The sequence below is a fragment of the Nycticebus coucang genome, chromosome 21, assembly GCF_027406575.1.
Source record: "Nycticebus coucang isolate mNycCou1 chromosome 21, mNycCou1.pri, whole genome shotgun sequence".
Taxonomy (NCBI): Eukaryota; Metazoa; Chordata; class Mammalia; order Primates; family Lorisidae; genus Nycticebus; species Nycticebus coucang.
In genome coordinates, this window is record NC_069800.1 from 53,667,457 (window position 1) to 54,244,172 (window position 576,716).

The 576,716-nt window shown below is 46.1% G+C and overlaps 3 protein-coding genes, 1 long non-coding RNA gene, 1 other non-coding gene and 7 pseudogenes across 25 annotated transcripts in view; 4 read left to right on the plus strand and 8 right to left on the minus strand.

The window, feature by feature from the left end:
• Nucleotides 1-18,719: 18,719 nt before the first annotated feature.
• LOC128573539 (40S ribosomal protein S16-like) lies at nucleotides 18,720-30,743 on the minus strand (annotated as a pseudogene).
• Nucleotides 30,744-37,399: 6,656 nt separating this feature from the next.
• On the minus strand, nucleotides 37,400-37,495 carry LOC128574332 (uncharacterized; annotated as a pseudogene).
• An 11,606-nt stretch (nucleotides 37,496-49,101) lies between these two features.
• Nucleotides 49,102-61,832, minus strand: LOC128573540 (major facilitator superfamily domain-containing protein 12-like; annotated as a pseudogene).
• NCOA3 (nuclear receptor coactivator 3) lies at nucleotides 61,210-191,940 on the plus strand. Of its 16 annotated transcripts, XM_053574326.1 has the most exons (24): nucleotides 121,029-121,045; nucleotides 126,122-126,196; nucleotides 148,989-149,126; nucleotides 153,551-153,655; nucleotides 154,829-155,001; nucleotides 156,384-156,484; nucleotides 160,206-160,380; nucleotides 161,946-162,134; nucleotides 162,304-162,405; nucleotides 168,109-168,249; nucleotides 168,679-168,826; nucleotides 170,183-170,571; nucleotides 170,743-171,611; nucleotides 173,176-173,311; nucleotides 174,468-174,665; nucleotides 178,786-179,037; nucleotides 179,131-179,257; nucleotides 180,517-180,688; nucleotides 181,578-181,871; nucleotides 183,827-183,931; nucleotides 185,888-186,158; nucleotides 187,479-187,653; nucleotides 187,973-188,114; nucleotides 188,448-191,940. In XM_053574326.1, exons 4-24 carry the CDS (start codon nucleotides 153,570-153,572, stop codon nucleotides 188,457-188,459), a joined length of 4,257 nt encoding a protein of 1,418 aa, XP_053430301.1. In that variant the 5' UTR covers nucleotides 121,029-121,045; nucleotides 126,122-126,196; nucleotides 148,989-149,126; nucleotides 153,551-153,569; the 3' UTR covers nucleotides 188,460-191,940. The 16 variants fall into 16 exon arrangements, with proteins under 16 accessions (XP_053430299.1, XP_053430296.1, XP_053430303.1 ...); XM_053574324.1 differs by lacking the exons at nucleotides 121,029-121,045; nucleotides 148,989-149,126 and adding an exon at nucleotides 61,210-61,227; XM_053574321.1 differs by lacking the exons at nucleotides 121,029-121,045; nucleotides 148,989-149,126 and adding an exon at nucleotides 64,397-64,562.
• On the plus strand, nucleotides 67,596-69,690 carry LOC128573867 (target of EGR1 protein 1-like; annotated as a pseudogene).
• LOC128574431 (uncharacterized) lies at nucleotides 79,321-79,426 on the minus strand (annotated as a pseudogene).
• Nucleotides 191,941-192,449: 509 nt separating the features above from the next.
• SULF2 (sulfatase 2) lies at nucleotides 192,450-304,148 on the minus strand. Of its 4 annotated transcripts, XM_053574366.1 has the most exons (20): nucleotides 303,487-303,652; nucleotides 278,744-278,983; nucleotides 256,289-256,528; nucleotides 233,507-233,658; nucleotides 220,956-221,125; nucleotides 215,702-215,852; nucleotides 214,526-214,701; nucleotides 210,737-210,865; nucleotides 209,397-209,453; nucleotides 208,857-208,986; nucleotides 204,365-204,560; nucleotides 200,991-201,219; nucleotides 200,768-200,864; nucleotides 200,186-200,280; nucleotides 198,837-199,006; nucleotides 198,426-198,568; nucleotides 196,493-196,616; nucleotides 194,657-194,690; nucleotides 194,352-194,405; nucleotides 192,450-193,408 (listed from the first exon to the last, which is right to left on the minus strand). In XM_053574366.1, exons 2-20 carry the CDS (start codon nucleotides 278,916-278,918, stop codon nucleotides 193,378-193,380), a joined length of 2,553 nt encoding a protein of 850 aa, XP_053430341.1. In that variant the 5' UTR covers nucleotides 278,919-278,983; nucleotides 303,487-303,652; the 3' UTR covers nucleotides 192,450-193,377. The 4 variants fall into 4 exon arrangements, with proteins under 4 accessions (XP_053430341.1, XP_053430342.1, XP_053430340.1 ...); XM_053574367.1 differs by lacking the exon at nucleotides 194,352-194,405; XM_053574365.1 differs by lacking the exons at nucleotides 192,450-193,408; nucleotides 194,352-194,405; nucleotides 303,487-303,652 and adding an exon at nucleotides 303,968-304,148 and having other exon boundaries at nucleotides 194,429-194,690.
• Nucleotides 304,149-311,312: 7,164 nt separating this feature from the next.
• LOC128573541 (CDGSH iron-sulfur domain-containing protein 1-like) lies at nucleotides 311,313-311,655 on the minus strand (annotated as a pseudogene).
• A 97,370-nt stretch (nucleotides 311,656-409,025) lies between these two features.
• Nucleotides 409,026-410,034, plus strand: LOC128573869 (protein BRAWNIN-like). The gene has a single exon (XM_053574370.1). It carries the CDS (start codon nucleotides 409,124-409,126, stop codon nucleotides 409,325-409,327), a length of 204 nt encoding a protein of 67 aa, XP_053430345.1. The 5' UTR covers nucleotides 409,026-409,123; the 3' UTR covers nucleotides 409,328-410,034.
• Nucleotides 410,035-476,565: 66,531 nt separating this feature from the next.
• Nucleotides 476,566-476,707, minus strand: LOC128574425 (U4 spliceosomal RNA). Its single transcript, XR_008376779.1, has one exon. It is a non-coding gene; the product is annotated as a U4 spliceosomal RNA (small nuclear RNA).
• A 32,122-nt stretch (nucleotides 476,708-508,829) lies between these two features.
• Nucleotides 508,830-510,103, minus strand: LOC128573778 (ATP-dependent RNA helicase DDX39A-like; annotated as a pseudogene). Its single transcript, XR_008376544.1, has one exon. The product of XR_008376544.1 is annotated as an ATP-dependent RNA helicase DDX39A-like (transcript).
• Nucleotides 510,104-572,739: 62,636 nt separating this feature from the next.
• The window catches only part of LOC128573794 (uncharacterized), a 5,741-nt gene continuing 1,764 nt past the window's right edge, over nucleotides 572,740-576,716 (plus strand). The window contains exons 1-3 of one of the 2 annotated variants that reach the window (XR_008376549.1): nucleotides 572,740-572,813; nucleotides 573,278-573,319; nucleotides 576,541-576,655. This is a non-coding gene — a long non-coding RNA (uncharacterized LOC128573794). Of the gene's footprint in view, nucleotides 572,814-573,277; nucleotides 573,320-576,508; nucleotides 576,656-576,716 lie in introns of both variants that reach the window. The other variant, XR_008376548.1, reaches the window with a different exon arrangement.

Consider the following 576,716-nt stretch of genomic DNA (forward strand, 5'->3'; position numbering starts at 1 on the left):
CCTCAGCCTCCCAAGTAGCTGGGACTATAGGCGCCCGCCACAACGCCCGGCTATTTTTTTGTTGCAGTTTGGCCGGGACCGGGTTTGAACCCGCCACCCTTGGTATATGGGGCCGGCGCCCTACCGACTGAGCCACAGGCACCGCCCCTAGAGTGCTAGTATTATAGACATGAATCACCATACCCGGCCACATTCCATTCTTTTCTTTTTTTTTTTTTTTTTTTGTAGAGACAGAGTTTCACTTTATCGCCCTCAGTAGAGTGCGGTGGCGTCACACAGCTCACAGCAACCTCCAACTCCTGGGCTTAGGCGATTCTCCTGCCTCAGCCTCCCAAGTAGCTGGGACTACAGGCGCCTGCCACAACGCCCAGCTACTTTTTTGTTGCAGTTTGGCCAGGGCCGGGTTTGAACCTGCCACCCTCGGTATATGGGGCCGGTGCCCTGCTCACTGAGCCACAGGCGCCGCCCCACATTCCATTATTTTCTAATCCATTTGAGTCTAGTCTTGTCCAGTAGACATGGGTCATAACCCACTTGATTAATTTCACTAATTATTGAGACCCCTGGGTCATAAAACACTGGTCTATACTCTTTAGGATCATGGTCAAGGAGGATAGCACCAGGATATTGTTTACATGAAATACGGTACCACGGTACAGTCTGACTACATGATCATTAAAATAAGGCCGGGTGCGGTAGCTCTGTAATCCTAGCACTCTGGGAGGATAAGGTGGGTGAATTACTTGAGCTCACGAGTTCGAGACCATCCTGAACAAGAGTGAGACCCCATCTCCACTAAAAATAGAAAAACTGAGGCAAGAGGATCACACTTGAGCCTAAGATTTGGAGGTTGTTGTGAGCTATGATGGCACGGCACTCTACCCAGGGCAACAGCTTGAGACTCTGTCTCAAAAAAAAAAAAAAAGTTATTAAAATAAATGTGGCTAAGGCATACATACTCATATAGAGTTGTTATCAAAATATATATTTACAAATTTAAGAAGCAACTTGTAGATGGCGCCTGTAGCTCAGTGAATAGGGCAACAGCCACATACACCGAGGTTGGCAAGTTCAAGCCCAGCCCAGGCCTGCTATACAACAATGACATCTGCAACCAAAAAATAGCTGGGCATTGTAGCGGGCGCCTGTAGTCCCAGCAACTCGGGAGACTGAGGCAAGAGAATCGCTTAAGCCCAAGAGTTTGAGGTTGCTGTGAGCTGTGAAAAAAAAGAAAAAAGAAGGGCGGCACCTGTGGCTCAGTCGGGAAGGCACCAGCCCCGTATACCGAGGGTGGCGGGTTCAAACCCGGTCCCGGCTGAACTGCAACCAAAAAATAGCCAGGCGTTGTGGCGGGTGTCTCTAGTCCCAGCTACTCTGGAGGCTGAGGCAAGAGAATCGCTTAAGCCCAGGAGTTGGAGGTTGCTGTGAGCTGTGTGATGCCACGGCACTCTACCGAGGGCCATAAAGTGAGACTCTGTCTCTACAAAAAAAAAAAAAAAAAAAGAAAGAAAGAAAAAAGAAGAAAAGAAAGAGAAAGGAAGAAAAGAACAAGAACCAGCAGGAGGAAGGAGGAGAGGAGGGTAAGGAAAATTCACCACCCAATCAATCACTCTGCAGGATTTGGCATTCAGCTTTGAAAAATTGTGTACATTTGCCCAACTCCAATCTTCCGGTCTTTCCCATTCTCCACAATTTCTCAAAGATTACTGACAGTATTTCCTTGGGCACATCTGCAGATTATTTCAGTCCTTTGTAATGTCATCCATCAGGTTTAAACACTTTTTGACAAGATGAATGTGGTAACAAAGTCCAAAAGTTGGATGTTTTCCCAACCTTCTGGACCTCTCCCCTTGGCATACTTGCCTCCTCTGATTACTTCTCCCTTAGTCTTTGTTTACATTTTGTGATTTCTTAAATGTAAGCTCCTAGGCAACAGAAATCGCTGGGGTGGTTGTGGTGCACTGAACCCTGGGAAACTGTGGGCTCCTGGGGTAGCCCTGCCCTAGTTTACCCCATGAGTGTAGTAGATGTTTGTAGTTCAGTCTACCTAGCAACCCTTCCTTCTTCATCTGGAAACAGCACTCCAGGTTTCCAGGGGGAACTTCTCCTCCACTTGGTCTCTGTGGTTCTGGGGAGGCTGACTCTTACCCCTGGGCTCCAGGAATAAACAAGTGACTCAGGTCTGCCTGGACACCAGCATAGCTCATCTCTGGTCTCAGTGATGAGCTCAAAGGTAGGCATGTGACCCAAGAGAGCCCCATGCGAGTCAGTTTTGGAATGTTTTCTAGAGATACTGGAAAAGAGGTATTCTTTTTCTACCATAATAGCTTAGCGGTGGGATATAGGGTTCTATCTGCCCTGGGCCTTGGTGGGTCACCATATAGGGAAAGCCTAAGAATGAAGCTAATACAAAGGAAATGGACCAAGGGACAGAGAGTGCTGATCTCTCATTGTGTGTGTGAGTCTCTAGATCCGTCCATACCTGTACCCTTGCCAGGAGGTGAGCCTGCCTGTGAATTCCCTCTCATATGCCCTTTTGATCTGGGTTTCTGTCACTTGCTGTCAAGAATCCTGACTAAGGGCTGGGCATGGTGGCTAACGCCTATAATCCCAGTACTTGGGAGGCCGAGGCAGGTGGATTGCCTGAGCTCATAGGCTCGAGACCAGCATGAGCCAGAACGAGACCCTTTCTCTAAAAAATAGCCGGGAATTGTGGCTGGTGCCTGTAGTCCCAGCTACTTGGGAGACTGAGGCAAGAGGATCACTTAAACCCAAGAGTTTAAAGTTGCTGTGAGCTAAGACGCCAGGGTACTTTACCAAGGGTGACCAAGTGAGACTTTGTCTCAAAAAAAAGAATCCTGGGCGGTACCTGTGGCTCAAGGAGTAGGGTGCCAGCCCATACTGGAGGTGGTGGGTTCAAACCTGGCACCGGCCAAAACTGCAAAAAAAAAAAAAAAAATACTCACAGTGGCTCACGTCTGTAACCCTACCCACTCTGGGAGGCTGAGGCAGGAGGATTGCTTGAGCTCAGCAGTTCAAGACCAGGCTGAATAAGAGTGAGAGCCTGTCTGTACTAAAAATAGAAATAATCTGGGTGGCGCCTGTGGCTCAGTGAGCAGGGCACTGGCCCCATATACCGAGGGTGGCAGGTTCATAGCCGGGCATTGTGGCGGGCGCCTATAGTCCCAGCTACTCGGGAGGCTGAGGCAGGAGAATCGCCTAAGCCCAGGAGTTGGAGGTTGCTGTGAGCTATGTGACGCCATGGCACTCTACCGAGGGCAATAAAGTGAAACTGTCTCTACAAAAAAAAAAAAAAAAATCTATTTAAAAAATAGGGAAGTGGCTCAGCGCCCGTAGCACAGTGGTTATAGCACCAGCCACATACATCGAAGTTGGTAGGTTCAAACTTAGCCTGGGCCAGCTAAACAACGATGACAACTGCAACAAAAAATAGCAGTTTGCTTAGTGGTGGGATATAGGGGCCCTGTATCTGTATCTTTCTTCTTGTCCCGGCTACTTGGGAGGCTGAGGCAAGAGAATTGCTTGAGCCCAAGAGTTTTGAGGTTGCTGTGAGTTGTGATGCCAAGGCACTCTACCAAGGGTGACACAGTGAGACTCTATCTCAAAAAAAAAAAAAAAAAAAAAAAAATTAAAAATAATGGGCGGCGGGCGGCACCTGTGGCTCAAGGAGTAGGGCGCTGGTCCCATATGCCGGAGGTGGCGGGTTCAAACCTAGCCCTGGCCAAAAACCCAAAAAAAAAAAAAAAAAAAAAAAACAAACAAACCAAAAATAATGGGCGGCACCTGTGGCTCAGTGGCTAGGGCACCGGCCCCATATACTGAGGGTGGTGGGTTCAAACCCAGCCCCGGCCAAACTGCAACAAGAAAATAGCCAAGCGTTGTGGCAGGCGCCTGTAGTCCCAACTACTCGGGAGGCTGAGGCAAGAGAATCACTTAAGCCTAAGAACTGGAGGCTGCTGTGAACTGTGACGCCACAGCACTCTACCAAGGGTGACAAAGTGAGACTCTGTCTCTAAAAAAAATAAATAAACAAATAAATAAAATAAAATAAAATAAAATAAGATCAAAAATAGGGAGGTGGCCAGGTGCAACAGCTCACACCTGTAATCCTAGCACTCTGGGAGGCCGATGTGGGTAGATGGGTAGATTGCCTGAACTCATGGGTTCGAGACCAGCCTGAGCCAGAGCAAGACTTCATCTCTAAAAATAGCCAGGCATTGTGGTGGACGCCTATAATCCCATCTTCTCAGGAGGCTGAGATAAGAGAATCACAGAAGCCTAAGAGATTGAGGTTGCTGTGAGCTATGATGCCATGGCACTTTACCCAGGGTGACAAAGTGAGACTCTGTCTCGAAACAAAAAAAAGGGAGACTCCTATCTCTGCTAAAAATAGAAAAACCAGTTGGGGGGGTAGGTATATGTAGTATCAGCTACTTGGGAGGCTGAGTCAGCAGGATCCTTGAGCCCAGGAGTTTGAGGTTGCTGTGAGCTATGATGCCAAGGCACTCTATCCACGGTGACTGAGAATCTGTGTTAAAGCAACAACAGGGAGCAGGTTGTCCCTGAATGGGTTGACTTAAGTCTTATATCTTCTCTGATGGGCCAAGTCCAGGTGCATGCCCATCTCTGGAGTCAGCCCTCCAAAACACACAACTGGGGGTGGGCAGGGGAAGAATCCCAGAAAGAAAATAAGCGTTTGTTTTGAGAGAAGAGGAGAATGGATTTAATAGACATTGACTATCCCAGGTAAAGAGGAGAATCAGATCCTTGTAATCAGGCAGCACAGAGAGTCCTGAGGCCTTGACGTGATAAAAGAGGTGGAGTTTGTGGAAATACTGAAAGATCCATTCTCTGTTAGGTGTCTAATGAACTCCCATTCAAGTCAACAACTTTATTAATTTATCGACCACTTAATACATCCCAGACTTTGCGCTGGGAGCTAAAGGAGACTTTTATGAATAATGATTCAGAGAATAAGTCCATTAATTTTCAAAGGCTTAATGTTTATTCCATGCACATTTAGAGGACCTTGCAAGTTTCGCCACTCCAAAATTAAATAACACATGGCCTAATTAGGATATCCGGAATCCTTGTAAATCATCGCCATTTCAGAGAATTGGAGGTTTCAGACGGAGCCAGAGCAGTCACAGATTCACCACAACTCCAAGGCTACTGGGGCACTTGGTTAACTTTTGACCTTGACTAACTACAGCAACCACTTGAAGGGAAGGAAGCGCCCTGCGGAGAATGCCCATGGAGCAGCAGGACCCCAGTGTGCGTCAATGTGGAGATTTTGTAATTGTTCGAAAGAATAGGACATGAACCACAAGTTAACTGTTTTTACATTGGCTTTTAAAATCAACAAAACCAATTTTTTTATACAGTGCATGAAATAAAATATCAAACCCTTTTTATTCTAAATTTTTAGTTTCTGGACACTTTTGAAGTGGTTTATTAGTTTTCTTCTTTCACAAAATACTGCTGTTGCTCCATTACTGTTTGTGATATTGAAGACAACACAACCTTTTCTCTGCCTGCTCCACCCTGTCCTGATTCCTGTTTCTCTGTTAAGAGACATTTACTGGAACTAGACAATGACATGTCACACGTCACACTGTTAACTCTTTCATTCAATCTGCATTTATTAAGCGTTTACTATGTACTTGGTATTGTGGCAAACATCAAAGAAATGGGCACCACAGGTTCTAAAAAGCCTTTCCATTGAGGAATCAAGACTCAGTCCATCTCTAGCTGTGTGACCTTCAGCTAGTTACTTAACATCTCTGAGCCTCTGTTTCCTGAACTATAAAATAAGGATGAAACATCATTTTGGCAAAGGTCAAATAGGGTTTTAGTTTCTACTCTGCGCCACAGTGACACAACAGTGATGGGAGTTGCAGAGGCTTTTCAGTGGGGATGGAAACCAGGCTGCAAATAGAAAGTATTTGCATGGGATCATTTCTGATAAATTACCTAGAGAGATCTCAGAAGAAAAGAACACAAATCTCTGAAGGTGGTTGTATCAGCTATCTATTGCTGTGTAACATATTGTCTTGAAATTGAGCAGCTTAAAAACAATGAATATTTATCGTCTCATAGGTTCTGGGGGTCAGGAATCAAGGGGTGACTTGGTTGGGCAATCTGGCTCAGGGCCTCTCATCTGTTTGCAGTCACGCTGTTGGCTGGGCTGTAGCACAGGAAGGGTCACTGGGGCTGGAGCGTCTGTCTCTGAGCTTATTCACAAGATTGTCAACAGAAGGTTTCAATCCCCCCTCGACATGGAAGCTGGCTTGCCCACTAAGCAAGTGATTTAAAAGAGAGAGAGAAAGTAAGACAGAAGTTGTAGTGTTTTTTTTTTGTAGAGACAGAGTCTCACTTTATGGCCCTCAGTAGAGTGCCGTGGCCTCACACAGCTCACAGCAACCTCCAACTCCTGGGCTTAAGCGATTCTCTTGCCTCAGCCTCCTGAGTAGCTGGGACTACAGGCGCCCGCCACAACGCCCGGCTATTTTTTGGTTGCAGTTTGGCCGGGGGCCGGATTTGAACCCGCCACCCTCAGTATATGGGGTCGGCGCCTTACCGACTGAGCCACAGGCGCCACCCAGAAGTTGTAGTGTTGTGATGTATCAACACTTCTGACCAATTGTCTGGTCATGCAGAACATCCTGGTACAGTATAGGAGGGCTATATATGATGTGGGGAGAAAGAGAGCAGAGAACTTTTTTTCTTTTTTTTTCGAGACAGAGTCTCACTTTGTCACCTTTGGTAGAGTGCTGTAGGGTCATAGCTCACAGCAAGCTCAAACTCCTGGGCTTAAGCAATTCTCTTGCCTCAGCCTCCCAAGTGGCTGGGAATACAGGCGCCTACCACAACGCCCGGCTATTTTGTTGTTGTAGTTGCCATTGTTGTTTGTCAGGCTCAGGCTGGGTTTGAACCTGCCAGCCCCAGTGTATGTGGCTGGCACCCTGGTCGCTGAGCTATAGGCGCTGAGCCTTTTCTTCTTTTTTTTTGAGACAGAGTCTCATTATGTTGCCCTCGGTAGAGTGCCTTGGCATCACAGCTCACAGCAACCTCCAACTCTTCAGCTTAAGCAATTCTCTTGTCTTAGCCTCCCAATTATCTGGGACTACAGGCATCTGCCATAACACCTGGCTATTTTTGTTGTTGTCGTTGTTGTATTTGTCATTGTTGTTTAGCAGGCCCGGGCTGTGTTCAAACCCACCAGCCCCAGTGTATGTGGCTGGTGCCCTAACCACTGAACTACAGGCGCTGAGCCTGAGGACAAAAATTTTAGATCATTAAAGAGTATTTTGGGTGTGGCAGCTGTGGCTCGGTGGGTAGGGCGCTGGCCCCATATACCGAGGGTGGCAGGTTCAATCCCAGCCCAGCCAAATTGCAACAAAAAAATAGCTGGGCATCGTGGCAGACGCCTGTAGTCCCAGCTACTCGGGAGGCTGAGGCAAGAGAATCGCCTAAGCCCAGCAGTTGGAGTTTGCTGTGAGCTGTGACACCACAGCACCCTACCGAGGGCAATGAAGTGACACTCTGGCTCTACCAAAAAAAAAGTATTTTGGGCTCGGTGCCCATAGCACAGTGCTTACGGCACCAGACACATACACTGAGGCTGGCAGTTTCGAATTGGGCCTGGGCCAGCTAAATAGCAATGACAACTGTAACAAAAATAATAGCCGGGGTGGCGCCTGTGGCTCAAAGGAGAAGGACACCGGCCCCATATGCTGGAGGTGGTGGGTTCAAACCCAGCCCTGGCCAAAAACTGCAAAAACAAACAAACAAACAAACAAAAAAATATATATATATTAAAAAAAAAAAAAATAGCCGGGCATTGTGGTGGGCGCCTGTAGTCCCAGCTACTTGGAAGCCTGAGGCAAGAGAATTGCTTAAGCCCAAGAGTTTGAGGTTGCTGTGAGCTATGATGCCACAGCACTCTACCCAGGGTGACATAGTGAGACTCTGTCTCAAAAAATAAATAAATAGGGTGGTGCCTGTGGCTCAAAGGAGTAGGGCACCGGCCCCATATGCTAGAGGTGGCGGGTTCAAGCCCAGCTCCAGCCCAAAACTGCAAAAATAAATAAATAAATAAATAAATAAATAGACTCAGCGCGTATGGCTCAAGCAGCTAAGGTGCCAGCCACGTACACCTGAGCTGGCGGTTCGAATCCAGCCTGGGCCCACCAAACAACAATGATGGCTGCAACCCAAAAAAAGCTGAGCATTGTGGCAGGCGCCTGTAATCCCACCTACTTGGGAAGCGGAAGCAGGAGAATCGCTTGAGCCCAGGAGTTGGAGGTTGCTGTGAGCTGTGATGCCATAGCACTCTACCCAGGGCGACAGCTTGAGGCTCTGTCTCAAAATAAAATAAAATAAAACAAAACAAAACAAAGGGCATTTTGGCTAACACAGCCCCCATAAATTTTGGTGTGATTTCTGTTCTCATTTTAAAAATTCACCTTTATATCTAATTCTGTACTTAATTCTACAATCTTTTAAAAGAAGTCTCCCCCCAGTTATCTAAGCTAGGTCCCACAAAAGCTGGATCCATCCCTAGTCCTAGGATGAATCGTGCGCTTGCATGACAGTGTGAGGTTAGAGATTTTGCACCAGGAGTCTGAAGCAAGATACTGACCAGGGAGAAGGTTTGCTGACCTGCCCAGGAGAAGGCGTGGATTTCAGCCCCTCCCTCTCTTTTGAAAGCTTAAGCTTCTGGAATGAAACCAGAAGTCTTGATGACTGACAAAGAGATAAAGTCCTGTTTGCACTCTGTGATGGTGTGCTTAGACATTTTGACAATCATCAGGTGAAATCTTTGGCTGTTACTGACCCAGCTCCTCTGTGAGTGGTTGTGTGTGGTAGGAGAGCCCCTCCACCACGTGACTGGGCTCTCCCTTGCAAGTTAGTTGACTTGTTTGGTCTCTTTCTTCTCAGACCACAATAGTGAAGAGACACAATTTTTTTCCTTTGAGTTATTTCTTAACACACCAAGAAAAACAAAGCTTTTTTGTTTTTTCTTTTTTCTTTGCCTTTTTTTTTTTTTTTTTTAAAGAAACTTGGTCTGGCTCTCATCCAGGCTGGAGTGCAGTGGTGTTATCATAGCTCACTGCAACCATCATATCCCAGGCTCAATTGATCCCCTGGTTCAGCCTCGTAAGTAGTAAGGACTACAGGCAGCCACCACAGCTGGATAATTTTTAAATTTTTTGTAGAAAGGTCTCATTATGTGGCCCAGGCTGGTCTCTAGAGATTCTTCCACCTCAGCCTCCCAGAGTGCTGGGATTACCGGTGTGAGCACCATGCCCAGCCTAACTTTTTTTTTTGAGAAAGAACCTCACTCTGTCATATAGCTTACTGCAGCGTCAAAGTTCTGGGCTCAAGCAATTCTTCTACCTCAACCTCCTGAGAGCTGGGACTACAGGTGCATGCCCCCACACTTGGCTAGTTTTTTGGTTGGGGCATGTAGAAATGGGGTCTCACTTTGTGGCTTAGGATGGCCTTGAATTCTGGCCCCAGAGGGGCACCTGTGGCTCAGTGAGTAGGGCGCTGGCCCCATATGCCGAGGGTAGCGGGTTCAAACTCAGCCCTGGCCAAACTGCAAAAAAAAAAAAAATAGCCGGGTGTTGTGGCGGGTGCCTGTAGTCCCAGCTGCTTGGGAGGCTGAGGCAAGAGAATCGTGTAAGCCCAAGAGTTAGAGGTTGCTGTGAGCCATGTGACATCATGGCACTCTACCCGAGGGCGGTACAGTGAGACTCTGTCTCTACAAAAAAAGAAAAGAAATCCTGGCCCCAAATGATCCTCCTGTTGGGCTCTAAAGACCTAAGATTATAGACATGAGCCACCACTGCTGGCCAAAATGCCATGGAAGGGTTTTTAAGCAAGGGGGGCATGAAGGTAAGAGTGCTGAAGTTGGCAAAATCATCATCAGATCTGCATTCTGGAAAGATCTTCTGGTTATGGTGCAGATAAAAAGACCCACAGTTGGCTTGGCGCCTGTGGCTCAAGTGGCTAAGGTGTCAGCCACATACACCTGAGCTGGTGGGTTCGAATCCAGCCTCAGCCTGCCAAACAATGACGGCTGCAACCAAAAAATAGCCGGGCATTGTGGCAGGCGCCTGTAGTCCCAGCTACTCGGGAGGCAAAGGCAGGAGAATCACTTGAGCTCAAGAGTTGGAAGTTGCTGTGAGCTGTGATGCCATAGCACTCTAGCCAGGGTGACAGCTTGAGGCTCTCTCTCTTTTTTTTTTTTTTTGTAGAGACAGAGTCTCACTTTACGGCCCTCGGTAGAGTGCCGTGGCCTCACAGCTCACAGCAACCTCCAACTCCTGGGCCTAAGTGATTCTCTTGCCTCAGCCTCCCGAGTAGCCGGGACCACAGGCACTTGCCATAACGCCCGGCTATTTTTTTGTTGCAGTTTGGCCGGGGCTGGGTTTGAACCCACCACCCTCGGCATATGGGGACAGCGCCCTACTCACTGAACCACAGGCGCCGCCCCTGAGGCTCTATCTCAAAGAAAAAAAAAAAAAACGACCCTGAGTAAATTCAGGAGGCAAGTTAGGAGGTCTTTGTGGTCCAAAGACAGCCATTGCAGCACTATTCATACTAGTGAAAAGTAGAAAACAACCTAAAAACCCATAGATAGGACTCCTGGTTAAACTGATGATTATAAGTGGGATTCCAGATCAGCAGTACCAGCAGCTGAGACTTGTTAAAAATGCAAATTCCTGGGCCCTACCCTCAAATCCTACTGACTCAGCAGCTCTACCGTGGGGCCTGGTAACCTGTGTTTTAACAAGCCTTCCAAGTAGATTCTGATGCTCTCTTAAGATTGAGGACTACTGGCTTGGTGCCCATGCTCAGTGGTTAGGGCACTGGCCACTTATACCAGGGCTGGAGGGTTTGAAACTGGCCCGGGCCTGCTAAAAGAACAATGACAACTGGGGCGGCGCCTGTGGCTCAAGGAGTAGGGCGCCGGTCCCATACGCCAGAGGTAGCGGGTTCAAACCCAGCCCGGGCCAAAAAAAAACACACACACACACACAAAAAAAAAAGAACAATGACAACTACAACAAAAAATAGCTGGGCACTGTGGCAGGTGCCTGTAATTCCAGCTGCTTGGGAGGCTGAGGCAAGATAATTGCTTGAGCCCAAGAGTTTGAGGTTGCTGTGAGCTGTGACGCCATAGCATTCTACCAAGGCCAACATGGCACTCTACCAAGGGCGACATAGTGAGATTCTGTCTCAAAACAAACAAAAAAAAATGGCTTGGCACCTGTAGCTCAAGTGGCTAAGGCACCAGCCACATACATCAGAGCTGGCAGGTTTGAATCCAGCCTGGGCCTGCCAAAGAACAATGACAACTACAATCAAAAAAAAAAAAAAAATAGCCAGGCATTGTGGCAGGCGCCTATAGTCCCAGCTACTTGGGAGGCTGAGGCAAGAGAATCATTTAAGCCTAAGAGTTGGAGATTGCTGTAAACTGTGATGCCACAGCACTCTACCCAGGGCAACAGCTTGAGGCTCTGTCTCAAAAAAAAAAAAGATTGGGTGGTGCCTATGAATAAATATGTAGTTTACAGAGTGCCACATTCTAAACTTGGTCAAGATGAATGAAATATACTTCATCTTGTTCTCAAGAATTTGCATTCCAGGGCGGCACCTGTGGCTCAGTGGGTAGAGCACCAGATACATATACCAGAGGTGGTGGGTTCAAACCCGGGCTCTGGCCAAAAACTGCAAAAAAGAAAGATTGAAAATTACCGATTTAAATGTATCATAGTCCGTCTATAAAATACTATACTTCAGCCTTCAGAAAGAAAATGTTCAAGAAAATTAAGTGGAAAAAGTAGATTACAGTATCAGCTTCACTTTACGTTTTTATTTGATATAAAAATAAGCAATGTATTTATTTAATAGGCACACATTTGTGACATTGTTATTTATGCCACAGAACTGGAAGAGCTGGTTAAGAATAGCTCCTAGCTCCTTGCCACTGAGAAAACAAGCTGCTGACACACATACAAACACTCACAGAATTACTGACCTTGGAAAAGGTGGCTTTCCTCACTGATTCACCTTGTGGTCCCTACAGAGTCTGCCACGGATGGGATCAGGGAGGCAGGATCCTCCTCTCTGTTATTCCTGTAACTCCAGCTCAGGTGTGGAGGGACTGTGCAATCTTGGGGTTCTCTGATTTTGCAGTTTGACCTGGCAACCCTCCCCACCATTTGGAACCATTTCTCTTTTTTTTCTTTGTTTGTTTGTATAACTCCTGGTAGAGGGTCATGGCCTCAAAGCTCACAGCAAGCTCAAACTCTTGGGCTCAAGAGATCCTCTTGTCTCAGTCTCCCAAGTAGCTGGGACTACAGGTGCGTGCCACAACACCTGGCTGTTTTTTTTTTGTTTTTTTTTTGAGACAGAGTTTCACTATATCACCCTTGGTAGAGTATGGTGGCATCATAGCTCACAGCAACCTCAAACTCTTGTCTCAGCCTCCCAAGTAGCTGGGACTACAGGTACCTGCCACAATGCCGGCTATTTTTTGGTTGTAGTTGTCATTGTTGTTTGGCAGGCCCCGGCTGCCCACCAGCTCCAGTGTATGTAGCTGCACCCTAGCCACTGAGCTATAGGCACTGAGCCTGCCTGGCTGATTTTTAGAGAAGGAATCTTGATCTTGCTCAGGCTGGTCTTGAATGCCTGAGCTCAGGTGATCCAGCCACCTTGGCCTCACAAAGTACTAGGATTGCAGGTCTGAGCCACCAGGCCAAGCCCCATTTGGAACCATTTTACTTTATTTAATTTTATTTTTGAGACAGAGTCTCACTATGTCACCCTCAGTAGAGTGCTATGGCATCACAGCTCACAGCAACCTCCAACTCTTAGGCTTAAGTGATTCTCTTGCCTCAGCCTCCCAAGTAGCTGGGATTACAGACACCTGCCACAATGCCCGGCTGTCATTGCTGTTTCAGTTGGCCCAGGCCGGATTCAAACCTGCCAATTTGGGACCATTTTAGCAGAAGATGTTATCTTTCAGAGTCCTTAGAGTAGAGGTTTGTTAAGACACACAAGTCTGGCTCAGTGTCCATAGCACAGTGGTTACGATGCTGACCACATATACCAGGGCTGGCAGGTTCGAACCCCAACAGGGCCTGCTAAAACAACAATGACAACTACAACAACAAAAAATAGCCAGGCGTTGTGGTGGGCACCTATACTCCCAGCTACTTTGGGAGGCTGAGACAAGAGGATCTCTTGAGCCCAAGAGTTTGAGGTTGCTGTGAGCTGTGACACTACGGCACTCTACCGAGGGTGACACAGTGAGACTCTATCAAAAAAAAAAAAAAAAAAAGACACACAAGTCTTTCTCTTGCTAATGTTGAACCCTCCCTAGGTGCCTCCCCCCAAAAAAACCCCAGAGCCTTTTCCAGTGGGCTCTACTTTCTTGCATTATTGTTCTGGCCTAAGTGGAAAAAGGCTTGATCAGGACAGAGAAACCCCTTTTTGCCTCCTATGGGTACTTTTTTGTTTTTGGAGACAGAATCTCACTTTGTTGCCCTTGGTAGAGTGCCATAGCGTCATAGCTCACAGCAACCTCAAACTCTTGGGCTTAAGCAACCCTCTTGCCTCTGCTTTCTGAGTAGCTGGGACTATAGGCAACCACCACAACACCCGCTGGTTTCTCTATTTTTAGGAGAGATGGGGTCTCGCTCTCTTGCTCAGGCTGGTCTCCAACTCCTGAGCTCAGGCAATTGATCCACCTGCCTAGGCTTCCCAGAGTACTGGGATTACAAGAGTGAGCCACCACACCTGGCCAAGGAAGTTTCTTTGTAGTGTTCATCTTGAGCTACGCATCTTAAAAAACTCCTTTAGTGGGCTCAGCACCCATAGCACAATGGTTACGGTGCCAGCTACATACCTGAGGCTGGTGGGTTCAAACCTGGCCCAGGTCTGCTAAAACAACGACAACTGCAACAAAAATAGCTGGATGTTGTGGCAGGCACCTGTAGTCCCAGCTACTTGGGAGGCTGAGGCAAGAGAATTGCTTAAGCCCAAGAGTTGGAGGTTGCTGTGAGCCATGATGCCACCGCACTCTACCCAGGGCAACATAGTAAGACTGTCTCAAACAAACAAACAAAAAAAAGGCTTGGTGTCCGTAGCACAGTGGTTATGGCGCTGGCCACATACACCAAGGGTGGGAGGTTTGAGCCTGGCCCAGGCAGCTGAATGACAATGACAACTGCAACAAAAAATAGCCAGGCAAGGGCGGTGCCTGTGGCTCAAAGGAGTAGGGCGTCAGCCCCATATGCCGCAGGTGCGGGTTCAAACCCAGCCCCGGCCAAAAACTGCAAAAAAAAAGAAAAATAGCCAGGCGTTGTGGCAGGTGCCTGTAGTCCCAGCTATCTGGGAGGCTGAGGCAAGAAAATCGCTTAAGCCCAAGAGTTGGAGGTTGCTGTGAGCTATGACATTACAGCACTCTACCCAGGGTGACATGGTGAGACTCTGTCTCATTAAAAAAAAAAATCGAGGACCACTGATTTAAATGTACTGTGATCTGTCTATAAAATGGTATATTGCAGCCTTCAAAGAGAAAATGCCCAAGAAAATTAAGTGAAAAAAGTAGGTTACAGTATCAACTGTCTTTTACTTTTTTTTTTTTTTTTAGAGACAGAGTCTCACTTTATCACCCTTAGTAGAGTGCTGTGGCGTCACAAGCTCACAGCAACCTCCAACTGCTGGGTTTAGGCAATTCTTTTGCCTCAGCCTCCCGAGTAGCTGGGACTACAGGCGCCCGCCACAACGCCCGGCTATTTTTGTTGTTGTTGCAGTTTGGCTGGGACTGGGTTTGAACCCACCACCCTTGGTGTATGGGGCCGGCACGCTACTCACTGAGCCACAGGTGCTGCCCTCTTTACGTATTTATTTGATACACAAATAAACAATGTATTTATTTAATAGGCACACATTTGTGACATTGCTGTTTATTCCAGAGCTACTAAGGGTGACATAGTGAGACTCTGTCTCAAACAAAACAACAACAACAACAAAAAAAACGACTCCCTTAGTGGCTGGGCGTGGTGGCTCATGCCTCTAATCATAGCACTCTGGGAGGCTGAGGCAATGGATCACCTGAGCTCAGGAGTTTGAGACCAGCCTGAGCAAAGCCAGATCCTGTCTCTACTAAAAATAGAAAAACTGGGCGGCACCTATGGCTTAAAGGAGTAGGGCACTGGCCCCATATACTGGGGGTGGTGGGTTCAAAACGGCCCCGGCCGAAAAAACTGCAAAAAAAAAAAAATAATAGAAAAACTAGGGCAGTGCCTGTGGCTCAGTGAGTAGGGTCCTGGCCCCACATACTGACGGTGGTGGGTTCAAACTGGGCCCTGGCCAAACTGCAACAAAAAAATGGCCACATGTTGTGGTGGGTGCCTTTAGTCCCAGCTACTCGGGAGGCTGAGGTAAGAGAATTGCCTAAGCCCCAGAGGGGGTTGCTGTGAGCTGTGATGCCACAGCACTCTACTGAGGGTGATAAAGTAAGACTCTGTCTCTAAAAAAAAAAAAAGAAAATGAAAAAAGAAAAAAATAGAAAAACTAGCAGGATATCATAGTGGACACCTGTAGTCCCAACTAACTCAGGAGGCTGAGATAAGAGGATCTGTTGTTGAGCCCAAGAGTTTGAGGTTGCTGTGAGCTATGACACAATGGCATTCTACCCAAGGTGGCTGAGTAAGACTCTGTCTCAAAAAAAAGTCCTTTAGCTTTTACAGCTACAGTAGAGCCTCTGTAAGTTGATCACTCAAGGGCTTGTAATAAACCGGTCTACATGCGCAGGGGGTCAACATAAGGAACTAGGCTTACTACAGTATACATGTGGCACAAGTCCAGTCTATGAAAATTAGATCAACTTAAGAAGTGGTCAGTGTAGGCAGGTGGTCCAGTATGGAGGTTTACTATATCTGGGACAGTGGATACTATTAATGTGCCTTTTTTAGGGATGACTATCTGGTGGGTAGAAGCCAGAAATACAGCTAACCAGATCCTACAATGCACCGGAAAACCCCCACAACAAAGAATTCTCTGGCCCCAAAAGTCAATAAAACTGAGAGTGAGAAATGTGGTGATTGATTTAAATCGATTAAACGTAATTGGAGAATTTCTGTCATCATTACAGGCAAAATTTGAGCAGCGGAGATGGCTAATTATCCTGAAGAAATAGAGTTGTCACTGGAGAGCAGCCAGAGACAGGATTTCCCAATCCCCTTTACCTCTAGGTGCAGGTTGTGACTCCTTGCAAACAGAATGTGAGCAAAGGCAATTAGCTCGGGGCAAGGCAGTTGTGAAACACACCTGCCTCTCCATTTTCTTTCCCCTGCCACAGTGAGGTGGGGGACGAGGGTGTGACCCCAGGGTTAAGGAGAGTTGACAATCCACTGGCAACGCGGTGCCGGCAAGCCCCTGAAATGTTGGGGCTCAACATTCTCTAATAGAGTCTTCGACAAACGAATCTAAAGTCTCCAAAGGGCAGATCTCCCAAGCAGATATACTAAGGGGCAGTTAATCTCACTTGGAAATTCTCTGATTTTCTTAATCCTCCATAAGCTGAATACCTTGTTGAACGAGTGCTTGTTTCTTTCTTTCTTTTTTCTTTCCCAAGTCCTATGGCTTTCTTGATTGGAAGAGAATGAACGCGTTCTTTTGTAATCTTTCCAGGACACCAGTCATGGGACCGTAAAACAGCAACTTCCACACTCGGGTCCCATGTGTTTGGAGGTAGGATTTACCTTACTTCATGCTTCAGAGTTGGGTGCTGATTAGCTTAAATCAATCAATGTCTTTTCTTCCTCCCATCTCAGTGTTGGGTTTCCACATGGGCCTATAACTAAGTCAGAAGTGCTGAAATGTAAGACATTAGGTGGAGCTCCTACAGGGAAGCAATTTCTTCTCTTTTAAGAGAAAAAGGATTTTCCCTCTTGCGTGTTTTCTTTTTGCTTCTTCACAGTCCATGATGCCAGCTGACGTTTTTAGTACAGTGAAACCCAACGGCGGGTTGCGAGTAGATTATTCTGCCATTTTTCTAGATCTTTGAGTTGCCCATCAAATCTCTTCTGCCATTTGCTGGTGTAGGTTTGTGAACCTTCGGCTACTGTGGTAACTTTGCTACCAAGAGAGCAACTCTTGTAGCTGTCAAGGAGCCATAGGTAGAGATTATTCCCTGGGGCTCAAACATTTTCAGAACCTAAATTCACTCTGCATTTCTTATCTGACTCTCTTGGGGTGTAAGCTTTACTCATTCATGGTGCCAGAAGAAGAACATCTATACTTCCAGCCATTCAAGTCATAACATTTTTGTTAATGAGAAAATCTTTTCTAGCACTCAGTGAAATTGCCTGCTTATCTTATTGGCTAGAAGGTATCACATGACAAGGCCCAAACCAATCACTAGGAAGAGGCCTGGATTATCTGGAGTGGCTCATACCATCATGTTTCATTCAAGGTAGAGCTTGGACTGAGACCCATCTCCTAGGAGGCCATCGCCCCCAGGAAAAAGGTCAGAATTCTGATTTTAAAAATAAGAATGGTTTGTGAGTAGACCAACAACATTGCCTACTATATATCTTTATGCACACACATACACATATATAAAATAGCAGTTAACTTACTAGTATAAGCAGGACCATCATAAAAAAAAAATAGCAGTTAATTGCAAGTAACAGAACACCAAAAAGAATTAAAAGCTAGGGACAAATGTACTGGCTTGCACAGCTCAAAAGTTCAGCATCTACTCTCTTTTAACCATCTTTCCGTGCCACTGTAATGGTGCACAGGAATGTCCTAGCTGATGCTCTTAAGAGTGTCAACAATGGGGCGGTGCCTGTGGCTCAGTGAGTAGGGCGCTGGCCCCATATGCCGAGGGTGGTGGGTTCAAACCTAGCCCCGGCCAAACCGGCCTAGCCGGGCGTTGTGGCGGGCGCCTATAGTCCCAGCTGCTTGGGAGGCTGAGGCAAGAGAATCGTGTAAGCCCAAGAGTTAGAGGTTGCTGTGAGCTGTGTGATGTTATGGCACTCTACCCGAGGGTGGTACAGTGAGACTCTGTCTCTACAAAAAAAAAAAGAGTGTCAACAATGCTCAAAAGAAAGGCCAGGTGAGGTGGCTCAGGCCTGTAATTCTAGCACTCTAAAAAGACTGAGGTGGATGGATCACTTGAGCTCAGGAGTTCCAGATCAGCCTGTGCAAGAAACCCTGTCTCTAAAAAATAGCTGGGCATTGTGGCAGGCACCTGTAGTCCCAGCTACTTCGGAGGCTGAGGCAAGAGAATCACTTGAGCCCAAGGGTTTGAGATCGCTGTGAGCTGTGACACTATGGCACCCTACCAAGGGCATCAAAATGAGACTCTGTCTTAAAAAAAAAAAATGCTCAGAAGAAAAGTAAACACCAGGTTCTTACAAAGCCCTGCTCCAAACTCATCACTAAGTTTCCAACTGTGATGATGAAACATGCTTCCATTGGTGAATTGAAATCATTCGTGATCACCGAGCATGATCGCAAAATGGTTGTGAACCTCACAAGCAGGTCAAACAAATGTGGAGTGATCAGCCCCAGATCTGATGTGCAACTCAAACTACAAAAATGGCAGAATAATCGGCTCCCATCCTGCCAGTTTGGTTTCATTGCACTGAAAACTTCAGCTGGCATCAGGCACCCTGGAGAAGCAAGAAGAAAACAGACAAGAGGGAAAATCTGGAGATTCTTTTTCTAGGGATATAATACCTACTTAAAAATAAAATGCCTCCTTGGTAAGGAAACAAGTTCAGAGTTTTCCAGCTTCAGACCTGGCTGGCTTGAGACAACAATGGCATTAGCACTTGGTCTCTCTTTTCAGCTCTTGTCTCTGCTTTATTGTGCACTAATTTTATTCTCAGGCAGATGTTCACTACATCGTGGCCCCAGAAACAACTATAAGCTTACTCCTTACCAATTTAGCAGTTCCAGAGGAATAAGTATCTCATAGACAGCTGTTGTAACAAAAGTTTAAAAATTGAGCATCAAAAAAAAAAAAAAAATTGGGCGGCGCCTGTGGCTCAAGGAGTAGGGTGCCGGTCCCATATGCCGGAGGTGGCGGGTTCAAACCCAGCCCTGGCCAAAAAAAAAAAAAAAAAAACCACACAAAAAAAAAAATTATAAGAATTGAGCATCAAAGACTTGGCTTGGATCACAACCCCATCCTTGCACCAATCCCTATACCCAGGAGGGATGGAAAGTTCTGACTGGCCAAGCTAAATTTTGCAACCACCTCTGGAAACAGAAAATGAGGTCATCTCTGTTTCAAAACAGATTAAGAATGTGGGGAAAGAAACCAGAATTTTACCACATTGGAGTCTCTGAGTGACTGGATATCCCAGTCCCAGCATGCTTTGCACCAAGACAGCAGAATTCTAAAGTTCCTTGGACGTTCTTTGGCTCCTTCATTGATTCCTATATGTGGTTGATACTTGTTTTCTGCACTTAGTCCCTTAGCCAGTGCTTCTCAAACACAGAATGTGCCTACAAGTCACCTGGGAGGACTATATATATTTTTTTTTTAGAGACAGAGTTTCACTTTGTTGCCCTTGGTAGAGTGCAGTGGCGTCACAGCTTACAGCAACCTCCAGCTCTTGGGTTTAGGCAATTCTCTTGCCTCAGCCTCCCGAGTAGATGGGACTACAGGCGCCCTCCACAATATCTGGCTAGTTGTTATTGTTGCAGTTGTCATTGCTGTTTTAGCTGGCCCAAGCCGGGTTCAAACCCACGAGCCTCAGTGTATGTGGCCGGTGCCCTACCCACTGAGCTATGGGCGCTGCCTGGGAGGACCTTTTTAAAATGCAGATTCTTACTAAGCAGGTCTGAGAGTCTACAATTCTAGGGACCAGGCTTTAAGTAGCAAGAGCTTCCTGGGTAGTGTTTCAGCCTCCAGAAGAAACCAGGACTGAGTTAGGAAGAAAAACACATCAAGCGCACTTTGTTTTTACTTTTGAGACAGTCTCATTTTGTTGCCCTCAGTAGAATGTGGAGGCATCATAGCTCACAGCAACCTCAAACTCTTGGGCTCAAGTGATCCTCTTGCCTCAGCCTTTCTAGTAGCTGGAATGGGCACAATCCCTGGCTATTTTTGAGAGACTGGGTCTCATTCTTGCTCAGGTCTCAAACAGTGAGTTCAAGTTATCCACCTGCCTCAGCCTCCAGGAGTGCTAGTGTTATAGACATGAGCCACTGCACCAGGTCTTCGTTTTATTTATTTTTTTAAACAGAGTCTCTCTCTGTTGCCCAGGCTAGACTACCAGGGCGTTAGCCTTCCTCACAGCAACCTCACACTCCTGGGTTCAAGTGACCCTTCTTCTTCAGGCTCCCAAGTAGAGGCACCTCCCTGTAGAGGCACCCACCGCTAAACTTCACTAATTTTTCTATTTTTTGATAGGGACAGGGTCTCACTCTTGCTCAGGCTGGTCTTCTGAGCTCAAGCAATCTACCTGCCTTGGCATCACAAAGTGCCAGGATCACAGGCATGAGCCACATATGTACTTTTTAAAAAATTTTTTGAATAAATCAGGGAGTCAATTTGAAGAATAAATTTTTTTTATTAAGTCATTTGTACATAGACCATAAATACATTCATGCCATTATGGGATTCAATGTGTTGATTATTAGTACAAGTTGGAGTGCTTACATCCTACTAATCAACATAGCTTTCACCTCATTTATCCAATTATAGCATTAAGACATTTGTGTTCTGGGGCGGTGCCTGTGGCTCAGTGAGTAAGGCGCCGGCCCCATATGCCGAGGGTGGTGGGTTTAAACCCAGCCCCTGCCAAACTGCAAAAACAACAACAACAACAACAACAAAAAAGAAATTTGTGTTCTACACCTGATAGATCCAACTTGTACTTGCAATGTGCTCCATAGGTGTGGTCCCCCTACTAACCTTCCCTCTATCAACTGACCTCCCTCCAAAGAATAAATATTAATCATTTTATTAACAATCAGTCATATACATGATAAGGTGGTTTGTGGCTATGACAAAAATACCAAAGGTGCTATGTGAGTGATTAAAGTTTGGAGAACTCTAGCAGACCAGGCTGTAAAAAAAATGCCTTGCATGGAAACTGGTGGTAAAGGAATCTTTCAAAGCATAGACAACTGCTGCTACTTTCAGGTGGGGCTCCGAAATCCAAACAGTCTTTATTCATGGCCCCTGTGAATCTAGGGGACTATATCTTTCAAATATGTTTTCAAAGGCCCTCATGTTGAAGAATGGAGGAGGCATTGTGTGTGCTAACTGCCAGCTGCAAAAACCAAGTTGCCAGAGCATCTGGCTTTTCAAGTCTTGCAAAACAGACTTATAAAAGTTGGCAGCCCAGCCAGGACCTCAGAGTGGCACCCAGAACCAAAGGACTTGAAAGATCCCCGCTTGTTTATTTACAGAAAACTTGGCTTTGTTGACCAGGCTGATTTAAACCCTACCCAGTGTGGAAGGATTGCTTGTGAAGTCGTGTTTCTTTTTCTTCTTCTTTTATCTCACACAGTTACAAACACATAATCCCAAGGGTCTGTGGCTTATGTCACCTTGGAGTTATTTTTGATTTACCCCTTTAGCATCAAATGTTTATTTCAGAAGCATTTGACAGGGCACAAAGAGTGCTGACTAACCCGAGAGGGCAAGTTCAAGCATGGTTTTTTGCTACCCCTATCTGTACCACTGGCTCCTCCCCTCAAAAAACTCCCACATACCTCTTTTGCATTAATCAGTGAAAAGTGACAACTAATAAAGGAAAAAAAACCATGCTTTTGATTAATTCAGGATATCTTTATTTCATAACATGATTGCTAAATCTTGTAAATGATGACTGTTGCTGGATCTGAATAAGGAGGGTTATTTTTTTTTGAGACAGTCTCACTTTGTCGCCCTTGGTAGGATGCCATAGTGTCATAGTTCACAGCAACCTGAAGGTCTTGGGCTCAAGTGATCCCCTTGCCTCAGCCTCCCAAGTACCTGGGAATACAGGCGCCTGTCACAATGCCCAGCTATTTTTTTAGAGACAGGGTCTTGCTCTGGCTCAGGCTGGTTTTGAACTCATATGAGCTCAGGCAATTCACTTGCCTTGGCCTCCCAGAGTGCTAGGATTATAGGTGTGAGGAGGTCTTTTTTTTTTTTTTCTTTAGAGACAGAGTCTCATTTTATTGCTATTGTACTATGGTTTCACAGCTCACAGCAACCTCCAACAAATTTCATTACAACAACATTGTAACAACCTCCTGGGCTTAGACAATTCTTTTGCCTCAGCCTCCCGAGGAGCTGGGACTATAGGCATAGGCGCCTGCCACAACACCTGGCTATTTTTTGTTGCGATTTGGCTGGAGCCAGGTTCGAACCCGCCACCCTCAGTATATGGGGCCGGCGCCCTACCCAATGAGCCACAGGCACCACCCGAGGAGGTCGTTTTTTTAAAAAAGTAATTGTCCTTGTTCTATCTTCTATGTCTGTGGTTGAAGAATAAGGAAACTCACAGTAATCCTTTGGCTAGCTCTGACCAACTATCATTTTGGTAAGGTTTCTTTCTGTCTTCCTTCCATTCTTCCTTGCTTCTTTTCTTTCTTTTTCAATTTTATTAAATATCGTCTGCGGTACTATGCTATCTGTTGGGGGATATAATGAAAACCCAAAGAGAAATAATCTCACCTCAGATGGAATTTGATTTCTGGGTAGGAGTAACAGGCTCAAATGCACAACAGAAACCGGAGAAGCAATGAATAGAGCTGGCTTATGTAAGACAAGTGGTGATCTTCACTCAGCCTCAGTGTCTGGGAGACATCAGGGAATAGTGAGGACTGAGGTAAACAAAGAGCCCATACCCCTTTCCAGGTCCTCATATTGGCCATACCAGAAAATAAACCTTATTTTTTCATACCTTCATATACGTACTTAAAAAGAATCCAGAAATTGAAATCATTATGTGAAATCTACCAATACTCAAATACTGACAACTCATTTAGATTTTTTAGAAAGCATGTATGGGCCAAGTACTATGGCTCATGCCAGTAATCCCAGCACTCTGGGAGGCCGACGCAGCTGCATCACCTGAGCTCAGGAGTGGATCACCTGAGACCAGCCTGAGCAAGAGTGAGACCCCGGATTCTACTAAAAATAGAAAACTAGCTGGGTATTGTGGCGGGTGCCTGTAGTGCCAGCTATGGGAGGCTGAGGCAAGAGGATCACCTGAGCCCAAGAGTTTGAGGTTGCTGTGAGCTATGATATCACGATACTCTACTCAGGGCAACAGAGTGAGACTCTATTAAAAAGAAAAAAAGCATGTATAGGCCAAATATTTCAGATTTGCCAGTCTAAAAGTACTTTTCAAATCTTTCTGACCTTGACTTATAGTAAAAAATACATTTACTGAGGTGGCGCCTGTGGCTCAGTGGGTAGAGCGCTGGCCTCATATACCGAGGGTGGCGGGTTTAAACCTGGCCCCGGCCAAACTGCAACAAAAAAATAGCTGGGCATTGTGGCGGGTGCCTGTAGTCCCAGCTACTCTGGAGGCTGAGGCAAGAGAATCACCTAAGCTCAGGATTTGGAGGTTGCTGTGAGCTGTGTGACGCCAGGGCACTCTACTGAGGGCGACAAAGTGAGACTCTGTCTCTACGGAAAAAAAAAAAAAAAAAAAAGATAGACTAATGGGCTGGGTGAGGTGGCTCACATATACAATACCAGCTCTCCCAGCCTGAGCTAGAGTGAAACCCTGTCTCTAAAATTAAAAAAAAGAAAAAAAGGCTTGGCGCCTGTAGCTCAAGCGGCTAGAGCGCCAGCCACATACACCAGAGCTGGCGGGTTCCAATCCAGCCTGGGCCCGCCAAACAATGACAACTATAACCAAAAAATAGCCGGGTGTTGTGGCGGGATCCTATAGTCCCAGCTACTTAGGAGGCAAGAGGATCACTTAAGCCCAAGAGTTTGAGGTTGCTATAAGCAGTGATGCCACAGCACTCTACTGAGGGCGACAGCTTGAGACTCTGTCTCAAAAACAACAACAACAAAAAGCCAGCTCTCTGGGAGGCCGAGGCATGTGGATTGCCTGAGCTCACGGGTTCGAGACCAGCCTTGGCACCTGTAGCCCAGTGGTTAGGGCATCAGCCACATGCACCAGGGGCTGGTGGATTCCAACCCAGCCAGGGCCTGCTAAATAACAATGACACTGCAACAAAAAAATAGCCAGGAATTGTGGCAGGCGCCTGTAGTCATAGCTACTTGGAAGGCTGAGGCAAGAGAATTGCTTAAGCCCAAGAATTTGAGGTTGCTGTGAGCTGTGATGGCACGGCACTCTACCAGGGGTGACATAATGAGACTCTGTCTCAAAAAATAAATAAATAAATGAAAATAGATGGCCCTTGTGGCTGGTACCTGTACTCCCAGCTACTTGGGAGGCTGAGGCAAGAGAATCACTTGAACCCAAGAGTTTGAGGTTGCTGTGAGGTATGATGCCATGGCACCAAGGGCAACAAAGTTAAGACTCTGTTTGAAAAAAAAAAATGCTCAGGGCGGCACCTGTGGCTCAGTGAGTAGGGCGCCGGCCCCATATGCCGAGGGTGGCGGGTTCAAACCCAGCCCCGGCCAAACTGCAACAAAAAAAAAAAAAAAAAAAATGCTCAACATCTCTAATCATCATGGGAATGCAAATCAAAACCACAATGAGATATCCCCTAACTCTAGTGAGAATGGCTTTTATGGCTGTCTGGAGTGGCTCACATCTGTATTCCTAGCAGTCTGGGAGGCCAAGGTGGGTGAATTGCTTGAGCGAGTTTGAGACCAGCCTGAGCAAACGTGAAAGCCCATCTCTACTAAAAATAGAAAAACGGAGGCAAGGGGATCACTTGACCCTGAGTTGGAGGTTGCTGTGAGCTATGAACCACAGCACTTTACCCAGGGCAACAGCTTGAGACTCTACCCCTCCCACTCCCCCCCCAAAAGAAGGGTTTTTATGCAAAAGTCTCAAAACAACAGATGCTGGCACGGATGCAGAGATAAAGGAAGGACTGCAAACTGGTACAACCTTTTGGAAAGTAGTAAGGAGATACCTCCAAGAATTAAAAGTACACCTACTGTTAGATCCAACAATTCCACTACCAGGTATTTACCCAAAGGAAAGAAAGTCATTCATAAAAAGACACTAGCATTCGAATGTTTATAGCAGCACGATTCAGAATCACAAAGATGTGGACTTGACCATCAATACACGAGTGAATTAATAAAATGTATGTATACTGTGGAGTACTACTCAGCCATAAAAATAATGGTAAACTAATCCCTTTCGTAAAACCTGAACGGAAATGGAGACCATCCTAAGTGAAGCATCACAAGAACAGAAAAATAGACAGCACCTGTGCTCACTTTTAAATTGGAACTAACTGTTCAACATACGTGTGGACATGTGATAAACGTCAATGGAAATCAAGCAGGTGGAAGGTGGAAATCAACAGTTGGGGATGGGTAAGTTTACACCTAGCCAGCATAAGGCACACTATCTGGGGGATGGACACTATTATAACTTTGCCTGAAATTGTACGAAAGTGATGTATATGACCAAAACACCAAAACATTTGTACCCTTTTAATACATATGTATTTTTGAGATAGTCTCACTTTGTAGCCCCCCATAGACTGTCATGGTGTCACAGCTGACAGCAACCTCAAACTGTTGGGCTCAAGTAATCATCTTGCCTCAGCCTCCCAAGCAGCTGGGACTACAGGTACCCGCCATAATGCCCAGCTATTTTTAGAGACGGGGTCTCGCTCTTGCCCATGTTGGTCTCGAACCTGTGAGCTCAAGCAATCCACCCACCTGGGCCTCCCAGAGTGCTGGGGTTACAGGCATGAGCCACTGTTCCTGGCCTCTGTAATACTCTTGGTTTGTTTTATTAAAGACAGAGACTCGCTATGTTGTCCTTGGTAGAGTGCTGTGGCGTGGCAGCTCACAGCCACTTCAAACTCCTGGGCTCAAGCAATTCTCTTGCCTCAGCCTCCCAAGTAGCTGGGACTACAGGCACCTGCCACAGTGCCTGGCTATTTTTTTGTTGCAGCTACCATTGCTGTTTAGCAGGCCTAGACCAGGTTTGAACCCTCCAGCCTCGGTGTATGTGGTTGGCCTACATACTCTAGGCCACTGAGCTATGGGTGCCACCCCCCTGTAATATTCTTAAATTAAAAAAAAAACATTGTAACATTGCTCATTTATTTATATTTTGCCCATGGCTGCTTGCCAGAGCTGAAATGTTTCTCCACAGACTATATGCCCAGAGCCCACTAACTGGCCTCTTACAAAAAAAGTTTGCCAACTCCTGTTTTAAGCACTTAGCGTACATTAATCAATTTAATTTTTACAACACTCCTATGGGATTGTTCATTTTGTGAAAGGAGAAACTGAGGCACAGAGAAATTAAGTAATTTGGTCAAGGACACAAAGTTGACCTAGGTTTTGAACTCAGCAATATGACTGTAGGGGCCATGTCTTAACCAATCTTCCTCCTCAAAAGGGAATCCTACTTCCTAATTAATTCAGGATAAGGGAACTCAAAACAGAGATAAGCACAGCAGAGAGACTGGCTGAGCCAGAGAGCTTCTCTCTAAGGGCTAGAAGGGGTACTAGGATTTAACCTGTGGCCATTTGCTTTCTTATGGGAATAATGCTTGGAACAGAGCATATATTTCTCATTAGTTTGAATTTATCAATTTGATAGAGAGCATCTTAAGTTTTTCCAGGGTTAAAGGAAGGCTCAGAACCCAGGGCCTGGTCCTCTAGTTCCCACAGCTACATTTGCAACTGGAAAATTAGTTCAGTCACTGTTGTTTTTTGCTTATCTTCCAGGGATTTTCAGATAAGTAGGGATCCGATCCTGGAAAAATCTTCCTGAGTCAGTGGAAAGCCTAATGGTGGCTTTTTTTTGTTGTTGTTAGACAGAGCCTCAAGCTGTTGCCCTGGGTAGAGTGCCATGGCATCACAGCTCACAACAACCTCCAACTCCTGGGCTCAAGCAAGTCTCCTGCCTCTGCCTCCCAAGTAGCTGGGACTATAGGCACCTGCCGCAATGCCTGGCTATTTTTTGGTTGCAGCCGTCATTGTTGTTTGGTGGGCCCAGGCTGGATTCAAACCCGCCAGCTTAGGTGTATGTGGCTGGCTCCTTAGCCGCTTGAGCCACAGGTTCCAAGCCCTAATGGTGCCTTTTAAAGAAAATACCTTCCTAGCTGGGTGCTGTGGCTCAGTCCTGTAATGCTAATGTTCTGGGAGGCAGGAGTTCAAGACCAGCAAAAGTGAGACTCATCTGTACAAAAAAAAAATAGAAAAATTAACGGGGTGTGGTGACATATGCCTGCAGACCCAGCTAATCAGGAGGCTGAGACAAGAGGATCTTTTGAGCCCAGGAATTTGAGGATTAGGAGTTTGAAGTTGCGGGTGATGCCTGTGGCTCAAGGAGTAGGGCGCCGGTCCCTACGCCGGAGGTGGCGGGTTCGAACCGAGCCCCAGCCAAAAAACCACAAAAACAAACAAACAAAAAAAACTTCACAGGAGTTTGAAGTTGCAGTAAGCTATCATGAAGCGACTACATTCTAGCTGGAATGACAGTGAGACTCTGTCTCAAAAAAAAAAAATAAGTAAAAATAAAAATAAAGGAAATATCTTCTTTTCTTCATGTTACATGGGAAGACTTATTAAGCCCAGCTAAGACGATTCAGGTCTGCCTCAAGGGTGACCAATTATCCTGATTTTCCCAGGAGTGAGAGGGGGTTTTCTGGGATCCAGGACTAGCAGTACTAAAACCAATAATGTCCCAGGCAAACCAGGACCAGATGGTCACCCTTTTTTGTTTTCCCCTGAGGGAGAGTCTCACTCTGTCACTCTGGGTGGAATGCCATGGCATCATCATAGCTCACAGCAATCTTAAACTCCTGGGTTCCAACAATCCTCCTGCCTCAACCTCCTGAGTAGCTGAGACTACAGGCCCCAGCCAGAACGCCTGGCTAGTTTTTCTATTTTTAGTAGAGACGGGGGTCTTGCTCTTGCTCAGGCTGGTCTTGAACTCCTGAGCTCAGGTAATCCACCCACCACAGCCTCTCAGAGTGCTAGGATTATAGGCGTGAGCCACTGTACCCAGCCACTCTTATCCTTTTTTTCTTTTTAATTTTTTTTTTGTAGAGACAGAGTCTCACTGTACTGCCCTCGGGTAGAGTGCCACGACGTCACATGGCTCACAGTAACCTCCAACTTCTGGGCTTAAGCGATTCTCTTGCCTCAGCCTCTCGAGCAGCTGGGACTACAGGCGCCCGCCACAACGCCTGGCTATTTTTTTGGTTGCAGTTTGGCCGGGGCTGTGTTTGAACTCACCACCCTCGGCATATGTGGCTGACGCCCTACTCACTGAGCCACAGGCACCACCCTACTCTTATCGTTTTTGTAAAAGTAACTCTAGGCCAGCTCTATAGAATATCCTTTAAATTGGGTTTATCCGATTGTTTCCACAGCGTTAGATTCAGGTTGAACATTTTTGGTAGAATACCAAAAAGTGATGTTGTATGTGACCTTCTCTGAGAATGATTTTTTTTTTTTTGAGACAGAGTCTCATTATGTCACCCCTTGGTAGAGTGCTCTGGTGTTATAGCTCACAGTAATCTCAAACTCTTGGGCTTAAGTGATTCTCTTGCTTCAGCCTTCCAAGTAGCTGGGACTACAGGCGCCTGCCACAACACCGGGCTATTTTTTTTGTTGTAGTTGGCATTGTTGTTTAGCAGGCCTCGGCTGGGTTTGAACCTGCCTGCCTTGGTGTATGTGGCTGTTGCCCAAAACACTGGGCTACAGGTGCTGAGCCTCGAGAATGATTTTAAATTTTACAACAGCTGTCAGTCCAGCTTAGAGGAGAAAAATATTGAAACACTGCAAGGTGAAGTACCTTGTGCAGGGTCACATATGCCTCTTGTTGGTGGAATGCAGAATCCAGTCCTGGTCTCCCCATCTCTCTGTACTTACACAGTTCTTCTGTGTTTTAGAAATATACTTCTTTGGGGCGGTGCCTATGGCTCAGTCGGTAAGGCGCCAGCCCCATATACCGAGGGTGGCGGGTTCAAACCCGGCCCCGGCCAAACTGCAACCAAAAAATAGCCGGGCGTTGTGGCGGGCGCCTGTAGTCCCAGCTACTCGGGAGGCTGAGGCAAGAGAATCGCTTAAGCCCAGGAGTTGGAGGTTGCTGTGAGCTGTGTGAGGCCACGGCACTCTACCGAGGGCCATAAAGTGAGACTCTGTCTCTACAAAACAAAAGAAATATACTTCTTCGTTTCCCCTATTGCATGCTGTTTGTGGTCAGAACTCTTTTTTTCCCTCTTATTATTCCTGCACACAGCTCAGTTCTCTCCAACAAGGCCTGAATTGCCATTGTTTGTTTCAAACTTCCTTGCATCCAATCCTTCCTCTTTTCAAGATAAGGCCTGTTTTTCCCAGGGCGCTGGGGAACCACACCTAGGAGAGTCTGTTCCAGGCAAGTCTAACATTGTTTCTCTCTCTCTGATAAGGCTGTAAGTCAGAGACCACTCCCTCTGTCCCTTACCTGTCTCCACAGCACTCTGGGCTTTACTTCTATTTCTGTTTGACAGTGTGGTCATTACTATTAAGGTACTAGTTAATTATCTTCGTACTGTGCTCTTTTAATTTTTTTTCTTTTTCTTTTTTCAGACAGAGTCTCACTCTGTTGCCCAGGCTAGAGTGCCGTGGTGTCAGCCTAACTCACAGCAACTTCACACTCTTGGGTTCAAGCGATCCTGCTGTCTCAGCCTCTTTAGTAGCTGGGACTACAAGCACCCATGACAACACCTACCTAACTTTTCTATTTTTGATAGAGGCTGGGTCTCATGCTGGCTCAGGCTTGTCTTCTGAGCTCAAGCAATTCACCCGCCTTGGCCCCCCAAATTGCTAGGATTACAAGTGTGAGCCACCATGCCAGGCCTGTTATGCTTTTTTTTTTTTTTTTTGAGACAGAGTCTCACTTTGTCACCCTTGGTAGAGTGCCGTGGTGTCATAGCTCACAGAAACCTCAAACTCTTAGGTTCAAGTGATCCTCTTGCCTCAACCACCCAAGTAGCTGAGACTATAGGAATGCACCATCATGCCCAGCTGGTTTTTCTATTTTTAGTAGAGATGGGGTCTCATTCTTGCTCAGGCTGGTTTCCAACTCCTGAGCTCAAGAAATCCACCAGCCTCAGCCTCCCAGAGTGCCAGGATTATAGCTGTTGTGCCTTCCCCCCACCAACCATTGTTTATTGTACAAGTGAACCCAACCTTCATGATGGGCTTATTGTAAGATTTCTGGTCACGAGCTTTGGCACTAGGGCCTCCAAACTTTTTGGATTCGCAGCGATGGGGTCAGCTACAATCTTGGTCCGGTCATACTGGATGAGGATATCTTTAATCTCCTTCTTGGAAGCCTCATCCACACATTCCTGGTGTGGAGATGGACACATGGATAGCATAAATTGGGTCCACGTGACCACCACCTTTCACAGGGACATGAATGTTTACACCAGCAAACCGCTCCTTGCCCAGAAACAGAACAGATTCCAGAAACTTGTACTGCAGTGTGTGCGGCTCGATCATCTCCGGGGGGCCGCCCATTCATCTTGATGAGGCCACTGCCGCATTCGCAGTGTGCCACAGCTTGGCGGTTTTCTTACGCGGGCTGCAGCAGGCCCTTGGATGGCATGACTACCAGCGTAGACTGGTACTTCTCACCGCGTGGCTCCACAACTGGAAAAGGAAGGCCTGTTCTTTTTTTCTTTTTTTGAGACAGAGCCTCAAGCTGTCGCCCTGGGTAGAGTGCTGTGGCATCACAGCTCACAGCAACCTCCAACTCCTGGGCTTAAGCCATTCTCTTGCCTCAGTCTCTTGGGTAGCTGGGACTACAGGTGCCTGTTACAACGCCCAGCTATTTTTTCTTTTTTTTGTAGAGACAGAGTCTTACTTTATGGCCCTCGGTAGAGTGCCGTGGCCTCACACAGCTCACAGCAACCTCCAACTCCTGAGCTTAAGCGATTCTCTTGCCTCAGCCTCCCGAGCAGCTGGGACTACAGGTGCCCGCCACAACGTCCGGCTATTTTTTTGTTGCAGTTCGGCTGGGGCCGGGTTTGAACCTGCCACCCTCGGTATATGGGGCCGGCGCCTTACTGACTGAGCCACAGGTGCCACCCTCGCCCGGCTATTTTTTTTGGTTATAGTTGTCATTGTTGTTTGGCAGGCCCGGGCTGGACTCGAACCCACTAGCACTGGTGCATGTGGCTGGTGCCTTAGCTGCTTGAGCTACAGGTGCCAAGCCGTGTTCTGCATTTTTAATAGCTAGTTACCTGGCGGGGCATGGTGGCTCAGGCAAGTAATACAACCACTCTGGGAGGCCAAGGTGGGTGGATCTCTTGAGCTCAGGATTTTGAGACCAGCCTGAACAAGAGTGAGACTCCGTTTCTACTAAACACAGAAAAAATTAGTGGGGGGTTGTGGCAGGTGCCTGTAGTACCAGTTACACAGGAGTCTGAGGCAAGAGGATTGCCTGAACCTCGGTGTTTGAGGTTGCTGTGAGCTATGACAGTATAGCACTGGGTGATGGAGACTCTGTTTCAAAAAAGAAACAAAAAACAAAAACTAGCCCTGCGTTATGACAGGTGTCTGTAATCCCAGCTCCTTGAGAGGCTGAGGCAAGAGGATTTCTTGAGCCCAAGAGTTTGAGGTTGCTGTGAGCTGTGATACCATGGCACTCCACCCAGGGCTACAGAGTGAGAATCTGTCTCAAAAAATGAAAATTAAAGAAAAGCTAGGTAGCAGACCATCCTCAGAATTAGGATTTATACCAGAGCTTGTAAAACTTGGACATGCTTTAGCGTCACCCAGAGAGCTTGTTAAAACACTAATTGCCGGGTCCTACCTCCAGGATTTCTGATTCAGTAGCTCTGGGGAGGGGCCACCATTTTGTATTTCCAGCATGTTCCCAAGTGATGCTGGTCTGTGGACCACACTTACAGGATCCCTGTGTTTAAATCGACATTTATAGAATGTGAAACTATTTATAGATATTGAAGTATTTTAAAGCAAATGATAGACATTATAGCATCCACAAAACCTAACAACCCCTAGTTCTGGGTCCTCAAATCTCTACTTGCCCTCATTCTCCAGGTTTAATCTGTCCTGTAGTTTTTTCTGTTCTAGCTGTGATATATGCCCCGAATCCATCCTTTTTTCTCACACCATCCTAGTCCAAGCCCACATCCTTTCTCACCCGGAACACTCCAGCTACCTCCTATCTGGTGTCCTCTCCCCCTACTCACCCACCCAGTCACTAGTCGCTTGAAAAATGCAATTCAGATCATGTCACTGCATTAAAAACACATCCAGTGAGGGTGGCGCCTGTGGCTAAAGGAGTAGGGCGCCGGCCCCATATACTGGAGGTGGTGGATTCAAACCCAGCCCTGGTCAAAAACGCCAAAAAAAAACAAAAACAAAAACAAAAAAAACATCCAGCGGTTATCTCTGTTAGAATGAACAGCGAACTTCTTTCATGACTGGCAAGAATCTGCATGCCCAGACCTTGCTCCCAGCCTGGCATTATCACTTGTTTACAGAGATTTGCTCATCACACTGCAGGTACTGCCGGAGTCTCTTTGCTCTGCACACAGAAAGCCTCAGGCACTTGTAATTGGCTGCATTATCCCCCACTCCCATTCTGAACTCTGCTTGACAAAGGCTACCTTCTCTATCCACAGATCTAAAGACTGAGGGAAGCAATGCCCATGCTGTGCTGATAGAGGAAGAAATTAAGGTGGGATGTGGACACTGAACATATACCACCATTTAAGTAAAAAAGCCAGGCTGGGGGCGGCGCCTATGGCTCAAAGGAGTAGGGCGCTGGCCCCATATGCCAGAAGTGGCAGGTTCAAACCCAGCCCCGGCCAAAAAACTGCAAAAAAAAAAAAAAGCCAGGCTGGGTGCCTGTTGCTCAGTGGTTAGGGTGCCGGCGATATACTCTGGGGCTGGTGGGTTTGAACCTGACCCAGGCCTGCTAAACAACAACAACAGAAAAAATATCTGAGCATTGTGGTGGGCCTCTGTAGTCTCAGCTATTAGGGAGGCTGAGGCAAGAGGATCACTTGAGCCCAAGAGTTAGAGGTTGCTGTGAGCTATGCCCCCAGGGCACTCTACCAGGGTTGACAAAGTGAGACTCTGTCTCAAAAAAAATTAAAAGTAAAAAAGCCAGAGACTATCTGCCCTTTTGCTTGTATGTGATTAGGTACCTTGGAAAGGACACACAACAGGCAGCCCAGGAGCCCTGGTTGCCTCTGGTGAGGGAAGCTGGTGTCTGGGGAAGAAAAGAAGGGAGTTTTTTTTTTTTTTTTTGTAGAGACAGAGTCTCACTGTACCGCCCTCGGGTAGAGTGCTGTGGCGTCACACAGCTCACAGCAACCTCTACTCTTGGGCCTACATGATTCTCTTGCCTCAGCCTCCCCAGAAGCTGGGACTACAGGCGCCCGCCACAACGCCCGGCTATTTTTTTTTGTTGTTGTTGCAGTTTGGCGGGGGCCGGGCTTGAACCCGCCACCCTCGGCACATGGGGCCGGCGCCCTACTCACTGAGCCACAGGCGCCGCCCCAGGAAGTTTTTTTTTTTTTTTTTGAGACACAGTCTCACTATGTTCCCTCGGTAGGGTGCCGTGGCGTCATAGCTCACAGCAATCTCAAACTCTTGGGTTTAAGCGATTCTCTTGCCTCAGCCTCCAGAGTAGCTGGGACTATAGGCGCCTGCCACAACGCCCAGCTATTTTCTTGTTGCAGTTGTCATTGTTTACCAGGCTGGGCTGGGTTGGAACCTGCCAGTCCTGGTGCATGTGGCCGGCGTCATAACCACTGTGCTACGGGTGCTGAGCCAGATTTTTTTTTTCTTTTGGTGAGACAGAGTCTCAAGCTGTTGCCCTGGGTAGAGTGCAGTGGTATCGTAGCTCACAGCAGCCTCCCACTCATGGGCTCAAGAGATCCTCTTGCCTCAGTTCTTCTATTTTTAGTAGAGACAGGGTCTTGCTTTTGGCTCAGGCTGGTTTCAAACCCATGAGCTCAAGCTATGCACCCGCCTTAGCCTTCCAGAGTGCTAGAATTATAAGCATGAGCCACCTCGCCAGGCATTTATTTATTTATTTATTTATTTTGAGACAGAGTCTCACTTTGTCACTCTCTATAGAGTGTCATGGTGTCATAGCTTACAGCAACCTCAAACTCATGGGCTCAAGAGATTCTCTCGCTTCAGCCTCCTGGATAATATTTAGAGATGGGGGGGGTCTCACTCTTGCTCAGGCTAGTCTCGAACCTGTGAGCTCAGACAATCCACCTGCTTCAGCCTCCTTGAGTGCTAGGATTATAGGTGTGAGCCACCTTGCCTGGCCACTGTGGTAATTCTTTTTTTTTTTTTTTTTTTTTGTGGTTTTTTGTTTTTTTTGGCCGGGGCTGGGTTTGAACCCGCCACCTCCGGCATATGGGACTGGCACCCTACTCCTTTAGCCACAGGCGCCACCCACACTGTGGTAATTCTTGTACCTATTATAGCAAGTTTCTTTTTTTTTTCGTAGAGACAGAGTCTCACTTTACTGCCCTCGGTAGAGTGCCGTGGTGTCACACGGCTCATAGCAACCTCCAGCTCTTGGGCTTATATGATTCTCTTGCCTCAGCCTCCCAAGCAGCTGGGACTACAGGCGCCCGCCACAACGCCCGGATATTTTTTTTTTGTTGCAGTTTGGCCGGGGCTGGGTTTGAACCCACCACCCTTGGCATATGGGCACGGCGCCCTACTCACTGAGCCACAGGTGCCGCCCCAAGTTTCTTTTTTGTAGCACTGATTACAATTTGTAATTATCTTGCTTTTTGTGTATATAACTATTATTGTCTTTCCCCATACCCAGAACAAGTGTGTTGTTCTCTGTGGTTCACCATTATAGTCCTAGGAGCTAGCAGAGTACCTGACAAGTGGTAGTAACTCAATAAATATTTATGTAAGTATATATATATATGTTGTTGTTTTTTTTTAGAGATAGAGTTTCACTCTGTCACCCGCTGTAGAGTATCATGGCGTCACAGCTCACAGCAACCTCCAGCTCTTGGGCTTAGGCAATTCTCCTGCCTCAGCCTCCCAGTAGCTGGGACTACAGGCACCCACCATAAGGCTCGGCTATTTTTGTTGCAGTTTGGCCGGAGCTGGGTTTGAACCCGCCACCCTTGGTATATGGGGCTAGTGCCCTACTCACTGAGCTGCAGGAGCAGCCATATATACATATATATATATTTTTTTTTTTTTGAGACAGAGCCTCAAGCTCTCACCCTGGGTAGAGTGCTGTGACATCACAGCTCACAGCAACCTCCAACTCCTGGGCTTAAGCGAGTCTCCTGCCTCTGCCTCTCAAGTAGCTGGGACTATAGGCACCTGCCACAATGCCAGGCTATTTTTTGGTTGCAGCCATCATTGTTGTTTGGTGGGCCCTGGGCTGGATTCGAACCTACCAGCTTAGGTGTATGTGGCTGGCACCTTAGCCACTTGAGCCACAGGCGCCGAGCCAATATATATTCTTTAAAGTGACAGGAACTTACTGTGTTGCTCAAGCTGGAGTGCAGTGGCATCGTCATAATTCACTGCAGCCTCTGAAGTCTCAAGCCCTTGGGATCAAGCAATCCTCCTTCCTTAACTTCCCAAGTAGCTGGGACTACAGGCACATGCCACCATATCTGGGGGAAAAATTTCAATTATTATTATTTTTTTGGAGACAGAATCAATCTCACTTTGTCACTGTGCTGTGGCATCATAGCGCGCAGGAACCTCAAACTCTTGGGCTTAAGCAATTCTCTTGCCTCAGCCTCCCAAGCAGCTGGGACTACAGGCGCTTGCCACAATGCCTGACTATTTTTTTAGAGATGGAGTCTCACTCTGGCTCAGGCTGGTCTCCAATCTGTGAACCCACGCAATCCATCTGCCTCAGCATCCCAGAGTGCTAGGATTATGGGCATGACGTGAGCCACTGCGCCCGTTTTTTTTTTTTTTTTTTTTGTAGAGACTGAGTTTCACTTTATTGCCCTCGGTAGAGTGCCGTGGCCTCACACAGCTCACAGCAACCTCCAACTCCTGGGCTTAGGCGATTCTCTTGCCTCAGCCTCCCGAGCAGCTGGGACTACAGGCGCCCGCCACAACACCCGGCTATTTTTTTGTTGCAGTTTGGCCAGGGCTGGGTTTGAACCCGCCACCCTTGGTATATGGGGCCGGCGCCCTGCTCACTGAACCACAGGGGCCGCCCGCCCGTTTTTTTTTTTTTAGAAATACGGTCTCGGGCAGCGCCTATGGCGCTGGCCCCATATACAAAGGTTGGTGGGTTCAAACCCAGCCCCGGCCAAACTGCAACAACAAAAAAATAGCTGGGCGTTGTGGTGGGTGCCTGTAGTCCCAGCTACTGGGAGGCTGAGGCAAGAGAAGCGCCTAGCCCAAGAGCTGGAGGTTGCTGTGAGCTGTGACGCCAAAGCACTCTACGGAGGGCAATGGAGTGAAACTGTCTCTAAAAAAAAAAAGAAAGGAATACAGTCTCATGGTAGTGCCTGTGGCTTAGTGACTAGCGCACCTGCCCCATATACCGAGGGTGGCAGGTTCGAACGCAGCCCCAGCCAAACTGCAACAAAAAAATAGCCCAGTGTTGTGGCGGGCGCCTGTAGTCCCAGCTACTGGGAGGCTGAGGCAAGAGAATCTACCTAAGCCCAAGAGCTGGAGGTTACTGTGAGCTGTGGTGCCACGGCATTCTACTGAGTGGGACAAAGTGAGACTCTGTCTCTGAAAAAATAAAAAAAGAAAGAAAAAGTAAATGACTGCAAGTCGTAGGGGACTTTATTATTATTTTTTATTTTTTGCAGTTTTTTGCTGGGGCTGGGTTTGAATCCACCACCTCCGGCATATGGGGCCGGCGCCCTACCCCTTTGAGCCACAGGCGCCGCCCGTTGCAGGGGACTTAAAAAAAAAGAAATAAGGTCTCACTATGTATGTTGCCTATCTGATCTTAAACTCCTGGCCTCAAGGGATCCTCTCACCTCAGCCTCCCAAGTTGCAGGGATTACAGGTGTGAGTCACTATGTGTGGCAAATTTTTTTTTTTTTGAGACAGGGTCTCTCTCTGTCCCCTAGGTTGGAGGGCAGTGGTGAGATCATAGCTCACTGCAACCTCAAACTTCTGGGCTCAAGCAATCCTCTTGCTTTCGCCTTCCAAAATGTTGAGATTATAGGCATGAGCCACTGCACCCTGCCCTTATTTGTTTTTAATATGAAATGCTTCACTAATTTACATGTCATTCTTTGTAGAGGCCATGCTAATCTTCTCTGTACCATTCCAATTTTTAGTATTTTTAGTAAATGTGATGCTGGAGCAAGCTCTAAATGTTTGTTGAATGAATGAATTTTGTTCAATGGGCATAAAGTGCAGAGGAGTGTGCAATGAAATCACCTGAGGAAGTGGGGCTCAGTGGCTCATGCCTGTAATCCCAGCACTCTGGAAGGCAGGTGATTGCCTGAGCTCACGAGTTTGAGACCAGCCTCAGCCAGAGCAGGACCTCGTCTCTTAAAAATAGCTGGGTGTTGTGGGCACCTGGAGTCCCTGCAACTTGGGAGGCTGAGATAAGAGGATCTCTTGAGCCCAAGAGTTTGAAGTTGATGTGAGCTATGACACCAGGGCACTCTACTGAGGGTGACAAAGTGAGACTCTGTCTCAAAAAAAAGAAAAAAGAAAAAAGAAATGAGGTGAGGATTCAGGACCTGCATACCTGAACCTCACATGTGCTCATTGCCTTGGAAATCCCAGGAGCTCATGACTGTCTAATGCATTTTTTTTTTTTTGAGACAGAGTCTCACTTTGTTACCCTTGGTAAAGTGCTGTGATGTCATAGCTCAGAGCAAACTCAAACTCTTGGGCTTAAGCAATTCTCTTGATTTAGGCTCCCAAGTAGCTGGGACTACAGGTGCCTGCCACAATGCCTGGCTATTTTTTGTTGCAGTTGTCATTGTTGTTCAGCTGGCCCTGGCCGGTTTCAAACCCGTCAGCCTTGGTGTATGTGGCTGGTGCTGCAACGACTGTTGCTATGGGCGCTGAGCCAATTATATAAGTTTTATTTCAAATGGAAATAGGCCAGATGTGGTGGCTCATGCCTGTGGTCCCATGCACTTTGGGAGGCCAATATGGGAGGATCATTTGAGGCCAGGAGTTCAAGACTAACCTGGGCAACATAGTGAGACCCTGTCTTTATAAAAACTAGAAAAATTAGCTGGGCATGATAGCCAGACACATGTAGTCCCAGCTACCCAGGAGGCTGAGGAAGGAGGACCACTATAGCCCGGATATTTGAGCCAGCAGTGAGCTATGATCATAATAGTGCACTCTAGTTTAGGCAATGGAGCAAGACCCTGTCTCCAAAGAAATAAAAAATAAATAATAAAAATACAAAATAGAATTGTACCACACTGAGATTTCCTATTAGTAGTAAAAGAATTAGAAAGAGGATTGAAAAAGGGGTAATTTTCTCACAGTGCTATGTATGGTATCTGAACATTTTACCAAAAATCATCTTATCTGTCCTTGGAGAAACATTAAGTTCAAAGAGCTTATTTCAAAAATGGGGAAATTGAGGCCGGTTGTGGTGGCTCATGGCACTCTGGGAGGCCTAGGCAGGTGAATTGCTTAAGCTCAGGAATTTGAAACCAGCCTAAGCAAGAGTGAGACCCCATTCCTATTAAAAATAGAAAAATTAGCCAGTTGTTGTGGTAGGTGCCTGTAGTCCCAGCTACTAGGGAGGCTGAGGCAGGAGGATCACTTGAAACCAGGAGTTTGAGGTTGCTGTGAGCTATGATGCCACGGGACTCTACTCAGGGCTACAGAGTGAGACTGTCCCAAAAAAAAAAAAAAAAAAAAAAAAGAAAAAGAAAAGAAATGAGTCCAATGTTATTGTACATTGTTAATTAAAAAAGAAAAAATTGATGGGCGGCGCCTGTGGCTTAGTCGGTAAGGCGCTGGCCCCATATACCGAGGGTGACGGGTTCAGGCCTGGCCCCGGCCAAACTGCAACCAAAAAATAGCCGGGCGTTGTGGCGGGCGCCTGTAGTCCCAGCTACTCGGGAGGCTGAGGCAAGAGAATCGCTTAAGCCCAGGAGTTGGAGGTTGCTGTGAGCTGTGTGAGGCCACGGCACTCTACCGAGGGCCATAAAGTGAGACCCTGTCTCTACCAAAAAAAAAAAAAAAAATTGACGACGGGCAGCGCCTGTGACTCAAAGGAGTACGGCGCCGGCCCCATGTGCCAGAGGTAGCGAGTTTAAATCCAGCCCTGGCCAAAAAAACTTCAAAACAAAAAAAAATAAATAAAAAATTGATGACTCAGCACCTGTAGCTCAGTGTCTAGGTTGCCGGCTACATGCACTGGGACTGGTGGGTTTGAACCCGGCCTGGGCCTGCCAAACAAAATGACAACTGCAACAAAAAAATAGCCAGGAGTTGTGGCAGGCACCTGTAGTTCCAACTACTTGGGAGGCTGGGCAATAAAATCGTTTAAGCCCAAGAGTTTGAGGTTATTGTGAGCTGTGATGCCATGGCACTCTACTGAGGGCCACATATGAGACTCGGTCTCAAAAAAAAAAAATTGATGAGGGCCAGGCTTGGTGGTTCACTGCTGTAATCCTAGCACTCTGGGAGGCTGAGGCAGGTGGATTGCTTGAGCTTATGAGTTTGAGACCAGCCCAAGCAAAAGGGAGTCTCCATCTCTACTAAAATAGAAAAAAAATGGGTGGCGTCCATAGCTCAGTGGGTAGGATGCCGGCCACATACACCAAGGCAGGAGGGTTCAAACCGGCCTGGGTCTGCTAAACAACAATGACAAGTGCAACAGCAACAACAAAATAGGCAAGCATTGTGGCCAGTTCCTGTAGTCTCAGCCACTTGGGAGACTGAGGCAAGAGAATTGCTCAAGCCCAAGAGTTTTTTGTTGTTGTAGTTTGGCCGGGGCTGGGTTTGAACCCACCACCCTTGGCATATGGGGCTGGCGCCCTACTCACTGAGCCACAAGCGCAGCCCCAAGCCCAAGAGTTTGAGGTTGCTGTGAGCTATGATGCTATGGCACTCTACCCAGGGTGACGGCTTAAGACTCGGTCTCAAAAAAAAAAAATAAAATTGATGAGGTTTATGCATTGGAAAAAGGAGGGCTTTATTTCTCATAAAGAGTAGCAACCTGTCAGGGAGCCACTCAAACAATTTGGGAAGCAGAGCCTTGGCCAGAAGCCAGGTACAAGTGCTTCAAGGAAGAGACAAAAGGGAACAGAATTTTATACTGAGCAGAAGTAGTCAAATATACATATTCAACAAGCTATAGGAGGAGGAGTCATGAATATTTATGAATATGCATGATTACACATGCATGTAATTGTGCTTTGTCTCTCCCACCCAGTCCTGGCTGGGACCTCAATATTAAGTTGCTTCTGGGGTCACCTCGGCGGAGGTGGGTCCATTCTGTTAGCAAAGGGTTTCCTATTATTTTTAGTTTAGAGTCCTCCCTTTTGGCCAAGATATGACAGAAACAGTATGATGGCCAAACTTTATTTTGTTCCAACATTAATGTAGCAAAGTGACTATATTCTTGTGAGGCCCATTTTACAAAAAATAAGAGAGTGAAGGAAGCATCATTTATGTAGCTGTCCCTGGGTAGGTGGAAGAATGTCTGATTCTGTCTCCTCTCCAGTTCTGTTACCTGTAAGATAAACTTGTAATTCATTAGTAGTGTGGAATCCAATTTGCTTTATTTTTATTTATTTATTTTTTTAGAGACAGAGTCTCACTTTATCGCCCTCAGTAGAGTGCCATGGCATCACAGTTGACAGCAACCTCCAACTGCTGGGCCCAGGTGATTCTCTTTCCTCAGCCTCCCAAGTAGCTGGGACTACAGGCGCCTGCCACAACACCCAGCTATTTTTTTGTTGTAGTTGTCGTTTAGCGGCCAGCCCCTGTGTATGTGGCTGGTGCCCTAACCACTAAGCTATGGGTACTGAGCCTGCTTTAGTTTTAGGTGCTAGACATAGGTACAATTTGAATGTCCCTGCTTATGGGAATTTAGCAAAAAATTTCCTTAATGAGTGGTCTGTGGGGTCAGCTGTTCCCAGGTCCCTGAGAAGGCAACTGACATTTGATCTTTTTGACTTTTAACTTGACTTTCAAATTTTTTGAGACAGAGTCTCACTATATCACCCTTGTCAGAGTGCCGTGGCGTCACAGCTCACAGCAACCTCAAACTTGGGCTTAAGTGATTCTCTTGCCTCAGCCTCCCAAGGAGCTGGGACTACAGGCACCCGCCCCAACACCTGACTGTTGTTGTTGTTGTTGTCATCGTTTGGCAGGCCTGGGCCAGATTGGAACCTGCCAGCTCTGATGTATGTGACCCACACCCTAGCCATTGAGCTATAGGCGCTGAGCTGACTTTGACTTCTTGAGGACAGGGATTATATCTCATAATATATGTTTAAAAAAATAGCTTTTATTGAGGGCGGCACCTGTGGCTCAGTGGGTAGGGCGCCAGCCCCATATACGGAGGGTGGCAGGTTCGAACCCGGCCCCAGCCAAACTGCAACAAAAAATAGCTGGGCATTGTGGTGGACGCCTGTAGCCCCAGCTACTTGGGAGGCTGAGGCAAGAGAATCGCCTAAGCCCAGGAGTTAGAGGTTGCTGTGAGCTGTGACAACACACCACTCTACCAAAGTGAAACTCTGTCTCAAAAAAAAAAAAAAAAAAACAGGCTCAGTGCCTATGGCTCGAGCGGCTAAAGTGCCAGCCACATACACCTGAGCTGGCTGGTTTGAATCCAGCCCGGGCCTGCCAAACAACAATGACGGCTGCAACCAAAAAATAGATGGGCATGGGCGGTGCCTGTGGCTCAAAAGGGTAGGGCGCTGGCCCCATATGCCGGAGGTGGCAGGTTCAAACCCAGCCCTGGCCAAAAACTGCAGACAAACAAACAAAAAATAGCCGGGCGTTGTGGCGGGCGCCTGTAGTCCCAGCTGCTCGGGAGGCTGAGGCAAGAGAATCGCTTAAGCCCGGGAGTTGGAGGTTGCTGTGAGCTGTGTGAGGCCACGGCACTCTACCGAGGGCCATAAAGTGAGACTCTGTCTCTACAAAAAAAAAAAAAAAAAAAACTAAAAATAAAAATAAAGGAGTAGAAAAGCCAGTCATAAAAGGCCACGTAGCGTATGATTCAGTTTATGTAAAATGTCCAGAATAGGCAAGTCCATACAGTCAGAAAGTAGGTTAGTGGTTGTCAAGGGATGGGAAGAGGGAGAGATGGGGAGTAACTGCTCCTGGGTACCGGATTTCTTTGGGGGGGGGGAGGTGTGATGAAAATATTGTAAAATTGACTGAGATAATGGTAGCACAACTTTGTGAATACACTAACAATCAGAATTGTATACTTTCAATGGGTGAATTGTATAGTAGGTGAAGCATATCTCAAAAAAAGTTACTTTTTTTTTTTTTGAGACAGAGCCTCAAGCTGTCACCCTGGGTAGAGTGCTGTGGCATCACAGTTTACTGCAACCTCCAACTCCCACGCTTAAGCAATTCTCCTGCCTCAGTTTGGCCGGGGCCGGGTTTGGTTGCAGTTTGGCCGGGGCCGGGTTTGAACCCGCCACCCTCGGTATATGGGGCCGCTGCCCTACCGACTGAGCCACAGGCAGCGCCCTACCGACTGAGCCACAGGTGCCGCCCTATTTTTAGTTTTTTGAGACAGAGTTTCACTTTGTTGCCCTCCACAGAGTGGTGTGGTGTCATAGCTCCCAGTAACCTCAAACTCTTGGGCTTAAGTGATCCTCTTGCCTCAGCCTCCCGAGCAGCTGGGACTACAGACATTTGCCACAATGCTAGTTTTAGAGAAGGGGGTCTCACTCTTGCTCAGGCTGGTCTTGAACTCCTGAGCTCAGGCGATCCACCCTCCTAGGCCTTCCTACGATTTCCAAGGGTGACGAAGTGACACTGTCTCAAAAAAATAAAATAGGCTCGGCCCTGGCCAAAAATGCAAAAAAAAAAAAATAAATAAATATAAGTAGGTGTTGTGGTGGTGCCTGTAGTCCCAGCTACTCGGGAGGCTGAGGCAAGAGAATTGCTTAAGCCCAGGAGTTTGAGGTTGCTATGAGCTATGAAGTCATAGCACTGTACCCAGGGTGACATCTTGAGACTCTGTCTCAAAAAAAAAAAAAATATATATATATATAAATAAATAAATATAAAAAAGGAACAGGTGGGCTTGGTGCCTGTAGAACAGTGGTTATAGCGCCAGCCAATACACCGAGGGTGGCAGGTTTGAACCCAGCCTGGGCCAGCTGAACAACAGCTAAACTGCAACAGAAAAATAGCCAGGCATTGTGGCAGGCGCCTGTAATCCCAGCCACTTGGGAAGCTGAGGCAAGGGAATCACTTAAGCCCAAGAGTTTGAGGTTGCTGTGAGCTGTGATGCCATTGCACTCTACCCAGAACGACAGCTTAAGACTCTGTCTCAAAAAAAGAAGACAAAAAAACCCCCAAAATACCCAGGGTGATATAATAGAGACTAGAGCCTGCCAGGGCTTTTTTTCTGAGACAGAGTTTCACTATGTTGCCCTCAGTAGAGTGCTGTGGTGTCACAGCTCACAGCAACCTCAAACTCCTGGGCTTAAGCTTATGCTATTATTTATTTTATAGCATTTTCCACTTCTGATGTGATTTTGTTTATTTGTTTACTTTGGGATTATCTGCCCTCCCTCTCAATCCCTCCAAGTCCCACCTGAGCTTATCACCTGAGCTCTGTGATAACAAATCTGTCTCATTCCTCCTTCCATCTCCTATCCTAGAATAAGTGCCTGTGAATGTGTTACCTTAGGTGGCACAAGGGACGTCAAAGATGTGGTTAAATTAAGGATTATCTAGAGCTACCTGAATGGGCTCAAAGTAACCACCAGTGTTCTTTTTTTTTTGTTGTTGGAGACAAAGTCTCAAGCTGTTGCCCTGGGTAGAGTGATGTGGCATCATAGCTCACAGCAACCTCAAACTCTTGGGCCCACCAGTGTTCTTATAGGTCAGAAAAGGAAGATGTGGACGATGGGGATAAAGGTAGGAGTGAAACAATTGCTCACTCTGAAGATGGAAAGGCGCCCTGAGCCAAGGAATGTGGGTAGCTTCTAGAACAGCGGTTCTCAACCTTTGGGTCACAACCCACAGGAACTGTATTAAAGGGCCGTGGCATTAGGAAGGCTGAGAACCACTGTTCTAGAAGCTGAAAAGGGAAGGAAGTGATTCTCTCTTAGAGACTTCAGAAGGAATACTATCTTGGACTTTAGCCTCATAAGACCCAGACCAGGCTCCGTGCCTGTGGCTCAAGCAGCTAAGGTGCCAGCCACATACACCTGAGTTGGCGGGTTTCAATCCAGCCCGGGCCCGCCAAACAACAATGATGGCTGCAACCAAAAAATAGCCGGGTGTTGTGGTGGGTGCCTGTAGTCCCAGCTACTTTGGAGGCGGAGGCAAGAGAATCGCTTGAGTCCAAGAGTTGGAGGTTGCTGTGAGCTGTGATGCCACGACACTCTACCCGGGGTGACAGCTTGAGGCTCTGTCTCAAAAAAAAAAAAAAAACAGACCCAGACCAGACTTTTGACTTCTAGAACTGCAAGATAATACATTTGCATTGTTTTAAGCCACTACATCTTTTCTTTTTTTTTTGAAACAGAGTCTCAAGCTGTTGCCCTGGGTAGAGAGTGCTGTGGCATCATAGCTCAGAGCAACCTCTAACTCTTGGGCTCAAGAAACCCTCTTGCCTCAGTTTTTCTATTTTTAGTACAGACAGAGTCTCACTTTTTGCTCAGGCTGATCTGGGACCCATGAGCTTAAGTTATCCACCTGCCTTGGCCTCCCAGAGTGGCAGGATTATAGGTGTGAGCCACCGTGCCTGGCCAAGCCACTAAATTTGTGATAATTTCTTACAGCAACAGTTGGAAATAATAGAGCACTCAATAAGAATTTGGCAAACATAGGGGGCGGCGCCTGTGGCTCAGTCGGTAAGGCGCTGGCCCCATATACCGAGGGTGACGGGTTCAAACCCAGCCCCGGCCAAACTGCAACCAGAAAATAGCCGGGCGTTGTGGCGGGCACCTGTAGTCCCAGCTGCTTGGGAGGCTGAGGCAAGAGAATCGCTTAAGCCCAGGAGTTGGAGGTTGCTGTGAGCTGTGTGAGGCCACGGCACTCTACCGAGGGCCATAAAGTGAGACTCTGTCTCTACAAAAAAAAAAAAAAAAAAAAAAGAATTTGGCAAACATAGGACTGATGAAAAAGATCCGATGGAGAGGCCGGGCGCAGTAGCTCACGCCTGTAATCCTAGCACTCTGCCAGGCTGAGGTGGGTGGATTGCCCTGAATTCAAAGTTTTGAGACCAGCCTAAGCAAGAGCGAGTCTCTAAAAATAGCTGGCCATTGAGGCGGGAGTCTTTAATCTCAGCTACTTGGGAGGCTGAGGCAAAAGGATTGCTTAACCCCAAGAGATGGAGGTTGCTGTGAGCTATGATGCCACAGCACTCTACCAAGGGTGACAAAGTGAGACTCTGTCTCAAAAAACGAACAAACAAACAAACAAACAAACAAAAAACCTGATGGACACTCTCAAGAGCTGGCTGTCTTGACAACAAAGTTGTAGCACCTGCCTCTACCTCTAGCAAAAGTAACTCAGTTACTTTGTTTCTAGTTCCTGGGTGGGGGTAGGGTCCTAACTGTTTACTTTCCTGCTACCCACCAGATTCCCTCACCCTCTTTTATTTTTTGTAGAGACAGAGTCTCACTTTATGGCCCTCGGTAGAGTGCCGTGGCCTCACACAGCTCACAGCAACCTCTAACTCCTGGGCTTAAGCGATTCTCTTGCCTCAGCCTCCCGAGCAGCTGGGACTACAGGCGCCCGCCACAACGCCGGCTATTTTTTGGTTGCAGTTTGGCCGGGGCCGGGTTTGAACTCACCACCCTCGGTATATGGGGCCCGGCGCCCTGGTCACTGAGCCACAGGCGCCGCCCTCCCTCACCCTCTTTTGTGCTTGGATGTTTGTCAAGCCTGCTTGTTCTTTTTTTTGATAATGTATTATTCTTTTCTTATATTTTGATACCTTTTGTGTCTTTAATAACTATAAACTCACCTCTTAATTAGTTTTTATGCAAACATTCTATTATCTGAAATTCCAGGAGTCTAATCCACCTTTGCTTGGACTACTGACTCCCTGTCATAATTTCGGACTGTGTGAGCCCAAGGCTTCCTGTCCTGTCTTTGCATTTGCATTTCAGTCCAAGGTCTTTGCTTTTTGAGACTCATGAGGCCTCCTTTTCTGACAGTCAGAGCATCAGTTCATACTTACTGGTTTGGTTTTCAGTTCCATTTTTGCTTCTTGGCATCTGGGGATTTCCCTTTCTTTCTTATGAACTTGGTGATTCATTTGAAAGAATATTTCTTATCTTTTACTGAGAATTTCCAGGTGATTTTGTGGTGGTGGGGTAAAGCATTTCAGGTTATCTGATCTGCTGTATTGCTGGAAATGGACCAACTTCACTCTTCTTTTTTAGTGTCTTTTCTCTACTTCCTTGGATTGAACTTTTAGTTTCTATTCTTTATTATTATTATTATTGTTCTTATTATTATTGAGACAGAGTCTCATTCTGTTGCCCAGGCTACAGTGCCATGGCATCAGACTAGCTCACAGCAACCTCAAACTCCTGGTTCAAGCGATCCTCCTGTGTCAGCCTTGGAGTAGCTGGGACTGCAGGCCCCAACAGTGACACCCACCTTATTTTTCTATTTTTAGTAGAGACAGGGTCTCCTTCTTGCTCAGGCTGGTCTGGAACTCTTTTTGTTGTTGTTGAGGCAGAGTCTCACTATGTCGCCCTCCGTAGAGTGCCCTGGCATTGTAGCTCACAGCAGCCTCACACTCTTGGGCTTAAGAGATTCTCTTGTCTCAGCCTCCCAAGTAGCTGGGACTACAGGCACCTGCCACCATGCCCAGCTATTTTTTTGTTGCAGTTGTCATTGTTGTTTAGCCGGCCTGGGCCAGGTTCGGAACCCCCAGCCTTGGTGTATGTGACCAGCACCCTAACCACTGAGCTATGGGTGCTGAGCCTGGTCTGGAACTCTTGAGCTCAAGCAATCCTCCCTTCCAGGCCTCCCCGAGTGCTAGGATTACAAATGTGAGCAACTGCACCCAGCCTCAGTTTCTATACTTTCATTTCCCATCCTCTTCCCTTCTGTCTCGTATGTTTTATCCCTTCAGCTTCAAATACTTTTATTGGATTAATTAATTCATTTATTTTTATTTATTTATTTTTTTGTAGAGACAGAGTTTCACTTTATGGCCCTTGGTAGAGTGCCATGGCATCACACAGCTCACAGCAACCTCCAACTCCTGGGCTTAAGCGATTCTCTTGCCTCAGCCTCCCGAGTAGCTGGGACTACAGGCGCCCGCCACAACGCCCGGCTATTTTTTGGTTGCAGTTTGGCCGGGGCTGGGTTGGAACCCGCCACCCTTGGTATATGGGGCCGGCGCCTTACTGACTGAGCCACAGGCGCCGCCCCTAATTCATTTATTTTTAAGACAGTCTTGCTCTCTCACCCTGGGTATACTGCAATTGCATCATCATAGCTCACTGATCCTCCTGCCTCACCCTTCTGAGTAGCTGGGAGTACAAGCATGTACCACTATATGCTACTAAGTTTTCTGTTTTTTTTTTTTTTTTTTGTACAGATAGGATCTGTTATGTTGCTCAGGTTGGTCTCAAACTCCTGATCTTAAGTAATCCTTCTGCCATGGCCTCCCAGAATAGTAGAATTTATAGGTGTGAGCCATGGTTGCCAGACCCAAATCCCTTTTTTAACTAGCTAATTGACTCTGTAGTTTCTAATTTAAATTCACTCCAAAGGGAAATCTGACAGGTCAATCTAGCTTTGTTTGGCCAGATATTTTGTGACTAGCCATCTTATTATTTTTTGAAACAGGGTCTCATTCTTTTGCCTGGGCTAGAGAGCAGTGATGTTCTCAGAGCTGGCTGCAACCTCAGACTCCTGGGCTCAAGCAATGCTTTTGCCTCACCCTCCCTAAGTGCTAAGATTATAGGTGTGAGCCATTGCACCTGGCCCCAGCCATCTTCTAAATCACTGACCAGCCTATACATTAGCTGCCCTTACTCGGTGAGGGCGTATTTGAATCAATCAGCTGTGGTGTGAGCGGAAGTGGCCAGTCACGTAGTACCAAAGACAGTGACTTCTGCCCTTCCTTTAGAAGGGCCTGTAGGTGGGACAGACATCAAGACTGATGTGTACAGTAACATCCTTAACAGGCTTTGCAATGTAGTTGATTGGCAATAGTTATAGAGGTCCCCCCACCCCCACCCGCCACGTCCTCTCTTTATTCACTTCCAGCAGAGCCCGCTGTGCAGCCAGCAGGGGTCTCCTGGCAGGCTCAGGTTAACAGTACCATCCCCAGGGGGGCCTAACACCATCTAGAGACCCCCCGGGTGGAAGTGGGGTGCAAACTGGTGCAGACTCAGAGCAGTCCCTGGACCTCACTGGGACCCTCACTTCCTGCCCTCTACTCCAGAGGGGGGCACCCAAGTCCTCCAGGAGGCTGGGAATGGATGAGTGTTAAGGTTGGGGCACAGCCCCAACAGCCCCTGGATGCCTAAAGATCAGCTACTGGGTTCCCCCCACTGCCCTCACCCAGGTCCACACTCCCGGAGCCAAATAAGAAGCCAGAAGTCAGGGAGCTTCACCCAGTGGCCTCAGGCTGGATGTCACCATGCAGAAATGTGGATCACTTGCATAGGTACAGAAGTCCATGGGGGCATCAGGGTTGGGTGCCGGGGTCCCAGCTCTGGTGCGGATGGGCCAGATGAGGAGGCTGCAGAGAGAGAGGGTGGCAGCCACACCCCCGCCGCCTGTCGCGACCACCATCACCCAGTGGTAGAAGCCCACACAGGTCCTGTAGCAGAGCTCCGAGATTCCTCCCGAAACACTTGCTTCATGAGGAAGGAGGAGAAGAAACCGCTGAGGTACATCACCAGGCGATGGTTGCAATGAACCTTTGGGCAGGTGGAGGGAATAGGTAAGGTACATGGCCATGTAGGTCTGGGACAGGTTCACAATGAGCCTGATAAAAAGCCGGCTCCTGAAGCCAGTCTTTCCAGAGCAGCAGAGGGCAGGCCACAGGGGCCACCAAGGGGCAGCTCTCATCTGGCTCTTCCAGCCTCTGCCGGCGCCTCTCTCGGGTGCCCAGGCGGAACAGCAGCAAGAAGACGGCTCCAACGCCTACCACCAACAGGGAGAGGTTCCCAAACACTGGTACATCCTGGACCCGGAGCTGGTCACTGACACTGATGTCCTCAGTGGGCCCCATGCGTGAAGAGCCCTGCAGGTGGAGTAGGAGCCAGGCAGCGCCGTAGACCGTGATACTGGCCACCACAGTGAAGGCATACCTGAGTGCTGTGAGCTCCACCTTCTCGTGGTCGTTGGTGACCAGCTCTGGGATGAGGCTGAGGTGGGAGATCTGTGTGGCAGCCCAGACAAACTGGAAGACGACAATGAAGGGCCCATAGTAAAGGAGGGCAGCCCACTCAGGCGTGGCCACCCTGCAGCCCAGGCAAGGGCTGAAGATGAAGGGGAAGGACAGCAGGACGCAGATGGTGCCGACTAGGTGCCAGGCCTTGCGCAGGCCGCAGCGGGATCAGCAGCTGGCGGCGCGGTCGGCCTCATAGCCCACGAGGGGCGTGCACAGCCCATCGGCCACCTGGCCCAGCAGCAGCAGCAGGCCAGCGCCGCGCGAACTGTAGGCGCGCACCGAGTGCAGGTAGAGCAGCAGGTAAGTGAACCCCATGCATGCGCACAGGTCGTTGAGGAAGTGGCTCACAGCGTAGCTGAGCCTCGCCAACGGGGACATCGGCCGCGGAACGTCCCTGCCACAACCGCTGGGGGCCCCGGGCCCATGGCGCCAAGCCGTGGGGACGTGCCACAACCAGGGACCCCCCACCTGGCGTGACTCTGACCCTTGCTCGCCAGGCACCTAAGTGCCCAGTCCACGCCCGGCTCTGCTCAGCTGCTGTCCTTGTTTTGTTTTTTTGTAAAGCTAGAATCTTAACTTGGCTTATACTTCACCCCTGGCATAGACAGATAATTGTTTTCCTGTCCCTACACATCCGCTCCTTCCATATTCCTACTCTATAATTACTAAATAATTGGAAGAAGACCAACTCCTGGGCTTAGGTGATTCTCTTAAATAGAAGAGACTATTCTATTTAAGAGAATCACCTCAGCCTCTTAAATAGCTGGGACTACAGGTGCCCCCCTACAACGCCCAGCTATTTTTTGTTGCAGTTTGGCCAGGCAGAGTTTGAACCTGACACCCTCGGTATATGGGGCCAGTGCCCTATCCACTGAGCTACAGGCGCCGCCCACTGTCATCATTTTAAAACCCAGCTTGAGGCTCCGTGCCCGTAGCTCAGCGGCTATACCAGAGCTGGCAGGATCGAACCCAGCCCTGGACTGCCAAAGAACAATGACAGCTACAACCAAAAACTAGCTAGGCACTGTGGTGGGCACCTGTAGTCCCAGCTATTTGGGAGGGTGAGGCAAGAGAATCGCTTAAGCCTAGGAGTTGGAGGCTGCTGTGAGCTGTGACGACACTCTACCCAGGGCGACAGCTTGCAGCTCCGTCTCAAAAAAAAAAAAAAAGAATACAAAATTTTTGTTACAGAAATTTATTATTTATTTATTTATTTTTGACTGCTGTGGCATCCCATCTCACAGCAACCTCCAACTCCTGGGCTCAAGCGAGTCTTCTGCCTCCACCTCCCAAGTAGCTGGGTCCACAGACCCCCGCCACAATGCCTGGCTATTTTTTGGTTGCAGCCATCATTGTTTGGCCGGCCTGGGCTGGATTCCAACCTGCCAGCTCAGGTGTATATGGCTGGTGCCTTAGCCACTTGAGCCACAGGCGCCGAGCTGGAAGTTAGGATTTCTTTCTTTCTTTCTTTTTTTGCAGTTTTTGGCTGGGGCCGGGCTTGAGCCCACCACCTTCGGTATATGGGCCCGGTGCCTTACTCCTTGAGTCACAGGTGCCGCCCTGTTACAGAAATGTATATATGTGTATGTACATCTTTATTTGTAAATGCATCTCTTTGTTTTTTACTGTTTTTTTTTTAGCCAGGGCTAGGTTTGAACCCGCCACCTCCGGCATATGGGACTGGCGCCCTACTCCTTGAGCCACAGGCGCCGCCCTGTTTTTTACTTTTAAAGAGACAAAGTCTCATTCTGTCACTGAGGTTGGAGTGCAGTGGTACAATCATAGCTCAATGCAGCCTCGAGTTCCTGGGCTCAAGTGATCCTTTTGCCTCATTCTCCTGAGTGACTGGGACTACAGGTATGTGCCGCCATGCCTGGGTAATTTTTAAACTTTTTTGTAAAGGCAGGAGGATTGTACTATGTTGCCTAGGCTGGTCTCAAACTCTTAGCCTCAAGGGATCCTCCCACATTGGCCTCCCAAAGTGCTGGGATTATGGCATGAGTCACCATATGCAGCCTCCTTCTTATGCCTAAGAAGTTGGCAATGGTGGCTGTTTCTGGGATCAGAAGTGGGTGGCTGAGGGACTTACCTTGCATTCCCTTTGTAGAATTAAAAAAAAAAGAAGATAAAATAAAGGCAGGAGGAAAAGAGGAGGAGAGGAAAGAAAATGTAATAAAAGCCTTTATATTAAGATTGGAAGATTTTGCTGAAGAATGGTGAGTCTTCAAATTTATGTCTCTCTAAGGGTGAAGGGTAAGGATGAAACTGGTTCCTCAAAGCTGCACCTCATACACCATCACCTTCCCACTGCAGACTGTCTCACTTCTTGCTTAGATCTATACTTAGAGGGTACTGGGTTCTCAGTTCTATATACTAAGGCTGTCAAAAAAGTTTGAGGCTGTGAAAAAGAATGCAGAGGCCAAAAAATCACCCTCATAGTTCCTTGTCTTTAAACTTTTGTTAGACACAGCAACAAATATATTAACAGTTCTCGTTGTGATTTGTTATTCAGACTTTTCTTTTCTTTCTTTCACATCCTTTTTTCTTTTTTTTTTTTGTGGTTTTTGGCTGGGGCTAAGATTTGAACCCACTACCTCTGGCATATGGGGCCGGTGCCCTACTCCTTGAGCCACAGGTGCCACCCTCACATCCTTTTTTCTTTTCTTTTCTTTTTTTTTAGAGACAGAGTCTCACTTTGTCGCCCTCAGTAGAGTGCAGTGGCGTCATAGCTCACAGCAACCTCCAGCTCTTGGGCTTAGGCGATTCTCTTGTCTTGGCCTCCCAAGTGCTGGGACTACAGGTGCCCACCACAACGCCCAGCTATTTTTATTGCAGTTTGACCAAGGCTGGGTTTAAACCTGCCACCCTTGGTATATGAGGGCGGCGCCCCACTCGCTGAGCCACAGGCACCGCCTTCCACATCCTTGTTAACACTTGTTTTTTATTTTTTAGCCATTCTACAATGGGTACTTTTTTTTTTTTTTTTTGTAGAGACAGAGTCTCACTGTACCTGCCCTCAGGTAGAGTGCCGTGGCGTCACACGGCTCACAGCAACCTCTAACTCTTGGGCTTACACGATTCTCCTGCCTCAGCCTCCGGAGCAGCTGGGACTACAGGCGCCCGCCACAATGCCCGGCTATTTTTTTGTTGCAGTTTGGCCGGGGCTGGGTTTGAACCCGCCACCCTCGGCATATGGGGCCGGCGCCCTACTCACTGAGCCACAGGCGCCGCCCGGGTACTTTTTTTTTTTTTAAGACAGAGTCTCAAGCTGTTGCCCTTGGTAGAGAGCTGTGACATCACAGCTCACAGCAACCTCCAACTCCTGGGCTGAAGTGATTCTCCTGCCTCCACCTCCCAAGTAGCTGGGACTACAGGTGCCTGCCACAATGCCTGGCTATTTTTTGGTTGCAGCTGTCATTGTTGTTTGGCGGGTCCCCGGGCTGGATTCGAACCCGCCAGCTCAGGTGTATGTGGCTGGCGCCTTAGCCACTTGAGCCACAGGTGACGAGCCTACAATGGATACGTCTAAAGAATTTGATAGTAAATGATTTTTTCCCAGCAAATGCACTTAATTAATGTAAGTTCAGAAAGAAAAAAAAAACCGTACATGATCTGGGCTTCAAATTCTTCCACCTGTGGAGAATCATTTGCAGGTTGTAGGGCAGGACAAATCTGTTGCAGTCAACCCAGGTGCCAATTCCAATGGGCTCATGTGCGATCTCTGACACAAAAATCACAGGTCACAAAACCCTGATGTAGATTTAAAGGAAGAGGCATGAACTAGATCAATCTTGATTATATGCTTTACTGCCAAAAATTTGCCTTAAACATGCTTCTTCTCAGGGGTTGTTTTGCCATTTTTAAGCAAAACAACAAATAAAATATCCCTTGGCGCTAAATCACACCCGTCTGTCTGCCTGTCTCGCTCCCTCTCCTCTTCAGCTATGTGTCCTTCCCAGGGAAAGAAGGGGTTCAGAGTGCAGCCTCCACAGGGGGTGGAGCCTGGGCCTGTGCCAGCTCATTTCAGAGTAGGTATTTCAAAACAGAGTTTTAGGCATGCACAGGGCTTAGGCTTGTGCCCAAGTGGTCCATTTTCACTTGCAGGGAATTTCAGACTGTAATTACTATAATGAGGCAAAATGGGGGGAAAAAGGAGAAAATTGTTATTAAGTCCTGTATATTAAACCCAAGTTTGGAACTGCCATACATCATCCATAGTAACATTTAGGAGTGCTTTGTGCTCAACACTGTTCTTAGGGCTTTCACTATATTCTTTTACTTAATCCTCCTAGTACTCTATGACATAGGTATGGTGGTCATTACTATCATTGCTCTCATTTTAGGAAACGGAGACACAGAAAGTTCAGGTAAGTAGCCATTATCACATGGCCTTGTAAGCGGCAGAACCAGCTTAGCGAGTAAGGCAGTGAGTGCCAAAGCCCACACTTTTTTTTTTTTTTTGTAGAGACAGAACCTCACTTTATCGCCCTCAGTAGAGTGCTGTGGCATCACAGCTCACAGCAACCTCCAACTCCTGGAGCCCAGGCGATTCTCTTGCCTCAGCCTTCCGAGTAGCTGGGACTACAGGCATCTGCCACAAGACCTGGCTGGCTATTTTTTTTTTTTGCAGTTTGGCCGGGGCTAGGCTCGAACCCACCACCCTACCCACTGAGCCACAGGCACTGCCCCAAAGCCCACACTCTTAACCACTAGGCTATTGTGTCACGCAGTAAAAGAGGGAAGATTGCCCAGAACTATGAGAGCAGTAGGTACAGAAGCAGAGGCCCCAGGCTAGTGCGGATAACTGAGAGGCAGTCACTCACTCATCCATTCATTTATTTCATATTTATTTTTGAGACAGAGTCTCACTATGTTACCCTTGGTAAAGTGCTGTGGCATCACAGCTCACAGCAACCTCAAACTCTTGGGCTTAAGTGATTCTCTTGCCTCAGCCTCCCAAGTAGCTGGGACCACAGGTGCCCACCACAGCCCTATTTTTCTGTTGCAGTTGTCATTGTTGCTTAGTTGGCCTGGGCTGGGTTCAAACCCACCAGCCTCAATGTATGTGGCTGGTGCTGTAACCACTGTGCTATGGGTGCTTGGCCTCATCCATTCATTAAACAGTGGATGTTTGCATTCTCAGATTCTCTCTCTCTCTCATTTTTTTTGAGTCAGAGTCTCTGGGTAGAGTGCTGTGGCATCATAGATCACAGCAACCTTGATCTCTTGGGCTCAAGTGATCTTCTTGCCTCATTTTTTTCTATTTTTTTAGTAGAGATGGGGGTGTCACTTTTGCTCAGGCTAGTCCCAAACTCATGACCTCAAGCAATCCACCGGCCTCAGCCTCCCAGAGTGCTAGGAGTACAGGCATGATCCACCATGCCCGGCCTTTCTCTTTTATTCTGAGACAGAGTCTTGCTCTGCTGCCCTGGGTAGAGTGCTGTAATATTATAGTTCACAGCAACCTCCAAGTCTTGGGTTCAAGCTATCCTCTTGCCTCAGTTTTTCTATTTTTTAGTACAGACAGGTCTTGCTTTTGCTCAGGCCGGTCTCTAATTTGTGACCTCAAGAAATCCACCTGCCTCAGCCTCCCAGATTGCTGAGATTACAGGTGTGAGCCACCGCACCCGGCTTTTCTCTTTCTTTTCTCTGAGACAGAGTCTCACTCTGTCGCCCTGGGTAGAGTGCAGTGGCATTATTGTCATCACAGCTCACTGCAACCTCAACCTCCCTTGTGAGGTTGCCTGCAACCTCAATCCTCCTGTCTCAGCCTCCCAAATTGCTGGGACCATAGGCTTCTGCCACAATGCCTGGCTAATGTTTTTTTCTGTTTTTAGTAGTGATAGGGTTTCTCTCTTGCTCAGGCTGGTCTTGAACTCTTCTGTCAAGAGATCTCCCTTCGGGCGGTGCCTGTGGCTCAGTGAGTAGGGCGCCAGCCCCATATACCGAGGGTGGAGGGTTCAAACCCAGCCCCGGCCAAACTGCAACAGCCGGGTGTTGTGGCGGGCGCCTGTAGTCTCAGCTGCTCGGGAGGCTGAGGCAAGAGAATCACGTAAGCCCAAGAGCTGGAGGTTGCTGTGAGCTGCGTGACGCCATGGCACTCTACTGAGGGCATTAAAGTGAGACTCTGTCTCTACAAAAAAAAAAAAATTAAATTAAAAAAAAAAAAAGAAGAGATCATCCTTCCTCAGACTCCCAAGAGTGCTAAGACTATAGACGTCAGCCACTATGTCTGGCCATAACATCTCTTTTGACATTCATTCATTCTTTGGCATCCTGCATTTGGACTTGATTGTGAGTTGATGTGATGCTTCAACTGTGGCAGCAATCTTGTGAACCTGAGCCTATAAGCTAAGGACAGAAAGCTAGCATGCTGATGAAGGTAGAGCAGAAAAACTGTAACATCCCTGACCTTGAAAACACACTCTGGAACTGTCCACCTCTAGACAAGTTATGTGAGACAATTAAATGTCTTTAGTGTTTATGCACCTGTGGAGAGACAGTAAAGCAGGAGTTAAGAATATGAGTTTATATGTCTGGGTTTATATCCTGACTCTACCACTTAGTAGCTCATAACTTTGGGCAAGTTACTTGCTTGGTGCCTCTATTTACTCATCTGTAAAAAGGAGATAATAAAAGACTCACTGCTTAGGGCTCTTCTAAGAGAATTGAATAAACTAATGTATGTAAAGAACTTCAGAAAGTGCCTGGTAAGTATAAGTTCTCTATGATTTCTGGCTAATACCATATTTTTTTTTCTGCCATAAGTTTATTCCCCCCTTGCTTTGTATTTTGGAAAATTTCAGGTCTACAAGAGTAATGCAATAAACACCTGTGTACCCTAAACCTAAATCTACTAATTGATTACATTTTGCTCACATAAACTCTCTGTGTGTATTTTTTCCCCCAAATCATTTGGGAGTAAGTTGCAGGGAGGCTAGTTAGTTAATATGATTACCAGTCTGGTAATATACAACATATACAACACGTGACCTAAGCTAGTTCAATTGAACAGATTCCTCTTTGGAACTTGAATTATGGAATAGGGTGGTGAGAAGACAGGAAAAAATGATTGCTTTTCTCTAGATCTCCTGCTAGTCCTGGATAAGATGTTTAAGTATCTTCTTTCCCTTTTCTTTTTCTCTCTTTTTTTTTTTTGAGACAGAGTCTCATTTTATTGCCCTTGTTAGAGTGCTATGGCATCACAGCTCACAGCAACCTCCAACTCCTGGGCGTAGGTGATTCTCTTGCCTCAGCCTCCCAAGTACCTGGGACTACAGGTCCCTGCCACAATGCCTAGCTATCTTTTTTTTTTTTTTGGCAGTTTGGCCGGGGTGGGTTTGAACCCACCACCCTCGGTATATGGGGCCAGCCCCCTACCCACTGAGCCACAGGCACCGCCCTCTTTTTCTTTCCTTCCTCCCTCCCTTTCTTTCCCTTCCCTTCCTTCCTTTTCTTTTTTTTTTTTTTTTTTGCAGTTTTTGGCCAGGGCTGGGTTTGAACCCACCACCTCTGGTGTATGGGGCCAGCGCCCTACTCCTTTGAGCCACAGGCTCTGCCCTTTATTTATCTTTTAGACAGAATCTCAGTTGCCCTGGGTAGAGTGCCATGGCATCATAGCTTATAGCAACCTCAAACTCTAGAGGAGGCCAGAGCCAGGTTAGAACCCTTGGTGCATGTGGCTGGTGCCGTAACCACTGTGCTATGGGTGCCGAGCCTGTTTTTCTGTTTTTGGTACAGAGAAAGTCTCACTCTTGCTCAGGCTGGTCTGGAACTCCTGAACTCAGGCGATTCGCCTGCTTGGCCTTCCAGAGTGCTAGGATTACAAGTGTGAGCCACCGTGCTCAGACTCTTCCCTTGGTTTCTGACATTGGTGGCCTGTCTACCCTTCCCTTCAATTCTGTCAGTTCTTGCATATGATTTTACTACATTCCAGAATCTATTGCTGTTACTTGCAACCCAAGAACTCTAACCACACACCTGCCCTTGAGGAAGAAAGGAACCATCTTGGGGGCATGTAAGCAATGTAAGCAGAGGCTTCTTAGAGTCAGAAATGTTGTGGGCAGATTCTCTTCATTTTGGAGGGTTTGTGCTAGGCGATCTTCTAATCTTATCCTCAGATAGTTTATGCTTCTGGGTCCTGATAGGCCAACCAAATTTTATTGTGGAGATAATTTCAGAATTAAAAATTATTCTTCTCGGGCGGCGCCTGTGGCTCAACGGAGTAAGGCGCCAGCCCCATATGCCAGAGGTGGTGGGTTCAAACCCAGCCCCAGCCAAAAACTGCAAAAAAAAAAAAAAAAAAAAAATTATGATTCTCACTCGGTGCCGGTAGCACAGTGGTTACGGTGCCAGCCACATACACTTAAGGTGGCAGGTTCGAACCTGGCGTGGCCCTGCTAAAAAAGTGACAACTACAACAAAAAATAGTCAGGCAATGTGGTGGGTGCCTGTAGTCCCAGCTACTTGGGAGGCTGAGGCAAGAGAATCGCTTAAGCCCAAGAGTTGGAGGTTGCTGTGAGATGTGTGATGCTATGGGACTCTACTGAGGGTGACATAGTGAACTCTGTCTCAAAAAACAAAAACAAACAAAGAAACTATTCTTCTTGCCTATTTAAAATTCTTAACCACATTTCAACAAAAGTTCACACTTACATATTGTTTTAATTATCTGTTACTGCATAATAAACCATTGCAACTGTTTACTAACTTAAAGAACAGCCACTTTGGCTGGCCTGAGGGCTCACACCTGTAATTATAGCACACTGGGAGGCTGAGAAGGGCGGATCCTCTGATTTCAGGAATTGGAGACCAGGCTAAGCAAGAGAGAGACCCTGTCTCTACTAAAAATACCAAAAATCTGCCAGCTGTTTTGGTGGGTACTTGTAGTCCCAGCTACTCAGGAGGATCACCTGAACTAAGGAGTTGAGGCTGCTGTGAGCTAGGCTGACTCCACAGCACTCTAGCTTGGGGCAACAGAGTGAGACTTCTGTCTAAAAAATAAACAAACAAAGCAACCAACCACTTTGTTATCTTCTTGATTACATGAATCTTGAATTACATGAATCTTCTTGAATCTTGATAACATGATTCTTTAGGTTGACTGAGTTCATTGGTTCTTTTGTTCCAGGACTGGTTGTGTTGGTCAGGGCTGTATCTACCTGGGGCCTCTAAGGACTGGAATATGTGAGAGGGCTGCTCATGTGACTGGCAGTTGCTGCTGGTCTTGTCTTGGATCTCAGCTGGGGCTTTCAATGGAGTGCCTCAGATATTCTCCCTGTAGTCTCTCCATGAGGCTTGGGTTTCCATAACTGGCAGCTGGGTTCCCAGGGGAAGGAAGTGGAAGATGCTAATTATCTTGAGGGCTAGACCTGAAAGAAAGTGAGTCCACCATATTACTTCCACCATTTCCATTGCCCAAATAGTCACAGACCCAAGCTCAATTCAAAGAAGACGAAATACAGACTATGTCTTGATGGAGGAGTGGACTATACAAACAGGGAGGAAAGAATAATGGATGGCAGGTACCTCCATACTCAGTTAACTTAAATTTCGAGTCTAGAGTTGTGTTTCCTTATGTCACTTACTATGAGGTCATCATGAAATCCTGTCACAGCACAGAAGTTACTGCTTCTTGGAAGCCTTCTCCAACACCCTTTGAGTTAGAGGTTTGTTCTTCATGATTATCAAACAACTTATCCATGCTTTTTATTTTTAGTATCAGTTATATATACTAACTTATACATGTATGTATGTCTTCCATGAAAATATATATGTGAACATATATGTATTTGAATCAACATATTAATTTCTTTTCTTCCTTCCTCTTCTTTCCTTTTCTCTTTTTTTTTGACAGCGTCTCACTATGTCACCTGGGTAAAGTGCGGTGGTATCGTAGATTATAGCAACCTCAAACTCAGGCATGACCAATCCTCTTGCCTCAGCCTCCTGAGTAGCTTGGACTATAGGCATGCACCACTATGCCTGGCTAGTTTTTCTAATTTTAGTAGAGATGGGGTCTCATTCTTGCTCAGGCTGGTTTCAAACTCATGAGCTCCAGTGACTCACCTGCCTAAGCCTTCCAGAGTGCTAGGAATACAGTCATGAGCCACATACCTGGCCCTTTACTCCTTTCTTTTTTTTCACAAGTACTCACTTTTTTTTTTTTTTTTTGAGACAGAGGCTCAAGCTGTTGCCCTGGGTAGAGTGTTGTGGCATCACAGCTCACAGCAACCTCCAACTCCTGGGCTCAAGCGATTCTCCTGCCTCCACCTCCCAAGTTGCTGGGATTACAGGCGCCCACCACAACGCCCAGCTATTTTTTTTTTTGGTTGCAGCTGTCATTGTTCTTGGCGGGCCTGGGCTGGATGCGAACCCACCAGCTCAGGTGTATGTGGTTGGTGCCTTAGCCACTTGAGCCACAGACGATGAGCCAGTACTCACTTTCTTTTTAATCAAGTCAAATTTAGCAGTGGGCGGGGATGTTGCATACCAACTTTAGTTACACAGGGTTGATAAGCTCTGATAACCCACTACCACAGGACCAGCCATAAGAATTTACTAAATGCTTATTATAACTAGGCACCGATGTAGGTACTGGAGATACCAGTGATCTATACAGATGAATTCCCTGACCTCATTGGCCTGATAGTCCAGAGAGGAAGATGGACAATTAAAAAGAATATTTAGGGCGGTGCCTGTGGCTCAGTGGGTAGGGCGCTGGCCCCATATACCGAGGGTGGCGGGTTCAAACACGTCCCCATCCAAACTGCAACAAAAAATAGCCAGGCATTGTGGCAGGCACCTGTAGTCCCAGCTACTCGGGAGGCTGAGGCAAGAGAATCGCCTAAGCCCAGGAGCTGGAGGTTGCTGTGAGATGTGACGGCACAGCACTCTACCGAGGATGATAAAGTAAGATGCTGTCTCAAAAAATAAATAAATAAATAAATAAAAAATAAAAAAAATATACAGGCTCGGCACCTGTAGCTCTAGTGGCTAAGATGCCAGCCACATACATCAGAGCTGGCAGGTTTGAATCCAGCCCGGGCCTGCCAAACAACAATGACAACTACAACCAAAAAATAGCCAGGCATTGTGGCGGGCGCCTGTGGTCCCAGCTATTTGGGAGGCTGAGGCAAGAGAATCGCTTAAGCCCAAGAGTTGGAGGTTGCTGTGAGCTGTGATGCCACAGCACTCTACCCAAGGCAACAGCTTGAGGCTTTATTTTTTTTTGCAGTTTTTGGTTGGGCTGGGTTTGAACCCACCACCTGCAGCATATGGGGCCGGTGCCTTAGTCCTTTGAGCCACAGGCACTGCTTGTGAGGCTCTATTTAAAAAAAAAAAAAAAAAAAAATTCAGGTGGTGTTAATCATTACAAAGAAAATAAAGCAGAGTGATATGATTCTGTGTGTGTGTATTTTGTGCTTTACAAGTTCTACCTGAGGAGGATACATTGCAACAGAGATCTGAATAACAGTAGGGAATAAGCCAGGAAAAAAGAAAATTCCAGACAAAGAGAACAGTGAGTACAAAGTATCTGAGGCAGGAATACGCTTGGCACAAGGAACATGCTTGGCATTTTCATGAAAGTTAGTGTCTTATATGAGGTGAGAAATAGGGAGAGATATATTCCTTGAAATCATAGAAGGAAAATGAGATCAAATCAATTAGACTCTCAATTTTTTTTTTTTTTTTTTTGTGATTTTTGGCCGGGGCTGGGTTTGAACCGGCCACCTCCGGCATATGGGACTGGTGCCCTACTCCTTGAGCCACAGGCGCCACCCAGACTCTCAATTTTTTTCAATGCAATGGGATGTCACTGGAAGTAATGGGATGTCACTGTATTCAGGTTGAAAGTGACATGATTTAATTTATGATTGTTCAAGGATCCCTCTGTCTACTTTGTGGACTGTAGCTCGTGGAGGGCCAATGGGAGAAGCAAGGAGAGGTCCTGGGAGACAAGTTCAGTTGCTCAGGTGAAAGGCCACGTGGATCTGAATATTTTATCTCTGGTGAAGGAGCGAATCCATCAATGCAGCATATATGGACTGACATATACTATAGTGAGCTCTGTAGTGGGTGCTCAGGATGCCTCAGGGAACAAAAGAGACAAGACCTCACCTTCATGGAGCTTTCATTCATGGGAGGAAAGGAGATAATAGGTGATATAAGATGCTTCCAATGATAAAACTGCCTGTGGCTCAGTGGGTAGGACACCAGCCCCATGTACCGAGGGTGGTAGGTTCGAACCTGGCCACGGCCAAACTGCAACAAAAAAATAGCTGGGCCTTGTGGCAGGTGCCTGTGGTCCCAGCTACTCGGGAGGCTGAGGCAAGAGAATCGCCTAAGCCCAAGAGCTGGAGGTTGCTGTGAGCTGTGATGCCACGCTACTGAGGGCAATAAAGTGAGACCATGTCTCTAAACAACAACAACAACAACAAAACTGCTTTGAAGAGAAATGAAGCAAGGAAGAGAGGAAGGGGAAGCTGAGGTCAGAGTAGACAGGAACTTAAAATATAGAGCAATTAAAGAAAGCCTCACTGAAGAAGTGGCATTTGGACTATGACCATGGGGAGATGAGGGACTAAGCTATTTGGTTTTTCTGGGGAAAAAGGTGTTCTAGGCAGAGGAAATCCCAAGTGCAAGGTCTCTGAGACCAGAGTGTGCTAAATAAGCATGTTGGAGGGAACCAAGGAGTCTCATGTAACTGGGCTACATAAGGGAGTCCCAGGGAAGCTGGTGAAGAGCTTGGAGAGGGAAAGGAGGGGCAAGAGATAGGTTGTGTGGGGCTTTGCAGGTTACTTCAAGGATTCTGCAGACATAAACTTACTTGGTTTCTTACCAGGATTCCTCCAGCTGCTGTGTTGAGAAAAGACCCTGGGGGAAAAGGTAGAAGCAGGGAGAACAGTAAGAAAGTTACTGTAACATATAGTCCTGGTGGGAAATGATGGTTATGACAGTGGAACTAGTAAGTGGTCAGGTTACTTTATTTTATTAAACCTCAACACATTTAATACAGATTTAATATTATATCTGATATATAGTCCACATTAAAATTCGCCCCCAAATTCATTTTTTTAATTGTTGGGGATTCATTGAGGGTACAAAAAACTAGGTTGCACTGATTGCATTTGTTAAGTAAAGTCCTTCTTACAATTGTATCTTGTCCCCAGGTTTGTCACACACCGAGACCCCCCTCCCTCCTTCCCTCTCTCTGCTCTTCCTTGGCCCCACTCACCTCCTTCCTCTCACTCTCTGCTTTCCCCTCAAAATTCTGTTTTTTTTTTTTTTTTTGAGTCAGGGTCTCAAGCTGTTTCCCTGGGTAGAGTGCCGTGGCATCACAGCTCGCAGCAACCTTCAACTCCTGGGCTCAATTGATTCTCCTGCCTCCACCTCCCAAGTAGCTGGGATTACAGGTGCCTGCCATAACGCCTGGCTATTTTTTGGTTGCAGCCATCATCACTGTTGTTTGGTGGGCCCAGCTGGATTCGAACTGGCCAGCTCAGGTGTATGTGGCTGGCTCCTTAGCCACTTGAGCCACAGGCACCCAGCCCCTCAAAATTCTTTTTACATAAAAAATTTTCCTGGATACAATTCTCACCTGTGCATTTGTTTTTCACCTTTTTCATGCTATGATATTTTTATTATTTATTTACTTATTTATTTTTGAGACAGAGTCTCACTACGTTGCCTTGGTAGAGTGCCATGTGACACAGCTGACAGCAACCTCAAACTCTTGGGCTTAAGAGATTCTTTCGCCTCAGCCTGGCAAATATCTGGGACTACAGGCGCCTGCTATAGAGCCCAGCTATTATTATTTTTTGTAGTTGTCATTGTTGTTTAGCTGGCCCGGGTCAGTTTCGAACCCCAGCCAGCCTTGGTGTATGTGCCCGGCTCCCTAACCGCTAAGTTACAGGCGCTGAGCCCATGCTATGATATTCTTAAGAGTCCAGGATAGTTTTGTTGACTATCTGGTTTTGTCTGATTATTTTTTCATGATTTAGGTTAGCTTTTTGTTTTTTCTTTTGGCAAAAATATGACAGAAGGAGCATTATGATTTCCCCATTGCATCATATCAGGAGACACACAATGACAGTTTGATCCATCATTGGTGATGGCCCGAATACTCTGATAAGGTGGTGGTGGTTGCCACATCTCCCCATCGTAAAGAAACTATTCTCTGCTGAAAGTCGTAAATAACTCCGTGGGTTCGTGCTCACCTGGGGACGCCAAAAAATATAAAAAGTAGATATTCCGTGGGAAGATGCCTCAGGACTGAATATACCGTTGCTGGACAACCTTCCACTCAGTGAAAGGTTTAGCATCTACAGCGTCGTGGCTTCTGACGTTGTGCCTCAGTTTGCTCATCTGAAAAATGAGGATAAACCCGGTCACTAAGGGTTGCTTGTTTTGAGGACCCGTGCTTGGCATACAATAAACTCCCCATAACTGTTCGGTACACTACTGGTACTACTGGACGAAGGCGAGTGTGAAAATAATTAAGGGCAGAGAAAGGACTGCACTCCGGTTTCTGACCCCGCGGCAGCTCTCTGAGTAGTGGGACCGAGCGGGGCTTGAGAGGCCCAGGTGGCCACGCCCTTCGGAAGCCGGGGCGGGGGCGCTGGAATCGTGGGCCGGGCGCGCAAGGCCCCCTGGGACCAGTAGTGCTGGGCGTGGCCGCGGGACTACATATCCCAGCGGCTCCCGCGCCGCGGCTCCAGCCGCTGCCGCCTCAGCTTTTCTACAGCGACCGCGGCGGCCGCGGCTGAGTTGGTGGCGGCGGCAGCAGTGGTGGCTGCGGGCTGAGCAGCGAATTTCCGATTTAGAGCTGAGCTGCGAGGAAAATGGCGGCGGGCGGTGAGTGAGGATAAAGGAGGAGGCGGCGGCCGACAGGGGGTGGAGTGCGAGGCGGTGGGAAGACGGCGAGTTTCCCCCGCTGCTGCGAGCCGGCGGCTTCGGCTCAGCCGAGGCGCTGAGGGGCGCGGCGGGGTGAGGGTGCGCCGAGGTAGTTTCGGGGTGTCGGGGCCGCGCCGCTTCCTGCAGGCGAGGGGCGGACCGCAGCCGGAGTGGAGGAGTCGAGGCCAAGAAGGTCTCCGCGCGGAGGGGGTCTCCCGAGGAGTTTGGGGGGCGCCGCAGGGGCCCATTTCCTCTCCTGTGCCTGAAGTTTTATATTCCTCTGTCCTCCCCTTACCCTCGGGGCTGCTTTTGGAGGGTCCCCGGGTCCTCCTCCCGCTGCCCCGGCTCCTTCGCAGTTATTCGGAAGCTTTAGGGGGAAGCCGCGCGGACTCCCACCCCAGCCTTCAAGCTCTACTCGAATTAGGTTGGATTTTGTTGCTGTGGTTCCTCCTGCACTTGGGCATTTAAAAAATATTGTAACGGAGATTATCTGCGGAATTTTCATTTTGGGCTCGGGTAGGTTCTTAGCAGTTTTTTCAGTAAAGAAGGCATTTTACTGCCTCTGCGTGAAGGCTGGGAAACGACAAGTGAGAAGTTGGTGAATTAAATTTGGGGATTGGCCGTCTCTATTATTACTGCTTTTTTGTTTCATTTTTGTCTGCCCCAGCTGTAATTTTCTTACGTACATCGATTCAATTTGTAATAATTTAAATAAGCTCCCCCCTCCCCCCCCCCCGGCATTCCTTACAAGAAAAAAAAAAAAAAAACTATCCATGAGTCGTTGGGAGACTTAGTTGCTTCCTAGGCAGTTTGAGGGCATCCAGGGTGGAAAAGTTAACCAAAAAAGCAGTTGTGAGAGGGAAGACATTGTCTGGCGATCTCACTAGCGGTGGGAGTTCGGGATTCCCAAATGAATGACACGCAAGGTATGAGATTTTTTTTCGAAGTTGAAAGTTTTATTTTACACCCAAATGTGAAGACTTCCTTTTTGCAGTTTTTGAGCAGCACTTCAAAGCGAACCTGTTTTTGTTATTAAAAGCTTGTACGGTAAAGAAACAGGAAGGCGAGTACCAGCTGTCTTACTGCATTGCTTTTAAATGCAGTTGAATGAGATGAGTGAGAGGTAGTATTAAGATTGCTGCGTCTCCTTTATTTAAATGCCTGGACTCGTATTTATCTAATCTGTGGCTGCAAGAAAACATTAGTATTTGTTGCGGGTTGTTTAGAAGGTAATTGTGTTAAAAAACATTCATAGATCTTCAGCGATTGTTGCATTAATTAAAATGTGAATGGAAACCTGTAAGTTTGTGAACAGTTCTTGAAAAAATTTAAAATTATTTATTTATTTAGAATAGGTTCTACTCCATGATACTCAACAGGAAAGGTACACAAATACTGAAAAGTTCATCTCTCTTTCATTCCAAACCCTGAAGTTCCCTCTCCGATAGCAATGACTGTCAACTAGTTTTTATAGTATCCTTGGTCTTTGGAATAATTATTTTAAGATCATCATCTGAAACCACTCCTACAGGGAAATAAAACGAAGAGCAAAAAAGGGAAAATGTGGTGAGAAGATAGTTTTTGTTTTCTTTTTACAGTCTTTAAAAAATGTTGATAGCTATTGGAAAAGCTCTTCTGAACTTATTGCCTGTGTTGCCTTAAGATCAGTCTGTAGGACTTCAGGATGAAGAACCCTGAAGAGTTCCAGGGTTCATTGTTTGTATGTAAAGTGAAGCCCCTGCCTGTAACATGTAAAATGATATTGAACACTATAGCTCTTGTCACTGGAGGTTGCTTCAGGTTCTGCATTCAAATGAACAGTAGTCTAAATTACCTGTGATCTTAAATTATAGGTGTTATTTTACGCATAGATAGAAATGACTGACTTGTCCCATCAGCATTAAAAAAAAGACCATCTACCAGCTTTGTCATATGGGAGAATGTGCATCTACCAGCTTTGGCATATAGGAGAATGTTTTAGAGGTGTAGATTGTGGAATAACATAGGGTAGTTAGAGGGAATTTTTTTTTTTTTTGTAGAGACAGAGTTTCACTTTATTGCCCTTGGTAGAGTGTCGTGGCCTCACACATGTCACAGCAACCTCCAACTCCTGGGCTTAGGCGATTCTCCTGCCTAAGCCTCCCGAGTAGTTGGGACTACAGGCGCCCGCCACAACGCCCGGCTATTTTTTTGTTGCAGTTTGGCCGGGGCTGGGTTTGAACCCGCCACCCTCGGCATATGGGGCCGGCGCCCTACTCACTGAGCCACAGGCGCCGCCCTTCTTTCTTTTTTTTTTAATTGAGTTTCTGTTCAAAGGTTCCCATAAAATGATTTTTTTATGTCTCATTTTATTTATTTATTTTTGTGCTCTGGCATCATAGCTCACAGCAACCTCATACTCTTGGACTCAAATGATTCTCTTGCCTCAGCCTTCCAAGTAACTGGAACTATGAGTGTTTGCCACAAGATCTGGCTATTTTTTGAGACAGGGGTCTCACTCTGGCTCAGGTTGGTCTCTGTGAGCTAAGACAGTCCACCTGCCTCAGCCTCCCAAGTGCTAGGATTACAGGCATGAGCAACTACACCCAACCTATTTTTTTTTTTTTTTTGTAGAGACAGAGTCTCACTGTACCGCCCTGGGGTAGAGTGCCATGATGTTACATGGCTCACATCAACCTCTAACTCTTAACTCTTGGGCTTATGCGATTCTCTTGCCTCAGCCTCCCAAGCAGCTGGGACTACAGGCGCCCGCCACAACGCCCTGCTATTTTTTTGTTGCAGTTTGGTGGGGGCTGGGTTTGAACCTGCCACCCTTGGCATATGGGCCAGCACCCTACTCACTGAGCCACAGGCGCCTATTCTTTTTGAGTTTTTTTTTATTTTTTCAAATTAATATGACGGTACAATATAAAATGTTTAATTACAGAGGCTTTGAAAGTGCAAAACAACTTAAGCATAATTAACAAAATTTCTATGTTTTAGAATGGTTGTTTTTATTTATGTTATTTTTTTTGCGACAGAGTCTCAGTATGTCACCCTTGGTAGAGTGCCTTGGCATCACAGCTCACAGCAGCCTCAAATGCTTGGGCTCAAGTGATTGTTTTGCTTCAGCCTCCTGAGTAGCTGGGAAAACAGGCGCCCTAACAGCTATTTGTTTAGCAGACTTGGGCTGGGTTCGAACCCATAAGACCCAGTGCATGTGGCTGGCACCCTAACCACTGAACTAGGGGCACTGAGCCTGAATGATTGTTTTTTAAATTTGCTAACACTAACAATTCATTTATAAATTAGAGGCCAGGCGCTATTCACAGAACCACTCAGGCTGGAGATGTGTGGCGTCATGGCTGCCGACAAAGAAGATGGTGCGGCTTCAGATACAGTTGTTTCCGAAGATGGTGTCAGCAAAAGCACAAAATCTGGGGAGGATCTAGCAGTCCAGGTTCCCGTGGTGGATGTGCAAAGCAACAACTTCAAGGAGATGTGGCCATCCCTCCTGCTGCTTTGTAGCTGTGGACACGGAGCTGAGTGGGCTTGGGGACAGGAAGAGTTTGCTGAACCAGTGCATTGAAGAACGGTACAAGGCTGTGTGTCATGCTGCCAGGGACCCGTTCTGTCCTCTCTCTGGGCCTTGCCTGCTTCAAGCAGCAGCTAGACAAGGGACACATTCCTACCTGGCTAAAGTCTTCAATCTCACCCTGTTGTGCATGGAGGAGTATGTCATAGAACCAAAGTCTGTACAGTTCCTGGTACAGCATGGCTTCAACTTCAACCAGCAGTATGCCCAGGGGATCCCTTACCATAAGGGCAATGACAAGGGTGATGAGAGCCAGAGCCTGTCAGTGCGGACACTGTTTCTGGAGCTGATCCGGGCCTGGCGGCCCCTAGTGCTATACAATGGCCTTATAGACTTGGTGTTCCTGTACCAGAACTTCTATGCACACCTCCCAGATAATCTGGGAACCTTCACTGCTGACCTATGTGAGATGTTCCCAGCAGGCATTTATGACACCAAATATGCTGCTGAGTTTCATGCTCGCTTGATAGCCTCCTACTTAGAATATGTGTTCTGGAAATGTGAACGGGAAAATGGGAAGCAGCGGGCAGCTGGCAGTCCATACCTTCCTTACCCTGGAGTTCTGCAGCTATCCTCCTAGCATGAGGGGCCCATATTGACTACTGCTGCTGCATGCCCCCTGCAACCCACCGCCCTCAGTCCACTAATGTCGGTGACAACTTCTCGACCTATGGCTGGTGCCCCTGGACCACAGTGTCCTCAGTCCATGATATTGACCTTATCATTGACACTGATAAGGCTGTGCTGGAGGATAAGAGGCAACGGCTTAGGGAAAAACGGAGGAGGGCTTTATTGAGCCTATATGGGACACAGACATCTGAGGAAGCAAAGGATGGTCCTCCACGAAGCAGGTCTGTGAGGATAGCCTCCAGGCTGAGGAAACAGAGCAGAAGGTGGCTGAAGATAAAACCAGGAACCTGCCTTTCTCTGAGCAAGGTCACAAAAATGACGTGGAGCTGGGACTTAAGACAGCAAACCTGAAAAAGCTGACATGGCTAACTCGGAAGCCTCAGGGAGTCAATCTAGTCCTACCCCAGTGCCTGGGGATGGATTGCATCGGCTGGGTTTGATGCCTTTATGACAGGTTATGTGATGGCCTATGTGGAGTAAACCAGGACCTCAGCCTTGCAGCTCTGGACCCTGGCTCCCTGAATGTCACAACAAGGTGTATCTGAGTGGCAAAGCTATACCCCTCATGGTGGCCAAGAGCCAGTTCTCCCGTTCCTCCAAAGCCCACAACCAGAAGATGAAGCTGGCTTGGGGCAGCAGCTGACCCATCTTCTACGTAGCACTTGGGGGCCGAGAAAGAGCAGCTAAGGGTAGAACAGAGATATTTGGGTCTCTCTAGCTTGTAAATGTCATATTCTCAACTACTACTTAGTTTGGGGCAGGGGGAAACAAAGTGGTCCTGGTGGAGATACTGCTGCATTGACCTGGACATTCTCCTTTACCCAGAGGCTGAGGTACGCAAGGGTACAAGAAGATTGACCAGAACCTGTAATGCCAACTTTATTTATTTATTTATTTATTTTTTTTTTGTGGAGACAGAGTCTCACTTTATGGCCCTTGGTAGAGTGCCGTGCATCACACAGCTCACAGCAACCTCCAGCTCCTGGGCTTAAGCGATTCTCTTGCCTCAGCCACAGCACCCAGCCATTTTTTTGTTGCAGTTTGGCCGGGGCTGGGTTTGAACCCGCCACCCTCGGCATATGGGGCCGGCGCCCTACTCACTGAGCCACAGGTGCCGCCCATTATTTTTTAATCTGAAAGTGTCTGGAAAGTTTTATAAAAAATCAACAGGGAGGCGGCACCTGTGGCTCAGTGAGTAGGGCACGGGTCCCATATGCCAAGGGTGGCGGGTTCAAGCCCAGCCCTGGCCAAACTGCAACAACAACAACAACAAAAAAAATCAACAGGAACAAGTTACAAAAAAAAAAATAAAATAAAAATTAGAGGCCATGCGCGATGACTCATGCCCATAATCCTAGCCCTCTGCGAGGCTGAGGTAGGTGAATTGCTTGAGCTTAGGAGTTGGAGACCAGCCTGAGCAAAAAGTGAGACCCTGTCTCTGCTAAAAATAGAAAAAACTGAGGCAAGAGTATTGCTTAAGCTCAAGAGTTGGAGGTTGCTATGAGCTATGACGCCACAACGCTATGGTACTCTACCCAGGGTGACAGCTTGAAACTCTGTCTCAAAAAAACACAACAAAACAAATTAGAGCTAGGTGATGAGAGATTATATTAAATAATTTTACTGAATCTTAAAAGTAATTATACTGTGCATTTTCTCTCCTGTATGAAAGTTATTTCTAGGCCTGGCACCCATCGCTCAGCAGTTAAAGCGCCGGCCCCATGTACTTTGTGGTGGGTTCAAACCAGGCCACTGCCTGCTTTAAAAAAAAAAAAAAAAGAAAAGAAAAAAAAATCTCCCCCCCCCCCCAGCAAATAAGTTAGAATCTAGTAAGGAGTGAATGTTCTTTTGAGTCCTAGATGTTTATTTATCTAAGAGATATGTAAATAACAAGTATTCCTTAAATTGTTTGCTTATTAATAATGTCTCTTGAAACAAGCTTCCTTGCTATGTCAGGAACATTGCATTAAAGATAAAAATTGTGTTTGTGTCTTTTTTGAATTTAGTCTTGTAGGTTAGTGTATAATCCTAAGATGATTTCTTGTAACCTGTTTGTTATTGAGAAGTCTTAAAGTATAATTTCTTTTTTTTTTTTTTCTGTAGAGACAGAGTCTCACTGTACCGCCCTCGGGTAGAGTGCCGTGGTGTCACACGGCTCACAGCAACCTCTAACTCTTGGGCTTAGCGATTCTCTTGCCTCAGCCTCCCGAGCAGCTGGGACTACAGGCGCCGGCCACAATGCCCAGCTATTTTTTTGTTGCAGTTTGGCCAGGGCTGGGTTTGAACCCGCCACCCTCGGCATATGGGGCCGGCGCCCTACTCACTGAGCCACAGGCGTCTCCCTGTGGAGAAGTCTTAAAGTATAATTTAAGGCTGGGCGGCTGGGCAAGGTGGCTCACACCTGTGATCCTAGCCCTTTGGGAGGCCCAGGCAGGTAGATTGCTTGAGTTCTGGAGTTCATGACCAGTCTGAGCAAGAGTGAGATTCGGTTTCTTTTTTTTCTTTTTTTTTTTTTTTGTAGAGACAGAGTCTCACTGTACCGCCCTCGGTAGAGTGCTGTGGTGTCACACGGCTCACAGCAACCTCTAACGCGATTCCCTTGCCTCAGCCTCCCGAGCAGCTGGGACTACAGGCGCTCGCCACAACGCCCGGCTACAGATTCGGTTTCTAAAAGTAACTGGGCATAGTAACAGGTGCCTGTAGTCCCAGCTTGGGAGCTGAGGCAAGAGGATTGAGGTTGAGCTATGCCATGGCACTCTACCCCGGCGACAGAGTGAGACTCTATCTCAAAGAAAAAAAAAAAGAAATAGACTCTGTCTTTTAGTTTGGATAATAGGGTGAGATTAAAAATAACCTCTACTACCCTAATAGTGTTCTGTCCCTAATTGGTTGTTAAATAGTGTTAGAGTTTATTTTTGCATAACATTTTTTTTTTTTTTTTTTTTGTAGAGACAGAGTCTCACTTTATGGCCTTCGGTATAGTGCCATGGCATCACACAGCTCACAGCAACCTCCAACTCCTGGGCTTAAGCAGATTCTCTTGCCTCAGCCTCCCAAGTAGCTGGGACTACAGGCGCCTGCCACAACGCCCAGCTATTTTTTTGGTTGCAGTTCAGCCAGGGCCGGGTTTGAACCCGCCACCCTCAGTATATGGGGCCGGAGCCTTACCAACTGAGCCACAGGCGCCGCCCTTGCATAACATTTTCAAAACTTGGTTGCAGGATATAGAGTTCTTCTGAAAACTTTTAATTTGTTGCAATTTTATTTTTTTATTTTTTGAGCATTATACCTCACAGCAACCTCCAACTCCTGGGCTCAAGCAATTCTCCTGCCTCCACCTCCCAAGTAGCTGGGACTACAGGCCCCCCCACGATGCCCGGCTATTTTTTGGTTGCACCCGTCATTGTTGTTTGGCGGGCCCAGGTGGATTTGAACCCGTCAGCTCAGGTGTATATGGTTGGTGCCTTAGCTGCTTGAGCCACAGGCACCGAGCCTTGTTGCAATTTTAGAATGACTATAGCCTCCTATGGTTGTTGGTATAGGCAGCAAATAAACCACAATTTAATGCAATTGTTACTCTGTTAATGCTACATAGGACAAGAAAAACAAGAGTTGATCATGATTGAAAGAGGTACTGTAGTTTCTCATAGGTTAAACTAGAAATTATCTGTAGCATTTTAGTTTGAACTGTTAACTATTTTATGTATTTTTGGTTGCAGCTGTCATTGTTGTTTGGCAGCCAGCGCTGGATTCAAACCCACCAGCTCAGGTGTATGTGGCTGGTGCCACCTCTTCTATGTATTTTTGAGTGGTTTAAAGCTCTGGGAGCAGAAAATTAGTATTGAATTTATTAACTTTTTCTTTTTTTTTTTTTTTGAAATAGATAAACTTTTTTTTTTTTTTTTTTTTTTTTGTAGAGACAAGAGTCTCACTGTACCGCCCTCGGGTAGAGTGCTGTGGCGTCACACGGCTCACAGCAACCTCTAACTCTTGGGCTTACGCGATTCTCTTGCCTCAGCCTCCCGAGCAGCTGGGACTACAGGCGCCCGCCACAACACCCGGCTATTTTTTTGTTGCAGTTTGGCCGGGGCTGGGTTTGAACCCGCCACCCTCAGCATATGGGGCCAGCGCCCTACTCACTGAGCCACGGGCGCTGCCTTTTTTTTTTTTTTTTTTATTGTTGGGGATTCATTGAGGGTACAATAAGCCAGGTTACACTGATTGCAATTGTTAGGTTTTTCTTTTTTCTCATACCACAACAGATTGGAAGAAAAAGGTGACTGAAAGTTTAGATTCTCAGAGATAGCTTTAGAATTGAATGCTGCAGTAAAATGTAGGCATTTTCTGTCATCTTCTGAGTGTTTTTTGGGGTGGGGGAGGGGATTATAAAATAAACATTTCACAGTTAAGGTAGAGGAGGGGGCACTGTTGTAATGAGGCTTATTCTATCAGCTTGTTACTATTTTTACTGGGTAAATTCATTTGGTCTGTTGTTTTTCTGATAGAGTTTCTGGGAGATTATTTTGGGTTAAGGACGAAATTATCACCAGCCTAACCTTATTTTCAACCCCCCTACCAAGTGATGGAATTGACTTGAATTGAATTGCCTTTCCTTTTCCTACCTTCTGGTGGAGAGCTGCTAAATGGACAGGAAAATGGCCAGAAGATAGACAGTAGGAGTAGAAAAAAAGACTTGGGGTGTTTAGAAGGCTGATTTAGTCACAAACTGGATAATCTTCTTAGACTATATACTGCCAGTACCCAACTTTGTAAGTGGCTACTCAGTTTTTGGTAGGCACTGCTGGCCAAGGTCAGTTTACAGCAGGAGCAGTAATAAAAGGTTTATTTCACTGTGTAGTAAGCTTTGTGACCTAGAGGCAAAGGAAAGGGGTCTACCTAATTGGCAAACAGGTTTCACCTATTCAAAAGGATAGTCTAAGAGCAGGTGGACGAGTGTTTTTTTGTTTCGCTTTTTTTTTGCAGTTTTTGGCTGGGGCTGAGTTTGAACCCACCACCTCCGGCATATGGGGCTGGTGCCTTACTCCTTTGAGCCACAGGGACGCCCGTTCGCTTTTTCTTTTCTTTCTTTTTTTTTTTTTCCTCGAGACAGCCTAAAGCTGGGTAGGTGCTGTGGCATCACAGCTCACAGCAACCTCCAACTCCTGGCCTTAAGTGACTCTCTTGCCTCAAGCTCCCAAGTAGCAGGGACTACAGGTGCCTGCCACAATGCCTGGCTAGTTTTTGGTTGTAGTTGTCATTAACGTTTGGCCGTCTCGGGCTGGATTCGAACCCACCAGTTCTGGTGAATGTGGCTGGTGTCTTAGCTGCTTGAGCTATGGGCGCTGAGCCTTTTGTTTGGCTTTTTTTTTTTTTTTTTTTTTGGTATGATCCAGGAAAGGATGTGACTTTTTCTGTCTGCTGTCCTATGAAGGCTGACTAGATTACTAATTTAACTCTTGATTATCCACATAATGATGAAAAAGGAATATTGGCCTGGGTATCACATAGTAATGGATGATCTGCTCCCTGGGGGTTTGCTTTTGGTAGCTAGGGCAGCTGAGTTGAAGTGGTAGATGGATAGATGGGAAAGGACTGCAGAAGTCAGCATAATCCTCAATTAGGATAAGCCTTATGGTTAATTGAATGTTGAGTATACAGGTTAAATCCCATTATAACAAACTCCAGGGGACTAGCTAAATTATTTTGTTGTACTGGGATTAGGCTTTATTAAATACTGTTTAAAATCAATTAGTTTTTTTTTTGTTGTTAGAGGTGTTAGAAGCTTTGGAAACATTTATACTTACTGTAACAGTTTAACGAGTTTTTTATGAACCTTATATTTTTAATGCTTTTGCCTTTTAAAAAAAGAACCCATATTGGGCTAGGCAGATAATTTATTGCTCACCTCCCCACACGTGGGTAGTTCCATTGAACTACTGAACTATTCCATTGTTTGTCTCAACAACCTAATAAGTTTATTAGTAAGTGCTACTACCATACAATTATGGTCAGAGGAAGTAGGAAATTCCTCAGATTTTCAGGTGACTGATGCTGTTGTTTTTTTTTTTTGTTTGTTTGTTTTTTTTGTCCTCAACAACTTTTTTTTTTTTTTTTTTTTTTGAAATAGTCTCAAGCTGTCGCCCTGGGTAGAAGTGCTGTGGCATCACAGCTCACAGCAGTCTCCAACTCTTGGGTTTAAGCGATTCTTCTGCCACAACGCCCAGCTATTATTATTATTATTATTATTATTTTTTTTTTGAGACAGAGTCTCAAGCTGTCGCCCTGATTACGTGGTGTCACAGCTCACAGCAACCTCAAACTCTTGGGCTTAGGCCATTCTCTTGTCTCAGCCTCCCAAGTAGCTGAGACTACAGGCGCCCCCTACAACACCAGCTATTTTCTTTTGTGTTGTTGCAGTTGTCATTGTTGTTGCTGGCCTGGGCTGGGTTTGAAAAACCTACCAGCCTTTGTGTATGTGGCCGGCACCGTACCTACTGAGCTATGGGCTATTGGCTATTTTTTTTTTGCAATTTGGCCAGGGCTGGGTTTGAACCCGCCACCCTCGGCATATGGGGCCGGCGCCCCAGCTTGGCTATTTTTTTGTTGCAGTTGTCTTTGGCCTGGTTCAAACCCACCAGCCTGGGTGTATGTGGCTGATTCCCTACCCACTGGGCTGCCCGAACAACTTCTTAAAATAAATGAATATGCTTCATTTTAGTGTGAAATTTCTTTCCTTCCTTCCTTCCCTCCTTCCTTCTTTCCCTCCCTCCCTTCCTCCTTCCCTTTCTCCCTCCCTTCTTTCCTTCCTTAGACCGAGTCTCAAGCGGGGTAGAGTTCTGTGGTGTCATAGTTCACAGCAACCTCCGACTCCTGGGATCAAGTGAGCCTCTTGCCTCAAACTCTTAGGGGTCTCACTTTGGCCCAGTCTGGTCTTAAACTTGTGAGCTCAAGCAGTCCACCTGCCTTGGCCTCCCAGTGTGCTAGGATTACAGACATGCACCGCTGTGCCCTGCTGTGAAATTGTCTTTAAATCAATAATAATTGACTTAGTTCTTTTCTCTTCGGTTTGGTATAGTTTGAGACCTTTAGATCTTCAAATGGTATTGTTAAAAGTGATCATAATGTTGTAGTCTTTAATGTTGAGATACTGTCCATATATGATTATGGAAGTAGGCTTAATTTATACATAGGAAAAAGATTACTTTTTATACTTAGTCAGAAATATACTTTTTGTACTGTACTTCTAGATTGGCGTTTGCCAAACTTCAGGCATTTACATCTCACCTTCATATCTAAGGCTGGCTTTTTTAGTTTCCTTAGAGAATTTTGATTTGGTACATCAAAACATTTTTGAAGTCATTCTTTTAAATTGATGTTCCATGGAGGAGGGAAAAATCTGAAAGAAGGAATTTCAAAGCAACCTAAGCAGCATTTTCAAAGTTCTCAAGTCTTAAGAATAATGACTGACTTGTAGGCAGGAAGCCTGCAGTTGTATTGTGGTATTGTTCCTCCATCTCATGCATTTGAGAACTTCAGTACAAAAGAGGAGAAAGCATGGGGAGGAGGAAGAAAGAGTTTTAACAACAAAAACCGGGGACTTTTGGAGTAACTATTCTTTGCTCTTTGGTTTAAATGAAATCTAAAGCCAAATTATTTTTACTTTGAGAACAAATGTTATTCATAATCTAAATGTCCTAAACTGACATTTTTATAAACGAAAGCTAATTGCCATTAGTGGAAAGGAGCAATGTAATCATATGCTCAGTTTCAAAACAGAACTTTGATTAAAACAAGAATGTCTGAAAACCTTAAAATTATTTTTCCCTTCTGGTATCTGATAAATATAATTTGTTAGCTTGTTACTTTGAAAAGAATACTTACCAATGAAGAGTTGAGAATAATTTTTAAGCTTGTATTGTAAGTTTTGGGCAAATTAATTTCTCTTTTTCTAAATTTAATTAAACAAAGGGGTACACTACTTCCAGGGTTCCTTATGTTAGAAAATTGTATAAACTTAGAGCATTATATAGATGGGTAGTATGATCTTTCTTTTTTTTTTTTTTTTTAATAGAGACAGAGTCTCACTTTATGGCTCTCGGTGGAGTGCCATGGCATTACACAGCTCACAGCAACCTCCAACTCCTGGGCTTAAGCGATTCTCTTGCCTCAGCCTCCCGAGCAGCTGGGACTACAGGTGTCCGCCACAACGCCCGGCTATTTTTTGGTTGCAGTTTGGCTGGGGCCGGGTTTGAACCTGCCACCCTTGGTATATGGGGCCGGCGCCTTACTGACTGAGCCACAGGCACCGCCCGATCTTTCATTTAAATTTCCTTGATCAAACATTAATTAAGGTCTTTATACCAGCTGATGGTTGTGTGGATATAGCTTTTAGTGCTGACTCATCATAAAGAATTTGTGGACAGGATGACTTTGAACTATAGTTCTATAGTATATGATGTAAGTAGGTAATGTGTGTTTATGTGAGAGAGAGAGTGAGAAAGAGACAATTATCAACCCTCTTCTTTCTGGTGTAAAAAAATACTGTACAGCTAGAGTACCAGCCACAATTACTGGAGCTGGCGGGTTCAAACCAGGCCTGAACCAGCTGAAAAAAACAACTGTAACAACAACAACAACAATAATGCTCAGTGCCTGTAGCTCAAGCGCTAGGGCGTCAGCCACATATACCAGAGCTGGCGGGTTCGAATCCAGCCCGGGCCACCAAACAACAGTGACAACTACAACCAAAAAACACCTGTAATCCCAGCTACTTGGGAGGCTGATGCAAGAGAATCGCTTAAGTCTGGGAGTTGGGGGTTACCGTGATCTGTGACACTCATGGCACTCTACCCGGCGACAGCTTGAGACTCTGTCTCCAAAAAAAACAAACAAACCAAACCTCCCACAAAATAACAACAAAATAGCCAGGAGTTGGGCTCTGCCTCTGTAGCTCAGTGAGTAGGGCGCTGGCCAAATACACCGAAGCTGGCAGTTTTGAACCTGGCCAGAGCCTGTTAAACCACAATGACAACTGCAACCAAAAAACAGCTGGGCATTGTGGCGGGCACCTATAGTCCCAGCTACTCAGGAGGCTGAGGCAATAGAATCACTTAAGCCCAAGAGTTGGAAGTTGCTGTGAACTGTGACACCACAGCACTCTACCCAGGGCGACAAAATGAGACTGTCTCAAAAAAAAAAAAAAAAAAAAGAAAATATAGTACAATTTTTAAAAATTTTGGCAGTTAAGTTTAGTAAAGCTATCTATCGTCAGTGAAATGGATTATTATTATTATTATTATTATTTTTTTAGAGAGACAGAGTCTCACTGTACCGCCCTCGGGTAGACTGCCGTGGCGTTACACGGCTCACAACAACCTCTAACTCTTGGGCTTACGCGATTCTCTTGCCTCAGCCTCCCGAGCAGCTGGGACTACAGGCGCCCGCCACAACGCCCTGCTATTATTTGGTTGCAGCCATCAATGTTGTTTGGCGGGCCTGGGTGGATTTGAACCCACCAGCTCAGGTGTATATGGCTGGAGCCTTAGCTGCTTGAGCCACAGGCGCTGAGCCTCATAAACTTTTAAAATCAACTATTTTGTTAATTATATTCATTTTAGGCCCCTCAGAATACCTGGTATTAGGATGTGAAAGTTTCTAGAATTCATGGGCGGCGCCTGTGGCTCAGTTGGTAAGGCGCCAGCCCTATATACCGAGGGTGGCGGGTTCAAACCTGGCCCCAGCCAAACTGCAACCAAAAAAAAAAAATAGCCGGGCATTGTGGTGGGCGCCTGTAGTCCCAGCTACTCGGGAGGCTGAGGCAAGAGAATCGCTTAAGCCCAGGAGTTGGAGGTTGCTGTGAGCTGTGTGAGGTCACAGCACTCTACCGAGGGCCATAAAGTGAGACTCCATCTCTACAAAAAAAAAAAAAAAGAAAGTTTCTAGAATTCAGCTTTTTTTTTTTTTTCCCTTGAGTAGTGTCTTCCTCTGTTGCCTCAGGCTATAGTGTATTAGCCTAGTTCTCAGCAGTCTCAAACTCCTGGGTTCAAGTAGTCTTCCTGCCTTAGCCTCCCAAGTAGCTGGGACTACAGGTGTTCACCACAGGCTTATTTCTCTCTCTCTCTCTCTCTCTCTCTCTCTCTCTGTGTGTATATATATATACATATATATATGTATATATACATATATATGTATATATATATACATTTTATTTATTTATTTTTTTTTTGTAGAGACAGAGTCTAGGTCTCCCTCTTGCTCAGGCTGGTCTTGAACTCCTGAGGTTAAGCATTCTCTGGTGGCCGTGGCCTTCCACAGTGCTAGAATTACTGGTGTGAGCCACTATTCCTGACCTAGAATTCAACCCTTTCTTTTTCTTTTTCTTTTCTTTTCTTTCTTTCTTTCTTTTTTTTTTTTTTTTTTGGCAGAGTCTTACTCTGTTGCCTTGGGTAGAGTACTGGAGTATCATAATAGCTCATAACAACCTCAAACTCTTGGGCTTGAGCAATCTTCCTATGCCTTCCAAGTAGCTGGGACTTATACATATGTGTCACTATGCTCCTCTCCATGGAAATCTTTAGTAAAAGGCAAAAGATTTAAGCGATCTGAAGAGAAGCCAGAGTATACATGTGTCACCATGACCAGCTAGGTTTTCTGTTTTTGGTAAAGATGAGGTTTTCTTCTTGTTCAGGCTGGTCTGGAACTCCTGAGCTGAAGCAATCCACTCGCCTCAGCCTCCTAGAGTGCTAGGATTATAGATGTGAGCCACCACACCTGGCCAAGCTAGTATTTTTTATTTTTATTTATTTATTTAGAGACAGAGCCTCACTTTATCGCCCTTGGTAGAGTGCTGTGGCGTCACAGATCCCAGCAACCTCCAACTCCTGGGCTTAGGCGATTCTCTTGCCTCAGCCTCCTGAGTAGCTGGGACTATAGGAGCTCCTATTGTTGTTAAAGGACATTCGTTGCATGTGATCATGTATCTTGCTCATTTTCATTTTTCCTAGTCGTTCCTCCTTTCTCTTTATTTTTTATTTTTTTAATTTTATTTTGTTGCTTATTTTTTATTTCTTAACTTTTTTTTTTTTTTTTTTTGTAGAGACAGAGTCTCACTTTATGGCCCTCCATAGCGTGTCATGGCCTCACACAGCTCACAGCAACCTCCAACTCCTGGGCTTAAGGGATTCTCCTGCCTCAGCCTCCTGAGTAGCTGGGACTACAGGCGCCTGCCACAACGCCCAGCTATTTTTTGGTTTGCAGTTCAGCCGGGTCGGATTTGAACCCGCCACTCTCTGTATATAGGGCCGGCGCCTTACCGACTGAGCCACAGGCGCCGCCCTTTTATTGTCTTGTTGAGACAGGGTCCCACCCTATGCCCCTGAGCAGAGGGCAGTGGGCGTGGTAGCAACCTCAGACTGAGGGCTGCCTCAGACTTGGGCTGCGGGCACCCTGCTGCCTCAGCCTCCGGAAGCTGCTGGGATTCCAAGTGCTGGCCGTGGCACCTGTCTGGGTTTTTCCATTTTTTTCATGAGTCGGGGTCTCACTGTCGCTCAGGCGAGTCTCGAACTCCTGAGCTCAAGCAATTCTCCCTCCTTAGCCTCCCACAGTGCTGGGATTACAGGCGTCAGCCACCGTGCCCGGCTCTCTTTATTTTTAATTAACAAAAGGGAGCATAATGGGTTGCCACTATTTTGTTATTTATTTTTTTACAGACTGAATTTCACTTTGTTGCCCTTAGTAGAGTGCTGTGGTATCACAGCTCACAGCAACCTCCAACTCCTGGGCTTAGGCTATTCTCTTGCCTCAGCCTCCTAAGTAGCTACAGGTGCCTGCCACAACGTCCAGCTATTTTTTTGTTGCAGTTTGGCTGGGGCTGGGTTTGAACCTGCCACCCTTGGTATATGGGCTGGTGCCCTACCCACTGAGCCACAGGAGCAGCCCTATTTTCAGTTATTAAAAGAACTTGGAGAACCTTCTATATCTCATATTTTAATTTAATTTAATTTTTTCTTTTTCTTTTTTTTTTTTAGAGACAGAGTCTCACTTTATTGCCTTTGGTAGAGTGCTGTGGCGTCACACAGCTCACAGCAACCTCCAACTCCTGGGCTTAGGTGATTCTCTTGCCTCAGCCTCCCAAGTAGCTGGGACTACAGGCACTTGCCACAACACCTGGCTATTTTTTTGTTGCGGTTTGGCTGGGGCCAGGTTTGAACCTGCCACCTTCGGTATATGGGGCTGGCGCCCTACTCAGCCACAGGCACCGCCATATTTTATTTTATTTTTTTAAGAAAGAGTCTTACTTTGTCACTCTTGTTAGAGTGCGGTAGCATCACTGCTCACTGCAACCTCAAACTCTTGGGTTCATGCGATTATCTTGCCTCAGCCTCCCAGGTAGCTGGGACTACTGGCGCCCGTCACAGGGCCTGGCTGTTTTTTTTTTTTTTTTGTAGAGACAGAATTTCACTTTATAGCCCTCAGTAGAGTGCCATGGCATCACACAACTCACAGCAACCTCTAACTCTTGGGCTTAAGCGATTCTCTTGCCTCAGCCTCCCGAGCAGCTGGGACTACAGGCGCCCGCCACAATGCCTAGCTATTTTTTGGTTGCAGTTCAGCCAGGGCCAGGTTTGAACCCGCCACCCTCGGTATATGGGGCCGGCGCCCTACCGACTGAGCCACAGGCTGTTTTTTAGAGACCGAGTCTTGCCCTTGCTCAGGTTGGTCTTGAACTCGTGAGCTCAGGCAATTCACCTGCCTTGGCCTCCCAAATGCTAGGATTACAGGCGCAAGCCATTGCACCCGGTCCCACCTCCATCAGGCTATTTTATTTTTTTTTTGAGACAGAGCCTCAAGCTGTTACCCTGGGTAGAACGCTGTGGCATCACAGCTCACAGCAACCTCCACCTCCTGGGCTCATCAATTCTCCTGCTTCCGCCTCCCAAGTAGCTGGGACTACAGGTGCCGCTACAACGCCCGGCTATTTTTTGGTTGCAGCCGTCATTGTCGTTTGGCAGGCCCAGGCTGGATTTGAACCTGCCAGTTCAGGTGTATGTGGCTGGCGCCTTAGCCAATTGAGCCATAGGTGCCGAGCCTATTTTTTATTTTTTTATTTATTTATTTTTTGTAGAGACAGAGTCTCACTGTGCCGCCCTCGGTAGAGTGCCATGGCATCACACAGCTCACAGCAACCTCTTAACTCTTGGGCTTACGCGATTCTCTTGCCTCAGCCTCCCGAGCAGCTGGGACTACAGGCGCCCGGCTATTTTTTGGTTGCAGTTTGGCTGGGGCTGGGTTTGAACCCGCCACCCTCGGCATATGGGGCCGGCGCCCTACTCACTGAGCCACAGGCGCCGCCCTATTTTTTATTTTTTTTTAAAGACTGGTCAAGTGCAGTAGTGAGAGGGGGGAAAGAGTAGAGCAAGGAGTTCAATCTGTAACTGACTGTGAACAATGATGTGATATAACTCACTACCTTTGGACCAGCTGCCAGCTATTTTTTTTTTTTTTTTTTTTGTAGTTTTTGGCCAGGGCTGGGCTTGAACCCCCAACTTCCGGCATATGGGGCTGACGCCCTACTCCTTTGAGCCACAGGGGTCACCCCAACCGCCAGCTATTTTTTTTTTTTTTTTTTTTTTTTTGTGGAGACAGAGTCTCACTTTATGGCCCTCGGTAGAGTGCCATGGCATCACACAGCTCACAGCAACCTCCAACTGCTGGGCTTAAGCGATTCTCTTGCCTCAGCCTCCCGAGCAGCTGGGACTACAGGCACCCGCCACAAGGCCCAGCTATTTTTTGGTTGCAGTTTGGCTGGGGCCGGGTTTGAACCCGCCACCCTCGGTATATGGGGCCTGCGCCCTACTGACTGAGCCACAGGCGCCGCCCCGCCAGCTATTTTTTTTTTTTTTTTGTAGAGACAGAGTCTCACTGTACCGCCCTCGGGTAGAGTGCCGTGGCGTCACACGGCTCACAGCAACCTCTAACTCTTGGGCTTACGCGATTCTCTTGCCTCAGCCTCCTGAGCAGCTGGGACTACAGGCGCCCGCCACAACGCCCAGCTATTTTTTCTTTTTGTTGCAGTTTGGCCGGGGCCGGGTCTGAACCCGCCACCCTTGGCACATGGGGCCGGCGCTCTACTCACTGAGCCACAGGCGCCGCCCCCCGCCAGCTATTTTTAAAATGAGGTCTTGCTCTGGCTCAGGCTGGTCTCGAACCTGTGAGCTCAAGCAATCCACTGGCCTTGGCCTCCCAGAGTGCTAGGATTACAGGCGTGAACCACTGCACCTGGCTTCTTTTTTCTTTTTTAATTTTAAAATATTATGAAGATACAAATGTTTTTGGTTTAGATGGGCATTTATAAAGCTTGAATCAGGGCTGTAATTTTGCCCATCTACCAATTAGTGTTCAATGTACCCATTATGTAGGTTTTTGCCCACCTCTTGCTCTCCTCTCCCCCTGCTCTGCCTGTTCATCTTTCCTTTGCACTAAATTCTGGGGACCACCGATCTTTCTATTATCTCCAAAGTTTTGCCTTTTCCAGGATGTTATATAGTTAGATTTATAGTAGGTAGCCTTTTCATTGGCTTGTTTCACCTACTGCGTTTAAGTTTCCTCTGTGTCTCTTCCTTCATTGGCTGATAGCTCATTTCTTTTTAGTGCTGTAAAATAATTCCATTGACTGGATGCACCACAGAAAACCTACCATTTATTGATTTGATAATAATATTGATTATAATAATGAAAGCTATAATTTGAGTGCCTGTATGCGTGGATAGTAGGCTTAATGTACATTAAATTATTTAGTAGTCTGGGTTTTCAGACATTTTTCCATCTCTACTTCTAGTTTATTTCTACAGTGTATTAAGGAAATATTGACTCATACAGACATATAGTTGCAAATGGTCTCAGTTAAAAAGTATTTTTTGAAATAATTGAGCGTACGTGGCGCAAATTTATTTATTTATGTATTTTTATTATTATTTTTTTTTGTAGAGATAGAGTCTCACTTTATCACCCTTGGTAGAGTACCATAGTATCACACAGCTCACAGCAACCTCCAACTCCTGGGCTTAGGCGATTCTCTTGCCTTAGCCTCCCCAGTAGCTGGGACTACAGGCGCCTGCCACAATGCCCGGCTATTTTTTTGTTGCAGTTTGGCTGGTACTGGGTTTGAACACGCCACTCTCGGTATATAGGGCTGGCACCCTACCCACTGAGCCACTGCATGGGGCAAATTTAAAAGGTACCAAAGAGTATACAGTGGAAAGTAAGCCATCTGTCTTCTAGCTACCTCCTTCCCACAAGCAACCATTGTTACCCTAGTTCAGGCATATATGTGTAATGGCATATACTTAAAAGCTTTTAAGTTTAATGCATTTCTCCCATATTTTTGGTAACCCCTTATATTGGTGTATAGCATACATTCACGGAAGTATAGAAATATAGCCTGATAAATTTTCATAAAATAAATATGCCTGTATAACTGGACTGTACTTTTATTTTTCTTTATTTATTTATTTATTTAGAGACAGAACCTCAAGCTTTCGCCCTGGGTAGGGTGTTGTAGTATCATAGCTCACAGTAACCTCCAACTCCTACGCTTCAGTGATTTTCTTGCCTCAGCCTCCCAGGTAGCTGGGACCACAGGCGCCCGCTACAGTGCCCGGCTATTTTTTGGTTGTAGTTAATCATTGTTGTTGGTGGGTTCGGGCTGGATTCGAACCCGCCAGCTCTGGTGTATGTGGCTGGTACCTTAGCTGCTTGAGCTACAGGCGCCACCCTGGACTGTACTTTTAAAATGACTGTAGAGGCTCCATGCCTGTAGGTCAAGTGGCTAAGGCACCAGCCACATACACCAGAGCAGGCGGGTTAGAATCTGGCTTGGGCCCGCCAAACGACAATGACAACTACACCCAAAAAATGGCCAGGCGTTGTGGTGGGCGCCCGTGGTGCCAGCTACTTGGGAGGCTGAGGCAAGAGAGAATTACTTAAAATCAGGAGTTGGAGGTTGCTGTGAGCTTTGATGCCATGGTACTCTACCCAGGTTCTGAGTTTCTGTCTCAAAAAATAAAAAAAAAATAAAATAAAATGACCTTGGAGATAGTTTTATATCTATGATTCATAGCTGCCTAGAAATTTATAGTGATTACGCTGTATTCCATAGTATGGATAAATCATAATTTATCCAGTTTCATATTACTAAAGACAAACTATAAGTAAATATATCTGTTTTTTTTTTTTTTTTTCCAGACAGAGTCTCACTTGGTCACTCTTGGTAGAGTGCCGTAGTGTCACAGCTCATAGCAACCTCCAACTCTTGAGGTCAAGTGATTCTCTTGCCTCAGCCTCCCAAGTAGATAGGTGCCGCCACAATGCCTGGCTATTTTTGTTGCAGTTGCCACTGCTGTTTTAGTTAGTTGGCTGGGGCTGGGTTTGAACCCATCACCCTCGGTATATGGGGCGCCCTACCCACTGAGCCACAGGCACCGCCCTACATGTGAATATTCTCATACATATTTCACTCTTCTGATATTTTGTGTAAAGTACATTTCTGGAAGTAGAATGCTGGGTCAAGGAGTATGAATGTAAAAAAGATACTATAACTTGCTCCTGGTAGTGGTTGTATCAATTTACAAATCCATCAGCAGTGTATGGAAATGGCCTATTTCTCTAATCCCTGTGTTAATTTTTGCCCTTGGTAGAGTGCAGGGGTGTCATAGCTCACAGCAACCTCAGACTCTTGGTCTCCAGCAATTCTCTTTGCTCAGTCTCCCAAGTAGCTGGGACTACAGGCACCTGCCACAATGCCCGGCTATTTTTTTTTTTTCTGAGTCAGAATCTCACTATGTTTCCTTCAGTAGAGTGCTGTGACATCACAGTTCACAGCAACCTCCAACTCTTGGGCTTAAGCACTTCTCTTGCCTCAGCCTCCCAAGTAGCTGGGACTACAGGCACCTGCCACAACGTCCCACTATTTTTTGTTTTTGTTGTTGTTGTAATTGTCATTGTTTGGTAGACCTGGGCTGGGTTCAAACCCTCCCAACTCTGGTGTACGTGGCTGGAGCACTAGTGGCTCAGCTATAGGCGCCAAGCCAGCACCCGGCTATTTTTTTTTTTTTTTTTTTTGTAGAGACAGAGTCTCACTTTATGGCCCTCGGTAGAGTGCCATGGCCTCACACAGCTCACAGCAACCCCCAACTCCTGGGCTTAAGCGATTCTCTTGCCTCAGCCTCCCGAGCAGCTGGGACTACAGGCGCCCGCCACAACGCCCGGCTATTTTTTGGTTGCAGTTTGGCCGGGGCTGGGCTTGAACCCGCCACCCTCGGTATATGGGGCCGGCGCCCCACTGACTGAGCCACAGGCGCCGCCCCCGGCTATTTTTTTTAAGAGATGAGGGTCTCCCTCTGGCTCAGGCTGGTCTGGAACCTGTGAGCTCAGGCATTCCACCCGTCTTGGCCTCCCAGAGTGCTGGGATTACAGGTGTGAGCCACCACACCCAGCTATATTGATTTAATTTAATATCTTTTATGTAGTTTGCCTAGGATTGTATGCATTAGATGATCATGTTTGTGAATGTAGACATTTTTGGTTTTTGTTTTCAGTCAGTTTGTCTTTTCTTGTTCTTTATCGTGGTGGGTAGTACTTTAGTACATTACTGTATATTCATCTTTGTCTTGTTCTCAATATTGGGGTGTAAGCCTTAAGTAAGATGTTAGTTATCTGCTGATCAGCTTTATATCAGTATACTATGTAGCATTGTGTTTTCTAGAATTTTGTATAAGTCTCATATAATTGAAACGATATATTGTATGAACTTTTCTAAGCCCAGTTCTCTGAGATTCATTCACATTGTTGCATGTATTAGGAATTCTGTTCTCATATTATTACTCAGTATGTATATATACAATACTGTATAAGGACACCATGTCGCAATTTGTTTATCCATTTATTAGTTAGGCAATATTTGTTTTTCCTGGCTATTAGCTATTATGAATAGAGCTACTGTAAATATCCAAATAAATACAAGTCTTGGTGTGAACATAAGGTTTCATTTTCTTGGACAGATACTCAGGAGGCAGAATTGCTGGATCTATAGTAACTGTTTAATTTTACAAGAAACTGCAACTTTTTTTTTTTTTTTGCAGTTTTTGGCCGGGACTGGGTTTGAACCTGCCACCTCTGGCACATGGGGCCAGCGCCCTACTCCTTTGAGCCACAGGCACCGCCCAGAAACGGAAACTTAACATAATGCTTGTACTAGTTTCCTTTTTCACCAAAAACATAGCCAAGTTTGTTTTACATCCTTACCAATACCTGGTATTAATATTCTTTTTAAGTTTTAACCATTCTGGTAGATGTGTAGTGGTATCTTGTGATTTAAATTTGAAATTCCTTTTGCCTTCTTTGGTCTTCCTCCACCCTTATTATTATTATTATTATTTTTGAAACAGAGTCTTGCTCTGTCACCTAAGCTCCAGTGCAGCGGTATCCTTATAACTCAGTGCAACCTCAGACTCCTGGGCTCAAGCAATCCTGCTTCAGCCTACCGAGTAGCTGGGACTAGACGTGCATGCTACCCTGTGGGCTAATTTTTTTACTTTAATAGAGACAAGGTCTGGCTTTTGTTGAGTCTAGTCATGAACTCCTGATGTCAAGGGATTCTCTTGGCTTGGTCTCCAGAGTGTTAGGATTATAGGCGTGAGCTACCATCTCAGCCTCTTTGGCCCTTGTATTCCAATCTTTCTTATTCCTATCCTTCCTCCTAGGATTATAGGTGTGAGCCACACCACCCAGCCTATATTAAATTAGTATAGTCTTAAATTGCCTAATAATCTCTCTGGACACTTCCCCCCCCCCCCAGAAAGAGGGACCCTCTCCTTAATTTAATCCCCTGTTCTAATTTGAAGATACGTACTTTTTATTCTTTTTTCCCCCTGAACATTCTTTTTGTCATGCTGGATTTTTAGAATACTTTACAATTTACATTTAAGAAGACTAGTTAAAAAAACAGTGGAAATTTCCAGCTTTAAAAAAATCCAACTTCTGGTTTAATAACTGCTTTGCAGGAAGAAAGAAATATGAAAAAGAACCGCAGACGTTCTGGATGTCAGCCTGTGAAATTTTCCACTATTTCCCATAATAACATGCAGGCATGCTTATTCTGGTGGATTCAGAGCAACTACATTTGCACTGGGAGTGGAATTTGAGGGTACTCTATCAATGGTAAAATGGCATCTGGTCACCTTTTAGTGAGCAGAGCACAAATTTGAGCCATCTAAGTTATTATATGTTTGTTTTACCTTTGCCTGAATAATGTGGCTAGTGTGGCCATAAACGCTGAACTTACAAAATAATTTAAAAATATTCTCATCCCCAAATTTCTGTTTTAAATGATTTTGTTTTATTTATTTATTTGCAGTTTTTGGCTGGGGCTGGGTTTGAACCCACCACCTGCAGGATATGGGGCCAGCACCCTACTCCTTTGAGCCACAAGTGCTGCCTTGTTTTTCTAATTTCAGTAGGTTATTATGCACCTGAGGAGATACATGGTAATCATTCTTTTAGTTACAATGCTATTTTAATACAATTTTATAGGATTTTATACAGTATAGAAGAAAGCTCAGAAAATTAAAAAGTTTTAAAAGATTTGCATAAGCTCAACATTCATTTGATGTGATTCAAGAAACATTTAACATTTTAACTATTTTAGGTTTCTTTTACTCATTTAAAAGCTCAATAGACTTTACATTAAAATTGATACTGCGCTTTTGTTTGACTCTTTTGACATTTGAAGTTGAACAGCATTATTATCTGGTCTTCCTAGTGATGGAAATCCAAGTTGCCTAGTTTTATAAACTGATGGAGCAGAACAATGAAGAGTATATGAAACGTGCTGTAATACTCTACTGTGTACTTCATTTCTCATGGGTAATGCTTAACGATAGTATTTTTATTTATTTATTTTTTTTGCAGTTTTTGGCTGGGGCTGGGTTTGAACCCGCCACCTCCGGCATATGGGGCCGGTGCCCTATTCCTTTGAGCCATAGGCGCCGCCCCAAGTATATATATATTTTTTTTATTATTAAATCATTGCTGTGTACATTAATGCGATCATGGGCACCATACACTGGTTTTATAGACCATTTGACACATTTTCATCACACTGGTTAACATAGCCTTCCTGGCATTTTCTTAGTTATTGTGTTAAGACATTTATATTCTACATTTACTAAGTTTCACATGTACCCTTGTAAGATGCACCGCAGGTGTAATCCTACAATCACCCTCCCTCTGCCCAATCCTCTTCCCTCCCTCCCTTCCCTGTCCTCCTTCCACCTATTCTTAGGTTATAACTGGGTTATAACTTTCATGTGAAAGCCATAAATTAGTTTCATAGTAGGGCTGAGTACATTGGATACTTTTTCTTCCATTCTTGAGATACTTTACTAAGAAGAATATGTTCCAGCTCCATCCATTAAACATGAAAAAGGTAAAGTCTCCATCTTTCTTTAAGGCTGCATAATATTCCATGGTGTACATACACCGCAATTTATTAATTCATTCGTGGATCAATGGACACTTGGGCTTCTTCCATGACTTAGCAATTATGAATTGGGCTGCAATAAACATTCTGGTACAGATATCTTTGTTATAATGTGATTTTTGGTCTTCTGGGTATATACCTAGTAGAGGAATTATGAGATTGAATGGCAGATCTATTTTTAGATCTCTAAGTGTTCTCCAAAAGAAATGTATTAATTTACATTCCCACCAGCAGTGTAGAAGAGTTCCCTTTTCTCCACATCCACGCCAACATCTCTGGTCTTGGGATTTTGTGATATGGGCTAATCTTACTTGAGTTAGATGATATCTCAAAGTAGTTTTGATTTGCCATTTCTCTGATGATTAAAGATGATGAGCATTTTGGGCAGTGCCTTTGGCTCAGTGAGTAGGGCGCCGGCCCCATATGCCGAGTGTGGCGGGTTCAAACCCAGCCCCGGCCAAACTGCAACAAAAAAAAAATTAGCCGGGCGTTGTGGCGGGCGCCTGTAGTCCCAGCTACTAGGGAGGCTGAGGCAAGAGAATCGCGTAAGCCCAAGAGTTAGAGGTTGCTGTGAGCCATGTGACGCCACGGCACTCTACCCAGGGCAGTACAGTGAGACTCTGTCTCTACAAAAAAAAAAAAAAAAAAAAGATGATGAGCATTTTTTATATGCTTAACAGTAGTATTAAGCAATGAAATTGAGAAATTCTGGTTTTATGAATTAACATTTTATCTTTTTTTTTTTTTTCTTTTTTGTAGAGACAGAGTTTCACTTTATGGCCCTTGGTAGAGTGCCGTGGCATCATACAGCTCACAGCAACCTCCAGCTCCTGGGCTTAAGCGATTCTCTTGCCTCAGCCTCCCGAGTAGCTGGGACTATAGGTGCCCGCCACAGCACCAGGCTATTTTTTTGTTGCAGTTTGGCCGGGGCTGGGTTTGAACCCGCCACCCTTGGCATATGGGGCCGGCGCCCTACTCACTGAGCCACAGGCGCCGCCCTATGAATTAACATTTTTAAACTCTTGTGTTTTTGCAGTGAGGAATTTGAGGGTTAAAAGTGATAAAACAGATGTATGGATATTTTGTGTTTTCATTTTTATAAGTCACCTACATTTTGGAAATCAAGCCATATTAGTGCATAAATCTTTTCTTAATTTAGGGGCTTAGATTTGAGCAAGCATAGTGTTGTGACATAACAGTGTCTTCCGCTCCCTCCTTGTGATCTGTTCCTCCCTTCTTCATCCTCTTCCTTCCTCTTAACCTTTCCTGTATCTATAACTCTTCTTTTGACCTCTTCATGCACTTCCCCTTCTCAGCTCTCATTCTGTCTCCAACTATTTTATCTCTTCCCTCTCAGTTTAAATTTCTTTCTGGCTGGTAGCCTTTTTTCCTTTGTAAAGTTTTCATCCTTCAAGTCCCTCACTTTTTCTGCTTGCTCACTGTTAACCATGTCTGTTCTTTATTTTGGGATAAAGAATGTTGTGTTCTCTGCTTCTGTTGGATTGATTTGATTTTAATCTTTGACTCCATAAACATGCATGCCTTCACATCTTCTGAAATCTTTTAACTTTCATTTCTCCTTCATGTTATAATTTATTCTACAAATATTTATTGAGTGGTAGGTATGTGTTAGCTGTTCTGTAGATCATATGGACAAAATAAAACTGGTTAAGGGGACTGACTGTGTGTGTGTACATGTGTGTGTATGTGTTGAGGGGACTGGCATTTTATTTTATTTATTTAATTTATTTTTTGAGACAGAGTCTCACTATGTTACCCTTGGTAGAGTGCCATGGTGTGATAGCAACCTCAAACTCTAGGGCTTAAGCGATTCTCTTGACTCAGCCTCCCAAATATCTGGGTAGGTGCCTGCCACAATGCCCGGCTATTTTCTGGTTGCAGTTGTTATTGTTGTTTAGCAGGCGTGGGCCAGGCTCAAACTCGCCAGCCCTGGTGTATGTGGCCAGCGCCTTACTGAGCTACGGGCGCCAAACTCAGTGAGTAAGGGGACTGGCATTTTAGGTGGCGGTCATGTTAAACTTTGCTGAGAAAGTAACATTTGATCAAACAGTGCCGGAGTAAGAAAGCTTTGTGAATAGTAGGGGATAGGGTTGCACTGGGGATCATTCTGTGTAGAGAGAACTAGCTAGTGCCAAGGCCCTTTGGTAAGAGCATTCATAGTGGGTTTGAAGAACAGCAGGGTGACCAATGTGTTGGAGTGTGCTGAATGAAGGGGCAGTAAGAAAAGAAATAGAGGGTGCCCATAAAGTTCACGTGCAATTTAAAATTGCACACAGAGTCTTATTTTATCACCCTCGGTAGAGTGCTGTGGTGTCACAGCTCGTGGCAACCTCCAACTCCTGGGCTCAGGCGATTCTCTTGGCTCGGCCTCCCGAGTAGCTGGGACTACAGGTGCCTTCCACAACGCCCAGCTATTTTTTTATGGCAGTTTAGCTGAGGCTGGGCCTGAACCCGCCACCCTCGGTATATGGGGCTGGCACCCCTGTAGGAACATATTTTAAGCAAAGAATTTCTTTGCATGATTAATAGATGCTGCCTAGATTAGGGGATATGTTTGCTGTCTGAATTAGGGGATGTGTTATCTATGAATAACCGAGTTCCCTAAATTTATCTGCTACACAGGGAGAAACAAAGTGATGAAAGTAGTTAACTTCTTGAGTTGTGGCTGTCAACTTTGTTTTGCCTGTGATCACCATTTGTACCTGGTAATAGAATTTCTTTCTTTTCTTTTTTTAGACACAGGTTCTCAACTGTCACCCACGCTGACAGTGGCATGATCTTAGCATACTGCAGCCTTGAAGTTCTGGGCTAAAGCAATCTTCCTGCCTCAGCCACTCTAGTAACTGGGACTACAGCATATGCCACTATGCCTGGCTAGTTTTTTTACTTTTTGTGGAGATGGGGTCTCGCTGTATTGACCATGCTGGCCTTGAACTCCTGGTCTCAAATGATCGTCCCACTTGGCCTCCCAAAGTGTTGAGCCACTAGGCCTGGCTGAGGTCTGTTTTTCTTTAGAAAGATTACAGAATGTGGGTGGCGCCTGTGGCTCAAAGGGGTAGGGTACCGGCCCCATATGCCGGAGGTGGCAGGTTCAAACCCAGCCCTGGCCAAAAACTGCAAAAAAAAAAAAAAAAAAAAAAGAAAGATTACAGAATGTAATTCATGCATATTTTCATGATAATCTAGTTGGTCCAACAAATGACTACCTATAAAACCAGGAGGGGCGGGGCATGGTGGCTTATGACTGTAATTCTTCCATACCCATTGAGACACTATCCATATCCATTGAGACACTATCGTATGGACAGGGGACAACTCTTTCAGCTGTAAAATGGAAATACTACCAAATCCATGCGAAGTGCTTAAGAACTTTGCCATACAGTATATGTCCAGTAATTAGGAACTGTTGCTTAGTTACTGTAAATTTATTCAATAAATATTAGAAATAAAGCTAGCATTGTTGAGAATGTTGGTATTACTAAATTTTATCAAACTTAAGATGCCATCAGTAATAAAATACATTATTATTTTATATACCACTAGGAAAGAAAATGTAAAACTGCCAGTAGCACGGTACATTCTGATTTCAAAGGTATAAAAATATGGGGAAAATTGGGCGGCGCCTGTGGCTCAGTGAGCAGGGCGCCGGCCCCATATACCGAGGGTGGTGGGTTCAAACCCGGCCCTGGCCAAACTGCAACAAAAAAATAGCTGGGCATTGTGGCGGGCGCCTGTAGTCCCAGCTACTCGGGAGGCTGAGGCAGGAGAATTGCCTAGCCCCAGGAGTTGGAGGTTGCTGTGAGCTATGTGATGCCACGACACTCTACTGAGGGTGATAAAGTGAAACTCTGTCTCTACCAAAAAAAAAAAAAAAATGGGGAAAATCGCCCAAATCCTTAAGATAGGGAATATTAGTAACTTTACATAAATGCTGTTTTTATTATTTTTTTTTTTTTTGAGATATAGAGTCTCATTTTGTTGCCTCGGTGCTGTGGTGTCATAGCTTACAGCAACCTTAAATTCCTGGGCTCAAGCGATTGTCTTGCTTTCAGCCTCCAGAGTAGCAGGGGACTACAGGCGTCTCCTAAAATGCCCAGCTTTTTTTTTTTTTTTTTTTTTTGAGACAGAGCCTTACTTTGTTGCTCTTGGTAGAGTACTGTGGTGTCACAGCTCACAGCAACCTCCAGCTCTTGGGCTTAGGTGATTCTCTTGCCTTAGCCTCTCCAGTAGCTTGGACTAACTATGCCCGGCTATTTTTTTGTTGAAGTTTAGCTGGAGCCGAGTTTGAACTTGCCGCCCTTGGTATATGGGGCTGGTGCCCTACTCACTGAGCCACAGGTGCCACCCAAGCTTTTTTTATTATTATATTTATTTGTTTATTTATTGATTGATTTTTGAGACAGTCTGACTATGTTGCCCTTAGTAGAGTATTGTGGTTTCACAGCTCATAGCAACCTCAAACTCTTGGGCTTCAGCAATTTTCTTGCCTCAGCCTCCCAGTAGCTGGGGCGATAGGTGCCTGCCACAACACCTGGCTATTTTTTTTGTTGTTGTTGTCATTGTTGTTTAGCAGGCCATGGCTGGATTTGAACCTACCAGCCCCAGTGCTTGTGGCCAGTGCCCTAACACTGAGCTACGAGCACTGAGTCTATTTATTTATTTTTGAGACAGAGTCTCAAGCTGTCACCCTGGGTAGAGTGCTGTGGCCTTAATAGCTCACAGCAACCTCCAACTTGGGGTCAAGTGATCCTCCTGCCTCAGTTTTTCTATTTTTAGTAGAGACAGCATCTTGTTTTTGATCAGACTGGTCTCGAACTTGTGAGCTCAAGCACTCCACCTCCCTTGGCCTCCCAGAGTGCTAGGATTATAGGTCTGAGCCATGTGCTGAGCCTTTTTTTTTTTTTTTTTTTTTTTTAAGACAGTCTCCCTTTGTCTCCCTGGGTAGAGTGCTCTGGCATCATAGCTCACAGCAACCTCAAGCTCTTGGGCTCAAGTGATTCTCTTGCTTCAGTCTCCGGAGTAGCTGGGACTATAGGCATTTGTCACAATGCCTGGCAATATTTAGAGACGAGGTCTTGCTCTTGCTCAGTCCTGGTCTTGAACCTATGAGTTCAGGCAATGTACTTGCCTGGCCTCCCAGAGTGCTAGGATTACAGGCGTGAGCCACCACACCTGGTCCTATGTAAACGCTTATTTAACAAACATAAAACTTTCTGGAGATAATACTACTGTCTTCATTTTGGAAATGAAGAAATTGAAGCTCATGGGTCAGGTTAATAGGCTCTTAAATTAGAAAATTCAGGTTGAGTTCTCTTAGATTTCAGCCATTTTTAATTACCTCACATTGCTTTAGGAATCTCAGACAAAATAGTACATTGGCCTGTCACCTTTGGCTTGAAGATTCTTCCCCCCCGCCCCCCGCCCGCCCCGGCTTGAAGATTCTTAGTTGGCATGGCTTTAAACATTTTCTGAATATAAATGATTTTTCATTTAAAATAAAGGTCAACAAATATTTCTGTATTTACTATGTGCTAGCTGTTCTGTGTGTCTCTGTATACAAAACGACATAAGGTCTTATCTCTTCCTCTTATGGAATTTAAGTCTATTTGGGGAGATGAGAATTGAACATGAAAGTTTAGAATTAAAGAAGAGTAAAATAACATTTCAGGGAAACATTTCAGGGAATAGTGAAAGAGGTTTAACAAGGCAATGTAGGATTAATTGCCAAATAAATTGTACAGGTAATTACTTTTGGAGTTCAGAGGAAGGAGAAATCACTTGAGGCTGGGGTAATCTAAGGAAGGATTTAAATGAATTCCTGGGAGATATGTTTAGTTAGTGAGATTATTGACTTTACTTTTAAAATTGTATTAATGTTTGTTACAAATGTAATTGGAAACTGAAAATGAAGAACTTTTGTACCTTGATTTTTTGATCTCTATATGAGAGCACAAGAAAAGTAGAGAAATTTTTTTTTTTTTTTTTTTGCATTCTTTTGGCCGGGGCTGGGTTTGAACCTGCCACCTTTGGCATATGGGGCTGGCGTCTACCCCTTTGAGCCCAGGCACCACCCATGACCCAGTTTTTTATTGCTGTTTTTTTTTTTTTTAATCAAAGAGCAAAATAATTAATAAACAGACACCATTGCATGGCACATCCAACTTCCTGCGTAAGGGAGAATGTAATCACTCAGCAGTGAGAAATCATCTTTTATTTATTTATTTACTTTGAGACAGTCTGTTTGCCCTTGGGTAGAATGCTATAGTGTCATAGTACACAGCCACTTCAAAATCTTGGGTTCAAGTGATCTTCTTGCCTCAGCCTTCCGAATAGCTGGGACTACAGGTGCCCACCACAACACCTGACTATTTTTAGAGATGGAGTCTCGCTCTGGCTCAGGCTGGTCTCAAAAAACTGAGCTCAAACAATCTACTTGCTCCACTTCAGCCTTCCAGAACACTAGGATTACTGGCATGAGCCACCTAGCCTGGCCCCCTACCCTCTTCTTACTGATAAGCACTGATTTAGCATATTAAAAACATTGTTTAATGCATTGTTATATTTAACAATATATTTTGTGGTTCGGTGTCCGTAGTGCAGTGGTTACGGTGCCAGCCACATCTACCAAGGCTGGCAGGTTCGAACCCAGCCTGGGCCGGTCAAACAACGACAACTGCAACAAAAAACAGTTGTGGTGGGCGCCTGTAGTTTCAGCTACTTGGGAGAGAGTACTGAGGCAAGTACTACTGCTACTGAGGCCAGAGACTCACATAAGCCCAAGAATTTTGAGTTTGCTGTGAGCTGTGACTCTACGGCACTCTACTGAGAGCTACATAGTGAAACTTTGTCTCAAAAAAACAAAAACAAAAAAAAAACGATGTGTCTTCTTTTAAGAAAATAGGTGGGGGCTGGTCATGGTGGCTCATGCCTGTAACACTAGCCTGGGAGGCCAAGGTGGGTGAATTGCCTGAGCTTATAGGTTCGAGACCAGCCTGAGTCAGAGTGAGACCTTGTCTCTAAAAATTGCCAGGTGTGGTGGGTGCCTGTACTCCTAGCTACTTGGGAGGCTAAGGCAAAAAATTCACTTGAGCCCAAGAGTTTGAAGTTGCTAGGAGGCCACTGCACTGTACTGAGGAGGGTGACGAAGTGAGACTCTCCAAAAAAAGAAAGAAAGATAATAGTTGGGGTCTTGCCATGTTGCCCAAGGTGATCTCAAATTCCTGGCCTCAAGTGATCCTCCTATCTCAGCCTCCAGAGGAGCTGATACTACAGACATGAGCCACTGCACCTGCCTTAATGTTAGCTCTTAAATAGTTCCATATTAGTACATATAGAGCTGTCTTATTTTCTTTTTAGCAGGTAGTGATTTTATTAATGTATTAGAATTTATTTAACTATTTTTTTTTTTCGTTGTTGTTGCAGTTTGGCGGGGGCTGGGTTTGAACCCGCCACCCTCAGTATGTGGGGCTGGCGCCCTACCCACTGAGCCACAGGTGCCCTTTAACTAGTTTCTAATTGATGGACAGTTTTCAATATGTTGTCATACAATGACAGAGATTGCAATAGTGAATTTTCTTGTGTATTTTCTTGCAGTTTTTCTTTTCTTTTCTTTTTTTTTTTTTTTTTTTTAAGAAACAGAGTATTACTTTGTTGCTCTCGGTAGAGTGCTGTGGCATCACATCTAACAGCAACCTCCAGCTTTTGGGAATAGGCGATGCTCTTGTCTCAGCCTCCTGAGTAGCTGGGACTACAGGCGCCCTCCATAATGTCCCGCTATTTTTTATTCTTTTTAAAGAAATAGTCAGGTCTGGCTTGGTGCCTGTGGCTCAGGCGGCTAAGGTGCCAGCCACATACACCTGAGCTGGTGAGTTCGAATCCAGCCCTGGCCCACCAAACAACAATGATGGCTGCAACCAAAAAATAGCGGGTGCCTGTAGTCCCAGCTACTTGGGAGGCGGAGGCCGGAGACTTGCTTGGGCCCAGGAGTTGGAGATTGCTGTGAGCTGTGATGCTATGGCACACTCTACCCAGGGCGACAGCTTGAGCCTCTGTCTCAAAAAAAAAAAAAAACCACCCCTCAGGAAAGATTTTGGTATACAGTTTTTGGGACTTTGTATCTATACTTAAGTACCTATACACAGTATATAAAAGACAGAAATGTGATCATATTATATATCAAATATGTAGCGAACACTTAGAGAAAATATAGTATTTTTCATTGTACAGACATAACATCAGTTTTCTAAAGTTACACAGGTTATCTGTTTTTGCTGATATCAAATAACATTGCCGTAAAAATTTCTTATTCCTTGGTGTCTTAATTCGGCTAAAGTGAAATCTTTTTTATGAGTGTTTCAGGCATCTGTATTTTGTACATGTATTAAGTTGGTGGTTGGATCTAGAGCAGTGGTTCTCAACCTTCCTAATGCCACCACCCTTTAATACAGTTCCTCATGTTGTGGTGACCCCCAACCATAAAATTATTTTCATTACTACTTCATAACTGTAATTTTGCTACTGTTATGAATCATAATGTAAATATCTGATATGCAGGATGTATTTAGGCGACCCCTGTGAAAGGGTTGTTTGACCCCCACAGGGGTCACGACCTCCAGATTGAGAACCACTGATCTAGAGGCTTGAGCACAGATGTAATGAGAATCAATTTCCAGATAACAAACGTTTATTCTCTTAAATTGGTCTGAGAAAGCTTGTAGGCCTTATTCTCTAGAAGTTTCCTTTCATCACAGTTGTTCATCTAACTGCCAGAAGAAAGGAATAAGTCTCATTTTATTGTGGCATATTGCAGTTGTATGTTAAAAAATATCTATGGTTTGAAACACGTGGAACAGTTAGAAGTATTAGTATCAGAGTTTAAAAAGTGAATGACTCTGGGCGGCGCCTGTAGCTCAGTTGGTAAGGCGCCGGCCCCATACACTGAGGGTGGTGGGTTCAAACCTGGCCCCTGCCAAACTGCAACCAAAAAATAGCCGGGCGTTGGGGCGGGCGCCTGTAGTCCCAGCTATTCGGGAGGCTGAGGCAAGAGAATCGCTTAAGCCCAGGAGTTGGAGGTTGCTGTGAGCTGTGTGAGGCCACGGCACTCTACCGAGGGCCATAAAGTGAGACTCTGTCTCTACAAAAAAAAAAAAAAAAAAAAAATTTTAATGGTAGTTCACAGGCTTTTATCATGTAACTAAGATTGTATTGAAAGAGTTGAGTGACATTGCTTTCATGTAACTCCTTTCACTTATTTATCTACTGCGTCTGTAAGTTTTATTATTTTTTAATCTTACAGACAAATGATGAATAAATGGGGTGGGAAAGGCTGGGCAGGGAGACAGGCATCCTTGCCCCTTGCAGCTGAACAGATTCACTTACAGTGAAAAGTGTACTTTTTATGTATATTTTGCCAAAGTTTGCAATACATTTGGCTTTGAAAATTGCATGCTAATAATGATTATAGTTGTAACTCAGAATGTTTTTCGATACGTAGATCCTGTGATTAGGTGGAATTTTATATATACTTTTGTTGCATAAATGGGATGATCAATAAAATACTTTCATGTATAATATGGTATTGCCTTAAGATCAAATTCTGTGGGGAAGAGGAACAGAAATTTGTATTTCAGCTAAAATTTCTGATTTGGTGAGGGATGATGATGATCTAGATTCCTTTGAATGTATAAGAATCAGGTAACAGTTTATTAAATATGCTAGTACACATAGTATCTTGGAACTTACTGGTTTGTAACTAGTAAAATTGTGAAAAATTAAATGTCAACTCACAGAAATTCTGGGCTTCATTGTTTTCAAAGGTCTTTTGTAGGTACATGAACAAAAACTTTGAAGTCCTTTGGTATTCTTTAGTGGCAGGTTTTGTGCTGGCTGTGTTGGTGATGAAATGGCTAAAGAAAACACTTCCTGGCTTTCAAGGTGTAGGCAATCTAGGAAAAAATACTACTTAATTTATGTTTGAAACAGAGACATAATTTTATAATGAAATGTAAAGATCTTTAGTGTGTAAAAACAAAATTATAAATGCATATTTTATATTTCGGAATTTTAAGTTAACATCCTCCCTGCCCCTATGTTTTCTTTATCATAATGCAGGCTGGAAAAGAAATGTTTTTGTTAAGGTGAATACTTGTTTCTTTTTGACAGTTATTAAAAGAAGATCGGAATAGTGGTGACTCCGTTGAAAAATTTTGACCTGCATTTTTATTTTTATTTTTTTAGTTTTTTGAGACGGAGCCTCAAGCTGTCACCCTGGGTAGAGTACTGTGATATCACAGCTCATAGCAATCTCCAACTCCTGGGCTCAAGTGATTCTCCTGCCTCCACCTCCCAAGTAGCTGGGACTACAGGTGCCTGCTACAACACCCGGCTATTATTTGGTTGCAGCCGTCATTGTTGTTTGGCGGGCCTGGGCTGGATTCAAATCCGTCAGCTCAGGTGTATGCAGCTGACGCTTTAGCTGCTTGCACCACAGGCACCAAGCCAGGCCTGCATTTTTAAAAAGTGAAAAACCACCCTGTGTTTGTATCAGAGTAATTAATTTTGCACATATAGGAAATAGAAAAGGAAAATAATTTTACATGTCTATTTCATAATCAAAATAACTTCAATGTTTATGCCTCCCTCCATGAAGAATAAACTAAAAGGCTAAAGTAGGTTAATGTAGACCTTTTTTAACACTAAGTTTTTAGGATTTTTTTTTTCCCCCCAAAGGAAGCTCTGTTTCTATAGATTTTTAAATCCTAATGCACCAGGTTGGTCCTTTTGCTGAGTATGAGACACTTTTGTGGTAGTGTTGCCATGGCGACTGTCTTCCAAGTGCTGTCTCAAGGTCACTCATCACTCATATCCCTGAGTACTTGGATTTTTTTGTTAAAGAAGAATATCAACACTCAGTGGATAAAATGAAGTTAATTATCACATCACATTACTAAAGTAAATCAAGCAAAATTTTATTTATAAATAATTTGTGTTAACGGTACTGATAAACTGTATTTTCCTTGAATATTGAATTTAAAGCTGACAGAAAGCTAATGGAAAATCCGTAAGTTAGCCATGGCCATTTATTGTAATACTTTGATTTTATTCCATTTATGACTTTTTAAGTATAGCAACTTTATTGCAATTATGGTTACGGATAGCTAAACATGTCTTCCTCAGTTTTTGTTTTTTGATATGAGTCAAGCACAAAGATTCCTTAGAATTTTTTCTTTGGGGTAAACTTAGCTTGAATTCGTCAGTTGCTTCAACCTTTGTTCATAAAGAACAGGATGATCTTTATGTTTCCCCCAAACTACAGAGATAGATCTATTGTCTACCTGACTTCATTTTCACATACTCCATTTCATATTGCTGTTAATTTTTCTTGTCCTTTTTTGAATTTGGTATTTGTATCTTTTTGTTAAATATAGATGTTATGACAAAAAAGCTGTTCATTAAAGTTTTTCGTATGTTGTCATCAAACCAGTTTTCAATGAAGGAAAGTATTTCAAGAAGTGTCCCCTTGCATTAGTCTTTATTTTCTCATGGGTCTTATTCCAGAGAGAGAAGAATCGGAGCTATGTACCTCCATTAGGATGGAAGGTGACATTGAAGTCAGAGATGAAGCATTACTGTAAAAAGGAAAAGTGCTACTGAAACAAACAAAAATGGTGTGCAGAGGTATATGGCTAGAAAATTTGGTCTTTTAGGTAATTAGAATCTAGCCTAGAGGGCGGCGCCTGTGGCTCATTCGGTAAGGTGCTGGCCCCATATACCGAGGGTGGCGGGTTCAAACCCGGCCCTGGCTGAACTGCAACCAAAAAATAGCCGGGCGTTGTGGCGGGCGCCTGTAGTCCCAGCTACTCGGGAGGCTGAGGCAAGAGAATCGCTTAAGCCCAGGAGTTGGAGGTTGCTGTGAGTTGTGTGATGCCACGGCAATCTACAGAGGGCCATAAAGTGAGACTCTGTCTCTACAAAAAAAAAAAAAAATCTAGCCTAGAGGCTCTACTTCCAGGAGAATTAGATGAATTGGTTCTCATAAAGCATTCTTTTTTATTTTGAGACTGGGTCTCACTTTGTTGCCCTCAGTAGAGTGCTGTAGAGTCATAGTTCACAGCAACCTCAAGCTCTTGGGTTCAAGCGATTCTCTTGCTTCAGCCTCCTGAGTAGCTGGGAGTATAGGCCCCCGCTGCAATGCCTGGCTATTTTTAGAGATGGGGTCTCGCTCTTGCTCAGTCTGGTCTCGAACCTGTGAGCTCAGGCAAACCAACCACCTTGGCCTTCCAAAGTGCTAGGATTATAGGCGTTGTAAAGCATTTTCATCTCTGTTTTGCAGAGTAGATACCTTTGCAATGTCTGATCAAGATATTTTTGCATGCTTGAAATTTCGGTGAATGCAAAAGTCTATAGATAGTATTACAAATATGCCAAGTAGTTATGTGCCAGCTAATGTTTGTTTCATTTATGCATATTTATGAAGCCAACTATGTTATCTAGTGCTATTTTTGTTAATTTATTTGGAAAAAGGAGTTGATTGAATATTTTGAGCTATGACGTGAGGCAATCTGATCTAGAAAAGAAGAATATTGGATGGGGAGGCCAAGGCCCATTGCTGATCCTCTTGTTTCTTACTGTGTCATCTTGGTCAGGTCACTTGCTCTGCTTCATTTCCCTCATCTGTAAAACAAAGTTGTCACATTTGTACTGTGATCACCCATGGTTACAGTGTCAGTATTGTTCTGTGTGGTAAAATTTGGATTTTCTTCAGTAATGGCAGAGAATTGCAGTTCATATTAATTTAAAATGCTGAATCTTTAAAACTTGAGTTGTCTGATTTTGGATGCAGATTTGTTTTGTTTCATTAGATAGTACTAAAGTAATTTTGTGTTTCAGATGTGTATTTAACAAGATTGTTTTGAAAGGAGTAGAGAAAGAGTTTTGAGAAGATGACTGTGGCAAATAGTAGTAAAAAATGTTTTCTGACTAACTCCACAAAGGTGGAATTGACTATAGAAATACAAACTGAAAGAATATTGAATAGAAAGTAATTTGGAATGTCTTGAACATAAGCTTAATATAGGGTCCTAGAATTTTTTTTCTTTGTTTTTGAGGCAGAGTCTCACTATGTTGCCCTTGGTAGAGTGCTGTAGCATCACAGCTCACAGCAACCTCATACTCTTGGGCTTAAGCGATTCTCTTCCCTCAGCCTCCTGAGTAGCTGGGACTATAGGCTCCAGCCACAAAACCTGGCTATTTTTTGGTTGCAGCCGTCATTGTTGTTTGGCGGGTCAGGGCTGGATTCGACCCGCCAGCAGACCCACTCAGGTGTATGTGGCTGGCACTTTAGCCGCTTGAGCCACAGGCACTGAGCCTGGGTTGTCTTTTATTTGTAAAGTTCCTATGCATTCTGTTTTTGAATTCCTTACTTCAGATGTTATGCAGATATTTTCTCCTTGTTAACTTACTTTATAGTTGTTTTCTTGCTCTCCTTTATTTGGAACTTTGCCAGAATGCTGAACAATTGTGGGTGCCCTTCACATATATTCTCCAAATGTTAACATTTTGCTATATTAGTTTTTTCTGAACCATTTGAGAGTAAGTTGCAGACATGATGCCCCTTTACTGCAAAGTACTTTAGTAGGTATTTTATCAAAACAAGTGATTATTTTACTTTATTATATCACAATTATAAACATTGGGAAATTAATTGATGCAATAATTGACTTTGTAAACTGTTTTTAGGTTTCATTTGTCCTAATAACATCCTTTGTAGGAAAAGAAATCTAAGTTCATGCATGGTATTCAGTTATATTTCTTCAGTCTTTAATCCCAGATAGTTTCTGATCTCTTGTGTTTCATGACGTTGACACTTTTGGAGAGTAGCTATTAGTGATGTTATGGCATTTGTGTTTTTGTGGTGTTTCCTCATGTTTAGATTCAGGTTTTGCACTTTTTGGGGAAGAAAACACAAAGAAGAGATGTGTATCTTCTGCGTCAGTGTGATTCAATGTTGATTAGTCTCCCTACTGTGAGTAATAACTTTGACTGCTTGAGGTGTTGTGTCCTGCTTTTTCCACAGTGAATTTACTCAGGGAGATACTGTAATGTTATCCTTTTGATTCTGATTATGGAAATTTTCAAAATTTGTCATTCTGATTGTGATTATGGAAACATTCTATTTTTTTTTTTTGTAGAGACAGAGTCTCACTGTACCGCCCTCGGCATATGGGGCCGGCGCCCTACTCACTGAGCCACAGGCGCTGCCTGATTATGGAAACATTCTATTACTCCTTAAACTATTTTTTTTTTTTTTTTTTTTTTTTGAGACAGAGTTTCACTTTGTCACTCTTGGTATAGTGCTGTGGCATCACAGCTCAATAGCAACCTCGAACTCTTGGGCTTAAGCGATTCTCTTCCCTCAGTCTCCCAAGTAGCTGGGACTACAGGCGCCAGCCATAATGCCTGGCTATTTTTTTTTTTTTTTTTTTGGCCAAGACCGGGTTCAAACCCACCACCCCCGATATATGGGACCAGCACTCCACTCCTTGAGCCACAGGCACCGCCCAGTGCCTGGCTATTTTTTAGAGACGGGGTCTTGCTCTGGTTCAAGCTGGTCTCGAATTCATGAGCTCAGGCAATCCACTTGCCTCAGCCTCCCACCGGCTTTACTTGTTACACTTTTTTTTTTTTTTTAAGCCCAGGATTTTGAGATTGGCCTGGGCAATACTAGACTCTCCTCACTTTGTCTCAAGACTTTCTCTTTCTTTGTCGCCCTCAGTAGAGTGCGGTGGCTTCACAGCTCACAGCAACCTCCAGCTCTTAGGCTTAGGTGATTCTCTTGCATCAGCTTCCCGAGTAGCTGGGACTCCAGGTGCCCACCACAATGCCTGGCTGTTTTTTTGTTGAAGTTTGGCCGGGGCTAGGTTTGAACCTACCACCCTCGGTATATGGGCCCAGCACCCTACTCACTGAGCCACAGGTGCCGCCCTGCTTGTTAAACTTTTAACAACTAGTTTTAGCTTTCCTCTCATGATTCTTGCTTCCTGAATCAATTATTATTATGATTTTTGACAAATGGTCATTTTCCAGTTCCATTATTCCTTCTATATTTTATTAATTGAATTTCTACTATGAGGAAGAACTTTGTTTTTGTGCATACATTTTTATATTTATTTTATTATTATTTTTTAAAGACAGAGTCTCATTATGTTGCCGTTGGTAGAGTGCTATGGCGTCACAGCTCACAGCAAAGCGCTCTCTCTCTCTCTCTATATATATGTATATATGTATTTTTTTTTCTTTAGACAGAGCCTCAAGCTGTCGCCCTAGGTGTTGTGGCATCACAGCTCACAGCAACTTCCACTTCCTGGGCTCAAGCGATTCTTTTGCCTCCACCTCCCAAGTAGCTGGGGCCAATGCCCGGCTACTTTTTTGGTTGCAGGCATCATTGTTGTTTGGTAGGCCCAGGCTGGATTCGAACCCACCAGCTCAGGTGTATGCGGCTGGCGCCTTAGCCGCTTGAGCCACAGGCGCTAAGCCACATTTTTATATTTATTTTGGATTCATGAACTTTTGGTTTATTGAATAGGTTATAATTTATCCTTATTATCTTGATGTTTATGTTGTGTTGCATTTGGCCAGTTGATATTTGACTTTTATTATTGTATATGTTTTTTGGTTAAATGAAATCTTCAAAAATATTTATAGTATTTTCAAAAAAATGCTATTTTTAAAAAATATTCGTGGTTGGGAGGGATGGCTCATACTTGTAATCCTAGCACTCTGGGAGGCCCAGGCTGGTGGATCGCTTGAGCTCTGGAATTTGAGACTAACCTGAGCAAGAGTGAGACCATGTCTCTACTAAAAATGGAAAAAAATCTAGCTGGATGTTGTGGTGCATGACTGTACTCCCAGATACTTGGGAGGCTGAGGCAAGAGGATTGCTTGAGCTCAAGAGGCAGAGGTTGTGGTGAGCTACAATGCCATGGCACTCTACCAAGGGCCACAGAGTGAAAAAAAAAAAAAAAAAACTAATGTATTGATTTCTTTAGGCTTTGGATTTTGTCATATTTGGGAAGCTAATTCTTTCCTACCTTAAATCCAGTTACACACTGTTAATCACCTAAGTGCCATGATTTTCTAACCTTTGTTGTTTGCCCTTTGAGCCTTTGAAGTGGCTAGGAATAGAACAGAAAGATATGGAGAAGTCCATAGTGAAATCTTTGCTACGGATAGCCAAAAGCATAACTACTGAGGCATAACACTTGTAAAAAAAAGAAAATAACCCTCAGAAATGGACATTCTATTTATTTATTTTTTTGTAGAGACAGAGTCTTACTATACCGCCCTCGGGTAGAGTGCCATGGCGTCACACGGCTCACAGCAACCTCTAACTCTTGGGCTTACGCGATTCTCTTGCCTCAGCCTCCCGAGCAGCTGGGACCACAGGCGCCCGCCACAGTGCCCGGCTATTTTTTTGTTGCAGTTTGGCTGGGGCTGGGTTTGAACCCGCCATCCTCGGCATATGGGGCTGGCCCCCTACTCACTGAGCCACAGGCGCCGCCCTATTTATTTATTTATTTATTAATTTAGACAGAGCCTCAAGCTGTTGCCCTGGGTAGAGCGCTGTGACATCACAGCCCACAGCAACCTCCAACTCCTGGGCTCAAGCAATTCTCCTGCCTCTGCTTCCCAAGTAGCTGGGACTACAGGCGCTTGTCACAACGCCTGGCTATCTTTTGGTCGCAGCCATCATTGTTTGGCAGGCCTGGGCTGGATTTGAACCCACCAATTCAAGTGTATGTGGCTGGCGCCTTAGCTGCTTGAGCCATAGGCGCTGAGCCTTTTTTTTTTTTTTTTGAGACAGAGCCTCACTTTGTTGCCCTTGTTAGCGCTGGATGGTGTTACAGTTCACCGCAACCTCAAACTCTTGGGCTCAAGCAATTTTCTTGCCTCAGCCTCCCAAGTAACTGGGACTACAGGCGCCTACCACAACACCCGGCTATTTTCTGTTGCAGTTGTCATTATTGTTTAGCTGGTATGGGCCAGGTTCAAACCCACCACCCTCTGGGTATGTGGCTGGCGCTGTAACCACTGTGCACGAGTACCGGGTCTATTACTACTTTTTTTTCACTGTGAATGACACCTGTTGTCCCTCTGGAATTAAACAGGTTGTTTCTTTTTAGGTTGAGTGACTTGATTCTAACTCTCTATAATTATTAATAAGACTTTTTGAGTTTTGTTTTTATTTTTTTTTCATTTTTCCTTCACTGTAATTTGCCAGTCAGCTGTACTTCCTTTCTGTTGTCAGTACTTTGTTTCTAATTATTTCTTCCTCCTCGTTTGTTGTGAAATTGAGGAACTAGATAAAATTCTAGTAAGTTTATTTGTCTTAAGCCCAACATAAGTGTGGGGTCCTGGGGTTCTCCCTTAATGAGTAGATGGGTTGTATGCTTTTCAGCACTCAGACATGGCTTTCCAGGCCTGATTTAGAGGCATTGTTGGTGGTAGTGAGGATCTCTGTCCTGCTCTTCAAAATAGGCTTTGAAGAGATGGCAAGAGATGTTATTTAATAGAGGAAGAAACTGAGGACAGGGGCAGGGCAACATATCTGGTAATCATGGAGCTGGAATTTCAGTCTGTCTTCCCTCAATCCATTGTAATGAACATTGTCTTTAGTAATATTGCCATGACTATCCACTAACTTGCTATAATATTTCCTAGAAAGCTGTGTTGTATACTGGCTTTAAGTACATTTCTCTTATGGACATCATTAAACTTAAGTTTTAAAAAGAAACACAAGGCTCAGTGCCCGTAGCTCAGTGAGTAGGGCGCTGGCTACATACACCAAGGCTGGTGGGTTCAAGCCTGGCCCTGGCCAGGTAAACAACCTTGGCAGCTGCGACCAAAAAATAGCCGGGCATTGTGGTGGGCGCCTGTAGTCCCAACTACTTGGGAGGCTGAGGCAAGAAAATCGCTTAAGCCCAAGAGTTTGAGGTTGCTGTGGGCTGTGACACCATGGCACTCTACTGAGGGCAACTAAGACTCTGTCTCAAAAAAACAAAAAACAACAAACACATTACTTTTTAGGCAGTTTACCGCATACATTATTTTTAAGTTCCTATTGGTCTACAATGTGGGACCCAAGCTGGAAGTGGTAAGGAGGTTGGGGCCAATGGATTTGATTGATTAATTTTATTTTTTATTGAGACAGAATCTCTCACTTTGTTGCCCTCTGTAGAGAGCTATGGCATTGTAGCTCACAGTAACCTCAAACTCTTGGGCTAAAGCCATTCTCTTGCCTCAGCCTCCCTAGTAGCTGGGACTATAGGTATCTGGCACAATGCCCAGCTAATTGTTTTTATTTTTTTGTTTAGCTGGGTTCAAACCAACCAGCACCAGAGCATGTGGCTGGTGCCCTATCCACTGAGCTACTGGCATCCAGCCATGGCCAATGTATTTAATGATAATAAAACAGACAATTGATTAATAATGATACTAAGAATTAAATTATCATATGTAACGCTCTCTATTTGGAATACTTTTGTATGGTTGGTTCTTTCAGCTCTTAGATTAAATGTTGTATCCTCAGGGAGCCCTTCTCTGACTTGAAATTACCTTCTCCTCCTTACCCTCCCCATTCTTTTATATATTATTATTTTATTTATGGCGCTAACCACTTCTGGAACTATCTTGCTTATCTATTTGTTGTTTGTTAATATCCAGTAAAATACAAGTTTTGTGTAATTTTATCCTTTGTGCAACTTTGGGATTTTCTCATCTGAAGGGCATAAGAATAGGTCTTTTTGAACTGCCTCTGGGCTGGGTGTGCTGGCTCATGCCTGTAATCCTAGCACTCTGTGAGGCTGAGATGGGTGGATAGCTTGAGTTCATGAGTTCGAGACCAGCCTGAACAAAAGTGAGACCCCCCCCCGTACTAAAAATAGAAAAACTGAGCCAAGAGGATTGCTTGAGCCTGAGTTGAAGGTCACTGTGAGCTGTGATGCCATGGCAGTCTACCCAGGGGGACAGCTTGAGACTGTGTCTCAAAAAATAAAGCAAAACAAAACAACAAAAAAGAACTTCCTCTGAGCACTTTCCTTTATCATGCCCAGGGACTAGGCTTTCTGAAGGCCTTGAGTCTTGTATACCTCTTCATCCACAGAAACTATAATAGTGGTAGTATAGAATATGGTGTACAGGCGGCGCCTGTGGCTCAAGGGGTAGGGTGCTGGTCCCATATACTGGAGGTGGCGGGTTCAAACCCAGCCCTGGCCAAAAACCAAAAAAAAAAAAAAAAAAAAAAAAAGAATATGGTGTACATTCAGTAAAGATTTGTGAAATGAATGGACAGCTTATAATTATTTGCTGATTTGTGCCAGGCACTCTAATGACAAAGTATTAACTCTTTCACTTGAGATGAAGATGTAGTATGTTCATTTGATTATGTTTGAAATTTGTAGTCTAATGTGCTTTTAAAAGGGTAAGCATATTACATACTTGGATTATTATTGAGTAATAACATTTTACATGGTATATAGTACTTTGATTTTTTTTTTTTTTTACCAAAATTTTTCAATTATAGAATAGCCTATTATAGTCTATCCACGTTAATTCCATAGAAAATATTTGAGTCCTTTTTTTTAAACCTGTTTGGCAGAGCAAGAGGACCTTCAGGCTACTATTTTGTTTGCTTTTGTTTTATAGTCAATATTTCTTTTCAGGTTCTATTTTTGGCATAGAAGCTGCATTGGTCCAGGAAGAAGACCAGGCAACAAGCTGTTGTGACCCCAATTTAGTTTGTTTTGCTGGCCAAGTGCGGAATGCATTGGGAAGAAGAATGATTTAGTTTGATGTGAGAGCATGAATTGAAGTTCTCTATTCCTGGTCTATGGCAAGAAGCTACCTAGCTATTTGTTCTTTGTTTTGTATTCGTTTGATATAATTCGCATGGTGGATAAAATGAAAATATAGACATGTCTCAGAGATACCGTGGGTTTGTTTTCAGACCACAGTAAAACAAATATTTCAATAAAGCAAGTCACATGAAATTTTTCATTCCCAGTGCATATATATATATAAAAGTCATGCCTACACTGTACTGTAGTCTATTAAAATAGTGTTCAATGGCATTATGTATAAAAATGTACATAACTTACTTTTTTTTGTACATAACTTAATTTTTATTTATTTTTTTGAGACTGAGTCTCATTCTGTTGCCCAGGCTATGATGCTGTAGCATTATAACTCACAGCAACCTCAGACTCTTGGGCTTAGGCGATCCTCTTGTCTCAATCTCCCAAGTAGCTCCGGACTCCAGGGGCACACCCAACACTCCCTTATTTTTCTTATAGAGACAAGGTTGTGCTCTTGCTTCTTGAACTCCTGAGCTAAAGGGATCCTCCCGTCTTGGCTTTGCAGAGTGCTTAGATTACAGGTGTGAACTACCACGTCCTACCTACATAACTTAATTAAAAAAATACTTCATTGGGTTCGGTGCCTGTGGCTCAAGCGGCTAAGGCGCTAGCCACATACACCTGAGCTGGCGGGTTCGAATCCAGCCTGGGCCCGCCAAACAACGACTGCTGCAACCAAAAAAAATAGCCGGGCATTGTGTCGGGCGCCTGTAGTCCCAGCCACGTGGGAGACGGAGTTGCAGGAGACTTGCTTGAGCCCAGGAGTTGGAGGTTGCTGTGAGCTGTGATGCCATGGCACTCTACCCAGGGTGGCACCTTGAGGCTCTGTCTCAAAAAAAAAAAAAAAAGAAAAAAAACTTCATTGCTAAAAATAGCTATGCTGATCTTTTTGCTTGAGTGAGTGTCTTGCCTCAGTATTGATTGGCTGCTGACCAGTTAGGGTGGTGGTTGCTCAAAACTGGAACCGGGGGTGCTATGACAGTTTCTTTAAAATAAGACAATCCTCAAGTTTGCCTTAACAATTGAATCTTTTCATGTATGATTTCTCTGTAGCATGTGGTGCTGTTTGATAGTATTTTACTCAGAAGTAGAACTTTTTTCAACATTGGAGACAATCCTCTCTATTCTGCTGCTGCTGTATTAACTAGGTTGGTATAATATTGTGAATCCTGTGTTGTCATTTCAACAGTGTTCACAGTGTCTTCAGAAGTAGATTCCATTTCAAGAAACCACTTTCTTCGCACTACCACAAGAATCAACTCCTCAGCTGTTAGTTTTACTGTGAGCTTGTAGCAATTCAGTCACATATTCAGGCTCCACTTCTATTTCTAGTTTTCCTGCTGTTTCTATGACCTTCTCCACTGAAGTCTTTTTTTCTTCCCTCTTTTTCATAGAGACAGAGTTTTGCTCTTGTTTACACAGGTCTCAAACTTTTGACCTCAAGCAATTTTCCTGCCTTGGCGTCCCCGAGTACCAAGATTATAGGCATGACCACTGTGCTCAGCCTCTACTGAAGTCTTAAATCCTGCAAAGTCTTTTTTTTTTAATTTTTATTATTATTTTGAGACAGAGTCTTGCTTTTTCGCCCTCTGTAGAGTGCGTGGTGTCATAGCTCACAGCATCTTCGAACTCTTTGGCTCAAGAAACTTACTTGCCTTAGCCTCCCTGGTAGCTGGGACTACAGGCACCTGCCACAATGCCTGGCTGGTTTTTTTTTTTTTTTTTTTAAGCAGGCCTAGGCTGGGTTTGAACCTACCAGCCCTGGTGTATGTGGCTGGTGCCCTAACCACTGAGCTACAGATGAGGAGCCATTAAATCCCTCAAAATCATCAGTGAGAGCTGGAATCAACTTCTTTCAAATTCCTGTTAATGTTGGTGTTTTCACTTCTTAGCGTGAATCACACATGGTCTTTTTTTTGTAGAGACAGAGTCTCACTGTACCGCCCTCGGGTAGAGTGCCGTGGCGTCACACGGCTCACAGCAACCTCTTAACTCTTGGGCTTACGCGATTCTCTTGCCTCAGCCTCCCGAGCAGCTGGGACTACAGGCGCCTGCCACAACGCCCGGCTATTTTTTGGTTGCAGTTTGGCCGGGGCTGGGTTTGAACCCGCCACCCTCGGCATATGGGGCTGGCGCCCTACTCACTGAGCCACAGGCGCCGCCCTCACACATGGTCTTTTTTGAGGACAGACTATCACTCTGTTGCCTTGGCATTAGCCTAGCTCACAGTAGCCTCAGACTCTTAGGCTTAAGAGATCCTCCTGCCTTAACTTCCCAAATAGCTTGGACTATGGGTGTCCACCACAATGTCTGACTAATTTTATTCTATTTTTAGTAGAGATAGAATCTCACTCTTACTCAGGCTGGTCTTGAGCTCTGAGCTCAAGCAGTCCTCTCATCTCGGCCTCCCAGGAGTGCTAGGATTACAGGCATGAGCCACTGTGCCCGGTCTGAAATGTGTTTCTTTTTTTTTTTTTTTTTTTAATTTGGCCGGGGCTGGGTTTGAACCCGCCACCTCCGGCATATGGGACCGGCGCCCTACCCGCTGAGCCACAGGCGCCGCCCTGAAATGTGTTTCTTAAATAATAAGACGGGAAAGTCAAAATTACACCTTGATCCATAGGCTGCAGAATGGATGTTCTGCTGGCAGGCATGAAAACAGTATTAATTTCCCTGTACATCTCCATCAGAGCTTTTGGGTGACTAGGTGCATTGCCACAAGCAGTAGTATTTTGAAAGGAATCTTTTATTATGAGCAGTGTGTCTCAACAATGGGTTTTTGGGATTCAGTAAACCATACTGTAAACAGGTGTCCTGTCATCCAGGCTTCGTTGTTCCTTTTCTAGAGCACAGGCAGAGTAGATGCAACATAATTCTTAAGGATCCTAGAATTTTCAGAATGGGCAATGAGCATTTGCTTCAACTTAAAGTCACCAGCTGCATGAGTTCATGGTAATAGACACTCTGTTGTTTGAAGCTTTGAAGCCCGGCACTGACTTCTCTCTAGCTGCTAAAGTCCTAGGTAACTTCTTCCAGTATAAGGCTATTTCATCTACACGGAAAATCTGTTAGTGTAGCAGCCTTCATTAATTATGTCAGCTAAGTGTTCTGGATAATTTATTGCTTCACCTTGTATTTTTATTTTATGTAGACAATTTCTTCACTTAAACCTCTTGAATCATTCTCCACTAACTTGACTTTTCTTCTGCATCTTCCTCATCTGTTTTGCTCTGGATTAGGCTTTGGTTTAAGGGAATGTTGTGGTTGGTTTGATCTTCCGTCCAGACCACTGAAGCTTTCTCCAAGGCAGCAATGAAGCTGTGTCATTTTCACATCATTTGGGTGTTCACTGGAGTAGCACTTTTTAATTTCCTTTAAGAACTTTTCCTTTGCATTCACAACTTGGCTTATTGGTGCAAGAGGCCTAGCCTTTATCCTGTCTAGGTTTTTGACATGCCTTCCTCACTGACCTTCGTCATTTCTAGCTTTTGATTTAAAGTGAGAGAGGTGTGACTCTTTCTTTCACTTGAACACTTAGAGGCCATTGCAGAGTTATTAATTGACCTAATTTCAATATTGTTGTACCTCAGAAGAGAGGGAGAGAGACGGGGAATGGCTGTTTGGTGGAGCAGTCAGAACAAAGACACTGTCTTAACATGGGCATGATCCTTGGCATCCCAAAACAATGATAACTAATCAAAGATCACTAATCATAGATTACCACAGTAGGTATAATAATAGTGAAAAAGCTTGAAATACTATGAAAATTAACAAAACGTGACAGACACAAAGTGAAGAAATGCTATTGGAAAAATGGTGTTGATAGATTTGGTCTACATAGGTTTGCTATAAATCTTCTATTTGTTTCAAGAGGTAAAAAACTGCATTATTTGTGAAGTGCAATAAAACAGGTATGTCTGTAGAGAGGCCAGAGGTAAACTGAGGAAAAATTCATCCTCCTTTACTGTGCACAGGTGTCTTGTTGAGAAGTATATATAACCAATTTTACCCTTGTCCTTCTTTTGGGTTTGTCCCATTTCAAAGGTATGTGATCAGATCTTGTTGAACGCTTCTTAAGCTCCTGACTTAGGCACCCAGGGACTAGGTTCTCTCATACAGGGACTACTTACAGTATGTTTTTACTTGGTGGTTTTCCTTTTCCTAAAATGATATAAAAAATCATAAAATATGTCTTGGCATCCGTAGCACAGTGGTTATGGTGCCAGCCACATATACTGAGGGTGGCAGGTTCGAACCCAGCCTGGGCTAGCTGAACAACTGCAACAAAAAAATAGTGGGGCGTTGTGGTGGATGCTGTAGTCCCAGCTACTTGGGAGGCTGAGGCAAGAGAATTGCTTAAGCCCAAGAGTTTGAGGTTGCTGTGAGCTGTGACACCATAGCACTACTGAGGGCCACATAGTAAGACTCTGCCTCAAAAAACAAAAACAAACAAACAAAAAAACTCATAAAATAATAGCCTTTTCCTGCCAGTCATTGAAAGGTAAAAGACTTAGGGGGCAGTGCTTGTGGCTCAGTGGGTAGGGTGCTGGCCCCATATACCCAGGGTGGCAGGTTCAAACCTGGCCCTGTCCAAACTGCAATAACAACAACAACCAAAAAAAAAAAATGGCCAGGCGTTGTGGCGAGTGCCTGTAGTCCCAGCTACTCGGGAGGCTGAGGCAAGATAATCACCTAGGCCTAGGAGTTGGAGGTGGCTTGTGAGCTGTGACACCACGGCACTCTACTGACGGCTTCAAAGTGAGACTCTGTCTCTGGAAAAAAAAAAAAAGGAAAGGTAAAACACTTAAAAAATCAAGCAGTATCAGTTTGAGTGAACTTGAGCATCTAACATTATTTGTTCAGCTTTTTTCTTTCTCCTTTTTTTTTTTTTTTTAGAGACAGAGTCTTACTTTATCACCCTTGGTAGAATGCCGTGACGTCATAGCTCACAACAACCTCTAATTCCTGGGCTTAGGCAATTCTCTTGCCTCAGCCTTGCAAGTACCTGGGACTACAGGTGCCCGCCACAATGTCTGACTTTTTTTGTTGTTGTTGTTACAGTTTGGCTGAGGCTGGGTTTGAACACGCCATCCTTGGTATATGGGGCCCACTGAGCCACAGGCGCCACCCTTTTCTTTTTTTAAAATTATTGAACTACACTCAGAAGAAGGGTAGAGAGCACAAGGAAGGGACAAAATTATATTTTCAATTTATGTAAAAAATAGAAATAATGCTTTTGAATATGTAGACAAGATAAAAGGGTCAGGTTTTGTGGTTATTATACAATCATTAAAAACACGAGGTGCTTTGCTGCTTATATATGTCTGTGGAATAGTGTAGTCAAAGTACAACCTCCATGTATGTAAGAAATTTGAGGCAAACATAATTAATTATTTATTCAGGATTACACATAGCAAATTACAGTGAGCATATAGATTTTCTAATTATCTGATATTTTTATCTAATGAAGTTAAAATTTGTAAAGGACCTAAGAATACAAAGTATTTAGTAGAGTTTCTTAGCTGTGCATAGCTGGTCCATAAGTTCTTGTTATTAATTATTCAGGAAGAGGGTTTGTTCTGGTTACTAATAATTTATATTCTGATTCTTTTGAACACAGAGGCATAGTAATATTTATATTAATTTTGACAATATGAAAATGAAATGAATTTCAGAATAAGCTTTAACAAGTATTTTCTGATATAGGCTTCTGTGTTTTAGATTTCTACCTTCATGACTGTTAGGACATCCTTGGCTTTAGAAATTTGAATCTGATTCTATTTTCTTTAAGAGCCTGTATTTTCCTTTGCAGATTCTTTTCATAGTAAGTACAGGTCATACTTAGCATTGTGTTGAATGCTAAGTTTACTCAACGTTGGCATGAAATGATTTGTATAGTATTAAGTAAAATGTTCCTTTTTTTTTTTTTTTTTTTTGAGACAGAGTCAAGCTGACACCCTGGGTGGAGTGCCATGGCATCATAGCTCATAGCAACCTCCAACTTGGGTTCAAGAGATCCTCCTGTTTCAGTTTTTTATTTTCTAGTAGAGACAGGTGGCTTGCTTTTGCTCAGGCTGGTCTCGAACTCCTGAACTCAAGCAATATACCTGCCTTGGCTTCCCAGAGTGCTAGGGTTATAGGCATGAGCCACCGCACCAGGCTAAGTAAAATGTTCTTAACACATCGTAGCAGTGAGAATATCTCTGATATAATTTTGACATTTGAGCATCATATGTATTTAATTAAATTTCTTTTTTTAAGTATCAAAGAATGGAAATATTTTAATCTTAATATGCCAGGAAGTTTAGGATTGTTGTCAGCACACTGCCACCTTCCCCTCAATGGTAGCTGCTGGTAGAGATGGAATTCTTTCCTAGTTAATAAATGCCGTCACCCATTCCCTTCCCCCAGCTTTACACTGGAGCCTAGTTTGCCTGCAGCTGCAGTAGTAGGCATCTTTCAGGAAGTGACCTTGGCTTGTATTAATCAAATTCAGAACACACAAAAAAGCTCCTTGCTAACATGCTGACTTGATGTAAAATTTTATCGTATCCATTTTCTTTCAAAACGAGGCCATCTTGTAAAAAGGAAACAGAAGACTCCTTTAATTTAATGTATATATAAAAAGCTTTTGCAAGCCATGTTTAAAAAAAAAACACCCAACTAGGTCTATTTTAAAATGTAGACTTTTTTTATTGCCAAATATTCATAAACTTAAATCATGAAGGTTTGGGAATGGTTACTAGAAAATTGCTTGTTTTAATGCTGAATTGAGAAATAACTATCAGTATCAAGTTTATTTACTATTTTAACAGACATTACAGTGCTGTGCAAACTTTATACACTACAAAGTTATTTTGGGACCCTTTGGCAATTATATATTAAGTAAGGTACTTTTGTATATTGGTTACTTTTGGGTTTTCAGAAATAACTGTTGTCTTAGTTTGCTGGTTTGTATATGAGCTAATATCCTACATGACATCATAGGCAATGGTGATGCCTACACGGGAATCCAAACATAAATTTAAGCTGGTAAGTCTGCTAAAATTCTTTTACCTATTGTATCAGTGAGAGAAATATTGCTAACTACAAATGTATTAGCTGCATATATAGAATTTAAATTTAACTGATTATTTTAATGACAGCAATTAATATAGCTATTTCACTTTTATCCTGTAGTGCTTCAAAGCCGTCTTGTTTTTATTTATTTATTTTTTTTTTAGAGACAGAGTCTCACTTTATCACCCTTGGTAGAGTGCTGTGGCATCACAGCTCACAGCAACCTTCAACTCCTGGGCTTAGGCAATTCTCTTGCCTCAGCTTCCCGAGTACCTGGGACTACCGGTGCCCACCACAATGGCCCAGCTATTTTTCTTTTCTTTCTTTTTTTTTTTTTTTTTTTTTTTGTTGTTGTTGGGGTGGGGAGGCTGGATTCGAACCTGCCACCCTCGGTATATGGGGCCAGAGCCCTACTACTCCTTTGAGCCACAGGCGCCGCCATCAGCCATCATGTTTTTTTTATATATACCTCTTGTCAAGGTATAGTAGAGGTCTTCATTTTAGCCTTGGTCGTTGTTAAATATAGAATGTTGAAAATAGTAGTTAGTGGATTAGTTTATTTATTTTTGCATTTGGAGGAAATTTACATAAATAGGGAGCAGTTGTATTTATTGCCAAAGGGCTCACTTATGAGTTTATGGTATAGGGGATTACTTTTGGGTAATGAAGTAGAGAGGAGAAATAAAGGAAAAAAAAGCTTAAACCTTAGGGGACCCACCAGATTTTCTATAGATCTACAATATGAAAAAGGCACAGTGCATGTTCACATGAATGATTTGGGGAGGGGGTGGGAAATGTATAGAAATTAAGAATTGGGGAATAGATAAATACTTAAATTTATCTGAGTTATTTTTAAAGCACTCTCTGGAAACAGAACTAGTTTAGTCTTTTATCATACTGTAAATTGTTCTTAGAATTATAGCCTCTTGGAGGTAAATCTTTCTCCTGAACCTGCCTAAGTTCATTTTTTGTCTTGATACTAGCATTATTACTGGTTTAATACATACTACAAGATAAAAAAGCACAGATTTCAAGGAGAGAAAAAAAAATTACTTGATTGTTTCTTCCCTCAGACACTTGCTTAAAATACGTGGTCTTAAGTAAAAAATTTATCTTGAACTTACTGATGTTTTGTGCCTTCTATACCCATTTGTTCCGTCAATGAAAAGAAAGAAAGAAAGAAAGAAGAAAATGGTAATCTTTATAAAAAGGGAATACATGCAATCCTGGTAGCCAATGAGTTAATGTTCATTTGCAGCCTGAGAGGGTCAGCATGCAGTCTCTGTTTCCTGATTGGCTGCTAAAAGGTGAAATTGAAACCACTGTAAACTTTTGACCCTGTAGCAATTCTTGTGGAACGCCTTCCACTGGTGGAGCCCAGAGCTTTGCTCACCTCCCCGAACCCAACCCTCCCACCCTCTTTCCTGTATTTATTTTGTGTGGTGGTGGAGTGCTGCATACAGGTTTTTTTTTTTTTTTTTTTTTTTTTGAGAGAGAGAACAAGCTCCAGCAAGCAGCTTGATTTCAGGCCTTGCCATTAGGAACTTCAACTCAGCCAAAGATATGGGGCCTGTTAACCGATTTTTTAGTTTTTTCCTTAATTTTAAGGTAATTAGAAAATGCAGAATAATTTAGTGCCATTGTTCATCAGTGGATAGTATTGTGTAAGCAAAATGTATGGCATAATTTCTTGGATGTGTTAAGATAAAAATAGCTTTTATTTTTAGCTACTGTTATGCACCCAACTTATGTTTCTTACGTCCTTTGATTTTTTGATGCAAATGGCCAACATTTTATAAAAGTTTTTTCTCCCTTGCCTCAAATGGCATTTTGCTTATGATAATTCTGTACAATAATTGCCGAAATCATACATTCTTTTTTCTGTAGTTTTTGGCCGGGGCTGGGTTTGAACCTGCCACCTCCGGCATATGGGGCCGGTGCCCTACCCATTTGAGCCACAGGCGCTGCCCCAAAATCATACCTTCTAATTTCATTAATCCTTTTCTTCTGTTTGTGATAAGTGGTTTTGGATTGCTTTCACATCTAAATAGTGCTTTACAGTTACCAAAAGAATCCTATGAAAAAGGTAAGGTAGTTTTTCTCTGTTCTCTCTTTGAATACTGTCATGGGACTCTGTCTTCTACTTTTGATTCTTCCTTTTATCCCTGATCTCTAGAGCACTGTGACATGTTGATTAGTACATACTTAATATATGAATATAGCTTTCATTTCAGGAACTTCAGTGTCTAGTCATACTTGCTTTTCCTTGCATAATTAATGACAGGAACCATGATTTGCTTATATTTCCAAGCGCCAATGCCATGGTTGGCATCTAATAGATACACAGTAAACATTTAATTTAAATTGAATTGAATGTCTTTTGCAAGGTTATTTCACGAAGCTGCACTTTACGGAACCTGAGTTTTATGAAGCTAAAACTTGTTTTCACTGCGTCATTTGTATTTTCAGATTGGTCTCAGTGCCCGTAGCTCAGTAGTTAGGCCACTGGTCACAGACACTGAGCGAGGCTCACTGGTTTGAACCTGGCCCATGCCAGCTAAACAACAATGACAACAATAACAAAAAAGAGTCTGTCTAAAAAAGAAAAAAAAATTTTTTTTTCAGGTTTATATAACCATTGAGCCTAGTTCAGAAAAAATAAAATTTCAGATTGACTCCATATAGAGCTAAATATTAATTTTTAATTCATTAAATAACTATGTAGAATAAATTATTATAAATTGGCTTGATCATTTTTAGTATATTTGATAGGATGAATGGTAATTTTATAATATATATAATTTATATATAATTTTATTAAATAGTTTTTAATCCTATCTTTATTTTATTAGACATGCCTATGCTGTCTCCCTTCCTGTCAGAAGGATTATAGTATTTTAAAAAGATTGTAATCAGTGTCTTACTAATGTTTTTCTGGTACCAAATAAATAACTTTTTACTTACTCAAACACATAATAATGGACTAAGTAATAAATATTTTTTTACTAAGTTTATACAGATCAAAAAAGTATAATACCTTTTCATATTCTGAATTTTCATATTTTTTATTTTTTAAAATGATTTTTAAATTATTTTTTCCCTTCCAGCATAGCTATAGATTGGCTGCAGTTGATTTTTGCAAGTGAAATCTATTATTACAGTTTTGACAAAGGATATAATTATTAGTTGATAAATAACTGCAAAAGAATGCTAAATTTAACACAATATTATTTAAGTAACCTGAAATTTAATTTGGGAACCATTTTACTTTGTAGTGCTTTGAAGATTAGTGGGCAATAGCTGGCTATTCCCACTGACAGTGGTTCCCCTTCTCCATGATTTCAGAGAAGTGAGGAGAGGGAGTCCCTGGGAACAATGCCAACAATAACTTGGAAAGTACAATTAGTTTAATATGATTAATGGTAGACTTCTTGACCCTTTGCACATTCAGCAACAAAAGAAAAACATGTTCATAATATTCAATGGCTGTTTTTTGTCCTGTCAGTATGTATAATCATAAGCGTTATGTAGTTAAAAATTATTTTATTTTGTTTCTTTTATTCATAGACAGTGTCTCACTCTGTTGCCCCAGGCTAGAGTACAGTGGATCCATAGCTCACAGAGACCTCAAACTCCTGCCTCCCAAGTAGCTGGGACTATAGGCACTCACCATAACACCCTGCTAGTTTTTCAATTTTTAGTAGAGATAGGGGTCTCACTCTTGCTCAGGCTGGTCTTCAAATCCTGAGTTGAGCAGTCCACTCTATCTGCCTCTCAGAGTGCTAGGATTACAGGTGTGAGCCCCCAAGCCCTGACAGTATTATGTAGTTTGGATATTCATATCAACTTCTCTTGATTGATTCTTGTTGATTCTTTGTTCTGGCCTTGAGACATCTTCTTAGACTAGCTCTAACAAAACTCAGTTTGATCTTCCCGTCTATTAGCTCTCTGGTGATGCAGGTTTTTTAATTTTAATTTTTACTTTTTTTAATTGCTTGTTTTTTTGTTTTGGTTGGGACTACAAGTGCCCGCCACAACGCCGGCTATTTTTTGGTTGTAGCCATCATTATTTGGCAGGCCTGGGCTGAATTCGAACCTGCCAGCTCAGGTGTATGTGGCTGGCGCTTTAGCCACTTGAGCCATAGGAGCTAAGCCAATTTTTACTTTTTTAAAAATAAGAGATGCAATTTTTTTTGTGTGTCACTCCAGCTGGGCTCAAACTGTGTTGGGCTCAGTCCTCCCAAAGCAGCCTCCTGGGTAGCTGGAGTTACAGGCTATATCACTGAGCTCAGCATAGTGATGTAGGTTTTGATAATGTAGATCTCATCGGTCAATTTTCTGTTGATTCTAGTAGAAAAATTACCCCCCCCCCCATTTTCAGATATCTAATTTTTTTGGAAAGTGTCACATTTAGTTTTTTATATTAGAGTGATTTGGCTTTTGTGTGCATGATTGAGTGTAAATTATGAAAAGAGATAGGAATAATCTTATTTATTTTTCATTTTTTTTGAGACAGAGTCTCAAGCTGTTGCCCTTGGTAGAGTGTCGTGGCATCACAGCTCACAGTAACCTCCAACTCCTGGGCTCAAGGGATTCTTCTGCCTCCGCCTCCCAACTGGCTGCGACTACAGGCGCCTGCAACAACACCTGGCTATTTTTTGGTTTTAGATCATTGTTGTTTGGCGGCCCAGTGGATTTGAACCTGCCAGCTCAGGTATATGTGGTTGGCGCCTTAGCCCCTTGAGCCACAGGCGCCGAGTTAGGAATAATCTTATTTTTGATAAAAACAAAAAAAAATGCTACCTGAGAAATTTGCTAGAATTGTTGCCTTTTAGAAGCTTGGCTCTAGATAAGTTCACCTCACCAGCGGTTTTCCTAACATAGTTAGAGGATTCTGGGACATTGTGTTAGTACTCCTTCCAGATTCCTGGTAGGCAAGCCAGTCATCTATGACTATTTCAGAATCTCTCTGGTTGATTATATACTTCCTTAAAGTGGGGAATTTTGTTACATGCCTTTTCTTTGGGTCCTAAGGGTGTAGATTGGTGGGGTCAACATTCCTTTGAAAAGGGTTTTGAAAAAACAGCAATATAATACTTGAGTATTAGCCCGTGTTCTCTCAACAACCCTTCACACTGGACGGCAGTACTGATTTCCTGGGTCAGTTGTTAAGGTACTCTAGAATGTTTTCCTTCCTTCCTTCCTTCCTTCCTTCCTTCCTTCCTTCCTTCCTTCCTTCCTTCCTTCCTTCCTTCCTTCCTTCCTTCCTCCCTCCCTCCCTCCCTCCCTCCCTCCCTCCCTCCCTCCCTCCCTCCCTCCCTCCCTCCCTCCCTCCCTCCCTCGCATAGATCATGAATACGTTTATGTATATGTGGGGTACAAGGTGTTGATTTTTTTTATACACTCTAACGTGCTTACATCAAAACAGTCAACATAGCTTTTCCCTCATTTACTTGAGTATTGTGTTAAGACATTTATGTTCTACACTTTCTTTCTTAAAAAAATTTTTTTTAGGGGTGGTGCCTGTGGCTCAGTGGCACCCTAGTGCCAGCCCCGTATACCGAGGGTGGTGGGTTCGAACCCGGCCCCAGCCAGCTCAAACAGCAGTGGCAACTTGCAAGAAAAATAGCCGGGCGTTGTGGCGGGTGGTTGTAGTCCCAGCTACTCTGGAGGCTGAGGCAAGAGAATCGCTTTAGCCTAAGAATTGGAGGTTGCTGTGAGCTGTGACACAATGGTACCCTACTGAGGGTGACAGAGTGAGACTCTGTCTCTTAAAAAAAAATTTAAGAGAAGTTTTACTGTTTTTCCCATGCTGGAGCAATCTTCCCACCTCATCCTCCCAAGTATCTGGGATTACAGGTGTTTGACATCGTGCCCATACTGGATACTTTTCCCCTTAATCTAATCCCCCTTTTTTCTTAGATGCTGATTCCACTCCATGTTCTCCCCCACCCCCCAAAAGGGAACAATGTAGACCAGTTTATCCAAGTGGTGGGGGGTGGGGGGAGGGGAAGGAACAGCAATAAAAGAACCATTTCTGAACCACAACCTGACTCAAAATTGGGGCCAGAAGACCTTGGCAATTATTTACTGAAGTTTTATGCTTAATATTAAATTGGATAGCATAAAATTTTAAATTAAAAAACATCAAATTCGGCTTGGTGCCTATAGCTCAGCAGCTAGGGTGCCAGCCATGTCCACCGGAGTTTGAATCCAGCCTGGGTCAGCCAAACAACAATGACAACTATTACCAAAAAATAGCTGGGTGTTGTAGCGGGCCCTTGTAGTCCTAGCTACTTGGGAGGCTGAAGCAAGAGAATCACTTAAGCCCAAGAGTTGGAGGTTGCTGTGAGCTGTGATGCCATGGCATTCTACCCAGGGCGACAGCTTGAGACTCTGTCTCAAAATAAACAAAAAACAAACATACATCAAATTCGGGCAGTGCCCATAGTTCAATGGGTAGGGCGCTGGCCACATACGCTGAGGCTGGCAGGTTCAATCCTGGCCTGGGCCAACTAAAACAATGATGACAACAACAAAATAGCCGGGCATTGTGGCTGGCGCCGGTAGTCCCAGTTACTAGGGAGGCTGAGGCAAGAGAATTGCTTAAGCTTAAGAGAATTGCTTGAGGTTGCTGTGAGTTGTGATTTCACAGCACTCTACCGAGGGTGACATAGATGCTGTCTCAAAAAAAACAAAAAGCAAAAAAAATCAAAATTCATTTAAAAATAAACTATGATTTTTATTTCAAGGGGGGTAATTTTTCTATTAGAATTAACAGAAAATTCTTAAGTTATATCATGTATGAAATAGTCTTTGTTTTACTGAAAAAATAAATTTTCTTATTTATTGAACTTTTATATGCTAGGTACTAATAAATAATGTATACATTTTTTTTACTTAATCTGCACAAAAGTCTTAGAGGAAGTGTGACTGACTCGCCTTTTTTTTTTTTTTTTTCTTTTGAGACAGTCTCAAGCTGTTGCCCACGGCGGCGTCAGAGCTCACAGCAACCTCAAATTGCTGGGCTCAAGTGATTCTCTTGCTTCAGTCTCCTGAGTAGCTGGGGCTATAGGCACCTGCCACAACATCCAGCTATTTTTAGAGACAGGGTGTTGCTCCAGCTCAGGCTGGTCTTGAACTTGTGACCTCAGGCTATCCGCCTGCCTCTGCCTCCCAGAGCGCTGGGATTACAGACATTGAACCACTGAGCCCGGCCCCAAAACTTTTTGAATGTTAATATGCCACAAGTGGAAAATTTCACAACTGACCTAATGTGGATCATAGTCAAAACACAGCAAAACTTAGTTTTTTTTTAGAGTCTCACTGTACTGCCCTCTGGTAGAGTGCCATGACGTCACACGGCTCACAGCAACCTCTAACTCTTGGGCTTAAGCAATTCTCTTGCCTCAGCCTCCCAAGCAGCTGGGACTACAGGCGCTCGCCACAATGCCCGGCTATTTTTTGGTTGCAGTTTGGCCGGGGCTGGGTTTGAACCCGCCACCCTTGGCATATGGTGCCGGCGCCCTACTCACTGAGCCACAGGCGCTGCCCGCGAAACTTAGTTTTATCCACAAAATTATTAAAAATACTACATAAAACTACCTCTAGGCTATATGTATAAGGTTATATGGGAAACATAAATGAATTTTGTGTTTAGACCATAGTTTCTTCACTTAGATATTTCATTATGTATATGTACATACATTCTAAAATGCAAAAAAATCTGTAATAGAAATGCTTCTGGGTCCAAACATTTTGGGTAGAGGATTCTCAACCAGTACTACGTGGATTTTTCTCTTTTCCCTTTGTGAACCACATACAATGTTTTCCCCCTTTCCCTCTCCCTGATTCTTTTCTTTAATTTTGGTTTCAAAACTGCAATAAGACCTTTCACATCTTACAGCTAGATGTGGTTGGCTGTCTGCTGTCTACTCAGTGTGGATTGGCCATGTTATTTGGAACTTGTGAACATACTGTTTTTATTTTCTTTTCCATGTACTATCAGACCTGCCAATTTTAGCGTGAATGTCATTAACTGCAGGGCGTAGATATGTCAGTTGTCTTGATAGCAATAACCATTAGAATTAGTAGCAGATTGTTGCATTATTGTTATATTTGGAAATTGATAAGGCAAAGAGAGTGTTTGTCTTGGCTGTTTTGTTTATTGCACCAGAACCTGTTACCCCGTTCTTTAGATACAAAAGCCTACTGCTAATATATTCATATGTTTTATTGCAAATTATTTTGAGGAACTGCTCCTCATTTCCCCATTTAAAAATGTTTAAAATGTTAAACATTTAAAAATGTTTAAAAATGTTTAAAATTAAACATTTAAAAATGTTTTAAAAACATTTAAAAATGTTTTAAAAACATTTAAAAATGTTTAAAAATGTTTTAAAAACATTTAAAAATGTTTAAAAATGTTTCTCTGAGCGATGCATGTTTCTTAGTGAGCACTGGCCCCATATACTGAGGGTGGTGGGTTCAAACCTGGCTCTGGCCAAACTGCAACAAAAAAAATAGCTGGGGTTGTGATGGGTGCCTGTAGTCTCAGCTACTCCGGAGGCTGAGGCAAAGGAATTGCCTAAGCCTAGGAGTTGGAGGTTGCTGTGAGCTGTGTGATGCCATGGCACTCTACCATGGGCAATAAAGTGAAACTCTGTCCCTACCAAAAAAAAAAAAATTTCTCCTTGTTGATTCAAATGCATCCTTTCTTTTTTTTTTTTGTTGAGACAGTCTCAGTTGTCGCCCTCGGTAGAGTGCCATGGTGTCCAGCTCACAGCAACTTCCAGCTCTTTGGCTTAGGCGATTCCCTTGCCTCAGCCTCCCAAGTAGCTGGGACTACAGGTGCCAGCCACAACACCTGGCTATTTTTTTATTGCAGTTTGGCCGGGGCTGGGTTCGAACCCACCACCCTTGGTATATGGGGCTGATGGTTCTACCCACTGAGCCACAGGCGCCGCCCTCAAATGCATCCTTTTATCATAGAAGGCAAAAAAACATTTGACCCTTTTCTTCCCACTTGCTTGTTTGCTTTATCTATCCCTCCCTCTATTCATGTGGAGGTGTCTGTACTTTTTGGACTAGGGCATTTAACCATTAGTTTCTACAAGAGTATTAATACTGTCTTGAATTGTTGATTCTTTTTAGACAAAGAAGACATCCACAAGTTTAGAGTATGTATTGGATATTTTTATTTTTTTGGAGACAGGATCTCACTCTTGTTGCTTGGGCTAGACTGAAGTGGCATCATCATAGCTCTCTGCAACCTTAAACTCCTGTGCTCAAGCAGTCCTGCCACAGTCTCCCAAGTAGTTGGGACTGTGGGCACAAGTTACCATGTCTGGCTGTTTTCTGTTTTTTTTTTTTTTTTTTGTAGAGATGGAGTCTTGCTCTTGCTGGTCTCCCACTCCTGGCCTCAAATGATCCTGCTGCCTCCACTTCTCATAGTGCTAGGATTATAGGTATCAGCCACCGTACCTGCCCAACCTATCAGTTATGGTCACTTTTCAGGACTAGAGCTTTGCATTCCATATGTTAACAAACTGTGACAGGGTATTATTATGTATACCATGCCTCACTTTTTAAATAGAAGTATTGATAATGTGGCAAAATAAGGCATCTGCTCAAATTCCTAGGAAGAAGTGCTGTGCTTAATAGCTTTTGTTTGTTTCATATGTCTGGGGAAGAGAAGAATGGGAAAAGTTAATTTGTATGTTACTAATAATAATGATTGTATGAGGAAAGGGCAATAAAATTCAACCCTCTTCCCCTTTTTTGTCCTCAGGATCAAAATACTTGGTGAACAGTGGATTCAGAGACCAATAAAAACAAAGTACTTGAACATCGTTTGGGTAGCCAGGTAATATAGTTTTATTTTAACTTGGTTCTTTGTAAATGTTTTTTTTTTTTCTTTTGTTTTTGGAGACAGAGTCTCAAGCTGTTGCCCTGGGTAGAGTGCCGTGGTGTCATAGCTCACAGCAGCCTCTAACTCTTGGGCTCCAGTGATCTTCTTGCCTCAGTTTTTTCAATTTTTAGTAGAGACGGGGTCTCGATTTTTGTTCAGGCTGGTATCAAACTCATGAGCTCAAGCTGTCCACCTGCCTTGGCCTCCCAGAGTTTTTGAAGGCATGAGCCACCTGCCCAGCCTTCTTTGTGAATTTTTGACTTCAGCCTTCTGAACATACTACCTTTTCTTAAGTTTATGATTTAACTTAAACTCATTCCAAGGTTTATTTTTTTTTGTCTAATGGCAATATTAGTCGAATGAATGGAATGGAATACTTGAGTGAATACATATGTATTATACAGTTAACCCATAAATAATTTGGGAAAGAGTGTTGACCCCTTGGACAGCCAGAACTCGAATGAGTATAATTTTTGATTCCCCCAAAACTTAACTGCTAGTAGCCTACTATCGACCAGAAACCTTACTGATAATATATATAGTTTAACACATTTTTTTTTTTTTTTTGAGACAGTCTCACTAGGTTGCCCTGGGTAGGGTGCTATTGTGTCACAGCTCACAGCAACCTCAAATTCTTGGGCTTAAGTGATTTCTCTTGCCTCAGCCTCCCAAGTAGCTGGGACTACAGGTGCCTGCCACAACACCCATCTATTTTTTTGTTGTCATTGTTGGTTTTTTTATTTTTCATTTTTTATTTTTTTAGAGACAGAGTCTTACTTTGTCGCCATCAGTAGAGTGCGGTGGCATCACAGCTCACAGCAACCTCCAGTTCTTGGGCTTAGGTGATTCTCTTGTCTCAGCCTCCCAAGTAGCTGGGACTACAGGTGCCCACAACAAGGCCTGGCTATTTTTTGTTGCAGTTTGGCCTGGGCCCTGTTTGAACACGCCACCCTCGGTATATGGGGCCAGCGCCCTACTCAATGAGCCACAGGTGCTGACCGTTGTTGTTGTTTAGCAGGCTCAGGCTGGGTTCAAAACCACCAGCCTGGGTGTATGTGGCTGGCGCCCTACCCCCTGAGCTGTGGGTGCCACTGATGTTTCCCTAAGTTTTAAATATATTTTCCGTAATGTATTGGTTAGACACTAAGTGAAAGGGGTAGGGAGCAAGGGGCAAGTGAGCTGTTTGTTCTTAGGAGAGCTGGCCACCAAGGGCAAGTGGGGAGCATGAAATCTGGGGATCAGGGTTCAGAAAAGGGGCCGTGCGAAGTGAGTGCCAGGGCCTGGGCAGCCTAGAGGCTCTGCTTCCTCCTTAGCAGATGCCCAGTGGGCCCTGAAGACAGCCCTCACATGCTCATTCTTTTTTTTGTTTGTTTTTGAGACAGAGTCTCACTTTGTCGCCCTCAGGAGAGTGCAGTGGCATCACAGCTCATAGCAACCTCAAACTCTTAGGCTTAAGTGATTCTCTTGCCTCAGCCTCCCAAGTAGCTGGGACTACAGGCACCTGCCACAATGCCCAGCTATTTTTTTGTTGCAGTTGTTTTAGTTGGCGTGGGCTAGGTTTGAGCCTGCCACCCTCGGTGTAGACCTGCTCATTCTTGGGACTATTAATGGGAAATAGGGGGTCTTGAGGACTGATTCTAGACCTGAACTTGAGGGTATTTGTCTTTTGATATTGATGAATTTCTTAGCCATGTTCTTTAGTTTTTAAATACATTTTAGATTTTTAGTTTATGATTTGCATGCTGAATGGGGAATTAATTTTTCTTTTCTTTCTTTTGGCATCCTTTGTGTACCCTCCCCTGATCTGCCCTGTCTCCATACCTCTGTTTTTGTTGGCTTTGTCCATTTCCACCATATTTTCAGTCTAGGTTGTTGAGGATTTAATTCTGAGACATTATTGTGGTATCAGAGATATTCATGCTCCAAGTTTTGTATATAGTACTTTTTTTCTACAACTGCAGGTGGCAGTTTGAAATCATTAAGTTTAGCCTTAACGTTTCTCCATACATAGTGAACTGCAGCCTAAATGGATATTTCAGACTGTAAGCTCCTCTTGTACCAATCACTGAGTTTCAGCCAGTGGAAGGTGGCCAGCTGTTCAGACTGTGTTCAAATAAAGCAAAGGCTGAGCTGTAACAGTCCAGCTGTTTCTGTAAGTCACTTCCATTTTCTGTCAGTAAATCTTCTCTACCCATGTGGCAGTGCATAGCGCATAGCTCTGAACCTATTCTGGTGGTGGTGGTAGGGTGTTGGATTCAGGAATTGTTCTTCAATTAAATTCTGTGAAATTTAACTTGTCTAAAGTTTTCCTTATAATAGTATGATCAATAACTTTAGTTATTGAGAATAGTTTTTTTTCCCCACCTTCCTTTTAGTAATTTTGTTTCATTTCCATTTACAAAGTTTTTTTTTTTTCTTTTTTAATTTCTGCCTATGAGTCTTGCTTAAGGTTCTCTTATCTTGTGCATGATTTGATTTCCTGACTGCTTTTGTTTCTTATCTTGGAGGTGCTCAGTGGGTTTCTAGAGTTATTAATGTTTGCTTTGTGTTTTTTTCCGTGAACATACTTGTCAGAGCATGTTTGTATTTTTTGAAATTAATATATATGTATTTCATCACTATAATATTTGGAGCAAGGAGGTAAGGTGTTGTTGGTTGACAGTAGTCTTTCCAGTTGTCATCTTATTTGGTTGCCCATGTTCTTTTGATCTTACAAATTTGGCTTGTTTATCTAGGTCTGCAGATAGTAGATACTAAAATATTTATTAAATGAATGCGTAAAGAAAGGGTGACCTTTTTTTCCCCTCAGCACATCGGAAGAATAAGATTTGTCTTGGGCCACACATTAAATAATACACAAACATTAACTAAAGCTGATTAGTAAAAAAAAGTTATGTGCATACTTTTGGTGATAACTCGAAACCATAGATAAGCAAAAAGTCCTCATAAAATCAGCACGTGGCACACGGGCTGTGGGTTGACACCTCTGATGTAGAGTATCATAGAGAAACCAGACCAGTTTCAAACTCTCAGCCCCAACTTTAGTCAAGTATAGTGCTTCTCAAAATGTGTTCTGTGGATCTCTGATAGTTCCTGAGAACTGTTTAGGGGGGTCCATATTTTCATAGTCTTAACACTAATACATTATTTGCCATTTTCATCCTTTTGATGTTTGCATTGATGATACAAAAGCAGTGGTGCTTCAGGGCAATGACATCACACTCTGTTAGTAGTCATGACGTTCTTCACTGTGATATACTCAAGAGTTAAAGAAAAAACCATCAGCCAGGCATGGTGGCTCACACCTGTAATCTCTCACCTCTTTGGGAGGAGGGAGGAATGCTTGAGGCCAGGAGTTTGAGACCAGCCTGGGCAACATAGATACCAACTTTACAAAATGTAAAAATATTAGCTGAGCATGGTCTGTTATCCCGGGAACTGTGGAGGCTGAGTCAGGAGGATCAGTGAAAGCTCAGAAGTTGTAGGCTGCAGGTAAGCTATAATGATGCCATTGTACTCCAGTCTGGGCAACAGAGTGAGACACTGTCTCTTTAAAAAGTAAAGGAACCCTGAGACCAAAAAGCTTGAGAACTACTGATCTTGTGCATTTGATTGGAATTCAAGAAGCATTTGATTTAAACCTTTCATCTTGTTGTATTTGGTGTCTATCTTGGCTACAGCTTCCTCGTTTAGTTCTACTTAAACATGAAGGAAGGCTGAGCTCTACCCAGTGAAGTTTGGCCATTTTCAAGGGTATTAGTTGTTGTTAACCTGAATCTGTCTCTTTTGGTAAAAGGAACCAGATTTACCCCAGAGATTAAGAATTTTTGAATAACTGTGTAACATTTTGTGTCATGTTTCAAACTCAGTGGTTTTAGGTTTCAATCACAAAACAGACATTAATTTTCAGTAAAGACGTTTTAAAGCATATAATATAATTTGTGACTGTATACGTACTTTTTTGTTGATCCCTGACTCTGGGTCATCAGCTCCTTGAAGGTAAAAAAAAAAACTTGTTTGGATCAACAATTCATCCCAAGCACATGGCATGGGAAATGCTATTTCCTTTGTTTGTGTTGACAACATCCAGTATGTTGAAGAGGAACCACTCTTAAGACATTTGCTGGAGAAGTAGGTCTTTTTTTTTTTTTTTTTTTTTTTTTTTTTTTGTGGAGAAAGAGTCTCACTTTATTGCTCTCAGTAGAGTGCTGTGGTGTCACATAGCTCACAGCAACTTCCAACTCCAGGGCTTAGGCAAGTCTCTTGCCTCAGCCTCCCAAGTAGCTGGGACTACAGGCGCCCGCCACAACGACCAGCGATTTTATTTTTTTTGTTGTTGTTGCAGTTTGGCCGGGGCTGGGTTTGAACCGGTCACCCTCAGTGTATGGGGTTGGTGCCCTGCCCACTGAGCCATAGGCACCGCCCAGAAGTAGGTCTTGATTTTAATTATTTTAGGTATGTGAATGATTTTTACAGACATTCATGATTAATTATTTTGCCACAAATATCCTGAACAATAATGAGGTACCTCTAGTTTCATTTACTAGACATGCACAGGCAGGTTTTGTCAAGTACAGAAAAAAGCTCTTAAAAGTTATGAGTCATTAAACTAACCTTTGAGCAGCAGCAACAACCCCCCCCACCATGTTATATTGCATTTTAAATTATTTAAGTAGGTATATCTTTCATTCTGTTTTCAGTATTTTATATTTTTACTTCAGATTTCTTCCATGAAGCAGTTGTGATCTAGTGGTATATATTATTGGGTACATATAATCTAGTACCTATTTTTTGGAGGTGAATGCAAAAGTGGTTGTTGAATTTCACTTCTTATATCTTTAAAAGATATCTACTAGTGTTACAAAAGACAAGTGATGTTGAGAGCTTTCTTATTTTCTTTTGGAATGTATGCTTTCATTCTTTATTATTGTCATCCTGAGATGGATAATGACTTTAGATTTATTTGGAAAGGTTAATTTCTGTTATCAGACATGAAATTTATGCAGATATGGGAACATTTAAAAATAAATGCTTCTTTTGCATTTAAGATTATTTAAGCTTGGGGTGATGGAATTACAATTGTTGAAGAGTAACAAGCTGAGAACAGAAAAAAAAAAAGACAATGGAAATAGCAAGGACAGCCACAGACTAAATCAGCAGGAAAGATGATGACTGATTCAGGAAGTCTTATGAGTCAGACTTGCCATATCGCATTGCTAGGGTTAGATCATCTGTTCCAGCTTCTTTGCCTTACAGAGAAGGAAGTCTCTCTCTCTTTCTTTGTTAGTATCGCTTTAAAAAAAAATTAACTCAAAGTGTTTTATCAGCCTTACGTTACTTTTTCATTTATTTATTTATTATCATTTTTATTATTTTTTGTCGCCCTAAGTAGAGTGCTGTGGTGTCACAGCTCATAGCAACCCCCAGTTCTCTTGGGCTAGGGCAATTCTCTTGCCTCAGCCTCCCGAGTACCTGGGACTACAGGCACCCACCACAACGCCTGGCTATTTTTGTTGCAGTTGCCACTGCTGTTTTAGCTGGCTGGGGCCAGGTTCAAACCCATCACCCTCCGTATATGGGCCAGCGCCCTACCCACTGAGCCACAGGCACTGCCCTGTTTGTTTATTTTTTAGAGAATAAGGTAAGTTTATTATACAGCTTTCAGTAAAAAGGAAAATAAATAGTACTTGGTGTATATTGTTACATTTTTAATATTAAAACACAATCAAATGCAATAGAAGAGACCCACAAACTAATGTGAACACATGAGTTTTTTTTTTTTTTTAGAGACAGAGTCTCACTTTGTCGCCCCAGGTAGAGTGCTGTGGTGTCACAGCTCACAGCAACCTCTAGTTCTTGGGCTTAGGCGATTCTCTTGCCTCAGCCTCCCGAGTAGCTGGGACTATAAGTGCCCGCCACAACACCTGGTTTGTTTGTTTATTTATTTATTGAGAGACAGAGTCTCACTTTCTTCCTCCAGTAGAGTGCTGTGGCCTCATAGCTCACAGCAACCTCAAACTCTTGGGTTTATGCGATTCTCTTGCTTCAGCTTCCCAAGTAGCTGGGACTATAGGCACCTGCCAAAGGGCCTAGCTACTTTTTTTTTTTTTTTTTTTACATTTTGTTACAATTGTCATCGTTGTTTAGCTGGCCCAGGCTGGGTTTGAACCTGCCAGCTTGGGTGTATGTGACTGGCGCCCTACCTACTGAGCTACGGGCGCTGCTTCTTTTATTTTTGAGATAGTGTCTCACTCTGTTACCCAGGCTCGAATGTAATGGTGTAAGCATAGCTCACAACAACCGCAGACTCCTGAGCTCAAGTAGTCCCCCTGCCTCAGCCTCCTAAGTAGCTGTGACTATAGGTACCCACCATGATGCCTGGGTAGTTTTTCTATTTTCAGTAGAGACCTGGTCTCACTCTTGTTCAGGCTGGTCTTGAACTCCTGAGCTCTGGCAATCCACCTGCCTAGCCTCCTAGAGTGCTAGGATTACAGGGGTGAGCCACTGTGCCTGAAATATTTGTAATGTCAGTGTCATGTGTCACAGTTATAAACTTATTTATAATGTCTTTATATTTTTGATGTTGGCAGACAGGGTTAACTTCAGTAGAATATCTGTCTTGCTTTTGATCATGGTTACCGTTACTCTCTCTCTTTTTTTTTTTTTTTTTTTTTGACAGAGTCTCACTTTGTCACCCTTGGTAGAGTTCCATGGTGTGATAACTCACAGCAACCTCAAACTCTGGGCTCAAGTGATCCTCTTGTCTCAGCCTCCCAAGTAGTTGGGACTACAGGTGCCTGACTCAATGCCCAGTTATTTTTAGAGACGGGGTCTCGCTTTTGCTCAGGCTTGTCTCCAACCCGTGAGCTCAGGCAATCCACCTGCCTGGGTCTCCCTGGTGCCAGGAGTACAGGCATGAGCCACCACACCTGGCCTTCCATTGTTTGTTTAAAGTCACTTTATGTATCAGCCTTACTGCTCTCAGCTCTTTGGTTTTGAGGTATGTTGTTAACTAAGTTTAACATTTCTTTCTTAATATCGTATTTTCCGTGAGGCAAAAAGAAAGGATGGTTAGGAGAGAGTGGGGCACATTCTATGTTCATCTCTCCTTTACATCTTTATTGCTTATTAATTAAATTTATATTGGATTTCATTTTCACTCTGTGTGCTTATACCTCCCTTCATGTTCTCCACCACTTTTCCTGGTTTTTTTGGCTGGGGCTGGATTTGAACCCACCACCTCTGGCATGTGGGGCCGGCGCCCTACTCCTTTGAGCCACAGGCACTTCCTGATCCACCACTTCTTTTTATCCAGCTCTTTTCCTACTTAACCTCTAGGTGGCTAAAACCTTAACTTTTGTTTCTCTTACTCTTTCTCTGCTGCTTATATTTTCATTATATGCCAAAGGGATAAACTTAGGCATAAGTAATACTTTTGATGTAGAGATGTCTATCAAAGAAAGACTACAAATCTAGAGTTAAAAAGAAATCATTAAAAATAAAAAGCCCAGCATTGTGTAATGTACCTAATATTTTTTGAAGATACTTAGATGTTCTCTTCAGAATCTTCTCAAAGGTACCTGTTTATTCTTTAATTATACCTTTATCATAGGAACATAGATATTTAAGATAATTTGTTTTGTTTATTTTCATGGAGTATGTTAGCTACTTAATACCACTCACTACACTGTTTCAGTGGGAAAATGGTTTCAGTTCCAGTCAGCTATCTGTAAGTAGAAGATAGCCTTTACTTGTTGTGATTAATTTGGTAATTGTCTGATTCTTTTTAACTGGTTGTCATATAGGATATTTGTAGCTATTTGTTTTTCAAATGAGAGCAAACTTAGTGTTGCTGAACATATATCTTTTTTCATGTTTTGTGTATCTCAAGGGGATCACTGTTACTATGTATGCCATTTGCTTGCTGTATATTGCTTTTTATCCTCACAGTAAACATGAATATGTAAAGTATGATTATCCTTAGTTTTTACAAGTGGTAAGCTTTTCACATGGGACAAAACTTTACGTTTTGGTGAAGTGATCAAATTGAGATTCAGCTCTCAAGTTTGATCCAAACAGAACCCATTGTCTTTTTATTGTATTATTTGAGATTCAGCTCTCAAGTTTGATCCCAACAGAACCCATTGTCTTTTTATTGTATTATAGTAAATCAGCTGAAGGATTCAAATTTGAGTTTTATTTTATAGGCAGCTTGAAGCCACTATAGTTTTTTTTTTTTTTTTTATTGTTGGGGATTCATTGAGGGTAAGCCACTATAGTTTTTGAATGGGAATCTCAAGTGAAAAAAGACATGTCAGAAAGAAACAAAAAAGTTCTACAAAGTATTTGACCCTCTACCCATTTTGGGAAGGTGTGGAGTAGGTCAAAGTATAGCTGATGAGAAGGCAAAGGAAAACTGGAGTTGGAAAAAGGAACACAGGGAATTATGGTGGTGGTAATAGTAAAAAAGGAGGAGTTAGCAATAAAATAGTTGTGTGCAGGTATTTATAATGACTTTATACTTATGAAATATAAAGAGAAGACAGAAAAAAGAACAGAATTAGTATAGTATGTAAAATGTATGAAAAGTGCATTTGGATGAAGAAGGGAAAATGCTTTATCAGAGGTAACAATTGAGGTTGATCTTGAACAGTAGTAGTAATAGTCTAGATGAAAGAAGGGCTATGACTCAGTTAAAACATGAAATGTGTCAGTGGTCATCCTTTCTCAAAAACTTTTTTGCTATAGGTTATTTTTGTGGTTCTTAATGGTGGTGATGCTGAAGAAGAAATAATACTGATACTATGTTTTAAATGAAGCCAAATTGAAGTTTATGAAGCTCAGATTTAGATCTGTTCTTGTATAAGAGATAGTTTCAGTTTATTCAATTATACGAGTCAGTATAACCTTCAAAACGAGTTACCCAGGGCGGCGCCTGTGGCTCAGTGAGTAGGGCGCCGGCCCCATATGCTGAGGGTGGTGGGTTCAAACCCAGCCCCGACCAAACTGCAACAACAAAAAAATAGCCAGGCGTTGTGGCGGGCGCCTGTAGTCCCAGCTGCTCAGGAAGCTGAGGCAAGAGAATCACATAAGCCCAAGAGCTGGAGGTTGCTGTGAGCCGTGTGACGCCACGGCACTCTACCGAGGGCAGTAAAGTGAGACTCTGTCTCTACAAAACAAAACAAAACAAAACAAAAAAAAAGAGTTACCCAGCTAGTTAGTACGCTGTCATGAGAGGGTAATTTGATTTATGTGGAAGTGGCTTGCTTAACTCCCTCTGCACAGTGTATGTCTGTGAACTTCAACTCTTTTGCTTGTGTAGAGGTTGAGAAGTCTCTTGGTGACAAGCTTCCAGTTGCATTTAACATCTGCATTGGGTAATTGGTATTCCCAGTTTTGGTACTAGAGCCTCTGGGGAGTTGGTGTTTGAATTCAGCTTTATCAGGTTTAAACTGGAGCCCAAATATGAAGGGGCTTTGGAGTTAGACTGTTAGGAATAAAACGAGACATACATAGGTAGAAGAGAGGACGAAAGTGTACATAACATGGTTTACATTCGGATGCTTTTCTATTTGATTTATATATTAAAAATAAGATGTTTTATTTTATTGTTCCTTGTTAGCCTCTTTCCCAGTATACTGGCAATATAAGGCAAATATAGAGGAAAATAAATCACCAGGACCTGAGGTGGTACTGTTTTCTTGTTTATCACCACCAAGGTAGTTTTTGGTAGAACCTATATATATGTTCTTTATGATTTTACAAACTGTAGGCTCTTGGGTTCCTATTGGTTGTGTTATGTGATACTTCTATAGTCTTTTAATTTCAATACTTACCAAAATATAATTGTTTTTATGGTTTCCTCTTCTGTGCTAGCCTCAGGTTTCTAGTAGTTTTTGGTGTCCTTCCTCTCTATTTCCTTGGCCTAAAATGATTCTGGGTGTGCCACGGGTTTGAGCTCAAATGGAATTAAATTGAGAAATGGATTGTATTAGGTGGTTTATATTTTATCATACTAAACATAAATTATTAGCAATAGAACAAAAGGCTATTGCTGGCTTGTTTTTATTTATAAATGTCCCTCTTTCCCCTCCTACTGTTTCCTCACTCCTCTTACCTTCCTTACTAGGGTTGAAAGGGAACAAAAGTTGGAGGCATTCACAGAAAGAGTCATCCACTTGATGAGGAAGCCTTTATAATGGCTCCATGTGTATGGACTTGTCTCTTCCTCCCCCCCCATCCCCACCCTTAAACACACAGAAGTTCTATTTCTCTTCAGTTCTTTCCTCCATGGTACCAGTTCTCTTGGAGCTGTACTTATTTTTGTTAGTAAGAGTAGTGGCAACAGATTGGGGAAAAAATTCTTTAATTTAGTATTTTGGAAAAAAAATCTTGTAGGATTGAGCTCCTAGTGGTGTCTGCCTACTAAATTGAGTAGAAATGTCAATTTGGAACTTGAGTTTTGAGTAGAGCTTTTATGTATGAATGTCTCATAAATTTTTCCCATGAGCATTTTCCCCTCCTAATTGGCTTGAGCATTTTCTGCTTTTACATAAATGCTTGAAGCAGTATTCAGTGAGTCGGTTCAAATATACAGCTGTTGTTTGAAAAAATTGCCTTTTAGTTAACTGTGATTTATTTAATCATACCTTGTATAAGGCAAATAATTCTGGTGGATAAGCTAAATCACTGCTGGGATAGTAAAAAGTTCTTGGTCCCAGCATTTAATCATAGCACAGTGAAGAATGAATAGGACATTTTCGGGTATAGTTTGTACTTTTTTGCTCTCAAATTTTCTTCTTGCTATGTGAGTTGCTGACTGTTCATCTTAAATGGAAATAAGGGTCTTGGGCAAGATTAGACCACCAAGAGGGAAGTTTATTTAAATAACTCAAGTAATGGTTGGGTTAAGGGGCTTGAGAATAGCAACATTGGAACCTGCTGAGTCTGAGCAACTCCTTGCCTCTTCCCCTAATACTGTGTACCCCTAATTGTAGATGTCACAACTCTCAGTGTTTTTATTGGCTAAGTGTTTGGAGTTAGTGTGACTCAGTGGTGTAAATGGTTTATTTTGGTGGCGGGGGGAATAAAATTCTTGATTATAAAATCCAAAAAGAAAATTGTAGCCTCAGCTCTACCATCCAGAATGTGTAATCTAGAAGAAAGTTATTTAGCCATTTTCCAATCTATAAAATGGGAATAACAGTATATATCTTGGAGGGTCATTGTGATTATCTAGTATATGTGAAATGCCTAGTACAGTACCACCACAAAGTTATTTCCTTCCCTCTCCCTTATTATTTTAAGAAAAGTGGCTAAGCTTGGTGGTTCACATTTGTAAGCCCAGCACTTTGGGAGGCAGAGGCAGCTGGATTACTTGAAGCCAGGAGTTTGAGACTAGCCTGAGCAACATAGCAAGTCTTTGATTTTACAAGAAAAAAAAAAAAAAAAAACCCCAAACAACAGCTGGTTGTGGTGGTACTCAAGAGTCAGGAGGATTGCTTGAGCCCAGGAGATAGAGGTTGTATTGTGGTACTCAAGAGTCAGGAGGATTGCTTGAGTCTAGGAGATAGAAGTTGTATTGAGCTGTGATTGTGCTGCTGCACTCTAGGCCAGGTGACAAAGCAAGACCCTGCCTGGAGAAAAAAAAAAAAATTAAGAAAAGTGAAATATTTTAGACAGTATTTGATCTCTATGTCAATTTAGATTTATTTGGTAACTTATCTCCACTTGTTTTGACATGGAGTGAGTTTTCTTAGGTCCCCCAAGTAACTTCTGCCTTAACTAATGAACACTGGTTTTGTTGATTGGTATCTTTTCCTTTTGGACAGGGTGTACTTCCTGTATCCTTGTCTGTTGGGCTATTTAGCTGTATATTATCAAGTGTCCCCTTCCCCCCATTAACCCCAAATAACTAAAAGAATAGCGGGTTAATGCTGCTGAGTTATATGCCAAAATTTTCATTCTTTTCAATCTAGGAAGTATATTCTTTGCCTCTTTTTGGTCTTAGTTATTCCACGAATGTTCATTTTCTAGCAAATATATTCTGTGGATGTTTGAGCTTCAATATGTTTCATAGCTTGATTTTTATCTATAGAAAGGCCTATACGATTTATATGAAATATTTCTCTGCAATTGCTTTAAGATTCTTACTTATTTTAAATTTTATGTGTATATTTCTGGCTTTTCTAAATAATATAGAAATGGATAGCATTGAAAGATTATTCTAAATTGCTGGTATTTCGTATTTGAAGTAATTGCATAGAGTATCTTAAACGTAATCTTAAAGTGTGTAATACCCTATTAATATATTTAAGTAGTATAGTACTCTTTGCAGTAGAAACATTCTAGATAAAGGAAATTTAAAAGTGGCTCACAGTTTGGGGGGGGGGGCGTGTATTTACATTGAAAGATTGAATTGGTTTTAAGCTTTGAATTCTGATTACCTGAAAAGTTCTTCATTTTAGGCCAGGCGAGGTGGCTCATGCCTGTAATCCTAATACTCTGGGAGGCCGGGGCAGGTGGATTGCTTGAGCTCACGTGTTCGAGAACAGCCTGAGCAAAAGCAAGACCCCATCTATACTAAAATTACCCTGTTTCCCTGAAATAAGACATCCTCCGAAAATAAGACCTACTTACAGGAAAAATAAGACGTCCCTGAAAATAAGACCTAGCGCATCTTTGGGAGCACACCTTAAAATAAGACACTGGGGAAACAGGGTAGAAAAACTGAGGCAAGAGGATCACTTGAGCCCAAGAGTTGGAGATTGCTGTGAGCTATGATGCCATGACACTCTACTCAGGGTGATAGCTTTGAGACTCTGTCTCAAACAGACAAAAACTTCACTTTAGTGGAGTTTCTTTACTGTGGTGTCAGGGGCTTGAAAAGGCTTTTGTGATTGGATTGCGTATCTGTCTGGAAGTGTGTTAAGAGGTTGCATTTCCAGTTTAATAAATTGCGGGCTATCTCTTCATTGGAAATTTCATGCTTCACATTATTAAATTTATGACTGATTTCAGGAGCACAGATTACTTGGCAAGTATATATGTAGAAGTCCTACTTTCCCCCCCTCTTCACCTATAGGTAAGAAATTAGAATTTAGAAAGCACTCAGTATTATCAAACATACTGTGAGACTCTTATGCTATATTTTTTCTCCTTTGAAGATGCATTTTACCTACTCCATACATCCTCTAACCTAGATGAGTTATAATTTGAGATGGAAAAATGTGAACTATGCAGTCTGGTACTGATCTTTAGAACTTCATGGTCCTGGTACGTGCCGCGTTCCCCTCTCTCACCTTTAGTATTGACTACTGACTGAAAATGGTCTCAATTTAGTGCGTCTATGCTTCTTTGCTAGGCATTTGCCTTTTATACCTTAAAAAGAATAATCTACCAACCTAGATAATATATCCTTCCAGTGAGAAGGAGACCAACAGGCCTGGCAGGTAAAACAAATGCTATTTGCAATATTTACCTTTATAACTAAGGTGAATTCCACGTAGAAGTATTTTTCATAGTCATTTATGTTCAGGAATTATATTAGGTATTGTATATATTGAAATTATTTTCAGATCAGAAATTGTAGTCTTGTACGGTTGTATAAGTACTAACTACTAAGGTCTATGTTGCAGTAAGAACTAGAAATCTAACTTATTCCTAAAAAAAGAAACAGAAATATTTTATTTATTTTATTTTTATTTTTTAAAACATACGTATATTTTAATTGTTAAATCATAGCTGTGTACATTAGTGCAATCAAGGGGTACAATGTGCTGGTTTCATATACAATCTGAAATATTCTCATCAAACTGTTCAACATAGCCTTCATGGCATTTTCTTGGTTATTGTATGTAGACATTTGTAGTCTGCCTTTAGTAAGTTTTGCCGGTACCCAGAAATATTTTATATCTTAATTATACCTTCATGTTTGGGTAGCACCAAAACCAAGGTTTTGAGTAATGATTTTGCATAGGTTCCTTTTTGGATAATTAAGTCAGACTCTGTGAAAGAGTAAATTTGGTAGCAAGGCGACTGCACAGGCTTATGTGCACATTGTAGTTTGTTCTGCCAGATCAACAGAAAAAGCCACGTGTGTCTAGGACATAGGTAGACTTAATTTAGGTTTCTCTATATGCACATAAACGTTGACTTAGCACAAATGACGTGTACATTTTTGGTTAAGACTAATAATTGTGTTTATTGATTTCTTCCATATTATGGGATTTTTTATGGTTTGGGGTCTATTGATATAATTTATGTTATCAGAATTCATTATGCTGACATTCTCAACTGTAGAAGTGAAAATTAAAAAAAATTAAAGTAATAGGATTGCATTGAATGATTATGTGGATTAGAATGAAGGAAATTCTTTTTTTTTTTGAGACAGAGTCTCACTTTATCTCCCTCACTAGAGTGCTGTGACGTCACAACTCACAGCAACCTCCAACTACTGGGCTTAAGCGATTCTCTTGCCTCAGCCTCCCTAGTAGCTGGGACTACAGGCGCCTGCCAGAATCCCTGGCTATTTTTTTGTTGCAGTTTGGCCGGGGCTGGGTTCAACCCTGCCACCTTGGTATATGGGGCTGGCGCACTACCCACTGAGCCACAGGCGCCACCCAGAATGAAGGAAATTCTAAAATAAGATTTAGTAGGTTGAATGTTCATTTTACTTATTCATTATTTATTCTCCACTTACTATGTGCTATGTACCATAAGCTGTACTGAGGATTCAGCTTACATTTAACAGCAAAGTAAGGGTATAATATTGAGAATGTAGATTAAATTATGTCTTTCAAATGAAAGAAATGCTATTGCTCATTAAATAGTTTTTCTACTCATTTTTTTATTATTAAGTCATAGCTATGTACATTAATGCAATCATGGGGTACATGCGCTGGTTATATATACAATTTGAAATATTTTCATCAAACTGGTTAACATAGCCTTCACGGCATTTTCTTAGTTATTGTGTTAAGACGTTTATATTCTACACCTAGTAAATTTCATATGTACACTTGTAAGATGCACCGTAGGTGTGGTCCCACCAATTGCTCTCCCTCCACCCATCCTCCCCCCTTCCCATCCCTCCCTCTCTCCTTTCCCCTTCTTCTTGGGCTATATTTGGGTTATAGCTTTTATAAGAAAGCTATAAATTGGTTTCATAGTAGGGCTGAGTACATTGGATACTTTTTTCTTTCATTCTTGAGATACTTTGCTAAGAAGAAAATGTTCCAGCTCCATCCATGTAAACATGTAAGAGGTAAAGCCTTCATCTTTCTTTAAGGCTGCATAATATTCCATGGTGTGCATATACCACAATCCATTTGTGGGTCGATGGGCACTTGGGCTTCTTCCATGATTTAGCAATTATGAATTGGGCTGCAATAAACAAATATCTTTGTTATAATGTGATTTTTGGTCTTCTGGATATATACCTAGAGGAATTGTAGGATCGAATGGCAGGTCTATTTTTAGATTTCTAAGTGTTCTCCAAACATCTTTCCAAAAGGAACGTATTAGTTTGCATTCTCACCAGCAGTGTAGAAGTTTTCCCTTTTCTCCACATCCATGCCAACATCTCTGGTTTTGGGATATTATGATGTGGGCCAATCTTACTGGAGTTAGATGATATCTCAAAGTAGTTTTGATTTGCATTTCTCTGATGATTAAGGATGATGTGCATGTTTTTTTTTTTTTTTTTAGCCAGGGCTGTGTTTGAACCCACCACCTCTGGTATATGGGGCCTGCACTCTACTCCTTTGAGCCACAGGTGCCGCCCAGGATGATGAGCATTTTTTCATATGTCTGTTGGCTGTGTGCCTACCTTCTTCAGAGAAGTTTCTCTTCAAGTCCCTTGCCCACCCTGAGATGGGATCATTTGTTCCTTTCTTGCTAATAATTTGAGTTCTCTGTGGATTCTGGTTATTAAACCTTTGTTGGAGACATAACCTGCGAATATCTTCTCCCATTCTGAGGGCTGTCTGCTTGCTTTACTTACTGTGTTCTTGGCTGTGCAGAAGCTTTTTAGTTTGATCAGGTCCCAGTAGTGTAGTTTTGATACTGCTTCAAATGCCCGGGGTCCTCCTCATAAAATATTCGCCCAGGCCAATTTCTTCAAGAGTTTTCCCTGCTTTCTTCTAGTATTTTTATAGTTTCATGTCTTAAGTTTAAATTTTTTTTTTTTTTTTTTTTTTTTTGAGACAGAGTCTCAAGCTGTTGCCCTGGGTGGAGTGCTGTAGCATCACAGATCACAGCAACCTCCAACTCTTGGGCTCAAGTGATTCTCCTGCCTTTGCCTCCCAAGTAGCTGGGACTACAGGCGCCTGCCACAATGCCTGGCTAGTTTTTGGTTGCAGCCATTGTTGTTTGGCAGGCCTGGGCTGGATTCGAACCCGCCAGCTCAGGTGTATGTGGCTGGTGCCTTAGCCACTTGAACCACAGGCGCCAAGCCTTAAGTTTAAATCTTTAATACAGTGAGAGTCTATCTTAGTTAATGGTGAAAGGTGTGGGTCCAGTTTCAGTCTTCTACAGGTCACCAGCCAGTTCACCTAGCACCATTTGTTAAATAGGGAATCTTTTCCCCACTGAATGTTTTTAATTGGCTTGTCAAAAATCAAATAATGGTTAAGTAGTAGCTGGGTTCATCTCTTGGTTCTCTATTCTGTTCCGTACATCTACCTCTCTTTTTTTGTGCCAGTACCATGCTGTTTTGATCACTATTGATTTATAGTATAGTCTGAGGTCTGGTAGCGTAATTCCTCCTGCTTTGTTTTTATTTCTGAGTAATGTCTTGGCTGTTTGGGTTTTTTTCCTGATTCCATATAAAACGAGGTATTATTTTTTTGAGATCTTTAAAGTATGACAGTGGAGCTTTAATAGGGATTGCATTAAAATTGTATATTGCTTTGGGTAGTATGGACATTTTAACAATGTTGATTCTTTCCAGCCATGAGCATGGTATGTTTTTCCATTTGTTAAGATCTTCAGCTATTTCTTAGAGTTTCATAGTTCTCTTTATAGAGATTTTTCACATTCTTTGTTAGGTAAACTCCCAAATATTTCATCTTCTTTGGCACTACTGTGAACGGAATAGAGTCCATGACTGTTTTCTCAGCTTGACTATTGATATATATATATATAGGCTATAGATTTATGAGTGTTGATTTTGTAACCTGAGACGCTGCTGTATTCCTTGATCACTTCTAAGCGTTTTGTAGTAGAATCCCTGGTGTTTTACAGATATACAAGCATATCATCTGCGAAGAGTGAAAGTTTGATCTCTTCTGACCCTATATGGATACCCTTGATCGCCTTTTCTTGCCTAATTGCCATGGCTAAGACTTCCATTACAATGTTACAAAGCAGTGGAGACAATGGGCAGCCTTGCCTGGTTCCTGATTTGAATGGAAATGATTTCAGTTTAACTCCATTCAACAAGATATTGGCTGTGGGTTTGCTGTAGATGGCCTCTATCAATTTAAGAAATGTCCCTTCTATACTAATTTTCTTAAGTGTTCTGATCATGAAAGGATGCTGGATATTATCAAAAGCTTTTTCTGTATCAATTGAGAGAATCATATGGTCTTTGTTTTTTTAATTTGTTTGTGTGATGAATTATGTTTATAGATTTATGTATATTGAACCAGCCTTGAGACCCTGGATAAAAGCTGCTTGATCATGGTGTATAATTTGTTTGATGTGTTGCTGGATTCTGTTTGTTAGGATCTTGTTGAATATTTTTGCATCAATATTCATGAGTGATATTGGTGTATAATTTTCTTTTCTTGTTGGGTCTTTTCCTGGTTTGGGGATCAAGGTGATGTTTGCTTCATAGAATGTGTTGGGTAGTCTTCCTTCTTTTTCTGTATTTTGGAAAAGGTTGAGTAATATAGGTACTACTTCCTCTTTAAAGGTTTGGTAGAATTCTGACGTGAAGCCATCCGGTCCTGGGCTTTTCTTGTTAGGGAGATTTTGTATAGTTGATGCTACTTCAGAAATTGATACAGGCCTGTTCAACATTTCCACTTCATTCTGGCTAAGTCTGGAAGGTGGTGTGCTTCTAAGTATTAGTCAGTTTCCTTCAGATTTTCATATTTCTGAGAATAAAGTTTCTTGTAATATTCATTAAAGATTTTTTAAATTTTGGAGGAGTCTTTTTATTTCGTTTTTACCATTTCTGCTTGATGAAATTAGAGATTTTACTCTTTTTTTTTTTTTTTTTTTTTTTCGGTTAGGTTAGCCAACGGTTTATCTGTTTTTTTGACGTTTTCAAAAAACCAACTTTTTGATTTATTGATCTGTTGTATAATCCTTTTGCTTTCAATTTCATTTAATTCTGCTCTAATTTTGGTTATTTCTTTTCTTCTGCTGGGTTTGGGATTGGAATGTTCTTCCTTTTCCAGTTGCTTGAGATGTCCCATTAAGTTGTTAACTTCCTCTCTTTCTGTTCTCTCAAGGAAGGCTTGCAGTGCTATAAATTTCTCTCTTAGGATTGCCTTTGTGGTATCCCAGAGGTTCTGATAATTCATGTCTTTGTTATCCTTTTGTTCCAAAAATTTGAAATTTCCTTCTTAATCTCGTCTATGACCCAGCTATCCTTCAGCATAAGGTTATTTAACTTCTATGTTTTTGTATGAGTATGCAGATTCCTGTTGCTATGGCGTTCAACTTTTATTCCATGGTGGTCCGAGAAGATGCAAGGAATAAGTTCTATTCCTTTAAATTTACTGAGGTTAGACTTGTGACCTAAGATGTGATCGATTTTGGAGTATGTTCCTTGGGCTGATGAGAAGAATGTGTAATAAGTTTTGTTGAGATGAAATGTTCTGTGGCTGTCTGTTAAATCCAAATGTTGAGTGATTAAGTTTAAATCTAAAATTTGTTTGCTCAGCTTCTTATTGGAGGATATATCCAACACTGCCAAAGGAGTGTTAAAATCTCCAACTATTACGGAGCTGGAGGAAATCAAGTTGCTCATGTCTGTTAGAGTCTCTCTTACAAATTGAGGCGCATTCTGGTTGGGTGCATAAATATTAATAATTGAAATCTCATCATGTTGAGTATTACCCTTAACAAGTATGAAGTGACCATTCTTATCTTTCCTTACTTTTGTTGGTTTAAAGCCCATTGTATCTGCAAATAGAATCGCAACACCTGCTTTTTTCTAATTTCCATTTGCCAGAAATATAGATGACCAACACTTTACCCTGATTCTATATTTATCTTTTAAGGTAAGATGAGATTCTTGTATGCCGCAGATACCTGGTTTGAGTTTTTGTATCCAGTCAGCCAACCTGTGTCTCTTTAGAGGACAATTTAAGCCGTTGACATTAATTGAGAATATTGATAAGCCTGGTAGAATTTGGGTGTTGAGTTTTTTGAAAGTCCAGTAGACATTTTTAATCCTTTTGCCATTGTGGAATTTGGAATTTGATCTAAAGTTTCTGAGTGAGTTTACTTTTGTGGTGGAGGATTGCACTGGTCATTATGGAGGATAGGTCTGAGAATATCCTGGAGGTCTGGTTTAGTTATGGCAAATTTCTTCAACATGTGAATGTCATTAAAGTATTTAATTTCTCCATCATAAATGAAACTCAGTTTAGCTGGATAAAGGATCCTGGGTTGAAAGTTATTTTGTTTTAGGAGATTAAAAGTCGATGACCACCCTTTTCTAGCTTGAAAAGTTTCAGCAGAGAGATCTGCAGTCATTCTAATATTCTTCCTCTTGTGGGTTATGGTTTTCTTACGTCTGGCTGCTTCAGAATTTTTCTCCTTCATATTAACTTTAGTGAAGTTAATTGTGATGTGCCTGGGTGATGTCTTTATTCCGGTTGAGTCGTGCTGGGGTTCTGAAACTGCTATCTGAATTTCAGAAACTCTTGGCATGCCTGGAAAGTTCTCCTTCATAATCTCATGAAGAAGAGCCTCTGTGCCTTGCGAAGCAACTTCATCGCCTTCAGGGATTCCTATAAGGCGAATATTAGTTTTCTTCCAATTATTCCAGAGCTCTCTGAGAGAATGAACCGTTTTTGCTCTCCATTTCTCTTCCTCTTTGAGAGTTTGGGAGTGTTCAAAAGCTTTGTCTTCAATGTCAAAAATCCTTAGTTCTGGCTCAGCAACTGTGGCTCAAGTGGCTAAGGTGCCAGCCACATACACCTGAGCTGGCTGGTTTGAATCCAGCCCAGGCCCGCCAAATAACAATGATGGCTGCAACCAAAAAATAGCCAGGCGCTATGGTGGGCACCTGTAGTCCCAGCTACTTGGGAGGCGGAGGCAGGAGAATTGCTTGTGCCCAGGAGTTGGAGGTTGCTCTGAGCTGTGATGTCATGGCACTCTACCCAGGGCGACATCTTGAGGCTCTGTCTCAAACAAACAAACAAACAAAAACAAAAATCCTTTCTTCTGCTTGTTCCTTTCTGTTACTGAAGGATTCTACTGTATTTCTCAGAACTTTTAGGGCTGCAGATTTTCTTCTCAATGTTAAAATCTTTAGTGATTTTGTCTTTGAATTCCTTGAATTCTTGAGACAACTTTTGAAATGCTCCTTGAATTTCCTTTTTTTTTTTTTTTTTGTAGAGACAGAGTCTTAGTTTATGGCCCTCGGTAGAGTGCCATGGCCTCACACAGCTCACAGCAACCTCCAACTCCTGGGCCTAAGCGATTCTCTTGCCTCAGCCTCCTGAGTAGCTGGGACTACAGGCGCCCGCCACAACGCCCAGCTATTTTTTGGTTGCAGTTCAGCCGAGGCTGGTTTTTAACCCTCCACCCCTGGTGTATGGGTCCGGTGCCTTACCGACTGAGCCACAGGCACCGCCCCGCTGCTTGAATTTCTAATTTCAACGTTACCTCCATTCTATTAATCTTATTTGTAATCCAAATTCTGAATCGATTTCTGACTCTCAGCCATTTGTTGCCTTTTTTTTTTTGGAGACAGATCCTCAAGCTATCGCCCTGGGTAGAGTGCTGTGGCATCACAGCTCACAGCAACCTCAAACTCCTGGGCTCAAGTGATTCTCCTGTCTCTGCCTCCCAAGTAACTGGGACTACAGGTGCCTGCCACAATGCCTGGCCATTTTTTGGTTGCAGCTGTCGTTGTTTGGCGGGCCTGGGCTGGGTTCAAACCTGCCAGCTGAGGTGTATGTGGCTGGTGCCTTAACCGCTTGAACCAACAGGCACTGAGGCAGCCATTTGTTTATGAATGGGATCTTCAGTTGTATCTACCATACCGTTGCTTGGGGCAGTTGATCTACTCTGATTATTCATGTTACCAGAGTTTTTCCGCTGATTATGCCCCATGATTATTTTACACTGGCTGGATGAGCAGATAAGGTGAAGTTGGGTTGGGCGGTTCCTGGAGTAGTGATTAATCAGCCCTTTGTCCAAATGCTGGGACTGGTGTCTGTATCTTTTCCCCAAGAGCTTTGCAAAGGACCCGTACAGTGCTATAGCCTGAGACACTGGGGACTTAACTTGGTGTAGTGTGGTAAGTGGCTCTGTCTTGTTTTCAGCTGGTCTCTGTCCTACGCTAGTGAATCAGTTATCTCTGGGTTGAAGTCCCAGCTGTGGAGAAATACTGGCAATTAAATCACCCTGCTCCCCACGGGCAACAACTGGAAAAGGAAAATCAAACCTTCCCACAACCACACACCCAGGGTTCCACTTTGGATAGTCCTTGGGTGGTTGGTCCAGTCTGAGAGATCCAAATCAGTTGTCCCAGTCAGAACCCGGTCTCAAGTGGGAGAGTTCAAACGGTCTCTGGCAACTAGATAGCAGGTGTCTACTGGCAGCTTGAACATGACTCGTTCTCGTGTTCTGTTGAGTCAGAAGTACATCACCCCCACCCCCCCACCCCGTTCCATCCCCATCCCCAGCAATGAATTAGTCTGGGAAGGTTGACTCTTTCTCCGCCTTGCAACTCTGTCACACCCAGTCACTGGTAATCTGGCAGGGCTGTAACCCCATTCCCTCCAGTGAGCAAATGCTCCTCCAAGGGTTTGTGCCTGCCTGAGTCATAGGGAGATCTGTCTTCTTGGCCAGGTCTCCAAACTCTGCCACCATCCGGCAGGGGGAGCTGAGGCCTGACAACCTTGGGTGGGGCAGTTCACTGAGTTCCAGCCCTGCCTCTGATTGATGTTGGTGACACTTATATTTTTCCAGAATTTGTGATTCTGTCCAGGCTATATTCCCCTGCAGACCAGGCGCTGTTTGAGTTCACAGAAACTGCGACTCAGCCCCAGTCTGGGCCACTGTCCGGAGCTGGTGTGTCTGTCTCTGGTGCAGTCTTTGTTGGGGTGGGTATGGTTAGAGCTCACACTTGGCTCTGAGTTCTAGCCTCTGCCTGCCTGCCTGCCTTTGTCTCAGCTATGATCCCCTGACGTCCAGGTGCTTGGTAGGCTCACTAAAGCAGTCCTCTGGCTCAGTCCCTCCCTGGGAGTATGCCGTCTCTACACTCTCTTCTATTCTCCATCCCTGCCCAAGCAGGTACCACCTCAGGTATACCCTTTACTCACAGGCCTGCGTTACTGTTGGAGATCTGTTCCGCTAGTGTCTGCTACTAGAGAAGATGCCCAGCTTTCTCTGGTTGCCCAGAGAGACAGGGAGTGTCTCTCCAAAATATCCTCAGGGTTGTGAGCCCTATCGTTCCCGCTGCTGCCGCTGCTGCTCTATGTCTCGGGGCACTGCCTCTCCCTCTCCTTGTATGGATCCTTCAGTCCACTGTCTTCTCCTTACCCCTGTGCCACAGAATCAACACAGACCTGCAACAGCCCATGCCCTGTCCACACCTCTCCAGAAAATGCCCAAGAATCTGGACTTCATGGGGGACAGGCTTCCAGACTTCGGGATGAGAGTGGAGGGGAGTGCTGGGAGTTCAGAATTGCAGGTAGAGAATATATACAGTTTATATAGTGTTATGTCTGGTGAGTGCCATGGCACCTTAGTAGGGGAAGGTCTGGTTTTTAGAGGGTCTGTCCTGTGGGATAAAATGGGAGGATGTTTGAACTCTGCTTGCTTGTTTGTAGAGAGTATACTGTGAGCCATTCTCTTGGGGGAGGGGACTCCCATCCGCTTGGCAATGGATTTTGTACCTATTGTTTGTATCCTTGGGGTCACAGTTCACCTCAGCAGGGTTGATGTGGGTTCTTCAGCCTTCTCTCTTGGCTCAGCTCCAAACCATCAGCTTACTTGCTAAACTTCTATCCTTTAATTCTCCTTCTGGATGGGAGCGTCTGTGGAAAGCTGGCTCCAGTCAGCCATCTTGCCTCCACCCCTTCCTTTGTACTTGTTTTTTGAGGACAGTAAGGAAATACTATCTAAAATATTATGAATATTACGGAATGAATTTTTTTTTTTTTTAAAGACAGAGTCTCATGCTGTTGGCCTGGGTAGAGTGCTATGGTGTCATAGCTCATAGCAACCTCCAACTCATGGGCTTAAGCATTCTTTTGCCTCAGCCTCCCAAGCAGCTAGGAGTATAGGTGCCTGCCACAACGTCTGGCTATTTTTTTTATTTTTTATTTTTTATTTTTTTTTATTATTATTTTTTTGTCTGGCTATTGTTGTTGTTGTTGCCATTGTTGTTTTAGCTGGCCTGGGTTGGGTTTGAACCCTGAGTAGAGTGTGGTGGCATCATCCTAACTCACAGCAACCTCAAATTCTTGGGCTCAGGCAATTCTCTTGCCTCAGCCTCCCTAGTAGCTGGGTCTAGAGGTGCCTGCCACCATATTCAGCTATTTTTTCTATTTTTGGTAGAGATGGTGTTTTGCTCTTGCTCAGCTGCACTTGAACTCCTCAGCTCAAATGATCCACTCTCCCCGGCCTACCAGAATGCTAGGATCACATGTGTGAGCCACTATGCCCAGCCTAAAACTGAAATACTCTAACAAGTTTTTTGTTTGGAAATACATTGTAATTTTAAACTTAAAGTTGCAAGAAAATAGTGTAGAGAATTTTAAAAATTCTCTTCCAATCAAGATTTACCCAGTGTCAAATCAACATTTTGCCCTCCTCTCTTCCTTATCTTTCCCCCTTCCTTGTTTTCTGGTTTACTCACTTACTCATAATGTACTTATTCTCCCCAACCATCTGAGCATCATTTGCCTTTATAATGGTCCCTTAGCCCTAGATGCTATATTATCTCTTAAATCTTCATAGTTCATATATCAACTTGAGTAAACTTAACATTAATGATATTCATTTATTGTCCATATTGCAAGTTTGTAAATTGATTGAATAATATCTTTCATGACTTTTTTTTTTTTTTTTTTTTTTTTTTAAGAGATAAAGCCTTGCCATGTTATCTAAGCTGGTCTTGAACTTCTGGGCTCAAGGGATCTTCTTGCCTCAGCCTCCCGAGAAGTTGAGTTGGGATTACAGGCATGAGCCATCTTACCTCCTTTCCTGAAGTACAGCATTCAGTCTAGGGTCAAATACTGTATTTAATTGTTATTTCTATTTGGCTTCCTTTTAAATTCAGTTTTATTTACATAGACTTTCTTTGTCTTTCATAACATTGGTGTCTTTTAAAATACAGTGCTCCTAGGGCGGCGCCTGTGGCTCAAGGAGTAGGGCGCCAGTCCCATGGCGCCAGAGGTGGCGGGTTCAAACCCAGCTCCGGCCAAAAATCACACACACACATACACAAAATACAGTGCTCCTGAGATCGTGTCATCAGTGTGTTTTATTTTTTATTATTAATGTTTTATTGAGACAGTCTCATTTTGTCAGCCTCAGTAGAGTGTTGTGGTGTCACAGCTCACAGCAACCTCAAAGTCTTGGGCTCAAGTGATTCTCTTGCCTCAGTCTCCCTAGTACTTGGGACTGCAGGCACCTTGCCTCAATGCCTGGCTTTTTCTTTTGTTTGTTTAGCAGACCCTGCCGGGTTTGAACCCACCGTTTCCAGAGCATGTGTCTGGTGCCCTAACCATTGAGCTATGGGAGCCCCCTGAGTGCGTTTTAAAAGCATGATGTTGAGCCACTGTTAATCAAGGTCATTTTAAGTGTTTTCCTTTGTTTTAAACTTATGTCATGGGAAAAAAACAACAAATTTTTAAATCTTAACTTTTACCCTTTAAATTTTACTACCAAAATTATAGAATAAATTTTGTTTATTTACTTCATTTGTAGAGGATCTATAAAGACAGTCCTGTAATCTAGAATTCTAATTTATGATCATGTGATTTTGATTTTTTAAAAGGCTACATATTTTGTTTGATCAACATTTTGAGTGATTTTCATTTTTATTATTTTGTCTTCATTCCTGGTGGGATTCTGCCACCTAGTGGAAATATACGCCCTTCTCTGTAGGTCTAATGGAATTTAAATTTAGTTGGAATGCAAGATGCATTTTAACATATAAAAATGGTTTAGAATGTTCAAACTTTGATTGACATGGAATTATTTAGAATAATGATTATCTTGTCCTATATGAAAGTATATGTAAGTTTAATACAGTACAATTCTTTTTTTTTTTTTCCTTTGAGACAGTCTTACTATGCTGCCCTTGGTAGAGTGCTGCGGCATCACCGCTCACAGCAACCTCAATTCTGGGGCTTAAGCAATGTACTTGCCTTGGCCTCCCAAGTAGCTGGGACTACGGGGACCCGCCACAATGCCCAGCTATTTTTTTGTTACAATTGTCATTGTTGTTTAGCAGGCACGGGCTGGGTTCAAACCCACCAGCCTTGGTTTATGTGGCTGGCGCCATAACCACTGTGCTATGGGCACGAGCCTAAAATTCATAGTAGATGAAGATGTAGTAGATATTTTCAGTTATGAGCCACTGAGTATTAAAATGTTTCTTTCTGGGCAGTGCCTGTGGCTCAGTGAGTTGGGTGCTATTCCCATATACTGAGTGTGGCGGGTTCAAACCGGCCTTGGCCAAACTGCAATAACAACAAAAAAATAGCCAGGTGTTGTGGCAGGCGCCTATAGTCCCAGCTACTCGGGAGGCTGAGGCAAGAGAATCGCCTAAGCCCAGGAGTTGGAGGCTGCTGTGAACTGTGATGCCACAGCACTCTACTGAGGGTGAGAAAATGAGACTCTGTCTCTAAAACAAATAAATAAACAAAATGTTTCTTTCTTAATAAGAAATACTCTACATTTATCTTTTTCATCATCAGTTAAACTTGAACCAAAGCATATTATTTTTCCATCAGTTAATAGGGTCAGTGTCAAAATGTCCCTCCCTACTACCCCAGGAGTTTCCTTATCATATATCTACTTCTTGAGCAGAATGTAGTAGAGTTTTATACTGTCATTTATACAAATTACAGAAGAAAAACACATTGTATGATAAATATTAATGAAATGGTTCAAAAGAAAAAATGCTACCTTGAATATAGCCTGAATAATTTAGACTTAAAAAAAAATAATTTGAAGACTTTTTGTTTTAAGAGACTTGAGTCTGCCTTTGTTTCCAAGGCTGGAGCACAGTAGTGCAATGGTAGCTCACTGTAGTCTTGAGCTCCTAAGCACAAGTGATCCTCCTGCCTCAGTCTTCCAAGTAGCTGGGGCTATAGGCATGTTCTACCTGTCTGCTCACTTAACCAAATTACTAGATAAGCTTTTTTTACGCTTTTTTTGGGTATAAATAAAATTTAGGATTTTATCAATTTTGGAGACTTAGCAGCCTGTATGTATGGATGACTGTCTCTGTTGTCTCACTCTGTTGCTCGAGGCTAGAGTGCTGTGGTGTCAGCCTAGCTTATAGCAACCTCAAATTCTTCCTACCTTATTTTCTTGTGAGATATTCAATATGCACATTTGTGGTAGGAGTTGAGAAATATTTCTGTCTTGGGGTTGTACATTCTGCATATTTAAATTGGAACATCAAATCTGAGGTTGTTTTCAGTATGCTCATTTATTATAAAGAATATTGAGGATAATCTAACCATTTGGAGAAATTAGTTCTGGATTAGAAGATGCAGTTAATAAGGCCAGGTGTAGTGGCTCATAGCTGTAATCCTAGCGCTTTGGGAGGGTGAGGGAGGAGGATTGCTTGAGCTCAGGAGTTTGAGACCAGCCTGAGCAAGAATGAGATGTCATCTCTACTTGAATAGAAAAATTAGCCAGGCATTTTGCCAGGCACCTGTAGTCTCACCTACTTGGAAGTTGAGGCTGAAGGGTGGCATGACTGCAGGAGTTTGAGGTGCTGTGAGCTAGGCTGACGCTGAACTCTACCCTGGGGCAATAGAACGAGACCCTGTCTCCCCCACCCCCCAAAAAAGATGCAACCCATACCATACCTTCGTAGAGTCATGGATATTTTATAATGTATTTATCTTATTTCTTACTGTTCTTTCCTAGTTGCTGATGTGTATTCAAGATGAGTGGATTAGGGGAATCCTCTCTGGATCCACTGGCTGCTGAGTCACGAAAACGCAAATTGCCATGCGATATTCCTGGACAAGGGTAGGTGACTTATTTCCAGATGCTTTACCACAATCATGCCCTGACCCCCACCCTCTTCCATTTGTTTAAGGATGTCATGTCAGCTTCTGGTTCTTTATATCCTCTGGTTAGATTTTTTGTAGTTTTGCTTTGTGGTGTGTGCATGCATGTTGTATCTTTGAAGGTGATTTTATCTGTAAGTGATGTATGTGCTAATTGTTGTATCAACTAGCATCCATGAGATGATGGGTATCTTTATAATAGAAGCTTTTAAAAAAGTTGCTGATTTTGATAGAAGGTAGAATATTAAGTGTGTGGTACTATAAGAGAATTTCTGAATGAAAAGGATGGGAGGTAGGAATAGATTACCAATGTTATTACAAGTAAGAATCTTTTATATTTTTTTAGAATCTAAGTTGATACTTTGGCATTTGTAAGGTTTCCAATCAAAAGTTTAAGAATTAGAGCCAGTGTGGTGGCTCATGCCCATAATCCCAGCACTCTGAGCCTGAGGCAGGTGGATTGCTTGAGCTCAGGAGTTTGAGACCAGCCTAAGCAAGAGCGAGACCCCGTCTCTAAAAATAGCCAGGCATTGTGGTGGGCACCTGTAATCCTAGCTGAGGCAAGAGAATCACTTGACCCCAGGAGGAGATTGAGGTTGCTGTGAATGACCATGCCAGGGTACTCTACCAAGAGCAACAAAGTGAGACTTCGTCTAAAAAAAAAAAAAAAAAATTAGAAACAAAATTGTGTAATCTGTATGGTACTATTCTGTAGCTTTTTGAGTATTTGGCAGGTCACTGTTGTTTCAGTTTTAATGTAATAGTTGAAAAGTAAATAATCTAAAATTAATAAAACTTCATCATTAATGGTAAGTAGCTACCACTGTTTTCTTTACTATTTGTTAGTTTTATTACCTCTTTAAGGTAAAGATTATTTATCCCCATTTTCCAGATGTAGAAACAGGCTAACTCTGTTCAAGGCCACCTGGCTAACAAAAAGGTAGAATTGAATTTAGGTCTATGTGAATTTTGACTATGTTGTTTACTACTTCTTCAAGACTATATTTTGATAATTTCTGTTGGCTGAGTTCAGTTTATTTACGTATAAAGTAATGGTGTTGTAGAGCGGCTAATTCTGCTAACAGCTCTTTTGTGGTAGTTGTATCATTCTCCCCCTCCTTCACATCCCCAGCCTTACCTGCAGTGGTGAAAAGTGGAGACGGGAGCAGGAGAGTAAATATATTGAAGAACTGGCTGAACTGATATCTGCTAATCTTAGTGATATCGACAATTTCAATGTCAAACCAGATAAATGTGCGATTTTAAAGGAAACTGTAAGACAAATACGTCAAATAAAAGAGCAAGGTAATATAAAGTAAGAAAAATACATCTTTTAGAAAGACCTTTTTACTGTATTTGCATTTGCCTTTTTACTACCTTGTTTAGGTAGGGATAGGACTGATTGAAGCTAGTAAGTATGGGAATAGACAAATTCGTTGACGTGCTTTGCTCTTTAGGAAACAGTTAATAGAATTGGAAGAACACCAGCATTGCTCACCCGGTCATGTGCTGGTTCCCTTTTAGAAAGCTGTAAGTACATTTAATAATGAAAGACAACTTGGGTATATTTTGCCTTCTTGGGTATAAATAGGAAATTTATTTTAATATTTTAAAATTGTAGCATAATTCTTTTATCAGGAGATATTTTGTACTTGTGTGTGGATGCATATTGTGTCTTTGCAGGTGATTTTTTTTTTTTCATTGATTCAAGGTTTTTATTTTTATTCAACTATAAGCAAAGAGCAGAATTAACAAAACACTCAGCAACTCCAAACTGACTTTTCTCACCTAGTGAAGACTGAAACATTTAACAGACACAGATTTAAGGATTCCCGATAAACTGTCAGCTGGCATTGCCGCATGTCTGGACAGCCTTGTCTCCATAGCAGCAAAGCCACTTTCCCTACAGATTCTTCTAGGATGGCTCTTTAAGGGGCCAGAGCAGGACATTGACGCCTATTAAACCATCTGAGATGTGCTGTGTTGGGGATGAGCCTCAACGCCAGCCTCTGGTTGTCTTGGTGAGACAGCACTGACGAGTCTCAGAAGACGCTGTCACACACAATTCTGGACTCAGGATCACAAACACGGAGGCAACCAATCCCCTCATCTGCCTTTTTTTTTTTTTTTTGTAGAGACAGAGTCTCACTGTACCGCCCTCAGGTAGAGTGCTGTGGCGTCACACGGCTCACAGCAACCTCTAACTCTTGGGCTTAAGCGATTCTCTTGCCTCAGCCTCCCGAGCAGCCGGGACTACAGGCGCCCGCCACAACGCCTGGCTATTTTTTGTTGCAGTTTGGCTGGGGCTGGGTTTGAACCCGCCACCCTCGGCATATGGGGCCGGCGCCCTACTCACTGAGCCACAGGCGCCGCCTTTTTTTAACCTCTCTTAAAGATTCTTTGATGCTTTGCTCTATTACCATAGACAATGGGTCTTTTTACAGGATTTTTTTCTTCTTTAAATTCTGGCTTTCTGTTCTTGTATTAATTTGATGACCCCTTCATAGTACCAAAATGAGACTCAAATTTTATCAAAACACAAACTGGGGTGTGTGACTATCTAAAATGATAAGAACGGGCAGTAGAAAGTCACCCTAGAACACTCTCTACTCAGATCTCACTTTGCAGGTGATTTTATCTATACCTGATGTATGTGCGAGTTGGTGTATCATCTTTTGTCTTTTCAGGAAACGCTATTTCTAATGATGATGATGTTCAGAAAGCTGATGTATCTTCTACAGGACAGGGAGTTATTGATAAAGACTCCTTAGGACCACTTTTACTTCAGGCAAGTATAAAGATTTTAGCTGTCCAGTAAGCTGTGCTGCATTTTGGGTGTGTTATAAAGTGAAAAATGTTGATGAAATTTTGGTTAGGAAATGAAAACAAAGAGGGAACAGGCAACATTCTTTCTTTGAGACAACTCAGTATTTAGCTTATAATGGTAAAATGTTCTGTTCTTTTTTTTTTTTTTTGAGACAAGGTCTTACTCTGTTGCCTGGGCTGGAGTATAGTGGCGTCATCACAGCTCATTGTAGGCTCAAGTAATCTCGCCTCAGCCTCCTGAGGATGAGACTACAGGTGCATCCTGCCATGCTCTGCTAATTTTTCTATTTTTTTTTTTGTAGAAGCGGGGGTTTTGCTCTTTCTCAGGCTATTCTGGAACTCCTGGCTTCAAGCAGCCCTCCCACCTTGGCCTCCCAAAGTAGTAAGATTATAGGGTGAGCCACTGGGCCTTGTCTAAAATATGTTCTTAAATTTACAGTGTACATAACTCAGTAGGATTTTCCCCATAATAAATTATAGTTGTAAACTGAGAAAGCAAGTGCGCACACACACATGCACACACAAATACAAAAATATAGGGAAGCTGGAGAAGAATTTAATAATTTCACAGACTTAGTAATATTCAGGTCCAGTCGGCTCTTGGTACATGTGGGTTGCATACCACAGATTCAGCCAGTCTTGGATTGAAAATATTTGGGAGCAGGAGGAAGAAACAAAAAATAACAATACAGCAATAAAAAAAAAATACAGCATAGCATCTATTGATATAGCATTTACATTGTGTTAGGGTACAGTATAGTAATTATTTGTATAGCATTTAATTGTATTAGGTATTATAAGTAACCTGGAGGTCATTTAAGATGTATGAGAGGATATTCGTAGTTTATACGCAAACAGACCATTTTATATAAGGTACATGAGGACCTTTGGATTTTGGTATCTACTGGAGGTCCTAGAACCAGTCCTGCACAAATACCAAGGGATGACCATATATTTTAGCTTAGACATTTTTGCATGATTGATCATATGACACACTATAGTTTTACATTCTCTGGAAATGTTTAAGACTTAAAAACATTCGTTGTATTTTAGTTTTAAATAGATTTGATTAACCTATGGCGCTTATAGAATATTTTTCTTTAAGGCAAGGGCTGGAGCCCTTTATAAAGTTCACTTATCAACTTATTTTTATTTCATTTAGTTTGTTCACCTCCTTTTAGTTGATCAACTTCCTCTCTATACATTCAAATTAAGGTATAGTGTAGTAGTTTCTATAGCTTGACTGGCATCAGATGGAAAAATGGGAAGAACTAAGAATGATCTATCTTCCTCCTACTTTTCTTTCCTTTCTTTCTTTCTTTTTTTTTTTTTTTAAAGATAGGGTTTCAGGGATTGCTTTGTTGCCTGGGCTAGAGTGCAGTGGTGGTGTCATCATAACTCACTGCAGCACCAAATTCCTATGTTCAAGCAATCCTTCCACTTCAGCCTCCTGAAGTTCTGGGTTTATAGATGTGAGCCACCGTGCTGGGCCCATTTTCTCTTTTTTAAAAGTGCCTTTGAAGATATAATTCTTTTTTATCTTTTATTTATTTTTTAAGACAGAGTTTTAACTTTGTCACCCTCGGTAGAGTGCTGTGGCATCACAGCTCACTGCAACCTCAAACTCTTGGGCTCAGGCCATTCTCTTGCCTCAGCCCCTCCCAAGTAGCTGGAACTACAGGCATGAGCAACCACGCCTGGCTTGAAGATAAAATTCTTAAAAATATTTAGGTTGGACGTTAACTCAGATTTTATGGTGACTATATTTGTCCTTTTCCCCCCAATTTCGTTTTTTTAAGTTTTTTATAGGAATTATTATTGATAGAAGTAGTGGCTTATAGTTTGCAGAATTGCTAAATCAGGGCTGGGTGTCGTGGCTCATGCCAGTAATCCTAGCACTCTGGGAGGCTGAGGCTAGTGGATTGCCTGAGCTCACAGGTTTGAGACTAGCCTGAGTCAGAGCCAGACCCCATCTCTAAAAAATAGCTGGGCAATGTGCCTGGTGCCTATAGTCCCAGCTACTTGGGAGGCTGATGCAAGAGGATTGCTTGAGCCCAAGAGTTTGAGGTTGCTGTGAGCTATGACACCATGGTATGCTACCAAGGGTGACAAAGTGAGACTCTTATCTCAAAAAAAAAAAAAAAAAAAAAAAGAATTCTTAACTCAACAGTAGTTTTTATTTATTTATTCATTTTTGAGACAGAGTCTCAAGCTGTTATCCTGGATAGAGTGCCGTAGCATCACAGCTCACAGCAACCTCCAACTCTGCAGCTTAAGTGATTCTCTTGCCTCAGCCTCCCAAGTAGCTGGGAACTATAGGCACCCGCCACAATGCCTGGCTATTTTTTGGTTGGAGTTGCTTAGCAGATCTGGGCTGGGTTTAAACCTGCCACCTTGGGTGTATGTGGCCGGCGCCCTTGCCAACTAAGCTACAGGCTGCCTCAACAGTAGTTCTTTTTTTTTTTTTTTTTGTAGAGACAGAGTCTCACTATACCGCCCTCGGGTAGAGTGCCATGGCGTCACATGGCTCACAGCAACCTCTAACTCTTGGGCTTATGCTTCTCTTGCCTCAGCCTCCCGAGCAGCTGGGACTACAGGCGCCCGCCACAACGCTCGGCTATTTTTTTGTTGCAGTTTGGCCGGGGCTGGGTTTGAACCCACCACCCTCGGCATATGGGGCCGGCGCCCTACTCACTGAGCCACAGGCGCTGCCCCTCAACAGTAGTTTTTAAATTCTACTTATACCTGAGGCTGCTGCTGTCTTAGTCTGGTAAGGCCACACCATAACAAAATGTAATACCACAGATTGGGTAGCTTAGACAACAGAAATTTATTTCCTGTAGTTGTATACACTGGAAGACCAAAATCAAGGTGTTGGTAGGATTGGTTTCTCCTAGTCTTTCCTTGGCTATCACTGTCTTCACATGGCCTTTTCTCTGTGGGCATATCCCTGGTGTCTCTTTTTCTTTACTTATAGGACACCAGTCATTTTGGATTAGAGCTCCACCTTTATGATCTCATTTATTCTTTTTTTTTTTTTGTAGAGACAGAATCTCACTGTACTGCCCTCGGGTAGAGTGCCGTGGCGTCACACGGCTCACAGCAACCTCTTAACTTTTGGGCTTATGCGATTCTCCTGCCTCAGTCTCCCGAGCAGCTGGGACTACAGGCGCCCGCCACAACGCCCGGTTATTTTTTGGTTGCAGTTTGGCCAGGGCTGGGATTGAACCTGCCACCCTCGGCATATGGGGCTGGCGCCCTACTCACTGAGCCACATTTGAGACAGAGTCTCACTATGTTGCCAGTGGTAGAATGCTGAGGTATCACAGCTCCTAGCAACCTCAAACTCTTGGGTTTAAGCGATTCTCTTGCCTCAGTCTCCCAAGTAGCTGGAACTACAGGTGCCCATGACAATGCTTGGCTATTTTTTGTTTTTATTGTTGTTGTCACTGTTGATTAGCAGCCCCTGGCTTGTTCAAATCCGCCAGACCCAATGTAAGTGGCCAGCACCCTAACCACTGAGCTACTGGTGCTGAGCTGACCTCATTATTCTTAATCACTTTCTTAAAGACCCTATCTCCAAATACAGTCACATTGAGGGTTAGGGCTTCAGCATAAGAATGGGAGTGGATTGGGTAGATTACAATTCAGTTAACTGCCTATATTAACATATCCCATTTTAGGCATTGGATGGTTTCCTGTTTGTGGTGAATCGAGATGGGAACATTGTATTTGTGTCAGAAAATGTTACACAATACCTCCAGTATAAGCAGGAGGACCTTGTCAACACAAGTGTCTACAGTATCTTACATGAAGAAGACAGAAAGGATTTTCTTAAAAACTTACCAAAATCTACAGGTAGGCTGTTAATATTTATTTTTAAAATTATGTTAAACAAATTTTTTTCCTGGAATATTTCTTAGACAATTGAATGCACCTTTTAGGAAGGTGATCAAACCTGTATAGAGAGAGGTATGTGGTTAATAGCAAAATTTTCTTTTTTTTTTTTTTATTGTTTTTTTTATTAAATCATAGCTGTGTACATTAATATGATCATGGGGCACCATACACTTGGTTCATAGATCATTTGACACATTTTCATCACACTAGTTAACATAGCTTTCATAGCATTTTCTTAGTTATTTTGCTAAGACCTTTACATTCCACACTTACTAGGATTCACATATACCCTTGTAAGATGCACCGCAGGTGTAATCCCATTAATCCCCCTCCTTCCACCTCCTTCTCCCCTCCCTCCCGTCCCTTTCCCCCTTCTCCCTATTCTTAGGTTGTAACTGGGTTATAGCTTTCATGTGAAGGTCCTATATTAGTTTCATAATAAGGGTGAGTACATTGGGTACTTTTTCTTCCATTCTTGAGACACTTTACTAAGAAGAATATGTTCCAGCTCCATCCATGTAAACATGAAAGAGGTAAAGTCTCCATCTTTTTATGAGAAGGACCCCCCAGGCAATTGAAGCTGCTTCAAAAATACACTATTGGGACTTGATCAAACTAAAAAGCTTCTGCACAGCCAAGAACACAGTAAGTAAAGCAAGCAAACAGCCCTCAGAATGGGAGAAGATATTTGCAGGTTATGTCTCCAACAAAGGTTTAATAACCAGAATCCACAGAGAACTCAAACGCATTGGCAAGAAAAGAACAAGGGATCCCATCGCAGGCTGGGCAAGGGACTTGAAGAGAAACTTCTCTGAAGAAGACAGGCGCACGGCCTTCAGACATATGAAAAAATGCTCATCATCTTTAATCATCAGAGAAATGCAAATCAAAACTACTTTGAGATATCATCTAACTCCAGTGAGACTAGCCTATATCACAAAATCCCAAGACCAGAGATGTTGGCGTGGATATGGAGAAAAGGGAACACTTTTGCACTGCTGGTGGGAATGCAAATTAATACATTCCTTTTGGAAAGAGATATGGAGAACATTTAGAGATCTAAAAATAGATCTGCCATTCAATCCTGTAATCCCTCTACTGGGCATATACCCAGAAGACCAAAAATCACACCATAACAAAGATATTTGTACCAGAATGTTTATTGCAGCCCAATTCATAATCGCTAAGTCATGGAAAAAGCCCAAGTGCCCATCGATCCACGAATGGATTAATAAATTGTGGTATATGTACACCATGGAATATTATGCAGCCTTAAAAAAGCAAAATTTTCAAATATGGCCTCAGTGAATTCAAACTTTGGCATGTATTTTATAGGACCAAAACATGCAGTGAATTTCCAAATACACACTGAGATTTCTGTTGAAATTATTCAAATATTCCTTATATTGCCACTCTGTAATGTTAGTGTAGATATTACTATGGAAGACATGTGTAATGAGAAAATGCTGCTTGAATTCTTGATGGTGATCATCGACTGACTTAACCAGTTTTGTTTTCTAAAGTTAATGGAGTTTCCTGGACAAATGAGACCCAGAGACAAAAAAGCCATACATTTAATTGCCGTATGTTGATGAAAATACCTCATGATATCCTGGAAGACATAAGCACCAGTCCTGAAATGCGCCAAAGATATGAAACAATGCAGTGCTTTGCTCTGTCTCAGCCACGAGCTATGATGGAGGAAGGGGAAGGTAAGAGCAATTATATGTTTGTGATGTTTATTAAACCAGTATCAGCCAAACTTGTCGTTTTACAGCTTCCATTGAAATCTTCTATGGAATTCTGTGTCCTTGCTCACTTACTGAACAGATATATCCAAAAGTTAAATACAATTCTTATCTGATTACATTTTTATTGTAGATTTGCAATCCTGTATGATTTGTGTGGCACGCCGCATTACTACAGGTGAAAGAGCATTTTCATCAAATCCTGAGAGCTTTATTACCAGACACGATCTTTCAGGTAAAAACTTTGTGTGTATGCGTATTCTTATTTTGGAAATTTTTATCAAAGTTAACTATTTCCACAGTCTGCATTATCATGTAAGTGCCCACACCTACTGTAATGAATGTTTTACATGTATTCTTTCTTACACAGCCCTAAACGGATTTCACTAAAACTTTTGGCAGTTTGAGTTGGGGATAGTTGGCACTTAAAGCCTTGTAAATAAATTAAAAAACAAATGCACAATCACCTAACTTTGTCTTCAAATGGCATTTTGCACTACAATTTAGTATTTCTTTATTTCTAACTTCAAATCCATTTGTTATAAAGAAACATGTTTTCAAAAATAATAGGTAATTTAGTGAGAATCCCTAGAAGTAATTCTTGACACCAGTGTGAATTGCAATCTTGGTTTGTTATTTTTTTACCATGGGCACAGAGAGTTAAAGATATTACAGTTGAGAAGGCACATTGATGAAGTTAAATGCCATGGCAATGTTATTTATATTTACCTTCAGGGTCACTCTTGTGGTTAATATAACCCTAAATAGCGATGTCAAGGGTTTGTCACATATATTCCATGTAAGAGATGAGGAAGCAGATTGGGTTATTATTCAAGATCATAGCTAATAACAGAATTTGCATCTAATTAAAAAAAAGCCAGTACTGGCTGGGTGTGGTGGCTTGCCCTTGTAATCCCAGCACTTTGGGAGGCCAAGACAGGAGGATCCCTTAAGACCAGGAGTTTGAGACTAGCCTGGGCAATACAGAAGGATCCTGTCTCTACCAAAAAAACAAATTACCCGGTTTGCTTTGTATAATTTTACTCACAGTGTGGACCCTCAGTAAGTGATTTGACAAAGTAAAATAGGCTTAAACAAACTTAAAACATAGCCACATAGTTGTTACAGGTATGTATATGTAACATTTATAGTATGTATGTATAATAAATATATATATGTAATATCTTATAAAAATTAACCATTTTGACATTCAGCCATTTTATGTCAGGCTCAGTCATCTGTTCTGAGGCTTTGAAATTAATTTTCAAGTTGAAAAAAAAATAGCAAAAAATTACTTGACAATTTAAAAGAAAATCTATTTACACTGATGAATATTACCTATGCTAGAAAATTTTCTCTTTTTATTAACTTTCTGATAAATATGGTGATAGCGATTTTTATGTGTTATCTTTTTGGAGTGTGTTTTTCTCTGTACCTGTTGTGATTTGGCAGTTTAAATTTTCTTCTAAACAGTAACATTTGTTACTAAAAATACCAAATAAAACATTTTTGAGCAGTAAAACATTTTTGAGCAGTATATCAAATAGTATGTTTAAAAGTTATCTGTATTATTTTCCCTCATTATAAGGCAATACATGTTCATTGTAATAGAAAAGTTAGAAATCACCAAGCAAAAAAAATTAAATGCTTTTGTCTGGTTAACATCTTTTAAGACTGAGACTTGGCTTGCCAAGTACAGCTGATGGCTTATACTTGCTGTCTATTACTTTAATAGGAGATTTGTTGCACTCAACACAATTTTGTTTGTGGTCTCTGGAGAGATTATTATCCTCTGTTCTTGATATATTTCATTTAGTATGCTTTTTCTGAACATCTGTTTCATGTTTGTCTTGTGGCTCAGGACTAAGCTCAGGAGAGTTGGTTGAAGACAGATCTTCCCTACTTTGGGCTCCAGTACATGGGTGTTCATTCTTTCTGGAATGCATTTGTTCCTTTTCCCTAGTCATTTAAAAAATTTACTAGTAAAATGTTTTGTCACTATTAAAAGTCTGAATTTAAACAGGTTTTTGGACTGGTGGCTTATCTCCATGAGCTCATTTCATCCCCAGTAGCTTTTCTAGAATTACCTTTCACTGAGGAGCTCCATGAGTTTTCCCACTTTAAACTTGTTTTTTCTCAGTATTTTCACTTTCCTACTGAACATACCGTACAGAGGATAAATAGATTAACAAGCTTTCTTTTTAAAATGTCTTTCCTGGTCTGTCAGGAATCAGTTCATTGACCATTTCTTTCAAGTGATTTGTCTGTATTACTGGGGTCATGATTTCCCTCTTCGAGATTGAGCAGACCCATTGGTGCTGAGCCTAACAGGTAGCCTAGATTGGAATATTGCACTTTTAAAATATACACAAAACAGACAGACTGGATAACTGTAGGTAATCTCACTGTCAACATGAGCTTCATAGTTTGCCATTTTTGACCTTGGAGCTCATTGTATTCCAGGCAAGTTCCATGCCATAGAAGTTGGTCACTCAGTTTTTCCTCTAGACATCCTTAGTAAAAAGTTGGAATTTTCTTTTTTTCTTTTGAGACAGAGCCTCAAGCTATCACCCTGGGTAGAATGCCTGGCCACAGCTCACAGCAACCCCCAACTCCTGGGCTCAAGTGATTCTCTTGCCTCAGCCTCCCAAGTAGCTAGGACTAAAGGCGCCCGCCACAATGCCCAGCTATTCTTTGGTTGTAGTTGTCATTGTTTGGCAGGCCTGGGCTGGATTCGAATCCACCAGCTCTGGTGTATATGGCTGGCACCTCAGCTGCCTGAGCCATAGGTGTTGAGCCAAAAGTTGGAATTTTCTAAATGCAACACCATCATTCCACAGATCAGCAAGGTTCACTTAAAAAATAATTCTTACGGTCTTCAGATGTAATTTTTAAAATTTGAGTCCTTTTGACCAGTATGTTCCTGACTGAACAAAGCTAGTATCTTCACATTATACCAATCTTTCTTAGAAAATGATCAACCAGGGTGGCACCTGTGGCTCAGTGGGTAGGGCGCCGGCCCCATATACCGAGGGTGGAGGGTTTGAACCCAGGCCCGGCCAAACTGCAACAGAAAATAGCCAGGCATTGTGGCAGATGCCTGTAGTCCCAGCTACTTGGGAGGCTGAGGCAAGAGAATCGCCTAAGCCCAAGAGCTGGAGGTTGCTGTGAGCTGTGATGCCACGCCCTGTACGGAGGGCGACAAAATGAGACTCTGTCTCAAAATAAATAAATAAAGTGATCAACCACTTTTTTCTTAGCTGCTTCTCTGCCACTTTTGTGGATACTTTTTCTTTCTTTCTTTTTTTTTTTTCCGAGACCAAGGGTCCCACCATATCGCCTGGGTAGAGTGCTGTGTCACAGCTCACAGCAACCTCAAACACCTGGCTTAAGCGATTCTCTTGCCTCAGCCCCCCAAACAGCTGGGATCAGAGGCGCCCGCCACTACACTCGGCCATTTTTTGTTGCAGTTATCATTGTTGTTCATCTGGCCCGAGTGGGTTTTGAACCCACCAGCCTCAGTGCGTATGGCTGGCACCGTAACCACTGTGCTACGGGCACCCTGAGATACTACTTTTTGCCAGCCACCCTGGTCCTAGTCAGAATGAAAAGAACTAGCCAGTTTTTAAGGAACACTTACCTTTATGAAACTCATTTGGTGTTTCCAGTGTCTTTTTTTTTTTTTTTTTGAGACAGGGTCTTACTCTTGCGCAGGCTAGAGTATGGTGGTGTTACCATAGCTCACTGCAACCTCAAACTCTGACTCAAGCAATCCTCCTGCTATAGCCTCCTAAGTTGTTAGGACTACAGGTGCCCACCACTATGCCTGGCTAATTTTATTTTTATATTTATTTATTTATTTATTTAAGACAGAGCCTCAAGCTGTCATCCTGGGTAGAGTGCTGTGGCATCACAGCTCACAGCAACCTCTAACTCTTGGGCTCAAGGGATTCTCCTGTCTCTGCCTCCCAGGTAGCTGGGACTACAGGCGCCTGCCACAACGCCTGGCTATTCATTGGTTGCAGCCATCCATCATTGTTATTTGGCGGGCCTGTGCTGGATTCGAACCCACCTGCTCAGGTGTATGTGGCTGGCACCTTAGCCACTTGAGCCACAGGTGCCGAGCATAATTTTTTATTTTAATTTTTAATTTTAATTTTTTTTTTTTTTTTTTGAGACAGAGTCTCACTTTGTTGCCCTTGTGCCATAGTGTCCTAGCTCATAGCCCCTCAAACTCTTGGGCTCAAGCAATCCTCTTGCTTCACCCTCCCAAGTAGCTGGAACTTCAGGCACCCATCACAGTGTCTGGCTTTTTTTACAGGTCTCACTCTTACTCAGGTTCATCTTGAACTCCTCAGCTCAGGCAATCCACCTACGTTGGCCTCTTAGCGTGCTAGGATTACAGGTGTGAACCACTGTGCCCAGCCTCCAGCTAATTTTTTAAATGTTTGTAGAAATGGGGTCTTGCTGTATTGCTAAGGCAGATCTTGAACTCTTGGCTTCAAGTGATCCTCCCATCCCAGAGGTTCCCAAAGTGCTAGGATTATAGGCATTAGTTCACCATGCCTGGCCTTCGGTGTATTTGTTATTAAGCAAAAGTAGTCAGAAACTTACAGAATTATGGAAATGGCTATTTGGTTAACCTTCCCAGTTTAGGTTTTAAGTGTACAAAAATGTGATCACGTCTCAAAAAATTTTCCCTATCAGTTGTTCAGGCAAGTATTTTTTTCTTCCTTCATATTTGCAGGGACAAGATATCTTCAGATGAACAATTTTACTCCTTGGTCTTATTTTTTTTCCTTTAAATGAAAATGAGGGCGGCGCCTGTGGCTCAAGGAGTAGGGCGCCGGTCCCATATGCCGGAGGTGGCGGGTTCAAACCTAGCCCTGGCCAAAAACCACAAAAAAAAAAAAAAGAAAATGAGCTTAAGGTTATCTGGACATGTTGTATTCTGTATGTTCAGAAAGTAAAAAGTTGTGTGCCACAGTCATAGCCTGTACTACATCTGGGAAAACACTTTCTCTGCAGTCACTGACACTTCTTGACACCAGATGTGTGGATTTCTTTCTATACTGATCAGTTCTCTGACATAAGCTGGTGTCCTACAATTTTAGTTCTGACACTGTATCCCTAGAGTTAGCATTAGATGCTACAAATTTAATGGCTCAGTTCTATAAAACTGCCTGCAATTTAGATGCCAATTGCAAGTCTGAGCCTACTGGCTATAAAACAGGCAATCTTATAAAACCACCCCCCACCCCCCCCATTTGCTGGTTTGTTGGAATGACTAAATCATGCAAACACTTTACTCGTGTGTATTGGTTTATTATGGACGGTACAATTTGGGAACAGCCAGGTGTAAGAGGTGTATAGGCCATGGTATTGGGAGGCGGGTATGGGACTTAGAATTTATGTGCCCTCTCCAGACTTCAGCCCTCCTAGCACCTTGATGTGTTAAGAGTTTAATCTCCAGGCACTGCTCCCCCTGGCTCTGGCGGTGGGGCTGATAGTTGAAATCCTTTTATCACTGCATCTTTGTGGTGGCCAGCCCTAACCTGATATGACCTAGAAGCCCCACCCTAAGTAACCTCATTAGTATACATGCAGGTGTTTTCATAAAGGGCTTTTTAGGAATAACTATTAATAAAAGGTACTTTTTTACTCAGGAAATTCCTTGGGTTTTAGGTAGGGGTCTGTGCTAGGAACCTGGACAAAGACCAAATATATTATTAGACCATACTGCAGAACTTGTAAATATAAGAGAATCTTCCAGGGAAGGCTATGTCCTTAAGGAGAAAAGTTCTTAATAGAAATTTGAGTTAGAGAAGTTAGAGCAAAGATTTAGTATCTTTTATTTAATTTTTCAATGCTAAGCCATATGCAGGCAGCCAGTAAATACTTGTGGGCTGCATTAAATTTCTGTTTTTTTATTTACTAGGAAAGGTTGTCAATATAGATACAAATTCACTGAGATCATCCATGAGGCCTGGCTTTGAAGATATAATCCGAAGGTGTATTCAGAGATTTTTTAGTCTTAATGATGGGCAGTCGTGGTCCCAGAAACGTCACTATCAAGAAGGTAAAGAATTTGGGGGTTGGTTCTTTTATATTTTTTTATTTTTAGATACGGGGTCTTGCTATGTTGCCCAGTCTGGACTCAAGCTCCTGGACTTAAGCAATCCTCCCACCTTGACCTCCTAAGTAGCTGGAACTACAGGCATGTAGTACCACACATGGCTTTGGTGTCGATTCTTGATTTTGTTTGTGGTCGTGTTTGACATGCTGTATAGCACTAACTATACACGTGACTGTAGTTCTGTTGCTGTGGAGTAGGAATATGATTCCTGAATGTGCTTATTTTAGCCTGTTCGTAATTTTGGTGCAGGTCTAATCTTTACTGGATTTAAAAAAGAATGTTATGCTTGAAGTGTATCTCTTTCCTCTCCTTTCCTGTATGTATCTGTTTTGCTGATGGCAGTTACTAGTAATGGGATATTTTCTTCAACAGCTTATATCCATGGCCATGCAGAAACCCCAGTGTATCGATTCTCATTAGCTGATGGAACTATAGTGGCTGCACAAACAAAAAGTAAACTTTTCCGAAATCCTGTAACAAATGATCGTCATGGCTTTGTCTCAACTCACTTTCTTCAGAGGTAATGATAGGTTACTGTATATTTTCATGTTAACCGTGTTCTCAAAATGATTTATTATTAAAGGAAGAAAAATGAAAACAAAAGAAAAGCTTACATAAACAAAGCCCTTAAAAGGGATTTAATGAGAACAAAAGTAAGGAAGTAGATCCAGGATTGTGATGTGCTTTCCTTTATGTGGAAATGAGTATTTATTAAATAAATATTTATGAGAAATCTGGGAGATGGGAGGGCTAGTGGATAACAGAGCATATAAATCTGATTATCTGTTACTGTTTATTTCTAATGATGTATTGCTATAGGGATATTTAAAACAATAAGGTAGGCCGCGCCTGTGGCTCAAGCGGCTAAGGCGCCAGCCACATACACTTGAGCCGGCAGGTTTGAATCCAGCCCGGGCCCACCAAACAACAATGATGGCTGCAACCAAAAAATAGCCAGGCGTCGTGGCGGGTGCCAGTAGTCCCAGCTACTTGGGAGGCGGAGGCAGGAGACTTGCTTGAGCCCAGGAGTTTGAGGTTGCTGTGAGCTGTGATGCAACAGCACTCTATCCAGTGTGACAGCTTGAGGCTCTGTCTCAAAAAAACAAAACAAAACATGAATGTACTCTTCAATAATAAAGAATGGTGGCTAGGTGCATTGGCTCACAACTGTATTCCCAGCAATTTGACAGTCTGAGGCAAGAACACTACTTGAGGAATTCAAGACCAGCCTGAGCAACATAGGAAGACCCCCATCTCTATGAAAAACTAAACCAATTAGCTGGGAATGGCAGTGCATTCTGTGTTCCTAGCTACTCAGGAGACTGAGGCAGGAGGGTAGCTTGAGCCCAGGAGTTCGAGGCTGCAGTGGGTGTGATTGTACTGCTGCACTTCAGCCTGGGTGATAGAGCTAGACCCTGTCTATCTTTTTTTTTTTTTTTTAAACACCAAAAAAAAAAAAGAAAAAGAAAATAGTTACCGTTGGTGTTGGTAATGGTAAATAGGGAACTCATGAAGGATATTCACCCATTAATTATCTTGAGTAATTTGCAGGTACCTCCAGGTTAATCCCTAGATATGTGGTAGCTCTGGTAAAGTTTGGCAAAGATTCCTTTTAACATTCATGTCGGTCCCTCACAGTGTTGTGGTTGTATTACTCATTTAGTTTCTGTGGCTTATTAAAAAAATGTTTTGAGGTTAGCAGTTGATCAGTATCTAGGTTGGAATTGTCACTAGGTATTGGAATGACATCTAAGAAGGTGAGTTCCTAGGTAATTACTTCATCTTTTTTTTTCTTTTTTAAAGATCTGATTCAGAGTTTAATGCATGTTTGTACTTTTTAAGGAAGAGTTTGATTTTTTTTTTTTTTTTTTTGCAGAGAACAGAATGGGTATAGACCAAACCCAAGTTCCATTGGACAAGGCATTAGACCTCCTGGAGCTGGATGCAATAATTCAGTAGGTGGCATGAACGTGTTGCCGAACCAGAGCTTACAGATGCTGAACAACAGGGCCTGTGGCATGGCAGATCCTAGTACCATAGGGCAAATGAGTGGAGCTAGGTTTGGGGGTTCCAGTAACATAGTTTCACTGACTCCTGGGCCAGGCATGCAGTCACCACCTTCATACCAGAACAACAGCTATGGGCTCAGCATGAGTAGCCCCCCACATGGGAGTCCCAGTCTTGGCTCCAGCCAGCAGAATATCATGATTTCTCCTCGTAATCGAGGGAGTCCAAAGATGGCTTCACATCAGTTTTCTCCTGCAGGTATTTATGTTGGCATTTTCTTTTCTGTTTTTTCCTAAAAAAGTAATTCTTATCTCACTGTGATTCTTTCGAAGCTAATTTGCTTGATAATAGAAACTTTGAAGAAATAAGTGATTTTTTATTATGGTGTCTGGTAGTCTAATTCTTTTCCTACCTTTTTTGCAAATTTAGGTGTGCATTCACCCATGGGATCTTCTGGTAATACTGGGAGCCACAACTTTTCCAGCAGCTCGCTCAGTGCCCTGCAAGCCATCAGTGAAGGCGTGGGGACTTCTCTTTTATCTACTTTGTCGTCACCAGGCCCCAAATTGGATAACTCTCCCAATATGAATATAACTCAACCGGGTAAAGTAAGCAGTCAAGATTCTAAGAGTCCCCTAGGCTTGTATTGTGACCAAAATCCAGTGGAGAGTTCAATGTGTCAGGCAAATAACAGAGATCACCTCAGTGACAAAGAAAGCAAGGAGAGCAGTGTTGAAGGTTCAGAGAATCAAAGGGGTCCTTTGGAGAGCAAAGGTCACAAAAAATTACTACAGTTACTTACCTGTTCTTCTGATGACCGGGGTCATTCATCCTTAACAAACTCCCCGCTGGATTCAAGTTGTAAAGACTCTTCCATTAGCGTTACCAGCCCCTCTGGAGTCTCTTCCTCCACATCTGGAGGAGTGTCGTCTACATCCAATGTTCATGGGTCACTCTTGCAAGAGAAGCACCGAATTTTGCACAAGTTGCTACAGAATGGGAATTCGCCCGCTGAAGTAGCAAAGATCACTGCAGAGGCCACTGGGAAAGACACTAGCAGTACAGCTTCTTGTGGGGAAGGAAATGTCAAGCAGGAGCAGCTAAGTCCTAAGAAAAAGGAGAATAATGCACTTCTTAGATATCTACTGGACAGGGATGATCCCAGTGATACGCTTTCTAAAGAACTACAGCCCCAAGTAGAAGGAATGGATAATAAAATGGGTCAGTGCAACAGCTCCACCATTCCTAGCTCAAATCAAGACAAAGACCCTAAAGTTAAGACAGAAACCAGTGAAGAGGTAATTTGTTTTCTGCGTATTCCATCTTAGTCACTGTGTTTCTTTATTTCATTTCTTAGATAACATGTTAGATAATGTGTTATATACAAATTACTATCTTTCATTTTAGGTTTATTAATAAAAGTTCTAAGTCTTAAGTTTTTTTTATTCTTTGGGTATCAGCAAATTATATTATGATGCAGTTTGGAAATATCAGATATTTTAAAATGTGACTGCAGTTGTTTGGTAATAATGTGAATTTTTTTTCATGGAGGTGTTTATTGCTGGAGTGAACGGATTGGATTGTTAAGGATATGGTGGAAGTAATCAGGGAAAAACTCTTGAATTAAGCAATATAATTTTGATTTTTACCTACAAATCAAGTTTCATGTACAAGATGGCATTGTATATAAGTATTTTTCAAAATGCTTGAGAAACACTGTTCTAGATGATATATGCACGTAAGTAAATGAAAGGTTTAGAGAAGTCTTGGAAGTTGAAACCTGGGCTTAACTTTGTTTCTTCAAGTGTTTGATAATTTTTTGACCCTGTGTGCACCCCACCTCCCAGTGCCCCCAGTTTGAGTCTTGCTCTGTTACCTGGGCTGGGGCAGTGGCATCATCATAGTGCACTCCAACCTCATGCTCTTGAACTCAAGTGGTCTTCCTGCTTCAGCCTCCCAAGTAACTGGGACTACCAACACCTACCATGATGCCTGGCTAATTTTTTTCTGTTTTTAGTAGAGATGAGGTCTCAGTGTTGTTCAGGCTGCTCTCAACTCTGAGCTCAAGCAGTCCTCCTGCCTTGGTTTCCCAGACTGCTAGGATCACAGGCATGAGCCACTGTGCCCAGTCCCAAAGCCCCTTTTAGAGACTGCCCATGAATATTTTGTTGAACATCAGCTTGTCACATTTGTTTTATGAAGGTATGCGTATACGCAGGCACCTGTCAATGCGTTGCTTGTGACTGATGTTAGCTTGAAAATATCCTACAGCTTGAGAATTAAATGTCTAGTCTAAATTTTTAAAAAGCCTCTTTCAAAGGACTAAATCCAGTGATTTAATCTCAGTAGTTTAAACTGTTCTTTTAAGAAGACAGATGAGGGATGGTGGGTGGGGAGGTGTTATAATAACTCTGCCTTTAAGCTGGGCATTATCATTTCAGATAATTATTGTATTTCACCATTACCCGTTTATATATATATGTGTGTGTGTGTGTGTATATATAAATTGTTTTTCTTTTTTTTGAGACAAGAGCTTCATTATGTCGTCCTTGGTAGAGTGCCGTGGCCTCACAGCTCACAGCAACCTCAAACTCTTGGGCTCAAGCGATTCTCTTGCCTTAGCCTCCCAAGTAGCTGGGACTACAGGCACCCGCCACAACGCCTGGCTATTTTTTGTTGCGGTTGTCATTGTTGTTTTAGCAGGCTTGAGCTGAGTTTGAACCCGCCAGCCTCGGTGCATTTGTTCAGTGCCATAACCACTGTGCTATAGGCGCTGAGCCTATATATTTTCTTCTAATGAATATATTTATACCTGTCTATCTAGTTATGTACACAGGTTAAGTTTTAAAATTTTACTTGTAGGGATCTGGAGACTTGGATAATCTAGATGCTATTCTTGGTGACCTGACTAGTTCTGACTTTTACAATAATTCCATATCCACAAATGGTAGTCATCTGGGGACCAAGCAACAAATATTTCAAGGAGCTCATTCTCTGGGTAAGAAAAAACTACATTTGTTCCTGCTGCCTTCGAAACTTTTCTTCACTCTTATGCTAAGACCAGATAGGACTAGCTTTTGTATCTTTAGAACATAGGCTGTGCCTTTCACTTTCCTATACTAATTTATAATGTATGTAGAATTCTCCAGTTCCAGCTAATACACCAGTAATCATGGCCCTTATAGGAAAACGTTCATCTTTGATTATTCCAGAGGAATAGCAGGTACTACGGCGTGTATTTTCTTAGCCACCAAGAATTGGGTTAATAGGCTAACAAAGCTGATGGAATCTCTTCATTTAATCACAAGAGTTTCCTTGTGTGGTGTTTGTTAGTTCTTATCTAACCTCTTTCCTTTTGCTGTCTGTTTTACTCATTCATCAGCTTTACGAGGATATATTGTGTGTATCAATTGAAAAGAAGTAATTTATAATTATTCAAAATGGTGGTTATTCATTTTCAGTGGCACTATTTCCTAAACCCATATGAAATAGATAGTCATATAAATCAAATGAATTGGAGAAAGAAAAGAAAAAAGGTTGGGAGGAGATTATATGTTTCATTTTGACCAGAAAACAGTTTAGCTGGTCATTTTTATTTTATTTTATTTTTTATTTTTTTAGAGATAGAGTCTCACTTTATTGCCCTTGGTAGAGTGGTGTGGCATCACAGCTCACAGCAACCTCCAACTGCTGGGCTTAGGTGATTCTTTTGCCTCAGCCTCTCTAGTAGCTGGGACTACAGGCGCCCACCACAACACTGTTATTTATTTTGGTTGCAGTTTGGCTGGGGCCGGGTTTAAACACACCACCCTCAGTCTATGGGGCTGACGCCGTACCCACTGAGCCACAGGCACTGCTCTATCTGGTTTTATTTATTGTAAAATTATAATAAACATCCTTAATATATACATATATGGAGGAACCTTTCATGAGTTTGAAACAGTGGTAAATTTTTCAGAATGTTAATGATCATATCAGGCTGCAGAGGAGTGCCTAGTACTTTGGCCCAGACTAAGATTATTTTTTGTACATTATTTGGAATATGAGTCTTTTGTTTGTTGTTTTTCTTAGTTTCTATTTTGTAAATAAAGACACTCTGGGGAGGGGATTGAATCATCAGTGGGTATTTACATATTATGCCTCTGTGTCTTTAGCAGGTTTGAGAAGCCCACAGTCTGTGCAGTCCATTCGTCCTGCATATAACCGAGCAGTGTCTCTAGATAGCCCTGTTTCTGTTGGCTCAAGTCCTCCAGTAAAGACCATTAGTGCTTTCCCCATGTTACCAAAGCAACCCACGTTGGGTGGGAATCCAAGAATGATGGATAGTCAGGAAAATTATGGCAACAATATGGGTATGTTATTTCTAATTAGTATTTCTGATAATTTCTTTTGAGACAAATTTAAGGTACTGTATTTTGCTTTGTATAATAAACACATTTTTGCCCAATTTTTTGAGGAAAAATAAGGATGTGCATTATATATAGGTAGTACTAATTCTGTATTTATAAAAAATGTTTTAAATTCTTTTATTTACACTTATGTGTTCAAAGTGTAACTCTAGAAAGCAGTAATGACATCTGTGTGTAAAGTAATACCATGGAATATAGTAATTGGTTTTGTTGAACTTATGATATACTTGCAAAGGAAACATTTTTGGCCAAAAAAGAGCAACATATTTCTCTTCATACACTTCAAGTGTGAGCTAGCAATCTAGCTGATATTTTTATAGAAATTATTGGAAACTTGTTTGGAAAATGTTAAAGATTTTCATACACTGCAAGCTTCAAGCTAACAGCTGCTTAGAGACACTTTGGACCTCCTTCCATGGAAAGTGTCCTCAGATTGTGGAGGCAAAAGGGGGAAAATGCCACCAGAGAAGGCAATGTGAGGGAACCCTCCAAAGTGGCCAGAGGTGGAGCAGGAGGTGAAGACCTGGATTCTGGAGCAGCGTCAAACTGGGATCTCTGTTTCTAACACGTACATACAAGAAGAGGGTAAAAATGGCTGGGGGTGGGGGCTCTTGCCTATAATCCTAGCACTCTGGGAGGCAGAGGTGAGAGGATCACTTGAGCTTAGGAGTTGAAGACCAATGTGAGTAATTTTTCTACTAAAAATAGAACAATTAGCTGGGTGTTGTGGGTACCTGAGGCAGGAGGAGTGCTTGAACCAGGAGTTTGAGATTGATCTGAGCTGCTTGGCTGCCACAACACTCTGTCTGGGCAGTAAAGTGAGACTATATTTCAGAAGAAAAAAGAAGAAGAAGGTAAATGGATTGCATGAGGAAAAAAATCAATGATTTCTCTGGGACATCTAAATAATGCTTTAACTTTATGAATACAGAAAGTTTGAGCATGAAGACATGAACAAAACTTCCCCTAGCTTATGTGAATCAAGTTTTGGAATTTTATTCTTATGCAATAAGACAATTAAGTTCATAAACTTATCCTAGAAAAAGTGCTATGGATCTCATTGCTGAGTATCACTATGGTTACCCTTCTAAGTTCTCCCCTTGGGAAGCTGTGCACAAATGCCAGCTCCTAGTCTACCCTTCAATGCAATTTTGGAATTCTTTATCTGGAATGGCCATCATCGTTGTCATATGTTACCCTCGATATCCCAAATGTCATCAAAATGTCTTTGTTTCTTTCTTTCTTTCTTCTTCTTCTTCTTCTTTTTTTTGAAGCACAGTCTCAAGCTGTCACCCTGGGTAGAGTGCCGTGGCATCACAGTTCACAGCAACCTCAAACTCTTCGGCTTAAGTGATTCTCTTACCTCAGCCTCCCAATACTGGGACTACAGGTGCCTGCCACAATGCTTGGCTATTTTTTGGTTGTAGTTGTTGTTTGGCAGGCCCGGGCTGGATTTGAACCTGCCAGCTGTGGTGTATGTGGCTGACGTCCTAGCTGCTGAGCTACAGGTGCTGAGCCAACCAATACAGTTATTTGTTTATGGGTTGAAAACTCCCTCACATTGTCTTGTGAGCTGGTAATAATTATCACGATGCAAGAGCCATGCCTTTCTCATGTGAAGATTCTCAGTTCAATTTTTCCTGTTTCTCTATCAATATTTACTTGGTCCAATGTGCTTCTCACAGTCTGCTGATGATTTTTACGAAGTTCTGCAAAACTGTTACTGCCACCCTGACCTATCTTTATCAGTGATGCTTTCTCTCCCCTTAGAAAAATGTTCAATCTGTTTGTACATTGTCATTTTCTTCATGGCATTATCCCCATAAACTTGGACTAATGTCCTTGATTTCACTTCCACTCTTGCCAAGAAATTTAATGATGGTTGCTCTAATTCAAGCTCAGACATTCTCATGATGGCACACAAAAACACTCAACAATAATGAACACTACTCAGCCAGACAGCACCACACATTGACAAGACCACAGCTGTGAGACACTGATATACCAGATTATAAAATCTTACTGAGTTTGTACAGTTCTGTCATTGTAAGCACACGGTGGTAAGTTTGTGAACTTAATTGTCAGACCTTATGTATTATCAGTCTTCAAAAGATTTACAACTTTGAGCTGTCCCAAATCACCAATATGGATGAAGTTCTACTCACATTGTACTATCTAACAGAACTGTGGATATTAAAGGAGCATCGCTGTGGTTAGTAAGCTAGTGGACATGAGAAAACACTTTTTGCTCTTATTCTAGTCTGTTGGGTAAATGGGACAAAGCTACCACTTATGATCATCTTTAGAAGAAAAGATTCCAAAGTGGAGTTACTGTCCACCTGCATGAAAAAACATGGATGAATGAAGAAGGCGTGAGAATTTGGTTTAACAAAGTCCGTTCACTAGGCGGGTGTGGCTCAGTGGATAGAGCGCCGGCCCCATATACCGAGGGTGGCAGGTTTGAACCCGGCCCTGGCCAAACTGCAGCAACAAAAAATAGTTGTGCTTTGTGGCGGGCACCTATAGTCCCAGCTACTCGGGAGGCTGAGGCAGGAGAATTGCCTAAGCGCAGGAGTTGGAGGTTGCTGTGAGCTGTGACACTACAGCACTCTACCGATGGTGATAAAGTGAGACACACTCTAAAAAAAAAAAAAAAAAAGTCTGGGCTCGGCACCTGTGGCTTAAGCGGCTAAGGCGCCAGCCACGTACACCTGAGCTGGCAGGTTCGAATCCAGCCCCGGCCCGCCAAACAACAGTCATGGCTGCAACCAAAACAATAGCAGGGCGTTGTGGCGGGCGTCTATAGTCCCAGCTACTTGGGAGGCAGAGGCAGGAGAATCGCTTAAGCCCGGGATTTGGAGGTTGCTGTGAGCTGTGATGCCACAGCACACTAACCAGGGTGACAGCTTGAGGCTCTGTCTCAAGAAAAAAAAAAGGTCTGGTCAGAAGACCTGGAGAATTACTTAAAAAAAAAGTGTTGCTTATTTTTGATCACTTCAAAGCCCATGTTACACAAAGTGCAAAAGCAATTGCAGTGCACTTGAAAACCCACTGTGCTGTTATTTTGATACCTGGTGAGCTAACTAGCCCATAGCATCCTCTTGAGCAAGCCTAATGAAGAAAGAGTGGATGTCATGGATGCAGTCAGCTGGTAATGATTTAACACCTGCAAGCAGAATCAAAGAAGCATCCATCACCCAGGTTTGTGATTGCATCCTAGGATTGTGGAATGGTGTCAAGAAGGAGGTGGTCGTGAAATCATTTAGAAAATGCGGCATCCGGTAATGCTATGGATAGAACTGGGGAAAATGAAATTTATGGGGATGAGGATAGTGACTCTTCAGAAGACACTGGTAATGTAGAAATTAAACAAGATGATACTTCTGATGCTGGCAGTGATAAAGAGCTGTTGGTGTTCTATATGCATAAATGTTGTAAATTTGTTACTGGTACAAAATATTTCTTGTACCATAATACGTTAAATGAATGCTAATCCCTATAATACAGGAGAACAAGTACCTAAATATAAACAAAAATTTGAATTAAAAAATTAAAATGAAGGATTTTTTCCTGAACATTTGGGCCCCCAAATGGGCATGCATTATATACAAGATCACATTATATTTGGGAGCACATTGTAGATAGCAAAAAACAGTACTTAAAACCAGTTAAATAATTGGGAGTAAGTAATAGATTCTTGAATTATATTAATAATTCTTCCATGAGTATCTTTATTGGCCAGGGCTGGGTTTGAACTCAACCACTTCCGGCATATGGGACTGGCCCCCTACCCTTTTGAGCCACAGGCGCCGCCCTCCATGAGTATCTTTAATTTATTTTATGTTTTGCTTATTTAACTTTTAAGGAGTCTTTTGGTCTAAGATATTTTCTCATCTGTAATATGTGGAATAGTGGCCTATTGAAACTGTTGCCACCGTTGGCCAGCCCTATTCCTTTGTTGACGAAGTGTTCTTTTGTTCATGGCAATGTTGTGTAATGGCTGTACCTATGTAAGAATTTTAATATAATGTGGAAAAAGCCTTATCATTTCTATCTATTTTAGGTGGACCAAATAGAAATGTGACTATGAATCAGACTCCTTCCTCAGGAGACTGGGGGAGCTTACCAAACTCAAAGGCCAGTAGAATGGAACCTATCAATTCAAACTCCATGGGACGACCAGGAGTAGATTATAATGCTTCTTTACCTAGACCGACAATGGGTGGCTCTATGTCCACATTGCCTCTTCGGTCTAACAGCATACCAGGTGCAAGACCAGTGTCACAACAGCAGCAGCAGCAGATGCTTCAAATGAGTAAGGGTTCCCTTCATAAAAAATGAAAATATGTGTTTTAGAGTATCTTTTTGCTGTTGGTTTATTTGAAAACGGTTTTTTTTTTCCCTCCAGGGCCTGGCGAGGTTCCCATGGGAATGGGAGTCAATCTCTATGGCCAAGCAGCAGCATCTAACCAACCAGGTTCCTGGCCAGAGGGCATGTTGTCCATGGAACAAGTTGCTCATGGGACTCAAAATAGGTGGGGTGTCTTGTGACTGTATAAAATTTTAGCATTATGTTATTTAGGAAAAAGTCAGAGGTTAGGAACAAACCTGAAAGAGATCGAGAGACATTCCCTATAATTGGGTTACTTGGTTACCATCTGGTTGTTTCTCAGATAATTGTGTAAAGACATGGCTGAGGCAGCTGACAGTGTCATTCACAGGACAGGGAGGAGATAGAACTATACTGTTCAGCTGTAAAGGACAGTAAGGGCCATTCAGTGGTAATACCTTTGAGAGCCTGTGAGATGATTGTTTCTTACTGAAAAGGGGGTTAAATTAGCACCAGTTTGACAAGATAAGTACATGTTTCTAGTGATTTTATAAATACTCAGAGGGTAAGCTTTAGTTTTCCAGAAAATATATTTTAAAGGTTTTATATGAATCTTTTTTGAAGTTATTTAAAATATTTCAATGATGATGGTGAAAGTGAACTATAGCACCTTTAAAACATTTTGTAAAAGAAAAATTATGGATTAAATTTGTATTTCATTTTTATTTAGCTTAGTAACTGATTTAGTCAATGTCAACTCTAACCCAAATTCTGCAATAAATTAAGTAAAGTAAAAATGAACTGATCTTTTGAGTAGACACTGATGTAACTATGTGAGTTATTAAGAATGCTTCTCTACTTAGTATAGAACAGTGTCAAGTTCACAAAACTTTTCTGAGGCAGGATAAAGTCTGACTTCATGCCCTTTTAGTGTTGGAGAATTGTGGCAACTTGCTGTGGGTGTGTGAGTTTTGTATTACATTTCCTAGTGTCAGTTCTGTGGGCCAAGTATAACAAAAAATTATGTTGGCATTTCTCTAGACTCAAATTATCAGTAACTCAATGTTTCTATCCCTTCTCCTTTTCTTTAATTTTCCCATTTTTGAAGTAAATAACTATTACTCACAAATGTTCTTGTCTTGAAAATAGGACCCTCTCCCATCTTTTCCACACTCCCCCAAATCTCTGTTATCTCCCAAATACCTGGAGTTTGACAGTTATATTTTGGTGGTAGGATTGGGGTTGTCAGCTGTATATGGTGGTCTGAAATGGCCTGGTGAAGTTTTAAAATTGTACACTTTAATATGTAGGTAAATTGATAACATTCATTCTTCTATTCAGTTTGCCATTCATACTTGTAGTATTTATTTAAAAATACTGTGTGTAATTTCTGTGATCTAGTACGTATTAATTTTTTTTAAAAGAGCAAAGCACCATTGAAATTGATTACAAGCCTTTTTCTAGGCCCCTTCTTAGGAATTCCTTGGATGATTTTGTTGGGGCTCCTTCTAACCTGGAAGGCCAGAGTGATGAAAGAGCATTGTTGGACCAGCTACACACTCTTCTGAACAATACAGATGCCACAGGCCTGGAAGAAATAGACAGAGCTTTGGGCATCCCTGAACTTGTAAATCAGGTAAGTTACCTTAACTTGGAAGTAGAGAATGTGTATTTGCATGTGCTTGTGTATGCATATGTGTATGGACATTACTTAAGCCATCTGTAAGAATGCCAGTATGATTATCCTTCCTAATTACTGTGTTACATCACTACATTTATGGATGCCAGTATTAAGTTTAGAGAATATAGTTATGATTGTGTTATTTCTAGCAACCTATTTTAGTACAAATGTCACATTTTAGGCAACTACATAAATGGTTCAGTGAAAGTACCATACTATTTGATGAAAATGCTAATTTTTATTGTACGTTAAGAGTTCTCATTTTTATAACTGTCTATACTATTTAACTGAACAGTGAGAAGACAAACTTTTTTGTTAAACAAAACTAATTTACAGTGGTAAATCTGAACATCCTGGTATTAACATCTTCTGTTCCTGTCTTATACCTGGCCTTGTGAAAATATGCCATTCACAAATCTGTATTTTTGAAACAGGTACATTTTGTAGTGGCTATTTTTCTTTCAAGATCTGAGGGTGATGGTACAGGTCTGCACATTCAATAATAAGCCCCTCAGGGGCTCTCAGTCTTTGTTGGGGACAAATCTGAGCATAGAGCTGGAACAAACAGTATTTCTCCAGGTATTTAATGCATTATAGACATTTGGTTCAGAAAATATTTGAGTGTCTGTGAGAGAGTTTGCTAGGCTGTAGGACACAGCCATGAAGATGTAGTCTGTGTTCTGGGAACACAGGAGTATGTGTTCTTATAGAACTTCAAACAATAAGCTTGATTTTGCTTTTGCAATTCTGCAGTGTGTGTGTGTGTATATTTCATTATTGTTAGGGCATATGATTTCTGTTGCTTTCACAGATGTACTTCACTATTTATGTATTTCATTTTAAGGGACAGGCTTTGGAGCCCAAACAGGATGCTTTCCAAGGCCAAGAAGCATCAGTAATGATGGATCAGAAGGCACCATTATATGGACAAACCTACCCAACACAGGGGCCTCCAATGCAAGGAGGTTTTAATCTTCAGGGACAATCACCTTCTTTTAATTCCATGATGAATCAAATGAACCAGCAAGGCAATTTTCCTCTTCAAGGAATGCACCCGAGGGCCAACGTCATGAGACCTCGGACAAACACTCCCAAGCAACTTAGAATGCAGCTTCAGCAGAGGCTGCAGGGCCAGCAGGTAACCAGTCACATGCTCTGCTTTGGCCTGAAGTGACCTTCCCTTTGGTCACTCTTTAATTGTTTTCAGGCTATGTCCCTCAGAGCTCTTAGCATTGGCTCTCAATCCCTTGTCAAGGAAAGAAATTCCTTTCATTTTTATTTCTGTGTAAGATGTTATTTGAACAGATGGCTCTTTGTTAAGTAGTGGTTGTGTTAGACATTGGATACCTTTCTATAATATTCCATTATAGAAGTTAAAAAGTAAAAAATGTCAGAGGATTGCTCTTGGGGGGAAAATGTTTTCTTGATTCCTTTGTACTCTTTGTAATTTGTAGATAATATTTGTTTTTTACAAGTCTTTAATACTTATAACCAGTGAAATCTTCTTGATCTCAGCATTTTCTACAGAACCTCTGGTTCTACATGCTGTTTAAAACTGGAGCTCTGGGGGTGGGTCCTGTGGCTCAGTGAGTAGGGTGCTGGCCCCGTATATACATTGAGGGTGGCGGGTTCAAACCCGACCCCGGCCAAACTGCAATAAAAAAATAGCTGGGTGTTGTGGCGGGCGCCTGTAGCCCCAGCTGCTTGGGAGGCTGAGGCAAGAGAATTGCCTAAGCCCCAGAGCTGGAGGTTTCTGTGAGTTGTGACGCCACGGCACTCTACCAAGGGTGACAAAGTGAAACTCTGTCTTTTTTTTTTTTTTTTTGGGAGAGACAGAGTCTTACTTTATCGTCCTCAGTAGAGTGCCGTGGCCTCACACAGCTCACAGCAACCTCCAACTCCTGGGCTTAAGCGATTCAGCCTCCCGAGTAGCTGGGACTACAGGCACCCGCCACAACGCCCGGCTATTTTTTGGTTGCAGTTTGGCCGGGACCGGGTTTGAACCCGCCACCCTCGGTATATCCTGGGCTTAAGTGATTCAGCCTCCGGAGTAGCTGGGACTACAGGCACCCGCCACAACGCCCGGCTATTTTTTGGTTGCAGTTTGGCCGGGACCGGGTTTGAACCCGCCACCCTCGGTATATGGGACCGGCGCCTTACGGAGAAACTCTGTCTTTAAAAACAAAAAAGCTGGAGCTCTGTTTTAATATTTTAAGATAATATTTCTGTTCTCCCATTGTTTCCTTAAGCCCAGCAAATGTTTAAAATGTAATTATTTCTGTTTGTGTCTTGAGCATGCTGAGTTATTAAATGTGGTAGAATTAATGAGCCAGAGTCTGTCCAGTACATAAATATTTCTAGAAGTCAGTTTAGTTACTCAGAAAAGGTGTGTTAATGTGTTCATCTTACTTTTTACTATTTTTTTCCCCTGAAAGTTACTTATGGAAAGGTAACAGAGTAGTCATTCTGTGATATTCTGATCAAGTTACAGCTATTTCCCCAAGTGCCTGAATAATCACAGAGAAACCTTGACTTTATGCATCCTTTGAGTTCCCATTGAAGATAATTTTTTTTGGTGGGGGTGGAGATAGAGTCTCCCTCTTACACCCAGGGTAGAGTGCTGTAGCATCAGCCTAGTTCACAGCACCCCCAAATTTCTGGATTTAAGTGATCCTCCTGCCTCAGCCTCCTGAGTATCTGCAGGTGCCTGCCAAAACTTGCCCAGCTAATTTTTGTATTTTTAGTATATACAGCATCTCCCTCTTCCTCAGGCTGGTCTGTAACTCCTGAGTTCAAGTGATCCTTTTGCCTTGGCCTCTCAGAGTGCTAGGAAGATAATTCATTAGGTTGTAAAATTGTACTTTTACTCTTTCTTCCAATGCCAAACAGTAGAGCTTCATATGCTAGCCAAGAATTTTTCAGCACTAACCTTTTTTAGTGTCAGAGTGGACCATTTCAGTTTAGATGTGACTTAACCATGTTAATGGATTTGGAGATAGCATCATCATGCCGTGTGCTAAGGATTTGGAAAGGTGTTTTGGGCACATTAACACCCTCTACTTAACACATTCTAACTAACCCGTGTCACTTCAGTTTTTGAATCAGAGCCGGCAGGCGCTTGAAATGAAAATGGAAAACCCCACCACTGGTGGTGCTGCAGTGATGAGGCCCGCGATGCAGCCCCAGGTGAGCTCCCAGGTGAGGAAGACATGTGTCCTCAGCACAGGGCTTGGTGTGTGGTTGGTTTTCAGTAGATGTTTTTTCAACAAATAAAAGTAATTTCAAATTTTCTTGTGTAAGAAACTGGCCCCCATCATACTTTTCTTCCTTCTCTCTTGCTGGTAACTAGGAGGAATCAGAAGAAGATAGGTTCCTTTATTAAACCACTGACTAGTGTTTTTTTTTTTTTTTTAGACAGAGTCTTAAGCTGTCACCTTGAGTAGAGTACTGTGGCATTACAGCTCTCACAGCAACCTCAAACTCTTGGGCTTAAGCAATTCTCTTGCCTCAGGCTCCCAAGTAGTTGGGACTACAGGTGCCCACCACAACGCCCGGCTATTTTTTGGTTGTAGTTGTCATCATTGCTATTTGGCAGGCCTGGGCTGGATATATGTTGCTGGCGCCCTAGCTGCTGAACCACAGGCGCATTTAAAAAACACTAATCAGGGCTCCGCGCCTGTAGCTCAGCGGCTAGGGCGCCAGCCACTGAGCCCTGATTAGTGTTTTTAAAATGCATTTCCTTTCACTTCAGTTGCTATGTTGGGAGAATAGCTATCTATCACTGGCTTTTTAGAAATTTAAAGTAATAAATCAGTAAATGTTTCTCTTACTGGATTATGAAACTGCATGCTCACTGGGTAAAGTTTTGAGATTATAAATACATATAAAAAAGAGTTTGCTTAGGGTGGGCATGATGGCTCATTCCTGTAATCCTAGAACTCTAGGAGGCCGAGGTGGGAGAATCATTTGAGACCAGGAGTTTGACACTAGCCTGAGCAAGAACTAGACTCCATCTCTACCAAAAAACAGAAAAAAAATTATCTGGGTGTGGTTGTGGGCACTTGTAATCCCAGCTACTCTGGAGGCTGAGGTAAGAGGATCACGTTAGCCTAGGAGTTTGAGGTTGCTGTGAGCTGTTACGATGCCATTGCATAGAGTGAGACTTTGTCTTAAAAGAAAAATAAAAGTTTGCTTAATGTGCTTGAGGCACATGTCTACATAGCAGTCTTCTTTGGTTTGAAATACTGTTTATAATTGTTTAAAAGTAAGAAAACTGTAAATGCCTGATTTTTACTGTCTTTTGTCACTTGGAAGTACTGATATTTATATTTTCTTAATATCATCTTGTATAAGCTGAGCTAGTATGTCCTCCAAAAAGATGATAAACATTTGCTTTTGGAGATGATCTTCTCCAGCTGGTAGAGTCCACATCAACTTCCTTGTTCTCACGTCTCTAACCTTCACGCATCTTCACCCTTGCTCCACTTCTCCTTTCTGAAGGGTTATCGAGACTATACAGCCTTTTGAGGTAGCTCCCTGCTTGTCTGAATATAACTCTTGTTTTTTTCGGGGGGAGTCCCCTTCTTGTTCCATATCCTTACTGCCCCAGCATCCTCTGAATTCTACTCTTTTTCTTACAGTTTTATTTCATAGTTTCGGAAAAGTTTGTCCATAGACAAACTATTCCTAAATTTTCTGTCATTTTGAGCAATGTTTCTAGCTATGTTAAGGCTCAATAACTTGTCCTTTTTTGTCTCCTAGTCTTAAATAATTTCCAGACCCCCTTTCTTCAGCTTCCCCTTCTCTCCTAGTACCCAGAAAGTTTTTATCGTAAAGAATTGTCTATTTTCTTTTTTTTTTTTTAGTTTTTTTTTTTTTTTATTGTTGGGGATTCATTGAGGGTACAATAAGCCAGTTACACTGATTGCAATTGTTAGGTAAAGTCCTTCTTGCAATCATGTCTTGCCCCCATAAAGTGTGACACACACCAAGGCCCAACTAAGAATTGTCTATTTTCTTTTCCCTTAATTTTATGGAAAGGCACTGGGTGTTTTTCTGGCTCTCTGATAACTAATTCATTGTGGGGGGTATTGTGTACGTAAAACTGGCAGGTTCTCACTATACATTGTAATTGCTTTCTTTCTTGGGTATTAGCAGGGTTTTCTTAATGCCCAGATGGTTGCCCAGCGCAGTAGAGAGCTACTGAGTCATCACTTCCGACAACAGAGGATGGCTATGATGATGCAGCAGCAGCAGCAGCAACAGCAGCAACAGCAGCAGCAGCAGCAGCAGCAGCAGCAACAGCAGCCCCAGCCCTTCAGCCCACCCCCAAATGTGACTGCTTCCCCCAGCATGGATGGGGTTTTGGCGGGACCTGCAATGCCACAAGCTCCACCACAACAGTTTCCATATCCACCAAGTTATGGTAAATTCAACAGTGAAAATACTCTTTTCGGCTTTGTGCCCATAGCTCAGTGAATAGGGTACCAGCCACATAACACCAAGGCTGGTGAGTTTGAGCCCGGCCTAGGCCTGCTATTTAAAAATGACAACTGCAACCAAAAAATAGCCGAGCGTTGTGACAGGTGCCTGTAGTCCCAGCTACTCAGGAGACTGAGGCAAGAGAATCACTTAAGTCTAAGAGTTTGAGGTTGCTGTGAGCTATGATGCCATAGTACTCTACCGAGGGCAACGCAGGGAGACTCTGCCTAAAAAAAAAAAAAAAAAAAAAAAAAAGAATACTCTTTTCCTAGAGTAGTATTACTAAGGACATAAGCTTCACTATATCTTTTGCACACAGCAAACAGAAAGACTGCCCACTCCTTTTTATTTCACAAGAAAAAGGAAATAAAACCAAAAATTGCTGAACAGGTAATTGAGGCAGGTGTATTCTATCACAGTAGAGTATTTGTTTAAGTCTTGTTTTTCTTTGGCCCCATACTGTTAATTTGGATGAAACACTCACTACAAAGTTCTCCCCCTCCCCCCCCTTTTTTGGAGACAGAGTGTCATTTTGTTGCCCTCGGTAGAGTGCCGTGGCGTCACAACTCAGAGACCTCCAGCTCTTGGGCTTAGGAGATTCTCTTGCCTCAGCCTCCCGAGTAGTTGGGACTACAGGCACCCGCCACAATGCCTGGCTATTTTTTATTGCATTTTGGCCGGGGCCGGGTTTGAACCCACCACCCTCAGTATATGAGGCTGGTGCCCTACCCACTGAGCCACAGGCACTGCCCTCCTCCCTCCCTTTTTTTTATGACCTAGTATAGTAGAACTCTGATCTCTGAAGGCTTGGTCAAGTCAGTAAGAGCAATGCATTAGGTGGGCCTTTAAGTTCTTTTTCTTGGAGACTTGGATTTATTATTAATTATGGTGATGTGCATTACCTCTTCAGGTCAAGCTTTGGGGAGCTTGCATTTTAGGATGTTGGGGACAACTCCCTACCCTCTAAGGAGGGAGAAAGTGAAATGAGTAGAGTGATATGGAGTCCCTTTTACATAAGAAACCCATTGAAGCTACTGACCTTCAGGGGCTCTAGATCATGTGCCTTTCTGTAGTAAGCCCTATTACTCAAGTCCTTATCTTGGTGAGACTCAAGAATAACTGGGAGGCAGCATCTTGTAAAACTATATATCTTACACTACCATCCCCTTCACTCCTCCTTAAATAAAATTACTACAGAAAGCTGATATTCTGAGGAGGAGGCATTTGAACATTGCTATTTTGTCTTTTTCTTTATTTTTGTAAGCAATGGGACAACACCCAGATCCAACCTTTGGTCGAGTGGCTAGTCCTCCTAATGCAATGATGTCATCAAGAATGGGTCCCTCCCAGAATCCCATGATGCAACACCCTCAGACTGCACCCATGTATCAGTCCTCAGAAATGAAGGGCTGGCCATCAGGAAACTTGGCCAGGAACAGGTAAGGAACACTTGCTTTTAATGTTGTTCATATCCCTAGTGTCAGAAGTCCAGAAAATTAATCTTTTTTGTATTTTTTAGCCAAGCTTATTTGAATGGAGAGATCAAAAAGCCTGGCTTCATACTAGGTTATATGTTATTGGCTTGTCCATTCTAGGATCTTAGGTATTGAGTAGAGACAGCTATTAAAGTGGACTGCAGGCTGTTAAGGAATTTTCTTTGATTACTCCCTGTTTAAGTACAACATTTGGTAAAATTGCGGTAATCTCGGCGCATGCCTTAAAGTAGACTCTGAAGGTAATATTACACTTTCTTTACAGCTCCTTTGCCCAGCAGCAGTTTACTCACCAGGGAAATCCTGCAGTATATAATATGGTGCACATGAACGGTGGCAGTGGTCACATGGGACAGATGAACATGAACTCGATGCCCATGTCTGGCATGCCCATGGGTCCTGATCAGGTATGGGGATCCTTACCTTTCTCAAAACATTTTTTTTGTTCTCTGGTTCTGGAGAGAACCAAAGCCTCAGCTATAATTTAAATGTCCTGGGTATATTTTAACTTAGATGTATATCTTAAAAATACAATAATTGAAGAAACTAAAGTGTTGAGGGCATTGGGCCAATACTTTTTGGTAATATGAGACCTAAGGACTCTGAGTCAATCAGCCAGAGCCACATTGTCCACATATGGATGACATAGACATAGACATAACCATGAAGGTGGCTGTAGGGATTCTTTCTGTTGTGCAGAGCACATAGTTTACTCATGTTTTTTTTCTTGTTGCTCCCAGAAATACTGCTGACATCTGTGACCAGCACTTCTAAGGAAATCACTATACACACTGCACTAGGATTATTGAGAAGGAAAGAATCATTGTTCCAGGCATGCAGCTTTGAAGAAAGGACCACCTTTGATCTCTGTTAAGGGTATTCTCTGTTAAGGGTCATTTGAGCAGGACTGAATTTTAAGTTGAAGTGCATTGTCTGCCTGTCTCCCCCCCGCCCCCAATTGTGGTGTTCAAAACAAATATTTTTGACATTCTGCCCCCTAGGGATGTGATTCTGGAGATACAGACTGTTACTGATCACAAAACTTTCCTCTAGCCACTTTTTTTCTCATAGTAGCTAAAGTCTTTCAAATAAATTGGGGGTTGGGGACAGGACAGAATGTTGGAGAGGTCAAGGGAGATTAGAACATCTGGTTTCTCTGCTTGCATTATTGGACAGAGCATAATCCCAGCCTTTAAGTGTTTTTGTCACTACCAAAAAGTTCTGTGTTGACGCCTTATCCAGTAGAATTGGCATTTCTGAGTTCTTGTTCATTACTGATGGTGTTGATTTGCTGTCCCCATTCTTTCTTGTCCCAGACTTTCTGTTAGTAAAGATTTCCATTTGCCTCTAATGTCCTGTAATACCTCCAGGAATCATCATTGATGTTAAATGGCTTTGCAGAAGGGAAAATGAGATGACAGTATTTAATTGCAGTAGTAGCAAAATTTTTACATGCTAACGTGCAGCTGAGTGCACTTTATTTAAAAAGTAATGGATAAATGCAATATTCTTGAGGTCTTGAGGAACTATAGAACACATGACACATTCCTGGTTTTTGTCTACACTAATCTGTTGGACAAGAGCTTTGATTGTTTTTTTTTTTTTTTTTTGTAAGTACTGGTGTCACCCTTTGCCTATATGGTAGAGCAATAATGTTTTTTGAAAATAAACTTCGGAAAACCCAAGGCCAGGTACTGCATTCTGAATCAGAATTTCGCAGTGTTTCTGTGAATAATTTTTTTGTAAATATGACCTTTAAGATATTGTATTATGTAAAATATGTATATACCTTTTTTGTAGGTCACAACAACTCATTTTTACAGAGTTTGTGAAACTAAATATTTAACATTGTTGATTTCAGAAAGCTCAGCATGGTGAGGCTATAAACAGACCCCTTGGATTTCATGGCACAGGGGAGGGACAGTGGTCCTCGGCTTCTCCATACCCCAGCTTTAGATGTCTCACCCTTTTCAGTCTTTTTATCTAAATGTTTTTAAAAGAGATTTGTTTAGATGTAGGCATTTTAATTTTTTTAAAAAAATTCCTCTGCCAGAACTAAGCACTTTGTTAATTTTAGGAGAAAGTAGCGATATGCGGAAATAAACAGAAAATCAGGAATTAAAAAAAAAATCAAGTAATTTTAAAAAAGCATCTTTTGGATTTTAAGCAGCCCACAAATTAAATGCTAGCAATTCATGTTTTTTGTTTTCATTGTTAAATTGAGGTTTTTGCCTTTTCATCCATTTAAGAATGTTCTAAGATTTTGGTTGCTAAGACCTGAATCCTACAATGAGATCTCAGGAATAGAATCCATGGCGTCTGCTTACCTGTCTCTCATTCTGCTAATGTGATGCTTTCACTGTCCCCGTGAATTAGAATAATGTCTTTGTTATTTCTTAAAAGCTCAGCAGCCAGTTTTTTGCTGTGATTCAGAGTCACAATCTAACTGAGCACCTTCGTTCCCCTTCCTTCTTCTGCCCTCACCCCCCCACCCCCGGGGGGCCATTTTTTGCTGTTGTCTCTCCTTGACACCTGTTCTGGTCAGTTTGAGTAGATGGAAAAAATCGAGTTTAATTCTTTTTATCTGGATTATTATTTTAGGTTCAAACAGTTGAATGAAATTATTTTTTGGACTATATGAATTTCAAATGTCGGCTAGCCTTGGTGTCATTTTCTAGCAATAAACTGAGAGCCAGTTAATTGTTTTAATTTCACCCATGTTTAGCCAATGTTTCTAGCTGTCTCTGAAGGTAAGGTCATTTAATTTCTTTGATATGCTTATTAGTAAGTAAAACCCGGTATTTCCAGAATCACCAGTACAATGGATTTTATTTTTGTAATGGTGTAGACAATTCTGAGTTTGCCCTTCTTACCTTTCCTCCTCCCACCAGGTTTAAAATAAATCTGAGATTGTAAATCCACAAACTTACATTGTAATTGCCTGTGCTTTTCAAATAACATATTCTGCTGTTTGGAGACAGAGGCACAGCTGAGCAGGAGTCTGCCCTTTCCAGCTCAGTTGTGTCAGGTGTGTCTAAACTGTCCTCATTTAAGTTGGGTGGGGAAGAATAGACTGGTGCTCTCTATTAACTTTCTTGACTTTTCAAAATTATTAAACAAAACAAAGCCTAAAAGTTTTGTGCTTCTTTTCTCAGTCCTGGCTCCAGGCTAACTGGAAGACAGTTCTCTCTTTTTATATGAGGAGAAAAAGTATAAGTTTATTATAGTTTTTATATTTTCTACTTATTCACTTTATTGGTGCAAACTCAAGATTTTGATTTTAATAGTTGCAGTCTTTGAGATAATTTCTTATTTTTACCCTTAGTGCCCTTTTGTCTTTTGGGGATAATTCACTTTGTACTCCTGTTACCTATCTCTTCTCACAGCCTACCACCCTCATTTTAAAAGCCTTGGTACCTGTTGGGTGAACAGTATAAGTAATCTTTTCATCTGCTTTTAGAATGTGGGATATTTCCAATACCTACTTTTTTGCTGAATCCAAAGATATAGAAATAAAACATATATTTTATAAAGATCAAAATGATATAAAGGAGATGTTTCTTCCTTTAAAAAATAAATAGAAGTTGCATTGTTAATGTTCATGTTATGATGCTACTTTTCTAAATTGTACATCTGGATCGAGAGGTGTAAATATCAGTAAACAGTACTACTTAGTTATCAGTATTTAATATCTAAGATGAGTTGGGGGTATGTTAGGGGTAGGTTATTACAGTAGGTAGTTGACTTTTGATCCAGAGGTAGACACTGCTGGAAAGTAAATAGAATGGCCTGCCAGATACTCACATGTCCAGTTCCCTGCAGAAGCCATGAGTTTTGCTCATAAGTAGGAGATTCTTAGAAGCAAAACCTCTAGGATGGATGAAATTTTTCTCCTGTTGCAAAGGAAAGAGTGATTTTCAACTTGAAGGCACACTATTTAATAATGAACAGGGTGGTTTCCTTTTCTTTCCTCCCTTTTCTTTCTTTCTCTAATATATGGAAATGTCATTCTGAGAGCAATATTCAAATTCTCAGGAATTGACTTATAGTACTGAGAATAAATTCAATTTCAATCAAGTTTATACTAAATGTTGCTTAAAAAAAGTCAGAATCATTCTTTACCCTGCAACGAATTGATACCACTGAGATGACTTAATGAGTTGGGGAGTGGTGAGCTGTGACTGCTTTGCTGACAGTTTGGATGCCATTGTAAATAAACGTTTCTATTTAAAATTGGAACCTGAAGAGCTTACTTTAATAAAAAGTCCCTATTGGATTAAGGGGTGAAAAAGAAGGTTAAGGAAGCCTATTTCAAATAACAGTAGTAGTTTCTGTGAAGTTAATAAAAAGTAAAAATACTTGCCTAGGGAGCCTTGGGGTGTTTGGAACGTTGAAAAGCATGAAACTGTTATAAAACGTGGATGCTTAGGGATCATCTGTCATCTGTTAAATGAGAAATGGGTTGCACTGATGCCTGAGGTTCCTCCTACTTCTCCCATACTAGAATTCTGACAACTGCTTGTACTGAGTACATTAACACATTTTAAAACTAAAGTCCCACAGCTCCTGTAATATGAGACTTAACAGGTGGTCCCTTGAAGTGTGGTAAACTTTAGTCAATCTGTACCCATCTACTGCCCTTTAAAAAATCCTTTAAACCTAAGGCATTGCCTTCTAAAAAGTTACTGACTGGTGGTATCTTGAATACTTGTATTAAAAAAAAAAAAAACCCACCAAAAAACTCCCAAGAATGGCCTTTTACAAAATGTCAAAGGTTTCTTCATACCAACCGCTTGTCATTCATTGGCTAGGGTTCTGAACGTTGTATGACAATACTTATGCTACAAAATTTCTTTACAAATACAGTTTCATCAAAACTTGAGACATATATCAACTTCATATCTTTTTTAGTACCTTAAAAAACATCAGTTTTGAGACAGATAACCAAGAAATACTGGGGGAGAAGTTATCTGGTCAGGAACAGAAATGCCCACAACTGCAAGGGATTTTCTTTTACATTGGCCACAGAGTGTTTATTGACACCACGACTCTTGAAAATTGGGATTTCTCTTTAGTCAGATTTCCCTAAAAGTTCCCATGTTGGTTACATGTAAATAGTCACATATATACAGTAAAGGCAGTTTCTTCAGAGGCAGCCAGAGTTACAGTGTAAGAAAATGTCATTTCTTTTGTGCTGTTGACTGATTGGCAATCTCTTTGCAGTGTATTCAGCCTCTGCAAGTTGTTTCTGTCCTGCTTCTTATTCCTTCTTTGTGACAAACCAAAAGAATGAAAGGATTTAAAACAAGGTTGTTTTTCCTCTATGATTTAAGAAAAATTCCAGTGACTTTCACCCTTTGGAGAAATTTCCAAGAATGTATCTTTCTGTTCTTTTTCCCTTGTGAGCCTTTTAGGGAGGGTTAGTGGTGACTTTCTGATATGGAAAAAAAAAAGGATTTTGTGCAGCTGGTGAGGTATAATCCAAAGCAAAAGCAGGGGCAAAAGTGGACTTCCTGCAGTTCCCTCTGCTCCCGGTGGTTATCCTCCAGAATTTGCCATGTTGACTGAAAGCAAGTTCTGTTTCTCTCAGGCGTCCTGGCCTATAGCATAGGTCTGCTGGAAATTACGTGTGATTTTTCACTGCCTGTATAGTCAGGTCCATCTCTGTTGTTAACCTTCCCAGCCTTCCCACAGTTGTCCCCTGTAGAACAAAACAAATTCATCTTAGCTAGTGATTATCATGCTGCTTAGGATTTCTTAATCAGCCCTATAGCTGAGTAAGCTTTGCTTCAAGGATGTGGCTGCTGAGAAGGACTATTTCTGGGTCTTTCAGAAAGATTGCTACCATCTAATCATCTCAATTTTTAGTTGCCTGTTTACCCAGTGCCTGGCAAAGATAGCATAATAAGGATGCGGATAGAACAGTGGCTAAGGAGAGCTATAAAGATTCTGTACTTTAATTTGGGAAGCACCAAAGAAATGCTTCACCGGTCCATAATTAACATCCTATTAAAACCACGTAGGTTTGTATGCATATAAAGGAAGAAATGAGTAGACCAGAGGTTGCAAATGGCAGCTCACCAAGGGGGCTTTTTTTGCCTGCTTAATGTCAAATTTGTTGCCAGTGTTAAAGAATTTCCTCACATAACCTGCATTTTTGGATTTCATGGATGAATCACAAATGGCAAACTATATCCTATGCCTGCAGGGAACAAACGAGCTGTTTCCTCTAGACTAGAGGTGAGTTTTCCAGGTTGCCAGTCTCTGCTTAGCCCCTATTGGCCCTGGAGAGAAAGTTCATAGCATGGACTTTTGGGAAACCATTAGACCTTGTGGACTTGTTAACACTTTTGCAACCACACCCTTCCAGATAATCTGGAAGCTATAATATTTAAATGCTTCTCAACCTCTAATAGCTTGATTATAACAAGCACAGATTATAGCAAGAACAAGTTTATCGGACAAGATATTTATCTAAAACATGAAATGGATTCAAGTATGTTTTCTTATGAGGAAAGACATTTCGGCTTCCCCTCATTATGGGAACAAATGAGGGTGATAAGAATGGCATGCACAAAGAACAGCCTTGGCAAAAGGAAGCAGTCAGAACCAGGTCTCTATTTGTAGCTGGTTCCTCAACTCACAGTGATTTGGAAGAAGGTCTCTTCATATCTGGCCACTTTCGACGCTGAAACTGCCTAAGTTTTCAAGTGTCAAAAGGAGAATGAGTGTTAACCATCACCAAGAAAGAAAAAGTCACCCCCAAAGAACTATATATACAGAAGTCCTCCTGGGGAACAGGTGTCATTGACGGGCAGGCCAGGCCCCTGGCAGACTAGAGGAAGGGCCGTCTCTCAGCATAATGACTGGGTGGCTTTTCTGAGATGAGACTGAAGGATAGGCCAAGATACAAGAACTTTCCTCAGGCTTTAATAACAAAACTAAATACCTGTATTGTTCATAGCTTCCTCCGTCTTTAAGTCCTAAATGAGAGAGATGAAAAGAACAGAAAACGGGTATTTTAGGGCAAAATTGGTACAAGCAATGACAAACTTTATAACTGCCTTATTCAAAAATATCCAGATAACCAGCTCAGGCTTTTTGTTACAATCCCATGATGTTGATAATTGTTTCCTAGTTAGATGAGTTGACTGAATTAGGAGGTGAACTCCCTAAGTCTCCCAGATAGCCTCAGATTGCCTATAATCTGATGTCATGTCAGTCTTCGGTTCCTGAATGCTTTCATTCGACATGGGCACGAACACCTACTCTCCAAAGAAGAGAAAGCCAAGAACTCTGAAAAAGATGTGGTGGGAAAGAGATCCCCTGTGTGTCGGATCTTGAGATGGTTTCCTAAGGGTATGGCAGTGTGATCCAGTGCGTGGGCTTTGAAGTTAGCCGACCTGGTTCACATTACTCATTCATAAAACGAGGTTAAGAAGATTCCCCTCAAAGGGTCATTGAAAGGATTATCAGCCAGTGCACACAGTGCTTGGCACATGTGATCAACATGTGATTGCAAATTTGATCATCAGAGTAGCACTTGATTAGTAGACAGGACTTTGATACCAGGCTTCTTGTCAGGCAGTGTTATCGCCACATACGCTGTCTGACAGCAGCATCTGAATTCTTCCTCCTAAGCTGTTTACTCGTTTTCCTGATGTCAACTCTAGATGTCTTCCTGTTATTAAATAGACATGGAATACTCTCCAAGGTTCTCCAAATACCAAAGGTTTTTAGGCTGCTCCCTTTGCATTTTGTTGTGGCTAATCAGTGAACACTTCCTTCTTTTAGCTTTGTAATCTTAAAATGTCTAGTTGACGTCTTAATCTTAGAATTGCTGATTTTTTCCTTGCCCCCCACCAAACCCAGGAGTTGTCCATGACTCTTAATTTTCTGTCTTCACCCTCACCCAATCCCCATGTTCTGTGGGCTTCACCTCCAGGATCTGAAATCCATCATTTTCTCTCCATTGTCACTGCTCCCACCCCTAGTCCAAGCCACCACCTCTCCCTGGATAAATGTGTTGTCTTAACTATTTTTCCTCATACAGTCCCATTATCCACTTAGCCTTTTAAGCATTCTTTGAAAATGTAGACTGCTTAAGTATCCAGATTAAAATCCTCTGTTCCCTGTCTGATGCACCGAGAATAAAATCTAAACACTCCGCCATGACCTATAAAGGGGTGGCCCTCTGGCACGCTGATGTCACTCTCACCTGCCCTCATTCTTGCTGGCTCTGGCCATACAGGGCTCCTGTCTGCTATTCACTCCTCAGGTCTACTGGAATGCTAGCCCTCTGTTTTCTCAGCAGCTGACTGCTTATTCCTCTTCAGGACTCAGGTCAAAGGCCTGCCCTGCACTCTATCTAACATCATCCCATTTTAGCCTTTCTGTATAAACGAGGCTTCCCCATATGGACTGCTGTCCCTAGGAGAATGTCATCTTCACACAAGGTCATCCTTTGCCTTTCCAGCAACCAAAATGGTTTCAGCTTTCACTTCTCAGTAAATGTTGATTGGATGAGCGAATGAATGAACAAACAGAGGGAGGGCAGTGAAATGGGAGGGACTCTGTGTTGTAGTGCGCCTCTCTTAGGAAGCACAGCTCAGTGAAGGCCTACAGCCTGCCACGGTCGGGCACCCATAACCTTTCAGATGATTTGTCTTCAGTTGTATCACCTTGCAATTCCTGGTAGTTCTGAGCTCACTCTTGGGGTAGACATGACCTCTAATGTTCCTTCTGTGGAACTCTGTGTAGGCCCCACGTCGGGGTGCTTACTCACCCAGGTCCATGTTTCGGGTCCGGGGGTTACACTGCTTGTAACCCTTGCAGCTCCGCAGCTCCACAAGTTGTACATGTAGCTGATTGAGGACATCCCTGTCCAGTGTGTTCACTGCATTCATCAGCTGGTTGGAAAAAAGGTAGGTTGTCAACAAGGTGAGTCAGGGACCCTCCCAGCGGTGCTCTTCTACCAACCAGGGGACACATTTCAAGCAGGTTGGGAGTGGAAGGTGCTGTGGGCTGGTGTCCTGCTCACTCCAACCTCCCCTTGTGCAAAAGCCAGAGTTTCGGAAGAGTTGTGTGACTTTTGGCTTCTAGCCCCACAAGGGCCTCTCAGTGAGAATGAAAATTCAGGAGAATAAAACTGTATTGTGGGGGCAGCGCCTGTGGCTCAGTGAGTAGGGCGCCGGCCCCATATGCCGAGGGTGGCAGGTTCAAACCCAGCCCCGGCCAAACTGCAACAAAAAAATAGCCGGGCATTGTGGTGGGCGCCTGTAGTCCCAGCTACTCGGGAGGATGAGGCAAGAGAATCACGTAAGCCCAAGAGCTGGAGGTTGCTGTGAGCTGTGTGACGCCACGGCACTCTACCCGAGGGCGGTACAGTGAGACTCTGTCTCTACAAAAAAACAAAAACAAAACTGTATTGTGTACTTAATGCGGGACTTCTGCAGCCATTGGTCAGGAAACTCAACAAGCTTGGAAAGAAGCTCTTCCAAGTCTCAAAGTCCCTCAGCTCCTTTTGGTTGGAAAACAGCAATTTGTGAAAGGATGGCTAAGTGATCTGGATCCTTGCCTCGTCTGAGAGGTACCGGTGACTGACAAACCTATCCACTTGGCCACTCCCTTTGGTAAAGTATGAGGATGAACCTATCTAAGGAGAAAGACTAGCAGCCTATGTGGTAATTAAATAAAGCAATTGGCCTGCTGACACTTAGAAATCAGATTTCATTTAAAACATTACTTTAGGCTTTCTTTAAAAAGTGAAGGTTGCCACATTACAGAAAAAAAAAAGCCATCTTACAGAAAAGCTTAATGCTAGAGCTCAGTACAAGGGCTCATGTGTTCCAATTACCAGACCCTTCAATTGTGTATGTGTTTAGATGATTTAGCGGCAGTTACATTAACTGCATGGTCCCTGAAGGCCCCAGAATGTTCAATGTTTGGCTTGACCCTGCAGCTCTCCAGTTTCAGAAGTCTTCATAACTTCCTGCAAAGCGTGGCTGAATGTTGGCAGGTGCCTGTGTTAGAGGGCGAAGTGATGCCATGTATCTGGGCCAGGGACTGGTTGGTCTCTGGCCCCAGCCTATCTAGCTGTGTTCCCTGTTACCTTGCTCAAGAACAATTGCTCTTAGGTACCTGAGGGCTATTTCCTTTAGCTGAAGGGAGAGAGAGAGGGAGAGAGTCTCTGAGAGCAGATAAATGCTGTGCTGGCATTCTGCAGGTAGGAGAAGCGACAGAGTCAGAGTAAGCAGGTCCATGATAGAATGCGCGTGCTCCCGACTGCCTTCTCCTCCAGCCTAATATATGGCTGATCTTGTGCCTCTCAACACCACAGGTATAGAGACTGCCAATTCACCAATGCTCTCATCTCTGGAGTGCTCATGCTTGTTAGGAGAGCCAAATCCCTGTCCATGCCCTTTTCACCAAGGTGTTGCATTATGGAGCTATACAGGTATTTCTTATAACTCCCACTCCTCCTAGTCAAAGGCTATACGGGCTGCTACAACCATGTACCACACGCAGGGTGGTGGAGGCAGAAAAGGGCTGATTGAACACCAAGTTCCCAAACTCTCAGTGGCTTCAAAATTAAAAAACTCACTCCTACTGTTTTAGGGACTCAGTGGGACTTGGGAAATTGGTCATCACTTCCCTGGGGCTGGTGTTAAGTGGCAACACCTGAGCATCCCCATCCCCCCAGCTCATGTTGTCAGTACCTGGTAGGGGTCTGTGTTGAGATCAAAGTACTCTAGGAAGCCAGTTGCAAATTCACAGAAGAGGAAGTTGTGGGTCTCGTTGATTGTCCTCATGCACCAGTAGGTGTTATTGTTGGCGCTGGTGCAGGCACAGAAAGGCCCCACTGCCGGGGAAGAGACAGCAGGCCCTGAGCACCTGCAGGGAGCAGCCCAGTCTGCTCATAGTGATTCCTGTCAGGGACAGTCCCAGCCAGTTCCTCAGATGCCAAATGACAGTCTGGAGCCCTGGGGGCCCCTGGTGTCAGGGAACCTGTTTCTGAGAGCCCTGGAGGTGAAGCCCTCACAAGGTGGGGCAAGGTGAGTCACACGGAAAGTGGAGAGAGGTTTCCAGGCTGCCCACCCCCAGCCCCAAGCCTGCCCCGGCTTGCTCACATGTCCAGAGAGGCGCTGTCTGCCAGTGCTGGTTGTCGTGGGTGAAGCACGTGAGGCCCGGCATGCTGCACGTGTCGTTGTTCTGCAGGCGCTTAAGCAGCTTGCGAAGTTTCTTCTTGCGCTTCTGCTCCCGCAACAGCCACACCTTGTCCTTCTCTTGCAGACCCTTCCTGGGGGCACAGAGGGCCACACACACCTGACTCTCCCTTGTCCACCCTAGGGTTTGGGCTAGGCTGAGCGCTATGAGCAGAGCTGTTGAGGGTCCCAACCAAGTTCCACTTCTGGGACCAGACTCTGATATTCTGTCCTCTACGGCAACAGGGAGGTGGGAAGGTGGCTTCTGGGGTCTCTGCTCGGCAGGGTTGCAGCCATCCCATCTGGCCACAAGGGGGCGCCTGGAGGTTTCCCCCGCTGTGTTGCTCTGGGAGCAAGTAGGCACTTCCTTGAAAGGTTGGGCCTCTTCCCTGTTCTGTATGTTCAGTGCAAGGGCGGGCAGCCCTCCCAGGCCTCCGTACCTCTGCCCCAAACCTAAGCTGCCCTTACCTGAAAGGGTGCAAGATGGAGCCTTTGTGCTTGAGGCGGCTCTTGTGCTGGGTGTGGGTAACTCAACAGACCCAGCCTGGCTTCAGAAGCTGTGGGTCCCGGGGCTCCCAAGTGATGTTCTCCCTTCTCCCCTTGCTAGTGTGGGAGGGCACTGTGCTATCCCTGCCTACCGGCTCCATCTCCAAGCATGGCCAGGCTGCAAGAGGCTGGGTCAGGCGTAACTGCACCAAGAGGGGGTGGCCTGGCCTCAGGCAGATATTCAGCCTGTGCATCTGGAGGTTGGTTCCCACTGTGAGGCCACCACACCCTGGTGGGGCCAGCACTGGGGAGCCTGAACTCTGCAAGCCCCCTGGGAGGATGGCATAGTCTCAGTCGCCACAGCTGTGAGCACAGTAGCCACACTGGCCAGGGTTCAGCCCCCTTCCATCAGCACAGAGGGTGCTGCTGCACGTGGCTGCTCTAGGCTTCTGTCTTGTGGCCCATGGGGACCCTGGGCGGTAGCATGGGCCTGGAGCCACATGGTCTACTTCTGAAAGGCCAGAGGCCCCTCTCCATGGGCCTGGAGCCACATGGTCTACTTCTGAAAGGCCAGAGGCCCCTCTCCTTGCCTGGCCCCAGCTCTGGAGCAGTGCCCGAGCCAGGCATTGGCCTGGTTACCTGGGGGGTGGTTCTGTGTGCCCAGTTGGCTGACAATATGGATTAAAAGAAAGAGGAAAGGAGTCAGTTATGACAGGGGATGCTGTGTCCCCAGGAATGGTTCTATAAGAGAATAAGGGGTCTTGTGGGGCCCTGTGCTACTTGCTCACCTGATTTTGTGACAGTCACATTCTTCTGGTCGCTTTTTCTTCAGGTGACCGCGGACTTCTCTCAGGTTCTTAATTTTATTCTGCAGCGTTTCAATCTGAGAGACAGCAAGAGGAAGCCCTGAAACTTTCATGGCTGGACAAGCAGGGCATGGCCCGTGGCTGCCCCCTACCCTGCCCTGTCTGCCCAGCAGTCTGCGTCTGTGGGTGATGAGGAGGCACCTGGCTCCACCTGCTGAATGGAGTCTCCCTTCCCCTCCAACCTGCCTCAGTGAAGGGACGGAGCCGCTCTCCTGTCCTGGCCCACCCAAGAACCAGCAGAGTCCTCTGAGGGTGATACCTGCCCACCTGCTTATTGAAAGAACTAACCATTAAGTGTAGTGAGAAAGGGGATGACATGACTATGCGATCTTCCCTTAGGCTGCTGCAGGGACGCTGTGTGCCTGCTGGGTTGGTGCTCCTATCCCTGGGTGAGGATTCCGTGCGGCCCGCCTTTGCCTCTCTGGCCTCTGCCCTGGGCCATGCTGCTCTCCCAGTGTGGACAGTGGGACCCGAGAATATGCTCCCCACCCACACTCTGCTCACCTCATGGTCAATGTGCAGCTTGTGGTCTTTCCAGGCCTGTAGGGACTTGTACAGGTCCAGGTCACACTGGACCGTGTCATTTTCTAGGATGTAGCACCTACAGGGAGGGATCAAGTGTGGCCCTGAGGGTTGGAGGGACCAGCCCAGGAGCCCTTGTATGGGTAGCCCCTGCTTGCCAAGGTCCATCTTTCTCCTTTACCCTGACCCCTGCCTGGACTCTCACCGATGTGTCACTTTAATGGGGTTGGGGGCTGAATAGTCTGGAAGGCCTCCAGTGCCACTGAAGTCTCCACCATCCTTGTCGTCTTGGCCTTCAGGAGCCCCTGGCCAGTGCCGCTTGGTGAGGTTGCGGGGCTGGGATGCATCCTCCAGGCCTATATGGTACACTTCACCATCCACCTTGATGGCCACTGAGCGGATGGAGCGATGGCGGGCGTAGCTGGCCTTGTACTCTGTGGGTGGCAGAGGGGGCCGGGTTAGGGAGGCTGGAGAGGCTGGCCAGGTCCTTAATCAAGATAGGGCCAGCTGGGAGGCGCCTGTGGCTCAGTGAGTAGGGCGCCAGCCCCATATGCCGAGGGTGGCGGGTTCAAACCCAGCCCCGGCCAAACTGCAACCAAAAAATAGCCGGGCGTTGTGGCGGGCGCCTGTAGTCCCAGCTGCTCGGGAGGCTGAGGCAAGAGAATCGCGTAAGCCTAAGAGTTAGAGGTTGCTGTGAGCCGTGTGACGCCATGGCACTCTACCCGAGGGCGGTACAGTGAGACTCTGTCTCTACAAAAAAAAAAAAAGATAGGGCCAGCTTCCAACCATGAGGTTCATTGTTGCCTGAGACCTGAGGGCTTCTGAGATCTACTCTGCCTGTAAGCAGTCCCAGACTGCAGGGAGAGGACCTTGAGGTGATGACCCCAGGGAGTCATGATGAATCCCAGAGCCAAGCAGCAGCTGGCCTAAGAGAAGGCCAAGAGCGAGCTGTGCAAGGACAAGCAAATGGTGCCACATCTGCACAGTGGGATATTTGTCATTATGCCAAAGGAAAGACACCAGACACAAAAGAGCATGCACTGTATCCTCTCTTTGTAGGAACTATCCAGAATAGCTGAGTCTGCAGAGGCAGAATGCAGATCAGGGGTTGCCAGGGGCTGGGGTTGAAGGAGGGCAGGGAAATGAGGAGCCATCACTTCCTGGATGTGTGGTTTCCTTTTGGGGTGATGAAAATGTGAACTGGAGACAGGTTGTGTTAGTACGTCACTGAATATAGTAAGTGCTCCTGCATTGTATGAAATTGTAAGAATGGTAAGTTTCTAGTTATGCAAACTTCACCTTAATTAAAAAAAGGGAAGAAAGTTAACATGGCTGTGAGAACATTGATTTGACTTGGGAAGAAAAGGCGGTATGCAGAATATCACTCTGGATTAGAAAAGGGCAAGGCTTGGGGATGCCACTTAGCCTCTGCAGTGTCAGTGGGGGCAGTGAGGTGAGGCTGAGTCACATGTTGGAAACTGGGGATGTGCAGGCCCTGGACTGGAAGCTGGCCTGTATCTTCCACATATTAAAACCAAGCTGCACCATGGTTGATTACGCTGAGTGAAGTAAGATAGTCGCAGAAGATTCCACTTACATGAGGTCCCTGGAACAGTCAAGTTCATAGAGACAAAGTTGAATAGGGGTTGCCAGGGGGTGAAGGAGGGAGCGGGGGAGGGGGACAGTGCTTAATGGGGAAATAGTGTCAGTTTCACACAATGAAGAGTTGTAGAGCTTGGTTGCACAACAATGTGAATATACATACTTACCACTACTGAACTGGATACTTAAACATGGTTAAGATGGTCAATTTATATATTTTTTGCCACACACACAAAAATAAACCCAAATCTCTAATTAGGCTTTGTCTGTCGTCAAGCCAGGGGGCCAGAGAAACAGGCTGCATGGGAAGGTGCCCAGCCTCAGAGGGGACACTTTGAGTCAGCTGGCCAGGCACCTGGAGCACTCCAGGCATCTTCCAAGCAGTTTCACTCCCACTTGAAAGTTAGGCCTAGACTGTGGCTACTCTATGGGCAGGAAGCCAGGCCTTGGAATGAGGAAGTGACAGTCCAGCGTGGTGCTGAGTGCCCAGCCACACACAGCAGAGTTCTGCCCTCCACTTGCCCAGCTCTTTGGCTTTCTAATTGCCTGTCCTCTCCTCAGCCCCTGCTGTGAGTGAGGTGTGGGGGTGTAAGCAGCTTCTTTAGTTGGGTGGGGCTTCCCCCCTACTTGGCTCTAGTATAGTCTATTCTCCTTTATAAAGTCCCCTCCAAGGTCAGTGCTGGTGGCTCACGCCAGTAATCCCAGCACTCTGGAAGGCCGAGGTGGATGGATTGCCTTGAGCTCAAGAGTTGGAGACCAGCCTGAGCCAGAGCAAGATCCTGTCTCTAAAAATAGCCAGGCATTGTGGTGGATTCCTATAGTCCTGGCTATTCGGGAGGTTGAGGCAAGAGAATCACTTGAGCTGTGACGCTGCCACGGCACCCTGAGAGTGAGACTCTTCCCCCCAAAAAGTCACCACCAGCACTGAGTCCTTGAGTACTGAGCCTGGGTGCCCAGAGGAAATACGGAAGTGCAGGACTGGACTCCTGTGAGCCTCTCCATCAGGGGATCAATACAGAGTTTCGTATGTGTGCTTCTGTTTGAAGACACCTCGTTTCATACACATTGTCCATCAGTTAGCATTGAACTCAAAGGCCTTACAGCACAACTCCTGCTGAAAGAAACTTCCGAAACACGTTTTCCCTGCCTGGCACATCATAGGATGCTTGCTCCTAGGAACACCAGACGGCTGGGGACTGTTTAAATAGTGAAATCTCATACTCCCTTACACATAATACTCCAAAAATGTGAAAAGCATAGCACTGAATAGTGAAAAGGATACTTGTTTACAGTATGACTCCAAACCAGGCAGAGTAGGTGTTTTAGCCTACAAAAAGAGGCTATGAGCAAGGCTATATATAGTCAAGGCCTGCAAATGACCCAGAAAATCCTCTTGAGTATTGATCATGGGGCTACACATCAAATTTAGGAGCAGATTTGCAAATGCAGAATCCGTGAATAAGGCTGGACTGGTACTGCGCCCCCTGGTGGCTCCCTTCAGATCCCACCCAGACCTGTTAAAATGGTTGCTTCAAGCCTGGGCCCAGTCCCAGGCATACCTGCTGCTTGTTAGACACCCCTGCCAGTCTCCTAGGAGGCTTTCTGCCTCTGCTCTGCCCCTGGCAGCCCACTGAAATGGCAGGGATAGGGATCCTTTGAAAACATAAATCTGATCTTGTTCCCGCTACTCAGAACCTTCCAGACAAAAAGGCTTCTTGCCTTGGGAGTAAAATCCCTGCAGTGCTGAAGCCATGCCATCCTACGCTTTTCAAAGCATGTATCACAACTTCAAATGACCTTCTGTATGACTGCTGCTCCCCCCTGGAATGGGGGACTCGTGATTGGCTTGGCTGTCCCCCCTGCCCCCCAGCTCCTAGAGCCACACCCGGTGATGACAAGTAACCATGGCATTGTTGGAATGCATGAACAGGGATCTCTCTCCTCCTGTCCCATCCAACCCAGCCTGTAACACTTAACTCTTCTTGAAGAACTTTTTCCGGCGTCCAGCCAGGCTGAGCTTGTAGTCCCCGCTGTCACATGTGCAGGCCTCGCTGCCCTGCCCGTAGTACTTGGGCACAAAGTTGGAGAGGGCTCTGCCACTATTGAGCCGCACCGGGCCCCTGCACTTGTGTAGCTTCAGCTTCCCCGTGGCGTCCTCCACGCACTGCCACTTCTGCAAGACATGGTGGCCAGGGCCCCTCACTGCAGGGCCTCGGCCAGGGTCCCTAAACCCACCTCACCTGTTGTCCCCATCCACCCTCACCTGTGCTCTCATCCAGATGTTACCACGCCCTGTGCCTGCTGTCTCTAAGACTTCTCTCTGCTGTCACCACCATCCCCCTGTGACAGCCTCCATTGCCTGGCTCCCTGCCCTGTATGCTAAGACCCACTCTCACAGGGCATCTACAGGGATCTTTTTTAAAAGGACAAATTGGATCATGTCACTCCCCTACCTAAAACTCTCCCACAGCTCCCACCACCTTGAGGACAGGACCCAAGCTTCTGGTCCTGGTTTTTGACGCCCTGCACAATCTGGCCCCTGCCTACATCTTGGACCTGGCCCCCTACCACTGTCCTGTCGTGCTCTTCTAATAGCCCAGATGTGCTGCTACCTCAGGGCCTTTGCACTTGCTGTTCCTGCTGTCTAGAAGGCTGGTTCTCCACATCCTCATGTGGCTGGTGGCTTCCCACCTCTCAGGGCTCTGTTCCCCTGTCACCTCTTTGAGGAGACCTGTCCTGGTCCCCTCTCTCCTTACTAAGGACTGGATCAGAGTATACATGCACACCTTCAGCTCAAGGCACTTTAGTCAGAAAGTTAAATACAAACTTGCTTCCTAAATCTCCCTGGTGTGGATCTCTGCTCTCTCCTAACCCTGCCTCCTAGGCCCCCTCATTGGATCCTGCCACAGCCTGTAGGCAGGACTCTCCTTCCCTCCTGAGCAACCTGCTCCAACCCACTGATCAAATACTAACTTACAGCCTCTTCTGTGCCCAAGCGATCTTCCCAGGACATGGGTCGATCTGTTCTTTCATGTTTACCTGGCACCAGCAGATGCCCAGCACTGGGTGCCGTGTGTTAACTCGTTTACGAGGCAGGCGCTGTCACTGTGCCCACCTGAGATGAGGCACAGAGAGGTGGAAGGACTGTCCTGGGTCACACCCAGGAGTAGCAAGAGCTGTGATCTGCTGGTCAAGGCCCTGCTGCCCATCACCTGCTCACCTCACTCACCTGGTGGCCAGATTTGATCCTGTTCGTGGCTCCTGTGGCCTTCCCACCCCCCTCAATGCAGGCCTGTCCAAAGACCAGGATTCCATAGTGCAGAACTGGACTGATGGGGCCACAAGCACAGCCCTTTGTGAGGCAGGCCCAGTGGGGACCCAGGACCTGGGGAGGCTAAAGTGGGGCAATGTGGTAGGCGGCAGCCACTGCTGCCAGCTGGGAGCATGGCCCATGTGGCAACGTCTGACTCTGCAAGAAAGGCCAGGAATCTGGCTGCTGTGTGGACCCTGAGCTATATCCACTGGCAAACGGTTTGCCCACTTGGTTCTCTTTGCCTGGGATTCTTTTCCCACCCGCCCTCCACCCCAACCAGTTTAGCTTGGGCACCAAGGCCTGATGAACTCCTGCCCATAGCCTCTTTTCGTCTGGCCTGGGAGGCAAGAATTTTTTTTTTTTTTTTTTTTGAGACAGTCTCTGTCACACTGGGTAGAATGCCATGGCGTCATAGCTCACAGCAACCTCAAATTCTTGGGCTCAATCTCCTTTTCCCTCAGCCTCATGAATAGCTGGGACTACAGGTGCCCACCACAATGTTTAGCTAATTTTTTCTATTTTTAGTAGAGATGGGGTCTCATTCTTGTCCAGGCTGGTCTCAAACTGCTTAGCTCAAGCGATCCTCCCACCTTGGCCTCCCAGACTGCTAGGATTACAGGCATGAGTCACCTCGCCTGGCCAAGAATGGTTTTTATATTGTATATTGTTTAAAGAGTTGTAAAAAGCAAGAACCAGAACAACGGTAAGGCCCACAAAGCCTGAATGTTTACTGTCTGGCCCTTTACAGAGAATGTCTGCTTTCTCTATGGTCCAGGAGGCTTCTGTTATTTTCCAGGTGCTGTCTGACACCTCTTGAACCCTCATCCCAAACCCAGTCCTGAGATTATACTTGTGGGCTCCTGCGGGGGCCCACAGAGCTGGGACCACTTCAGCTTCCCCTGGGTCCTGCAGCTGGACTGTAGCCTCGGTCTCTGCCTGTGAGAGAAGCACCTGCCAGATACAGGCATTGGAAGGTAATCCCGTAAAGCTCTAAGTATCCACTGTGATCATCATCACTATATCACAGACACATTTATTCCTACTGGCCCAGAGTCAGGCCCTGGGGCAATGAAATGAATTCTAGGCAGGCCCTGCCCTCAGGGAGCCCCTGGTCTGGCTGAGAGATGGGTGTGAAAGAGCTTGGTTCCTGGAACTGTTTAGAAGGGCAAACACATGTCTACCGTGGGGAGGAGCATGGAAAAGGTATCCAGGGTGACTCTGCGCAGCTGATCCCCCCTAAGAGATGCCTGGGGGCCCAGAGAAGGCTCCTGCACCAGCACAACATTCACAGAAGCACAGCAGGGACGGAGACCCAATAACAACAGCCTTAAAGAGGATGGGTCACAAGCAGGGTGGTGCCTGCCCCTGCTGGCAGGCCTGGGGTCCCTAAGGCCCTGGAGCTGTATGTCTGGGGCCACGGCTGCCCCCAGCTGGCCTAGGCAATGGCACCCAAGGCTGTGTCCTTGGAGCTCATGCCTCCCCTTCTTGGTCCCAGCGAAGAAAGAGCCTTCTGCCTGCCACCCCTCCCCCTCGATCTGGGCAGGGGTGATGTGCAAAAGGGCCACTGGAGGTGCCAGGGGACAAACCCTCCCTCCTGCCCCCCCCCCCCCCCACTTCTCATCTGATGCCTTACAGCACAGAACTGAAATCAGAACCACTTCTAGGATCTCAGCACAAAGTCAAGGTTGGGAACGTCAGTCTAGAAGGACGGGAGTTGGAGGCAGTTAGAGGCTGCAGCCTAGGTGCCAAGGTTGGAGCCTGGCATTAGGCACATGCTGGTCAATCGCATGACACAGAGCCTTCCATGGCACAGGGAGGCAGTCTGGGGGTTTAGGAAGACACACTGGCTGGGGAGGGGGGCATAGTTACTGGGCATGTACTAATTCTGTGTCCAGTGATAGGACAAAGTCACTCAGATGCTGTCCATCAAAAACCCACCCAGCTCAGGCCCCGGCCTTGATGCAAAGGTGCTGGTTTTGCTTTTGTTTATTGGTGACACAGATATGTGGCTCTAGCCCCGGGCAGTCTAGGGGAGATACCCCTCCTGTACCCCTTGGGCCAGGCCAGGCTGAGCTTCCTCACCTCCTGCGTGCTCTGCCCCAGTCTTTTCAACCTGTTTGGGGATGTCCCTCTCTACGAGATCTCCCCCACCCTCTCCAGAGCCTGCTACGACCATCCAGGAGGCTTCAGAAAAGCCTGGGTCAGGCTCTCCTGACATAGATCAGCTTTTGCACTCTCTGAATACTACCCAGATTATTATTTCCTTAACGTTGGTCTTGTAATCAATTTACTTTTTAAAAAAGTACTTTTTACTTAATTTATTTTAAAAGGCCATTTTGAGGTGGGTGTGGTAGCTCACACCTATAATCTTAGTATTCTGGGGAGCAGAGACAGGTGGATTGCTTCAGCTCAGGAGTTCAAAACAAGCCTGAGCTAGAGTGAGAGCCTGTCTCTTAGTAAACTAGGCTGGCATTGTGCCACATGCCTGTAATCCCAGCTACTACCTCCTATGGTCCTCAGGAGGCTGAGGCAGGAGGATCACTGGAAGCCAAGAATTTGAGGTTGCAGTGAGCTATGGTGAAGCCATGGCACTCTACCTAGGGTGATGGAGCGAGATTCTGTCTCAAAAAACAAACAAAAAATAATAAAAAGGGCTGGGTGCGGTAGCTCATGTCTGTAATCCTAGTACTCTGGGAGGCCGAGGTGAGTGGCTTGCCTGAGCTCAGGAGTTCGAGACCAGCCTGAGTAAAAATTGCACCCATTTTTATTAAAAACAGAAAAACTGAGGCAAGAGGATTGTTTGAGCCTAAGGGTTGGAGGTTGCTGTGAGCTATGATGCCATAGCACTCTAACCAGGGCGATAGCTTGAGACTCTGTCTCAAAAAAAAAAAAAAAAAAAAAGAAGTAAAAAGGCCATTTCCTATTACTCCTGTAAAAGGAAAACCAGCCACAAAGAATGGACACAATGCAAGTAAAACGACTTAGCTCCCGCGGCTGCTGTGAGCACTGGCTGGAGGGGAGCTAAAGGCACACCGCCTACCCCCTACCCTTGGGCTCCCAAAAGTTGCTGAGAAAGGGACTGCTTTCCAGGAGTGTCATCTCAGACCGGCCTTGCTGGCTCAGCTGGTTGTGGTCTGAGGGAGGGAGCTGCCTCACCTGCCCCAGCTGCTCACAGGCCGTCTGGTACTCGGCACGCTGACACAGGTCCTTCACGCGCTGGAACTTGGGCAGGAAGTTCTCCTCCTGCGCCTCCACCTTGTCACTCTCTCTCTTGTGGAGCAGTTTGCTATGGGGCAGAGTGCGGAGGACAGTGGGCCTCTCAGCTCTGGAGGAGCCCGGGGGCCCCCACCCAGCTCCGGTTTATCCTCACAGCGGAGGGCATGGGGTCCCTCTGACCAGGCCACCTGATTTTTACGAGACTTGAGAAATTAGGATTTTATAGGCGACTTCCTAAATTGCATGAGTTAGAAATCAATTAGAATACCCTGAAGACACTGTACGGGTGGGAATCAAACGTGGAAAGGGGTCACGTGGCCTCCAGACCCAAATTCTGTGTCACGCTTAGGAACCGTGAGTGGGCTGCCCTGTGTCTCGGGGGCTCTGGACGCAGCTCCCCGCTGCTGTTGGGGATGTAATGACAGCACGCCCTCCCTCCTGCTCTGGGTGCCATGATGCGGGGCGGGGCTTGTCGCTCACCCTCTCTCCACCAGGAAGGAGTCACGCCAGACCCTCATTTTCTTTTTCAAGTGAAACCTAGTTAAAAAAAAAAGAAAAAAAGAAGCACAATTCCAGTTTCACATCTATGTGGGGGCTCCACGTGACCCCTCAAGGGGCAGGGATGGTGCCCAGGGTCAGCCTTGGATCACAGGCAGATGCTGGGGGCCGGATGGGTGCTGGAAAGGCCTCCCCTAGACTTGGTCAGGAGGCACTGGGCACCTGGGCAGAAATGCTCCCAGCCAAAGTGGCTCTAAGTTGCACACACACAGCCGTGTCCATGTGCACGGGGTGCCTCCCAGGAAGTACAGCAGTGTTCCCATGTTGGGAGAGGTTGCTGTCACTTTAGCACAGCACCAGGAGCAGTGGCCATCTCACTGCAGGTTAACTGTACCATATTTTGGGACATTTGCCCTTTGGTCCTCTAGAGCCGCAGATGTGTGCAGTCTGACTGTGCCTTGTAGGCAGTGTCTCTGTCATTTCTTTCCATTGCCCAGACAAGGACTCTGAGGTTGAGAGAGAGCTTCCAGCCTGTACCCAACTCCCAGGTATCCTGGCCCCCTGACAGTGTTCCTGCTCTCCACATGTCCCCTTTATGCCCTACAGTTTACCCAGCTTCCTGGTGGAAAGGGTCACATTACTGTGTAGCCAGCCCTGGGTGGACAGAGGGCTGGGACCCCTGCAGAGGAAGGGCTCAAATGCTAGAGGCATAAATTGCACCTTAAGGCCAAGAACCAAGTGGTGTGCAGTAAGAATGCCAGCCACCAGATGTCGCTGTGGCCACACTAGTGTCCCCATCTGCCTCAGCTGCCTGCACCTGTCTGTGGTGCTCACAGGCACTGTTCCCTTTCTGCGCCCACACCTGCTGGGAGGCCTTCGGCAAGTCACTCACCCTCTCTGGGCTTCATGTTCCAAGTTGGTAGAGCACACGGTAACAAAGCCTGCAGCACCAAGGGACAGATGACATGGTCTCTGTCCCACCCCCTACTCAGAACAAGGCCTGGCTCACAGCAGATGTATGATTCCTGCTAATGCTGTTGTCATCTCAAGCTTTGTATAATTTTAGCCTTAAGAGTGCCTAAATTGGTCACTCTGGCTGTATTCCAGGTGGGGGACAGAACCTTAGAGTAGGGGACCATCTTTGTCTACCAAGGCATGTCAGTGGGTCGGTGGGGAACACTAGAACCCAGTCTCTGACCCCTGGAGACTCCCCACCTCATACCTACGTGGTCCCTGAGTTCGTGCAGGTCACGGGTTGGGGAGGCCAGGGTCCCTCATCCGGGCCCATGTCCATTCCCCAGCCCGCCCTGCTCCCTCCTCACCGGTTCACTGGCCGCTCGGTGTCCAGCAGCTTGAGGATGGACTTCCCATCCATATCTGCGGGGATGTCCAGCCCTGCGATGTCCAGGATGGTGGGGGCCAGGTCAATGTTGAGCACAATGTGGGGGTTCCTGGGGAGGCAGGGAGATTGGGGGCCTGACCATCTGGTGATGCTGGCCCCAGCCTGGCTCAGGAAGGGGCAGCTAGAGGGACACAGGTCACTAGGGGCTACCACCTGAAGATGGGGAAGCTGCAACCTGTTACTATCAGCACCTCAACCCTCAATGACTCCCCTCGGGAGCTCAAGTTCAGCCACCCCATCAGCCCCTGCTCACCCTTTAGCTTCTGAGCCCTCCAGACATAAGTGGCTGGGCTGACAGGGCCCACCCTGCCATCTTTCTGGAGCCAGCCCAAACCCTGGACCTTCTGAGCCCTTCCCTGGCCTCTGAGGCCAACATCAGCCCCTTGCTGTCCCTGACAATCCAACCTTGCTGTCCCCTCTATCTGAAATGTTCCTCCTCCAGGGAGCAAGCAGCATGGTACTGTCCCTCACCTCTTTCATTCTTTGCTCAACTATTGCTAAGAGGCCTGTGCCAGATCCCCAGGCGCCCCCCCCCCCCACCAGTAATCACACTCAGTGTGACCCCTCCACTTGGCGTGGTCCAACCAGGACTTGCTGCTGACCTACAGAACACAGTGCAGGTGACACGCTGTCATTCCCATGGCTAGTGACATGACATTTTAACTTGGTCTTGAATAGCTTGGGAGACAGGCTACATGGGCTCCAGCCCTCTGCTCCCACTTATCCAGCCCCAAGGGCAAGGAGTGGACACTTCCCCAGTCAAGCCTCTAGATGAGACTGCAGCTCTGGCCATCACCTTCATTTTAGCCAGAGCAGGGGACCATGTGAGGCTGGGCCCAGACTGGGGCCCCACACACACTGTGAGATCACACTCGTTGTTTTAAGCTGCTAAATATGCTGCAATTTGCTCTGCAGCATAGATTCCTGGCACTAGGCCCTGCCTGAGGACCCTGCTGAGAACTGTGCCCCTCTCATTCCCAGCCCTTCTCTGCTTTCTCCTCCTGAAGCCTTGTCACCCTCCTATGGACTATATCTTTTGTCTATTTCTCTGGTTTAGTTAGACTCTAAGCTGCAGGATGGCTGACATCTTTGGTCACTTCTCTATCCCCAGGACTTATATGCTTAGAATGCACAGTGAGCACTCGAGAAATGTTGGCTGAGTGATCACCACCACCTGCCACTGTTGTCTGCCATTTCTCCCTGGTGGTGTTCCCAGTATAGTGGCAGGGGACTCTAGGATGTGCCCAGCACAGGCCTGGCCCCTGTGGGACACATACTCTATACCTGTTACCCCGGAGTTATCCCTCCCCAGTCCTCTGAGGTCAAGAGGCAGGGCCTGGGTCCTAGGGTTTCACTTGTCTTTTGACACTGCCCCGCCCCCACCCCCAGTGCAGCACCTTGTAAACATCAGACAGGCTACCAAGAATGCTGGGGGACTTTGGAGGTGCAGCTGGGGAAGGCTGTGGGTTTTTTTTTGTTTTTTTGAGACAGAGTCTCACTATGTTGCCATGGCCATCACAGCTCACAGCAACCTCAAACTCTTGGGCTTAAATGATTCTCTTGCCTCAGCCTCCTGAGTAGCTGGGACTACAGGCGCCCACCACCAACACCCGGCTATTTTTTTTGTTGTAGTTGTCATTGTTGTTTAGCAGGCCCAGGCCAGGCTCGAACCCACCAGCCTCGGTTTGTGTGGCCTTTGCCCTACTCACTGAGCTATGGGCACCGAGCCGGGGAAGGTTGTGTTGTTAAGGGGGCTTGGAGACCAGAGTGAGGTGTGACGACGTCATCTGGAGGTGAGGGAGCTAGAGAAGGCTGTTGGGGAAGGGTGCTGAGCTGAACATCAGTAAACAGCAGCTGGACAGAACTCAGCCTGTCCATAGTCCTGCTCCCCCAGACTCAGTGGGGGGCCAGTGATTGTTCTTCCCAGCCTGCATCCATGCCTAGCTCTGTGGTAGCAGCTTCCACCTCTGGAGGAACTGCCTGTCCCCATTCTGATTCCACTGCCTGATGTGCTCAGCCCGGTCACTCATCATTCAGGCTTCCTGTCACCCCTAGCTACATGACCCAAGCTGGGCCAGTCTCAGGTCTTTTGTCCAGACAAGTCTGGTTTCCTAAATCGGATGGCTGAAAGTCTGAAGCTATTGACGCTGCTACCAGGAGAGAAAAACCTGCCGGGGAGTGAAGCCAATTCAGAGGAAGCAGAGCTGAGGGATAGAAAACAAGAGCTTCCTGATGGCATTTTATGACTGCTGGATCCAGCCACGCCTGAAGCCTAACCTACTCTCAGACTTTTCAGTTTCTTTAGTTTCTGCATTCTTTCCGTCTCATGTGCCTGATCTTGTTTGAAGGCTGTTGCTGCCTGCAACCAGAGGGTCCTGGCTGACAGGTACTGTGCGTGCTCAGCCCCAAGCCTGATATCAGTACTGTCTGTCTCTTGTCCACATTGGGATGTGTTTTGGGTCCTTTGAGCCAAGTCACAGACTCTGAGTCTGACCATGCCCACAATATCAGTGTTTGCAGAGCTCTTAGTGGGTCAGATTCTTCATGTTCATGGGAGCTGTTTAATGTTTCTAAGAGGTACAGGGTGGCAGATGTGACTAGAGACAGCCTGGCTTCAAATCCTTGTTCCTTATTTGCTGTGTGAACTCCAGAAACTTAACCTCTCTGGGCCTCAGTGTCCTTCAGTGTAAAACTGGGATCCTAAGGGCATCTACCTCACAGGGTTGTCGTGCTGCTTATACAAATGATGTGGCCTGGAGAGCCCACGCCACGCAAGCACGAGCTGTCATTACTATAGCTATGACTGCAGCTGGGGGCACAGGTCCAAAGGCAGCAGTGATCTGATGAGGTCAACACAGTCAGCACCCTCTCAGGACCTGAGCGCATGTGGCCTGTCTCCTGGAATTTCCACCAAACGCCCAAGGCGGTGGGAACATGTCGGTCTGGAATTCTGCACTACCCCTTCAATGCCTTTTCGGCAGGAAATCTGCACTGGAGCCCAGGTGCGAAGTCAGAGTGAATGACAGTCTTCATGGCCTCACATCTGCTTTTCACCAAACCTATCCGACTCCGTCTCCTTAATATCCCAGCAAATGTGAGGCAGCTGCTCTGATCACCAGCCTCTCCATGCTCTTCTCTGCCCCAGATGTAGCATTTTCGCTGCCAGAACATGTCGTGCCAAAGGTTAAGCCAAGGAGAACATCTGGCTGAGCACTGTGGTCCACATGGTCTTCCAGGAAGGAAGGGAGGGGAGCCAGCAGCCAGGAGCCAGCTCAGCTGATAACTGGAGTCGGCTGATAACTGGCTGCCTGGATGGAGGTCCAGGTTCCTCCCTGACGACCTCTAGAACTAGTGACTGCCTAGCCTGGAACAGACATCCAAGCGCTGTTCCCACTGGTGACTGACTGACACACACACACACACACACACACACACACACACACACACACACACACACACACGCACAGGTCCCTGGATTGCCTGGCATCTAGCCTCACCACAATCTGCCTTCACAGGCGCTAACCGTTCCTGACTTTGCCTTCCCCAACAAAGGGGGTGTAAAATATGTCAGGTTCCACCCTGGGTGACATAATTGCTTTCAAATGGCACTGGAGGTTCACTGCCAACAGTGTGTGCCACCCAGGGGTGTGGCTGCCTGGTGTGAGTCCTGAGCCGCGCTGGGTGGCCTCCCTGGGGCTTGACGACTTACAGAGAGCCGGCCTCCACGTTGGGGCCCCTCACGTAGAATGGGACCCTTATGTCGAACTCATACGGCATGGACTTCCCTTTCACCAGGCCGAACTGGCCGATGTGGTAGCCGTGGTCAGCGGTGTACACGATGTATGTGTTGTCCAGCTCGCCCGTCTCCACCAGCATGTTATAGATCTGTAACACGTGGGAGGAGAGGCGTGGGGCCCAGGTGCGCGGGGACAGGGTGCGACAGACCTCAGACCTGTCCCTCCTCTGCTTCAGGTCTTTGCTCAATAGCCAATCACCTCTCAGGGAGGCCCCTGGGGCTTTCCCATCACAACTGCAGCCTGCTGTCACTTCCTGTCCCCGTCTCCCTCCACTGTTCTCCCCAGCACCTCTCACTTCTGTCTCTGTTGCGTATTTGAGGACTGTCTCCTGCCTTGGAATTTAGGCTCCGCGAGGAGTTTTGTCCTTTTGATCCCTCCTGCTGTATCCCAAGGACACTGGCCCGTGGCCTGTGCAGGAGTCCCTGACCTACAACGGTGCTATTCGACAGCTATGCTAATGTCTGCGCTGTCCACGATGGTGACTGAAAAACTGAATTTTCAATTCGATTGTTTGGATTCTAATCAATGTAAATGTAAATATCCCTGGATAAACCACCTGCATGATACTGATCCACACCGTGGAATATCACTCAGCCATGAAGAGGAAGGACGTACTGATTCACACTACCCCATGGGAATCTTGTTCTGCTAAGTGAAAGCAGCCAGTCACAAAGGCCACATGGCGATGAGTCTAGTTATAAAAAATGTGTGGAATACTAAATCCATAGAGGTGGAGAGCAGCAGTTGTCTAAGCTTGGACTTGGGGGGGTTTGGGGGTGATGGCTGAGGGCTGTGACGTTTCTCTTTAGGTGACGAAAATCTAAAATCGTGGCTATGGTTGCACAACTCCGTGAACACGTGAAAACCACTGAATTGTTCACTTTAATTGGGTGAATGATATTATATGCATGTTACATCTCAAAAAAGATGTAAACAACAACAAAAAGACACACTTAGCCACATGTGGCTGCCTACTGGGCCCCGCAGAGGGAGGTTCCGGCCCGGCTGCGGTTCCCTCCCTCCAGGAAGACCCTGCGGAGTGGGGAGGCTCCTCTGGGGGCCTGGGAGGCGTGCAGGAGGGCGCTTACCGTCTCCATGGAGTCGTCCACGGACATGAGTGTCTGCAGGCGCTTGCGCTGGAGCATGTTGGTGAACTGCATGTGGATAGGCTTCATGGGCCCCGTGTAGCGCATGATCCAGTGCTTGTCGGGGTTGGGTGCGTAGTTGTAGCTCGGCGTGCTGCGGGGAAAGGCGAGGGCTCATCAGGTGGAGGCAGTCGGGCCAGCCCCTGCCAGGTGCGCCTCCACCATGGCCACCTTGCTCGGCCCGGGGAGACTTTGCTCACTTAGGGGAAAGTGGACACTGGTCTGTTGGGGGCTTTGCTGAACTTACCTCATTTCTCCATGTGTGAGGCATGAGAAGCTTGGAGGAAAGGCGGTATTAGATGGATTTTGAGTCACAAAGTGAGAAGTCAGCCCCTCGTCCACCCTCAGGAGACAGTCAGTTGGTGGGAGTTTTTTTTTCTTTCTTTCTTTTGTAAAGACAGAGTCTCACTTTATGGCCCTTGGTAGAGTGCCGTGGCATCACAGCTCACAGCAACTCCTGGGCTTAGGCAATTCTCTTGCCTCAGCCTCCCCAGTAGCTGGGACTACAGGTGCCCGCCACAACGCCTGGCTATTTTTTGGTTGCAGTTTCCCAGGGCCAGGTTCGAACCCACCACCCTCAGTATATGGGGCCAGTGCCCTACCTACTGAGCCACAGGCGCTGCCAGGGAGTTTTTCTTCGTACCTAAGATGTGCTCATCTCCCTTTTGAAAATGGGAAGAGGCTCAAGTTCAGGGACTTGAGCAGGGCCCAGGCTCCAGCTCTGTTAACAGCATTGTTTGTGTACACTGCAATACTTATTTTTCAGTTGCTTGGTAGCTGCCAAGTGACAGTTATTGAGACAGAGTCTCACTCCATTGCCCTGGGTAGAGTGCTGTGCTGTCATAGATCACAGTAACCTCAAATGATCCTCCTGCCTCAACGTCCCGAGTAGCTGGGATTACAGGTGCCCACCAACATGCCCCGCTAATTTTTCTACTTTTAGTAGAGATGGGGTCTTGCTCTTGCTCAGGCTGGTCTCAAAACTCCTGAGCTGCAATCCACCCACTTTGGCCTCCTAGAGTGCTAGGATGACAGGTGTGAGCCACTGCACCTGGCCTATCCTTTTGCAATAGATTTAAACCTATTTGCAATAGGTTTAAAAAGAAAGAAATTGATTTAAAAATTAAGTCATAGTTATGCACAGATGGCCATAACAATGAGGCTGGTACCACGACGTGCATGTATCTGGGATGGGCCACATTCTTTGTCATAATTATTCTTCCACTTTTGGTTTAATCTTCCATTGACTAAAAAGAAAGGAGGTCAGAGCAGTTTGGGAACCTGTTTGGTGCAGCAATAGGGCCAGCATGTTCTGTGACTTGTGCCACAGGGGTAGGGGTGACGATTAATGAGGAGGGAACAAATCAGTGACGGCCTCTACCAAGCAGAAATCACGTCATGTGAGTTAAGAAATGAGGGAACTGAGGCCTCAGGAGAGGAACTCGCCACAGATGGAACTGGGGTGCAAACTACGGCAGCCACAGGGCCGGCCACTGCCACAGTATCACAGACGCCCCCTGCCTGTCTGGAGTCTCTCACATCTTGGGGGCTCAGGCAGAACTCCGACCAAGATGCTCTTGCCAGAGGATTAAGCAGTAAAAACACACAAGTTAATTCAGTTCATGGCCTTGAAACTTTTCAGATCCTATTGTTAATGTATTACTATGTCCCAGACTAAGAGCATCTCCTGTCCCTTGAGCTCCTGCAGGGCCTGAGGATTTGAGCTAAGGAAAACCCCAACCTGGGGGTGCACCACTGAGAGCAGCTCCTCCCTCACACCTGGTGTTATGACCCACCAGGGCCAGGTTCCCCTCAATCAGAGCTGCAAATAAAGGTTGAGGCCAGGTGTGGTGGCTCACACCTATAATCCTAGCACTTTGGGAGGCTGAGGCAGGAGGATCACTTGAGGCCAGGAGTTTAAGACCAGCTTGGGCAAGAATTGGACCTCATCTCTACTAAACTTAGAAATTAGCCAGTAGGCTACTTAGCTGTAGACTATTAGCATGCCTATAGTCCTAGCTACTCAGGAACTGAGGAGGGAGGATTGCTTGAACCCAAGAGTTTGAGCTTACAGTGAGCAATGATGATGCTATGTCACTCTAGCCTGGGTGATAGAGACCCTGTCCCACCTTCAAAAAAGTTGCACTGCCACTGCTTGGAGACCAAAAGCTTTTAAAAATGGGCTTTAGGAGGGCAAAGGGCTTTGGGAGTAAGTGCCACAGCTGGACTGGAGCAGTGTCTCAGACACCAAAAGGTCCCAGGGTAGAAAGCATGACAGGGCAGCTTTGATGGTCTGGCAGTTGTGGAGAGTGCTGGGGTGTGAAGTGGAAGGTAAGTCACAGCCTCCTAGATGTCTCCTGGGTGGTCTGCAGCCTGCTGCTCCTAAATCCACAGGGCTGGAGCTTCCTTTGACTACCAGAGCTGCTGCTCTCCCCGTGGGCAAGCACTGCCGTCTTAGGGACTGACCCCCAGGAAGACTAGCCCAGGAACACAGTCCACCTCCCCGACTCAGGAATTACAAAGGGGACCCCCTGGGGACAGGGGTAGTTCAGAGCCACTCCCAGAGCAGCCTAACACTGTAGGAAATTGTTCCCGCAGGCACCAGAGCCCGGATTCTAGGACACAATTTTTAGACGTTAGCGGTGGCCCTGGAGAGCAGTGAGGGGTGAGGCTGTCTGTCGAGTGTCTGCAGCAGAATGATTTCTGCACACTTTTGCATTTTGGAGAAAGATTTTGAGGCCAGAAGGAAACAGAGCAGGATCCTGCTTGGGCCCAATGTCAGACCAGGCTCCCCCAGGGAGGGTGTCCACATTTTCATGTGAACCCAGCTATCTGCTACAGAGATTTGACACTCTCCCCTCCTCATCTGGGGAATGTCTGGTGTATTCACAGAAGGGCCTTAACATCCCCCTTCCCTTCTGCTGGGGGCAGTGGTGGGGGGCTGTCTGTGCCATGGCCCCTCCTTTACAACCCCATCATGCCATGTGTCTGGGGGTCAGCAAGGGCCATAGCACCTGCCACCCTGGGGCTGGCCAGTTCCTGTGAGGTCCGCAAGCCCACTCAGCTGCCACACCTTGAAGGGAAGTGCTGAGGGCTCACGGGTCTGTGTGTGTCTGTCTGTACCTGTGTGTCTGCACGCGTGTATCTTTGTGTCCACGCTTTCTTGTATATATGTGAGTTTTTTGGTATGTGTGTGTCTGTGCATGTGTATGCAGTGGGAAGGGTGGATGGGCCCTGGATCAGGATGGTGCCAGTGGCAAGCAGCATTCGCTGTGACCCACAAGGCCCGTCCTGGAACAGGACACAGGCTCACCTTGCTGGAGGTGAGAGAGATGTGATGGGAGACTCCCAACAGAAAGCCCCAGAATTCTAGCCGCATGTGCACGGCCCTAGCCCCTCTTCACCTCTACTTAACTGTCTTCAATAGATGCCCCAGCTGCAGAACTTTTTCTTTTCTTTTTTTTTTCTGGAAATGATTATAGCCCAGAGATAAGAGAGCCTTCCAAACACGGCAAAGGGGCCATCTCAGGGTGAGTAATAGCAGGCGCTGCTTATTTTCAATTTCTGCAGCCTTCATTTCAAAGGGCAAATGAATGATCAGGGCACGTCTGACAATTTGGCCAGGAAACTCCAGGGCTGCTTAGGGTGGAGTCAGGGCCTCTTTTAAAGTGGTGCTGCAGGGGGCAGAGCATACCTTCCCCACCACGGCTTCTCCTAGAGACTGAGCCGGCCACACAGCCCTCCCACCCCTCCCTCGTGGATGGGCTAGTGTGTGCTGCGGGGGGCCTCCCGGGGTGCAGAGGAGTGAGGAACAGAGCTGGGTTAGGAGAGGGCTCCAGGCAGTCAAATGTGCACACAGCGACACTGCCGTCTTGCTGCAGTCCCTGGAATGTGCTCCATCATCTGTCAAATCCTCCTCCCCACAGCTGAGGGGATCAGGAGGTTAACACCCTGCCATTATCCCTGCTGAGCCACTCTGGGCCCCGTCAAAACGTAATTACAGTGAGGAGCCTGTGCAGTGCTCTGGCTTCTGAGTGTAATGAAAATGAAACACCCCGAATCTTCAGGTGGATCCCAGGCTGCCCCATCCTTGGGGCTCCAGAATGTCACAGCAAGGGCTTGAGTATTTCTGCTAAGGTGGAGGTGGTTTGAGGCAGAGAAATGCAGAACTTTCCAGAGAGATTTACCAGGCAGCTGAAGGGGAAGGAGGTAGAGAGATGGGATGTGTCAGGGGCAGTGGTGACCTCAGGTAAGTTACTTCACCTCTCTGTGCCTCAGCACCCTCACCTGTAAAACTGGAATCCCAAGTGTGACAGGGAGCTTCCACGATGGCCCTAGATGAGCTGCCCTCCCCATCTTCACACCCCTGCGTAGTCCCACTGACACTGTAGGGGGACTAGGGTGTGTGAACAATAGCACACGACAGAGGGAGGGTGTGTCACTTTCAAGATTAGGTTATGGAAGACTGGCTTCTTCCATCAAGGCCTTGCTTTCTCTCTCTGATTGTGTGCTCTGGAGGGAAGCCAGCTACCACCTTGTGAGGACACTCAGGCAGCCCACAGGGGAGGCCCATGTGGCAACGACCAGGTATACGACTCAGCCCCAGTTAAGCCTCAGGTGACACCTTGATCATAACTGTGGGAGGCTCTGAGCCAGAACCTCAGACAAGCCGCTCTGGGTTCCTCATTCATAGACTCTATGAGATAGCGTGTGTTTGTTGGTTTAAGCTGCTAGATTTGACGAGGGTCATTGTGAGCCTTCAGGTATCTGATGCAGCGTGAAGAGCTTAGTACAGAGCCTGGCGCACAGTCCACAACTCGATAAATATTGGCAAATAATTAGGAGACTGGTCATGCTCTGGACCCCTTCTCCGGAAGAATGTTTTTCAGTGTACGAAATAGAATCCACGGGATTGAAAGGAAATCTATTCCATGTAGTTCCATTCGTGGACCTCTTGGTGGGAGGATTTGGACGCTAAATTACAAACTCATGTCTCTCGCTCTGCTGTTAGCCAGCCTGTCTGGACTTGTTTCCTGGTTTCCCCACAGACAAGCAGTGTGTTCTTGGGTCCTTTAAACTAGAAGGGTCAGAGAGAAGGCATAGCTATGTCACTGCTGTTACTATGACTGTTACAAATGCCTGGCCCTCCCCCCGCCCTGCTAACCAGCAGCTCTGGCAGGCAGGGTCTGAGGCTTACATGTGCTGAGACGCGTTGGGGAAGAGGCGTGAATACTGGGGGGCAGAGTCCTCAGGGCCGTGGGGGGCTGCGTGGCTGATGACCATTAGGACCGGCCTGTGCGGGTACATCTTCTTGGACGTGCGGAAGAAGCTCACGCTGTCATTGGTGATGAGGTCTGTGAGGTAATCCTGAGGGGTGGGGAGAGACAGGAGAGCGGGTAAAGAGGCCTGTATGTGGACTGAGTGTCCACTATGCACCGAGCACTGTGCCAGACACGGGGACACGGCAGTGAACAAAACAAGACAATCCCTGCCTGCATGGAGCTGATGGCCTGGGGGGCAGGCACACAATAAATAAAATCAGCAGGACATTAAATGGTGCTAAGCTCAACAGAGAATAAAGTGGAGGAGAGATTAGGGAGGATGGAGGAAGTGCAATTTATCATCCATTCATCACAGATATTAAAAGGATAATAGCTTAACTCTATTGAGTATTTATGATATGGCAAGAACTGTTGTATGTTTACTTGTGTTCACTCATTTAATTCTTTTTTTTCTTTGAGACAGAGCCTCAAGCTGTCACTTTGGGTAGAGTGCTGTGGCATCACAGCTCACAGCAACCTCCAGCTCCTGGGCTTAGATGATTCTCTAGTCTCAGTTTCCCAAGTAGCTGGGACTACAGGCACTTGCCACAACACCTGGCTACTTTTTTGGTTGCAGCCTCATTGTTGTTTGGTGGGCCCGGGCTGGATTTGAACCCCCCAGCTCAGGTGTATGTGGCTGGCGCCTTAGCAGCTTGAGCCACAGGCACCGAGCCACACTCATTTAATTCTTACGTAGCTTTACAAAGTAGGTATGATGACAATTCCTATTTTCCAGAACCCAGAAATTAAGGCACAGAGAAGTTTAGTGAATTGCCCAATGTCACACAGCTAGTAAATTTTGGACCCAGAGGTCCTGAATCTTTGTCCCTAAGTCTGAAGTCTTTTCAAGGCTCTGAGGAGACTGCTGTGCAGGGTAGGTACATTCTTGAGTTCTTGGAGTGCCTGTGTTGGGGGCGGGAACAGACAAATGTATAAATAAAGGACCAAGATAGTTATAAAGTGCGATAGATGAAGACAATAAGGAGACGTAACAGAGTAAGGAGGAGAAAGGGACATTCTTTGGCTGGGGAAATCAGGTGAGGCCTGTCTAAGGAGGTAGTATTTGTACTGACACTTGAATGATGAGAAGGAACTCTGCATGAGAGGATCTATATCAGTGGATTTTGCTCCCCAGGAGATTACAGTGTGCAGCTAGGATTGAGAATCACTGATCTAGGGCGGCGCCTGTGGCTCAGGGGGCAGGGCACCGGCCCCATATACCAAGGGTGGCAGGTTCAAACCTAGCCCCGGCCAAACTGCAACAAAAAAATAGCCGGGCGTTGTGGCGGGCACCTGTAGTCCCAGCTACTTGGGAGGCTGAGGCAAGAGAATCACCTAAGCCCAGGAGTTGGAGGTTGCTGTGAGCTGTGTGACACCACGGCACTCTACTGAGGGTGATAAAGTGAGACTCTGTCTCTACAAAAAAAAAAAGAGAGAGAGAGAGAGAGAATCACTGATCTAGAGAAAGAGTTCCAGGCACAGGTAACAGTAAATGCAAGGGTTCTGAAGCAGGAATGAGACTGCCATGCATTCTAGAAATAGAAAAGAGGGCAAGGGCGGCAAATGGCTCCTTGGGGAAAATGTCAGCAGGTAAAACGTGGAGATAATGTTAAGAAGCAGAACAAACATAGGCAAGCAGCAATGTCTCTAGAAAATAAAGGAGATGATTTATGTGTTGGTCAGTAGGAGAAAGGAGTTGGAGAAAAAGTAAGTTGACCAGAAGCTGGGGGCCTTAAAAGCTCAGCGAAAAGGCTGAACTTTGCCAAACTCTTCTGAAATCTCTCTCTTAAAGGTGATAAGTTTTTGAAATTTGCCCTTTGCTTTTTAGAAAGCTTCTCTGCCCCAAACTATCACTTTCAAAAAGTGATACTGTTTTAGGGGGAAAAAAAGGTGAAGAAGGGGCTACAGTTTCCATCCCAGAGTAAAGTGCACACCATGTACACATACTATGAGGTTTTCGTACATCTACACTCATCCACTATATCCATATGCACAAGGGTGATCACTGCAATACTGTCCAAAAATCAAAAACATATTGCATGACCAGCATTAGGAGGATGATTAACTAACTTGTACTGCTTTTACACTATACGGTGATGTGCAGGCATTGAAAAGACGGATCTGGGTGTGTGCCACACCTTTTGGGGGCAGGAAATGGTTCTAAGAGGGACTTTACCTAACAAATGCAATGAGTGTAACCTGGTTTCTTGTACCCTCAATGAATCCGCACAATTAAAAAAAAAAGACAAAACAGATCTGTAGTTACTCATGTGTAAAACTTTTCAAGATACACTGTTAAGGGTAAGATCAACCTGTAGAGTCAAAGCCATGAAGATTTTAGTTTTGTTTGTGGGGAAAAGAGGAAGCAGGGTGGAGAAGAGAAGCCGTACCCCTAACCTGTTATATTTTTGAGCATTAAGGCAAAATCTAGAGGGAACGATAACAAAATATATTAGCATTGAGGACTGGTAAAAGAAGGTGAGAAAGTAATTTGCTACCTTATATACTTTTCCTTGAATATTGTTTATGAATTAATTTTTAGAAATAAAACATTTTATAAGGGGCTGTGTAGAATTACCTAAAAATAATGTTACACAAAGCAAAGAGCTGCTATTAAAGTTTTAGTACATTTCAAGGTATTAGAACATGTCTTACCACAAAAAAGATAATTATTCATAATAACAGATGTAAAAATGGTGCAAAGCTCTCTTGGGTGAAGCAGAGGGGTCTGTACCCTCACAGGAAATTAATAGTCAGTGCCTGAAGAGGATGAGTCAGGAAACGGCCATGAGAATGAGGTCGGAATCACTACAGAAACTTGCCACCTCTGGCCAGTGGCATTGCATAGGAAGAAGACAGTTGCTCTTCATAATAAACCCATCTTCACCATTTGATCTTAGAACTGTATACTTCTTTGGTTGCGATTAAACTTTTTTTTTTTTTTGTGGTTTTTGGCCAGGGCTGGGTTTGAACCCGCCACCTCCGGCATATGGGACTGGCGCCCTACTCCTTGAGCCACAGGCGCCACCCTAGCATTAACTTTCATTTGCAGGAGAGGACATACAATGGGATTATGCAGCAGTGAAAAGGAATAAATGAGAGCTACATGGATCAAACATAGATAAATCTTGGAACATGGATAAATCTTCTAATGTTATATTGGGTAAGGAAAACTCTGTATAATAGCATTTATATAAAATCTAAGAACACACAATATTATATACATTGTTTTGTGCAATGTGAGAATAAAGGCATGTCAGGATATTGGTTACTTTCAGGGTACAGGTGGGAGCAGAAGGAGATTCAGGAAGAGTAACTCAGGGGCTCCTACAGTCTCTGTGATGCTTCCCGTGTGGAAATGTGCGTGGATTGATGACTGCACCAGCTTCTCAAGGCTAGAGTGAGGGTTTAAAGTGCTAACAAATGTTAAGCTCTTCACAGGAGTATCCTGCAGGATCCTGCAGTATCCTAAGAGTCAGCTAATTATTATCAGAGTATTGAAGGCTGGGTAGTTTCTGCACATCTAAGATCCATCCTTACCAGACCTCCTCAAAGGCCAGTCCTTTGCTAAGTCTTCCCTGGTTTCTCCTGGCTCTGCTGGACCTCTGCCGTGACATGTGACACTCATAACTGCTTCTGCTTCTTCCATCCTGTGGACCGGGAGGAAGGACACCACCCTGACTCCACCAGTGGGCACTTAGTCTTGAGTTAGACAATGAGCAACTGTTTCCTGGCCACACTACTTGAGCCAAGTCCAGGCATCTACATTAAGGATGGGAGGTCTGGCCCAGGGAACAATGTCCAACTGTATTTGGGACACAGGGAGACAGACAGAATACAGCCACTGACTGGATGTGTGGGATGCATGAGAGGGGGGGTCAGCCTCCCAGCCCCCACATTGGCTTCTGATTCTGTCAGCTGGGAGAAGGGTTCAGAGAAGGGGTCTAGGAGAAAGGGAATGTCTGGGCCAGCAGAAATGCCTAGTTCAGATCTGGACAAGCTGAGTTTGGGGTGCCTGGGGTGAGCCAGGAGGAAGGACTCAGAAGACCGGAAGTTGTGAACACGAAGGTGGGACGGGTGGGAGGACCACACAGGCCACCAAGTGCATTTTCTGGAACCCTGAGACCAATTGACCCCCCTGCAGGAAGCCGCCCGCCCCCACCATTCCCATGCCCCCACGCCAGAGGAGACACACGCTAGCGACACACTGGGGTACCCTGGAGCCTGGCTCCCATCTGGGTTTGGAAGCCACAGCTGGGACTGCCAGGGGTGGAGGATGGAGGGGTGAGGGGGTCGGGGGAGCCTGCTCTGACTGCCCAGGGCGTGACTCCGTCCAGCTCTGGCAGGAACTTAGCCTCCAGGTCCTTCCATGATCTTCACTGACTTGACGCAGCTTTCTAAGGAGACTGCTAGCCTTGGCTCTTGTGAAAAGTCTGTGTTATCCTCCAACCGTCATTTAGCAAAAGGAGTTCTCGCTTAGGAAGCAGAGCACATGGAACGCCTCATCTGCTACACCGCTCCGCCTGCAGGTCCCCGAGCATGTGCATTCTACGAACACACGTGTGGGCTGGTCCGACGGACCTGCGCATGCGTGTGTGGGGTGGGCCTGCTGGGCAGGACAGGGCAGCCAGTGGCTCCGCCACTCCCCGCTCCCGGCGTCCTTTTCCCGCTGGGCCTTTCCCTGGGCTGTAGTTGCTTAAGGGAGGGATTATTTATGCACTGACTTAAAAGTATCTGTGGGTGCCTGTTCCCAGGGTGCTCAGGAGAGGCATTCACAGTAGACAGAGGAATCAAGAGGGGAGCTGGGCAGGGACAGGAGATTTTCCCTCACTTAAGGTCCCACTGGCTGCTGGGGGCTGGGTGGGGGGTAATGGGTAACAGCAGTGATGAGCCCGGCGGGGGGTGGGTGGGGGGCAGAGAGGGTTACTAGAGAAACGTGTCCCAGGGGACCTCCTAGGAGCTTCTCACATTTTTGCTCCATGGAAGCCCGAGTTTCTGCCCTGTTTGAACTTGGGTAAGATACCGCACTACATCCCAAATCTCTGAGGGCAGCTCTCTGAGTTGGACTTTCCTGGCTTCCAGGACTAATTGAATTTATGGCTTGTGAAGCCCCCCATGTGCACCACTGGTCACCAAGTCTGGACGGGGTTTGATGGAGAGAGAGGTGGTGGAGGAGGGAGGGGAGGTTGCCCGTGCCCCAGAGGTCAGCCTCAAGCCTACTCTTGATATTTGCCTTATCTGAAAAGTTGACCTTGAATGATGTTCCCCCGGGCAGCAGATTTTTCTAACTTTGATTCCTGATCAAGATGCGCTAGGAGGTGGAGGAGGGTGGGGAGGAGAGGTTGCCTTTTCCCCAGAGGTCAGCCTCAGCCTACTCTTGATATTTTCCTTATCTGGAAAGTCGACCTTGAATAATGTTCTAACTTTCATTCTGAATCAAGATGCGCTCCCTCACCCCGGGGGCTTCTACAGCAGATTGTTTACAAAGTGATTCACATCCCTGGAAGGAGCAGCAATGTTTCATAAAAGAGGGCTCTGGAGTCTGACAAAACTGGGTTCCAATCTTAGCATCATCACCTACTAGCTGTGCTCTTGGCTAACCACTTTTAGACATACAGACTTTCTGCATCAAAAAAATAGGTCTAATTAATAGTCCCTTATCCAGATGGTGGTGTGAGTACTTAACAAGAATTTATTACCGGCCTGGCATCCAGAAAACCTATAATGAACACAGGCTTTTGTGGTTACCACACTTTTGCTCATGTCAACTTTGAGAATGGGATTGTTATGCCCATTTTACAGATGGGGAAACTGAGGTCACAGTCCTAATGAACAATGTACCTCAAAGCTAAAGCCTTTGTAATTTTTTGGTCAGGTCCATCTTTTACCACAACAAAATGATTAATGAGAGGCAGTATGTGGTAATTTAGGGCAGTTGCCAGCAAATTTTTCCTGAAAAGCACCAGGTAGTAGTACACGTGTATTCTAGGCTCTGCAGGCCATATTATGTCAGTTGCAACTACTTGTCACCATCATTGTGGCATGAAAATGGCCACAGGGTAAATGAATGGGCATGTCTTTGCTCCACTTAAGGCTTTATACATGGACGGAATTTTAATCCTACATGTGGACAGAATTTTAATATCACATATTTTCACATGTCATAAAAATGACTCTTTTAAAAAATTTATTATAGTAGGGCAGTGCCTGTGGCTCAGTGAGTAGGGCGCCGGCCCCATATGTCGAGGGTGGCGGGTTCAAACCCAGCCCCGGCCAAACTGCAACAAAAAAATAGCCGGGCGTTGTGGCGGGCGCCTGTAGTCCCAGCTGCTCGGGAGACTGAGGCAGGAGAATCACGTAAGCCCAAGAGTTAGAGGTTGCTGTGAGCCGTGTGATGCCACAGCACTCTACCCGAGGGCGGTACAGTGAGACTCTGTCTCTACCAAAAAAAAAAAAAAAAAAAAAATTATTATAGTAAAAAACATAATCCTCTGAACATAATTTTAGGTGTACAGTATAGTATTGTTAGCTGTGAGCACAGTGTTGTACAGCAAATCTCTAGAACTTTTTCATCTTGCATAACGGGAATTTTTATACTTGTTACATAGCAACCCCGCCCCACCTCCCTCGGGTCCTGCCCAACACCATTGTTTGACTAATCTAGATGCTTTAGATAAGTGGAACCCGGTGGTATTTGTCCTTCTGTGCCTGGCTTATTTGACTTAACAGTGTCCTCAGAGTTCATCCATGTTGCTTCACACGATAGGGTCTCCTTCTTTTTAAAGGCTGAATAACATCCCAGTGTGTGTATAAATTCTTTTTTTTTTTTTTTTTTTTGCAGTTTTTGGCCATGGCTGGGTTTGAACCCATCACCTCCAGCATATGGGGCTGGCGCCCTTCTCCTTTGAGCCTCAGGCGCCACCCGAAGTAAAAAAAACATTCTTTTTTTTTTTTTTTTAAAAACATTCTTAACTTGAGGGTCACACAAGGAGTTGGCAGGCCAGACACGGCCCATGAGTTGCAGTTGGGACTTTGAAGCCAAATAGCTTCAAATGGGTTTGAATTCTGTCTTTACCCCTTAACTAGTTATGTGGCTTGGTTAAGTGACTTGACCTCGCTGGGCCTCAGTTTTCTCATCTGCCAGTTGGGAATAATACGAGTATATATCCCACAGGCCTTGATGATCAATGCATGGATTCACTTACAAAAAATGATTCAAACAGTATCTGGCACGTAGTATGTCTAAGTAAGTGTTAGTCATTATTCCTCAGGAAACACAGGCCTGCACTTTCCGTGAGAAAATTAAAACAGTACAAACCACTTGGAAGTCCCCTTTGACTACCTCTCACCCCCGCCCAACCTCGGCCCCTACTGAGAAGTGTCTATCCCGGCGGAGTTGTGTTGTGTAGGTTACAGGATTGCTTCATGCAGCTTTTCACACTAACTGTATCATGCTGTACATACTCATTCATTCATCGGACGGATACAGCAGGGACGAAACAAATGGACATTCCTGCCTCGGTGGGGCTTGGCTTCTCTTGAGAGACAGTGAACAAAGGACGGTCATCAGGTGGGGGAAGGCTGTGTAGGGGCGCCCTTTATAGAACAGAGGGGTCCTGGAAGGCAACGGCGGGATGACATTTGATAAAGGACCTGAGAAGTTCTGCAACTTGCTCTTCCCAATCAGCCGTATGCCCTGCCAACTTCTGATGCCTTTCCCCACAGACCCGCCACATCTTTCCCCAGGGTCCTCCAGGGGAGGGGTGCTTCACGCTCCCTAGTCATTCCTCCCATCTGTGGACTTGGATTTTTTCAGTAATGAAACAAAGCTGCCATCAAGTCCTTAGTTGCGCCATGTTCTGCACACACAAGTGGCTCTCCAGATAGGGAGAGGTGGATATGCTGGGTTGGTGGGGGAGGGGGGGTGCATCTAAGTTCTGCTAGTTTGTCCCCAAACTGGCTGTGTAAACTGTCATCTCTCCAAAGCCTCCCAGCACCCAGAACTTTTGCTACCAGCTGCCTGGAAACTTCTGTGGGTGACTCAACTCTAAGTCATCTCTATTTCCCTTCCTGCTAACAACTGACTTGCTTTCTCCAACCTTCTCAGCCATTACCATTTGGTCGATACCACTCTTTTTTCATCATTGCTACTTCTCTTTTCCACCTGTGACCTCAGGCCCCCTTTCATGGCATCTGCTCACCTTTGGATTAATAACTTGGGGCAGAGTCCCTAGCCAGACTTCTGAGGGGAGCTTGGAAGGGCCGCTGCTTCCTCTCTACCTGGGCCTCACGACTGGGCCCCTGTGGCCAGCGATGACCATTCTGCCCTGGAAGAGGCATCTTACTGCCCAGGTATGGTCCCATGCACGGGGCTCCTGGGTCCTGCCTTGGCTGGAAAGTCCAAGTCAGACTTGCTGCACTGCCATCCTGCTACCTTAGGATTTGAACCCTGGATGTCAGCCAGTCCTGACTTCACCCCAGCCTTCCACATCCCTGTCGCAGTGCCTCCGTCTCCAGGCCCCTGGTAACTGGGGGCCCAGGAATCCTTGCATCTCTCCCATGGGCTCTTCCCATTCCCAGGGGGAGATGTGTGTACAGGGGCGGGGCAGGAAACAGAGCAAAAGAGCAGACGCTCTGCGTCCCCATCCTCAGTACCAGAGAACTCTGAGTATTCCTGGATAACCTGATTATCGGCTGAGACAAGGTGTGGACATGGCAAGGAATTTTAAAAAGGAGAGAGTGTAGTTTTCAGGATATTTAGAGAATCTGCCTGCGTTGAGGCTAGGAGGAGGGAAGCAATGTGTTCAGCCCTAGAAGAATGTAATTTATATTTCCCAGGAGTCCAGCAGGGTCACCAGATTCCCACACTTGAGAATTAAGTCAATTGGGAGGTTGTGGAAGCCTACTATGTGCAGGGTGATTCTTGGTGGGTATGTGGGGAGGTAGGTGCTGCACAGGCCATATCACATATGGTGTCTTCCACTTAGGCTTGGACTGGATCAGGCTTAGACACAGGAACCGCACACATCCCATCTGTCAATGGGGGGAAGGATCTGGTGTTTCAAGAAGGGGAGTGGGATAGGGTGTTTTCTTGCTGCTGAGCATCTAGTCAGCATTCTTCCAATTGAAGCTCTCCATTTGTTTGGGGCTCTATTCTCAGACAGTGTTCCAGGGTACGGTGCCTGCCACCCCCTCTTCTAGCTCAGGAGTGGCCCACACGACTTACAGGCCACGGAAACATTGTGTGCCCCTGACCCTGCTGACTGGCTTGGGAACAGACATGGGACTGATCCAGAGCTAATGAGATGTGAGGGGACTCGCAGGGAATCCTGGGAAAGAGACTCCCCGACTTGTAGCTGAGCAGGAAGAGGATGTGAGGAGGCCATATTGTCACCATATCGCCTTAGTGAGAGTAGTCTGTGAATAGGTCCAAACAAGGAAACAACAGAGAAACCAACTTCTCAGGAGCTCATTTGAGCTCCTGGATCCAGCCATGCCTGATACCATTAATGCTGGCTTTTCAGTTAAATGGTGAATATGGTTCCTTGTCAATTAAACCATTTTAAGGAAAAATTTTATTCTTAAAAAATGGAAAGAATCCAGTTTTATTGAAAAATATTACCCTGTAGTTTAGGGCAAACTGGAAAAACTTTATGGAAGAGAAGATATACAAGGCTTAGATCAATTCAGGGCAATAAAGCACTAGTAAAGATTTTGAGATGGCTGAAATGACAAAATAGGAGATAGGGTTGGTGGGTGCACGCGTGCATATGTGTGTACATGTGCGTGCATGCTCACACATACTTCTACACTGTGGTGAGGGCTTCTGACTTTAATACGTGGTTTGTAACATACCTCTATGTACCAGACTAGGAGTTCCATGAGGACCATGACCGGGTCTGTTTTTGTTTACCCCCTGCATAGCCAGCACCTGGCACATAGCGGCTCTCAATAAATAGTTATTAATGTGGGGGAAGGGGGATGATGACTAATATAATCACCATATAACGAACTCACCATAATGTTCAGCATTTGCCTGTCTGCTCACCTCATACTATTGTTGTGACTATTAGAAGTGGTACTTATTAAACACCCAGTACAGTGCTTAGCGTTTACTAGGTGCTCAATTAATAGAAGTTCACGTTTTTAAGTGTACAAGGGTACGCTCCTTTTCCAGATTTGGGAGTTGAGGCTCTTACATGTAATTAACATATCTGAGGTCACATAACACTGCCCTGAACCTGAGTCTACTGACTTCAAATGTGACACTCGCTATATAGCCCCTGGGGGTGTCAGAAGAACAAAGCAATGGGCTATCAAGGGTACAGATCTGTGGGTCAGGTGTGCTTAAATCATACAGGATTTTAGAAAAGTCTGAAAGAGTAGCCAATATTTACAAATCTGGAGATTTCACAGGTGAGAAATATACAAATCTGTGGCTTCTGTTGAAAAATCTAGAAATCTGGTCATTTGGGGCCCTCATTTCTACATGGGCTTGATGTGAGAGTTTGCTGCCCCTTTTAGACAGACCCATTCGCCACCATACTCAAAACTCTCCACTGCTTACCCACTCCCAGTTGCTACACTGTTCGTGTGACTCCCTGTCCCCTGGTGACTTCTGCCTACGGGCCTTGTGTAGCAGTTTAAAAGGAGAAGCAGCAGAGAGGACAGCACTGAGAAATTGTCACAATAGCCCAGATACTTCTGGGTTATCACAGTCAGGTGCCGAGCTAGTGGCAGTAGAGAAAGAGGGGTGGATTTGACAGACAGCCTGGAGAAAGGGTGCCCTGATCCAAGCCAGTAGGTATTGAGTATTTATTATGTGCAAGGCGGTTCCTCTAATGTTCTATATGTATTGACTTAACTCAAAAACCTTTGTGGTAGAAATCACAATGAAAAAGCACTACACCGCTAGCAAAAACAGTGCTGATAAAAAAGACAATATCAAGTGTTGACGAGGAATGTAGAGCAACTGGAACCTTCATATACTTCTCACTGGGAGTGTAAATAGGTTCAACATCTTAACATATCCTGTGTCCCGGCAATTCTATTTTGGATGTAAGTAGAAATGAAATGGGTGCATATGTCCACCAAAAGCCACAGATAAGGATGTTCACAGGAACTTAATTTACAGTAGACTCAAACTGTAGCCAACCCAGCTGTCCATCAGTTATTGAGTGATAAACAGGAATTGCACAGACTTTCTTCTGAGTGAAAAATGGCAGACACCAAAGAGGACACGCTGTATGATTCCATTTATGTGAAATTCCAGGTCAAAACAACCCACGGTGACAGAAGTCAGTGCAGGAATTATGACTTCTAGAGAGCTTTCTAGGGGCTGGAAATGCTAGATCTTGACATGAGTAATGGTTAAACAGATGCACACATATGTGAGAATTTACCGAACTTAAAAGATCTGTGTACTTTACCTTATGTCAGTTGAACTTAAATTAGAAACAGAGAAACTATGACAGAGGGAACAACCACATTATCAAATGCTTAGGCAGCACCGACGATTGAATGTGCACACGCCCTGTGCCCAGCAACCCCGCTCTTAGGACGTATATTAAGAAATAAGCACCTATGTTCACCAAAGGTAGGTAACAGATGGTTCTTACCAGCACTACTTACAATAGCCCCAAACTAGAAATACCTAAATGTCCACTAACAGTAGGGTGAATAAATAGTGGTACACGCACACACTGGGGGGCTCTACAAGAACGAACTCACCATAAGGTTCAAGCACACACAGCCAGACGCAGAGTTGGTCTGTAATGCTCCAAGCCTGAATAATGGTTATTCTTGTGGGAGGAGTTACATGAGGGGACCTCTGGGGGTGGTGGTGACACTCTGCTTCTTGGCCTACCCGGGGTGCTGGTTACACCTTGTCTATTGACTTTGCGGAAATCCACTGAACGGTATCCTCTGCATGCATACTTTCTGGAAGTAAAATGCTTCGGCAAAATGCTAAAAATTCCAACTCTTGGAAACAGAGACTATTTTTTTTTTTAATTTTTATTTTTTGTAGAGACAGAGTCTCACTGTGTCACCCTCGGTAGAGTGCTGTGGCATCTCAGCTCACAGCAACCTCCAACTCCCTGGCTTAGGTGATTCTCTTGCCTCAGCCTCCCGAGTAGCTGGGACTACAGGCGCCCGCCACAACACCCGGCTGTTTTTTTATTGCAGTTTGGCCGGGGCTGGGTTTGAACCCACCACCCTCGGTATATGGGGCCGGTGCCCTACCCACTGAACCACAGGCACCGCCCCGCAAACAGAGACTATTTTTGAGATGCAAAAACAGAGAAGCAGAGGATATACATACAGTGCCCCAGGTCACATGTTAAGTGTCAGTGTCACCATCCAAACCCAGTCATTCCAGCTCCTGACGACACCCCCCGCTGCTGGGCCGGGAAGGGGTGCAGGTTACCTTGGAGTAGTCGGAGCCGTGCTTCTCCTTCACGCCATTCCGACAGAGAGTGTAATTATAGAAGCGGGAGTTTTTCAGGAGCCCGACCCACTCCTTCCAGCCGGGTGGCACGTAGGAGCCGTTGTATTCATTGAGATACTTCCCGAAGAAAGCTGGAGACGGAGAAGAGTTAGGAGGTGTGTGAGAAACAGCCGAGGATGCTTCATTAAACCACCATGTCCCCAAGGCCAGAAAACAGCACTGCCCCCTGCCACAAAGCCCTCTGGCAAGTAAGCGGAGCCTACAGACCCCTTCTCAAAGGTTTTTACATGCAACAAATAAAATATAGGTGATGAAGAGAAAGTCAGTTATTTTCTAATATGGTTATCAGAATATTAAAAGAACTGGTGATATAGTGTGTCCTTTAAAAAATTAATGTATTCAAAGGAAGATCTTGAAGAAAGTGATCAATTCCAAGTAGTGCTGAGTGAAAACATTTGATTTTGTGATATACGCAACAACTACAGCGGGATATTAAAATACCTGGGAATTCTACAGATGACAAAGTTGCAGATTCAGCTAACATAGGTTTGTGGCCTATGTTTGTAACAGAAGCAAAAGCTAAGTTTCAGTAGTAGGTTAGTAAAAACGAGAGGATAATTTTTTTTCCCCATTCAAGTTTATGGGTCTTTTAAATTCTGTCTACTACGGAGCTACCAGAATGGCTCATGTTCAAAAACTTGGCAATACTAAGTGTTGACAACATGGGGCAACATGAGCCCTCACACGCTGCTGACTGGTCCGACCACTTGGACAACTCTTCGATAGTGTCTGCTCCACTTGAACATGTCCGTAACTTCTGACCTAGTGATTTCAATCTTGGATATTTACCCAAAAGAAAGGTATTCATATGTTCACTGAAAGTCACGTATAAGGCATGCTCATAGCAGTACCTTCATAATGGCAGATAACTAGAAATAAATCAAAATGCTTGTCCACCAAAGGGTGGGTAAATGAAATTGCTGCGTATTTCTACAATAGAAAAATCTGCATAGAAGTAAGACCTACTGTTATTTAAGAAAATGGATGCATCTCAACAACCTGATAACGTCAAGAGAAATAAATCAGATAAAAATACATGCTATGTGATTCCATTTATATGAAAGTCAAAAATAGACAAAACCGATCTAGGGTGTTGGAATAAAAACAGGGGATAGGGAGGAGGATGGGTGGAAGAGGCACAGAGGGCTTCTTGGGGAACGGTCCTGCCCTGCTCTTGCTGGGCAGGTGGTTCAGTTGGTGACACCTCCTTGACCTGGACTCTTGAGAGCGGCTCAATTGTCCACATGCATGCTTTATATCTGAGATTCTGCACCAACTAATAAATCAAACGAAGCAGCCAGCAGATGACAACAACATAGCTTACTTAAAAAAAAAAAAAAATCACCTTAATTTTTTGGGAAAGGGATATATTGAAATACTCTTTGTGGAGGCAAAAGGCAAGATCTTTTTTTTTGTTTGTGTGTGTGTGTGTTTTATTGTTAAATCATAGCTGTGTACATTAGTGCAATCAAGGGGTACAATGTGCTGGTTTCATATACAATCCGAAGAAAGGCAAGATCTTTTGTGTGATCCTTTTCTGTTGTTTTCTCCAGTGAACACGTACAGTTTTTTCTCTTTTTTTCCTTTTTTTGAGACAGAGTCTTATCAATGGATGAATCTGCGGTAACACCACAAATGGATGTTCATAGATCCAACATCTATTTATTAGATACCTACAGATGCCAGGAGCTGTCCTAGGCACAGGAAATACTGCAGTAGATGAGATCACTGGGATCCCTGACATTCCGGTGGGGGTGATGACACATGAAGATGATGTAGTTGGTGAGGAAGAAAATAAAGAAGAGTGATATGGCAAAGACGGGCACCGTCAGGCTAAGTGGTTGGCGGGGCCTCTTTAAGGAACGAGGAGTTGGGCGGCGCCTGTGGTTCAGTGAGTAGGGCACTGGCCCCATATACCGAGGGTGGCGGGTTCGAACTCAGCCCCGGTCAAACTGCAATAAAAAAAATAGCCAGGGGGCGGCGCCTGTGGCTCAGTGAGTAGGGCGCCGGCCCCATATGCCGAGGGTGGCGGGTTCAAACCCAGCCCCGGCCAAACTGCAACCAAAAAATAGCCGGGTGTTGTGGCGGGCGCCTGTAGTCCCAGCTGCTCAGGAGGCTGAGGCAAGAGAATCGCTTAAGCCCAGGAGTTGGAGGTTGCTGTGAGCCGTGTGACGCCACGGCACTCTACCCGAGGGCGGTACAGTGAGACTCTGTCTCTACAAAAAAAAAAAAAAAAAAAAAAAATAGCCAGGTGTTGTGGTGGGCACCTGTAGTCCCAGCTACTCGGGAGGCTGAGGCAAGAGAATCGCCTAAGCCCAGGAGTTGGAGGTTGCTGTGAGTTGCCCTCTACTGAGGGCAACAAAGTGAGACTCTGTCTCTTAAAAAAAAAAAGAATAAAAGGAACGAGGAGTTGAGGAAAACTATTCTGGGCAGAGGGACTGTCAGGTGCAAAGGTCCTGAGGCAGGAAAATGCATGGGGGCATTTGAGGAACCCAAGGAGGACATAGAGGGAGGAAGCAGATGATATTATAGAAAAGAGGGCCCAGCGGGTGCAGAGTCCCGGAGGCCACCATGACGAGAAGCCGCCGGAAACACAGTGGGCAACTTTACGGGGGTCCATCCCTGGACTGCTACATGCCAGAGTTTGCATTTTATGTGCATTTTCCTAGAAACAGGTGCACAGCTTTTGATCCATTCTGAATGGAACCTGGGACTGCAAGTCATTTAAGAAGCCTCGAATTTCACCCCTCCCACTGCAGAGTAATGGGAATGAGAGTAAATGAAAATCCAGAGAAAAAGGCTCCCTGAACGGAGTCTTCTCCTGGGTCTTCCAAGTTCACCATCATTTTACTGGTTTGTGCCTGAAAATTTGGGCCAAAAATGTCTTTTAGAGAGACGCCCAGGGTGGAATGCTAACAAGTTTAACTTCTTGGCTGGCTGAGGGGACAAGTATTTCTTGGGGGGTGAGTTTGTGGGGGTCCTTCCCCTGCCTTGGGAAGCCCTCTCTGCCCATTATCACCCAATGCCACGGGTGTCAGAGTGTCTGGAGCGGCTTCCCCTGCTAGAATCCCTTCTTTCACATCCCTTCCACTCTTCAACCCCAACCCTTAAAAAGCCCAGAAAGAGTTTATTATTCAGCCTCTACAGGGCCCTAGAAAACAGGGCTTCAGTCAGAGGCTTTTAGTGCCAAATTAGATTTTGCTTTCATTTGATTAGATTTCCCCAAGGCAGTTTTTAAAATGGTTATTCCGGCACCAGTAGAGGTGGGAGAAGCAAATTAGCATGGGCCCTGGGGCTCGGGGGCTGGGAGACACAGCCAGGAGAATGAGCTGGAATGAAAACCAAGATGGTGGTTTTCATTCCCGGGCCAAATGGTGGCTGGAGCCTGGGAAGCTTGGACTCGCTGAGCTTTCTAGGCTGGGACAGTGGAGGAGGAGGGACGAACTGGGGACGGGGCAGGGATACAGCAATTTGGCAGGTAGATTAGGAGGAGTCAATGCCAGGCCAGGAAAGGCGGCTGGCAATGCACTGGCTGCCACCTGCCCCTAAGAGCAGGGCTGGCACCTGCCGAAGGCATCACTTACTGCCTCCCGAGTGCCAGGCACTCGGTGGAAAATGTACCTGGGCAGTACATACTTCTGTTTTGCCTGCCTGGTCCCGACTGTGGTCCTTTGGGTACCAGCCCTGCCTTACTTAGGCACACACAGGCCGACCTTGACTCCTGACTCCAGGGATGCACGCATAGCCCTTGACTGACCAGTGAACTAATTCACCCGGCCACTGCAAGTGGTTCAGGAAAGGGCATGTGACCCAAATTGGGCCAGGTGGAGTGTCAGCCCTGGGATTTTTAGGGAGCTACTGAAAAAGAGTTCTTTTTCCTTGGGGCTTAGAGCTGGTAGGATATAAACTTGAAGCTACTGGTAGCTACCTTGCCACCAAGAGGGAAAAATCTGTGTTTAGAACAATATGGAAAAGAACAGAAGGGAGAAGAGAAAAAGAGAAAGAAAGAGAAGGTGAAGAAGAGAGAGACACCCGGCTCTGAGCCCCTGGGCCCACACTTACCTGAGGCTACCTCGAATGCTAACATTTTCAGTCCTATCAGTGGCTTTTGATCAGGGAGAATATTGGATGATGGAGACGTTTTTGCTGCCACAGTTGGGTGGGGAGGTGCCACGGCACCCAGTGGGCAGAGGTCAGAGATGCTAGTGAACATCATGTAATGCGCAGGGAAGCCCCCACAACAAGGCATTATCTACCCTAAAAAGTCAGCAGTGCCAAAGTTGAGAAACACTGAGTTATACAAACCAACGAGCCTCACCACTCCACTTTTGTTGTTGTGGTTTTACTTTTTTGCTTAATTAAAAGACCCAAGGAAAAAAACATGAGATGCTTAGTGTAGAGTAGGGTTTGGAAAACCACATCTGGCCTGCTGATTGTTTTTTATAAATAAAGTTTTATTAGAATGCAGCCACCCATGTGTTTACCTATCATGGCTACATTCACACTATAATGGCAGAACTGGTTAACACAGAGATGGGGGTGGGAGACCTGCAAGTCTAAACTATTTGGTATCTGGCCCTTTGTAGAAAATGCCTGCCAACCCCTGGTGTAGCGCAAAATTCCCCATGTGAGGTGAAGGAGCCTTCTGGGATTTAAAATACAATGGTGGTAACCTGGAAGAAGAGACAGCTGTTAAGCAGAGGTTCTGAACAGGCTGGGGCAGTGGATGGGACTTCACAGTATGACCATGACAACGCAGTAACAGGCAGCCAGTTATAGGAAGCCCTTGCTTTGCATGGTTCTGAAGTGTACAAACTTTAGTTTCCATAGTTTAGTTAAGTAACACCAGTCCCTTTACAACATGAGTAATATTTCGTTACCACGGCATATTAACTGTAGCTGTGTACCTTTACTCAAACTTCGCTGCTAGCTCTTCAGCGCATGCCCGTGATGATCCATGGCCAGCGTGTCACTTCTGCAAAGACGGTCCCTGAGCATGTATTACTCAGTTCGTGCACAGACAGTAAAGTGTGTGGCTGTGTTGCCTCCTTGTCCCCCAGGGATAAAATCTACAAGACTATTTACCAACAGGGATCATCAAAGGAAAGAGCTAATTGGCCAACAAAGACGAAAGTACAGCAAAGAAAAAAAAAGGTCAGAATGCTGAAATTGAAACTTGAAGGTAAGTGGAGTTAGAGAAGAATTGGGAGCAAAGGGTGGGAATGTTGATTTTCTATGTCAGCCAGAGGAACTCAGCTGCAGCAAACTTAACTGACATAAAAGAAGAAAAGTGGTTGTGATGGAAACAGCGAGGGTGTCCCCAAGGAGGTGATACTGGCAAAAACAAACCCCTAAACCAAACAAACAAAAACCCCTTCCCATTACAGGAACTTGTGGACATATCTCACAACATTGAAATCTGGATGTCCTTAGTTAAGTCTTTTCACCTCTTGATACCTCAGTCACTCTATCTGTGAAGTGGGGATAATAATAGTTTCTACTTGGTGGGTGGAAAACTAATCTATGTACAGTCATAGGCTGCATGGTGACATCTTGGTCAAGGAGGGACTGCATATTACAACAGTGGTTCTGTAAGAGGATACTGTATTTTTATTATACCTTTTCTATGTTTAGGTACAAAAACTCACCATTGTGTTAGAGTTGCCTATCATGTTCAGCCTGGGAACAACAGGCTGGACCACACAGCCTGGGTGTGTGGTAGGCTGGGCCATCTAATTGAGTGTAAGTGCAATCTGATGTTTGCACGATGACAAAATCCCCTAATAATGTATTTCTCATAATGCGTCCCTGTCCTTAAGTGATGCGTGACTATATATTGTTTAGAACTGGCACCCAAGTGCCCCCTAAGGGTTATATTTTTATAATCTCCAATGGGTCGGCTGGTCCCCTGTTCTACCCTTGCTCTGTTAACATCTGTTTTAATGGAGTCCCCACAGAGACAGGTGTTAGATCCACCCTCTCCCCACCCCACTGTGAGGGGACGATGTGCCCCCCAGAGTCTTCCTTCACCCTGTCCCTGGCTTGCAGGCCGAGCTCCCCGCAGGCAGCTCTGCGGGAGGCTCTGCACGGCTTCTCGGCTCCTGGCTGAGCTTTCTCCATCTGTCTGAGTTAAGTGCTGCTGGGGAACCATTCAGAGTCTGATGGCAGGATCAGGCCCTTCTGTTATCTCTCCCAGCCCTGAAACTCACTGAAATTGCCTCGTAATAATCGCATTTGTGGTCTGTAAAAGCCGTGTCTCGCGGTGAGCTGGGGCTGAGAAGAGTTGGCGGTAAACCCGGTGCGGGAGGCGCACAGGGACAGCGGGGGGCGAGCCAAGTGAACAGAGGTAACAGGGACTGAGGGTTTCAGCAGGTGGAAACAACAGGGCCTCAGGGTCATCTGTCTGCTGGAGACACACGTGCCTGCTGTGTTGGGCCATCACTGTCTAGTACCTCTCACAGCAGTCACCTTTTCCTGAGTAACACAGGTGGCCAGAGTGGCCAAGAGTTTCTCTGCAGCTGGACTATCTGGGTTTCAATCCTGGGTCTGCTGCCTCCTGACTGTGGGAACCCACGCAAATGACTTCACCCCTCTCTGCTCCAGTTGGCAATGGTGACAGTTGCCACTGCCTACTGTGGTGGGAGTGGATGTGCCAATGTGAACACGACAGTGAGGCAGGACCTGCCCCGCCCCATGGGCCCACCCAGTGGCAGGTGAAGGGACTCAAAGCACCCACTGCTTCTGGAGAAACTCCTCCCCCCATCATGGGCCAGTTGGTGGAAACGTCCACAGGGTTGTTTTAAGGACACCGGTGACTTTTAGCACATGTTCACCCCACGCTACCTCCACCCACTTCTTACATGAAAGATCATCAATAAATAACTATCTAGGAGTCAAATGTTCCACAACTGACTTGCGGAATCATGCTACATGTAGTTGGTATTTCATTAAACACTTATGTATTTTTCTAAAAGCCAGGGTCTTGCTGTGTTGCCCAGACTGGACTTGCACTGCGACCTCCAACTCCCGTGCTCAAGTGATCCTTCTGCCTCAACTTCCCAAACAGCTGGAACTACAGGTACATGCCACCAGGCCCTGCTAATTTTTCTATTGTTTTTTTTTTTTTATAGAGACAGGGTTTTGCTGTGTAACTCAGGCTGGTCTAGAACTCCTGGGCTCAAGTGATCCTCCTGCCTCAGGCTCCCAAAATGCTAGGTTCGTAGGAGTGAGCCACCGCTTCTGGATTTATGCATTTTGATTTGGCAGTTTCCCTCATATTTTGGGGAACACACACACACACACACACACACACATGCACGAATACACACACACTTTCTTCCTTCTCTATTTCCTTTGGGTAACCCATGAAGACCCAGAATGCCTGCACCCTGCTGCCTCCTGAATGCAAAAGCCCCAACTGTCAATCCGGGCACCTTTCTGCACCTACGGAGTTGGCCATTCCAGCTCTACCCAGGGACTTTGGCTCTTGAAATAGGAAACACAAAGGCAGAAGGAAGGGTCAGATGACAGAGCTGTTCAAAAGAGCTGCAATCTGGATCCTTAGATCCCCTGTTCCCAGCCCTTCTGTGCTCCAGAGTTGGGGAATCCAAATGAAAGAGGCCACTGCCAGGGTGATAAGGTCCCCAAAGAGACAGAAACGCACCTGCTTCCTCACCCTTATTTCCTGGCTCCTGCCAGCTCCCACCTGGGCTTCTGCCTCTGCTCTCGCCTCCCTAGAATCCAGTTATCCCCAAGCAGCCAAAAGGACCCCTGAGCCCACGACCCACTATCGTCCTTCAGCGACGTGCCCCTCGGCCCACCCTGCTCCAATCACTCCAGGCCTCCTGCTCCTCACATGTGCCACACTCTGCTGCCTCGGGGCATTTGTGCCTGCCCATCCCGCTATCTGGGACACTCTATCTGCCTCCGCTGCACATGGACTGGGTCCTTCTCCCTGTGACATCTGGGTCACCTCCTGGGAGAAGCTGTCCCTGGTCATTCCATCGCTCTGTCCTCTCTGTAATTAGCCACAGATGCGCTTGTTTTCTTGGTGGTCCTCCTCTCCCCACCTAGGGGGTCAGGTCCAGGAGGCAGGGGCCTTGTCTGGCGCTGCAGCCCCTGCTCGTGCTGCACAGGTAAGGAGGGGTCGAGCAGTCAACCCAAGGCATGTCTGTGTGCAGGGTACACGGGGCATGCACCAGGCCAGGCCGGGTGATTTCCCCCAGGGCACACTGGGTGATGCCTGGAGACATTTGGCTGTCCTGACCTGGGGTGCTATTGGCATCTAGTGGGTAGAGGCCAGGGATGTTGCTGAATATCTCCAAAGCACAGGGCAGCCCCACGGCAAAGACAATCTGGCCCCAGAGCACTGGTCGTGCTGAGGGTGAGCAACCCTGTGAAGGCGTGCAGTTTATTTATTTTTTTAAGGCGTGCAGTTTAAAAGCTTGTGCAAGTGTGTCAGTTATGAAGGTGGGTGCGGGTGGCTCTGAAGCGCGTGGCTTCCTGAGTCAGAGGCCTCTGCCTCCTCAGGCAAGAGAGTGCTCCTGTCCCAGCCTCAGTGACTTCATCTGCAAAACGGGAGCAGCAACAATTGAGATCATGCCCGGCATAAAGAAATCTGAGAAAGGAATGGTGAGTCCCCCAGATAAAGCCTGCTTTCCTTGTTTGGGGAGGGGGATGAAAACTTGGGCCTCTGGAGAAATAAAAAGGGTTGTTAGAAACCAGATGTGACACCGTTTTGGAAAATGGCAAGGCCCCTCTGGGACTCCAGTAATGAGCTTGGGGAGGAATGTTTACGCTGCACAGAGAAGCCGGCTGAGCATGACACACGTCTATTAGCAAAGATGGGCTGGAGCGGGGAACGGAGCCAGGGACAATAAACAATGTTTGCCGGAGCAATTCAGAAAGGTCAGTGAAGAACGAAATAGAACACTTCGGAAACTCCATCCTTCCCGAATTAATCTGCTCCATTTCACACATTAGGGGTTTGGGAAAACAAGGGGGCCTGGGCATCATCCAAATTCCAGTTGTCCCCATGTCCACTTCACACATTTGGCCATTGTTACGTATCTTTCGGTCAACCGTATACTCAATATTTTCCTTCAAATAAGCAACACCAGTGGCTCAGGCCAGGCCCTGCAGAGGGGATGCCTTTTAACCCCTCAGTCTGACTACCAGTGTGGCCCCTCCTGAGGAGCTGGGATTACAAGTGCACACCATGCGCAGCTAACTTTTCTATTTTTAGTAGAGACAGGGTGTTGCTTTTGCTCAGGCTGGTCTGAAACTCATGGGCCCAAGCAATCCTCCCACCTCAGCCTCTCAGAGTGCTCCGATTATAGGTGTGAGCCACCCGAGCTCAGCCCTGTTTACATATGAATTAACCTCTAACTAGCATACTCTTCAATAATCAACAAAGGCAACAAAGCACCGTAACAGTCGTCCCTGGGACTTTGTCATCAATGGAAATCATGGACATTTCTATATTGTATTATGGTTAACACAGATATCATTTTTTTTTTTTTTTTGGCCGGGGCCGGGTTTGAAACTGCCACCTCTGGTATATGAGGCCGGCACCCTACTCCTTTGAGCCACAGGCGCCGCCCCTACACAGATATCTTGAAGTATCATTTAAGCCAGTGCTACTTCAAAATCATGGACATTATCAGACCTACCAGTTATCAATTAAATCACGGTAACACCATGCCCCTTTATGTGTAAAGAAGCACACGTTTTACTGTTTGTAAAATATTTTGATAGAGTATTTTGATACAATGGCTTTCTTTGTAATTCTGTGTGTATTTTCTTCTATGCGCTGGAAGGGTACACAGAGTGGGGTGTGACTGGTGGTACCACCCCTACAGGAAGTGGGTGTGCCCCCCTGATTCTCCTACTTCCTGCTGGCTGGACATGGACAAGGTGGGAGCCATCTTGGACAAGGGTAATCTCCTGCGGTGATGGAACAACATCTCTGAAGCAGCCAATGCTGTGTCTGCCATATCATCCTTCAACTGTTCATGCCCAAACTGTCAAACGAGAGAGATAAGCATCTACCCTTTCTAAACCACTGTTATTTCAGGACTGGAGTGCCCTCTACCTATATTCTGACACATACTAGAGGTGGCTCTGACACAAGTCCAGCAGGCTAGTGCCTCACAGTAGGAGTCAGCAAACTTTTCCTGCAAAGGGCTAGATTGTAAATATTTTCAGCTTTGCAGGCATGGGTCTCTATTGCAACTATACAGCTCTGCAACCATAGAGCAAAATCAGAAATATGTATAGTACATAAACTAATGCGTGTGGCTGTGTTCCAGTAAAACTTTAACTCCTGAGGGCTGTAGTTAACTGACAGGCTTCAACGCAGAAATGTTACTGATATTGGCAAGATCAGCATCGGTATCACCACTTTTTTTTTTTAAGAAAAGCTTAGAACGTGGATTTTTAGGTGGAATTTCTAGATATTAAAAAGTACCTTGTAATGCTCACAGAACATATTTTGGGTTGAAATGTGGTTGTTGGCTGCCATGTTGCAAGATCCAAATTTGATACTGAGGGGTGCAAAATAGAAGCTGAGCTGTTCTAGGCTGAATTTCAATCCAACCCCCGACACTACCAGAAGAACCCCGAATTGGGTGATTTTCTCCATCAGTCATTTGGTTTCTTGGGGTTCCTGGTCTGGGCAGCAGAGAACAATTCCACTAACCTAGCAGGAAGCTGGAGTTTCCTAAGGAACAAAGATAAATGAGAAGAAAGCCCTTTTGCAAATTCTAGAACACTATAAATATTAGATGTGAAATGCCACAGGACTGAAGTCTTTGTTTTTTTGGCAGACAAACTAGCTGAGGAGGCAGGGCTGGGAAGAAATGCGTTAAATAAGCCCAGAGCCCCGATGCTCTCAGGGCTGGGACAGTTCTGATATTCTGTAACTATATCCTTTTAACCTGGGGCTGCTTGCAAGGTTTCAGTATGAGTCTCTTTCTTCTGCTTTTGAAAAGACACCAAATGCAAATCATTGCTTGAAGTGATAAATCAATGCTGTAAAGGTTCTGGATGCCTGAGATGAGATCTTGCTAAATTGAGAACTTTGGGAAAGCCAATGAGGAAAATGGGGAAATGATTCTGTAGGAAGGAGGCATCTTGTGCTGGAAGCAGAAAGGGCTGAGGGCTGGGGAAAAGGCCCTCCTCCCTCTTGCCCCTTGATGGGGAAGCTGCATTTGGATTTCTGTGGCAGATATTTATTTTTATTTTTTTTTTGCCCAGCATCCATTCTCCTGCCTTTTCATATCAAAAGGAGGGAACAAACTTTTCCCCTTTCTCGGATTTGCCTGTTCTGACAAGGCTGTTTCCAGCTCTCATTCTGGGATTAGGCACATGGTCTGGGCCTAGCCAATCAGGGCATCCCATCTCCCCTGGCCTCTGATTGGTTAAGGGAGAGATATATGACCCTGGCTGAGCCAATGAGAGCATCCCCTGGGGCTTTTGCTGGAGCCATTGGGAGGAGGCTTCTCTTTCAGCTGGAGTCACTACACTAGTGAGAGGAGACCTGCGGAGACAATCTTGCCATCACAAAGGGGGAACCTTCCTAAGAATAAAGCCAAGTCAAATGGGAGCAAATCCAAGAGGCAGAAAGATGGGGTTCTGACAATAGTGTTTGAGCACTGGAACTCAGCAAAGTTTGTCTGAACTAATTTCAATTATGTTTCTTGATGCTGGACAAGTGAGACAGTAATACAAATTCCATTTTGTTCTCATTTTCTGCCTACTTCAAGCCTAATGCCTAAGAGGTACCCATTTGTTCAAGTCTTTATTGAGTACCCAATTACCTGCCAGATGAACAGCGAACAAAACAAGTTAGAAATAAGTTCACAAACACCTAAGATAATTTCAAGGGGGTGATAAATCAAAGAAGAACTTAAGGCAGGGTATCATGGTGGAGAGTGACAGGGGTGGGGAGGGATAATTGACATAGGAAGGTAAGGGAAGAGGGGACAGATCAGAGAAGTCTTCCATGGAAGAATGACAAGGAACAAGCAACGTGAATAGCACTCTAGTGAATGATACACTTTGTTAAGTGCAAAGTCTCTGGGGCAGGAATGACCTTGGGATATCTGAGGAACAGCAAAGAGGCCAGGTGGCCTGAGTGTTGTCAGAAAGGAAGGGAAAGAGGTAGGGGATGTGGACAGACAGGTGGGCAGGTCCAGGCTGTGCAAGCCCTTGGCAGTCCTGGCCAGGAGATGTGAATTTATTCAAAGAGCAGTGAGTAGCTGTGGGGAGTTTTAAATAGTGTTTGACATGGTCAATTTCTATTTTTTCAAAGTGTCCTCTGGCTGCGGGTGAGGAGGAAGAATGGTTAATTGCTGGGCAGAAGCAGGGAGAAGTAGATCATGAGGGCAAGGACAGAGGGCTGCTCCTATTTTCTGCCTGCCTATTTTTGGTGAGGCTGCTGCTGTCAAGGAAGGCTGGGCTGTGGAGGACCCCCAGGTTCCGACTGACTGGCTGCAGCAGGCCCAGGCTGTGTCCTGGAGAGAGGGCTGCTTATGCCTCTAATTAAATGCAGGCCTCAGCCACCCTCTCCCTAGAAGGGTCACAAAGTACAGCAAATGAGGACGGGTTCCCATTCATTTCCTGAAACTCAATTAGCTGGGTATGGAGGGCTTCCCCCATCTGTAGCGACAGATTTTACTGCCTGCTGATTCACCATCAGGATGAGTTGTGTCTTAAGATCTTTTTCGCCCCTTTAAAAGTGTGGTTTTGTCCAGAAGGATAGGCCAGAGGAGGGGGAGAAAACCCACAACAGGCTCTCAGTACAAGGCTTGAGCAGAATGTTAGTCAATGGATATCTAATTATCACTCAGAACAATCTGACACTAACCTGATCCTTCAGAGAGTGGTTCTTAATGCCATTAGGCTGACATCCCATTGCTATGACAGATATTCTATAAAGCTGGTTTATTTTTCTGATAGGAAATTTATAGGTAATAAAAGCTACTTATGCAGGGCAGCGCCTGTGGCTCAGTGAGTTGCTGGCCCATATACTGAGGGTGGCAGGTTCAAACCTGGCCCCGCCAAACTGCAACAAAAAATAGCTGGGCATTGTGGTGGGTGCCTATGGTCCCATCTGCTCAGGAGGCTGAGGCAAGAGAATTGCCTAAGCCCAAGAGCTGGAGGTTGCTGTGAGCTGTGACGCCACAGCACTCTACCGAGGGAGACAAAATGAGACTCTGTCTCTAAACAAACAAACAAACAACCCCCCCTCTAAAACACAAAAGCTAGACTATGCACATCACTTCTAAAAAAAAAAAAAAATCAATCTAATGCTTTAACTGAAATCTACAAGAAAATAAAAAAAAAGGAAAGCAATTTATAATAAAAATTTCAATATGAATTTCTCCAGCACATCCATCAATGGAGCAGTCAGATGCCTGCACCTGGACACAGATTCACGGGGAGTGTGACAGTTACGAATGCAGCTGGGTGAGTGAGAGGGTGACATTTGCAATTCAAATACTCTGGGTGGCACTGTCATCAGGGATGGGGCTTTCAGAAATAAGGAATAACTCCAGGAAAAGTTTTCCATTCAAGTATGATAGTCTCTCTGTTTTTTTTTTTTTTTTTTTTTTTAATTCAGACAGTCTTTTTTTTTTTTTTTGTAGAGACAGAGTTTCACTTTATTGCCCTCTGTAGAGTGCCATGGCGTCACACAGCTCACAGCAACCTCCAACTTCTGGGCTTAAGCGATTCTCTTGCTTAAGAGAATCCCGAGTAGCTGGGACTACAGGCGCCCGCCACAACGCCTGGCTATTTTTTGGTTGCAGTTTGGCCGGGGCCGGGTTTGAACCCGCCACCCTCGGTATATGGGGCCGGCGCCCTACCCACTGAGCCACAGGCGCCACCCCTCTCCATTTTCTTATCAGGTACATTCCTGGGAAATTCAGGGAGTATTAAAACTGTGCAGAAACCATTTCATTATTTGTATATACAATAGACTTAGGTTCAAGGCTTAGATGATAAAAATGAAATAATCCACCCATATAGATGATCTGGTAGAAAACTCAGGAGCAATGTGAAATGCAAGGCAATGTGGGGCCATATGGGCTGTCCTCTGTAGAGCGGGACACCCAAGATCCTAGTTGCACCTCCCAACTTCTAGCACCAGAAACCCTGACTTTAACCCCTAGGGGGCAGCAGCTCCCTTGAGAACCTCTAGGTTACAAGAAAATCTGCAGACCTGTGGCCTGTGGGATGCACCCATCCCATAAGTGTTTGCTGTAGGCCAGCCTCATTGGTGTTTTTAGTTATTTATTTTAAAAATAAATCTAATAGTTAGGGTTAGGGTTGTGTGGTGGTTCACACTTGTAATCCTAGCACTCCGGGATTCAGCCCTTGAGCCCAGCTTGAGCAAGAAAGACTCTGTCTGCTAAAAATAGAAAAATTGGCCAGGTGTTGTGGTGGGCACCTGTGGTCTCAGCTATTGGGAGGCTGAAGCAGAAGGATCACTTGAGCCCAGGAATTTGAGGTTGCCGTGAGCTAGGCTGACGCTGACACTCTAGTCTGGGCAACAGGGTGAGACTCTTTCTCCAAAAAAAAAAAGGTAGAGTTAATGGTCTGCATTTGAAAACCAGACTCCCTTCCCTTCCCAGCCTGCCTCTTCTATTTCAGGTAACTGCTTGGTGACTCCCGAATTCTAGTTTGACCCCCAACCCCAATAGAAAGGGTTCACAAGGGCATGCAAAGGGCAGGACCCTCCTTGGCTTTGGAAGGACTAATGCACCAGGAGCCCGGTTTCCCTTCATTTGCTGAAGCTCCTTCGCTTCCTACGTTCATCTCCCCGGGATGGCACAGATGGTCCCAAAGGGCTCGCTGTGTGTGCCAGAGCAGCTGCTTACTGGGGATCGGAGGGAGAGTCCACAGGCCTGGGAGAGCCCTGAGTGGCTGCCCAGCATCCTGAGACCCTGACCCAAGACATAGGACAGATCAGGAAGGTTCGAGAAGACCGATCAAAGTACTGGGGCTCTGAGAGGGAACAAACACAGGGAGAATGACGGAGACATAGGTCGAGTAAGATGAAAGTGGGGAAAGCATTCGGTGCAGTGTGTGCCCTGCAAAAGCTCGGTAATAACAACTCGTGTTTTTACTGTTGTTATTATATTCTCGAAAGTTTGTTATATATTATTCCCGAAAGTTTGCGTTACTTGCCCCCAAAATATTTTGCTTGAATTAGGCTCTGTTCTCATGCTATCTGTTAGACCTTTTTGCCACCATGGAAGGATTCTACATCTGTGCTAATACGATACCCACATGTGCCTAGTGAATACTTGACTTGTGGCTAGCAGACCTGAGAAACTGAAATGTTAATTTGATTTAATTAACTTAAATACTTTCCTGTGGCAGTGGCAACTGTACTGAGCGCTGGCCTGACCCCTTCCAGAATGTTCGAGGAGTTGCAGCTAGCCCTCCGGAGAGGACTGCAAACAGTCACGCAGACCCTGAAGACGCCTTGGAGGCCCAGGAGGTAGGGTAGAGGTATCCACCCACCATGGCCACCCTTCCCTTCACTTTTATTTTGACCTCCACAGTTGTTTTAATGCTACATTCATTGGCGATTCCGAGCGAAACTACCATTGAAAACGGGAAATGGCTGGGAGGTCATGTTGCGCCACACTCTGCACCACGCCCCGGGTGAAGTGGGAGGGGGTGGTAGGTTGCTTTGGTTTAATGCTAAGGCTCTGCAGCCTTCGTGGAGGTCAACCTGGGAAAGAACCCAGATGTTGTGGGCTGAGCTGAGTCCCCCAAATACACGCTTAAGTCTTTACCCAGGTACCTGTGAACGTGACCTTGTTGGAAATAAGGTCTTTGTAAATCAGGTTATGATGAGATCATGTTGGATGGGGGGGCCTCTAATCCAGTCACTGGTATCCTTGTAAGAGAGGGAAATTTGGACACAGATTCACAGAGGGGGAAAAGGCCATGTGGAGAGAGGGACCCACAGGCAGAAAGTGGAGGCAGACCCTGGTGATGTGGGCACGAGGCAGGGAACACCAAGACTGCCAGCAAATCCAGAGGCTCAAGAGCAAAGGACTCCCCGCAGAACCTTCAGAGGAAGCACGGCCCTTCTGACACTTGATATGGGGCCTCTGACCTTGTGAGAGAAAAACCTTTTCTCCAAAGCCTTCCAGTTTGTGGCACTTGGTCACCGTGGCCCCAGGAAAGTAACACACCAGCTGAGGGGCTGGGACAGAGAGGGTGTTGCTGGATACAAACAGAAATCTTACCCCACCAGCCTCGCACCCGCTTCCTCTCTCTCCCAGCGGCTACTTCCTCTGACGGCCCAGGGCACACCTCCTGCTGGGTCTGTGGGTGCTGTGCTGTCACGGGCCTCAGTGACTTAAACGTGTATGTTGCAACACTGCTGTGCAGACGGGGAAACTGAAGCCCAGAGGAGCCAGAGTCTCGGCTCAAGGTTACAAGGGAGTTTAAAGCAGAGTCTGATTCTCTGGTTTCCTGCTCAAAACAAGCACTTGTTGCGATGAAACTTGAAGGTTTGGGAGAAAGGGAGTGACTGTTAAATCAGAGTTTAAAGAAATTCGGCTTTAAGATGTATATGGCCCAGGCAAACCTGTGCCTCCAGAGGCTGCCTTGGGTCAGCCTGGGCCCTGCGAGGGGCTGCACCATCCCTGTCTATGCCCAGACTTCCCGGGGGGAAGGCCCCTGATGCCGGCTGTGGACGTCCATGGGGTGAATGGAGCTGCTTTGCTGGGAGGGGGAGGGGAGAGAGGCGATGGCAGCTGGGGGGGCAGCTGGGCCAGGGAGGCAGGGAGCTGTGGATGTGTGTCCGTGTGCCCTCGAGGGGAGAGGAAGGCAGCAGGAGCAGAGCAGGAGGAGGGCCAAGCAGAGAGAAGGCTGCCATTGTGGCGGCAGGGACAGCTGCACCGGGCCAGGAAGAGGCCCAGCCCTCCCTCCTGTGTGTGCAGAGGGGCCAGGAAGAGGGAGGAGAGGCTGAGAAGGTGGGAGTGGGGGTGGGAGGGAAGGAATAGGAGGAGCGGAGAGAGGTACAGAAAAGACGGGTGAGGGCTGCTGGTCCTGAGTATAACATGTGGCTTCGCCCACTCACCCTACGAAGATTTACTGGGCACTTACTATGGGGCAGGCCCTCTTCTAGGCACAGAGATACAGGAGGGAGCAGAACGGACAGCCCCTGTTCCCATGGAGCTGGCATTTTAGAAGCAAGACAATCAAGATAAATGGGCAGAGCGCACAGCCTGTGGTGGGAAGGGCCAGAGAGATGGGAAAGCAGGCCAGGGCCAGGGAAGGGGGATGGGAGGGCGGGGGCGGAGCCAGGACTCAACTGGGAGGTTGGGCAGTAAACAAAAGGCGCCAGGCTCCGAGGGACAGTGAAGTGGGGTGAGGGCATGAAGAGGGCCGGCTGGTCACGGAAGGCTTCCTTGAGGTGGTGGTGCTGGGGCAAAGCACCGTGGGCAAGCCGACCACCCGGCTGGGGGAGACGTTTCTAGAGAAGGAAGGAGGGCCGGGCCGTGGGTGGGAAAAGGAGTGGGGGCTCAGGAGGGCCAAGAGGTGACGGACAGAAGGGGCGAGTCAGTGGGACCCCAAGGGGGTTGTGGGGGCCTCGACCTCTCCTGCATGGAGGAGGAAGAGTGTCTCAAGGGGGTCCTGAGAGGATCCTGCTGACCACTGCGTCCATAACAGACCACAGTGTGGCCAGCGGAGACCCAAGGAGCAAATGGCACGGTGAAGGCTGTGGGGACAGTGGTGAGGATGAGGCGCTGGCAGACGGGTGTTCTGGAATGCTGATGGCAGAGCTGCTGAGGTTGCTGATGGATTAATGTGGAGACTGAAGGAAAGGCAGAGTCAGGAGTGGCACAAAGGGTTTGGCCTGAGTGACTGGAAAACTGGAGGCACCGGGGAGGGGGGGACAAGATCAGGAAGTCATGCTGGACACTCGGGCTTGATATGCCAGGGAGACCTGCCGGGGCGATGTCCAGCAGGCAGCTGGACACAGGTGGATGGGGCTCAGGGAGGATCAAACAGAGTGGTGGAGAAAGGGGCCAAGACTACCACACAGATCACAGCAGAGGGCAGCTTCAGCAGCAGCACCCATGTCCTTGTGGTCCTGAAACCACTTTAGGGAAAAGACAAGTCTCAGACGTGCACACGCCTCTGCCCTCACATGAGGCAGTGGATCAGTGGCGGCCGTGCTGAAATGCCCAGCAGAGGCCTTTCTGCCATCCCACGTGAGACGGTGGTGGGATGTCCTATGTGTCGTGCCATGGCAGGTGTTGTAAACAGACAGAGGCCCCTGCCCCCAGCTCCTGGTGAGGGTGGCTGCCCAAGCTTAGTGGCCAAGTTCAGGCCCTCAGTTGATATCCCTTCCTAGGTCTGTGTGAAAATAATTGGGGTGTTCAGGGCCAAACCTGAAAACAGGCTCCAAATGGGAGCCCTGGCCAAGCTTGGGCTGGAAATGAGGGGTGTGTCCCCCACTCACCCTTGTCACCACATTCCAGAACAGGAGGGGGATGGGCAGAAGGCTCACCACCATCTCTACCAACGTGTGGACCTGACGGCAGAAGCCAGAGCTGGGAAACAGCCTCAGAACTGCCAGACTCAGATGGCGACATGGGATGAGAAAGGCATCACCCGAATGAGGGAAAAACAGGCATTCCTGCCTCATTCTCCGGAAAGGGCTGGGAAAGTTTTTTTTCCTCCAAAGGCAGTGTCCTGAAAATCTGTGACTGCCACTCCAGTACACTTTTCCTCCTGTCCCTCCCAACAGCCTTTACTTTCTGTTTGGGGACTTGGGTGCTGAAGAAATGAACTCTACCTGCTGCTCTAGAAACAGGACCTGACTGGCACATTCCAAGTGCCCTCTCCCCTGCATTGTCACTGTCGGGAATGGCATGTGACTGAAGCTGGTCCAATCAGGAAGAATCTCACAACATCAGGGTTCTGGAAAAAGATGGGCTCTTGGTCCCGTTGGACATGAACAAGGCCTTGAGCCCCTGAAAGCACCAGCCACCACTCTGATACCTTGAGCCTTGTGATAAAAGTCCTCATTCCCTTAAACCATGCGATCTCACCCAACCTAAAGCTCATCTATATCTCCTCAGTTTAGGAGCAAACAATTCCACAGCTTATTCAAAACCATTAGAGTTGGGGTTTCTGGCACTCGGAGCTGAAGGCAATCTACCAGCCTCGGGCATCGAATGTGTTAATAACAGAGTGGCTGGGAAGCACACTCACTTGCTCAAGCAGAATTCACCTTTCACTGCCTCAGAATGGAACATGTGCTGATGCAGAGTGGAACTGCCAAATGAGAGGAGATGCCTATTTTCAACTTTGGCCAATCATTCTTCAAAGTGGAGGGGCCAATTCATATTCCCACCGCTAGTGTCCGTGACTCCCTTTTCCCACATCATCACCTGTGTCGGTGTGATGAAACCTCTTAGTAACGAATGAGAGGTGATAGGGCTTTGTTGGCTTTATTTGCATTTTGATGACTGCCTGAGAGGTTGAGCATGTGCTGCTAACACATTTTTTTTTTTTTTTAAAACAGAGTCTTCCCAGGCTACAGTGCTGTGGCCTCAGCCCAGCTCACAGCAACCTCAGACTCCTGGGCTCAAGTGGTCCGGAGCCTTAACCTCCCGAGTAGCTGGGACTACAGGTGCCTGCCTCAACACCCAGCAAGTTTTTCTATTTTTAGTAGAGATGGGATCTCATTCTTGCTCAGGCTGGTCTTGAACTCCTGAGCATAAGCAATTCGCCTGCCGGGGCCTCTCAGAGGGCTAGGATTACAGGTGTGAGCCACTGTGTCTGGCCATGCGGCTACATTTTGTTACCTGTGTGCAACTTATTGTGACTTTGATCAGAACATTGGCCTGAGGTGGGCTGTGTGATGCTGTGCTACTTGGTGAGTCGTCATTAAATTCTGTAAGTGCCTCCATGTACCAGACGCTGTTCTAACATATTTAATCATCACAAGCTAAGTGATACTGTCACGCATAGATGAGGTAACCAGGATACAAAAGTTAACAAACCTGTTCAAGTTCATGCCAGGAGGTGGCAGAGCCTGGATTTGAACCAAAGCAAAGCTAATGTTCTCAACCACTTTGCCAAGAGCTGAGAGGTGTCTCATTAGGAGAACACAGTACGCCTCTGACTTATGCATATACAAGTGAGCACCATCAGGGCAGTGGTAGTTCAACTGCTGAAATGATACACTTTGTAAAAACTAAGGATGCGGTCTATCCACTGAGATCAAGTCCCCACAGTTATAAGAAGCCATACACGGAAATATCCATTAACAAATTGGTATTTATCCTGCTTCAACTTCGCATCTCTCATTTCATCCTCCGTCAATCTCTATGACAAACATGGAGTACACCAAGCAAGATGATTACAAAATGAAACTGCACATCTTTTAAAAGATGTGGTTTTGTGAAATTCATTGAAGTGATGCTTGAGGACAGCTCAAAATACATGCAAATCCACTGACAAATAATATCCTGGTCTAGGAAGGGACTATTGACAAGGACGATGAGGTAATGGCATTTCACATGGGAAGATTCAGATGCCGAAGGATTAGGAAAGGCCCTTGGACAAACTGATCAAATCCTCAAGTACTTTTGCAAAAATGAGCCTAGAGAAGTAAAGGATATCATCTCCTGCTACCATTTAAATTTACTGAACAGATTACACTCCTCTCAACCGACACATCACTTGCTTAATCAATTCATTTGCTTAAAGAATGAACCCATTAGTTACAATTAGAGTCTACTCTCTGTTAAATACCATCAGCTACAACATGGTTTTGATAATATAGTTATACCTGAGTTATTATCAAAATTTGTAGTTTCGTTTTTCAAGATAAAATACCTAACTAAACACATCGAAAGCACTATTAGGAAATGTTGGTCCACTCATTGGTGTCAGTTCAGGCTGATCTCCTAGAGTCAAAAGATTGTCACAAACACAAATGTCTAAAAACTGTGAGGGTGGTTTTGAGACTTTAATTTTTTTTCTCCTAGAGTAAAATAATTTCAGCTGGGCAAATGACCACCCAGAATAAGACTACTTTTCCCAGGCTCCTTTGCAGCCATGTGTGCCCATGTGACTTGTTTCTCACCAATGGGAAATAAGGAGGAATAGAGTCTGAATCTCTCAGCAAAAACATAGAGCAGGGCCATCAAAGCAACGTGGAATTTTAATTGAGAGAGTAACAAGCAGCTGGCTATCTTAGCGCTGTCTCTCACACACACAGCCAGACTTCAATCTAACTCAACAAACTTCCCTAGATGGCCTCAAGAAATAGGGTTTAACGCGGCTCAAGACTCGGCAGGAAAACTGACCTTCAATTTGGGGGAGAATTAAAAATTTACCACATATTTTACCACCCTGCATTTTAAAATTAGGAGATTTCAGCTAAAAATTCAGATTTAAAAACATTTGAAGGTTGGCAATTCTGAGCACACACATGGCTATAATTTCTCGACCTCCATGGCAGATACCCCCTTTGATAAAGACCCATTGCTTTGCTGCAGGCCCCCCTAAACATCTAGGGTGGTGGCCCATGATAACTTCTGACCCATGTGGCTTTCTGCAGAGACCCAGGAACTAACAAGGTTCTGCTTCTGCGCAATTGGTAGGTATGATGTATAGGGATGAAGTATGGGAACAAGGCCTTCCTAGTTCTCAGCAGGACCCACTTTCTAGGTGATTCTGGGAGTGGGATGGTTCTGTAAGAAGACACACCTCGCTGGCTTACTATCCGCACCAAGGTGGCCTTGCCAGCCCACACTGTGCGTCCAAGAGGAAGCTGCCCAGCTTCAAGGGCTGCAGGTTCAGTGCTGTGGACTGAGCTAAAGGAGGCGTCATCCCTCCCATGGGTCACTCCCCCCCAAACAACCCCCTTGTCACTTGGATCAACTCCCCATGGTTGCAACATGGGAGCCACAATATCTGATTTCACAACTGCTGTGGCTCCTTACTCAAGGTGGGGAGTATTTATTTTTTTTAATTAAAGCAAGTAAAATGAACTGAGTCTGGAGGATTTTGCAATAGTGCTGGAGATAAGGGAATGGACTAATTGCATCTCTACCTCAGGCAACCAGCCTGGCAGGTGAACCTTCAGGAGCCACCAAAGGCCCTCCTGTAAGATAAGCAGGCAGCCCCCAGGTCACTCTCTACCTGGGATGGGACACAGCAGCACTGCCCCCGGAGGTCAAGGTGCTCCCAGAGTCAGTGTGGAGAAAAGGCCATGACGGAGTCAACCTCTGCGCCATCTTGGTTACCACCCCCCAATCCCTGCGGCTACATCCCCCCACATCCGCTCCTCTCCACTAATTCCTAAGCTGGATCCTTCTTCCAAGCTGATGATTTGAAGTCAATAAAACATCCCTGATGGTTTTAGTAACAATCCGTGTAGAGTTAATGCACGGGTACTTTGTGGCCTGACTATAACTCATATGTTAAACGGACTCACTTTTTTGGGACCTCAAATTCTTTTGTTAAGGTCACTTTGTATCACCACTCTAGGTATATCCTGTAGTTTCCTAAAACACATAGACACGAGAAGAAAGTTGTTCTTTCTGCTGTGTACCATCCGGCACCGTCCTGGGTACACACAGGCCGCGCCCGGAGGAGAGTTCTGGGGCGAGCACGCCGGCCCCGCGCACCTGCCGCCCGCGCCCTCACCTGTGCGGTAGCCGGTGCTGTTGAGGTACACGGCGAAGGTGCGGCCCTCGTGCTGTGCCTGCCAGGAGGGCGACGAGCAGTTCTCGTTGTTGGTGTAGGTGTTGTGGTTGTGGACGTACTTGCCGGTGAGGATGGAGGAGCGCGACGGACAGCACATGGGTGTGGTGACGAAGGCGTTGATGAAGTGCGCCCCGCCCCGCTCCAGGATGCGCCGCGTCTTGTTCATCACCTGCATGGAACCTGCAAGCGCGGGGGGAGAGGGGAGGTGAGAGCCGGCAGGACGCCCGGGGACACCGGGGAGGAGCCGGGGGGAGGGGGGAGCTGAGACCCGGAGACCCCGGGGAGGAGCCGTGGGGGAGGGGGCGCGGGTGGCATGTGGGGACAGAGGCCGCCACTCAGTGTGGGATGATCCTGCACGCTCAGAAGAATCCCAGCCCCGCCTCTCACTGAACACGTAGGTAAAAACCTGCCCACAAACGATCTCTGCCTAAATCTTACCCTGGGTCACATATAAACAGAATGTCTTTTTTGCAGGGTAATTAATGCACACGGATTTTTTTTTTAAGCAACCACCACGTAAACTGGGAGAAGCTTATACTTTGTTTTGTTTGGAACTTTACCAAGAATTGTTCACTCTTGCTGAAATCTGGTCACGCCAGCCCCTGAGTGCGTCCCACCGAAATGCTCTGCCATCAGCTGTGAACCACTCTCACCTCCGTTGTCCACAGCTGGTCTTCAGCGTGGAAGCCACTCTCCACCCCCCAGAGGTCCTCAAACTTTTATTTATTTTTTTGTAGAGACAGAGTCTCACTTTATGGCCCTCGGTAGAGGGCCGTGGCCTCACACAGCTCACAGCAACCTCCAACTCCTGGGCTTAAGCGATTCTCTTGCCTCAGCCTCCCGAGAAGCTGGGACTACAGGCGCCCGCCACAACGCCCAGCTATTTTTTGGTTGCAGTTTGGCCGGGGCCGGGTTTGAACCCGCCACCCTCGATATATGGGGCCGGTGCCTTACTGACTGAGCCACAGGCGCCGCCCAGGTCCTCAAACTTTTAAACAGGGGGCTAGTTCACTGTTCCTCACACGGTTGGAGGGCCGGACTAGTTAAAAGAAAAACTATGAACAAATTCCTAGGCACACTCTACATACCTTATTTTGAAATAAAAAAACAAAATGGGAACAAATACAATCACACCGCCTCATGTGGCCCGCGGGCTGCAGTTTGAGGACCCCTGCACCATAGCACCCTCCTAGGGGCCTCTAGGATAACTCTGGCTCCTGGTTCTCTTGAGCACACCTGCAGCGCGTTGTTAAGACTGAATTACCTGCACCGGGGAGCCTGGTTGCCTTCAGGCCTACGCTTGTTTCTGAAGGAAGCTGGAAGCAGAGGAAGGAACTGAGGATGGAGGGACACAAATGCCAGTGGAGCCAGACAGTGTGCAGGCCGTGGTCCAGGCCTGCCAAGGCCACATACCTCATTCAAAGCTGACTGCCATAATGTGTGACACACAGTAGGTACTCAAAAAATGTGTGAAGAGTGGATAAGCCATTATGCACCATGGAAATCCCTTCTCACTTCCTCAGATTTTTCCCTTTTCCTTCTATGCTTACAGTTTGTAGGGGGTTGAATGGTGCCTTCCCCTCAAGATAGGAACATGTCCTGACTTTTGGAACCTGTGAATGTGAACTTACTTGGAAAGAGAGTCTTTACAGACATAATTAAGGATCTTGAAGTAAGATCATCCTGGATTACCCGGGTAGGCTCTAAACCCAGTGACAAGTGTCTATATAGGAGACAGAAGGGGAGAAGACAGACACAGTGGGGACAGCCACATGGAGGTGGAGGCAGGGACTGGAGTGATGTGTCTTCAGTGAACCCTTGAAGCCCCCTGGAGCCAGCAGAGGACAGGAAGGATTCTCCTCTAGAGCTTTGAATGAAGCACAGCCCACTGACACTTTGATTTTGAACTTCCAGTCTCCAAAGCCAGGAGAATAAATTTCAGTAGGTTTTTTTTTTAAGACAGAGTCTTGTTCTGTCGCCCTGTGTAGCATGCTGTGGCATCATCATAGCTCACAGCAACCTTCAACTTTTAGGCTCAAGTAATCCTCTTACCTCAGCCTCCCTAGTAGCTGAGACTACACGTACTCACCACAATGCCCGTCTATATTTAGAGCCGGGATCTTGCTCCTGATGAGGCTGGTCTCAAACTCCTAAGCTCAGGCAATCCACCTGCCTCGGCCTCCCAGAGTGCTACAATGACAAGTATGAGCCACCATGCCTGGCCTCAAATTTCTCAGTTTAAGCCACCCAGTTTGTGGTCATTTGTCAGGACAGCAGCATGAAACCAATACAGCGTCTACCAGGCATTGAGGTTCTTGCTGGAGAAATGTGATCCCAATCACTACGCAACCCCCAGAGAGCCAAAATAACTCGTCATTGGACGCCCCTCAGCCTCCTGTCCCTAAGGGCAAGAGGGAAGAGATTTACGTGGCCCTTTCATCCTATCTTTCTGTTAAGTAGGGGGGAAACAGGTAGAGCTTCCCGGAGGCAAACAAAGATCATATCTCTCCAATGCTTAAAATCATTCAGAAGTTTCCGATTGCATTCAGAATAAAACCTAAAGTCCTTTCTGGGGCTTACATGCCCATCATGACCTTCCCCACTCACTGCCCTTATTCCTTCCAGCTCATCTTGCTCACATGGGTTTGCCTACATTGGCCGTCTCATTGTTTCCCAAATGTGCCAAGTTCATTCCTGCCCCAGGATCTTTGCACTTGCTATTGCCTCTGGCTGGGATTCTCTTCCTGAGACTTTGCTTTGACTGGCAAAGCCCATCATCTGGATCTGCTGGCTGATCTTCCCATCTGAGGGCATGCCACCAAGTCACCTCCTACCATGCCACTTATCTCCTGAAGTGATCTCCTTTACTAGTTTTCATGTTGATGAACTGCCTCTTGTCTGGATTGACAGTTATGGGTGACACAGGGGCTGCTCCCTCAGAGGGGTATATAGTGGGTACTTTGTAAAAACCTGCTGAATGGCTGAAGGAAATGGAACCTGCCCTTAGGAGCCCAGCATTGAGGAGGTTTTATAAGGGACTCCCCTGGAACCAGGTGGGTTTCCTGAGCCTCCTGGCCAAGGTCACCTGTGGCAGGTAGAAGAAAGAACCGGTTTTGTGTTATGAACTGAACAGGAATTCTCAGGCCCCAGAGCTGCCAGAACATCTGTCATTGAGGCCACATACCTCCCAAGACATCCCCAGATGTCCCAGCTGTAACTGGTAGGTAATTATAGGGTTTCCACCAGGTGTGAAGTCTTCCTCTAGAGGGGCTGGAGGAAGTGGGCTCTGTGAGGCCTCCTTTGACCAGCTGGCACTGATTCAGCTGAACCTGTGAAGTGAGTCTGGTATGGTTCCAGCAGTCCCAGTGTCTGTCAGAGCCCTAGGGGTCTCACCAGTCATTCCAGGAAAACTGGGCCCTTGGGATCCCAGGCAGGCCTTCTGCTTGCCAGTCAGCTCCCTTTACCTTGAAGTTTTAGCACCAGTCAAGACATCAAGGTTGTGCCCTTGAGGTGCCAGGATTAAGCACTGGCCACAATGCCACTTCCTGGCCTCTGTCTTAGCCATCCCCCCTCACCCCCGACTTGGGACACTCTCATTCATCAGATCACATAACTCCCCTTTGGCTCCTTTAGTTCATGGTCAGATGACACCTTCCTAGAGAGGCCTTCCCTGGTACTGCCGTCCACCAACATCCCGCCCTCTGCATCCTGCTGCCCTTCTGTCCACCGGGAGTTGGCAGTTACCTTCCGCAGACATCAAACTCATTTCAATTTTACCCATTTGCATGTTGCCTGGAACAGACCCATGAGGGCAGGGATTCAGCCTTCTATGTTCATTCTTGTTTTCCTAACTCTGGCACATAATAGGTACTTAGCAAATACTTGTTAAATTAACAAATAAAATACACTATTGGGTTTGCATTCAATTCAGGGGCCCAAACTGATTTGTGCCCATACTGGTGTGTGTGTGCGTGCGTATTTTGTACAATGGATCGAAAAAATTTGACTTTTTAAATGGTGTTTAAACAGGGTATGTGATCTCTAGTTTGCCACACTCCCCAGTGCTCCCTGCAGTCTTATACCAACTTCCCTCACTCACATTACCTGCCTGGCCCCTCATCTAAGTAGTTGAGATGGCTCTTTCTTATTCCTGAGGTAGAGGAAAGTGTTATATGTCAGTGATAATTGTTGTAATAACAGTGGTGACTGCCACTGGCTGAATGTGTATCGCTAGGCTCATGATACGCAGAAGATGGGACTGAGTTTGGGGAGTTGAATGACTGATCAGGGCTGCAGAGCTGAGAAGGGGCTCTGTGAGGACTCAGACTTGGACTTGTCCAATGGCAGAGGCGGGGTGCTGAGTTTCATGTTCATGAAATGTTCCACATGGTGACAGTGTCCTTAGGTAGTGTGTAGAGGTCCCTATGCCGTTGGTTGACTCTTGGCTTCTTCAGTCAGGCTCCTAACTGTCCCTTGGTGACCCAAAGGTGACGTTATCAGCACAGGGTTACATCACCAAATGCCAGGGATGCCAGTCCCTTTCATGTCTTCTGATAAACTTGAGGAGAGAGTGTCACATCCCCAGGTGATGACCTGTCACCCACTCTGAGCTCCAGGCAGGTGGCGGCAGGCAGTGGGTCAGCTTTAACTGCATGGTCTAGCTTCCTTCTACTTGGGGTCAGTGTCTCCCTTAGGTTAGTGGAAATCCTGTTCTTTTAAGAAAAACAATTACAGTTGATTTTAAAAAAGCAAATAGTAATCCTGTCGTACCTATATATGGTGGAACTGGGGGAAAAGTTGAGGGAACAGGTGGAATTTGGCAATCGCTGGCTTGGAACTGTCCAGCTAGTGACGTCACCTGGCACCTTGAGTTCCTGAGGTCGCTTCCCCAAAGCCCTTCCCCATTTCTCTGGTTACTTAGGCAATCATCTTGGCAGTTCCTTGCTCCTCTCTCTCGGTTCCCGTATCTAACCCATCAGCAAAGCCTGTTGTTTTCTCATCCTGGGTTGAACCCTGTCACCTCCTCCATGGGCCAGGCCATCACCTTCTCTTCTCAAAATTAGGTCTTTGCTTTCTGAATGGACTCGGACCATTTATTCCCTGGGTCCAGCCAGCCTCTTTCCTCTCCTGGACACTCTGTGGCTCCCACTCACCCGGAGAAGCCCAAGTCCTTCTGGTTGTTTGTCCACAGGATGCTGTGGGACCCTGTCCCCTCCCTGCCCACTCTCTGTCCTCAGACTTGCCAGGCATGGTCCCACTGCCATGCTGTTCCTTCTGCCCAGAACACCTTTCCTCACAGGGCACAGCCAGTGCCCTCATCCCTTCTTGTCTGTATTTGAAAATTCCCTTCCCGGTGCAGCCCGCGCTGGCCCCCACAGCCGAAGTTTTACTTCCCTGCCGCCAGTAATTCATATCCCCTTCCTTATTTGACATTTGCAACTCTGTACTTATCATCTGACATGCTGTATATGGTTACCCATTTATCTATTTATCCTGTTTGTTGTCTCCGGGCTTCACAGCTCCAGTCCAAAGCCTAGCCCTGTGCCTGGCACACAGCAGGTGCTCTCGGCCTGAAGGCAGAATCCAGGGGGCTCCAGGTATGATCCACCCTCTGCCATATCCCCCCCAGCCCATTCACACACACTGAGGTGAAAGGACGAAGCAGCAGGTAGTGAGAACTCAGCCTTTCTTGGTCTCCAGAGACCGCAGAAAGGACAAAAGCTGGCCGCCAGTTGGAAGCCCTGGACGCTGCACTGGCAAAAAGCGAACTGCTTCTTATTTTTAAAAGGCTCAAACAGTACGTCGGTCTCCCCCGATCCTCACCGATCCTGCACCTGTCGGGTGCAGCCTGTGTGTGAAGGCCCGTGCACGTGCCCTTCCTGGACAGGCCAGCTGAAGGTGAGCTGTGTCAATCCGCTATCAAAGTCCGACAGAACAGAGGCCTGGAATGACAGCAGTGCCTGTGCATAAGCAGCTCCCTGGTCAGCCTCCCCTGGGGACAGTAACCTGCTTTATTAAAACTGCCATGGTGAGGAGGCTCTCTAAACCTCCGTCTTCCAAGGCAAAAACATATGACTTAATCCCCTTGCCCAGCCCATGCCCTAATGCAGGCAGACAGCTCGGATGGGAGGGAGGACCTGGAAGACGTGGCCACACAGAAATAAAAAGGCTGGTTTTCAATACTGTATGTGAAGGTGGGCCAGCCAAGCAAAGCGTATCTCGTCCAACATAAATCTGGGCCCTTGCAGACAAAAACAGACCTGGTTTCTTTCCATGACCAAATCTCCCCACTGTGCTGGGCTGGGGTTGAGATCACCCTGACACCTCTGTCTGTGACGCTGATGGGCTGGGGAGGTCCCCCCCTCCCCTGACTGATGGGACTTACATTCCAGAGCCCCAGCGACAGGACTGCCAGGACACCGTGTTTCCCCCATGACACTCAGCTGCCCGCCCATTCATGCTCTGGGGGCCTCTCACTGGGCCACCTATGCGGTTACTTGATGTTTTCTTTAAAGTGCATTTTTAAAAGCTGTTTAATCTCAATCCAGGTGACTATGTGGGATTATAGATTTAATGTGTGAGTCACCTATGTTCTGGTGCACAGTAAAGTCCATAAGTGACAAAAACAATATTTGCTGACCTGCCACAGAAGACCCCCTCCTGCATTCCCAGTGTCACGGGAAATGCACTTTGGAAAATGCTGAATTAATTTGCTCTTCTAAAGGTCTGAGTCAAAGCAACTGCTACCTACAGGGACTTAGCAGGTGCCAAGGACTTTCTAGATTTAAAATATGACCAATTTTTTTCTTTTCCTTTTTTGCCATTCCCAAGGCTTAGATGGTTTATATCTGCTTTCTGTCCCGATGCACCTGTCCTCCTCCAAGATAAACTCGGGGCTGTAGAGCCCCCGACTTGGGTGGTTTTGATTCATAACAAATGAGATGATGCCTCCTTATGTCTGTTTCCTTAAAATGCTGGGTAAACAAAGACTGTGAATAGGCAATTCACCAAAGAAGAAATTAAAATGGACAAAAAGTAAAAAAAAAATGCTGGGTAAATAATCAGAATCTATGAAGGCAGCCCCCCCCCCGAACCCTGACCCTGGGAAAGTAATGGGAGGAAGACTTGGATGGAAGAAAAATAAAACTGGAGTCAGTAAACCCAGGACCTTCTTTGACTTAAATCTGTATCTAACCAGTTGCTTGTCTTCAGCATATTCTTTTCCCCTATGTTGTTCTCTACTTGGTGGCTGAAGCTCTCCTTTGAAAATGTTAAGTCAAATCATCAGATTCCTTTGCTTGAACTCTTTCAGTATCATCCTGTCTTGCTTAGAGTGAAAGCTACAGTCTTCCATCTGGCCCACCAGGGCCCTGAGAGAGCCGGACGTTCACTCTCCCCAAGCACAGTTCCTACCTTGCTCTCTCAGCTCCAGCCATGTTGAGTTCCTGGCTGTTCCCCAAGCATACCATGCCTGAACCTGTCTCAGGACCTTTGCACGTGCTGCTCCCCTGCCATAGACTCAATCCCTCATTGCATTCAGGTCTCTGCAAATATTGCCTCCGCAGTGGGGTTTTCTCCGGACTGTGTTGAACCGCACAGAACAACTAGAACCACTCTGCCCCCTTCCTTCTCGCTTTTTACTCCTCTTCTTGGCACTTTTGTGTGAGTCAATGAAGAGAAAATGGCCTCAGGGGACACACAAGCTGCAGATGGTGCCTCCGGGGTGAGTGGTGTAGGTGGGGTGGGTAGTAAAGGGCTATCTGTGCTTTGAATTATTTGTATATTTCAAAGTAAGACAGTTTTGCTCATGTGATTTTAAATATTTTGGAGGTGTGGGAAGAAAGGAGAAACGACTAGAAACAGAAGGCTTGTGGCCTTCTCACCTATGCCTTGTATCTGGGGAACAGATAATATAGCACGGAATGTTCTAGTGAAGGCCTGTGGGCAAGGACCCCCCCCACCCCCGCAGACTGTGGGTGCTTTTGAATACTAAACAGACGTCGCAATCAGAAGGCCCACAGGCTAGACCTGCCCACAGAAGTGTTTAGTTATGTCTTTCCACTACATAAAGAATGCAATTACTTGCCCATATTTTAAAAAAGAGGACTTTTTTTCCTGGTGCTGTGTTATAACTTTTATGGGCACTTGGTGTCTTTACTTTCACAGGCCCCTTCCTCTATAAAAAATATTAAAAATTAGACTTCATGGCTATGTTGGCACAGAGATGAGCGTATTAATATTCTATAGCAAAACATTTTCTTCGAGCTTAAAGTTTATTTTTTCTTTTGATTTTTAAAAGGACTTAAGACATTTTCATGGGCCCTTAAAAGTATTGTGGGTCCCTGGCCCCGTACCTACTGGGCCTAATGGAGAAGTTGGCCCTGGATTTTCCTAAAAAATGTCTATTTCTGGCTTTTCCTGACACAAATAATCAGGAAATCTGTCTACAATGACACACGTTCCCATCTGGCGTGATTAGCCTGTGCTGGGACGAGGCTAGCACTGGAACGCAGCCACCCTTATGGAAGGGGCCTGGGCTCTCTGGGTCACTGTGGACCCCACGGTGAGCCTCATTACTCAAGTAGGCGTCCCTGGTCATTTATCAGCTCTACATGCTGCTGTTTCTCTACTGTGGAGTTAAGAAGGAGGTGGGATATATCTTGGAGCCACATCTCCATTAGAAATAGAACTGAGTGGGCAACATCTGTGGCTCAAAGGAGCAGGGCATCGGCCCCATATGCTGGAGGTGGTGGGTTCAAACCTGGCCCCGGACAAAAACTGCAAAAAAAAAAGAAATGGATCTAAGAAAGGAAGAGCAGAGAGAGGGAGAAGGAGCGAGGGGGTGGGGTCTTGGTGTGTGCCACACCTTTTGGGGGTAAGACATGATTGTAAGAGGGTCTTTACCTAACAAATGCAATCAGCGTAACCTGATTTCTTGTACCCTCGATGAATCCCCAACAATAAATTAAAAAAAAAAAAAAGAAATGGAACTAAGAGGGCCAGAGGTTTCTAGAAAAATGGGAGGAAAGCAGGATTTTATACCTGGCCTCCCTGAATAAGCCTATAGGCCTGTCTGCCACCCTAGCTGGTGCAGGCCCTGGCATTTAAGGGGAAGAAGGGACATGGCCCAGAAACACTTTCTGCTTCGGCCACATGTCACCTGCCACACTGTCCTTGTACCTGCGCCTGCGGGTTCCTGGACTGTGCTTTGTCCTCTTCCATTGAACAGCAGGAGCTTGGGGCCACTGTCATGGGGGGAGGCTGAAGATGGAAGTGGCATGAAACGCCCTCTCCAGCCCCATCCTTCCTGAGCGATTCCTCTGTTGTTTAACTTTGTATGTCAAAAGGGCTCAGCTTCTGAATGTGGCTGTGGGTGTGTACCAGACACACACATACGCACTTTGGTTCTACACTGAACAACCAGGCCTTTTCTCTTCTGTAGACTTTGGGATTGAGACCCGAGAATGAAGTGTGAGCTGTCTTAAATCAACGGCTTTGGGCTTCAGTTTTTTTGGTAAAATTACAGCTCATAGATAACTTTAGTAAAAGGGTTTTTTTGTTTGGTTTTTTTTTTGGAGACAAAGTCTCACTCTTGTTGTTCTAGGTAGAATGCTGTGGCCTCACAGCTCACAGCAACCTCAAACTCCTGGGCTCAAGAGATCCTCCTACCTTAGCCTCCCAGGTAGTCGGGACTACAGGCACCTGCCACAACACCCAGCTAGTTTTTCTATTTTTAGCAGAGACAGGATCTCGCTGTTGCTCAGGCTGGTCTGGAACTCCTGAGCTCAGGCAATCTACATGCCTCCATGTCCCAAAGTGCTGGGATTACAGGAGGGAGCCAACACGCCCAGCTTTTTTTTTTTTTTTTTTTTTTGACTAAGAAACTCAAGGACAATGCTCTATGTTACCAAACGCAGTAGGATGGGAAGGACGCTAGAGGCAGAAGGCCTGAGTCCAAATCCTATTGACCACGTGACTTAACCCTCATAACGATGTCAGCACCCTGGTCTACTGAGCAGGGAGCATGATAGGCCTCCTGCCCAGGGTTGTTCTGAATGTTAATTGAGAAAAATATACATACAGTTGTTAGGTCACTGCTTGGCATACAGAAAGCACTTAATACATGTTAGCTTTTACACATTTCAATGATTTAGCTCCCACATATAGTCTAACACAGAGTTTGGAAACGGATCCTCTCTGGACTAAATCCTGTCTGCATTCATGTTTGATATAGGTCTGCTTGGAAGTATCAGTAAGTTGAATGAATTACTTGCTTTTTTTTGAGACAGTCTCACTTTGTCACCCTTGGTAGAGTGCCGTGGCATCACAGCTCACAGCAACCTCAAACTCTTGGGCTTAAGTGATTCTTTTGACTCAGCCTCCCATGTAGCTGGGACTACAGGCATCCGCCACAATGCTTGGCTATTTTTTCTATTATCGTTGTCATTGTTGTTTAGCTGGCCTGAGCTGGGTTTGAACCCACCAGCCTTGGTGTATGTGGCTGGTGCCATAACCACTGTGCTATGAGTGCTGAGCCTGCTTGCTTGTTTTTAATTCAGCTTTCTAACTTTGCTGGAAAAATTCAAAGATCTGGCCTCCATGGGCCCAGGGTCAGGTGGACCTGAGCAGCAAGGGCCCCTTTGGGAAGCCTGCTCGAGTTCGCCAGGGCTCCTGCCTTACCCACTCCCCCTCTGCAATACCTGTCTAGCCCTGATTCTGTTCCAGGTGAAGGCATCAGATCAACAAATTGCAAAGACAACACTCTGCTGGTGGTCCAGAGAGTCAGTGAGGAAGGGAGGCTGTGGGACTGGGTACAGGTACTTGGACAGGCAGGGGGTAAAGGGCCATGGCTCAGGCCACAGGTGGGAAGCACCTGTGTCCCGACTGGTATCCACCCACCATGCTGGAATTTACTCAGAAGTCCTCATCTAGTCCATGAGTGGCCCTGGAAAGTCTTCAGTGCCACAGGATCAGCTTGTGAGCTGCCTGCTGTGTCCACACTGACACTTGTTTAACGGCAGCTGGGCCCTATCAGACCTGACCGACTGCCCCAGGATAGCTCTGTCCCCAGCAGCGGGGTGAGAGAAAGCCTGGGGGACAAACAACTATAATCAGCAGCCACATCTGGACAGAGGGGACCCTAACATGCTGAGTGCTGCTAGTGGCAACTCTTGCTGTGCCTGTAACTCAATCCAGAATAATCACATGGGATTCCGGGGACCCGCTTCTCAGATAGGTTTCCTCCCAGTGGTGCAAAGGCGAACCATTCCTGACTCTTGAATATCAAAACAAAGTCAAAGGTTATTGCTGGTTTCAGCTAAAAAAAGCCAAGGCTGAAAATTGGTTCCTGGCCCCCAAATCAATTAGGTGGATGTCAGGGAGACCCTACTGGGATCCCAGGAATACACATCAAGCGGCCAGACAGACCCTTTTCCCCTTTGCTTTTCAGACCCTAGCTCCAGAAGCTTCTGGGAGAAAATTCTGATGTGGCCACTCACGGGGGACGGGCGGTGGCAGGGGCGGGGCTCGGGAGTAATGAATGGGGATCAGTAGTCATTGGCCATTTTCTCTCTGAGAAGCTCCACCCAGCAACATTCCTCTAACTTTGAATTCTACCATGTGCTGCCCTTGGCAGTGGACATTTATTTATCCAGGCAGGGCTTCCGGTGTATTGTTCTTGCTTTTTAGAAGGGACTACACTGAATGTTTGGAAAGCAGCTTAATGTCTACCCTAAGCCTGACACCGGCTCCTCCTCCTGTCTCTGTGAATGGCACCACCATTTGCCAATAGCTCAGCCAAAACCCAGGAGTCGACCTCAATTCTCCTTCCTTCCCCGCCTACTTGCAATCCAAGAATGAGCCCTGCTGACCTTCAGACAGAACCAGGATCTATGCATGTCTCTCCCTGTGTCGCGCCCAGCCTTGCTCAATGCTGCCAGCATCTCCTGCCTGACCACGCAGCCACCAGCTGGTCTCCCTGCTTCACTCTTGTCCCTGGGCCACCCGCTCTTCACAGACAGGGCGAGGCTTTGAAGGTGAGTCAGGCAGACCTGACCAGCTCAGAACAGTTAGAGACCTTCCACCAGCCTTACAATCAGATCAAATCCAGACCCTGCGCACAGCCCTGGACCGCTGCGTTTGCTCCCCTTCCCTCCCAGGTCCTGTGGCCCTTCTCAAAGTGTCAGGCGAACCTGTTCCTGCCACAGGACTCTTGCACTTCCTGTGCTTCTGACTGCAGTGTGCCTTCCTCCGGTGTCCATGTGACCTTGTACAGACCTCACCCGTGTCTGTCTACATAACCATATCACCTATGGTTAGAGGGCACGTAGCTGGGGACCTTCTCCTGACCTCTGCTGTGGCTGAGACCCCAGGTTGATCACCATTATCTATCTCCCCCTTTTTCCTGATTTTATTTTATTTTTGAGACAGAGTCTCATTATGTTGCCCCTGGTAGAGTGCCATGGCCTCACAACTCACTGCAACCTCAAACTCTCAGGCTTAAATAATTCTCTTGCCTCAGCCTCCCAGTATCTGGGACTACAGGCACCTGCCACAATGCCCAGCTGTTTTTTTGTTATTGTCATTTTGTCCAGCAGGCCCTGGCTGGGTTTGAACCCACCAGCCCTGGTCCATGCGGCTGGCGTCCTAACCACTGAGCAACAGGTGCCGAGCCCTGATTTTATTTTTCAACATTTCCCAGAGTGTCCTGTGGCTAAATGCGAAGTGATCACCCCCTTTGGCCTTCCAGATCCATGGTCTGGCTCTGCCCCAGGGATCTGGCCTGGTGGGCTATCAACAAACACCCTGACCCTCTGGCCATGGGCTGGGTACAGTCAACAAGGCCCCTGGCAAGAAATCAGTGAGAAGGGAAACTGAGGTGAGGGCATGGATTCTTCTACCTTCCTCTTGGTGGTGTCAAGAGGGTGACAGCTCTAGCTCCAGGTTCTACTTACTTCCCTCAACCTTGGTCTTAGAGAACAGATAACCCTATTGTTACTAACTGGCCTTGGGGTGCTGCACTGTCCCCAGTATTTCCTCATACTTGCTCATATTTTAGCGAAAAATAGTTAAACCCTCCTTGAAGCTAAATTTATGTGTGCTCCATGATTCTTGCTGACATCACGTGGCTGAGCAAATAAGTTTTGTCCATGTTATATCTGAGATGAGGTTCTTAAAGGGGTCTGACTCAACATGAAGGTCCATCTTTTCTGCTCTTCTGCTTCCTCCTTCCTGGAATGTGGTTATGATAGCTGGAGCCCCAGCAGCCATTCTGAACCACAGGGTAAACATGAAGATGGAAGCCTTGCAGTAAATATGAAAGAACAGAAAAGCAGAGAAGGGTTGGATCCCCGATAACCTTGAAGCCACCAAGCCTATCTTGGACTGCCAATCTCCAGACGATTTTATGTGAGCAAGAAGCAAAAATTTATCTTGTTTGAGCTACTGTTACTTTTCTTTTACATGGAGCCAAACCTGATCTGATGTGTATCCAGCATTCAGGTGATTTCCCAAGTGTTGATGAATTGAAAAAAAAAAGTCCTACAGGAATGTGCTTGGCAAGTTGAACACCAGGGTGGGTTCAAATGAGCCTCTCTTCTTAAGACAACCTGCATCCACATGTTTTCCTTACTCTAGCGAGAGAGGCAGGAACTGCAGGAGGTGGGACCTCAGAGCAGCTGAGTTGGGAGTTACCCAACATTGTTGGCTGTACTCAACATTTCAGGTGTCTGGAATCTGGGCACGCCATCTGGGCTTCTCGCCATTTGGCCCCTGTGGAGTACTTGAGCCTGCAGTTAGGAGTTGATCTCCTGGATATCAGTCTGCAGCAAAGGGTGCAGTTTCCTTGTGTTCACAGATGGAAAGTGGAAAGCACAGAACTGGCCAGACTCCTGCCAGGCCTTTCTTTCTAAAGCCTGCCTCTCCCACAGGGCAGCTCTCCTCGCTGGGTTTCTGCACCTTCGGGACCACAGACCCCTCTGAGGATCTGGTGAGGGTCTCAGATCCAGGAAAGCACAAACTGGGACATAATTCCCGCACAATTCCCACCCTACCCTACTCCAGGCCCATCCGGGCCCAGCTTCTCTCCCCAGATGTAGATCCTCGCCTTTTCACAGGCATCTGCAACCTCCCAGGTCCAGAACTAAGCTTCCAGCCATAGTGTTCTCCATCTCTAAATAAAAAATCCATCCTTATTTTCTCAGGCCCAAACCCTGGAGTCACTCTCCTCTCCCACCCCGTCAGATCGTCAGCACAGAGCATCAGTTCTACCTTCGGAACACATGCGTCTGACTTTTCCTCCCTCCGGACTGAGCTATGTCACGTTGTGCCTGGACCACGGCAGTAGACTCCTCGCGGGGCTCATCTCGCCCCTGGACTGTTGAAGTAGACTCCATATCGGACACTCTGCCCTTACTATTCTCCATCTAGTCGCCAGAAGGGTCGTATTAGGATAGAAAGTAGATCACATCCCTCCTCTGCTCAATGCCCTCCACTGGGGTCTGTCTCACTCAGAAAATCAAAGTCCTTCCCTGGCTCAAAGGCTGATGCCCTATGTGCCGCACCCACCCAGCAGTGCCCCGTGACCCCTCGCCCTCCCTGCCACTGTTCACGCGGCTGGCCACTGTGCTCCGCCTCTGTGTCGGTCTCCGCCTGTGGCTTCAGGCCCGGTTCCCTCTGTGATGAATGGTCTCCCCAGGGACCCCCTTAACTGGTTTCCTTACCTGCTGTGCTTGTATTTCCCCTGTATAAAATCACGATGGCTCTTCTCCCCACCCGTCTCTGGCTTGTTCCCTCTGCCCTGCTGGATTCTCCTAACCACTTTTCACCACTTTATGGACCATGGATTTTACATGCCTTGTTTATTGACACTTACGCTAGAATGTAAGCTCTATTTTGTTTGTTGTTGGATCTCCCAATAAATCAATGCATCTAGGCCTCGGGTGGAGCACACGTCTCCCGAGAGAAAGGTGCTGTGAGCGTTGCTCTGACTGAACTGTACACCAGATGTTCTTTCTTCTCACACCAGCTCTTGAATTTTCCTTTAGGGAAAGACTCTGCCCCACTCCCAGTTCTCATGGTTCAAATGAGGTTGGCCCCATCCCTGGCTCCAGGAATGTGCACATGAATCTGGCCAACTATAGTGTTCCACCCTCTTGAATGGTCCATAGTTGACTAGTGTCCCAGAGTTATCAGATGAGGACTTTTTTTTTTTGAGACAGAGCCTCAAGCTGTCACCCTGAGTAGAGTGCCATAGCATCACAGCTCACAGAAACCTCCAAATCCTGGATTCAAGTGATTCTCTTGCCTCCGCCTCCCAAGTAGCTGGGACTGCAGGCGCCTGGCTATTTTTTGGTTGCAGCCGTCATTGTTGTTTGATGGGCCTGGGCTGGATTTGAACCTGCCAGCTCAGGTGTACGTGGCTGGCGCTGAACCATCAGATGAGGACTTTTATTGGAGAGAGAAGCTATCTTTCTACAGGGATGACTTGTTATAGGATTAATATAGGTCTATTATACCAGGAGTGTCACATAGAGAGCTGGCCCAAGCATGAACCAACTTGGAAGAAAGCTGAGATCAGGGAAAAGACAAGTGATGTCCAGAGATGAAGCTCCTGGATCCAACCACATCTGAAGCTCAACATATACTTGGACTTTTTATGTACATGAGTCTAATACATTCATTTTTGTATTTTCCTTAAGCATGCTTCAGTTGGGTTTCTGTTACTTGGAACTGAGAGGATCCAGACTGACAGAGAGCAGTTGCGACACATGTTTTTTATATCCAATGGGACACTTGTTCCCATACATTTTTGCAGGCTCCCAGCACCACCCCTTGACTGCCTTTTGCCAGCCATGATGGTGCAAATGTGTTTACCAGACATGTAGGAATGGCGGAAGACCACCCATGGCAGACAGAGTTGACAAGTGTCAGTTAAAACTGGGGACGTCAGCATGCCTGGCTCCCATCCCTGGCAGAGTGTGGCCATGTACCCTGCCAGCTCGCCCCAACTGAGTGTGGCCAGCAGGCTCATGTCACCGTGTCCAGTGGAGGGAGACATATAGTAACCCTGCTGTTCAGTGTGATGAGAAATTTAGATTTTCAAAATCACTTTTTTTTTGAGACAGAGTCTTGCTCTGTCACCCAGGCTAGAGTGCAATGGCATCATCACAGTTCACAGCAAACTCCTGGGCTCAAGAGATCCTCCTGCCATAGGCTCCCAGGTAGCTGGGACTATAGGCACTTACTACCATGCCTTGCTAAGTTTTCTATTTTTTGTAGAGATGGAATCTCGCTCGCTCTTTTTCAAGCTGGTCTCAAACTCCTGAACTCAAGTAATTCTCCTCTCTTGGCCACCCAGAGTGCTAGGATCGTAGGTGTGAACCTCCGCGCCTGGCCTCAAAATCGCTTTTATAAATGGTTATAGACAAACAGCACTCTGTGGCATTGGTCCAGCCTGCACTAAAGGAAGCTAAACTTAACGATCACCATCTCCATTTTGTAGGTAAGTAAACTGAGGCACGGAGAGGTTAAGTAACTTTCCCAAGGCCACACAGTCAGTAGCAGAGTAAGGATTTGAACCCAGCTGTCTGGTGAGGTAGCTGTCATCCTTGCATCTTTACTGGGAACAGTTTCATTGAAAGATGTCCCGAAAGGCAAAGAATCCTTTTGAAATGTGAACATTCAGTCCACTGCTCATCCGGTTGTGGGGAATACACACTTGAAATGTGACATTCTCAGATGTTCTCTTCTCCTGTTTTTTTTTTGCAGTTTTTGGCTGGGGTTGGGTTTGAACCCGCCACCTCCAGCATATGGGGCTGGCGCCCTACCCCTTTGAGCCACAGGCACTGCCCCTCCACCCCCTTTTTTTGAGACAGAGTTTTACTTTGTTGCCCTCGGTAGAGTGCTGTGGCATCACAGCTGACAGCAACCTCAAATTCTTGGGCTCAAGCGATCCTCTCATCTCAGCCTCCTGATTAGCTAGGACTGTAGGTGCCTGTCACAACGCCCAGCTGTCTTTAGAGACAGGGTCTTGCTCTTGGTCAGGCTGGTCTTGAACTCCTGAGCTCAAACGATCTACCTGCCTCGGCCTCCCAGAGTGCTGGGATTACAGGCATGAGCCATCGTGCTCGGCCTCTCAGATGGTCTCTAAAAGGCACTTTATTTTTACATGGTGTGGCCGCTCAGACCAACAAGCAGTGGGGAACCCACCCCTGGTATCCTGGGTTTAGGGACTGGCTATATCCTTAGCCCTCTGACACGAGAACCAGTGTCACGTGGCACCCACGTAAGTGGGGCTCCCATAGTAAAAGCCCAGGAGTCAGACTTCAGTAAGTTCTTCCCTTTTCCAATCTCTACTCCGCTGAGTGGATGGGGAGAAAGTCTCAGGTAGGACGACTATTTTGCCGTTAACCCTTTTCTTAAGACCACCCATCATTCCTATTATAACAAAGACATAGGAGCCCCGTGGGAGGTGGCATCTCGCTGAAATTTAAAAACTCTGCTCAGTTCCATTGCATCTGTTTGGGCAGTGACCCTTTATCGAAGGCAATGAGGACGGGTTTTTCATTTACAGTCAGGATTTAAAGCTTCCTTTTAAAAGCATATTTAATATTCAAAAGTCCTTTCTATCTTTAAGATGAGATTAAAAAAAATAAATAGGAACCCCCCCACCCCAAAGTCAGCCCAGTTAAAGAAAGTCTCAAGTGATGAAAGATCAGAATTGGGATGTTATAAAAATCTTCTTGCTGCAGGCCAGAGACATGCCTTACTCCTCTTGCTGCCTCAGAGCCGAGTCCCAGAGGCTCACCAAAGGTTTGTCTGGATTGAATTAACCAGTAAACCTCAGCAGAGCCCACTGGTTTTCAGGGCCTTCCTGAACAAAGGCCATCATGCACATCTATGGTGCACCTTAGAATGGGTACAGGCAATTGCACTAATGTACACAGCTATGATTTAACAATAAAAAAAAAAAAAAAAAAAAAAAGGCCATCATGCAAACAAGACTGGGGCTCCCATGTGCTTCTCTCCCTCTCCTCCTGGACAGCACGGCCAGCCAGGAGCCTGATGGTCTCCAAAGGTCATCTGAACACAAGAGAGTCTCCCATTTGCCTTCAAAGTGTATTGATTATTTAGGTCACTTACCAACTAGCATACCCCTGGAACCAGTTCCCCCGAGCATTTGACACTTCCAAATGACAACTTGGAGCCAAACGCATGCAGGGACAGGGACATGGATTATGCATGGTGCAGCCCCCACCCCCACCCCTGCAATCAGGAAACTGTGTCCAGCACCAGGCCTCCCAACTGGACCCTGATTAGGATGGACGGCTGTGCTCCGCCCTGGGACTGGAAGGGACCCTGGGATTATCTCAGTAAAGAAGTCTCCAGCCCAGAGAACTGTCAGAACTGCTGCACGGATGAGCAGAAAATAGCAGATGATAAATTTTTTAGGACCACCCTCTGCTTGCCAGTTGTAGCAGACTGTGAGATAATGTATTGGGCTTTTTTGGAACATGCATTATTGATCTGGGTCTGTCTAGTGGTTTATAAAAAGCCCATCATACCCCCACTACCACCTTCCCATCCCTCACCTCCTGCAAGAAGCTCGGCCTCCTTCATAAGCCAGTGCTGCCATGGGGGAAGGCCTGGCCCCTTCGTGCAGGGCAAACGGGCAGGCACTGGTCTGTGCGGTTCAGAGCTATTGGGTGGAAGCTGGCAGGTGCCTCTGAACATCAGGGGCTTGAAACCCACCAAATCCACTTCTTGGAATTTGCCTTTCAGAAATACTTGCTGTGTGTGCAAAGACAGGTGTATACATTCTCAGCAGCTGTATCTATGCTAGTGAAAAACTAACTAAGGAACATAGCCACAATCCAGAAACAACTCAATGTCCATTCCAGGCATCTGGTTAAGCAGAGCAGTATGAAAACCCTGAGATTAAAATCCTGTTTAGCCACGTTCCAGCTGCGTGACCTCGGACAAGAGGCTTCTTTGTGCCTCAGTTTCTCCCTATGTAAAGCAGACAGAATGGATCTGTATATTTTAAGTCAGCCATGGTCTCTTTGTTCTCCTTTCTCCTGAGTCCACATCATACCCGTCACTCCTTCCTTACATTCGAATATTCTGCTGGCTTGATTCAAGAGTCACAGATGAAAAATTGCAATCAGATTCTGACATGAGGCTTAGTCAGGTTGTGTTACTGCAGCAACAGCGTATCATTACTCAAAGTAGGTTTTCACTCCCTCATTCACTGGTTCAGGTCCCAAATCTGGGAGTTGCTCTTGGTTCGTCTCTTTTCCTTAACTCTGACATCCAACCTATCCATGGGTTTCTGTCCCAAACACCTACCAAGTGGGATCACGTCTCACTGCCCTGGTCTGAGCTTCCGTCATCAGCTGCCCTGTCCCTGCACTGGCCTTCTGGTGGTCCCCTTTCTTGCCCTTGTTCCCTGAAATCTAATTCCATCATAAGCACCATGGGGTCCTGTTGGAACCTAAGTGGGGTTATGGCCTTGCTCTGCTTAGGGCCCCCTCATCCATGCTGGTTTCACTAAGAATAATACTCAGAACCCTTCCACAGCCATGAGGCCCCTCAGGATGGCCCCTGTCAGCCCCCCGGCCACGTCTCCCTCTACTCCCGCGTGCTCTTTCTGTCCCAACCCACCACGTATCTCTGACTCTCCTGTTCTTTCCACCTGGAACCATCCTCCCTAAGATCTCTGGCCCCTTGCACAGGACGCAGCCCAGACAGATGCTTCATAACCTGCTGCTGGCTGGATGAATGAATGTCCAGAGCATCACAAATTCCAGACGTAAATACAACTGACACAGCGCAAGGGGCTGCATGAGGTGAGACCAAAGGGCCCTGAGGTCCTGATGCTGCCTGTGAGTCCCCTCTGCATAATTCTGCCACAAACAAAACTCATACCCTTATGGCCGACGTCTACAGACTATCCACAGTCATCAAATGAGGTGCATTATGAATGCCGCTAGGAGACAGGTATCACATGTGTCAAACTGTCGATGAAAGCTCTCAGCTCTGATTGCTTTCCAGCTGCCAATGGCCTTTGTGCTGATAAGCTCCCTAAGAAAAATCTATGCTTGAGATCATTAATACCAAGCTTTGTGGGCGGCGCCTGTGGCTCAGTGAGTAGGGCGCCGGCCCCATATGCCGAGGGTGGGGGGTTCAAACCCAGCCCCGGCCAAACTGCAACAAAAAAATAGCCGGGCGTTGTGGCGGGCACCTGTAGTCCCAGCTACTCGGGAGGCTGAGGCAGGAGAATCGTGTAAGCCCAAGAGTTGGAGGTTGCTGTGAGCCGTGTGACGCCACGGCACTCTACCAAGGGCGGTACAGTGAGACTCTGTCTCTACAAAAAAAAAAAACAAAAAAACCAAGCTTTGCAAGGAGCAACTTGGTTTTATATAAATAAACTTGGTAGCTAAAGGACTGATTCAGGTTGCAAAGGCTTACCTAGTCAAACTTGATGTGTGTCACCTCCAACAATGTTCTGTTGTCCTTTGATAGTGGACAGAGGCTAAGGACCCAGCCCTCATCTGATCAATAACTAGCAGCCCCTAGCACAACCCACAAGAGCCTCTAGGACTGGCTTCCCCAGTCTTCCTCCACTCTCATGTTCTAACTCCCTTGACCAGGCTCCAGCCATATCTGCCTTCTCAGTCCCACCTCAGGGCCTTTGCACATGCTGTACAAAGAATGTTCTGCTTAGATGCTCTAACTAGAATGTTTTTCCCAGCTGGGCACCTGTATCTCAGTGGTTAGAGCGCCGGCCACATGCTCTGGGTCTGGGCCTGGGTGTGCTAAACGAACAAAGAAACAAACAAAAAGAATATTTTTTTCCCTAGATTTTTACTATACACCATAGTATGTTTAGGAGAAGGAAATCTAATTTATAGGAGGAAAATACACAAGGCTGTGAGCTGCCCAATACAGCATTCATTAGTCATAAGTAGCCACTTAGCCCCTGAAAGGTGGCTGGTCTAAGCATCTCTAACTGCGATGTGCGCTAAGTATAAAATACATGCCAATTTCATAAATAATATAAAAAATATAAAATATCTCCCAAATAAGTTTTATGTTGATTACATGTTGAGATGATAGCAAATTGAGTATATTGGGTTAAACGAAATATGTTTTTCAAATTTCCTTTCCACTTTTTAAAATGTTGAAAAGTAATATCTCATTTGCATTTGGGGGTGATCCTATTTGTATAGGACAGAGCTGGTGTTCAGGTTTAACATGGGAAATGGAACCCATTAAATCAGTAAATCCAAGGACAAGACACAAGATGGGGAGAAAAAGAGTTGATGTTGAGAGAGGCCCCCACCCCAAAGGGGGTCCAGAAATGGGAAGTGGAGTTTGGCCCAGGGAACAGAGTCGGTCCCGTGGAGACCGACTCTGTTCCACTCCTGGTGGCCTCATTTGTGGAGTGTCCTCCTAGTACTAAGGAAAACGTGGTGAGAAAAGTCTCCTGCAAATTCGGAGACAGGGTCTTGCTAAGGCGAGGAAAGGAATCAGGGGACAGTTTACACCCAGAGCTAAGAATGCATCATGGTGGTTCGGGTGGGCAACAAAGGGAAGGTGCTGAGGCCAGGAGCTGGAGGAGCCTTGGGCACAGTGACATGAGCCCTCCTGTCACACCAGCCATTCATGTAAATGGCACTAAACTTTAGTGAGGGTCCCTGTCTGCACCTGCTCTCCCAGAGGCCTGCAGCACCGAGGGGAGGAAGCTCAGGGGGTCACAGATGAGCAGGTGCACATGTACACACACGTGCAATCCATGCACACACATGTACACACACACACACAAGTTGGTGTCTTTTGTTCCGTTCAGCTCAGTGCTCACTGCCCCTGAGAGCTCCTCCTTACTATCAAGGAAGCAGCTCCCACGTGCCAGCGCCATTCAGAGCATGGCTTGCTGTCTTCTCACTGGAGCCCTGTCCCTCTGTGACATTACTCTTCTCCTCCCTGGCTGTTGTGCTGGTTATCTGTCTCTCTTGCTCCTTGAGAGCAGAGATTGTGTCTGACTTATTATGGAAGCTCTGGGCCCTAGAATATTGCCAGGCACGCAGTGGGTGCTCGGTAGAAACTGGGAGAAAATAAGAGATTGGTTTTTGCATCTCTTCTCCTTAACACGATGGAGGAATCTCGGGATGGTTCTGCATTAAGGAAAAGGTTGGTGACCTCTGACCTTGAGGGCCAGGCTGCAAACCTTGTGGGCAACTCCTGTGTCTTAAATCCCCCAAGAAGTAAACTCCAAGTGACTACACAACCACTGGTATCAGAAGCCTTGGCCCCAGGCTGGTGATCCTGCGCTGTGGGCCGAGGTGCCTCTGGGGGCCCTAAGGGGTCCCGCTGGTCTGGGGGCGGGGTGCTTACCCAGCTCCACATCCTGGTCATCCGTCAGCACCAGGATGATGTTGGGGCGGATGTTTCTGCGGTCCCTCTGAAACCTGCCTTTCAGGCGGTGGTGTGGCAGGAAGGCTGCGCTCCCGTCCAGCAATGAGAAGACTGCGGCAGAAAGCAGGCAGAGCCGGAGGCTGGCCCGGGCCATCTTCTCTCCTGGCCAATTTGGGGCTGCTCTCGGGAGGCAGGAGTCTCTTCCTATTCACTCCCGACCTGGAGGAGGAGGGAGAGAATCAGGTCAGTGTTTATGTCAAAGCTGCCTGACTGCTCGTTCCTGCGTAAGGATGTGTGTCAGGGCCACACGGGTAGGAAGAGTGTCTTTGAATGGGGGTGGCTACGGCAGAGGGATACCAAACTTGGCTCAAGTTAGGAAAGTATTAACAATTTGCTCAGTCAGTAGACCGGCAGGAAAGCCTTCTGCGATCACGTCTGTGGACAGAATGCCTCCTCTGGATCTGGTTGGGTCTCTGATGTGCAGCTGGCAGTTCAAGGCTAGTCAGGTAACCAGCCTGTCCCAGTCCGCCCAGTGCAACATACAAACGGCCCCAGCAGCAGCCCAAATGAAGGAGTGAACACTTCTGGTTCTTTTGTGCGGGCAGCACTGTGGGTGCAGAGGTGAGCAGGGGTGATGCCCGCTCCTCAGCAGCTGGGGATCTCCAGGGGGTGTGTGGCAAACACGGGGCCTGGACTCTCGTGTTTCAGTCCCAGACCCTCCATTCACTGGCTTAGTTTCCCGTGAGCAAGGCAGTGAGGAACCTGTCTCCCCGTGAATAAACTGGGGTGACAAGGACGCTGTAAGAGCTCAGTCTGATGGGGACGTGTGAAAGCCCCTTGTCTATGGCACCTGTAACAAAGATTATTCTCGTTAGTTTTAAATTTCAGAATAAATCAAATGATGAAAGAGAGTATTAAGAGCTAGAGGGTGGAGGCGGAAGCCCTGTCCCTGTGGCTGTGACCTCAGGATCACCTGGCCCCAGGTCAGACGGGGTCACGAGCAAAGGCGGGTGAGGGGAGGCGGGGACGGCAAAACTTAGCTCTGATCTTAGCCGGCTCTCTGTTCTCTGCAGTCATTTTTTTACTTCTTGAGGAAATGAGCCTTCAAGTCCTGTCCAGATATAGACTTTTGGTCTCATTTATTTAAAACAAGAGAGCAAGAGAGCACAAGAGCCTGCAGACATGTCGGGAGGAAATCCAGTGTCTTGGGGTTGGACTGTGTCACTGTGACCTTGAAGGGGTCTGTTTGTCCCTGACATCTATGGGAAACCCTGGCCACTACCCCAAAGTCACAGCTCAGGGACTCAGCAAGGGCTCCAGGCTCTACAGGGGGACGGGACAGGGATTGCAACAACTGCCTGAAGGGTCTCCCCGCTTTCCCCTCACACCCCAGCCACCCTCCATGGGCCACCTAGGAGGAATAGGCCACTCTGGGGTCTCTGGGCAGTGCCGTGGTTGAAAAGGCCAAGGAAGGGTTCCCTGCTCCATCTGCACCCTCCGGTGTGCCCTGGGGAGCCGAGCTCTGTCTCTGGGTCCCAGCTGAGAGGTGGGGGCCTGGAGGAGGTGGGGACTAGTATCTTTGTTCTCCCTCTCTGGCATGCCATGGCTCCTCGGTGCCCTTGTCTCTGTGTGTGGCCACAGCTCCTGCTGGGGACCCCTCCTAGCTCTAGCCTCCCCCGCGTCCTGGGTTCCCCTGCCCTCCTCTTGTCCCCCAAAGTCCAGGGACAGCCAGGTTTCCTACCGCTGCTGGTTCTGGAGCTGCACCATTCCTCGTTTGCTCCCTTAACCCCACCTGACCTTGGAAAATAGTGCCTCCATTTGCCATCGCACCCAGCTACCTCACTCAGGGACCTCACAGTCCCTATGTTGGGCTGCCCAGGGCAGTACATTTTCCTCTGGCATCTCCCTTGGGAGTGGGAAGCAAGCTCTACACAGGGCCTCCCTCCCGTGTGGCCTCAGATTGGACATCTGTGCACAGAGCTGAGGTGACAGTCCCAGTATACGGGGAACTCGGGTGCATGTGATGTAGAAGAGCCTGATGTGAGAACCACGAGGTTCCCGGGACCAGAGGGCAAACACTGACTTCCTTCTTAGTCTCTCTCTGCTAAAACACACATCTGTGATGGCCAGAGTCTACTGGAAACCTGTTTTATGGCCCCTGAGTGATGGTTAAGGGCATGGACTCCGGGGCTACTTGCTGAGTGACGCTTGGCTAAAAGCTCAACATCTTTGTGCCTCAGTTTCCTCATCTATAAAATGGGAGTAAAGGATCAATGTGTTAATAGAGTGCTGAGCCTGGAACATGGTACTAACTGAACACATAGTCCACAGTTAAACCATCATTAGACTGTTGTCACTGTCATTGTGGCTGTGTCCTGCGTCAGGCATTCTTGCAGGATCTCTGTCAGTCTCTACAACAACCTTCTCCCACAGGTGCCAGAAGTTATCTCAAACCCATAGTACAGAGGCAAAATGGGAAATTATAGCTCAATCCACTTTTATTCACAAAATATTCATTAAAACTTTTATAGGATATGTACAAAATGTTCTCTATGCCTTGGCCACCTCTTCATAAGATTTCATAATGAATATTATGTGCATAAAGGCATACTGAGCTATGATGTCCTATTTTCCCAAAGTATGGCAACTTTAGGGTGGTTTCTGGGACACCCTGTATTATCAGCTCCATTTTACAGTTGAGAAAACTGAGGCTTAATCACTTCCCTCGCTCCACTCAGAGAGAGGACTGGGTTTGAACTCTGAACCTGACTGCTCCTCACCACGAAATAGGTTTCCCACCTCCTTCCACACAAGTATTATAGTCCTGATTTTTGCTGTTATCTGCCCAGCCCTTCACTGATAATTTGCTTCATATGCTTCTTTAAATGGCCTCCTTGTAAAATAAAAACACAAATGCCTATTTTGGAAAAAGACAATTTTCTATCCAGAGATAAATGGGAGACGGGCATCCCTTTCCCTTGGAGCTAACTGCACAAATGAAAGTCAAAGAAAGATGCAACAGTGGAACTCAATTCAAACCGTTTCCTGGGCTCTGAGCCCAAGCTAGCTGGTTCTGCGCTCACACTCTCTCTTTCCCTTTTTTCAAGGGAGATTAGCAGGTGTTGAAAGGAGTCAAAGCACATTAGCACTACCCCGGGAAGTTCTGCCGGTGCTAATGGGAGGCTGTGAGGGAGCTGGGAAGGAGAGCGCCCCAGCCATGGGGTGCTCTGCACGTGGAACTGTGGGTGCACAACCCACTCACGAAGATGCATATTCATGTTCCCTCCGATAGACAGACAGGGAGTGATAAAACGTGGGAGAGAATTTCCAAGGGATGCCCTACAAACAGCAACCCTCTTAAACCAGACACGAATCACAGCAAATGCTCACTGCGAGCCTGCGAGGCTGCAGCCTTTGCTCTGGGAGCTGGCGCGAGTCCTTTCATCTCCCTGTTCACATCCACCCACTTTATGCATGAGGCATCTGAGGCCCAGAGTTAAAATCACTTTCCCATGACCATAGTGAGATGGATGTAAGAGGCCGAGCAGAGCTTCTAACCCAGTCTGAATAGATCTGGCTTGTTCAACCAGAAGTTCCTAGAAGCAGACCTTTGAGTGAGTTCCTCAAGGCCGTCCAGCCTCAGTTTCCTCATTTGCCAAATGAAGCCAGCTGCCCTCCAAAGGCCTTTTTGGTTCTTGGCCTGTGATACAAAGGTGCAGGTGGCTGGGAGACGCAACTTGAATTGGGAGTCCTGGGCCAGGTGGGGATGAGCCAGGGGACAGGGTCAGCTGGACTCTGTTCCTGGCTCCCTTGTTGGTCTGAAAGCACCCCCGTTCCCAGCAGCTGTCACCCGCTAGCCAGGACGTGCTTCCTCTGGAAGGAAGTCAAATCTCTGCCCCCAGACGCTGGAGAGTAACAGGAGCTAATTATTTCATCAGATCAAGTCATCAGTGGGTCGATTTTTGATGAATTCCCCTGGCTCAGACTTCTCCTGGCCTTGTGCCAGCCTCTCTCCGGATGCTGAAGAAATCAATTAAAAATGACACAAGAGATTCTGCCTCCATTTTTTTCCTTCTTGGTAAAATATTCAAAGTGGCTGAAGCAATAGAATACCCGGTGAATCGTGCACTAGCTGACCAACATTCTGTCTGCACCGCAGCTAACACCTGTCACTCCCGCCAGCTCCTTCCAAGGTCCGCCTGACTCCTTTTCAACCTCAAGTCTTCTCATAGACATTGGAAAATGCTCTGTGGCCCGGGAAGACAACTCTGTAAACATCTAATGTCTCACGAATTCAGAAACATCATACTTCTGGATTTATCTGTAGAGAAGAGCAGGTCTCAGGGTGCCTGATGCCCTTGAGTGTCACACACCACAGCTGTGAACAAACACCTAGGACCTCACTCAGGCCTGTCTGAGGATTCCCAAGTCTAACATGGAAACAGAGAAAAGTTTGGAAACGATCAGCAGCTGAGATGGTGACAGGAGGAAGTGGCCAGAGCCAGAACAGAGTGTTGGTGATACAGGAACTCCCATGACAGGCAGGGACAACAGAAATGGTGTGGTGTCCAGGTATGCCCTGTGTGTTGTGGCCGGAGCCTGGCAACAGACCCAGGGGCCCTCCCAGGTGATCCAGAAAGCCGATTTCTTTCTTCATTTCCTCTACAAATATTAATTGGAGTCCTCCAACATGTGAGGCACACGGTCCAGCGGTAGGATAATCCTGCCTGGATAGTAACAGCAGCCTCCTAACTGGTCTCCCTGCTTCCAGCTTACTTGCTTCCCTCAAACAACCAGAAGGATCCTATTAAAACAAAAGCGGGAACCCGTCTTCCTCCAGCAAGGAGCTGTCAAAGACTTTCATCTCATGAAGAGTAAAACCCCAAAGCCCTTCAAACATCTTACAAGATCCCACACAATCTGCCCCATCACCTCTCTGATCTGGTCACCGTCTTGTCTCCCTCATTCACTTGGCTTCAGCCATGTGGTCTCCTCCAGCCATTCCTCCAACATCCAGGCACAACCCCACCCCAGGGCCTTTGCACCTGCTGATTGGAGCCTCATCCAGATACCTTCACAGCCCCCTCCTCATCTTACAGGTCTTTACTCAGATGTCATCTTTGCTGGTTGAAATCAAAATATTTGCCCTTTCCAGTAGCACCTGCCCCCTCTGATAACTGTTTTACATGTCTATTTCTCCCAGGTGCCCTCCACCTGAATGCCAGTTCTTCGAGGGTATGGATTTTTGCCACCTTTGTTCACATCTGTATCCCTAACACCTAAAACTGCACTTGGGACATAGCGGGCACTCAAAATAGTACTGACTTAGCAAAGAATGTTTTCCCTCCTCCTGTTTTAAGGCCATTGGAGCTTTTATTCCCCTTGTCTGCATTTGACTGTAGGGTAGAATACGGTGACCCAGGGGAGCCAATCAGCACATTCCAACCCTCAAGCTTAGTGATTGGCCCAGTGACCTGGATCTGTTGCATCTTACAGCCAGGGTGGTTTAAGCTCGTCTGACTTAGGGCTGTCATTTACAACAGGAAGCTCCTAGACCAACACAGTAAAACACCCTGAAAGAATACTAATGAGTAATAGCTGAACTCATGGGCCCTGCACAATTCTAAGCACTTTCCCTGTGTTAACTCCTGTCACCCTTACACCACCTCCACGAGGTAGGACATGTCATTTACAGACACTGAGGCATGGATAGGGTCTAGAACTTGCCCTGTGTCATGCAGATTAGGTGCTGAAGTCTGTCCCTCTGTCTCTCCCTCTCTCCACTCTTCCCTATTGCCTGGGAGGTTCCAATGGGCTTCAGGCTCTGGCTCCTGGCTGGGTGTGGGCAAAGGAGACCCTATAGGGAAAGGGAGTGTGGGAGATGAGAGGGAGGAGGGTACTTCCCTGGTGTTCTTTCTGCCAAGTTGCTGGGAACTAACTACCCATCTCAGCTCTGCTGAGGGTCAGACCTCACGTGGGTGGCTCTTTCCAGGTCCCACCGAGTGCTGCCCACTGTCTCCAGCCCCGAGACCTGCATTATTCACTTTCTTACACTCTGCTCACACCTTAGTGGAGGGCACTGTTTTGGGTCCCTCGCTGATCAAGCCAGCAGCATGGCTACTTGCACGGAGACATTCAGACCCCAGAGCTCCCTCTCTGACTCCTACACTCCCTTGGAAACAAGGGACGGAGGGTACGTGCACTGCACAAACAGGAAGAAGAAAGAGGGAAAACTGCTGGCCTGGGTGTAGTCAAAGAGGGCTGCCTGGAGGAGTAATTACAGAGTACACTGTGAGAAACCTAATAGGAGCACAGCTCGGAAGAATCCATAGGATTTAGATAGCCCTTGAAGAAAAGGGTGGAGAACAGGATGCTTCAGGCAAGGGAAACAGCTTGAGCAAAAAGCAGGTAGTGGGACCTGAGAGAAGATGGGAGGAAGGATGAGAGCTCCTATAACCTACGGCCACAGCCTCTGTCTCCCCTACCTAAGTCCAGGCCATCTGGTGGCTCTCCAAGTCTGTTCTTAGAATTCCAGCTGAAGGCAGAGAAGTAAGCCAGCTCTTAAGAGTGGGTCAAGGCGGAGGTGTCTGTGGCTCAGTGAATAAGGCGCCCGTCTCATATAGAGGGTGGTGGGTTCGATCCTAGCCTGGGCCAAACAGCAACAAAAAAATAGCCGGGTGTTGTGGTGGGCGCCTGTAGTCCCAGCTACTTGGGAGGCTGAGGCAAGAGAATCACCTAAGCGCAAGAGCTGGAGGTTGCTGTGAGCTGTGATGCAACAGCACTCTACTGAGGGTGACAAAATAAGACTCTGTCTCTAAAAAAAAAAAGCAGGTCAAGGGATCCTTCAGAGGGAGGAGGAAAAGATCAGGTTTCAAGACGTGAGCTCAGGATCTGTCAAGGAAATCAGGACAGAAGAAATGGTAAATAGTAGGCCCCAAATTCAGGACTTAGGGACCTGGTTGCCTGATAACTCTGACACAATAAGAAATTCCTGAAGGGCTTGGAACCTGTAGCTCAGCAGCTAGGGCGCCAGCCATATACACCAGAGCTGGTGGGTTCGAATCCAGCCTGGGCCTGCCAAACAACAATGACAAATACAACCCCAAACTAGCCACGTGTTGTGGCGGACGCCTGTAGTCCCAGCTCCTTGGGAGGCTGAGGCGAGAGAATCCCTTAAGCCCAAGAGCTGAAGGTTGCTGTGAGCTGTGACCCCATAGCACTCTACCGAGGGCGACATAATGAGACTCTGTCTCAAAAAAGAAAAAATTCCTGAAGGCTCCTGCACTAGGCACAGTTCTTGGAACTGTGGATAATCAGTGAAAAAAGTAAAAACTCTTGGGTGGCGCCTGTGGCTCAAAGGAGTAAGGTACCGGCCCCATATACCGGAGGTGGCAGGTTCAAACCCAGCCCCGGCCAGAAACTGCAAAAAAAAAAAAAAAAAAAAAAATGTAAAAAATCTCTTTCCTCTCACAGAATGCATATTCCAGGGAGTCAACCCATCAAAAATGGAGCAGAAAGATTCCAGATAAAAGTGAGAAGGGTCAGAAAACAGGATTGGAAATAATGGCAAAGCACAGAGACGAAATGTTAGAACGGGGCGGTGGCTCGCAGTTAGAGCTCAGCGAAAAGTTCAGAAACAACACATTCAAGTTTTGGGAAGCTGAGCATCAAAATGTTCTTGCATGTCAAGTGAACAGATGTTTGAGCAAATACCTGAGTATCTGCGATATGCCCAGTACTATTTCATGGTCAGTGACAAGAAAAAGATAAAAATCTCTCGTGGAGTTGATGGAGAGAGTGGATAAAGGCAAGCAACCAGTTCAAAATGTACCTAGGGGACAAGGCAGACGGGAACATGCTGAGTGGAGGGCAAGGTGCGATCTGGAGCCAGACCGCCTGGGTTTGAATCTCGGCTCCACTACTTACTGGATGTTGGGCAAACAACTGAACCTCTTAAGGTCTTGTGCCTTCGTCTGTAAAGTGAAGACAGGAATCGCACCTACCTGATAGAGCTGAGAGTGAAATGGTTTAATACTCAGGAAGCCTTTAGAACAGAGCTGTATACAGTTAAGTGCCCAATAAATATTGGCTTGTGTTATTTGCTAGGTTTAGGCTACCCTAGCTTTATTGCAGCCTACTTTCTGTAACAGCTCTCAGTTTTCTTCTGGGGAAACTCTCGCCCCCATCATTGGCCCATAAGGTTCAAACCAGGCCCAAACTCTGGAGCACCAAGGCTGGACCAAGGGACCCAGACCTGAGCCAGTCAGAGCCACCCCACACTTCTGCCTCAGTGACTGGCCAGAGGAATCCCGGCCCATTTGGCCAGGAAGAAGTGTCTACTCTTTCTTTCTTTCTTTTTCTTTTCTTTTTTTGAGACAGAGTCTCACTATGTCGCCCTTAGTAGAGTGCTGTGGCGTCACAGCTCACAGCAACCTCAAACTCTTAGGCTTAAGTGATTCTCTTGCCTCAGCCTCCCAAGTAGCTGGGATTACAGGTGCCTGCCACAATGCCCCGCTATTGTTGTTGTTGTGGTTGTCATTGTTTAGCAGGCCTGGGCTGGGTTCGAACTCGCCAGCTCCAGTGTATGTGGCCAGTGCTCTAACCACTGAGCACGGGCACTGAGCCATGGGCACCGAGCCTGCCCACTCTTTCTAACTGGCCGACTCATTCCGTGGTGTTGCAATGTGAGGACCATGGAAGACTGACACCATCTTGCCTCATGCAGGGATGGGAAGGAAGCCAACCCACAGAAAAGAGCAGCGGTGTGAATGGAACCAGCTTGGGTCTTGATAACATCTGACACCTGGATCCAGCTAAGCCTGAAGGAGGAAGATTTACATTTGAGTTCTTTGTTTCGGGCTCAATAAATTCCTCTTTCTTTTTCCACTAGTATGAGCTGTTTTCTTTCTTTTTAGGTCAATTTCTTCACACTTTGACTCTTTAGAGACATGAGTCAAATTCCTTTTTGCAGTTTTTGGCTGGGGCTGGGTTTAGAACCCACCACCTCTGGTATACGGAGCCAACGCCCTACTCCTTTGAGCCACAGGCACCGCCCTCAAATTCCCTTTTTTAGTAGGTAACTCCAAGTTGCATTTTCTGTCACTTCTATCCAAATGAACCCAAATGGGAGAGCAGGCTGGAGGCAGAGGGTCGGCTCTGGGTGGCTCCCGGCAACCTTGTGCTCCTGGGTACACAGTGACCTCACAGCACAGCCTGCCAGCTGCAGCCTCCTCACCCCCGTATCTCGGGCAAACTTCTCATCCTTCTTTGTCAACTGATAAGAAGAAGGTGGTGTGGGAAAGAGGAAGGAACGTGGGTGTGGGAGTCACGAATTCTGGTCCTGACTCTGCCGCTCTGGTTGCAACTTAGGTCTCAGTTTCCTCATCTGCCAAGAAAAACAGACTGTTGCTGGGCACGGCCTGGGAGATTGGGATGGGTGGAGTCTGGAGAGGTGGAGAGGGCGCCTCCCGGGCTCCCTGGCCTGGGGCAGGCCCCCTCCGTCACTCCCACGGTCAGCACACTTATCACAACTTGCAATCCCTCTCGTTACTCTCTGTCTGGGTTTTGATTTCTGGGGGGCCAGCTCCCCACGAGCAGCACCACACGGGCGGGGCGGTCCCCTTCCTGCTTGCTCCCACAGCCCCAGCTCTAGTTCTGCCCATTAGTCAACTGATATTTTTTCAGCACCTACTATGCACAGGCTCTACCCTAAGTGCTGGGGATTTAGCAAAGCAGTTCTTCGTGGGACAGATGCCAAAATAAATGACACAGCACGTGATGTGATGAGAGCTCAGGAGATTGTGCAGGGAGGAGGCAGGACGTGCAGCTTTAAGTAGGGTGTCATGGAGGGCCCCTCTGAGGGATGGCCCCTGAGCGGAACCCTGAAGGGGATGGAGGAAGATGCCTTGTGGACATCTAGGGGAAGAGCATTCTAGGCACAGGGAACAGCAAGTGCGACCGCCCTGAATACACAGAGGTGTCTGAGAAGCAGAAAGTGGGCCCGTGTGGCTGGAAGGAGCCGAGCTGGGGGGCCTGGGTCTTCTAGCCCAGGGGCAATGGGATCTGATGGAGGTTTTAACAGCCTTTTGGCTGTGAGCGAGCAGAGTGCCAGGCATGTGGGTGGAAGCAGGGAAGGGGTGAAGGTGGACAGATTCTGTCCATGAATAAATAAATGCATGGCTGCACGGTGGGAAAACTGGCATTTGCAGAATATCCCAATTATTAATACTATGTAACAGCTTACCCTAAAACTTAGTGGTGGAATAAAATCTTTTTTTTTTTTTTCTTTAATGCTCAGAGATTCTTTAGAACTTTTTTTTTTTTTTTTTGTAGAGACAGAGTCTCACTGTACCGCCCTCGGGTAGAGTGCCGTGGCGTCACACGGCTCACAGCAACCTCTAACTCTTGGGCTTACGTGATTCTCTTGCCTCAGCCTCCCAAGCAGCTGGGACTACAGGCGCCCGCCACAACGCCCGGCTATGCTCAGAGATTCTTGATCAGGAATTTGAACAAGATACGACAGGAGTGGCAGGTCTCTGCTTTAGAATGTCTGAGGCCACAGGTGGAAGGACTTGAAGGTTGGGGACTTGGATCCTCTAGGGCAGGTGTCCTCAAACTTTTAAAACAGGGGGCCAGTTCACTGTCTCTCAGACCGTTGTGGGGCTGGACTATAGTTAAAAAAAAAACAAAAAAACTATGAACAAATTCCTATGCACACTGCACATATCTTATTTTGAAGTAAAAAACAAAACGGGCACAAATATATTTCATACTGCTTCATGTGGCCCGCGGGCCGCAGTTTGAGGGCCCCTGCTCTAGAGGCTGCTCTGGAAGTTGACTGGGAGCTCAGGAGAGGACTGGTGAATGGGCACCAACATGTGGCCTTGGCGTGGCCTTGGGTACCAAAAGCCAGTGTCCCAGAGAGGATGCCTGTCTGTACTGCTGTCCCAAGGGCTCCTTCCAGCACACTCTCTTGCTTTCCAGTGATACATGAGCCCGGCCAGATTCAAGGGGACACAGACCTCGCTTCTCAATAGCTTCAAAGCCACACTGTTGATGAGCATGTGGGACACCTCATGGCCATCCTGGAAAACACAGTGGGCCCTGCCCAGTCCCAGGGGCCAGAGGGCAAGGGGTGGGGGAGGTGCATGGGAGAGCCCTGCAGTGATTGTCCCTCCTAGGATGTGACACGCCACCTGAGTCTGACTCTATCCATCCACGTCTGCCAGGGTTGGGAGTTTGTGACTCCAAACTCAAAAGATTCTCTGCATCTTGGGAAGTTCTGGGGTGACCTTAAGTCTCCCCTAATCCCACTCTTTTTCACATATGACTCAAAGGGGTTAAAGCCATGATGTTGGGGTCCAGAGGGCTCTTTTTTTTTTAGAGCTGGCGTTTCATTTTGTCGCCCTCAGTAGAGTGCTATGGTGTCACAGCTCACAGCAACCTCCAGCTCTTGGGCTTAGGTGATTCTCTTGCCTCAGCCTCCTGCGTAGCTGGAACTACAGGTGCCCACCACAACGCCCGGCTATTTTTTGTTGCAGTTTCGCTGGGGACGGGTTTGAACCCGCCACCCTCGGTATATGGGGCCGCTGCCCTACTCACTGAGCCACAGGCACTGCTGTCCAGAGGGTTCTTAAGGGAGAAGGACTTGTCTTGGGTATGAGAGTCACAGCAACAGCCTCTCCCCTTTATCCTAGAGAAAACATTTTCCTAGTTCTATTTGAAAACTGGAAATGTTTATTCCTGCTTTTACAAAAACTCTCCCTCCTATTTTTAAGTAAAAAGGAAGCCACCTAACAACCCCAGAAAAACCAACAGAAGGATCAGATCTCCTTTGGGGAACTGTCCCTACCTTCAGCTCAGCCCTTCCCTTCTGCAGCTGTGAGAAATTATTCAACTCGCTCTTTGGCCTTCATCCTTGAGCTCAGGGCCACTGTCACCACAGACGCCATCCTGGCATCCAGGGGAGAGGCTGCATCCCTGGGCACACTTCCATTGAGTGAAGGAGCTGTTCTTATCAAGGGGCCACTGTTAGTGGCAGGACAGGGGTGATGAGGCCCTGGGCTCCAGGGCCAAGATCAGGAAGGCTGTTGACAATGCCTGACTGGGAGTGAGACCTGGAAACATCTCCCAAACCACCAGAACTCAACCCAAGACAACACAGCTTCTCTGCGTGGCCCAGAAGCAACTGCTAGAGTTTTTATCGGGAGCTCTTGGGAAGTCACAGAAACCACCTCTCCCCTTAATCCTGGAGAAAACGTTGGTTTCTGGTAAGACAGCAGCTTCCAGGGCTGGGGCTTTCTTTGGTGTGTAGCAAATGATCCCAGTCACTCTCAAGGCACGACCCAGCAGACATTCCCCCTGCACACCAGGTCTCAGGGGGTTTGCCCGTGCACTTGCCCTCTGATTTCTGCCAGATTCACCTTTCAGTTGACTCTCTTTCTTATTGCAGTAAATTTATTTAGAAAGTGAAGTCTCTCTCTTCCAGGGGGAATGAGGACCACTTGTCCAAATTTAGGGTCCCTCAACCTTGGCACTACTACCTTGGTCCCTCAACTCCCTCAGGATAGGCCAGATCCTTCCTTGCTTTGGGGCTGTGCTGGGCATCCCTGGTCTGTAGCCGTTAAATGCGTGCAATACCCACCCCCAGTTGTGAAAATGAAAAATGTCTCCAGACATTGCCGAATGTCCCCTAGGAGGCATAAAAGCCCCCAGCTGAGAACCACTGCTATAAACAGATGGCGATGCTAAAGCAGTGACATTATGGTTACATTCTTGTCTGCTGAGGGCTCTGAACTTTTCCTTAGGATGGGAACAGGCCTGCCTGAAGACCACAAAGAAGGGATAATGGGACTCCCTACTTGGTGAGTCAAAAGGCTTGAAAGAGAACAGAAAAGGGATGAGGTTCAATGTCATTTCCATCCCTGGATGGACTGCTATGTCCTACCGACTGGGAACAATGCCCTGACATAGTCAGAGGGACCCAATCAGTGCAGCTCAGTGCGGCTGGCCCAAGACCCGGGCTTGCAAGAAGTCTGCTGCTGTCTGGTCACCTCTGGAGAGAGATGCCATTTATAGTGGCCCTTGCCTAAAGCAGGGACAGAACTCAAATGCCTGCAGGGGTCAGGCAGGAGACCAGAGTAAGTGGCCTAGATTTAGGGTAAGAGATGGGGTCATGCCTGGACTACACTTTTCCAAAGTAAAAACATTCAACCCATTTTAAACACTGAGCTACCCATCTGGAGTGTGGCCTGGAAGCTACATGCAACCCTCCAAGACTATCTGATCTGTTCTGTGCACCTACTGTACGCCAAGCGCTATGTAGGATGCTGGGAAACAGCAGTGGACAGCAGGTAGGATAGGTCTCTGTCCTCAAGGAGCTGACATCCTGGTCAGGGAGACAGACAATAAATGAAGATGAATTTCAAATTGTCTTAAGAGCTTTGAAAGAAGTTTTCATGTGACAGGATAGAGAGTAATTCGGGGGAGGTTCCTCAAAGGAGGTGATGTATGAGCTGAGACCAGAGTGGGTGACAAGAAAATTGTGGGTGAAATGCTTTCTTTTCCTTTTTTTTTTTTTTTTTCCTGGTATCAGAATCTTGCTCCTGGCTAGAGCACAGTGGCATCATCATAGCTTACTTGCAACCTCAAACTCCTGGACTCAAACAATCCTCCTGTCTCAGCCTCCCTAGTAGCTGGAACTATAGGTGCATACCACCACACCCTGCTAAGTTTTCTATTTTTTGTAGAGATGGAGTCTTGATCTTGCTCAGGTTGATCTTAAACTTCTGACCTCAAGTGATCCTCCTACCTCAGCCTCCCAGAGTGCTAGGATTACAGTTGTGAACAACTGTGCCTGGCCTGTGAAATGCTTTCTAAGCAAAGGAAGAGGTATATGCAAAGGCCCTGTGGTGGGAATGAGCAGACTGAAGACCAGCATGGTGGGACCAGGGAGCAAAGCATGGCAGTCTGGCCCAGAAGGGACTGGACACCATCTTGCCCCAGCCCAGGCCTTCTGGGCAGGGCCACACCTGCTGTCCTCACTGGGTGTTTAGGGAAGTGAAAATCAGATACCAAAATTCCCACCTCTGTTCTTTGTTCCTTTGTCTCAGCTGTGGACAAAAGCTTCCTGGCAGTGAGTTACAAAGTTATTTCTACAAAAGGCCTTTGGCCAAAAGCAATAAAGTGGAACTTGAACAGAGTCATTATTCATGCCTGATTGTGGGCTGGTTCTCGGTGTGGACCGCCACAGTGAGCACTGGCAAGTCCACCTTTTCACCTCTTCCCCCCTTTTTAACCCTCCACTTTCTCACTCTGTTTAGCCCCACAGAATATGTATTCACGTTTCCAGAAATTGTAGTTTCTTCGGAGAACATAAAAGGAATAAAAGGATATTTTGACTGCCTGGTATTAATAATCCAATTATTTCTTCCCTTTTCACCCAACCCACAGCAGTGTGCGCTGTCCCCACCCAGCATGTCCCTGCTATCAGGTGATGAGCTTCTCATTAGCTCACCCTGGAAACGGTCACTCGCACAATTACAGGAGAAGTGCGCGGGCGCAGGCTGGAGGAGGGGTCGGACGTGACTTTCACCAAATAGCTCGCTGCATTTGAGGTGCTAGTGGAGGGCATGTGGAAGACAGGCCTACTTCCAACCTGGGCGTGCTGTGCTCCCTAATTAGCAGCTGGAAATAAACCATCAAATGGGAAGAAAGCGGAGGTCAGGGGCTTAGCGAGTTGGGCTCAGTTTCTCCGCCTGGTAGCCTTATCCACCAGGAATTCACTGGGCGACACCAGCCCCGGGCAGAGGGCTGCCTGTGTCGAGGCAGGGCAGGGCCTGGGGAGGTGTAAGCGTGTACAGTCCCACTGGTGGTTCCCCACTGCTGAGTGTCCTTCTGTTCCGGGGGCCAACTCCATAGCAATCCTCACCCTCCATCTTCTCAATGATGACACAAGTCACGACAGGGGCTCTGGGAGTTGCCTTTGCCCCATAAAGGGCACCCCAGCTTCCAGACCCCCAGCAGTACCTGAGCTATGGGGCCTCTGGCCTGGAAAAGCTGCCACAGAGATGTGGGCATTCTACTTCTCCCAGATTAAAAAACTCAGTCGCATGTTCATTTGAAAATGCTACGTACAGTCACCTATTCAGGGACCATGCTGAGATTTCTAACTTTTTGTCCATCCAGCATTCTGGTCCCCTGCTTTGACAACAGCACCCCAAGTTCCTTTTGAGGACGCTTTCTCATCTGCCAAGGTATCCCCATTCTCTCTGCTAAGGGTGACCATGTGATCAAAGGTGGTTAGTTGGACTCTGTCCATGTGCCCCCAACTCTCGAATCAAGTGTCAAGGGCAGAAAAAAAGAAGGGCTGCGTTTGTCCCATTGGAACAGAATCTACAGGAGGCTGCCAGCAATTTCTGCTTTGAGGTTCCTAGGACTTCTTGGTTTCTGTACTATCCTTTCCTAAGCCTGGTTCTCTAGACCTTCTATGGACTCCCCGAGACTCCCAATATTCTCCTAATAAATCCTGTTTCAGCTTGAGGGAGTGACAGTTGGTCTCTGCTACTTGCAGCCTGCAATGAACTGTTACTCTGGTGAACTCCAAAAAGCCACACCGCCTCGTCTTCCGTCTTCTATCCCACAGAACTGGGCTGATTCTGTGACCTATCTGGACTGAGAAAAGGAGACAGACATGTCAGGCTGGGGGTTAACACTTCACAAGGCCTGGCAACTTTCAAGGTTGGCACACTTGGAAGTCAGGCTACCCTGAGACTGCCATGCTGTGAGGAAGCCCAAGCAGCCAAGTGGGCAGCCCACATGGAGGAGATCAACAGAGCTGCCAGCCAAGAGTTGACCATTTTGGACTTCCAGCAGATCTCGCATAAAGCAGAAGAATCTCCTGGTTGGCTCGGTGCTCCCAGCTCAGTAGTTAGGGTACCAGCCACATGCACCGGGGCTGGCAGGTTCAAACCTGGCCTGGGCCTGCCAAACAACGACAACTACAATAAAAAAATTGCCAGGGAGGCTGAGGCAAGAGAATCACTTAAGCCCAAGAATTTGAGGTTGCTGTGAGCTGTGATGCCATGACACTCTACTCAGGGCAACAAAGTGAGACTCTGTCTCAAAAAAAGAAAAGAATCTCCTGGTCAATCCACAGGATCATTAGAAATAAATGTTGTTACTCTACACCACTGAATTTGGGGTGATTTGTTACACAGCAGAAACACAAGTCAAGAACTCCGAGTGACACAGATTAGAGCCTAACAGGAGTGTCACAAATGACCAATGATGAGTCAAGACTTTCACTCTCCTGGACCAACGACTATTTGGAGGAGAATGTAACTCATTCATTCCTTTAATTGTTCATTCACATAGCCAGTAAGATGAGTGCCGGGGTGCACAGACAAGCTCAGAGCGCCTCTTTCCTAGTGGAGACATCACACACAGCGCCTCGGTTTGCTGAAATGATAACAGGCCCTATTCAAAGTGTTGCTGTGATGAATAAATGCTTGGCAAAAAGTACTCAAGAAATGTTAGATTTTATTATTATGACACACTTGTAATGCACAGTCCCCAGAAGTGTGGCCATCTGGTCTGAACAAAGTGTCTTAGCAAGAGACAAACTCAAATGCCTTTGTGGACCAGCCGGTTTACATAAACGGACACATAAGGAAAAAAAAAAACAAAACACACCTCTCTTTCTCTCCAGCTCTCATTTTACCACGTTTGACAGCGGAGTAAGAACAGAGACATACCGCTCCACAATGAGAAAAACAGCAGGTAGTGTGACGATGGAAGTCAAATGAGGCCAGGTGCGTTGGCTCATGCCTGTAATCCCAGCACTCTGGGAGGCAGAGGTAGGAAGATCACCTGTGGTCAGGAGTTTAAGACCAGCCAGAGCAAACTTGAAACCCCAAAGAAATAGAAAAATTAGCGTACTCGCAGTCTCAGCCACTTGGGAGGCTGAGGCAGGAGGATCACCACTGCTTGGGTGACAAGAGTGTGACCCTTTTTCAAAAGGAAAAAAAAGTCAACTTGGTTACAATCTCAGGTAATAGGGGATAGTGGGGACTGTGGCAGGCTGGAGAGCACATGACCAGTGGGAATAGGTACCCCGTGGGGTTAGACATGGTCCCCACCTCCCCAGTTTTCAGAAGAAGCTGAAAAATCTCAATTTTTGTTATTATTATTTTTTTTACCAAGGAAACATTTTTCCCAATTTTAAAAATGTGAAATGTTATGATTGTTTAAAATCTGACAATTAACTTTCTAAAAGTTTCAAAATAGCATGAAGGTTAAAAAAAAAAGAAAATTTCTATGAGCTGAACACAGCTGGTTAGCTAGCTAGCCTGTGATGTTCTGTTCTAATGGAATGACAGAACAGGGAGAAATTTCTTTGTGTCTCACTTTTCCTCATCTGTAAAGTGGAGATTGGTAGATTTTTTACATCATTAAGCTGTTATTAGTTCAAATCCAGTAAATGTGAGCTTGTGGGAGCCTGGGGGGGAGAAGGTGAAAGAGGTTGGTTTCCTGGGCTGTGACGATGGCTGCTCCTTCAAGAGGGGATAATTTGAGGGAAGGGAGTTCTCTTTCTGAGGACATATACAGAAATCTCTGACCCCCAAACTCCCATTAGAATGTCACACTGCTAATCTTGAAGAATAGCTTTTACATCCCAGGTGCACTGAAGACTTATCAGAAGTAGAACATTCCACCAGCCTTTCTACAGGGCCTGAGGTCCTTGCTGTGGCACAGAGGGGATCCCTCCTCTGCACTCAATGTTATCTCAACACCCGTCTGGCACTGGGGAGTGGGTGAGTGCGTGAAACTAGCAAAAACAAACAGGTTTGACTTCCTTGCCTTCAAGCAAACACTAGATTCAAATCTGCCTGTAGATTTCCAAGTCTTCCTTCCTTTATTCAAAGACTATTTACTGAGCATCTACAGACTGCCAGCATCCCTACAGCAACAGGTGCTGTATCCCTAGTGCCTACTTCTAGGGAGGTGAGGGAAGACAAATAAGCAAGTAAGGAAACTGAGATAATTCCAGAGAGTGGCAAGTACTGTAAACATAAAACAGGGTGTCCTTCTAGGCATTCTAAAGAGGTAATATTTGAGCTGAGACCTAACTGATCAGAAGGAGCCATGTCCTTTCCTCATTTTTGGTTTAGAGGTTAAGTATAAAACCCAACTCTGGACCAATGAAACATAAAGCTATCTGCTGGGATAGGGGTGTTCTTGGAAGGATTTTGCTATCTATTAAAAGAAAGACAGCAAGGAAGATTTTACTCTCTGATTAAAAGAGAAATAGTAAGGAGTACTGTCCTATATTCCCACTTTGTAGGGGGATATGGTGGTCGGAGCAGTGGCAGCTACATTGAGACCATGAGGCAAAGACATGTTGAAGACAGAGGAACAGAGGCTAAAAAGATCCTAGATTCTTGGAGTTCACTGTTGAACTGAGAAACTAGCCTTTGGACTCCCCTGCTTTGGACTTTTTGTTTCGTGAGAAATGTTTCCATTACATAAGCCACTCAGTCAGAAGTCTGATTGCTTACAATTAATGCATCTCCATTCTCATTCAAATAATTAGGACTCGAAGCTACTAAGAATCTTTCCTGTTCTCTGAAATATCCAGATAAGTGGGCTGCAATCTGAAGTCTGTGGGCAGTGTCTATCTCTACAGCAGGCCAGAAGTGCAGCTTTCCAAAAAGAAGCACGGACATCTCTCCAACTTCTGAGGGCTAACTCTGTTTTCAAACTCTTTCAGAAAGCTCTACTTCTCTGGCACTGGGGTGGGTCAAATCACCCGCTGGGATCCTGACCACGAGCCAGTATAAAAAACTGTTGGCAACATTTCCCCCCTAACACATCTGGCTTCCACCTGGCCAAATACATATTTGGTGCTATTCGTGGTCCCTGGGGATGACCCTACCAACTCACACAAACGAGACCTACTCCTAATAACTGCGTTTTGGATAGAATTTATCTGTGTTTTAAGCTGGACCCAGGTGTGCAAAGCAGTGGGCCAGGCCTTTTATAAAATGAAGCTCCCCGTGGCAGAGGCCAGGGCCACTGGGCAATGTGTGTTTTGGAATCATATTAAGAGACCGTGGAGAATTCAAAACATTCTGGTTGGAGAGAATTCCACGAAGTCCTGTTCTGGACTGAGGAGAAGCTCTGAAGGCCCATGCCAACAGCTGTTCTACTAAGACCACATCATGCTGCCTGCAAAGACCCAAGATCTCACCTGACCTTAAGCAACTTCCCAAGGGCATCTGTTGCAGAGGGAAGAATACTTTGTTCTGTCTGCTAATCACCGAGCAAGGAGGAGACAGACCAGGGGAGGCTCAGCCTGAGTCTTCACAAACTTCTTGGAAACATCAGAGGTAAGCACGTGGGATGTGCTAAAAATATTCATCAAACAGATTCATGACAGCCTCTGGGGGTAGGTGGGAGAGGAGAATACCACATTCGAAAACAAAACACATTCTCTCTGGATGATTGTGGTCCGGTCCCATAGCTTAAAATAACAACAACGTGCTAAGGATTCCCAAATTTAGGTTGCCAGCCCCACCGCACATATCCACCACCCACTGAGCTTCAGACATCCACGTGGGGTGTCCTCTCCAACCCAACATTTCCATAACGAGACACACCAGATCAATTCCCCTAAACCTTTCCTCTTAGTTTCCCCCATTTAGGAATTCCCCCCGGCCCCACACTGCCTGGTCATCTTTGATTCCTTGGCACAATAGATATTTGGGGCTGGATGATTCTTTGTCATGGGGCGGTCCCGACTGTTGTGAGTTTAGCAGCACCCTGGCCTCTACCCACCAGATGTCAGTACCAACCCTCCCCAGCTGTGACAGCCAAAGAATATCCCCAGACAGTGCGAAATGTTTCCCAGGAGGCAAGATCACCCTCAGTTAGGAATCACAGCTCTTTCCCTCATTCCGAAATCCAATCCACCAGAAAGTCCTGGTGGTGTACCTCCAAAATATACTCCCATCTACCCATTCTGCTCTGTGTCCACTGACATGGCACCACCCAGGCCACTCACAGCTCCCACCTCTGTCTTGGTGTCCCAGCTTCCACTTGCAAAACATCCAGCTCACAATAACCACCAAGATCTTTTAAAAACACAATTATCTTGTTTCCTAACTTAAAACCCTCTCATGGTTTTTTTGTCATTTAAAATAAAGTGTACATTTCTTATCACAGCCTGGATTTCTCACCGTGAACACCCCCCCCACACACACCCCCAACTTGACTTCTATTTGAGTTTTGGACAGGTGCCTCCTCTCCACCTCTGGGCTTTGCACTGGCTGTTCCCTGCATCTGGAATGCTCTTGCCCCAGACCTTCCCAAGGTTGGCTCCTTCCTGAACTCCAGGTCTCAGCTCAAAGGTCATGTCCTCAGAGAGGCCTCCCCTGACCACCTGCCTAAAGCTGCTCCCCTCACCCCATCACGCGGCCATTTGTCATCACATCATTATTTCCACCACAGAGCTCTTTGCTTTCTGAAACAGCCCTGATCATGGACTTGTCTGCTTGTGTATTACCTGCTTCCTATCCCTGGAAGGCAAGTTCTATGAGCACAGGGTTCTCCTGTCTGTCCCAGTGACAACCACATGGTAGTTGCTCGATAAGTATGTTTGCTGATGAGTAAGAAGAGTGCCCTCTTCACCTAAAGGGCCATTTACCAAGCGCCCTTTTCTCCCTGATCTCATTTAGAGCACTTTTCTTTGTTTTCCAGCCGGAGCCTGGGAGCCTGTCTTAAGCCAAACACTGGCCAACTCATCTCTTTGGCCAGTGACAGATTTGGAGCGAGCATATGACAAAAATAGGTCCATTCCAAAGGGACCTTGGGCCGGGTGCGCACTGCCACAGAAGAGACTTACCTTTTCTTTTTGGGCTTACACCAGAGGGGACGAGAGCACAGCGCCTCAGCAGCTGCCCAGGCACCTCAGTTATGATAACAGCCCGTGTTTACTGAGGGCTTACCTAAGTCAGACACCGAGCTAAGCACTTGACATTGATGATCTCATCTCACCCTTCACCGCAGCAGGAGATAGGTGCTATGATCACCATCTTTTGTCGGATGAGAACATTAAGGCACAGAAAGGTTACCCTGCACGCCCCAGATCGCACTGCTGGGCAGGCAGCCAGCAGTCTGGCCTTTCTAACCACAGTGTCCATGGCTGCCAGAGCCTGCCCGCCCCTCTGAGCTGGAGAGAGATGCTGGCCCAGTGCAAGCCAGAGCAGAGATGGAGAAGAGCAGATTCTCATGATAAAGTCTGTGCCATGACTCTGGTCTGCCTGAGCACTTTGGGTGATGAAAGTCACTAAGTCTCTTTCCCTTCTCCTTGTGCTGGTTTGAGATTTTTCTCCCTTCTTGCTGTTGCTTACAAAAGAAAGGACCCTGATTACTTTACAGTTCTTCTAGGAAAGCACCCCCAACAGATATTCCATTTGCAACCTGCACACAGCAGCTGCACAGTAAACGCCAGCAGATGCAGAGGACTGTCTAGATTCTTGCTCATTAACTGCTGGGTCTGCACCTAACGCCCAACTCCAGCCCACTGCCTCTTCCCCTTTAGGCTCCAAGTGAGGCCTAGTTCCCTAGCAACCGCCCCAATTAGGCAACCACACCATTTATCAGGATGCCAATTAATTATAATGATCTTAATGCTCTTCCAATTAGATAGCGCCTTAAATCCGGCTGGAGCGGGGGCATCTGCAGATTCTCCACCAGGGCCGGGCACAAGGGAAGCAGGTTCCAATGAGGCACCCCCCTTCACCTGCAGGTCAGCACTGAGAGGCCCCATCTTCCTTATCCACTGGCCACGTAAGACCCAGGTCTGGAACAAAGGGCTCTGGACCCCAGGGCCACCCTCCCAGCGCCAGGCCTCTCATCGCCAGCCATGAAGAGGGTCTCACCTCTAGGAGAATTGCCATTACCCCTTCAGTGGGCTAAAACCTTCATTTCAGATCCAGTGACTTTTTCTGTCAGCCACATGTGATATTTCAATTTGCATTTTGATGGGGGTGGAGGAGGAGTGTGTGTGTACTCATAAGCATTAGGAAGAGGCACCAGGTAATTGCATACTTTTCTCATGGCAAAAATATCCCAACATGTAAACCTGAGACTCCCCAAACAGTGGAGGTTTTGGAAAGGGGAGGGATAACTGAAGAGCTCCTACCAGTTTTACTATCCAAAACTATTTTCTTTAGCGGAGCGTTAGGTTTTTTTCTACATTTGGGGGAAAAAGTCAAGGTCACAGAGGAGAGGCTCGTGGTTCAGAGTGGGCCCTGGAGCCTGAGGGCCTCTGGAAGCCTGGCGGTACCACTGACCAGCTCTGGACAAGTCACTATCTGCTCTGTACCTCAGTTTCCTCATTTTTAACGTGGTGACAAGCAGGGCATCTACCTCATGAGGTTTTTGTGTGGATTACATGAGATATATATGGGCTTTTAGATATAATACTGCGTAAGTAGTTATCTATCATCTTAAGTTTAGACTAAACTTTTTCTTTTAACTACAAGCTGGTCAGAAAGGCTGATCTTCCCATGCAGGACAGGGATTCTGGGCTCCTTTCTGAGAGAGTAAAGGCTAGGAACAGGTCATAGCCAACACTTGACAGCTGGGTGATATTCCCAGCCTGGCTAACACAGGAGATCAGAAGCTACTCCCTTGAGGCAGGTCCAAGCAGATAAATTGACCAGAGCCAGAAAAAGGGAGAGGGAAAGTTACCCCCAAATCAAAAGGTAGACTTGAAACATAAGGGCGTGAAACTGCCTATCAGCTGGGTCCCTGGATGGCAGCTGAATGCAGGAGTTGGGGGGGGGGGCACTTGCATGCACACACACAAAGCTATACCCGCCTCCTCCAAGCCCAGGCTTTTTGTAAACTTGTCATTCAACTCTTAAGTTTGAGAACTTAACATGTTATTAGGGTTTCAGAAAAAGCCATAAATTCAAATAAAAAAACCCAAGAAGTATACACAAAGCCTAACCCCCAAGCCCTTGCTGACCGGCCACTGCAGCAGTTATGCCAACATTTACATAAACTTGGCAGAGGAAGGAAGGTTCTTCTTGTGCAAAGGTCCAGTGCGAGATCAGCCAAGCCCACCACCACTGCCTTTACAGCTGCCTACAACACTAAACTGCACACACAGACAGGCAGTTTGGATGAGTTTGCTCTCCTCTGTGAAGTGCAACAAAGCTTTGGAGAAGTCTCTTCTGGGCAAGGGGGCTTCAGCCTGCCCTCCCCACCCCCTTTCCATATTCAATGATTGGCTCTAATTTCATTACAATCCTCTGGTGGTTCTGTAAGGGGAGGTGGAGACGCAGTTCAAAATCCCCTTTCCATTAACCACAAGATGAACAAACTCCTGGGGAGAGAAGGAATCCCAGGGTGTCCCCCAGGGAAATCCCTGTCTCACAGCTCCCAGTGGCCCCCAGAACCTGCTTCACATCCCTCCCCTCCTCTGCCCACAGGCAGGGGTGGGGGCACAGTGGGAAAGAGGCAGGGGACAGATGGAAGGGTGAGATGGCCGGTGTCCCAACATGCACAGATGAGCAAATACCCAGATTCAAACGTAAGCTGAATGTAATTACTCGGTTAATTAAATATTGACTTTTAACTCAAAAAGTGATTAAAGCAAGCTGCAGGAGAGACTGTCCAGAAAGGGGGCAGGGAATGAATCAGAACTTTCAAGAAGGGAAAAGAGGAGGAGGGGGCTGTCACCGTGGAGGTCTGTCCTTGCTCTGCCTACTGTGTGTGGCGCCTACTGTGTGCAGGGGGCGTGGTCCTCAGTCTCTAGGCAGACAGGGAATTTTGAAAAGAAGTCATGGTGCACACCGGGATTTGCGGGTGTCTCCTTAACATTTTTCCACCCTGAGACCGCATCTCTCTACCCAGCTGCCCTCCAAATGAACCGAAAGCGTCTGGCACGCAGGAGCTACAAACTTCATCAGCGTTTCCCTGGAACACAACGCGGTGCCTGGCACGAGAGGGTGCTCCATAAATGCTTATAGAACGAAAAACGAACTACTATAAGGAATGTTTTTTTTTTTTTTTTAAAAGAAAAGTGCACTCCTAGAAATTGTTGTGGCTTCATTGCTAGACTTCTGAAGCCCTCCGGAGCCTGGGGAAGGGGGCATCGCCCCACAGGGCAATGAGAACTGGTTCTGACCTGGCTTGAGAGAAAGTTTGCCTTTTCAATCCTATTAGTCTTTTCGTAGCTGTGAGTTTCTAGGCACTCTACAGACCTGGTCCTCTCTTCCTCGTGTCCTGCCCGGACAAGCCCCACGTGGGCTGGCTTCTAGCTGGCGCTTTGGGTCTAAACCTAAAGGGGTCAATGGGGCCATGCTCCCTGCGACCGACGGGCCCAGGCGCGCTCCCCTCGGGGCCACCAGGGATCGGCGTGGCGTCCGCCGGTCATGGGCGCGGCGGGAAGTCCTCGCCAGCTCGCCCAGCCCGCCTGCGGGGTCAAATCGGTCATCCCCCTCCAGCCGGCCGGCGCCGGAGTCTCCCTCCTGCCCGCCGGGTCTCACCTCCGAGCGCAGCGCTGGGGCCGGAGCCGGGCGGTCGGCACCGGCCCTGGCTCACCTGGGCGGCGCTCGCGGCCGGGCTCCCGCCGGGTGAAGCTCCGACCGCCGGAGCCCCCGCCCCAGCCCGGTACCCAGGCAGCCCGCCTGCCCCCGCGCCCCACTCACCAGCGCGCCCGGCCCCGGCGGCCTCACCAGCGCGGAGCGCTGCCGCCTCTGCCGCAGCCCAGCCGGGCCGCGGGGCGCAGGGGACTCCGCGCCGCTGCTGCTGCCGCCGTCGCCGCCGCCGCTGCTGCATCCCCCGGCGAGCGCTGCCGCTCCCCCTTCTCCTGGTTCTCGTCCTCCTCCCTTCCTCTCCTCCCCGCCCCCTGCTCTGCCACCGCCCCCGGCCCCCGCCCCGCGCGCCGCCCCAGCCAAAGTCCGTCTCCGTGCCCCGCCCGGGCAGCTCTTAAATCGCCCCACCCCGGCCGGCCGCGCGGCCCGAGCCACCCCCGGGGCACGGCGCGGCGGCTCCCAGCCTGCCTGCCAGCCAGCCGGCCGCCGGCCTCCACGCGGGGGAGCGCCGGGCTGGGAGCCGCGGGCGGTGGGGACCTGAGACGCTGGGGACCCACGGCGCCCTCCCCGCGCCCCCCGGGTGCTAACGCTTTACCTCCGGCTCGGGCGGGCCCGCTAGCCCGACCCTACTGCTCCTGGCGCGCGACCCCAACCCCGAAGTCGGGCTCCGGACCTGGCGCGGGCGGAGCGCGGGGGTCCCGGCGACTCCCGGCCTCCACGATGCCTTTGGACCCGGCTGGCCGCGCTCCCGGCGCCGGGCGCGCACCCTCGCCCGGACACACAGACGCACACTCACCCGGCTCACTCTCTCCCGCTCGCCCTCGGCTCAGAGTTGAAACAGATGTGGGATTCGCCCAGGAGCTGGAAATGAGGGAGGGACGCGAGCCAGAGTCGTGTGTGTGTGTGTGTGTGTGTGTGTGTGTGAGAGAGAGAGAACCCCAAAGGACAAATCTAATAAATCATATATCGTGATAAAGTGAGGAAGGCCGTCCATCAGGTCCACTTGCTGGAAACGAAGTGAACCCTGCCTCTTCTCCTTTCTCGCAGCTGGAAGGAGCCAAGCGTTCCGGGGGGCGTACGTCAGCCCTAGCCGGGCGCTTCCCTCGTAATGGAACGTTAATAAATGTTTTCTTTTATCTGCTTTCACAGACTCCACTCTAGTCTGCAAACCCGACTGCCTTTGCTGAAAGCCCGGTGCTCGCCTTTAACTACACACACTTGCCATTGGAGAGGCCGCCTCGAGCCCGGAGCCACAGCTAAACCGCAGGGTGCACAGCCTGCGCGCCCTGGACCTTCCCACGCACCCCAGAAGCTCCCTGAGAAATTAACTTGGGCTCAAGTGAAAATAGCCGCTGTTGCCCAGAAATGGCCCGAGAACAGGGAAAAAAGAAGAAACCGGCTTCCCCCTGGAAGGGAGGAATTCAACTCAAGGTGGTGCTGTCTACCGCGGTTTCCACCGTGCCTGGCGCTACAGAGGAGGCCGGAGGGCCTCCGAGCTGTTGAGGGTGGTGGGCAAACAGCAGGCAGAGAACCCCCCAGTCTCTGCAGAAAACACAGCTGAGTTAAGGGAAAACAGTTCCTGATGTAGAAAAGTACATGTAGGTAACAGTAACTTATTTAAACGTAATTAACAATCCAAGACAGCATTACTAGACCCATTTTACAGAGGCAAAAACGAAGTCACAGAGAGGTTAAGTGCCCTAAGGTCATAAAATTATAAGTAGTCCATCATTTGAACCCAAGAAGCCTGGCTCCGCCTTAAATCCTAGCCTATGACTACTTTTCAACCCAGCATCTTGTATGATCTTCTTTCATGCTAGTTGGAATTGTAATGTCCAGGGGGTGATACTTACACTGTAAATTTTTGTTTATCTGAAATTCAAATCAAGTGTCCTGTCAGAGTTTGGAACTGTAGACTTCTCCCCATGATCTCCCTTAGTCACCTGAATTCAATTAGAGTCCAAATAAATCAGAAAAGCTTTGAACTTGCGTTTCCAAATTAGGGACTGACCCCACCTCTGGCACCCGCGGTTTCACAGCCTTTCCCTCTCCCTTAGCCCTTGCCTTGTCAGCTTCCTCTGCCATCATAGCCAGAAAATAGCAAAGACCTCTTCCTTTCTGTCTCATCTCTAAGGAGAGAAAGGCGTAGTTACTGTCAGGTAGATGTATGCAGTGGCCTACATATATATAATCAGAATTTTTTAGTAATGACATTTGAAGGTAAAAGAAACAAATGAAATTAATTTTGATAATATAGTTTATTTAACCTACGATATCCAAAATATCACTTTAGCATGTAATCAACATAAAATTATTAATCAGATACATTAATATACATGTTTGTTAACCTTTGAAATTTAGTATGTATTCTACACTTAACAACACATTCCGTTTGGACCAACCACATGTGGCTAAGTGTTCCCACACTGGCTAATGCAGCTCTAGTAGGTTCTGTGGTCAACTGCTGAGTGTTTTTCCACCAGGTTATCTCATGGAATACACAACAGTCTTTCAAGGAAACTGATACTCCCGTAGGGCTGGATGACTTGTGGCCTTCTGATTTCAAGATTTTTTTTTTTTTAATTGAGACAGAGTCTCATTCTGTTGCCCCAGGCTATCGTGCTGTGGCATCATTGCTGACAGCAACCTTAAACTCCTGGGCTCAAGCCATCCTCCTGCTTCAGCCTCCCAAGTAACTGGGAGTACAGGTGTCCGCCATAACACCCAGCTAGTTTTTCTATTTTTAGTAGAGAGGGAGTCTTACTCTTGCTCAGTCTAGTCTCCAACTCCTGAGCTCAGGAGATCCTCCTGCCTCAGCCTCCCAGAGTGCTAGGATTAAAGGCATGAGCCACCACCCCGACCCTTTCTCTTTTTTTTTTTCTGTAGAGACAGAGTCTCACTTTATGGCCCTCTGTAGAGTGCCGTGGCCTCACACAGCTCACAGCAACCTCCAACTCCTGGGCTTAAGCGATTCTCTTGCCTCAGCCTCCCGAGCAGCTGGGACTACAGGCGCCCGCCACAACGTCCGGCTATTTTTTGGTTGCAGTTTGGCCGGGGCCGGGTTTGAACCCGCCACTCTCGGTATATGGGGCCGGCGCCCTACCCACTGAGCCACAGGCACCGCCCCCGACCCTTTCTCTTAAAAGCAACTTTTCTGGGGTAGGGGGAGACAGAGCCTCACTAAGACTGTTTTGTTAAGCACCAAAGGAGGCAAGGAAAGCATTGTTTTCTGCTGAACCCCCTTTATGTGAAATTTGGATTCAGTCAAAAGGCCACATTTAAAGACCAGGAAAGCCACATGTGTCCTCAAGGCTGCAGCTTCCCTATCCCTACTCTCCCCTATTCAATTAGAGTCTAAATAAATCAGAAGAACCTTGAACTTCCTTTTCAAAATCAGGTATTAACCCCACCTTTGGCACCAGTAGAGCCCATAGACACGAAATTGGCAGGTGGGATTTCAAGCTGTTTGGGGCTGTGTTTGGCTTGGGAACATGGGCCCCGCTGCAGGTGCAGTTTTCTTACTGGGTCCTCAGAGCCCTGTTGGGGTGCTTCAGGGGTCTGGGGTCAGGGAGGGAGGCTCAGGAATGGAATATGCCTCTTTCCTGCTTTTTCCATGGCAAAACTAGTTTAAAAACCATTGCATTCCCACATAGTGCCTTTCGGGCCGCAGGTTCGTAAACTTGGCTCTCCCTCCCCAGATGGCCCCTGTCCGCTGTGGTTTTCTCCACCCTTTTCTCCTCATAGTTCCTTTTTCTGGGGCTATGGGTTGGGCTGATGTGGTGTCTCTTTGGGGGTATTTATTCTTTCCATTGCTGGTGTTCAAAGACCAAATGTGGTAATGTCTGTGTCCTGACCCTTGTCCTTTCTTAAGTAGAAGGGACAGATCTCGTGTATGGCTGTGTGCATATGTGTGTGTGTTCATTGCATGCAGGTGCTGTGGATCACGGGTTTAGTCCAGACTTAACTCACCAGCTCAGACACCCATGAGGCCAGAGGGTCTGCAAAGCACTCTTTGGCCGTGTTTCATTTGCTTAATTCCCAGCAAACTCAGGTCCAGCCTCAGCCTGTTTTCCAGGTTCCTTCTAGGCAGCTGGGGAATACCGGCTCCTTTCAGGAGCTCAGTGTCTGCCTGGGAGATCTGAGGAACCTCAGGGGCTCAGATGTCCCCCAGTCTGGGAAGTTACTTAGGCACAACTCAGCTGGGCCAGGATGGGGCTCAGTAGACTCCTTGGGGCCCCTGTGGCCTCCTGATTCTCCAGCCTCTGCTACCTCCAGTCCCACTGTCTGGGACAGCCTTTCTTCTCTGCTGTCCCTTACTCCCAGTGACATTTCTCGCTGTGATTGTCCAGTGTAGACAGTCAGGCTTTTCAAGGTCCTCATGCCACCCTGACTCTCCCTGTTGTTGTTTTAACCTCTCAGGGACCTTTCTCTTGACACTTCAATGTCTTGTTTTTTTCCTTCTGCGAATTCCCTGACAGTCCTATTGTGCAGAGCACCCATAAGGTCCTATCTACCTTGCAAAGCCAGAGTTGCTGTTTTATTTTCTTGACTCATAAGCAACAATCAAGGGGGGGAAAAATCATTCTTGTTGCCTATTTCTTGATCGCCATCAAGAGGTTGAAAACTCAGTCTGATTGTCCGAGCACTCCTGGCTAGATTTGGGTTGGAGTTGATGGGATTTTATGAGGGTTGTAAAAGTCAAGCTTTTAACATGTCTCCAACAAATTGGCATGTAAAGGAGAAATGTTAAAAGTAGGAACATGGCTGTGGATGAGAGGCTTGGGAATGTGAGCTGCAGAACTGAGGCACAGGTGGCTTTAATAATGCACGTGAGTTTGGCTGTAACTAGCTTCCATAAGAGCAGAAGGGTCTGCAGAACTACCCTCGGGGGACTGGACTCAAACTTCCTAGCTCCCGAGCAGACACAGTTTTGCATGGTTTCTAAAATACTAATTCTAGTATCATCCCTAACAATACATATTTATGCTTAATTCTGCTGAATTTTCATTCAGACCCAAGCTGTCTTGCTGGTAGAAATGCAAACGCATTAGAGAAAAACTGTTTATATTTCTTGAGATATTGTGATAATGAAAAACAGTACCATAAACTCCCATTAAGTAAGAAGAACATTAATTGTATTTCATGCTGCCTTCCTGGGCCAGCATGCTGACACAGACATGCTTTACTTCAGCAGAACACAGCTAATCTTTGTAGCACGGTACCCATTTTCCCCTTTAATTACCCGTAATTGTATAGTCTAATTTATTCTAACGCCTGATGCCTAAAAGTGCACCTTTATGAATCAAGGGTTAGTTTGGGAGGGAGGAGAATTATAAACAGGTATAATTGCAGTCTCCTGGGGGCCGCTTATGAGTGATTTCAAAGAGCGATGATGTTTATTCTGAATTCTTACTGGTGAAAGATAGCAGGGTCGCCTCCAGTTAATACACTGTTCTAAGAACACAGATAACAGTGACGATTTGTCTGGTTGCTTAATACACACAAACAGTTCTCCTTTGGCTGAGCAGGCAAGACAGATTAAATATGTGAATTCCACATAATTTCTGATGTGGTGAAATGCAGGTGCACAAGTACACGTGCAAATGAGTATTAAAATGAGTAACGTGGTCCCAGGCAGAGCAGCTGCAAATCTCAGTGGACAAAGAGTTTCCTCAAGGGGAAGAGCAGAATCCACTCGACCATAAAGGCAGTTCGCATGAGGGCCCTCTCTAAATTAGATAAAACAGCACCTCTATTTATCATAGTTTTACCATCATATTCCAGAAAAATCCCCTTTCAGCTTTGTTTATATTAATGAATGAATGAATCGATTATGATTGATGTTAGTGGCAACCAGGTAAGAGTGGGACTTAATTTTACCCCGGGGCCCAATTAACCTGGCGTCTGCCCCCACTGGCTTGCCCACTCCTTAGCTGACCTCTCTGAGCCTCAGTTTCCTCATCTTAAGAATGGGGAGAATATCAAGGCCACTGCTCGTTGTCATGTGGATTAAGTGAGATGGGTGATAAGTGCACACGTGGTGCCTGGCTCATGGAAAGTGCATGACGAGGGCTCCTTAAATCAGGATCGGAAACCTGCATCCAGGGCCCTAAGAATATCCTTCATGGTCTGCAATCTCTGACTTTGAAAATCCAGGGCAGCTGAGGTCATGATGCAAAAGCAAACCAGATCATCTCATTCTCAGGCTTAAGATTTCCCCTTTGGTAGAAATCCCCATTCCTGAGCATAACCATGAAACCCACATGCCTACCTTTTTAGTCAGCATTGTTCTCTGATCTCTTGTTTCCATTTTTATGAAAATTTCAAACAGGAAAGTTGAAAGGATAGTACAGCGGACAAACACATTCCCTCCACCTAGAATCAACAGTTGTTAATATTTTGCAAGTGTGCTCTATATGTTGCTGAACCATCAGAAGGGGACACGCTGACACACCATCCCTCAGGACTTGGGCAAGCATCTGCCAAGAAGGTATTGTCCCCTCCCCCAACCTCCCCATTAGTATTACACCTAAGGAAATGAACAGTAATCCTATAGTCTACCACAAGCTTGCTCTCATTAACAGAGTCACAAAGGTATCTGTTCCTCAAGACTTTTTTTGCTGCCTCAGGACCTTTGCACTTGTTTTCCCCGCTCCCTGTAATACTCTTTCCTTAGATTGTGCTGTACCAGCTCTTTCTCATCATTCATATTCTGTCTCAAATGTCATCCCCTCCAAGAGTTCTCCCTGGTCTGTTTGACCTAAAAATGTATCAGGATCACTCTCTGCCCTCTTTCTTTCTTTTTCTTTTTTTTTGTGTTTTTTGGCCAGGGCTGGGTCTGAACCGTCTCCTCTGGCATATGGGGCTGGTGCCCTACCCCCTTGAGCCACAGGCACCACCCAGGATCACTCTCTGCCCTCTTTCTTAATTTATTGTCTTCCTATAACATGCCACTATCTCAAATTGTTTTTACTTTTTGTCTGAGCCACTATCTCTATTCCATTCCTCAAGCCCCTCCCTACGTTAATTGCAGGAGAACAGGTGTGCGTGTTTGTTCACTATTGTAGCTCCAGTGCCCAGAACATTGTCCAGCACAGAGTTGACATTCAATAGACACTTGTTAAATGAATGAACAATGTTTCCAGCAGAACAGGTGGTAAAATGGAGTGATTCAGACCCCAGTGTTTAGAGATAAATCCACAAAGTTTTAATCCCACTGCTACCACTGCTGTAATGTACAGCAACTGCCAAGTGAGGATTATGACAATAGTTTCCACCTTCTGGGATTGTTGTGCATTATTACTGTTTTTTAAATTTCCACGTTGGTCCCTTTACTGGATCAATACCCATGAAGATGAATACAAATAAGTTACCACCCCCTTGTCATTGATCAGGCTGACTTATAATTACTTCTGATTAAGCAGAATCCCATTCAGAGTTCATTTTAATTGAAAATTGTGAGAACACAGAAATCATATTTTCACCGTGCTGTTACAAACATCAAGAATTTCTTCAAATCAAGATCATACAGGTGTTTTGTAGATTGGATTAAGAAATTAATGTAGCTTAATCATACCCCATTTACTTTCTAGGTTAATGAATATGAAAAGGTGATGATTTTTCTTTGGAATTTATATGTTCTAAACTTACAATCTGCAAATACATAGTTTTGAGGATAATTTAATATATTGACGTCAAGATACAACTATATTCTAATGTCAATGTTTTTTAAGAAATGGATCCTTACAATATCAGAATAACTCCCAGGCCATGAGTTGGTGTTTACTTTTTCCTTCTTAATTTTGTTTAAACAAATGTGTACCACAATGTTTCAACAAGTAAGGCAAATGCCATCAACATGAAAGCTGCAGCATACCACATCTAGAACCCAGGGGAGGTGAATTAGACAGAAGTGGGTCTAATTGAACAGTCAGGTAACATCATGACAAGTTGGTTTGCAGCATCAACACTGTCCATTTGTGTTTCTTTTTCTTGATGATCAGAGGTCCCACATTGTCACCAGTCCCTTCGTTGTCTTTTGTGTGAGACCCATCACAGAATGGGAACTGTCTGGATTGCCAACAGTGGCAGCTTCACTTCCCAAATCCTCCATTTCAACGGGGTGTCCTATCTTGGGGTTGTCTTTCTGGATGTGAAGGTTTGTCTTTGCTTTATGGCGATGATCTTTCATATAAAATCTTTTGTAAGCTAGATAACTAATTGCAGCTGTTCTGCTGCTGTGATCCATTCAACTCCTACCCTGGAACTGGAAGGCAGACTCATGGAGCCATTGTTTGCAAGGTGAGTGCATGGGTTTTGAGTACAAACTGGCCAGTGTACGAGAGAGGCGTCCTAAGGACACCAACACCAGGCTGTCACCACAGCGAGCAGAAAGCACGTGTGAGAGATTGACCCTCGTTGATTCTTGTTGTGAGTTATTAGTGAGTTTATATACAAAGCGCTTAGAACAGGGCCTGGCATGTAACAACCAACCTTCCTTGAGTGCTTATAATTAATGTTAAATTGGCTGGCCAGAGGCCCGTGATTTTAAGCACCACTGGCTGCTTACAGGCTCACACAGAAACTGTCTCCAAGCGTAATGCCCCTGGGAGAACTTCTTGGAAGTGCTGATGCAGCCAGACTGTTGGCCGCATGCTGCCCTGTAAGAGACCAGCCAGGTCAACATTTGGCCTGGAAGAGGCTCTGGTTGTTTGCAGCAGGGATCTGGGCTGATGGGTCAGGGCCCAGGGTTAAATATTTTGATTCTTGCCCCTGAGACAAGGAGCCTGGAGAGGAGGGGACACACAGAGGCCCCTCTCCCTGCTGGATGAGACTAAGCCCCGGCACATTCTCCATGGACCCCCTCCTGTGCCACTCTGGTGAGTAGAATCTGATGTGAATTTTACCTTATTACTGACCTGCACATAAAAAAAAAAGAATATCCAGTTCTGGGTGTCCACATGCAGTGGCACGTAGGTAAAGATGTTTCTCAGCTATAGCTGCATTAAAAGGAGTTAGGAATTCAAGAGAAATGTTGAAATTTAGACAATAAAAATTGTGTTTAACTGAAAATCAATAAGGCAGTCTATCCAGGAGAGAGTGCCTGTGATACAGGTATTTGCTTTGGGGGGGGGGGAAGGGTACGATCAAGGAGGAGGGTTTCCAGCATCCATCTCCTCAGTTAAAAAATAAAAACATTGTGGCTCAGTCTGTAAGGCGCCGGCCCCATATACCGAGGGTGGTGGGTTCAAACCCGGCCCCGGCCAAACTGCAACCAAAAAATAGCTGGGCGTTGTGGCAGGCGCCTGTAGTCCCAGCTACTCGGGAGGCTGAGGCAAGAGAATCGCTTAAGCCCAGGAGTTGGAGGTTGCTGTGAGCTGTGTGAGGCCACGGCACTCTACCGAGGGCCATAAAGTGAGACTCTGTCTCTACAAAAAAAAAAAAATAATAAAAAAAAACATTATCCTCATTTTTAAAATTTTTTCATTTTCCCAGTTTTTATGACAGGAACTCTATTTTCCTTTGGGGAAACAGTTCCTGTCCTCTTTTCACTCCCCTAGCTACTTGTGGAATGCCTTTGATCCCTGGCTCCAGGTTTGTCATGTGACTCAGAGCTAGCCAATCTGTGCATTCCATGCTTTGACCAGTGATTGGTCAGATGTGGGTACATGATTCATTTGGGGCCAATGGGAACCTCATCTAGGATTTTTGTTGATACTATTGGGTGTTAGGAATTTCTTTCCCCTGGGTTTGAACTGGGCTATAATTGAGAATCCACCAGGGACTACACATGGGCTGGATGCTGAAGTAGAGGCAGAGGTATGAGTTTGGTGGATGAATCTTCTCCTAGGAAGCAGAATTCTAAGCTGGCCTTCCCGATTCCTGCCTCCTGGCATACACGCTTTGCAGGATCCCATCCCCTTGAATGTGGGCCTTGCCTGTGGAGATGACAATTTCACTTCCATGACGGGGTGAAGATGAAGGATTTTGCAGATGTAATGAAGGCCCCCAATCAGTTAACTTTGAACTCATGAAGAGGCGGATTATCCTCTCTGGCCCTGAACTAATAAAAAAAGGGCACTGGGCCCTTCCTAAAGTTGGAATCTCAAGTAGGCTCAAAGGCGCAAACTGCCATCTGTGGAGGAGACCACAGAGCAGCCAGGGAGCTCGGAAGAAGACCCCAAGACTCAGATGGGGTCAGTGCCTGTTCACTTTCATCCAGGGCCACTGACATCAGGCCTTGATTTTAGCCTACTGCAATCCTGAGCAAAGGGTCTCAGTAGCCTGCAGCTGGACTCCTCACCATAGGAACTATGAGATAGTATCAATAAATTTGTGCAGATTTAAGTTGATAAGTTTGTGGTGATTTTTTATACAGCAATAGAAGACTACTACGTGAGTGAACACCTGGGTTAAGACTAGAATTTTCAATTATGTGGGCAATAAATTTATCCTTTTCCTCTTAAGCCTATTTTTCAGTGGAAGTCTGGGATTGCATCCCATTGACCTGACTTGTTTGACACATCCATCCCTGGGACCATGAGACATGGTGCTGCCATCGGCCCATCTGGGTCATGGGCCTGAGCCACTGGCTGTGTGATTGAGACGATCTGCCATCATCTCATGGGTCACACCCCCGGACAGGAAATAGCCTTCCACCTGCAACTTCTGTGTCTTTCTGATCCCTTTCTTGGGGGGCTATTCAGGGTGTGAGAGGCCGTGTAGTGTCATGAAGGCAGAAGTTGGAAACCTTTTATGCAGAAGGACAGAGTACAGAGCGTTACAGGCCACACGTGCTCTTTGTCACATAGTCTTTGTTTTTAAAAATTTTAAAACCATTCTGAGCTCATGGGCTGTATAAAATCAGACCAAGTGAGTTGGCTCTGGCTCATAGGCTGCTGTTTGCTGAGTCCCAGTTCAGGGCACAGCCTGCAGCCAGATTGCTGTGCTTAAGTGTCAGTCCCAAGCCCCTCTCAATCTGTGATACCCTGAGCAAGGTACTTCACTTCTTTAACTTTCCCTGAAAAATGGGGGTAGTGGGAGTACCTACTCCATAAAGTTATTGTGGAATTAATCGAGGTGGAACACTGTCAGGCAGGGTTTGGCCCAGAAACGGGGCTGTGAGTTATTATTTTTAGGGATGAACATTAATCATCGTTCTCTTCCCCCACCCTGCAGATTGGCAACCAGTTGAGAAGCAGCACTGGGAGCCAGATAGGTAAAAATCAATAGCACAGCGTTTTTTTCCTGGTGAGACTGGATTGGTTGACAGGACTTGACCTGTGGGGCTCTCCTGATCCCCATCCTCCCATGTCTAGGATGTCCGCTGGGTGTCTGCAAAGCTGACACTTCATCTACACAATTGCCACCATGTTACACCTGCACAGCCCCTGTGGTGGTGTCAGCAGGGACACGAACCTCAGATCTGCTTCTTGGAGGTGGCCTGGGGCCCTGATGTGTGCACAGTTACTAAGGAAGTGAAGGTGGAGGCCACATCTGCCAGCTGGGTTGGCTGGCCTCAACAAGGCTGCCTCAGAGCCCATTCTTGCTGTATGGGGTGTCACAGTGCCCTCCCTGCTCAATTCATGCTAATTCAGAACCTCAGAACGTGACCTTATTTGGAAAGAAGGTCTTTGCAATGTAGGTAGTTGAGATAACACTCAAATCAATGACTTGTGTCCTTCTAAGAGGAGAAATGGGGACATAGACACACAGGGAAGAGCCCAGGTGGAGGAGGAGGCAGAGGCTGGAGTGACCGGCCACAAGCCAAGGACACCTGAAGCTGGAGGAGGCAGAGACATCCCCCTTGGAGCCTTTGGAAGAAGGTGGCCCTGCTGACACCTTGATTTTGGACTCCTGGCCTCCAGGACTGTCAGAGTAGATTTTTGTTGTTTTAAGCCCCTCAGTTCATGGCTGTTGTTACAGCAGCCCCCGGAAACAGATACACCCAATGACGGGGGTGGGGGTGGGGGGGAGGGAAGGGCAGGTGTCACTTCTCTTCCTTCCTGGTGGGTGAGTGATGGTGGTCATGGGAAGAGATGTCCCCACAGTGACACCAGAGCAAGAATTGCAGCCCAGGCCCCAAACCAGAGATCCTGATTTAATGGATCAACAATGGGTCTGGATGTGTGTATTGTTTATAAAAACAAGTTTATGGAGGTATAATTTACACACCATAAGATTCACCCATTTTACATGTACCATTGAATGATTTTTAAATTTCCCAAGCTGTGCAAGCATCACCATAATCCAGTTCGAGAACTTTTCATCACTCTGATAAGATACTGCATGGGCGGTTTTAAAAAGCTCCCCAGGTGATTCCAACCTGCAGTCCCAGCTGAGGACACCTGCTCAGTGGGGGGCCTGGGAAATGGAAAGGGAAGGGTGTAAGGTGTCTCCTGAGGGTGCTCAGGGCCTAGCTGACCCTGAAATCAAGGTGTAGGCGATTTAAAAACATGCAAATAAGCACGCACAGAAGCAGTTTTGGTTGTGGGGAGGGTAGGGAGAAGGCAGGGGCTGGGCTGGGGCTGGGCTGCAGGGCTGTTCTGCTGGAAGCCCAGGCCCCGCCAACAGAGCCTAGTCTGTGGTTGTGATGGGGGGAAGAGGTGAGGAGGAAGGGGCATGATCTCAGTTCCTCCTGGAGGGAGCCCCATGCCCACTCCCTGGTCTGCATGTCCTAACTGCCCTGGAAGTTGGGTAGGAGGGGAGCTGGGAACTAGGGTTGTGTAGGGCAGCTGTTCTCAACCTGTGGGTCGCGACTCCTTTGGGGGTCTCCTGTATATCAGATATTTACATTACAATTCATAACAGCAGCAAAATTACAGTTATGAAGTAGCAACGAAAATAATTTTATGGTTGGGGGTCCCCACAACATGAGGAACTAAATTAAAGGGTCACGGCATTAGGAAGGTTGAGAACCTCTGGTGTAGGGCATCACAGTATGTCAAAGGGGCCCACCCTGACCCCCTTTGTGACCAGAGTCAGGTACACAGAGGCCTCTGCTTCCAGAAGGATGGGGCACCACCCCCAAGAACACACAGCCAGGCAAACACAGGAGTGAAGACGACCCAGCGGTTCTCCTCCTGGGCCACCTTGGCGCGGCTCCCTAATCCCTGAGCGGACTCTGTTGAGAGGCTGGGGCCAGCTTGGTCCTGCTCAGTGTCCAGGGCCAGCCTGTTCCAGGAACCCTGAAGCATTTCTTTGCCTTTCTCCCAGCAAGACCTCACCTGGCCGTGTGGGTCTGGCCTTCCAGGTGCCTCCTGTCAGTCTCAGCCCCATCCCCTGCCATGACTTGGTGGAATCTCTGCCTGCTTGGCACCCAGGCGGGTGACTCACCTGTTTGTGCTTGTACCTGGCTGTCGGCAGCTCCGGCAGGTGCTGGTGCCCACAGGGCTGGGCTGCCGTCCAGCAGATGCCTCTGGGAGAGCTGGGCCCGTCCTAGTGTGCTCTCCTCACCTTGCAGAGCGTGACTGATGAGCGCAGCAGCTACTGTTTATTGAACATTCACAGCACGTGTTTGGGAACTTGGTTGTGAACAGTAGATGCTCATCTGTAAAACAGGCACCCAAATCTCCCCTCGTGTTACTCCCCCCAGGACTGTTGTACAGATCAAATGTGAGTGTGTGAACAGGAGGATAAACCATTCTCTTATTAATCTTATTCCATGCTAGTAGTGTTCTAAAAGGTTCCCCTGGTGGTAAAAGAATATGTAGCGTGTACAGCCGGCTTGCAGGTGCATTCGCTCAGGCTCATAAAGAATCATTAGCTGGGCTGGAGGAAGTCTCCATTGGTGGTATCTGTTTAGACAATTAGTGAATTGAGGGCTTGTTTCTTTTACAAGGACCACACCCTGGTGAGCCACAGACAGACAGTATTTGGGACTGAAGGCCGCAGGTTGTCTGTCTTAGCCTGGTGTAGGCAGCAGCAAAGACCCCCCAAAAGGCATTGCTCTTGGCTTCCATAGGCTGAGTTCTGATGCTTGGTGTCACCAGAGCAGGAAGCCAGGTTTCCCCTGGGACGACACGTTGAGGAGGAAGGTGCCTGAGCTGCTTGTGGGAAGCTGCTGTCACTAAGACCAGGGGGGAAGGGGCACTTTTGTGTCTCAGAGGAGACCTGCATGGGTTCCAGGACGGTAATTTGATTGGGGTGACCAGAGTGTGTAGGAGCCCTGGACAACTTTGCTGACATTGGACCAATCTGTTAAGGTTGCTACCAAGTCCTAGGAACTATACCCCGGGGCCCAGAAAGGTGACTTCCACGGCCCCTGCCTGCAAGGGCTCAGAGACCAGTGGGTGGAACAGATACAAGGGAGCTCCGCAGAGTCTGTGGCAGAAAATCTTCATTCTCACCAACACCTGCTTTCTTTTTCCTTTGCTGATAGAAATTTGATTTTGCTTAAGTGGTCATTTACCCAGCTTAAGAGCCTGGTTCAAGATGGCTTAAGCTAGTGGCTCTCACAGTGCAGTTCCCAGGAGTGTCATCTCAGAATGTTTTAGAAATATAGTCTGAGCCCCAATCCAGACTCACTGAGTCAGAAACTTTTCAGGTGGGGCCTAGCAATCTCTGGCTTAACAAGCCCCCCAGGTGCCACCCACACCCAGATGTGATCAGGCATCTGCTGGGCTTGTGGGAAGTAGTTTTCTTCATCTTTTAAGGGCCAGTGTCCTGGGGGAGGAGGAGGGCTTGCCTCGCCGCCCCTTCTTGTGGCCCTGTGTGTGCAAGTATATGCCTGGCATTGGGGACGCTATGTATCACTAGGAGGGGTGATGTCGTGTTACCAATCAGTTGAGTAGGGCAAAGCAGGAAGGAGCCTGAACTGCAGACCAGCTGGGGGGTGGTGGAGACTTCTTAACATAACAGTAACTTCTTCTTTTTTATTGTTTGGGATTCATTGAAGGTACAAAGAATTAAGTTGCACTGATTGCATTTGTTAGGTAAATTCCTTCTTAACAAAACAGTAAATGCCTTCACAGGATTATTATCCACAGCCAAGAGCATTCCTAACAGATCCAGGGTTGTGAGGTCATAACGATGTAAGGAGGACGATGACATGCCCTGGGCCTGTGCAAGGCCTTTTCTTGCTCTCTACCTTTTTGACATCTGTAATTTAAAAACCTTAAGCAGGGCTGGGCACCTGTAGCTCAGTGGTTAGGGTGTCAGGCACATGCTCCGGGGCTGGTGGATTTGAACCCGGCCTGGGCCTGCTAAACAACAACAACAACAAAAATAGCCGGGTTTTGTGGCAGGTGCCTGTAGTCCCTGCTACTAGGGAGGGTGAGGCAAGAGAATCCCTTGAGCCCAAGAATTTGAGGTTGCTGTGAGCTAGGATGCTACGGTATTCTACCAAGGGTGACAAAGTGAGACTCTGTCTCAATAAATAAATAAATAAATAAATACTTTAGCTTACAACCTTTGGGATGGCTCCTACCAAGAAATCAGAAAATAAAAAGTGTTGGTGAGGATACAGAGAAATTGGAACCCTTGAGCACCATTCTTGGGCATGTACAAAGCTGTAGCCACCATGGAGAACAGTATGGTGGTTCCTCAATAGATTAAAAGTAAAGCTACCATGTGAGCCAGGAATTCCACTTCTCTCTGTGTGTATATATATACTTAAAAGAATGGAAAGCAGGGACTTGAAGAAATGTTTTTATCCCCTGTTCATAGAAGTGTTATTCACAATAGCCAAAAGGTGAAGCAGCTCAGGTGCACACAGATGGATGTTTAAAGTGGTAAATTTTATGTTATGTGTATTTTAAAATGATTACAATTTTTAAAAAAATGAATAAACACACACATACACACACACCCGTCTTAAAATCTTCACCCCTTCCCTCCTGTATGTCTGCAGGCTGATAGTCTCTGTGGCTCTTGGCTGGCCTCTGGGTTCAGGTCCCACATTCCCAATAGGCATCTTGATAGCTCCAGCTGGCCGTTGGGAAGGCCGCCTACGCTCAGCATCCTAAGTCTGAACTCCTGACCTCTCTCCCCAAACCTGTTTCTCCTGCTCTGTCTGTCTTTGGAGTGGCTGATCTGTCTCCTTTGTAAGTCAGAAATCTCCTCTTCCCCAATCTCCTCCCTCCAGCCTAATCCATTACAAATTCCCAGTGACCGCCCTTCCTAAATACCTGCCTGGGGCGACTAACCCTTCCAGCCGCCTCCACTGTCATCCCAGCCAACTGCAGTGGTGCCCAGCCCAGCACCCCATGCACATCCTGGCACGCCCCAAATCCATGCAGCATGGCAGCAGCCAGAGTTTTCCCAACTGCAAATCCGATTGATTTCATTCTGCGTTCCATTTCAGTGATCAATGCCATATGAAAACATTTCATGGAAAAACCCAGCCCTCCCAGTGTAAATTACCATGCATGATTCTCCCGAGCTGATTTCTTGTCTAATTATAAGAGCCAAGCTGTCTTCTAGGTCTTTTTGAACTCAGTCTCTCAGATTTGGGATTTGACACTGGGGCTGGGGGTGGGAAAATTGTTGCTGATGGTTGGTGCCTTACTTTGGGTTGTCCCAAGTACAAACCCTGAGACAAGAATCTGAGGGCAAGTAGTTTACGTAGGAGGTGACCTCAAGAAGCTCTGGTGGGATATCAGGAAACAAGACAGGGAAGGGAGGTGGCCAGTTCAGGATGTGGTATCAAGCCTGCTGGCACAGTGGACAGAGGGAGTTCGTCCCACGGAGCAAGCCTGGGAGATAGAGCCAGCCAGATGCAACAGAGACGTCCCAGGAGTGAGGGAGCCGGGGTATTTATACACCAGCTCCTGCAAGTCATTCCTTGAGGGTTGCTGGGATGTGGTATTAATTATTCCCCTGCACTTCCCATCTGCCTTGTGTGTGGGCAAAGTGGCCTGCTAAGGTCCTGGACAGGCGAGAGAAGCAGATATTGGCAGTTAGAAGTGGGTCTGAGCCCACTGGAGGGAGTCAGGGCTATGTGCAGGGTGTGCACACCACCTGCCAGCCCCTGGGCTGAGGACAAGTGGCATTCACCACTCAGACCCTCCTGATGTGATGTGCAGACACGCAGTTAGAAAGTTGCTCCTCTCAATCTCCCTTCCCTCAAGGAGAAAAGTCTCAGTTTGGTGCTAATACGTCTTGGCTCCCTTTTGAACCAAGAGAGCCAGCCTGGGCCTTCACCCCCAGCTGCAGTTGATAATGTTGCTTTGGTTTCTAAGCCATTAACATAACTATATATATAACTAATTGTGTGTATTTATTTCAAAAGTTTGTTTTGAAAATAAATATATATAATTTAGAAATGACAATCTGATCTCTAAAATGTTCAATGCCATAGGCTGCGCTCCATTAGACAGGTGGCAGGTGAAGACTCAGTCAAGGGGACATAGTCCTCCCACTGCAGTGGGTGCCTCGGGCCTCTGCCACCTGCTTTTCTGTCCCTCTCTGGACCTGGTTCTCATTTCTCCTCGTCTACTCTGCTCAGCAGAACTCCCTTTTCGCTCCCACATAGTCTGTTCTCTGGCTTCGTCCAGGCTGTTCATCCCCCTGCCCCTTTTCTTTCTTTTCAATCTCTGGCTTGTGCTTGGAGGCCCAGCCCCAGCACTACTTCCTCCGTCTGGTCCCGCGTCCCCAAGTCCACCTGACTCCCAGTGGGTCTAATTGCTTCCTGCTGGCCCCCTCCCCTGCCCCCGGAGGATTCCACCCTGCTGCTCCTGTAGGTTGCTGAGCTGCACCTACCATCTGCCCAGGAGCCTAGAGAGAACAGCATCCTGTCCCTCTCTGAGCCTGGCTATGCTTGTCCCAGCGGAGCCCAGGGTCTCTGCTGAGCCAATGTGAGTGCAGAGCAGAGACCACACCTTCCTCGTCTTTGTCCCTTCTCACACTGCCGGGTGACTCTGGCCAACCAGGGCACTCAGCAGAGAGGAGGGATGATTATGGGGTGTGACCATGGCTCCTGCCAGCTCAGCACTGACCTTCTGGGGCTCAGGCTACACTGAGTGGGGTCCGTCCCCTCTTAGCTACTGCACTGGTCTCTCTATTCCTCTCTGGGGCCCCTAGGAGCCTGTGGCATTTGCCTTCTCCTGGGTTCTGAGGGAGATCAGAGTCCAGCCTGCCTTGGGTACCTGGCCCCCATGATGGGAGTCTCTGGGTTGGGTATGGGGAAGCAGAGAGGCCTGAGCAGGTGTCCAGGGCTGGTTACGGCTGCTGGGAGAGGCACAGAGCTGGGAGTGGGCGAGGCAGGGAGACCATGAGGAGCCTGTCCAGCCCCTGTCGTCTTCTCAGCAGTGAAGCACGTCCCAGCAAGTTCCCCCAGCCAGGTCTTGGCTGAGTCCTGGCATCTGGACTGGGACGCGGGCTTGTAGGAGGGCCCAATAGGTCTCAGGGACTGTGTGTGTGAGAGAGTAAGAGTGTATATGAGTGTGCAAGGGCCAGCCTGTGTGTGGTATGCGCACGTGTGTGGGAGCGTATCTGGAGGAGGCAGTGGTGGGAGGAGGGTGCAGAGTGCAAAGGTGACTCTGAGGAGGGGAAATAGTGTTGGGTAGAGATGTGGCCCAGGGGCTCGTGATGCGCGGGAAGGGAAGCAGGCGGGTTGGACCTCTCAGCTCTGGTCTTTGTCAATAACAATCAGAGCAGGTGGCGTTCACCCAGTGCCCGTTGGCAGCAGTCACTGGTCTAAGCACATGCAATCCATGTATTTTTATTTAACAAATACTTACATGTGCTTGTTGTATTTTACAAATCGAAACAGAAGACATCTAAAGAAGCAAACAAAACTCCATAATTAGCCTGTGCCTCCACCCTGTGCTGAGGCCCTCAGTCACCCCCACTCGCAGGCCTTGGAGCTGTGGCCGGTGAAGGGGCTGCTGGGATGGAAGTAGCCTCTGGCTCCAGCATGGAGGTTTCATCATGCTCGTAAAATGCGTGGGTCAATTATGCTCATTACCTGCTCTGCAGATGGGAAGACTGAGTGGCTGAGCCAGGACCCAGCCCAGCCCTCCGGCTCAGGGTCTACACTGTAGCCACTTTGCTACAGGCCCATGGTAATTAGCCCTTTGAAGAAAGGTGAGTCACTTACCTTGGCCGTGCCTCAGTTTCTTCATCTACTAGACGGGGCTCTCCCACTCTGCTGACTGGTAAGAATGGTGAGAGAATGAAATTGGGGCCAAGGCTCCCGAAACTTCCATCGGGAAAGAGCCCTAGCCTGGGCCAGCTCATCCCCCAGTGCCCTTAGTGGCCAGTCACGTCCCCTCACTGGCCTGCAGGTTCCTTACCTAGGGTGTGGGGCAGCCCAGGTGAGCCCTGGGATTCCCCAAGCTCTTACCCCTGACTGTCAGGCTGTGTCCTGAGGGATAGTGGAGCTGCTGCTGGTGGTGACCCAGGAGCTGGTCACTGGACACAGGTAGACTGACCATCTGAGGCTCCTTCTAGGAAAGTGTGTTCAGTGGGGCCACGTTCAGCAGCTCTGGCTTCAGGAAGGTCCCTATGGCCAGAGAATTGCAGAAAGAGCCTTTGTGTTGAGAAAACACAGTACAGCCGAGGCTCTTAGGGGCTCTTCTTGGGGCATGAGGAGTCCAGCCCCAGATTTCAGACGCTCTGGGCCAGGCAGCTCTGTCCATCTCTGGGAAGTCCCCTCTGAGCAGCCCTCTTGGAGCGACACATCTTTCATTCACTTGGCAGCTCCTTGCAGAGCAGCTGTTGTGTGCCAGGAACATCTCAGACACCAGGGACACAGCTGTGCGTGAAACAGACCAAGGCCCAGTTCTCAGGGAGCTGACATTCCAGGTGGGGTGGGGGACAGTAGGCAGACCCCACCCCTCACAAGCACAGTCACATAGACACACATACATATGTGGCACACACACATTACAATTAAGAGTGACCAGAGGGGCACCTGGGAGTCCTCCCTGAGATGCGCCTGGTGAGAGAGGCCTGAAGGAATTAAGGAATCTTTCCACATGTGTATCTGGGGGGAGGAATAGTCCAGAGAGAGGGAGCAGCATGTGCAAAGGCCCTGTGGTGGGAGCTCACCTAGTGTGTTCTAAGAAGGTCAGGTGGACGAGCCAGAAGGAGAGTAGCCAGAGTTGAGATAATCTGGGAACTTTTGGGTCATTGCAAAGATATTTGGGTCCTATTCTGAGCAAGATGGGATGTGACTAGCAGGGTTTGCACAGAGGACTTTATATGATTTTGTCTTAATATGGTTGCCTGTGCAGGGGTCAGTGCAGGGTGACTGGTGAGGAGGCACCTGTCATAGTTCAGCAAGTGCTGTGTGGAGAGGTGACTATGTTATGGCGGGGGTTTGAAGGTCAAGTGATAGGTTTTGTTGATGGATTGGATGTGGGAGGATAAGGGATGGAGAAGGTCAGACCGGCTCTAAGATCTGGCCTAATCTCCTGAAGGATGCAGGTGTCCTTTTTGCTGTGGGGACAACCGGCTTGCAGGGGAGATGAAGAGCATCAGAAGCCCACAGGAGTGTGAGCCATGTGACTCTGATGCCAAACGATGTCCCTGTCCATGATCTGGAGGCCTCGGCCTGCAGGAGGGCCCCACAACACCAACCTTTGATTTAAAACCAAAACTCTTCCTAAAATCCCATCTCTAAAGTGGCCCAGGACAGTTCTTAGCTTTTATCTTTTAAAGACTCAGCCTGGATTTTATTCTAATGGCCCACTCTATTTCTGGTGGCATAGAAATATGAGGCACCCCTGAATGAATGATGATTTCATGAGCACCTAGGGTGCTCCAGGCCCATGGAGGAGATTTAACTAGGCTGCCGCCTGTCCAGATGGGTTTGTGGGCAAGTGCTACATCTGTTTGAGGGAGTCTGAATGTTAAAGAGGGAGCTCAGTTTCAGGAAGGAAATTATGAGTCTTCAAATACTATTAACTGGGGGAAAGATGATGGGACCTTTATAGACATGTAGTTTGTCCCAACAAAAATAAACATTTTAATCTTTGTCTTTACTGGCATTGAAATACAGCAGTGTTGTCTAATAGAGCAGAGGACATCTCAGTGATGCTTTTCTTTCTTTCTTTCTTTTTTTTTAAGAACACATGTTCCGAGAACTACTTCTTTGAAGGAAGGTGCCCACTGTGGTCAACCTCATGCTCTCTGGCTGCATAATCCCCCCAGAAATGGTGCCATGTTAAAGGCTCAGCCAGTACCCCTGCCATTGGCAACTTGGCTACTCACCAGGGCTGATAACCAGATTGGCTTTGATGACAGTCAGTGCATAGTCGTCATCCCTGCTGTCACGGCTATTTTGCAAGCGCCAGAGTATCCAGGGAAAAGAGGCCACCTGACATTCATGGAATGGGTCACCTTGTCTACCTGATCATTGAGAATTCTCTGCAGGGGGATAATCTTGGGGTAACACTCACATGGGACACAATAACCTTCACACTATCCATTCTGAGAGTTACAGTAACATAGTTTTTCTCCAGACCTCCCTGTCATCAATTTTGTATTCTTTTTCCCAAGTTTCAATTATTCAGCTAACCATTAGCCGTTGCCCCTGCATCAGCATCGATCTGTACTTCTGGTTATCTGTCTGACAAAGCAAATCGACCAATAGATATATTGTTGAGTTCTGCCTACTTAGAGGATGTCTCTTCCTCTGTCTTTCAAGCCACTCCTAGATGGGGCTATCATATGGTTCACTTTGGTAGGTATCGTGGAAAATCACTTGTAAATCCAGCTGGAGGTTTTTCTCCCTCCATGAGCTGATTACAGCTTTAGTTGAGGGTTGAAGTAAAGGCAGGCGCCCTAGGATTCTTAGCCATGTGTTCCTACAACTCCCAGACTTGCTGGAGATTGCTCTCAAATACTGCTTTCTCTTGATGAGGGAGTTCTGTTGCACACTCAGTTCACGGGGAGCAGCTCAGGTCACGTGGCGTCCTGTGGTCGGGTGTTTATTCTCCACCCACATGCAGTAGTAAGCCAGAAACTGTATCACAGTGTAGCCGGAGTTTCCCTGTGTTGAGTCCTTGATCTTAGGTCCTTGATCTTAGAGATGGAAGAATGAAACCACGGACTACGCAAGTAAATGAAAGGACAGAGTTTATTGAAAGATAAAAAAGGTAGATAAGAGAATGAAGGGGAACAGAACCCGCAGCAATGGAGGGGGGAGCCCAGTGGGAAGCCCCAGTGATGAGCTTCTTACAAACACAACACAAAACCATGCTTTCCATACATCTATCCAGCTTTCTAAAGCAAATGCAATAAAATACACATTGGTTTGTGCAATGAAATTCTCAAAGCACTTACTAAGCACAGGACGCTGGGGCCAGGAGCAAAAATATGAACCAGATTTTGTTCTCAGTGGGCCCCTGGCTGGTGGGGGAGATGCACGTGGACATAAATGGTACCCAGGACGCAATGGGTTGGGGCAGTGAGAAATGTCCCAGGGTTCAGACAAAGAAGGGATTGCTGGGTGTTTGTGTGGGGCGGGGAAGTCAGAGAAGTCATGTTGGGAGGGATTGTGTATGCAAGTCACTGAAACTCCTGATGAATCTGGCTTACACAGGGAGGGAAATTATCTCCCCTGGTGGAAGTGGACGCTGGGGTGTGTCGATCCAGTGGCTGTGTTCAACACCACCAGCCTCTCTGCTCTGCCACCTGCTTTTGTGGTTTCATTCTCAAGTTGCTTTCCCCTTTTGGTTCAATGTAGCTGCCACCAGCAGCTGGGACCATAGCCTCCTTGTCCAGGTCTCTGGACATGGAGAGAAATCTCTCCTTCAAGTGAGGGGTAGTCTTCTCTCCAATACAATTGGCCATCTTATGCCATCCCTTCTCCCCATGACTGCTAACAGTCCCCAGGGGATTGCTAAATGTCCATAACTACAGACCAATCAGGAGAACCCTGGGGCTGAGCACAGGACAGGGTTAGATAACAGAACGGAGCTAGGGTTCTAGGATATTGGTTAGGCAGCCGTCAGAACAGGGCTTTGGTGGATTGGGGTGATTTTAGATTAGTAGAAATTACAACAATGACACATTTTTGCAGCCACTCATTGAACTTAGAGCTTTAAATGCAGAGTCTGATCTTGCCTGTGCAACTTCCTTACCCTACTCCCCTGATTCTCCCAAGACCCCCCGTCCCTCTGCAAACAGGCAGCTCCACAGCTTGGGGCTATCAGCTCCTGTCTGAAAGGTGCACAGAGTTGCTATTTGTTGAAAGTACTTGGTATTGCAATTGTACAACTTAAATAAACATGGCGAATGGATAACTAGGAGGGCAAAAAGGATGCAAGGTGCTGTTTTTATGAAAACCAAGTTGAAATGTTTGGAAGGGTATGGTAAGGATGAAAAACTTAAAAAGAGATCAGGAAGATATCTGGAACTGCCCAGTATCTGCCCAAGACAATTGTCATTGGCCACATGTGGCTACTGAGCACATGAAATGTGGCTGATGTGACAGAGAATCGGAATTTTTAATTTTGTTTCATTTTAGTTAAATTATCAAAACCTGATATGCGATCCAGTAATTGGAAACTTTTTAAATATGTTTGGGGTAAGATGTTTGTGTGAATCTACTTTTTTGACTGTGTATTTTCTGCAATCTAAATACAGGTCACTGTGGCTCACACCTGTAATCCTTGCACGCTGGGAGGCCGAGGTAGGTGGATTGCTGGAGCTCAGGAGTTCAAGACCAGTCTAAGCAACAGTGAGACCCTGTCTTCCAAAATACCTGGGCATTGTGGTGGGCACCTTTAGTCCTCGGGAGGATGAGGCAAGAGAATCACTTGAGCCCAAGAGTTTGAGGTTGCTGTGAATTGTGACGCCATGGCACTCTACTGAGGGTGACAAAGTGAGACTTTGTCTCAAAAAAAAAAATATATATATATATATACACACATATACAGGTTGAGTCTTTCTTATAAACACATATGTTATGTTTGACTAAAGAAAAAAGTCAAGCTTTTAAAGAATTAAAGTTAGTTTTATACAGAAGTCTTACTGAGGACTATATAGGCTGTGGCCTTTGGCCCAGGAGTCTTTCAGCCTGGTTCTGTCAGGTGGCTCTGAGATAGTATTTCAGTGCACAGTTTATGCACGGGTGGTGACAATTTGGCATGTGCATAGTTACATTAAAGCTTGGGGGCAGGAGCACACCTGGTTATAGTTTACAGATAGAAGCATTAATCCTGTCCGTTGTTATTATTATTATTATTTTTAAAGAGATAGGGTCTTATTCTGTCCACCTGGCTGGAGCATAGTGGTATCATCATAACTCACTTGAACCTCTTGGCTCAATTATGACTCCCGAGCAGCTACGCCTTCATGTGCACACCACCACACCCAGCTATTTAAAAAAAAATTCTTTTAGGCGTGTACTCAGAGTGAGGGACCTAAAGCAACTTTGAACTGTTGGGCTCAAGTGATCCTCTTCCTCAGCCTTCCAAGTAGCTGGGACTACAGGCACCTGCCACAATGCCTGGTTATTTTTAGAGATGGGGTCTTGCTCTTGCTCAGGCTGGCCACCCACCTTGGCCTCCCAGAGTGCTAGGATTACTGGTGTGTGCCACCAGGCTGGCTTTTTGAAAATTTTTTTAATTTTAAATTTTTTAAGAGACAGGGCCTTGTCCATCACCCTGGCTGGAGTGCAGTGGCATCATCACCCTGGCTGGAGGCAGTGAGCGGAGGACAAGGAGTGGCCATGGGGGTGCCAGCCGTGTCCTGGTCCTCTCCTGTGTTCTGTGTTCCCCCACACTGTCCTCTCTGGTGCATCATCCCTCCCTTGGGGCTGTGGATCTGTGGCCTCCCACGAATCCCCCGGGAGTGCAGTGTCAGAAGCCCAGCTCGGCCCTGGGGCGAGGCAAAGAGTGATGGGACTCACAGCTGGGCTGGACTCCCCCAGCTAGGCTGAAGAGTCCCTCCCTCCTTGTGGGGCTTGGCCTGTCCCCTGTCCCCCCTCCCCACTGCACCCCCGGTCCAGGTCCTGGTCTGAGTTCTTGCATGAGGGTCCCTGTCACTCAGGGTTCCCCTCAAGTGGACCCTGAGCCAAGTGGTGTATGAGGGGTTTGTTTAGAGACACTAGGGGCCCCACACCACATGGCTCCAGACACTGGGGCACTGCACTGGGAATGCCCTCCTGCTGCCTTGCTGCAAACCTCACCCTCAGTTCCTGTCCCTGGGCACCCTCGCCTGGTGACCCTATTCCACCTTCCTGTGGGCCCAGCCCAGTGCTCCCTCTGTCCACGGGTGCTCCCAACAGCCCCGGGGGAGCAGTTTATCCAGCACTATTCTGTGTAGAGGGCAGCCTCCTACCACTCCCACCTTCTCCAGGAGAGGGGAGGGCTCTCCTGTCCACCCTCTGATCTGCATGGGACCCCTGCCTGCAGAGGAGGAGGAAGATGTGCAGCCTCTCTTTGAGACACCCCAGCCTCTGCAGGTGGGTCTCCTGCAGCCCCCTCCTGGCCTTAGCTGAAGAGCATCTCCTGCATATTCCCTTTAACAAAATTTTTTTTTTTATTTTTAATTTCAGCTTGCTTGTTCATTCTTCTTTGTTTGAAGTACTTTTTTTTTTGTTTGTTCATTTTCTTCTTCTTTTTTTTTTAATGTTTTTCCTTTGGCGATTCTCTTTCCTGTTACTTCCCCAGTAGCTGGGATTACAGACGCCCACCACAACATCCGGCTGTTTTTGATGTTAGCAGAGACGGGGTCTTACTCTGGCTCACTGCTGCTCATACTGGTCTCGAACCTCTGAGCTCAGACAATCCACCCACCTCGGCCTCCCACAGCGCTGGGACTATAGGCGTGAGTCACCATGCCCGGCCTGCATATTCCCTTTTAAAACTCTCCTTTCTTCTTTTTTTTTTTTTGAGACAGAGTCTCACTATGTCGCCTTGGGTAGAGTGAGATGGTGTCAGAGCTCACAGCAACCTCAAACTCTTGGGCTTAAGCAATTATCTTGCCTCAGCTTCCCAAGTAGCTGGGACTACAGGTGCCCGCCACAATGCCTGGCTATTTTTTGGTTGCAGTTGTCATTGTTGTTTAGCTGGCCCAGGCTGCCAGCTCAGTGTATGTGGCAGGCTCCGTAACCACTGTACTACAGGCACTGAGCCCCAAAACTCCCCTTTCAAATATCCCCCTTTCATGTTGGGTGGCATCGGTGGAACCCAAGGGTATTTCCCACATTCTTTAGCCCAGATGGGTTTTAATACTTCTAGCTATGAGACTTCAGCCTAAATCCTGAGCCCTCTGGAAACATCTGGCTCAATGTCCTGTCACACGGGGCTCACTGTCTCAGAGGAGGAGGACTTTCCCGGGAAGAGGCATCAGGAACGATGTTGGGATCCAGGCCTGTCACTGAAACCTCTTTTCCACAGTGAGGGCACTGAGCACTTAGTAGCCTGTGATGTGGCCTCATGCCAGCTCTGGTGTCCTGCAGCCACGGGCCCCAAGGAGCGCAGGCCCTGCCCAGCCTGGCTCTGTTTGTCTGGGAGTTGGGTCCCAATGGTGCTGTTGGATCCTGCGCAGGTGAGGATCAGGCAGGTTAATGCACTTGGAGGCTCAGTACCCCAGTCCCAGGCACATGGTAGAGGCAGAGTGAGTGTACCAGCTCATTGTCATCTGCTGGCCAACTGCTGGGGTCACAGATGACAAGAGGCAGCTCGGGAATCAGGGCTTTGGGTTTAGGAAGTGAGATTTCTGTAAAAGCGCTTTGAGATTTAGCCTGTAATTGGCAGCTTTGCTTCTAATCGCTCTCAAGAGACAAGCTGTAAAACTCTGATTATCCCTAAACCCAGAGCAGAAAGGGCCCAGGGGAGGAAGGTGGCTCTCGCTCTCCCTGTGATGTGCTCACCCCTGCCAGCTGCTGCCAGGCTCAGACGGGTGATGGGTGCACCAAGCTCGAGGCTCAGGGCCTGCTGCCTTTTCTCCTCCTTCTTAATTTTTAAAAAATTATATCCCCAAACCTCCATTACTGCAGATTCCCTGACACTCTGCTCTGAACTAATCTTTAAGATAAAATGTGGTCCTTTCCCACTGTTTTTCTCCTTCAAGCACCCTCTTGTATCTTGAGACCAGGAAGAAACACTCCATGTTTCAAAATACTTCCCTTGCTAATTTTTAAACCTTTCTATTGTCCCTTCATTTTCAGGATAAATATCTGCATTTTGTTTATCTTTCTCTTGCAGAGAGGATGGATGCTTAAGTACTTGTAAACTGTAAAGCAGGTTGTTAATATGATGCTATTATTACTGTGACTGTTCAAGGTACTAAAGATGTGTCCTCCCTAGCCCCAGTCCTGGGCCGCCATGACATAGCCCCTCTAAGATGACCAACTCCAGCCAGAAAATGAGCAATTATAGAAGAGGGTGAAGACTCAACCCTGTGGATGCAGGCCTTTTGTCAGGATGCAGAGAAGAAAACACGAGAGGGAAGGAAGCATGGCCAGGCGTGTGGAAGTCTACATCTGCCTGTGTCTCAGCCCCACCTTTGACCAATTCATGTAATCAACATTTCTCAAGGAATTTCTGTGTGCCAGACTCCACCCTAGCGAAAAGCAAGAAGGATAGGTCTCTGCACACAGGGATCCCCTGTCTGGGAGGCAGAGATAGGAAATAAACAATCAAACAAACAAATGGTGTAATTTCAGATGATAGTAAGTGGCATAAAATAAAACGTGCTCATGGGATAGCAAGGGAGAAGGCCAGGGGCTGGGCATTGTCAGGGATGGCCCTCTGGAAGGAGAGGATGTTCCAGTTAAGGCTCAAATGAAGAGAAGGAAAGCTACCAAGCAAACACTAGTGGAAGAAGCACTTATATTCAACACACCAGTGGAAATCCTAGCCAGAGCAACGAGGCAAGAAAAATAAATGAAAGCCATCTAACCTGGAAAGGAGAAATAAAACAATCTCTCTTCTCCGATGACATGATCTTATGTGTCGAAAACTCTGAAATTTCTACAAAAACCCTTTGTTAGGACCAATGAATAGATGCAGCAAGTTGGAGGATGCCAGGTTAGCATGCAAAAAATCATTTGCATTTCTATACACGAAAACAATTTGTAAAGGAGATTAAGGCAACAATTCCATTTACAATAGTATCGAAAAGAAGAAAAGACTTAAGAATAAACTTAAAACAAGGAGGCATAATACTTGTACACCGAAAACTATAAAGACACAGGGCAGTGCCTGTGGCTCAGTGGGTAGGCACTGGCCCCATATACCAAGGGTGGTGGGTTCAAACCCAGCCCCGGCCAAACTGCAACAAAAAATAGCCAGGCGTGGTGGCAGGTGCCTGTAGTCCCAGCTGCTCGGGAGGCTGAGGCAAGAAAATCACCTCTAAGTCCCAGGAGTTGGAGGTTGCTGTGATTTGTGTGACAGCACTCTACCAAGGGTGATAAAGTGAGACTATCTCTACAAAAAAAAGAAAAAAAAAATTAAAGACACAAATAAATGCAAAGATGTGTTTGTTCATGAGTTGGAGGACTTAATACTGTCAAGGTGCTTTTACTACCCAAAGTCAGTCACAGATTCAAAGCAACCTCTATAAAATTCTAATGATTTTTTTTCAGAAATACAGAAATTCATGCTAAAATTCATGTGGAATCTCAACAGCCCCTTAATAGCTAGAGATAACACACTTCCTGATTTCAAAACTTAACTGCAAAGCTACAGCAAACTTTGTGGTCCTGACATAGACCAAAGGGTCAGTATAGACAGCCCAGAAATAAACCCTCACAAGTATGGTCAAGAGATCTTCGATAAGAGTGTCAAGATCACTCAATGGGGAATGGACAGCCTCTTCAACAAATAGTGTTGGACAAACTTTATCAACATGCCAAAGAACCTTATGCCATGTACAAAAATTAATTCAAAAGAGATCAAATCCTCAACGTAAACCTGAAAGTATCCAAATCTCAGAAGAAAATATAAGAGCAAAGCTTTATGACATTGAATTTGGCAATGATTTCTTGGCTATAAACTCAAAAGCACAGACAACAAAAGAAAAATAGATACATTGGACTACTAATTGCGTCCCTTTTGCACCAAAGGACACAATTCACAGAGTGAAAAGGCAGCCCATAGAATGGGAGAAAACATTTGCAGATCGTATTTATTATAAGGGTTTAATAACCGGAACGTGTGTACAAAGAACTCCTACAGGTGAATAACAAAAAAATAGATAACCCCGTTATAAAATGGGCAAAGGACTCGAATAGACGTTTCTCCAAGGACAATACACAAATGGCCTATAAATACATGAAAAGACCACCAGGGAAATGCCAGTCAAAACCAAAATAAGGTACAGTTGACACTCGTTAAGGTGATTACTATCAAGAAAACAGAAAATAGACAAGTGTTGGTGGGGGTGTGGGAAAACTGGAGCCTTTGTGCACTATTGGTGGAAATGTAAGTTGTAACCCCTATGGAAAATAGTATGGCTGTTCCTCGAAAAATTAAAAATATATTAATAATTAAATGTGATCCAGCAATTCCATTTCTGATCATAATGATGATGATGGTTCCTGACGTGTCAAACCCTCACACCTACGGGCAGACGCTGTGCTGAGCACTTTGCTGATAATTTCTGCCTTGGTCTGTCCAATAATCCTCTGCAACAAGGGCTTTTGCTATCCTCGTTTTACAGAGGAGGAGGCTGAGGCACAGAGAGCTTAAATAACTTGCCCAAGGTCACACAGCTAGTAAGCGATGGGCTGGGATCCAAACCAGAGGCAGTCTCCTGGAAAGCGCAGGGCTCTCACTGTCCTGCTCATTTCTGTGGAGAAGGGAGTGAAAATGGTCTCCCCGCATGACCGTAAGAGGAATTTCTTGGCATTCCAGCATCTGGCTTCCAAAGAGAAAAAAATACCCAGGTGTTTCCCATCCCCAGATGCCGACCCATCTGTGACCTCTCCATTGTGGACTGCAGTCCCTGTCCCTCGGGGGGCAGGCAGATGCCCCTGGGTTCTCCTGAATGGGGCTGGTGGCTGGGGGTCGGTGGGGCATCTGGGCCTCCAACTCCAGGGGGTGATGTCAGCTTCCTGTCACTCTGGGGTCACCCGCAGAGGTAGAATGAGGGGCTGTGAGCCTTGATTCCTGGATGGACACGTGTCTCTTCTCTCACATGAGGTTGTGAAACCAAGGACAGCGGAGATGGTCCTTCCCGGTGAACCTGAACCAAGTGCTGTGGAGACGGGTCTGCCCTGGTGGCACTAAGCAGCTTCATCAGAGACAAATGCCAGTGACATGAGCGGCTCTGGACAGTCCAGTCCTCAGGTAACACAGATTGAAACATGATTTCTGAGCCTTGCACAATGACTCTTCACACCGGGTGAACTTTGCATCTGATGCCTTTGCTGAGTGGAATCCTGCTGTGTGGACCTTGCAGGCTGCAGGCGTGGTGTCTACACAGCAGGGCACCCCCTCTGACCTCGCAGAGCCCAGCAGTGGCCCCAATACTCAGCTTGCAGGGGAGAGGGTCATCTTTAAAGTCCTGGGGAATTTATAACTGTGGCAGCTCCACCCCGACTTAGGGTGTCATGAGTTCCAGGTCAGACCCTGCAGGAGCCGAGTGCCTCGCTGACTTTCCTCCTTTGGCTCACTCACGGGTGATGTCACAGGGGTCATTACCCAAGGGGCCAGGGGCCTCCCATTGGGGGCTGGGAGTGGCTGGTCTGAGGGGTGTAGGGGCACTCGCTCCACAGGCCTCTCTCAGGCTGTAGCCAACGCTGGGGTTTCCTAGGGTCACAAATAAGGTTTCTCATAGGTCACCCCTGTCCCCCCAGCTCCCAGCCCATTTCTTAAGATGAGTGGACCCTGGTCTCGCTGAGAAGGAGCTGTTGCCCTTTGCATGGGATCACTGGGTATCTTTGCAGGGACCTGTCAGGGGACTGTTGTTGTCCGGAAGTTCACGGATGGGTGGAAGGTGAGCCTGGGGTGAATAGCCCAGGGTGGCCCTGAGAGAGCCACCAGGTCAACTGGTTCACTCCTCCTCCTTCCTGTGGGGCTTGGGGTAAAACATGGTATTTATTTCCTGGACTCTCTAGAAGTCTGGGTTCTGTGTGGGAATTTGGCTCTGCCGACTGGATCTCAAAGGTGGAAGTGAGGGGAGGCCTCCCCCATGGTCTAGCTTGCTTGGATGCTGTGGTGGTGTCCTCAGGGGGAGGGCACATCAGGGCTGGGCTGTTGGTTTGAGCCTTCGAGGGGGCATAGGAGATGACCCGGCAGAAGACGTGGGCATATAGGACTATGGGCCCCCGCTGGCCCCAGGAAGGCGGAACTGGAGACACAGGGCAGGAGGGTCCCACGGGAGTCCCCCGCTCTTGATGTTATTTCTTTGTTCATTTGTTTTTTTTTTTTGGACATAAGGCACTATCCTCCATTAGAATTTTAGCTGGGGTAGGGGTTTCACTCTTGTACCCCTAGTGCCTAGGATGGTTCCTGCCTCCGTTTGTGGAGATATTATGTTAATAAATGAGGGCAGTGATGCATTCCTTTCAACCCAGCACTAGCAGAATGCCCGGCTTGGAGTAGGACTCAATAAATATTTGGAGAATGAATGAGTGAATGAATAGTCTCTGGATCCTCCCTCCCCCACTCCTGATGTCTCTGGGCCCCTCCGCTGGCCATCTCTCTCCATCTTGCCTGTTTCCTTGGATGGATGTGGCCCCAGTGCACGACCAGTGCCCCCTCCTGCTGGGCGAGAGTCTCCTAGCCCTGGGAGCTGAGGCTTCACACACGGTGGGTGCCTCCAAGTCCAAGGCTGAGCCAGGAGCCGCCTCCCCCCACCATTGGCTCTGCTCCACTGGCCGTGGGGTTGCTGTGTCTTTTTTTTTTTTTTTTTTTTTGCAGTTTTTGGCCAGGCTGGGCTTGAACCCACCACTTCCGGCATATGGGACCGGTGCTCTACTCCTTTGAGCCACAGGTGCCACCCTGCTGGGTCTCTTCTCATTGGCCCTCCGTCCATTGGTCATACTCCTGGAGACAAGTTCCCAGGCAGACAGACATGGTCCCCGAGAGTCTAGGATGCCAGTGCTAAAAACAGCATTATTTCCCCAACTCGGCTGCACCTGTGGAGATAAGAATAAGCACATTTTTAGCAGGTAACAGATTGCACACTTTTATAATTAGCGTTTGGTTCAGAGGCTGGATTTCAGTCAAATGCAAGAGTGACTGACTGGGGTGCCCCTCACTGCAGCACCTTGTGTCTCCTGTGTGGGAAGGAACCCACTGCACCGAGGGTGGGCCTGGGGTTCCCTGGGAGCTCCAAGAAGGGGGCGGGGCTTTTGTAGCTGTTTCTCCATTGTCACTCATGCCTTCACCCCCTGGACTGTCCAGAAGGCTTGGTCCTGGCCAGACCCAAGTGTTGTCCTCTGGAGAACACCTGGCCAGGCCACTGTGATAAAGACGTCCTGTCATGCTGGTGTGGGGCTTGCAGGTCATCTGTCCACACTCAAGGCTGCTCTGAGGGAGACAGGGCAGGGGTTTCTGAGCCGTGGCAGAGATCACAGGATGACCTCAGTGTCCCCACAGTTGCAGGGAACCGAGTTGTCTATAATAAAGGCTGCGTTTCCCAGGCTTCCTGGTGACAAAATGTGGCCTGTGGGGTGTGAACATTATCTCTCTCTCTTTTCTGTCATTAGTTTGGGAGGACCGGGGTGGGCAGCCCAGGGACGGCAGGGTCATGAGGTGGGAGAACCCGGGGGTAATTCTACCTATCTCCTTTGGTTTCTTGTCTCTTTTTCTCTTTTTATTGGCTGTGGGAGGACAGGGGAGGGGTGTCCCCGATAATGGTGACGGCAACAGCTTCAAAAATCAGAGTAACAAGAATAGAAGGGGGTGGGATCTCAGTTTCCATTAAATTAGGAACATTGTCTAATTAATTTTTCTGATTCCATAAATTAGGAAACCATTGTCTCTGGTTTCTGTAAATTAGGATTCTCTCATCTGCTAAGTGACAGAAAATTCAGCCTCAACCATCTCAGGTGACAGTAGGCTTATTGGCTCCAGTAACTGGAAAAAAAGGTTCCAGAAAGAGGCTGACTCAGGCCTGTTTATGCGTGGCCCAGGGAACTGGCCTGACTTAACTGTGTCTGATACTTCTTTACAAAAATTTGTCCAGGTCACAAACAATTCTGGCTTGAAAGGACCCCCAATTCTCCTTGTAACCCAGGTGCTTGAATCCCGAGGGTACGGGGTATCCAAGGTCATCCTTAAGATCTCTGCAGTTCGTGAGCTGGCACTTCTCCTGCTCCTCCAGCCCTCCTTGCTGGCCTCTGCTGAGCTCTTATTCTCCACTCTGGGGCGTGCAGCTGCCCTTCCGGCTTCGGCAGGGGTCCAGCCACTTGACCATGGTGTGATCTCATTCTCCTGCTTTTTACCTCTCCAAGTTTCATGTCCCAGGGCAGCTGTAAGGAGCATATTTTACTCATGACTTTGGAGCAAAACAGGGGGTGCTTTTTATCACTGCCTTGGTCCCTGGGCCTTTCCTGTCAACTCCAGCATCAGTATGTGTGGCTTAGCAATCCCCTTTTTGTTTTCACTACGGAAATTTTATTCGAAAGGAAAACTGTATCAGCGGAGCAAGCAGAAAACCAGCATCTCTTGCTGCAGGAGGATGGTAACTCCAGAAGTGAAGATGGTAACCCTGGACAGGAGTGTAGCGTTCTGCAGTAAGCTTGTTTTTTTTTCTTTGTCTACGTGGATGGAAAAGCAAGGCCAAAGAGGGGCTAAAGGCAAATCAGCACCAAACTGAGATGTTTTCTTTCAGGTAATTGAAAGAACTGGAGAAGAATCACTGTAGGACTCTGTTCTGAGTGCTGGACCCACCTGCTCTGGCGAATCATCTCACTGTTTGTGGTTTGGGAGTTCCCGAGCTGGGAGGAATAGGAGCGGGGCCTCCAGCTGGGGGTAGCTTCGTGCAGGCTTGAGAGGAGAGGGAGCCTCTGCTCTGAGCAAGTAGCAGAGAGAAGTGTAGTGGGGATACAGAGGGTGCTAATGAGGCTGTAGGGAGGAGCCAGGCCTCGCATGGCCTCATGGTCATGGTCAAGAATTCAGCTGGTCTGTAAAGCCAGGGTATGAAGGGGTCCGATGCATGCTGTGAAGGTCCAGGTGACCTAGGAGAAGAGAGAGGATGAGAGACATTTGGCCAGGTAGTACAGTGTCCCCCACGGGCCACCCCCAGCATGGCACCTGCTCTTCCCTTCTGGCTGCTCCATGTCCTCTCCTCACAGGGGCCCACAGCATCCCTCAGAGGCTCCGAGTCCCTCATGTCCCTGAGCCCCCATGTCCCTGTCTCTCAACAGGGGTCCCTTGGACAGCTCAGGGATAAGATGCGGTGACAGGCAGAGACAGCTGCTGTGTCCCCTGTGACATGCCCCTGCGGGCTGTGGCGATACCTTGGCCAGGGACCTCTCTCCCACTGGCCCTGCTGCCCTGATCGAAGCCATTGACTCTCTGTCTGTCAACACCTTCCCTGAAACACGAGGCTGTGATGGTTTAAATGATTTACTTAATTCAAGCCACTGGGTCTTGGCAGAGAAGTCAATAGGTGAATGTTGGAATGATTTCCTTTAATTATTCAGGCTCTCTGAAGATTAGTCTGAAATATCTTGCCATGAACTGAGCGCAGCTAGAAATGAGGCTGGAGGTAGTAGAATGCTTCTCTAAACCACCTGCTCCCTGCGTGGGTTCTCCAGGGCACAGGAAAGGCGTATTTAATTCATCTCCAGTCAGTGAGTACTGACGGAGTATCCCTGCCACACAGGTGCTGGTCTAGCCACAGGGACAAGAGGTGGAACGCAGGGCTCAGACCCTCCAGGAACTCACGAAGTGAAGGCGGGTGTTTGAGGCATGCACAGAACGAGATGACAACTATAGTTTAAGGATGGAGAGACCATGCTAGGAGCACTGTGAAGGGGCGGTTCATGGAAAGAGAGATGAAACTGTACGAATTTGACATTTAATAATGTTTTATACATCACTCCCTTGAAGGGGTGCAAAAGAAACCTTCACAAAATCTAAAAAATAAAGGTTTTGATAGGCTGTGTACTCGGATCATAATCAAATGACAATAAAATAGGCAAAAAGATAGCCAGGCTAGCAATGCTTTGTGACTTGATGGAGTGACGTCTACCCCAGTAGACATATTTGTCAAATCTCATTGAACCAGACACTTAAAATACGTGCATTTCATGGGAAGGAATTCTCTCCCAAATAACTGCCAGATCATTGCAGAAATCAAAACTAAAATGATGGTTTCTAGGAAACAACAGAAGAGAGAACGGTTCATGCCCAAACCTTAGGGACACAGCTAAAGCTGCGCTCAGAAGAAAATTTATGCTCTAAACGCTTACGTTATTTCATAGTCTCGGAAGAGGAATGGTAAAGGTACTTGTTCTTAAAAAACAGAAGAGAAAAAGAGAACAGAATAAACCAAGATGAACTGGGGAGAGGGAATTAATAAAAATCATTGCCAAAATCAAATACACAGTGAATTTTTTAGGGGATCTAGCAATGGAAGAATGCATTTTCAGAAATGTGCTTTTCCATTTCAGGAGCTGGAGGGCTTTTGTGCAGAAGAGTGAGCATGGTTGAGAAGGATGGGGCTGGCTGCAGACCAAGGCAGGACGCACCAACACTCAGCGTCTGCACTGGAGAGTGAGCATGGTTGAGAAGGATGGGGCTGGCTGCAGACCCAGGCAGGACGCACCAACACTCAGCGTCTACACGGCCCCTTCCTGTTCCCTTCCTGGGCTCTAAGTACAACACAGCAGAACTTCTCTATTTTTTTTTCTTTTGTGTGGGTTTTGGCCAGGGCTGGATTTGAACCTGCCACCTCCGGCATATGGGACCAGCGCTCTATCACTCTGAGCCACAGGCGCCGCCCCAGAACTTCTCTAAGTTGATCACCCAAGGGACTGTAACCAACTGGGCACCATGTGGGGGAGATCGTCAGCAGAAGATGAGGGACTCACAGGTCTTGGGGAGGCAGCGGTGGCCTGGAAGCCACTTCCTTTGGAGCTCTGCACGGGCTGGGACTTGTGGAGAGGGGCCAGTGAGGGCCCAAAGGACAGCTCTGAGCTGGTTTTTGTTGATCTGTGTCAGATAAATCTTGACCTCAAGAGTAAGTAAGCACCATTTCCCATCACCCTGGTTTCTTCTTTTTCCCAAACCATCCTCTTTCTCTCTCTCTGTATTTTGCCTCAATAAGAAAAATACATTATGGTTTCTGAAGGTAACTTCTTCATCCTCCCCTGTGGAAAGCCAAGCAAAGAACACATTTAGACTTTTTGCAATGTTGGGGCCTCTCTCCTTAAATTGCCCCTGCTATCTTTTGGAAGCCCCGGTAATTTAATGATCTCTCACTCCTTATATCCCTGAAAAAAATCCTTGTGTGACTTCCAGCCTGGACGATCAATTCTGCTGGCAGCTTAGGTTGCTCACAGCTCAGGCCTCCTCCCGTCCTGCCCAGCCTCACCTCTGCGTGGAGCTCCCCATCTTCCCACCTCCCTTTTCTGTCTGCGCGTCTTCATCCACTGACAATCCCATACTGTTTACTTCTACTGAGACTCAACTGTACCCAGCCATACATTTTCGATTTTTCTAGAAGCTGAAATGTGATGATGATCATCCTGGTGAGATGGGCAGGCAGGAGGGCGGGCATTCCCCTGGCCGGAGCAGCATGAACCATGGATGCACAACTGCTCATTCCACTGAAACAGATGTGTAAGGAAGGTCTTTCGCTTCTTCACGTGGGCCCTTGATGACGTCCCTCTTAGCAGTCAGGAAACTCAAAGGAATTGAGGAGCGTAAGGCACGGCTCGGCGTGTTTGTCCCAGGGTTACGCTCTGAGATGTGGGAGTGTTAACTAAGTTAGGGTTGCATATTAGTTCTCTATTGCTGTGTAACAATCCCCTCCCCCCAGTGGAGTAGCTATTACCTCCCACAGTTTCTGAGGTTCAGATTTCTGGGAGCAGTTGAGCTGGGTGGCTGTGACTCTGGGCCTGTCCCACGGTTGCAGGTGAGTCACTGGCCAGGGCTGTAGTCTCTGAAGACTTGCAGGAGATGGAGGGGGATGGGTGTCCAGGTTCCTCTGTGTGGCTACTGACAGGTGGCTTTGGTTTCTCACCACAGTAACCTAATATGGCAAGTGCCATATTGTCACTTCTGCATATGGTATTGGTCATACATGTGCTAGGAGACAGTGGAGTCCCAGAAAGCCAGCTACTCCAGGATGGCATCTCTCTTTCGTTCAAAAAGTATGTAGTGAGCTCCTGCCATGAGCCAAGCCGCACTCTGGTCTCTGGGAATTCACCAGAAGCAAAGCAGGCAATGTCCCCGCCTCAGGGAGTTCCCAGTTTAGTGGAAGAAATAGACAAGATACACAGAAACATATGCTATGTGTGTTTCCTTGATTCTAAGCTGTGCATTTTTTCATGTCTTTAACATCTGTAGAACTGGCATATATCTTACGAGATGAAGCTATGTCGAAGCATCTTTGACAATGGTTTAAGTTTTCTTCTCTTTGGGGCAGGACATAAAAGCCTCGTTAGAAAGATGAATTGCTGCACAGCTAAGGACACAACAACCAAAGCAAACAGAGAACCTTCAGGATGGGAGAAGATATTTGCATGCTACGAATCTGACAAAGGGCTGATAACTAGAATCTACAGAGAACTCAGACTAATCAATGATGAAAGAGCAAACAACCCCATTTATAAGTGGGCAAGAGTCATGAAGAGAACCTTCTCTGATGAAGACAGACGGATGGCCAACAAACCCATGAAAAAATGCTCATTGTCCCTAATCATCAGAGAAATGCAAATCAAAACTGCCCTGAGATGTCACCTAACTCCAGTGAGAACAGCCCACATCACAAAGTTCCAAAGCTGCAGATGCTGGCGTGGATGTGGAGAGAAGGAATACTTATACACTGTTGGTGGGACTGCGGATTGTACAGTCTCTTTGGAAAGAAGTATGAAGAATCCTCAAAGAGCTACAAGTATACTCTACATCTTTTCTACTAACCTGGATGGAGTTGACGAATATTCTCTTTAGTAAAGTATCACAAGAACATAAAAGCCAGTATCCAGTGGACTAATATACTAATATAGATACTAATATAATACCAAGAGATAAACACAAGAGAGAAAAACAATAGAATTCAAGTATGGGGGAGGAGGTGGGGAGACTGGTGTGCTCCCCCCAATGGGCACAATGTAAGGGTATACAACACACCCCCTGAGTGAAGGGCTCAACTACCACATGGACTTTACCTAACGAATGCAAACGATGTAATCTAATTGTTTATAGCCTCATAGTAATCCACAATTTAAAAAAAGATCAATTGAAGTAAGTTAAGGAAGAGACCATTAAATGGCTACCAGTGGTGGTGAGGGGGCTGGGCGCCTAGGAAGGGGTGTCCCAGGCTCTCAAGGCCTGAGGGGCAAGGGAAGGGGGCAGCATGCCTGAGCCTGGTTGATGTTGAGCTGGAGAAGGCCACAGGCAGGAGTTGCTCTAACAGCTCAGCCCAGCTCCTGGGGGCAGCGCTCCTCCTGGCCTCAGTCCCCTGATAATGCTCTGGAGGGGTGCAGCCATGGCGACGGGCAGGGCAGTCTCCAGAGGCACAGGGGAGAGTGGAGGAGGGCTGGGACGGGTGTGCAGAAGCAGAGAGCAAGCAACCAGCACACGGGATAAAGGGGACAGGGTGTCCCAGGAAGGCCTCCAGGAGAGGACACTCTGTGAAGTCAGAACTGAGCTAAGGCAAATATGGGGGAACCTGAGGGAGCATCTGCCAAGCCAGCACAGGGCCTGAGTGGGCGCGAGTGTGGGGTGCAGGAGGGTCACAAAGGAACCACAGGCCTGAGCAGCCTGGGCAGTGGGACTTGAGGCTGGGGGTAAGGCCTGAAAGTTAGGAAGTTCTGTGCCACGTGCAGGGCCTTGTGGCCACAGGGAGGAGTTCGGATTTGACTCAGATGGGATGGAGCCCTGGGGGTTTTGAGCAGAGGAGGGACAGGATCTTCGTAGGTTTTTGTGTAGGAAATGGCCCGTAGGGGGCAAGAAGGAGCCTGGGGCAGTGAAGAGGTGCCAGAATATTCCAGGCGGAAGATGCCGGCGGCCTGGCCTGGGGAGGTGGAGCTGGAGAGCAGAAGTGCTCAGATTCAGGGTTTATTTTGAAAGTAGAGCTGGCAGGATTTGCTGATCAGTTGAAAATGATGTGAGAGGGAGAGAAGGGTCAAGAGAAGTCCAAGGTTATTCCCCATAGTTCCTGTGGAGATAGGCTCAAATGTGAGGACTTATCAGCTGTGATGAATTTCCAATTAAGGGTATATTGGTGGATGCTGCACGCTCCAGACATTCTGTAGCAAGTTCTAATGGTAGAGAACAAACCTTGGAGTGTGACCATACCCCTGAGGTATCCCACTTATATGATTAGAGTTGCCTTGTGGCTATTCGGTGCTAGGACATGATCAAACTATTTGCTACAGACCTAAGGGCGTTGGTGTCTGGGGAAGAGGATGTTCATACAGAGAGATGGAGCATTCGGGCCTGAACGGACCAAAGTGGGTTGTCTACACCTCATCAGTGGAGGGAGGAGTCATATGTCCTATCAGCCCCTGGCCGGGAATGCTCCCGGACCCTGCTGTGGTTGGTGGTTCAGGGGGAGGCAGGGCCACAGGTGCACCTGTCCAGGTGAGCAAGTGTCATTTGCCCCAGAGAGGGGATGTCAGGGAGGTCTCCCCAGGGGAGCAGACATATGAACCAGGCTGGGCAGGAAAGGTGAGAGGGTGAGGAGGAAAGAGCGGGACCTCCCAAGGGGACCAGATCTGGGACGTGATCCAGGAAGATGAGACAGTCTAGATTAGAGCCATTTGTATCCATTAGGGCCCATTTTCTCTGCCCAGATCAAGTCTAAGAGTCTCATGTCTTGAGTGCACAGAGGCCTGGACACATTGCACCCTTCCTCCGAAGATGGAGAGGGTTCACATCCTGGTGCTTCTTGCTGGGTGGGCAAATGTCTGTCTAATCTGTGTAGGATGCTTGTATGTCTGCTAGGCACTGCAGGTCTTCTGCACCCCTCCAGTTCCTCTCTCTGGCCACGGTGGGCTGGAGAATAGCCCCCAAAGATACCCATGTCCTAATCCCTGGGCCCTGTGAATATGTGGCCTTCCATGGCAAAAGAGACTTTGCAGATGTGATTCAGATCTCCCTGAGACAGGGAGATCATCTGGATTATCCAAGTGGGTCTTCACAAGGGAGGCAGGTGGGTCAGAGCCAGGGCAGAAGACAACAGAGGTAGGAGGCGGGGAGAGAGAGAAATTTGCACATGCTACGTTGCTGGCTTTGAGGATCGAAGGGGCCAGGAGCTGAGGAATGCAGGCAGTCTCTAAAAGCTGGAAAAGGGAGATAAATGGAGTCTCTCCAGAGCCTCCGGAAGCGGTGCAGCCCTGTGAATCCATTCCAAACTCTGCCTTCTAGAACCAGGAGAGAATAAACGTGTGTTGTTTAAGATACCAGGTTTGTGGTCATTTGTCACAGCAGCCACAGGAGGCTGACACACTAATCTCCCTCCACCCAGTCCTATGCCCTAACAGGCTGACCCTAATGGCCTCCTCCCTGTGCCCGCTCTCTGACATGCAGCTGTGCTGGGCCACAGGGACAGCCAGCTGGAGATGGGGGCAGTTGCCCCAGGCTGGCTCAGACCCTGGGCGGAGGTCTTAGCTGTGTGTCCAGGCACTCTCTGGGCCCTCGGGTCTCTGCACAGCTTCTTTCTCTCTGCGTTTCACCTTCCCAGCGGTCTGCACACGCCCTGCCTGCGCCTCAGTCAGCAGAGTCTTCACCGCACTCTCTTCAACCTACCCAATTGGACGACAGCCTTGTTGGGACTCTGGCCAGCACGTGTGCTGAAGCTGGGAGCATTGGGCAGGGGACATGAGTTCCAGAACTTTGGAGCCTTGAGATGCACTTTCATGGCCCAGAGCCAAGGTCGGTGCTATTGTGGTGATCCACGGACAAGAAATCACCCATGGGTGTGACAGTTACTCAGCTGACAGGGGTCAGACGGACCTAAGACCCCCCAGATCAGTGAATTAGCAAGTTTTGGTGGTCAGGGATAACCCAGTCCCAGGAGGCTGCAGGTCTGGGGCATCCCTTCTACATGATGACCAGGGTGCCCAGGGCCGCAAGGTCACAGAGCACCCAGGCCACGAATTGCTCTGGTGACAGAGGCAGGACTTTTCCTTACTGCCCTTTTCAAATTTGCTGTGGTGGGTTCCTTTTTTAGCCCATGGAAGATGGATGATTTCATTATTTGTGGCACTCAGCGATAAATCTCGGAGTTGCGCTAAAGCGAGCTCTCTCCCCAGTCGCGTCTTCGGGTCTGTGATTCATCACGTTTAATCATTCGTTTCCCTCGGCCGGCTGCCGGCCTTGGGGAGGCAGCCCTTGTGGACTGGGGGCAGTTTTCTTCTTTCGGGGTGGGGAGACAGCATGGGAAGGCACAGGGCTTGGTGGGAAGGTCGAGGCTCAGGTGGGCTGAAGTAGGTGGAGCTTCGTCCAAGGCTGCAGAATGACCCCTACAGGGAAGTCACAACAACCCCCTGGAGGGACCCCAAAGCCTGGCCCTGTTTGCCAAGAAAACTTCCCACGGAAGGGGGGAGACTTAACGCCAAAAAGAAAAGAAGAGAAACAGCCAAGGAGTTCTCTGCCAAGAGAGGGTTGAAGAATTTAATTCAAGATGAAAGGCGCTCTTGTTTGTGTACAATTAATTTCCCCCAAATGAAGGGTTTTGTCTATCGCCAGAGTGTCCCAATAGCACCCGCTTAATTAAGGTGGCCTACGTGTCTTTAGCTTGGGGGGCGGCTGTTGGTGTTGACATGTTGGGGAAGCAAGGAGGAAAAAAACAAAGAGTCAAAGAAAACACCTTCCCAGTAGAGCCTGGGCCACTGTGGGGGGTGTGTGTGTGTGTGATGTCATCTGGAAAACGTGAGCAGGACTGTTGCCTATGGATGAAGAGCCCCAAGATTCCTGGCCCGTGTGAAGGGGTACTGTGAAGAGGAGGATTTAGAGACTCTGGAAACTGGAGTCACAAATCCAGACACCTCCAGGAGCCGCAGAGGAGGTGGATGTGAGGGAAGGGGTTGGCTGTATTTTTTAACATAAGTGCGTTTTGCTTGCAGGTAATACCTTGGATACACCCTTCACTTCCACAAGAGAATACACATTCTCACTTTTCTTGAAACTTCTGGACCTCTCAGTTGAACTTTTGCGGGCATTTATTTATTTTTACTTTTAATGAAGAGATGATGTACTCCTATGACTATTCTATTGCCATGTAACAAACTACCACACATTTAGGGGCTTAAAACAACCATTTATTATCTCACAGTTTTCCCAACAGGCTGTGTGTGCCTCAGAGTCTCGGCAAGCTACGATCAAGGTGTTGCTGGGGCTGTGGTTCTTGTCTGTGACACTGGGTCCTCTTTCAAGTCCACTGCTTGTTGGGGAATTCATTTCCTTCTCGGGCTTTCTGTGTGGGCCTTTTCATCTTCAAGCCAGTAACAGTGGGTCAAGGGCTCATCCTTTGAGCCTCTGTGCCTTTCCCTTTGGCTTTTAAGGGTGCATGGAATTACGCTGGGCCTTCCTGGATAATCCAGGATGATCTCCCTGTTTCAATGGTCAGCTGACTTGTAATCTTCGTGGCAGCTATAAAGTCCCTTTCACCATGCAAAGTAATGTAATAATGGAAGTCACATCAGGGGGTGGAGATTATGGGGATTAACTTAATATTGAGAAAATAAACAACCTGATTTTAAAAAGGGCAAAAAAAGACAAGAGAATCGCGTAAGCCCAAGAGTTAGAGGTTGCTGTGAGCCGTGTGACGCCACGACACTCTACCTGAGGGCGGTACAGTGAGACTCTGTCTGTACAAAAAAAAAAAAAAAAAAAAAAAAGGGCAAAAAAGTCTGGGCACAGTGGCTCACGCCTATAATCCTAGCACTCTGGGAGGCTGAGGCAGGTGGATTGCTTGAGCTCATGAGTTCGAGACCAGCTTAAGCAAGAGCAAGACCCCCATCTCTACTAAAAAAAAAAAAATAGAAAAATTAGCTGGACATTGTGGTGGGTGCTTGTAGTCCCAGCTACTTGGGAGGCTGAGGCAAGAGGATAGCTCCCACTCAGGAGTTTGAGGTTGCTGTGAGCTATGACGCCATGACATTCTACCTAGGGCGATTTAAAAAATAAAAAGGCGGAGGTGGAGCAAGATGGCAGGCGAGTAACAGCTTCCTTGCATCTGGGCACCGTGAGTCTGGGGAGATAGGACTCCAGGCATCTCTGGCTGGTGGGAACTGCCTATCATCACTCCTATGAGGATACAGGGAGTCAGCGAGAGACTTCTGGACCCCAAGAGGAGGACTAAAACAGTGGAAAACCGGCAAGTGGTCGCGTGTGTTCAATCCGTCTAAACCCGCCCACAACTGTAAGTTCAGTAGCAGCGAGACTGCAAACCAGAAAGGCCTTACCTGTGAACTGTTTTGATGTCCTTGGACTTGGCACTGAGTTGAACTGCCTTGGGGAAGGCCTGAGCGGGAGTGCGGAGAACTTTGTCCGTTGTCTAGGGCCCCAGTCTGAGCCGCTGAGCCAGACGGAGCTAATAGTGTTTGGCGGTGGGTCACATGGATCCATTGCCAGTGATCTGCCCCGGCAAGCTCCGCCCTCAGGGTCGCAGAGCTAGAAACCGGTGGGAGCTGGTAACCCAGCAACCAAGTAGCCTAAGGGTGGGGTCTGAGCTGCCTTGCAGCCCTAACCCTCAGGGGCAGAGTGAGACCGGTTTTGGCACACTGGGTAAGTGGATAGCCACTTCAGCAGCGATTCCAGCGAGAAAGCTGGGAAAGCTTCTGCTCAGCAAGTTTACAAGTTCAAAGTGCCTTTTAAGTAGGCTGAAGAGAGATTTAGGGTGTCTACCTGCTGGGGTTTGAGAAATCAGCAGCCTCCAGTCGTATCAGAACTGTGACTAACATCTCATACCCCAGAAGACCACGTGTTGCCCAGACAATATTCAATAACATATACAAACTGCTTTGTTTTTGGTTGTGTATTTTTTTCTTTTTTTTTTTTTTTTGTTTGGTTGTTTTTTTTGTTTATTTTGACATTGCTGATGTTCTTTTCTTTTTTTAATTTTAATCTTTTCCACACAGATCCCTTTTTCTTTCTCAATTTTCCTAGTTTAATTATAATTTCCCATTGCTGCCTTTTTTAATAACTTCAACTTCATTTTTGCTAGTGTTTCTACCGATATCATATGGTTTTTCACCCAATTTTATCCCCGTAAAGTTTTCTGTTTGCTTCTTTTGGTTTGATTTATAGCATTTTTGTCTTTCCTCTCTACTTGGTGGAGGTGGGGTACTGTGTCTGATCAGGTTAGCAAAGAGCTGCTGACCTCAAGGGAACCACGCAACTGGGCACCCCCAGAAGGTGGGGTTTTTTAAGGTTGTGTCAAAGTACCCTACTGTACACCTATATTACCCTGTCTCCCTCTTTCTGTGCCTCTCTTCTTTTTGTCAATATTCCTTATACCCACCTCCTCTCCTTTCTCTATCTTTCTTTTTTTCTTATCACTCGGTCCTCCTTTCTTTCATCCCCTTTTTTTGCTCTTCAATCTTCTCACACTTCTGGTCCTGTAACCCTTAGTCCACAGGCACAAGAACTTAAAGAGCAAGAGGAAGTGAAAGGAAAATTAGGGCAAGGAAACAGATAAAAGAAATCACTCATGAGGAAGAATCAGCAGAAAACTCCAGGCAACATGAAGAACCAGTCTAGAACAACCCCGCCAAGGGACCATGAGGTAGCTACTGCAGATGATTCCACCAGTATAGAAATGTTAGGAATGACAGAAAGGGAATTTAGAATACACATGTTGAAAGCAATGAAAGAAATGATGGAAACAATGAAGGAAATTGCTAATAAAGTGGAAAATAACCAAAAGGAAATCCAAAAACAGAATCAAATAAGAGATGAACGATATGAAGAATATAAAAAGGATATAGCAGAGCTGAAGGAACTGAAACAGTCAATCAGGGAACTTAAAGATGCAATGGAAACTATCAGCAACAGGTTAGACCATGCAGAAGAAAGAATTTCAGAGGTAGAAGACAAAGTTCTTGAGATAACTCAGACAGTAAAAGAGGCAGAAAAGAAGAGAGAGAAAGCAGAACGTTCACTGTCAGAATTATGGGACTTTATGAAGCGTTCCAACATACGAGTTATAGGAATTCCAGAAGGGGAAGAAGAATGCCCCAGAGGAATGGAAGCCATACTAGAGAATATTATAAAAGAAAATTTCCCAAACATCACCAAAGATTCTGACACACTGCTTTCAGAGGGATATCGGACCCCGGGTCACCTCAACTCTAACCGAGCTTCTCCAAGACACATTGTGAAGAACCTGTCCAAAGTCAAGACAAAAGAAAAGATTCTGCAAGCTGCCAGGAGTAAGCGCCAGTTAACCTACAGGGGCAAATCCATCAGAGTTACTGCAGACTTCTCTAATGAAACTTTCCATGCAAGAAGACAATGGTCATCTACCTTTAATCTACTTAAACAGAACAATTTTCAGCCCAGAATTCTGTACCCTGCTAAGCTAAGCTTCAAAATTGACGGAGAAATCAAATCATTTACGGATATACAAACATTGAGGAAATTCGCCACAACAAGACCAGCTCTACAGGAAATACTGCAATCTGTTCTGCACACTGACCACCACAATGGATCAGCAGCAAAGTAAGAACTCAGAAATCAAAGGACAGAGCCTAACCTCCACACTGATGCAAAAGATAAAACTAAGCAATGGACTCTCACCAAATAAGACGAATAGAATACTACCACACTTATCAATTATCTCAATAAATGTTAATGGCTTGAATTCCCCACTGAAGAGACATAGATTGGCTGACTGGATTAAAAAACACAAGCCATCCATTTGCTGTCTGCAAGAAACACACCTGGCTTCAAAAGACAAATTAAAGCTCCGAGTCAAGAGTTGGAAGACAATTTTTCAGGCAAATGGAATTCAGAAGAAAAGAGGAGTTGCAATCTTATTTTCAGATACATGTGGATTTAAAGCAACTAAAGTCAACAAAGACAAAGATGGTCACTTTATATTGGTCAAGGGAAAACTACAACAAGAAGACATTTCAATTCTAAATATTTATGCACCCAATTTAAATGCTCCCAGATTCTTGAAGCAGACCTTACTCAGTCTGAGCAATATGATGTCTGATAATACCATCATAACAGGGGACTTTAACACACCTCTTACAGAGCTGGACAGATCCTCTAAACAGAAATTAAACAAAGATGTAAGAGATTTAAATGAGACCCTAGAACAACTATGCTTGATAGACGCATATAGAACACTCCACCCCAAAGATAAAGAATATACATTCTTCTCATCACCCCATGGAACATTCTCCAAAATTGATCATATCCTGGGACACAAAACAAATATCAACAGAATCAAAAGAATTGAAATTTTACCTTGTATCTTTTCAGACCATAAGGCACAAAGGTAGAACTCAACTCTAACAAAAATGCTCAACCCCACCCAAAGGCATGGAAATTAAACAATCTTCTGTTGAATAACAGATGGGTGAAGGAAGAAATAAAACAGGAAATCATTAACTTCCTTGAGCATAACAACAATGAAGACGCAAGCTACCAAAACCTGTGGGATACTGCAAAAGCAGTTTTGAGAGGAAAATTCATCGCTTTAGATGCCTACATTTGAAAAACAGAAAGAGAGCACATCAACAATCTCACAAGAGATCTTATGGAATTGGAAAAAGAAGAACAATCTAAGCCTAAACTCAGTAGAAGGAAAGAAATATCCAAAATCAAATCAGAGATCAATGAAATTGAAAACAAAAGAATCATTCAGAAAATTAATGAAACAAGAGTTGGTTTTTTGAAAAAATAAATAAAATAGATAAACCATTGGCCAGACTAACTAGAAATAGAAAAGTAAAATCTCTAGTAACCTCAATCAGAAACGATAAAGGGGAAATAACAACTGATCCCACAGAGATACAAGAGATCATCTCTGAATACTACCAGAAACTCTATGCCCAGAAATTTGACAATGTGAAGGAAATGGATCAATATTTGGAATCACATCCTCTCCCTAGACTTAGCCAGGAAGAAATAGAGCTCCTGAACAGACCAATTTCAAGCACTGAGATCAAAGAAACAATAAAAAAGCTTCCAACTAAAAAATGCCCTGGTCCAGATGGCTTCACTCCAGAATTCTATCAAACCTTCAAGGAAGAGCTTATTCCTGTACTGCAGAAATTATTCCAAAAAACTGAGGAAGAAGGAATCTTCCCCAACACATTCTATGAAGCAAACATCACCCTGATACCAAAACCAGGAAAAGACCCAAACAAAAAGGAGAATTTCAGACCAATCTCACTCATGAATATAGATGGAAAAATTCTCAACAAAATCCTAGCCAATAGATTACAGCTTATCATCAAAAAAGTCATTCATCATGATCAAGTAGGCTTCACCCCAGGGATGCAAGGCTGGTTTAACATACGCAAGTCCATAAACATTATCCACCATATTAACAGAGGCAAAAATAAAGATTACATGATCCTCTCAATAGATGCAGAAAAAGCATTTGATAAAATCCAGCATCCTTTTCTAATTAGAACACTGAAGAGTATAGGCATAGGTGGCACATTTCTAAAACTGATTGATGCTATCTATGACAAACCCACAGCCAATATTTTACTGAATGGAGTAAAACTGAAAGCTTTTCCTCTTAGAACTGGAACCAGACAAGGTTGTCCTCTGTCACCTTTACTATTCAACATAGTGCTGGAAGTTCTAGCCAATACAATTAGGCAAGACAAGGAAATAAAGGGAATCCGAATGGGAGCAGAGGAGGTCAAACTCTCCCTCTTTGCTGAGGACATCATCTTATACTTAGAGAACCTCAAAGACTCAACCACAAGACTCCTAGAAGTCATCAAAAAATACAGTAATGTTTCAGGATATAAAATCAATGTCCACAAGTCAGTAGCCTTTGTATACACCAATAACAGTCAAGATGAGAAGCTAATTAAGGACACAACTCCCTTCACCATAGTTTCAAAGAAAATGAAATACCTAGGAATATACCTAACGAAGGAGGTGAAGGACCTCTATAAAGAAAACTATGAACTCCTCAGAAAGGAAATAGCAGAGGATATTAACAAATGGAAGAACATACCATGCTCATGGATGGGAAGAATCAACATTGTTAAAATGTCTATACTTCCCAAAGCAATCTACCTATTCAATGCCATTCCTATCAAAGTACCTACATCGTACTTTCAAGATTTGGAAAAAATGATTCTGCGTTTTGTATGGAACCGGAAAAAACCCCGTATAGCTAAGGCAGTTCTTAGTAACAAAAATAAAGCTGGGGGCATCAGCATACCAGATTTTAGTCTGTACTACAAAGCCATAGTGGTCAAGACAGCATGGTACTGGCACAAAAACAGAGACATAGACACTTGGAATCCAATTGAACACCAAGAAATGAAACTAACATCTTACAACCACCTAATCTTTGATAAACCAAACAAGAACTTACCTTGGGGGAAAGACTCCCTATTCAATAAATGGTGTTGGGAGAACTGGATGTCTACATGTAAAAGACTGAAACTGGACCCACACCTTTCCCCACTCACAAAAATTGATTCAAGATGGATAAAGGACTTAAATTTAAGGCATGAACCAATACAAATCCTCCAAGAAAGCATAGGAAAAACACTGGAAGGTATTGGCGGGGGAAGACTTCATGAAGAAGACTGCCATGGCAATTGCAACAACAACAAAAATAAACAAATGGGACTTCATTAAACTGAAAAGCTTCTGTACAGCTAAGGACACAATAACCAAAGCAAAGAGACAACCTACACAATGGGAAAGGATATTTGCATATTTTCAATCAGACAAAAGCTTGATAACCAGGATCTATAGAGAACTCAAATTAATCCACATGAAAAAAGCCAACAATCCCTTATATCAATGGGCAAGAGACATGAATAGAACTTTCTCTAAAGACGACAGACGAATGGCTAACAAACACATGAAAAAATGTTCATCATCTCTATATATTAGAGAAATGCAAATCAAAACAACCCTGAGATATCATCTAACCCCAGTGAGAATGGCCCACATCACAAAATCTCAAAACTGCAGATGCTGGCGTGGATGTGGAGAGAAGGGAACACTTTTACACTGCTGGTGGGACTGCAAACTAGTACAACCTTTCTGGAAGGAAGTATGGAGAAACCTCAAAGCACTCAACCTAGACCTCCCATTCGATCCTGCAATCCCATTACTGGTCATCTACCCAGAAGGAAAATAATCCTTTTATCATAAGGACACTTGTACTAGACTGTTTATTGCAGCTCAATTTACCATTGCCAAAATGTGGAAACAGCCTAAATGCCCACCAACCCAGGAATGGATTAACAAGCTGTGGTATATGTATACCATGGAATACTATTCAGCCATTAAAAAAAATGGAGACTTTACATCCTTCGTATTGACCTGGATGGAAGTGGAAGACATTATTCTTAGTAAAGCATCACAAAAATGGAGAAGCATGAATCCTATGTACTCAATCTTGATATGAGGACAATTAATGACAATTAAGGTTATGGGGGGGAAGCAGAAAGAGGTATGGAGGGAGGAGGGTGGGGCCTTAGTGTGTGTCACACTTTATGGGGGCAAGACATGATTGCAAGAGGGACTTTACCTAACAATTGCAATCAGTGTAACTGGCTTATTGTACCCTCAATGAATCCCCAACAATAAAAAAATAAATAAATAAAAAATAAAAAATAAAAAGGCAGGAGAGATTAAAGATGGCGGCCGAGTAACAGCTTCCCTGCAACTGGGAACAGCGAGTCTGGGGAGACAAGACTCCAGGCATCTCTGGCCGGTGGGATCTGCCTATAATCATCCCTTTGAGGATACAGTGAGCCAGCAAGGGACTTCTGGACCCCAAGAGGAAGACAAAAACAGTAGAAAACTGGCAAGTGGTTGCATGTGTTCAATCGACCTAATCACCCCGGCAACTGTAAGTACAAGCAGCAGTGAGCCTGCAAACCAGAAAGGCCTTACCTGTGAACTGTTTTGGTGTTCTTGGACTTGGCACTCAGTTGAACTGCCTTGGGGAGAGCTTGAGCAGGAGTGTGGAGAACTTTAGGCATTGTCTGGGGCCCCAGACTGAGCCACTGAGCTAGGCGCAGGAAGCCATTGTGAAAGAACTGCCCCGGCAAGCTCCGCCCTCAAGGTCTCAGAGCAAGGATTGGGCGGGTCAAAGTAACCTACTGACTGAGCAGCCTAAAGGTGGGGGCTGAGCTGCCTTATAGCCTTAATCCTTAAGGGCAGAGTGAGACAGTTTTGGCACACTGGAGCCTTGGGCTGTTGCCCTGGGTAGAGTGCCGTGATGCCACAGCTCACAGCAACCTCAAACTCCTAGGCTTGGCACCGCCCAGACCTCCATAAGAGCTGTGCAGCAACCCCCGACCCATGACCCGCACCCACCGGGCCTTCACATTCCCTGACCAGGAACTGCGGGAACCATGCAACCCTGCGTCCTCCCTCCTGTGTCCTCCCAGCTTCCACACTAGCCCGTTCATCTGGACAGGGACTCTGGTAGCTGCATGCCCTTTGGAGCCCTCCCTGCCTCTGTGCAGAGCTCTTCTCCTGGCCAGAGACTGCTGGAGCCTTGGGCTCTCTGTGCCAAAGTCACTGGGCTCCTGGCACTCCCAGAACCATGCACACCACCCCCAGCCCTGTTGCTGGATCCGGGTGTGTCACAAACCGGAGCTGCTTCCACAACCAGAACTCCCTAGCTAGAGAAGCCCCAGAGGAACTATACAGGGTCACTCCCTACAAAGATCCAGCAACAATAGAGTGATCCCGCTGGGGTCTAATCTTGGAGAGACACCTCCCCAACTCTGAGGACAGCCAGAGGCAATGGTGAAAAACAATCATGAGGCGAAATCAACAGAAAAACTCTGGCAATATGAATAATCAGAGTAGATAAATTCCCCAAGGATCAATGGGGCAGAAACAGCACAAGACCCCATGCACAAACAAATAGCTGAGATGTCAGAAATTGAATTCGGGATCTGGATAGCAAATAAGATCGAATTAGAATTCCAAAAGTTATCTCAAGAATTCAACGGATTCAAAGACCAAATGACCAAAGAATTTGACACATTGAGACAAGAAGTTGCATCCCTCAAAGATCTGAGAAACACAGTAGAATCCCTCAGTAACAGAATGGAGCAAGCAGAAGAAAGGATTTCTGACATTGAAGACAAAGCTTTTGAATGCTCCCAAACCCTCAAAGAAGAAGAGAAATGGAGAGCAAAAACAGACCACTCTCTCAAAGAGCTCTCGGATAATTTGAAGAAAACCAATATTCGTCTTATAGGGATCCCCGAAAGTGATGAAGTGGCTTCACAAGGCACAGAGTCTCTTCTCCATGAGATTATGAAGGAGAACTTTCCAGACATGCCAAGAGATTCCGAAATTCAGATAGCAGACAGTTTCAGAACTCCAGCACAACTCAACCCAAATAAGACATCCCCCAGACACATCATAATCAATTTCACTAAAGTTAATATGAAGGAGAAAATTCTGAAAGCTGCCAGATGAAAGAAAACCATTACCTACAAGGGGAAGAATATCAGAATAACTGCAGATCTCTCTGCTGAAACCTTTCAAGCTAGAAGAGGATGGTCATCGACTTTTAATCTCTTAAAACAAAATAACTTTCAACCCAGGATCCTGTATCCAGCTAAACTGAGCTTCATTTATGATGGAGAAATTAAATACTTCAACTACATTCACATGTTGAAGAAATTTGCCACAACTAAACCAGCTCTCCAGGACATTCTTAGACCTATCCTCCATAAAGACCAGCGTAATTCTCCACCACAAAAGTAAACCCACCCAAAAAATTTTTGATCAAATTCCAACTTCCACAGTTGCAAAAGGATTAAAAATGTCCACCGGTCTCTCGAAAGGCTTATCAATACTCTCAATTAATGTGAATGGTTTAAATTGTCCTCTAAAGAGGCATAGGTTGGCGGACTGGATTCAAAAACTCAAGCCAGATATCTGCTGCATCCAAGAATTGCACCTTACATTAAAAGACAGATATAGACTCAGGGTGAAGGGATGGTCATCTATATTCCAGGCAAAAGGAAAGCAGAAAAAAGCGGGCATTGCAATCCTGTTTGCAGATGCAATTGGCTTTAAACCAACCAAAATAATTAAGGATAAGGATGGACACTTCATATTTGTTAAAGATAATACTCAATATGATGAGATCTCAATTATTAATATTTATGCACCCAACCACAACGCACCTCAATTTATAAGAAAAACTCTAACAGACATGAGCAACTCGATTTCCTCCACTTCCATAGTAGTTGGAGATTTTAACACCCCTTTAGCAGTCCTGGATAGATCCTCCAAAAAGAAGCAAAGCAAAGAAATTTTAAATTTAAACTCAACAATTCAACATCTGGACTTAACAGACATCTACAGAACATTTCATCCCCAAAAAACTGAATACACATTCTTCTCAACAGCCCACGGAACATACTCCAAAATCGACCACATCCTAGGCCACAAATCTAACCTCAGCAAATTTAAAAAAATAGAAATTATTCCTTGCATCTTCTCAGACCATCATGGAATAAAAGTTGAACTAAATAACAGGAACCTGCATACCCATACAAAAACATGGAAGCTAAACAACCTTATGCTGAAGGATACATGGGTTATAGACAAGATTAGGGAGGAAATCACCGTATTTTTGGAACAAAACAACAATCAAGACCTGAATTACCAGAACCTCTGGGATACTGCAAAGGCAGTCCTAAGAGGGAAATTTATAGCACTGCAAGCCTTCCTCAAGAAAACGGAAAGAGAGGAAGTCAATAACTTAATGGAATATCTCAAGCAACTGGAGAAAGAAGAACACTTCAACCCCAATGCAGCAGAAGAAAAGAAATAACCAAAATCAGAACAGAATTAAATGAAATTGAAAACAAAAGAATTATACAACAGATCAATAAATCCAAAAGCTGTTTTTTTGAAAAGATCAATAAAATAGATAAACCTTTGGCCAACCTAACCAGGAAAAAAAGAGTAAAATCTCTAATTTCATCAATCAGAAATGGTAATGATGAAATAACAACAGACCCCTCAGAAATTCAAAAAATCCTTAACGAATACTACAAGAAACTCTACTCTCACAAATATGAAAATCTGAAAGAAATCGACCAATACCTGGAAGCATGCCACCTACCAAGACTTAGCCAGAACGAAGTGGAAATGTTGAACAGGCCTATATCAAGTTCTGAAATAGCATCAACTATACAAAATCTCCCTAAAAAGAAAAGCCCAGGACCAGATGGCTTTACATCAGAATTCTACCGAACCTTTAAAGAAGAACTAGTACCTATACTACTAAACCTCTTCCAAAATACAGAAAAAGAAGGAATATTACCCAGCACATTCTACAAAGCAAACATCACCTTGATCCCCAAACCAGGGAAAGACCCAACAAGAAAAGAAAATTATAGACTAATATCACTAATGAATATAGATGCTAAAATACTCGATAAGATCCTAACAAACAGAATCCAGCAACACATGAAAAAAATTATACACCATGACCAAGTTGGATTTATCCCAGGGTCTCAAGGCTGGTTCAATATACGTAAATCTATAAATGTAATTCAACACATAAACAAACTTAAAAATAAAGACCATATGATTCTTTCAATTGATGCAGAAAAAGCTTTTGATAATATCCGCATCCCTTCATGATCAGAGCACTTAAGAAAATTGGTATAGAAGGACATTTCTTAAATAGAGGCCATCTACAGCAAACCCACAGCCAATATCATATTGAATGGAGTTAAATTGAAATCATTTGCACTTAGATCAGGAACCAGGCAAGGTTGCCCATTGTCTCCATTGCTCTTTAACATTGTAATGGAAGTTTTAGCCATTGCAATTAGGGAAGAAAAGGCGATCAAGGGTATCCACATAGGGTCAGAAGAGATCAAACTTTCACTCTTCACAGCCAATATGATTGTATATCTAGAAAACACTAGGGATTCTACTACAAAACTTCTAGAAGTGATCAAGGAATACAGTAATGTCTCAGGCTACAAAATCAACACCCATAAATCTGTAGACTTTACATATACCAACAATAACCAGGCCAAAAAAACAGTCAAGGACTCTATTCCTTTCACAGTAGTGCCAAAGAAGATGAAATATTTGGGAGTATGCCTAACAAGGGATGTGAAACATCTCTACAAAGAGAACTATGAAACTCTAAGAAAAGAAATAGCTGAAGATGTTAACAGATGGAAAAACATACCATGCTCATGGCTGGGAAGAATCAACATTGTTAAAATGTCCATACTGCCCAAAGCAATATATAATTTTAATGCAATTCCTATCAAAGCTCCATTGTCATACTTTAAAGATCTTGAAAAAATAATACTTTTTAAATATGGAATCAGAAAAAACCTCGAATAGCCAAAACATTACTGAGCAATAAAAACAAAGCAGGAGGAATCATGCTACCAGACCTGAGGCTGTACTATAAATCGATAGTGATCAAAACAGCCTGGTACTGGCACAAAAGCAGAGAAGTAGATGTCTGGAACAGAATAGAGAACCAAGAGATGGATCCAGCTACTTACCGTTATTTGATCTTTGACAAGCCAATTAAAAACATTCAGTGGGGAAAAGATTCCCTATTTAACAAATGGTACTGGGTAAACTGGCTGGCAACCTGTAGAAGATTGAAACTGGACCCACACCTTTCACCATTAACTAAGATAGACTCTCACTGGATAAAAGATTTAAACTTAAGACATGAAACTATAAAAATACTTGAAGAAAGTGCAGGGAAAACTCTTGAAGGAATCGGCCTGGGTGAATATTTTATGAGGAGGACTCCCCAGGCAATTGAAGCAGTATCAAAAATACACTACTGGGACCTGATCAAACTAAAAAGCTTCTGCACAGCCAAGAACATAGTAAGTAAAGCAAGCAGACAGCTCTCAGAGTGGGAGAAAATATTTGCAGGTTATACCTCCGATAAAGGTCTAATAACCAGAATCCACAGAGAACTCAAACGTACTAACAAGAAAAGAACGCGTGACCCAGGGTGGACAAGGGACTTGAAGAGAAACTTCTCTAAAGAAGACCAACGCACAATCTACAAACACATGAAAAAAAGCTCATCATCCTTAATCATCAGAGAAATGCAAATCAAAACTACTCTGAGATATCACCTAACCCCAGTAAGAGTAGCCCACATAACAAAATCCCCAAACCAGAAATGTTGGCATGGATGTGGAGGAAAGGGCACACTTCTACCCTGCTGGTGGGAATGCACACTAATACGTTCCTTCTGGAAGGATGTTTGGAGAATACTTAGAGACCTAAAAATAGACCTGCCATTTGATCCTATAATTCCTTTACTAGGTTTATACCCAGAAGACCAAAAGTCACAATACAACAAAGACATCTGTACCAGAATGTTTATTGCAGCCCAATTCATAATTGCTAAGTCATGGAAGAGGCCCAAGTGCCCATCGACCCACGAACGGACTAGCAAATTGTGGTACATGTATACCATGGAATACTACGCAGCCTTAAAGAAAGATGGAGACTTTACCTCTTTCATGTTTACATGGATGGAGCTGGAACATATTCTTCTTAGCAAAGCATCTCAAGAATGGAAGAAAAAGTATCCAATGTACTCAGCCCTACTATGAAGCTAAATTATAGCTTTCACATGAAGACTATAACCCAACTATAGCACAAGACTATGGGGAAAGGGCCAAGGAAGGGGAAGGGAGGGGGGAGGTTTTGGTGGAGGGAGGGTAATGGGTGGGGCCACATCTATGGTGCATCTTAGAATGGGTACAGGCGATTGCACTAATATACACAGCTATGATTTAACAATAAAAAAAAGGAAAAAAATAATAAAAAATAAAAAGGCAAAAGATCACCAGAGAAGAGGTATGCATGGCAACTAAGCACAGGAAAAGGTGCTCAATATCTCTGCTGATGCAAAATAAAATCACAGGTGATACCATAGAGACCAAGGCCCTGGACCCCTAAAATTCCACTGAAAGATTGACACAGGCAGATTGATTAATAGGAGAAAAGGCATACGAATTTATTTAACATGCATACATGGAAACCCTCAGAATGAAGAACAAAAGATAGGGGAGATTGCCCATTTTTATGTTTAAGTTCAACAAAGGATAGACAGCTGTGTAGAAATATGATTAGACAAAAAGGGTCTGCTATAATGCTAACAGACTGAGTGGGGAATCCCAACAAGGCCTGTCTGTCTAGTTCCTTCTTGTCCAGTCTGAGCATGAATTCCTTCTTCTGGGTGTGGGGCAGGACCTTCACTGGAATGGGGGTCTTATGACCTACAGTCCAACAAAGCAAGTCAAATAATTTCTTAATGGCCAGTTTTTTTTTTTTTGAGACATAGTTTCACTATGTTGCCCTTGGTAGAGTGCCATGGCGTCACAGCTCACAGCAACCTCTAACTCTTGGGCTTAAGCGATATTCTCTTGTCTCAGCCTCCCAAGTAGCTGGGACTACAGGTGCCCACCACAATGCTTGGCCATTTTTTGGTTGTAGCTGTCATTGTTGTTTGGCAAGCCCAGGCTGGATTCGAACCCCCCAGCTCAAGTGTATGTGGCTGGAGCCTTAGCCAGTTGAGCCACAGGTGCCAAGCCCTATGGCTGGTTTTTATACAGAATAATTTGGGGTTTTATGGCTGGCTTTTGGCAAAAGGTATTTTGGCTTTTATGACCTGGAAGAGGAATTCTGGTTTCTATGGCTAACCTCAGGGCGGAGGGGGATTGAGGCACAGCAGGACAGGAAAGGTCAGGGAAGAACCTAAGCTTCTGAAGCCTTTGCTTTGAGGCTCTGTTTTCTGAGTCCCAACATACCCGATACAGTGGCTAAAACAAGAAGTAAATATAAAGTCAAATCATCATGGTACACTCCATAGAACTGTTAAGCTGAGCAAAGCTGACAAGACGAAGTGTTTGCAACTATCTGGAGCATATGGAACATTCCTACCTTATCGGTGATAATTCACTTGGTGCTGCCTCTTAGTAAAAACAGTTCACACTTTCTTATAAGGAGAAGCATGCACATGCTCTTTGACCTTCTCTCTCTATCACCCAAAGAAATGAAAATATGTGTCCACACAGAACAGCTTTATTCATAGTAACCCCAACTTGAAACAATAAATACCCAGGGACTGGCTGATGGGTAAAGGAATGAGCGTGTAAACATACAGTGGAATATTATGCTACCCAACAGCAAAGGAGACTCGACTTACTGATAAAAGCACCGTGGAGGGTGCTAAGTGAGGAGCCAGACGCTGTGTCCTGTGATTCCACTTATATGTAATTCTAGAAAGTTCAAAGCTAAGGTGACAAAGTGGCTGCCAGAGGCGGGAATTGGGGGGTCGAAGACATGGACTGCTAAGGGGCAGGAGGGAACTTTTGGGGAGTGAGGGAATGTTCTAGATCATGATTGTAGTGGTAGTTACACGACTGCATAGGCTTGTCAAAACTCATCAAGATGTTTACTCAAAACTGGTGACTTTTGTTGTATGCAAATTCTATCCCAATAAAGCTGATTTTTAAAAGCAACTTTGTATCGTGACTCTTAATGGAAAATTGGTCCTCCCTGCCAAAATTGCAGGCAACTGTGAAAAAAAATCCACGAAAAGAAAACAGACGTTCCAGGTGTATGCGTGTTCCTCCTCATTCCTGCAACCCGCAGGGTGTCTTCCGGGGCACTTATGATTCCAGCTGTGCATCACATCTGGGTAGCCCTCCATTGCCCCCCAGATGATTGAAGCTGCACAGATGGTTGTGAATATGAAAATAATATGATCATGTTTTATCATCTTTTTTCTTTTTTTATTCTATTATTATGGGGGTATATTATGAATATATTGGGAATATTAAGAATATATTCATATTAAGAATATTATGGGGGTATGAATGTTTTGGCCACGTGAATTGTTTTTGTACAGTTTGAGCCAAGTTATAAGGGTGCCCCTCCCCCGGATTGTGTTCCCTACAGCCAATAGGTGTGACTGTACCCCTCCCCTCCTGCTCCCCCACCTGCTTGTTTTCTGCTGAGTTTTACTACCAAACTGTGCACGTGAGTGTTGATCCAATTTAATAGAGAGTAAATGTGGTGTTTGTTTTTCCATTCTTGTGATAGTTCACTTTGAAGAATGGTCTCCAGTTCTGTTCAAGTTGTCACAAAGTGATTAGTTCCCCATTTTATTTTGTGGCTGAGATTTATTAATCCACTCATGTATTGATGGGCACTTGGGTTGATTCCACGTCTTTGCAATGGTGAATTGTGCTGTTATAACATTCAAGTTCATGCGTTTTTTTCATAGAATGGCTTTGGGTAAAGACCCAGTAGTGGGATTGCTGGATCAAGTGGTAGGTCCACTTTGAGTTCTTTGAGATATTTCTGTATGACTTTCCGCAGAGGTTGTGCTAGTTTGCGGTTTTTCCTTTCTCTCCTCACCCATGCCAGCATTTGTTGTTTGGGGATTTTTCGATAAAAGCCATCCTCACTGGAGTTAGGTGACATTTCATCGTGGTTTTGGTTTGCACTTTCCTGATGATTGGAACATCAAGCATTTTTTCCGTGTTTATTGGCCATTAGTCTACCTTCTTTTGGAAAAATTTTTGTTCGTGTCTTTTGCCTACTTTTTTGTAAGGATGAAAATATTTTTGTTCATTGTAGAATCAGCTTAATTTCTACCATGGGAAATTGTATATATCAGTTGAGGACATAGCAGGGGTCCTCAAACTTTTTAAACAGGGGGCCAATTCACTGTCCCTCAGACTGTTGGAGGGCGGGACTATAGTTTAAAAAAAAACAACTATGAACAAATTCCTATGCACACTGCACATATCTTATTTTGAAGTAAAAAAACAAAATGGGAACAAATACAATCACACCGCCTCATGTGGCCCACGGGTCGTAGTTTGAGCACCCTTGGAAAGCAAAAACCAGAGCTTTGTTCAGTGAGAGGTGATTTGATCGAAGGTCTATCCGACAGGACCAGTCCTGGTGTCCCCAGGACTTTGCACATGCTGTTTCCTCTGCTGAGATGGCTCTTCCTTTAGCTCTTTGCCCAGTTCCTTCCCGTTACTGGGGTCTCAACTCAGAAGGGAGGCCTCAGAGAGGCCCTTGCCCCGTGTTAATGCAGCCCCCATCCAGTTTCTCTCTGCCTGCAATCCCTCCTCAGTTCCTTCAAAGTATTTTGGTAACTAGCTTGTTTATTAGTTTGACTTCTTGGGGTAGATTTTCTTTCTCTCCAGACTGTGAGCCCCATGAGACGACTGGATTGTCCAGTGTGGCTTTTCCAGAACCCCAAATGGGGCCTGCCACATGGCAGGCTCTATTAAGTAAATTACTATAAACCTGGTAGCTTAAAACAATGTGCATATAACTTCACAGTTTCTGTGGCTTCAGGAGTCTGACCACTTAGGGGGTCCTCTGATCAAGGTCTCAAAGGCTGTAATTGAGATGTCGCCTGTGTCTGAGGTCTCAGCTCCTCCTCAAGTGCTCACCGGAAGTCTGAGGAGGAGAGTAAGATACAGGGTGTATACACTGTGCAGGGGAAAAGAAATCTTGGGGGGCATTGTAGAAAATTCTGCTTACCACACTTGCTCTCTATTCATTTGTAGAAGGGATAATGCACTTGCCCTTCCAAGAGCCTTCTGTTGTCTAAAGTATTTCCTCTTCCAGGAGTTCTTTCCATCTTTCTCTCTTGCTGCTATCTTTGCTTGTCAAAATCTTATTTATCCTTTGAGACCTGGCTCAGATTTTCTTTTCATTCAAGACGTTCTTGAATGAAAGATGATGAAGAGTAAGATTCACCTTTCTCACTGCAAATGTGAGGCCAGATGGTTTCTTAATTGTAACATTCTTAGGCAGAGACACACGTGAACGTGGACATGATGGGATCACAGGATCCCTGGTGGTGACTGTGGAGACTTTCTCCTCTTCTGCCCTGATGCAAACACACACACACGTGTATGAAAGAATTCTTTTAGGGAGACGAGTCCTTGTTTTGGAAAAATGATACTGTATGATACACATTCCTCTGTATCTTGATTTTCTCGCTCAACCTTGTAAAGCCACCATCCAGTCATCTCGTATTGCTCTAACTTAAAGTCAATTCTTTACGACAGATGTTGTGTGCAATATTCCGTGGATTGGATGTACTTGCAAAGTACTCAGCCATTCCTCTAGTAATGGGGGTTTGTTTTGCTTCTGGTTCCGCACCACTAAGAACGACATTACAGTGAATATCTCTGCACATTTTGGTACAAACAGGATGGATTTCCAACAGTTCAAGAGCACGATGTACACCCAGGGCATGTGCACTTTTAAAAATTTTACTAAATGTTGCCAGATTGCCTTTAGAAGACACTATTACTCCACGCTTCTGCTAGAGAGCAAGAGAGTTCACTTCCCACACAGCCCAGCAGGCAATAGGATTTATTATGCTTTAAAATTTTTGCCAGTCTGCTAGGCAGAAAGTCATAACTCAGACTTGAATATGAAATTTCCCGACTACAGAGGAATTTAAATATCTTTTCCTTATTTATTTTCCTTTTCTTTGCTTTTTTCTTTTCTTTATCCCTCTTTCCCTAATTTCTTTTAATATGGCTCTTCTGGGAGTGGTCCATCTGGAACCTTTGCCTCTTTTCTAGTTATTTTGTAAGAACTTTCTGTATACATTACAAATGAACCATTTATTATCTGCCTTACAGATGGCAGATAAAATTATAATTTTATGGCTTTTTCGTGCATCTGTAGATTTTATTCATATAATCTTGATAATTAGAGACAGTGAGTATTTTTGCCATTAGTTATTGGCCATTAGTCTAGCTTCTTTCGGAAAAGCTTCTGTTCATGTCTTTTGCTCACTTTTTTATAAGGTTGAAAATAACACTTTTATTCATTGTAGAATCAGCTTAACTTGTCAAAATGTTAATATTCAAATATGCTTTTGTTTTCTTTTACTCTTTCAAGATTTCTATTCTTGGTTTATAAGTTCTCTTCCCGCTCTAGATTGTACTTGTATTAATAGCATCCTAGAATTTCTTGACAAATTTCCATTTTAATTTTTTCAATGAAGCTTTTAACTGATCAGAATTTAACTTTTTATACTTTCTGGGTAGTATGTTAAAGAAAAAAAAGATTTCACTTCTTGGAAAACTCGTGATAGGGGATGTGGCTTCATTTTAATTTTCTTGCAAACGGGGCACCTGTTGCAGGGGGATCATTTTTTTCTTTTTCAAATCATTCTGTGCCTTTTGTTAGTTGGTGGTTTCTTGAGGGCTCATCCAGAGAAGCCAGACTGGCCAGAGCCCTGCGTTCCCTTTCCTGCATAGCACTGTGAGACTAGGAGTGAGCTTTGTTTTCTCTGTAACCAGCTTGAGTAGATGGAGCAACTCGGGTGCCTTGGTATTGTGTGTTCACGCACTCACTTAACATTATCTGGTCTCGGCTGGGCACTGGGGCTCATGCCTGTAATCCTAGCACTCTGGAAGGCCAAGGCAGTGGATCGCCTGAGCTCAGGAGTTTGAGGTCAGTCTGAGCAAAAGTGAGACCCTGTCTCTACTAAAAATAGAAAAACTAGCTGGACGTGGTGGTGGGCACTTGTAGTCCCAGCTACTCAAGAGGCTGAGGCAAGAGGATCGCTTGAGTCTAAGAATTTGAGGTTGCTGTGAGCTGTGACATCATGGCACTGTACCCAGGGCAACAGAGTGCGACTCTGTCTCAAAAAACCAAAAACTTTAGTTGGCCTCTGCTATGATCTAGGCTGATGAAAAATGCACATTTTATGTCCTCAGAGTCTTTTTGATTGACTTTGGGAGGTCTTTGTCAAACAGAAAAATAGTTCCTTAATGTCAATTTACTTAAGATAGGGACTCCAAGTTTTGAAATGGAGAGGGAAAAGTGATTAACACTTTAACTTGGAAAGTCAAATGAAAAATTTTAGAGGAAATATATTTTCTCATATTAAACAGAATTGATGTTATAATTGCAACCAGGGACTGACATTTAGAACACAGAATGAAAGAAGCATGGATTTGGGGGTGTCATTTTCCTGTGTGAACCCACCTGCCCCCTCTAAGGTCCCTGCCGGTTTCTCTGGGTAAATGATCACACCAGGCCCCTTTGGCCACCCAGCTCAGCCTTCTCTGAAATCTGTCCTCCTGTTAAGTGACAGATCAGTAATGGTCCAACCCTGAGCCTTGTCTCTCACTTTGATCCGCGCAGAGGTCACACCTTTCCCTGGTTGACAGGACCTACAAGGCGCCGGCTCCTTCCCCTTGTCCTGCTCATCTCTCTCCACTTCTCTGCCAGGTCTCCTCTGCTCCTGTCACCCAGCCTCTTGGTCTTGCTAGGACAGCACAGATGCTCCTGACTTGGGGTCTTGACCTCTCCTCCACCCGCCCTGGGATGCTCTTCAGGCACCTGTTCCAAGACCACCTTCTCAGTGAGGCTCCTTTGTCCCATCTATGAATAATCACAGCCACCACCACTGCCACCAAATGTAAAGTGCATCACATGGTAGGAAGTGGCTTCTCCAGAGCATGCCCACTATCTGATATACTCTGCGTTTGACATATGGACTCAGGTCAGCTTCCAGAAGCTGACCCCTGAGATGCAGGAAAGTGAGAAGTGAGACAAGAAGGAAAAGCCACCAGTCCTGGTGGGATAGTGAACAGGTGACAACCGTGGGCTCCCTGACATCAGGGAGGTGTGAGGAATAGGCCTCCAAGGGGGCACGGGTGGGGCAAAGAAGTGGGTCTGGTGTCCAGGGTTCAACTCCCAGGCCATGTGGGCTTCTGTGGCCCAAGGATTCCTCAGCAGGAGAGCCAAGGAGGCAGCTTCTTTGCCATCATAGAGCACCCATGTGAGGACTGAGGGACCCGGGGGCAGTGACAGCTCTGTCACACATAATGTCTTGGCTTGTCATCTGTCTCCCTCTGCAGACCATGAGCTCCTGAGGGCCAGGGATCTTACCTATCTTGTTCTTTGCTGTGCCCGTTGCCCAGTCAGCCCTGCTTAGGTACGTGCCGAATGAATGAGTGGACACTCGGAGATTCACCTCTACAGGCTTCTGAGCCAGACATCTGCCACCTTTAAAGAGCCCAGGTTCTAGACAAAATGACCTGCTTCGGCCATTGCGGACCTTACTCCCCTGTGGCTTTCAGGGCTGGTTCTGGGCCTGTTGCTGCTTTTCAACAGCAGCAGCTCTGGGGTGGAGGTGGGGAGGCTCGGGCTGCTGAGACCAGCTCCTGTTACACCTGTGCTTTTTTGATGCTTTTGTACAGATGCCCTTTGATGTTGTCACAGCCACAAGTCCTGATGGCAGCGCGATGATAATAGTCCCAATTACCCCCCATTTTGCCTGATTGTGCGACCGAGAGCTCACAGATTGCTCCTGAGTGCAGCTCTCTAGCAACAGAGGTTTTTCAGACTGGCTCACGTGGTTGAGGATACAGACTCCTGCGCACAGATAGTATGCTTCTAGTCCAGCATTGTGGACATCCAGGATCTGAATCCACTTTCTAACTTTCTGAGACAAGAGGAAATCTTAAAAACACGTCAATGTCATGAACAACAAACAAAAGGTGCCTTGTTCTAGGAGATGAATCATGACAACCAAAGGTAATACATGATAATTGATAGGATTCCAGGATTAAGAAAAAAAGCTTCATATTTGGACTGCTTATTAAACCATATTTCTGCGCTAACATTCAATCTTTTAGAGGTGAAAGATCATTTTTAAAGGACATGCAAGCTAAAGTGCTTAGGTGTGAAACATGTTTTGTGTGGCATGTTTTCAAATGGTTTAACCGATAAAATGGAATAAGATATACATATGTCGCATAAAGAGTACACAGGAAGAATGCTGCAGTGTTTATCAGAATGCAGGGGATGTGGTATGTAGGTGTTCATTGCACGACTCCTTAAACTTTTCGATTGCTTTGGTACTTCTCAAAATAATAAATTAGAGAAAATAAACATAAAATCGAATAAATCAGAAAACATGTATTGTCATCATGGATAAGCCTTTGGCCCTTGACTGCCTTGTAAAAACCTTTCCTGTCTCCACTGCCTCCGTATGTCAGGTGGAATCAGACGCAGTATTTTTTCCAATTAAAGGATAAATATAGACAGATTTGAAGACCAATTGTCTCTCTGTCAATTAGGAAAAGAGCAGGAAAGAAGGGAAAGAGAGAGAAAGGAAAAAAGAAAGGAAAGATGGAAGGAAAAACAGAAGGAAAGAATTTACTGATGGGCATGTCTGAATCAGACACTATGTCAGGTACCTTCCACATCACTCATCCCCCTCCAGTGAGAACCTATAAAAGGCAAGAAAATGAAGGCTTAGAGAAGTTACAAACCTTCCCAGGGACACAAAATAAACATTACTCCTTTCAGACAATAATGTCCAATAAAGAAACAAGATTAAACTAATCAGCCATAAGGAGAGGCCCAAAGCTACCCGAACAGATATTTAAATAATCTCCACCAGAGTTTGTCTGTTTGTAAAAGGAAGCTTTGGGGGTGGCACCTGTGGCTCAAAGGAGTAGGGCGCCAGCCCCATATACCAGAGGTAGTAGGTTCAAACCCGGTCCCAGCCAAAAACTGCAAAAAAAAAAAAAAAAAAAACGGAAGCTTTGTAGCAGGGAAGGGTTGTGTCCCTGGGACTGAGACGTCAGTAGGGACACCCTGGCCCTCTCACCTAAGCTGAACTTTGGCTCAGAGGGCAGGTCTTGGAAAGCAGGTGACGTCCCCTTTGCTCGTTGTGTAGTTTGTAGGACATCACCCTGGCAGGGCCCTTCCCCATTAGGGAGTTTCACCCCTGTGTCACAGTGAGGACGGGAGATACCTGGGGGCTTGGGTGAGCCCTGAGTGGGTGTTGGGCCTGCTCCAGGTGCAGCCTCCTGACCCCTGGCCAGCTCTCCATGGAATTCAAAACTCCATGGGCGTGAGCTGAGGGGCTCCCTCCACGATTTGAAGGTGGAAGAATCTCATGACACAGAAAGGTTTTGCCTTCTGCTGTATGACAATGCATTTAGCAGCTGGCGTGTGAGAATTAGGGCGAGTGGGTGAAAATCCATTGCCCCGTCCCCAGCCCCTACCCACCCACGACACCTGCAGCTGTGGAAGGGAAGGACACTTTGGCTAACTTACACAGCGCTCGGTGAAGACTGCAGACGCCTTCTGATTGCACTCCAGTAGAGACAAATTAGCCAATTAAGGCAGCTCCACTAACTACCTTCCACATTCGGGCAATTTGTATTTACTTCCCACACGGACAAAGACACTAAAATAGGATTGAAATCAACATTTGGATAGAAAAAACACCCCTGATGAATGAATTAAAATCAAAGGTTTCTTGATTATCAAAAGCATGTGAAACAGTTCTCACTCTCAGGTCAACAAGTTCACGGCCCCTCCCAAACCAAAGCGTCCATCACTCGTGCAGGAAAATGTTGGTTCAGGGCTGTGAGGTGTCAGGCATGTGGCTGGGCCTGATGACCGAATAGTGGGGAAGGCGGAACCAAGGAGGATATTAATCAAACAGTCAAATGGATGAAACAGATCCAGTCCCCTCTGTCCACATTCCTGAGATCTGGCATCTCAAGGTGTTGAGATTCCAGTGACAACGGCCAGGAAGGAGCCAGACGCTGTTTGTACAGTGTAGACGGAGGAGGCAGAGTGGCTTTGCTGGCAGCTGAGTTCAGAAGGTGACGAGTCCGATGGTGTTTCAAATACTCTTTTCTGAGATGAGGGCACCCTGAGGGGCTCCTATCCTCCTCCAGCCCCATCAGCAGTCCTGGACAGGGCAGGATGACTGACCATCACAGCACGGTGGGGACTTAAAGAGGAGGGACCTCTGGGGTGGGGCAGACAGTCCAGGAAGCTGGTGGGAGTTGGTGGAGGAGGGGAGAGAGTGACCGGGGTGGGGTGGGGATGGGATGGGGACAGGCCCCCTGCCCACTGAGGTGTGACCAGGAGGAACTAGGGTCTGAGGCACATCCCGCGGACAGAGCTTGGAGTCAGGAGACTGGTACCCCCCACCTTGTTTGTCGGCCATAGTGGGACCTGGGCCAGGGTGTGTAGCTTGACTCTGCATGAAGCCTGACTGTTCAGCAGCATCCTTCTTTTGTGTGTATATGGCTGGCCAAGGATAGTCCTATTTTACTACAAACTGTCACTCTCCTTTCTTTTTCTGATACATGTATTCGGCTAGAGTCACAAGTATGAGATCAGTGAACTTCACTGTGGTGTCCAATTGCTCCCATGAAAATTGCTCTAATTCCTAAGACAGTTTTTTGGACATAATGAGCATTCAATAAATATCTGTGGACCAGTGGAATGCATGTCCCAAAACGCAGCAGAGGTGCTGTTCAGGCATAGTGCTTAGGGGCATTAGTGGCCCCAACACAGTGGCTTTGGGGATCAGCACCTCTGGATGTTGGAGCTGCAGGGAGGGGACCCTCGATTGATAAGGAGTGCTTCTCCCCAAAGTCCCAGCTTTGGGTGGGGTGTGACTGTTGTGGTGTGTTGGTGAAAATAAAGCTCTCTGGGAAAAAACTTCCCAACAACCCTGATTTATAGCAATTGCCAATTTCCCTGGTGTAAATACTCCCACTATGGCTGGTTTGGAGCTGCCAAAGGTTTAACAATCAGTTAGCAAAATTCCCACATGTTTCAGAATTGGCTCTCAGAGCTGGCTGCCGGCACCTCCCTGGGTGTGAGCGACCAGGCTGGTCCCTGCTAGGCTCTCACTGCAGATGTGGGGGGGGGGTACACCGTGGGCTGGGGGTAGCCTGTTCATCCTGCATCATGTGACTCACCCACAGAGTCTGACGATGAGGCTCTGGAAGTTTAGACCAATGAACACTGAAGAAGAGACACCAGCAGGGATGAAGATGAGCCAGAACCTTCCAAAGGGCACAAGGACTGTGACGGGAGGAAGAGAGGACCTGGGGAGGGGCCTCAGGAGCTGTTGATCCTTTTTGAAAATGACTCCTTTGGTCAGGTTGCAAAACTCAAACTTGGAGAGAAGGATGTGATACTGGACAGCTTCCATTTTATCAGGAAAACCACAAAATCTAGTACTCAATTCATTCTTTATTCTCTACGAATCAGGGCACATTTACCACTATAACTTAAATATGGTTGAATAAGAGATAAAAACTTATTTTTACCAAATTAGTTCCATCCTTTTTGATAAAGCTCTAATTAAGCTGTTTGTTGGGAAGAGGTGGCAGGTGCCACGGCTGAGAGCAGGGCCTGGCACCAGGCGACCTGGGTGCAATCCTGATGGCACCAATTTCTGCATGAGCTGCCTCCCTGTGCCTCCACATTCTCCTCTGCAGAGTGGGGATGATGGTGCCAGCAGCTGTGCTTTGGAGGAAGAGCTGGTTTCACACATGTGGAGTTCTGAGAGCAGAGCCTGGACTAAAGCAAGTCCAAAGTGAGTGTTTGTTAAGCAAATCACAGATCGTTTACTGTGAAACTTGGGTACCCAATTTAATTGGATTTCTCTCAAAGGGGCTTTTTATTTGTACAGATTGTCCTCAGATAACAAGACCTCATTTATTATGATTGGTCCTGGCTGGGGAAAAAAGGCATCATGGTGTTACGAGAGGGACTTTGGGAGGATCTGACGCAGGACCTGGGCCAGGTCATGGGGGTGATGAGACACAGAAGAATTCCCCAAGGAGGTGACATTTCATCTGAGACCCGACAAGTGACCAGGCTCCTGGCACTAACTGGGTAAGCGATCGAGGTGGGGAGTGGGGAAAATCCAGGAGGTGGAGGCCATGTGCAAAGGTTCTGGCTCTGCAAAGAAGCCTGGTTTGTCTAAGCCTGGCCAGAGTGGCGAGGCCTGTGGGAGTAGGGAGACCATCCTAAGGGCTGAGGGCAGCCTCTGGGGTATGCTGGAGTCAGATTCACCCTTTGGATGTTCCTCTCCTGCTCATCCCCCCAGTGGGCTGTTTCACGGATAATAACCTTGGTGGAAAGGAAGACCTCTCTTTTGGTCCTTGGGCATGTCTCAGGGGACACTCAGAGAAAACTGTCAGGAAATACTCTGCAAGCAGCTCTGGCGTGGGCAGCAGGGGTCAAGAGTCAGGTCAGCAGCGCCGTCTCAGTCAGAACTGAGCCTGATGTGGGTACGTCTCAGGACGTACCAGGAGACATGGGGGAGGTACCAGCCAGGGGTCAGGTTCCACGGGGCTGCAGGTTTGCGTGGGAACCAGGAGACCCTCTCCTCTCCCTGCAGACAGCCGGGAGCCGGCGTCTCCATCCCTCGGGGTGCCCACAGCCTCTGCTTCATCTGTGCTTGCTGTGGGATGAATTAACTATTTCATTAAGTAACACAAGTAGCATTTGGAGTAAAAAAATAAAGAATTAACTAAAAATAGGTGAGGCTGTGAAACCCAGCAACAAGGACACTCGTGAATAATTAAGAGGAGGACAGGCGGTGGCTCTGCTGGGAGGAGCTCACTCCTAAGCCTGTCGCTTTCCCCTGCGAGGCACAGGCAGGACCCAATTTTCTAGCACGATGATCCTCTTAATTAAATCTTATTTGTCAAGCAGGCGAGATGTATTTTTGTTTCTCTGGGCTTTCATTGTTATAAACTTCCCAATGTTTTCTCTCGAAAATGCTCCTTTTCTGCTCAAAAGAACTGGATTGTTGCTGTTTTTCCCTCTTCCATTGTGAGGAGGAAATGCTACACGTGCTTGTCAGGTGATCAGTTACCCTCCGTAAAGGATCCCTGAAGTGGTCATCTGGAAATGATTGCTCCTGGAAAATAATAAAATGCCCACTTTAACATATTGCTGCATGTCAGAGCGAGTTTCTCTTCCCTGCAGAGTCATAGAGCCTGTAAATTGCCCGTGGTAATGACCTCTGGCTTCAAATGCAGCCACTGGTCTGTGCACAGACAGACACCGTCACTTCTGGGGTTTTGCTGTTGACATTGTGTCTCTTTCCGCTTCTCAGAAGCCCTGCAATGATGCTTCAATTAGCAATGCAGCCTTCCCTTTCTTCCAGCTCTCTCTAATGGCTCTAGTTTATGTCCCTCTACGATACTCTCACCATGCATGTCATCTGTACCCCTGTGTGGGGAAGGAAGGTCTCAAGTTCAAGGTCCCTGGTGGGTAAACAATGCAATTTCAAGTTCACAGACATCCTCAGCCATCAACATCACCTACCCCATCAAGACAGCAAGACCTTGGTATTGTTGGTGAGAAGCAGGTAATTTATGAGCTTGTCAGTGTGATCCACGGTCCCCGATCTGTATCCATATGAAATACGAAGCCATTTAAAAAGTGTCAGCAGGAAAACACGGCGTGTCCCTACCCCTCTTCCTACCATCTGACGCTGATCATTCACGTATGAAATCAAACCTTTGTGATGGTGAGGTATTAAAGATCTTGCATAGTCAAATTAATATCATGGAACCAGTGAGAGTGGAAACAGGTTATTAGAGGTCCCCAGTCCATCCTCACTCAAACAGGTGAAAGAAAACCTACAGCAGCAAATGCGAATTCATGCCCAAGTGTACCCGAGAACCAGCACAGACCAGGAAAGGCAAAGCTGGGTGCATGTTCCAGATAATTAGGGTTAAAAAACTTTCTCAAAAGATTCAAGTCATCCAGGCACACCTTGAAGATTCTTCTGTGGTCAGTCCCTCATGACTTCTTGTGAATGAACCTCAGACTCCAACCAACATTTAGAGAAAATGTTGAAGCCTCATTAAAATTTCCTTGAGCCAAGGTGCACCTGTTCATATCCCAGCCCTGCCACCTTTTCTGAGAGCTGAACAGACCATTTTCTCTCTCTGGGCTTTAGTTTCCTCATTTAAAAGCTACACAATCCCTTTGACACACCTCAGTGTCACCCAAGCAAGGAGGGTGGAAGTGAACCTGCCTCTGCTGGTGTCCCAGGAGAGAAACCTTGATGTCATGGCATTGTGAGGCGCGTCCTGGGAGAACAGGGCCTTGGCTTTACTAATGAGCTGTGCAGGAACCACAACCTCTAACGCTAAGTCAAACTTTCAGACTTGCCAAAACTTCCCAAGACAGAATTCTGAGGAGTACATGGAATCTTCATGTCTTTTTGTAAGGACATCACTCATTTATCCACGAGACACTTGGCTGTGCCACTGTAACTCACAGTGAGCTGGCTCATTTTCTGGTGTGCACCCCAACTTTCAGATATCCTCCTTCCTTACAAACAGAGCCCCGTGTTGCTCAGATGCTGGGAAGCAAGGTGCTGTCCCGCACCAGGGTGTGGACTGACATTGGTCTGAGCCAGTTATGAATTTCACAGACCTTGTTAGGATTGGTTTTGGGGAGCACATGAGGCAGGTCTAGTCAAGGAGATATAATTTGGGAGCCTTTTGGTGAGTGGCTTTTGGGGTCTTCTATTTAAAGACTTGAGAGGGAGGACTCTCTCCTTATATCATCTATCATTCTCATCATAGTCCTGAGAGGATGTGATGTCAGGTGATATGGCAGCCACCTTGTTTCCACGAGGGCACAAGCCAGCGTTCAAAGCCAACACACAGAGGAAGGGAGAGCACGGCCATGGAGCTGTCAGAAACACTGCCGAGGTGACCAGCAGTGGGCTTCCCACCTGTGCTGACCCGTCCTTTCCTTATGGCTGCAAGCATTTTCCGCCTGACAAGGACAGTCTCCCCATACTCCATCTTCCATTGCAGAGGTGTCTGGGGTCCCTTGGCCTCCAGCTAAGACTTCCCCTTCTCAGGCTCACGTGTCAGTCGACAGGGATGGATCGGAAGCCCCAGGCCTCTGTGATCCTGGACAGACCCCCACCTTCCTGCTCCAAACACACAACCTCCCCGGCACTTTCTACTCTGCCAGCGTCAGAATTACTCACGGGCAGCTCTGGCCCCTTGAAGCCATCTCCATGAGCAGCCCAGGACTCCTGGATCATCCTTTATCCCCCAGACTCTCGTTCCCACATGACTCAGTGGGAGATGAGGCCACAACCCCACTTCTCTGGCCCTATCCGCCCTGTTCCTCTGTGTCATCATCCTTTACAGCTTCTCCTCTGTCTGACGCAAGGTTTTTCCCAGGGATCCCGGATGAGAGGATCTTAGTCCAGGTCTCTTACAACACAGCCTGTGCCCACCCTGAGACTGACTCCTTAGTGGCAGGTGCAATCCCAGGGATCAAGAGTGGGGGGAGGTGAGTGAGGCGGGAAGCTTGGGAAGCAGCTACTGAGCTGGTGACAGCCTGCTGGAGACCTGGCCAGTCACCATATCATGTGGGCCATCTCCAGACAGGCTGCACACAAATACTGCCCCTCAGGACAGTCCATGTGAGCAAGGCCAGGAGAGGCCACTCATGGCTGGTCCATCTTGTCTCCTGTCCCTCAGTGGTCTGGGCTCACTCTTCAGGGAGTCGCCTCTCCCTCCCTACCAGGTTGCATCACCTGGTCCCTCTGGCAGCTGCTGGGAAGCCAGAGCCTGGGCTTGTTTTTGTAGCCCTTTAGCTGTGTCAGAATTGGGTAGGAGGACTGAGAAACTCGGGGTGTTGGTCTCAGGCTGTGTGTGCTGTGAGGCTTGAAATTAATGCACAACATTTCTTATTGCTTGGGCATCTTTGCAGGGCTGCAGAGGCCTGACCACCACCTCCCTGCCCTCACCCTACTCCACTAGTCCCCAGCTTACCTGGCTTTACTTTCCTCCAGCCCATGAAATTATTCAAATAATCTCCTTGTCCCACTGGAACCAGGGCTACCTCACCCTCGGGTTACTGCACTGTCTGCCTCCCGCAGCCCCTTCTTGTCCGCGCTGTTCCAGGTGCATCCCTCATGGCCCTGCAAAGTGTGCTGTGTCCCCCACTGTGGGCTGTGGGAGCTGCTGTCCACCTCATCCATCCAGCAGTGGGGTGTCATGTGTCCTCCTATTTAAGGGGCAGGTCCTTCTGTCACCAACAGGGTGAAGAGGAGGCAAACAGTGGGGTCCTGTGGACCTGTACTGAGTCAGTTCCTGCAGCAGGAGGCTGAGAAGACCTGAGTCAGGGTCACGGGGCTCTGATACCATCCTGTCACGGGTCTCCTACAGCTCCTGTCACATTGTGCATCGTTATCCGCCACTAGAAAATCAGCCCTTGAAGGAAGGGATGTGGATTTTCTATGGCTGCATCTCAAGCACTTGTAAGGTGTCTAGCACATAGTAGGCCTTCAAGAGGTTTCCGTGGAATGAATAAGTGAGCAAACCAAGGCATGCACAATCCAACCTTGGCTGGGAAAGAATAAGAATGTGATTCTGGAGGCCAGGTATATTCATCAAAGTTCTCCAGAGATAGAGCCAATAAGAGATTCATTCATTCATTCATTCATTCATTATGGGACTGGGCTCATATAATTACAGAGGCTGAGAAGTCCTGTGTTCTTTCACTTGCAGGCTGTAGAAACAGGAAAAGAGTGATGTCATTCAGTCTGAGTCCCAAGGTCTGAGAACTAGGATTGCCCATGTCCAAGGTCAGGAGAAGATTGATGTCTCAGCTCAACAGAGAGAGAATTGGCTCTTCCTCTGTATTTTTCTTCTGCTGTTTTATCTGGGGCCTCTAGGAAATGACTGATGCCCGCCCACATCAGTGAGGGCAGATCTTCCTTAGTCTACTGACCTAAATGCTCATCTCTGCCAGAAACACCCTCACAGAACCATCTAACATAATGTTTTCTCAGCTATCTGGGCATCCCTTAGCTCAGTCAAGTTGGCACATACAATTGGCCACCATGTTAGGCTTTGTGGGACTGGCTGTCAATATTTCATTTCTTTTCTATGATCTTGAAGAAGGCAACATGGAGGCAGGACCTTTAGGTCTTCAATGAACTTCAGCTTCTCACCACTCTCTGGATCTCCCCAAAGTACAGGTGTAGTGGACAGGTGAATGTGATCATCTTTCTTTCTTTTCCTCCCAAAATGGAGGTACAGTGGACAGATGGACATGACAATATTTCTCTCCTTTCCTCCCCTCTTTGCCCCTGGTCCTCTGTCTTGGGAACAGGCTTTTATGGCTGCTGCCTGGGACCCAGCACTGAGCCCATCCCATTTCTTCCATCAGTCCAGGTTCATGTTTCAGGGTGGGGACAAGTGCTAGCAGTCTTCCAGCAGCCCCGTGGTCCCCAAATATGTGTCTCCTTAGTTCGGTGCCTTAAAGAGATTCTGACTGGCCATGATTGAGTCAGGGGCTGTGCCCCCATCCAGTCATCTGTGGACAGAGTCAGGACCACTACTGTGAGTGTGCAGGGGCTGTCATCTGAGGTGGATGTGCCCCAGAGGTTGTCTGCCTCAGAGCCCTGCAGACTGTGGCCCTTGCAGAGGAGAATTTCTGGTCAGCAATGTGCAGACCTCTCACATTGGATGGGTCATCTGCTCCATGCCAGGGGATCTGCAAACTGCTTCCTAATGAACGGCCTCTTTGGAAAGTGCTCTGGGGAACATGGTCTCTGGTCCTCACAGCGGAAGTCTGCTTCTGTTTGCAGTAGGTCTGATTTGTAACACTCATCATAAACCAGTAATTTTACTTTTGTGGAAAGAACTTCAGAAGAATTTCTCTTTTACAAGCCTGTCAAATTATAGGTGGTTTTGAGCAAGAGCTTTCATAAGCACCATGTCAGCTAGCCCTCAATAATGTGAGGAGTTTTAAAAATAATTTGATTCTGTCCCTCAACTCTCCCTCCCTAGTGAACCATACGGCATGTGACAGGTACAGTGGGGGTGACTTTAGGCTCCATATTTATATACAAATAGGGCATAAGAGCCTGGTTTCTCCTATCAGACCAAATCTTTTATTTCCTGGCTTTCCTTTTAAATCAGGACTCTTTGGGTTTTTTTTGTTTGTTTTATTTAAATTTATTAAGACATAATTCACATACCACAAAATGTGCACTTTCAAAGCATACAATTTAGTTGGTTTTTTTATGCTGCTGTCCAATCCCAGAACATTTTCATCACCAGAAAAAACAACCTTCCCTGTACTTATTGTAGTCACTCCTCCAACTGGCTTAGGTAATCACTAATTTATTTTATGTCTCTATGGCCTTGGCTATCTGAATAGTTCGTATAAGTGGAACCACACTAGGTTGGACAACAAAGTTCACAAATTCATCCTGGAAAAAATGCTACATCCCTCATTGCTGAAAATCACTATGGTCACCTGTGACCCCTGCGGAAGCTATGCACAGACACCAAAGCAATTTTGGAAGTCTTTTTCTGGACTGTCCGACAGGGCTATCATCCCATGAGGTCTGACTATTAAGCTCTTGAACTCATCCTAGAAAAAGTGCATTGAGAGTGGACTGGGTCTTGGCATTGGTGCATAACTTCTAAAGGGGAATACTTTGCAGGTGACCATAATGATATTCAGCAAGGAGGTATGTAGCACTTTCATGAACTTGACTGTCTGACCTTGTATATTATGTGGCCTTTTGTGTCTGTTTTTTCTTTCTCAGTGTAATGTTTTCAAGGCTCATCCATGTTGTGGTATGAATCAGCAATTCACTTTTTTCCATTGCATGAATAACTCCTTCTGTTTTAAGTGAGGAACAAGTCAAATCACCTTAAATAGGCAAAGGAATGCTGGGTCTCACATCACCCAGGAGTTGAGGGGTGTGGAGGGCAGAATTCCTTACACAATCTCCTTCCCTCCAGTGTGGGTGGACCTTGTGAATATGCTGGGATCCACGTATCACTCCTGAGATGCTATGACGTCCTGTGACGAGGATTGTACAGATCTAATTGAAGTTATTGATCGACTTTGAATTAATCAGAAGGTAGATGACCTAATAGAATTAGCTGTTTGCAGCTGGGTCTAGAGACCGGCGAGAAAGGAAGTTAGGGCTTCAAGCATGAGAAGGATTCAAAATGCTGTTGTTGGCTTGAACATGGGGGACCCATATGCTGAAGAACGTGAGAGGCCTCCAGGAGCCTCGAATGGTCCCCGGATGGATGTCTCACAAGAAAAAATGGGAACTGTAGTCTCATAACCAATGGGGCTGACTCATTGGAAGCTGGAAGCAGATTTCCCCCCAAAGCCTCCAGGTAAGTTCTCAGCAACTTGATTTCAGCCTTGTGGGATTCTGAGCAGAGAATCCAGTCATGTTGGGGCAAACTTCTGACCTGCAGAATTATGTGTTTTGAGCAATTGTGTGGCAATTTGATGCAGGAAAAGAAAACTAATGCAAGAAGTGAACAACCTTCAGGTGTTGCTGTATCCAGGTGCTGAATGCCATTATGAGGACTCATGTTTTCTGCCTCTCACCAGGTTCATTTCCTCAGTCGCTGGCTCACTGGCAGGCCAGCTCTCTCCTCGGGGTTATGACGCCTTCAGAAACCCCGGCTTTCTTTCTCCTAGCTTTGCCATCCCAGTGGGAAGGGAGCCCCCTTTTTCATTTGCACCAAAAACAACCCTTGGACTGAGCTTCATTTGAATGATGATTCTCAGGTGCTCCTCCCTGAACCCATCGTTGTGGCCAAGCAGAAGCCCTCACAGAAGGAGCAGGCCTGGGTCCCAGCTACCCAGCCCCACAGATGGAGAGTTGGGAGGGGTGGCTTTTCTCTAGGGGGTCCAGGGCCCAGAAAGAGTGGCAGGTGCTGGGTGGGCAAGTCACCATGTCCCTCCCACTTGAGCTGTCTTTCCTGTGGCTTGCAGCGCTGGTATATGTTGCCCCCTCTGTTCTAGAGGACCCAGTGCCCAGCTGCCCTGGTTCCACTCTGTAGCCTGCCCTTCAAGAGTCCTTACAGGTCATAGAGAACCAGATGTTGGAGCAGCAATGATTTGACTCCTGATCAGACATCTGGCAAAGGCCCACCAGAGGGGCATCTTTTCCCCCTCTTTGGCCATTGCCAACTCTTCCTCCTCCTTTCTGATAGGACAGAAGGAAAAATTTTGGGACATCTAGGCAGGCCTTGGCAAAATGGCTCTACTCTAGACTTTCTGAAAAACTGAAAAACACTTCAGGGTCATAGAGACTTACGTAAGAGAGGGACTTCAGCAGAGATGGATGGAGACGTCTTAGAGGCTCAGTCACTCTCACGGAGCTGTGGTCATATGAGCCTTCATGGAGCAAAGGGGCTAATACACAGGCTCTGGAGTCAGACCACATGGGCTCAGGTCCCAGCTCTGCCACCTACAGCTCTGATCTTGGCTGAGTTCCTTAAGCTGTGCCTCAGTTTCTTCATCTGTAAAATGGGTCTGGTAATAATAGCTACCTTGAAGTGTGGTTGTCAGGATTAAATGAGGTAATATATGCCTAGCATAGCACACACTGTGAGGACTCACTGACCGTTGCCTGCCGCTCATGCTATCCGAGCACACATTCCCCTGAGCTGGTTAGGATTTCTGTCCATTTCAAAGATCAAGAACCGGTGACATGAAAGTGTTTGGCCCCTCTGAGAAACACCTCCTTTTGTTCTGTCTTCAAATCGGCAGTGTTTAGGAATAAAAGAAACAGACAAACTAGATTGTCCAGGATGATTTGCTTTTAATGACAATCATTAAAAGAAACTCAGGAGCTCTTTATAGCATCACCCAGATTAATGACCTCCTTACTATACAGTGAAACTATGTGTGGTGGTGTCCTAGCTGAGCCTGGGCAAAGAAGGGACCTAAGGTGCCAGCTATGACACAAGGTGTTCCACCTGTGCTATTTCCTTTGCTGTAACAGCAAGCACGTGGCAAGTATCACATCCGTTTTGTGGGTGAGTACATTGAAGGCCAGAGAAGTTGAGTTATTTGCCCAAGGTCACACAGAAACTCTCAGAGTTGGGATTTGAATCTATGACAGTCTGCTTCCAAAGGACAGGTAATTTTATCTTTTACCTCCTTTCTACTTTTCTCCCAGAGGAACAAGAGAAAAGCTGAGGACACCATCTGTCTCTTTGGTGGGTGACGTGCTGTGGGACAATTAAGTAGGGTCTATGTTTTTTATCAAGGAGCTCATTTTGAAAGAGCATCGCTAATGCCCTCCATTCCTCTCAATCTGTAGCACAGTATTTTTCCGTCATTTGTCCCCGAGTGCACTGGGAACCAGGTCTTTACCCCAGATGGCTCAATGAGAGGGGCTGGGATGCTGACCTTGTCTTGTTCTCAGAGCCTTTATTTCATCTCATTTGTTTCATATTCCAAATGCCCCTTTCCAGCGTTTGACCTTGGGCAAAAATCGGATGATAGGTTACATTGTCAGTGGCTTAATGTCTCAGATTTTCTGAGACAATCCTGATGCCAGTTTCTGATCCCGAGACCCAGGTCACCATGGTTACAGAGGGTGATTTGGGGAACTCAGCTGTTCCCCACACTCCATCGTGCTGTTGTGATCAAAAAAGAGGGGAAAGAGGGCAGTGTCTGTGGCTCAAGGAGGAGAGCGCCGGCCCCACATATACCGGAGGTGGTGGGTTCAAACCCAGCCCCGGCCAAAAAAAAAAAAAAAAGGAGGGAAAACAGAAGAAAAGCTGTCTCAGAAGATCTCTGAATGTGCCTCACATTGTGTTCTTATCTTTGCTCATCTGTCTGCCTTTGACTCTGAGGAGACATTGTATTCACTCCCCAAATTCATGAACTTGTACCTGTAATGGAGGAGGACTAAAGCCGATGCTTCTAGAATGTTCTTAACGCTTCTATAACATGATGTTTTCATGGAAGAGCTCATGTCTTTGATGTGTCCCTATGGGGCCCATCATAAGCATGGACTTGAACCAGCAGACAAATCTTCCGAGTGTCTTGGCCATGCTCAACCAGGCCCGTGTGGTGGGGAAGCTGGTGGTGTGAGTGGGGGATGATGCATTTGGGGGAACCGCACGAGTGCTCAGGAGGCTCTCCTGGGACTAAATCAACTTTGGCATCTGCTGCTGCTGCCTGCAGCCTCGTTGGTATATAGGTTTGGTGGAAATTTTACAGAAGAAAGTCATTTACCTTTTTTCTCTTCTTGTTTTTCCCTTTTCTACCATTTTACACAGGCAAGCAGTCTTGTTCATGACGCATATTAGGGTTTGAGTGATGTGAAGGTTGAGGTTATTGTTCAGTTGTGAATTGGTGGAGAACTTGCCCCTTCCCCATAGATGTTGGGTTTGGACAAGTGACTTGCTTTGGCCAATAGAAGTTCAAGTGCTGTAAGGAGAGGCCTCAATGTACTGCTGTGAGAAGCCCAGCATGTCCTGAGAGCTGTTGCTCCTTCAGCCTGTGTCCAGAAGAAGCCAAGTGCACCTGGCCTGAATCCAACATGCAGCCTGGAGCAGAGCTGCTCTTAGACCAGCTCAGGTCAGCCAAACCTTAGCCACCACAAGTGAGAGAACCATAAAATAAAATAAAATCCTAAGTCACTGCCAACTGAATGGACCCCTCTTGGCCAAGAAGATCCCAGAAAAACTTTAAAGCTGAGTTCCTGGCCACGAAAGGAAGGGAGGTCAGATACACCTCATTATACCCTCTCCACGGTGGAGTTTAGGCTAACTGTAAATACAACCTGTCTATATGTTTTCTTTTTTCCCCCTCTTCATACACTATAACAAGCATTTTCCATATAATTGAAACATTCACATAAGCATATTATGAAATCATCCTTCAACATTCCCTTGTCTGGAAAGTCCATTCCTTCTTCATTTTTATATTATTGTTGGACGTTTGTATAGTTCCCAAGTTTTGCTGTTATAATTTATTTTGCAATGAACACAATACTATGTAAACTTGGCCTGCATTTATGAATAGCTCCTTAAGATAATATCTTTTTTTTTTTAATTGTTTTTTTTTTATGTGTGTGTGTGTGTGTTGTTTTTTTTTTGGCCAGGGCTGGGTTTGAACCCGCCACCTCCGGCATATGGGACCGGCGCCCTACTCCTTGAGCCACAGGCGCCGCCCAAGATAATATCTTATATGTACAATGACTGCACCAGGCAGTAAGTGCTTTTTTTAAAGCTCTTGGTATTTCCACCAAATTGCTTTTGGAGACATTGGGTCTGGTGACATCCTACTGGTGGGGGTTCTGAGCCTGTTACTGTGACCTCACAGGCGCAGAGTAGTATGTGTTGAAAGTGTTTGTGCTTGTTATGCTTTGTTGTTCTTCCAATTTGCAAAGTATTAATTGTTGGGACCAGCTAGTCCTTGGTTTCACCTTTGCAGGAGCAGATTGGAACATGCCCTCAAGCCACAGAGGTGATTTGTGCAGTGCCCTTAGGAATTGTGGTCAGGGATTCAGAGGGTAGAGGAGAGCTTCCTTGTGCAGGAACCCAAAACTTTTTCCTAATTGGGAAGCTAAGGAATTGTCCTCTGGTTCTCAGATGCTCCGGGTGGTGCCTTGGGTGGCATGAGGTCAGTGGGCATGTTCCAGACATCCCAGACCCGCACAGGCCAGTCTCCTGCATTCAGGGTGCTGCAGACACAGGCCGCATGCACTGTACACTGTGACAGGGTCTCCCCTGGTGTCCTATCTTCTGACACCCCATGAGACCATCTTGGCACCAAGCCTGCCACATGCTCTGCCCTAGAAGCCATTCCCAGAGCCTATTTCACGGCTCATTCAGAAGGAAGATTGGGAGGAATTTTCCATTTCCCGTATTAAATGATTTAATTCACAAGGGACCTGGTCAACACAAGTGTCCCAACAGAGCCCACTTCCTATATCGTTTCCAATTTACCGTTTTGATTAAAGCCACCCTGACCCCATCAAGCTCTGCATTGGACGCACCAATGAAAGTTACACCTCGGTCCCAGTGGGACATCTGGCCACGGGGCTGGTGCTTGGGTGGGAGGGGGTGGGAGCCGTGAGTGTATCTCACTCATTTCAGGAAACTGATGCATGAGGTGACACCTGCATATCCTGGGCAAATCCTGATGAATGTTTAATTAAATGTTAAGAGGGACCATTATTCATGGGGCGAATGTTAGCTCCAGAGGATCTCAAGCTCCTGCCCTTGCTAATGCTCATGTTCATGTGCAAATCAGTCCCCCCCACTTCCTGCCAAAACTCCTTGCTCCATGTGGGGAGAAGCTGGAAAAGCCTGGTCAGCCCCCAGGTCAAAACGGGGTGAGCCAGAGTGTCAGTGAGACAGCCCGTGGCTTGGCTGTTTGATGGTGAGAGATTTCAGGGAGGTGCAACACAAGCCAAGAATTGAACCTGCAGTCAAGGTGCTGAGGCCTCAGTGCTGCCCCTGCCCACCTGTTCCATGGGTCCCTATAGATCTCCACAGTCTCTGCCCCTGAGGGGCTCCTTTCCTGAAGCTCTTGATGCTTCTGAGGCCCCCAAAGTCCTGGGGTTCCTCAGAGATGCTCCGTAACCCCAGGAGTTGCCTGGATGGAAGACTCAGGCCAACCTGCCCTGGGTAAGAGTTCATGGTGGCATCACTCAAGGTCGCAGGTTCTGAGGTTGCAGGTGACAGAATCCACCTTCAATCCTAAAGTGAGAAAGAGCAGAACTGACCAGAGGCCTCGGGAGCAGGAGCCCCAGGCCTCTGAGGGGCTGGGCCCAGGGTGTCCTTGGGCTCTGAACAGCAGGAGCGAGTGGAAGAGCTTGATGTCTGCTGATCCAGGTGAGTCAGGGTGAATTCAATCCCCAAAGGGCACTGAAGGGCCCTTCTCCATAGAAGGCGCAGTGCTGAGCCAGCACTGTCCACTCTGAGGTCTGCCCCCAACACGGTTCCTTCTCCCGACCCTGTCAGGGAGCCTCTTCCTTCCCTCCTTCCCCAGACAGAGTCAATTAGCCACAAAAAATCAAAAACACACTCTTAATGCCTAAATACCATTTTTCGTTTATCACTGACTTGGCCTTGTATTTGTTTCTTTTTCTGCCTCAGTCTCTAAAATGAGCACAAATTCAATATTAAAGAAAAAGGAAGATGTGTGAGTTGGGTGGGGATCTAGGCAGAGGCAGCTTCAATCTGTCAAATGGCCTTTTCCACGTGGGACATGTTGGCAGATAGAAATGGATTAAGTCTGTCACTATGTTGGTTACAGTCCAGAGGTGAGGGTCTTTGGAGTGACTGAAGTCCTGAAGGCCACCAAGCTGGAAACCCCAGAAGGCGTCTGCTGCAGGGTTTCCTCTTGCTTGGGGGACGCCAGGCTTTCCTTCTTTTTAAGCTTCATGGAGAGAAATCTACTTGACTCCAAGTCTATTGATTTAAATGTTAATCTCATTTAATCACACCCTTACAGAAACATCCAGAATATTGCTTGGCCAAATATCTGGGCACTGTGGCCCAGCCAAGCTGACGTGTAAAATTAATCATCCTCCATGCATTTGGATTTCCAACAGAAAATTTTCAATTTGCTGTTTCCCAGTACAGGAGTCATCTGTTGTTTCTTCCTGTCTAGGCCTCCTGAGAGCCTTGGGGACCACCATTCCTCCATGCTTGGGCCAAGTGGCCCCACATTCCAGCCCCCAGGGGCCACTGTGATTGGCCCAGGGATGGGCATGAGATTCAGGGCAGGCCCATAGGAGAGACACCTGGGGTTGGGGAGCAGGTTGGGGGAAAAGGCTTTCTCTCTGCTGGAGCCACCGAGCTGGGCCCTGTAGGTGGGAAGCCACAGGTGCCACCTGTTCAGCCCCTGAAGTGGGCCTCCAAGAGAATATAGCCACCATGAGGAAGGCAAGGTTGGGGATGGTGGGAGAGAATCACAAGGTGCCACTTGAGATCCCAGATCTAGCTGTCACCCAAGCAAACCAGGTCTGTGAACGTCTCTGTTATGATGATCAGTGCAGTTTTTTCTTTCCTTAGTTTGGATTCATTTTCTGTCTCATGAAACAGAAAGACCCCCCTCGATATCTGTAGGAATTGGAAAGCTGAGAAAAATTAAATGATGATGGTAATTCATAATAGTAACAGTAGGAATTAAAGGATTAATATCACCACTGGCAGAGAAAAACACATACATCTTCCATATGATATTCAAATAAAAAATCAATGAAGACACAGACCTAAGCAAAGCTATAAAAAGTTATTTCACGAAGAAGAAAGAGAGCATAGACATTAATCTGAGAATTTCTGTTAGTGGAGAAGCTTAGAACTTCCTGTTTTCCTTGTGATGTTTAGGTGCTGAATGATGCGAATCTTGGCAGCTGAGCCATCTGGCATGGCTTGGTGATGCAGTGGGTGTCACAGACGCGTGTCCCAGCTAGTTCTGGCCCCTGCCAAGATGAGTGAGGGGGTCTGACACCCCACAAGCAACTGTGTCTTGAGGGGAGACCAGTCCCTTGATCAGGAAAAGCATTCGTGGCCTTCCTGACACTCATCCACATTCTTACCTTTCAATGTATCTTGTTTATAATTGTCTTACTAATATTGCATTAAAAAAAAGAGCATTGGTACAACGTGGGTAAGGCATAAAGAACACGGACTCAGTGAACACACAGGATCCCAGTAGTTGAAGGAACAAAATTGGAAGAAATAGGATCTTTGATGTCCTCTGGGTGTCTCTCCTGAATCCCAGGCTCCTCCCTTCTCCCCCAGAGGGAAACACTTCTGGAAACACTTCTGTCTTTATTATTCCTGTACTTTTCTCCATAGTTTCACCATCTATTTAGTTTTTGAACTTTGATGTTCGGGAATTCTACTGTGTGAATGCTCCTCTGTTTATGTTTGCATTGGACATTTACTAGGAGTCTATTTTTATTCTCCAATCTCTTCCTAAGACCCATCCATGTTGACGTGGCAGCTACAGTTCACCCATTTTCATTGCTGTGTGTTAGGAGGGGAGCATGAGAAATGTCTTCATTCTCAAGTTCATGAGCATTTGGATTATTCTGGGCTTGGGGCCATGAGGACTGCATGACTGTGGACATCCTTGGGGGTGCTTCTCCTACGCACAAGAGCAGGTTTCTTCTGGTCTGTAGCTTTCAATTAAAAAAAAAATTCATCCTAAGTAAGACGTGTAGTTTGCATCATAACTCATACTCTGCGTACTTTCATGTACATGGATGACGAAAATGGTTTTGTAATCAGTCTTACATGGGCCAGAGCTCTTTGGCTCTATCATCTGCCCAACTTGAATTGATTGGGTTGTGAGATTTTTGCTGCTCTGGTGGGTATCACGTGGTATCTCACTATGTTAGGTTAAGAATCTTTTCATGTTTTTACTGTCCATTCATTCACATTTTCCCCTCTGTGAAGAGATGGCTTAAGTCTTTTCCCGATTTCGATTAAGTTGCTTGAATTTGGGGTCTGTCTTCTTGAGGAGATGCTTCATGGTGGGTCATTATGAAAGTTTTGAGACAGACTGTGTTACGGTCCATTGTTTCACTTCCAAGAAACACAATTGACCCCATCCTTTCTGAACTTTGAATTTTGATGTTTTAATCCATGCAAGTTTTAACTTGCTCGGCTTATCAGTGTTGCTGGGAGGACTTCCTTTGCTTTCTTTTTCTTTCTTTTTTTTTTTTTTACTTTCTTTGTTTTCATCTGTGCAGACTTCATGTTTCTTGATTTTTGTCTACCTCAAAACTTCTGTAATCATGCACATATATTCCGGATGTTTGTTCTGGTGATAAAAATGGGTTCAAATATACCAGGATCACCCTGTTGAATACGTCTGTGGTGAGAGAGGAGAGAGCCAGGGAGGAGGGGCTGTGTCAGGCAGGGACTGAAAGTGGCTCTCAGGACTTGGCTTCTATTCTGACTCATGCGGGTAGCAGAGGATTTTAACCAGAGGAGCCACAGGATCTCACTTATTTATTTCTGCCATCACTGGCTTCCTTGAACTCAACCTCTGTAATAAGACTTGGCCTCGGCCAACGCAGAGGCCCGTGGCTGGAGGCTGGGCTCCTGGTGTGGCCACTGATGCACCCATACCTGGCATGTGTGTGGTTGGGTGGCCCAGGGGCTGCTCTGCCTGGGACTCTCATTGGTGGCATTTGTCACATTTTTCCCCTTTTGAATCTGGCCTATTTATGAGCCTCATTACACCTCAGCACGGAGAAGGAGGTTCAGCAAATGGCTCGTAAAGCATCTTTTTTAAAGGTTAATGGTCACTGTCAGAGTGAGGAAAGGGCCACTGAGCATGGACACTCTCTTTGATGATGTGGATTTTTCAATTAAGTGAAAATAAAGAGCTGTGCCTCTTTGCAGCTACCTGCTCTGATTACTAAGTAGCCAAGGAGGTCTTGGGGTGACTGGGAAGCTGGAACCATCAGCCCTGTGCGAGGTGAGCTGCAAATGCTTTCATATGAGCTGCTCCAGGTGAGGGGCGGGGGGAGTAAGGGTGCTGCGTGCAGGAGGTGCTCATGAAGGGTCCCACGGTCTGATCAGACAGGACCCACCAGGAAGCAGGGATAGGGTCTGTCCTTGGATTCATCACCCACGGTGCCAGGCATGGGCTCCAGGCCACGGCAGGTGTACAGGTGTTCAACTGATCTCAGACAACGGGGGCCCTGCTCAGTGGTCCTGGGCTGGGAGAGCGATCGCTTGAGAGCTTTGCTGGGTCACCCAGCTCACAGGCTTTTCCAGGAGATAAAGCTGCAGACAGGGCCTGGGGCACGCAAAGGGTTCTGTCCTGCTCCTGCCACAGTCTCAGTGGGTGGGGCAGCTCTCTTAGGGTGGTGACTTCAGATTCAGGCTTCTTGTCTTATGCTGCCATCTTCAACTGTGGGTCCAAGGCCTGGGGGAGGGGACTAAGACACAGGCTCCAGAGAAGGGTTTTCCCACCCACCTGGCGAGGCCTCCATCTCTTACACCCTTATTCTCTTGACCAGAAGCCAGGTGCCTGGCCCCTCACTGGGCAGGGAAATGTCACCTTCCTGTGTGCCCAGGAAGAGGCAACAGGTTGGTGAGAAGGGGTGGCCACAGCCCCAGGAACATGCAGTTTATTCCCCCAACGTGTGCGGTGTTTGCTGAGCAGATCCAGTTCTGGGCACTGCAGATACAGCCGTGAGTGACACAGATGTGGCTTCTGTCTATGAAGGACTTTTCCCTGCCCCCAATTCATATGAACTGAGGCTTCTCTGAACACTTGGCTTTACAGAAAGCACAATAGAACCTCCATAGCGGACCGCCTCCTTAAGTTGACCTAATTTTCATGCAGTATCAGTACAGTAGGCCTACTTCCTTATGCTGGCCAGTTTGTTACAGTCCCTTGGGTGGTCAACTTACAGAGATTCTAGTGTGTTTGATAAATGGGATGTGAATGAATGAATGAACGAATGAATAAATGAAGAGCTGGTCTGATTCTCAGTAGATGTAGAAGCAAACTATGGCCACATCAACCAAGGAGAATATTCAAGGGAGATTGCATTTTCTTGAGGACATGGGCAGGCCACTCCCTCTCTGGGCCTCAGTTTCCCTGTTGGTAAAATGACAGGGTGGGTCCAAATAATCCTAAAAGACACTTTAGGAGACAAGTGCCTGTGACTCTATGAAGTGCATCTTGCCAAGTCCTGCCAGGAGATGGGTAAAATCCCGTTGCTCCTGCAGAGAGGGAAGAACACAGGTGGCAGACTCCTCACCTGGGAGCAGGTGCCACCCTTGGGTCTTAGGTTATCTGTTTCTTCCTTCACCTTGGCCTACAGGCTTGGCATGATCTGGCCCCTGGCCACCTCCCCAATTCATCTGCCCTCAACTTTCTCCCAGTTAGGTACAGCCTCAGAGAATGTGACAGGGACCCAAATCACAGTGCCTTAAATAAGACGGGTTTATTCCTCTTTTGCACAAAAGTCCAAGCCAGCAGGATGATTGCTTTCCACAGTTTCAGGGTCTAGGGCTTCTTCCACCTTGGTGCTCTGTTATCCATAGGTTGTGGCTTCCCCCACAGGGTCCATCCTGTCTCATGCCAGCCAGCAGGGAGGAGTAGAGGGGACAGGAGGACAGAAACCTTCTTTCCTTTCAAGGTAACGGCTTTGCACAGGTGTCACTTCCCCACTGGCCACAGCCTCGTCACGTAGCCACCACTGACTGCAAGGGATCCTGGGAGAAGTGGTTTCTCTCCTGGATTCCATGTGCCAGGTGGCAGAGGCGAGGGAGGCTGTCAGGAGAGAGGTGAGGGAGCTTGTAGATGACTCTGGCCTTTCTGCCCCAACCTAGGGTGACCAACTGTCCTAGCTTGCTCAGGACTGAGGGAGCTTGTGGAACATAGGAATTTCAGTTTTAAAACAGGGGAAGTTCCAAGTAGCTAGATCAGCCCAGTCTGCCCAAGACTCAGAAGTTTCTTGGGACATAGGCTAGCTAGTGCTAAAACCAGAAAGTTCTGGGCACACCTCTACCCCAGCCATACCAGCTTCCTTTCTGCTCTCAAGCAGGCCATGCCAGCACCTGCCCCAGGGCCTTTGCATCTGTCTTTATCCCTGTCTGGGGGACCCTTTCTGTAACTCTGTAAGGTGCTCACTCTTTTTCTATTCAGAAAGGGTCACTTTCTGGGTGCCCACCTGGTGCGTGGTCTGCTGCTCTGAGCACCACACGCTCTGTGGACGTTCCAACCACGTTCTTGGTAGAGTGAGATTTATTCTTTCTACTTTCCCTGCCCACTTCACTTTCAAACTCTCTGAGTATTAGTAATTTTTATTTCCTTCTCCTCTGAAGGGAACAGCTCTTTCCCTAAGGCGCTGGCTGGGTTCATCCATAGTCTGATAGATCTGATAGTAATAACGACCTAAATGAAAATGTTATTAAATTCCAAGATTATGATCTAGGAAACAAGGATTTTGAAGAGATGTGTAAACCTAATAAAGGCCAAGGGGTGGATTAAAAGGAAATGCGGGGTGGAGAGACTTTTCATTAAATACAACCCCGCCTCTTGGATAACTTCATTGGCATATCCTTCCTGGAGGGCAATTTGGCAATTGGTGCATAGTAGCAACTGCCAATAAAAATGACTTCGGTTCCCAAATTTCCTTTACAGGAATTCATTCCAATGAAATAAAAGAAATATTATTAATATATAAAATATATAAAAACATGCCAAGATGAATGTCTGAGGATTTTATAGGAGGAAGGAAGTAGAAAGCCTCAATGCCCGTACCAGCCTGCCCCCTTCCCAGTGGCTGGACACATGCTACGTTTTCCCAGCTTCCTTTGCAGCAAGGTGTGGCCACTTGATCATGTTCTGGGCAATGGGAGGTAGCAACAGTGTTATGTGTCATTTTTGGAAACCACCTTGTTTAACAGCTGGCTTCTATCTTTTCTCTCATTTCTTATTTGTCTCTTTCTCTGACCGGCTTCCTGCAATACGCATATGTTAGTTACAGATATTCCTGTCATCTCGATGGCAAGGGTTAAGTTTGTCCCCTATCGATGGCAGAGTGCCTGCTAAAACAACCCCAAAGTCCCTATAACCAGCCTAGACCAACAACTTCCAGTCCTGGTTTCTGTGAGAGATAAACTTCTGTCTGAGCCAAAGTTATGTCACTGATAGATGATGTAGCCTTAACGCGATAAAAAGTAGGAAATTCATTGATTACATTATGGAATATCCACAAATGTCAATACTAAAGATGGTAATGAACTATAGGTAGCGATATGTAAATAGGAACATAACATTTTATTTGGTGAAAACAAAGCACTATTCCACTCTAATAAAGCAAAACTGTGAGAGAGAGAGTGTGTTTTCTGTTAGGTTTATCTGTGTACAAACATGGGAAATCTACACATCAAGATATTAACACAACTTGTTCTTGATGTTGGAATCAGTAGTGATTTCAAAGTTCGTGACGTTTTCTTCTGTTTTAAAAAGGTTTTGAAATGAGTGTGTGCAACCTGTACAATCAGAAAAAAAATACTATAATAACTGATGGAAAAAACCATCTGTCATTTAGACTGACTGGAGATAGGAGATAAGGAAGATTCCTTTGCAGCTGTCACTTCTCTTTCAGAAACATGGCCTTATGGGACAGTCCTACAAGACAAATGTGCCTCCTTTCCCCAGTCCCTGCTCCCGGTGTGAGGTGGCACGGACACAGCCTGACTTGCCCATGTCGGGGAGATGGGGCGTCTGGTTCAGAGCCTAGGACCCCTCTCCCACCTCCCTGAGGCCCAATCCACCAGGCCTCATGAGAGACTGAGAAGGAAAACCTGCCTCTGTGAATGGAGCTGGGTGAAATCAGGCTGTAAACATGTCCGTCGGAAACCAAAAGGCTGTGTCACAGCATGTCCAAGAAGACTTGCTGCAGCAATGTGGAAATGACAGGTGAGTGGGACCGCATCTGCCAAGAGCTGGGCAATGTGAGGGGACATCACTCAGGAGGGATGAGGATGGTCCTTCCTGGGAGCAGAAGCACTGTCCCTGAGGAGAAATGTCCATGAGGAGTGTGCTCAGGGGAGTGTGGGCACAGGGTGTGATTGGTGTCCCCAAGGGAGCTGGGCTCTCAGCCAGGTGGTTGGGGTCCTCAGACGCCCAGCCCCCTCTGTGGGAGGGAGGTGACCCTCTGCCCTGTCTCCTCTGAAGGCGGCCATGAGCTGAAGATCTGGGTATCGGTAGACCAGGGTGCGAATCCCTCTTCCTGCCAGGCCAGTGACCCCGAGCCTTGGTTTCCTCATCTGTAAAGAGAGGCTAATGTCAACCCTCTTGCTGTGGGCCAGGCCTTCTTACACAGCCTTGGTTCCCAGGGGACAGGGACTTCATTATCCTCACCTACGCTTGAGAAAACAGGCACAGAAAGGTCAAGTCACCTTCCTGGGGCCACACAGCTCCATCTGTGAAGTTCAGCTCAGGCTCAGTGGAGCCCTCAGCCCCAACCCGAGAACCTGGTATGCGCTGCAGGAACGCCAGGTGCTGTTTCTTCCCGTCGCTGCTGGCGCCGGAACCGTTATCTAAACCAGGCGAGCATGAAGCCAGGCTGCGTGCAGGACCCAGTGTCCTGGCTGGGGTGGAGTAGACGGGTGATACCACTGCGGTGCCACTGACAGCCACTCTTGTTGGTGGTCTGAACAGAGCATTCTGCCTGTTTCTTGGGGCCCTGGGTTATCTGCAAGCCTGGTCCCGAGTGCGGTCAGAAGATGGGTCTGAGGTTATTGGGAAGGGACGTTTTGTGCACTCAGGCTCCCTGTTCTCCAAGGCCATCCCAAGACTACCTCCCCGGTTGGTTCAGAACCCACAGGGCTGAGCAGCTGCAGGCCAGGGCTCTGCTGATCTGTGCTGTGGGAGTGATGCCCCCGCCCGCAACACTCTCACCCTGCAGGCTGCTGGGCAAAGACCAGGATCCCTGAGGGCCTCGAGGGCACAGACCCTCCTCCTGCCCAGGCTGAGAAGGAGAAGGTGTGTCTCAGGGTCAGCCCTGACCCCCTCCCTGTGGCAGAAATAGCCACGAGGTCCAGCACGTCCGCAAGGGAAGGGGATGTGTCCTGGTGCAGAACTCAGTGGGTCTCAGGCCGTGACGCTGGTGTGTCTTGAAGTCAATTTAGAGGGTCAAGCCTGGCATTTAAAATCACAACAGACCAGAACAGACTGGACTTGAGTCATCAGAGGGCGTCTCCTGCCTGGAGGGTAAGTATTGTTTGGGGAAACTGTATAAACAGACGGTGGAGGCAGCGTCAGTGTGAAAGCGTTTCTCGCTGAAAATGTCTGAGAATGTCTGTCTCACAGCCTTCATGCCACCCAGAGGGTCTGGGCCCTGCTGATCTAGGGAGCACATTGTAAAGCCTGGAAATAAGTCAAGGAGCACGAGCTGGCAGCTTGAGGGTCCGGCAGGCTGTCACCAGCGCTGGCATATTGGTGCATCCATGGGTCCCTTCCTCTGGTCTACTCAGGTGACCTGCCCAGGCCCCATGTTGCCACTTGCTCTTTACTCCACATCCCTGCTTCACCCTCTTCACAGCAGGTCACCATCCCATGTCACCTTTGTGACTTTGAGGGTTCTCTCTTTCTCACTGGGATGTCCACTCCTGAGGGCAGGACAGCGTCTCTCAGTCCCGGATGTGACCCTGTGTGAGGACAGTGCAGGCACCCAGACTTACCACAGGGACGGGGAGCTGAGCTGGGAAGGCCCAGAGCAGCTGGGGGGCGGGAAGTGTCTGCAGCGAGGAGGTGATGCTGAGAGCTGCCTGGGGGAGGGTCCTCTCTGAGCTGAGTGGAGACGTGGAGCAGGCCCTGCTGAGGTCTCGGGGTCCCCTGGCCTTTCCTGCCTGATTTCCATGTCCCCAGGATGGGTTGGGGGCTGTGGGGCCTGCGGAGACCCAGGTGCTGGGAGGTTAATGCCCCAGGGCGGCCCCTGGGGGCATCTCACAGAATGGGGGTCAGCACCCCTCTCCTTGGCCCTTGGCCTCGCAGCTCTGAGGGGCGTGTTCTGTGCTGCAGAGCCCCAGAGCTGAGCTGTACTGTCTACTTGCCACATTGGTGACTTGCTCCATAAAGATCCTTTGTTGCCATCTGTCCCTCTGTTTTACTGCCACTCCCCTAGGGGGGTTATCTCTACGTGAATTTTTTCTTTCTTATTTTATCTTTTTAGAGACCTGGTCTGGGTACAGCGCCCAGGCTGGAGCAGTGGCTACTCCACAGCCCACTGAGGCTCCAGACTCAAGCCACCCTCCTGCCTCCACCTCCTGAGTAGCTGAGATGACAGGCGTGTGCACTGCACCCCACTTGATTTGACTTTTAGGGGAACGAAAGCTAAGGCAGACAGCCAGGGCTGGACTCTGGTCAACTTTCACACTTTTAGGCACATGATTGGTGATTATTTTTCTCAAAACCTTACATTTCCCTGATTGAGACTTTTATGTGAAAGTGAACAATGGGTATAACGTGGTGTCAAGAGTTGTGGTCACATTGGAGTGAGGATGAGACTCTCTCATCCCATAGTCTACGAGGGGAGGGGGAGCCGAACTCCAGGACAAAGTGATGAGGGGGACAGAAAGTGAGATAGGGAGTGGGGTGAGGGACAGGTAGATGGAGTGGGCCCCCGAAAATAGGGCCCCCCAGGCTCTGTCTCAGAATGAAAATTAATTTACTCTAAACTGGTTGCTAGGGCTGCCCCGACTGGCGTCTAGCAACCAGTGACATTACGCAGAGTCCTGACGTCACTGCTGTGTGGCGGCGAGCGGAGGTCGGAGTGGGCCGTGAGCGCGGGGCGGGAGAGAGGAGGAGACTTTCGCAGATGCGTGTAGAACAGGAGGGTCAGAGCGGATGGGTCGGGGTGAACAATAAATGTGTACCGTATTCTTCTTCATGGAAAAATAAGACATCCCCTGAAAATAAGACCTAGTGCATCTTTGGAAGCAAAAATTAATATAAGACACCGTCTTATTTTCAGGGAAACAGGGTATGTGCAAACTCACATGCTCCCACACATGCACACCCATGTATGCACACACTTGTACATGGATATACTCACGTACACGCACACACGTGAATGATCACACACTCATATATACCCACGCCCACACACACGTGCACACACACATACACATGCTCCCACACATGCCAAACATACACACATGGTAACACACAGAGAAACATACACACAGACACACTCTCACCCCCCATCCTCCCGCCCACAGACACAGCCAGTCAGGCATCACTAAGACGTGGTCCACTCCTATGCCCCCTCGCTGAGCCCAGTTGCTCTGCTCAGCAAAGCAGGCCCTGGGTTCCAGGCTGAGCCCTGGTGTCCTAATCTGATCTCCATGGTAACTCAGCCTGATACCAGTTTGGAAATTTGAAGGCTTCAGAGCTCCCACGAGCTCCCACGTTAATTCACGCAGATCAGCTGTTCACTGTTCAACACTCCCGTGTATATGAGGCAGCGAGGCACGGAACTGGCACCTGCTTTGTGTGTGTGTGGTGTTTGGTGCACAGTTAGGATGAGTTTGGGGCCAAAATAGCGTGAAAAGTACAGCCGATAGTAATTGGATTACAGCTGCTGATTGCTTTCAAAGTACTTAATATGGAATATTAATCTCAGAGCTGTATCACATCTGCTGAATTCTAAGTGTCTCACGGATGGAATGTGGGATAAAAAGAGAAAGAATAAACTTGCATATCTGATGAAATTTCCCACCCAGTCTGGGAAACGGTGAGATGGGGGATAAAAGACCAGGTACCAGATGCTTGAGAGAGTCTGAATGTGTCCCCCAAAGGGGTCTCCAGTGGCTGGCACTGCTCAGGGCCAGGGAAAACCAACTCCCATGTGGTAGGTTTCAGGTTCCAGAGGGTGGAGGGGCTGGGGGAGAGAGCTGGAGGTTGAAGAGGGCTGGAGAGAAATGGTCAGATTTGGTTCTTTCTTCAATAGCAGAGCTCATACCCATGTGCAGAAACAGGCCTGGCAGGTAACAAATGTTTAAGGAGGTCTAAACCCACCAGCCAACAGCCAGGACCTCCTGAGCAGTTGCCACCTGCCAGACCCATTTCAAGTGGGTTCTGGACCCTCATCAAGTACACCCAGCCCAGGGGTAGGTTCATTACTGTTTCCATTTGTGGAAGGAAAACAGGCCCAGGAAGGCAGAGCAGCTTGCCCAAGGCCACCCAGCCAGTAAGTAGCCAGATGGATGTTGGGGGAGACACTAAAGAGGGGTGGAGACTGTGGCAAACTGTATAAAACAACCCCTAGGGGAGGGGCCGCTGGAGCTTTGCTCCAGCAATCACTGCTATGAGAGGATGTGGGCCCATGAAGCCCCATCTTCTGAGGCCTCAAGAGAATCAAACAATTGAATTCCTGAGAGATGTCTCTGAGCTATTCACACGCTGATGTTGATTCACAGGTTCATAGGAGAACAAATAAGGCATGTCTATTGGCTGTTCGGGGGTCAGGAGTCCACAGTATAACCTCTGACCCATTCATTCTAGAAAGTGGTGAGCATTGGAGTATGCGTGGCAGTGGGCCGGGCAGTGTGGGTGTTATGGAGATGAGAGAAACTGAGACTTCCCTCACCAAACCAGACACGCTCCAGGTGGCTGCCGGGGAGGGAGGTCTGTCAGGATGCAGGGTCCAGACGAAGCACAGTGAACCTGTCCCACCTGGGTGGCAAGGAGGGCTCGTGGGGTGTAGCGATGTGACGGGCCATGGCCTGGCCTGACGTGGCTCACATTGCTGGAGTGGACCATGGTCTTCCTTGTCCCAAGGTTGTCCTGGCTGCTTGGAGGTCAGGTCACTCTGGGCTGTGTTTCCACCAGCTCCAGTGGCTGGAGACAGGCCTGGTCCTGTGGCCAAGATCCCTCCCTGAACTCCGCAGAAGTCCTCTGACCCCCAGGCCCGTAGGCATTTGCATCCCCAGCCACAAAAGGCCTCCCCCTCCCCAGATCCGGACAGATGCAGCTTCGGGACATCATCCTCCAGCCTCCAAGGGGGCAGAACTGAGGCCATGATGGAGGCTCCACGATCCCTGTCCCCTCGCTGTCACTGACACTCCTTGAAGTGTCACTTCCAACCAGTGCCAGGTGGCAGGCACCAGATTCTGGCATCTGACCTGCTCCCCTCCACTCCCTGGAGACGGAAGCAATCATCCTTTGTAGGCTCTGGCGTGGAGCAATGGCTGCTGTCCTTTAATTAGGAGGGGACATGTTCAGCTATGGCCTCCTGCGGGCTCCATAAAAGACCGTGAAATCGGCCTGGTGGCTTTACAGCTTGGGCAGACTGTCAGGGTACATGGAGGCTGAGGGGGAGCCCCCGCCCCCAGTCTGGCTGGACTCAGAGCAGCCTCTAAGAGGAGACCCAAACAGGTGCAACCGTGGCAGCTGCTCGATCCCGCAGATTGTTTCCTGCAAATCACTTCTCCAGGCTGAGATCCCGGCGCGACTCACACATTCATGGCGAGTTATCCACTGAGTTTGGAGTCACCTGGGCATGTCTGAGGCTGGTGGTGCGCGGGTGGGGGGATGCTTTTGAGAAGCGGCAGCCCCCATTGGCCCAGCCTTCCCTTCCACGTCTCTGGCCTTATTAATGACACTTATTGCAAAGAGTACATGTCACCAACCATCCTCTCGTGCATTGCCATGAAACCCATGTCAAGAGTCACAGGAGAAATTCAAGCCCCGTTTCCTCCTGAGACATTGGGGTGCAGCCACAGGCCTCATCTCAGGGCCCTGATAGCAGGGGCATCATCTGAGGTGGGGCACAGGGAGCCGGGCATGATCCCCGGTGTGTGGGCAGAACCGAAGGGCGTCAGCTGGGAGGAACAAGTTCCTGTCCATTGGGGGCCAGGAGCGTGTCCACCCAAGTCACCCAAAATGGAGAAAGGAAGAGGCCAGGAAAGCCCTTGACACGGGCTGCCGAGTGCACACCTGCCGGGAGCTGCTGCTGCCCATGGCAGAAATAGACAGACCTCGATGTGGATGCCTGTGACAGCCTGCCCCTAGCTTTCTGCCCCTAGACTTGCTGTCCCATGAGACCACATGAAGGCCACATGAAGGACAGAGGAGCAGGCATCTCTGTCGCTTGCTTTGTCCCCCGTGGAAGGTCCCTAGTGACACCCCCTGTACTTGTTGCTTCAGCCCCAGCTACCAAGGCAAGCACCCCAGCTCTGCTTCCCCTGCTGGCCCCCCATTTCCCCTCACCCCTCTTTCCCCACAGCTGGTAGGGAATGCAGGGGGCTTATTGGAGGTGAAGCCACATGGAGAACCCACACGATGCGCCGCCCTTGCTGCCTCCATAGACCCCATCCTGCATATTTTCTTTTTCTGTCCCTTCTGTAGTCAACTCAAGTCAGTGTCCCTCCTGCAGTACCCTCAGCCCTGGCTGGCACATTCTGCTTTATGTCTGCATCTGGGGGCAGAGCGGCCGGCAGATAGCCATGCAGAGGCCAGGAGGGCTGGGGCTGAGCTGGGGTGTGTTGGGACAGGAGGCTCCAGGAACCTCCAGGGGTGGGTAGGGGCAGAGAGAGCAGGTGGAACAGAGCACGGGAGGGCAGGCCAGTGGGGCAATTTATTTTTCTTGAAGGTTTATCACACTGTCATTCATTTTCTTATTTATGAACCAGGCTCCAGGAAAGCTGATGTTCTGGTGCCAGCTGGGCTTGTTTTCTAATCACACCCTTTACTTATCAGTGTAGACATCTTGGAATGTTCTCATTGCTTTTTTGGAATCCTTTGCAACTTGCTGAACTTTCCCACCCAAACAGTAACTGTAGACGATGCACGGGGTGTGCCAGGTGCTGTGTTAAGTGAATTAACTCCATTCATCCTCTCATCAGCCCTACAAAAGGGGCCAGTCACTGTCCTTACTCTGTAGATGAGGAAGCGGGCACAGAGAGGCCAATTAACTAGCCCTAAGTCACCCAGCTAGTGAGTGGCAGAGTTGGGATTTGAATCCGGGCAGCCTGGCTTCTGAGTCTATGCTCTTAAAGCTTCCCTATGGGGGCTCTTGAATGAGCCTCAACTGCTCCAATTGCAGGAACTTCTCTGGCAGGAGGACAAGGAGGAAGTTTTTCAGTGGCATCAGGAAGGAGGGGGCTGGCCACAACTAAGATGCCACCCTTGCTGCCATCTCTGCTGGAAGCCCCTCTCTCCTGCCCCTTGCTGGGGTCTACTCTTTCTTCCCTTCACGACTCAGGTGCTGCCCTGCAACAGGTGTTTCAGAGCACCTACTATGTGCTAGGCACTGTGTTAGGCACTGGGGATCCAGCTACTAATAAAATCCCTGAGTTCATGGAATAGACTTTCAGGTAGTGGAGAGAGACAAGTCAGTAAAGCTCTGCATGGCCGGGGTTGGTGCGGGCTGTGGGGGAAGCACGGCTGGCTCGGGGGCAGACAGGTGAGCGGGAAAGTGCGTCAGCTTCCTATTGCAGCAGTGACCAGTGGCAACAAACTTAGTTGCCTAAAACAACACAAATTTATTCTCTTTTAGTTCTGGAGCTCAGAAGTCTGCAGTCAGCTTCTCTGGGCTGAGTCAGGGTGACAGCAGGCCTGGATCCTGCTGCAAGCGTGGAGGGCAGTGTTGGCTGCTCTGCCTCTGGCCTCTGTAGTTTCTTTTCACTTACTTGTATTCCTTGGCTCCTGGCCTCTTCCTCTGTCATCAAAGTACATCACTGCACACTCTGCCCCCATCATCACATCTCCTCTGACTCTGACCCTTGTGATTAAATTGAACCCACCCAAACCATCTAGAATGGTCATTCAATCTCAAGATCCTTCACTAAATCCCATGCAAGGCCCCTTTTGTGTGTTTGGTGACATAGTCGCAGGTTCCAGTGATTAGGATGTGGATGAATATGGGGAGCCTTTATTCAGCCCAGCACAGAGGCTGAGTGGTCAGGAAGACCTCTCTGAGAAGTTGCCAATGGAGGGAGCCCAGGCACAACTCAAGGGTAGAGTCTTCCAGGCAAAGGAACATGAGCGCAGAGCTAGCAACAGGCATGCACCTGCCACTTGCCAGGGAAAACAGGGAGGGGAGCGTATCAGGGGCTGAGTGCAGAGGAGCAGAGGGAGGTGAGGTGAGAGAGACGTGGGGAAGAAGGTGTAGGGCCCTGTGGCCATTGTGAGACTTGGGGGTTTACTCTGAGCAACTGGGAGCCATGGAGGGTTCAGAGCAGAGGAGAGATGGAACCTGACCTACGTTTTTGCAGGCTTTCTTTGGCTGTGTGTGGAACATATGCAATTGGGGACAGGAGTAGAAGAAAGGGGGCCTGCCGGGAAGCTTTTGCAATAGCAAGTAAGAGAGACTCGTGGCTTGGACTAGAGGCTATGATGTGCTGCCCTGGTCCCCATTCAGGGTGGGCACACATCCTTCCACTGCCGGGCAGTTGGCTGCTGGGGGCTCACTGCTGAAATCCTCCTCAGGAGAAGCCCCTGGCCAATGGGAACTGGTTTGCTCAAAGCCATCCTTCCTGGGGACCATCTATTTCCAAAGACTGGTAAATTAGGGATATAAAGGCCCAGCCCCTTCACCCCATTGACTGCATCTCTGAAGGACCATCTTAGCTCCAGGCCTCCTTGTAGGCTTGATTGTGGGGTGATGCCTAGAGTGTGCTAAGCCCAGGGGAATATACATATGTCCTGTGTGGACATAATAGGTGTGTATATATGTGTGGGGTCTCTGCCTACATTAACAATTGGCTTAAAAAATATATTTTACAATTCTCAGGCCCACGTGAGGTATGGTGGTTTATCTAAGAAGGTATAGAATGGTGGATAGAGAAGTTTATTGTCCAAACAGAGCATGTGAAATATCTCTGTAATGTCCAGGCGCCATCTCCCCCTGGTCAGACACAAATGGTCTATGAGAAAAATGGAACAAGTCAAATGCAAAACAACACATCCCTGTGTGAAAACTCCCAGGACAATTGTTTACTCATGTATCTGCTGATTCATTGAATTAATATTGACCGGACGCCTTACACACAGCTGTTGAGTTAGTTTCTGGACATGGCAGTGAACATGAGCCATCTGTTCTCACGAGGTTCTCAGGAAGTTCAGGTCTATGAGGATAGACAGTATACAGGTAAACAGACAGTTATTCAGATTATGAAAAATGTGGTCAAGAAAACAGATGGGGTGATGGAATGAAGAGTCACTAGGATGGGACTCCTGCCATGTTTCGGGTGCTCTGGGAGGGCCTCTGAAGGCTGAGTCCTGAAGGATAAAAAGGGGCTGCCATGGGAGATCTGAGGGAACAGTGTGCTAGGCAGAGGGAACAGCGTGTGCAGAGGCTCAGATGATGGAACAGGCCCTGAGCTTTGAAGGACCAGGGATGAGGCCAGTACTTCTGGGGTGCAAGGGAGAGTGGTGGGAGACAGAAACGCAGAAATGCTTTACAAACTGTCAAGTGGGACAGAAAGAGAAGGGAATAGGATTATTATTATTATTATTGCAACGACCGTGGGTTTTTTCAGTACCACTGTTGTGTTTTACATTCTCTCTCCCCCTTAAGACCAGCCCTACATTCAGGAGATGGGAGAGCCTTCCCATTATTCCACCTTTTGTGAAGAGAACTGAACCATCTCTCTTAAATCTCCATCAGTTTCAGCAAGCCCATTGGCTCTGCTGGCTGTAACATTGCTCTGTGTTTATCAGAGATTATTGCAGACACATTAAAATGTATCACCCAAACCCCAAATTATATTGAAGAGCCACAAAGAGCCTTGAATCATGGAGCTGCTGGTGATCATTCCCCCAAGATATGCATTCTTTCTCTTCATTAAGGAACGAAGGCACCAAGCCAAAACTTTAAATACAGGTAAATAAAACGTGGTTACTCCATGGAAACAGGACCCCAAGGAAAATATGTGTTTAATAGCTCTAGCATTTGGGGGCAATAAGTTCCACATTGCCTTTTGTTTGTATAATATGTTATACTTTCCAAAAATATTTTCTAATGCACAAGTTCATTTGTAATCATTGAACGTGTGGAAGGCATTTGCATGTCGCATATACTTACAATTCTTTCCTCTGCCAAATTAAAAAAAAGAGAAAAGAAAATGCTTGCAAATCCTCAGCTGAACATACTTTCTGGTAAGCACAATGGACTCATATTTATATTCTTTCCTTGTCTTGTGTTTCACCCTTTTCCCCCTCCATAATGTGTGTTTCACACTATCAACGGATTCTTTTCTTTCCTCTTTCATTCAGACACATGGAGGCCGAGCGGGTCTTGCTTTTGCCCACCCAGCATCCATTCCTCTTCCTTGTGGTTGCACGGCTGTGATCTTAGTCCGGACCAACGATCCATCCATTCTTCAATCCATGCGAGTGAGTCGACTCCACTGGTCCCCAGTGATGGCAGGACAAGGAGCCAGCTCCAGAGCACAGCTAAGCAGGTTTACAGTCTGCAGTGACATTGAGAGAGGGAACTATTAGCTCATCAGAACCTGCTTGGCAATGAGAAACTGTCCCATGATGCCCCCCACCTCCAGGGAGAGAGGGGTGCAAGTGGGAAATGCCCAGGGATCTCCTCACAAGTCTCCTATTCTGCCCACAGCACTCGGAGCGGTGGCTCGAGCCTCACCTATGACAGCACATGCATCACGGAGGTGCCATGGTGGCTACATTCCCCCACATATTACAAAAAGAAGGGTGATGTGTGTTGGATTATTAAAAGAACATTTTGCCACCATAGTACCTAGTACCAAGCACCTGCAGGACATCCATCGCCCATTTCCGGAAATTCCCAAATACATAAAAGGTGGAAATTATGGAGGGCAAATATCTAAGAGTTTTGGTTGACATGTTGCTCAGGGGTCCTCAAATCACGGCCCGTGGGCCACATGAGGTGGTGTGATTGTATTTGTTCCCGTTTTGTTTTTTTACTTCAAAATAAGATATGTGCAGTGCGCATAGGAATTTGTTCATAGTTTTTTTTTTTTAAAACTATAGTCCAGCCCTCCAACAGTTTGAGGGACAGTAAACTAGGCCCCTGTTTAAAAAGTGTCAGGACCTCTGTGTTGCATAAATGAAGTGGGTACTTAAGAGAGTTACACAGCTGACTTTTACGTCAACCTCAGAGCAGAGGTAGGTTAATGCTGCCCAAGGATCACAGCTGAAGTGGAAATCCTTCCTCCCTCCAGGATCCTGTGCAGACCTTAATGTGTACAACAAGGATGATACTGGGGTCCTGGTGTTTGGAGGTTTCATCAGAGAGACCTTCAGATGAGGAACTTTCTGGCACTAGTTGTTGTAACATAGAATGATACGGAGAGTGCAATGCTGGCCTCGCTGCTGATCACAGAGCGAACACAGAGAGAGGAAAATAGAGGGCAGGGTGGGCAGGTGGCGGGAAGCAGATGACTGTGTGTGGCAGCTCACGAGGGACTAAATTCTCAATGTGCAGTAAGGTTTGGGGGAGCTGAGTATGGGGCCAGCTACGTGCTCTCAAATCTTGCCTCTCTCCCGGGCAGACCCAAATCTACCATCTTGGATGAGAAAAGGTTGGGGGCCCTGAAGCTCCTGTTTTCAAAAGGGAACTCCTAAACTCACCACACCCTTGGACTTGAATCCTGAACTCAGGGCTGGGATTAAGATGAGTCCAGTGAGGCTCTCGCCTTCGGCACAAAATTTGGGGGGGGTGGGGGGATTACCAAAACTCTAAGAAAGTAAGATAAATATTATCTTAATGCAATAGTTTAAAGATCAAAACCAATGCAAGAAAATCTACAGAGAACAAAATATTAAATCCTTAAATAAAGATAGGCTCTGTTGTTTTACCAGGAATTAAATTTTGAGAGGCATGTCTCTATTTCCTGACTGCTAAACCAATCCTATTTTTGAAAGTACTATGATGAGAACCCTGGCTTACTTTAAAAAAAACAACCCCAACAAGCCAATTTCTATTAGAAACAAACCCACGATTTATTTTCTAAAGCAACTAAACCAGGCTTTCATAATATTTAATCATCTTAATAGATATTATATCTGACTCATTGGTGGGAATTTCCAACTGAGTTAACAGGAACGATCAAACCCTAATTCCTGATATAAATCCTTTCAGCATTTATGAATCCAGCCATTAGAAATCTTGCAAATTTCCCTCTTTGGGATGATGTCTGCCCATCTGTCAACTTCATCAGTTCAGTAAACTCAGAATCCTCCCCTTTTCCTGCCTGAAAGAACCTTCCCTGTGTGTCTTGCAACACGTTCCAGAAGAGAAGGGTATTGCTCAGGTCTGCAGAAACCTGGAGAAGAAAACTTCTAATTTTATGATCGGAAGGCAGATAAAAAGCATATTTTAGCAGAGCATTTCAAACACATTTTGTGCTCATGACAGAGGCACCCACAATACCTACGTTATTTAGCAAGCTGCAGGAGAGGGAAAAATGAATGCAGAATATGTGAATGATTCATTTTGCATTTGAAAAATGTAACCCAGCCAGAAGAAGTTTCACCAGTGATCTAAAGACAAAATAAAACTCTCTGCTATTTGCGAAGTCAACACAGTAAAGAAATGATTAAACAAAAGTAAGCCTGAGACTTCACCTCAAAGGGATTGAGCATTTTAATTTTTTAAAAGGTGGAAAAAATGCCACACAAAGTGTGTCTGAAGGTCAAGGAAACTGTTATTAAAATGAGAATTACGTGCGCGGAGCAGTTCGCAGCTCTGTCCCCGGAGTGTGAAATTAGTGACTGAAGGCAGATTTCACAGGCGCTTTGTCGGAGCGTGCTGGTGTGGCAGTGGATTTGCGGCAGGGCCTCCCCGCCAAGTCCTGCCCACTTGCAAGCTGCTGTCTCTATTCATGCACAGCACAGATAATCAGGAATGTCTGGAGCGCTTTGCATTTATATTGAACGCGGCCTCCCTCCTTCCTGGCTGGAGTGAGTCTGGGGCTGCCTACGTGGATGGGGTCCATGGGAGGAACCACAAGACCAGTGCCTTCTCCAAATCCTATGTTCTCTTTTAAGAAAAAAAAAAAAAAAAAAACCTACCATCTATCCATGTGGATTACATTCAGTGGAAATGTTGGAAAATGTATAGAAAATAAAAATCTGCTTTAAATGTTAAATCTTAAAATAGCTCCAAAGGGCAACCAGGAATTCTGAGTTTGGATTTTTGGACTGAGACACATTGACGACCGGGTCCACCTTCCCCGTCCCATCATGGTTCTGGAGAGTTGGTTTGGAGAAGTTTAAGAGAAGAGAGAATACCTGGGAGACAGTGAGTTGGGAGAGATAGTTGCATTGGTCTCAGCCACGTAGTCACACATGACGACCAAAGTGTAAATATTACTTTTTACACATTTAGCTCAGTGTCGTCAGGTGTGTGGAATTGAACTTGTCCCCAGGTACAGAGACCCTTTGAAGTAACTTAGCTAACAGATCCCGGAATATAGAGTTGTCCCAACTGCCAGAGAGAGAATTTGTTTCAGTTTGGCATCTTTGAAAGCATGTTTGGAAGTTCTATTGATCATTTTTTTTGGACCCTTGTATTTTCAAAACAGCCCGATATTAACCATTCACAAATCACCTCCTTTTCAAAATGAACAGCCTCCCTTTTCCAACCTCTTTGGAGATAGCAAGGTATTTTGCACCTGCCAAACATGGTTTGGACTTGGAACGTTCTTGTTGAAAATGTGAGACCAAATAAAAATCAGCTCTCCAAAGCACACTGCTAACAAACTGTGTATCAGCAGGCTATTTGGTATGAATAACAGAACCTCATACTGAGATTGGCTTAAACAGTTACAAAATATGTGGGTTTATGTAAATCTAGGGGTGATTCAGCAATTCCAAGATGTCTCCAAGGATCCTGTCTTCCCATTTGGCTCTGCTGGTCTATTTTGGCTTCATCCTCAGGCTGGAATTCCCTTTGGGAAAAGGAGAAATCAGGTCACTTTTGGAAACTTTGTCAGAAGAGCACGTAGGAAGTGTTTTAGAAACCACAGGCTTCTAAAACCAACTTCTTCTTGAGTCTCCTGGGCCTCAGTTACATCACCTGTGTGCTCTTGACTGAATCACTGTCAGTGAAAATGAGCAGAGCATTCTTAGAACAGTGCCATGGCTGGGGTGAATTTCCTGAGTCCTTGGTAGGCAGAAAATTGGGAATTCCTGAGAAATTAAGGACCTTGTTCTGTGCAGGTGGGGCTGTGAATGCTGGCACACGGCAGATAGTCAAAGAGATTTGCAGAATGAACAACATTCAAAGGAGGGAGGGAGTAGAGATGGAGAATCTGGGATCGAGTCGGAGGGCAGGTTTGAATAGAGGCTCCCCCTTTTCCTGGTTCTGTGCCCCTGGACAAGTGTCCTAACTTCTCTATGCCTAATGTTTTTCCACCCATGAACTGGGAATAATAAGAGCACCACTTTATAGAATAATCTGAGAAGATTTTATGAAAGAACACTTGTAGAGCACCTAGCACCATGTGGCATAGCACGTGTGTTACATAATTCTCAGCTATAAGCACTTTCTTCTTATAGGCATGGGCGTGATATTTTCTCTGCTTTTCCCCCAGCACCCAGTACAGTGCCTGGCACAGAATGTATGCTTAGGAAGTCCTTGCTCAGTGAATGTATGAAATTTGGGAGACATGCCAAATGAAGGCCTTAGGGAGTAGATAAAATGAAATCAGCAATTCTAGAATTCTATTGATCAACAATTCCAAGAGCTGCTTGAAAAATGTAAGTTGAGTTGAAAGTAAAGTATTCCTTTGGTTAAATGGGAACCACTCCCTCGCTGCCCCATTTGCCAGGTGTGAATGTACTTGGAACATTTCCAGAATGTTCCAGAACGTACCATCTGTTCAGGGGTTATTTCTTCCACCTGCGGGCAGCTCCCCTGTGAGACCGACCTATCCTCTATCTGCCCCTTGTCCTGTTATTCCAGTTGCTAAGGCTGAGAGAGAAACGTTCCGTTTTAATTCTGTGATAGGTAAAGCAAAGAAATGCCCCAGGCTTCTAGTGCCTTTCAAAAACTTTCATTAAGTAAGACTTTGGTTATCAAAAGTGTAAGAAATCCTCCCCTTTCTTATTGTGTGGGAAATTGTTTAAAGTCAGTCATTTCATCACTTTAATTTTGGATTTCCATTAGTTTCTCATAAGTAGAAAGTCTGTTGCTGCAGGCCTGGTTGTCCTGCCCTCCCCAACCGTATGAAATATTCTTGCCACACAGGGAGAAAAAGTAGTTTTTGTGTTCCAACTATGTATTGGACACCTTCTTACCTAGTGGCATAGGATAGTGAAAGTGAAAAGTGTATTTTCAAAGACTCCCAGCATTGCACAGAAGCCAGTCATGTGTGCTGCTTAGCAGATGCTGTTGGTGCCCCACTTGCCTCCCCTTGGCACTCCTTGATCCTATAAAGGCCAAAGACATTTACTGTGAGCACCTGCAGCTCTCTGCAGCTTTGGAGTGTGCCCAGCCTGTGTGTAGGGCAGGTGGGAAATCCGAGCGAGTTAATGCCCTGGGGATAGCCTCCAGTCAATGGTAGAACTGATCTGGTGAGTACAATCCCAATTTTCTTGCCCTTCAAGTGGGATAATGTGGTGTATTCTTCACAAACTCCTTGAGGTTCCAATGTCATTGAACACTAGTTCAAGACTTGTTGATGGGTTGATTCTTGGGCTGATTCTTTCCTTTTTCATATTGCAATTCCTTATTTGCTTACTGTTGCTTTTATATCTCCTAAATAAGTTGCTTTCAGTCAAATTTGTCTTAGCACCTGCTTCTGGGAGGACCCTACATAAGACAATCAGTATGGCTTTTTCTACTAAAAGTGATAAAAAAAACTAACTCAAAGTTGCTTGAACAAAGGGGAAATGTAATAATTCACATTAAAGTCCAGGGGAGATGTTGGCTTCAGGTATGGCTAGATAGAAGCACTTAATCCCGTTATTCCTAGGTTTTTCTCTAATTCTTGGGTTTTCTTTCTGCTGTATTTGTTTCATTCTCAGGTTCTGTTTCATGGCTGTAAGAAGCTTTGAGCTCTTTCTTTGGGTCAAAGGAATTGCCTGAGAGTTAGCTTCACACTTTATCTAGATGGCTCAGGTAAAAATCCCGAGTTTTGTTTTAATTGTGATTTCCTGTCTATTCATTCATTGTGAATGAATTTTCCTTTATGTCCTTCAGCAGATTTACAATATTCTTGGAAACATGGGTTTTCCTGCAATTTTGGTTTATATCCTGGATAATGGGACTAAAGTATTTTAGTTAACTTTGGATTCTGTTGTGTTCCTGTGAAGACTATTTATTGTTTAAGCAGTCAGTTAAAGTGGCTAGACTCAAATCAAAATGTCTGTATCTCACGCAGTTGAAAAAAGCTTAGATTTCAGTTCTGTGGTAGGCTTAGCCAGGATACTTACATCTGCTTCACACGAATGTGGTTTATGGGGCAGCTAGAGATTTGTAGAGTTTATATATTAAATTTGGGGCTCCCTATCTCTGATCTGTCTTTGCTTTTAGAATTTCTCCCCTCTTTTCTAATGCCTGTGGCATTAGATTTTTTGGTTAGAGTTTTGGCTGTCTCTCCTTTTGCAGACTGGAACCTCCCCTCAGGCTCAAAGCTATCCAAGCATTAATTTCCTTCCCATATTTGCTTTCGGGGTAGTTATTTTTAGATTTTGTCCAGAGTTTATAGTTGTTTTGAGAAGATTGGCCTAATAGAAGATTATTTGGTCATACTAGAAGTGTAAGTTTCAAGTGTCAAGATTCATTCTCATTGCATCAGCTTATGTCATGTACTGTAATCATTGCAGTCAGTCGCATTAATGGTATATACTGATTGGCTTGGGCTTCAGGGTATTTTCCATCCCCAGGGCAGGTAAGGAGCTCCACAAAGTCATGTGGATAGTAAATTGAGAAGTAGTTACCCACAAAGGGTAGTGTTCAAAGAAAGGAGAATAGATACTGGGCAGAGAATACAAAGTGCTCATGACAGCACATTTGCAGATGTTTAGAATGTATTAGAGTTTGTCTAATGATGGAAACCTGACCAGTGCTCTCTTAGAGTATAAGAGAAGGCATCTCAGAAGAGGTTTCATGTGAGCAGGGTTTGGAAGCTCAGACCAGGAGCTGCCAGCCAAGGATGAGTGATAAAGTATCATGACATTTTCTATCTTAACCTTCCCAATTTCTTTCAAACATGACTTTGCAGCTCGTATTCAATCTTCTTTGTTTGTTTTGCTTCACCTAAGACCATGGGATTTGAAAAGAAGATTAAAAAGAAAAGGAAGAACTCCTGAGGCAGGACAAGTCAGAATGACTTCATTATCTCTCCTCTCAGCTCCATACATTGAAAAGAGAATAAACAGCCCGTGCGCCTGTGCACTCCGCGGTGCAGTCTCTGTCTGGGAGCGTCTACGGGCCGCCGATCATGCCCGCGGGTGTGCCCCTGGGCACCTACCTGAAAATGTTCGCAGCCAGCCTCCTGTCCATGTGCGCGGGGGCCGAAGTGGTGCACAGGTATTACCGGCCCGACCTGACGATACCTGAAAATCCACCAAAGCCTGGAGAACTCAAAACAGAGCTTTTGGGACTGAAAGAGAGACAACACCAACCTCAGCTTTCTCAGCAGTAGAAATGAAATACAAGATATCATGCCAAGATGTCTGTGAATAGTATTTTAAATATGTGTACATATATTTTAAATATGTATGTTAAAAAGTTGATTGAGTCAGACTGTGTGTTCTTACGCATTTCATCCAATGCTGAGTGTAAGAGGAGGTGCTCAGGGCCAGGCTCAGTGGCTTATGCCTGTAATCCTAGGACTGTGGGAGGCCGAGGCGGGTGGATTGCCTGAGTTCACAGGTTCGAGACCAGCCTGAGCCAGAGTGAGACTTCGTCTCTAAAAATAGCTGGGCGTAGGACGGCACCTGTGGCTCAAAGGAGTAGGGCGCTGGCCCCCCATATGCTGGAGGTGGCCGGTTCAAACCCAGCCCTGGCCAAAAACTGCAAAAAAAAAAAAAATAGCTGGGCATTGTGGTGGGTGCCTATAGTCCCAGCTCCTTGGGAGTCTGAAGCAAAAGAATGGCTTGAGCCCAAGAGTGTGAGGTTGCTGTGAGCTATGACTTCATGGCACTATACCAAGGGCAACGAAGTGAGACTGTCTCCCCCCCCCAAAAGAGGAGGTGCTCAGTACATTGAAATTTAATAATGTTTTGACCAGTATTTCTTGAAAACTGCCAAAGTGCTTGTCATCTGTTTCTTAAATGTGACTTGGAAGATACTTAGTCTTGAATATCATATGAGACACAACATTTGCAAGGGTACCCTGTGGGTTGTCTTGATATAATGTAAATCAATAATAAAATCATTTTAAATCAAAAAAAAAGAAAAGAGAATAAACATCACCCTTTGGATCATTTTGCACCCTTTGGATGCAGAATGTTTTGCTGTACCAATCTTTGATCTGTCTTCTGCAATGATATCTCTATGATTTTATGATAAGTAAATTGTAAGTTTCTGTATCCTCCAGGATTACTTGGTGCAGATTATTGCCATGAGTAACAGCAGTCCAACTCACAGATATGTCAATAGACATTCCAGTTACTTTTCTCCCATGTAGTTGTCTGGGTCATAGCCCCTGGCTGGCATGAAGGCACTGGTACACCAAGCCCTCAGGAACTCCAATTGCTTCATTATTGTTCTCTGTCATGGTGGCTTCTATTCCAAGGAACAGTACAAGGGCCATGGTGGCTGCTCACCAGATACCTTCTTCCCAAAGGAGCCAGAATGAAGTAAGATGAAATGAAGCTGAGAGGGTTTAAAGTGCCAGGTTCCTTTTCAAGGAACATTCCAAGAAGCTGACACCATTCACTTCCATTTATAACCTTTAAATTCTGTTAAATTAAAGAAGCAGGAGGCCAGTAACCTGCTGATATCTCTGTACTTTGAGTTCTTATGTAAAGAACTGCAACCTAACTTAGCTAAAACAAACTAAAACCTAATTATTTTCCTAACAGATAGCTGGTTCCCAGCCAATCACATGTAGTGAACTGGTCAAACCATGTCCCAATAGGGCAAATGTCTAGCTGTACCCATTCAAGCCATTTTTGTACTTTACTTCCATAAATATAATCTACCTTGCCAAGCGGAGCTCTTTGAACCTCTTCTGCTACTGACTGCTGCCCAATTCTTGAATTGTTCTTTCTTCAAAGAACCTCTGTTAAATTAATTTTGTCTGAAGTTTTTCTATTAACAACCTCAAAGCCACATAGAGCTGAGTTGTGGTATGTTTTTTGGACAAGTTGAATATTTAAAAAATGATTTCTGACTACTGTATACTGCCACTGCTGATGTTGCTATGAGGACTAGGATGACTGCTACTATGGTAGTGACTGTTACGTGCTTGGTATACTTCGAGGTGCTCAAGACATTTATCTGTATTAACACCAGCATGTAGATACCATTATTATTCCCAGTTACAGAGGCAGAAACGAAAGCACACAGATAAATTAACTCACCCGCAGTCATGCAGTTAATAAGTGGCACTCCTATGGCTAGCAGGTGGCAAAAGAAGGGGTTCAAACCCAGATAGTCTGGCTTTCAAGTCCACACTCTAAAATACCACGTGCTATAAATTATTACAAACACTATCTGTTTGATTTATTTATGGGTTTTTGTCCAGCAGTTTTTCTGTTAGGCCTTTTTATTTAATTAACTTAATATAAAGTACATTATACATATTTTCAAACACATATGATAGTAGAAGGGATAGAGTCCTCAGTGTATTTTCCCATTACTCAGTTTTAACATGCATGGTTCATTTGTTTTATCTATATTACCTTATATTAGTTTCTTTTTCTTCAAGACTATTTTGACGTCAATCCTTAACCTTGTATTACTTTATCGTAATACTTTAGTATGTGTTTCTAAAAGATAAGGACTCCTGATTGAAACACAAACACAATACCTGTATCTTGCTTAAAAATAATTAGCAACAATTCCTTTAATATTGGCAGATATCCACTTAGGATTCAAATTTCCCTGATTATCTTATAAACTTTTTTCTCAGCTATTTTTAAAAATAGAGAATCAATGAAAGTCCATCTTCTGTTTCTTACGCTTGTTGTTAGTCTATAACATTTCTAACGTCCCTCCCCCATTGTGTGTGTGTGTGTGTGAGTGTGTGCATGCTTATGTGGTGTTCTGATGAAAACTGTGACTCTTACTATGGATCCTGGTCCAAATATTTTCTCTAGAGACTTAGAGTTCTCTTTTCCCCCAAAGCCAAGAGGATCACCTTCCCTTGTAAACCCTTCTGTAGGACTCAGTCATAGAAATCTCAACCTAGGAGTCCAGTCTGACTCACTCGGAACAGGAAATTCTGGCCCTCTGCAGGAGACAATGAGGCATTTGTGTGATTTTAGGGAGCAGACGTTTCTATGAGAATTACTACAGGCCCAATTCTTTCCCCTAGTTATGAAGTACCATGACCCCAAAGAGCTCCCCACCTGCCCTTCCCTTGATTTTAAGGCAGAAATGATTACATAAGGGAGGGCACTGATCCTTTGCATTTTTGTAGCTATTTTCATGTCTGGGAAAGCCGAAGTCTGCAATAACCACCTTAAAAATGTAGCAGGGAGCAGAGATGTGTGTGGGGTTGGGAAGTCTGGAACGCAGAGTCAGTAATTATAGCACAGAGCGAGGACTCTAAATGTGCCTGATTATAGAAATCCAGGAGCAACCCAGAATGCTATTGCCTCGGCATCTTGTCAGGACTAGAGCCCTGAACTAAGAGAGCAGAAGGGATGGGTCAAGCCAGATGGGTCAGGAGGGATGAGTCAGGCCAGAAGCAGGATGTGGTCCTGGATGGGCACAGCCCCAGCTCTGAGGGGCCCTGCATTCAGTGACGGTCAGGTGGAGAGTATGCTCAGAAAGGATTCAAACCCAGATAGCTTTATTTCCAAGATGGAAATAATGTTCTGCCAGTACTGGGCAGCTCCATCCAGGTGAGCAGACTGGGGCCCCCATATAGGAGGCATCTGGGGCTGGGATCATGCGTCCAAAATTGTCATCTGCAACCAGTAGTGACTCATGAATGAATTAAGTGGCATGGGGAAGTCTTACTTTCCAATGGTTGTGTGTATATTTGAATATGATTTTACTGATACCCACAGGGAAAGGGTGGATGGCATGGGCTCTGCAGCTTGAATGCTTGGGCTTGAATTCTCACTCTGCCATGGACTTCCCAGCTGTGCAACTTGGTCTTGCTGTGACTCAGTTTCCTCACCTGTAACATAGAGATAATAATAGGCCAACCTCCAAGAGCTACAGTGAGGAATCACTTAATTAATAATGAATTAGACATGTGTCTGAGATGTAGCAAGCTGTAATTATTGTTGTCACTCAGAGAGGCACTATGTTGTATGGTTAAGAACTTGGACTCTGGAGTCAGACAATTGGGAATCAAGTCTCACTTCTCCACTGTTCTTTTTTTTGAGACAGAGTCTCAAGCTGTCACCTTGGGTAGAGTGCTGTGGCATCACAGCTCACAGCAACCTCCAACTCCTGGGCTCAAGTGATTCTCCTGCCTCCACCGCCCAAGTAGCTGGGATTATAGGTGCCTGCCACAACGCCTGGCTATTTTTTGGTTGCAGCCGTCATTGTTGTTTGGCCGGCCCAGGCTGGATTCCAACCTGCCAGCTCAGGTGTATGTGGCTGGGACCAGGAATAGTTGTTCTGCCCTTTCTATATTCTGGTAATTTGTAAAACCACATGCTATTTAATTTAATAATGCTTACAGGGTCTGTTTCTTGCCCAGTGGCCTCCAGCCAAAGTCTAGTTAAACGACCAGAGGATTCATCTACTCAAGTTAAGCTTGAACATTTAGAGTTGAATTTGGAGGAAGTGGAGGTCAAATACATGGAATTATATAATTTGGCCTGAAGAGAAGTAAATGAATCACCTAGGGGACAGAACTCGGTGGCTCTGGCCCAAGGGTGGCTTGGCAGAGGAAGCCATTGCCAAAGATGGACAAGCTGGAGGCGTCTCCTGTGAACATGACCTTGAGAACAAAGCCCCCACGTCTATGGGTTGCCTGAACCCTCTGAGTATGTTGTCATCAGCCTTGACAGAGCCCCAGCTAGGAGCTTGCAAATGAATAAAAAGATTAGTAGAGTTAGATGCTGTTTTACATAAATTAAGGATTGTATGAGAAAATAGTTGCTTGTGCTGATTGGCACTGCAGTCTCTGGCGTATTCAAAATGCAAATGAAAACAACCTTTGTCGCACCAGGGCTCTCAGCTTCTGGAAAGCTTCTGACAGCAAATCCAGAACTTAAGAGACAAGAAAAATGAGGAGTTTGTGGCACACCTTACATAGGTATTTATCATTTTTTGCAAAGAAGCAGACCTTGGAATTGATTTGTTTTACAAGAATTCGATTTAGTCACCTCCTTCCATCCTATCCTAAGGCCTGTCTGCGGTCATTTAACCTGTCCATTGTTTGTGTCCTGTGCCCACCTGGCTCTATCCCTACGACTGTGCATACACGCTGCGGAAACAGGGAGACTTCATCCAGGACTATTACAATAGGTGTCAAGATTATTACAATAGGGAGAGGAGTTGGGCTCAGCACTGATCGCAACAAAGGGATTTACAGCTAATGAACCGGTTGGGAGGTCATCAAGAGGGAAGTCATACCAGCCTGACCAAGCAGGATTCTTGCTGAGGGCAGGCCAGGGAGGTCAGACATCAGGGTGGGCTATGGCAGACTCTCTCTCTAACCTGACTTAGAGGGATTTTTCCTGAAACTGGCCTCTGCAGGTCTGGCAGGATCAAGGCTGAGGTTGAGGTCTAGTCAAGAAGAAGGCTTAGAGGATCTGACTACAGTTTGTTTAAGAAGAGAGTCTTTGTCAAAGAATGAGTGAAAAGCTTCTTTGCCCCAGATTAGTTTGCAAGTGCATTATTATTAATATTTGAGGTAAGATATTTTAGGGTCGTCTCTTATTGGTTTTCTATTTGTTGTTTGTTTTGTTTTGAATTGGGGCTCTTTGTAAGCAATAGGAAATGACAGACATAGGCTGCTGGAATAAACCAGTCTCACACCTGATGTTCTGATCACGCTACTTAAGTTGCAGCTTCTGAGAGAGCACAGGTTGGCCAGGTGTGGGTCAGTGCCACACCCTTGTGAGGGATTGCTCCTGACAGTGCCAAGTGGAGAAAGCTTTGCTTCCCCAGAGAGAACCAGGGGGCTGTTACTGGAGAAAGGAAAGCACCTGAGGGTGGGAAGACATGGCAACCGTGGTTCTCAACCCTCCCAGACTGACTTAACATCCACCGCCATGACAGACGTTGTGTAAAGCTTCCTTACATTCCTGAAATGAAATTCACAAGTACCATGACCTACTATACACAAAAAATTTAAAATCAGACTATTATCTTAACCATAATAGGAAACTAACTTATAAAATATTGCTTATAATAAAAAGAACACAATAGAATTATACAATAACAAATATGTGTCTGGGAACAGCTGCACTGTAAGGTGTAAAAAATCAGTGAGATTTTTGGTCCTCCTGCTGAAGAATAAGTCTGGATTTAAAAGCAGCAAGACAATCAGAGGCACACAGGAAATAACAGATGAGGGGTGGATACCAGCATAAGACCCATTCAGCGTACATTAAAAGATGTAAAAAGTGCTTTGTGTTCCTGTGGCTTTTTGTTTGAGGCTCACTTAATTATGAACAGAGTTTTAATCTGTGGGCACATCCAGAAGGACATTTAAAAGTCATGGCGGATGCAGTATGGTTATTTATGACATGGGACTGTCTTGCATGTGGTGAGAGTTATGGCATCCTGGGCTCTGCAGTCCCTGTAAAGGAAAAATGGGATAGATTTTGAAATTTAGTGGGTGTCTGGATTAGCTCATCAAGGAGGCAATCTTTGCCTTTCATTGACTTTAGCCAGACAATATTTTGCAATGCTGTGTAGATAGAAGCTGATTTGTAGCAAACTCACAGCAATGCAACAATTCCTGTCCATAGAAATGTACATTATGTCCAGGAGGGGATGAACGGACTCCATTAGGGAAGACTCTAATTTTGACTCTATCAATCAATTGCTTTTCAGCATTCCTAATAGCCCATAAATGTATCTGGTCTTTGGACTTCCCCTTTGAATTGGTTTAAAAACCTTCCTGGTTGTCTCATTAATTACTGATTTAAATAAAACCATGAACACATGCTCATTTAGTATTTGTGTGACTGTGATGATCTTTTTTTTTTTTGGAGACAGAGCTGAATCTCACTCCATTGCCTAGGTTAGAGCTATGGCATCAGCCTGGCTCACAGCAACCTCAGACTCCTGGGCTTAAGCAATAATCCTCCTGCCTCACTCGAGTAGCTGGGGCTACGGGCACCTGCTACAACACTGGGCCAATTTTTCTGTTTTTAGTACAGACAGGAGTCTCACTCTTGCTTAGGCTGTTCTTGAGCGCCTAAGTTCAAGTGGTCCTCCCACCTTGGCCTCTCCAAGCACTAAGGGTACAGGCGTGAGCCACTATGCCTGTCCAGTAATGATTCTATTTAAAAAATTAGCCTTTTAAAAATTTCAATCGTTGTGCAACCCAAAATTAATCCCTCAACTTTTCAAGACTCCTCATAAGACAATAATAAATATACTGTGAACCATTGTACTGCACACACACACATACGCAGAAATGATGTGCCTAAACAGACCCAGTGTGCTTTCCCTTATCTGCAACCTGTGGCCAAGAGTTGACTGAATGCTATATCGCTCTCGTTTTATAAATGTTCTGCTTTGCGTTTTTAGGGTTTGAAACTAGAACCTCAAGGTGGGGTCCTTGAGATCATTCTTCATTCATAGCCATTTTTATGGCTTTTTGGCTTTTGTACGAGGAAAACCACAACTCTAGAACGACCCATCACCTTTCCACATGTATATCAAAGGGAATTACATTGTGTGTAATTCTAATCTTCTCAGGCACCGGTTGTTTCTTTGGTGTCGTGGGGGTATTTTTAAGCATCAAAAGAGAAAAAGAAGGAAAAAAAATCCAAAGAGACCATCCCCAAGTCTGAAATCCTGTTAAACCTTGCACAAAACCAAACCCAACAGACCTTGACGGAATAAGCTCATAAACAGAGCAGTCCACGGTCTTAGTGTGGAGACCCCTGTGGGTTCCTTTGTGAGCCCAACCCCTTGCATCAGGGCTCCAGGGGACAGGGAAGATATCCTGTTTTCCAAGTACTCTGATCAGCTACTTGGAATAAAAGGGTCTTTGGATTTAGTGCTCATTTTCATAGCTCTGGTCCTTTTACAAGGCAGAGGCAGAAATCACTAAAGGTTACGTGGGGGAACAGGAAAGGGGCTTGGACGTCTTTGTGCTCTGCTCTGGGAAATTAGTATCTGGACAAATTAGGATTTTTGCCAGTGGATCAGGAGGTCAGGGTGGGGAGGATGAGATTTCTTATTTAAAATTCTTATACCCTAATCAATAGAGGACATATTTGCAATACAGAGAATTGCTTCTGTCTAAAGCATTTTTCTAAAGCATTTCATAATGTTAGAATATTAATCATTGCTGTCAAATACTCAAAAAATACTAAAATATACACCACGGTGTAATTTGAATGCTCAACGAGTGTGACTCATATGTCAGCGCCCCCACATCACGTGGGGACTTCCTCTGCTCCTCCTCCTGTCTCCTGCACCCCATCAATCACGTGGGCCCCTAATTCTTCCTCTAAAAGGCTAAACTCAGGGACGTCCTACCTGCTCTTCCCCCCTCTGAAAGGCTCTTTCCCTGGGGAACTGCCAAGTGACACTCTCTCCTTCCTGTCACAGTCAGGGCTGTTCCCTAAAGTCTCCCTTGAGACGCCTTCCTGACCATCATGCCCAGTAACTTCTCATGTCCCCAATCCTATTACTCCACTTTATTTTCTCCACAGCACTTTGCACTTGACATTACAGATGCTCCTTGAGTTATGAAGGGGCAACGTCTTGACAAACCCATCATAGGTTAAAAATATTGTAAGATAACAATCTTCCCTAATCTACTGAACATCATAGTTGAACCTGGCCTACCTTAGACATGCTTGGAGTTCACCATCGTGAAGTTGAAATTTTGTAAATCGAACCATTGTAAGTCAGGGACCGTGTGTAGTGAATATCTATGTTTTTAATCAGCTAATGTCTTTCTTCCCATTAGAAGGGTTTGTTCAATGTTACCCTTGGGTACTGAGGACAGAACACAGGTATCGTAGGGCCTCAACCAGTGTTGTTGAGTCAATATGAGTTTGCCGCTCTTTAAAGCATCAACCTAGACCTGCCTCCTTCCTGGGCCTTTAGGGATGACTTTCAGGCCTAGTTCCTCTTCTCTCAGTGGCCTTGTCCTGTGTTTGCAGCCAGCGTGTGCTTTTTGAGGCCTCTGGGCGTGAGACTTGACGCTGGGCAGGGGCTGGCTCCAGGAAGATGAGAGTCCCTGCCTCGCAGCAGGGGACACGGATTCTAAGCATGTAACTTTTATCTCTGTCTAATTCTTAGTTGTCCTTCTATCTCATTTTATAGTTACTTTGATCATTTGCTCTAAAAACAATTTCTCTCTCTGTGTGTGGCTTGTCACTTGAAGAAGCTGAACTGGACACCGGGAAGTCTGTGCTATAGTTGAGATGGAAGGATCAACTTTGGGGCTGAGGAGGGGAGGGGGGCAGCAAGGAAGAAATCAGAGCAGGCTTCACGGAAGAAGTAACAGAAGTGGACGAGCAGGAGCTCCCCAGAGGTGGATGTGAGTGGGAAAGTCACCTGGGCTGTGCAGAGACCAAAAAGCTGCTGTCGATGAAAGAGGGTGCTGTTTGGAATACCCTGAAAGTCACCTAACTTTCTAGATGACGACTCCGCTTAGCATGTCTCAGGACAGTGCAGGCCCCCCCACCCCAACCCCACATGACCCTGTCCAAGCCAGTCCAGTCCAATCCTGGGATATCTTTTGAGATCTGGGCAAGTACAAAGCATGGTGGAGGATACAGAGGAACACCGAGTACCCCCCTTGCCCTCAAGGCATCCTGAGTCTGAACAGGAAGCCTGGCTTCTAAAGGGAAACAAGAATAAACGATCCGATTCATGTTCAAGGCATCAGGAGCACACAGGCGCAAGGATTTGTGCCCAGTTCACCTGCTAAGGAAAAGGCAGCAGACTTCACTGGATAGTGACAAACTCATCATTCATTCATTCTCTCACCAAACAAGGATTTGCTACGTACCTAGGGAAGCTCCAGGCCTGGCGTGTTCTAGGTGTTTGGAGGAGAGAGAGGTAAATGGGGAAGATGAGATGCCGGCTCTCATAGGGCTCACTCTGCATATTCACCGTAATATAGGTGAGCAGGTGAGTCAATGAGACCTTTTCAGATGCTGACAGTGCTGTGAAGACACAGGGTGGGGACGTCTGGAGATAGAGAGCAGGAGGGCAGGGGGCTCCTCTGAGCCCTGTCAAGGCTTAATATGGAGGAAGAGGTGGGCGCGTGAGGCCTTGAGCAGAAGGCTGGGAGGGGGGACAGCCACTGGGTGTGTTTCGGCAGCAGGTGGGCCAGTGCAGCTGTGGGGCCCAACTTTGTACTAACTGGGGATACAATGGACTAAATTCTTTATTTCAAGTCATCGTTTGGAGTGAAGAGAGCACTGATGAAGGTTAATTTAATTTAGACTCTTGAAGCCCATCAAACCATGCCATGCCCACCCCCTGGGCCCTTCTCTCTCCTGCCCTTGAATCTCCTCCTTCCACTTGGTCTGTTGACAGTGACGTCTGGCCCCTCCGACGCTTGAGTCCCTAAGCCATTCAATTTCCTGTGCATTATTAAAATTATTAAAACATGAAATCCAGGCACAGTAGTTATCTCTTTTGTTGATCCATAGAGAACAGAAACAGGCAAAGAAAAGAAACAAAATTATGTGACCTTGGATCATATCAGCCCAGCTCAGCGAAACAAAGACCCTGGAGATTTTCTGGTTGACGTGTGAGACTTCATTTTGGTGTTTGGAACAAGGACATGTTGAAACAATGATACCACCGTGGCTTTTGTTTGTGGACGGCTCATAGAGTGTGTCTGGGCAGAGGAGTTCTGCACAGGGCTTCTTTCTGTCGGCAAATAACTCCCGAACACTTACTGTGGGCCAGGCTCAGTATTATCTTATTGAATCCTCACAATAGCCCTTGCAGAGGGATGATGTTATTAGTCCCATTTCACGGATAATAAACTGAGGCCCAGAACCCAGAAGTGTTTTCTGTTCATTGCAGAGTAAGAGCTGGAGCCTGGATTTAATAGCAATCTGTTTTCTACACAGTCTGTGCTGGTTGGCACATACTCTTACCTAAAAGGGCCAGCACTGACAAAATATACCAGAGAATTTTGGGTTGTAATTACAGAAATCAGGATTCCATGCGGCCCTAGCCCCTTCTTCTGTCTGATCATTACCCAGTAGCTGTAGCTCAGACACTCACAATTATTTCATAGAAAACAGCCTCACAGATACAACCTGCATTGTTCTCATGGGAGCTATAGCTTTTCCACTAAGTGTTGTTCACACTTGTTGTTTCTCTAGAGTTGCTCTATGTGTGCATGGCCATGTGTGTGCGTGTGTTGGTGTGCATGCACGTGTGTTCCCGGGTGTTGTGTGCAGGCATCCGTGTGTGCGCGTGTTGGTGTGCATGCACGTGTGTTCCCGGGTGTTGTGTGCAGGCATCCGTGTGTGCGTGTGTTGGTGTGCATGCACGTGTGTTCCCGGGTGTTGTGTGCAGGCATCCGTGTGTGCGCGTGTTGGTGTGCATGCACGTGTGTTCCTGGGTGTTGTGCGTAGGCATCCGTGTGTGCGTGTGTTGGTGTGCATGCACATGTGTTCCCGGGTGTTGTGTGCAGGCATCTGTGTGTGCGTGTGTTGGTGTGCATGCACATGTGTTCCCGGGTGTTGTGTGCAGGCATCTGTGTGTGCGTGTGTTGGTGTGCATGCAGGTGTGTTCCCGGGTGTTGTGTGCAGGCATCCGTGTGTGCGTGTGTTGGTGTGCATGTGTGTGTATATGAGTGTTTGCAAATGTTTCTGTGCATGTGTCTACCTGTATGTATAGGGGTAACAGAAGGGGCTTTTGAGTCAGGTGACCTGAGATTCAACCCCAGTTTAGCCATTCACCAACCTTTGGGGAAACAATTTAATCTTCTGGTGCCTCTCTGTTCTCCATCCCTTTGGTGACAATCACATTCCCCACCTCATAGACCTGATGCGAAGATTTCTTAAATTAGTCCCTGGGAAACTCTTGGAAGGGGGCCCAGCACAGGGTCAATGCTGGACAAATGTCATTACTTCCCACAGTTCCCTGGGTATCCAGTGTGTGTGCAGCTTTGCACAGGGCCACGACCGGCAGGGCAGAATGTCAGGGGGCCAACTAGGGAAGCAACTGGGGGTCACGTCCCCTGGAGCTTGTAGGACTTAGATTTTACTCTGTATGTGGGGTGGGGACAAAGTCACAGGAGGATTTTGAGCAGGAGAGAAATGTGATTTTTGTGACTTTAAGAAGGCATTCACGCTTATTGTAGTCTCCATAGTACCTGTGTGTGAATGACTCTCTGGTTAATAGGTCTCCTCTCCAGCCTCTACCCTGAAAGAGCTGTCCATGATGGCAGCAACCATGTCTTTTTTTCTCAGTAGTATATGTCCAGCTTCTAGCATGTTGCTCAGCATATGGCTGACATTCAATGAATGTTTTTTTCTTTTTAAACATAGTCTTGCTCTGTCTCCCTGGCTGGAGTGCAGTGGTGTCATCATAGCTCACTGCAAACTCCAACTCCTGGGCTCAAGGGATCCTCAGCCTCCGGAATATCTGGGGCTATAGGTGCTGCCATTGTGTCTGGCTAATTTTTTTTATTTTTAGTAGAGACAGGGTGGGTTGTGTCTTGTTCTTGCTCAGGCTGGTTTTGAACTTCTGAGCTCAAGCGATCCTCCCACCTCAACCTCCCAGAGTGCTAAGATTACAGGTGTGAGCCACCTTGCCTGGCCTCAGCGAATATTTTTTAAAGGAGAGAAGGAAGGGAAGCGAAGGTGAGTCTTACTTAGCATCAGGGCAGCCCTATCTCCGCCTCATTTCCCGCTTTGTATGTTTAAACCAGGAGAGACTCCATGACCTGCAAGGCTGTGCCTGCCTCTGAGGTTTAGCTTATGAAGCTCTTCGTGGATTCTGAGTTTTACTTCATGCTGAGCAGGAATGATGAGAGCAGCAGCTAAGACAACAATTCAACCATCCAAAAAGACAAAGGCCTTGGGGATGTGGGTTCGGCTTGTCTGTCATCACTGAGTGGAAAGATAACTAGATGATTTATTACAGCCTGCTGGTGTGGTATGAGTTGTGGCTTAAAGGTGGGGAATTAGTTCTCCCGTGGCCACCTGCCTAGAAAATTTAGAGACTATTTGTCCTCCCTTTTAGCCACATGGAAACTCTGAACTACTTTCTGGTGTGTGGCAAACTTTGCTCCATGCAAACGGCTTCCCCTGACTGTGGACTCCAGTTCCTCAGGTAACCAGCCTCCTTGATGACTCAGCCAGGGCCGGATCATCTAACTGTGGTTGCAGTCATCATAGGCATACAGTTTCAATTGGAATCTTGTAATTTTAAGAAATAGCAATCTCATAAAATCATTTCCGGGGATGGGCCATTAGTGGAAGGGGCTACTCCAGGTCCCGAGGGTACACTGATGAGGGATGTGTGTGGGACATCTGAGTCCCACATTGGTGCCTTAGGCAGCAGGGGCTATTGTGTTGTGCCTGGAGGTATTTTCATGAGAATGGCTCTGTGGAATGATTTTTTTTTTTTTTTTGGATGACCTTTCTGAATACATAATGTCCATGCTTAACTTTCTGGCTCTTCTGGGAACTCTCCTTCGCTTTCCACTATGTTTTAGTGAGTTTACATTTTGGTTAAATTTACAGGAGTGAGTTCTGTTGTTTTCGACTACCAGTCCTGACTCACGCCTGATGCCGGTGTATGGAGCTGCCCACCAGGCACCAGAGAGGAAGATGGTAAATAAAGAGAGTCTGTGTGCTTGGATTTAACTGGGACCTTGGAGCCCAGAAGCTGGCAAACAAGGGTGGGCTGTCTACAGACAATCATAGGTACTTCCTTTTATTTAGTCACTCAACAAATATCTGTTCTGCACCGATGACACCAGGCACTGTGTTAGATGCCGTGGATAAAGTACGGAGCCAGACAGCCAAGCCTCTGTGCTCATGGAGCTTCCACTGTGGTTGGAGAGATAGCAAGAGATAATAAAAGAACAAATAATATATTTCCGGGCTGCGTTAAGTGCTAAGAGGATAGCTGTGGAAGGCTCCTTTGCCCAGCGTGGGCAGGGAAGCTCTGAGGCACAACCTTGGGGATGGGGAGCAGCTGTGCTAAACGCACGTGTCTAGGGTGGGAGAGGCGGCACATACAACAGCTGTGAGTGAGAAAGTTAAGGGACGAGATCGTGCAGGTCCCTGTGGGTCATGGTAGAGTTTGGATTTTCAGTACAATAGGGAATTATTGGTGAGATTTAAGCAAGGGAGTGCCATGATCTGATTTGTATTTGTAAAAGTAGAATGAGAGCCGGTGGGGGTGTCAGGGAGTGGGGGACCAGTGTGAAGCGATGTCCAGCAGGGAGCTGCTGTAGCTTGGATGTTTGTCTCTTCCAAACCTCCTGTTGCAATTTGATTCCCAGTGTCAGAGGTGGGGCCTTCCCTCATGAACAGACGACTGCTGCCCTCCCTTAGGGAATTCTCACTCTATTAGTTCTGGGGAGAGCTGGTTGTTAAAGAGCCTGATGCCTCCTCTCTCTCTCTTTCCCCCTCTCCCTCTATGTGACCTCTGCACACCCCAGCTCCCCTCTGCCTTCTACCTGAGCAACCTGAGGCCCTCCCACATGCAGGTGCCCAACCTTGAACTTTGCACCCATCAGAAACACTTTGTTTCCTTATAAATTATGCAGCCTCAGTGGCTCCGTCAGAGTGATACAAACAGAACAAAAACACCCTGAGCTCATTAGAGGCGCAGCACCTTGGGTTTTTACTAGGGGTAGGCCCGGTAGGCACCCTCTGCTTAGCCCATTCCAGGATTCCAGACACCCAGAAGGGAAGCAGGTATCCCATAACCCACTTGCTTGCAGCAGGAGGCTGCTTCAGGTTTCCAGCGGAGAGATGACAGCAGTTTGGACAAATGTGGGGGTGGTCAACAAGGGAGGAGTGGGTGGACTCAGAGGCAGAGCTGTCGGGAAGAGCTGGTGGGTTAGGGTTAGGATGGGGGGGGCCTCCAGAGAAGGGGAATGCCAGATTGAACTGAATGGACATAGATACCCACAGAGAGAACATCATTACCCTTAGAGTTCAAGAAATATTGCTTCATCCATCCCCTCGCTCACTTAATCATGGACAATTCTCAGTGGAGGGGACCTCAACGGGCACCTAGCTTAACTGTGTAATTTGACATGTGAGGAAACCCAAGCCCAGTGAAGGGAAGTAATTTCCTTGAGGTTAGACAGACAGCTAATTGCTGACATAGACTGGAATCTATGTTCTTTGATTTCCAAGTAAGGGATCTCTCAATACGCCATCTTTATGGGAGGGCTAGGAAGATTACAAACAATGGAATGTTAAAGATGGATACGATTCTCTGCTGGTTATTAAGTAGCACTTTCTCATCCTCCAAACCCAGCCTTCTAAATTCTGTCCCTGAATGCTGGAGCTGAAACTCTGCAAACTACGGTTATCCTTTACCCATTGGCTTCTTGCTGGTCCTACCCACTTGAGACTGTAGTAGCCTGGGCCCAATCAGGAGGTAGAAACCTCAGAGAAATTTACACACAGGAAACAGTATATAAAGAATTTTAGGGGCGGCACCTGTGGCTCAAAGGAGTAGGGCGCCGGCCCCATATGTTGGAGGTGGCAGGTTCAAACCCGGCTCTGGCCAAAAACTGCAAAAAATAAAAAAAGAATTATTCAACTATGATAAAAGAGTAACTATAGGATATTAAAAAAAAGTCTACATGATTTCCTTGGGCTAAGGCAGGGAACCCAGGGAAGGACAAACTTGGAAGGGGGTCTCTGCCCAAGGCCAGGGTTCAGATTTCTTTGTGGAAGTTTTTGCATTCTTCTTCATGCACTGGCACTGATCTTGAATGCCCCACTCAATGTTCAGTAGGTTAAACAGCTGCTTAATATGACCTGAGCCCAGAACCAAATTCCATTTTCCGTAGACACAGAAACATTCCCCCCCCCCATTTTAAACCGAGCTTTTTCCAGACCGTTCCCAGGGTGTGAGCTAGGGGGAGAGTGCACCCTGTTTTTGTTTAAGACTTTACTGAAGCTTGCTCACCAGTTGTTTGCCAGTGGCAGAGCCTCTTCTGGTGTCTGAGTTGCCCAGAACAGCGTAGCTATTGTTGGTCTGCCTTTGTACCATAACTTCATTCACTGGGATTCTACAGCCAAGGTCAAGCATCTGATGATTTCATTACATAGTCTAGCTTAGTCACACCCCTGGAGCACTTACATGTTGAAATAAGTTTTATTTTATTATAAATTCCTTTCCTTTCCACTTTGTAGCCTGCTTGGGATATTACGTTGATTAAAAAATATGCACATAGGTAGGTTTATAGCCATGGATTTCATTTCAGTTGAGTCAAGGTGGAGTTGTAAAATACTTGTTTAAAACACTAGCCATTGGCTCTGCTAGAGTTGAGAACCACAAATCTAGAAAGAATTAGCAATTTTTCTTTGTACAGGGAACCCGCATCCTCATTGAGAAAGGGGATCTTTGTAGCTTGAGCCGCATTTTACAAGGAGGGAGCGTCTTTTCTGCCCTCTCCTATTCTGCTCACTCTTAAGGAGTCTGCTCGGGGCCAACGTAATAATTTAGCCCCCCATCCTGGTCCATGTAAACGCTCCTGAATTGTTTTTACCAACATGAGGATGGTTGCCGGGCTCCCCCTTGCTGAAGGAGCACGCCTGGACTTCTGCCAAGTGTAGGTCCCTGCCTGGCGAGCAAGTAATTTGTTTCCTCCATAGGAGACAGAGTAACAATCAAGAAACAAACAAACACATTTTTTAAAAAAGGCATAAAAGCTCAGTCATGCAAATCAAGGTAAAGGAAAGGGAGCAAAGAAAAGAACCTCATTCGCATTCTGCAACTTCAGCAGGGCCCTGGCCCTTCCAGCCATTTCTATGAAAACAGAGTTCAGCCCAGAGCAGCCAACACCCTGGCACATTTATAAAGGTTTGTCCCCGGCGGAGTAAACACCACCCATTCCCAGGACACCAAGAAGCAGAAAATTAACCCGAGGTTAACTGGGCCATTGGCTGTGGCACAATGTGGGGCATCCTGGATGTAATTTAGTTTCCTTCAACCGGAGGCTCAAACGGAGTGACCGGTTCTCATAGCAGGGACAGTGATTTAGTGGTATGTGGGGGGTCTCTTGGATACCAGACCCCGAGCTGTTGTTATGATTCATGGAGCCTCTGACATCACTCGGTGTTTTGTGATGCAAAGTTACATGTTGTCCGAACACATGAGGGGACCAGTGACTGTGTGTGGCTGTGACGTGCATGACCGCAGGATGGGACACATAGTGACGCTGTCTTTTCACTGGCAATTTTCTTGATCAGGTATGGTCAGGCGGGCAGACACAGAAAGAGCTGTCATGAAGGAGGAGATTTATTAGAAACAGGAGGCGTGACACACCAGGCAGACCACATGGGGAACACTGGGGCTGGTGGGAGGCGGAGGGAGTGAGGGGACACGTGGGCAGAGGCTTTATTGTGGTTTTCCCAGAAGCGAATGGGTAGGCAGAGGAAGCAGGCTTAGGATGGGTTGGGAATCTTTCAGCAGGCCTTGTCCCTAGTTGTCTGGTACCTATTCCTGGGGTGTGAGTGCCCAGCAAGGGGGGCGGTTGGGGTGTGGGCGCTGCGTTTGGTTTGAGTTTGAAGGATACACTCCAGGCTATTTCTCATCTCTAGGAATTGGCTAATCCTGGGACCTGGAGATGTTGAAGCATCAGAATACAGAAAATAGGACACATGGTTGGTGCACACACATATACAACTCGCGCCTGTGAGTGGCTGCGTTAAAAATGCCTTCCGTTCCTGGAAGCAGTAGTCATGTCACTTTCTCCAAAGCAGGTCTTATTCTATACAAGGGTGTTTTTTAACTGCAAGAGCTGTCGAGAAATCGTGGGGCTAAAGTTAAATAAATCCAAGCGTTATAATTAGGCCTTATGCATATGTTTTGCACTTACGTCTTATTTGGAGTGTACAAAAACCAAATAAAGAAACGGACCCTCAGCCGAACAGCTGGGCTTCGTGTGGGGAGAACCAGAGGAACTTAAAGGGGAGGGAAGCCCCTGGGGCAGAGCCGCCTGCACTCATACCTGGGGGCTGCCACAGGCTGCGACTGGGTCAGGAATTTGTCAGCAGGTCTGCACCTGCCAGGCTTCTGGCTCCCCCTTCCTGGGCTGAGGCCCCCTGACTTAGCTGGGCTTCCAGCTGGACATCAGTGACCCCCTTGCCTGGCACCCCTCCCCCAACCCCTCCCCATGAAGCAGCCCTGCATGGGCTTGCCATGTACTCTGCCTGGAAAGGTGCTTGAAAGCCTGGTGGTGCTTCCAGATGTGTAGGCACTGGGGTGAGAAGGAGCACAGAGCATCGATTCGCAGGTTTGGCTGTCATGTGGCCGTGGGACATGGGGCTGCTTGGGAGGAAGGGTGTCTGCTCTCACCTGTGGTGGGGACATTTCAAATCCTTTCTTCTGGCCACACCCGATCAGCCCTGGTTCTCATGACATTGCAGGGAGGGGAGAGCAGCAGAGGGAACATGGGAGTGGAGGGTGGTCGTCTGAATGCCTTGAGAGGTGTCTCTGGCTTTCATCTGCCTGGACTGTTTCCCCTCCACTGCTAGTTCTTAGCTAGGTCTTATCCTCTGTGGGAAACTTTCCCCCACTCCTGACCAGTGGGGTTAGCAGCTCTGGAGTTAGCAAGCCCCTGAGTCCTGCCACCCAGCTCCTTCCAGGATGGGATCCAGAAGCAGGTTCCTGAGCCCAGCTTGGGTGTCCTGGGTCAGCCCCTGGCTTTTGCCGGAATACTGGGGAAGCGCCTTCTCCGCCTGTTGTCCTTGATGGGTTGGTGGGATGGTCTGGAGCTGCTAGACCATCTTTGCCACCTTATGGGAAATCTGTGACAAAGAATTCAGCCCACTCAGGTGGACACAGCCTGAAACAGGAACAAGGCCACCTCCTGGTGACATCCGAGCCTGTAGCCAAACACCACTGAGCCCTTAAGCTTCTGGAGTGGGTATAGTCATATTGGGGCTCATTTCAGTTTGAGTGGGTATCCTGTCCCTTAAATCAAGGGTGAACAGACCACTGTCTCCCGGGTTAGTCTCAGTGATTTTTAGAGTTTTGGGGATATTTTGTGGGTAAGCCCAGACTATGGGGGGAGGAAGTTCATATTTGTTCTGTATTCCGGGGAAATCTTTGACCTAAAACCGGACTGAGATGGTCTTAGATGTTCTAATAAACTTGAGACCTGGTCTAGTCCTGGTGGGTCAATGAACCAGCCCCGAATTAAAGGTGAAAGAGGTGCCCACCTTGGCAGGAGACGGTGCCCCCCACACTGATGATGGGGTGAGAATTGGGAGTCTAGACAGTCCAGGTTCAGCCAGACGGGAGGATGAGGTGCAGAAACCATGGCCAGGAATGACCTTGGGGATTGAGAACTCTGTCGTCCTTCGTGGTAGCTGCTGACCACCTGGGGTTATTTACATTTATATTAATTAAGACTAAATCACTTAAAAAATTCAGTTCCTCAGTCACACCAATGGGGCTAGACAGTGCAGAAAGTACATTTCTATCATTGCAGAAAGTTCTGCCTGGATACCTCGCCAGACAGACAAGATTTTGAGTCCAGCAAGACATCAAATTGGAAAGAGGAATTAGCAAGAAAAAAACAAGCAGAAAGAAGTAGAGCTCTGACCAAAACGACCTTACCCCATCCTTCTGCACTTCTCTGCTTGCTTCACGCTCACTGGGCTCCTAGGAGGCACCTGCCATGTCAGGGGCTCGAGGGAGGCAGAATTAGATGGAGCCTCTCACCACCGTGACCTTCTGCTCTCAGCTGGGGAGGCAGACAATCAAGGAGGTGAACAGACCAGTGAACAAGACAATTTCAGAAAATGATAAATGCTAAAACCCAGACAGAGTGGTATGACATGATAGTGTCTGCAGGGGAGGACCAGGCCTCATGGTCGTCTGTGCGAAACTTGTCATCTGTGCACAGCTAAAGATCAGAAGGCTTGGAATAACTGCACCTGTTAAAGTGGGAGGAGGAGGATGCTCTGGGGACCACTTCCTAGAGGGCTGGGAAGCCCTGTGTTCTAGGAATCAGGACCCAGCCTCAAGGACTGAGAGTGGACAGTGGCCCCCGGGAAGCAGAGAAGAAATGAGATGCAACAGTGGCCACAGCCATTGTGGAGTTTGTTCCATGGACAAAGCACAGAGGGGCTGTTCGGCACAGCTATGCCTGACCAGCCCTCTATGAACATGACCTCACTCTTGTGGTTTACGAGGGCTGTCTTGTGAGCTCGTGCTTCCGAAGCATGTGGCATCTCTGCTTTTAGAGCCTCCATGAATGGACTGTGTCTTGGGGCTCCTGGTGTGTTACCCCATTCAAAGAGACATCTGGCTTCAGTCTAGAAGCAGGTGCTGAGATGGCTGCTCTTTATCCTCTGTAAACAATATTACAAGATCCTCGCAGCATTTTAATCTCCAGAAATTGAATTTGGAGGAGGCCAGAGTCCTTGGCAGGCAGAGTAGGGAAGCCCATAGGAGAGAACAGAGCCCCCAGCCCCACTGTGCAGACCTAGACTGGGTTGAGGAAAGCAGCCCTCCAGGGAGCAGCTCCGGCTGCAGAGCATGACCCTGGGTTTGAGTTTGAATGCCCCCAGGCACCCCACAAGCAGCTCAGGCTGAAGGTTTGTTTTCCTTGAATCAAATCCCAGAAATGAAGATGCTTAAATTCCCTCTGCAGGTAGGAACTGTCCATTTCTGCACCACACAGGACATGATTCTATCATGTAGGTGTTAAAACAGACCAAATGTGTCCTCCTGGCCAGAAGTGAGCACAGCCAACCCGTTATGGTTCCCTGACAGCTCACTGAATTCGGCCAAAGAAAATGACCCCACGTGGTGGTGGGTGAGGCCCACAGAGGATGATCTGATGGAAAAACTCAGCAGGCACATGTCTTCTGGGTTTCTAGGCTGGGTGGAGGTTCAGCCCCAGTGGCTGCCAGATTCTCTCAGGGACAAGTGAAAAAAGACCAGACTCAGTCCCAGCCAGGAGGACATCAAATGGGCTTTGTCTCCAGGCAGAGCTGGGTCTGAGCACCCAGATGCCATCCCCCGGGCCCGGCTGTCCTCCCTTTGTCCTCCCCACCACACCGCAGGCTCCTTCAGGGCTCCCGCAACTGCCCTCCGAAGCTCCAGCCTCACACTGTCGGGTCCAGATCCAGGGACAAGAGTGGATCCCATGAAAGCCTGAAGGTCACTCTGACAGGCCAGCATGGTCCCTTCTTCACTGAGCCCAGGGCTGGTGGTGCTGGCTGGGCCAGGCCTGGCTTGTGGTGTCCATCCTTAGGGCCTAGGGTTCAGGGTCAGCTCACCCCAAGCATGGATTGAGGGGGGAAGTGAATTCTCAAGTGACAATCAGGTTCTGTCCTACCAAGGGAGGTGGGTGCTGAGGTTGCAACAAGAGGTGCTCCCTCCACAAAGGGCACATGTGGAAGACCCAGCCCTCGTTCAAAGACTTGAAGGAATCAGGTGATGGGTGTGGAAGAAGTTTTGTACATTCTGGATGAAGCTTTGAGTGCTTCAGCAGATCTAGTGAAGGGGGTTACTGGGTAGGGTGACAACTACATTCTGTCCATGTCACTGAAGGAATGAATTGGGTGATCTCAGCTGCTGAGGAAGCAGGTGAAAGGTGAGTGGACTTCAGGGCCTTGAGTGTCAAGGATGAGGATGCTTTTCCCACCCAGGGCTGCATTCAGCTGGAAGCCACAGAAGCCCAGGCACGTGGCTCACCAGAGTGGGGCTTTGCCTTATTCCAGACCCATAGGTACAAGGCAGGTGCAGGGCCTGGCACCTCTGTCTTTTGGCTGCCATCCTCAACTTGCCCTTCACTCTTGTGATCTCCTGGGCCTGCCAGGTGTTGGCTGCCTTCAGCCTCTCATCTGCCTCCAGCTGGGAGAGGAGGAGGAGGGAAGAGCGAGACAGAAGCTTAAATAAGAAACCACACTTTCCCAGAATCCCTGGCAGCTATCGCCTCCACCTCATTGGCTAGAACCATGTCACGTGGGCTCAGCGGCCAGGGACTCTATGCTGAGTAGGGAGTGGTGACCCTTCAGGAGCCTGTGAGGGAGAAGGTCATGTGGGTGCACATCTGGAGTGTCTGTCACGGGCCAATTATTTGACTAAAGGGATTTGTGTGTGCAGCTGTTTCCAGCCAAGGTACATAATTCACATCTTCCCAAACATACATCCTGCTTTTGAGTAATGAAGGCAACTGAACCATGGGATTCTGGCTGCGAGCATTCTGCCTGGACCTCGAGTTACTCTGAGTACCATCGTGTGGTTCAAATCCAGCAGAAATTCACTGAATCTCCACTCTCCTCGGGGTGCAGGGACCCACTCTCTGCAGCATAAGCGAGCTGCTCTCCTGTGTCCCAGGCTGACACCCTGACTGTGGGCACCTGAGGCTGCGCAGTCCCCTCTGTGCCCCATCTGCAGACAGGCTGAGGGATCAAACCCTCCACACTGGCCACGTAACCTGTCATTGTCCTCCAGCAGCTCCAGCCTGGACACGGGCCCAGAGATAAATCACATCTCTTTAGAAAGCCACGGTAACCACTATTTCAGCTTGAAAATACCCCTGGATCTTCACTGGACAGCCGGGTGACAGCCCTGGCTGTGGTGCTCAGCGCTGCGTAAAATCACATTGGCCAGTAGACTTGTGTAATGAGCAAGCTGGAGCTTCAGATGCAGCGTAAATAAAATCCCTGCTGGCACCCAGGATTGGCCAGAGTTTACAGAGGGAGCCACGTCTGCATAATAAGCGGTAAGATTTAGTCCGGGCTCATGCCCACGTGAAATGCCCTGTCCACACCAGGTTACAAGGGCAGGAGCCAGGATGACAGAATTCTGAGATATTCTGCAATCCTTCTTCAAGGAAATTGCAACCTGGAAAGAAAAGATGAACACAATTAAATAATGTAGTAATTGGATATTTTGACCAGAAGAACATAGTGAACTGTTATGTACCATCCCCAGATCCCACAGTTACCATGACTTACCCCATTCTTCCCGCTCTCTTCCTGATTTCTACTAACGTGTCTTAAAGCAAATCCCAGACCTCATGTGGATGTTTTCTAACAAAGCTGCAATATCCTAATCATCTTTAATATCCAAATTTCCCTAATTGTTGCACACATTTTTTTTTTCTGGTTGCTTTTCCAGAAATTCAAAAAGAGCCATGTGGCATTTGGTTAAGTCTCTAACATCTGTGTGGTCATCAGTGATCTCCTCTCTTCTATTTATTTTCTTTTAAATTGTTCTTTTCATGCAAGTTCATTGCTTGTTGAATTCCCAGGAGCAGTTGCCCTGTGGGATGCCCCATCCAGGATTTGTCTGTGGGCTGCCTCATGATGTGACATTTTAATTCCCTCCACCTGGAAGGTCACGTGGATCCCCTGGACAGCCTTGGGAAGGTGTGTCAGTTTCAATTAAACCAGCCTGGGGTTATGGGGCTCAAAGGCACCAGCTTCAAGCAATTGATTTAGTGAGTGCAGGTGTGTGTTTTAAGATTTCCTGACTGTTGTTGAACTAGCAAAGCAGGTGTTTGCTCCCAAGCCTCAGAGCCTCATTCCTAACAGCTCTGCTCTGGGTCAAGTCATTCTAATTAGCTGCCCTGTTTTTCTGAGACATAATCAGAGCATGTAGCCTCTGCACCACAGCAGTGTTTTCAGTGTGTGAAGAAAGCCTTGGGGTGGAGACAGAATGAATGAAGGTTGGAGGAAGGGGCCAGGTCTATGCCAGCACACGTGGGGCCCACCTAAGGGCATGTTATGTTGGCTTCAGTTACCCCCTAGGTCATGGGCATGAGTCTGGGAAGGTCAAGGTACACTGTACAGTTAGAGAAAGATGCTGCCTCTGTGTATACTGGGCTGTGCCACCACTGTTATCTTATTAAATCCTTGGAACAGCCTCAGGACGGTTGGTGATTCCTTCCTTCAGAGGTGAGGATCTTGAGGCTCCGAAGGATGACTTTGGTCAAGGTTTTGTATCTCCTAGACCTGGATCAGCCTGAACCCAGCTTCTATTCTTGCCCTCACCTTCAGCTCCCTTCCTCCAGACACACAAATCACTCCCATGAGAATTCCCCCATTGCTCCCACCGTTCCTCAGGTGGACCCAGGGGATCATCCTGGAGGCCTTGCCTGATCCACGCTCCTCTGCCTGCTCTCCTGCCTCCCTATCTGAGGTTCCCTCCCTGTTTCTTGCACTCGTCCACACTGGTCTTACCTCCTGGCCTTTGCAGTGCTGTGCCCTCGGCCTGGACTGCAGTCTCAGGTCTCAGTCTCAGCTCAGCGTCCCCTCTCCAGAGAGGCTGGCCCTGACCTCCCATCTAACGGGCCCCATGATTTTCCTTCTTTCAGGCCAGGACCAGGTCTGTCCTTCACAGCTCCATCCTCAGCACTCTGAGAAGGAAACAGTTTTCTGGGCGGCGCCTGTTCTGGCCCCAAAACAAAACAACAACAACAAAAAAAAAACTGCAAAAAAGAAACAGTTTTCTCAGAGAACAGTGGATAAATCGATGAAAAAGGACTGCATACATGAATAAAACCCAAAGTACATGTAAATCATCTTTCCCAAGAAGTCCCCCCCTTTAAAAAGAAAGGGGGAAGAACAGAATGTCTTCCTGTGGGGACTGGGTTGTGACCCAACTTCAGTCTCTATTTCCCAGCCTGGTGGATGGAGCCGCACCCCTGCTGAAACTGGCAGGTGTTTCCTGCCCTGCTGGGGCACCAAGGCCTACTTATCAGCCCTCAAGGGCATCAGGGCCCTTGGCTGTTGATTTTCTCCCTTAGTGTTAAATTCCAAAGGGCCTCGGGCAAATCTTTCTTTTTCCTCTGTCTCTGTCCCCTGAGATGTTCCCAGGACTAACTCAGTCACAGAGGGGCTCTGAGCAGCCCCAGACGCGGAGGGAAGTCTGCGTTCCCCAGTCTCGGGGCCACTGCACTGGGAGGTATTTTCTTTTCCTTCCTCACCTGCATGTCAAGCCAGATGCTTCCTGCTTCGTGTCAGGCGGCCCCGTCTCTAAAGCCAGCCTCACCTGCTGCTTTTTCTTAGTGGCCTGATACAGCTTTCATGATGCTTTTATCTCAGAGCCACCTCAGCATCAGAGAGAAAAGAGCACTGGTTTAAAAAAGGAAACACGTCTCTTAATTACTCTTAAACTGCAGAGCAACCTGCACAAGGGCGAGGAGCTGAGGGCCCTGGGTGTGTGTGAAAGATGGGGCCATACCCAGCTACTCAGGAGGCTGAGGCAAGCGAATCGCCTAAGCCCAAGAGCTAGAGGTTGCTGTGAGCTGTGATGCCACGGCACTCTACTGAGGGTGACAAAATGAGACTCTGTCTCTAAAAAAAAAGAAAGAAAGAAAGACGGGGCCATACATCATGCTGGCCCTGTCACTGCTCTGAGCTGCCTTCCGCAGTCCCCAACCCACCCTCCCCTGTGGCACTAATCAATGGCCTTTCTGGGATTCTAGGTGAGGCGACCTCTTGTGAGATAAGAACCCACCTGTAGCTGCCTGTGGAAGGAATGTTCTGGAAAGGGGTAGCCCCAGGTTTTCCCTCTGCTGGGTATGGGGAGGTCATGGGAGACACTCTGGCTCACAGGGCAAATTGTGAAGCTTTGTGGATGCAGTGACGCCGCGCAGAGCAGGCCTCCTCCAGACTCAGCAGCAACCAGGTGGCAGAGATGCCCAGAGAACGCGGAGGGAAGTCTGCGGAGGGAACCAGACCCAGTTCCCTCTTATCTGCTCACAGCCTCAGCTCTGCCGGGAGAGCCTCCCTGGAAACCGGCAGGCTGCTTTCATTCCCTCTGTGCCCCTGTTCACGTCCACAGTTGAGGAAACCCAGGCTCCAAGTCCTCCCTCATGCGACTCTAAGCTCCTACCGCTCTGAGCCAGAGGACCCCCACTCCCTGATCCCTGTATCCCCGCTCTCCTTGACCCCTCACCTCCACACCTGACCCCCTGTCTTCACCCCCTGCCTTCTTTCCTCACAGCACAGCCACCCTTCCGCACACTCAGGATCTTACTCGTTTGCTTGTTTGAGTTGTAGAACGCAAGCTCTGGGTGGTGAGAGCTTTTGTCTTCAGAATCCCTCTCGTGTGAAGCTGGCGGCAGCTCCAGAGAGGGAGAAGCTCCAGAGTAGCAGAGGCTCAGGGCAGCAGGTACCTGCATGGAGGGGATGGTGACAACTGAGGGGACAGGAGACCAGAGCCCTGAGTGTGCCTGCCTCTGGATTCCTAGACAGGCTTGGGGCAGAGGCCAGGCAGAGCTCTTGCTCCAAGCACAGTGGGGAAGTTGCTTGTCACCAGGTTTCCCTGCAATCGAATCACCCATTAATGCATAATTATGTCACCTCCTGCAACCCTGAGAAATGAGTAGCACGAAAGGGCTTTAAACTCTGGAGGTGTAAGGAGATTTGTGCCTGCAAAGACGGTTCCCAGGAGGTCCCCTAGTAATTGGGGTTCTACCCGGTCTCAGTTTCAGAGCAGGCAAGGCAATTTCAAAATAATCTTTCTGGGGGGTGATCTGAGCATCAGAGCCAGTGAGGTGTGGCTGAGACCACTGCCCTGGTCACATCCTGGGACCCTGCAGCTTTGTGCTGACTCATCAGGGCAAGTGTCTCTGTGGCCCATGACTGCCCAGTGGATGCAGCCAGGTGGGAGTCCCCTCCCCTAATTTACAGTGTGATTAAAGGGGACCTTCAATACTCTGACTTTAAAGAGACAGATACATGCTTGTTCTCTCTTTCTCTTTTTCTCTTCTTTTTCTTCTCCCCTCATCCCTGGAAAGTTCTACATAAAAGGATGCTTATTAAAATGCTATTTCCTAATAGTAAGATGCTGGACACAGTCAAGGTGGAAAAAAGACGACAGATAACACAGTGGACTCTTATGCAGATGTTGAAAGTTACTCCAAGTTGGGCAGCGCCTGTGGCTCAGTGAGTAGGGCACCGGCCCCATATACTGAGGGTGGCGGGTTCAAACCCAGCCCCGGCCAAAATGCAACAACAACAAAAAATAGCCAGCCAGGTGTTGTGGCCGGTGCCTGTAGTCCCAGCTACTCGGGAGGCTGAGGCAAGAGAATTGCCTAAGCCCAAGAGCTGGAGGTTGCTGTTAGCTGTGACGCCGTGGCACTCTACCGAGGGCGACATAGTGAGACAGAGTCTCACTAAAAAAAAAAAAAGTAACTCCAAGTCAAGTGTGATGTAACATGAACTCATGTGAAAACTATAAAACAGCATGAAAAACATTTTCTTAAGTAAGAGATAGTACAACTTGATAAGAACCTACACCCCACTGGAGACTATGTTGAGTCCCTGCCAAGCTTTGGGGGCAGCACTTGTCACACTTAAGTGTGCTCACCATCCACCTGGAGACCTTGTTAAAGTTCAGATTCCAGTTCAGTAGGATGTGGATGTAACCCAAAGCTCTGCATTGTTAACAAGCTTTCAGATGATGAAGAGACTTCTGGTCTGCCGATCACACTTGAAGAAGCTGGGTCTAAATATATTTTGATCTTGAACCTTTGAAACAATCCTTAAACTCAGAGAAAAGGAACTGGTTCAGAGAAGGCAAGTGACCTCTCCAGCTAACCTCTCAGTAAGGGACCTCTTCAGTTAAGTGAACTCCCTAGGTTGTGGCTTCTCAGGTAAGTGGCCTCTTCAGGTAAATGACATTGTTAGGTGAATAATGTTCTAGCCCAAGTCCCTTCCCTGGGGTCACCTGGCAGGTGCATGGTGGAGCCAAGATTTGAACACAGATACATGTAGCCCCGATTACAAAGCTCCCAGTCTCAACTCACATCTGTTATAACTGCAGATACATAGGTGATTTTTCTAAAGTTTTTCCACAAAAATTTTCGTTGCTTCAGTAAATCAAAAACCAGTTGTAAGATTTTAAAAAATTAGGTGTGTGATGACTTCCCCTCCAAGAATTGCTGGGCTATGAAAATTACTTTTGTATTAAATGTTCTGAATGGATTGAGAGAAGTGAGGGAACGTCAAATCACTTTGGAAGGAAGACAATGCCGAACATCTATCACATAAATTCTTACTATCAATAGCTCAGTACAAACCAAAAGGCATTTTACAGTGGCCCAAAATTATAGATGTTTTTACCACAAGAAATCAACGCAGCATCTTTGCTATAAAAGCAACACAGACTGGAAGAGTCTACTACCTTGATGAACATTTTCAGTGGGTAGAATTCTCACCTGGTTGATAGGGGCACTGGGTCTGGCAAAGACACAGTTCCGTTGGGCTCTTGCCTTCCTCACCCTTGAACATGACCCTGCACAGAAAAATCCCAGGTTGGAATGCATCTCTCGCAGGCCACACTTTAGGTAACCAGGAGATGATAGGTCAATCCATGCGTCCCTATCTTAACAGAAATTAGGAGGAAAGAAATTACTAAAATAAACAAACAAATGAAAACAAAATTCCTAGCATAGTAGGACAGTCCATAGGGAGTGAGGACAGAATAAAACATATGATAATTTATTCTCCATTTATGCTCCTAGATTTTTTTTTTGTGGGTATGTGGAAATGTTCTTAGAAAAATATTGCAATTCTCTACTTAAGCAATATGATTAAATAAAAATAATTTTTAAAAAAAGTCACCTAATTCAGTACAGAAGAGGAGAAATATTAGGTAACCAAAATATTAGAGTGGGCCGTACTCCAGTTTACAGTTGGGACTGACAGACCCTTAGAACAGAACAGAGGAGGTTTCCTTGCTGAATGGTCCATCGCTGTAGATTGTCTGTGGCCTTGTTTTGGGTATGCAGAGAACAAACTTGGCATTGACAGACACAGCTTATGTTGTTGTGTCGCAAATGGTCTCTTTTATTACGTTAACCTAAAAATATGAGCGGTCAAGGGTAGAAAGCCCAGTCCTGTCACGCCTCCCCTGTGACCTGGGCTCCTGACTTTTTGGGCTTCACTTGCCTGGGTTACAATAAAGGGCTGTGCTAGATCCTTGAGGATCTTTCTTCTGGCTCTGAAGTTTAGATGTAAAGACGAAGTTTGGTTTGAGACGGTGTGTATCTCGCACAGGGTAGGGCAAGGAAGGCCTTGATTTCATAATCAATCACTCGCTGCTGTGCGACCCGAGAGTCAGAATCAGAGACGAGGGAACAGAGACCTCGACGCAAACACATGGGCTGTAGGAGGATTGTGGGCTCACGCCTTCAAAAATCCCAGAGACAAAAAATCCCAGGGGCTCATGATCACTGACAGAAACACCCAGGCAGTAATTGGATCAGGCTGCAGCTCTGTCTCCCTGACCTTCTCTGGTTCTTTCCTCTCTAGGGTCAGTGCTGGTTTCAGGTCGCCTTCTCTCTGGCAGCAAGAGGAGGCTGCAGTGGTTCTCAGAGCTTCCTCCCATCCACCTTGTCCAGGAGAAACTCAGAAGACCCAAGGGGGCCCAGTAACATCTTACCCCTCTGGGTTGCATGCTCATCCTACCAATCAAGATGGGAGAGTAGGAAAAGCTGACTGCCTCGGGCCTATCACAGCCCACTCCTGCATCTGGGGGTACAGTCAGGCCCGAGGGCCCTAGGCTGGGAGATGTGAGGTCAGCCAAGGACCGCCTGGTGACGAGTTGCCTGTAACTGACAGGTGCCCATTGCATGGACAAAGTAGCTCAATCTTTTTCAGTAAAATGGGAATAATCATAATCCTCTTCTTTCCACCCTGCACATTGTCGTAAGGATTAAATGAGGCCCTGGGAAACCAGGCGCTTTAGAATCAGTAAAGGCCCCACATGGCAGAGAGCAGGGGGAACGGGCAGCGCAGTCATCACTGTTATTAATGCACCAAGGTTTGTTCGCTGTGAAGTTGGTACTTCCAGGACGACGGAGGGCCTAGTATCAAATATCTCAACCAAGGAAAACTAAAAATGCTTTTCTTTGTTGTGAAATTGATAGTGCGTGAAATTGATTTTTAATTAAAATTAACTTTCATTATATTAGTAATAATACATTGGTGTATTCCCCCATAAGAAAAATCAAAACGTTAAAGACAAGCTCAAGTCTCCACTTACCTTCCCCAGGGTAAATTCTCAGGGACATTTGACCAGAGATCACTCTGGGGTGCTCATCCGTGGGGATTCAGCCAAGTGTCTTCAGGAATGAACCAGGTTGAGTTCATCCTGAGAACGACCTCCGAGGGTCAGCCAGGCTCCTGGAGAACTCAGATGTTTTCTGTGGGTTTCCATGCAGGAGGTGCTGGGCGTGAGGTGAGTGTGCTGGGTGGGAGGCAAGTCCTGTCCTCTGTGCAGGGTGGTGGGTGCTGACACATTCTGGGCATTATTCCACCTGCCCTTCATCTATTGACTCATTTAATCCTCACCTCAACTCCGTGAGATACAGATGGGGAAACTGAGGCAGTACTGGGCCCCAAGCCTGTGGCAGTTGGCTCTACTAGTTCATTTGGTCCCATGCTGGGTTAAATCAGGGTGGGATAAGGGAATCACAGTCTGCAGGCTCTCCACCGTCAATACCACCACCACCACCGCCACACACACACACACCCGTGGCTGACTGGACTATTGGAGCAAATTCATGAATGTTTTGTTATTCTTCAGATCCCCAGCTGTTTCTGAAGCCTGGGTCCAGAATGAACCAGCTTAACAGACCCTGGCTTTACCTCACCTGCAATTCTAGACCCTCCTTCAGGGCTGACAGTGGGAACCTGGAGACAGGAGTGACCAGGCCTTGCAGAAAGGGCAGTGATGCTCCCACCCCGCTGACAGTTCCACTTGGTAGAGGTTGGTCACATATCAGCTTGTGCACAGACCTTGGAGAGGCTGGGACCCACTGTCTCTTTCCGAGGGACACAGCCCATGTCCTCCACCACTCTAGCACATGGCTGTAGGTCAGGACTGAGTGTCCGCTGCATCTGCTCCCACTCTCAACCTTAGTTGGAGCTGCCTTCCAGGACTCCAAATATTGTCTGCACAGAAACCAGGTGCCATTTGCCCTCAGGTCTCTCAGAAAACGCAGGGCCATTTCTTGAAAGCTTGTGTCTCCTTGGAGCTGAGGATCTGCGGATGCTGTCAGGAAGGAGCTGACCTGTTACCAGGTAAGGAGAAGGATCAGGAACCTGAGTTTGACTAAGAATTTGTTGGGACCTGCTCACTCTGGTCAGTAATGGGGCTGGTCCACAAAGACCGGCCCTACGCAGCTACTTCCTCCCCTGAGATCCAGGAGGGAGACAGCAAAGTCTCCCATAAACTACTCACCCTCTACCAACTGGGCTGTAAATCATCCCACAGGGGCAGGAACAATCCATCAAGCCTAGAGATGGCCCAGGAGCTCATGGCTGGGGTGAGATGACCCGTGGTGTGGTCACCCACCTGCTGTTGTCCTTGGAATTCTTTTGACCAGCCTACTAGATGGTCGCTTCAGAGGGAGGGGGCTTTACCTGCTTCCTTCACTGCCTGGGAACAGAGCAGGTTTCAGCCTGTACCTGTAGAGTGGTGAGTGAGCCCAGCTAGGACATGCCTGCATGGTCCCTGGGAAGGAGACAGGTGGTGCAGAAATGCTGCAAGTTTTGCCAGGGGAGGGTTCATCTTCATAGAAAGTGGAAACTTTGTTTTGGAAACTGTCAAGAGCCACCTTAGCTAAATACATGCAGCCAGGCTGGGGACCCCAGCCCAGGACAGGACCAGGACTGAGGGTGATCAGACTAGGGGCGTGACCAGGCTGGGGACGGAGGCAGTTGGGGTGTGGCCAGGGAAGGGTCAGGACCAAAGCAGGGCAGTGGGCAGGGCATAGCAGGCCTCTGGGAAGACTGGGAATGGGGGCAGGGGGTGTGACCAGTCTGTGGGCGGGGCCATTGTGAGGGCGTGGTCATGGCAAGGGCGGGGCCTTGCCATAGTTTGGAGAAAGGCTGAGCACCGGAAAAAGACCTTCGTGTTCCTGTCCGGCCAGGCGTCCCATGTGCCCACCACTGGTGGTGTATTCCCACATTTCCCACTGCATCTGCTGTCCTTATATTCTTGACAGCTCTCATGCCAATGTAGTCTTTTGGAAAACACTATGACAAGTCACCACCTGACTTCTTCAGACTAACCCTGCTGGGGCTGCTTCAGTCCTCAGTCCCTATGGGGGGCTGACTATGAGGGTCCGAACTATCTCCTGAACATTCCCATATCCAAGAGAGCACAGCATTGAACAGCAAAGAATAAACACCATGGCAAATCAAACCGCTGCAGAAAAAAAGCTTTCTTATTTTAGTACCTTTAATGACATTTTGTTCCTGTTTTGGAGCACGTGGCCCAATTTTTCATTTTGCACAGGCCCAGAAAATTAGGTGCTCAGATCTGCCTGGAGAACGTAATAAATGTACTAAGTGTCCCCCTCATCCACCCCGCCCTTTCTCCACCATGTCCCCCAGGCTTCCTCAGTCTTCCCTGTCTCTCAGCATTGGGTCAACCCCTGGGGGGTCCCTCCTCTCCTCCCTTCTCACCCTGCACTTCTCATCCAGCAGCAAGTCCTGCCGGGTCCCCTCACCTCCACCTACCCACCTGCCCCCTGATCTACCCTCTCCCTTCCCTAGCCTGGCCCTACCCACAACCTGTTCTCCGATAGACAATCCTGTTAAAATATAAGCCAGACCATGTCCTGTCTCTGCTTAGACCCTCCAATGACTCCCACATCCCTCAGAGTAAAAGCTGAAGTCTTCACAGCATCCCCCCAGGCCTGAGATGCTCCATCTCGCCTGCTGTCCCCATCACCCCTGTGGCCTCATCTCCCCTCATACCTGCTCAGCTGCAGCCCCGTGGGGACCCTCACAGCTCCTCAGACTCATCCCCTCACCTCCTTCCAGCTCTTCCTGGCCTTTCCTGGCCACCAGGTCCCCCTGGAGCCCCATCTCTGCACCATCATTCTCGACAGCATCCGTCTGCATGGGATGTGGGGCATGTTCACCTTTATCTCTTTGTGTGTTGTCCCTGACACGGTGTCAGCTCCATGAGGACCAGGGTTGCCTGCTCTGCTCTTGGTGACGTCCCAAAGCCCAGCACAGCACAGGGCCCCTGAGCTGGCACCAGATGCGTGTTTGCTGCGTTTGAACAAATGAACCAAAGGAGGAACCCGCACGTTGTTCTCAGCTGGGAGGGAGCTCTGCTCCCAAGGGGTGAAAGCTGGTTCCTAGGGGTGAAAATATTTTATTGTCTTTATGTAAAACACAAAAGATCTTGATATCTTTATGTAAAAGTACCAATGTTGTACAGTAAATACATCATTGTACAGTGTTTCTGTGTCATTAAAACTTCATGGGGGGAGACAAGTAAGGAAGAAAAATGTCAGAAAAGGTTCCTTACGGGGTGATAATGAAATAAAGATGGAGGAACACTAAATTAGAGGGAAATCAGTTGAAATTACAGTCTTTTCTCCCACATCTTGCCAAGACATTTGTGGGAACCTGGAAGACAAATTAAGATATGTAAAAGTATGTAAAATAGTCACAGTCATTTTTCCTGTTGTTTAAAAGAATAGAAGAAATGCCTCATTGCTTTGGGGAAACATTTTTTTTTTTCCTGCCAAGGGACAGACTTACAAAGGATGATATTTACATTTTCCTGAAGCCTCTAATTTTCTCATTTATCATTTGTCAGAGCCCAGGCCTTTCCTCAGCATGTGGAATGTTTGCAAATATCTAATGATCCCTTTTACCAAACAAACCTCAGTGTTTGCTCAAGGAGATGTGTTAATGTTGCTGAGGCTGCTAATTTCATGCATTAATGTCACTCGCCATCACACAGGGGCTAAGGGCATCATGTCACCGGGAGCACTGCAGCTCTTGGGGTGTGTTTTCCCTTAGCTGGTTTAAGGCACAGAAACCATGGAAACTGTTCCAGCACCAGGTCAGTGAGCAGTTGAGCGGGGCCCATCTGTGTCCTGCGTGGAGGGTGAATGTGGACCTCAGGGAGAGGGCAGGTTCCTAGAACTCCACTCCTGCTGAGGTTGCTTGGCCTGACCCACTTGCCCATTGGGGAACTTTCAGGAGGGGCTCTGACCAGCCCAAGGGAGAGGTAGAGGCATGTGGGAGGGTGTCCCCAAGGTGCTGTGGACTCGAGTTCCCTCCCTCTCATCCTCAGGCTTCAGTCCTGCTCACTGCCCAGCCCTGTTACTGACCAGACACCAGACTCATTAGAACTTACCCCGGGCCCTACCAGGGTCCCCAGTCCAGCAGATCCTGCAGGGGGCGTTTGGTCCTGCACAGCCCTGGGCTCTTGTGACAGGAACATGGGAAACGTGGTATCTCCCCTGGATCCTCATCATGAACCAGGTTAGGTGTAGCCAGACAGGTGGCCTGATTCCATGATCAGAATCTCAGAAGTTGAAAAATAACTTTTTAGTTGTTAAATACTCACGAGTCCAGGGCTCTTTGAGGTTCAGGGTCCAGGAAGGAAAAGGGGTTGGGGGACGTTTCCTTTTCACAGTGTAATCTGTGACTGTCCCTGATGAGCTCGGGGAGGTTTACTCTTCACGGAGGGGAGAAGCTGAGACGAGATCACTTCACACAAACAGGGAGTCGGCTGTGCCCGTCCCAGCAGAGTCCTGACGTCCCAGCCTCACCGAGGTCCCCACATGGGCAGGGGCTGGTCGAGGATGCACAGCCTTAGAGACGGTTTATAGTGTGCGGAGGCGGGGACAGGAGCATAACTTGGGAAAAACTGACAAATGGCTGCCCTGTAAAATCCAAAGTAAAAACGCCCGATTCAGGCCGTGTTCTGACGTTTTCCCACATCGGCCACTTTTCTGCTCTCCGAGCGCGTGGCTGCCTGTGCCCTCAGTCCTGGTGATAGTCACGTCCCCTGAGATCTTCCAGACCCTGCTCACAGTGTGTGCTCAACTGTGTTAGCCAATTTGCCATCCTGGGGTCAGCAGCTGGAGTGGCCTTGCCCAGGGGTGATCTGGCCTTTCAGCATTGACCCTGTCCCAGTGACCTGTGGAGGCAGAGAAGGCAGGTGCGGGTCCACACGGCAGCAGAGAGGGCTGTGCCGGCCGCCACAGCTTCAGTCTTCATCCTCATTGTCCATTTCCTCGGCCTACGGAGACCCGACTGGGCCTGTGGACGTGGGTATTTCCTCCTCTCCGCTCAGTGGGCTCATCTCCCTCTGACTGGATCTAGACGTGAACTTCACTCAGAACGGGTGTCATGGCATCATCGCAGCTCATGGGGTGGCCCTCCTGGGCCGTGGGTCTTCGTGCATCATCTCATTTGATTCTGACACGTGCAGGAGGCTGGTGTGGTCAGTGTCCCCACTTTGCAGAGAAGGAACACAAGATAAGGAACCTGCCTGAGGTCACAGGCAGGGCGGGATGTAAAGCAGGCTTCCTTCAGAGTGTACAGAGTTAAAGATGGATGAGAAGAGAAGGTCACATCTCAGCAGAAGTGAAGGGCCAGATTGCTGCCTCTTGGGGATTTCCCGTCTGTCCCCAGAAAGTGTGTGACATGATCAGTGAGGACATTGTGCCCCTAAGACTTGGGGGGAAGAGGACTGGCTTAATCAAAAATGGGTGTTTCCTCTGTCCCACAGATTGAGATGCCGACATCACTGTATCACCGTCTGGCTATACCTGGTCCTCTCCTGGGCTCTATCCAGCTCCACAGGGCCAGGGCTTCCTGTGCATGTGCTGGGATCATGCCATAACTCGGGCCCCAGGTCACTATAAGGGGCATATGCCCAGGAATGACCTCTGATCCAAAGCCTGCGATGGGTGTTTGCAGAAACAGAAAGCCAGGGCAGGTCTGAGTCAGGCTCCTGGAACAATCAAACCCTTTGTACCAATGCTGCTGGGTGGGGGCGGATGGGAGACCAGAAGCTTAATTACAGAGCCTGTGACACAGGCCCCAGGGAGCAAATTCAGTGAGTGACCCTAGAGGTCAAGTTGCAGACAATCAGGGTGGGCGGCCCTAGGCTAAGGGCTGAGGATCCAAGTAATGAGGGCACAGAACGGCTGCTGTGGGAACAGGGCCAGTGTCTGATCAGACTGAGTCCAGGGCCTTGGGGCCAGCCAGGTCACCTACATGGGCTTCGTGCTGTTTCCCTCCATGCACGTCCCTTGCAAATCTTGAAAGAGGAAGCTACTCACAGAGCTTTCAAGGAGTTGTTGTTCTCTATTGTTATCTAGCTGAGGAGGTGACTCTTGAACCAGCCACTACCTCCCTCCTGCCATGATGCATGGCAATTTTTTTTTAATTGCATCATAAATTGTGTTTATGTCATGTGACATAATGGGTGATGCTGTTCTCTGCAGAGCCAAGCATTGTAATATAGTTGCATTTTCCTTCCTTTAGTTTTTGTTTTTCCTGGAGTGAGTCATTTCCTGGTTCTTTTCACTTGCAAAAGTGGCCAAGGACAGGTACTTAGTTATTTCCAAATTCTCCATCATTTAATCTCCTCCAGTGTTTTACAAGATGTTTTGAACACAAGTCATCATAAGAAACATATTTTGCAGTGGAATCTAACACACACACACACACTTTATATATGAAAATAAAGTTTCACAAAACAATATTCTCTTTCTCTATGAGTGGTGTCTTTTGATATTTTTCTGTTATTAAGGCTTTAAAATGCTGGTGGCGTCTTGATTTGATGCCAGCTTGAGAGTCTTCAGGTTAGTCCTGCCAGGTCCTGTTTCCTGGGCCCATGTAACCCCTGCCCACATCTCCACTCTGTCATGTATAATGAGCTCTCCTGTGGCCGTCCAGCTCTCATCTCGAGACTTCTTTTGGTTTCTCTCCTGAGTTGATCGGTTTTTTGACGGGTCTCATGTCTTCTTGCTTCATTAATTTTCTGCTTTTCATGAGTCCTTTCCAACTTACTTTTATATTACAGACAACATTTTCAGTGATTCTCCAGCATTTTATTTCATCTTTTAAAAAAATGTTGCCATTTCTCCTGTAACAGAAAATACTAGTGGGAAGGAGAAAATGACAATAACATTTACAATAAAAATTATAATAGGGGGCACCTGTAGCTCAAGGGAGTAGGGCGCTGGCCCCATATGCCGGAGGTGGTGGGTTCAAACCCAGCCCTGGCCAAAAACTGCAAAAAAAAAAAAAAAAAAAAAAAAGCCACGTTCTCAGCTGTGTACATCCCTGGAGATGTCCAGACAATGGAATGAAATGTCACCGTGGCTCTAAACTAGAGCTTCTCGTCCTCGGCTCTGCTGACATTTTGGGCAGGATCAGCCTGCTGCAGGGACTGTCCTGTGCATCACAGTTGGATCAGCGGCATCCTTGGCCTCTACCCACCACATGCCAGCAGCCGCCCCTCTCTTAGCTGTGACAACCACAAGTGTCTCTAGACATTGCCAAACATTCCCTAGGGGACAAAGTTGCCCCAGCTGGGACCACGGCTCTAAAGGTCTGTTTCCTGTGCCTGCAATTCCCCGCAGCCCACGGCTGATCGATCAGTGTCAGCTGGAGCTTAAATTGGTCGATTGCATCTCAAGTAGCCCCACTGGAGTGTGATTATCTGTCACCTGTGATTCACCATCTTGGTTATGTGGGGGACAAAATTCAGAACCCAGCAGCACAGCAGCAGGCGGGAGGCCTGCCCCCCACGGCCTCAATGTCACTGCTAAGGATGGTGCTTTGCCTCCACTGAGCTGTTGAAGATGTTGAGGCCCCAGAACTGACTCTGCCTTCACTTTATAGGCTCACTAGAAAATTATAATAAAAACTATGTGTCACTTATTAAACTGTTCTTAAAATGGGCCATTTCCTGCTGCTTGGGGACCTGCTGTTTTTCTCCTTCAGCATCGACATCTGAGCCACTGTCCTTGGGAAGCAAAGGCCATAGATACTGTCGAGATGCTTAATTGGCCAAGATGTGCCCCTGGATCGAAACCAAAGTCACAACAAGGGTCTGAATTGTACTGAAGAATTCATTGCAGAGGTGGCAAGAATGATTTCTGACAATGCTGTGGCACTATTCAGAGCTAGGACAGGCCTCTCTGGCCAAGAGTCATTGATCAGTCAGGAGCGGGGACCCTGAGTGGCCACTGCTCCTGCAGCCCAGCACTGTCCACTCTGCTTACGGATCCCTGCCAGGAAGGCCCTCGAGTCTGCTCAGGTGATGACATTTCAGTGTCACGAAGCCAGCAGGAAGGTTGATCTGGCAGGAATCAGCAAACATGACATGAAACTGGCCGCAACGCTGGTGAGCCAGGGGCAGGGGCGCGTGTCTGTCCTCTCCTCCCAAGAGCTCGGCTCACTCCGGACAGCCCGGAGAGCGATCTGTTGGCAGGATCCACCTTCAGGACCCTCAAGCTCCCCATCCAGCTCCCCTGGTCTATAGTCCTGCTGTTCCCTGGGTCTGGAGACACACCCGGGCGCCTGAATGTGCAGCTCACAGGAGGAGGCCGTGAGTGGAGGTGAAGTCTGGGGATTGTCTGCACTCTCATCATTCATTTAATTGTCATTCTGTCTGAGCACTCTCATTCTCGGAGAGTAATTCCATAGCACTTCTAGGATTTTGATCACCTTAGTGCCATGCTCCTGGCAGGAGACATCCACAGAAGAGGTGCCCGCTGTGCTGTTCTTTTAATTAAACTCATCTGTTCCTGCAGTAATTGTAGGTTCAACGTCTGTCCTGGGAGCAGAATGTGTGCTCGCCACGGTTCCCACAGCCCGGGCAGGTGGGGCTGCTGCAGAGTCTGCCTTAGAGTGGCCTCTGCATGCTGGGTCAGGCTTGAGTCTGCACCTATGGGGACATACGTGTCCTCCTGTCATGGTGCTCACGCCCACCTGTTTAGGAAGTTGTGTGTTGGGAGGGGACTTCGCAGGTTGGGGGTGGGTGAGCCGGGAGCCAGGAGCTGGGCAGGAGAGCCCAGAGGCTGGACATCCTAAGTGTCCCCAGGTTCTTTCCTGGGGCACTCGGGGCTGGGAGAAGAGAACTTTCCTTCTCCACAGTTGAACAGGGATCAAGACAGGACCTCGTTCTCACCAGGGTTAGCCGTCGGATCTCTCTCCGTTGGCCAGTCTGTCTGTGGCGGTCACGTGGGGATGCTGGTCCGAGTCCACCATGAGGAGGCACTGGAGCTTCTCCGGCCCCCACAGGATTTTTGCTTCCGATTCTCATGATTTGGAACCAGGAGCCAGGAGAGGCCATGACCTCTTATCACCCATAAGACCCAAGAGACATTATTTACAGTTAAAATGGTCATACGAATTCTTCTTTAGAGTGTTTTTTATGTGACTGATTTAAGTGCTGTTTATTCTGCGTTTCTGCTTTTTATAGTGTGGGCTAGTGATCTGGAAAAGAAGGGGTTTTGTAGGACGAGCCCTTGGAGAGATGGCAATATGGGGCTGTGACCCCCTGATTAGGCAGGGACGGTGCTCAGGATGGGCAGGGAGAGCCGCTGTAGCACCTGGCCGTCCCTGCCCGGTGTGGGGTCTGGGGTGGCTCTGCGCAGGCAGGTCTGGCCTAGGGAGGCAGGACAAGCTGCAGAGGAGCCCGCTCTGAGCTGAAGGAGCCTCCTCCTGTGTGTTCTCTGGGAGGCCACTACAGGCCGGAGGTGCTTTAAATAACCACCCGCAGGCTGAGCGGGCACTCGACAGAGAAAGAAAATCTCTCAGTAAATCTGTCTGTGGGCTCAGTCCTTGCAGGGCAGAAACGAAGCACCTGCTGTGGCCACCTCGGGACTCTGCTGAAGGTTACTCATGTCCTCCTGACCCCCAGGCAGGCGGGGCTGGGATCAAGCCCATTCCACAGAGAAGAACTGAGGCTCGGAGAGGCAGGTAGGGAGGAGGGACAGAACCAACTCATGACTGTGGGAATCCAAAGCGCCCATCACCTCCCTGTTTGCTCCCCGGATAGAACTAGATGTGCCACCCGGGACAATTAGTTCTGTCTCGCATTAAAATAAAATAAAATAAGTGTTGATTGCTGAGGAAATGAATCTCTAATCAGACGTTCAAGGAAATTTCCAAGGGAATATCTCCAGGCTTTCTCCCCCAGAGCCCACCCTCTGCTAAGCACTTCTCTGGCATCACGTGGTTAACTTATGCACAAACTTATAGGATGTGATTTAATGTCACATCCTTGGCCCTGTTTTAAGAGTGTGACAACTCAATGGGGAGAAAATAGGTCATTTACTCTAAATCTTAGGCCTACATTCTCTTTCCTTCAAAATACACCGGGGTGGGCGTTTTGAAACCTAAGGGAGGTCGTGTTACTGAGGGTCCTTGTTCCCAGTTCTTCCCCCTCCCTGCCCTGGATCCCGGCCCTTTGTCACGGGACTCTGTGGTTTTTGCCTCTAGATGTGGAGCCTGTCTCCTTGTCCCCTTAGTGTGGGGTTTGGTTATGGGACTTACTTTGGCTGATGGGACATTGGCTGGTATAATGGGATGGAGGTGGGATGTGCTTGGTCAGCTGGGCCTGCCCTCTGCGCTCCTGCCCTCCCTCAGAGAGAAGAGGCCTTTGTTGTCACTGGTCCAGGGAAGATGAGAGACGCCGTAGCACAGCAGACCTGGACCCAGCGTCAGCTTGGAGCCACTCACAGCCAGGCCTGGCTCAGGTGCCATCACCCCAGCAGACCCGTGGATGTGAGGATGGGAAATAGACGCTATTGTTGTTTGAACCTGAGGTTGGGGAGTGGGTGTCAGGCAGCATAATTGTGAGAGTAGATAACTGATACAAACACTCACGTCCCCCCCCACACTGAAGAGCTCAATAGGACCCCAATCCACTGCCCTCAACGTCATTTTCTCCCCAACACGCCCCACTTTCCACTGCCCTCTAGAGTATCTTCCTATTAGACAGAGGGTCGCTGTCTGCCCAGTAATGTTGGCCCCTGTTTCCCTGGGGCAGCCCCAACCTCATCTGGTCGAGCTCAGTGGAGCTCTCCCACCATTTGTGTGCTAAGCTTTTGGTTGTTTGTTTTGGTTTTCTCTAATCAAACGTTCAAGAGTCGGTCAAGCCCATCTGATGCAGAGAAAGCCTGTTTGGCTATCATTATGTCAATTCCTTTTCTACTTTCCCGAATTTTCTCTTACTGAGCATTTCTCACACCTATAGTTGGCATCTTCCCGGTGGGAATAGCAGGGGTGGTTTATGTCCCCTTGGGATTACCCGGACATCTTTTTCACCCTGACATCTTTGCTGGAGAGAATCCAACTGTGTCTTTGCCGAATGACTGTTCTTACTGTGAAGTATCTTGCTAAATAACCATCAGCCTCATTGTCACTGTGTGAACCTGGGACGCGAAGAAATGAGGGCAAAATCCTATCCTGCCTACTAGGTATCAAGAGAGAAGGGACAGGGACCATCATGTCAGAGATCTTCTAGAGGCGCTGACTGGGCTGTGCTGTGTCATCTCAGTGTATGGCTCGTGAGCCCCTAGGACATCAGTATCACTGTAACCATTGGACAGGAGAGCACAGCAAAGCTCAGAGAGGTTATGTAAGAAAGCTGAAGTCACACAGGTACAGAATTTCTATATAAAAGAAGCTTTTGGAGCAATTTGACTAGAAGGGGCTGCAGGGGGCTCATGCACTGCTACTTTTGCAGAGCCATGTCACTGTTTATTTGGGGTGGTTTTGGGGTGTTAAACCTTCCCAAGACAATTCTGTTCGCATCATTCATGATAGTAAATGGTTGTCAGCACTCAAGTCAGGACCCAGGGGCACACGGTTTTGGGAGGCTTGTGAGAGACACCCCTATGCCTTAGCTGTGCTGGGTTCTCAATACCACTGGTTGTTGGCTCAGCCAGTCAGGTGCTCCCTCGCCCCCCCTCCTCTCTCTCCTTCTCTCCCTCGCTCCCTCTCTTCCTTTCTCTTTCTTTCTCTCATTCTCTCCCTCAATTTTTCTCTCACTCATTCACTGCAAACCTGCTGTACTTAGCCAGGTAAGGAGTCTGGGTGGTGCTGATGCCTAGGCTGGCTGCTTCACTCTGACCCTTTCCTTTTTCAATATCGCCCCTCCAGGTCCTGCAACCACAAGCGCTCCAAAAATTCACTTTGCTTCAAATTATCTGTCCTGCGTTTGAAATGGAACTGAGTGATCTGACTGGGGGAAAAATGTGGGGAAATGAGTGCAAATGTGAAGCTCCTGTTATGAGGTTGTTGATGGCTGCGGTTAAAGCATCTGGAAGGATCGGCCAGCTCGGTGGCTGCGGGTGCTCAATGGATCCAGCCGCAGTGTGAGCAGCTGTTCCAACAATCTCTCCCTAAAACCACACCGTCCACAGGGGGCAGCGGGAGATGCCCCGGTCATTTTAGCCGAGCCTTGTTTGAAGTAAATATTCAGTTTTAAGCATCAGGCTCAAAGTTTGAACTTTTTTATTAACTCAGAGTGAGCTGGTTTCTTAGACCAAAGAGCCTTAGTAGGCGTGTCCATGTTAACCTGGAGATGTGTAGTTTTCCACAGTTCTCTGTCCGGTAGAAGAGGACGGCAGAGGGAAATTCTCCCATAGGGCACTGTGCCCATGGAGTCACCTTCTGGAGGCCCCGCATCTCCCCAACGTGGTCGCGGCAGAGATAGGAGGACCACAGCTGTGTGAGCCTCAGAGGAGCTTCCATTCTCAGGGGTAGCCCAGGGCCTGGCAGACCTGCCCTGGCATAGACGCTCCCTGACATCGAGCTAAAAAACAAGAAGACAGGGCTGTGAGGAGATGCCGTATTTTAATAAAACTAGCATGCACCAAATTCTTCACCTTTCCCACGTTCAGGGCTGCTTTGTACTGGAAGGTCAGGCCCAGCAGGAGCCCTGCATCTGGCCCAGGTGTGCACTTGACAAGGGCTGCTGGCAGCGTCATCAGGAGCCTGGCACACAGATTCCAACCCTGTGGGCTCACCAAGACCCCTCCTCCCCCTGAACCTCTGCACACAGGACCCTGAGGGTTTTGTTTCACACCCACCTTGACGTGCCTGGTCTTGTCCACTTAGAACGAGGCTGATTTGAGACATTCTAAAGATGTTCACAACAGTGTTATTTATAATAACCAAAAACCCAAAAAGAAAAAAGAAAGAAATAGAACAAAATACCAGTCTTATCATCCAGCAATAGAAGACTGTGGAAGCCAAGTTATTGTATATCTACTGATGAAATATTTTGAGGCTGTTAAAATTTATGTTTTTATGTTTTCTGCAGACTCTTTTTTGGCATGAAGAAACGTATGTCTATGAAGTAAAAATCAAGGCAGAATCTGAAGAGCCTACATTCAGCCTAAATCCTAATTTTATAAACCAAGTACAATTTTTATATGTACCTTAAAATTACTGGGTGAAATTGGATTTTATTTTCTTCTCTATTTTCTAGAAATACTTTATAAACTTTGTTACCTTTTAAATCAGAAAATACATGAAGATTTTAAATGTAAAAATATAATAAAAGTATACAGCAGCCTTGAGGTATGACGGGTAACTGTCTTTTCAGTAGGATATTTTTTAGGTTTACAACTTCTCCTTTCTGGCTTGGGAAGCCCCCTGGGAAGGGACCCTGTCTTACCGTCTTAGTGGCACCAGGAACATAATCAGGGCTCAATAAATAATTGATAATGACAAAGACCCCAAAAGGGTCCATTCATTTCGGGCTCTGCTAACTCCTCAATGCATTCTGTTAAGTGCATTTCATTTGTTTTGAATTTTTTTCAACTTAAATGGATGAAAATTAAAGCCAGCCAAGAGCTGTTGGCTCGCTGAGAGCTAGACAAAAGAAAAATAAATGAATGAGCTCAGTCCCTGCAGGGCCTGGTGTGGAGCCTGTTCCCGGGGCACCTGCAGGGTCTGAGAGTCCATCTGCTTGCCCAGCAGTGCCCTGAGGTTCCAAGGTCTAAGAGTCAAATAAAGAGTGGAGTGAATAATATATGAAAAAACTTCCAAATTCATTAATATGACATGAGAAAGGTGGGCTCAGGGATTAGAGGGAAGGGCTCTACTTCACTAGCAGGTGTTACTAAGCACCCACCCCTGCCAGACACAGGAGGAAACCATGTCCCCTCTCTCAGAGGTTACTTTCCAGTGCTAGCCATTGGTCTAGCACTTGTATAACGTGTGGGAGGTGATAGTTGCTATAAAGAACAACAGAGGTGAAGAGCAAGGTCATAAATGGGTGGGAGGACTTCTCTGAGGAGGTGAGCGAGCTCTGGGAAGAACATTCCAGGTGTGGGTTCAGCATGTGCAAAGGCCCTGGGGCAGGAGAGACCGTCATGTTCCTTGGTGAGGGACAGCAAGGTGGCCACGGTGGCTGGAGCATGGCAAATGAGTGGGTGGTCACCTCCTCAGGGCCCTGTATCCAGGAGAGGGCTCTGAGTGATACTGCAGGACACTGAGGCCTGAGGCACTGTCCTCAGGTGGGCAGGCTCTAGTGGACAATGTGCTTCTTGGGCTGTGACTCCAAGACCAACACCACTGTCCCCTGGGGCTTTGCTAGCAATACCACCTCCATGGCTCTGTGGAGGCCCACTGAATTGGAACCTCTGTATGGGCCCAGCCCTGGGAAATGTAACAAGCTCTCCAGGGGACTCTGTTGCTCCCTGGGGTTTGAGAAAGATGAGCAGAACTGGGGCCCCACACCAGCTTTCACCCAGGAGACAGGAGGAGTTTGGGTGGAAATGCACGAGGGGCAGGGTCCCCATCAGAAAGAATGTCCTGTGAGGATTGTCATGTGAGTATTTTGTTGTCCTGGAAATGCTCTCCAAGGACAGGGAAGTTCTCTAGGCTGAGGTCACGGGGCAGGCGGGGGACCAGGTGCTGAAGGGGTGGGGTGTAGACACCCAGCTCCCGTGTTTGGGCAGCTCTGAGGTGTGTCCTCCACACAGACCCCAAGTTGCTCAGTAGGACTCAGGTGGGAAGGGGTTTCCAGAAAAGGGAGCAGGGTGACCAGAGGTAAAGGGAACTTGGCAGTCAAGGCCCTGTGGGGCTGGCGTGTATATTTGGGGAAAGGGGAGGGACACTGGGGTTCTGGGAGCCAGATGGACAGTGACTGAGGAGCACCTGTCCCCCCAGGAAAGTGGGCCCCAGTCCCTCCATCCAGGGACTAGAAGCCACTCTCCCTCAGCGTTCCTTCCCCAGGGAGTCCCCAGGGACTGGAAATCCTCAGCAGGAAGAAGAGCTGCTTCCATCCTCCTCTGGGCAGAGCACAGAGTGATAAAGAAGTGTCCCCTGTTGGCTCTGCTCTCCTGGGCCTGGGGGCAGGAGACGCCCACAATCAACATGACTTGGAAAAGAAGCTGCGAGTGGAGTCCCCAGTGCTGGCCCTGGACTTGACTCCAGGGACCGTGAGGAGGGAAACACGACTCGGGGGTGTAGCCGCCTTTGCCAACAAGCAGATAAACACCCGGGGTAATGGTCAGCAAAGATGTGCTAGTTTCACCCTGTCTTCTCACCTCCTCACCATCCCAGTGTCATCACAGCAGGTTCCCCGTGTCCTGTGCCAACCCCAGTGTGAGGTGCTTCCGGTGGGAGGCAGGGTGACAGGGGAGACCTCGAGTTCCATGTGTCTCTGCCCATATTTCCCCTCCTCTTCCCTAGTTCAATAAGGTAGCAGGTGTGCGGACTCCTCACGGCGGGGGCTTTCATAGGGCAGGGGCAGGAGCTACTTGAGAAAGGCAGAGAGAGAGAGGGAGAGACAGAGAGAGAGGGAGAGAGGAGATTCCCGAGGAACAGGAAGATGCCAGGGTTGCAAGTTTTCCCAGGCCTGACTGCGGAGGTGGCTGCAGGGTCCCCACCCTTGCCAGGGGGAGTCGCTGGGATCCGGCAGGTGGCTGACTTGCTGACCAGGGTATGAGCTCGTTTCTTCTTCTGTAACATCAGGTCTAGCCGTATGTTGCTCAAGCCTGGCTGTGTGTTAGTAACACCTGGGAAGATTTAAAACTTCCTGATGCCCAAGCCCACATCTATCGCACTAGGACCTCTGGCTGGCAACACCAGGAATCCGTCTCTTTAATGCCCCTCAAGAGATTCAAGTGTGTAGCCAAGATGGAGAGCCCTAACCTAAACTAATTCCTGTTTACGAGAATTTTGGAAGCATAGAATGTTTAGAACAGGTAGGGCCTTAAGAAGTCACCTGTCATGACATTCACAAAGGAAGATGCCGGTTTCCACAGAGATGAAGTCATTCACTCAAGGACACACAGCACATGAGTGGCAGAGCCATTTCCTATATCCCCCTCCACCTCTCCACCTCCCTAGAAGACTAATCTGAAGCTCTGGGTTTCAGCTGGGGTGGTGGTGGGGGGTGGTGGTGGTGGAGTAGGAGGGTGCAGGTGTGTGTGCTAGGCCTCTTCCAGAAAGGAATCCCAGGGCTCCAGGCAGCTCCTTGAGTCAGCCAGTTGCAGTGACCCCGAGGCAACTTCTTGGAGAAAAATTCTAGGAGGCTTGAAATACTCTCCAAGGTGTAGAAAAGGAAGAGGTGCCTGGAAATTGGAAAAGATTGGGCAATAGATGGCAATTTGGGTTTTGCAGCTTCTTTCATGAAAAGGAATAAACGAGGGAGAATTGCCTTCCCTGAAAGAACATCAGGGTTTCGTAAACAGACCATAAAGCGGCAACAGAAGACCCAGTCAGCCCCAAATTAGCACCTGTCCCTATCGTCTCGCTCTATCTCCATCCTAGTCCCCTCTCACCAGGCTCTTGCCTTTGGGAAGGACCCTCTGCTCCTCCCCCAGATACTGTCTCTTGGCCCCTCCCACAGTGTGAGGAGGAGGCACCCGATTGGTGGGACGATGAGCCTCCGGGCTCCATCCAAGGCAAATGGCTGCAAGAGTCCGGATGCTTTCGGCAGCAAGTAACAGATTATCCAGCTAAAAGTCGGTACCCCCTTCCTGCCCACAGTGGAGTAGCAACACCAGCATCAAGAGTTTGCTAGAAATCTGGACTCTTAGATTATACCTCAGACCTATCAAATGAGAACCTGCATTTTGCACAAGAGCCCAGGTGATTTATGTGCACATTAAAGTTTCAGAAGGAATAGCTTACGTTAAGAAAAGGCAAGTGTTAACTTACTTAGCAAGAAGCCCAGAAAAGGCATCTCAGCGTGGTTTACTCGTGAGCTCTGGATTTCAGCCCTCTGTCTCTGCATCTCTGAGGGGCTCTGGCCTTCACCTCAGGGTTTCTAAGGACTCCTCCGGCTCAGACATCATCTGACCATGTCCAAGCAGAGGAAGGAGGAGAGCTGGGGATGGTTCTCAGGTGTGGCTTGGGAATCAGTGCTGTTCCTTAGGTCCCATTGGCTAGAACTGGATGACACGCCTACTCTTAGGCCAATCCCAAGCAAAGATGATGCGGAGGATGAGGAAGATTACTGTGATTGGCCCTTGACCAATCATGTCGTTCCCCTCACGTCTGGGACAGGAGCCTGGTCCCCCTTCCCTCAGCACATTGTTTTCCACCGGAGGGTGCACAGAAGCAGGGCTCTGTTATCATGGAGGAAAGGTGAATGGCCGCTCAGTGTTTGCTGTGGGCCTATGTCCTCTCTCTCTCCCTCTCCCTCCCCTCACCCTACTATCAAAGGGGCAGCACACCAGGCTCCCCCACTCAGGGGCTGATGTCTGCTCAACCACCCCAGCTCTCCTCACTGTTAGGGTCTGAGCACTAGACGACTGTGGCAGGAAAGTAGAGAAAGATAGAAACCACAAGATCCTGCCCAACTTTGAGTGCGAGCAACAGCAGAGATCAACTCTGGATTCCTTGATTTAGTGTTTTTTTGAAGGAATGTATTAGAAGGGAATTGGGTAAGTCACAGACCTGTAGGAAACACATGAAGAGCCGGATTCAGGGGGTTGGGCGCCATCGGGGGTCCCATGTGCTGCCATCATGGTGAATCCACTTCAGCCTTATGGGCTCTGTGTCCATGATTCAGATCCCGAGAGGAGGGACGCACTAGCCTGTCTTGGCAGCGTGTCAACCCCCAGACTGGGGGCGGGTGTTGTCGTTTGACTGAAAATTCCTCCTTCATCACGTTGGCCGGGGGGTAGGGACAGGGACCCCCTCGGTGGAAGCCTGAGGATCTGCTGTCAGAAGAAGAACACCCCAGCAGAGCAAGCCCCACATGGCCTTGCTGAATCCTGACGGCACCACTCCCCTCGGCCCAGCCAGCCTGCCCCCCGCCCCTCAAATCTTCCTCCCTTCTCCTCCTTGCTTTTGCTGGCCCCCTCCTGAAAGGCTCCTCTCCCTGTCTGCTCCTCTGACTTTCATCTCCTTCAAGATCAAGGCTAAGTCAATCCCTTCCCCTAATAAGCGCCAGACTTTGCTGCTGCATCATCTCAAGATCTCTCAACCTCGGCACTATTGACATTTTGAGTTGGTTGACTCTCTGGCCTCTACTCCATAGATGCCAGTAACACCGCTCACCAGTCACCACAACCCAAACTGTCCAGACATTGACGAGTGTACCCGGCGGGGGGGAAATGGCCCTTGGTTGGGAGCCACTCCTGGTCTGAACCTGAGTCACAAAGATTTACTGCCATAGCAACTTAATTACATGGTAATGTTTATTTGACTTTTCACAGCTGCCTATTACCTTTACAGACACAATGCAACCAACGGGGCAGGAGCTGCCACGTTGATGGAGGCACAGAGTGTTCCAATGTTCTATGCACATTCCCAGGGAGTAGAGGGCAGAGCTGGCTTTGTCCTCAGGGGTCTGAGTCCAGGGGTAGCACTGTCAGCTCTGATTTTCACAGGATCGTATGGCCCACAGTCCTTGTGAGTGGCTGTATTCTCCATGCAGCACATAACATGGAAATGAAGGTATTTCCCAGTGTTTGCTCCTGCCCTACTTTAACGCATTTCCTATTTAGCACAAAGCCTTCATCAAATTAGAGCTACTAATTTAGTAGATGCGCTACTTTACTCAATCACCTTGACAGTGATAAGATTTGCATTTTGCTCACTGCTGGATCTCAGAATGTAGCAGAGTTCTTGGTGCATGTCAGGAAGGCAACATTATCTACCTCATTTAATTGAATTCCATTCTGATTCTTTGTAGCTTCCTCACACCTAACGGTGTTACCCACAAGGTAGTAGTTAAAAAAATATTTTTCAAATAGCTAAATGTTTGCTCAATCAATAGGTTTTTAATTGGGTATTCTTACAAATGAAGATTATAAAGTGAATATAAAAGTGGTTTTACTACTGTACATTGATTACCCAAATTAAATGCTTCTTTAAGTGTCGGAGAGCATGGTAATTCAGTTTTTCTGATTTTAAGTTCAGATCTTTTCAACTACTATATATGCAGATTGGAGAACCTGGGAAATTTACACTGTAGAGGCTGGGAACCCATAATGCTGGTGGCCAATTTAAAAAATTGTTATGGAAATTTATATTCATTAGAAGTGATGACAAGTTCTGGAATGGGATTCTGCAGAGTCAATTTCAGGAAATTTGTTTCAGGGAGATAACTGAAGAAGCAGCAAGCTAACTTGGACTTGGCATCCGGAAGAGACCAAACTCAGCTTGATGAATGGAGCTCAGCATGAGAAAGTGCTGTGCCCGGCCCAGAGGGGCCACCTACTTTCTGACAATTGGCAACTCTATCCGTTAACTACAAATGGGTTATGGGCAAGGAGGAAGATTGCCTGCAGCCCTCAGGGAATAAGACAGTTGTCCTCTTGCCCTGCGTGCAATCCCACAAAGCTTTAGTGCTGAGATCCTTAGATGTTTATGTTCCCCTGAGGGCTGTGACCAAGTAGTGGTGGGGAGGGAAGCTGGGACACAGCAATCACTCTGAGCACTCTGTCCCCAAGTGGTACCTTTGCAACAATCTTTTTGAAGTATTGTGTTGACATGAGTGGTATTAAGACAAGGATCAACAGATTTTCGAGAATGTTGGAATGGCCAGACTGTGGGACTCCCTATGAAGAGTCCAAGGGGTCTCTGTGTGCAAGTGTGCTCACTCATCTGCGTCCCCCTCACCCCCTCAAAAGGCACAGCCTCCAAGCACACTGCCCCAGGTCCACTGCCCCAGGGGTGGGGCCAGCCTTTGGCTCTGAGACTTACAAGGTGAGAGCGATGCTCTCAGGAGAAGGGAAGGGTTGAGGGCTGGAGAGCTGCAGGCACATTCTCATCCACTGCTCTGTGGATGATATTCCTGCCACAACCTGCGGTGACTTTCAGAGCCCAAGCTTCCAACTGCTTAATCCCTGGAGCTGGGTGTTTCTTTCACCAAGGGTCACCTCTCCTGCAGGGAGTGCAAATAAATCTACTCACCCTCCAGGCAGGGAGTGAGAGGACTAACAGAAGGGCGCCAGCAAATCAATTCACACAGGCAACAAAAACTCCTTGAAAATGGGATTGAATGATCCACCCACATCACTGATAAATGCTGTTTTCAGCACTCTCCTCTCTTCATAGAGAGATGAGATAACTCAGACTAACAGAAGAAGGCTTGTTACCTTTGCATTTGGCACCAGGGGTCCACCACTCTCTAAAACCACTCTCAAGTTCACGTGTAGCTGGCTCTGCAAGGGGGAGCTGAGTTGGAGTTTAAAAAAGCCCTAATGATGGTCTTAGTAATTTTCTTTGTAAAGGGCAGTTTTGAGTTTAGAGACAAAGTGATTGTAGGTACACAAAGACCTTACATTTTAAAAGCAGTGTATTCTTCATTCTGTGCTCCTCTATGTACCCAGCAAACAAAAAAACAAAACCAAAAGAAAAGAAAAGGAGAGAGTGTTGGGGAGGTGGAGAAGTAGCACAGTATTTTCTTCATGCTCTAAGAGTAAAGACATGACCAGTAGCATGTCAAGTCCTAAATGCTCCTGGAAGCTCATCATTAAAGACTCCCATGGAATTTCAAGGTGCCTGGGGCCCTTGGAGTTGCCTGATGGTTGGATGGGGCACCTCAGTGGGTGAGGTCCTCTGGTGGCTGGACTATGGGTCCTTGCTGTTGGCATCAGGCCTCATCACCTCCCGTCTGTCTGGGACCTTCCCTGACTTCTGGGTCCCTCTCGTGGCAGAGAATCTCCTTTTATAGATGACTTTATCTCTGGACATCATTTCAGCTCCCTGCAAAAGCCTAATAGTTTAGAAAACCCATTTTTTAAAAAAAAGACACTTTACTTTTCAGAACTGGACTAATCCATCCCCGAATTATCACCCCGAAAGTCAACCAGAGGTGGAGCCATTACAGTGTTTCCTGGGTAGTAAGAGATGTTGGGGAGACTCCAGGAAGTAGGTTACCCTCCAGACCCCTCGCTTCAAGAGAAGCACATGGGTGTGTGTGCACGTGTGCATGCACGCGTAAGTGTGTACTGGGACATGCATAGATGCTGTGGTGTGTGTGTCCATGGGTGCATGCGTCCTGGGGTACGTGTGTGCCTGTGTGTGTACCCATGTGCCAGCATGTGCATTTTGCTCCCTTTGTTATCATGAAGGTCCGGGGCAGCCAGACCTCTTCATCCAATTTTTTTTCCTGTAAGTCCTGCAGCTCAGTGTCTGGTTAACCCACAGTGAGGAGAACAAACTGGCAGCAGAGTCAATTACTTTCTGGCTGAGAAAGAAGAAATATTTCATCATGAAAACATTTAGTAATCTGAAGATGGATCTACAGCAGGCTCATTCCCCTTCCCACTATGACTGGTTCTAGAGTGTTCACATGATCCTGGGCTAAGACAATGAACATGAAATTTTTCTGTTGGCCACTGGAATTGGTTCAGAACTGGGCATGTGACCACATTGATCCAATCAGAGCAAAGATAGAACTCACACCATTTTTAACAGACCTTACTTTTAGAGAAGTTTTAGGTTAACTGCAAAATGAGAGACATCTCTGCACCTATCCCCTGCCCTACACCATCTCCCCTGACCATCAATATCTGGCACCTGAGTGGTACACTTACTACAATAGATGACTCTACTTTGACATGTCATCACTCAAAGTTCATCGCTGACATTCATTCTTGGTGCAATACATTCTGTGCGTTTGGACAAATGTGAAATGACACGTAAGCATTATTATCGTATCACACAGAGTATTTTCACTGCCCTAAAAATCCTCCGTGCTCCACCTATTCATCCTTTCCTTTCCCCAATCCCGACACCCATTGAACTTTTGATCTATTGTCCTATTTTTTTTTCTAGAGTGTCCTATGGTTGGAATTGTATAGTATGTAGCCTTTCCAGACTGGCTTCTTTTACTCAGTAATGTGCTTTCTTCTTTCCTCCATGTCTCTTCATGGCTCAAAGGCTCATTTCATCTTAGTGCTGAACAACATTCCATTATCTGGATTTACCTAATTTTTTAAATGGAGAATTTGTTTATCCACTCACCTTCTGGGGGACATGTTAGTCGCTTTCAAGTTTGGCCCATTATGAATAAAGTTTCTATACATATCTATGTGCAGGTTTCCATGTGGACGTAGGCTTTTAATTCATTTGGATAAACACCAAGGAACATAATCGTTAGATCCTAGAGCAAGAGTAAGTTTAGTTTTGTAAGAAACTGCCAAATTGTCATCCACAGTATCTGTACCATTCTGCATTCCCACCAGCCATAAATTAGAATTCCGATTGCTCCGAACCCTCATCAGAATTTGGTGCCATTTTCTCCACGTTTATAGGTGGCAATTCTCTAATGACCTATGATGTCATATGAGCATCTTTTCCTATGCTTATTTGCCATTTGTATATCTGTATATCTTCTTTTGTGAGGCATCTGTTATGGTCTTGACCCATATGTTAGTCTGGTCTTCTCTTTGTTGTTTAGGTTTTTTGTTTGTTTGTTTTTTTAAGGGACAGAGTCTTGCTCTGTTGCCCAGGCTGGAATGCAATGGTTTAATCTTAGGTCTATATAACCTTAAGTTTCTGGGCTCAATTGATTCTATCACCTCAGCCTCCCTGCGTAGCTGGAACTACAGGGGCACACCACCATGCCTGGCTAATTTTCTTATTTTTTTGTAAAGATGAGATCTCACTATGTTGCCCAGGCTGGTCTCAAACTCATGGCCTCAAGCTGTCCTCTAGCCTCTGCCTCCCAAAGTTCTGGGATTGTGGTAATGAGCCATTGCACCTGACCTTTTATTGCCTAGTTTTAAGAGTTTTTTAATATTTTTTTTTCTTTTTTTTTTTTTGTAGAGACAGAGTCTCACTTTTACGGCCCTCGGTAGAGTGCCGTGGCCTCACACAGCTCACAGCAACCTCCAACTCCTGGGCTTAAGCGATTCTCTTTCCTCAGCCTCCCAAGTAGCTGGGACTACAGGCACTCACCACAACGTCCAGCTATTTTTTTTTGGTTGCAGTTCAGCCGGGGCCGGGTTTGAACCCGCCACCCTCGGTATATGGGGCCGGCGCCTTACCGACTGAGCCACAGGCGCCACCCAAGAGTTTTTTAATATTTTGTATAACAGTTGTGACTTTTGGAAATATTTCCTCCCATTCTATGCCTTGTCTTCTCATTCTTTTGACAGTATCCTTTACAAAGCATAACTTTTTTTTTTTTTTTTTTTTTATTGTAGATACAGAGTCTCACTTTATGGCCCTTGGTAGAGTGCCGTGGCCTCACACAGCTCACAGCAACCTCCAACTCCTGAGCTTAAGCTATTCTCTTGCCTCAGCCTCCTGAGTAGCTGGGACTACAGGCGCCCGCCACAACGCCCGGCTATTTTTTGGTTGCAGTTTGGCCGGGGCCAGGTTTGAACCTGCCACCCTCGGTATATGGGGCCGGTGCCTTACCGACTGAGCCACAGGCGCCGCCCACAAAGCATAACATTTTAATTTGAATATAGTCCAGCTTATCAATTCTTTCTTTTATGGCAGGATGCCTTGGTGTTGTATATATAAAGTTATCACCAAACCTAAGGTTATCTTGATTTTCTCCTGGGTTATTTTCTAGGAATTTTATAGTTTGGCATTTTACATTTAGGTCTATGCTCCATTTTGTGGATTTTTGGTGGGGGTGGGGGGTTTAAGGATGTAAAGTATGTGTCTAAACATCAGATGCAGAAGCCTATACCTTCCTTTTACTCTTAATTTGACTTTGTTGCTTTTGTTTGCAACCCCTAGACAAGCTAAGTGAGACACTCCTCAACCCAGGGCTGTTCAAAGACAGAGAGGCTGGGAAGGTGCCAGGGATGTTGAGACAGGAATTTCTGTTGTGGATTGAAGGTGGGGTTGTGGAAAGCTGCATAAGGTACCTTCCAGATGAGTGACATGACAAATAATATTTCCTCTCCAAAAAAGGGGTGCACGCATGCATGTGTGTGCATGAAAATGGGAAAAATAGATGGCACTTATTAGAATAAAGAAAACACTAACATGACTTTCTAACTTCAGCCAACCTGGTGGAAAGAGCAGCTCAGACGCATACTGTGAGCTGAGGATTTGGTGGACCTGAGTGGGGCTGGAGCACTTCCGGGGAGGGTGCTTAGCTTTGTGCTAGTGCATAAGGCACCCCTGGTCTACAGGGGAGCTCCTGGGCTCCTGCTGACCAGAGAAACAACTTGAATAAGGGACAGAGGAAGCAGAGAAAATGCTTCACTATCTCTGCCTACCGTGTTCAGGACAGGGTGGAATTATTACCACAAGCACATGTGGCTGCCACATTTTCCTGGCTGAATCCATCATGTCTGGTTGTCACCAGGGCAATCACAGGGGCCCGGCTGTTTGCAGAAGCACCTCCTTGGGATTCTGGAGAGTTCCAGGGCCATGCAGTCCCGCTTGCAGCCACCACAGTGTGCCTAGAATGTTACCCCTTGCCCCACCCCAAGTAGTAGGTTCAAATTTTCTGCTCAGAAATGGGATAGATTATTTCTTTAATCTAATCTCATTTGGCCTTTGTTGCTGAAGGCCAAATAAGGAGGCCCAAATTTTTTCAAATGATCTTTGCTAATTTTCTCCCATCCTCATCTATGGACACCCCTATAGCTAGACTTCAGCCACAGAATATGAATAAAAGTCACAGTTGGCCCTCTGTATCCACAGGTTCTGCACCTGCCCATTCAATCAACTGTGAGTTGAAAATATTTGAAACATTTGGAAAAAAATAATAAAAAAAATCAAGACCCCGCCAATATAATATAACAACTATTTATGTAGCATTAGGTACAATCAATAATCTGCAGATGATTTAAAGTATATGGGAAGCTATGCATAGCTTATATACAAATACTATGCCATTTTATATCAGGGACTTGAACATTTGTAGATTTTGGCATTGCTGGGGGCTAATAAATCACCCAAGGATACTGAGGGAGGAATGTAATTATCTTTATCTGTGGAATTAATGAATATGCTGCCCTCAGGCCAGTTCTGCTGATGCCAAACATGATAATGGTCATAGGCATAGATACCACAGGTATAGATACACCAAATGGCTAAAATTTGAGAGACTACAGACTTGGAAGCAGCATCAAAGAGTAAGTTAGGTCAATTCTCAGGTGTAAACACTGACAATTTTTATGTATACACAGGTGTGACAGCCCCTAGTGAAAATATAGACCAATGAAAAGAAGGCTTCTATAGGCTCATGCCTATTGTAATCCTAGCACTCTGAGAGGCCAAGGTGGGAGAATCCCTTGAACTCAGGAATTCAACACCAGTCTGAGCAAGAGTGAGGTCCCATCGCTACTAAAAATAGGAAAATTAGCTGGGCATTGTGGTGGGAGCCTGTAGTCCCAGTTACTTGAGAGGCTGAGACAGGAGATCACTTGAGCCCAGGAGTTTGAGGTTGCTGTGAGCTAGGCTGACCCCATCATACTCTACCCAGGGCAACAGAGTGAGACTCTTTCAAAAAAAACCAAACAAAGTAAAAAAAAAAAAGGCTTTCCCAAATCCCTTCTCATTCAATATCCACCCACTGTCCACCGCCATTTGGATTTCTATCACCGCAGGTTGGTCTTAAGATTAGCTTTGCTTGTCTTGAACTTCATATAAATGATGTCACATCATACTTAGCCCTCTGTGTTGACCTTTTCTGGCTCCTCAGAAGGTCTGTAAATTGTCCATGCTGTTCCTACAGCAGTGGTTCACTCTTTTCCACTGTTACATAGCGTTCCATTGTATGAAAAGACCTCCATTTATGTGCCCCCTATGGCTAATGGAAATCTCTTGTTTTTTATTCTATTAGCTGTACACCTGTTATGACTATGCATTTACATGCCTTTTGGTGAATGTATGTACTCATTTTTCTCGGGGAGGTTCCTGGGGTGGAGGGACTCCTAGGGGAGGTAGATGTTTATTTAGCTTTCATACATATTGTGGAACATTTTCTACTGAAACTGTAACAATTTGCACTCCCATCAACAGCATATGAGAGTTCCAGTGGTCCTACATCTTTGCTAACACTGGGTTTTGTCTGTCTTTTAAAATTATAGCTGTTGGGCGGATGTGTGGCCATATCTCATTATGGCTTTAGTGTGCATTTTCTTTATGGTTTATGATATGAAAACTCTTTTTACATGTTCATTGGATGTTTGAATCTCCTCTTTTGTGAAGGTCTGTTCATATCCTTTGGTTGTTCTCTAATCAGGTTGTCTTTCGTGATTTGTAGGAATTCTTCTTTGTCGTCTAGACACAAGTCATTGTTAGGTGGCCAATTATCTTCTTCCCATCTGAGGTTTGCCTCTTCACTCTCTCATTTTGTTAAAGTGCTTCTGATAAATAAAACCTCTGACTTCTAGTAAGTTTGATGTATCAGTCTTTTCTTTCATGGTTAGATTAAGACATCCTTGCCAATCTTTGCATGTTGTTTGGTGATTTCTGTTAATCAAGTGACCAGAGATAGGCTGAAATGTAGCTCTGAAGGTGCAAAGAGAGATTGTTGGTTTGTGTAACTACGAGATCCAAAATGTCTGACTTCAGGCATGGATAGATCCAGGTATTTGCGTGATGTTAGAATCAGGTTTCCTCTTTATCTTAAAGCTCTTCTTCATTCTGTGTCATCTTCATCAGTACAAAGACTCTACTCTTTTGCAAGCACTGGCCATGGCAGCTTCTGTCTGCCAAGGATGGCTACAACATGTGCATTTACAATGTGGCTGTGACCTTCCTCCCCTGACAAGAGAGCCTATGTCCTTTCTCCTTGGTGCTAGATAGGCTGTAAGTCATCGGAAATCAGCACATAGAAGTAGGCCTGATGTTGCACAACTTCTGAGACCCAATCAGCAAAAGGAACTTGGCCTTTGCCTTGTTCTCAAGGACTCTCGCCTCTGGAGATGTGAACTGGCATGTAAGAAGTCCTGCCGTCCTGAAGCCACCATACTGTAAGGAAGCTCAGGCTGTATGAGGAGGTCACATGGAGGTGCTGAGGCTTCAGCTGAAGTCCCAGGTTATTGCCAACAGCAACAACCTAAGATGTATGAGGATGATTCCAGAAGATTCCAGCTCCCAGCTGTCAAGACATTCCTAGGGCTTGATTTTTCCTAGTTGAGGCATCAGACATTATGGTACAGAGATAGACCATCCTGCTGAGTCTGAATTCCTGACCCACTGAACCCCTGATATAATAGACACTGTATGAGCTCTTTCATTTTGGAGCCATTTGTTATGCATTAAGTGGAACACCAGGAGTATCTTCTACCAGGTCCTTCTTCGAATGTTCTCATGCAAGGTAGGTGCTGGGCTAGGCTGGTTCACATTCCATCCTAAGCCCATGGCTGTGGCCAGGGAGACGCAGTGCGCTAATGGGCCAGACCCCAAACACATGTTCATGGGGAGAGGGCCAGTCCTGCGAACTGCCATGTGGACTTGGAAATAGTGACTTGGAATGATGGGAAAACATGATGGCTGGAAGATGGAAAGATGGGCAAGAAGAAACAGAAGCTGCTCCTTTAGCTGTTTCCTATGATCAATGAACTTACTTTTTAGGATGAATAAAAGCCCCCTCCCACGACACTGTGAGCCCACAGGTGCAGCCAGGGCTTTGGGAGCTCAGCACTCTGTATCTTCACCATGACTTTCTGCTAGGGATCTCACTGCCCTGATCTCATGATTCATCACTGTTCTCTGAGATAATCAAGATGACAGGTGTTAATCTACCCATTTGGCTGCTGGGGAGACTGAGTCTCAGAGGAAAGAAAGGGCTTGAGCCCACTCCAAGCAGAGCAGGGTGAAAGAGTGTGAGCCGAGCTGAGGCACTGCCCAGGAGCCCTGGAGTCCAAGGCCACAGCCACAGCCACAGTCCACCATGATGTGCATTGACCACCGAGAAGACTGGAACTTTGGCTGCCCCTGCCCACCTGGTTCCTGGGATGGCCTTGTCCCCGTCCATGGGGAGGGCCCTGCAGGCCCAGGTTTCAGCAGGTTACAGAGAAGCCAGCTGCCCCATCACTGCACTGGAAGCAGCTTGTGTTAATCTCCCTGGAGTTGTGATTCCAAGTCCCCTTGCTCATCAGCGGATGAGAAATCAATACCCGTCCCCTCCGAGGCATAAACGCAGAATGGGGTCTTGACCAGGCTCAGCTGGACTTCAGGCCCCTCCTGCCCCTCTTGCTGCACAGACAGTCATCTCCTAATAATCCAGCCAGGCCTGGGGGGCGTGGAGAGGGAGGTGCTGAGCGTCTTCTCTGATGAGGCTGCCTTGGGCGTGGCCCTCTTCAGAGAGACGGCGTGTCCCCTTTCTGGAGTGTGGACATGAAAGAAACACCCACAGGCTGTGGCCTTTGCCCAGACGCCCCCAACTCATTAAATTGCTTCCAATTTCCACAAGAGTCGATCTGACATCGGGCTGTGATCCCAGTCCTCTCAGCGCTGGGAGGAGCCGTCTGCCCTGGAGCACCTGTGTGAGCCTCTTTCTGTCCAGTCCCAGGGCTGCCTCTGGACACTGGCTCTCACCACACGTGGAGGAATGGTCATGCAGAGACTGTGAGGGGCTGGGCTGATTTGGTCTCTAGATCAAATGTCCCTGAACTGTGAGCTAAGGGTGGGGGCCAAGAGAATGTAACTCCCAGTTCCTTCCTTAGGAGCTCAGGACCCAGTCGGGGAGACGGGGTGGTAAAATAACTCATTAATTCACTCAGCAAACCTGTGCTGAGATCACCCACCACACGCCAAGCACCGTCCTGGGCAGGGGACTGGGTGGTCCTTTGCTTGTGGAAACAAAGAAAGTGACCAGCAGTGGTCCCTCAGGGCTGTGTGTGTGTGGGCAGCCCAGAACGTTATGGGGGCAGGTAGGAGGAGCCCCACCCTAGAAACGTTCCCAGGAGGGAGAGCGGCTGAACTGGGATTTCACAGTGAGTGAGGATTTGGGGACTTGGCAGGAGAGAAGAGCCAGGGAAAAGAGTTCTAGGGAGGGAGGCAAAGGCCTGGGGGTAGAGACTAGGTGGCAGGTTGTAACAATGAACAACCTTCACTGAGGTCGGAGCAGAGTGCTGGGGTAGAGATGATGAGGACAGAAGGCAGGGGTGGGGCTGGAGGGGCAGACAGCACTGGGAGCACCTCTAGACATGGCGGGGGCCCCATTGAGGTTTAAGGGTCAATGTGTGTGACCAGGAAGGAGGCCTCTGTCCATGCTATGGGGGTGGGGAGGGGGATGACCAGGACCAGGGTGGTCCTAGGGTGGGAGACACAGTCATGGGTTGAGGGAGTGTGGTCACCTAAAGTCTCAGGTGACACAGGGGAGGAGAGAAGGGAGCAAAGTCAGGGGACACATAGGAGCTGACTCAGTGGGACTTGGGTTTGGGACATGAGGGAGAGAAAGGAGACAGGAGAGCTGCCCAGGGTGCTGGTGGGGCCACCAGTCACTGAGGTGGGGACCCCCAGAGAGGCCTCGTTTGGGGTGAACTCACTGGGCTGAGTTGGAGGTGCCCATGGGACACCCATGTGGACACACAGGTCTGAACCCAGAAGAGTGTGGCTGGGTGTGGCTGAGGGTCACCTGTTTGCGTGTGGCTCCTGAAGTTGGGGAGACTGAGCCTCCCACAAGGGTGAGCGGAATGAGGTGAGGAGGCAGACTCCACGGCACCTAATGGGCCCCTTTTAGGGACAAGAGGACAAGATGACAAATGGGGCTGAGAAAGTCTGGCTGCATGCAGGTGGGGACCAAACAGTCTGTTCTGCTGCATCAAAATACCCAAGGCTGGATAATTTACACAGCACAGAAGTTATTTCCTCAGTTCTGGAGACCATGAAGTCCAAGATCAAGGCCTGGCAGGTTCAGTGTCTGGTGTGGGCTGCTCTCTGCTTCTTTTTTTTTGAGACAGAGTCTCACTATGTTGCCCTTGGTAGAGTGCCGTGGCATCACAACTCACAGCAGTCTCAAACTCTTGGGCTTAAGTGATTCTCTTGCCTCAGCCTCCCAAGCAGCTGGGACATCAGGCGCCTGCCATAATGCCTGGCTATTTTTGGGTTGTAGTTGTCATTGTTGTTTGGCAGGCCTGGGCTGGATTTGAACCCGCCAGCTCCAGTGTATGTGGCTGGCATCCTAGCCACTGAGCTACAGGCGCCGAGTCCTGCACTCTGCTTCTGAGATGGATAGAAGGGCTCTCGGGCCTCAGTCACCTCCTGCAGGACCCACCTCTTAACACGGGCACATTGGTGAAGGTTCAACATGTGGATTTGGGGGACACATTTAGACCACAGCAGAAGACAAGTCCAGGAGGGAACAGGGCTCGGGGCCACCCTCTCTGGGTTCCCGGGAGGGACTGGGTGGGTCCACGTCCTGGAGCACAGGGGGCTCTGTTCAGTGGAGCGGGGCTGGGAAGCCCAGTGCACATGGCTGGGGGTCAGCGGGGGGTGTGGTCACTGACTCAGGGACAGGGATCTCCTTAGAGGGAGAGATGAGGACTAGAGGGGACTGGGGGAGAATACATATGCAGTCCTCCTCTGGTATCACCTGTCCACGGGGGGCTGGTTCCAGGACCCTCTGCAGATACCAAAATCCACGGATGCTCACGTCCCTGATATAAAATGTCAGAGTATTTGCATAGAACCCACACATCTCCCTCTGTGCACTGTAAATCATCTCTAGATTACTCGTAATACCCAACACAGTGTAAATGCTGTGTAAATAGTTGTCAGACTGTGGTGTTCAGGGAATAATGACAGGAAAAGCCTTCTGTACAAGTTCAGCACAGAGACAATGTTTTTTCCTGAATATTTTTGATCAGCAATTGGTTGAATCAGTGCTCGTGAATCCCCCCCGCCCCTCACCCCTGCGGATACAGGGGGTGGACCCTGAAAGGGATAGGCCTGTACAGCGTCTTCCTCCTACCGAGAGGCCTGGGTGGTGGGAGGCGAGCCAGGCAAGGTGAGTCTCAGGCCCAGGGAGGCCACCAGAGCTTGGGGTCATGGAGGCTGTCTGGGCGTAGGCCCAGACCTGAGCACTGAGCCTGCCGCATCTCAGTCAGACCCCATCTGCCACACACAGCAGGTCCCAGCACGACACCCGTTTTACAAAGGAGGAGACTGAGACCAGAGAGGCCAAGTGACCCCACAGTCACAGGGCTTGGAAGGGGCCAGCCAGGATTCCCAGGAGAGCCCAGGCCCCTCCCACTGCTCTGTGGACTGGTTCAGCTGCAGGAGCAAAGGCACAGGGCAGATGGTGGCTTTAGGGTGAGGTCTGTGCAGGGCTGAGGACCTGGGGGAACCAGAGTCTCCCCTAAACTCAGAGCTGCAGATGTGGGCTCCTGCTCTGTGTTGAGGCTCCTTTGGGTCAGAGACCCAGTCTTGGCTGTTCTCTGGACTCTGTTCCAGTGGTTTCTATCAGACACAGCCCCAGCAGGAAACAGGGGCAGGCTCCGTGGGGTTTCCAAGCAGAACAAGAGAATGAAGGGAAGGACAAGGGCTGGAAACAGCTGGGCACCAGCTTGAGAGGGGCCGGGTTCAGCCCCTGAGTGGACAGGGCAGGTGGTGGTGGGGAGAGCACAGGGGAGCTGAGGCACAGCCATGTGAAGGTGGTCACCCGTGAGGCAGAGAGGGAGTGGTGGAGAGGCAGGCCCACTTCTCCTCCTCCTCCTGCCCTTGACCTCCAGCAGAACCTCCCCTTGGCCAAGCCTAGCTGGAGCCCAGGAGATACAATTCTCAGGAGCCAGTTCCGGGACAGTTGGCTGAGAAGGGGGAGAAGGGACCTGGGTGTGGGGGAGGGGAGGTGGAGAAGGGACCTGGGTGTGGGGGAGGGGAGGTGGGGAAGGGACCTGGGTGTGGGGGAGGGGAGGTGGAGAACGGACCTGGGTGTGGGGGAGGGGAGGTGGGGAAGGGACCTGGGTGTGGGGGAGGGGAGGTGGGGAAGGGACCTGGGTGTGGGAAGGGGAGGTGGAGAAGGGACCTGGGTGTGGGAAGGGGAGGTGGAGAAGGGACCTGGGTGTGGGGGAGGGGAGGTGGAGAACGGACCTGGGTGTGGGGGAGGGGAGGTGGAGAAGGGACCTGGGCGTGGGGGAGGGGAGGTGGAGAAGGGACCTGGGTGTGGGGGAGGGGAGGTGGAGAAGGGACCTGGGTGTGGGGGAGGGGAGGTGGAGAAGGGACCTGGGTGTGGGAAGGGGAGGTGGAGAAGGGACCTGGGTGTGGGGGAGGGGAGGTGGAGAAGGGACCTGGGTGTGGGGGATGGGAGGTGGAGAAGGGACCTGGGTGTGGGAAGGGGAGGTGGGGAAGGGACCTGGGTGTGGGAAGGGGAGGTGGGGAAGGGACCTGGGTGTGGGAAGGGGAGGTGGAGAAGGGACCTGGGTGTGGGGGAGGGGAGGTGGAGAAGGGACCTGGGTGTGGGAAGGGGAGGTGGAGAAGGGACCTGGGTGTGGGGGAGGGGAGGTGGAGAAGGGACCTGGGTGTGGGAAGGGGAGGTGGAGAAGGGACCTGGGTGTGGGGGAGGGGAGGTGGAGAAGGGACCTGGGTGTGGGGGAGCGGAGGTGGAGAAGGGACCTGGGTGTGGGAAGGGGAGGTGGAGAAGGGACCTGGGTGTGGGGGAGGGGAGGTGGAGAAGGGACCTGGGTGTGGGGGAGGGGAGGTGGAGAAGGGACCTGGGTGTGGGGGAGGGGAGGTGGAGAAGGGACCTGGGTGTGGGGGAGGGGAGGTGGAGAAGGGACCTGGGTGTGGGGGATGGGAGGTGGAGAAGGGACCTGGGTGTGGGGGAGGGGAGGTGGGGAAGGGACCTGGGTGTGGGGGAGGGGAGGTGGGGAAGGGACCTGGGTGTGGGGAAGGCCCCTGAGCACCTGCAGCTCCTCCCACCACTGGTGCCCCAGCCTGTGGGGTTGGGGAGGGGGGTTGCAGAGGAGAATGTCCCCTCTGTGCCCAGCTCAGCCTTTGGGGGGAAAAGGAAAGCAGCTCCTCAGGGGAGGTGGAGGAGTGGTTTGGAGAGCTGGCAAAGCCAGTGGTGGAGGGGAGGGGATTTGAGGGGACCTGGAGGTTGTAGAACAGGGAGGTAGAAGGAAGGGGGCGGTGACTGAGGAGCATCGAGTGGGCGCCTGCTCAGCATGAACTAAACATGGGTTATCCTATAATTTTTTCATTTTAATATATCAATTTTTTCCCCCAGCTCACACCCTCTTATTATTAGGTTTAGACAACAGGAAGGAGGCAAGTGACAGCCACCTGGGTCCTGAGGGCACACTACCTAATAGACAGGCCGGCCCGCCCTGGGCTTGACATTTTGCTCAGATTAGTTTCTGAGATATGATCTAAATGCCTGCCATTTTTTTAGTGGGGTGTGGGAGTGGGGGGTATACCAAATATTCATATAAGAAGACCACTTATTTTTTTCACTCTTGGAGATTATAAATCATTTGGAACTCTTTGGGGACTATGCAATTTACAGAAGCTCTATCTGGCTAGCTATAAATTGAACGCTGAAGCTCAAGTTCAAATATCTCTCACCCTTGACTTTGATATAAAAACATGTCATAGTTCGCTCCTGGGCTCCATGCATGCGTATAAACAATATCAACTCTCAAAGCCGGAACCCCAGAGAAAAGGAAGATGCATTACTACAGACTGAGTAGCTTAAACAACAGAAATTTATTTTCTCAAGTTCCAGGGGCTAGAAATCAAGAATAAGCAGGGCTGATTTCATCGGAAACCTTTCTCCTTGGCTTGTAGACAGTCATCTTCCTGCTTTTTCTGTCCAGTTCCTGATCTCTTCTTTAAATACAGAAGTTGTATTGGGTTAGGGCCAATGATTAATGACCTCATTTAACATTAATTACCTCTATAAAGATCCTGTCTTCAAATACTGTGACATTCTGAGGTACTGGGGGCTAGGACTTCACAGATGAATTGGTTTGGGGGAGGGGATACAATTCAGCACGTCACAGCTATTTTTTATGGAAGTAAAAGTTTTTCTTTTTTTTCAACAATCAAATTCACACCAAGATCTGTCATCTCCTGGTGGTTAGAATCATTAATCAAAATGTCAGTAAGAATTTACCGAGGACTTGTTCTCAGATTCAAGGCATAGTGGACAGTGCTAAGATAATTAAGAATCAGATATTAAATTCAGATCACATATAGTGTGGTTGGAAAGACAAACATATTTAATTAAAAAAAAACAAAAAACCCAAACCTCCCTTTTCCTATTGCCAGGAAAAACTTACAAGAGAAAGGCCATTCTCAAAGACTCCTTTGGCCAGCAGAGTTTAGTCTCTTAAGGGATGTACCGTGTTGCTCATACACAAGCTCATTTTGCTCACATGTAACTGAAAATTAGGCCATTTCTGTTCCAGTGACTCAGCACTAACGCAGTCATCCATCTCAGGGCTGAGATTAACTGTGAATTGAAAAAGAGTCCATGCCAGGTGGAGAGGGTAAGGGGTAAGCATATTTTGCAACTTAAAATCATTATGGAATGAAAATGATCTCTGTAAAGCTGGAAACTGGACGAAAATTCTGCCAAGTTTGTTGCTTTAAAAAAAAAAAAAACAACAACATGATGTATCTTGAAACTCTTTAGGAGTATTTTATCAAAGGATCCATTCTTTGTGGTGTTATTTTGGGGATCCATTTGATACCAGCTGACATGTTTCTATTTAACATTTCACTGACTTTGAAAATCGCAGCACCCAAATTAGAGGCTCTCACTACAGAAGGGAGTGAGACTGTAAGTGGAGCTTGATTAATATATTCATTTCTACAGCAGTTTCTTTCTTGCCTTAGATGATGGGTGAGACTGCTGCATGAATTATTTAGGAAGAAAAGAAAAATGGGAAGATGGGGCTGCAGTGGCTCCCAGGTGGGCTGACTCCGTCTGCGCTTCCCTCCTGCTCATCCACGTGGAAGCAGGTGACTGGACAGTGAATAGTGAATGACCCGGCTTGTGTGAATGTTGCTGGTCTCCTTCAGATGGAAGCATGAGGGTGCACAAGGTCCTGTGGTTTCTCTCGAAGATGGCCAGAGCAAACCTCCACCAGAAGAGCCCAGCCTGAGAGGCTTTGGTAAAGATTTATGTCTGTTCATGATGTGGTAGGCTCCTTAGGATTCCCCTCTCACTGAGGGCAGATTAAGAAGGGCTCTCCTTTTCAAGAAGGGGATTCATCTACCTGGTGCACCCCCAGACAGGGACTCCTTTCCCCAAACAAGTTCACAGTTGACCCAACTCATGAATCCCTAACAATCCCTTTGGACTGAGGCCATGAGTGCTAGAGATCTCCATGGCAACCACTTCTGAAGCACCATTCAAACAGACCCTGACCCAGAGACATGAACCCCCAGCGTTGGGCTGGCAGGATCCATCTGGGTTCAGATGTTTCTGCCTGATTAAGGTTCTCACATTAGAATCTTAGGTGGTTCCACATGAATACTGCAAAGAGGTTAAAATTGTAACCAGATGTGCCAGGGAATCCAGGTGTTTCTAGAGAATTTTTTTTTTTTTTTCCAGCTGGGGCTGGGTTTGAACCCACCACCTCTGGTATATGGGCCCGGCACCCTACTCCTTGAGCCACAGGCACCACCCGGAATCCAGGTGTTAAAAGGAATGTTTTGTATCTTTTAGTGAACTATCCACAGCTAATGCTTTCCGTCTTCAACCAGTTTTTCCCAGTGTGTGGTGAACTACCAACTTCACCGTCGTAAGTACCATCACTCTCATCACCCTCACCACCTCCACCACCAGCAGCATCACTGTTACCTTCACCATCATTGTTGCAGCCCAAAACTGAAAGAACAATTGCCATTCTGGGTTGGAGGATATAGGAAAATGCTTTTGTAAAGCAACTGTCAAATGGAAAAAAATAATTATATATACACATATACATGTATATGTATACTGTCAATAAATCAATCCACAATTTTCTTGGAAACAATTACTGAATCAGTCAAGTTTTTAAGTATTCTAATTTCCCTTTATTATGAAAATGGCTACTTTTGAAAAGGGCTTGAAAATGGCCCTAGTTAATAGCGAACACTTTGAGATGAATGATGCCATGTTTGACATATTCTGAATGTTATATGTTCAGAGTGGATGGGAGAAAAATCACCTGCAGAGAAAATAAATATGAATTCCCAGAGGGATTTTTTTCTTTTTTTTTAAATAAGGCCACTCTTTTCTAGTGCAATTCGAGTCAATCCACATCCTGCCACTGTGTCAGGGCTTTCTGAAGCCAAATTGAAAGAGAAGGGTAATATTCACCTCTGTTAATCCTTTAATGGCGTCCACCATTGTTCTTTATCTTCATAACATAGAGCATTTAAAGGTTGTTATAAAGCTCTGTCATGCATTGTGCAGTCCCATAAAGCAGGTAGTCTGTAAGCGGAGAGAAATAGAATCGGAAAACCCAAGTAGTCCTATAAAAGAGAACAGTGTGTGATCATGTCAGAATGTCCTTGGTGAGTTTCTTCTGCTCCAAAGACCATCAGAAATTCCAATAGAAGTGAACTCAATTGAGAACTCAATTTCTATCAAGCCAAACTGCATCTTTTAAGCCTGGAAGATCCCTAATTTGTTTGAGATTGAAGTTGTGGCCTTTGTTTGGGTTCCCCCACAAGTAGAGCTTAAGACAAGGGTTTGTGTTCAGGTAGATGAGGAAAGTAGCCCTGGGGCCTGACGTGGAAGGGTTGGAAAGCATAAAATAAAAGAAAGAGAAATTAATTCAAGGATGAATTGTGAGTTAGTTAGTGTGTGTGGCGGATTTAAAATATGTAGACCTTTGACCCTCCAGGAATCTAGAGTGGGCTGTGTGCCACCTCCCCTTTCTCATGACTCTTCTAGCTAGTGAGAATTATGCCACGTGATTTCTAAGCCTTGGTCAAAAACATTTAGCTTCCTGTTTACCTGCTAGAACACTTTGCTTTTGCATGAGGACTCACATGCAGGAAGTCTGACTCCTCTTAGGTCTCCATGCCGTGAGGAAGCACAAGCCACATGAGGCAGCCACCTTCAGGCTCTACTGGAGCCGAGTAGAGGCTAACCTGTGAGCCATTCCAGGCAGACACCATACAAGGGAATGAAGACGTTTCTGCATGATTCACACCTCTGGTGATTTGAATCCCTCCAGCTCTTCAACTTCTCCCAGCAGAGACCTCAGACACAACAGAGCCCTGTGCCATCTGGATTCCTGCCCCACAGAATCAACTGGTTGTTACTCTATGCCATTAAGTTGTATGTAGGTATGTATGTATGTATTTATTTTTTATAATTCAGTCTCCATAAGAGACTGTCAAAAATTGCCCATGCCAACTATATTTCAAGTCCTCATGGCAGGGTATTGGGAAAAGTTTTCAATTAGCAATAATCGCGCCTTGAATAAACCTCATTGACTAGGATACTGCCGCTGCACAAATCCATGCCATTAAGTTTTGAAGTGGTTGGCCCTGCAGCAACAGATAACTGAGGCACATAGATGGGCAACTGGGCTCCGTCCCACTGGAACACTCTCAGGAGCCAGGCGGAATGCGTCTCCTCCTTGCCTGCTGGGGCATTGAGAAGGGAATGTTTGCCCACTGACTCCAGGCTCACTCCCGGCTCAAGCTGGTACTGTTTATATTTATTTTATACTCTGTGTGGACTATTTTTCCCCCCAGATTTTTGCATAATGGTGTCATTTACTCCATCAGATCTGTGTAGAAATAACACCTTGTCAGGAAGCCTTTTTCTGGCTGCCCCTGTTAAATTGCATCCCTTCAGCACTTCCCTCTCTGGAGTTCCTGCTTTATTTATTTCCTGGCACCTGGCACCCTCCAACAAACTGTAGCATTTCCTTATTTATTTGGGTTACTCCTTTTTTCTCCTCATTAGAATACAAACTTCATGAGAGTTTGTCTGTTTGCTCCACAAGGTAGCCCTAGCTCCTACAGAGTATCTAGCATACAGTAGGCACTCCACAGACATGTATGGAAAGAAACAGACATGAAGCCTTGGGCCCATAGCTGAGTGGTTAGGGTGCTGGCCACATACACTGGGGTTGGTGAATTTGAACCCGGCCTCAGCCTGCCAAACAACAATGATAACTCTAGCAAAAAAAAATAGCCAGGTGTTGTGGTGGGTGCCTGTAGTTCCAGCTACTTGGGAGGCTGAGGCAAGAGAATCTAAACCCAAGAGTTTGAGGTTGCTGTGAGCTGTGATGCCACAGCACTCTACCCAAGGCAACAAAGTGAGACTCTGTCTCAAATAAATAAATAAAAATAAAAAAAGAAACAGACATGAAGTGAGCTGGAGAATACAGGGGTGGGGGATGGGGGTGGGGAGAGGGAGAGCCTGCTGGCTGTGTTCTCAGGGGAGGTCCCCTGGTGATTGTTAAGTTGACCCAGAAGGGTGACAATGGGCTAGTTGGCTGAAGGTGTGGAAGAAAGGATATCCAAGATGGTGGGAACAAGCTGAGCATAGGCTTTGAAGTGCAAAAGAATTTGTCACATGTGTGCAACTTAAAGAGGACTGATGTGGCTGGCCTGATAGGAATGGGGCTGGGGAGATGGCAGGAACCACACTGTGCAAAGGAAAGAGTCATCTAAGATCCCCTAGAAGTGGACACTTATCTTTACCATTTATATGATATATATATGAGTATTATCCATACTCAAATAATATTTATTAGTTATCAATTTACGTTTTAACTATCAGGTTATGGGTCTATCAGTCCCACTATGCTATGAGATCTTTGGGGACAAGGGAACAGGCCTGATTCTTCGACACCTCTCCAATACCAAGAGCATACCCACGTGCTTGCTGAGTATTATCTTGGTATTGGAGAGGTATCGAAGAACCAGGCCTGTTCCCTGATTGGCTGGACTGAATTGTGAGTTCCCTTATGAACCATCCCTTGCACAGGAGCACCCCATCTGTCTGTGGATTCAGGGGAAGGGGGTGGAGATCTGACAACGGAGGTGACATACTTAGGGATTTGGCGTGGACATCTGCTGTTTGTCCCCTTTTCATCTACTCCCCTCACTTCCAGTACCGGCCCCTCCTCTTTCCTCCGGGAAACCATCCTTCACCTATCCCTCCATAGGTAGCTCAGGGACAGCCCTGCCTGGGGATCCAGACCTCTAAAATTGACGGAATTTCACATCGCATATTTTGCAAATTAAAAACCACAAGTAGCAAAGTGATTTTTTTGTTCTTTTCCTTCCTGGATAAATAATGAAACTTCTTTATAGATCTTAAATGTTTTATTGGAAAAATACTGTGACATTTTCCAGATACACGTTGCCAGGGCCCTCCCAACAGCCTCTCTGAAGATGCTGATCGTGACCAGGGCTCTACTGTTTCCTTTCCACCGCTCATGCCTCTTCCTCACCCCAGAGTCACATAATTCCCTCTCTCCTGGCAAATCCTTGATATACATGGGAATAGAAGAAAGCTGATATTTTGCTGAAATAGGAAACCGGCAAGTGCTTTCCTCCCCCTTCCTGTGACAACTCTTGCCTGGAGCCAAGCCCTGTTTTAGGAGTTGTTCCTACCATGGCTGAGTTTGCTCAGGACTGAACTAAGTATTACATCCCATTTGGCAGCCGAGATTGGTTCAAGGATGGCCAAGGGAAACGGAGGCACGCAACAGTCATATTTCTACCGTGGTTGCTGTCTGCCATGAGGAAAGGCTTCCCAAGAACGGGGAAGGCAGAGAACCAAGGATAGAGAGACCCTGCCTGTATCTGAGAACCCGGATTTAGCCATGCCTGAAGCAAGCAAGATCTATATTTGGACTTTTTAAAGACGTAAGGTAGTGAAGCTCCAGTGTTTGAGCCATTTAATTTGATTTCTGTCACTTGTAAACCTAGAGGCCTAGAACAGATCTGGGATGTATGGAAAGGTGCTAGTCTACTGTTGGAGGATGTCAGCTATAAGCACTCATAGAGAACATTCTTTCTGATTAAAGAAAAATCATCCCCCTCTCCTGGCAAACCCTTGATATACATGGGAATAGAAGAAAGCTGTTTACTCATTGGTCCTGAATTAGGCTTTCTTTTTAACATTGTTTTCGATTTTGTAGGCCTCAATTTGGATCAACATACTCTGGGCGATGCCCTGATTCCGATGTGTGTGGCTTCCTGTGAATATAGAAACTTTGTAGGCTGAGCCAGGCCTAAAACTCAATTTCCTCTTCATCACTTATCATTTCCTAAAACTGAGAGACAAAGAAGAAAGAAAGAGAGAGAGAGAAAAAGAGCATAATTATTAATGTTCGGCAGAAAAGGTAAGTTCAATTAGAATTCAAAATCTTAATTTTTTTGAAACTTCAATGAAAGAAATTCAATGGGCATAATTGTTAATGTTTGACAGAGAAAGATTTATTAATTTAAAATTAAAAATCTTAATTTTTCTTTTTTTTTTGAGACAGTCTCGTTATGTTGCCCTTGGTAGAGTGCCATGGCGTCATAGCTCACAGCAACCTCTAACTCTTGGGCTCAAGCCTCCCAAGTAGCTGGGACTACAGGTGCCCACCACAATGTATGGCGATTTTTTTGTGGCAGTTGCCATTGTCGTTTAGATGGCCTGGGCCGGGTTCGAGCCCTCCACCCTCAGTGTATGTGGCTGGCACCGTAACCACTGTGCTATGGGCGCCGAGCCAAAAACATATTAATTTTTTTGAAACTTCAATGAAATATTATCCTTTTGTGCCCACACTTTTCCTTCTCATGGTGAGCTCCAATTGTTAGTTCTAGTAAACTTTATGTCCCCACTTCAATATTAGCTTTGATTGAGGGATGGTCTCATTGTCTGCTAAAAGTATTTAAACATTTGGTATGTTCAAGGTTACTAAGACACTCTGACTATTTTCTTGAACGTTATTTTACTTTTGGCAAGATTCACACTCCATAAACACATTTCTGTGGTACATTCTCTTATATACTGTTTATGTTTTTCTCTAGAAAACGGTGGTTTTCCTTCTGCTGGAGAGATACGTTCATGCCTTTGCTCATTTGTCTTATAGTTTTCTGTGCCACACTCAAAAAATTTTGTTTAAAAGGAAAAAATAATTTGCATCTGTTTCCCCAGTGGCCCCTACATAAGTAAATTCCATCAATGGACATGTCTTCACTAGTGTATGAAATCCATCTTTACCCAGAGGCATGCCCATGAATCCTGGTAATGTGTATCTGAGCAGAAAAAAACCCTTCAACTATTTCTATCTTTCCAACCAGCGGTTTTCATGAGCCAAAGTCACGAGGCCCAGGGTTGTTGTGAGAGAGAGAGATAAGACAGGATTTTGGCACCAAAATTCACTGAGGCTGGAACTTTGGTTAAAGTGAAGAATAACTCACCGCTTTGTGTAATTGTATACATGTAGTGATAAAAGACACCCATGGATAACAGTAATATAGATACTTGTTTAAACTCTGGGAAAATACACAGTTATCCTACGTGGACCTATGATTCTTACGCACAAATCATCTTTCTTTTCTAGATTTTGGTGGAATGCGTCCTGAGGACCCCTTGCCTCATGGTGCCACAGTGTAGATTCTCTGCCTCTCTCTGACTTTGAGATGTCTGGGGGGCGGGGAAGCTGTCTGGGTCTGTTGGGCTCAGCCCCAGCAGGGGGTGGGTGGATGCCTCTGGGCCCCCCAAGCAGGTAAGTCTGAGTGTTGTCCTGCCGGGTTTTCACTGCTCTGGCTCTGCTCAGGACTCACCAGGAGCTCACCAAGGACAGGGCGGGTCCTCCACAGGCCAGAAAATGAAGCTGCAGCTCCTGGAAGCTGTCTCTTTGGAGAAGGGCCTGTGGGAGGAGGCGCTGGGTCATGTGCCGCCCTGTAGGGCCACCTCTGACCTCAGGAGAGTTGCATGCCTCATGTGTTTTTCTTTCCCTTGAGGGGAGAGGTCTGAGAGCAGCTCTGTCTTCACAGGGCCCTTGAGGGACAAACGTGGGTGTGTGCTGAGCATTCCAATCTGGTACATAGTAGGGCCAGGCACATAGTAGGGCCACCTGTGTCTGAGTTACTGTGACATAGGTGATTGTTATGGCCAAAGGGGAGTTTCTGGTGCTGATCTGAGAAAGTTACCGGTGCCTCCCCAAAGCAGAAATGTAGGCAAAGGCTTGGTTCTTGGGAGGAGGTTCTTGAATCTAACATCCAACATCAAGGAGCATGCATGTCTCTGAAACTTAAATAGGCAAAGCTGGTGGAATGTTTAAAGTCCTGTCAAGAGAGCAGCTGAGGACAGCGATGAAAATCATAGGTCTCCTTTGGGTGGGGAAAGCCCTCTTTCTCCTTTCTCATTTTTTTCTATCTTTCTCTTTTTTGTTTGTTCTTTCTTTTATTCTCTCTTTCTTTCCTGCACTTAGAAGATGACTCAATGTCTAACAAGGGCCCCAGTGTCCTCTGAGAGCTACAATAGACAGACAAATGAAAAATGTGTCATTGATTAAGCCAAGTATCTGAAATCTTGACATTTTTCTGCAGTGAAATTTATTTCCAGTTTACAGCCCTGGCTTATGCAGGGGGCTGGGGCTAAGAAAGCCCCCTCCTTCAGATCCAAATGGTGATCTTGCAGGATTCTGCTGGGACGCCATCCTTTACAGATTCCTCGTCCTGTGGCTTAGGGTGTCAGGAGGGACTATGATGAGAGCAGTGCTCTTTGAAGTATGGCTCAGCTGCTCCCAGTTTCCTCCATAAATCCTGGGTTCCACGCGGCTGGCAACACCAGATGTTGGGCCCCTTGCTGAGCTGTGGTCTGCCTAGGGGTTGATCCTTGGCTGGGGCTGAGGCCTGGGGACCTGCACGTGGGTCTCTCTGTGCCCACGGCTCTTTTCCTCAAGGCCCTTTGGAGGGAGCCCAGAGGCTCAGTCGGAGCTTCACAGGCTTTCTAATCTGATGGCTTCTCAACCAAGCCACAAAAGACCCAGTGTCCCCCTCCCAGTGAGTGGTGTCACCAAGCTCCCAGTTCCTCATGCCAATGATCCACATGGAATCCTTGGGTCTTCTCTCTTCCTCCGGCTTCCACAGAATCTGTTAAATTAAGAACACATCCCTGCCTGTCCTCTCCTCTCCACACCCTGCTACTATCCCTGAGTCTGCGCCTCTGTCATTGCTTGGTCATTATAGTTGCCTGACAGTCTTCTTGTTCTCACTTGTCTTCCTACCTTCAAAATCTACTCTTTGCAGCACACAGAGTGAGCTACTTAAAATGCAGACAAGAACATCCCCTGAGATGTTTCTGGGGCTCCTGCTGCACAAGGAAGAGCCAGCTCCACCTCCTCACTGCGTCCCACGGGCCTGGCAGGCTCTTCTGGTCCCCTCTCAGCTCCCCTACCTCCCCCACTCCCTCTATTCCAGCCACAGCTCCAGCTCTCCCTCCATAATCCCAAGTCCTCCTGCCCCAGGGCCTTTGCATGTGCTGTTCCTTCTTCCTGGGATGCTCTTCCTGCATCTCACTCTCTGACCTGCTCCCTTCTGCCCCTCTGTCCTCAGCTCTCATGTCACTCAGAGGACCCCTGACCATCCTGCCCAAGGAGGCCTCTGCACTCCACGTCATGTCTCCATGTTGTCCACAGAACTGCCACCATCTGGAATTGATTCACTTTTCCTATCCTCTTACTGTCTGTTTGCTCCCACAGGAATGTCAACCGCGTGGGGCAGGAATCTCATCTGCTCGCTGTTGGATCCCTGCTCTAAGAACAGGGCCTGCCGCAGAGTAAGCTCTGGATAAATATGTGCTGAATAATTGAATGAGTGAGAAGAATCCCGGAGTGGAATGTGCAGATTCTAAAGTGACATTTGATTCGCTGAGTGTTGCAATTGGAAGAAGCCTTTGAGTAAGGGTAAGTGAGCTTGGGAGGTCAAAGTGATTTGCTCCAGGTCCCGAGGCCCAGGGTCTCTTCCTTGCCCTGATGGGAGGGAACATTACCCACACAGTGCTGCCCTGTGTCTTAGGGACAAGTGACTGTGGGGGTGACGGGCCTTTGACTCATTGTCAGGAAAATAGGGACAAAAATCTGTCAGGAGGCAAGTGAACAATAACGTGATCTAGCAGGGACAGTGGGTGTTTGGGGTGACACTATAGTGGGAGAGCTCTCCTGAGGGCTCTCCCTTGGTGAGGAGGGATGAAGGGCCCTGGATAGGGCCGAGCCCCAAATCTGACGTTCAGCTCACGGGAGGCCTCAGATAGGTAAGGGCTTGGCATAGCCCTCAGGAATTCATCCCCCAGAAACATTTACTGAGGCCCTATCGCAGCCTGAGGGGCCTTCAAAGTGTACATCAGATGCTGTGTCCCTGCGAGAGCCTGCTAATGGCCTCTGATTCCTTTCCTAGGTCGCAATAACAAATTACCATGACCTGGGGGCTTAACTAGCACCTTCTCAGCGCTCAGGAGCCCAGAAGCCTGAGCTGAGGTGCTGGCAGGGCCGGCTCCATCTGGAGGCTCCCAGGCTGACCTGCTCTTGCCTCCTGTCCACCCTGGAGCTCCCTGGTGTCCTTGGCTGCAGACCCCTGGCCCTCGTCTCTGCCTCTATTCTTACATCTCATTCTTCCCCGGCTTGACCTGGCCTTCTCGTGAGGACACAAGTCGCTGCATTTAGGGCCCAGCACTGTCACTTTTACTTCAATCACGTCTGTGAGGCCCTAGTTCCAAGGAGGTCACATTCTGAGGCCCCAGGAGGACATGGATTTGGGGGGACACTATTTGGCCCAGCTTCCCAGTACTCCCAGATTAGCCTCTACACCTCCCAGTGTCCCTGAGACAGTACAATCTGAGAGTGAAGACACAGGCACGGGGCTGCCCAGGTGAGCCAGCTGGGTCACCACCCCAGGGGCCTGTGGGCAGGGGCTCCTGGTCCCAGCTCTTCCCTCCCTATCTCTACCATGTGACACCACGGGGCCTCCCAGGAACATGGGTGGGGCCGGGTCTCCTGCTCTGGCTGATGGACCCTCCTGGGCGTGGCTCCAGCAAAGGCTGAGAACTTGGTTCTTGGTCCTGTCCCGAGGGGCTGCTGCCCTGGGGCTGCTGAGACTGTGCAGGGTGGGCTCGAACCTGCTCCACAACCAGACGTCACTGGGATGGGTGGTTGTTATGAACATTACTGTGACAGTGTCTGAGTAATACAGAAATGTGGCACTGGGCACAGGCTAACCCGTCAGCTTCCCCATCTGTAAAATGGAGCTGACAACAGATTATCAGGCTGCTGTGAGTATTAAATGAGATATAATAAGTAAAGTGGCACATGGAGCAGTGAGCATCAGCTCCCAGCATTATCACAAGGCCGCACGTGACCCTGCTGTCTCACACTGTCCCCCTCGGCCACTAAGGCTGAAGGCAGAGGCCTCCTCCCAGTTTCTAGAAAACTCTGAACCTTGGCACCCTGCACTGAGGCTTCACTCGGCTGGATTCTTCTGTTCCTTAGAGCTCAACTCAAATGGCCCCTTTCCCAAAGAGCTTTCCTGAGAGCTCTGTCCCAGGCGAAGTCCCTCCCGTCCCTGCCGGCTGTTAGGGCCTGTCCGGTCCATGAGGTGAGGGACTCGTGCTCTTTTGTCCTCTGGTCAGGCCTGACCAGAGGACCCTGCCAGGCCTGACACAGAGTCGGGGTCACCCTGCCAGTGGTGGATTAGCTGCTAGAAACACTCTGACCTGCACCCCGGCCGGGCCCATCCTGCGGCCGCTGCTCAGCACCCGCGTGCCCAGCCTCTTCCTGCAGAGGCAGCGGAAACAGAGCCATGTTCTCCAGAGCTCACAGTCAGTAGGTGGTGACACTGAGAAATGTCGCAGCAGCGTGAGGAGTGAGGGAGGCAGGAGTCTAAACAGGCCACCCGGGGAGGCCTCTGGGACATGACACAGGGTGAGGATCCTGAAGGAATGAGGGGCTCGTGGGTTGTCAGGGAGACGGTGTGAGGCAGAGGAACAGCAGGGCTGGGCCTGGTGCAAAACCAGTGGCGTGTCTGAGGAGCGTGGCCCGCGAGGCTAGGGGAGATGCAGGTGCTAAGGTCAGAGGGTCAAGACAGGCTCCGAGGGTGGCCTCAAAGTGGACGCTGGCTGCCACTGTGCCTGAAGAGCCTTTGGACAGGTCTGCAGGGGAGGGACGGCTCTGACTTTGTTCGGAGGCCCCTCAGGCCTGTATGGGGTGAAGGGCTGGGTAGTGAGGAGGGCTGGGCACAGGGGTGGGGCAGGACAAGAGACAGCTTAGGGGTCTGAGCAAAGGTCAGGCTGAGAGATTTGGGGGTGGACTTAAGACCAGGGTAAGGAGATAGCAAGCACAGCAGGGGGGACTCCCAGGACTTGGTCCCACGGCTGGAAGAAGAGGGAGCCACCGACAGGTGTGGGGGTGAGGAAGGAGCACCCTGGGGAGAGGCGCCCCAACCTGCAGAGACACCTGGAAGGAGCAGGGTCCTGAGCCGTCTCCCCCAGACTCAGGACCTTCCTTAATTTTCACTGCCAGGACAACCCACAGTCCTATCACTTAGCAAGCAAAACTGGCCTAGATTTGCACTTGTGTTTCTGAGGGATTAAAGGTCAATGTCACAGCGGAGTCTCCTCTGATGCTGCCTTCAAGCTAAGACCTTAATATTCAATGAGAAATCTGCATTGATGAAATTTTCATTAAAGAAACATTATTCCTTTCACTCGCCTTGTTATTCCGTGGTTTTGAGTAACAGGCTAATTTGGGTTTGATTGCCCCGATGATCTGAAGACTGGAGCATTATTAAACATTTAGATGAGCAATGATATGTCGGCACCTCCTTCTCCTCTCTCAGCCTGAGCACAAGGGGCTCTGCTAATGACTGCCACGACTCAGGGCAGACGCAGCAATTAGAGAATTATCTATAGTTTGGGAGAGATTTGACCCCGCTGCTTTCCAGGGATATTAGCTGCTCAGCTTCCAGGACACACAATTTAATTGATAAAATGCATCAAATGATAATTGTAGTCCTAGACTTGGTTTTACAACTAACAAGCTGTACTTGTGCCTGAGCAGGTCCCCTCTACTCCCTGTACCTCAAACTTGCCCCCATGTGGCAAGGTGGATGTTTAAACATGGTGGCCTATGGACTGAAATCGACTTAAAGACAGATTCTGTCCTGCAGAATGTTTTGTTCATTTGTTTGGTTAACACTTTCCTAGCTCTCAGGATTTGGGGTTCTACATGTTTCATGTATGTTAACTTCTCTAATTCTCTCCCATTTTTCATGCCCCTTTACAGATGGGGAAATGCTGACCTAGAAGGGCTTAAGTAACTTACTGTGTCACCTGCCAGGCAGGAGTCAAGCAGGATTTGAACCTGGATTGTCTGGCTCTAGAGCCCATGTTCTACCTCTGTGCCAAACTGTTGCTGCTGCTGCTGCTGTTGTTATTATTGAAGACAAAGCATTTAAAAATAAATTGTCAATTTTAAAAGTATAAATTTTTATATCAAACATTGGTTACATGTTAAATAATTGAGCCCTGTCAATACTCCATCCACTTTCCCACCTTGTCACAAGGAGCTAGTCCCACCATCTCCTTAGGCTGGAACATGTTCCTCCTGGTCTGTCCCCTATCCCACCAGTCCCAGAGTCTCCATGGCTGAATGTCATTCATCTTTGATTATTGATTTATCCTTTTCATGATGCTTGGACTGCTTTATTCTTTGACTTGCCTGCCTGGTAATGGCCGACTTTTGGGTCTGTATGCTGGATGCTCTCTTAGTGTTTGACCACTGCTTTAATACTGTAGTTTCACAAAAAACTAGGAACTGAAGTAATTTGCCATTTCTCTAGTTAGGAGATATGGTGATTCTCTCCAAACCTAGCCTTCTAGGTTTTTAAGTTTGATTTTAAATGCAGAAAGGGACCGCTGTATATTTAGGCATGACAGAATAGCTTGTATCAGATGAAGGAATATCTAACAAAACTTAATAATCACAGAGAGAGAAGAAACAGTTGTTTAAAGGCATCAGAAACCTACTGAGGCTGCCAGGACTTGAGGGTCTACAATCCTGGAGAGAAGTGAGCTACAGTCAGGTGAGCACTATACATTGTCCAACTCTTTTTTTCTATGAGCTGGTTGCCAAGATGCAAGTTCAGAGAAGCTGAGAAAGCAAAAAGCGGCAGTTCCCAACTTGCCAAGTTCACAGATCTGGGAAGACAAAAGTTGATACTTGTGCCCAACAAGAAAGCCAGGGTTTGAGATCCAGAGACATCAGAGGAAATGGAACTCCCAACAGTGAATCCGAGTGCCTGCAACACTTTCCTTCTTGAAGCATTTGCTGATTTCCAAGCTGCACAGAGCAAGATGCTCAGAAGCCAAGCTGAAAGTGGGCCCTGACAAAACAAAGAAACTAAGCAGTTTTCACCAATATCACAGTGCAAATTAACAACTAAAGTTAGAGTTCAAGGGTCAACAAACAGGAGTTTGAGAAACATGGACATCTTTCAGTTGAGACCTTCCTTTTCTGGAAGACTTGCCATGGGAGTAATGTCAAATGAAAGTAAGGTAGGCCTTGTGAAGACAATCAGCCTTAAATTATCTTAATTCCAGATTCAATTAATGTAATCTGCCCCCACCATTGTGGATGACAGAGTTTACTCTCTGGGAAAAGATAAACTCATCAAAAGAGACTAAATTTTTCAAACAAAATATCCAGTATTCATTAAAAAAATGTTACCAGACCTAATAGGAACAGGAGCAAATGACCAAAACCCAAGTAGTAAAAAAAAATAGACAACAGGGAAAATTCCAGAGATGACTAGTGACTGAAATGAGAAGATACAAACTTTGAAATAGCTATTAGCAATATAGTAAAAATAAAAAAGCTAGAGCATTTATCAGAGAAATGGAATTTACAAAACAAGAATCAGATGAACAGTTTTAAACTGAAAAGTAAACTAATTGAAATTTATTTATATTATTGTTGGGGAATCATTGAGTGTACAAAGAACCAGATTATACTGCTTCCATCCATTAGGTAAAGTCCCTCTTATAATTGTGTCTCCCCTCCAAGAGGTGTGTCACACACCGAAAAATTGACATTTTAAACACAAGAGATTGTATGTCAACCATTTAGAGAAAGCAGAAGATAGATTTGTTGAAAATATACATGCTGAAGCATGGAATAAAAGCTTTAAAAATATAGGAAAGGACATTGTAAAATATGGAATACTGTAAAAAGTTCTAAAATACTATATGCAATTGAAACTCTAAAAAGAGAGGCAAGAGAAGAGGGTCTGTATGAGGTTAGACGAGGAAGCTTGTGAACTCAGCCTAGAAAAGGTGTTACGTATCTTGCTGCTGAGTATCCCAAGGTCACCTTCAAGGTACTACCCTTGGGAAGCTATGCACTGATGACAGTGCCAAGTCCATCCTTCAAAGCAGTTTGGGAACTCTTTCCCTGGAATGGCCACCAGAGGTGTTGTCATATGAGGTCTGACCATGAAGTTCACAAACTCATCCTAGAACTATTCACTATCACAAGCTGGCCAAAGGGAGTATTTCGGAGGTGAGTGCAGTGATACCCAGTAATGAAAAATAGCACTTTTTTTAGGATGAGTTCATGAACATAATTGTCAGGCCTCATGTGATGACAGCCCTGATGGCCATTTCAGAAAAAAGTGTTACAAAATTGCTTTGAAGGGTAGGCTGGGCCCTGTGTTGGTGCATAGATTCCCAGGGGGAGTGCTTCGAAGGTGACAGTAGTGATAGTCAGGAATTAGGTATGTAGCACTTTTTCTAGGATGAGTTCAAGAATTTAATTGTCTGACCCCATACATGGACATATTATTTGAGAGTTCTCCTAAGCTTTGAAATTTACCAACTCACAGTTTCAAGAACTCCTAGCAAAATCAAAACAAGGAAACATAGATTTACTCACTTCAAAGTAAGACAGCCATGGACTAAAGATAAAAGGAAATCTTAAACACAACTGGAACAAAACTATACATTTTCTTCAAAGGACAAACAATAATTAAAGAGCTAACTTCTCAATAAGAACAATAGAACTAGAAGATAATGGAAGATAATGGAACAATGATTAAAGTGCTAAAAGAAAGAAACTGCCAACCTACAATTTTATACCCATCAAGAAATGCTTTGAAAAGGAAGATGAAAAAAGGAATTCTTAGAGAAAGTTTATGGATGGAAGACCAGCACTAAAATAAACAATGAAGGGAGTTGTTCCGGAAGGAGGAAAATGATTGTAAGTGAAAGTTCAAACCCGCATGAAAAAATAAAGAACACGAGAAAGGATAACTATGTTGGGAGTATAAATTTAACAAGTACATAAAACAATAATAATAATGTCTGTGGGGCTTACCATACCTGTAGAGTTAAATTACATGACTACAATTACACAAATATCCAGAAACACCTTAAATGGCATTATAGGATTCTATGGTTTTTCCTCGTCCAGGAGATCATAAGACTCCAATCTCGGGAAGACCCCAGTGAATGGCGGGTATCTGTTATAATCCCTTGTATACGTAGTGAGAGAATAATGGAATAAAACACATGGTCTAATTTATTTTTACAAAATAGGATAATAAAAATACTTGAAAAGACAAAATCAGGCTGGAAAAGAGCGAGAAAGTTAATATGAATAGAAAATAGTAAGAAAGTAGACTTAAATTGCATGAATAATTACATTAAATATAAACAGAAAAGCTGGTTTTATTTTTCATTTGCAGAGAAATTGGGTCTGTTTCTCATCTACTGCCAAGCATTTCAAAGGAAGATATCATGTGAATCACCTGAGGTGCTTATGAAAATGTTTGATTTCCTGAGCCCGACTTTAATAGTTTGGCTGGTGGCTGGTTGGAGAACCTGAGTTATTGACAAGCCCCAGACCAGTCTTAGAGAAATAGCAAGCGCTCTTGTGGAATGGAAGACAATAGGAATGAGGGATTGTTAACGTAAATTGTTAACATATTAGTTTAGTTATGTGGAGATCAGAGTTTAGCAAGGGGCCGATCCCGTACACAAGTCAATGCAATGCAAGAAATCATAACATACTTATTTCAGTGATGGGCCTTTGCCCTCCTCAATGGCCCAGATGAGAGGAGTCAGCAGTCTTCCCTCATCTTAATTATTCATATCCTGGGAACTCGGGAGCAGACCAGCTGGGGTTAGGAACCCAAAGCAAGGCAAGATTCATCCACACACTCATGTATTTATTTATTTACGAAGCTCCAGCAAAGAAAGTTGAAAACAGAGCTGGTGCCCAGCAGGGAGCAGGGGCCTGACCTGTATGCTGGTCTGGAGGCTTCATCTCATCCTGGACACTGGAATCCCCCGAGGTCTATCTGTGCACTGGGCCGAGGCGCTGCTGGACACAGCGCAGGTGGTGGGGGCTGCACAGGGAGGGCTGTGGTTTCAGTGGCTGTGGGGGCTGGCTAGTTTCCCACTCCTGGTCTCCTGGAAGATCCCTGCCCTCAGGAATAGAAGGTAAAAGAGGGAGTGTAGCCCGAGGCAGGAAGAGTCTTGTGCCAGCCTCCAGGTGTTGGGAAGGTCCTTTAGGGACAGCCCTGAAGGGCTGGCTCTCCTTCCAGATCCACAAAGCTGCTCTGCTAGGGGCCACCACAAGTGCAGGGTGGCCAGGGTGGTGAGCACTGCCCTGCTTTGTGTGAGGCTGCTCCTGGGGCATGCCTACGTGTCTGAGTTTCTTCTTGAGCACCAGACAGCTTTGGAGGAGCGCGGTGGCCCAAGGTCCTAGTTCCAATCCAGGAAAGTGTTGAAAAGAAAAGGCCATGCTACTCTTTCTTAATTCCACTGAAAGAAAAACAAAAACATGGTGGCATATTGGTGACTTTTCCTTTTTGTCTTTTTTTTTTAATTAATAGACATTCTTGTATTTTGAACAGTTTGAGTTGAGTAAAACATACAAAGCATTCCCCTAATCCCCGTTGGTGCCCTGTCCGTGCCACTTTCTGCTATTATTAACATCTTACAGTAGTGTGGAACATTTGTCACAATGGATGAATCAATGCTAATCTGTAATTATTAATGAAAGCTCATAGCTTACATTAGGGTTCACTCTTGGTGTTCTGCATCCTGTGGGTTTGGACAAAATCATAATTACATGTATCCACTGCTGTGGCCCCACACAAGAGTGCACTCACTGCCCCACCGGCTCCATCCCTCCTCTCCCCCGTCCTTTACAAACACTCATCTCTTTGCTGTCTCCATAGTTTTGCCTTTTCCAGAATGTCATAGATTGGAATCATAAAGTAGGTAGCCTTTTCAGATTGGAGTCATTTACCGACTACCGTGTTTTTAAATTTCCTCTGTGTCTTTTTGTGGCTTGGTCACATTCCATTGTGTGAATATACCGCAATATGTTTATCCTTTCATCGATCGAAGGGCAACTTGGTTGCACGTATCTAAACTTTGTCAATGATAAGTAAAGCTACTATAACCATTTATGGACAGGATATTGTAGGGACTTAAGTTTTTAAAGCATTTGGGTGGATCCTAAGGAGTAGGATGACCGGAACTTATGGTAAGAGTATTTGAGTTTTGTAAGAAATCGCCAAACTGTTTCCTCTGAAGTCTCTTTGCCGTCTTCAGAATTTTAAAATTAACTTCTAAGTACACTTTCTAGGCTCCTATGGTACTTAGAACAATTAGTTTTAAAAGACACAGCAGTGAGAGTATGATCATGAATTCATAAAAATCCAGGAGGAAGAGAAAACCCTAAAATCCTCCAGAGAGGATTGATCTTGAATTAAGGATGGAGAACACAGCCCTGGGAGGGAGAACAGAGCCACACCTGCACACTTCTAGGGAGATGGCTTCCAATGCAGGATGTCAGGCTGTCAGCACAGCTGGGTTATAGATCAAAGGCAAGGGCAGAGTAAGACATTCAGACCTGCCAGGTCACTGAGAAGCGTCTCCTTAGGAGGCTGTGGGAGGAACATGTGCTCCCTGCAAATGAGACATGGATGGAGAACAAAGATGCTGTGGGAGGGCAGTGCCTGTGGCTCAGAGGAGTAGGGCACCAGCCCCATATGCTGGAGGTGGTGGGTTCAAATCCAGCCCCAATCACAAAAAACAAACAAACAAAAAACCCCTGAAAAGATGCTGTGGGATCCCAGGCCTGGGATGTGAGAGGAGGCCCCCAGGGCAGAACTGGAGCACCAGGGAAACATCCAGTTTGCTGTTCCGAAGCAGATCCAAAGAGTAGCCATTCCCTGGAAGGGTGTTGGCAGAAAAACATAAAATCCTCCCCTTACCTGACATACAATCCTATGGAGAAGTTGGAGAAGTGGGTTACGGTCAAGGTAGAGAACTTTGGAATGAAGTAGTGATAGCTACAAGGAAACCAGAGGAAATAAGAGAAGGTCAAAGTCATTATTCGTTTTAGAGAAAATACAATAGAATAAGGCAATTGTAAACAAAAGATGATTAAATTTTAACTCACACAGCTCAATTGTGGATGCTTTTTGTCCATGGTAGTGTAAATATGGCGTATTTCTCTCCCCTACCCAGCGTTACTGAGGTATAATTGACAAATAAAAATGGTACACATTTACGGCCTACAGTATGATGTTCTGATACATGCATACATTGTGAAATGAACAGCACAATCAAGCTAATTAACATATCCAGCACTTCACATGGTTATCATTGTGTGTGTGTGTAGAATGAATACTTAAGATCTACCCTTGTAGCAAATTTCAAATACATGGTGTTTGAACACAACAAGAGTGCCCATGCTGTACATCAGGTCTCCAGATTTATTCATCACATAACTGAAAACTGGTGCCCTTTTGACCAACATGTCCCCATTTTCTATGGACCTCTATATTTCTTAGGTGGTCAGGTCTTGACATGACTCGCTCAGGTGAGGGGCAGAGAGCCAGATACTCTGTGAGATACTCTGGCCTAAGAACCAGATCCTCATTGTTTTTGCTTCATAGAATTAAGGCAGTAGGTAATGAGTTAGAAAAATGAACAAATACAATGTAAACATATTACTTAGAAATATAGAGGTTGCTATACATAGAAACACTAAAATAGCTGAAAATGGTTGTTTCTGGAGAGCAGAAATCAGTAGTAGGCATTAGGTGGGAAACTCCAGCTTTTCATTATCAGAATTACAATCCTATGATTCTGTAGAACTTTATAAAAATTACAAGGAATAAAAAGAATACTTTTTTTGTTTTTGAGACAAAGTCTCACTATGTTGCCTGCGGTAGAGTGCGGTGACGTCAGAGCTCACAGCAACTTCCAACTCTTGGGCTTAAGTGATTCTCTTGCCTCAGCCTTCCAAGTAGCTGGGACTACAGGCATCCACCACCGGGCTATTGTTTTGTCGCAGTTATTGTTGTTTAGCAGGCCCAGGCCGGGTTCAAACTCACCACCCTCAGTGTATGTGGCTGGCGCCTTAACCACTGAGCTACGGGCACCAAGCCAAGAATACGGTATTTTTGACGTTGATTTCACATATAAATAAAAACACATGATGTCGGGGTGGCGCCTGTGGTTCAGTCGGTAAGGCGCCGGCCCCATATACCGAGGGTGGCGGGTTCAAACCCGCCCCGGCCAAACTGCAACCAAAAAATAGCTGGGTGTTGTGGCGGGCGCCTGTAGTCCCAGCTACTCGGGAGGTTGAGGCAAGAGAATCGCTTAAGCCCAGGAATTGGAGGTTGCTGTGAGCTGTGTGAGGCCACGGCACTCTACCGAGGGCCATAAAGTGAGACTCTGTCTCTACAAAAAAAAAAAAAAAAAAAAAAACACATGATGTCACGTTCTTAATTGCTTTCTCCCTCAGTGGTGTTTTTAAGATTTGTGTCATGCAAAGGGTTTGAATTCTTCTTTTATTCACTGTGTAGTCTTCCTTTATAATATCACTGCCACAATTGCTTATTCATTTTCCTGATAATAGACACATGGGTTGTTCCTAAATCTCCCTCTTATGGTCAAGGTTATAGTGAGCGTCTTAGCACCCATGCCTCCATGCACATGTGTGTGTGTTTCCCTAAGTTAAATTCTTAGAACTGTCACTACCGGGTCAGAGGGATTCATTGCTTAGTTTTAATGTATAATGCCAAGTTGTCAAGAACTTGTCCAAAATAGCTGCAATGATAAATACACCATTAAAAACAAACAAACAAACAACAAATCCCTTCCATCTGCCTCAAGGCAGATTTTCTTTTTTTCCCCTTTTGTAATATTTTAAATGAGAATTTTAGGGTTGATTGCATCCACCATAAGTCTGCTCCACTTTTCTGTACCTGTATTTATTAATATTTCTTCTATAAACACAGACCAATTGCTTTATTTTCCAGGCCCTGTCCATGACACAAGCTATAAAGAGACAGAAGTTCCCTTATCTCTGTAACTCTGAAGCGGAAAGAGACAGGTTAAAGACATGGTTAAAATACAGGACAAGGGAGATCATGGCCGAAGACTGACCTCTATGGGGTCATGGGTCTGAGTGACCCTCTGGCCTCCTTGTCAGGACATCTCCATCTCAGAAATGACACCTCCATCCTTCCGGGGGCACCGAGCAGAAGCCTCTGAGCCAGGGTTATCCCTCATGCCTCCCTTCAATCCTCCCACCCCCAACCTAGCAGCAAATTCTGCAGCTTCTATCTTGAAAATGCTTTTGGGATCAGCCCACTTTTTGACATCCCACCTTCGCCACCCTCGTGGCCCTTACCGCCATGGTCTCCCCTCTCGCAGGTGCCTCTGCCCCGGTCTCCTTGCTCCTCCCTGGTGTAGACTGTGGGCTCAGCACAGGCCCCCCGAGGGTCTGCCAGCAGGCGAGTCCTCTCCCCCTGCTCCTCAGCTCAGGGCAGTGGAAGCCGATGAATGACGTTCCGAGGATCCACAGGCCCTGGAAGATCTTGTTCTTCCCCTACATCTCCAGTCTCTCCTGGAGCATGAAGCCGGTCAGGGGCAGAGGCCTCGGCGACTGGAAGACCACAGGAGCTGGCCTCTCAGACACAGAGGCTCGAGCAGAACATTCTTCTCTAACGCGGACGGAGTGAAGGGGAAGTGTCTGTTATTGTGGTCACTGGGCACACTGTTATTCTAGAATATGAGGGTATTGTGACTCTTGCTGACCTGATTGGTGTTTTGTACTAAGTTATTATACTGTTTTGAGTGGCAGCTTTATACCCACAAAGCAGTCTGCCCCAATTCTTGTTTCCCACATATGAGCTTCCACAAACAACAGTGGGAGCTCAGGCCGCTTGGTCACTTTACAGGGGAAAGTAAGGTAGAGCTGATTCCTTTAAAGGCAGCTTCAGAGGAGTCAGGTGTGAGGGAGCTCTGGGAGGCCAGAGGGTCTCAATAGAAATGCCGGGCGCTGTGGCTCACACCTGTAATCCCAGCACTCTGGGAGGCCAAGGCGGGTGGATAGCTTGAGCTCAAGAGTTTGAGACCAACCTAAGCAAGAGTGAGACCTCATCTATTAAAATAGAAAAAAAAAAAAATCCAGGCATTGTGGCAGGTACTTATAGTCCCAGCTACTCGGAAGACCTGAGCCCAGGAGTTTGAGGTTGCTGTGAGCTATGACACCATGGCACTCTACCCAAGGCACCATAGTAAGACTCTGTCTCAAAAACACAAAAACAAACAAAAAAAAGAAAAAGCAAAAAGAAAAAGAAATGCCCACGTATAACCATGTTTGTCTCGGGGCCAAGAGATCTGCTCTAAGGTGCTAGGACCTGTCTGGCAGGGGGCAGACACTGGGTCCCACTGTATAGAAGGGCTGGGTCTCTGGGGACAATGGGGGACCCCCTGGTGGGAAGGCTGTGATCTGTACTGTGAGCTGGTTCTCAAGCTTCAGTAGAGCAGGCTTGGGGTAGAGGCAGAAAGCCAGAACGGTCCAGCTTCCATGGCTCGTGCCCACTTGCCCACCTGTTTACCCTCTTTCACTTTCTTTATTAGGGACCATGTTGTATTAAGTAGAGCCCGCTTAGAGCCACACAGCTATTTTAGATTTTTTTCACGTTTTAACTTTAGTTTGAATCTCACAAGTAATAGAAGAAATATATTCTGATTAAAATGGAAACAATTTGCAAGTTGTGTAGGTAAAAGTATCCTTCTTTCTTACAATTTCCCTTCCTTACTCAACATGTTATTATTTCAGAACATTTTCTTCTAGACTGTTTTCTATGCATGTACCTCTAAAACATGGCCATGCAAATATATGTATGTATAAGATATTCAAACACGTAAACATTATTCTTTATTCCTTTTCATGTAATAGATGTCTTAGATATAATTCTCTGTAAGTACACATTGACCTACCTTACTCTGTTAAATGCCTGCACAGTCGAACAGAGTATGCATGGGCTATATTTGATTTAACCCTTGTGTTACAGATACCTGGCCATTTTCCATTTACTTAGATTTTCATTCATTCACTTATTTATTCATTTACTTTTGCTCTTATAAATATTACTGTTGAGAACATCTTTAAATTTTTAACGACACTTTTTGTTATGCAGCAGTTTGAATGTTTAATGTAAAGTCAATTGCAAGAGAAACACATCCTTAACTGATTTAAGCAAAAGTAAAATGGATTGATTCATAGAACTTAAAAATTCAGGTACTGGTGGATTCAAGGGATTAAACAACCTCTTCAGGATTGTTTATTTCAGCTATGTTCTTCTTAACAGTGGGCTCCCTGAGGTAGTAATGAGGCTTTTAGTAGCTCTAGAACCATTTATACCAAGTCCACTTAAAATGATTTGAGTAGAGTAATAGAACCTTAGTCTAAACAATGGCTTCTTACCTCCTTCCCCACCACACACACATAACAAGAAGCCTTCAGGTAGATAGCTCAGAGAAGGATTCAGTAACTCAAAATGTAACATTCTGGGTACATTTCTTTGCAATTCTGTTAGTCATTTTGGGATAGTCTAAAAATGGCTGCCGCATGTTGTATTCACCTAACATCATCCAGGGAAGGTAGGGAAGGAATCCCGGTGTCAGGCTCAACCTTCTTTACCAGATGGGGTGAATCTTCCCCAGGACCCGCCTTCCACCCACAACCCCCACAGATATGGAGGAGCTAGGCCAGGTCATGTGACTGATCTCCCTGCAAATGGGGTTGGGGATAGGAAGCAGGAACTGGCACTCTCAGCCTCTGGATTAGGGCTGTGAGGGGTGGGGAGCTGTTGGGTGGGTGCCCAGCAGCACCTGTCCCTGAGCGCCTCACCCAACCGCTCCTGCTCCAGGGACAGGGCTCTGGAGGGAGGGATCAACTCTTGCCAAGAACCACGCCCAGTCTGGGGATTTACCAGCTGATTGGCCAGACCAGGTCACGTGCTCCACCCTCAGCCCCAGGCCTGGAGCTCAATCTGAACCCAGGACTGGCTGAAAGCAAGTGGATGTGTGTGCGTCAGGGTCTGGTTATCAGAAGGTGGGGAAATGGGGCCAGAAAGTCAAAGGAGGAAGTTTACGCTACAGCAGCCACAGGAACATGGCCTAATCGTTATTGGTGTCATGTCAATTTCTAAGAATGAATTTCTGGCTAATACTGACCTTTGGTAACTTTCTCTCCATTTTATTTTCCTCTCAGCCATGAAGGGTGAGAGGGACACTTTAATTAACTCTTTCCCTTTTCCTCTGCCCTCCCTTCTCACCCCTTACCATCTGTGACAATTGCCCCTTTGAAAAATGAGCATCTTTAGGTGAGAATTCTGGGAACTTAACCTAGACCACTGTCAGTGTGGACCAAGTTGAGTACTTAGTAAAGTCACAGACACAGTCTTATTGTCTTATTTTTATTTTTTTAGAGACAAGGTCTCCTGATGTGCAGGGGTGCCATCATAGTTCACCACAGGGTCCAACTCCTGGGCTCAAGCTGTACTTTTACCTCCGCCTCCCAAGTAGTTGGGACTACAGGCCTGAGTGCTATGCCCAGCTCACAGATACCTTTAAAGATCTCACTTCCAGCCTCTGTGTCTGTAGATCCTCTATAGAGAGAGGTGGTATCATTGCAAAGGATAATGACATCTTGCCATCATCTCTCGGACATTCTGTTTCCACCATCCTCCATGGAAGCCATCCGATCCCACTTTACTCTCCCCACACACCCATTAGCAGCTTGTAAAGAATCAGAACTACATGAAGCCTTGAAATCAGTGTGTTCCAGCACCAGCTCAGCTACAAAAACAATTTGAAAGCTCACAGCTTTAAAATGACTTGGCAGTCTATCTATAAAATATCCTGTGGCTCAAAAGGGGGTGAGAACATGCCCGCATACATTAGAGATCCATTGATTGTTTCTGGAGCTAGGTAACCTTTGTACACCAAAATGAGAGAACAGCTGAAGCCCGATCAATCAAACCAGCCATTAAGAATCCTGCCTAGTCCACAAGCCTGCTCTATCTCAGGGGGCCCAGGGAGAAAAATGAAAGGGAACAGGTTTTAGCCATAAATGCAGGGAACGTGCAGACAAGCCTGGACAAAGGTTGACAAGGTTGAAGACTTCATTGTATCCACAGTTTGTGACTTTCTTTAACTCCCTCCTGGGCCACATATAAGGGAGAAAAATACAAAGTGACCTTGGGGTTCTGAGATCAGTAGACACCCTTCAAGGTGACTGCTCTGCCTTTCCTGTGTCTGCATCCAGGGGCTGCATGTTTATGGTCAGAGCAAATAAATGCAGGGGAGAGAGAAGGGCAGGGGACTCTGAATTTGTCTCTTCTCAGCAAGAGGGTCTCTGTGAGTTTGCTCAGGCCCCAAAACTTGACATTCACCACCTCCAGTCCAACCACAAACTATGACTGCTCTTAATTCAACAAAAATATCACATGGGGGACAATAGATGGCTGTTACCAGGAGCCGTATATTAAATGAGGATGGGTGGATTATTAAGGGGTGATTTAAACTCAGATATTTCAGTAGTTTTGAATAAAATTGTATTTTGCAGAAAGCTCATTTTAACTCTCAAAGAAGAAAACACACTTTTGGAGGATACTCTTTCGTTTAAAAATCTAATTTGGGAAACACTCGTATATATCAAAGAGACTTGGGGAGGGATAATCATCACAACATAGCCATGCGTTTTAAACATTTGAAAGATGTATCAGTTTTCTCTTCTTGCTGTAACAAATTACCAAAAACAGAGTGTCTTAAAACGACACTTATTTATTCCCTTACAGTTGTGGAGTCTAAAGTGTGTTGACAGGGTTGCTTTTGGGGAGAATCCCTTTCCTGCTTGTCTAGTCTCCAGGAGCTGCTGGTATACCTTGGCTTGTGGCCTCACCCTCATCTGCAAAGCCAGCAGGGTAGTCTCTTCCCATCTCTCTCTCTCTTTCTCTCATCCTGCTCATGTCACCTGTTTCTGACTCTGCCTCTCCTTCCTGTTACGCGCTGTCTGTATAAACAAGTGTGCACAGAAATACTGTCTAACTCTCCACAGGCACACAGATGGGTAGAGGTGTGGCCTGGGGACTGAGGCCAGCCCCTCAACACCAGCACCACGGGGGAGGGTGGCAGGGAAGGCCCAGGAACAGGGATTAGGGCAGACTTGCTCTCCTTAGTAGAATTGTGACCTTTTAAAAGGAGACTATATTTAAATCATTTTAAAGTCTCTTTTTCTATTATACAGGAGACTTTATTAGTTGTCTGCAGTTTTCTTACCAAAGGTAGAATGAAATCTGTAGTAAAGTTTCCTTAGATGAGGGGTGGGGAGTGTGCAGGATGAGCTGGGGGAAAGTGCCCCGGTGAGCGGGAGGCCAAGGTGTGGGTGGAGCCTGTATGTGTCCAGGAGCAGAGCCCTGCCCAGGAAGCCACCTGTGAGGGGTGCCCAGGAAACCCAAGTCTTCCTGTCCTGTCCCCTGTGGTATGGAGCCTCCAGTGGACCCTAAGGCAGAAGCCCTCCTTCACAATGTCGTCCCACTTTCCAAACTGGGGGGATCAGGAAGGAGCCTTGTCGGGTTGCACAGCTGGGAAGTGTGCTGCTGATCTCAGCTGAGCCCCTGACTGGACTCTGCAGCCCTTGATTTTGACCAAACAGAAACCCTCCCCGCTCTTCCCCCCACCTCCTGCCATTCTTGAAGAAATAACAGGCAGGGCTCACTGGATGCCCTAGCTCTATTTATTTTTCAGTGTCTGCTTCATAAACCCTTGGAGGTCCATGTTAATTTTCCTTATAGCTGTGACCTCACCTTCCAGTTATGCACAGTGCTCCAGCCCCACACCACAACGGGTCCCATCTCTGGCTAACATTTGGGGCTGTGAGTCTTGGTCTTGGCTGACAAAGGCAGGAGGTTCTCTGTCAACCTCATTTTCTCCAAAGTGCAAATAGTTCCGTGAGCAGGAGCTCCAGGGACTGTGGATTATAAACAACAAACATCAGGGCTGAAACCCTGGGTTTAATCGGTTTCTTCAAAAAGCACAGAGATTGGGAGGTGTTAACATTAAAAGGAAAAAACAACAACCAGGTTTCATGGAACTCTGTGGCTTTGGGTTTTTCTACATGGGGACACCCTAAGGTTCGGGTGTCACACTTTACTGGAGTTTGGGACTCTATGGAATGCTCTGTTTTGCTTGGTTTCCCACCTAACCCTCATTCATCCATTCACTAGCGAAGTAATTGTGTGTCTGTCATGCACTGGGCTCTGTTCTGAGCTTACGGTACAGGGCAGGGCATTGAAGGTGAAGGTCTGACACTGTGGAGCTGACGGTCTGGTCAGGTCGATCAACATGAAGGTAAGGTGTGTCCAGTGTGTATCGGGAGAGGCTAGTGCTGAGAAGGAAAGCGAAGCCAGGAATGGGGGGCTGGAGTGCAAGCGGGGCTCTTCAGAGGACATTGACTTGGAGCAGAAGCACAAGAAGGGGAGAGACAGGCTAATATCTGGGGGGAAATGCTGCAGACAGAGAGAATAGCAAGTGCGAAGGCCTTGAGGCAGGACCGCGTCTGGCTTGTCTGAGCAGCTTTCAGGGACCGGTGGCTGCAGCAGAATGAAGGAGGGAGATGTGCATGGGGAAGGCCCGAGAGGTGGAGAGACCAGACCCCCAACCCGACCAGGGCCTTGTTGGAGGACTTTGGAGGATTTTGAACAAAGAGGAGTGTATTAATTTTCTCTTGTTGCATAATAAATTATCACAAACTTAGCAGCTTGCAGCAACACCAATGTATCAATCTCTGGATTCTGTAGCCCAGGAGCCACCTGTGTTTTGGCTGGGTCCTCTGCTCTAGGTCTCACAAGGCTCAAAACGATGCAGGTTTGATGTGCAGTGTTTTTCAACCTTTTGTAAATCTTGGGGCAAACTTGAACCCTTAGTTAAACTTCTGTGGTGTACTTAAATTATGTTCATCAAAAAAAAAAAAAAAGAGTGGAAAAAAGAATATACTTACTGTGCTCTGAATTTCTTTCAAAAATAGGTTAATGATTGATCTTTAAAAATTTTTGCAGCACACCTAAGATCCTCTCACAGCACAGCCGTGTGCCATGGCACACCGGTTGAAAATCACTGATCTAGAGACTTGACTAGGGAAGCTCGTTCTGCTTTTAAACTCTCTCACTTTGTTGGACAGAATCGATTTCTGGGTGTCTGAAGGGCTGAGGTCCCTGTGGTGTTGCTGGCTGTCAGCTGGATACCCCTCTCAGCCACGAGCTGTCACTCTCAGGCCCTTGCCACATGTCCCTGCCCGACCCACAGTTCCTTCCAGTAGATCTCAGGGCTTGACCACTCAGGTCAGTCCTGCCCTGATACTTTCTCCTTTGATTAACTCAAAGTTTGTTGATTTGCAGCCTAATGAATGGCGTGATGTCTCAGCATATCTCGAGTTTCTATCCATACTCTAGGGGAGGGGAGCAGGAATCTTGGGGCTGACTTAGAATCCTTTCTGTGCCAGGGTGAGTGATCTGACTAGTAAGGATGATTGCTGTGACCATGGTGTTCAGAATAGCCTGGGGGGAGGCGGGGACTGGGAACAAGTGCAGACCCTGGGAAATCAGTGAGGAGACAGTTTTGATTATGAGTCCAACCCCTGTGGAGGCAGCTGAGGGGACAGAAGAAGTGTTTGAAGCCTGGTTAAAGTGGCTGCAAATCAGATTGAAGATTTTGGAAAAGGGACATGAGAATAGTAAAAACTTGTCACAGGTTGATTCCAGGCTTGTCAGTCTGAGCAACTTGAATTTCCAGCTGTAGGAGCTTATCAAGTTTTATCAAGAAGTGTAAAAAATTACAAAGAATTCATTTTTTGTTGCTGGTGTTAAAGGTAGACATATGCTCTGATTTTGTCCTTTATTTAAAAAACAAACAATGTTCTATTTATGCAGATGAAGCGTATTGCCTAATGAGGATCCCAAATTGTGATTTTTTTCATGTTTTAAAAGAATAATATAGAAAAGAAAATGAGATCTGCAACTTTATCAGCGTTTTTTTTTTTTTTTTTTTTTTTTTCAGCTAGTGGTTCCTGAAAAAATTGTAGCACAAAAGAATCAGCAACAATCATTTGTGGAGGAATTACAAATACGCCAGGAATTGGCTCGCTTTGCTGGTTTTGACTTGAATTAGATGTAAGACAGATGAGTCGAATGAGGTCTGTTATGCGGCAGAAAACACTGCGGTGTCACATGGAGCAATAAAGGTGCAAAAATTGAGCAGAAACATATGTTCTTCAGAAATTAGCTGTTAGGTACGAGCTTTTTTTTCTTGTTGATGTTATCGGTATGAAATCCAATATTATCCTAGGGAAAGGAAACAAGGCCACTTAACTGTTGGATGACAAGCTGTCTTACACTTCATCAAACCCATTTGTTTACTTGACACGCGGCTTCTACCCCTCGGAAGAGAAGAGGCGGTGTGTCTCTGCTTTGTCTCATGGTGTGTTTTGGAATGGATGCCAGCTTCGTGTGTTGACCACAGTGTGCGAGGCCATTCAGGAAGGACAGATCCTTGGCAAAACGTTCTGTGTTTTTGTAAATGCAAAAGACAAACTAATGAAACCAAAGCATCCATGCTGAACGCCAGGCGCCCAGGGCTCCCTCCCACGCTGCGACACGTCTCCTGCCAGGGAACAGATCAGATGCAGCCATGTTGCCTTTGCTGCGTCGTAGCTTTCTCTTCTTTGGAAAATGATGCTTTTGTTTTGATTTCAGAATGGAAGTGGTTGAGAAGGCACTCTGGCAACCCACTCCATGTCAAGAACAGGCGTTATCAAGAGTGGCTGTTTTCAGCAGCTCCTCCTGTCCCTTTAAAGCCTTTGGAGGTGGGGAGGGAGAATAGAGAGGTGGGCAAAGGCTTCTCTTTGCTCCATCCGCGCTGTCTTCTTAACCCAAAGATGGAGGTCAAGATGTTTTCAAGGCTCCTGGGCTGAAATTCTAATAGCAGAAAGGCAGAAAGTAGCTTAATCATGAAAGCGGCCTACCTGCCATGTTTCCCTGAAGGGCTGGAATTTTTCGTCAGTGCTGGGGGCGGGAGGAGGTCCAGCAGGTGGCTCTGCCCAGCGGTTTCACCATCGCTGGGTTTTACTGAACAAAGGCAAATTCTGTCAATGTGATCATTCAAAGGGCAGCTGAACAGGTGGGTTCCACCCGTGGTTCTCAGCATCTGAGGCTGCAATTGTGGTTTTAGGAATCTTACTAAGACAAGGAGCTCCTCCAGGAAGGTACCCATGCCTCGTTCATCCCAGATGAACCATGCACCAGACATGTGATGTGTGGGGAGAGCCTGTGTCCTGGTCTGAGTGGGGGAGTCCTGGCGTGTCTCTGTCTTTTTAATTATTAATAGCTATCTCAACCTGTCACCAAACTTCAGAACTGCTCCCTGCCTACCTTAAGCAGAGGAAATTCATGGCAAGGATGTTCCAGGGCTTCGTGACTATGTTAATTTCTTACCTCAAGTGATGAAAGCATCAGCTGGGAACAGGGGTGCACACCTGGCTTGCCCTGCAAGGTTCATGCTCGTTCTGGTGGAATCGTGAACAGAGATCCCAACACAGACACATGTCCTCAGTGGGACATCCCACCATTTTAGGCATGGGCCAGGCACATCTAAATTCAGGCATCAAAGCCAGTGGTCACCAGGACATCTTAAAGTTGGCTTAACTTTTGGGGACCAAATGGGTGTAAAATTGCCCCAAGATCCATTTCATTGAGGTTGTCAAACAATGGGTTCCCAGACACTCAACATTAACTCCGATCAGATCAGTGTAGGTGATGTGCCTACCTGGTAATGAATTCTTGTTGCCTAGGCAACGCTGGAGCTAGTAGGTTTAACCTGGATCATGGGTCCCAATTCCTAAGTATGGGGTGTCTTTCCCTCCACACCACATTTTTTAAGCAAAAAATCAAGCTGCTGGCATAAACTCCCCTCACTGAGATATGGGCTCTTTTGAGGCAAGAATTTTTATCTGTGTTGTTTAGTGCTATATTTTGAGCATTGAGAAAAATAACACTCAGCAGTAGAAGTTCCTTAAATATCTGTTGAATGAAAAAATAGTGAGAAGACAAGCAGCGAGTTTTCTTGAAGCTGTCTCTTGTATAAAATAGGACACTCTGTATCGCTCCAAGTGTTCTGCAAAATAGCAACAAGATGAGACCAAGCACAAGGACCTCCCTCCAAGATCCTTTTGTGTTGAGAAACACGTTTGAAATCACTGACCTATGGCCTATGTGAGTCCCTTGTATGCTGATGATTCAAACTCTCCAGAACTTCAAGGGCTGGACTTGGTCAACCACATTGATGGCAACCGTGATGCCTCCTCCTGGGAAGAGATGCTCCTTCTCCCAGACGAATGGGGGTGCTGAGTGTGAGAGAGCCCAGAGGATGCAGGGTCTCCCACAGGCCACTTCCCAGATGCATCCTTCCTTCCAGTGTGAAATGTGCACCAGGAAGGATGTTCTTACCAAGCTGATGTTGTGAACTGTGGTTCCTCCTGGCAGAGGAACGTGCTGCTGAATCAGGTACCAGAAGCTTTTTTGGGCAGGGATTATGTCCTTTGTTCCTAGTGTGATTCCTGGCAGCTAAAAGGGACTGAAAACTGTGACTTTGGGGCTGAGAAGGTGAATTCCCTTAGCTGAGATTTGTCAGTTTCTCAAAAGAGCCACACCATGGTCCCATCCCATGCTAAGGACTGTGAACATGTTGGACAGGGATGGAGGGCAGACAGGGGGCTGCCCATCTCGGATCTCCTGCAAGGCCACCCGTCTACTGTGGTTGGCATATTCTTTGGGTGGCTGCATCCATTGTCCAGGATCCTTTGGTTGTAAGCAATGCAGGTGGGCTTTGGCCGCCTGACCCGGATGTGGGGTGACCCTGGGAGAAAAGAAGGGCTAAGGTACAAGGCTCCAGAAGGGCAAGACTTGGGTCAACTCTGGGAAATCTCTTTGAGGCACATATTTGGGGTGGTGGCCCATTCATTCTTGTTTCTTGTGCCACCCTTCTCAAGATAAAACTTCCCAGGAGAGAAGGCTGAGCTTGGGCCTCCTGCTTACACTCTGGCCAGAGCACCTTACTCATCGGTTCCACCAAGATGGCAACAAAGTGCTACAGACTCCCTAAGGGGAAACTGACGTCCAGGGCACAAGAGAGGCGAATGGGCGATGGCCGGCTCTGGTGCAGAGGCCCATGCTACCCACCCTGAGATCCCGCAGCTTGGGATGTGCCAGCACTTAGTAGGTCTTCAAGCATTTAAAATAGCACCACTTCTGCCTCCCTCCATCCCATAGCACTTGGATATTATTTCTAACAATCCCATTGACTTACCTTGTTAAGTTCACGTTTTTGTTTCTTCGGGTTAGAATGATGTCGAACTTATTTTTGTTGCTTCCCTGTCCACGTGAGTTCTTGACACAGAAGGGAAGCTCAAGCAACATTTATTGTAGAAATGAACGATTGAGTACTTGTGTTAAAAAGGAGAAAGCCTGAGTCAAACCAATGTATGTATCTTTGCAGTATGGGGGACAACTTCATTTATGGTAAGAAAAAATATTTGAAAATTGTAAATAAGACACAGAGACGATTGAGAGACCTTAGCCCCTTAGAGACCTTAGAGACTGTCTAGGGCAGTCTGACAAGTCCACGTAAGGGGTATCTGAGCCCCTAATGAGATGTGACTTTGACTCCCTATTTGTCATAGATTAGGGATGAGACATTTCACAACTCTGGGAACTTAAATGTTGACACATAGAAAATTATAAAGAGTGATGTTTTTCCTTTTTTTCTGATGGTCCTAAAGATAACCCCAAAGTCATGTCATATTTTTATTGTCCATTAAGGTATTGAAGTAACTGTACCTAATGGAGCAACGGAACGGCAACATTCCTTCTTTTTGGTTGACCGAATGGAATTCTTGTTCTTATTTCCCATGTGGAATCAACTTTGCCATCCTATTAATTCTAGATTTGATAAATGCTTACCATCTAGTTCATGGGAATTACATTCTGAACATTTTGAGAATTATACTTTGATAACAGAGATATTTAGAAAACTGGACATTTTCTAAAACCGAATGGTTTTCATTACAGTAAAATATCAAGTTCATGCTAAAAACAGCTTTTTCTGGAAAACATCTGGAATGTATGTTGTGGCGTCTCTACCAATCTTTAGCTCCCTCCTTTATATCTCTCAACCAGGGACTTGGGAATCTGACACTCCTTTTTCTTTGTTTCGTGCTCCTATGCTGATTTTTTAGTCCAGAAACTGGAAGTGATGCAACCGAGGTCAAGGGCAGAGCTACAAGACCTGTGCTGGGGAAACGGCTGGGAAATAACACTGACCACGATTTGTGGTCTTCCAGAACCGTGCAAAAGCTACCCAGGGACATGTCTCCTCTTGTGCATCTGCACATCCTCGAAGGAGGAGCAGAAACCCACATTCCGTCTCCCTCGCAGCTGGAGAGCAGATGTGTGAGGCGGAGTGTACCAATCTGAGGGAGACCAGCAAGAATTTAACTCAAAGGAGAGGGTAGGAAAGGTGGCAGCAGGTAGAGTCCATTCTGCAGGGGATACTTCGGAGACACAGGGCTTTCAGAAGCTACCAGAGGAGAGGACTGTCACCCAGTACCCTACTTCAGTGGCAGTGACATGAGCTGCAGGGCCTGTGACCAGCAGCAGTCGCCGTGGGTCTGCCTTGTTTCTGGTTATACAAGCTCCGATTCTGATCCTCTAGCCTTGCAGAGCTGCTGGGAGCCACTAAATGAATTGCTCTTTTTGGCTAACCTAGTGGGAGTATATTCTGTTCTTTGCAACTCAGACCAGAGGCTGATCCTAACTGTGAAAAACTGGAGTCTGGGGACCTTGGTGATGCTTGGATCAGACATAGCTAGTTAGAGGCACAAAAGTGTCTAGATGTGTTCTGGAATGTCTATAATTTTTCATAAGATTGGGTTGCTATCATTTTACTTTGCTGTCAACTCTTGTAAATGCTTGCCTGACCTCATAGGCAATATCTCAGCCATAATTATTCCTAGAGTCCTATCCACAGCTTTGATTTCCTAATTCTTTTTTTTGTAGAGACAGTCTCACTTTACCACCCTCCGTAGAGTGCCGTGGTGTCACACGACTCACAGCAATCTCCAACTCCTGGGCTTACGCAATTCTCTTGCCTCGGCCTCCCCAGCAGCTGGGACTACAGGCACCCGCCACAACGCCCGGCTATTTTTTTGTTGCAGTTTGTCCGGGGCCGGGTTTGAACCCGCTACCCTCGGTATATGGGGCCGGCGTCCTATTTACTGAGCCACAGGCGCCGCCCTGATTTCCTAATTCTATGATGTCTCTTAACAAATGCACACAGTGGAAGATTATCTGAATATTGACCTGCATAAGTCTTAGGGAAAAAGAAAAAAACTAGTCTAATATCCAGGGTTTAGCATACCCACCAACTGGCGTGCCAGCAGGGGTAGCAAATTAAAATATATATTCAAAAATTTGATGATTGGGAAATTACTCCTTGGATGAGCTTTCATTGACTTCGAAGAAGGATTTTGTTAGTGTGGTGAAATGCAAATGGTACATTATAATTTGATGTTTTCCATGCAAATGGAAAAGTAGCAGAAATATCTGTCATTTCAGTTAGAGGACGGGCCCCCCAGAGAAGAGGAAAGCTGTGTACCTTGTCATATCAGGACGTGGTTTGTTATGGGTAGTTGAAAAAACAGGCATCGAGTTTCTTGAGATTTGCTTTGGCTGTAAGTCAAAGAGACCCCTAACCCTTCAACAAATAACTTAGGGATTTATTTTTCCTCCTGTTAAATAAGTCAACAGGCAGGTCGTCCAGGGATAGAAGGGTATTCCACGGTAACAGGAGGGACCAAGGCGCTTTCTGGATTTCTACTCCACTGTCTTTGTTTGAGCTTTGTCTTCATGCCCTCAAGATGGCTGCCAAAGCTCCAGCAGGAAAGGGCACCTGCCCGCTGAGTCAGCGCCTGTGAAGGCTACCCAGTAGCCTATGTTTAGTAATCATTGGCTAGGACTGTGTCACATGAACATTTGCTGTACAAGAGCCTGGGAACATTATTTTTATTTTTATTTTTTTCCATAATAAAAATGTATTCTTACACAAATCTACAGCTTTTGAACAATAAATAGAGAGACCCATCTGGTGTGAAGAAGACATGAAACAGCACTTGGGCAGCTCCAGGCCGTGGAGGCATGTGGTTACTGGCTCTGCTCAATGTACGTGGAGATATCAATTTGCTCTGGAAGCTCTGCCACGTTCACCTCAAACTGTTCCTGAACATCATTGAGCATTTTGGCATCATTCTCATCAGTTGCAAAAGTGATGGCCAGGTCTTTGGTGCCAAAGCGACCCGCCCGGGCCACCTGATGGAGGTAGGTGTCAGAGTCCTTGGGCATGTCATAGTTGAAGATGATGTTGACTCGCTCAATATCCATCCCTCTGCCAAACAGATTGGTGGCCACCAGGATCCGCCGCTGGAAATCCTTGAACTGCTGGTAGCGTGAGAGGCGCTCCTCCTGGGCCATGCCCCTGTGGATGGCAATGGCTGGGAAGTTCTGTTCCACGAGGAGCTGGGCCAGGGCCATGCAGCGCTGCACGGACTTGACAAAGACGACCACCTGGTTAAACTCTAGCACATCCAAGAGATCAAAGAGTTTGTGGTTCTTCTCACTGCCCTTGAGCTTGACGTCGTACTGCTGCAGTCCATGCAGCGTGAGCTTGGTCTCGTCATCCACAAACACCTCCATTGGATCCTGCGTGAACTTCCTGCGGACAGGGCGGACCTCCCTGCTCAGGGTGGCGCTGAGCATCACGCACTGCTTCTCGTGGGGCGCCAGGCGAAGATCTCCTGCACATCCCGCCGCACGTGCAGCTGCCCCAGCATCTTGTCACACTCGTCCAGCACAAAGTGCTTCACATTCTTCAGGTGGAGGCTCCTATTCCGCACGAGGGCCAGGATCTGGCCCGGGGTCCCCACCACAACATGGGGACAGTTTTTCTTCAATACTTCTTCATCTTTCTTGATGGAGAGGCCACCGAAGAAGACAGACACCTTGACGCTGGGCATGTACTTGGAGAAGCGCTCATACTCCTTGCTGATCTGGAAGGCCAGCTCCCTTGTATGGCACATGACCAAGACTGTCACCTGTCAGGACAGGGTGGCCAGTACAAAACTGCTGTCTTGCCCATCCCAGACTTGGCCTGGCACAGGACGTCCATGCCCAGGATGGCCTGTGGAATGCACTCGTGCTGGACCTCAGACGGATGCTCAAAGCCACAGTCCACAATGGCTCTCAGGAGCTCTGGTTTCAGCAGAAAGTCCCATCCAAAGCCATAGCTATGGATGGAAACATAGGATCCCTTGACGTCTTTCTTAGGGGGAGCTGGAATGCTCTCCGGAGAAGCCTGGGGTTCTTCATCTTTCTCATAATCCAAAAGTTCGTTTTCTACATCCTGCTCTGCCATGATGCTGGTTTCCTGCTCGTCCTCCGGTGCTGAGAAGAGCCGCCCAACTCTAGTTTGCTGCCCAGCTCCGGGTCACAGCCTGCCACGCATCTGCCTCCTGCTTCTGATTGCAGCTCTGCCTGCTGGACGGCTGCCTTTTTTTTTTTTTTTTAAGAATCAGCCAAATGTATTTATTTATTTATTTATTATTATTATTATTATTTTTTTATTGTTGGGGATTCATTGAGGGTACAATAAGCCAGGTTACACTGATTGCAATTGTTAGGTAAAGTCCCTCTTGCAATCATGTCTTGCCCCCATAAAGTGTGACACACACCAAGGCCCCACCCACCTCCCTCCATCCCTCTTTCTGCTTTTCCTCCCCCCCCATAACCTTAATTGTCATTAATTGTCCTCATATCAAAATTGAGTACATAGGATTCATGCTTCTCCATTCTTGTGATGCTTTACTAAGAATAATGTCTTCCACTTCCATCCAGGTTAATACAAAGGATGTAAAGTCTCCATTTTTTTTAATGGCTGAATAGTATTCCATGGTATACATATACCACAGCTTGTTAATCCATTCCTGGGTTGGTGGGCATTTAGGCTGTTTCCACATTTTGGCGATTGTAAATTGAGCTGCAATAAACAGGATTTTTTTCCTTCTGGGTAGATGCCCAGTAATGGGATTGCAGGATCAAATGGGAGGTCTAGCTTGAGTGCTTTGAGGTTTCTCCATACTTCCTTCCAGAAAGGTTGTACTAGTCTGCAGTCCCACCAGCAGTGTAAAAGTGTTCCCTTCTCTCCACATCCACGCCAGCATCTGCAGTTTTGAGATTTTGTGATGTGGGCCATTCTCACTGGGGTTAGATGATATCTCAGGGTTGTTTTGATTTACATTTCTCTAATATATAGAGATGATGAACATTTTTTCATGTGTTTGTTAGCCATTCGTCTGTCGTCTTTAGAGAAAGTTCTATTCATGTCTCTTGCCCATTGATATATGGGATTGTTGGCTTTTTTCATGTGGATTAATTTGAGTTCTCTATAGATCCTAGTTATCAAGCTTTTGTCTGATTGAAAATATGCAAATATCCTTTCCCATTGTGTAGGTTGTCTCTTTGCTTTGGTTATTGTCTCCTTAGCTGTACAGAAGCTTTTCAGTTTAATGAAGTCCCATTTGTTTATTTTTTTTGTTGTTGCAATTGCCATGGCAGTCTTCTTCATGAAGACTTCATGGACCGCTGCCTTTTTATTCAAGGGAGGCGGAAGTGGTGATTGGATTGTTCAGGAGGCATCGAGACGCTATTGGTGGAGAGGGGAAAGAAGGCGTGCCTTATGCCCCAGGTTCATTTGTCAATCTTAAAGTAGGCATTTAGGAGCAAGCTGACGCAGGCCAGTTGCACACTGTCACGTGACCCCACAGTGGAAGATTTAAAAAAAATCTTTCTTCAGGGGTTATCATACATTCACGTGGTTCCAAAAGTCTTGCCCTCTCTTTTTCCACCTAACCCATAAAACCACCCCATTTCTATTGCTTCTCATAATTTCTTTTCTTCTATATCCTTTCAGCATTTTCTTTGTATAAATACAGGCAAATGTAATTGTATATTTTTTTTATCTTTCCACTTTCCACACTCAAAGGGTTGTATTAGGTTGGGCCCTCTGAGACGCTGTTGCCAAGACAGACTTAAATGTGAGGGTAGTTACGAGGGTTGGGCTTTTTTAGTCAAAGGGAAACTGTATTTGAACTTTATAATAAATATTTCTAAAATTGTTCTCCATAGGGATTGTACCCTTTTGTATTCCACCAGCAAAGTATGAGGTTACATTTCTTCTCATCTTGCCAAAACTGTGTGCTGTCAAACTTTTCAATTTTGTCCATCTTCTGTGTAAACATGGTATGTTTTTAATTTGCATCTGTCTTAATATATGAGTTTGGTCATTTTTTTCTTGTCTTTAAGGGTCATTAGTATTCCTTTTTCTATGGAATTCCTTTCTCTCTGTCCTTTGGCAATTTTTCTTTTGGGTTACTGAGTTCTGTCTATGTAAGGGAGATTAGCTTTTTGCCTCAAAACTTTTTCAAATGGTCATTTATCTTTTTCCTTTATTGATAGTGTGATATGCTACGCAGAAGTGATTCTATGTAGTAGAATTAAGCAATCCTTTATTTTGTAGTTTCACAGTTTTCATTAGAAGGCCTTTCCTCTCAATAAGATTCCAAGAGAATTGTTCCACGTCTTTTTCTAGTACTTTCATGTGTGACTTTTTATATGCATTTTTAAAAAATTAAATCCTCTATTGGTTTGTAGTTTACCCAAGTGTATCTTACAAAATACGAATTTGCTTATCTTTTTCAAGAAGGCTACCTAATTGTCCTAAAACCATTTATTTAACATGTAAATAATACATGCCTATTTTACCGATTCTGTCTTATACTAATACGTATGTGCTCTATTTCTGGACATTTTTTGTTCCATTCCATGTGTCTGCCAGTCTCTTCATGCTTAAGTACCATATACCATACTGCTTTAATTATTTAAGCTATATAGTCTTTTCAATTAATTGATAGCACTAATGTCAGGGCTATCATAGTTCTCCTTTTTTTTTTTTTTGAGACAAGAGTCTCAAGTTGTCACCCTGGGTAGAGTGCTGTGGCGTCACAGCTCACAGCAACCTCAAACTCTTGGGCTTAAGCGATTCTCTTGCCTCAGCCTCCCAAGTAGCTGGGACTACAGGTGCCGGCCACAACGCCCGGCTGTTTTTGTTGTTGTTGTTGTTGTTGTTGTCCTTGTTGTTTTAGCTGGCCCAGGCCGGGTTCGAACCCACCAGCCTCAGTTTATGTGTCCAGCATCCCACCTCCTGAGCTATGGGTGTTGCCCATAGTTCTTCCTTTTAAAAGTTTTCCTGGCTGTTTTTCCTTACCTTCTCCCATAAATTTACAATCAGCTTGTCTAACTATCCCCCTCACCCGAGAAATCTCTTAGTATTTCTATTGGGATAACATTAGGTTATTTATTTATTTTATTTATTTTTATTTTTGAGACAGAGTCGCACTTTGTCACTCTGGGTAGAGTGTCATGGCATCACAGCTCACAGCAACCTCCAACTCTTGGGCTCAAGCAATTCTCTTGCCTCAGCCTCCCAAGTAGCTGGGACTACAGGCACCCCACCTGGCTATTTTCTTGAGACAGGGATCTCACTCTTGCTCAGACTGGTCTCAAACCTGTGAGCTCAGGGCAATCCCCCTGCTTTGCCCTCCCAGAGTGCTAGGATTACAGGTGTGAGCCACTGCGCCCAGCCAGGAAACATTAATTTAGATTAACTGAGAAAAAACTGTTGTCTTCCAACCCTTTAGAATATGGTATATCTATTTATTCAAAATTGCATTAACATATTTGAAAATGTTCTGCCATTTTTTTCTCAAAAAGACTTCTCATTTTATTTCTAAGTATTCCTTTGTGTTGCTAATATAAAGTGGATTTTCTCCACTATATCTTCCAATTGTCATTTGTATATACAAAAGTTTATTTCTGCAGATCCATTTGTATATTCCGCTGCCTTACTCAAGTCTCTCTCTCTCTCTTTCTCCTCCTATAGTGTTTCTTAGTTGATTACCTAAAGTATCATCCTCGTAATCATACTGCTTTCCAAAAGTGACAGTTTTACTTTTGTTGTATAACTTTGTTACGCTTCCAATTTCTTCCTGTTTTCCAATTGTCCACTCTACCCTCTATCAAGCAAAGGTAAAGCAGACCAAGGTAAGCAGGGAGTCAGAGAGGCCAGAAGAGGCATTTAGTGAGGGTGCTCCATGGGTTTGTGTTCTGTTATAATTTTTCTTCCATTATAGCCCCCGATCTGTGACAAGCACAGTGCTAAACTCTTCGTTTACAAAATCCCCTTTAATCCTACAAATCGCCTGTGATGTTTGTACTACTATCAGCTCCAGTTAAAAAACCCGAACGTCGCAAAAAGTGGCCTTTGCTGTAACTTCTCAGAATGAGGAGGACTCTGGTCTTGCTGAGGACCTCCATCTTTGAGCGGTCATCTGTGGTTTGGGCAGGATCCAGGATGAAGCTTCTTAACCTGGTTGTATGGGACATCCCCACAGTGTCCCTGACTAGGTTCCCAGGTGCCCGTAACTTCTGAAATACCTGGGAACATTTTTAGCTGAGACCACTACCTCTCCAAACAAGATCAGGTTCAGTCAGTAAGGAAGAAGGACAGGCAGGCAGGCGCCTCTGACACCCACCGACTCCTACAGCAGTTCTCCATCTGTGGGTCGCCACCCCTTTGTAACAATGAAAACACATCCTGCATATCAGATATTTACATTACGATTCATAACAGTAGCAAAATTACAGTTATAAAGTAGCAAAGAAAATAATTTTATGGTTGGGGGTCACTACAAATGTATAAAAGGGTCGTGGCATCAGGAAGGCTGAGAACCACTGGACTGCTCTTTACAGCGGATCTTTACACGGAGATTTTCCTAAGACCTGGTAGTGCTTTTGCCCTCGCTAGCGTTCTCTCCATCTTCTCTCTCTCTTTTTTATTTTTTTGCAGTTTTTAGCCAGGGCTGGGTTTGAACCCACCACCTCCAGCATATGGGGCCGGAGCCCTACTCCTTTGAGCCACAGGCGCCACCCATCTCTCTCTCTCTGTTTTCAAAAATTTTCTTCCAATTTTCATCAAAGATGAGTAAGCAGCAGAACCTATTTCTTCCTTACTTTATTTTTATTTTTTTTGAGACTAAGTCTCACTCTGCTGCCTAGGCTAGAGTACCTTGGAGTCAGCAAACTCAAACTCCTGCGCTTAAGCGATTCTCTTGCCTCAGCCTCCCAAGTAGCTGGGACTACAGGTGCCTGCCACTATACCTGGCTAGTGTTTCTATTTTTAGTAGAGATAGGGTCTTGCTCTTGCTCAGGCTGGTCTCCAGCTCCTGAGCTCAAGGGATCCTGCCAGGTCAGTCTCTGAGGGTGCTAGGATTACAGGTGTGAGCCACAGTGTCTGACCCCCGCTTCCTCCCATCCCTTGAACATTTATATTAAATACAATCTGAGTTACAGAGTTCCCGTGGTCTCTTTTCTAAGAGACAGGATAATAATGATAACTGCTGCAGAAGGATTTGAAACTCCAGAGCTCACGTTGGAAAATGAGCCTTAAAAATCAAGCACCTTCGTTTTCAAAAATTACATTTCCACATTCTCTAAAATGTGACTTCCTTACATATATATTCAATTATATAAATAAACATTTTTAGTCACCCAAATTAAACCAAACATTCAAATGAACTATGCTAATTGGTTGGAATGTCAACAAAATCAATGCTCAATGTTAAATTTTACCTAAAAATAAATAAATAAATAAATAAAAACAAACCTCAGAGAATCAGTCTCAAGGATTGAATACATATATTTTCTTTAAATACTTAGTTTTAATAAAATAGAACCATCTGATTATTTTCCAAAGAGCTTCTGATCCAGAAGATTGAGTCCAAAAGCCCGGTTTAATCCAAGTAAGGTTTGTAAAAGAATGACAGACAGTGAAACTGACCTCTCATGGGTATATGGGCCCATGTGAATTACTATATAATCGCTATATAAAGAGATTGGTGTAGCCTCCACCATATCAATCTCTCTTCTCTCCCCAGCTGTTGGTGACCACTAATCTGATTCCCGTCCCCGTGTTTCATTTCAAAAGTGTCATAGAAAAGGAATTGTACAGTCGGTGTCTTACTGAATCTGGCTTTTCTTGCTTAGCGTAATGTCTGGGAGATCCATCCAGGTTGTGGTTGTATATCAACAGTGTGCTCCTTTTTGCTAGTGAATAGTATTCCGTAATATGGATACACCACAGTTTTTTTTTTTTTTTAATCCATCCACCAGTTGATGGATATTTGGGTTGTTTCCACTTCTTGGCTATTATGAATAATGCTGCTGAGAACATTCATATCCACATATTTGCACGGACATATGTTTTCATTTCGCTTGGCTTGCAACTGTGGGGTAGGGGGTGGCCTCCTGGAAAATATACTGGGAATATTTTGTTACTACAAATAGTGTTTATGTGTATGTATATTTGCGTGAGCCAAGATCAACACTTGTTGCTACGCTGAGCCAATTTTTTTTTGGTAATAAAATAAAGTTAATTTTGGTGTTTTATATTTGGATTTTGCCAATCTTTTCACATCCCATCCCATCTCATTCTTTATGGGGACAAAAGTGATTGGAGCTCTTTGGATTGCTGTAGCTGTGGTTCAGACAGGCTGTCCAGCCTCTTTTGTACACAGAATTTTCCTCCGTGTTCTCTCCTCCCACTTAATAGATTTCAGATACTCACAATGTGAATGGCAACTGTTATTTAGTTCAAATAGTTTCCAATGGCATCACATACTCAAGTCCCACAGGTTCTGTCCTATGTGTCACCAGACTGCAGTTGACCCTTGAACAATGAGGTGGAGGATGGTGGTGTTAGAAATATTGACCCCAGCATGGTTAAAAATATGTGTATAACTTTTGGTGCCCCCCAAATTTAACTTCTAATAGCTTAATGTTGACATAAAAGTCTGTTAACATGTATTTTGTATGTTATACGTATTATGTACTGTATCCTTACAATAACGTTAGCTAGATTAAAAAAAAATGCTATTAAGCAAATCATAAGAGGCCAGGTGGGATGGCTCACGCCTGTAATTGTAGCACTCTAGGAGGCTGAGGCAGGAGGATCCTTTGAGTTCAGTAGTTCAAGACCAGCCTGAGCAAGAGTGAGACCCCGTCTCTACTAAAAATAGAGAAATTAGCCAGGCATTGCAGTGGGCATCTGTAGTCCCAGCTGCTCAGGAGGCTGAGGGAGGAGGATCACATAAACGCAGGAGTTTGAGGTTGCTGTGAGCTAGGCTGACACGATGGCACTCTAGCCTGGACAAAAGACTCTCTCTCTCTCAAATAAAAAAAAAAAAAGAAAGAAAGAAAAATAAAAACAAATTATAATGAAGAGAAACTATATTTACTATTCATTAAGTGGAAGCGGATTGTCACAAAGGTCTTTGTCCTCTGGACTTCACGTTGAAGGTAAGGACGCAGAGGAAGAGGAGGGGTTGGTCTGGCTGTCTCTGGAGTGACAGATGCAGGAGAAAGTGCAGCCATGGTTCAAAGGTCAGTTTAAATCTCCTTTGACATGGCCATTAAAGTGCCCACCTCTGATGTCAGCACTTCTAAATGTTCCTTTTTCTTTCATCAGATTCAATATTGGGACATCAATTTCTCATTTGCTGAAGTCAGCAACTATCTTCTCTGACAATTATAATTTTTTTCCCCCCCTGGAGGAATTTGAGAACCAGTAGTCTTTGGGTTGTAAGTTTAGAGACGGTGTGGTCTTTAATGTGTCTATTTATAGCACATTATGGTGCAAGATGTTGGGTATGTTAATCGGGATCAGAAAGGCTGTATTGCAGTAACAAATAAGACCAAAATTTTCCATGGCCTAACACAACAACAAGCTTGTCTTTTTCTTCTTTTGAAATCACTTACTATTTATTTCCAATGGATCATTGGTGAGGGGGTTCTGTTCATTATAGCTATTCAGGGATGCAGAGTGGTGGAGGCTGCACCATCTCAATGCATGCACCCTTAACCACATGGCATGGGAAGGGGACATAGTGAATCACAATGCACTCCTTAAATGCTTCTGTGTAGAATTGCACCTGTCACTTTCAGATTTCATCGGCCAAGAGTAGTGCCATGTCCCTGCCTGACTTTATAGGGCAGAGGCATCTGAGCCTCCTCAGAGCCTGGAAGAAGTGGGGAGTGGGTGGCACTGGGGAGCTCTAGCGATTTCTTTTAAGAGGGCCATAGGTGTGGAGAGCACAGAATTGACTTCATAAACAGCTTCCCGTGTGGAATGATTCTCTCTTTGACTCTTTGGATTTCAGCAAATTATTATATTAGGTTTCCATATTGATAGATTAAAGAGTTTTATTAGAGGGTGGGCATTTTTTTTTTAAACTCAATCTCTCTCTAATCTTATTTTTGTCTGTGTGAAGACATTAGCATACATTTTCTGGGCTGTCAGCCAGATGAGTCATTTTCTTTGCCTGTTTTTCCGTCTCCATGGTGCCCCAGGCTTTGCCAAAACCAAACAGCGATCCCAGCCAGGAATGGCGCCGGGGGTCCTGAACCCACCTAGACTGGTGCCCAGACACCCTTTCTGCTCTCTGCACGGAGCCCCCCTCAGCAAGCGCCACCGGCAGGCCAGGCGCCAGGGACGATGCCACTGGGAATCTGGTAAGTAACACTTGGTACCATGCCCAGATCGGCTTTTCATCACCTTAGAAGAGAGATGGGCTTGGGACACTACACTCTCCACTGAAACCCTCGGGCACGTCTTTGTCATTACTGGGCTGGATTATTGTAACCCTCTGCTAGAAGGACCCCACCCCCACCTCAGGCCACGTGAAGACTGGAGGGAATTAGAAAAGCAAAATGAAAATGTCAGATTCCTACTGGGGATTAGGAGGAGGGACTCCGCTGGAGCCAAGTTTGATTTCTCCCATTCTAAAGGAAGGAAAACAACAAGGGCAGCCCAAATTCTCCCACTCTTCTCCGCGTACCATAAATGCATGAAATAGAAAGAAAAAAAGAACCCAACCCAAACAAAATGAAACAATTCAGCCACCAGCCAGAATTGCTTTGCCTGAAATGTTTTAGTTTTCCGTGACTTTGAAGGCAGCTCACCCACGGGCCTCTGAGGCCCATCTCTAGAGAGCTCGAGAACTGAATCCAGGAAACAGATGCCCCCAAAAGTGGGAAACCAGAGAAAACGCAATCTGTCAAGCAGCTACAATTTATTCTATCAACCATCAAAACTTCAGCCAGACATATCTGCTGAATAAAATAACAATGTTGCCTGATTGTACCGAAAAAGACAGTTTTGAATTGACCTAACTCCAGTCTAGACTCCAACGGTTATTCTTGAGTACTTCCAAGTGTAAATGTTTTCTTCAAAGACAACTTTTCATAAGAACTGAATTTGTAGAACAGACTAGAAACTGAGCTGCTTCATTTGATATGTTAGACAAATGACCTCCACTTCCCTGCCCATCCCAGGATCCCCTCCCAACCCAGCAACTGTAATCTGAATCCTGAAGATGAGCTTCCCACAGTTTGGGGATATAGACTAGGGTCAATTCCACTCGTTAGCAAACATTTGCAAACATCAAGAATTTTGGGGTGTTACAGTAACTGACGGCAGGTGTCACTTCTAGGATTTAGTGTATATAATAGGCTCATGATGGCCTCATAAAAAAGAATTGTCCTGTTAAAGTGCCCATATAGTCCCAGGAACAAATATTGGACAAAAGGCTTTAGCTGCCTTTCTGAGGCAGGACCTAAGGGTCACCTGCTTGGTGGCCAATCTCAGCCCCTGTTTCTCTGTCATGAGTGGTGCTTTTCCTGCTATAGTTCAGATGATTCTAGTCTGGCCTCCTTTGCAGCCAGGAAGGGCCATCCCCAAGTCTGACCAACACCATGGGTGAATACCTCTTCTATCCTGAGATGGGAGAATCGTCTAGGAAAGGTTTTCTTCTCTTATACAAGGGATGCACAAGAAGAAACTCTACTTCCTGCCTTTGAAAACAATTGGTTGAGGCCAAGATGCTGGAACTGAAGCAGCCATTCTGTGAACATGAGGACATGTGCTTCAGAACCAAGCCCGACTGGTGAGAGGACAGAGAAGAAAGATGGATTTGGCTAAGCTGAGTTCATGTCCTTTCTGAGTTAATGTCCGTTATGCGGACAGGACATATGATTCTTCCAGTCTGCTAATCAGGTGTCTGCTTATTAACATCTGAACAGTTTAGCAGATATGGTTCGCAATCACCTAAAAACACAGAGCAGAGCTCGGAGGGAATATTCTACACGTACGTTGCCTCTTTGATTTTCTCTGTGGTTTTGCTTGTTGACCTAGAGGCTGTATACAGCTTTTCCTGTCATTGTACTTGATCTTACTTCTGCCTGAAGCATATCATCTGCTTTCTGGGGGTAGTGCAGGAGCCTCGGTCATTAGCAATTATTCCTACTTAAATTCTGCAGAATTCCATAGGCTATTTATCTGTCAGGGCCACCCTAACTCAACCAAGGACACTCAGTGACAGGAGGTGACACAAAGAACTGGCTTTTAAATAAACCAATTCTTCCCCTGCCCCCACCATCAGCTCTGACTCCTGCGAGCCCCCAGGAGGGGCAGGTGCGTGGAGAGCTTTGGTAGCACTTGTTACAGGGCCTGTCTCTTTCCTCTCAGCGCCCCTGTCCTGACCCCCCTCTGAGCTCTGTCCACCCCTGCTGTGGAGGGACAGAAATGGCTCTATCAGCCATCCCGCTGGGGAGATGCTGCAGTTAGGAAAGAAAAGGTAGAAAAGCACAGGGGAGGAGCTCAGCTGCTGGGATCCAGATCCGGGACGGGCTGGTGGGGCCAAGGGCAGCCTCATACCAAGCGGGCCACCGTGAGGGCGGCCTGGACGGTTCCTCCCCCGAGGGCAGAGGCAGTGGGTCCCCAGCTGTCCCTCTCTCTGTGGAGTTGCGGCCTCCCGTATAATCCGACACAGACCTGTGGTCTGCACAGATCTGTGGATTACAGATCACACCTAGCGGCTAGATCGGCTCCTGGTGCTGGGCGGGGGAAGCACGTGCAGGCCCCTGTGCTGAGACGGCGCAGCCCCAGGCCTGCCTGATGGTCACTCGTCACAGTACAAGGTCATAAGGTGCTGCAGGGTGGAGGACGCGTTCACATCCCAAGACCCCAGCAAAGATCCAGAGGGGTCAGGAGGAGGGAGCCAGCCTGAGCCTGCCACGGAGGAGCCTGAGTCCAGGGTCCTCATTCTGCTGAGGTCACCAAAGTAGGGTGCACAGAATCACGGGGACAGAAATCATTTCAGGGCCAAGAAGATGATACATCAGGCACTGATCATGAACTTTCAACTAAATTTCTTTCTCTAATTATTTTATTATTTTATTTTATTATTATTTGGGATTCAGTGAGGGTACAAAGAATTAGGTAACACTGATTGCATTTGTTAGGTAAAGTCCCTCTTAGAATTGTGCCCTGCCCCCAAGAGGTGTGCTGTACACGGCGATTTCCGAGCATTTTGGATATACAGAAAACTGTTAGGTAAGAAGCACCTGGGTCCTCAGCCGCCCTCCATAGGAAATGCACTTTGAGAAGCGCATTTGACCCTTCCCCGCATCCTTCTCCCATCATGTCTCCTTTCTCCCCAAGGAGTAACCACCTCCTAACTTTGTTTTCTTGTCAGACTTATGTATATTAGACTTCTACTGAATTTATTTATACTGCCAAATATTATACAGTAGAACCTCTGTAAGTGGACTACCCGAGGGACTGTAACAAACTGGCCAACATACAGAGGTGGTCACCATAGGAACTGGGCCAACTGTACTGATATGTACACGGAGTGAGGGTCCAGTCTGAAAATTAGGTCAACTTAAGGAGGTGGTCAGTGTAGGGTGGTGGCCAGCTGTGGGGCTTCTACTGTACATATCGCTTGGCATATTTTAAATCTTTATACTAACAGTATTATGCTATATGTATCCTTTACATAACTGGTTTAGTTTTACTTAACATGATGTCCTGCATTTGATCCCTGTGGGTAGCTGCTTTCCTGGTTTACTTGAGCCTCTGTAGTCATGCCCTTGTGTGTGGCCAATGGATACTCAAGTTGGCTTTATGTTTTTCACCCTGACAGACAGAGCTGCAGGGGACATTCTGGGATATGGTCCCTGGGCATCTTCCCAAGACTGTCTCTCAGGTGTTTACCTAGGAGAAGAAGGGGCTTGTGTGTCCAGATGATGCCTGGGCAAATCTTGGGGTCTGCAGCCCTGGGAGGGAATGTTCAACCTCTCCGAGGCTTTGCAGGTCAGCTCCTGGGCAACCTCCTCTTCTGATAAATAACTTTGATTTTCTTTTTCTATTTTTTTAAATTAAGTCTTTTGTATGTAGATCATAAATACATTTATGCCATTTTCAGTGTGTTGATTATTTGTACAAATTGGAGTGCTTACATCATACTAATCAACATAGCTTTCACCTCATTTACCCAATTATAGCATTAGGACATTTGTGTTCTACACATGATAGATCCAACTTGTACTTGCAATGTGCTCCCTAGTTGTGGTCCCCCTATCATCCCTCCCACCCCCTCCCTTCCCCTCTCTCTCCCCTTCTCTCCTTCATCCTAGGCTAAAGTTGTGTTTCATTTTTCGTATGCAAGTGTGAGTTATTACAAATTGGTTTCACAGTAGTACTGAGTACATTGGATACTTTTCCCCCATTCCTGAGATACTTTACTAAGAAGAATAACTTTGATTTTCTTTTGGAAAGTTACCCTTCCCCTTGAGGTGCTTCCTAGCCTTCCTGTCCCCACTCTGGGCATGTGGTCTTGTCAGAGCCAAAGGCTGTCTCTCCAGGGAATTTAAATCTGGAGAGAAACAAGACCCAGCCTGGGAATGATTGGAATCCAATGTGGGACCATGAGAAAATGGCCTTTATTTCCCTTTTGTGGAATCTCAGAGATGACAAGCTGGTTTTTTTAGCCTTACCTGCCTTTGTTGAGCTGAGCCATATCCTTCCATGAACTCCTTTTTTATTTTTTGCTTAAGTTGGTTGGACCCAAGCTCTGTGTGGTGCAACCACAGATCCCAAACTGGCAGAGCTGCTTGCAGAATGTGCCAAGGATGGCAGGTGGGCTGGCTCAAGACAGGCAAACACCCTTTCTATTCCCTTTCCTCTGTTGAGGGCCATTCAACTTGGAAGAAGGATTAGACCATGGCTCTTTTGTGAGATAGCCATCCCCTAGGTAGAAAAATTCAACCTCAGCCATCAATTCACATTTATCTAGCACCAGTGTAGATCTGGGCATCTGCTGACATGGAGGGTAGATTCTGCATCCTTGGAGAGAACCAGGTAAAATCTTGAATTGAATTCTCATTAGAGTCTGCTGGTCATCAAAGTGAGCAAGGCGAGAAAGGTCCCTTCCCTGTGCATTTCACGTAGGAAAGAAATTTCAGGCTAGATCCTCATATCAATTCCTCTTTCTGCAGAGGCTTGTAGAAGATTCAGCTCCCATTAAAGCATCATGCTGCCCCTCCACGCCCCAGGAAGGAACTGGGGAAAAGGAACAGCCCCTTCTTCTGAGACAGACAACAAATATTATAAAAACATGGCTTTGCCAGTGAGTGAGGAGTTTGTGTGTCTAGTGAATCAAGAGACCTTATAAACTAAAGGGCAAGAGTTTCAAATCCATTTTCTAAGCACAAATAGATGAATCTGAAAGACACAATGATAATCTGGAAGAGGTGACCGTGGGTTATATACATCTGACTTTGCTGCTGCGTAAGATAAGAAAACACAGAGACTTTTCTCTCATAAGAGGCAGGGTATTGTGAATAGTTGTTCTTTATTTTTTTTTTTTTAATTTTTAATTTTTGGATGGTCACTGATCTTTTATTTCGAAGGTGTAAAATATTTATTTTGGCTGCATTTTCTTTGCTCTCAGAATACGCCAATGAATTTCTTTTTCCTAGAGATCATTGAGATTGAAAGTTGATGCTTAAGTTTTTATTTTTAACGGTTTTGTTGAGGTGTAACGAAGATGCACATCCACGGAGTACTATCAGTTAAGTTTGAACTTCCGTGACCATCTGTGAAACCATGACCACAACCAAGAGAATGACTTTATTAGGACACCAGGGAGGGCCGGAAAAGGATACAAAACAGGACACTTCAGGGTAAGGAGAGGGAAGGACTTGTTCAGTGTTATATTTAAAATTTTAAATCTTACTTCAAAAAATACAATGTGTGTGGTATTTTTTTTTCAAGGTAAAACTCAATTTTATTATTTTTTTAATTTTTTTTTAATTATTGTTAAATTGTAGCTGTGTACATTAGTGCAATCAAGGGGTACCATGTGCTGGTTTCATATACAATCTGAAATATTCTCATCAAACTGTTCAACGTAGCCTTCATGGCATTTTCTTAGTTATTGTATATAGACATTTGTATTCTGCCTTTAGTAAGTTTTGCCTGTACCCATTCTAGGATGCACATAGGTGTGGCCCCACCTCTTACCCTCTCTCCATCCTAACCTCCCCCCTCCCTTCCTCTCCCTTGGCCCTTTCCCCATATTCTTTTGCTATAGTTGGGTTATAGCCTTCATGTGAAAGCTTTAATTTAGCTTCATAGTAGGGCTGAGTACATTGGATACTTTTTCTTCCATTCTTGAGATACTTTGCTAAGAAGAATATGTTCTAGCTCCATCCATGTAAACATGAAAGAGGTAAAGTCTCCATATTTCTTTAAGGCTGCATAATATGGTATACATGTTCCACAATTTGCTAGAGATCTAAAAATAGACTGCCATTCGATCCTATAATTCCTTTACTAGGTATATACCCAGAAGACCAAAAATCACAATATAACAAAGACATCTGTACCAGAATGTTTATTGCAGCCCAATTCATAATTGCTAAGTCATGGAAGAAGCCCAAGTGCCCATTGACCCACGAATGGACTAGCAAATAGTTGTTCTTTAATCCCCGAATCTCTATCATTTTCTTTTGGAAACAGAACACTCCCATCCCCACCATTTTCATTCGGGAAATCCTTCCTCTGCACCTTGATCTTGACCTGAGAGTCAGAGGTCAAGTCCAAGACCCAGAGCTAAGCCCAGCAGCAGGCAGCATTTTCGTAACTAAGTGGCACTCCCTGGCCTTGGCCACTCACCAAGGGCGAGCATGTGACCTAAGGTGACCAAGTCTCAAGGGATCTCAGGATAGCTTCTGGCTCTTTTTGTGGGGTTGAACCTTGGAGGATGAGGCTGGAGGTGCCGTGGCCACCTTGCCACCCAGAGCCTGAGCATGTTGGATCCCTGATCTGTCAAGACCCCAGAGAAATGGGAGACATTCATCTGAAAATACCTTTTCAGTCACAAAGTGAGAATTACAGTTACTCTTACCACCACTGATCCAGAAAATCGTTGTCTAAAACAGAGGTATTTTTCTTTCTAATGTGCAAAGGAGCTGCTTCGTTGGCTCAAAGGAGCAAATGTTCCCACAGCCTTCAGAGCTGGCCATTCATCAAGTGGACTGCTAAATGCAGGGGGGTGTCCTGTGTGTGTGTGCTTTAGTTGAACAGTGAGCCACAGCCTTGTGACTCACTGATTGGTTTCCTTGACTTTTCTGGGCTAATGACTCACTTTTTCTGGTCTCCCTTACCTGCACCTGAGGTTTCTGTTGGACAGACCTTTGTGCTTACGCTCTTTGATGATTGCAAATGTTGATGGATGCCCGGCCTGCTTATAAACAAGAGCCTCTGCCCCTGGGGCAGAGCAGGATGTGAGATTTTAAAGAAATGTCTCAAGAGTCATAGAAGACAGGAATCAGCTCAAAGACTGACCTATGGGAAATAGCACAGAGCAACAGGGTGGTGAATCCCTGGGTCCTTCCTAAAGGTAAATCAGAGGAGAAAATGCAAATTTGTCTGTTTGAGAAAATTGATCCAAAAAGGCAGATGCAAAAATTCAATTTGACAAAGTGTTGTGGGTTTTATAAATGAAACATGGTTGCAAAGGTAGAAGCTGAATGTAGCATGCCTTTGTATTTCTTAGATTTGACATTTAGAATTCCAACCATTTGCAAATGCCTGGTGGTGCTATGCAGGATGGGCACGGTTATGCTGCAGTAACAGATAAGACCAAAATTCTCAGTGGTTCAAAATAGGCTACATTTCTACCTCAGGATCAGCTGGGATTTCTGTACCCTGGGACCCTGGGCTCACAGAATCTCCATCTTGACCCATCCTTCTGCAATTACTGTGATAGGAGGAAGATAACATGGCTTAGTGGGATCAGCTCTTAAAATGTTTTCCCAAGAGGGACATTATCACTTCCTCCCACATGTCAAGGGCAAAGTCCGTCACAGGGCTGTGACTGCCTTCCAAAGAGGTGGGGAAGAGCCTGAAAGGAGAAAGAAGGCCTGGTGAGCCGCAGTCAGGACCACCACACCCCATGACAGGCAGCAGCGGGCAGCCCTCTTGGCAGCTGAGCTAGGCCAACCCACCGCTCATAAGTTGGATGCCAGGAAGGCCGGGAGTTCTCTCTCACCCACTTTTTCTACAATTCTAGGAGTTGATCCAAATACAAATTCTTTGTGAAAAATCAGCCCTGATGAGAAAACCAGTTTCTAGTCATGGAAGCAAAGAGCAGGGGGAGAGATTTAAAGGTGGGAGGATTCTCAGTCAGAAGACAGCTCTTCTGGAAAAAAAAATCAGAGAATCAAATACAAAGGACAATAATGGTAATATCAGAGCAGTGTAAATAGCGCAATTTTTGCAATACAATGGTTGCACCATCCTTTTGGAAGCTATCATCATTGTTTCATGTCCTCTGTCCTTTAAAAATATATCAACAAGCTCATCTTAATAGTTAGAAATGTACATCAATCCCTCTCCTCCTTGAATGAGAAAAGATTCCTTCAACATCCCCCTGCTACTTTTATCTTCTTTCAATATATTTTTATCCTAGTCATTGTTTCTACTTTCAAATTCACTATGTTTAAAATTCTATCTGGATTGAGTTATCAGTGGAATTCTTTGTAACAACTAAGTGATCAAAACAAGAACACGGTAAATTTTGATAAATAATTATTTGACATCAAGGCGATGTTTTATTAGAAATGATGTCTGTGGGAGGTGGAAGGAGGGGATGGTGGAGTCTTCACTGAAGGACACCTGTCCCAGAGCTGGCTGTTACAAGCTCTGGAAGAGCCCAAGCTTCCCCCTCCTTGAATGTGTGGGGGGTTTGTATACTTTGAAGAAAAGCACCAGGGGAAGGCTCTGGGCAAGTGAGGGAGGTGCTTTTTACTTTAAAAGGGAAAAGGGCAATCGTGAGAGCAGAAATGAGAACGAAGAACAGCAAGAATGTTCTCAGGTGGGACACACGGGGGACAGTGACATGCTGAGCTGGGGGGTCTGTACCCACGTCCCTTCGGTGGTGTTTGTGTACCCACAGGAGTAAGTTGACCTAAATTTGGAAATCCTTTTTCTACTCCTTGACTTACTTCCCTGCCCCTCTGTCCCTGCTTGCCCTGGAACACACAGCATTATGGAAAGAGCACGGAGAGCTCTCCAAAGCATTGCTTTCCCCTGGCCTTATGTGTCCTCAGTAAGGCTACAAGCAGCTCAGGGCAGGGAGTGGTCTCCATCACCTCCGCCACACTGTAGTGGGGGAGGCATTGTTTTGTTTGCTCGTGGACACCCATGCACTGTGCCTTCTCCAGGACTCCACCTCCTCACCACTTCCCTTCTTCTCCCTCCTCCACCTCTCCCTCCCATCCACTTTTCTTTCTCCTTAAAATCATTATCACAGAACTAAGGCTTGGAGGTTATTTGCATAAAACCATTACCAAGGGACCAAGAATGATGTCTCTTTACTGGCTTGGGTCAATAGCTTTGACAAATGGAGCTGATATCAGGGAAAACAAATTGTTAGTGTTATATTGCAATTTCACTGTGGGCACTAGATATTTGCACGGGGTAACCAAATAGACTAGGGTCGAAGCAGATGAATTCCATTCCAAAACCACTAAAATGAAAAGGCAGCTGCAAATGAGGTTTGAAATGGACATCCCCGTCCTTAGAGGTTTCATAGTGACAAATGGATTAGTCCCCAAGTGGAACACAAACCTACTTTGCTTTCATGGAGGCGGGAAGACTAATAAAGGCTGTGTCTCTGCACAGCCCTGAATCAACCCGGGCTCCGCAGCCTCTGTTTAACAGCCTGATGCTTCTCAGCTGAGCTTCTTAATTAAGTCACAGTAAGAGTTGGCCCTTAACAAACTCTTGAACATCTGAGTCTTGCGTTTATTTATTAATTAATGTTTAATTTTCCTTAATGTACAATAAAATACATTTAATGATCTTTGATTATTATCTTTAAATGAATAGTGGTTTGAAAAGGGAAGCTTCAGTGCACACATAACCTCTGTCAATGCTCTGTCTCACTCTCGGTCCCACCACGGAGGACACTAAGAAAAATGCATATGCAGAGTTAAGTAAGATGATACTTAGGGAACTGTGTTACCGCTGTTTATAGGGGACGTGCGCTCCAAGAAGAAAGTGTGGCTCTCTGTGACTCCAGCCTCAAGACCAGTGTCCTAACCTCCCTCTTCTGTCCTGTATCAATCAAGAAAGATGGGCCCTGCTCCTAGGATCAATAACCCCCCAAATGGCAGCCATTTAGCACCTCAACATTTATTTTTCTTGTGCATGAAAAGTCGACTATGAGTTCAGGTGACCCTCCCCGCAGCCGTGAGGACTCAGCCCTGCGAGTGGTTTCCACCTTGTGCCATTAACCTTGCAGCTCTGATGCCACCATCACAGTGTACGACAGAGAGCCTGGAGCATGTGACATGCTTCACTTGAAGTGGCCCCTTCATCCTTCTCATCCACACTGGTTGGTTACACACACCTTTTTTTTTTTTAATTTTTTTTTTTTTTTTAATTGGGGATTCATTGAGGGTACAATAAGCCAGGTTATGGCTACACGCACCTTTAAGGGGAGGTGTCATCCTCTCTCTCCAGAGGAGGGCGACGCAGGAAGGCAGGAGCACTTGCTATTAGTCCTCCTTCCACGAACACTGCCACCGTTGATGCTCTTTTACAAAACAATTCTGGAACCACCAATGATTTCATATTTTCCAAAGGAAATAAGGATATTCCCCCCCCTTTTTTTTTTTTTTTACATAATGCAGAGCTGATGTCTCTCTTGCCTGGAATAGTGCCTGGTACATCACAGGTCTTGTAACTATTTGTTGAATGAATGAATGAATCAGTGAGTGGCTGAATGAATGAAGGAGGGCCCTGCCACGCCCCTCCCCACCTCATGGTGTCAGTTTTCCTCCTGGAATGCCAACTGTGCTTTGCAGGAAGGTGGGAGGCAGAGGTTCTGGCCCTGTCTCTGCTGACAGCTCTGTCGGTGTGGATGAGACACTATTGCCCATGAACATGGGGGTTTGGAAGTGCTGAGGCTATTGTTTGCCTCATGGGAGAAACTAGACAGGGGTAGCACCTATGGAGGTGGGACTGGGGCCTAGGGAGAGGACAGCGGAAGAAGCACCGTGAAAATATCTGGGGTTAGGAAGCCAGGAAAAGCTTGAACTTCCTAGTAGGCAAGTAGAAAGAAGAGAGGGTCTGGCTTGACGTCTATTGGAGAAATCTGTATTACACAAATAAAATGAAAGAGATAAAAATATGGGAGACCAGAAAACCAGCGAGGAAAACATGACCTGGTTTTGCTAATAGTGATTGCCCTGTCTGCATAAACTCGCAAGGACAGAATAAGAATAATTCTAACTCCTGCACGGGACTCGACAGCCTGGAAAGCATTCTGAAGTACGGAGTCAACTCTGGCTATTCACACTGGAGAGACGTTCTGGGTGCGGCTTACATACGTTATGGATATTTCCTGTTGTCCCCAAAGAGCAATCTCCCTCATTTGACAATGAGGAGAATGAGGCAGGGAGACTAAGTGTTTTGCCCAAGGTGACACAGTCAGTGGCAAAGACAGCATTTGAACCCAGGCATCTGGCTCCAGAGACCACATGCTGAACTCTGCATCCCGCAGACTCTGCAGAAAACAAAGCAAAACTCTTCAGATTATGTCAGTGGTTGGAATTCCACCGTTCAGCCAGAACCACAGGGCTGGTGGGGCTCAGAGGGAATGAACTCTGTTTGGGGGAAGTTGAAGGGAAGGTAACAGAATTTTGACTTGATCTGGTCCGATCCTACAGTATAGAGTCTTCTTTCCTTCCTTCCTTTCTTCTTTCTTTCTTTTTCTTTCTATTTCCTTCCTTCCTTCCTTCCTTCCTTCCTTCTTTCTTTTTCTTTCTCTCTCTTTCCTTCCTTCCTTCCTCCATCCCTCCCTCTCTCCCTCCCTCCCTCCCTCCCCTCTTCTCATGAGCAAATTCCCTTCACACACTCAACACGTGCCAGGTCCTGCTCTCCTGTTTTCCCACCTGCTTCCTCGAGACCCTGACAGCAACTCTCCCTGCTAGGACGGCACTGTGATGACCTCCTCCCCAGTTTACAGATGAGGCACAGAGAGTTCACTGGTGTCCTCTTTCCAACCAAGGTCACCTCCTCCCAGAGCCCACACTCTCACCCCCAACAGCCCACACCAGGTCAAATGCCATGACCTCTGTGCAGATACCCTCAGCCTCCCCAGGTGGAGTCAGGATTCCCTGGTGAGGGGGTTGGGGAGAGAGTCCCGCAGAGTCTCCCTCATTCCCTAAAATAGCTCCCACTCCATACTCCCCTGGCGCTCACCGTCTCCTCTCTCCAGGCGTTTAACACCATCTGCTGCTGTGTTCTCTGTTCTGCCTCCCTCAGGAGAACGTGGGCTCTGTGAGTGAGGGTGAGCAGGGCTCACTCAGGGAGGTGTTTGAAGTTGGGAGGAAGGAAAAGGAAGGGAGATAGGAAGTGAGTTGGGGTGGGGGAGAAAGGGAGACACCCCTCCCCAAGTGCTCCCCTGAGGCACCTGCTCAGGAAGCAGCAGGAGAGTTGCGCCCTCTGTGGACCCTCAGGGTCATAAGGGTTGAGTCTGAGCCCCAGCTCTCAGCAGCTCTGGATGAGAGAGAGGATGGTCTTTTGAAAGGCAAGTGCCTTTGCTGAAGGATGCAGGACCCTGGGTCAGGCCTCCTCTCCGCTTCACTATGGCAGAGAGAGGACAGATTGCTCCTCAAGCAACAAGAGAGAGCCGGAAATTCAGTAAGAGCGAAGACTTCCAAGTTCGTGTCCTCAGATGAAGGAGGCAGGACCATCAGTTCTTTGGGAGGGTAGAAAAAAAACCCTTTTCTGTGCTTGTATTTGTTTTGAGACACGAAATAGCAGTTCTCTACCTCCTAGCTGGGTCACCTTGCCCTTGACTTTGCCAGACTGTTTTCCTTTGTGTAGCATGAGGCAGCTAAGAACACACGTGGCAATGGATTATTGTGGTATTTCAGTGAAATAAGGTAACTGACGAAACTTTGTGAACTGGAATCCATTCTTTCATTCATTCACCCAACAAATTAATTAATTAATTTTTATTTACTTACTTATGACCGAGGGTCCCACTGTTGTCCAGGCTAGAGTGCTATGGTGTCAGCCTAGCTCAAACTTCCAGACTCAAGTGATCCTCCTGCCTCAGTTTCCTGAGTAGCTGGGGCTGCAGGCACCCACCATGACACCTGGCTAGTTTTTCTATTTTTAGTAGAGATGGGGTCTCACTTTGCTCAGGCTGGTCTGAGCGGTCCTCCCACCTTGGCCTCCCAGAGTGCTATGATTAGAGGCGTAAACCTGGCCTCTCTACCCATTGACTGGTGGCCTGTCATGTATCACACTCTTCTTGCAGTCTTTGAGGACAGGATAGATGCTGAAGGCACATTTCCAGAACCAGACTGTCCAGGATCAATTCCTTTACTTTGTTTAAACTAGTTGGATATGGGGTTTTTCTGTCACTCACAACCAAATGTTTTCTGAAAGATAGCACGAACCTCTTTGAAGATTGGTGATGTTTTTCCTCACAGTGGACAAATAGCACATTCGTTCTACAAAGATGTTTGAAAGATGTTTTGATCTAACTAGAAATAATTCTGTCAAATCCTCAGAAATCAGATTCTGATTTCAGCTCCCCCCCAAGAAACCCAAAGTTAATTTGTCCTTACAGAGAGCACAACCCTCCCCAGCATCTGATACCAGCTTTTCCTTTCGGCAATTGGTCTTTGAATCATTAATATCACACGTGGCTTCAGATCCATGCAGCCCACGCAGCCATCTCCATGGTGCCAGTCATGATGTGGTCGATTTTGATGGCAAAAATAACTAATTAAAACCCTAAAATTTGTTTACTCTGAATACATAAGGTGGTAGTTATCAAATTGAAAGTGTATTACCTCTTAAATTACCTTGAAAACAAAATCAATAGTTTATTTACCGGTCAAGAAAAGAAAAAGAAGGGAAAGAATTATGCTGAGGAATCTTTGTTAGAAGTTTGCCTGGGAAGAAAACAGTATAAAGAAACTAAGAATAAACAAGCTATATGGTGAGTTGGAGGACCCCTGGTTTGGGAGTGTTCATTTCTTGACTCTTACAAATACAGAGGATGCCAAAAAAAACGTATACACAATTTAAGAAAGGCAAAAAATCTGTACTAAAATTGATACTCAGTATGTAGTGATAACGTTTGTATCCTGTATATTGTATCTGGTATCTCTTGTAATGGCAGAAGTCAAACGTGATTTGATTATTACAATTTTAACATAGTTTTTTACTTCTTAAAATATGCGTGTATATTTTGGGCACTGTCTGTAGTTCAACAGGCCTTTCCAAAGTGTGAAATTCTTTCTAACCAAGTTATTAAAATAAATGTGCCGTGGGTCCGACAACTGGGCACAGTGGGGGTGTTTATACTATTTCTATAAATATCTGAGATCATTAGTACATTGAGCTTATCAATGACTCCATTTGGGTTCCAGGAGCAGCGTGTGAGCTAACTCAGATACTGCCACCTAAGCTGCTTACTTTAAAAAATTATTAGGGTGGCGCCTGTGGCTCAAAGGAGTAGAGCGCCAGTCCCATATGCTGGAAGTGGCGGGTTCAAACCTAGCCCTGGTCAAAAACTGCCGAAAAAATTATTTTTATTTTTGAATTTGGAATATCTCAAGAGTTGGGCTTCAATTCAGTTCCTCTGTCTTTTTTCCATGGGACAGAAAGCACAGTATCATCCTTGGCTCTGTAGACTCCAAAAAGCCCAATTGGCTGTCCCTTCCACAGAGTCCCTAATGCCATTTACTCATTTTCTTTTCTGCAAGATCCCTGGCAGACATGTTGGCTAAGACTTTGCACATTTACACGCTTGAAGGGCTGGTGGGCGCTGGGCAGTCACCACCCAAGTATCTGACATTTAGAGGCCATTCCTGCTCATCTCCTGGTGACAGCTGACAGACCAACTGAGCGGAAAACATTTATTTTTTGCTTCAAAAGATGAAAATGGGATTATAAATCAATGGAGAGGCCCATCTGTGAACATGTTCCTTCAGCTTCTAAATGTTACCATTCAGAGGACAGTAAGTCACTGGAAATACTCGGTATTGGTATTAGTGATATTAGTAACTATTAATACCAAGACAGGATTTTCCCGGGGTGAACGGGCAGACCACAGATGGGGAGACTCTGTGCCCTGGTCTCTAAGCCCCCTGAGAAAAAGGAACCAGAAGGAGGGGGCGGGCTGGGGAGATGGTCATGTCAAGGTCATGTCAAGGGGCACATGTAGAGACACAGTGCCAGACCATGGTGACTCTTCTCTCATCTTTGTGTTTTCCTTCTTTTGCATTAGATATTTTACTCAGCACTTGGTGAATTGGAAAACCTCCATTTCCCCTCCAGGCTTGCCGGCAGATGTGTCACTGAGTGCTGGTTGGTGGCATTTACTAAGGGCTGTGTTCATATTCTGAGAAGCGTCTTGAGAAGAGAGAGATTCCCTCCCTCTGCCGGCTGGCTGGAACCCAGACTCCAGTGTCTGACCTGGAGTGACAAGCCTTATGTTGGGTGTGGCTGAGCAGTAAGATAGAAGGGACCTGGGTCCTCGATGTCACTGGAGCCACTGTACTAGCCTTGGATTGTCCACCTTTACGTGACTCAGAAGTACACTGTTATTTTGGTAAAGGTACTGTCCATTTGGGGGGGACGCATAGCTGAATGAAGTCTCATAATCTCACTCAGATGACGTCCCTGACCTGGAAATCTTGGGGAGATTCAAAAGCACAGCAGAGAGTTGCAGGGTCCAGTCTCATTGGAAGCACAGGGCATCCTCTGGGGACAGGGGGCTGGCATGCATGTGGGGCAGACTGGAAGAGATGTTGGGGTGTAGAGAAGGGTGGTGAAGGGTGGTGGGATATGCTATCCCAAAATACACCACTTCGACATGAGGATAACAGTGAGCTAAAGTCATCTGAAAAACAGCAGGTGCGAGAAGGGCATTCTGATCTCCCCCTTTTTTTTTTTTTATTAAATCATAGCTGTGTACGTTGATATGATCATGGGGCATCATTCACTAGCTTTACAGACCGTTTACCAAGTTTCACATATACCCTTGTAAGATGCACTGCTGGTGTAATCCCACCAATCCCCTTCCCTCTACCCACCTCCCCCCTCCCTCCCCTCCCTTTCCCCCTTCCCCCTATTCTTAGGTTGTAACTGGGTTATAGCTTTCATGTGCAAACCCTAAACTAGTTTCATAGTAGGTCTGAGTACATTGGGTACTTTTTCTTCCATTCTTGAGATACTTTACTAAGAAGAATATGTTCCAGCTCCATCCATGTAAACATGAAAGAGGTAAAGTCTCCATCTTTCTTTAAGGCTGCATAATATTCCATGGTGTACATGTACCACAATTTATTAATCCATTCATGGATCGATGGGCACTTGGGCTTCTTCCATGACTTAGCAATTATGAATTGAGCTGCAATAAACATTCTGGTACAAATATCTTTGTTATGATGTGCTTTTTGGTCTTCTGGGTATATGCCCAGTAGAGGGATTACAGGATTGAATGGCAGATCTATTTTTAGATCTCTGAGTGTTCTCCATATCTCTTTCCAAAAGGAATGTATTAATTTGCATTCCCACCAGCAGTGCAAAAGTGTTCCCTTTTCTCCACATCCACGCCAACATCTCTGGTCTTGGGATTTTGTGATATAGGTTAGTCTCACTGGAGTTAGATGGTATCTCAAAGTAGTTTTGATTTGCATTTCTCTGATGATTAAAGATGATGAGCATTTTTTCATATGTCTGAAGGCCGCGTGCCTGTCTTCTTCAGAGAAGTTTCTCTTCAAATCCCTTGCCCAGCCTGCGATGGGATCCCTTGTTCTATTCTTGCTAATGCGTTTGAGTTCTCCGTGGATTCTGGTTATTAAACCTTTGTCAGAGATATAACCTGCAAATATCTTCTCCCATTCTGAGGGCTGTTTGCTTGCTTTACTTACTGTGTTCTTGGCTGTGCAGAAGCTTTTTAGTTTGATCAAGTCCCAGTAGGGTATTTTTGAAGCTGCTTCAATTGCCTGGGGGGTCCTCCTCATAAAATACTCGCCCAGCCCGATTTCTTCAAGGGTTTTCCCTGCACTCTCTTCTAGTATTTTTATAGTTTCATGTCTTAAGTTCAGATCTTTGATCCAGTGACAGTCTATCTTAGTTAATGGTGAAAGGTGTGGGTCCACTTTCAGTCTTCTACAGGTTGCCAGCCAGTTCACCCAGCACCATTTGTTAAATAGGGAATCTTTCCCCCACTGAATGTTTTTAATTGGCTTGTCAAAGATTAAATAATGGTAAGTAGCTGGAGTCATCTCTTGGTTCTCTATTCTGTTCCAGACATCTACTTCTCTGTTTTTGTGCCAATACCATGCTGTTTTGATCACTATTGATTTGTAGTATAGTCTGAGGTCTGGTAGCATAATTCCTCCTGCTTTGTTTTTATTTCTGAGTAATGTCTTGGCTATTCGAGGTTTTTTCTGATTCCATATAAAACGAAGTATTGTTTTTTCAAGATCTTTAAAGTATGACAGTGGAGCTTTAATAAGGATTGCATTGAAATTATATATTGCTTTGGGTAGTATAGACATTTTAACAATATTGATTCTTCCCAGCCATGAGCATGGTGTGTTTTTCCATTTGTTAATATTTTCAGCTATTTCTTTTCTTAGAGTTTCATAGCTCTCTTTATAGAGATCTTTCACGTCTTTTGTTAGGTAAATTCCCAAATATTTCATCTTCTTTGTCACTACTGTGAATGGGATAGAGTCCTTAACTGCTTTTTCAACTTAACTGTTGTTGGTATATATAAAGGCTACCGATTTATGAATGTTGATTTTGTAACCTGAGACGCTGCTGTATTCCTTGATCACTTCTAGGAGTTTTGTAGTAGACTCCCTAGTATTTTCCAGATATACTATCATATCATCTGCGATGAGCAAAAGTTTGATCTCTTCTGACCCTATATGGTTACCCTTGATCGCCTTTTCTTCCCTAATTGCAGTGGCTAAAACTTCCATTACAATGTTGAAAAGCAATGGAGACAAGGGCAACCTTGTCTGGTTCCTGATCTGAGTGGAAATGATTCCAATTGAACTCCATTCAATATGATATTGGCTGTGGGTTTGCTGTAGATGGCCTCTATCAGTTTAAGAAATGTCCTTTCTATACCGATTTTCTTGAGTGTTCAGATCATGAAGGGATGCTGGATATTATCAAAAGCTTTTTCTGCATCGATTGAGAGAATCATATGGTCTTTGTTTTTTAATTTGTTTATGTGCTGGATTACATTTATAGATTTACGTATGTTGAACCAGCCTTGAGATCCTGGGATAAAACCAACTTGGTCATGATGTATAATTTGTTTGATGTGTTGCTGGATTCTGTTTGTTAGGATCCTGTTGAATATTTTTGCATCTATATTCATTAGTGATATTGGTCTATAATTTTCTTTTCTTGTTGGGTCTTTTCCTGGTTTGGGGATCAGGGTGATGTTTGCTTCATAGAACGTGTTGGGTAGTCTTCCTTCTTTTTCTACCTTTTGGAACAGGTTGAGTAATATAGGTACTAATTCTTCTTTAAAGGTTTGGTAGAATTCAGACGTGAAACCATCTGGTCCCAGGCTTTTTTTTTTAGGGAGGTTTTGTATGGTTGATGCTATTTCTGAACTTGATATGGGCTTGTTCAACATTTCCACTTGATTCTGGCTAAGTCTTGGAAGGTGACGTGCTTCCAAGTATTGGTCAATTTCCTTCAGATTTTCATATTTCTGAGAATAAAGTTTCTTGTAATATTCATTAAGGATTTTTTTGATTTCTGAGGAGTCTGTTGTTATTTCATCTTTGTTGTTTTTGATTGATGAGATTAGAGATTTTACTCTTTTTTTCCTGATTAGGTTGGCCAAAGGTTTATCTATTTTATTGACCTTTTCGAAAAACCAGCTTTTTGATTTATTGATCTGTTGTATTATTCTTTTGTTTTCAATTTCATTTAGTTCCGCTCTAATTTTGGTTATTTCTTTTCTTCTACTGGGTTTGAGGTTGGAATGTTCTTCCTTTTCCAGTTGCTTGAGATGTCCCATTAAGTTGTTAACTTCCTCTCTTTCCGTTCTCTTGAGGAAGGCTTGTAGTGCAATAAATTTCCCTCTTAGAACTGCCTTTGCTGTGTCCCAGAGGTTCTGATAGTTCGTGTGTTCATTGTTGTTTTGTTCCAAAAAATTGGCGATTTCTTTCTTTTTTTTTTTCTTTTTCTTTTTATTTATTTATTAAATCATAGCTGTGTACATTAATGCGATCATGGGGCACCAGACACTGGTTTTATAGACCATTTGACACATTTTCATCACACTGGTTAACATAGCCTTCCTGGCATTTTCTTTTTTTTTTTTTTTTTATTAAACCATAGCTGTGTACATTAGTATGATCATGGGGCACCATACACTTGGTTCATATATCGTTTGACACATTTTCATCACATTAGTTAACATAGCTTTTGTAGCATTTTCTTAGTTATTTTGCTAAGACCTTTACATTCCACATTTACTAGGATTCACATATACCCTTGTAAGATGCACCGCAGGTGTAATCCCATTAGTCCCCCTTCTTCCGCCTCCCTCCCCCCTCCCTCCCTTTCCCCTTTCTCCCTATTCTTAGGTTATAACTGGGATATAGCTTCCATGTGAAGGTCCTACATTAGTTTCATAATAAGGGTGAGTACATTGGGTACTTTTTCTTCCATTCTTGAGACACTTTACTAAGAAGAATATGTTCCAGCTCCATCCATGTAAACATGAAAGAGGTAAAGTCTCCATCTTTCTTTAAGGCTGCATAATATTCCGTGGTGTACATATACCACAATTTATTGATCCATTCGTGGATCGATGGGCACTTGGGCTTTTTCCATGACTTAGCAATTATGAATAGGGCTGCAACAAATATTGCGATTTCTTTCTTAATCTCATCTCTGACCCAGCTATCATTCAGCATAAGGTTATTTAACTTCCATGTTTTTGTATGAGTATGCAGATTCCTATTGTTACCCAATTCAAGTTTTATTCCATGATGGTCCGAGAAGATGCAAGGAATAATTTCTATTCCTTTAAATTTACTGAGGTTAGACTTGTGACCTAAAATGTGGTCAATTTTGGAGTAAGTTCCATGGGCTGATGAGAAGTATGTGTATTCAGTTTTGTTGGGATGAAATGTTCTGTAGATGTCTGCTAAATCCAAATGTTGGATGGTTAAGTTTAAATCTAAGATTTCTTTGCTCAACTTCTTGTTGGAGGATCGATCCAACACTGCCAGAGAAGTGTTGAAATCTCCGACGATTATGGAGCTGGAGGAAATCAAGTTGCTCATGTCTGTTAGAGTTTCTCTTATAAATTGAGGTGCATTCTGTTTGGGTGCATAGATATTAATAATTGAGATCTCATCATATTGAGTATTACCCTTAACAAATATGAAGTGACCATTCTTGTCCTTCCTTACTTTTGTTGGTTTAAAGCCTATTGTATCTGCAAATAAAATTGCAACACCTGCTTTTTTCTGATTACCATTTGCCTGAAATATAGACGACCATCCTTTCACCCTGGTCTGTATTTGTCTTTTAAGTTAAGATGTGACTCTTGTATGCAACAAATATCTGGCCTGAGTTTTTGTATCCAATTAGCTAACCTATGCCTCTTTAGAGGACAGTTTAAGCTGTTCACATTAATGGAGAATATTGATAAGTGTGGTGAAGTTTTGGATATTGAGTTTTTCAAAAGTCCAGTGGGCATTTTTAATCCTTTCGCCAGTGTGGAAATTGGAGTTTGATCCGAAGTTTCTGAGTGAGTTTACTTTTGTGTTATAGGATTGGGTTGGTCATTGTGGAGGATAGGTCTGAGAATATCCTGAAGAGCTGGTTTGGTTATGGCAAATTTCTTCAACATATGAATGTCATTAAAGTATTTAATTTCTCCATCATAAATAAAACTCAGTTTAGCTGGATACAAGATCCGGGGTTGAAAGTTATTTTGTTTTAGGAGATTAAAAGTCGGTGACCACCCTCTTCTGGCTTGAAAAGTTTCAGCAGAGAGATCTGCAGTCATTCTAATATTCTTCCCTTTGAAGGTAATGGTTTTCTTGGATTTTTTCCTTCATATTAACTTTAGTGAAGTTAATTATGATATGCCTGGGGGATGTCTTATTGGGGTTGAATCGTGCTGGGGTTCTGAAGCTGTCTGCTATCTGAATTTCAGAATCTCTAGGCATGTCTGGAAAATTCTCTTTCATAATTTCATGCAGAAGGGCCTCTGTGCCCAGCGAGGCCACTTCATCTGTTTCTGGAACCCCTATGATTCGGATATTCGCCTTCTTCGAATTATCCCAGAGCTCTCGGAGAGAGTGATCCGTTTTTGCTCTCCATTTCTCTTCCTCTTTGAGAGTTTGGGAGCGTTCAAAGGTTTTATCTTCGATGTCAGAAATCCTTTCTTCTGCTTGCTCCATTCTGTTGCTGAGGGATTTTACTGTATTTTTCATATCTTTGAGGGCTGCAAATTCTTGCTTCAGTGTGTCTAAGTCTTTGGTGGTTTTGTCTTTAAATTCGTTAAATTCTTGAGACAGCTTTTGAATTTCTCCTCAAATTCCTAATTCCACTTTGTTAATCTTGTCTGCAATCCAAATTCTGAATTCGATTTCTGACATCTCAGCCAGTTGTTTATGAATGGGATCTTCAATTACATCTGCCATATCTTTCCTTGGGGGAGTTGATCTATTCTGGTTATTCATGTTACCAGAGTTTTTCCGCTGATTCCGCCCCATGGTTGTTTTACTCCCTCTGATTTTTTCCCCTGGAGCTTTGTCGAGGGCCCGTACAGTGTTGTGGCCTGAGAAACTGGGGCCCTGTCTGGTGTGGTGGGGCTAAGTGGTTCTGTCTTGTTTTCAGCTGGTTTCTGTTCCACCCTAGTGAAACAGATACTTTGGATTGAAGTCTCAGCTGTGGAGAAATATCAGCAATTAAGTCACCCCGCCCCCCACCGGCAAACAATTGGAGAAGAAAAATCAAACCTTCACCGTGCACCCAGGGCACCACCTGATTTGTCCTCAGGCGATTGGTTCAGTTCAAAAAGGTCCAAATCAATTGTCTCAGTCTGCACCTGTCTCAGGTGAGAGAGTTTAAGAGGTCTCTGGGAACTGGATCACAGGGGTCTGGTGACTACTCTGGTGTGGCTTGCTCCAGTGCTGCATGGAGTCAGGAGAAGCCACCCAGCCAATAAATCAGTCTGGGAAGGTTGCTGCCTCCTTCCCCACCTTGCACGACTTCACATCCAGTCACTGATAGCCCTGCAGTTGGCTGACCCAGTTTCCTGTAGTGAATCGGTACTCCAGGAGTTTGCACCTGCCTGAATCACAAGGAAGTCTGCCAGGCCGCTGCTCTCTGCCTCTCTCCAGCAGGAGGAGGTGAGGCCTGACAACCTTGGGCACTTGATGAAGGTTGAGGGGTTTTCACTCAGGTCCAGTCTCGCCCCTGATTAATGTTACTGACAGAACAGAACAGAACAACTCTGTAGTTCCCCTGCAGAAAAGAAGCTGAATTGAGTTCCAAATCAGCTTGTCTTTGCTCCTGTATTGTCTATAGGCTGACGATCCCCTGAGGGCCAGGTGCGTCTTAGGTTTAGTAAAGTAGACCTCTGGGTCAGCCCTACCCTGGGAGTTTCCCTGGTTTGCAAGCTGGAGTTGCCTCAGGCAAACTCAGAGTCTCTGGTTGCCCAGGGAGACAGGGGGTGTGGGTTCAGAATATTCGGTAGTGAGCCGTATTGCTAGCAAAAGAGGGCCGCTGCTTTATGGCTCAGGCAACGGCAGCTCCGGTATAGCTCCCCTCCGGCCAACCAGCCCAGCACTGTCTACACCCCTCGAACAATCGAACAATTGCCCAATTGCCCCTGGGGGACAGGCCTCCAGACCTTGGAGCGACAGCAGAGGGGAGTGCGGGGAGCGCTGGGAGCCTGGGGTTGCGGGCAGAGAACACATAGAACTTTACACAGTTTTATGCCTGGCCGTATTGTCACCAAAAGACGGCTGTCGCACTGTGCCTCAGGGAATTGCCACTCCTGTGCAGTCTCGTCTCCGCCGACCGACCAGGACTGGCCTCCAGACCCCAGTGTGAGCGAAGGGGAGCGCTGGGAGCTCAGAATTCCAGGTAGAGACTATATACAGTTTATACAGTTTTATGCCTGGCAGGAGGATGCCGTGGCACCCTAGTAGGGGAGGTAGGTCCAGTTTTTAGGGGGTCTCTCCCGTGGAGTGTAGTGGGAGGACCTTTGAACTCTGACCGGTTGTTTGTGGGGCACTCTGAGCCGTTCCCGTTCCCCCATGGGGGAGGGGACTCCCGTCCGCTTGGTGATGGATTTTGTACCTTTTGTTTGTATCCTTGTGGTCGCAGCTCACCTCAGCGGGGTTGACGTGTGTTCTACAACCTTCTCTCTTAGTGCAGCTCAAATCCACCAGGTTACTTGCTGAATTTTTATCCTTTAACTCTCCTTCTGGATGGGAGCCTCTGTGGAAAGCTGGCTTCAGTCAGCCATCTTGTCTCCTCCCCCTGATCTCCCCTTTTCTTTTTAAAGACTGGAGATAAAAATCTCCGTGTGAAAGATGCCCTCCCTGTTCCCCGAGAAAAGAAACATTCTTTGATAAGGAGTCCCAGCCAAGAGAATTCTGTACAGACCTTGTTAAAACAACACTTGTCTGTTCAGCCTCCCCCCATAAGTTCATTGCTTTTTTACAATTTCCAACTTGTTGCCAAGTTCGGCCTGTGAGTGATTAACTCCCCCTGCCTCTTTGGGCCTTCATTTACTTAGGGTGGCTTTTGTGTTACATACAACTTGTGTTAAAAAATTTGTATGTTTTTTCCCTGCTGATTAATCTATTTTATGTCTATTAAACTCTCTAGCCTAGTTAGAACCCAAAGAAGAAGAAAGTGGAGTTTTGTCTTCCTTGCAGTGGACACTGAAGCAGCTGGGTGAGACGGGCTGGACGTGGGGTCAGAGACGCCAGGGCTCCCCGCAAAGGCTGGGAGAGGGGACTTGTCGGTCCTTCCCAAGGGAGAAGGGGACAATCGAGCCGTGCCAGAGTGAGGTTTTCCAAGGCAATCCATGCAGATGAGAACTGACCAGCAGTTAAGGCTCATAAGTCTGCCCAGAGTACTTGTTCTTGGCACATGTCAACATACAACAGTTGTTTGCTCAAGAGAAAATGGTTTGCATAAACAATAGCCGGAGAAACACAAGAGAAGCAGTGTAGAGTGGTGGTTGAGGATGGTTGCCTGGCCAGTGCCTAAAAATAGTCTTCAACCAATATGGTAATAGTACCAGGACTGTTATATGGTTGAAAGTAACTGAGAGTTGACCAGCCAAGCTGATTGCAAATGAGAGGACTCCAAGGTCCTGCAGCCAATTGCATCTCTCTGAACTTCCCTGGAAGCTTCATCTGCACACACTCATATCCAATTCAACTCTCCTTCAAACCCTACCTTACACTCAGTCCCTCTGCGTCTGTTATTGTGATCAGCTCAATTCATAGCCATCTTTTCCTGCGCCAGTAACACACCATTACCTTGTCACTGGGTACCTGGAACGGCCGTCCTTTGGCATCCTGTCTGGATTTTATCTTCTACCCAACATGTGATGGGCAAATAAGGTCCTTCAAAAAAAAAATCTGACCTGTGCTGAATTCTGCAGATGCATTTTCTGGTACCTTCTCCAACTTTAAAACTCATGTCTACCAAAGACTCAACCACAAGACTCCTAGAAGTCATCAAAAAATATAGTAATGTTTCAGGGTATAAAATCAATGTCTACAAGTCAGTAGCCTTTGTATACACCAATAACAGTCAAGATGAGAAGCTAATTAAGGACACAACTCCCTTCACCATAGTTTCAAAGAAAATGAAATACCCAGGAATATACCTAACGAAGGAGGTGAAGGACCTCTATAAAGAAAATTATGAAATCCTCAGGAAGGAAATAGCAGAGGATATTAACAGAAGAATAAACATTTTTAAAATGTCTATACTTCCCAAAGCAATCTACCTATTCAATGCCATTCCTATCAAAATACCAACATCGTACTTTCAAGATTTGGAAAAAATGATTCTGTGTTTTGTATGGAACCAGAAAAAACCCCGTATAGCTAAGGCAGTTCTTAGTAATAAAAATAAAGCTGGGGGCATCACCATACCAGATTTTAGTCTGTACTACAAAGCCATAGTGGTCAAGACAGCATGGTACTGACACAAAAATAGAGACATAGACACTTGGAATCGAATAGAAAACCAAGAAATGAAACTAACATCTTACAACCACATAATCTTTGATAAACCAAACAAGATGATACCTTGGGGGAAAGACTCCCTATTAAATAAATGGTGTTAGGAGAACTGGATATCCACATGTAAAAGACTGAAACTGGACCCACACCTTTCCCCACTCACAAAAATCGATTCAAGATGGATAAAGGACTTAAATTTAAGGCATGAAACAATAAAAATCCTCCAAGAAAGCATAGGAAAAACACTGGAAGATATTGGCCTGGGGGAAGACTTCATGAAGAAGACTGCCATGGCAATTGCAACAACAACAAAAATAAACAAATGGGACTTCATTAAACTGAAAAGCTTCTGTACAGCTAAGGAGACAATAACCAAAGAGACAACCTACAAAATGGGAAAGGATATTCGCATATTTTGAATCAGACAAAAGCTTGATAACTAGGATTGATAGAGAACTCAAATTAATCCACAAGAAAAAAGCCAACAATCCCATATATCAATGGGCAAGAGACATGAATAGAACCTTCTCTAAAGAAGACAGACGAATGGCTAACAAACACATGAAAAAATGTTCATCATCCCTATATATTAGAGAAATGCAGATCAAAACCACCCTGAGATACCATCTAACCCCAGTGAGAATGGCCCACATCACAAAATCTCAAAACTGCAGATGCTGGCGTGGATGTGGAGAGAAGGGAACACTTTTACACTGCTGGTGGGACTGCAAACTAGTACAACCTTTCTGGAAGGAAGTATGGAGAAACCTCAAAGCACTCAAGCTAGACCTCCCATTTGATCCTGCAATCCCATTACTGGGCATCTACCCAGAAGGAAAAAAATCCTTTTATCATAAGGACACTTGTACTAGACTGTTTATTGCAGCTCAATTTACAATCGCCAAAATGTGGAAACAGCCTAAATGCCCACCAACCCAGGAATGGATTAACAAGCTGTGGTATATGTACACCATGGAATACTATTCAGCCATTAAAAAAAAATGGAGACTTTACATCCTTCGTATTAACCTGGATGGAAGTGGAAGACATTATTCTTAGTAAAGCATCACAAGAATGGAGAAGCATGAATCCTATGTACTCAATTTTGATATGAGGACAATTAATGACAGTTAAGGTCATTGGGCGGGGGGAGGAAAAGCAGAGAGAGGGACGGAAGGAGAGGGGTGGGGCCTTGGTGTGTGCAAAGGGGCAAGACATGATTGCAAGAGGGACTTTACCTAACAATTGCAATCAGTGTAACCTGGCTTATTGTACCCTCAATGAATCCCCAACAATAAAAAAAGGCGAAAAAAAAACAACAAAAAAAACCGCATGTCTACATGCCCACATGTCAAAGCTATTTTTAATTTTTTTCCATAAATTTAAATAACATTTGGATATAATTATATATTGATGTGTAACATAGAATCATATTTAGATGCAACATATGTTTTAAAAATATTTACTTCTATAAAATAAATAAGCAGATATCATTTTCAGCATGTTGTAAATATTGGCATTTCAAGAGAAAACTGTTCTAGAACTTAAAGTACATCCGATTGAAGCTTAATACCATTGTGCTTTGATACCCATGATAACTGATTTTAAAAGATACATATTTTTAGCATTGCCTTATTAGGAATTTTGTATAGTTCTTTTTTTTTCTCTTTGAACTTGTACTCCCCTAGAAGACTTTGATGTTAATGTATCGTATTTTCATTTTTGGAAGTTTTTCTATTGATTACTCTGTCACATATCACTGGCGGGAGCAAAAATATGCTCACAAATTTAAATTTAAGTTTAAAAGATTTCTGTGACCATAGGCCATTGAGTTTTAATACAAGTTAATTTTGTTTTTGTTTTTGTTTTTTTTTTGCAGTTTTGGCAGGGGCCGGGCTTGAACCCACCACCCCTGGTATATGGGGCCAGCACTCTAATCCTTGAGCCACAGGCACTCCCCTAAAACAAGTTAATTTTTAATTTATCATTAGGGATTATCATTATGGCTGTTAGTAGAACACACCTGATCAAAACAATGTCAGCGTGTCATAGTTCATGATAAAGAATTATTCATCCTAAAAAAAAAAATTCTTTGGTTATTCTTCTCTTAGTATGATATGTGGGGCTGCTTTTTTTGTCAATTAATGTATTCACGAATGAATATCATTTGTTATGTTAAGGAGGCAGTTTTTATCATCAATTTTATTCACACCATTTTGTTTTTATTGGCGTCAGCCCTGAGAATTTGTTCACATAAACAAGCAGATGGGAATGGAGGGGCTTCGGTTGTATGACACCCAATTGCTTGGACCCCTTCCAAGTTATACACCCAAAAGCACGAAGTGATTTATCATAAAAATATTTTTAAAATCTCTGAGCTGAAATTCATATTGGGGTTTTCTTCAATTCCAATTGAAAAAGTGAGGAATTGTAAACAATCTGACTCGTAAAAGGATGTGGTTCCACACCTGATGTGGTAGGCAGTTATCAGAGATGTTTGTAGTGTTGACCCCAAGGCCAATATTTCAAAATTGCTTTTCCTGGTGCCTCGAGGGGCTTTTCCCAGCAGGGGAAGACCCCTTTGTAAGGTGCAGGATGGATGATGCTTTTTGTGTGAGGACATCTTCCACCAGCCGCCCTTCTTCACTCTCCTCCTGCCCAGGAGTCCGGCTGCAGGCACCACATCTTCAGGCTCTCTTCCCGTACGCTCTGGGTTGGGTTCACTGGTAATGGTCAGACATGAGTGCGGGAGAGTTATGTTGGGTATTCACTCCCAGTGCCACATCTGAGGGGTGACCCAAAGAAGCTGCATCTCTTTTAAGAAGGCCCCGACTCCTCATTCTACATAGCCTTCTGGCCTCCAAATTCTAGAAACTTCCCTCTCCTCTAACCCAGGGCCCCAATATCGCCAGGGCCTGCACTATCTTTTGTGAGCTTTTTAAAAACCCCATCTACACCTTTATAAATGTTTCCTCTGTTAAGTATTTTTCTTTTTCTGGGGGGAGGGGCTGGCTTGTAGATGTCTTTGATCTATTGGCTCTCAAATCCATCAATCCCACTTCCCCTTCTCTGTTCAGTATCCTGACGGGGGCGGACCCCTACAGGTGGCATTTCCAAGGCTCCATTGTCAGATGGGTCTGGGCAATGGAAGCCATGGGCAAGGGATTGGAGGACAGGAGGGTGAAGTCACATTATGCTGATCTTCTCTTTGGTCTCCATAGCTTCAGATTCCTTTGTACAAGCTGGTCACGTCTCCAGGTCTCTCCAGGTGGCCCTGACGCTTGGGTTTCCATTCTGATCATACCTATTCCTTTCTGTGGTCTTACAGTCCCATACTGTGGCAATTTTCTACTTTTGCTAATTTCTTGATTGACTTCTTAGATCTTTCATAACCTTACACCTCTATCGTGCTCCAAGGACTCCATGCTACCCGAGAACCTTCCTTCAAGGTGTATCACATGGATTTATTATCTCCATCAGAAATGTTTCTTTTTCATTCAGTCATCTAACAGTATTTGCTGAGTGCCTACTTTGTGCCCAACACTGTTTTTAGGTCATCAAAGGAGACAAAGAATGCTGTCTTTGAGGAGCTTACATCCAAAATTTGGGGGTGCAGCAAATTAGTCTTAAGAAGGAAGCTGTCTTAGTCCATTAGGCATTTTTTTTTTTTTAAGAGAATCTCAATATGTCACCCTTGGGAGAGGGCCATGGTGTCACAGCTCACAGTAACCTCAGACTCTTGGGCTTAAGTGATTCTCTTACCCCAGCCTCCCAAGTAGCTGGGACTACAGGCACCCACTACAACGCCCAGCTATTTTTTTTTTTTTTTTGGTTGTAGTTGTCATTGTTGTTTGGCAGGCCCAGGCTGGGCTCGAACCCACCAGCTCCAGTGTATGTGGCTGGCTCCCTAGCCGCTGAGCTATAGGTGCAGAGCTGTCCATTAGGCTTCTAAAGTGGTGTCTTAGCTGACTCTGGCAACTTTTAATTCTTTATCAGCTTATTACAAAGGACATAGATTGATTAAGCATTTTTCAAATTACCCAGTTGGAGTGTGCTTTGAGTATCCTGATAAGCCCACCCCACCCCCACCTTTTTAATGCAGCAGGTTACCCATTTCACTCCCAGAGCGGGAGTGAAGGAGGTGGAGGACAAGAAGTGTGTCAGGTGATTATCCTAAAATGTCTATGCCTGTGGTCCCTTAGACAATCATCCTGGAGCCCTGGAGTCTGAGCACCCCAATTTGATAATGGATCCTTCCATCCCTGTCCCCTTCACTGGATGATGCTAAGGACAAAGTTGAGATGTAAGTGGGCATTAGAGAAAGCAGGTAAATACTTTTTCACAAATGCAAAGCAACACAGGGCCATACCACATAGCAGCGTGGTGTGTGTCCAGCACTTCCCATCCTTACATGGCCCAGCCACACCCCACTGCCCTTATCTGCAGAGGCAGCAGATGTCCTCTTTTGAGCCCAGGTATGCGGTGGGGGCTGCCTGCAGAAAGCCAGGACCCCAGAGCCACTAGCTTGAATCTAGCATCAATCACCCTTGAAGGGGAGCTTGTCTGGTTTATCCACCAGGCCCTCTGCAGTGCTGATTGGGAAATTCCAGACAACCTATTGAGAGTTCTTTATTGCAACAGCAGGCAACTGATCTATAATAACATGTAAAAAATAGGGAATGGCAGCAGTTGCAGTTTTAAAGTTGAATTTGGGATTATTAAAACATGTGCTAGATCCACCCACTCGAGGTGGCTAATGGTCTCAGATGTCCTGTCCCCAACTTGGCTAGGAGACCCCGAGATCAATTGCCCGAACTTCTTGGTGCCAGAGGACTCCAGGCTCCTGGCCGATGGCTGCGGGGTGTGCTTGCAGGAGCTCCTCTGTGGATTTACCCTAGGGGCACATCAGATCCTGGCATTTATTTTTATTAATTAATGAATTTTAAAGCAATAGCAAACACAGAGCTTCATAGATCACAATCCATCACTGCTTTCAACCTGGCTGAGCAACCGTGAGGGCCGGGTTTGTGCAACAGTTGGGCTTACTGCTCAGCAAATTCAATCTCTTCCCTCCCACTGGGGGTAGAGACCACGTCCAGCCCTGGGGTTGTGGGTTTGGCCCTATGACTTGTTTTGACCAGTTGGAAATTTGCTCTTGCTTCCAGGGGTCTGCTGTGATCACAGTGTGCCCTAGGGCTGCTGTCCCTGCATACCAGGCCTGGGGTGCACACATGTGGAGTGAATCTGCAGTCCTGCCCAGCACCGCCCAGCCTGGATCTGCCAGGCCATGATTGACCTGTGGACCTGGAAGTGCGACAATTAATACTTGTTGTTAAACCACCAAATTGGGTTGGCGACAACCGATGGTTAACTGAGCTTTCAAATTCTGCTCTGTGGAACCTAAAGGACATTGTTTTGAGAAAGTGGCTTCCTGCACATTTATCAATTCCCTTGTTTATTCCAGACTTTTGATCGCTGGAGATACCCAGGCCTGTTCTAGAGAGACTTGCTGATCTCAGTGCATCTGGGCTGTGTTTTGATCTTCCTCAGAGAAAGACGGGCTCCTGTGTGCATAATTCTTCAGTGCTTCCACAGGCAGAAGATAAATCCAGCCAGTTTTGCAGCCTCTTTCTCTTGTTCTGCCGGGCTGCCCAGCTTCTCTGAGGTCAGCTAGGTTTGGCGTGAGTGGGAAGGGCCCTGCTGCTGCCTGGACAGCCTGAGGACCCCCTGCCGGCATCAGTCAGGGGCCACAGAGGAGAAAGGTGATGCCCATTCACTCCCAGAGGGGCGGGTCTTTCCACCTCTCCCCTGGGTTCACTGGCCCAGACACGGGGTGCTTGGCCTTGTTTCTGTTTTCAGACGAAACGAGGCTCAGAGAAGGAAAATAATTCACCCAATTACTGGCCCAGAGCAGGGTCAGGAGTCACTCCGGGCCGGTAATTGAAGGATTATGAGAGAAACTTGAATCTCTCTAGTCTCAAACCCACACCCTTGTCTTTTCTCCAAACTGCACTGCCCTGGAGAACTGTTTGTAAATTCCTGTCCCTGGTCTCTAGACACAGAAGGTTCTGGCTCAAGCATCATTACCCCATTCATTCATTCAGCACGGGTCTGTGCACCTTCCTCTAAGTGACAAGCACTTGGAACGCAGTAGCGAAACAATGAGTTTCCTGTCCTCAGGGACTTGCGGAGAGTCAAAGATTGGAAAGGACACATGCCCCATGGGGTGAGCCCCGGAGGGACATTGAGCAGAGTTACGAGGGGCTCCTCTGTCATAAGGTGATTGGAGAAGGTCACACTATAGAGGTGACAGTTGAGACTGGACCCAAAGGAAGGGAAGGAGAACGCTAAGCTCATAACTGAGTAAAAAGTGCTTTAGGCAAAGGGCACACCAGGTACAAAGACCCTGCGCCTGGACCAACCTGACCTGTTGAAGGAAAAGCACGTCTGCTTCCCGGGGTCCCAGGGGAGACTGGGGAGCTGTGGGGAGAGCTGAGCCTGTGTTTATCCTCGTCCTCATTGCCTCCCCAGGACCAAACTCCTGGCCAGGGAACCTGATGTCTTTTGAGCAAAAATGTAGCAAGAGCCACCCCAGTGTCTTCAGGGTAAATCCTCAGAGCTGAGAGTTTGTAGCCAAAGGCAACTGAAGTGAATGAAAGCAAAAGGCAATTTGAGTATGAAACAGCCGATTCCCCAGTAGGGCTGGGCAGGGCCACCCCTGGGGTTCCGCAAGCACAGACAGGGCAGTGACATGGTGAGGGGAGAGTCAGCTGGGCAGGCTGCCATCCCCTCACGGAGCCCCTCACCCGCCCCACAATAGTCCACAAAACATAGGAAATAGATTCTCTTGTACCTCCTCCCACTCCTCTGTGCTATGGACACAAAACGCCTTTGATCGCTGCAACATCCAACCCCTGGCACTTCCTGAAAGAAAGTGCTGTCCTTCTGCCCGCTGTCCACTGCCCGCCCCAGCCAATGCAGTCGGCTCTGTGGGAACAGTCTCTCACTCAAGCAGCGAGATCAGGGTGCTTGTGATCCTCTCCTGCTTATGCCTTTGGAGAAGGAGGGATGTCCCCTCCTAAATAATATGAGAGGACCCAACACATGACACCCAACCCTGGACAGGTGACCTTGGCAGCAGTTCATCAAGAGCAGGCGTCCTCAAACTTTTTGAACAGGGGGCCAATTCACTGTCCCTCAGACCGTTGGAGGGCCAGACTATAGTTTAAAAAAAAACAACTATGAACAAATTCCTATGCACACTGCACATATCTTATTTTGAAGTAAAAAACAAAACGGGAACACATACAATTACACCACCTCATGTGGCCCGCGGGCCGCAGTTTGAGGACGCCTGAGCAAGAGAATGCAGCTGGGTTGTTCCCTTGATTTTGCGGGTTGTTGGGGAGGTTGAGTTGAGAGGTGGAGGGTTGGAAATGGTTGAGTTGAGGGGTAGATGGGATACATCTGGTCTGGCTGATGGGAAAAGCAGCCTGGCAGGGGGTCTTTCCTCTTAGGTGGGGGACAACTCTGGCAAGGGCAGGAGAATTCACAGTTAGGCTTTGGGGGCCCTGTGAGGCTTAGATGCCAAGGCAGCACATGACATTTTAGGTCTCATGATACAGCCCTGAGGAAGTGCAGTGGCCTGGATGTGCAAGAACCTGGGTTTAAGTCCTGCTTTACCATCGCTTGTCTATTTTAAGACAAGGAAGGAACCAGATAGCAGGGATAGTGGGGCAGGAGGAAGATGCTAAAGCTAAAGCTGTGGAACCCACAATACATGCCAAGGCACTCTTGTCTTAGCTGCTTCCAGATGTTATGACAAAGTGCCAAGGACCGGGTGGCTTATAAACAAGGGCATTTATTTCTCATTGTTTTGGAATCTGAGAGTCCGAGACCAGGCTACCAGCCTGGTTAGGTTTTGGAAAGGGCCATTTTCTGGGTTTCTGACTGCTATTTGCATTCATGAGGATAGGAGAGCTCTCTGGAGTGCCTTATATCAGGGCACTTGTCCCTAATGACCTCCCCAAGTCCCTACCTCCAAACTCCACCACACTGAGGATTAGATTTCAACATACAAATTTCGGGGTGACACATTTAGTCCATAACAGCTGTCCACTTGTTATGGGGGCCACAGGTTGTCTCAGGGTGTCCTACGTCTCCCTGGGGACCAGGCAATGGTGGCACAGCTCCCTTGTGTCTTGGGGGCGAGGGTGTGGCTTTCAGTTTCTGGTCCAGACTCCTGACAAAATGCCAGTGAAATACCTATAATGACACACACCTTGGGCTGGGTGGTGTGGGGGTTAACAGACCAGGCCTGGGCAGGACAAATCTAGCTTTACCACCTACTAATGTCCTGGACGTAGAGGCTGAGACGGGGTGACTGAGTATGTGGCTTGCTGAGGGTGTGGCTTCAGGAGAAGCCAGTGAGAGGGTGTGGGCTGCTGGCTAGAGGTGGGAGGTGCTCTCCGGGGCAGGGGCTTCAGATGAAGTCTGATCTCCACCTGACACTGCAAGGAACTCCACATTGTGGAGATTGTCCCACCCTGATGCATGAATGGGGCTTTTGTGACCCTAAACACATCAGTCATTGGTGACAGGAAGTCTGGGTCTGGTGGCACAGCTCCTAGGTGCCTTGGGGGAGAGGTGTCTCCTGTCTGTCTGGGGAAGGTTGCAGGCAAGGGTCATCAGCTGCTGCCCGTGCAGCAGCCAGAGGAGGGGAAACCAACCAAACCAGTGATCTGGGTGGGACACACAGTCTCCCAGTGCCCCAGAGTGTTACTCTGAGAGTTGCAGCCAAGGCTCATATTCGCCCCATAGAGTTGCCACGAGCGCTGACTGAGTCTCGCTCTGCTCCCAGCACAGTGCCGGGCATTCGGCGTGCGTGCCGCTCTCCTTGCCATCGTCATCACCACCCTTGTCACCATCATCCCTCCATAATGTGAGCTATTGAAGGTGTGGACTCAGAGTTCCAGGCCCGGCTTTGTCATTGACCAGCTGTATAAATTTGATCAAGTGACAAACTCTCCCTGCCTCAGTTTCCTCATTATAAACAGGGTTACTAATAATCACCCACCTTGTAGATACGAGTCACCCCCAGAAAAGTGCTTAGAACAATGCTTGGCACATTAGCATTAGGTTAAGTTACAGGTTGGGCATCCCCAGTCCAGAAATCTGAAATCAAAATGCTCTAAAATCCAAAACTTTTTGAGCACTGATGCTATGCCACAGTGGAAAATTCCACCCTTCCCCTCATGGGATAGATTGCCATCAAAACACACTCAAAACTTTGTTGCATGCACAAAATTATTAAAAACATTGTACAAAATTACCTTCAGTGGATTTGTATAATGTGCGGATAAAACATAAATGAATTTTGTGCTGAAACTTGGGTCCCTTCCCCGTGGTATCTACTTATGTGTCTGCAAATATTCCAAAATCCGAAAACATTCAAATCTGAAAGACTTCTGGTCCCAGGCAGTTTGGATAAGGGTTACTCAACCTGTATCCCTTGGCTGGTGTCTGGGAACTTGAACCCACCACCTTATTTGGTAACAGGGCCTCGCTGTTTTGCCGTGAGCAAGTCTTTGCAAACTTGCCTGCAAAGCCCAAGGGATTTGAGAGTCCAAAGACCAACCCAGTTTCTCAAAATGAAACATTTAATAGGGACTTAAGGACAGAAGCCGTATCTCAGGTGGCCAAGAGAGAGTGGATTGCAACACCCGCCCTCCTTCAGATAGCGAGCTTTTAGGATAAAGACATGCACAGCTGGTCACGTCTCAGGCTTTCTTGCCAAAACTCATGATCACTGGGGAGGTTAGATGAGCATTTTTATGAGGAGTTATCTTGCTACGGGAATTGTGTAAAGACCTCACTGCAGAACACCTCGGCATGTGGGGGTCAAACACAGGTCATCACGGCAGCTTTGCTTCACTCTTGCCACGATGCTGTTTTCCTGCACTCACTGTGTCTGTGCTGTTTATACAAAGCAACGTGGTTCATGCCTGCTTGTCTGGGAGTCTGGAATTTTGGTGCTAGCTGTTTTCTTGCACCCACTGTGTCTATGCTGTTTATACAAAGCAATGTGGTTCATGCCTGCTTGCCTGGGAGTCTGGAATTTTGGTGCATGTCGGGCAGAGGATGCTGCATGACCAGCCCCCAGTAAAGAACCCAGGCACCGGGTCTCTAATAAGCTTCGGTGTTTGGCAACGTTCCACATGCATTGCCACAACTCATGGCTAAGGGAGAATTAGGTACATCTTGTGTGACTCCAGTGGGCAAGCCCTTTGGAAGCACATGGCTGGTTTCTCCTGGACTTTACCTGCGTGCCATTTTTCCTTGCTGATTTGCTATTTTGCTGCAATAAATCAGATAGATCACAGCTGGAGCATAACTATGTACTGAGTGTGTGAGTCTTCCCTATGGATCATCAAACCTGCAAGTGGTTGGTCCTGGGGGCTTTTGACACACCTGCCTCCCCATTTCTGGACTCTAAGCTTTTTCCCTAGACCCCTCATCTCTCCTAGAACACCAGTCCTGACTTTTAGGATGATCTTATTGGTCTTTAGTATCCTGTTCAAATCTCACCTTGACCTGGAGTTTTGACAGATTTTCACTCTTCTTGCAATTCCGTAGCATTTAATATCAGAGTCCCTGGGCATGTTGTAACCATCATCAGGCCCCTTCCTAAGAAGTGTCTGTGCTTTGGATTTTGTGACATATGTCATTTTATGACAGCTTTTTAGCCTGGAAGCTGAGATAAGATGATATAAAATGAATGTTTTGACATTGATTTGCCTTGTCCTTGATGCTCTGTGTTCACTGAGAAAAGACTTTTGAGAAAAGACTCTTCATAGTTATCAAATTATTAACAAACTTCAAAATATTTTGACAATTTTTCATAGACACAACTATAGCAAAATATCTCTCATTTGAAGTGCCTACAACTGGAATTAGTCCTAAAACTATGAATAGTATTTAACTGTGATTAGAATTGTATTCCCTATAGTCTGATTGTATTAACTCGTTAATCCAATCATCAAAAGTTGATTGAGTGCCTACTAAATGCCATAAACAGTGAATATTCTGGAAATTCAAAATGAAGAGGACTCATTCTTTGATTTGGAAAGATTTGGGTCCTATGTTTGGAAGTTGTGGTAGATTTTGTGTGTGTGTCCCCTCCTTGCTATACCCTCTGGGGATGTTCACCCTTCTGTCCGGTAGCCCACTCTCAATGAAACTGACCCCACCCCCCAACTACAGCAATAAACCCTAATTGGTCTAAACTAACTATAATAATCCCATACACTTTACCAATGATTGGTTAGTGAAATCAGGCCTAAGCCAATGAGCATGTAATATTCTCCTGGGTATAGTATGGCCCAATAAGTGAGATTTTTATTCTTTAGAAATCTCCTTCTGGATGTGGAAGAAATGATAATTCGGATCCTAGAACTGTTGGGTCACTTCAGAAAGCCAGGTTGAGGAGGCAGAGAAGGGTATACACCACAGAAAATAAAAGATAAAATGGAGAGAGACCTTGAGCAAGCCTCTCCTAATGTCCAAATTTCTGGACTTTCTGTTTACCTGAATCAATAAATTATTTAAAATGATTAAGCTGGGGTGAATTTGTGCTTTTAATGTTTACATTCAAAATTGATATAAATGATTTACTTTATGGTACCCATCTATTCTTTCTCCCATTGTTTAAAGTCTGATTTTCCTTTGGGAAATTTATCACTCCTGTATTTTCGGGAATGTGCTTTGGGTGGGACTGATGCCATACCCTATAGGTTGAGTTCATAGTAGCTTGAACACTCAGTATATGCCATCATTTTGTTTTTGATGACTGGTTTAGGGATAAACACACAATCCAATCTGGACTCATGAAAGGGCAAACATTTGAAGATTTCTGCAGTGGGTACAATGAGTCCCCTTTGCTGCCCCTAGTTTGTGTGGTGTGAAGATCTGTGTTCTAGGCTCTCAGGAGATATTTTATTGCCTCAAAGGAGAACTCAGAATCTGTCAGAAGATAGAATCCACAGATGAAGCCAACATTGCAGAAAACAGAGATGAACGACAGAAATTAAGTTTTTACGATGCTGAATTTGAACTGTCATGGAGCCTGTGACCTCTGGACTTCTCTGTTATTAGCGTGAAAAAATGTTTAAACTAGTTTGAGTTGGATTGTAAGAGTTTATTTACCATACTATAAGCTCACTCCTGGGGCAGACTCAGGACGAGTGAAACCAGGCAGTTGAACTAGAGGTCCCAGTCTCCAGGGGTAGATGTGACAAACACATAGGGGACCATGACACAAACAAGATTGTAATAAACATGTCAGATAAATGAATGATTATTTTTTAAAAAAACTAATGTTAACAGATTCTGTCGAGGTAAAATGAGCAAACACACCCTACCCTGTCTCTCCCACGGAATGAAGCTACCTGGAAACACAGCACGAAGCAGTGATTTGAAAACTCGCAAAAATATGTAGTTAGAGGTGGATCAGGGAAGAAGACCAGAATGTGAAGCCCCAGCAGACCGGTGGTGAGGTTGCCATGTTTTCACCTAACCTAATACCCCAACCTAGAGATGTCCCTAGTCCTGGTTCTGTGCTGGTAATAGGAACTTCTAACATTCAGAGAATGTGGACATTTCATTTGCTCTTTCTTTTCTCCATTCCCTCCTGACAAAGTTCTTAAGCAACCTTGTGATTTTGGTGGGTAAGATGTGAAGAAGACTCAGAGTCTCATAACAGACTATAAAAATGCCCAGCATAAAATCCGACATTACTTGACTATTAAGAACCAGAAAAACTGGAGGGACAAGATGGCGGACTGAAGCCAGCTTTCAACAGAGGCTCCCGTCCAGAAGGAGAGTTAAGGGACAGGAATTTAGTAAGTATCCTGGTGGATTTGAGCTGCACCAAGAGAGAAGGTTGAAGAACACACATCGACACCGCTGAGGCAAGCTGTGATCACAAGGATGCAAACAAAAGCAAAACGGCTCACTTCTGGATATTCTGAAGCCACACCCCCTGTCTCCCTGGGCAACCAGAGGAGGCCACCAGTGAGCAAAGGATTTGCCTGACGCTGCTCACAAACCCGGGAAGCTTCCAGGGCAGGGCCGACACAGAGAGGTAATCGGACACAAACCTCCAGCAGCAAAGACGTTTGAACTCAGAACAGCCTGTCTTCTGTAGGCGATTTTAGCAGAAACAGAGACAGAACCCTGCAAAGTTGTCTGTTCTGTTGTTAGCAACATCAATCAGGGACGGGGCTAAGCCTGAGTGAACACCTCCCTCCCGCCACCTGCATCAAGCACTCAAAGATGTCAGGCCCCATAGCGGCAGACTGCAGGGGCCTGGCAGACTTCCTTGCAATTCAGGCAGGTGCAACCCCCTGGAGTATCTGTTCACTACAGGCAACTGGGTTAGCCATCTGCAGAGATACCAGTGACTGGTTCCGACGGAGGGGCAAAGTGGGGAAGGAGACATCAACCTTCCCAGACTGATCTATTTGCTAGGTGGCTCCTCCTGACTCCACGCAGCACTGGAGTAAGCCATATCAGAGGAGTCACCGGACCCCTGTGATCCAGTTCCCAGAGACCTCTTGAACTCTCCCACCTGAGACAGGTGCCGATTGAGACAATCGATTTGGACCTTTTGAACTGAACTAATAGACTGAGGACTTTTCAGGCGGTGCCCTGGGTATGCGGTTGTAGGAAGGTTTGATTTTCCTTTTCCAACTGGTGCCAGAGGTGGGCGGGCAGGGTGACTTAATTGCTGGTTTTTCCACACAGCTGAGACTTCAAGCCAGAGTAAACGTTACAATAGGATCGAACAGGAACCAGCTGAAAACAAGACAGAACCACTTAGCCCCACCACACAAGACAGGGTCCCAGTTTCTCAGGCCACAACACTGTACGGGCCCTCGATAAAGCCCCAGGGGAAAAATCAAAGGGAGTAAAATAACCATGGGGCGGAATCAGCGGAAAAACTCTGGTAACATGAATAACCAGAATGGATCAACGCCCCCCCAAGAAAAGGTACAGCAGATGTGATTGAAGATCTCATTCATAAACAACTGGCTGAGATGTCAGAAATCGAATTCAGAATTTGGATTGCAGACAAGATTAATAAAATGGAATTAGGAATTTGAGGAGAAATTCAAAAGCTGTCTCAAGAATTTAATGAATTTAAAGACAAAACCACCAAAGACTTAGACACACTGAAGCAAGAATTTACAGCCCTCAAAGATATGAAAAATACAGTAGAATCCCTCAGCAACAGACTGGAGCAAGCAGAAGAAAGGATTTCTGACATTGAAGATAAAGTCTTCGAACGCTCCCAATCTCTCAAAGAGGAAGAGAAATGGAGAGCAAAAACGGATCACTCACTCATAGAACTCTCAGATAATTCGAAGAAAAGCAATATACGAATAATTGGGATTTCGGAGAATGATGAAGTGGCCTCGAAGGGCACAGAGGCCCTTCTGCATGAAATTATGAAAGAAAATTTTCTAGACATGCCTAGAGAATCTGAAATTCAGATAGCAGACAGCTTCAGAACACCAGCATGATTCAACCCCAATAAGTCATCCTCCAGGCATATCATAATTAGCTTCACTAAAGTTAACATGAAAGAGAAGATTCTCAAAGCAGCCCGGCGAAAGAAAACTATTATGTACAAAGGAAAGAATATTAGAATAACTGCAGATCTCTCTGCTGAAACTTTTCAAGCCAGAAGAGGGTGGTCATCAACTTTTAATCTCCTAAAGCAAAATAACTTTCAACCCAGGATCTTGTATCCAGCTGAACTGAGTTTCATTTATGATGGAGAAATTAAACACTTCAATGACATTCATATGTTGAAAAAATTTGCCATAAGTAAACCAGCTCTTCAGGATATTTTCAGACCTATCCTCCACAATGACCAACCCAATCCTATACCACAAAAGTAAACTCAGTCAGAAACTTCAGATCAAATTCCAACTTCCACACTGGCGAAAGGATTAAAAATGTCCACTGGACCTTTGAAAAACTCGATACCCAAAATTCCACCAGACTTATCAATACTCTCCATTAATGTGAATGGCTTCAACTGTCCTCTAAAGAGGCATAGGTTAGCTGACTGGATACAAAAACTCAAGCCAGATATTTGTTGCATACAAGAGTCACATCTTAACTTAAAAGACAAATACAGACTCAGGGTGAAAGGTTGGTCATCCATATTTCAGGCAAATGGTAATCAGAAAAAAGCAGGTGTTGCAATTTTATTTTCAGATACAGTAGGCTTTAAACCATCAAAAGTAAGGAAGGATAAGAATGGTCACTTCATATTTGTTAAGGGTAGTACTCAATATGATGAGATCTCAATTATTAATATCTATGCACCCAACCAGAATGCACCTCAATTTATAAGAGAAACTCTAACAGACATGAATAACTTGATTTTCTCCAGCTCCATAATCATCGGAGATTTCAACACTCCTTTGGCAGTGTTGGATCGATCCTCCAGCAAGAAGCTGAGCAAAGAAATCTTAGATTTAAACCTAACCATCCAATATTTAGATTTAGCAGACATCTACAGAACATTTCATCCCAACAAAACTGAATACACATACTTCTCATCAGCCCATGGAACTTACTCCAAAATTGACCACATTTTAGGTCACAAGTCTAACCTCAGTAAATTTAAAGGAATAGAAATTATTCCTTGCATCTTCTCGGACCATCATGGAATAAAACTTGAATTGGGTAACAATAGGAATCTGCATACTCATACAAAAACATGGAAGTTAAATAACCTTATGCTGAATGATAGCTAGGTCAGAGATGAGATTAAGAAAGAAATTGCCAATTTTTTGGAACAAAACGACAATGAAGACACAAACTATCAGAACCTCTGGGACACTGCAAAGGCAGTTCTAAGAGGGAAATTTATAGCACTGCAAGCCTTCCTCAAGAGAACAGAAAGAGAGGAAGTTAACAACTTAATGGGACATCTCAAGCAACTGGAAAAGGAAGAACATTCCAACCCCAAACCCAGTAGAAGAAAAGAAATAACTAAAATTAGAGCAAAATTAAATGAAATTGAAAACAAAAGAATAATACAACAGATCAATAAACCAAAAAGCTGGTTTTTTGAAAAGGTCAACAAAATAGATAAACCTCTGGCCAACCTAATCAGAAAAAAAAAGAGTAAAATCTCTAATATCATCAATCAGAAACAACAAAGACGAAATAACAACAGACTCCTCAGAAATCAAAAAAATCCTTAATGAATATTACAAGAAACTTTATTCTCAGAAATATGAAAATCTGAAGGAAATTGACTGATACTTGGAAGCACGCCACCTTCCAAGACTTAGCCAGAATCAAGTGGAAATGTTGAACAGACCCATATCAAGTTCAGAAATAGCATCAACTATACAAAACCTCCCTAAAAAGAAAAGCCCGGGACCAGATGGTTTTACGTCAGAATTCTACCAAATCTTTAAAGAGAAATTAGTACCTATATTACTCAACCTGTTCCAAAATGTAGAAAAAGAAGGAAGACTACCCAACACGTTCTATGAAGCAAACATCACCCTGATCCCCAAACCAGGAAAAGACCCAACAAGAAAAGAAAATTATAGACCAATATCACTAATGAATATAGATGCAAAAATATTCAACAAGATCCTAACAAACAGAATCCAGCAACACATCAAACAAATTATACATCATGACCAAGCTGGTTTTATCCCAGGGTCTCAAGGCTGGTTCAATATACGTAAATCTATAAATGTAATTCAGCACACAAACAAATTAAAAAACAAAGACCATATGATTCTCTCAATCGATGCAGAAAAAGCTTTTGATAATATCCAGCATCCCTTCATGATCAGAACACTCAAGAAAATTGGTCTAGAAGGGCCTTTTCTTAAACTGATAGAGGCCATCTACAGCAAACTCACAGCCAATATCATATTGAATGGAGTTCAATTGGAATCATTTCCACTCAGATCAGGAATCAGACAAGGCTGCCCATTGTCTCCATTGCTTTTCAACATTGTAATGGAAGTTTTAGCCACCGCAATTAGGGAAGAAAAGGCGATCAAGGGTATCCATATAGGGTCAGAAGAGATCAAACTTTCGTTCTTCACAGACGATATGATTGTGTATCTGGAAAACACTAGGGACTCTACTACAAAACTCCTAGAAGTGATCAAGGAATCAAGGAATACAGCAGCGTCTCAGGTTACAAAATCAACATCCATAAATCAGTAGCCTTTATATATACCAACAACAGTCAAGTTGAAAAAGCAGTTAAGGACTCTATGCCATTCACAGTAGTGCCAAAGGAGATGAAATATTTGGGAATTTACCTAACAAAAGACGTGAAAGATCTCTATAAAGAGAACTATGAACTCTAAGAAAAGAAATAGCTGAAAATGTTAACAAATGGAAAAACATACCATGCTCATGGCTGGGAAGAATCAACATTATCAAAATGTCCATACTACCCAAAGCAATATATAATTTCAACGCACTACCTATTAAAGCTCCACTGTCATATTTTAAAGATCTTGAAAAAATAATACTTCGTTTTATATGGAATCAGAAAAAACCTTGAATAGCCAAGACATTACTCAGAAATAAAAACAAAACAGGAGGAATCACACTACCAGACCTCAGACTTTACTACAAATCGATAGTGATCAAAACAGCATGGTACTGGCACAAAAACAGAGAAGTAGATATCTGGAACAGAATAGAAAACCAAGAGATGAATCCAGCTACTTACCGCTATTTGATCTTTGACAAGCCAATTAAAAACATTCAGTGGGGAAAAGATTCCCTATTTAACAAATGGTGCTGGGTGAACTGGCTGGCAACCTGCCGAAGACTGAAATTGGACCCACATCTTTCACCATTAACTAAGATAGACTCTCATTGGATTAAAGATTTAAACTTAAGACATGAGGGTGGCGCCTGTGGCTCAGTGAGTAGGGTGCCGGCCCCATATGCCGAGGGTGGTGGGTTCGGACCCAGCCCCGGCCAAACTGCAACCAAAAAATAGCTGGGCGTTGTGGCGGGCGCCTGTAGTCCCAGCTGCTCGGGAGGCTGAGGCAAGAGAATCGTGTAAGCCCAAGAGTTAAGAGGTTGCTGTGAGCCGTGTGTCACCACGGCACTCTACCCGAGGGCGGTACAGTGAGACTCTGTCTCTACACAACACATAAATTAAAAAAAAAAAAAAAACTTAAGACATGAAACTATAAAAATACTAGAGGAGAGTGCAGGGAAAACCCTTGAAGAAATTGGTCTGGGCGAGTATTTTATGAGGAGAACCCCCGGGCAATTGAAGCAGCTTCAAAAATACACTACTGGGACTTGATCAAACTAAAAAGCTTCTGCACAGCCAAGAACACAGTAAGTAAAGCAAACAAACAGCCCTCAGAATGGGAGAAGATATTTTCAGGGTATATCTCTGACAAAGGTTTAATAACCAGAATCTACAGAGAACTCAAATGCATCAGGAAGAAAAAAACAAGGGATCCCATCGCAGGCTGGGCAAGAGATTTGAAGAGAAACTTCTCTGAAGAAGACAGGCGCACGGCCTTCAGACATATGAAAAAATGCTCATCATCTTTAATCATCAGAGAAATGCAAATCAAAACTACTTTGAGATATCATCTAACTCCAGTGAGACTAGCCTATATCACAAAATCTCAAGACCAGAGATGTTGGCGTGGATGTGGAGAAAAGGGAACACTTTTGCACTGCTGGTGGGAATGCAAATTAATACATTCCTTTTGGAAAGATATATGGAGAACACTCAGAGATCTAAAAATAGATCTGCCATTCAATCCTATAATTTCTCTGCTGGGCATATACCCAGAAGACCAAAAATCACAACATAACAAAGATATTTGTACCAGAATGTTTATTGCAGCCCAATTCATAATTGCTAAGTCATGGAAAAAGCCCAAGTGCCCATCGATCCACGAATGGATTAATAAATTGTGGTACATGTACACCATGGAATATTATGCAGCCTTAAAGAAAGATGAAGACTTTACCTCTTTCATGTTTACATGGATGGAGCTGGAACATATTCTTCTTAGTAAAGTATCTCAAGAATGGAAGAAAAAGTACCCAAAATACTCAGCCCTACTATGAAACTAATTTGGGGCTCTCACATGAAAGCTATAACCCAGTTACAACCTAACAATAGGGGGAAGTGGGAAAGGGAGGGGAGGGAGGGGGGTTCTGGGTAGAGGGAGGGGGATGGGTGGGATCATACCTGTGGTGCATCTTACAGGGGTATTTGCGAAACTTGGTAAATGTAGAATGTAAATGTTTTGGCACAGTAACTGAGATAATGCCAGGAAGGCTATGTTAACCACTGTGATGAAAATGTGTCAAATGGTCTATGAAGCGAGTGTATGATGCCCCATGATCATATCAATGTATACAGTTATGATGTAATAAAAAAAAAAGAACCAGAAAAACCTCAATACTCTTGAGACAAGCCAAATAACAGACACCAACAATCAAACAACACACAGACATGAAAATTATCTGACAAAGACTTTACAGCAGCCATTATAAAAATCCTTCAAGAAACGATCAGGAACACTCACAAAACAAAAGGAAAAGTTGCATTCTGAGAAAATCGGTAAATCTTGATGATTTGCAGTGAGGAAAAAGGTTTTTAGGCGTAATACCAAAAGCACAATCCATGAAAGAAAAAAATTGATAAAATTGACTTCATAAAATTTAAGTGCTTTTATTCTGTGAAAGACTGTTAAAAGAATAAAAAGTCAAGTTTGTTACAGGGAGAAAACATTCGCAAAGCACAAAACTGACGAAGGACAGTGTGTAGAATATGTAAAGAATTCCCCAAACTCAACAATAAGAAAACAAACTATCCAACTAGAGAGTTAGGGAAACTTAAATAGATGCTTCATCAAAGAGGATGCGTGAATGGTAGATACACATGTGATAAAATTTTCTGTGCCATTAGGGAAATACGAATTAAAACTGCAGGGAGATACCATTGCATGCCTATTAGAAGTAGAACGGCTATAATAAAAATCTCGACAACATCGAGCAGTGGAGAGATTAGAGAGCAACCGGAACTCATACGTTGCTTTTGAGATTACAAAATGGTACTGTCACTGTGGAAAACAGTTTTGAAGATTCTTATAAATTTAAACATACTTTTACCAGATGACACAGCAATCTCATTCCTGAGCACGTACCCTGCAGAAAAAAAGCAACTGAATGTTCATATGAAAACTTATACATGAGTGTTTATTTATAGCAGCTCTCAATTGCTAAAACATGGAAACCACTCAAATGTCCTTCAGGGGTTGCATGGTTAAACAATAGTAATACAATGGGCAATGCTCAGCAATACAAAAGAATGGAATAATGACAAATACAGCAACCTCTTTGAATCTCGAAGGCACTGTGTGGAAAGAAGACAGTCTCAAAGATCAGACACTGTATATTTCCATTTATATGACTTTCTCCAAAAGAAAAAAAAAATAGTGACAGAGAACAGTATGAGGGTGTGCGGGGGTTATATGTCACTTCAAAGGAATAGAACAGAAGAAAGATTTTTGGGGAGGGGATAGAATTGTTCTGTATCCTGACGATGGTGGTAACACAAACCTATGCATACATTAAAATTCATAGAACCACAAAAAGGTCAGTTTTACTGTACAATAATTTTTAAAATGACAGTTAAAGTCACATACACAAAACTGATGTCTCTGAAAGAACTTAGTTGAATTTCTCTTTACAAAAAAAAAGGGTGGGGGGAGGGCAACCCTACTGGCCCCACTCTGACCTAGGTATGGCCTAACTTCCCAGAATCAAATCCCTTACAAGTATGGGGCTGGCAGCCCTGCCTCCAAAAGTGGCACCAGATGCTGTGCCTGCCTGTAAAAATATAATACAAGCAAAGTCCTGATCTTAAAGTCTTACTCCCCCGCCCCCTTCCTTCTCCTCGCTCTGACAGGGCATATGGAAATAATGTTGGAAATGTAAACTTTGAGCATGAATGGGAATTTTATTTCCAGAGATGTTTATAATTTTTTCTCTTGGGTTGCTTTCACTCATATCCAAATACATGAAACTTATTTATTGGTTCTCTTGGGTTGAAACTTCACTCATATGCAAATAAATTATTGGGGGCTGTCGATAAGAGGATAAATCTTAGAGGGTTTTCACAAAGGTCTGTATTCAGAGAACCCGTCCCTCTTACAGCTCTGCTTTTTCCAAGGAGTGGAAGGAGATGGTGGGCTGTACAGCAGTCTGAATTTGCCATGTTTTCTTTTCCTTTTTGTGTGTTCACAAAGCACTCTAGCTATCAGGTAACTGCAAATCCAAGGTGGGAAGGAAGATAGTATTTTGCAAAGACAATCACTGTTCAAAGCACACACAAAGGTTCAATTTATTCATAGAGCCCTCCCAAAGGAAACAGCAACAGACCAGAGCCTTTGTTTGCATTTTTCTAAACCAACAACTGGGAAATATCAGTAGTAAGATACGAGATACCTGTTGCCCATATTCAGCTTTGTTTTCAGATAGCCAGGGACACTGTTTAAATGGCTGATGAGTGAGGATAGGAATCCCGCATGATGGAGAAAGAGAGTGTTTAGGGAAGTGCAGTTTAAAAGTTTTATACAAGAACTCTGTTCTTTTCTTTCCTTTTCTTTAGCTTCTTTCTTTCTTTACTTTACTTCTCTCACTCCATCCCACCCTCCCTCCCTCCCTTCTTCTCTTCCTTCTCTTGGGCTGAAATGATCCCCTTGCCTCAGCCTCCCGAGTAGCTGGAACTACAGATGCCCACTACAAGGCCCAGGTAGATTTATTTTTATTTTTAGTAGAGATGGGGGTCTCACTTTTTCTCAGGCTGGTCCTGAACTCCTGAGCTCAGATGATCCACCTGCCTGGGCTCCCACAGTGTTGGAATCATAGGTGTGAGACACTGGCGCCCAGCGTGGATTTTCTTTCTTTACCTGCCCGGCCCATACAGTTTTATCAGCATGTAGGTGTATTTGTTAGTAAACTTTGACTGTAAGGGTCATGGACCCAAAGTAAACTAATTTAGAAGACCAAGGGGAGATGGGTAAGGATTGGCTTATTTAACTAAAAAGTCTGGGGAAGAATGGCAGATGTGGTTTGATCTAGGGGTTTTTATCCATTATGAGTCTCAGTTACAAGTAGGAGAAATCAGTCTAGCTGGTTAAATGTAAAAGTACTTTTTGAAAGAAAATTTTCCATCTAGGGAGGCATAAAATTCTAATATGGGAAACTCTTTTTTTTTTTTTTTTTTGAGATGGAGTCTTACTTCATTGCCCTTGGTAGAGTACCATGGTGTCATAGCTCACAGCAACCTCAAACTCTTGGGTTCAAGTGATCCCCTTGCCTTAGCCTCCTGAGTAGGTGGGACCACAAGTGCCTGTCACAATGCCCAACTATTTTTAGGGTCTTGCTCTTGCTCAGGCTGGTCTCAAACTCATGAGCTCAGGCGATCCTCCCACCTCAGCCTCCCAGAGTGCTAGGATTACAGGTGTGAGCCACTGTACCACTTTCCAATTTTCCAATATGAAAAATTCTTTAAACACGAGAAGAGGCATTTTAATGGAGGCAAACAATACTGAAAATAACGTTGGCAACAATAACTAGCACATGTCAATAATTGATTATGTGCCTGGCAGTCTTCTCAGTAGTTGTATTAGTTAATTTTACCCTCACACTATCCCTCTGGAAATGGGTCTTCCTGAGATGAAGTATCTGAGATAAACAGACCTAAAGTAACGTGCTCAAGTCTGGGGTGACCATCCATCCTGGCTTGCCTAAGACAGTCCCAATATAATGCTGTCCAAAATAATGATTATGAACACCCCTGCTTACTCTCAAACATGGTTCTAGTTCATCAATGAATTCTATGGTCCTTCTTCCAAGGCCATACAGCTAGAAAGAGGAGAAGCTCGGATGACAAGGGGCACTCATGGGGTCAGAGGCCGTCACCAGCCTCCATCTCCCTCTTTCTACACCTGTCAGCTCTGTCTTCCTCTGGGCTCGCCCTCAGGTGGTCCTGCTCCATATGGGGCACCCAGTGGTCTCAGGCTGAGCTCCTTCCACTTCCAAGGGCAATGGAAAGAGACACCTCCTGGTCAAACGTTTCAACGGAAATCATTCCATTTCAGCTCCTTGGCCCTGCATGGGTGCAGAATTCCCTTTTGGAACCCAGCTAATACCCCAGGAAACTCAAGTACTAAGAGTAGGGGTGATGCCCACCAAAAACAGAGGACTAAGCCTCAGGGGAGTAAAATGGATGACAGCAGATATCCAACTTAACTGTCAGAACCAGCCATTTATTTTGACTAATTTATGTGAAAGTCTAGTAGACAAAACTATAATAGATCTGCTACAATGCCGTCTCCTACTACCAGAATTCAAGGTCAAGAACAGAACCGCTCCACAGAGAAACCAGAGAACACGACTTCCCCAGTGTAACTGCCCCAGCAGTTTACAAAATGCTTTTGCCTCCACCTGCACAGAAAATCCCAAAGAAGAGAAGGGCATTACACAGTGACAAAGTTACCATAATTTGTTTCCTTTCCATCCTTCTGGTCAAGCCAAGGAGAGGTGATCAGTTGGGTGCTAGGAATGTCTTATTATCTCTCCAGGGATTTCTAATCTCTCCAGCTAATCAGGAACCATGTCTGGGCCAGAATCCCTGTCCCTGGCTGCACAGCCGAGGCACCTTCTGATACTTGGTGCACATTCACTTATCAGACCAGTTAAGCTCTAAGAGCGGCGCCTGCCTTTGTTGATGAGATGTAAGTAACATAGGAGACTTTTGTGCCAGGGATGCACAGCCCAAGGAGGAGGACCACAGGCTGGGCCCCCAGGAAACTGGGGGAGGCAGGGGACTGAGGCTGTTAGAAGGGGACAGGGAGGTGGCTGTGGAGAAGAGTGAGGGGCACAGGCTGCAGCTACAGTTCCTTCGCTGCCACATTCACAGAGGGATACATTTTTCTGCTGTGGCAGGACACCGAGCCCCTTCTGGATGCTTTTGTGCCAAAATGTACACAGTGGGGTTCACGCCTGCCCTGTCCCAGACCAGGAGTCGTCTGTCATCTGGACGCCTCCAAGTTTTCTGCAGCTGGTGGGGTCCCGGCTCTGATCACCATCCATCAGACGCTGGCCATGAGTCCAGCACCTGGGGCCTGTGAACAGAGCCCATCTGTGTGCGCTGCCTGGCGCTGGGACACACAGGCCTGAGGAGACCCTGATGGAGGAGGGGGCGGGCTGGCAACCTCGCATATTTTCCCTCCCGTCTGGCATCTCTCCGTCCAGGAGCTGCAGACTGCGTGGAATGTGCCCCTCCAGAACACTGGAAAACCTGGCAGCCTCCAAGGTCTGTCGGCTCACTGGACACAGGGAAATGAGTTCCAAGAAGCCGGGAGAAGAAAGTGGGCATTTATCAGGGTCCTGCTCACCTCTTCCTAAGGACACAAGAAGACTTTTTTGACCACTGCTGAGAAACCCTCGCACCCCACTGGGAGAAACTTCCAGAAGTTGCTAGATGATGGCCTATGCTTTAGCCAGTTTTCTGTGACTCAGGGTCAACGCTTGCTTGCTCATGCCCACACTGTGCGTCTGTCTTCCTTGAGAATATCTGAGTTCTCTTCTATTTCCAGCTGCAGCATATCCTATGCGTCATGGCAAAGCCCTAATAAACATGTCAGACAGGAAGCTTTCAATGTGAAATGGCAGCTTTCTTCATGGAGCTTCCATCTGGGTTTAGAAATACAATGGCTCCATGGCAGGTTAACAATGAATGGTGTTTTGAAAATGTGCTCTCATATTTCAGGAAAAAAGCTGAAATGCGGGTGGCAATCCTCTGCCAGGACACCACAGCCTGGTGGCTCTGGCTCTGAGGTGCACCAGCTACTGAAATTCCACACAAGGAAGGGGGAGGACAGGCGAGGTGGGGAGAGAAGATGGCAGAGGGGGTGGAGGAAGAGCTGGGAGAGTGTGGGGACCCAGAGGGGAGGGGCGGAGCTGACTGAGGCCCCAGACTCTGCTGGGGGTTTAAAGACAACACCTTATGCCATTCGCGCAACAAGCCTTCCGAGGCAAGAATTACAACTTAAGCTCAGCAGCTTCAGAGCAAGGAGAGCCCTTCTCCTAAGAGTTCTGGCAAACCTCTCAGCACAAACTCTCATTGGCCTGGAGGAGTCATGTGACGATCATCCATTTAACAGAGTGCCCTGATTGGCCAGGCTGAAGTCACATGTCCATGTATGGAGAAGGCGGGGCGGGGAGTGAAGTTCACCCCGTACTAACTACTGGGACTGAGAGTGGGGAAGAGAGGGTGGTTTTCCGGAGGAAAACCGACTGTTGTTGCCACAGGAGGGAAAGGCATGCAGGTTAGGCAAAAACTACGACCATTCCCTGTGTGCCTCTCCCTCGAGACCCCCTGGACAAAGTAGCACCAGGGGCCTGGGCTCAGACACAAAAGTAAGGCAGAAGCCAACCAGGCAGTAGAAAACACGTTCTCCATAGTTTCCCAGGAATGGGTCAGGGCCCCTTTGGGCAGACTCCAAGAAGCTCTCCTTGGGCACCCAGCGAGATGCCTGCTTGCCCACGCCTGCACAGGTCAGCAGCCCACTCGTTGACCTAAGGAGACTGAGAGGTGGCACTGTCCTCTCACTGGCCAAGAGGCTGGCGTTTGGCAGAGCTGCCAGTGTTGGCAGCTGAGGGCTTCTCAGGATCTGTGCCAAGTGGCATGACCCAGCAGGACTGAGGATGGGATGGACGCCTGACGCCTGGCCCACTGTCCGCCTGACCCAGACAGAGCAAGGAAAGCGAGGCCAAGCGGCCAGGGCAGGGGCAGTGAGGGTGTCCGAAGCTGGGAGAGGAGAGAAACTCAGATACTCCCCTCCCTTAGCAGGGCCAGTGGGGTGAGAGGAACAGGGGGCCGGGGAAAGGCTCAAGGAGGCAGCCGGAACCCTCCACAACTCTAAAGTAAGTATGGACCCCTGGGGCCCCGCTCCTGAAAGATTCTTCGTGCTGCTGACCAAACTTTAATGAGTTTCAGTTTTGCTTAAAACGGTCAGTGTGGATTCTGTTGTCCGTGATGAAGCAGCTGATCGGTGCACATCACCTCACTCTCCGGTGTTCACAGTTTTCATGGGTCCCCTGCCCACTGCTCTCCCCTTAAGAGACTACTACTCACTTTGTAGTCCAGGTTTAGGCTCACTGAATACGCTTCACTTCTCGCTCCTTTACGCTTTTCTGCGCACTGGAATTTTTATGTCACAGCAGGCTGTGCTGTGCCCACTTCACAGAAGAGAAAACTAAGTCTCAGGACATGGGCACATGTGTGGGGCAGAGCAGGATCAGAACTCAGGCTCCCGCCCTCCCACCCAGTACACAATTCTGCTTTGGAAAAACCGACAACATCAATCATATTCCCACTGAGGTCCCTTCTTCATGGTGAACTTGGGGTCCTCTGAAAGTCCTTCTCCTTGATGTCCCTTTGTCCCTGCACACCCCTGCCCCACAGCAGGCCTATACAGTGTTTCCTCCGCAGGGGAAGCCCCACCCCACCCCGAACCCTACTTTTGCCCAGGGAACATCCTGTCTCCAAACTCCCCTCCCCAGCCCTCCCTGTGATTTGGATCTGCAGCCGGACTCCTGGGTTCAAATCCTGGCTCTGCATCTTCCCAGATGAGTGAGATTAGGCAAGTCGCTCAATCTCTTTGTGGCTCAGTTGCCTTGTCTATAAAACGAGGATGACGTGTCGGCAGCCCCCTCAAGTGTGTGGAGTGGAATATTGGAGGAAACATGGACCAGTCTCTTGGAAAATGGGCAAGCACTTAGCACGCTCATGGTAAATACTGGCTGCTATGGCTTTTATCATCATCATCATCAACATCTGACCAAGTCTCCCTCTGCCTACCTCTCATGACTTCTGTTTCCTGTGAGCAGCCCCTCTTCAGTGGGGAGAATTAATTGCTTCCCATTCAGGGTTCCCAGGACACCCTCATTCAGAGCTGGTGCAGGTACCTCTTCTTAGTGCTGTGGGCAGCAGGGTGGGTGCTTATCAGGCTCAACTGGTACCAGGTAGCCTGGGTTCATACCCTGGCTCTAGCTGCTGATTAGCTGTGTGACCTTGGGCAGGTGACTTAACCTCTCTGTGTATGCCTTAGTTTCCTGGAGGAACTGGAGATGCTAATAGGAGCTACTTCATGGCGTGGCTGTGGAGATCGAACACATTTGTTCAGACTTTAAAGCGTATCTGACAGGTGGAAAGTGCTCAGTGAATGGTGTTTCTCAGTTGTTCGCTCTCGGTCTTCCTCTCTACGCTGTGAGCATCTTCAGGGCACAAACCAGGCTTTATTTATCTTTCTGTTTTTGGCACCTCATGCTGTGCCTGGACCGAGTAGGTGCCATCTTAGTGCCCTGTGCTTGGGGACCTGGTCTCATGTCAGTTATTTCTTTAGTACCTCCTGCCTGAGGGGCGCCATTCCAGCCACTCTCAGGCCCTTTGGGGCTGCTGGCTCAGGAAGCTGAAGAAGGCTGGGGTGTGGGGGACCTGTTAGCTGGGGGCAGCTGTCACTTCTCAGCAGGGCCTCGAGGACCACCCGCCTCGGTGAGGAGCATTTAGGACCTCATTTGGAGGCATGCGAGGGATGCTCCATGCAGAAGGCCACAGCATATGCCGTCTCTCGGGCTGTGCCAGATGGTGGGGACTTGGCTGTCCTCCTCTCTATCTGTGAGCCCGCTGACCCATTCAGAGGCTCCAAAAATGCAAAAGAGAAATTATAATGCTGCTTTGAAATGACTGGAGCTGGGAGGCAGCAAGCAGCCTGGCAAAGAAGGAACACGCCATTGTTGCTGGTACTTAACTGTGTTCACGCACCGGCAAAGCAAGATGGACTCTGGTCTGCTTAGAGACCACCCAGGTTAGCTGCTTGGTTCATTCAACTTGATTGCTGTGCAAAGGGTCTAGAACAGAACAGTGGCCCTGGAGACCCACTGCCTGGGCTCAAATCCAAGTTTCTTCACTTAACACTCATATGAATCTTTGGCAAATAACTTTAGTTCTCTGTGCCTCAGTTTCCTTTTCTGTTAAGATGGAAATATTTTGGCTGTAACAGAGGAAAGGCATGTTGGATCAACAATGCTGCCTGTGCATCAACATGACAACAGCTGACTCTTTTTTTTTATTATTGTTAAATCATAGCTGTGTACATTAGTGCAATCAAGGGGTACAATGTGCTGGTTTCATATACAATCTGAAATATTCTCATCAAACTGTTCAACGTAGCCTTCATGGCATTTTCTTAGTTATTGTATGTAGACATTTGTATTCTGCCTTTAGTAAGTTTCGCCTGTACCCATTCTAAGATGCACTGCAGGTGTGACCCCACCCATTACCCTCCCTCCACCCTAACCTCTCCCTTCCCTTCTCCTTCCTTGGCCCTTTCCCCATAGTCTTGTGCTATAGTTGGGTTTTAGCCTTCATGTGAAAGCTATAATTTAGCTTCATAGTAGGGCTGAGTACATTGGATACTTTTTCTTCCATTCCTGAGATACTTTGCTAAGAAGAATATGACAACAGCTGACTCTTGCACAGCACTTAGCACCCGTCAGGACTGTTCTTCACGTGTGTTCTTCGCATTTAATAGAGATGCCAGGTAGGTGCTACTGGTATCTCTATTTTGAAATTGAGCAAAGTAAAGAAAGTTTGAACAGCACACTTAAGGTCACAGAGGTAGAGAACGGCAGAGCCAGGATTCAAGTTCAAGCAGTTGGACTCACAGTCCACATTCTGACCATCGAGTTGTGCTGCCCACTGATATGATGTAGATCTCAACAAAGACAGAGTCGTGCCCCAAAGCAAGGGCTCATAAATTACTCTGGGAGATTTAACAAAAAGCTGTGTGTGCAAGAACTTGAAACCACCACAGGCTTAGTTCCAAATAAATGGAATTAGTTAGGATTGATCTTGGCCATAAGTAATTACTAATCCAACTCAAAGTGTTTCCAACAAATATGACTTTAATGATGACTGTTGTTCACCTAGGAGTTCAGGTAGCTATAGTTTGGTTAAAAACATTAATTATTAATGTTCTTAATCTGGTGCTTTAAGAACAATATTAAGGAAACTGGCTCTTTCTTACTTTCTGTTTTGTGATCTCTGGGACACCAGCTTCACCCACAGGCCAACACTGTCTTGACAACAAGATGGCTGCCCCCGGTTCCAAGTAGTTCCAGGTAAGAAGAATGTCTGAGATAGATGAGAGAAGAGAGAGCAGGGCTTGTCCTTTCTTGGTTATCTTCTTAGGAGCCTGCAGATATGCTCTAGAATCCTTCAGAAGACTTTCCACTAGGTTTCATTGGTCACTATGGGTCACATGCTCCTTCCTAGACCAATCACTGGCAGGAGGTGTGGTGAGATTGCCGCGTGCTTCTAGGCCTTCCTTCACTTGCTTCAGCCATTGCTCTCGCAGGGATGCCTGGCCCATGCCTGACTAGCATAATGGTTAACCATTTATATCATTTAGGAATCTTTGTTGTTTGCGATTAACAGGAAATCCAAGTGGCAGTGGCTTAAATGGAGAAACGTTGAGGCAGGCAGTCCAGAGCCAGTGCTGTATCAGTCATCCATGGCTCAGAGTCCGGGCTCTTCCTGCCTTTCTGCTCTTGGTCCCTGGCTCACTGGTTTTCTTTATCTGCAGGTTCATCATCTTCTAGTTCTGAAGTGGCTGCTTTGCCTCCAGGTGGGAAGGAGAAGGGGGGAAGCAGGGGCAGGATGCACCTTCAGGAAGCCCCCGCAGACATCTGTTTATGTCTCCCTGGCTGACACTGGGTCACGTGGCCACTCTTAGCTGCAAGGGAGTCTGGAAAGTGAGTGGCTCAGCTGGGCCCTTTGCCACTCTGAACAAAGCCAGGGTCCTCTTGGTAGGAGGGAGAAGTGGATACAGAGCAGGCAACTAGCTCAGCTCATTCTGAACCCCATTGTGAAGCATTCCCAGCTCATCCTTGGGGGATGGTTTCCCCCTCTCCTTCTGAGAAGCTAAAATGAAAAAGGAAAAGGGGGAAAGAACCTAATGCAATGCTTTTCCTATATCAGCTCAGTTGAGGGGGTGCTGATAGCACATCTTGGTCAGGGAAACTGAGGCTCACAGGGCAGTACTAATTTGCCCAAGGTCATAGCCAAGTATAGGGCTGGGCAGGAATATGAACCTGGGTTTGTCTTACTGGCCAGTGCCTTGCTGCCTCCCCCTCTTCCCATGGAAGCCCCAGGGAGCCTGAGTAAATGGTCACTAATCATGGAACATTCTCCTGTCAGTGAGAACTCGCTTCCTGGCTGGGGACAGGAGAGACCATGTGGGCTGCAGTTGGCGTGAGCACAATTTGCAGACTCTCTTTGAATCTGGAAACCTAGAACATGGCTTTTGACTATGGCAAACACATGAAGTTTTTGAGTGGGCTCCGTGCTATGACAGAAGCTAATGCAAGCCTTGAACATTTTTCTCTTTCCTTTCCCTCCCCTGAGTTCTGCTGGGGGCCGGTTCATGGGAAGTTGCCTAATTGGCACTGTCCCTGCTGCCCCCATGAGAAATGGGATGTTGTACACCATGTCCCCTGGAGAAAGTCTCCCATCTGTTCACTGCATGAGGATAATTACATGTATAAATTACCTCCTTCTCCTCCCTTCCCAGGCTGGGATGGAGAGGGGGTATGCTCATGATGGAGGTTCCTGAGTGACCTTTCTGATGAAGGAATATGACTAAGTCAGCTCCTAAATCAGCCATCTGCCTGCGCAGAACTGCAGTATTGATTTTCTATTCTAGGGCAGGAAAACGGGCATTTATTTTGAAATATGTTCTGTAATGAATCTGTGATTTGGGAAGGGTGCTTCTGCAATTATTACTGTTGAACTTGATATGACTTCCAGCAACAGAGCAAGTCACTGACTGTCACCACGTTTACTTTCACCCTTTATTACTAAGAGGAACCAGTCCGGGCCGAGCAGTTCGGGAAGAAGACGCAGCGGGCACTTCCTACAGCAGTAATGACTGCTCCTGTGGTGAACTATGCTCTAAATACCCCAGTTGCCATATATGTTATGGAGAATTTTCTCTACCTGAAAAGCTCTAGCCTGAGAGGAAAGAGGGGTGGGGCCTGGTCACCAGACACTGACCCGCATCTTGGGCAGTTTACTGTCTCTTCAAGGGCCTCAAGGCTCCCTATTGTGGATGGTGGAGGGGATCTAGTTTCAGTGACCTCCATGGTAGCCAGGATGTCCTACACACCCCTGAGACCTGTGAAGGTTCCAGGTTATGTGGCAAAAGGAAGGTGAGGCTGCAGATGGAATGATGGAATTATGGTTGTCAATCAGCTGATCTTAAAATAGGGACATGATCCTGGATCATCTGGGTGTGCCCAGTATAATCTCAAGTGTCCTTATATAGATGATTGAGGGAGGCAGAACCAGAGAGATGGCACCGTGGGAAGGACTCTGCCTGACCTTGCTAACTTACAGAGGGAGGGGGCAGTAAGCCAGGGAGTGTGGGCGGCCCCTACCATAGGCAAGGAAACAAACTCACTCTTAGAGCCTCTGCAAGGAATGCGGCCCTCTAACACCTGGGTTTTAGCCAAGTGAGATCTATTTAAGACTTTTGACCTCCAGAGCTGTAGAGAATAAATTTATGTCATTTAAGCCATGAAGTTTGTGGTAATTTGTTAGAGTAGCCATAGAAAATGTTTGCAGCTCAAGCCCCTCTGGTATTTGCTGATTGGTCTCCACCCACCTGAATCCAACCATTCTCACTTTTCCCTCATTGAGGATTCTCAACTTTTGTTAAGTTCCAGGAGGACACAAACCCTTCTCCTTAGGGTCTTTGCACTATTTTCTACAAGGCTTGGGTTCCACGTGGCAAAGGCCAGGGTCACTGGGAGTGGCTGGGAAAGTGACGAAAGCCCATTTCTACAGAGCATTCATCACCTGTCAGGTGCAGACTGAGCTGCTCTCCAGGGGCTGCCTTACCGCCTCTTTAGAGAAATCAGGGATTATTATTTTTACCTCCACCATTTGGCAAGGGAGGCAACTGAGGCACAGAGAAAGTTCATTATCTGCCCCGGGGTCCCAGGGCTAGATGGTGGAAGCCAGGTTTCAGCCGTCTGCACCATCAGCACATCACCCCCCCCGCCCCCCCCCGGCCCTGATGCAGACAATGGACATTTTCTGCCTTATGTAAAGTTCTGTGCAGATGTGGGGTCCATTCAGCAGGACCACAAGTTGCAGTCTGCCTGGGGAAGTCCCTCTATCCTGGAATAATTATTAACACATTAACTCACTAACAAAAAGAAAATTTTCCGTGGGGCCACAGAACAAAAACTTCAAAAACAAAACCAATCCTTTCTAATTTAATGAAACATTTCTTATTTTTTATTGTTTTCTGGGTGTGAGTTATATGTTTTGATTGACCATGAAAACAATGAGCAGAGGTTTCACAGCACGCAGACACCCTGTGAACCTTCCCATCTACCCACCAGTTCTATATGCTTCACGAGGCCCTGGGCTCAAAACTAGCATGAGTTAAATATAACTCACATGGCAGTTAATGTGTTACTGGTATCACCCATTCATGCTCAAAGAAGGTGTAGTTTGGGATTAGTGATATATAATATATATCATTAATCAGTCTGTGTCAAGTCCCCTCCCAGTGGTGACAAAAGCCTCACACCAAAAAGGTTACCGAAGCCAAGCTCTGGGCCAGGAAGAAAGCCTTGAAATTGGGTGACTTAACATTCCAATGTTGACTCTGGGACCATTTTGTTCTGTGAGCCTGGGGGAAATATGATGCTTTTTTGTAACTCCTGGCAGGATGCCAGGCTTATACTCAGAAAGAGGGCATGAGAATATCTGAGAAATTAAATTGTTGTCCCCTGATGTCCTCCAGCCTGACTTTCTTCATCTATGTGTACAACACAGGAAATTATCAAAAGAAGGTGATTGTGGAACTGCAGCTTCTTTGGAAGACAAGTCAGAAAGCACCTTCCAAATATGAGCAGGGTGTTTCTGGGGAGATGACATCCCTTGTGGCCAGGTATGTAGGTGACCTCTGTTCCTTACATTTCATGGGAGACCTCATTTTCTTATCAATTTAG

Bases quoted from the DNA above. Each gene is read 5' to 3' on its own strand.
- LOC128573869 (XM_053574370.1), top strand. From the start codon at position 409,124: ATGCCCGCGGGTGTGCCCCTGGGCACCTACCTGAAAATGTTCGCAGCC.
- SULF2 (XM_053574365.1), bottom strand. From the start codon at position 278,918: ATGGCCCGGGCCAGCCTCCGGCTCTGCCTGCTTTCTGCCGCAGTCTTC. The intron at 221,126-233,506 runs GTAACCTGCACC...CCCACCCCTCAG, and splicing joins ACGGCTCCGACTACTCCAAG to GATTACCTCACAGACCTCAT. The intron at 208,987-209,396 runs GTGAGCGACAAG...TCTGCCCCATAG, and splicing joins TCCTTCCTGGTGGAGAGAGG to CAAACTGCTCCACAAGAGAG.
- NCOA3 (XM_053574324.1), top strand. From the start codon at position 153,570: ATGAGTGGATTAGGGGAATCCTCTCTGGATCCACTGGCTGCTGAGTCA. The intron at 156,485-160,205 runs GCAAGTATAAAG...ATCCCATTTTAG, and splicing joins TAGGACCACTTTTACTTCAG to GCATTGGATGGTTTCCTGTT. The intron at 170,572-170,742 runs GTATTTATGTTG...TTGCAAATTTAG, and splicing joins ACATCAGTTTTCTCCTGCAG to GTGTGCATTCACCCATGGGA.